General features: G+C 43.1%; 2 protein-coding genes across 2 annotated transcripts in view; one reads left to right on the top strand and one right to left on the bottom strand.

Annotated features, from left to right (window-relative positions):
- OSBPL10 (oxysterol binding protein like 10) overlaps window positions 1–77,786 on the top strand; it is a 706,762-nt gene extending 628,976 nt beyond the window's left edge. Inside the window, exons 9-12 of the mRNA XM_073630290.1 lie at window positions 89–275; window positions 3,935–4,117; window positions 31,966–32,119; window positions 75,406–77,786. Coding sequence (XP_073486391.1) covers window positions 89–275; window positions 3,935–4,117; window positions 31,966–32,119; window positions 75,406–75,450 — 569 coding nt within the window. The 3' untranslated portion in view covers window positions 75,451–77,786. The remainder of the gene's footprint in view (window positions 1–88; window positions 276–3,934; window positions 4,118–31,965; window positions 32,120–75,405) is intronic.
- Window positions 77,787–187,975: 110,189 nt separating this feature from the next.
- On the bottom strand, window positions 187,976–443,372 carry STT3B (STT3 oligosaccharyltransferase complex catalytic subunit B). The gene is made up of 16 exons (XM_073630289.1): window positions 442,752–443,372; window positions 355,271–355,379; window positions 335,617–335,904; window positions 294,809–294,874; window positions 289,356–289,455; window positions 262,557–262,655; window positions 257,783–257,929; window positions 254,962–255,010; window positions 244,088–244,242; window positions 240,886–241,094; window positions 218,589–218,776; window positions 214,342–214,513; window positions 205,601–205,774; window positions 202,714–202,827; window positions 199,056–199,268; window positions 187,976–190,556 (listed from the first exon to the last, which is right to left on the bottom strand). The coding sequence occupies exons 1-16, from the start codon at window positions 443,030–443,032 to the stop codon at window positions 190,476–190,478; spliced, it is 2,445 nt and encodes an 814-aa protein (XP_073486390.1). The 5' UTR covers window positions 443,033–443,372; the 3' UTR covers window positions 187,976–190,475.
- Window positions 443,373–576,716: the final 133,344 nt, after the last annotated feature.

The raw sequence follows: 576,716 nt of genomic DNA, 5'->3' as shown, positions 1-576,716 counted from the left end.
AAACTTCATTATTGCAGCAGTAGATTTTATTGAGGGATATTTTACATCTAACAGCCTGCTCCTTTGTGTGCACTTTTCTCTCACTCAGGGGTACTCAAGTTGATGGAATATGGAGAAGAATACATATTTACTCTTCCTAGTGCCTACGCTCGTTCTATACTCACAGTTCCCTGGGTGGAGCTGGGAGGTAAAGTCAATATAACTTGTGCCAAGACGGGCTACGCTGCCACCGTCACATTCCACACAAAGCCTTTCTACGGAGGAAAAGTTCACAGGTAATGGCCAGTCATACACAAATTTAACTAACAAGCGTGTGACATTTTACAGTCATTGTCAGCTCTGATCAGCGGATGCTATAACAGCTGATGCTTCTAAGGCATATTAATATTTATTTTAGATTGGAGGCCTTCTGTAATTGTTATGGAATTTAAAATTTGGGAATTGTTGAGAAAATAAATTCAGGTCACCAGGATTTCAGGTTTCAAATTCTTGCATGAATAGTGTTTTTTTTTTGGGGATCCACCAGGATTGCTGGTGGATAAACCAATAAATGTTTATGGAAAAGTAACTAGGAAATTATAGATGGTTTAAACTTTTTACCGCGGGTATCCATGATGACACTGGACTGCTCACACTGACAGTATTGTCTAATTTAGTAACTATTATTATAGTCTATTATATTATAATAATCTTTTAATACTTATTAGTACTGTATAGTCGTATTTTAGTGATCATTATACACTGCTAAAAAAAAATTAAAGTAGCACTTTTTAATCAGAGTATAGCATCAAGTCAATTAAACTCCTGGGATATTGATCTGGTCAGTTAAGTAGCAGAGGGGGTTAATCAGTTTCAGCTGCTTTGGTGTTAATGAAATTAACAACAGGTGCACTAGATGGGCAACAATGAGACAACCTCCAAAACAGGAATGGTTTTACAGGTGGAGGACACATAATTTTTTTCCCCCTACTCATTTTTTTTACTTTTTCACTAGTTTTGCATGTGGCTAGGGTCAGTGTCACTACTGGTAGCATGAGGCGATACCTGGACCCTATAGAAGTTGCACAGGCAGTCCAACTCCTCTATGATGGCACATCAATACGTGCCATTGCCAAAAGGTTTGCTGTGTCTCCGAGCACAGTCTCAAGAGCATGTAGGAGATTCCAGGAGACAGGAAGTTACTCTAGGAGAGCTGGACAGGGCCGTAGAGGGTTCTTAACCCATTAGCAGGACCGGTATCTGCTCCTTTGTGCAATGAGGAACAGGATGAGCACTGCCAGAGCCCTACAAAATTCCCTCCAGCAGGCCACTGGTGTGAATGTCTCTAACCAAACAATCAGAAACAGACTTCATGAGGGTGACCTGAGTGCCCAAAGTCCTCTAGTAAGCCCTGTGCTCACTACCCGCCACTGTGGAGCTCAATTGACATTTGCCATAGAACACCAAAATTGGTAGGTTACCACTGTCACCCTGTGCTTTTCACAGATGAGAACAGGTTCACCCTGAGCACATGTGACAGATGTGAAAGGGTCTGGAGAAGCATATTGCTACCTGTAACATGACCAGTTTGGTGGTTGGTTCAGTGATGGTCTGGGGAGGCATATCCATGGAGGGACGCACAGACCTTCTACAGGCTACACAATGGCATCCTGATTGCCATTAGGTATCGGGATGAAATCCTTAGACCCATTGTCAGACCCTATGCTGGTGCAGTGGGTCCTGCATTCCTCCTGGTGCACGACAATTCCCACCCTCATGTGGCAATAGTATACAGCAAGTTCCTGGAGAATGAAGGAATTGATATCATTGAATGGCCCCCACGCTCGCCTGACCTGAATTCAATAGAACACCTTTGGGACATTATGTTTCTGTCCATTCAATGCTGCCAGGTTGCACCTCAGTCTGTTCAGGAGCTTAGTGATGCCCTGGTCCAGGCCAGGGAGGAAATACCCCAGGACGCCATCCTTCATCTCATTAGGAGCATGTCCCGACATTGTCAGGCATGCATACAAGCATGTGGGGGCCAAACAAACTACTGAGTACCGTTTTGAGTTGCTGCAATGAAATTTTAGCAAAATGGACTAGCCTGCTGCATCATTTTTTCACTTTGATTTTTGGGGTGTCTTTGAATTCAGCCCTGTGCAGGTTGATAATTTGCATTTCCATAAACGATGTGACATCCTTTCATTCCTAACACATTACCCAGCCCATATCAGTATAGATATCCAACATGATATTTTTCTCCATTGAGATCTGATGTATTTTCAAAGTTTTCCTTTCATTTTTGTTGAGCAGTCTATGAGGCCAGGTTCACACGTATGCGAATTGGATGTTTCCCCGCATCCAATTTGCATGACAGGAGAGTGTGACCGGCTTTCAATGTAACAGGTTCACACATCTCTGGGGCTGCCATGGAGCGCACTGCAGAAGGGTCCTGTGCATCTTTGGCTCCGTTTCAGGTCCGAATTCAGGCAAAAATTTGTACCTAATTTGTACCTGAAATGGTGAATGAGGATGCACCGGACACCCTGCTGTGAGCCTCACCGCACATAGTATGAACCCAGCCTTAATGTTGCAGCATCAGTGTTGACAAGCACTGCAGCGTGTGTTCAGCATGATCTGAGCTTCTTTAAAACAATATACATACTTCCTATATGAAATACACTCCACTGTTTACATTTCGGACTCAATTAGACCTTTGCGTTCTGGTTCGTGGATGCACGCACCTTAACACACAGTGGGGTTGATTTACTAAAACTGGAGAGTGCAAAATCTGGTGCAGCTCTGCATAGAAACTAATTGGCTTCCACTTTTTTTTTTTTTCTCAAAGCTTAATTGTACAAGCTGAAGTTAGAAGTTGATTGGCTACCATGCACAACTGCACCAAATTTTGCACTCTCCAGTTTTAGTAAATAAAACCCATTATGTTGTACCTTAATGTGCATTGCATTACGATGAACCTGAACTCAAAAAGTGAAAATTTGCAGAGTTATTGGGAACATCGAAAATGTTAAATGTGTCTAAGCAGTATTGTGTAGAATGCACCTCATTTGTCTTGAATTCCTACTGAAAAATAGCAGTGCACTTCCTGGTATGTGAGGGTGTCTAGGCACTTTTCTGCCTACATCCTCAAAGATTTATATCTGCAGTTTGAAATGGTATGCTAGTGTGCATGGTAAGTTAGTAATCGGGAAGGATTAGCTCAGGGAGACCACAGGCAAAATTGGTGACTAGTCTTTTGCTGTCTGCCTGCCTTATTTGGCCACGTCTTCCTAAATTCAGTTCCTATTTGAGATAACCCATTCAAATGAATGGCCTTTCAACGCGCCAGAACAAGAAAAAAATTGTATGTGCAGCATTTTTGCTGATACATCATGCCACAACCGCCGGTATTGCATTACCATGCATTGTGATGCACAGAAACGTGTGCATTGGAGGTGCACTGCCTTAGTGGGTTGGGGTGCCATTGCAATTAAATGGTGTGTTGCAGTAATGCCTGTGTTACCACAATGAATAGGTGTAACTTATTGTAAAACTCCACCCAAATGCTTTGCATTTTCATGCAACATCCCTGCATAGTCCTTGCTGCTTCCCAAGACTCCAGCCCCAGCCATGCTCTAATTGGCCAAGTATTGCAAAGACGCATGTTTCATTTTCCAGGGGATGAGTGACTTGAACATTCACAAGCATGCTTTAGCATTTACAAGTTACTCAGTCACTGCTAATGTATAATAACATAGTGATAGGCTAAAAATATAACTCCTGGTATGCTTTGCCATATACAGTATTTTTATATTCAACTAGCATGTGTTTTAGGACTCCTAGCTCTTCACATTGATAGTCTAATTCATTTTAATGTTTGTGTCTTTTAGCTGTATATGAAAGCAGCATAATAGTACATTTCTTTTAACAAATGCATATGGCTTCTTAAAAGGGTCACAGCTGAAGTCAAGCACATGCCCACCAACACAATAGTATGTAAGGCCCAAGGAGAATGGAACGGAACACTGGAATTCACTTATAGCAGTGGAGAGACTAAAGTCATTGACACAACTAAGCTGTCAATTATCAGGAAAAAAATACGACCCTTAGAAAAACAAGGACCTTCTGAATCAAGGTGAGTGTGGGTGCTCCTGTGCATTGGATGACAGTAGCCTGATGTCAAGACCAATTCATGTACTTATTCTTGTTGTATGACAAAATACATTAAGAAAGAAAACTATTAAGGTGTTTATTCAAGTATTAAACTATTAAAACTACTAAACCAACAACAGTAAAATCAGTCTGTATATGCAGCAAAGCACGTTTGTTATACTCACTGTGGAACCTAAGGGGTTAATCCTCTGCACTGTGTAAAGGGGCTGTTTAATCCTGTCTTCTCTGATCCCCTGCTTCTTTTACTGTTCCCAATTCATCTACTGATAAGGCAGAGACTTTGGAGTCACTCTGCATATGCTCAGTTAGGTGTGTATTGCTAGAGAGTTTTTTTTTCTTGGGAGAGTGCATGTGATCAGCACATGGGCAGTGAACACTGTCCAGACAGGGGGTCAGGGGTCCTGCAGCCTCATAGGACAGTCAGAGTAGAATGAAAGCCCCTTCTACAAGCTTCACCTGGACACTGATAACAGTCACAAAACTGCTATATACTGCAGATGAGAAACAATATTTAACAGTTTATATTTAAAATAATTGCATTTCCATGTTCTGTGTACAGTGGGAGATCAGGTATTGTGAATGCAGGGTCTTGCACTTAGTAACATTTTAAGGAAAACAGAACTGCATTGAACCTGGAATTTTTATAGCCTAATAGTAGTCTTAGAATACTAAGCTAGATCATAAAGGTGTGTTGGTACAGTGGGCTATCTCCAACAGTCCGACATGCCACTGCCTAGTTACAACTACTGTATTCCAATCAGCAGTGCTCACACTCCTTACTGGATGGTAGAGCAGTAGTTGTGACTGTGCAGTGGGCATGTTGGACCATTGCTCTAACACATTGGGAGCAACAGTCAAAATCTTCTGCTGAATGGAAAAAAATTAATTTGGCGCCTGCACTGAAGCACAAAGAAATAAATATCATAGGATACACAGGATTAAGGCCCAATTCACACTTGCAAATGGAGGCTGACAACTCCCTCAACTAATCATGGCCACTCACATGTAATGGTTTATGGAGTGATCACCTGAAAATGATTGGTTCTGTGTGCATCTGTGCCCAGGACGGATCGTTGGCAATTATCCGCAGGAGCTGTGAGCTTTTGCCTTATGCCTGCGGTTAATCAACGAGAACCCCTGTTGGGTCTTTTGCATCTAATCACTAATGACCCAAATCACGAGTGTAAATGGGGCGTAAACAATAAATATTAAGAGAAATGTTTAACTCTACCTGATCCATATACAGTATCTATTATCAGTCAGTTTAAATTGGTTTGCTGAATGATGTATAAAAGTTAAAACCACACCAAAAAAATATCACCCATACATAAACACATATTAAAAACATGTGCCCGCCTCTCTCAAGCAATGGTCACCCCTACCCATAATATATCATCTTGTATTACACTCTATTAACACATTTATAATGGTAGAAAGTTAGGCGATCTCCAGATTTGAGCATTCCGATTCACTGAGCCAGTCAATAAGCAAACAACTGCAAAGTGTATATATCTGCTGAGGGTGCAATGCTCAGAAGGTGACCAAAGTCCCAGAGTTTATTAATGGTATTTACTGGAAAGCCCCATATGTTACGCTGATGAATGCCCTCAAGGTTTTCACAGGGCACTGGGGTCCAGAGGAGGTTGTTATACAGAACATGCATATTTCTTTCAACTATAGGGATCCAGTCCCATTACAGATAACCAGGCGAAGACTCAGATACTGTAAACACCTACCTCGCACATCAGGAAAGGGCTAAACCCACAACACTGTAGAGCATAGGGCTTATACTGAGAAAGCTCCAGAACATACGTGATCACAAATCCATTATTCTAATCCATGTAATTCACATGGTCACATTTAGAATGTTCCCTAATTCTCCATGTATCAAGGATTGGCTCAGGTTGAGAGTGAAAGGAACTACATATATGTATAAAGTATACTTATCAGTCCATATTGGATCACCAAGGAGGGCTGCTGGAAAAGACCATTCCTTGACTGGTTTCGCCGGATATAGACAGGCTGCTTCCAAGGCCCATCTACCTGATCCATATACAGTATCTATTATCAGTCAGTTTAAATTGTGTGGTTTGCTGAATAATCCCAAGCTGAAACAAATACTGTAGATTTTGTGAGTTACATAAGAAATAAAAACTGCAAATATAATTTTGCAGTATGCAATTTGGCAGTCCAAATATTGTAAATCCATAAATAACTCCCTGATCATGCATGCGTTGAAGCTATGGTCCAATTTAAACATGTAGGGAAGGCTTGTCCCACAATTTAGGGTGCTAAAGCTGCTTAATAGCTTATTTGAGTAATATAATTGCTTTTCCCAACCAGTAAGCCATTTGTACATAATTCTTTTTTAAAGGTCATTTGGATAACCAATTATTAAAACAAATGGTGGTTTCTTGTAACCTATGATTTTGCATTAAAAATATTGGATTTTATTTAAGTTAACATATTGCTAAGCAGGTAATAGAAAAATGGTACAACAGGAACTCCTTAACATTAGGCCTTACAGTGTCTGGAAACATTATCAGTCATATCTAGTCATATCTTTAAATGTGGTTTTAAATGTATGTATACCCTAGCAATAAATGTATTTTATTTGTTCCCTTTTGGTGTGATACAAATATAGTTGAAAGTACTTCTTAATATATAAGTCAAATGTGTACAATCAGCACCACCTGTGAATTAATAACCCTCACTCCTAATATAAAAATAGCTAGAAGTGATAATACAAAAACAATATGATAGAAATCCTTAAATCAAATCATAAATAGCAACAAATCAGTTGATGCTTTACACCTATTAGTGGAATCACCGCACTAAGAAACAATATTAATAGATTATATGGTGCAGCGCTACTGAACTCCAATGTGCTACAAACTTTTTATACAGGATTTATATAGCGCCAACAGTTTACGCAGCGCTTTACAATATAAAAGGGAGACAATACAGTTATAATACAATAAAATACAAGAGGATTAAGAAGGCCCTGCTCAGAAGAGCTTACAATCTAATAGGCAACAAATCATAATGTCTCACAATATAAGCACAAACAATTGTTTCAAAATATATGTGAATAAATCTGAAGGAAGAATAAATATAAAAAAAAAAAAAAGTCTCTTGTAAATATTCCACCGCCGCGCTCAACTCAAATCTTCTTATAAAGATGAGATAGTGCCACCACCACCAGGTGAATTGTACACTTACCTCACTCCTGCTAAATCCAGGTTTTAAGCTACAATTCCTGCCAATCCCTCTGGAATGGATGTATTTCTTCCCTCGTTGGTTCTAATAACCCCATCTAATACTCCCATAGATTTTTCTATATTTTTTTTACTCAGGAATAAGCAGCGCTTGTTTACGTGCATGTGTCTACATACAAGTTGTAAACAATGGACTGCATTTGAGATAAAAAAAAAAAAAAAGCACTGTACTGAGCTTTTTCAGGCTGCAGTGTAAGGCCTAATGCAGACATCCCATCTAACTAGGGAGTGGTAAGCTGCAATATATTTAGTTGTTTTTGCATAGTCTGCAGTTGATAAGTTACACTTTCTTACAAACCTTTACAGCTAAATGTTTCATGAGATGTTTTTGGCCCCCTTTTCTGAGATTGTATATATTGTAAATTAAATTTGTATGTAAACGTTAAGTTTCATGCCATCTCTTTCTTGAATTAAGGCCTAACTCCAGGTTTACCATGAATTTAAATAGTTCATTTGGACCAACCTTGTCCAAACAAACTATTTACTTTACTAACAAATGCGCCCACTGGATGCATTGTATAAACGGTATGTAGCATCAGCTACATACAGTACAGAGCGCTGTGTTCTGGCAGCGGGATGGGGACTTCATTCACAGGCAGCTTTGTATTTTCAATGAATACAAGGCTTCTTCTGACGGACTGACGTTAAGAGAGGCATGAAATTACGATCTCCATCTCCGATCAAAGGAAGCCTTGTGTTCATTCATTAAATACAAAGATTATTATGAATGGCAGAGTAGCGCTCAGCCTGACTCTATTTTGTCCCAGCAACAGGACAGGAGGTCCCAGCTAATGCTGCATACAGTTTATACAGAACTCTCAGCAGATGGAACTAGTTTGTTTGGACCAGCTTGGTCCAAACAAACTGTTTAAACTCATAGTAGCATTAGTTGGGACTTCCTGTCCTGTTGCTGGGACAAAATCAAACCAGGCTGAGCACTGCTCAGCCATTCATAAGAATCTTTGTATTAAATGAATGAACACAAGGCTTCCTTTGATTGGAGGTGGGGATCGCAACTTCATGCCTCTACACCTCAGTCAGTCAGAAGAAGCCTTGTATTCATTCATAAAATACAAAGCTTCCTGTAAATGGCTGAGCAGCACTCAGCCTGGCTTGACTTTGTTTTGGGAACAGGATAGGAAGTCCCCATTCCACTGCCAGAACTAGCGCTCTGTACTGTATGTAGCTGATGCTACATACATTTTATACAATGAATACAGTAGGTGCATCTGTAAAGTAAATACGGTAGTTTGGAATAAAACCCTGCACCTCACATATGTGGAATCCATCAATTGAACAGTGTTTGTCTGTGCATGTATGTGTATATCATATATCATTTCATCTGGGATAAAGCTGGGTGTTGAATAAGCAAAGTAACAGTTGCATTACTCCTGAATGAATTACTTCTTTGAATTTGGGTTTAGGTATAGTTATATAAAAATATAGTTACATTTCTCATTATGGCTGCAGAACAGCTAATACCTAAATACCAAAACCATCTCTTGCCTCCTAAAAGAACTAAACAGATTTAAAAAATAAACACATTTCAGCAATATGAGATAAAAACTGGTAGAATTTTGCCCTCGAAATCTCTCTGGTTCTCCAAAATGAATGAACTCAGGGACATGGAAGACCTTTTGGCTACACTCAACAACCAGGAAGAGTCCATTTGTGGCACTTTGAGGTCCTGGCAATATTTTATCTTTACGGATGCCTATTTACAGGAAGTTTTAAATCCTGGCTGATTTACCCTGGGACTTGTCTTGAGGCCCTTGGTGAGAGAATTTGCTTTTCTGGTCTTTAATGTCCTTTTTCCTTTTGGCTTATGCCCTGTCTTACTATGCTGTGTGTGTGTTTCTTTTCTCCAATTTTTGTCCTTTCCTATCTATTCACCCCCCCCCCCATTCTTCTGTTTTTCCCCTTTTATATACCCTTTCAGTCAGCTTGGAAACTTTTCCACGCAGTTCTTTGCTGTTATTGTGCCCTTGATTATGATGTTTGGACTTTATGTCTTTATTAGGATTTACTAGCCACCGGGGTTCTCTCCTAACCTGAAGTACTCTCTCACTATATTTCCCACAAGGTTGCATCACTAAGTTGGGGCTATCTACTATATGTAGGGAATCCTGGAGATTTTCTCCATCGTGCTTTCTCTGATATGTCTCTTACGCGCCCAACTTAGAATAGTTTTTTTGTGCATGCTTTGTTTTGTTTTAGCTACCTGTGTAGCTCTGATGTTGTGTATGATGTCAGCATACCGATGTAACTGTATTTTTGCAGTACTCTTGTTTTGGTATGTATATTGCAACATATGGTTAAATAAATAAAGGTGTGATTGGCGAACAGTTGTAATTGCTCCCTACCCGCGCATGTGGAAAATATATAAATTGTAAATTCAGCTGCTCGTTATAAAAACCAATGAAGTGAGAAAAGTGTGTGTGGTGAACCGCGCTATACTCTAATATACTGTAATAAAAACAAATTCTAAATTGCAAACAGTACAAATAAATAAAACTGAAGAACCACCGGTTTCACTCCAATGGAACATGTGCAAGCAATCAATCAAAACTGTGCATAAAATTATTGTTATCAAATTTATCATCAACTGTGTAAATAAATAAAATTAGTAAATGTCCAAATGATCAAGACAAAACAAAATGTTCAAGTCCAAAAAACAGGGGGTCACCCAATGTGTTCAGATTTTGGGGGTGACTATTCCAATGCTTTAGTGACTATATTAATCCTCCACCAACACTGTGCAAACAGCCTACTCACCAGTTGAAGATGATCCCTATTACAGAGATCGTAACAGCCTTTGGATTCATCTGGTGCGGATTCCTATAGTCACTAAAGCATTGGAATAGTCACCCCCAAAATCTGAACACATTGGATGACCCCCTGTTTTTTGGACTTGAACATTTTGTTTTGTCTGTCCCCTCAAAATAACTCCACACACAGCCATTAATGTCTAAACCGCTGGCAACAAAAGTGAGTACACCCCTAAGTGAAAATGTCCAAATTAGGCCCAATTAGCCATTTTCCCTCTCCGGTGTCATTTTTCCCTCTTTATTGTTAAAAGGTTTCAGGTGTGAATGGGGAGCAGGTGTGTTAAATTTGGTGTTATCACTCTCACTCTCTCATACTGGTCACTGGAAGTTCAACATGGCACCTTATGGCAAAGAACTCTCTGAGGATCTTAAAAAAAGAATTGTTGCTCTACATAAAGATGGCCTAGGCTATAAGAAGATTGCCAAGACCCTGAAACTGAGCTGCAGCACGGTGGCCAAGACCATACATCACTTTAACAGGACAGGTTCTCCTCAGAACAGGCTTTGCCATGGTCGACCAAAGAAATTGAGTGCAAATGCTCAGTGTCATATCCAGAGCTTGTCTTTGGGAAATAGATGTATGAGTGCTGCCAGCATTGCTGTAGAGGTTAAAGGGGTGGGGGGACAGCCTGTCAGTGCTCAGACCATATGCCGCACACTGCATCAAATTGGTCTGCATTGCTGTCAAACCAGAAGGAAGCCTCTTCTAAAGATGATGCACAAGAAAGCTGCAAACAATTTTCTGAAGACAAGCAGTCTAAGGACATGGATTACTGGAACCATGTCCTGTGTTCTGATGAGACCAAGATAAACTCTTTTGGTTCAGATGGTGTCAAGCGTGTGTGGCGGAAACCAGGTGAGGATTACAAAGACAAGTGTGTCTTGCCTACAGTCAAGCATGGTGGTGGGAGTGTCATGGCCTGGGGCTGCATGAGTGCTGCCGGCATTGGGGAGCTACAGTTCATTGAGGGAACAATGAATGCAATCATGTACTGTGACATACTGAAGCAGAGCATGATCCCCTCCCTTTGGAGACTGGTCCGCAGGGCAGTATTCCAGCATAACAACCCCAAACACCCCTCCAAGATGACCACTGCCTTGCTAAAGAAGCTGAGGGTAAAGGTGATGGACTGGCCAAGCATGTCTCCAGACCTAAAACCTATTGAGCATCTGTGGGGCATCCTCAAAGGGAAGGTGGAGGAGCACAAGGTCTCTAACATCCACCAGCTCTGTGATGTCATCATGGAGGAGTGGAAGAGGACTCCAGTGGCAACCTGTGAAGCTCTGGTGAACTCCATGCCCAAGAAGGTTAAGGCAGTGCTGGAAAATAATGGTGGCCACACACAATATTGACACTTCAGGCCCAATTTGGACATGTTCACTTAGGGGTGTGCTCATGTTTGTTGCCAGCGGTTTCGACATTAATGGCTGTGTTGAGTTATTTTGAGGGGACAGCAAATTTACACTGTTATACAAGCTGTACACTCAATACTTTACAATGTAGCAAAGTGTAATTTCTTCAGTGTTGTCACATGAAAGAATATAATAAAATATTTACAAAAATGTGAGGGGTGTACTCACTTTTGTGAGATACTGTATATCAACACATTGTATACAAGGGTGAAGCTGTGTTTGAAAAACAAACCGTATACCTTTTTTTAATAAAAACTCATAAAAACTAATAAAAGGACTTCAGGGAAGAAAAATCTTGAAATGGATAAGAAATAGATATAGTCTAAAAATCATCCAAATGATGCTTAAAACATATATATTTTAACAGAAAAATGGTTACTAACCTGCTTCTGTATGCTATGATGAATGGGGATATACCCAAACTGGTGTGTCTGTGACACTGAACTCTGTGGGTAAAGAGTAGGTCTGATGTAAGTGTTGGAGAAAAGAAGAAGAGGAGAAAAGGAGAAAATAAGGGCTGGGGGGATGAAAGAAAAGGTGTGGGGGGGAGGAAAGCGGAGAGAGATATAGTCTAATAATAATGCTCAATGCCTTGGCTCCTGCCTGGCAATGGAAGTATTGCTGGCTGACTTTCTGCTTTTACCTGCACACAGAATCAAATGGTGTTACCACAAGGCTGCTCTGCACAAAGAGGAAGTGGCTAAAGCTGCCGCACAATGGTGTAGTGGTTAGCACTTTCACCTAGCAGCAAAAGGGTCGCTGGTTCAAACCAAGACACCATCTGCCTGGAGTTTGCATGTTCTCCCTGTACCTGCGTGGGTTTCCTCTGGGTACTTCTGTTTCCTCCCACACTCTAAAGACATGCTGGTAGGTTAAATGGATCCTGCCTAAATTGGCCCTAATTTCAAGGGCGTTGGGATCCTAAGGGGTAAATGACCGCGCTATATGAAGATGCCACTCAACTCAACTCTCAAGCTGCTCTGTCCTAGTTCTCTGTTATTTCCCAGTGCATTCTGATATACAGAAGCCTCCACTCCCTCTCCCCCAGTGCCCAGTTACACTTTACAAATGTTTTACTAACACACCATAAATGCTATAGGTACTGTAAAGGGTGGTTACAAAGCATTACCATTGAAATTGATGGAGGTAGCTGACAACATAGCATAATACAACACTACACAAAGCTACTGCTCCTGTGTGAACAGCACTGTGTGGCACAATTATAAGGCCTATTTCACATGGGCTTTAGGTTGTATAAGAGCAGCTTGAACAGCAAGTTTTGACAAAGCATTTACAGAACTTTCAGAAAGCTTTGTTAAAGCTTTTAAAGTACCATTCAACTTCAGTTTGTAAATGTCGAACACAGATCCTAATGGAACATGATGAAAGGTCTGGTGTCACCCCAACATCACCTCCATCCCCAATGCAGTACATAGATGCATAGGAATCACCCTGGGACTTTGAATGAGGTGAGTATGGTTAGTCAATGAAAATACCATGAATATATAGAAGTACATATTTATTGCAACTTTGTTGTGCATGTTAAACACAACATGATGAGCAGGCCGACGAGGTATACATAGAAAACAATCCACATGCATTGGTAAACAGATTGTATAAAAACAGTATACAGGTATCAAAAGTATACAAGCACTAGTAGTAGCCGACGCGTTTCGCGAGACTGCGCTCGCTTCTTCAGGGGTAGATGCTTTAATGTATCTGCAATACAAGCAATAAACCAAATAAATGTATGTTACACAGAATTGGCAGGGAGGTGAGTGGTCAGAGGGGTCTGAGTGCAAGACCCCATAATCACCAATGGGCTGGACCAGGTCATCAATCACTGACTTCACAGGTGGCGGCTGCAACAGACATCCAGCTCGGGAGCTGAGGAGGCAGAGCAAAATGTATCCCCAGCAGGGGAACAACCGGAGGACTGACATGGCTGTGGTGCGTGTGAGTGTCCCAAGGAGTGTCACCTTGTCCATAATAGATGACAGCTAAAAATACTCAAAGAATATAAATGTGTGTCACAAGATCCTGCAAATGCAGATAAGGTTAATGCAGTAAATTAGTATGCATGTAAAGATGCATGAACCAGCATAAGGTAAACGCTGGTATGGACTGGGAGACTGAAGGGACAGTGAGAATATTCATGAAAAATGTGAGAGGATATTAATAAGTTATGTATAAGGTGCACTGGGGGTGAAAAAAAATTTAAGTATAAGGACAAATGAAGAACCATACTAGAGTGTGAACTAAACTGAAAAACATCAGTGGTTACCTGAGTGAAGGATAAGAACCAGAGGATGTTGTCTTCCCCTCATGGAAGTGCAGCTGTCGTGTGCATGGACAGAGCTGTGAATGAGAATCGCCGCCATGTCAGGCCTCCAACTTGTTCCCCCTGGAGGACCAGATGCTCTGCCCCCAACGTCATGTACGGGTAACGAGGCGTGCGAGCGCTGGAGATGCTTGCCGCCACTGGGGCTGTGCAGGCACAGTGACCCCACATGCCCGAGATGATCCACACAGCCCAATACGCGATGACGCCAGGTAGGCATCACCCAATGGGCGTGCAGGAGCAGAGCAGGAGAGCTGCTGATTTACAGGCAGAAGCTGTCTGCTCGGGGAGGTGAGAGAACCGAGCCAACGGCGGTGTTCGATGGCTCCGTTATCAGTACAGAGACGGCAGGGGACAGGTGCAGCATCGGTCCCAAGCTACATCCACCTAGATAAGTATAAAACGGCGAAAAACGCCAAACCCATACTTCTCCTTTAAAAGTTCTGAATGAATGCAACACAGGGTATTGATGCACATGAAAACAAGCCCTTACTCCTGTGACTCCTCCCCCTCTCCCCATTCCTCTATCTACTCCACATCTGATAAACTTTCTTACTTTTATTACCGTGTGTGTTTTGTTTCCTCCAGAGATTGTCTGTAGATTTATTCCTAACATTTTGCTCAACCTTTGTGTATCAGTACTATTTGGACCCTAGAAGAAGGTGGTAGACCTCCGAAAGCTTGTACTGAAAATGTACCAGTTTGTCCAAATAAAAAAAAGTATCAAAGATAGTACTCAAGTTTTCACAAAAAAATAATAAGTTTTCACAAAAAATCCCTATTTTTTGCTGATTGATCAAAACTCTTTAAAAACGTAAGTCTCTGGTTCCCTAGGCACAGACATTTGTGCCTTTTAAAAAGTACATCTACGTGCATCATAGTTTTGAATTTTAATATTTTTACTACATTGATGTTTGTAAACCAATAAAAGCATTTCCTGTATGAAACGGTTGCAAAAAGTGACTAGATCATTACCTCGGAGACTGCATTACAGTAAAGTCATTTGAAGGACTACTAAGGCTCGGCTGCATTTCCACAAATCCAAGCCTATTTTGAGTGGATTTTGACAAAGAATATAAAAAGTGATGTATTCCCTCAGAAAAAGATGAGCATTCCCAGTTACCGCAATAGCAGCAGGCAGTTAACAACAGCCATATTACCATAGCGAGATTTAAATGAAATGGAAGTTTACAGTGTAAATAAGTAGCAACATCAAAGTACTACTTTATAATCTAGCTTTCTGGGAGCAGTTTAAATCAGCAGTAGAAGCTCTTATAACAGAGGAGGTTAATGAATGTTTCAAAGTTATTAAATGTGAAGCATTGTGAAAAAGTAGCATGTATTTTACACACTCAGCAGCACGCAGCTTTTCAAAAGGAGTTTGAAAATGATTATCAACGTGTGAAAGATAAGCTGCTGCCTTAGAGAAATACCGGCAGCTACAGTCTTTCCTTTAATTATCCGTGTATATTCTCTTTTTATGATTATTTTATACCCTGTACAAAGCAGCAAAGCAGTTATGGATGCTACAGCACTCCCCGCACTTCTTTTCCATGTTTACCTACTTTTCACTATACTCAGTAATTGATTTTCAGACTTACATATTTTTCAAGTGACCCCTTACCTACAGGGTCCCTTCTAAATAGAAAACAGCCTGTAAAGGAAAAAAGGGAATTTACTTGCATTTCCAGCAAGCATGACTGTTGAAAAATCATCACTTTGCTGCTCCTCAGCCCCTGCATGTAATCCACACACAGGACCCCTATACTTGACCTAAATCTCTTCATAAGCAAAGCTCAGATCTGTGGCAACACTTGCAAGGGTCAGGTCCTGTACTTCTGAGATGATGCATTACACATGATTTGTGTTGATGCAGGAATCTGTTAGTTTTTATATTATTTCTTCATTCAGCCCGCTGGTTGAAAGAAAAAAACTGAACATGTATATCCTGCTCGAAGCTGGATGCCCATAATTTTGTTTAGATGTTTTTCCTTTAGATTTACCAAAACCATATAATATGAGGTCAAACCTAAACACTTTCAATTTGTATGCAATCAGACAGGCCCTTGCACTACATAGTTAAAGGTAAATATAAAGGAAATCAGACAATAAAAGTTGTATAGTGTGCAATCCAGCTTTAGCTTCTCTCACTCCAGAAGTAAGCCCATCCCTGCCATTCATCAGTCCATGAGATCATCTACTAGCCACACAGGACCTCTGACCTCTTTAAGGAAAGGTTTTGCTGCAGGCATAGCCTCAAGATAACTTGGGCCAGAAGTTAACATGTTTACAATCCCGGGACTCCCTAGGCCCAACATTTGCTTCTACTACAAGTGATACTCGAAAAATTAGAATATCATGCAAAAGTTTATTTATTTCACTAATGCAAATTAAAAGGTGAAACTAATATATGAGATAGACTCATTACATGCAAAGCAAGATAGTTCAAGCCGTGATTTGTCATAATTGTGATGATTATGGTTTACAGCTCATGAAAACCCCAAATCCACAATCTCAGAAAATTAGAATATTACATGCAATCAATAAAACAAGTATTGTACATAGAACAATATCGGACCTCTGAAAAGTATAAGCATACATATGTACTCAGTACTTGGTTTGGGCCCCTTTTGCAGCAATGACTGCCTCAATGCGGCATGGCATGGAAGCTATCAGCCTGTGGCACTGCTGAGGTGTTATGGAAGACCAGGATGCTTCAATAGCGGCCTTAAGCTCCTCTGCAATGTTCGGTCTCATGTCCTTCATCTTTCTCTTGGCAATGCCCCATAGATTCTCTATGGGGTTCAGGTCAGGCGAGTTTGCTGGCCAATCAAGCACAGTAATCCCATGTCATTGAACCAAGTTTTGGTGCATTTGGCAGTGTGGGGAGGGGCCAAGTCCTGCTAGAAAATGAAGTCAGCATCCCCATAGAGCTTGTTTGCGGAAGGAAGCATTTGGAAGCAAGTGCTCCAGAATCTCCTGGTAGACGGCTGCGTTGACCCTGGACTTAATGAAGCACAGTGGACCACCACCAGCAGATGACATGGCTCCCCAAATCAACACAGACTGTGGAAACTTCACACTGGACTTCAAGCATCTTGCAGTGTGTGTGTCATGAGAAGGTCTACCCGTTGGTGGCGCTATCGGTCTCTTGGATCGCAGTACCAGTGTCCATCAGCAGGTGTCTTCCAACACCTAGGACCTGCAGTAAGAGGTCTTTCCTGCTGATGGCACTGTTGCATCCTCGGGCCGTAGTACCGGCGTCAACCAGCGGGTGCACTCTGGCAGTGTGGAGCAAACAGCTCACACTGCGCTCAGCTGTGACATGAGGTCAATTACCACAGCCTTACAAATACCCGGCAAGCCCTCATAGGCTTGCCTTGGTATCTCTCTCTCTCCCTGCGTTCTGACCTTGCTGCCTGTTTGACCTTGAGCCTGCTATCTGCCTTGTCCTGATCTGATCCCATCCCTATCCTGAGGCCTTCCTAGTCCTGTCCCTTCTGTTCCTGGCTCCCTTGGATCCCTGCCCTGAACCCCATCCATCCATCCTCTCCTTGTCCTGTTCAGTTTCCCGTCCTTACCCTTCTGCTGACTTCCCTGTGTATGACCTTGGCTTGGCTTTGATTACGATTACGGTATCTCCATTTACCTATATATATTGTTGTTTGTAGTGGGTTGTTGTGTGGGTTTGCACTGTTTATATTCCTTTCACTTATCACTTGTTAATAAACACCATTATTTCACTTATATGTGTTTTGGGTTTCCTCTGTGTAGTCCACACAGTCGGGTCAATTAGATACTCTGACAGTATACCAAGGCCATCCCTGACCAGACGTGGCTGCACTGAGAAACCGTCCTGTTACGGTGGGCGCGCAAAATGAACTTTGATGAAATTGTCTATTATTCTCTGCTGGCGGCAGAGGATAATGAATATTGTTGTCAGACTCTTAAAGATTGGACCCGAGACCAACTGCTGGAAACGATACAAACCGCCCATTTACTTGTAGATCAAGGTCATGTGTTATTTGAGGATGTTCAGCCTTTGATCCAATTATGTACAAAGTCAGCCTTGTCATGCATTCCCGAAGGTAGTGACGATTTCTCCCCTCCTTTCAGTTGTGACCAGGTTGAATCCCTGGTATGGTTGTTAGAGGATGATCCGGCTTCCTTTGATGAACACTATTCCGCTTGTTCCCAGCAGGTGTTATCCGATTGCATTTATTCAGTACAATCTTTGGTTAGTCAGGCTGTATGTGAATCAGCGTTTGTTCAACCTTTGCTGCAGGCATGGTCAGACCTCCTGTCTTTAGCTAAGCCACACTATTCCAGCCCTGCCATTAATCATCTGCTTTCCAAAAGATCTATTTCCCCGTCACCTATGGCAACCTCAGCTACAACCCAGTTTAATCAGCTCCCTACCAAATACTACCACCCCGTCTCCAAGTGTTGCACCCATCCTGCCTTCAATTCACCTGTCTCTTCTCCTCCACCTGTAACAGTCCCACAAAACCCCTCTCTAGCTACAGTTCCTTGGTCTTCCTTCTGCCCAGCTACTTTCTTTGCTTACAGCCCTGCACCTACATACAAAACTGCACGGGCTAAACCAAAGAAGAAGCAAAAATTCTTCCCGACCCACACCATCCTGCCAGTAACCCAACCTGTTCCAGCTTTGCAGTCTGACGTTCCAGCCTTCCAGTCTGACGTTCCAGCCTTCCAGTCTGATGTTCCAGCCTTCCAGTCTGATGTTTCAGCCTTCCAGTCTGACGTTCCAACCTTCCAGTCTGATGTTCCAGCCTTCCAGTCTGATGTTCCAGCTTTGCAGTCTGATGTTCAAGCTTTGCAGTCTGAAGTTCAAGCTTTGCAGTCTGATGTTCCAGCCTTCCAGTCTGATGTTCCAGCCTTCCAGTCTGATGTTCCAGCTTTGCAGTCTGATGTTCCAGCTTTGCAGTCTGATGTTCCAGCTTTGCAGTCTGATGTTCCAGCTTTACAGTCTGATGTGCCTGCCTCCCAGTCTGTCGTCCCGATGCCTGCCTTCCAGCTCGATGTCCCTGCCTTCCAGCCTGATGTCTTGCAGCTTGTCTTCCAGCCTGATGTCTTGATGCCTACCTACCAGTCTGATGTGCCAGCTTCCCAGTCTGATGTGCCAGCTTCCCAGTCTGATGTGCCAGCTTCCCAGATTGATGTGCCAGCTTCCCAGATTGATGTGCCAGCTTCCCAGTTTGCTGTACCAGCTTCCCAGGCTGATGTCTTGCAGCTTGCCTTCCAGCCTGATGTCTTGATGCCTACCTACCAGTCTGATGTGTCAGCTTCCCAGTCTGATGTGCCAGCTTCCCAGTCTGATGTGCCAGCTTCCCAGATTGATGTGCCAGCTTCCCAGATTGATGTGCCAGCTTCCCAGATTGATGTGCCAGCTTCCCAGTTTGCTGTACCAGCTTCCCAGCCTGATGTCTTGCAGCTTGTCTTCCAGCCTGATGTCTTGATGCCTACCTACCAGTCTGATGTGCCAGCTTCCCAGTCTGATGTGCCAGCTTCCCAGTCTGATGTGCCAGCTTCCCAGTCTGATGTGCCAGCTTCCCAGATTGATGTGCCAGCCTCCCAGATTGATGTGCCAGCCTCCCAGATTGATGTGCCAGCTTCCCAGATTGATGTGCCAGCTTCCCAGATTGATGTGCCAGCTTCCCAGATTGATGTGCCAGCTTCCCAGTTTACTGTACCAGCTTCCCAGCCTGATGCTTTGCAGCTTGTCTTCCAGCCTGATGTTTTGATGCCTACCTACCAGTCTGATGTGCCAGCTTCCCAGTCTGATGTGCCAGCTTCCCAGTCTGATGTGCCAGCTTCCCAGTCTGATGTGCCAGCTTCCCAGATTGATGTGCTAGCTTCCCAGATTGATGTGCCAGCTTCCCAGATTGATGTGCCAGCTTCCCAGATTGATGTGCCAGCTTCCCAGATTGATGTGCCAGCTTCCCAGTTTGCTGTACCAGCTTCCCAGCCTGATGTCTTTCAGCTTGCTTTCCAGCCTGATGTCTCGAAGATTGCTTCCCAGTCTGATGTGCCAGCTTCTCAGTCTGATGTGCCAGCTTCCAAGTCGGATGTTCCAGCTTTCCAGTCTGATGTTCCAGCCCTCCAGCCTGATGTTCGGGTGTCTGCCCTCCAGCTCAAGTGGTTCCTGTCGTCTGCTGCCCAGCTCAAGTGGTTCCTGCCGTCTGCTGCCCAGCTCAAGTGGTTCCTGCCGTCTGCTGCCCAGCTCAAGTGGTTCCTGCCGTCTGCTGCCCAGCTCAAGTGGTTCCTGCCGTCTGCTGCCCAGCTCAAGTGGTTCCTGTCGTCTGCTGCCCAGCTCAAGTGGTTCCTGTCGTCTGCTGCCCAGCTCAAGTGGTTCCTGTCGTCTGCTGCCCAGCTCAAGTGGTTCCTGTCGTCTGCTGCCCAGCTCAAGTGGTTCCTGTCGTCTGCTGCCCAGCTCAAGTGGTTCCTGTCGTCTGCTGCCCAGCTCAAGTGGTTCCTGTCGTCTGCTGCCCAGCTCAAGTGGTTCCTGTCGTCTGCTGCCCAGCTCAAGTGGTTCCTGTCGTCTGCTGCCCAGCTCAAGTGGTTCCTGTCGTCTGCTGCCCAGCTCAAGTGGTTCCTGTCGTCTGCTGCCCAGCTCAAGTGGTTCCTGTCGTCTGCTGCCCAGCTCAAGTGGTTCCTGTCGTCTGCTGCCCAGCTCAAGTGGTTCCTGTCGTCTGCTGCCCAGCTCAAGTGGTTCCTGTCGTCTGCTGCCCAGCTCAAGTGGTTCCTGTCGTCTGCTGCCCAGCTCAAGTGGTTCCTGTCGTCTGCTGCCCACCTCAAGTGGTTCCTGTCGTCTGCTGCCCAGCTCAAGTGGTTCCTGTCGTTTGCTGCCCAGCTCAAGTGGTTCCTGTCGTTTGCTGCCCAGCTCAAGTGGTTCCTGTCGTTTGCTGTCCAGCTCAAGTGGTTCCTGTCATCTGCTGCCCAGCTCAAGTGGTTCCTGTCGTCTGCTGCCCAGCTCAAGTGGTTCCTGTCGTCTGCTGCCCAGCTCAAGTGGTTCCTGTCGTCTGCTGCCCAGCTCAAGTGGTTCCTGTCGTCTGCTGCCCAGCTCAAGTGGTTCCTGTCGTCTGCTGCCCAGCTCAAGTGGTTCCTGTCGTCTGCTGCCCAGCTCAAGTGTTTCCTGTCGTCTGCTGCCCAGCTCAAGTGTTTCCTGTCGTCTGCTGCCCAGCTCAAGTGTTTCCTGTCGTCTGCTGCCCAGCTCAAGTGTTTCCTGTCGTCTGCTGCCCAGCTCAAGTGGTTCCTGTCGTCTGCTGCCCAGCTCAAGTGGTTCCTGTCGTCTGCTGCCCAGCTCAAGTGGTTCCTGTCGTCTGCTGCCCAGCTTAATGACTCTGACATGCCAGCAGTACCCACTGTCCAGGTTGATGTACCCGATGCCCGGCCTGATGTGCCCTCATCTGTTCAGTTGGAGGCCATGAACTTTGAACAGACGCACCTTGTTGGAGCGTCCGGAGGCCGCTCCTTTAGGGGGGGGTACTGTCATGAGAAGGTCTACCCGTTGGTGGCGCTATCGGTCTCTTGGATCGCAGTACCAGTGTCCATCAGCAGGTGTCTTCCAACACCTAGGACCTGCAGTAAGAGGTCTTTCCTGCTGGTGGCACTGTTGCATCCTCGGGCCGTAGTACCGGCGTCAACCAGCGGGTGCACTCTGGCAGTGTGGAGCAAACAGCTCACACTGCGCTCAGCTGTGACATGAGGTCAATTACCACAGCCTTACAAATACCCGGCAAGCCCTCATAGGCTTGCCTTGGTATCTCTCTCTCTCCCTGCGTTCTGACCTTGCTGCCTGTTTGACCTTGAGCCTGCTATCTGCCTTGTCCTGATCTGATCCCATCCCTATCCTGAGGCCTTCCTAGTCCTGTCCCTTCTGTTCCTGGCTCCCTTGGATCCCTGCCCTGAACCCCATCCATCCATCCTCTCCTTGTCCTGTTCAGTTTCCCGTCCTTACCCTTCTGCTGACTTCCCTGTGTATGACCTTGGCTTGGCTTTGATTACGATTACGGTATCTCCATTTACCTATATATATTGTTGTTTGTAGTGGGTTGTTGTGTGGGTTTGCACTGTTTATATTCCTTTCACTTATCACTTGTTAATAAACACCATTATTTCACTTATATGTGTTTTGGGTTTCCTCTGTGTAGTCCACACAGTCGGGTCAATTAGATACTCTGACAGTGTGCCTCTCCATTCTTCCTCCATACCCTGGGTCCTTGGTTTCCAAATGAGATGCAAAAGAGGACTTTGGACCACTGAGCAACAGACCAGGTCTGTTTTTCTTTAGCCCAGGTAAGACGCTTCTGACATTGTTGTTCAGGAGTGGCTTGACAAGAGGAATACGACATTTGAAGCCCATGTCCAGGATCCATCTGTGTGTGGTGGCTCTTGATGCACTGACTCCAGCCTCAGTCCACTCCTTGCGAAAGTCCCCAACACTTTTGAATGGCCTTTTACTGAGAATCCTCTCCAGGCTGCGGTCATCCCTACTGCTTGTGCACCTTTTTCTTCCACACTTTTCCCTTCCATATACCTTTCTACTAATGTGCTTTTATACAGCACTTTGGGAGCATCCAACTTCTTTTGCAGTTACCTTTTGAGGCTTTCCCTCCTTATAGAGGGTGTCAATGATGGTTTTCTGGACAACTGTCAGGCCAGCAGTCTTTCCCATGATTGTGATTCCTACTGAACCAGACTGAGAGACCATTTAAAGGCTCAGAAACCCTTTGCAGGTGTTATGGCTTAATTAGCTGACTAGATTGGGACACTTTGAGCCTAGAATATTGCACCTTTTCACAATTTTCTAATTTTCTGAGATTGTGGATTTGGGCTGTAAGCCATAATAATCACAATTATGACAAATAACGGCTTGAATTATCTTGCTTTGCATGTAATGAGTATATCTCTTAAATTCATTTCAGCTTTTAAGTTGCATTAGTGAAATAAATTAACTTTTGAACAATATTCTAATTTTTCAAATATCACCTGTATGTTCTGTTGCATACCACTAGTCACATAAAGCAGCAATTTATTTTGCTTGTCTAATCAAGTGTTGATTTTTACAGTGGCAAGTTACTAACAATGCACTTGATCCTCTTCCTTTCTCTCTAAGATTGGGACCAGCCATGGTGGAATTATACCAGCATAAATATGAGCTGTTTGCAAAAATCTGAGGAACTAGAGTACCCATACAAATGCTGGGAGAGCTAAAAGCGATGCAGTGTCCTAAGTTTAAATATAACCTAGTATGCTAGCATTTTAATGGATGAGAGTTGGTTGCTTAGCCATGTTGATACCTAAATGAGAGTGAACAATCATACCTGCATGGATCAGCAGGTACCTGTATTTTAACACTGTATGGGCCTATAGTGATGGACTTTTGCTTACATCAGAATTGCTTTCGTCCCCATACAAGTCAATTGGATAGCAAATGCAGCGTGAAGCAAGCTGAAGGAGGTCAACTGTACCTGTTATTGAATTGTGAATAATATCAGCAGTGTCTCGTACTGAATCAAATGTAAGCTAAAGGCACCTAAAAGCAAGCTGCATTTGCCCACCAACACAAGCATTTAGGCTCCATGTACACTAGATGCACAAAAACTGAAAAAAAAAAAACCTTGGATAAAAACCGCTAATATTTAGCTTTTTTGCCAGTGTTTTTGCAGTGTTTACTAGCGTTTTGAAAAGTGTTTAGGAGCTATGGTGTTTTTGTTAAGAAATGGGCAGCCACCGGCTGCCTTAACAACCAGTAAGTAGTTGGTTGTTAAGGAGCTGGCCGGCAAGCAGGCTGCCACGTCCAGGGGCTTCCCAGCTAACAGCTGAATGTAAACGAAACAATTGCTGGCAATTAAAAGTTGAGAAAAAAACTGGGGGTTGCACAAATCAATACCAGGCCCTTCAGGTCTGGTATAGATTTTAAGAGGAACCCCATGGCAAAATGTAAGAAAAGATGGAGTGGGGGCCCCCCAATATCAATACCAGATCTGAGCATGCAGCCTGGCAGGCCAGGAACAGGAGGGGGGGAGCGAGCGAGTGACCCCCCCCTCCTCCTGACCCATGCCAGTCCACATGCCCTCAACATGCCCCTAATTTTGCGGCAGGAGGCAGCGGAGCTGTCATTTGGTGGGAGCCTTTGTCAGGAGAGGACAATGGTTTTCCTCTGAAACAGCCGGTCCATACCTGGCGAAACTGGTTAGGCATTGTTCTTTAGTTGCCCAGCCTCTCCCTGGTCTTCCAACATGGACTGGTAAGTATGATTCACATGCATATATCCACCTTTCTAATCTTGGATCTGAGCCAATCTTCGCTACATGAAGTATAAGTAATAGCCCTGTTGTGACCACGTGGACTATATGGGCTGGAGCTATGGATACATGATTATTCATGTTTTGTAACATTTCTGTGTCTGTGGATTCAGTCCGCACTGGCATGTGAGAGAGGTGTTTATAACTCGATGAAGCCTACATTTGGTTATCTATAATAGGTCTGGATCCCTACATCTGAAGGAAGCACATATATTTTGTAGAATATCCTCCTCTGGACCACAGTGCCCTATGAGAACTTTGAGGGCATGGCCAGTATACTACTAGAGGCTTTCCGGTAAGTACTACCAATAGACTCTGGGACTTTGGTCACTTTTGAGGACAATATTCTTAGTGGATACATGAACTCTGACTCACTGGTCACTCTTGAGGACAATACTTTCAGCGGATACATATACACTTTGGATTTAACATCGTATTCACTGGCTCAGTTTATGAAACTACTGTATAGTTGCTTTCCATCTGGAGGATCACTAAAGTTTTACCCCAAATTATCTTTATTATAATCAAGAATATCAACATAGGACATCTGGCTGTTTTACACTGCTCTTCATGTACGTTCCAGCGCACTTGTGCATCTAGGGTGAACTGTGGTTTAGTAGCGGCTGGTATTTAATCCCATAGGTAATGCTGACAGCAGACTGAGGAAGAGGGCGTGGTACTGCTGCCGAAACACATATCCCAGAATTTCTTGTAAATCTGACAGGTCTCCTGGCAGTGTCTTTAGGTTACTTAGTGTTGGCTCCAGCTATCCTGCTCCTGATCTTAGTGTGGGGTTCTCGGCGGCTGCGGCGGTCCCCACTGTGGTGATCTTCATCCCTTCTGATCTGGATTCTCTCCTGCACAAACTTTCTCCTAGCTCCTACTACTTGAGACATGCCTATAACTGTCAAGTGTTTCTTTCAGTACAGTATATGGCTGCTTAACACCCCTGTCTCCCTCTTTTTTGTTTCTTTGATATCACATTCTTTACCTATCTCATCAAAACTATACAGAATATGTAATCGATTTTGATTATTTTTCATATAGGGTTCAGACCCATGTCAAGGCCCTAATCACACACGAACAGCAGGTGAATTAACCCCTCCTTCAAAAAATGGGGTGTAAACGACCCAAGACGGAATATTCATCTTGCTTCCAGCTTGAGTAACTTTTCTTCAAGATCACCTTTTCTTTGGCTTAAGTAGACCTGTTGGATTATCCATCAAGATCAAGCAGTCAGGTTGTGGATTAAGGGAATTGTGGTCTTTCAACCTCATACAAAGTTTGTACTTAAACTCATGAGGTTTGTGTTAAAACACCATTTCTTTTTGCCAGAAAGGTCTATAAGCAACAGAAAGGGACTGTGATTGTTATGGCGTATGCTTCTACATATGCTAACTTCTTTTTGGGGTTATGGGAGCAGGCGCTTGTATTTATGGAAAGTCTGGAGGGTTTTGCTTCACATATCCTATTGTGGGTGCACTTTATTGTTGATATCTTCATTTTATGGCAGGGACCAAAGGAAAGCTTTGAGACATTCATGGGACATCTAAAAGCGAATGACATGTTTTTCAAAAGTGAGATACAGAGAGATAGTATTAACTTTTTGGATCTTAAAATTACATACAAGGGAGGTTGATGGCACCATTAGTACCATCATATATCAGAACCCCACCTCAACAAATACTGTAGCTTATTCCTTTGGGACAGTAATTACCCCATCTCTCTCAAAAGGGGCATACCAACCGGGCAGTTTATGAGGGCTAGGCTGGCCACTGTATATATACGTCATTAGTTTGAAGGTGGATATCTCAGTAACGGCAGCAGCTGCTGCCACAACCGAGGTATCCATCTTTAGGGTCGGTGGTTCTGTTTAAAATAATGGTGGTCTCTGCGGTGGATTTGCTGCAAGATCAACGTTATCGGTGGTGGGAGAGGTGCCACCCCCCTCCCGCCGCTCTCCCACGCCCTCCGCTGCTTTCCGGAGCCGTCGGTAGCGGTGGAGGCGATTGGGACCGTTCACGTCTGTGGTATGGAGACGAGTGAGGGAAAGATGGCCCCCACCCGTCTCCATACCATAGGAGGGCGGAAGAAACGTCATAACGTCAGCTCCACCCATACGTTTTAAAGGCATTTTTTTTGTTGTCATTTTTTCAAAAGACAATTTTTTTTTTTTTTTGCATTTAAGTCCAAATATGAGATCTGAGGACTTTTTGACCCCAGATCTCATATTTAAGAGGACCTGTCATGCTTTTTTCTATTACAAGGGATATTTACATTCCTTGTAATAGGAATAAAGGTGATCCAATTTTTATTTTTTTTTTAAACAGTAAAAAAATAAAAAATAAATAAAAAATTTTTTAAAGCGCCCCGTCCTGATGAGTTTGTGCGCAGAAGCGAACGCATACGTGAGCAGCGCCCACATATGAAAACGGTGCTCAAACAACACACGAGGTGAGGTATCGCCGTGACCGTTAGAGCGAGAGCAATAATTCTAGCTCTAGACCTCCTCTGTAACTCAAAACATGCAACCTGTAGAATTTTTTTAAACGTCGCCTATGGAGATTTTTAAGGGTAAAAGTTTGAAGCCATTCCACGAGCGGGCGCAATTTTGAAGCGTGACATGTTGAGTATCAATTTACTTGGCGTAAAATTATATTTCACAATATAAAAAAAAATTGGGCTAACTTTACTGCTGTCTTATTTTTTTATTCAAAAAAGTGATTTTTTTCCAAAAAAAGTGCGCTTATAAGAACGCTGCGCAAATACAGTCCAAAAAAAAGTATTGCATTGACCGCCATTTTATTCTCTAGGGTGTTAGAAAAAAAACAATATATAATGTTTGGGGGTTCTAAGTAATTTTCTAGCAAAAAAACCTCTTTTAAACATGTAAACACCTTAAATCCAAAACAAGGCTAGTCCTTAAGTTGTTAAAGAGATCCTGCCGGATAAACCAATAGGTAGCTTTCGATGTGGACATTGCAAGGCATGCTCATTCATACCATCGATTGGAGTTTGTCAATCCCAAGAATGGAGAAATTATTAAGATTAAATCATTCTTTAATTGCAATTCAGATAGGGTGATATACGTGGCCGAATGTCAAGCAACTGGACGGCCACAGGTTGAGCTTGCTTTTATCCGGCCCTTGGGGCACTTTTCGTCCCTCTGATGCAAGACACTATTCCTCCCACTGACACCAACAATGGGGCATAATTCTTGTTACTGATATCAATAATGGGGCACTATTCCTCCCACTGACACCAACAATGGGGCACTATTCCTCCCACTGACATCAACAATTTGACACTATTCCTCCCACTGATACAAACGATGAGGCACTATTCCTCCCACTGACCCCTACAATGGGGCACTATTCCTCCCACTGACCCCTACAATGGGGCACTATTCCTCCCACTGACCCCTACAATGGAGCACTATTCCTCCCACTAGGGGTGCAACGGATCAAAAATCTCACGGATCGGATCGATCCTCGGATCAGAGTCACGGATCGGATCATTTTCGGATCAGCAAAAAAAAAAACAAAAAAAACAAAAAAAAACCACACAAATCTTGTTACACCCACCGGAGTTTTAGATTTAAAAGCTATTTTCAACACAAAACCGAGCTTATATGCATAAATACAGTATTTGTGCATATAAGCTCAGTTTTGTGTTGAAAATGGCTTTTAAATCTAAAACTCCGGTGGGTGTAACAAGATGTCCGCTTGCCCCCTTCTCACTCTATCATTATTGTACTGTGCAGGAGTGTGGGGTGTAGCAAGATGGCGGCGACGAAACGTCACTTCCTGTCGAGACAGCGGCCGCTTCTGCGTGTACTAAGATGGCCTCCGCTCCGGAGCTAGGCCGAAGCCGCGGCCTTTCCTATGGCTGAGGCCGAAAAGTGCTCCGCGGATCGTGGGTGTGCCGATCCACAGAGGGTGATCCGTACGGATCACGGATCGGCAACGATCCGTTGCACCCCTACCTCCCACTGACCCCTACAATGGGGCATTGTTCCTCCCACTGACCCCTACAATGGGGCACTATTCCTTCCACTGACATCAACGATTTGACACTATTCCTCCCACTGATACCAACGACGAGGCACTATTCCTCCCACTGACCCTTACAATGGGGCACCATTCTTCCCACTGACCCCTACAACGGGGCACTATTCCTCCCACTGACACCTACAATGGGTCACTATTCCTCCCACTGACACCTACGATATGGCACTATTCCTCCCACTGACACCTACGATGGGGCATTATTCCTTCCACTGACACCAACAGTGGTGCACTATTCCTCACCCTAATGCCAAAGATGCACTGTTTACCTCCACTGATGCCAGAACAATTTTTACTCCCAGTGGCCACAGTCCGACCCCCTTAAATTCTGAAGGACAGTAAACTGGCCTTTGTTTAGAAAGATTGGAGACCCCTGGCTTAAATCAAAGAACATTTGCTCTTGATAAAAAGTTACTTATGCTGGAAGCAAGATGGTTAATCCGTCTTGGGTCGCTTACACCCCATAGTTTAAATGAGGAGTTCACTAACCTGCCGTTTTGTGTGCGATTAGGTCTTTGACATGGTTCTGAACCCTATACTAAAACTATACTAAAAATAATCAAAATTGATTACATTACATATACTATATTGTTTTGATGATAGTGTAGAGAATAGGTAGAGAATTTAATATTAAATTGTAGATATTGTTAATGTAACATGTATAGATGTAAATGGGGGCTTTGGTACCTTCTTATCTTGCTTTGGTATAGAAAGAGGAAAAAAAAGTGTCTCCATTTTGTGATTCAAGAAAATGCAGTAAAGATTTTCTGTCAATTCACATTTTTACTTAAAAGTGTCATCACCTTTTTATTCATTAGCTGGCGGTGCCCCTTAGTGCCATGGAAATCTCTACCATGCATCTGCGCACGTGATGATCTCATGACATGCTCAAGATGATGTCATGATGCTGCGTGCGTGATGACTTCATCACGCAAGAAGGGGGGGAGCAGCCATCTTTGTTTACAAATAGAGGAGATTCATGGCAAAGCCGCCATTTTACTTCTGACTATGGGGTGAGTGACACACACACAACTTTTATCCTGACTTGACGCACCCCTGACAAAGCTCTCCATTTTTAGAGTGAAACATGTTGGGTTCTTGGTTTTTCTTTTCCACTAGTATGTATTGGTGTTTGGCGTAGCACATGTTTTTTTTTGAGGAGAGAGCTGGGGACTTCATATTTCTCTCAGCAAGTGGGCTCTGATCTAGTCTATGAGGGAAGTAAGCACAAGTGCTATTTGTACAGAGGCTGGGACAGTTGATGTGCTGTGCTTCAGGCAGCTCAGTAGTCACTATACACAGAGTAGAGCAGAAGCCCTTTTAGTAATTAGGGGCATATGTATGTAGCCCCTCCTGTTTATGTCTCTAATGATGGTTGCAAGCCCATCGGGCAAACAGAGATATAAAGATACCTGGACCAATATATGAGCCGTTATGCTAGGAAACCTCTCTGGATGTGTTGAGAGTATTTAGGAGCCCCTGTCTCTCTCCTTATGAGTAATATATATATATATATATATATATATATATATATATATATATATATATATATATATAAAGTTTTTCATACAGAAAAATATTTTATTGAAACCTAATAAAAGTTAGGTTTTAAACCGTGGCTTTTTGGTGTGTAGGTATACGCACCCTTGTTTTGCCCCTGTATAGTTAACCTCCACATAAGGGTATGCTAGTATTATTTTATATATGGTAGACTTTTTGAGTTTACAATATATCTGTGGAGGAGCAGCATTGTCACCCTAGGACAAATCTACACAGCCCCCCCCCCCCCCCATTTACCAAAACATAGAGGAGAGTGTTTCTGTATTCCTCAGAGATAGGTGGAAACAGTGTTTTTAGCTCACAACACAATTTGGGGCAGCATCAACAGGTAACAAAATTTTTCAATGGTATGTTTAATTAACAGATCAAATAATAAGAGACGTTCATTCTTAGGGTTTACATAGCATTTCTATACTTTTGTGGTATACTTACTTTCTAAATGTTGTATACCCTAATTTCCTTCAACTGCAAAATGGCAAAGCAGAAAAATGTTATGGGTCTCTGGCTTTCAAAAAAACAAAAAATTCTTACCAGTCCTTTGGGTAGAGAGAAATCAACCCTTGCATACAAAACACACCCTTTTGCTGGCCTTAGGACTTGTTTACACTTGCTTCAAAACATGGCTTCGGACATGCTTGGTTAAAGTGGATTTAACCCCTAATAATCCATTTTTTGCTACAGGTGAGCCTATAATAAGGCTTACCTGTAGCTACCCCGGATATCTCCTAAATCTGAAGCAATGGCAGGTACGTGTCGTTTGCTTCAGTGAGTGTGCCCTTATCAGCGGCTCCCACGTGCATGCGCGGGAGTGATGTCATCGCGGCCCCGGCCAATCACAGTGACGGAGCTGCGATACCCAGAAGTAGCTCCGGGGAGAAATGTCGCCGGCCGGTGCTGTGTACAGGCACCGCAGTGGGGGCTTCGATCTCAGGTGAGTATTACATAATGAGCTAATATGCTATGCATACTAGCTTATTATGCCTTTGTCTTGCAGGTCTTTTTTTTTTTTTCATGTGGGTTTACAACCACTTTTAAGGTCACTGAACGCCAGTCAAAGCACCTGTCACTAATAAAATGGTTGGCTTACAGTCCTGTTTACACCTTGCGTTTGCTTTTCTTTGCTTCGGCTTCGCTTCAAAAATTATACCCCATGTCACTTTAGTAGTGCTTCAAAGCGCCTTCAAAGCCTCTATAGAAGTCTATGGCAAAGCTCGTTGGAAATACCTGCAGCTTTTGCAAGGGTTTAATTCAGCTTTAGCTTCACTTTGTTTTCTAGAAATTGCAGGCATGAGATATCCACACACACCCAGGGCATCTGCCAAGCTTCATTAAAGCTTCAAAAAAGCACCACAAAGTATCAAAAACACATCAAAAAAGCATGTTGAAGAGGTAGGCCCTTTAATGGGTGTTGAAGTCGAAGCAAGTGTAAATGAGCCCTTAGACAGTTCGAATCTTGGCCTGTTGAGCAGGAACCGGATGAAATTCGAACCATGTATGGACAGGCTGAATGTACCAAGTTGATCTATCAACTTGGGTAGAGCCATCCTGGCAGATTTTGAATGCGATTATTGCTAGCGGCTGTTAAAGCCACTAGCAATAATCACTGTCTTCTCATGACGGAGACCCATGGATGCAGAAAAGAACTTTGCTCTGTGTATGGTCTGCTCAGTGTGTGTTTGCACCGATATCACAAGGAACATGCAGTATTGTTAAAAACAATTTCAATTAGCAGACATCAGTAGCACTTAGTATTTCATGCAGCAATCATTTTTCCAAATGTCATAGTTGTCAGCTATTAGTAACCATTTAAAAAAAAAAAGTTATTTAAAAATGAGAGCCAAAACTTATTTGAAGGCTATTATTTAACAGCTTACTTCCTCTTTGTGTTTCATTATACAGTAGTGCTATATATCCATCATAGTTTTAATGCATGTGTTATGCCATTTTCTAAAGATGTTTACATATTTCATGAAGTTTTTTTGTTTTCCTCAGGCGCATTTGGGAAAATGTCACCAATGCCCTAAAGTCAAAAAACATTGAAGCAGCAACCGAGCACAAACACCAACTGGAGGAGAGGCAGAGGGCAGAAGCCAGGCAAAGAGTATCCTCTAGTGTGCCATGGAATCCAAAGTATTTTATCAGAGAGGCAAGTATCATACCAAACTAAACTTCCTCCATTTGTTCTTTGTCAAACATTTTGCTATGCTGATTTTGCACTACAATGTAACCATATTACAGTGAGTTCACTCACGCTGTAAGGTTTCCATCCAGTTTCTTAGATGAAAGAGGGTCAAGATAATCAAGCAATGATATATGCAGCAGTGGAGACTTTGTAAAGAATATAATAAGGGGGGACATGGTGGTGTTTTTCCATTATTATCTCAGAAAATGGCTGTGCTGCACTAATAACTCATTGGAAAATAAAGTGCTGCTGCATCGAACATCTTTTACACTTTGTGACCCAGCTCTGTTTATGTAAGCGGAAAACTACTGAAGAGTTTACTGCTCAGATAATAGACTGCTACGGATAGGAATAGCGGAGATGTATCAAAGGATTACAGGCTTGTATGTTCATGTTTACTAAATCAGCTTGGTTATGCAAACTATCTTGTATAATGTTACAAACATTATACAGCACCGATTGTGTAACAAGGCTGACTTGGGAGGGTAGAATACACAAGGTCGTGTTCCTTTGCAGCATCCCCATAGTTTATACTAGATTTAAGTAATAAACTTATGATCAATGTATTGCTGTCTCTTGTTTCAAAGCCCTATTGAATTTTCACACCATTTTATCTCTTTATGGTTCTATAACCTGAAAGTTTTTATTTGTGAAAATTTTTTGCTTGGAAATGCCTTAAAATACATCCTTCTCTCATTAAAAATGCTTCTTTGTTGCTCTCCTGCTTGGGTGTTCCATGCTGGCATAGCAGAAAAGGGGTAAATAGAGAGAGTAAATCTCTGTAATGGGGGATCAGACAAAAAAAAAAACCCAAACAAAAAATTTTTACCAAAATATATTTGTGCGCTTGCTGAAAAAAAAAAATAAGAATAATTGGAAATATTACAAATCAATCACCTTATCCACTCAGTGAATATCAATAAATAACTAAGTGAAAAACTAAATTGTAATTGAAAATTAAGGACTGCTGCATGGAAAACACCAATCCGAGTAGGATGTAAAACAAACAAAATAAAATAAATATATTCCCAAGTGCGCTGTCCTCATACACTTAATGCATTGTGAACCAACATATCTTGTAATAAACGAAATACAGTACAATGAACATATCAACTCATATTCTATTTAAAAAATATATCATCAACAAGATCACATACAGTATAAAAAATGCTTTTTGCAAAGCATTTTTGGCACATTATATATGGACTTTATATTTTACATTTTATGTTATATGTAAACTTGATGATATATTTTTTAACTATGATATGAGTTAATTATATGTTCATTGTACTTTATTTAGTTTACAAGATATGTTGATTCACATTGCATTAAGTGTATGAGGACAGCGCACTTGCGAATATTTATTTCAATATTTATTTTAGCAGTAAAACCCAGTCAGGGGCTGTACTACTACTCTATGAAAAAAAAAGTTTTGCATTTAGTGACTCTTTAAAACAACAATGTCCGTCAGGCTTCCTATTACTGTGGCTTCATTTGTGCTGAATGTTGCCCATTCATGTTTAGGTTATCTCTACAGTGCATGTATTTGGCTCTTAAATGATCATTCCCACTGTACACTTGCAATCTGACTCTTCATATAGAAAATTATTGATCATACTTCTTTTGCTCCCCACCTGCCCACCACAATATTACTACAACAAAAAATGAAAACCAATAAATTGGAACGGAAGCAGTGCTTTCATTATTACTAGGTAGGCTATGACCCCATCAGCAATAGGGATAACATGTTTTCCCGATCACAAAAGTTACAAGAGACTGAAACCAACCCATATACCAGAAGACTGTCAGAGACTGCAGACATTTTTGACACACTGTACAAGGTAAACATAAATTATATCTGTTGCTTGGAAATGGGGGCCTGATTCAGAAAATAACCAGGAGCCTTCTGAACACACAGTCTATCCTTGCTAATATTTAATGAACAGTAATCATTAAAGAGTAACTCCACTTTTGGTGAGAAAAAACAAACCCCTCTGGGTGATGTACATCGCAGGAATTTTAACAAATCTTGTATGATTTGATTGTAGCCGTATTCGTGCAATTGTGACAGAGAAAATTGAGTACTGTCCGTGATACTTTTTTTATTTGCACTAACATACAATTTTTCAGGACAAGCTTTCGGGGTATGTCCCCTTCTTCAAGGTCCAAGCAGTACTGATTCACAAATTTTTAAGCAGAATGTTAAAGAAAAAAAAAAAAAAAGAGAAAAACAAACACATGCAAATCAGTGGTAATAAAGATAGCAGCAGAGTTAGTGAGATAAGACAGAGGGAGAGCTATAGAGTGAGGGGGGATACTAGTCACAGAGGGGGTCGAAAAACTTTAGCATAATGAGCAAAAATTTAACAAACCTTGTAGTAGATTCCTACCTTTTGTTGAAAAAATGGCTCTTTTTTCACTAGACTGACTGCATACATGTTCTGAATGGGAGGGTCTGTTTCATTATCAATCAGCTGATGTACTTTCTGTCCTCCAATGTGGAAAGCTTCAGTGACTGTATTCCTTTAAAAGTGATTAATGCTTGGGGAATATCTCACCAAAATGTACATTAGGGGGGCCTAAAGTCTGACTTGTATCATAGTGTAGACTTTGGGGAAAATTGGATGACATGATTGGAGACGATCACATAAGAAGGAAATTATATTTTTAGAGGCGTGAGTTCACCAACTGTGTACAGAATGCCTCCAGGTTGCCATATTGCATTGAATTTTACAGAAAATTCTAAAATTGCAGATTATAAAGGAAAGGTAATTTGTAATAGCATTAAATTGCAGCATTGCTTGTGTAGCAATTGTATGTGCTATATGAATTTTTTTATTTGCTATATTTTTCCACAAATTTGAAATTATCCTTTAACCAATGGAGGTTGGTGGTCCTAATCTAACTTTCTCCTAAGATTTTATATGCAGAATTAGCCATGATGTACAGGGCTCAGCATAAATGAGTACACCCCAACAGACTTGTCAGAAAACCTTTACTTTCCTTTCGGAATCAACATTTTCTATGGAACACTATTCTACAAAATATTCCCACAAATGCGGACCATAGATTGCAAACAAGATTTGTTAATTTGCACACGCAAAAAAAGTATTTTTCCCAACAAATTCATTCAAGGCCATGTTGCAAAAATGAATACACCCCAATGAAAGTCTTAGGAGCAAAGCTAAATTTTATACAGCAAAATCCTAATTATCAAGAATTCAACTACAAGTGAGTCAAATTATTTATTAAACAGGTGTCCAGCAGACAGGTAATTATAAAAGGACGTTACTTAAAGAAAACCCCTTTCCATTTCATGCTGTCAGCAATGGCACCACATGGAAGAGAATTTTCACAAGGCTTGAGAAAGAAAATATTTTTTTTACCCAAGAAAGGGGAAGGCTACAGGAAGATCAGCAAAGCTTTACTTATCAGTCAGAATACTGGAGCAAAAGTGATACAAAAATTTAACAAGGATGGAACTGAAAACATCTCACAGCGATGTCCAGGCCATCCATGGAAGTTAACACCTTGACAATAGCATCTTCTGATGAGAAGAGTTGAAGAAAATCGCCATGCAAGTTTACTGCAGTTAGCTAAAGAAGTAGAAAGCCAAACTGGGGTGATTGTTTCCCGTAACACAATACGTACACTTGCAGAGGAATGGCATGCATGGGTGTCATCCACGAAAGAAGCCTCTCCTAAAGCCCATGCACAAAAAAAGCCCACCTAGAATATGCCAGGGTCCATGCTGAAAAAGAAGACGACTATTGGGACTCTGTACTCTGGAGTGATGCCTACATTGAAACATGCGGCTGCTTGAGTGCTGCTGGTGTCGGGGAGTTGCATCAGTATCATGAATTTACAGATGTACTGCTCTATATTGAAAGAGAAGCTGCTACCATGACTCTGCCCTTGGTCGTCGTCCACTTTTCCAACATGACAATGCTCTAAAACACACATCTGAGGCCACTGTTGCATTTCTGAGGAAAAACAGGGTGAAAGTTGTTCAGTGGCTAAGTATGTCTCCTAATCTGGACCCAATCAAACACCTATGAGGAATTCTGAAGAGACAAGTTGAGCATCACTCTCCATCTAGCATCCAGGCTCTATAAGAGGTCATTCTTGAAAAATGGAAAAAACAGAAAACTCACCTTTCTGTAATTTTCCTTTCCTGACGCATCTTCATGGCAGCACACACACTGAGTTGTGACTCCGCCCCCACAACCTGACAGGATTGGTCAACTATAAATTTGAAGTTAAAGGCACCCCACCTCATTCTCTGTAACTATCACCTAAAGAAGGGTGGGATGCTGCGTGCTGCCATGAAGATGCATCAGGAAAGGAAAATTATGGAAAGGTGAGTATACAATTTTCCGTTTTCCTGACGCATCATGGCAGCACACACTGGGAAATAACTCGCCAGTGGGGTGGGTACAAGGAAAAAAGTAACATTTATTAAATCAAATAGCAGTAGAATTGGCCCGAATAACGGATCTTCCAAACTCTACTGTAGATAATTGGGCTGAGTCCACCCTATAGTGAGACATGAAAGTGTGCCTGGAGGACCAGGTCGCTGCCCTGCAGATTGTTTCCGGGGAAACCCTGCAATACGCTGCCCATGAAGCTGCCACTGCCCTCGTTGAGTGAGCTCTAATGCCTCCAGGTATCGGTAAATTTTGAATGCCATAAGTTTTTTTGATTGACTTGACCAGCCATGATACGATGGTGCGAGATGATGCCATATGGCCTTTCCTACTCCCATGAGGAATCACCAAAAGACTGTTTGTTTTCCTAAAGGAAGCTGTAGCATAATGCTAATGGAAGATTTCACGTCCAAAGCATGAGGTTGACCTTGATCATCTGAAAAAACTGGAAGATTGCTTTCCTGGCTGTAATGAAAAGATGTTGCCACCTTTGGAATAAAGTGGTCTGAAGGTTTTAATACTACCCCATCTGGGTAAAATACCATGCAGGGTTCCGTGATCATTAGCGCTTGTATCTCTGATACTCTCTTCACTTAAGTGATGGCGATGAGAAAAGTTAATTTCAACGTTAAGTTCCACAGAGAGATAGAGTCAGCTAGATGAAAGGGAGAATTTGAAAGTGAGTTCAAGACTACCGATAAGTCCCATGCTGGAAATGTTGGTCTTCTAGGAGGCCAGATTTTAACACATGCCCTCATGAACTGTATCAGAAGAGGATGAGATGCCCATCTGAAGCCCATCTTTGCAGATAATGCAGACACCTGCACCTTCAGGGTACTTGAACTTAAACCTTTATTTAGACCTGTTTGAAGAAATTCTAGAATCTGAGGGGCCTCTGGAGATAATGGATCCCAGTTATTCTGTTGAGCCATGGATGAGAATCTTTCCCATATTTTGATGTAAGTGGCGTTAGTGGTACTCTTCCTGGCCTGAAGTAAAGTAGAAACGACTTCCTGGGAACAGCCCTGTTCTAGGAGCCTATTCCTCTCAACTTCCATGCCATTAGGTGTAATCTCTCCAGAGCGGGATGGAAGAACTGCCCCTGGGAAAAGCAGATCCTGAGTCACAGGAATGGGTAGTGGGTCTTCTACACTGAGCTGCAGCAATGTCGTGAACCACAGTCTCCTCAACCAGAATGGAATTACTGCTATCACTAATACTGATGACTTCCTGAGTCTGGAAAGGAACCTCGCGATTAGTGGAGTCGGTGGGAATATGTACCCCAGATGAAAGTTCCATGGGTGAAGAAGACAGTCCACTCCTTCTGCTGATGGAAAAGCTGTCCTCGACAGGAACCTCCGACACTTGGTGTTCACAGGTGTTGCGGCCGGGTCAATATCCGTAGTTCTCCAAGTTTGGGTCAAGAGACTGAAGACTTGGTCATTCAGAGACCACTCATTGTCCGATAGGTATTCCCTGCTCAAACAGTTGGCTAGTTGGTTCTGAGTTGCCGGAACATACACAGCTTGTAGATCTGTCAGGAACAGTTGAGCCCACTCAAAAATGGGGTGAACCTCTTCCAATAATGTCTTGCTTCTGGTGCCCCCCTGCCTCTAAATGTATGCAACCGCAACCTTGTTGTCCATTCAGATTAGGGCATTCTTCCCCTTCAAGGATGATCCGAAAGATAGTAGGGCCTGAAAGGCTGCTCTGAGCTTCAGAATATTCAATACCAAGCCTTGCGCCTCAAATTGCCATTGTCCCTGGGCTGCTTGGTTCCGGTAGTGAGCCCCCCAACCTTCCTGGCTGGCATCTGAAGTGATCACTTCTGGCTCTGGGGGAACTATGGGTCTGTGCCTCCTGAGGTCGAAGACATGTATCCACCACCAAATTGATTGTTTCACACCCTTGCAAATGGAAATTGCCTGAAGCACTGTCCTCATGTGCCACTCTGCTCATTGGATCATTGGCAGAGTGGATGACATGGAACCCAAGACACTCAAACAGGCTCTGGTCGGAAGGGATGCCGATGTTATCACCCTCCTGAACTTCCAAATTAATGGATCTAACTTCTCCCGAGGTAATTGGACCCTGTTCGATAGGGTATTCAACTCTGCTCCAAGGAAGACCATGTTCTGAGTTGGCTGAGTTCTGGAGTGTGGCAATTAGTATGTCGCGATGATAAATCAAGGTTTCTTGACTGTCTGCTAGGAGCACAATGTCGTCCAGATAGTGATGCAGCCTCAGACCTTTCTCCCTTAGAAATGCGATCACAGGGAGTAGGGTTTTGGTAAAGGTCCTGGGTGCGGAAGAGATGCCGAATGGTAGGCACTGAAATTGGAAGTGCTGATGATCGATTGAAAAACGTAGATATCTCTGGAAGGTAGGATGAATAGGCACGTGTAGGTAGGCATCCAATAAGTCTACGGAAAACATCCATTTACCTAAGTTTATTGTTAACAGTATTGACTGGAGGCTTTCCATCTTGAAGGCCTCGATCTGGATTTTTCTGTTTAAACTCTTTAGATCCATCACGGGACACAGATCTCCGGTTTTCTTTTTTTATCAGAAATAGGGGAGAGTAATAACCCAACCCTTGGGATGTTGGAACCTCCAGGATTGCTCCTTTTTGTAACTCCAGCACATATTTGAGCAGTACCTTCCTCTTTTCTGGGGATGACGGTAACCTGGTTGATTGAAAGTGATTTGCTGGTAAACTGCCTATGAACTTCCATCAGTGCCTATGTCTTATTATGGAAAGTGTCCATGCATCTACTATATGGTCGTCCAAACCTGTTCGAACTCCTTGAGACTGGCTTCCACTTTCACAGGAAGGACGGACGTACCCTCAAAAAGATTTCTGGTGTTCCCCTGCTGGGGTGGTCTTGGATTTTTAAAGCCTCAAAAAGGAAGACTGAGGATTCCTCCAGGTTCTTTTGAACTCTCTCCCCGGCCTATATGTCTTCACCTCTCTGTACCTTTCCGGAAGGTTACGCTTGTAGGAAGGACCTTTTTGTGGTTTCGGTCTCCTGTCAGACGGGATCAATCCCGATATTCCTCCAGTCACTTTAGAGATTGCTAAATCCAACTTAGAACCGAAAAGATTAACTCCGTCATAAGGAATCTTGTATCATTTGGTTTTAGACGCTACGCCCGCTACCCATGGTTTGAGCCATATGGCTCTCCTTGCCATGACTGATGTCAGCATGGCCCTTGCAGAAGATCTGATGACATCAACTGAGCTTCAGCCGCAAAGTCACCTGCCAGCTTCAGCTCTTGAAGGAAACTAATGATCTTCTCTTGATCGGCACCCTCACGTACAGATTATTCTATGTTGGCGGACCATCCAGAAATCGCCTTGCCGACTGCTGCTGCAGCAACTGCAGGCCTACAAGCACCCCCTGCTGTGCAGTACGCTTTTTTCAAGTCTAAGTCAATTTTATGATCTAGCACATCACGAAAGGTTACTGCGTCCTCTATTGGTAAGGTGACGTGTCTTGCGAGACGCATCAAAGAGGCATCAACAACAGGTGGATGAATCAGTGGTTTCACATTAGGCTCCTTCAGGGGATAAAGTTTTGCCAGCCTATTATTGAGGTTAGACTTTTTGTATGATCTTTCCCGCTCATCTTTAATGAGGTCCTCCAATTCTTCTATGAAAGGTGAAGGATGCCGACTCTTTTTTTAGATTGGGAAAATACTTCTGGATTTTATGGGGAGCTTCTTTAGCTTCCTCCCATCCTATGTGGCCTCCTTCACTGATCTTACGAAGGGCTTGACCAGGGTAGAATCAAAACCTGTAGACATCTCTGGATCTTCAGTCTCTGAAGATGACTCTGGATCCACAGAAGGAGTGGGAGCTACAGAAGACAGGCTTGGGAGTGCTCTGTCTGTCTCAGGGGCTGATATCTCCAGGATAGTTTCCCGAGCAGATTCCCTGATGAGATCAGTTACCTCTTTTGCGTCCGACTCTTTCTCCCTGGTAGCCTCGTTAAAGCATGTGCGGCAGGCTAATTTGTCTGGCAAAGCTGGAGCTCCGCACACCCAGCAAGCGTTTGCTGCAGGGCAGGTGTGATAGCCCCTGTGGTGGGATGGTGATGACCTCCAATGAGAGCGACTATGCCGTGAGTGGCGGTGATGAGATGACGACCTTGTGCGGCTCCTCCTAGACCTCCTATGGCTTGAGGCATGGCTTGAGCGACCTTGATGCCTGGAACTCTCTGATCTTGACCTGGATGGGCTGCCCAAAAAAACGCAGCATTACAGGTCATGCACTCTTTTTCCTCTTTAGTACTTACCATAGTAAGGGACACCTCTTACCTTACAAGCTGAGGGTGGTCTGCTTGGGCAGTGGTCTCCATGACAGTAAGCGGGTATAGTATCTACAACAGAAAGGCTGATAAGGAAGTGTAGATAGAAAAAGCGGTAATAGAGCAAGGTTTTGAAAGTCTGCAGGACCGCCAGGTGCGGGCTGGGGACTTACCTGAGACTGGGCTGGCAGCAGAGATCACAAAATCCAACGTAAAGTGTTCATCTGTGGCTGACAGCAAAACCGTCAGAAAATCCAGGATTTTTAAAACTGGCACCACCGTCGCACCAGAAATGACATCGCCGCGCAGAAGCGATCCGAATGGACCCACGCCATCTTGGAAGAGGGCAAAACGACCGGATTGGACGTCTCCTTCCTCCGACGCATGCGCAGATTGCCGGAACGAACACGGCCACCATGATGGAGAGGCACAGCCTCCCAAGGAACTATACAGTCCAGCATGGCAAAAAACAAGGAAAAACAGCAAAAAGACAGTACCTGAAATGCAGGAAGAGTAAGGTAGGAGACCACTGCAACAAATAAGCTTATTTAAAGCTTGTATATGCCAGATGAAATGCCCCTGAGACCACCAGATTTCTCTCCATGAAGGCTCCTTTACAGACTGAACAGGAGAGACTTCCAGCCAGGAGAGGCTTAACCTGGTGGGGCGATTGCGGTAAGAGGCGCGAAGTCCAACTTCAATCTTGTCAGGTGAGGAAAAAAAATTATAGTTAACCAATCCTGTCAGGTTGTGGGGGCGGAGTCACAACCCAGTGTGTGTGCTGCCATGATGTGTCAGGAAAGAGAGATTTTGCAATATGTTGCCATCTTCCATGCCTAGAAGACTTGGTGCTGCCCTTACAAGTCATGGAGGTCATACAAAATACTAGATGTAGTAGTTTTTGTTGTGGGGTGTATTCATGTTTGCATCAACTAATTTGAGTAAAACTGAAGATGTTGAAATCTAAGTTATATTATTAGCCTTACTTTCATGTAATGAGCTAAAGAAATGTTCTATTAAAACTCAGTTTTGTCAAAGTTTTGGAAATTTTTCTTGTGTTTATTGAGCTATTGATTAAAATCTTACTTTTCAAAAGGGGTGTACTCATTTATGCTAAGCACTGTGTGTGTTGGTTTGTTGTATATAGTACACATTACAAGTGTTACCATAAGACAGTTTGAGGTGCTAGGCACATCTAACTGCTCAGGCCCTTCTTTAAACAAAAACAAGAAAACCTGCCCATGTAATCACAGTAGTATAATATGTAAGTTTGCATGTCCTCTTTGTGCTTGCGTGGGTTTCCTCTGGGTGCTCTAAACTGGCCCTATATGTTTATGTATGAATGTGAGTTAGGGACCTCAGATTGCAAACTCTTTGAGAGCAGGGACTGATGTGAATGTACAATATACAGAATGTGTAAAGTGCTGTGTAAATTGATGACGCTATATAAGAACCTCTAATAAATAAAAAATAAATACCATTTTGAAAAAGCACCACATGCCAGATTGCCCATTTTGTTTAAATTACATGGTAAGAGTTGAAATAACAGAGGTTATGGAACTGATTCCAGTTTTCAGGGAGACATTTTAGGTCCCATGCATATACAGTGCTGTACAGAGATTCAATGAGTTGTATTACTCTACAGAGATTCATTGAAGATTGATACTCCTTATAGATTCACTGAGTTCTGGTACTCTACAGAGGTTTCCTAAATATTGATACTCTGCAGGTATTCACTGAAGTTTGATATTTTACAGAGATTTGTTAATATTTGACCTGGAGTTTGAACCAGTAATGATAGACAAAGCTTCTTTATATATGACGGGTTCCATCGTTCATGTTTGCAGTAATGGGCTCGAAATTATGCTTCTAGATTTGGAGTTACTGCATTACGTTATTTTTAATAGAATTTTTTTTTTAAATTATGCAATATTTGAAATAGACACTCATTTCTGGAACACTGTCCTGATATAAATTGAGAAGCCCTGTACTTGGATAGATTTTTCAGCAAAACAAGAGTGTTCCAAAGTTTTCTTTTAATCGAGACCTTTTTCACTATATTTCCTTTTTACATTTTTGTTCGGCAGAGAAATCTGTTTTTTAATAGACAGCTATGCTGTAGTTTAATCACAGACAGTAATTTACTCTTGGCCTTTGTGACCTCATTATTATTTTTATGATTTCTCTTGGGAAGGCAAAGCAAGATGGAATGCTGATTTTTTTTTCTTCTTAGTTTTCATTATTTCACTCACACTGGGAGAAACCTAATCATTGTGCCGTGAAGCTTTTTCGTTACTTTGGTTAAAGAACCAACACCTTTTTTTTTTTTTTTTTTTTTACATTGCAAACCTGTTCTAACATTAGTTTGATTGTATTGTGCAAAGAGGAGAATAAATATGAAACACAACTAAAACCATTCAAAAACGTGTTTGATTAAAGTAGATGTAAACCTCTGATATGAAATATGAACAAAGCATATCCCTCTATAGTGTGTACTTGTCTCAATCCGGAGCACTAATGCCGCGTACACACAAGCGGACTTTTTGACCGGAATGGTCTGACAGACCAAGTCTGGCAGACAATTTGACCGTGTGTGGGCTCCATCGGACCTACAGCGGACTTTTTTGGTTGAAAATCGGACGGACTTTAGATTTGGAACGTTTCAAATGTTTTTTTGGTTTTTTTTTGTTTTTTTGTTTTTTTTTAATTTTCTATATTTTTTAGTTTATAAAATACAAAATAAAAAACTTAGTGGTGATCAAATACCACCAAAAGAAAACTCTATTTGTGTGATTTTTTTTATTTCATTTGTGTATAATGCATGACAAAGCAATTGCCAGTTAAAGCAGCACAGTGCTGAATAGCAAAAAAAAATGCCCTGGTCATGAAGCAGCAAAACCTTCTGGAGGTCAAGTGATTAAGGTAAAAAAAACCTTCTGTGTCCAGAAACCCACTGTAGGACATGTGTATGATTAGCATGCACGTGCCCCCTGCTGACCCATGCTGTGATTGGACACAGCACGTATCAGCAGCTGATTTTAGCCAATGATGTGTCCAAACGCACAGAGTTCTGTGTGTACAAAAACACAGAACTCTGTATGCAGGGAACAGCGATCTGGCTGTTTCTTCCCCCTACAAAGCTGGGAGAAAAAAAGAGCCAGATAGAAAAGTTGAAGCAGCACACATTACACATTGTTAGGCACACCCCTTACTAGCCAGTGTCATCAGTAGAGTGTCTGTGTACAGTATTATCAATAATCACTGTATTAGTGTCACTAGCGATGTCAGTGACTCTCCCAGATAGTGTCTTTTAGCGCTCATATTGCCTATCACAGTCCAACTATAAGTCCCTGATCACCCCCCATTACCAGTATAGCATCATAGCTGCGTAAATTCCATTATATATACCATAGTTTGTGGACACTATAACTTTCGCACAAACCAATTAATATATACTTATTGGGATTTTTTTTACCTAAGATATGTAGCAGAATACATTTTGGATTACATTTATGAAGACATTTTTTATTTTTTTTTATTTTTATTTATTGGATATGTTTCATAGCAGAAATTAGAAAATATTGTTGTTTTTTTTCAAAATCTTTGGTCTTTTTTCATATATATAATAAACAATAAAAAACCCAGTGGTGATCAAATATCACCAAAAGAAAACTCTATTTGTGTGAAAAAATTAAAAGCACAGTGCTGAAAAGCAAATAATGCTCTGGTCATGAAGGGGGTGAAACCTTCCGGAGTTCAAGTGATTGGTGCAGCAGCATGTGTAATTGTTTTTTACACCCATGCAGCGTTCATGTCTGACAGAGGTGAACTTGCCTCTGACCTGTTTTAATAAAGTTTGATCTATAACTATTTATCCACCTTTACTGTGTGCACCATGTTGCTTTCTCTGAATTACACTATGAGACTTCTGAACACAAATTAACCTAAAACAGTGAGAAGTTCTGAGTCACAATAAAAAGAAGAATAGATAATTACAGCAGCACAGTATGGATGTAAATTAAAGGAAGATAAGTTTAGAAATATATTTGTATTTAATTAATTATGTGTGACCTATCACAGACCTATTAGTTAGACAGGTAGCAGGTTGTCACCTATACACAACAGCACAGTGAACCTATACAAAGAGTAAAAAAACGAGAACAAATTATACAGCCGTGACCAAAAGTTTTAAGAATTACAGAAATATTAATTTTCACAAAGTCTGCTGTCTCAGTTGTTAGGATGGCAATTTTCATATACTCCAAAATGTTATGAAGAGTGATCAGATGAATTGAAATTTATTGCAAAGTTCCTCTGTGCCATGAAAATGAACTTAATCCCCAAAAAAATATTTCCACTGCATTTCAGCCCTGCCACAAAAGGACCAGCTGACATCATGTCAGTGATCCTCTTGTTCACACAGGTGTCAGTGTTGACGAGGCAAGGCTGGAAATCACTCTACTGCCAATTGAGTTAGAATGACAGACTGGAAGCTTTATAAAAATGGTGGCGCTTGAAATAATTGTTCTTCCTCTGTTAACCATGATTACCTGAAAGGAAACGTGAAGTCATCATTGCTTTGCACAAAAAAGGATTCACACTGCTGAAATTGCACTACGCTACTAAGATTGCACCTAAGTCAACCATTTGTCTGATCATCAAGATCCTCAAGAACAGAGGTTCAATAATTGTGAAGAAGGTTTCAGGACACCCAAGAAAGTCCAGCAAGTGCCAGGACCATCTCCTACAGTTGATCCACCTGTGGGATTGGGGCACCACCAGTGCAGAGCTTACTCAGAAATGGCAGCAGGCAGGTGTGAGTGCATCTGCACGCACAGTGAGGCGAATAATTTTGGAGGATGGCCTGGTGTCAAGAAGGGTAGCAAAGAAGCCACTTCTCTCCAGGAAAAACATCAGGGACAGACTGATATTCTGCAAAAGGTACAGGGATTGGACTGCTGAGGACGGGGTAAAGTCATTTTCTCTAATGAATCCCATTTCCAATTGTTTGGGGCATCCAGGGAAAACCTTGTCCGGAGAAGAAAAGGTAAGCACTACCATCAGTCCTGTGTCATGCCAACAGTAAAGCATCCTGAAACCATTCATGTGTGGGGTTGCTTCTCAGCCAAGGGAGTGGGCTCACTCACAATTTTGCCAACAACAGATTCATGGATAAAGAACGGTACAAAAACATCCTCCGAGACCAACTTCTCCCAACCATCCAAAAACAGTTTAGTGACGAACAATGCCTTTTCCAGGATAATGAAGCACCTTGCCATAAGGCAAAAGTGATAACTAAGTGGCTTGGGGAACAAAACAACAAACTTTTTGGTCCATAGCCAGGAAACTCCTCAGACCTTTATCCCATTGAAAACCTGTGGTCAGTCCTCAACAGGTGGGTGCACAACCCCCCCCCCCCCACACACACACACAAATTCTAACAAACTCTCAGCATTGATTATGTAAGAATGGACTGCCATCAGTCAGGTTGATTGACCGCATGCCAGGGCGAATTGCAGAGGTCCTGGGGGAAAAAAAGGATCAACACTGTAAATATTGACTCTTTGCATAAATTTAATGTAATTTTCAATAAAAGCCTTTGACACTTATGAAATGCTTGTAATTATACTTCAGTATACCATAGTAACATCTGACAAAAAGATCTAAAAACACTAAAGCAGCAGACTTTGTGAAAATAAATATCTGTGTAATTCTCAAAACTTTTGGCCAGGCCTGCAGCTGTCTGCAAAATCATTTAGTGTTATCAATAACTGCAAATAGAAATAGGGTGTGCTTAATCTCCACAGTGAGAAAAGACAGAGGACATCAAGACCATCATAAAACTAAAAGTATATACTAACAATGCATGCTGTCAGGTATGTGCTATAATTGCATTTGAAATGTGTTTTTTTGTTATTTTTGTTTTGTCACAGGCTTGCTTTAAAGTGGTGCTTATGATCACATACAAACAATAAGTCAGTTTTATCCTATTTCAGATTAATGTAATGACAGTTGCAAAACATGGTCTGTATTCCCTGTCTACTTTGTATTTTGGAGTCGCCATGTTTGATTAATCTTGGGCTGTATAGAGAGCTTGCTTGTTTTATGGTACCCTCACTGCCTCCAAAAACTAAACTCCGGTTCTTTTTTTGATCATGGTGTGCTTTCCTGCTTAGTGTGGTCAGTTTTAATAGGAAAGCAAGGGGACTAGCAGAAACACCAGAGATCAGGATACTTTCTCATACAAGTACATGGTACAGCAGACACAGATCAGGAATATGAAGTGTTGGGGTCACACACGCTTTAAGTCAACTATCATGACTGTGGTGGTGGATGATGCTATAAAAGAATTGTATCACAAGCAAACGGGCTCACTGAAGTTGAGCAGTAGATCTGGAGAATACTCTCCTACATACACAAAATGAATTTGCAGTAACTACAAAACATGCATCCGCCCTGTTGGCTAAAATGGATGACATGAAGAATAGGTCTGGTCTGAAGGTGGAATAACTTCAGAATCATCACTTTGCATGAAAGTTATAAAGTTCTCTTGCTGATATTTTTCGTAAAAATAATTCATGTAAGATCCATATACAGTATTGCGGAAAGGTGCATAGACTGGGGATCCTAAACCCTGATAGAAAGACAAAATGACCAGTAATAGTCAAATATTTAAATGATGTCGATAAGACAAACATTTTGCAACACTCCCAAGCATCTAATAATTTGTCTCTTGATGGCAGCAAACTATTATTGCGGGCAGACTCTGCGGAAATTACCAACAAGCATAAAGCCTTCAGTAAAGCTTGTTCTACTATCTCCAAGCAGCAGATTTGCTTTACCCCTGCATTCCCTGCCACTATACACTTTTGGATCCAAAACAGAAAAAAATGTTCCTTTCAAGAGCTGACTAATGGCAAAGAATTCCTGGCAAAAATGTATCACTCTGAGGACCACCCAAACAGTCCCGCAACACACCCAATGAAGGAAAGTGAATACATGAGAAAACCACCCTCTAATTCATTGCAAATATGGAAATTCCACTCCTTTAACTGCTTTTACACTGCAACTTGCACTATGAATGTGCTAGAATATTTGGGCGCCACTTGATGTAATAAGTAAAAAGCCTTTCTTACCCCCCTCCATATACCTTCTTTTAATGCTACTATTTTTCACTTTTGGAATGATCTCAGTGCCTTAGCCTATCGGATGACTGATGACTATTCTACAGTTTTTCCTAGAGTGACAGTCTTTGGGTATGGTTACTCCTCTTACTGCTGATGGCACTGTTGGACATCTTCCGCTGTGAAAGGGAAGTAAGCATAATGTGTCTTTCATCTGCTGCATTAAGTTTACTTTGCCGACCACTGCGTCTATGGTCATCAACGTTTCTCGATCAATGGTGCCCTTTATGCTAAGAAATACAGGCAGATACTTATCCATCGTGCCATACTATCAGGGAGGCGTACGATTGGTCTCAGCTTTATTCTGCAGCAGGACACCGACCCCAAACATACAGCCTATGTTATTAAGAACTATCTTCAGTGTAAAGAAAAACAAAGAGTCCAGGAAGTGATAGTTTGGACCCCACAGAGCCCTGATATCAACATCATCAAGTCTGGGATTGCATGGACAGACAGAAGGATTTAAGGCAGCCTACAAGCATAGTAGATCTGTGGTTAGTACTCTCAAATGTTTGGAACAACCTATATGCCAAAGTTCCTGCTAAAACTGCATGCAAGTGTGCCTAGAAGAATTGAAGCTGTTTTGAAGGCAAAAGGTGGTCACACCAAATATTGATTTGATTTGGATTTATTTTCTGTTTGTTTACTTTCCATTCTGTTAAATGATAAAAAATAAACTATGAACACTTCTATTACTGAAAGAATTCTTCACAACCTGCCTAAATATTTACAGTACTGTATATAAATACATAGAAAATGGGGCAGACTTTTTCCTGCCATCACTCTTCTGTTTCCTTATTTCTTCCTTTCTTCCTTCTTTTCAGTCTTACAATTTTGTAGTCGCTAATTCTATTTCTTACAAGCTTACCATGCTCCCAGTTTTTGAGCTAATTCACTATCTGCTATGTAACTCAACCTATTGTGCAATGTATGTAAATAGCATTTGCTTCATCAGAAACCTCTGTATGAATGTTGAATGACTGCATCTCTATAGCCACTATTTGATCTATCTTTCTAGATTTCTGAGCTTCATAATGTCAACAAGGAATACACACATTTAAATGTTTAAAGTGGTTGTAAAGGCTCAAGGTTTTTTTTTTTATGCATGAAGGTAAAAAAAACCCTTCAGTATGCTGGTCCCCCCACAGCCCCCCCAATACTTACCAAAGCCTGATCCCAATCCAGGGATGTGCGCGCCTCACAGCCAGTGAGGAGGGGGCAGGGCCGAGCCACGCGCTGTCTTATAGAGCAAGCCTGCACCCAGCAGGGGGGAGGAGTCAGGAGTGCCAGTGGGGGACCCGAGAAGAGGAGGATCGGGGTTGCTCTGTGCAAAACCATTGCACAGAACAGGTAAGTATAACATGTTTGTTATTTTTAAAATTTTTAAAAAATCAAATTCTTTAGTGTCGCTTTAAAGTAAAATTTAAAAAAAATGTTTTAAAAATGTTTTTGCGTAAACTAACATACCTTATAGATAAACATGTTACAGTAACTGATCTATCTATGTTCACATTTTTACATGCATGCCCCCCAGGAACCTTTCTCTGTGGCACCTTGCAATGTCAACTGTGACAATACGTGTCACTGAACTCTACAATGTTTCAACATAAATCAAGGACAGGTAAAAGGAGAGCTGTCAGCACACTGCTAGGAATCAGCCCTAACGATATGAGTTTTCAATGAGGAGGGGGAAACAGTGTAGGGAATTAATTTTCAACTTAATTTTTTGAGCTCCAATAGCTCAAACTGATCATTTTAGGTGTATAAGGTTTTAGAGTCTTGGTGTAAACTTTATGTCTTCCCATCCCCTCATCACCACAAGAAATGCTAAACATCACAGCTTAGCAATCGGTAAAGGAAAAAAAAAGATCAGTAGTAGCACTATAATAATAATGCCACTGTTATTTTATATTTTGACATTATTTTTAGTGTTTCTGTACACAATTGCCACACATTTTTAACATACATTTCTTTAAACTGGAGCTTTTTGGCAGAACTACAAATATCAGCTGTTTTGTCAGTTTTTATCTTTTAGGAGACACCTTGTGTTTGGCATTCAGGGTTAACTTAACAGTGCTGGATACGCTGAAACAGAAGCTCTAAAAGCCAATAACTTTACTCCTAGATCAGTGGTTCTCAACCTGGGGGTCGGGATCCCCTCGGGGGTCGAATGACGATTTGCCAGGGGTCACAGAATCCTGGGCTGTTCCTGAAGCCCGCACCGCTCTCCCAGCTATTTTGCGGCTGCCCAGCAGGGCTGTCCCTGGAGCCTGCAGCCGCCCACTCAGCCTCTTCGCAGCCACCCATTCAGGTCACAGCATGGCTGGGGGCAAAGACTAGAGGTCAGCTGACTGGTGAGGAATGTAAAGTGGTAGAGGCTGGAGGAGACCCCATCTCCTGATTTCGGCATAGGTGTCACTGCTGCGAGACACCACAAAGTGGGAGACACAGTGAAGCCAGAGACACAGTGAGTAACACTACCTGTGACTATAGTAGTCATTAAAAGTCCCCACTACAGTTCTCAGATCAGCAGATGACCTAAGTTGCCTGATCAGAACTCCCCCCAGCACTGCCAATCATTCCCCCCCCCCCACACTAAGGAGTAAGAGAAGGAATAAAAATAGAGAATACATGGAAGGGAGAGGAAAAGAGGGGGAGGGACAAAGAAAAAGGGAGAGAAAGAATAAGTGAGAGAACAAGAAAGATAGCAAGAGAGACGAATGGGGGAATAAAAACAAGAAATTAGGATAGAGAGAAATAAAAGGGAAAGAAAGAAAAACAAAAGAGAAGGAGTGGTACATCCTAAACAATACCATAAGGGGTTTTAATACTGTACGAGTAGAAGGGACTCGGAGCGCTAAATGTCCGTGTGTTTGGGGTGCAAATTACTTGTTTGGAGGCTGACAACCCACGCTACGAAAATAATTTTACTGTTAGGGGTCCCCACAGCTTGGGAAATTTTATCAAGGGGTCACGGCACTAGAGCGGTTGAGAACCACTGTCCTAGATGGAGAAGCTGTTGTTTATAGCAACCTTTACAGCAACTACAGAAATTAAAGTGAATGGAGCTGTGACTAGTGATGATTCCAAAGACTTCTCCTGTATGCCCAATGTCCGCTTTTCTTTACTGGAGCCTTCCATTTTCTATGTTTATTTTGCCTCAACAGCCTCCCTACTAGAGTTTCCTCCCACCCCCAGATCCCATAGCAGCGATGTGCTCTGGTTATAGTAGTGCTACTGGTCCTGATAATGGATCTGAGTAAATTACCAGCTGCAGACCTTGCAATGTGTCTTAATGCCCAATTCTAGATTATTGTACATAATGAGCCGAACACCCCCCGGTTCAGTTCACACCAGAACATGTGAACAGGCAAATAAATTGTGCAAACACCGTTAAAGTTTATGGGACACGAACATGAAAAATCAAAAGTGCTCATTTTAAAGGCTTATATGCAAGTTATTACCTTAAAAAGTGTATGGGGATCCGGGTACTGTCCTAGGGGACATGTATCAATGCAAAAAACATTTTTTAAAATTACCGTTTTTTCAAGAGCAGTGATTTTAAGAATGCTTAAAGTGAAACAATAAAAATGAAATATTCCTTTAAATATCATGCCTGGGGGTCCCCTTAGTCTGGCTGTAAAGGAGTGCATCTGTCTGATGTGTTTTACACTCCCGCAGTAAAATGACATTTCTAAAGGAAAAAATGTCATTTAAACTTGCTCGCAGCTGTTGCTAGCTCTCAGTATTATAGAAAATCTATACCATACCCTTATCCGAACATTCAGCCTGGAGGACACCATAGGAGGGGCGAGTGAGCACCCCCCACCTCCTGAATCATACCAGGCCACATGCACTCAACATGCGGAGGGTACTTTGGGGTCCCCCAAAGTACCTTGTCCCCATGTTGATGGGAACAAGGGCCTCATTCCAACAACTCTTGCCCGGTGGTTGTGGGGGTCTGTGGGTGGGAGGCTTATCAGAATCTGGAAGCCCCCTTTAACAAGTGGGCCCCCAGATCCCGCCCCCCCATGTGAATGGGTAGGGGTACATTGTACCCCTACCCATTCACCAAAAAAAGTGTCAAAAAAGTAAAAAACACAAAAGACAGTTTTTGAAAATTCCTTTATTTAAAAAAAAAAGTGTCCTGCAATGTCCATCCTTCAATCACGGCGCAGATGGACCCGAAAAATAGAAAGAAAAAAGGCATCCCGCCGACTTCTGTCTTTTCGCAGTGACAGCTGTTATAAAGGCAAGGGCAGGGCCACACGCTGACATAACCGGATGACCCCGCCCCCTCTGGTGGCACATGACGTCAGAAAGGGTGGGGTCACTCGGTTATGTCATCGGGTGGCCCCGCTCTTGCCTATATAACAGCTGTCACCACGAAAAGACAGCAGCCGGCGGGACGCCTCCCATCAAGGCGGAGCTTTTTCTTCGGGTCCGTCGGCGCCGTGATTGAAAAGGATGGACATTGCGGGACACTTTTTCCCATTTCGTCATTTCAGGACAGCCACAATAGAGAGATAGTCTCCTCCCCTTCCTCTGGAAACACTGCGCCAGCCCATAAATTCTCTCCTCCCCTGCCGGACCTCAGTTATTAGTGTTTCCTCCGGTGGGGAGACACTGTGCAGAGGAACCAGGCCGGGTGCAGTCAGGGAGATTGTGGCCTTTTTTTCTAAAAACATCCCTAGGGAAGCAGGGGCTTCCAGGATGTAGAGTAGCGGTACATACCGCAGCTGAAGCCACCCCTTCCTTGCCGAGAGCGGCATCAGGTCGTGGGGGACCCCTATCGCGTCCACAGGGCCGCAGCATGGAGACAGTCCGCTCTCCCTGTACCTTGTACAGGCCGCAAAATTTGGAACCAGCGGGCCGGACGACGGGTGACGTAATTTCCGGCAGGGGGGCGGACGCTTTCCCTTTGACCCGCGACTTCCGGTTCCGGGTCGCGGGGCTGATAGGGGGCCGGGCTCAGGCTGGAGTGAGTCGCTACACGTGTAGACAGTGTGAGACTCTACACAGGCAACCACCTGCAGTCATGTCTGAGTCAGATGCTGCAACTCATACGGACGCTGTCTCCAGCCTTCCAAAGGTAAGAGTTCCCTGGGGAGGGGTCCTCTCTATCTAAGGATTGCTCTCCCTCGTGTATGGTTCCTTACTTAGAGGGGGGGCAGACCCCCTGGGTGGTCAGGGGGTGGGGGGGTGAACGCAGTTCCCTTAAGGTGGATCTGGTACACCCCCAGGGTTGTTTCCATTTAATCATGCTGAAGGTAATATGTGGTTTTTGTATGCAATTTCAGAAATCTACAGAAAAGACAAAGTCCACTCATGGGGTGAACGCAGTTCCCTTAAGGTGGATCTGGTACACCCCCAGGGTTGTTTCCATTTAATCATGCTGAAGGTAATATGTGGTTTTTGTATGTAATTTCAGAAATCTACAGAAAAGACAAAGTCCACTCATGTCTCTAAAAGGAAGTGTGCCTCTTGTAGAGATAGTTTAGGGGAAGCATGGACCAAGGTTTTGTGTAAAGAGTGCATAGACTCCCTGGTTAAGGAAAGGGAATCTGAACAGCAGTCTGGGTTGGCAGCTTCTGTGAAAGAGCTGTCATCCACCTTTTCATCTTTTAAAACGTTTTTTGAGACGTTCAAGCTTCCCTCTAAACCCATTCAGCAGGACACAACCCCGCCTCATGCTCAGGGCTCTGCACCTGCCAGATCTACTAATATAGTTATGGCAGAGGAGATGTCAGGCCCTTCCGGGGTGGAGCTGAGGCAACCGGACAGTGGCACGTCTGACTCCCATGAGGAATCAGAAGGGGAGGACCAGGATGGGGAGCCCAGGAAAATCTCCAGGTATAAATTGTCCCTGGATGAGGTGGAAGATCTCTTAGGGGCAATATATACAACCCTCGGTATACACGAGGATAAGAAACCCCTATCTCTCCATGACCTTATGTATAAGGGCTTGGAAGATCAAAAAAGAAAAGTTTTTCCAGTACATGAAGTTCTGGTGGAAACGATTAAAAAGGAGTGGCAGGATCCTGAGAGGAAACCCTTTTTTTCTAGCTCCCTTAAAAGAAGGTTCCCGTTTTCGGAGGATCCAGCATCCATTTGGAATAAAAATCCCAAATTGGACGCCGCCTTCTCTCAGGTCTCTAGACACACAGACCTGGCATTCGAGGATATGGGGGCATTGTTGGATGTCATGGACAAGAGGATAGACTCACTTCTAAAAAAGACGTGGGACTCAACTGTGGGTAACCTAAAGCCAGAAATGGCTGTTACGGTGGTAGCCCGCAATTTAGAGCACAGGCTTTTCCAGATTCAGGAGCATATTGAAGCTGGCACAGCCAAGGAAACTATCCTAGCCTCGTTCCCCACGATTCTGCGAGGAATCGCATACATTGCAGGCGCCTCGGCAGAGTCAGTCCGTATGTCGGCCAGATCAGCGGCGCTGGCGAATTCGGCCAGAAGAGCGATCTGGCTGAAAACTTGGCCGGGGGATACCGCCTCTAAGGTCAAATTGTGCGGGATACCCCTGACAGGTGATCTACTCTTTGGCCCTGGGTTAGAGACGGTCTTAGACCGTACAGCGGACAAAAAGAAGTCCTTTCCGCTTAAACGGAAAGCCCCAGCTCAGACAAGGAAGGGGTTTCGTCCGAAAAAAGGCAAGGAATCTCCCAAACAAGGGAAGAAAACTTGGGGCCAAAGAGGCAAGGGCAGAGGAGGGGCGATTTTTCGCCCTCCTAAGAAAGCCCGTAAAGATCAATGACTCTCTAGGGACGGTGGGAGGAAGACTGGGGGCCTTCCTTCCACAGTGGGAGACCCTCTCACCCAATCGATTCATCCTGGGGGTCATAAGAAGGGGGTATCGCTTGGAATTCTCAAGGCCACCCCCGCAAAGGTTCCTTGTTACACAGCTTTCCAGCTGCACAGCAAAGACTGAAGCCTTGGTGGACGCCCTGAAGGAACTGGAGATTCAGAACGTAGTTCACAGAGTACCAAAGGGGCAGGAAGGAGAGGGGTTCTATTCCCACGTATTTGTGGTGAAAAAACCCTCAGGGAAATTCAGATTGATTCTGAATTTTAAACCCTTAAACAGGTCAATTTGCTACAAAAGATTCCGCATGGAGTCAATTTTTACAGTCAGGGCCCTGTTGCCACACAACTGTTATATGGTGTCTCTGGACCTCAGAGACGCGTATTTACACGTCCCTATCGCAGAAACCTCCCAAAAGTTTCTCCGTTTAGCAATAGATCTGCAGGTCACAATACTGCATCTACAGTTTCAAGCACTGCCCTTCGGGCTATCCTCCTCGCCCCGCATATTCACAAAGGTACTGGCAGAGACATTGGCCTTCCTGCGACTCCAGGGGGTGTCAGTCATAGCCTATCTGGACGACCTGCTCCTATTTGCAGTATCCCCAGAACAGTTGATCAAGGACCTCGATCTAACAAAAAGGGTACTAACAGGTTTGGGGTGGCTGCTGAACTTAGAAAAGTCCAGGCTCATTCCCTCACAGCGCATTGTGTACCTGGGGTACCTGCTGGACACTACACTCTTGAGAGTTTTCCTTCCAAGGGAAAATATTCTAAAACTGGACAGAGCAGTTTTCTCCCTCCAGTGCAACCATCTGGTGTCCAAGAGGTCCATAATGTCAACGTTAGGCCTTCTAACTTCTACTCTTCCAGCAGTGCAGTGGGCAGGATTACATTTTCGTCCCCTGCAGTCATATGTACTAAGAGTATGGGACCACAGTCAGAGGGATCTAGACACCTTAGTACAGGTTCCCCATCAAATAAAGAGATCTCTTTGGTGGTGGAGGAGGGAAGTGAACTTGTCATAGGGACGTCTGTGGCTTATCCCAGTCCCGCAGATCGTAACCATGGACGCAAGTGGCAAAGGCTGGGGGGTACATCTAGGGTCCCTTCTAGCGCAGGGCACGTGGAAGGGCGACTAATTGCAAAGATCTTCCAATTGGAAAGAACTGAGGGCAGTGGGCCCAGCCCTCAGATTTTTCAAAAAGGAACTCCAGGGTCACCATATACAGGTACGGTCGGACAACTCATCCACCGTGGCCTATATAAACAAGCAGGGAGGCACCAGGAGCGGAAGTCTGCTGGCCCTAGTAAAGGACATTCTAAGCTGGGCCGAGTCCAACACTCTCTCACTCTCAGCGGTTTTTTTGAGAGGGGAGAGGAATATAATCGCAGATTTCCTCAGCCGGAGGAGTCTAAAGGAGGGAGATTGGGCCCTCAACCAGGAGGTCTTCAATCTCATATCCGAGAAATGGGGACCCCCGGAAGTGGATCTTTTCGCTTCAAAAGACAACGCGAAAACCCCCTGTTTTTTCTCCCTAAACGCAGGGGAAGGAGCACTGGGGGTGGACGCGTTATCTCAGAATTGGCATTTCAGGACATGCTATGCCTTCCCTCCTCCGGTGCTATTACCGGCGGTTCTGAGGAAGTTTCAACTAGAAAGCACCTCTCTTATTCTAGTAGCTCCACATTGGCCGAAAAGGGCATGGTTTTCAATCCTCAGTCAGTTAGCAGCGGAGCCACCCCTTTTCCTTCCACTGCGAAAGGATCTTCTGTCGCAGGGTCCAGTCCTCTGCCCACAGGTGCAGCAGTGGAAATTAGCGGCTGGCTACTGAGAAGGGTATATTAAAATCTAAAGGATTTTCAGAGAGCTTAATCTCCACCCTCCTCAACAGTAGGAAAAAGGAGACACGTAGGATTTACAAAAAGGTCTGGCTCCTTTTCAACAAATGGTGCATAGGAAACTCCTTCTCGGTGCAGAGTCCCGTAGCTGTATTGGAGTTTCTGCAGTGTGGAGCAGACAAGGGTTTATCTATAGGCACCCTTAAAAGTCAGGTTTCAGCACTCAGTGCTTATCTGGAGAAGTCTCTGGCTACCAATCCATGGGTGGTCAGATTCTTTAGGGCACTGTCAAGACTGAGACCTACCAGAGGTCCACCCTTTCCCGGGTGGGACCTATCTCTGGTTTTACAGAGCCTTACGGGAATTCCCTTTGAGCCATTGGACAAGTGCCTGTTAAGGGAGCTTACCCTAAAAACAGTATTTTTAGTAGCAGTGACAACTGCCAGGAAAGTCAGCGAAATTGAGGCGTTATCAATTAGACCTCCTTTTTGCGTTATTTTGCCAGACAGGATAGTCCTTAAGACTGATCCAGCTTTTTTGCCTAAGGTGGCGTCAGGCTTTCACAGAAGCCAGGAAATAGTCCTACCCTCGTTTTGTTCCAATCCTTCAGGTGAAAGGGAACTAAAATTTCATTTTTTAGATGTAAGGAGGTGTATCCTACAATACCTAGAGATGACTAAAACAATTAGAAAGTCTGATTCTCTATTTATTTTGTTTTCTGGGGCCAGAAAGGGTCTCAGAGCGTCCTGACGCACGATTGCCAGATGGCTTAGATTGGCTATTGGGCAGGCATATTCTTTAGCAGGGAAGGAGATCCCTAAAGGCATAAAGGCACACTCCACCAGAGCAGTGGCAACTTCCCCGGCAGAAAAGGCTGGAGCAACGCCAGAGCAAATATGCAAGGCAGCGACATGGTCCAGCTACTCCACTTTCGTTAGACATTACAGAGTGGACCTGGTGGCGGCAGGTGAGCAGGCTTTTGGGCGAAAAGTTCTGCAAGCTGTAGTCCCACCCTAATTGGTAAGTGCTCAATTATCCTCTCTATTGAGGCTGTCCTGAAATGACGAAATGGGAAAATTAAAGTTACGTACTGGTAACGTCTTTTCCTGTAGTCTTTCAGGACAGCCCTAGTTACCCACCCTAAGCTTGGGGTGGTCTTATTAAAGACCAGAACGCAATATGATAATGATATTGATTGGTATGTTATTAATGTGTTCTTGTGTCTCCCCAGCTGGCCGGAGGTGCTCTTGAAAAAACTGAGGTCCGGCAGGGGAGGAGAGAATTTATGGGCTGGCGCAGTGTTTCCAGAGGAAGGGGAGGAGACTATCTCTCTATTGTGGCTGTCCTGAAAGGCTACAGGAAAAGACGTTACCGGTACGTAACTTTAATTTTTTTTTTTTATTGTTTTAATAAAAGAATTGTCAAAAACTGTCTTGTGGTTTTTACTTTTTGAAACTTTTTTTTTTTTGGTGAATGGGTAGGGGTACAATGTACCTCTACCCATTCACATTAGGGGGGGCAGATCTAGGGGCTCCCTTGTCAAAGGGGGCTTCCAGATTCTGATAAGCCCCCCACCCGCAGACCCCCACAACCACCGGGCAAGGGTTGTGGGGATGAGGCTCATTCGTCCCCCCCAATCCTGACCTGCCAGGTTGCATGCTCGGATAAGGGTATGGTATGGATTTTGGGGGGGGCCCCACACCATTTTTTTTTTTTTTAATTTTGACACAAAGGTTCCCCCTTAACCACTTCAATACACTGTGTTATACTTATCTGCCTGCACTGACTGAATATCTAGTCTACACTAAATGCAGAGTGTATATATATATATATATATATATATATATATATATATATATATATATATATATATATATATTAGCCTGTATACAGTTGTGCTCATAAGTTTACATACCCTGGCCGAATTTGTGATTTCTTGGCCATTTTTCAGAGAATATGAATGATAACACAAAAACATTTCTTTCACTCATGTTTGCTGTTTGGCTGAAGCCATTTATTATCAATCAACTGAGTTTACTCTTTTTAAATCATAATAGCAACAGAAACTACCCAAATGACCCTGATCAAAAGTTTACATACCCTGGTAATTCTGGCCTGATAACATGCACACAAGTTGACACAAAGGGGTTTGAATGGCTATTAAAGGTAACCATCCTCGCCTGTGATCAGTTAAAAAGGTCAATGAGTTTCTGGACTCCTGGCAGACCCTTGCATTTTTCATCCAGTGCTGCTGCACTGAGGTTTCTGGATTCTGAGTCATGGGGAAAGCAAAATAATTGTCAAAGGATCTGCGAGAAAAGTTAGTTGAACTGTATAAAACAGGAAAGGGATATAAAAAGATATTCAAGGAATTGAGAATGCCAATCAGCAGTGTTCAAACTCTAATCAAGAAGTGGAAAATGAGGGGTTCTGTTGAAACCAAACCACGGTCAAGTGGACAAACTAAAATTTCAGCCACAACTGCCAGGAAAATTGTTCGGGATGCAAAGAAAAACCCACAAATAACTTCAGATGTGGCTGTTTCAAGATGCACATTAAGGAGGCACTTGAAGAAAGATAGGCTGCATTGTCGAGTCGCCAGAAGAAAGCCATTACTACACAAATGCCACAAAGTATCCCGCTTACAATACGCCAAACAGTTATACCATACGTTTTAAATCTATGACGTGTCTGTGGTAAATAAACCACATGTGAAGAAATAAATTAGTGGCGCTCCCTAAAAACTAAAATTTCACCCTTTACAGTGACTAAATTACTCTACTAGTGAACACCTATTTAAAGTGTACAACCAAAAAAATATATATATAAAATTAGTGAACACCAAGTGAATGTACAGAATATGACACAGTGTCAATACTGCTCAAAAATAACATATATACACAATCCTTGTATGGTGTAAAAACAAAAGATGTGAAATTAATATATATCATTAACCCATACAAAATAGTGAACAAAATATATATGTATGTGAATGTGATCCAGTGACACAAAATAACGTTCATTTAAAATCGTGCCAAAAAAGTCCTCTCAACCCCAAGGTGTAATCTTCTTTCAAAAAATCTTCCACCACACCTGAGTGTTCGGTGAGCTCACTCCCAGTGAAAATTCACTCACCAGCTCCAAATGCCTCCACTTGCGTGTGAGGCTCTATAGCATAAAGATTCAAATCATCAGGAATCGGCTAACAATTTCTCCATCCGGAAACACGTTCCATATGTGAATTGAAAAAAAGTGCTCCAAATAGTGTGTGTAAACTTCAGTTTATTAACACACACTTCAAATAACACTCCAACAGTTCAACTCACATTGTAGAATAAATAAATAAGCACAGCAAACTCCACAGCAGGTGGGTAAACCGCAGCACTCGCTCCTCTGTATGTCACTCGTACGCGATGTTCACCGTTGCTTGGCCACGCCCCAGCGTGGCCAAGCAACGGTGAACATCGCGTACGAGTGACATACAGAGGAGCGAGTGCTGCGGTTTACCCACCTGGGAAGCGATCGGGTCCAATAGTTAGGCAAGCGAGGAGAGGGTGAGAGGAATACTATACACGCCTGCTTATCTCGGGTCCGCCGTGACCACATACCCCCAGGAGGTTTATTTAAGTTGCTGTGTTGGATACTGCTTATACAGTTTGCTGTGCTTATTTATTTATTCTACAATGTGAGTTGAACTGTTGGAGTGTTATTTGAAGTGTGTGTTAATAAACTGGTTGACGTTATCACACTATTTGGAGCACTTTTTTTCAATTCACGTATGGAACGTGTTTCCGGATGGAGAAATTGTTAGCCGATTCCTGATGATTTGAGTCTTTATGCTATAGAGCCTCACACGCAAGTGGAGGCATTTGGAGCTGGTGAGTGAATTTTCACTGGGAGTGAGCTCACCGAACGCTCAGGTGTGGTGGAAGATTTCTTGAAAGAAGATTACTCCTTGGGGTTGAGAGGACTTTTTTGGCACGATTTTAAATTAACGTTATTTTGTGTCACTGGATCACGTTCACATACATATATATTTTGTTCACTATTTTGTATGGGTTAATGATATATAATAATTTCACATCTTTTGTGTTTTCACCATACAAGGATTGTGTATATATGTTATTTTTGAGCAGTATTGACACTGTGTCATATTCTGTACATTCACTTGGTGTTCACTAATTTTATATATATATTTTTTTGGTTGTACACTTTAAATAGGTGTTCACTAGTAGAGTAATTTAGTCACTGTAAAGGGTGAAATTTTCGTTTTTAGGGAGCGCCACTAATTTATTTCTTCACGTGTGGTTTATTTACCACAGACACGTCATAGATTTAAAACGTATGTATAATTGAGGTTTACAACGTGGCAGCTATAGTTAGACCTACACATCAACTTTTGATATTAACTATTAAGGTTGATTCTCCGAGGCGCAGTGGTGGGTAACTGAGTATAGAGTGGTAAATATACTTTGGAGACCGTCTAGTAGTAGATCAATACGCCAAACAGCACAGAGACGAGCCTCAAACCTTCTGGCACAAAGTCATTTGGAGTGATGAGACCAAAATTTAGCTTTTAGGCCACAACCATAAACGCTACATTTGGAGAGGAGTCAACAAGGCCTATGATGAAAGGTACAGCGGTGGATCGCTGATGTTTTGGGGATATGTGAGCTACAAAGGCACAGGAAATTTGGTCAAAATTGTTGGCAAGATGAATGCAGTATGTTATCAAAAAATACTGGAGGAACATTTGCATTCATCAGCCAGGAAGCTGCGCATGGGACGTACTTGGACATTCCAACATGACAATGATCCAAAACACAAGGCTAAGTCGACCTGTCATTGGCTACAGCAGAATAAATTGAAGGTTTTGGAGTAGCCATCTCAGTCTCCTGACCTCAATAGCATTGAGCCACTTTGGGGAGATCTCAAACATGCAGTTCATACAAGACAGCCCAAGAATTTACAGGAACTGGAGGCTTTTTGCCAAGAGGGAATGGGCAGCTTTACCATCTAAGAAGATAAAGAACCTCATCCTCAAATACCACAAAAGACTTCAAGCTGTCATTGATGTTAAAGGGGGCAATACACGGTATTAAGAACTGGGTTGTAAACTTTTGATCAGGATCATTTGGGTAGTTTCTGTTGACATTATGATTTAAAAAGAGTAAAAACAGTTGATTAATAATAAATGGCTTCAGCCAAACAGTAACCATGAGTGGAAGAAAAGTTTTTGTGTTATCATTCATATTCTCTGAAAAATGGCCAAGAAATCATAAATTCTGCCAGGGTATGTAAACTTATGAGTACAACTGTATATATATTAAATACACTGCCTGCACGCCACTAACTAACCTGCCTGCCTAATCTAGCTCAATCTATCTCCATCCACACACTATACATGGCCGCTATGTAAGCAGCCTTATATAGTTTGGGGCGTGGACTTAGTCCCCCTGCCTTTGGCCAATTATGGCCCTCGCAGCAGAGCGCGCTGTGATTAGCCAAAGCATGCATTTTTTTTATTTGACCTTAAGGAACATTATTCTGAAATGTCTGACAATTTTTAGACGCAGCTTTTCACATATTGGTGAACCTCTGGCCATCTTTACTTCTGATACACTCTGACTCTCGTAAGATGTTCTTTTTACAGTATACCCAGGGCCGGACTGGGAATGAAAACCAGCCCTGGAAAAAATGTCATACCAGCCCCATAGCATTATTATACCAGCCCAACAGCATAACGTCATTATTTTCTTGTTCATAAAATGGAAAACCATGCATTTTAAAGCACATTTAAAGAGTGCATTATATATAGATAAGACACATATAAAAGCACATAGGGCTTTATATATATATATATATATATATATATATATATATAAAAGCAAATTACAGTTAAAAGTGGTAAAAGTGGAACAATCATCAAGAACAGTCCACTTATTGCTATGGTGATATATATTGCCAGAATAAGGAATAATCAAAGAACTTTACTTCAAAGTATGGAAGACATAAACATGTTCAAAACTTTATTAACGTAACATAAATAAATTACTCACAAAGACACAAAAATAGTAGTAGTTAATTACTACACATAAAAAAACAGTGCAAAATGTTTTACTTAACAGTAATTAAATATTGTAACAGTTACAATAAACCGTTTGAGATAAAAAATAGTGCAAATATATTGCTGTTAATTCTGTAGCAGTACAAAATGCGCAAAAACTTTTAGAATTTCGACAAGTCGGAATACCTTGAAAACATATTGTTAACTTGCTTTCCAGTCCAAGTTTAGGAATTAAAAAAAGTTTCAGATGTACCAATGTAATGGCAAGCAACTCAACAGTTTTCAAAAAGTAATGTTCAAACGTTACTCAAAAAAGTGCTTTAAAAACAAGTAAATTACTTTAACAGTAGATAAAAAAAAAGTGCTCATTAACTTTTAGGAGGTTGCAATGTGCAAACTATCTTCTAAAGTTTTAGAGGATAAAATATGCAAAAACCTGTTTGTAAACATTGTAAACAAATAACTAATCTAGTCAAAATTTAGAAAAATAGAGATCAACCAGCATTGTAATCCTCAGACATGCTTGTAATGTTATGTAAGTTAAGCAACATCCCTTGTAGCAAGCTGCTTTTTGAAGCCAGAACATCAATGATGGTTTCATTGCTTAGTCCAATCAAGGCCTTTTTTTCCATGGACATGAGCATAAAGGCCTCCAAATGTGGTTGGGAGAGGGAATTTCGAAGTCTGTTCAAGATATATTTCAGTTTTGAAAATTACCTTTCACATGCTACTTGAGAAGAGGAAAGTGTCAGTGTCAATTTGTATTCATTAAAAAGTGAACTATACGTCAGACTGTATAAGTTGTAACACAGTAACACATTGTAGCAGCATGCTATACAGTTCTTACAAGTCTTGCACTTTCCATTTTGATCACCAACAGTTGAGTATGGTTCCTCAGTTTCAGTGATAAGATGAGAATGGATGGCGTCTTCATCTTGACCTTCATTGTTAGCATGAGTATATTCTTCATCAAGAGACATTTTCAATCTTTGCCACTTTGATGAAAAATCAAGTAGCTCACTTTGCAGTTTCTTTTTAGTTGCCATGGAGTCAAATTTAATTACAAGACTGCTCAGTCGTTCTAATGCATTGTTGGGAAGGTGTAGCAAAATGTCTTCAAAATTTCTGGGATCCAAACATGCCAAATCTGCAAATAGCTGATCATGTTTTGTAAATCGGCTCTGCAGACTATTAATAATCTTGTCTAAGGTCACTTTGTATACCTCCACCCTGAACTGATCACTTGCCAACAAGATTGGTTCGTCTACTGCAAGCTCACCAGCCATTATTTTCTTTCGTTGTATTCTTTTAGTTGGTGGAAAGTCTTCCTCAATCATAACTTGGCAATCAGTTGTCTCCAACTTGCCATTTGCCCAGACTGCAAACTTCTTTGCAGCATCTATAATCATTTGAGAATCATGAACATGTACTTATAGGTTGTCACTGGTTTCTGACACCATTCGGTATGCCTGCAGTATATCCATACCCTGTGTTTGCAGGTACAAGGATAGTGGAGTGGTATTCTTGAAAATAAACAAGTACAGCTGTGCTGTTATACATGTTTTGAATTTCTTGAGGGAGTCTAAGAAAGTTCCAGCCTTGTATCTTATGTCAGCATTAAAATGATCAGAACATGATATTGCTGCCATGGTCTGGATCAAATTTACATACAAGGCTCGACTTGGATCATTAAATGAACCAAACACCTTTGTAAGTGCTGCATCTGTGGACCACCATCTTGTTTCTCCAATCACAGAAAGTGATAGGAATCTTTCTTCCTGAGACTTATCCCGCCATACATTCATCCGGAGGAATGATTCACGGATAAACACAGCACATGAATTTAAAAGGCCGAACAATGATATTGCCTGAACAGATATCTTTGTGACATCCATCATCACCAGATTTAGTACATGTGCATAACACCAAACATGAATCTGGCCAGGCACTTTTTTACTCAGCCATGTGCTGAATCCGTTGTACTGCCCCTGCATATTAGAAGCTCCATCTGTTGAGTTCTCAACACAGTTTGTAACTTCAATTTCCATGGATTCCAATACATCGCAAACCAGTTCACACAAAGCCTTCCCTGTCGTGGATGTGCAATTTACCACAGCAACTAGACATTCATGGACCACATCCGTGACATATCGAATTATAATTGAACACTGGTCTGAGACATTTATATCCTGCGTTGTATCTAGCTGAATTGAGAACATGTCAGCATCTCTGATCTCTTGGGCAATACCTTTTTTTAAAAGTGTTGAAATTACACAGATGATATTGTTCACTGTCGTTTTAGAAATTAGTGTAACAAAGCCGCCACGTCCTTTGCTACTCGTTGCACCTTGATGCTTCTTTTTACTTTTTTTAATAATTGTATCAAGGTGATTTTTCAGAAAGGGATCAACTTGCTTAGGAGTAGCAAAATCTCAAGGAAGTTTCCATGGTCCAAATTTTTATCTTCTAAAGTATATGCTGCTTCAGCTGTTGCCCTATAGCTTAGACCTCTTTTTCCAATCAGCTTGATGGTGTCAATCACTCTCTCTAGGATGGCACGTTTTCTCTTCACTTCCTCTTTTCTGGCTGTTGTTTGTTTCTCAAAGAAATGACTAGATATGTCCATATTCTTTGATCTCATCAAGAAGGATTCAGAGCTATTATTGTGGAGGTTGCTTTTTTCGTGCTCTTCAATTCTCTGATACATATGTTTATCATCAAAGCAACCATCAATAAAAGCACTGATGTCTGTCTTTCTACTGAAAGCAAGACACACCATGCAGAAAAAAACACCATGTCCATGTGAATAGGTCAACCAGTGACGCTTCTTTCCATCCCTCCTCTCATTTAACTTTTTCAAATTAAAAGAATGGAAATCTGGTTGACATGGATGAAACCGGAAGAATGAATCCAAATTTTCTGATTTTGGTCTGATAAACCACATTTTATCATCAACTGTGTCAGGTATGCCCTCATTAATGCCCACTACTTCTGGAATCTCTTCTGCTGCTAATGATTCATCCACAATTTCTTCTTCCAATTCTTCATCAGTTTCTAGCTCAATAGGAGGTCCAATACTGCGGTGAATATCTTCAATTGCATCAGTATCCATATCCACTTGTACAGTGCTAGGTATTGCTTTGCTACAGCTAGCACCACTGCCTTTAGGTGGAGATGCAGGTGGTAAGTCATGCTTTGTTGCCACTATCTTAAACAAGCTACTGACTTTTTGATACTGGTTTGCAGCTTTTTCTAAGAGTTTTTTTTTTTCTTTTTCTGCTCCTCCTTTCTGTTTTCTTTTACCTTCACCCTTCTTATTCATTTCAATCACTAAAAAAAAAAAAAAAAAAAAATACATGTTTCCTAAATCTCTCCTAGATCAAAACACGCTGTCAGCAAACAGCAAAAACATCTAATAAGTCATTCCCTAACTGGACATATTTCCAAATCCGCCACTTTCTACATGACAGTAACTGTAATTCGATGGTTTCCTGGGCACTCTCCCCTTTTAAAACCCTGTGCTCCCAATCCTCACCCCAGCAGCATGTACTATCAAATATTCATAATATGCTTTACGCGTACTTCTCCCACATATCTGGGAAAGTATGCCAAGCCTGGGAAAGAGGATTGCAACTGGACCAAACAGAGGATCAGTGGGAGCGCATTTTCACTTTTGCCCACAAAGGCATCACTAAATGTCTCGATCCAGGAGAATAACTATAAGATCCTCACTAGATGTTATCACACACCTGTTATGCTTAATAAATACCACCCAGACACCCCCAACACTTGCTGGAGAAGCTCCAGGGAACCTGGATCACTACACATATTTGGTGGTCGTGTTCACTAATACAAGCTTTCAGGTCACAAGTTCACATAATAACGTCACTAATCTCCACCTACTCCCTGGAACACACTCTGGCCCAGTTTATTCTCCATCACTTCACTACACCTGTACAGTTTTACCGTAAGTCCCTGGTTATCAGGGTGGATAAAAATCAATGATTTAAAAAAAAAAAAGATCTGTTTGATTTTTATCAAATTTATTTTAATAAAATGCTTTTGGAGTAAAAATCTAAAAGATCGTTTTCTATTTAAAGTGGAGGTCCACCCTGAAAAAAAAAATGCACCAAAAACTATCTAAAAAAATGGAGGAAAAGAAAAAAAAATTTTTTTTACTTACTTGAAATGGCTGTTGCTAGTCAGTCTTCCTAATCTGCCTCTTCCTACACCGCGGTGATCTTCAGTCTTCTGCTCCCCGCGTTGTCTTCTGGGGAATGGGGCGAGGTGTGTTATGGGAACTGTGTGTGTCCCACAACACATCGCGTCCCATTCACAAAGCGCTGCGCCGCTCACGCATGCGCAGTAGGAAACTGGCAGTGAAGCCGCAAGGCTCCATTGCCTGTTTCCCTTACCTAGGATGGCGGTGCCAGGACCCGAGAGCCGAGGGACGGGTCGGCCTCGGGCGGCCGACATCGCGGGCACCCAGGACAGGTAAGTACTTATTTAAAGTCAGCAGCTACAGTGTTAGCAGCTGCTGACTTTTATTTTTTTTTTCAGGGGCGGAATCCCGCTTTAAGATGAAATAGGAAAAAAAAAAAAGAGGCTGTATATTCTGCAATATTTTCATTTTTGGTAAACTCATTCAATGAATCCAAACTCTGCAAGTTGAGATAACATGCACTGCATTGATGTCACAGTAACCATGAACAAAATTCAGGAATATTACTTATCCCATTGTTTTGCATATCTATAAAGACTACAAACTGTATGATTGAATTGGTTCTGATATCGCTGTTTTACTAACCTGACAGCTTATTATTCTAAATAGGAAACCTTCATTTTGTTTGCAACTATCAAAGATTCTAACTACCAGCAAAAATGGTTCCTTACATTTAAAGAGCACCTGTCATTTCAGATCCATCATGGTAGCGCCTGTTAGCGGGCATCCACTCGCCTGCTGCTGCCACGTCCCTCACCTTGTTGTGTCACTGCCGCATCACCAGCCGTCCCATTAAAGTGAATGGGACTATCGGTGAGTCAACAGCGGGTCAAAGGAGGAGCCGCTGCAGGACAGAGATGACAGTTGCTCTTTAACCACATCCCACCCGGCGCTTCCTCCTTCTGAGTGGACGTTCAGGAACGTCCCTCAGAAGGAGGGGGATCGTGCGCGTGCGTGCCCACGCAGCGGCGCAGTCCCGATGCGCTTGTGTCACCTGGACACGGCGCATCTCCGATCAGCAGGGGGGCTCTGTGATTGGCCCTCCTGATCACATGACGGCTGTGTCGAATCACAGCCGTCATATGATGTAAATAGAGAGCCGTTTTCTAGGCAATTGGCTCTCCTCACACGGAAGTTGTCGGAGAGGAGAGCGGATCTCTGCAGCCGGCCAGTGATCAGTGAGTATGAGCTGTTTTTTACAGCTTTTTACACATTGATCACCAGCCTACTGTCCCCACACATGTCCCAACACAATTTAAACACACAAAGTCCCCAAAACACTGTCCCCACACACATGTCCCCACACAGTAAAAACACCTGTCCCCCACATATGTAACAGTAAAATCATATGTCCCAATGATCATCTGCACACATGTCCGTGATCACCTGCGCACATCTGTGCATGATCATCTGCGTACATATGTCTGTGATCACACAAACCAACTATTATACACGTAACATGATTTTTTTACCAAAGACATGTAGCAGAATACATTTTGGCTTACATTTATGACAAAATTAGATTTTATTGGATTTCTTTTAAAATAGAAAGAAGAAAATATTGTTTTTTTTCCAAATTTCCGCTCTTTTTTTCCGCTTATATCGCAAAAAATAAAAAACTGAGTCGTGAATAAATACCACCAAAAGAAAGCTCTATTTGTGTGAACAGCGTTGCATGACCGCGCAATTGTCATTGAAAGTGTTACAGCGCTGAAAGCTGAAAATTGGCCTGGGAAGGAAGGGGGTGAAAGTGCCCAGTAATGCACACAAAAAATAAAAAAAATTGCCTGCACACCACTCTGTCCCTTAATGCCCACCTCCTTTTTATAGGGCACACACTGTATAGGAATGTATAATGTAAAACATGGTGGGATTTCCCCACCCAGGGGAAATACAACTGGGCAGTGGCGGTGGGTCCATTGCACCCGTCAATCTTCAATAGACAGATTCATGCATTGCATGAATCTATCTATTGTCGCAGCTGCCGCCCCTATTCAGGTGTCCAGCCCCTTGTCGGGCATCGAGCATCTGAATTACAGTGGCGGGGGTGTTTTTAGAAGTGCCTGATTAAAGCCGTTGGCTCTAATAGGCTTCCAAATAGGTAAACAGCGGGCACACTGCTGTGCGTTCGCTGCTTACACAGTGCTGTGTTAGGAAATCAAATAAATCGCTTCCCTAACACTGACCTGCCTCTCAGCCAATCAGGTGCACTGGGTCTGGTTACATGTCACCTGATTGGCTGAAGCGACAGGCGCTGTGATTGGATGCCTATCGGAGGGAGCGTGGAGCAACGCGCTGACCTGAGACAGGTAAGTGCCAGGCGGGGGGGACACTGGCAGGATTTCATGGGCAAACTGGTGGCAATTGATGGGGCAAACTGGTGGCAATTAATGGGGCAAACTGGCGGCAATTGATGGGGCAAACTGGCAGCAATTGATGGTTACAGTGGCTGCGTTTGATGGGCACAGTGGCTGCGTTTGATGGGCACAGTGGCTGCGTTTGATGGGCACAGTGGTAGCGCTTAATGAGCACAGTGGCGGCAATTTATGGGTACAGTGGCTGCGTTTGATGGGCACAGTGGCTGTGTTTAATGGGCACAGTGGTGGCAATTTATGGGTACAGTGGCTGGGCTTGATGGCACAGTGGCTGCGTTTGATGGTACAGTGGCAGCATTTAATGGGCACAGTGGCTGCAATTGATGGGTACAGTGGCTGCGTTTGATGGGGCACAGTGGCAGCAATTTATGGGTACAGTAGCTGCGTTTGATGGGCAGGGCACAGTGTTGGCAATTTATGGGCACAGTGGCAGCGTTTGATGGTATACAGCTTTTCAAAGATAATCTGGCACTTGAACAAAACATGGAAGAGAGAGGGGGGGGAGAGGGGGGGGGAGAGAGGGAGGGGGAGAGAGGGAGGGGGAGAGAGAGAGGGGGGGAGAGAGAGGGGGGGAGAGAGAGGGGGGGAGAGAGAGAGAGGGAGGGAGGGAGGGAGAGAGAGGGGGGAGAGAGAAAAAGGGGGAGAGAGGGGGGAGAGAGAGAGATTTTTAGTACCTTAATTCTTATGTTGCAGCTGCACGGCCAGCCATTCACTTCTATTCTCCTCGTGCAGATTAGTGGGCGGTGCTGGCGCCGCACGGGACGAGTCATGAAGGCAAAAATCAAGCAGCACAGCATTCTCCTGCTCCTCCCCTCAGGCACACAGACAGAGGCATATTACTCTCTAGTTGAGTGTGGGCAGCGCGCCGGCGCCGGAACGGAGGAGGAGACAGAGTGACACAGGCACACAGCCATTGCATAGTGCGGCGGCCGCCGGCGTCGCTGCTCTTTAGATTGCTGACACAGGCTGGCAGCCAGCCACGCTCTGAGGCAAAAGCAGCCCCAGCGGTACTTAGTGCAGCCAGCCTACTGGGATATTTCCCGGTATCCCGGTAGGCCAGTCCGGCCCTGAGTATACCCAATCATGTTACTGACCTGTTGCCAATTAACCTAATTAGTTGCAAACTGTTCTTCTAGGTCTTCCCTGTTAGTACCACTTTGCCAGCTTTTTGTTGCCCTGTCCCAACTTTTTTTAACGTGTTGCTGCCATCAATTTTAAAAATTACCTTTTTTTTTTCTTAAACTGGCACATGCCCTCAGTTTAAACATTTGACATATTTTCTGTCTTCTGTTGTAAATAAGATATGGGTTTATAAAATGTGAAAATCGTTGCATTTTGTTTTTATGTAGATTTTACACAGCATCCCAACTTTTTTGCAATTGGGGTTATATACCTGTCTTGTCCTTCTTAGCGTGCCTCAGTAAAGGCTCATCAATGTGATCAATGTGGCTCAATCAATCTGATAAGAGGAGACTATCATGGTTGCAAGTTTTAGCTTGTGAGATAAAAAAAATGCATAGGGGGATTTAGGATTTTTTACTGTACTGCTAACCTTGTTGATTATGAATGGTCAACTGCAATCAAGCATAACCCTTGGTATTTTACAACCAGGAGAGCAATTATTGCTGTCTCTCATGAAATGTACATTCATCCGGAATTGTTTTTCATGTTCAAAATTTAGTAAAAAGGGTAGCATTTATTAGTATTATAGTAGTAGTATTAATATTTGTTCTCACACTTACCATGCATGAGTGTATCTATGTAGATACCATTTTTAAGTTACTGCATTCCCTTAAGCCCAGTTTGCAAAAAGAAATCAATTGATGCTCTAGGTAAAATGTAAATGGTAATATCCACTCACTGTAAAGTCACTACAGAAAGAATCCTTTCATTCTTCAGTATGTAGTTGGCGAGTAATAAATTAAATATTACTAAGAACACCAATATGTGATTTATTCATGAATTTGCTATAGCCAGCCTTTCACTCTCTGACCATTATTGATTGAATCCCACAAAATTATATCTTAGGTTAAAGTGCACTGTAAAAAAAGAACATGTTGTGAAATCAGGCTCAGCAATATAATCTTACATTAAGAATGTTGAAGCGTATATTGTTAAAATGGAAAAAGTTGTCAAAAAGTGGCCTTTTTTTAAAAAAGAAAGAAAAAAAATGGAGAGGAAAAACAACACACAGAAACCAATCAGATATATGCTGTCATATTGTTAGCTAGCCAAATACATTGTGAATCATATTGTGTTTAAAGTGTTAAGCTTTATATACTCTAAAACACTTTATACACTGAGTGTTATGTTACATAGTTCTACCCACTGTGGTTTGGAAGCTGTGCTGTCCATAATATACATTACTCACCACATGCTGGTAACAACCCATGCTATCCATACATACAAAGAAGCCAAAACAAATAAGCTCAGAAATTAAGTTATGTGTAATAAAATGGAATGACACAGGGAAAAAGTATTGAACACATTAAGAAAGGGAGGTGCAAAAAGGCATAGAAAGCAAAGACGCCATTTGAAATCTATCAGTAATTAGAAAGCAATCCTGCCCCTTGTCAGTGCAAATTATCAGCTGGTTCAGTCTTAACTGATGTCTCATTACCAAGGTGTCACACAAGAAACATTTCATGATGGGTTAAAGCAAAGAGCTTTCTCAAGACCTTTGCAACCTTATTGTTGCAAAACATACTGATGGCATTGGTTACACAAGGATTTCTAAACTTCTGAATGATCTAGTGAGCACTGTTGGGGCCATGATCCGGAAGTGGAAAGAACATCATTTCACGATAAACTGGCCACAGCCAGAAACTCTTTGCAATATTTCTTACATAGTTACATAATAGGTGAGGTTGAAAAAAGACACAAGTCCATCAAGTCCAACCTATGTGTGTGATTATATGTCAGTATTACATTGTATATCCCTGTATGTTGCGGTCGTTCAGGTGCTTATCTAATAGTTTCTTCAAACTATCAATGCCCCCCGCTGAGACCACCGCCTGTGGAAGGGAATTCCACATCCTTGCCGCTCTTACAGTAAAGAACCCTCTACATAGTTTAAGGTTAAACCTCTTTTCTTCTAATTTTAATGAGTGGCCAAATGTCTTGTTAAACTCCCTTCTGTGAAAAAGTTTTATCCCTATTGTGGGGTCATCAGTATGGTATTTGTATATTGAAATCATATCCCCTCTCAAGCGTCTCTTCTCCAGAGAGAATAAGTTCAGTGCTTGCAACCTTTCCTCATAACTAATATACTCCAGACCCTTTATTAGCTTTGTTGCCCTTCTTTGTACTTGCTCTATTTCCAGTACATCCTTTCTGAGGACTGGTGCCCAAAACTGGACAGCATACTCTAGGTGCAGCTGGACCAGAGTCTTGTAGAGCGGGAGAATTATCGTTTTATCTCTGGAGTTGATCCCCTTTTTAATGCATGCCAATATTCTGTTTGCTTTGTTAGCAGCAGCTTGACATTGCATGCCATTGCTGAGCCTATCATCTACTAGGACACCCAGGTCCTTTTCCACCCTAGATTCCCCCAGAGGTTCTCCCCCCAGTGTATAGATTGCATTCATATGTTTGCCACCCAAATGCATTATTTTAAATTTTTCTACATTGAACCTCATTTGCCATGTAGTTTCTGACAGAGGAGTGAAAAAAATTATCAAACGAGACGTCCAAGAGCCAGGGACCACTTGTGGAGAGCTTCAGAAAAACTTGGAATTAGCAGGTACAATTGTTTCAAAGAAAACAATAAGTAATGCACTTAACTGCCATGACCTGTATGCACACTCACCACACATGTTTGCTGCACAACATTTAGACAAACCTGTGAAATACCCGGAGAATACAGTTTGGTCAGATGAGACCAAAATTTTACTATTTGGATGCCAGAATACACACCATGTTTGGAGGTCAAATGGCACTGCACATCACCCCAAAAACACCATACCAACAGTGAAGTTTGGAGGTGGGAACATCATGGTGTGGGGCTGTTTTTTAAGCATACAGTACTTGCAAACTTCATATCATTGAGGAAAGGATGAATGGAAAAATGTACCAAGACATTCTTGATAAAAATCATGTACCAGGATGATGAAGATGAAATGAGGGTGGACATTTCACCAAGACAATGATCCCAAACACAAAGCCAATGAAACTCTCAATTGGATTCAAAGAAATAAAATAAAGCTGCTAGAATGGTCCAGCCAATCACCTAAGAACTAAAGAACTAAAAATCAGAGTTCATAGAAGAGGCCCATGGAACATTCAAGATTTTAAGACTGTGGAAGAATGGGCCAAAAGCACACCTGAGCAATACATGCAACTAGTTTCTCCATACAGGAGAGGACACTGTCATTATCAATAAAGGATTTTGTACGAAGTATTAAATAAATTTCAGTTAGCATGTTCAATACTTTTTCCCTGTGTCATTCCATTTTATTACACATAACCTTATTTCTGAACTTATTTGTTTTGTTTTTTTTTTTTGTATGTATGGATCGCATGAGTTGTTACCAACATGTGGTGAAAATTTCATGTCAATGGAACCTTTAGAAATATATTTACCTAGAAAAATGGTGACATGTTCATTACTTATTTTATATATATACAGTGTATGTGTATATACTGTGTGTATATTATACAGTGTGTGTGTGTGTATAAAAATAAAAATTCTATAAGGTGAGGATGCTTTAAAAATAATACAGTGAATAATAATTTATAAATTAACAACCTAAAAAGAGTAAAAAGTAGAGAGAAAAGAAAATCAAATTAATATTTTTTTTGTCTACCCTTTGAATCCTAAGGCCCTTAAAATAGCATCAGTTCTCATAGTTATACTTACACAGGTTTTTAAAGGAGAAGACTGGCCAAAGCCTATTTGGCCCTACCTCTCTGCTCTGTTCTGCACGCCTATTACCCGTTTTCAGCTGACAGTGGGCTAAAGTTTCCTGTTGGTTGATTTTACTCAGCCGGTCCAGGCTGGTGAAAGATACGGACTTTACAGTTGAGCTCCACCCAAATGCCTGGACCAGCAGCTGGCTAAGCCTCTCAGCTGTGCCACTGGGAGATTGAACCAGTCTCTCCCTCCCCAGCCCTACGCTCCAGAGAGTGTTGGAGGGGCAGAGCAGCGAGCCGGTGACTGACAGAGGGAAGAACTGAGTGATCAGTGGTGTTTTATTGCTGATTCCTCAGTGCAAAGGCGGCGGGGGACAGATGCTGCATTGGATCAATGCTGCATCTACCTAGGTAAGTATAAGGTTTTTATTTTTATTTATTTTTTATACCCCATACTTAATGCTGCAATAAAGTTGTATAAACATCTAGGAGAACTTACCAAAGTTCTTCTATGGATAAAGGCTTGTTTTTTTTTCCCTTCATGTAATCCCAGACAGACTCAGTGATGTTGACATCAGGGCACTGTTAGGACTATAGTTTCTCTTCAAGGGCTCCTTCTTTTCATTAAAGATAGAGCTTTCTTAATTAGGCTGTATGTTTGGGGTCATTGGACTCGATTCAGAAAGCTTTACCCAAGGATAAGAATCTTTATTTTTAGTTATGTGACTGTAATTTTTAAAATAAATTTCCTGGAGTTTTTAGCTTTGTGAATTGAGCCTATTGTTCTGCATGATAGATGAGTATCTTCCTGTAACTTTCAGCACCGAGGAGACCATACATTCTGACCAAATCTATAACTTCATGTGCAGAAACGCAGCCCCAAATCTGCGAGCAACTTCCACCATGTTTCAATGTTGTCTGCAGACACTCGTCTGTGTAACACTCTTCAGTCCTTCGGTGAACAAACTGCCTTCGGTCACAGCCAAATATTTCCAATTATGAATTTCCCTTTGGATAGACGTACTTTCCCTAGGGCTCTAAATCTGTATGTCATTTTTCCAAAAGTGTTTAGTGATTTGATTTGTAAGTCAATGGTAAAAAAAAATGTGATCTGGCTATTAAACATGTGCCTTTTTTTTTTTTTGCTTTTTAGGGTGAAGCCTGGGTATATGCAAACCCACTATGGAAAGCACAGTGATTATGATGGTTCAAGTACTCCTAGCAACCTGCCATTTTAAGAGAAATCCTGCCAAGGAATAATATATTTCTGCAGCTGCAATGTTAACCACTGTATTCAAAAGCCATTATATATTCCACTTGATGTGTACATATATAAATATATATAGGTATGCACTCTGTGTATCAAAACTGATATAAATATATGTATATACACAAATTATAAATAAGATAAATACAATTTTTATAAACCCTTTGGAAATTTATTTGCCAAATATTTTCGACTCTTTAGGTGAAACAAAGTAACCATCTAATTACATTTCAGTCTAATATACCGTATCGTCACATTTCAACAACAAAAAGGGACAGAAACTTTGTTATTGCTGATTTTTTTGCAAAGATCATTTGTAGATATCTGTAGCATATTGTTATGACTCAGGGTTCAAAAGTATTTCTCTATCAACATATAATGCCGCCTACACACGCTCAGAATTTCAGACGGGAAATGTTCGATGTTAGCTTGTTGTCGGAAAGTCCGACCGTGTGTATGCTCCAACGAACATTTGCTGTAGGAATTTCCGCACAAAAATGCTTGAGAGCAGGTTCTTAAATTGCCCGACAACTTCACTTTGTTGTCAGAAATTCTGATCGTGGGTACACAAGTCCGACGCACAAAAGTTCACGCATGCTTTGAATCAAGCAGAAGGAGCCGCACTGGTTATTGAACTTCCTTTTTCTCGGTTCATCGTACGTGTTGCACTTCACAGCATTCTTGACGTTCGGAATTTCCAACAACATTTGTGTGACCGTGTGTGTGCAAGACAGGTTTGAGCTAACATCCTTCAGAAAAAAAATCCACAGTTTTGTTGTCGGAAAATCCGTCCGTGTGTACGCGGCATTAGACTAAAACAGGACTTAATATACTCTCATAATTTGCCTAAACTCCACCCATAACTTCATCATATTTAGACAAGGATCATTTGCTTTTGACAAGTCCTTCCTGTCTGAGTTAATCCCATGAAAAATTTCCAGAAAGTCACTCAATGTGCCCCTTGTAAAGGTTTGGCTGAGTACTTCCTTTTTCAGCTGCCTGAATACTCAAACAGTGACTGATGGCAACCCCTTGTCCTCCCTTGTCACTAGGACATTGTTAAAACACTCCCAGCTGTTACTTCTCTCTGTCACCCCCATCACAGGCGCAAACTTCTAAAACCTCACACATGTGCAGTTCATGACCTTCGCTATTGAATCATCGCTGAGCCTAGAGCTACTACATCAGGGAAGAGAGAGCGTGTGCAAAGGGGTTTGAATCAGAGCAAGAGGTCACTCCAGTGATGGTGAGGGCAAGTAGTAACAGTTGGGAGTGTCTTAGCAATGTCCCAGCAACAATGCAGGATGAGGGATGCCATCTCTGGGAGTTTTTTAGGCAGACTTTTGAAGGCACATAGATAGCCCACACCTATGACAAGGCCATTATTCAACTTTGATCAAAGTTGTACAGTTTGTTTTTTTATCTACAGGTGCCCCTTACCCACAAATATATTTTTTTAATAAAAGAGAACTATCCTTTTAAAGTGTCTATCCAGGCAAAATTGATAGTCTTTTTTGCAGTGTTCCCATACTATATACACAATGACAAAATGTACCATTTTTACAGCCCCAGTTATTGTAAGAAAAATATCTGGTGATCCTGCCATTCCACAGAATATCACTGTGTTTCATGTCCTGAAGTGACAACACTATTCAGCCTTCATTCAAATGGCTGAACCCCCCCCCCTTCCCAAAGATTGTCAGTTCCCAAAAGATGAGCCATTATGCTTGCATACAGTGCTGGCCATGTCGGGCACTTTAATCAGTGCACATGCACATACAGCCTATTCGTTCCTCTCTCCCTAACTTTGGCTTTTGGGAGCAGTGCGAGTGGTGTCAGTGATGCCATGCTCAGGGGAAAGCTCTGCCCACCAGTAAATGGCACATATCAAGGCTCAGCTCAACAAAGATTACCCTGAAAAAATAAAAAGCTTTTAAGAATCATAAAGCAATATAACCGTTTACATTAGGGCTGTTGATAATACAATGATTATCCAATTACTATCCAATTGGGTAGGTAACTAACAAGTGTAGGTAATGAATCTTGAAAATTAGTTACTTTATCATTTCAAAAACCTCAAGCCTTGCTTTCAGAACATGCACCTTTGACAGAATTCTGTGTACTCAGGTTTTCTTTAGTTTAAAATATTTTAGGATTTCATAATTCGTGTTAGCTTGAGGATTGGATCTCCTTGTCTCTGCATTGTTGGTATTTACTTTGATGTTTGTCCTTCCATGATTTGAAGTAAAATGAAAAAGTTCCTTCTTTTTGGAGTTTTGGCATCTTTTTCTTATTTTGCAGTTGTGTTGCATTTGTGGTGTTATAATGACAGATGCACAATAGGTTTTTCTCTTCAGTTCCCATAGAGATCAGTCCGGTGATAAATTGGTAAGTCCAACTCCAAGTCATTTTTTGTTTTATATAAAGTTGAAAAAGTTTAATACCTCTGTTAGGTTTTCTTTTTGCTATTAAAACCATTGGTAGACTTGAGGGCACAAACCAAACAAGTAATTTTTTAGAGTTTGAAGCTTTTCTCTTTAGAACGTAGAAGTGTATATCTTAAGGTGAGTGTACAGTTAGATTAGAAAGAGTGGCACTTTAAAAAGAACAATGTAATTTAAAAGCAGCAACAAATCTTTTAGCAAGGCCCAAACTTATTATCAATAAGTTCTTTTAATTAAAGGATATGTAAAGGTTCGTTTTAAAAAAAACAAAAAAAAACAAACATGTCATGCTTACCTCCTCTGTGCAGTTGGTTTTGCACAGAGTGGTCCTGATCCTCCTCTTCTGGGGTCTCTAAGGGGCGCTCATAGCTCCCCCTCTTCTCGAGTGCCCCGTTGGAGAGCCGCTCTCCCTCAGGGCACTCGTTCGGGTGCACTCCCTTGTCCTGCTGCTGCATCCATTGACAAAGACAGCAGGACTTGGCCCCACCCCCACGTCATTGGTTTTGATTGACAGAAGTGGGAGCCAATGGCTGCGCTGCTATCAATCTATCCAATCAGGACCAGAGACACTGACTGGAGCTAGTGTGCTCGTCCCCGTCGCTGGAAAGACCGGGTTCAGATAAGTAAAAGGGGGGTTCCGGAGGGGTTGCTGCCTCACAGGAGGTTTTTCACCTTCATGCATTAAGGTGGAAAAACCTCGAGAGTTTACAACCCCTTTAAAACAAGGAAAAACTTACATGTAACAGGGATCTGTCTCTTCATCATTTAAATTGTTGACACAATGCAAAATATACAGAAATATGGAATAGGTGGAGGCCTCCCTACATAAGGAGTCACGGGTCCAAATATTCTTTGATATCTGGGAATCTTTTATTCAAAGCTTGCCTACAGATACTCAACAATCGATAGTATAATGTTTTTATTTTATCCAATGGTTTCAAACCAGACTGTTAACCAATGACCCTCCAATTGATATTCGACCCTCTACTTAGAATTAAAATATATTTTTACGCTTTAACAGCTAAGGCCTCCCCTCTTTCCATCATCTGCTAGTTAGACCAACCGCCATCTGTCTTTTTGCTTCTTAATGTCTACCCTTCGACCCATTGATATCTGTATGCTGTCAATTTTATATTGTTGAACTGGCCAAATGTTGTGGCTATTTTCATTGTAACTGCATTCTCGTATATATATACAGTGGGGATGGAAAGTATTCGGACCCCCTTAAATTTTTCACTCTTTGTTATATTACAGCCATTTGCTAAAATCATTTGTTCATTTTTTTTCCTCATGAATGTACACACAGCACCCCATATTGACAGAAAAACACAGAATTGTTGACATTTTTGCAGATTTATTAAAAGAGAAAAACTGAAATATCACATGGTCCTAAGTGTTCAGACCCTTTGCTCAGTATTTAGTAGAAGCACCCTTCTGATCTAATACAGCCATGAGCCTTTTTGGGAAAGATGCAACAAGTTTTTCACACCTGGATTTGGGGATCCTCTGCCATTCCTCCTTGCAGATCCGCTTCAGTTCTGTCAGGTTGGATGGTAAACGTTGGTGGACAGTCATTTTTAGGTCTCTCCAAAGATGCTCAATTGGGTTTAAGTCAGGGCTCTGGCTGGGCCATTCAAGAACAGTCACGGAGTTGTTGTGAAGCCACTCCTTCGTTACTTTAGCTGTGTGCTTAGGGTCATTGTCTTGTTGGAAGGTAATCCTTCCAGCACTCTGGAGAAGGTTTTAATCCAGGATATCCCTGTACTTGGCCATATTCATCTTTCCCTCGATTGCAACCAGTCGTCCTATCCCTGCAACTGAAAAATACCTCCACAGCATGATGCTGCCACCACCATGCTTCACTGTTGGGACTGTATTGGACAGGTGATGAGCAGTGCCTGGTTTTCTACACACATACCGCTTAGAATTAAGGCCAAAAAGTTCTATCTTGGTCTCATCAGACCAAAGAATCTTATTTCTCACCATCTTGGAGTCCTTCAGGTGTTTTTTAGCAAACTCCATGCAGCTTTCATGTGTCTTGCACTGAGGAGAGGCTTCCGTCGGGCCAATCTATATATAACAAAGAGTGAAAAATGCAGGGGGGTCTGAATACTTTCCGTCCCCACTGTGTGTGTATATATATATATATATATATATATATATATATATATATATATATATACACAGTCTCTCACAAAAGTGAGTACACCCCTCACATTCTTGTAACTATTTTCTTATATCTTTTCATATGACAACGCTGAAGAAATGACACTTTGCTACAATGTAAAGTAGTGAGTGTACAGCTTGTATAACAGTGTCAATTTACTGTCCCCTCAAAATAACTTAACACACAGCCATTAATGTCTAAATCGCTGGCAACAAAAGTGAGTAAACCCCTAAGTGAAAATGTCCAAATTGGGCCCAAAGTGTCAATATTTTGTGTGACCACCATTATTTTCCAGCACTGCCTTAACCCTCTTCGGCATGGCGTTCACCAGAGCTTCACAGGTTGCCACTGGAGTCCTCTTCCACTCCTCCATGGCAACATCATGGAGCTGGTGGATGTTAGAGACCTTGCACTCCACCACCTTCCATTTGAGGATGCCCCACAGATGCTTAATAGGGTTTAGGTCTGGAGACATGCTTGGCCAGTCCATCACCTTTGCCCTCAGCTTCTTTAGCAAGGCAGTGGTCGTCTTGGGGCTGTTATGGTGGAATACTGCCCTGCGGCCCAGTCACTGAAGGATCATGCTCTGCCTCAGTATGTCACAGTACATGTTGGCATTCATGGTTCCCTCAATGAAATGTAGCTCCTGAGTGCCGGCAGCACTCATGCAACCCCAGACCATGACACTCCCACCACCATGCTTGACTGTAGGCAAGACACACTTGTCTTTGTACTCCTCACCTGGTTGCCACCACACACATTTGACACCATCTGAACTAAATAAGTTTATCTTGGTCTCATCAGAACACAGGACATGGTTCCAGTAATCCATATCCATTGTCTGCTTGTCTTCAGCAAACTGTTTGCGGGTTTTCTTGTGCCTCATCTTTAGATAAGGCTTCCTTCTGGGACGACAGCAATGCAGACCAATTTGATGCAATGTGCGGCATATGGTCTGAGCACTGACAGGCTGACCCCCCACCCCTTCAACCTCTGCAGCAATGCTGGCAGCACTCATAAGTCTATTTCCCAAAGACAACCTCTGGATATGATGCTGAGCACATGCACTCAACTTCTTTGGTCAACCATGGCGAGGCCTGTTCTGAGTGGAACCTGTATTGGTCACCGTGCTGCAGCTTAGTTTAAGGGTCTTGGCAATCTTCTTATAGCTTAGGCCATCTTTATGTAGAGCAACAATTATTTTTTTCAGATCCTCAGAGAGTTCTTTGCCATGAGGTGTCATGTTGAACTTCCAGTGACCAGTATGAGAGAGTGAGAGCGATAACACCAAATTTAACACACCTGCTCCCCATTGACACCTGAGACCTTGTAACACTAACGAGTCACCGGGGAGGGAAAATGGCTAATTGGGCCCAATTTGGACATTTTCACTTAGGGGTGTACTCACGTTTGTTGTCAGAGGTTTCGACATTAATGGCTGTGTGTTGAGATATTTTGAGGGGACAGCAATTTTACACTGTTATACAAGCTGTACACTCACTACTTTACATTGTAGCAAATTGACATTTCTTCAGTGTTGTCACATGAAAAGATATAATAAAATTTTTACAAAAATGTGAGGGGTGTACTCACTTTTGTGAGATACTGTGTGTGTGTGTGTGTATATATATATATATATATATATATATATATATATATATATATATATATATATATATATATATATAAATATGACAGAATGGTAAAATAGAGATGGTTGATATTTTTAAAGACGAATGTAAAAAAAAAAAAAAAAAATGTAATAGATATAAGTGCTCAGTCTGAAGCTGTGGAGCTGGAATAAGTGGGAGTTAAAACCAGAGTTAGAGTATACAAGTCTTGCTGTTTGCTGTCTGTTTGCTGTTTGCTGTCTGTTTGCTGTCTCTTTGCTGTCTGTTTGCTGTTTGCTGTCTGTTTGCTGTTTGCTGTCTGTTTGCTGTCTGTTTGCTGTTTGCTGTCTGTTTGCTGTTTGCTGTCTGTTTGCTGGGTTGCATTTTTGGGGCTTTTCCTTTTAGTTTTTAATTTGCCTTTTGCTGTCACTTTTTAAATAGCTTTTTTTTTTCCTGGTTTCATCAGTCTATCAATTAAGGGGTGTGGTTAATTGCTCACAGGTGCCTATTTAACTGGTTGTAGGACTCAGTCTGAGCGTGCTCAGTCTGAAGCTGTGGAGCTGGAATAAGTGGGAGTTAAAAACCAGAGTTAGAGTATACAAGCCTTGCTGTTTGTTTGCTGTTTGCTGTCTGTTTGCTGTTTGCTGTCTGTTTGCTGTTTGCTGTCTGTTTGCTGTTTGCTGTCTGTTTGCTGTCTGTTTGCTGTTTGCTGTCTGTTTGCTGTCTGTTTGCTGTCTGTTTGCTGTTTGCTGGGTTGCATTTTTGGGGCTTTTCCTTTTAGTTTTTAATTTGACTTTTGCTGTCACTTTTTAAATAGCTTTTTTTTTTCCTGGTTTCATCAGTCTATCAATTAAGGGGTGTGGTTAATTGCTCACAGGTGCCTATTTAACTGGTTGTAGGACTCAGTCTGAGCGTGCTCAGTCTGAAGCTGTGGAGCTTGGTGTAAGTGGAGCTGGAATAAGTGGGAGTTAAAAACCAGAGTTAGAGTATACAAGTCTTGCTGTTTGTTTGCTGTTTGCTGTCTGTTTGCTGTTTGCTGTCTGTTTGCTGTTTGCTGTCTGTTTGCTGTTTGCTTGCTGTTTGCTGTCTGTTTGCTGTCTGTTTGCTGTCTGTTTGCTGTTTGCTGTCTGTTTGCTGGGTTGCATTTTTGGGGCTTTTCCTTTTAGTTTTTAATTTGCCTTTTGCTGTCACTTTTTAAATAGCTTTTTTTTGTTTTTTTTGTTTCCTGGTTTCATCAGTCTATCAATTAAGGGGTGTGGTTAATTGCTCACAGGTGCCTATTTAACTGGTTGTAGGACTCAGTCTGAGCGTGCTCAGTCTGAAGCTGTGGAGCTTGGTGTAAGTGGGAGTTAAAAACTAGAGTTTAAAACAGGAGGTTATAACAGGGGTCATAGTACCTGTGTAGTGTGAGTATCTGAGTGTTGTCTGAGTAGTGTGTGTGGATCGTTAGTACTTGTGTATTGTGTACTTGTGTATTGCGAGTGCACGTAGGTCTGTGAGTACCTGTGTATTGTCGTGTACCTGTGTATTGTCTTGAGTATTAGTGCCAGGAAGCTAGCTGTTAGGTAATTTGGACAGGGTAAAATCCCCAAATCCTCACTAAATTTAATAGGTACGATGCCCGGCGGGTGTGGAGAGGCGACTCTTTGTACATCTTGCCGCATGTATGCGTTCCTTGATCATCCGATCGAGGGCGAATACTGCTGTGCAAAATGTAAGCACATTGTTTCCCTGGAAGCCCAAGTTCTGAATCTGGGGAAGCAACTGTCAGCACTGAGAAGTCCCTCCATACTAAAGGTGAGCCAGGAACGTACACGGCAGGTGCCGGCAGGGGCCAGCACAGAGGTGGGTGGAGACAAAGAGGTGCAGGCACTAGCAAAGAGTAGATGGGTGACAGTCAGGAGGGGTAGAGGGGGAAGTGCCAGAGAGGCCGATCCAGGACTGGAGCATCCCAATAAGTACGCTCCATTGAGTAGAAAATAGTAAAAACCTTCGCGCCAGTGGTGTCGATAGCAGATAATATATATGAATTACATATACTGGTGATACATCTAGTAAGAAAACATTCCCAACAATAAAGAAAATTTGTGGAAATATATAAACAATCAGTGTAAGCTGCTCCCCAATTTTTGAATAATCAAAAAAATAGATAATCAAAAAAAGGAATGTAAGGAAGATAGGGGGCGCTAGATACCATATTATTCAAGTGCTCTAAATAAATAAATCTCCTGCATTACCAAAAAAATGGAAATGTAAGAAAGCTAGGGGGCGCTAGATACCATACTATTCAAGTGCTTTAAATAAATAAATCTCCTGCATTACCAAAAAAATGAAAAAACATAATAATGACAAATCATAATTAGATTACACATTGAAGTGCCCACAATAGTGAAAAAAATATATAGTGATTGATTGTCCACATAAAAAAGTGATTTGAAGTGGTTGAAGTGATATCTTTCAATAATATCCCAATCTTGTTGCTGTAAACAAAAGGTTTTCCATCACCAAAGGAAAATAAGAAAAGGAAAACACCTCGAAGTAGTAGATATCTGCTTACCAGATACCAATGACTCCTTTAGTTAAAAAGAGAGTCACTAGCTCTTGTGCAGGGTTGTGCCTGCTCACATGGATGGCTGGACTGTGGTTGGTATTATAGGCATGGATCGTTCCCGTCAAGCTCATTCAAGATAGGATAAGGATACATAGGAAACAAAAACAGTCTCCATAGCGTAAAACCATTTATTAAAAAAGTAAACAAATTAAAAAGCCAAATGGCCGCTTACATTGGTGGGTGCCTACCCGGCACTGGGGCTGCTTGCATGTCAGGGTGACTTCGCAGTCAGAAAAAGCCTTTCATGTCTCCTCCACGCTGGCGTGCGTTCCAGCTTACACAGGGGGGCAGCCAAAGGATCCGGATGTTGTTGGGTGATAGGACATGTGACCACGTACCGCTCCGACATACGTTTCGTAATGAACGTCTTCAGGGAAGCGTACGTTGGTCACTGGAATGCTGGTTTTTATTAGGAACAGGAAGGGGGCGGGTAATTGGCAAATGGGCCACAGGAACTGTGCTCATAGCAATAAAGTTGGAAAGTTCAACTATGGTCTGGAGCATTAGCTCCATCTTGTGGATATTTACTATATTGTTCAAAAAAATCCTTAATTGAAAACGAATGTGACTTTTTATTAGGAACAGGAAGTGGACGGGTAGTTGGAAAATAGACCACAGGAACTGTGCTCATAGCAATAAAGTTGGAAAGTTCAACTATGGTCTGGAGCTTAGCTCCATCTTGTGGATATTTACTATATTGTTCACAAAAAACTCCTTAATTGAAAACGAATGTGACTTTTTATTAGGAACAGGAAGTGGGCGGGTAATTGGAAAATAGACCACAGGAACTGTGCTCATAGCAATAAAGTTGGAAAGTTCAACTATGGTCTGGAGCCTAGCTCCATCTTGTGGATATTTACTATATTGTTCACAAAAAACTCCTTACCTAAAACAAATGTGACTTAATATCAAACATCTCCTAAGTGGAGACGACATGTTGTTATAGTCCCCCTACTGGTTAAAAACAGGTAGGTGAATCCACCCATATAGGTGGTGGGGAAGTGAGAAAAAATATATAAGTGAATAAAATTAATGGTGGTGTTTTTGTAGAGAGAAAGGGGGGGGGACTCATGTAACCCTGAATTCAATAACAGCCCCAGTCTCGGTTTACATGCAAAAATGATTACAAAACTAAATAGCATTTATTAAACCTTAAAAGGCTGCAATATAACCTATCCCCGTCTGACTCGAATAATAAAGGGGACAAAGAAGAGGGGGGGGGGGAATATTCCATCTTGCACCCTGGACAGCTATCTCTGACCTCAACCATAATACAAGTGGTGCCTAACTCACTCACATGACCTGAGGTGGACAGATAATGATATTCCTAGACACTCCTGGACTCAATCATTTGTAAGAAAACAATTAAGGTCCAGATCTATATTCATCCCATGTGGTTGCATAGTCCGTAATTTATAAAGCCAGTACGTTTCATTCCTAGATATTGCCCTTTTCATATGGGTACCTCTCCAATCCCTAGAGATTTTGTCAATCCCATAGAATGTACACAGTGATGGGTCACTATCATGGTAAAGTTTGAAGTGTCTTGATACACTATGGTTAGGGTATCCCTTTTTAATATTTGTTAAATGTTCATTTATTCTTACTTTCAGTTGGCGTGTGGTTCTGCCCACGTATTGAAGGGAGCATGGGCATTCCAGAACATATGTTACGTGATCAGAATCGCATGTGATGAGAGGTTTGATATCAAATTGTTGTGTTACTATAGATTGGAACTGGGTCTTCTTTTTCTTGGTACCTGGTTTTCTGGTTATTTTACAAGCATTGCATCTAGTGCAATAGTGAAAACCAGAACCATCCAGAAAAGTGGGAGGTTTCCCGGGGGGATCTGGTACGTTTGGAGCCAAGCGATTCCTAAGGGTAGGGGCTCTTCGGTAGATAAACTTAGGTTTATTGGGCAGGGAAGATTGGAGATCTTTGTCTTTGAGTAGGATAGGCCAGAATTTTTTGAAGATACCTTCTACTGTTTTGTATTGGCGATGAAAGCCCGATATGAACGCACAGTCACCCTTATATTCTTTTTTTGGTTTAGGGACCAATAGGGACTGTCTGTCCATATTTGCCACCTGTGAGACCAATTTTGTCAAGATATGGGCGGGGTATCCCTTTTCTCTAAATCTAGTGGTGAGAATTGCTGCTTGTGTAAAATAATCCAAGATATTAGCACAATTTCGCCGTATACGCATGTATTGCCCTTTCGGTACAGCTCCTATCCATTGCGGATGGTGACAGCTGTGTGTAGGGACATATGCGTTACGGTCAGTTTCTTTAAAAAAAGTCTTTGTACTAATATGATCACCTTGTTTGAAGAGTGTTAGATCCAAATAATTCACCGTGGCCAAACTGTACTCCGCTGTGAACTTTAGATTGTACTTATTCATATTCATACTCTCCAAAAACTTGTTAAAACTTTCTTTGGTTCCCTCCCACAGAATCATCACGTCATCTATGTATCTTTTATACAGAAGAAGTGAGTGAGGTCTGTTTTTGAAAATGGTCTCTGATTCCCATTTATTTAACGTAATATTCGCCACGCTAGGTGCATAGCGGGCTCCCATGGCTACACCGCCAATTTGATTGTAGTATTCGTTTAATGCCCAGAAATAATTATTCCCCATGGCCATAGATAATCCTTTAATCAAAAATTTGATTTGTGATTTTTTTCAGGGTGGATTGGTTGGTGAGAGCCCACCTCACTGCTTCTAACACATCTGTTTGGCGAAGGTTTGTATACAAAGACTCGATGTCTATTGTTACTAGTAAGGTTTGATCCGTGATGATGGTGGATTGTAACAGTGTAATTAGTTCTCGACTATCTTTGAGATAGGATTGGCTCTGTGGGACTAGAGGCTGGAGGAAAGTGTCGAGGTATTCCCCCACCCTAGAGTACAGAGAGCCAATCCCACTCACTATTGGACGGCCTGGTGGGTTTACCTTATCTTTATGTATTTTTGGTACTATGTAGAGTACCGGAATTCTGGGTGTAGTTAGGTTCAAATAATCTGCTTCTTTCTGAGTTAATATTTGTTTACTGGTACCTTGGTTAATCCAATCTAATAGTTGTTGTTTCAGTTGTGGGGTAGGGTTACTTTTAAGCTTTTTATACGTTGAGGTGTCATTCAACTGTCTCCTTAGTTCTGTATTATAGTTTTCTTTGGTTAGTACTACCAAACCTCCCCCCTTGTCAGCAGGTCTCACCACTATCTGTTTGTTCTCTTCCAGTTTTTTTATTCCCTCCCATATTCTCTGGTTGTTTCTATGTTGTGATATTTCAATCTGTCGTACTTCATCTTGGACCATACTCTTGAATACTTCTATGTGGTGGTGGGAACCCTTTTGGGGATTGAACACCGAATTATTTTTCAAATTACTGTGTACAAAAGGGTCTGTTATTTCCTGAATCCTAGTGTTGCTGGTTTGCCCTGCAAAATGTTTCCTGATATTTAGTTTCCTTATATATTTCTCAATATCTACGAACAGATTGAACTTATCTATGTTCTTATTTGGCGCAAATTTTAGTCCCTGTGCCAAGACTTCCAATTCTGCATCCGAAAATTCTATGGTGGTTAGATTGAATAATCCTGCTTTTAGTTGTTTCTCTTCCTTTTTCTTTCTCCCTCTGCCTCTTCTTCCTCTCTTTCTACTCTTTCTATATAGTTTTGTTGTGAGTTGGAAGGGATTCTGTATGGTTCTTTCCAGTCCCTCCATTCCCCCCCTCCCTGGTGTGGATAGGGGTTGTGTACTGGTCTCCCTCTAAAATTACCTCTAAAATTTCCCCTTGGGGGCCTTGATGGGTACTGATTGCGGTTGTTGGCATAGTAACCATAGTCTGGGGGTCTATAGTCAGTAGGGGGGGGGGGGGTCTGTTATAGTTAGGTCCCCTGTATGGTGAATGGTAAGTGGTAGGGTATGGGTGAGAATTCCCCTTAGGGTAATTGATAGGACCACGTGCTGTCCTATTGTTTTTGTGGGGTGTATTGGGGTCCCCTTTACTTTGGGCTACCATAGACGCTACAGTGTTGTGTACTTCAACTTCCCTCTCCACTGTTGGTTCTTGGGACGGGTTCAGCTGTAAATTTTGTTGCCATTTGTATACCCTATTGTCTTCATAGTCCTTAGTATCTCTAAAATATTTTTTAAGCTTTTTATCTTTGATTTCCCCATCATATTTAGCTAGATGGGTGTTTAATTCCTTAGCCTTGTCTAAATACTCTTTAGAGGACATAAGTGGTTCCATAGTTGTCTTGAGTTCTTTGATCTTAGATTCCAAGACAGCTTTTTTGGCTTCGCGCCTTCTTACCATCATTTGCATTAGTTTTTGTTCACAGGCGTTGAAGAATTGGTACCACTCATCGAGTAGTCTCAAATCCTCCACTCCATCATTGGGGCTAACATCCCATCTTAAACTTCTGGGGGTTAAATTTTTACCTATATACATCTCCAGAGATGCAATATCCCACCACAGCCTAATTTGTTTTTCAGTGTCATATTTGAGTTGTTTGAATCCTTATCCAAATCTACATTATTGGTAGATGTTTGTTGGAGAATCTCTTCTACGTTAATTTATCTATTTTGCATAAAATTAAATACAGCCATGGCAGTTGAATGACACCTCAATGTATAAAAAGCTTAAAAGTAACCCTACCCCACAACTGAAACAACAACTATTAGATTGGATTAACCAAGGTACCAGTAAACAAATATTAACTCAGAAAGAAGCAGATTATTTGAACCTAACTACACCCAGAATTCCGGTACTCTACATAGTACCAAAAATACATAAAGATAAGGTAAACCCACCAGGCCGTCCAATAGTGAGTGGGATTGGCTCTCTGTACTCTAGGGTGGGGGAATACCTCGACACTTTCCTCCAGCCTCTAGTCCCACAGAGCCAATCCTATCTCAAAGATAGTCGAGAACTAATTACACTGTTACAATCCACCATCATCACGGATCAAACCTTAATAGTAACAATAGACATCGAGTCTTTGTATACAAACCTTCGCCAAACAGATGTGTTAGAAGCAGTGAGGTGGGCTCTCACCAACCAATCCACCCTGAAAAAATCACAAATCAAATTTTTGATTAAAGGATTATCTATGGCCATGGGGAATAATTATTTCTGGGCATTAAACGAATACTACAATCAAATTGGCGGTGTAGCCATGGGAGCCCGCAATGCGCCTAGCGTGGCGAATATTACGTTAAATAAATGGGAATCAGAGACCATTTTCAAAAACAGACCTCACTCACTTCTGTATAAAAGATACATAGATGACGTGATGATTCTGTGGGAGGGAACCAAAGAAAGTTTTAACAAGTTTTTGGAGAGTATGAATATGAATAAGTACAATCTAAAGTTCACAGCGGAGTACAGTTTGGCCACGGTGAATTATTTGGATCTAACACTCTTCAAACAAGGTGATCATATTAGTACAAAGACTTTTTTTAAAGAAACTGACCGTAACGCATATGTCCCTACACACAGCTGTCACCATCCGCAATGGATAGGAGCTGTACCGAAAGGGCAATACATGCGTATACGGCGAAATTGTGCTAATATCTTGGATTATTTTACACAAGCAGCAATTCTCACCACTAGATTTAGAGAAAAGGGATACCCCGCCCATATCTTGACAAAATTGGTCTCACAGGTGGCAAATATGGACAGACAGTCCCTATTGGTCCCTAAACCAAAAAAAGAATATAAGGGTGACTGTGCGTTCATATCGGGCTTTCATCGCCAATACAAAACAGTAGAAGGTATCTTCAAAAAATTCTGGCCTATCCTACTCAAAGATAAAGATCTCCAATCTTCCCTGCCCAATAAACCTAAGTTTATCTACCGAAGAGCCCCTACCCTTAGGAATCGCTTGGCTCCAAACGTACCAGATCCCCCCGGGAAACCTCCCACTTTTCTGGATGGTTCTGGTTTTCACTATTGCACTAGATGCAATGCTTGTAAAATAACCAGAAAACCAGGTACCAAGAAAAAGAAGACCCAGTTCCAATCTATAGTAACACAACAACAATTTGATATCAAACCTCTCATCACATGCGATTCTGATCACGTAACATATGTTCTGGAATGCCCATGCTCCCTTCAATACGTGGGCAGAACCACACGCCAACTGAAAGTAAGAATAAATGAACATTTAACAAATATTAAAAAGGGATACCCTAACCATAGTGTATCAAGACACTTCAAACTTTACCATGATAGTGACCTATCACTGTGTACATTCTATGGGATTGACAAAATCTCTAGGGATTGGAGAGGTACCCATATGAAAAGGGCAATATCTAGGAATGAAACGTACTGGCTTTATAAATTACGGACTATGCAACCACATGGGATGAATATAGATCTGGACCTTAATTGTTTTCTTACAAATGATTGAGTCCAGGAGTGTCTAGGAATATCATTATCTGTCCACCTCAGATCATGTGAGTGAGTTAGGCACCACTTGTATTATGGTTGAGGTCAGAGATAGCTGTCCAGGGTGCAAGATGGAATATTCCCCCCCCCTCTTCTTTGTCCCCTTTATTATTCGAGTCAGACGGGGATAGGTTATATTGCAGCCTTTTAAAGTTTAATAAATGCTATTTAGTTTTGTAATCATTTTTGCATGTAAACCGAGACTGGGGCTGTTATTGAATTCAGGGTTACATGAGTCCCCCCCCCCCTTTCTCTCTACAAAAACACCACCATTAATTTTATTCACTTATATATTTTTTCTCACTTCCCCACCACCTATATGGGTGGATTCACCTACCTGTTTTTAACCAGTAGGGGGACTATAACAACATGTCGTCTCCACTTAGGAGATGTTTGATATTAAGTCACATTTGTTTTAGGTAAGGAGTTTTTTGTGAACAATATAGTAAATATCCACAAGATGGAGCTAGGCTCCAGACCATAGTTGAACTTTCCAACTTTATTGCTATGAGCACAGTTCCTGTGGTCTATTTTCCAATTACCCGCCCACTTCCTGTTCCTAATAAAAAGTCACATTCGTTTTCAATTAAGGAGTTTTTTGTGAACAATATAGTAAATATCCACAAGATGGAGCTAAGCTCCAGACCATAGTTGAACTTTCCAACTTTATTGCTATGAGCACAGTTCCTGTGGTCTATTTTCCAACTACCCGTCCACTTCCTGTTCCTAATAAAAAGTCACATTCGTTTTCAATTAAGGATTTTTTTGAACAATATAGTAAATATCCACAAGATGGAGCTAATGCTCCAGACCATAGTTGAACTTTCCAACTTTATTGCTATGAGCACAGTTCCTGTGGCCCATTTGCCAATTACCCGCCCCCTTCCTGTTCCTAATAAAAACCACCATTCCAGTGACCAACGTACGCTTCCCTGAAGACGTTCACTACGAAACGTACGTCGGAGCGGTACGTGGTCACATGTCCTATCACCCAACAACATCCGGATCCTTTGGCTGCCCCCCTGTGTAAGCTGGAACGCACGCCAGCGTGGAGGAGACATGAAAGGCTTTTTCTGACTGCGAAGTCACCCTGACATGCAAGCAGCCCCAGTGCCGGGTAGGCACCCACCAATGTAAGCGGCCATTTGGCTTTTTAATTTGTTTACTTTTTTAATAAATGGTTTTACGCTATGGAGACTGTTTTTGTTTCCTATGTATCCTTATCCTATCTTGAATGAGCTTGACGGGAACGATCCATGCCTATAATACCAACCACAGTCCGGCCATCCATGTGAGCAGGCACAACCCTGCACAAGCGCTAGTGACTCTCTTTTTAACTAAAGGAGTCATTGGTATCTGGTAAGCAGATATCTACTACTTCGAGGTGTTTTCCTTTTCTTATTTTCCTTTGGTGATGGAAAACCTTTTGTTTACAGCAACAAGATTGGGATATTATTGAAAGATATCACTTCAACCACTTCAAATCACTTTTTTATGTGGACAATCAATCACTATATATTTTTTTCACTATTGTGGGCACTTCAATGTGTAATCTAATTATTATTTGTCATTATTATGTTTTTTCATTTTTTTGGTAATGCAGGAGATTTATTTATTTAAAGCACTTGAATAGTATGGTATCTAGCGCCCCCTAGCTTTCTTACATTTCCATTTTTTTGGTAATGCAGGAGATTTATTTATTTAGAGCACTTGAATAATATGGTATCTAGCGCCCCCTATCTTCCTTACGCTCCATTGAGTGACATTGGTGAAACCAGTCAGGGACCAGCACTACTGGAGATGAGGGACTCTCCTAGCTGCCAGGGGAAGAACTCCTCCAGTGAGAGTGGGGGGGCAGCAAAGGGAAAGGAAAGACAGATTCTGGTGGTAGGGGACTCAATTCTTAGAAGGACAGAGAGGGCAATCTGTAACCAAGACCTGAAGCGCCGAACAATATGTTGTCTACCGGGCGCTCGGGTTCGGCACATCACGGATCTTGTGGACAGATTACTGGGAGGGGCTGAGGAAGACCCGGCTGTCATGGTGCACGTTGGCACCAATGACAAAGTCAGAGGCAGATGGAGTGTCCTAAAGAACGATTTTAGGGACTTAGGAGCTAAATTGAGGAAAAGGACCTCCAAGGTAGTGTTCTCAGGAATACTACCGGTACATCGAGCCACACCAGAAAGGCAGAGGGAGATTAGGGAAGTAAACAAGTGGCTGAAGAGCTGGTGTAGTAAGGAGGGGTTTGGGTTCCTGGAGGACTGGGCCGACTTTTCAGTCGGTAACCGGTACTATAGAAGGGACGGACTGCACCTAAATGAGGAGGGTGCAGATCTGCTGGGAATGAAGATGGCCAAAAAGTTAGAGGGGTTTTTAAACTAGGCGATGGGGGGGAGGGTCCAGAGACAGTGATAGCCAGCGCGGAAGATATTCCAGAGGGTAGTATTGGGGGCATTAGTGGTAGGTTAACCAAAGCACAAAAACACAAGGTGAGTATAGTAGCAAGTCCTAGTTGCAATCTTGAAACACCCAATACGAGGACAATATGCGACCGGTCTAAACTATGTGGCATGTTCACCAATGCCAGGAGCATGGCGGACAAGCTGGGTGAACTAGAGATACTGTTGTGCAAGGAGGATTTGGATTTTGTGGGAATTTCAGAGACCTGGTTCAACAGCTCTCATGATTGGCTGGCAAACATTCAAGGGTATACCCTATACCGCAAGGATAGAGAGGGTAAAAAAGGGGGAGGGATATGCCTATATATCAAGAATAATGTACAAGTGAATGTGAGAGATTACATCAATGAGGGGGCTAGGGAGGAGGTGGAATCTTTATGGGTAGAGCTCCAAAGGGATGAAGCTAAGGGGAAAATAATACTGGGAGTATGCTATAGGCCCCCTAACCTGAGGGAGGAAGTGGAGACGGATCTTCTATCACAAATTGGATTAGCAGCAAGGATGGGAAGTGTTATCATAATGGGGGATTTTAATTATCCAGACATAGACTGGGCGGAGGGAACCGCGCATTCATTTAAGGCTCGCCAGTTCCTTAGTGTCTTGCAGGACAATTTTATGGGTCAGATGGTAGACGCACCAACTAGAAATAAAACATTACTAGATCTACTGATTACCAACAATACAGACCTGATAACAGATGTGGAAATACGGGGCAATTTAGGTAACAGTGATCACAGGTCAATTAGTTTCAGTATAAATCACACAAATAGGAAACATGAAGGGAACACAAAGACACTGAATTTCAAAAGAGCCAACTTCCCTAAACTACGAACCTTGCTAAAAGGCATAAATTGGGATAAAATATTAGGAACAAAGAATATGGAGGAGAGATGGGTTTGCTTTAAGAGCATATTAAATAAGGGCATTAGCCAATGTATCCCATTGGGTAATAAATTTAAAAGAGCGAACAAACATCCTGGATGGCTTAACTCCAATGTAAAAATGCATATAAAAGCAAAGGAGAAGGCCTTCAAAAAATACAAGGTTGAGGGATCATCCTCAGCATTCAGAATTTAAAAAGAATGCAATAAGAAATGTAAGGGTGCAATTAGGATGGCTAAGATAGAACATGAAAGACACATAGCGGAGGAGAGCAAAAAAAATCCCAAGAAATTCTTTAAGTATGTAAACAGTAAAAAAGGGAGGACAGACCATATTGGCCCCATAAAGAATGAGGAAGGACATCTGGTTACAAAGGATGGGGAGATGGCAAAGGTATTGAATTTATTCTTCTCCTCAGTCTTCACGAGTGAATCGGGGGGCTTCAGTAACCAAAACTGCAGTGTTTATCCTCATGACACAACACAGGAAGCACCTACATGGTTAACAGAGGACGGAATTAAAATTAGACTGGAGAAACTTAACATTAATTAATCACCGGGACCACATGGCTTGCATCCGAGGGTACTTAGGGAACTCAGTCAGGTGATTGCCAGACCATTGTTCCTAATTTTTACAGACAGTCTATTGACTGGAATGGTACCAGCTGATTGGAGAAAAGCCATTGTAGCACCAATATTTAAAAAGGGCCCAAAAAACATCCCTGGGAATTACAGACCAGTTAGCCTAACATCAATAGTATGTAAACTCTTGGAGGGGATGATAAGGGACTATATACAAGATTTTAGTAATAAGAATGATATCATTAGCAGTAATCAGCATGGATTCATGAAGAATCGTTCTTGCCAAACCAATCTATTAACCTTCTATGAGGAGGTGAGTTGCCATCTAGATAAAGGAAGGCCCGTAGACGTGGTGTATCTGGATTTTGCAAAAGCATTTGACACAGTTCCCCATAAACGTTTACTGTACAAAATAAGGTGCGTTGGCATGGACCATAGGGTGAGTACATGGATTGAAAACTGGCTACAAGGGCGTGTTCAGAGGGTGGTGATAAATGGGGAGTACTCAGAATGGTCAGGGGTGGGTAGTGGGGTTCCCCAGGGTTCTGTGCTGGGACCAATCCTATTTAATTTGTTCATAAACGACCTGGAGGATGGGATAAACAGTTCAATCTCTGTATTTGCCGACGATACTAAGCTAAGCAGGGCAATAACTTCTCCGCAGGATGTGGAAATCTTGCAAAAAGACCTGAACAAATTAATGGGGTGGGCGACTACATGGCAAATGAGGTTCAATGTAGAAAAATGTAAAATAATGCATTTGGGTGGCAAAAATATGAATGCAATCTATACACTGGGGGGAGAACCTCTGGGGGAATCTAGGATGGAAAAGGACCTGGGGGTCCTAGTAGATGATAGGCTCAGCAATGGCATGCAATGCCAAGCTGCTGCTAATAAAGCAAACAGAATATTGGCATGCATTAAAAGGGGGATCAAATGCAGAGATAAAACGATAATTCTCCCGCTCTACAAGACTCTGGTCCGGCCGCACCTGGAGTATGCTGTCCAGTTCTGGGCACCAGTCCTCAGGAGGGACGTACTGGAAATGGAGCGAGTACAAAGAAGGGCAACAAAGCTAATAACGGGTCTGGAGGATCTTGGTTATGAGGAAAGGTTGCGAGCACTGAACTTATTCTCTCTGGAGAAGAGACGCTTGAGAGGGGATATGATTTCAATTTACAAATACTGTACTGGTGACCCCACAATAGGGATAAAACTTTTTCGCAGAAGAGAGTTTAATAAGACTCGTGGCCACTCATTACAATTAGAAGAAAAGAGGTTTAACCTTAAACTACGTAGAGGGTTCTTTACTGTAAGAGCGGCAAGGATGTGGAATTCCCTTCCACAGGCGGTGGTCTCAGCGGGGAGCATTGATAGCTTCAAGAAACTATTAGATAATCACCTGAATGACCGCAATATACAGGAATATGTAATGTAATACTGACACATAATCACACACATAGGTTGGACTTGATGGACTTGTGTCTTTTTTCAACCTCACCTACTATGTAACTATGTAACTATATAGTCTGTTTCGATTTTTCCATCACTTTCTTTCCTAGTTAACATTTAAAGAAACAAAACAAAGACATTTCTCCTCCGCTCTTTAAGAAAAAACTACAATAACATGTTGGATGAAATTCCAATTGGTTGAAAGATTTAAAGGTAATACCATAGGAAACACTTTTAACATATGGTGGCATATTAAAAGTAGCTTAGGCAAAAAGGTTGCGCATTAATTTATTTTTAGAAAAACGTGCGAGCAAAAATAATCATTCAATAAGCCCATTTTCATAGGATGGGTTAAGAAAGAACCAACAGAGGTATCCCTTAATAGCATAGTGATTATACCTTTTAAGCATTAAATTCAGCGACTTGGCATTAAATAGAGTGGAACGGCATTACCATAATTTTAAATTCATTATGCAGTGATACCTTATAATTTAAATGAAATCTATAATGCAACTTCAAAAATGATGCATTTTGAAACTGTATAGTTATATTGTGGTGAATGTAAATAACCCTGACTTATCCTCCCCATAACATTCGGTATGATTGCACCTGCATAGCCAGGTTCATGGAAGACTTGACTCTACCTTTTGATAAACTGTAAAGGTGGACTGTAGTGTGGTTGAGATAGGCAGGAAAGAATAAGCCCATGTGGCGATAGGTTAACTCTGTATTCTGCAGGCGATATGTTAACAACCGACATCACTGAACCCGCACTAAAGAATGGCTAGACTAGAAAGTGCCTTGTGCTATATAACTCATCAAAGTCACTGCTGCTTTTTTTTAGTGTTGTAACACAGTAATAGGCTAGGCTTTGGTTTCTTTTTCAGTTTCTTGGTTTTGAGTAACATTTCTATGGCAGATGACAAGACCTAAAAGTGTTAAACTCAGCAGCTTTAAAAGGATTTTGTTACCTTCAAAACTAAACTCTAACAAGTTATTCACATAAAACGTTTATTTGCTCCACTTAGATCACAGCTGACAGAAACATAAAAATACCTCCTGTTTTTGATCAATGAAAAATGTAAATTTGTAGTTTATGGCTGAGCTTGTAAAATAGTATGAATACTCCGTTTAGGTTCTTAAAATTTTTCAGGCTGATCTGTAAAAGAATTTTTTTTCTCTCCTAAATAAGCTTTAATAAATTAGGAGACAAAGGTTCCTAGAGCCACTTGTGGCTGTGTGCACCTGCGACGTAGGCCTTAATACCTTTCAGCATCCAGGGGAGCCAGCAGAATGAAGAGTGTTGGGGAGCAGGCAGTCTGTAAATGACAACAGGGCACACTCCTTTGTTGGTACAATCTCAGTGTGTTCTAAGGGAAGGGTGGTTTCATGACAATATTTAATACAGCCATGTTTTTTTCACAATGCTTGTATTGAAGTTTAAGAGCAAACAGTAGACTTCAAATGTGTAAAAAATATTTTTTTGGGTCTATATATATATATATATATATATATATATATATATATATAAGATATCTGGTATGTATATATATATATATATATATATATACTGTATATATATATATATACACACATTTTAAGCAGTTTTATGTTTTTACATTGACGGTTTAGGACGGTCTTCTTATTTTTTTAAATGGGTATGTTCCCCCAAGGGTTTTTTAGCAGCAGAATAACAAATTCAAATAAATATTAAAAAAATCTTTATTAAGAAAGTTCAAAACACATATTCAACATTAAAATATGAGCTCTGGTCATGGGGCATTATAAATATACCAGAATACAGCAATGCAAACGTATAAATACACAGCACTACATTACAATGCTTGCTATGTCAGAGACGCTTTCAACCTATTCAGTCATGGTCTTCTTCTGGGGGATTGTTTGCTCTAAAAGATACATTCAACATTTCAAAAAGGCATTTTTCATCATGCACCTTCTTAAGACTTGTTTCTCAACACCTGAAAGAACACCAGATATTGAAGTATGGCAACATTCACTGATCAAGCAAATAGTAGGTAGTACCCTCAAAATGCACAGAGGAGTTACTGTATGTTCAATGTACAAAACTGAGCAGGTACTGTGGAGACTAAGTATAAGTGTTAAAGTAGACAGCAGATGTGGGGACTCTGTAAAAGCGCCTGTCACCTGGTCATTGGAAACTAAAAAAAGACCATTCATAGCAGGCAGACTTCATGCCATGCCATAACTTAATATGGTATAGACAGTGCCAAGCCATAAGATTCAGTCCAGATATAACATTTATTTGTTACAGCAAAAGGGTCTATAAAATACAGTGGGGATGGAAAGTATTCAGACCCCCTTAAATTTTTCACTCTTTGTTAAATTGCAGCCATTTGCTAAAATCATTTAAGTTAATTTTTTCCTCATTAATGTACACACAGCACCCCATATTGACAGAAAAACACAAAATTGTTGACATTTTTGCAGATTTATTAAAAAAGAAAAACTGAAATATCACATGGTTCTAAGTATTCAGACCCTTTGCTGTGACACTCATATATTTAACTCAGGTGCTGTCCATTTCTTCTGATCATCCATGAGATGGTTCTACACCTTCATTTGAGTACAGCTGTGTTTGATTATACTGATTGGACTTGTTTAGGAAAGCCACACACCTGTCTATATAAGACCTTACAGCTCACAGTGCATGTCAGAGCAAATGAGGTCAAAGAAACTGCCTGAATAGCTCAGAGACAGAATTGTGGCAAGGCACAGATCTGGCCAAGGTTACAAAAAAATTTCTGCTGCACTTAAGGCTCCTAAGAACACAGTGGCCTTCATAATCCTTAAAGGAAGACGTTTGGGACGACCAGAACCCTTCCTAGAGCTGGCTGTCCGGCCAAACTGAGCTATCGGGGGAGAAGAACCTTGGTGAGAGAGGTAAAGAAGAACCCAAAGATCACGGTGGCTGAGCTCCAGAGATGCAGTCGGGAGATGGGAGAAAGTTGTAGAAAGTCAACCATCACTGCAGTTTTCCACTAGTCGGGGCTTTATTGCAGAGTGGCCCAACGGAAGCCTCTCCTCAGTGCAAGACACATGAAAGCCCGCATGGAGTTTGCTAAAAAAAACACCTGAAGGACTCCAAGATGGTGAGAAATAAGATTCTTTGGTCTGATGAGACCAAGATAGAACTTTTTGGCCTTAATTCTAAGTGGTATGTGTGGGGAAAACCAGGCACTGCTCATAACCTGTCCAATACAGTCCCAACAGTGAAGCATGGTGGTGGCAGCATCATGCTGTGAGGGTGTTTTTTAGCTGCAGGGACAGGACGACTGGTTGCAATCAAGGGAAAGATGAATGCGGCCAAGTACAAGGATATCCTGGACGAAAACCTTCTCCAGAGTGCTCAGGACCTCAGACTGGGCCGAAGGTTTACCTTCCAACAAGACAATGACCCTAAGCACACAGCTAAAATAACAAAGGAGTGGCTTCACAACAACTCCGTGACTGTTCTTCAATGGCCCAGCCAGAGCCCTGACTTAAACCCAATTGAGCATCTCTGGAGAGACCTAAAAATGGCTGTCCACCAACGTTTACCATCCAACCTGACAGAACTGGAGAGGATCTGCAAGGAGGAATGGCAGAGGATCCTCAAATCCAGGTGTGAAAAACTTGTTGCATCTTTCCCAAAAAGACTCATGGCTGTATTAGATCAAAAGGGTGGTTCTACTAAATACTGAGCAAAGGGTCTGAATACTTAGGACCATGTGACATTTCAGTTTTTCTTTTTTAATAAATCTGCAAAAATGTCAACAATTCTGTGTTTTTCTGTCAATATGGGGTGCTATGTGTACATTAATGAGGAAAAAAATGAACTTAAATGATTTTAGCAAATGGCTGCGATATAACATAGAGTGAAAAATTTAAGGGGGTCTGAATACTTTTTGTCCCCACTGTATTTCTGAGGTTATGCACGATTTCCTCTTCATCAGCTCTTAGATTTATTGTGCAAGAGGAACCTGCATGGGTGGTTTATCCTATTTTGTAATTTGTAAGCTGTGGTTAGAAGCTTTCTTAGTTATCTTGTCTGGCAACTGAGCGTGCTTCTATCTACAGCTTACAAAGAATTAAAATGCAGGCTAACCACCTATCCAAATGTATTTTGCACACACAAGAAATGTAAGCCCTGATAAAGGGACATAACCCCAGAAACATTTTACTTTGTCAAATAAAAATGGCTAGGCCCCTTTCCAATCCAATTCTATTCCAATATGCCAGCATTCCAATTGACCACTGAGGCACCATCAAGATATTTAGGGAAAGCTGGGGTAAGTGCTTGTGTATGGCACCATACCTGGAAATTTGAGATGTTCAAAAAGGCTACTTCCCTTTCTGTTGAAAAGTACCACTGGAAGATACCTGCTATGTAGCCAGGAGGCAGAAAAGGGAGAGCTTGTGCTTTTAATGACCTGATGACCGGTTTGCTTTAAGCTTTTGCATCTTATTTTTTGCTCACTTACATTTCAACTTGGGGTTATAAATTTATTGTTGCTATTCATGTGCAATGTATGACATTGCAAAATGGATATGCATTTACACTGTGGCTTTTAATAGCCTTTTATGTGCAGCCACACTGTGGCTGTTGAAATATACTTTTTGATCAAAATCAAATATTGTGTAATCGTTTGCTATAAAATTTTTGTTTTGTTTGTTCAGCCATTCCTGTAATTTTGGGGTGGAATTTGTTATAATGGATATGGGACTTAGTGGGTAAGTTGAAAAAACTTCGGAACCAGATGTTATCAAACTTGGGCAATAGATTCCCACACTGACCAGGCATGCCTGCTGAGGGCTGAAGGTGCCTATAGCTATCCTAATCATCGCCTGATTCCAGAAAAATAGTATTCTGACTACCTAAAGAGTAGCAGTGGTGTAGGCTAATATATTGTATTTTAATATTAGTGATTTAAATTACAGTTAACACCTGTTATCCAGATAAATCCAAGGTCCAGAGTATCCATATAGCAGATTCTATACCTATAGAACCGTTGTGCTTTTATATTCAAGAATGGCATGTATATCATTTTATCTTCTTGATAAAATGATTTCACTTTTCAAATTGAAGAAAACACAAGAAATGACAGGTACAAATTTTAAGCTCACATTTTCACTGTATTGAGAAACTGTTTGTTAAATAAGTTTTGACAGCTAAGAAACTATTTAAAGCTTTTTCTTATGGAAGCTATCCTGAGTTTTGAAGACTTGCTGCTTTTAGTTCATTCTGTAAATGAATCATTTTTAACTTCAACATGCTCAATTTTTTGTTATAATAGTATGCAACCCCAGAACTTTCAAGACATTAAAAGCTAATGAAACTGCAAATAACCATAACAAAACAGTGTTGCGCTTCCTAAATAACTACCAATAAATCCTTAAAGAGAATAGATGATTAACTTGCAATAAAGCAAGATACAAAGTGCACAAACAAATATTTGTGTTCCCTGACTGGGAATAGTGAACAATACACAATAATGAAATATACGTATTCCCTATATGGGAATAGTGGACAATAGAGATAAAGTCCACACACTCAAAAAAAAAAAAAGAATAAAAATAAGAGTCCAAATGCACAAAAATAATCCTCAGAGACTTCGGCACAAAAACGCACAACACACCACTAGTGCATAAACGTTGAAAATGCAAGTGCTCTCCTCCACCTCAATATCCTAGCTGCTCACCTCACGTTCTGACCCCTGTTTTACCAGAAGGTCAGAAAAAGCAGGTTCCCTCTCAGGGATATAAACGAATCAGCTGGTCATGGAGCTCCTATTCCGTCCGCGCTGCCTCCAGCTGATTAGGTGGAAACCAGCCAGTACAGATTCCTTCAATGGGGTTCGGTGCACATAGGAACAGAAAAGGCAAAATCTAGTGCTCTCTGTATATCAAAACAGTTTATTTCGTCATAAAAGCATTAAAACATTACTCACAAACGCAGCACTTGAGCAGTGCAGGCTCAGGATGCATGGAAACCACAAGGTGCTCGCGGGATGACGTTGCCGCTGCGACTTCTTCCCCCTATACGCGCTGCGTCACATCGATTAACATACCACCGTGAATTCTTCAGTAAGGGTTGAAGACTGGACGTCTCACCGCTGTTTAAATAGACTAATACTCTCTAATCAAGTGTGTTGCATCAACACTTCCTGGTCTGGTCCACCTTGCTGAACCAGACCTCATGGCACACCCATCCGGGCTGACACAGGAAACAGGAAGTGGTGAAAACAGCACCAATACACATGGGGACATCTGACAAGCTGAAAAACAATTCTTCCCAAGTCAGGTTTTTTCATAGAAAAAACTATTGTGTTAGTGACCATTATTAAACCTACCGCTGGCAACACCATCCTGTAAGCATCTTGAACACATTTTAATAAAATAATAAAATTACATAAATGCGTCAAAAAAACAATAAATATATTATTATAAAATAAAGATACATATATATAAAAATATATAAAATCGTGAATAACTGAACTCATAAATTACTGATAAAACAGTTCAAATCGAAGTCCACGTTCAAACCCCTCGGCCAAAGTACCTTACTTTCATAAATCCAGAAGGATTCCCTTTTGCTAAGTTGTCTGATATAATGACTCCCCCTCCAGTGTCTATCCACCTGTTCTATACCCCAAAATTACAGCAAACTGGGATCCTTATTGTGTACTAATTTAAAATGTTTCAGGACACTATGGGTGGTTATACCTTTTTTAATATTGGTAATATGCTCTCCCACTCTAATGGATATGCATAGACCCTGAGTTATAGTCTGTTACCTTCAGATTATTGGAAGCTGGAAAAGCATTTAGACACACCCTCTTGGGCATACTTTTATAACCTATCCAATTCCATGAGACCTCAGTTTTTGCTAGTGTCCTATACTGTAGGTCAGTGGATGTTTTGGAACTACATTTCACATGATGCTCAACTACATTGCAGAGTGCATGAGCACCATGGGAAATGCAGTTCCAAAACATCAGGTGTGCCAAGGTTCGCCATCACTGCTGTAGGTGATGGACCTCTTCTCCTTTACAGAGAAGGTTCTCTGCTGAACTTAATCGTATTTACTTTGATTTCTTCAATCAGTTCTTCACTGCCTTTTACTATAACAATATATACAGTGTAATACCTTGGGAACCATACCCAGACCCCACGCTATGGAGATGGCCCGTAATGTTGCTTTGAGCACTGGATCCTGCTTTTCTTGGCATACATTATGGGACAATGTCCCTTCTCTCTGTTCTTATCATCAACTCCTTATTTATTTTTACAAACCTGAAAGTGCCTTTACAGATTTGCTTTGCCTGTGTTTAATCTCCCGAAGGAAGCAGTATAACCAAATTTTTCAGAATACTATAATTTGTCCTTTTACAGTTAGGACAAAAATCCTATTTTCTTTGGCCTTTTGCATTTTCTTCTATTATATTTATCCTTTAATTCTCTACCTTTTATTGCCTCCTGCCTTTAATTTTCTTCTGTTTTGTATCATTCTGGCCTTTTCCTGTATCTTTTATATTTTCTCTTCTATATATTTTAGTCTCCATTGATAATGGATGAGTGCTAGTTGCAACATGGCCACTGCAGATGTCAAGTGTAGCAATTATTCACAGAAAGTATGCCAATGTTTGATCTGTATGAGATACTGCAACATTTTCCAACTGATTTGTGTTGTGGTAAAACTGTCAGATGCACACCATTTAAAATTATAAATGCTATACCTTCATTTTCTATTGCTTCTTATTCTTGTATCAGTAATAACTGGACTGTTCAACAGAGTGTGACATCTTTGTTATGGACTTATTGGAGGTGATGAGAGACCTAAACCCATGGCAAAAATCTTGTAACTGAAGTATCTTTTTACAATTGTGTAACTGAAGTATCTTAGATTTATAAAAATCTGACTGGTGGAAAAACCCAATGGTGCTTTCCTAAATGTCTTAATGTAGGGTAGAGTTGGCCATTGAACTGTAAACTGTTGAAATATTCTAAACATTGATTGAAGTTGAGTAAGCAATTGACTGAAACCCACATTTGCAGGCATTGAATATTTGACTGCCTAAAAGGAGTCATGCTTGGATGTGACAATGTTATCTATTCCAACTGTATAAGACTTATAAGAGTTGTATAGGAATGTCAGAGATGCTTGTAAAACTCTAATTATTATAAACCTTTAATTATTGCCTCCTATAAGAGACATTTTACTAATGTTTTGTGTATTTAAAGTGTAGTATATATACTGTATGTAATCATATGTATTATTATAGCCAAAATCAATACAGTTTGACAAGGTCTTACAATATGTTACTTTCATGAGGAAAAAAATATGAAACAATTGATTCACCTTCAAGCAATATCTTACCGATCCAAGTGTCGTTATAACAGTTATAGAATCTATACAGCTGGCTTGCATCTTGGCTAAGCGTGGTAGTAACTCAGCCAGCTACCATCCCACACCTTCCCCAATGGGACCTATGCTATAAACTGATCATGAATATTAGAATTGCTTGCATTTTTCAAAGACCTCTTCTAAACACTAGCTACATGTAAAGTGACCACACAGCGTATTGTGGCCATATATAAAAACTCAAATGTAGATTTAGAAAAATAAATCTTTCTGCAAAAGATAAATAATTTGACACTGTCTATATTGCCTTCAGGACCATGTGAAGTAAGTAACAAATATCTCCTGAGTATGGTCATTCTTCCTCTTTAGCATGGCATATTTGAATAGTCTGAATCAGGAAAAGGTGATTCTTTATGAACAGACAGAAGCTTTCCTTCCTGCGCTTTTTATGTCCGCCAAGGAGATGCAACAAAAATGGAGGCAACACTGCATGGCTCTTACCAACTTCCCAATTGTCTTGAAGCAGCTTAAGAACACATTATTATGTGCACCTTGTTTAGGTGCTTTTCTTACAAGTATTCAGCTCTGTCTTACTTTCTTTTTTTAATGCAGTGTCTGCTAAAACTTACTGTTTTAAAAGTACCACCTATGCCTATGCTTTAAACTTGCTTTTACTCCCCTCTGTAGCACTGAAGTCATGCCAGGCATTTTCTCAGCTCACTCTACCCAAAACACCCAGCAGTCACTCAGTCACTCAGCCTTCCAATATCTAATTTAAAGAGAGAATAGTTGCTGTGGAAGTGGGTAACAAGGTGAGCTGAGCTTATCTGACAGCTTTTAGGATGAATTGCTTCACAGTGCCTTCAGCTACAAAGACTAATGAGGGCTTGTTTTTATAGCTTTATTACTGCTTTTTAAGAATATGCCAATGATGGAATGTCCATAGCCTGAATACTGATATACTTTACAGTGACTGAAAATTTGCAAATCTATAACTGATTTAGGGACTGTGTCAACAGGCTTTTGGGCTTGTGTTGATTTCCTAATGCAGTTCATTGACGGTACAATTGGTCTCCCTGTAAGCTGCTGTAATCTGTTTTTGTATTCCTATTGACTTGTTTAGGGAAGGAAGCTGTACTGATGCAAACAAAAATGTACTGACACAGGCTCATGTGAAGTTCATTTTTATTGCATTGGGTTTTATTATTGGGTATTATTAAATACCCTGTAAAATTATTTCAGTGTTCATAGTGCCATCATTTGCATCACTGTCTGTGATGGTAATGCCTGTACAATATGATCAGTCACATTTTTTTCTTTTTTTTTGGGGGGGGGAGTCTTTCCACATGTTAAATATTGAAATGATCATAAGTGCAGTGTCAGATTAAGCCTAGACTGGATACTGTCTGGATACCATTGTCAGGACAATCCACATATAGTCCACGTCAGGCTGGCCTGTTTTCCTTACACTGCCAGATGTTTTTACTGGTTTCCTTCCAGTAGCAGCATATGGAGAAAGTAATGGGAAACACACACGTCTAATCTGTTCTGGCATTACATATCTGCATTATTTATTGCTGAAGTATTTACATAACAGATACACATCGTGATTCTTATGAAGAAAGGGACAGTTCTCTCTGAGCATAAATAATGTACACTTCATCTGCTATAAAGCATGTGTCAGAGTGTGATTCCCTTTATTTTCTTAATACTTGTTCAAATCTTTTTAGAACTTGTATTAACCGGTTCAATACAGGGCATTTTCACCCCCTTCCTTCCCAGACCAATTTTTACTTTTCAGCGCTGACGCACTTTAAACGACAATTGCGCGGTCGTGCGACATTGTACCCAAACAAAATTGAGTCCTTTTTTCCCCACAAATAGAGCTTTCTTTTGGTGGTATTTGATCACCTCTGCAGTTTTTATTTTTTGCGCTATAAACAAGAGCGACAATTTTGAAAAAAACACAATATTTTTTACTTTTTGCTATAATAAATATCCCAATTTGAAAAAAAAAAATTTCCTCAGTTTCGGCCGATACGTATTCTTCTACATATTTTTGGTTAAAAAAAATCGCAATAAGCGTATATTGATTGGTTTGCGCAAAAGTTATAGCGTCTACAAAATACGGGATAGATTTATGGCATTTTTTTAAAAAAATTATTTATTTTTTTTTTTTACTAGTAATAGCAGCGATCGCGATTTTTTTTTTGTGACTGTGACATGGCGGACACATCGGACACTTTTGACACATTTATGGGACCATTCACATTTATGCAGCGATCCGTGCTATAAAATTGCATTGATTACTGTATAAATGTGACAGGCAGTGAAGGGGTTAACCACTAGGGGGACACAAGGGGTTAAATGTTTCCTAGGGAATGATTCTAACTGTAGGGGGCGGGGACGTACAAGAGGAGGAGACCGATCAGTGTTCCTCTGTACTGGGAACACAGATCGGTCTCCTCTCAACTGACAGGACGTGGATCTGTGTGTTTACAATCGCGGGCAATCGCGGGTGCCCGGCGGACATCGCGGCCGCCGGGCACACGCATCGGGTCCCGAGCAACGCGGCATGCCCCCTAGGCAGCCGGGAAGCCCAGGCCGTCATATGACGTCCACCCAGGATGGGAGATCCCATCTGTGGACGTCATATTAGAATACGCGCGTAGTGAAGTGGTTAAAGTAGAACTATGGGCAAAATGTCAAAAAATTGTAATGCAGCTTTCAGAGATACAGTGCCTTGAAAAAGTATTCACACCCTTCGAAATTGTCCACATTTTGTCATATTACAACCAAAAACGTAAATGTATTATTGGGATTTTATGTGATAGACCAACACAAAGTGGCACATAATTGTGAAGTGGAAGGAAAATGATAAATGGTTTCCAATTTTTTTTACAAATAGATATCTGAAAATTGTGGCGTGCATTTGTATTCAGCCTCCCTGAGTCAAAACTTTGTAGAACCACCTTTTGCTGCAATTACAGCTGCAAGTCTTTTTGGGTATGTTCCTACCTTTGCACATCTAGAGAGTGACATTTTTGCCCATTCTTCTTTGAAAAATAGCTCAAGCTCTGTCAGATTGGATGGAGAGCATCTGTGAACAGCAATTTCACCAGGGAGACCCACAATAGGGTCCAATGATGCCTTGCCCTTAGGGGTGTCAATCTAGCAGTCTGCCGTTCCACTCTCGGTATTTGGACTTATATTCCCTTATATGGCAATCCTCATAGGTATGTATCATAAGGGCAAGGAAAAAGCTGATATAGTGTTTAACTGTATAAAACACTAGCACTTATTAAAAATCAGCAATAAAGCTCACATTTACAGATGCACTATTCCTGGTACACACAGGTGGTATGCTTGTGTGGTTGGGTTGAAATTCCCCTGAATCACTCAAACATCCGCAGGTACTCGTTCCTGTGTCCCCAGCGGTACACTCTCTACTTCCTGATTGTGCAAGATGACGTCACAGACTGCAAACGGGACTTTTTATGGCTTTCTTTCAACAATGGCTTTCTTCTTGCCACTCTTCCATAAAGGCCAGATTTATGGAGTGCAGGACTAATAGTTATCCTGTGGACAGATTCTTCCATCTGAGTTGTGGATCTCTGCAGCTCCTCCAGAGTTACCATGGACCTCTTGGCTGCTTCTCTGATGATTAATTCTCTCCTTGCCCGGCCTGTCAGTTTAGGTGGACGGCCATGTCTTGGTAGGTTTTAAATATATTTCAAAAATATTTGAAATAATAAAGTATGCAGCCGTGTTAGATTCTGTGATTTTTTTAAAGACTTACATAAACACATTTGTTGTATTTAGAAGTAAACATCAATTTTATGGTAAGAACATCTCTCAAGCAAATGCCATTGAAACAATGTTTGAACATCACTAGTTTCGCTGTCTTCTAATATAATAGGGAAATAGATACTATTATAGTACGGTATATTTGGGCAATGTACACATTTTTAGCTATTGACATTGTTTTAGAGGAGCTTTTTCAAACATTGGACCCAAAATTGTGGCAATAAGGATGAACAATAATTTGACCTTTGCCATATATGACATACAGTATCTCACAAAAGTGAGTACACCCCTCACATTTTTGTAAATATTTGCTTATATCTTTTCATGTGAAAACACTGAAGAAATTACACTTTGCTACAATGTAAAGTAGTGAGTGTACAGCAGCTTGTATAACAAGTGAAAATGTCCAAATTGGGCCTAAAGTGTCAATATTTTGTGTGGTCACTGTTATTTTCCAGCACTGCCTTAACCCTCTTGGGCATGGGGGTTGATTTACTAAAACTGGTGCACTCAGAAACTGGTGCAGCTGTGCATGGTAACCAATCATCTTCTAACTTCAGCTTGTTCAACTAAGCTTTGGCAATAGAACCTGGAAGCTGATTGGTTTCTTTGCAGAAGTGAACCTGATTTTGCACTCTCCAGCTTTAGTAAATAAACCCCATTGAGTTCACTAGACCTTTACAGGTTGCCACTGGAGTCCTCTTCCACTCCTCCATGATGGCATCACAGAGCTGGTGAATGTTAGAGACCTTGCGCTCCTTTACCTTCCGTTTGAGGATGCCCCACAGATGCTCAATAGGGTTTAGGTCTGGAGACATTCTTGGCCAGTCCATCACCTTTACCCTCAGCTTCTTTAGCAAGGCAGTGGTCATCTTGGAGGTGTGTTTGGGGTCGTTATTATGTTGGAATACTGCCCTGCAGCCCAGTCTCTGAAGCGAGGGGATCATGCTCTGCTTCAGAATGTCACAGTACATGTTGGCATTCATGGATCCCCCAATGAACTGTAGTTCCCCAGTGTCGGCAGCACTCATGCAGCCCCATACCATGACACTCCTTCCACCATGCTTGACTATAGGCAATACAGACTTGTCTTTGTACTCTTCACCTGGTTGCTGCCACATACGCTTGACACCATCTGAACCAAATAAGTTTATCTTGGTCTCATCAGACCACAGAACATGGTTCCAGTAATCCATGTCCTTAGTCTGTTTGTCTTCAGCAAACTGTTTGCGGGCTTACTTGTGCATCATCTTTAGAAGAGGCTTCTTTCTGGGACGAAAGCCATGCATGCCAATTTGATGCACTGTGCGGCGTATGGTCTGAGCACTGACAGGCTAACCTCCCACCCTTTCAACCTCTGCAACAATGCTGGCAGCATTCATATGTCTATTTTCCAAAGACAACCTCTGGATATGGCACTGAGCATCTGCACTCAACTTCTTTCTTCTTTGGTCGACCATGGCAAGGCCTGTTCTGAGTGGAACCTGTCCTTTTAAACTGCTGTATGGTCTTGGCCACCGTGCTACAGCTCAGTGTCAGGGTCTTGGCAATCTTCTAGCCTAGGCCATCTTTATGTAGAGCAACAATCCTTTTTTTCAGATCCTCAGAGAGTTCTTTGCATGAGGTGCCATGTTGAACTTCCAGTGACCACTATGAGAGAGTGAGAGCGATAACACCAAATTTAACACACCTGCTCCCCATTCACACCTGAGACCTTGTAACACTAACGAGTCACATGACACCAGGGGGAAAATAGCTAATTGGGCCCAAATTGGACATTTTCACTTAGGGGTGTACTCACTTTTGTTGCCAGCGGTTTACATATTAATGGCTGCGTGTTGAGTTATTTTGAAGTGACAGCAAATTTACACTGTTATACAAGCTGTACACTCACTACATTACATTGTAGCAAAGTGTAATTTCTTCAGTGTTGTCACATGAAACAGTGACAAGTGGGGACGAAATGTATTCAGACCCCCTTAAATTTTTCACTCTTTGTTATATTGCAGCCATTTGCTAAAATCATTTAAGTTCATTTTTTTCCTCATTAATGTACACATAGTACCCCATATTGACAGAAAAACACAGAATTGTTGACATTTTTGCAGAATTATTAAAAAAGAAAAACCTGAAATATCACATGGTCCTAAGTATTCAGATCCTTTGCTCAGTATTTAGTAGAAGCACCCTTTTGATCTAATACAGCCATGAGTCTTTTTGGGAAAGATGCAACAAGTTTTTCACACCTGGATTTGGGGATCCTCTGCCATTCCTCCTTGCAGATCCTCTCCAGTTCTGTCAGGTTGGATGGTAAACATTGGTGGACAGCCATTTTTAGGCCTCTCCAGAGATGTTTAATTGGGTTTAAGTCAGGGCTCTGGCTGGGCCATTGAAGAACAGTCACGGAGTTGATGTGAAGCCACTCCTTCGTTATTTTAGCTGTGTGCTTAGGGTGATTGTCTTGTTGGAAGGTAAATCTTTGGCCCAGTCTGAGGTCCCGAGCACTCTAGAGAAGGTTTTCATCCAGAATATCCCTGTACTTGGCTGCATTCATCTTTCCCTCGATTGCAACCAGTCGTCTTGTCCCTGCAGCTGAAAAACACCCCCACAGCATGATGCTGCCACCACCATGCTTCACTGTTGGGACTGTATTGGACAGGTGATGAGCAGTGCCTGGTTTTCTCCACACATACCACATAGAATTAAGGCCAAAAAGTTCTATCTTGGTCTCATCAGACCAAAGCTTCTTATTTCTCGCCATCTTGGAGTCCTTCAGGTGTTTTTTAGCAAACTCCATGCAGGCTTTCATATGTCTTGCACTGAGGAGAGGCTTCCATCGGGCCACTCTGCCATAAAGCCCCGACTATTGGAGGGCTGCAGTGATGGTTGACTGTCTACAACTTTCTCCCATCTCCCGACTGCATCTCTGAAGCTCAGCCACAGTGAACGTTGGGTTCTTCTTTACCACTCTTACCAAGACTCTTCTCCCCCAATAGCTCAGTTTGGCCGGAAGGCCAGCTCTAGGAAGGGTTCTGGTCATCCCAAACGTCTTTCATTTAAGGATTATGGAGGCCATTGTGCTTTTAGGAACCTTAAGTGCAGCAGAAATGTTTTTGTAACCTTGGCCAGATCTGTGCCTTGCCACAATTCTGTCTCTGAACTCTTCAGGCAGTACCTTTGACCTCATGATTCTCATTTGCTCTGACATGCACTGTGAGCTGTAAGGTCTTATATAGACAGGTGTGTGGCTTTCCTAATCAAGTCCAATCAGTATAATCAAACACTGCTGGACTCAAATGAAGGTGTAGAACCATCTCAAGGATGATCAGAAGAAATGGACAGCACCTGAGTTAAATATATGAGTGTCACAGCAAAGGGTCTGAATACTTAGGACCATGTGATATTTCAGTTTTTCTTTTTTAATAAATCTGCAAAAATGTCAACAATTCTGTGTTTTTCTATCAATATGGGGTGCTGTGCGTACATTAATGAGGAAAAAAATGAACTTAAATGATTTTAGCAAATGGCTGCAATATAACAAAGAGTGAAAAATGCAAGGGGGTCTGAATACTTTCCGTCTCCACTGTATAATAAAATATTTACAAAAATTTAAGGGGGGGAAATCACTTTTGTGAGATACTGTATATGGCATTTTTGATATTACATTGCCATCGAGAGTTTGGAGTTAGAAAATACTTCTGTCATAGAAACTGATGTAAAAGGAAGAGGTAGAAAGAGATTGAACCATGTGGGAATAGTTACCCAAACTAAATAAAAGGCTGGCAGCCTGAAAATGGAACTCTACAAGACCAAAGAGAAGTTCTGCCAGAGGGAACACCACAAGACTAAGAAAGGGGTTTGCCAGATGGGACCAGCTATAACGCAAGCTAAGTGACCTGATACCGTTGGCATCTGTGTTGTAAGCATTTTTGTAGAACTCTGTAATGTCCTGTAGTGTTTTCCTACTATTGTAAGTGGTTTGTATATGCAATATTCTTGTTTAGTAAAAAAAAAAAAAAAACACACACAATAATATACTACAGGGTTTATCTCTTTCTTGGTTTACAGCAAAATAGCAAAAAAGATACCGGCAAAACGGCACAGAACCGAATTGTGGGTGTGGCCAAATTGTGTTAACTGTGGGAGAGGCTTAAAGGAGCATGGTTAAATAATACCTTGGCCTACTCCCCTATACACAGCACATTACCTACAAAATATGATTTACTGTGCTATAAGCGATATGTGCAAACCTCAGCACAATCATTTTTAAGTAAGAATTTTGCACAGGGTCCAGGAGTATGTAACACAGAGAGTTTAGGGGTGAGGAGGGCATAATGCAGAGAATGCAGAGCTCAGGAGTACATATTGCAGACAGCACAGAGGTCAAGAGTGCGTAATTTAGAGTGTGCAGTGCTAAGAAATGGCAAATACAGAGAGGTCAGGAACCACAGAATGCAAGGATCAGGAGTACATAACACACAGGCCACTGTACAGAGTACAACCAAAAATGTCCCTTTTTTGCCAGTATAACTCCCCCCGGCTCATATCTCTCACAGCACAAATCTCTACCCAGCTCTAAATCCACCCTCAGAGCCCCACAAGGACAGACCTCTCAGTAACCCCCCCCTTTACAGAGGAGACTTCTCAGTAAAGACCCCCATCCAACACAGACCTAATAAAGACCTGACATCCAACACAGACCTCTTAGTAAAGACCCCCTTTACCCCCACCCAGCACAGACCCCTCAGTACAGACTCCTCCTCCAGCACGGCCCTCTCAGTACAAACCCCCCTATCCAGCACAGACCACTCAGTAGACTCTTTCCCTCTCCCATTAGAGCACAGAGCCCTCAGTATACCCCCCAGCTCAGACCTCTTAGTACAGCTCTCCTCCTCTCCTTCCCTCCACCGACCAGTACCCCTCAGTACAGCTTACCGGATGCAGTGGCTAGAGATTGAGGAGAGCAGAGAAAGAGCCTCCCCTTGGCTGTGAACTGCCACTACCAGGGGAGAAGAAATAACAATGGACTGGCGGATTTCTTTCTTTTGGACTTGGCAGGGGCCTGAGTGCCTCTTCTGAGTCTGCACAGGTCCTTATTGGTTGGTTTATTTGCGCATGCACACACCATTTTGGGTTTCACGATTGGACCAGCTTACTTTCTCCTGTTCTGTTCAGCCACTCTGAAATTCTTTAGGACATGGTTGGGCTCCCTGCTGCCTTCAGTGACTTGTCTCGGCCAAGGTTATTCTTTCCTGCTCAGGTGGATCGGGGTGAGTACTCCTTGTGGATCTTCTTTAAATGCCAGCTTACCATGGCAGATCACAGGCATAAGGGGGGGTGACCTGGAAGGCTCTGATAACTTATGCTCAGGGAGCTTGAAGAGTTACCCCCAAAAATCCTGACACTGAAAGCCTGGAGTCACTGCCCTCTTCAGATGCCTCCTTTTAGTGGTGCCCCCCTTTTCCTGATTATCAGGACAGGAGTTTTCTGCTACAATCTCTAAATTTAGTCAAACGAAAGACAGCTGGCAACTCCATAAACCTTGATCTTCTTTATTGTTACATACCAGTGAGTAGACAAGCAGGGTTTCGATAAGCCTTGACAACGCGTTTCAGCGATAAGCTTTGTTCACAGCACCAATGTCCAAATTTATTGGGAAGCTCTCGGCTATGTTGAAGGCTTCAGGACACAAACAATCTCCCTCACATTCTCCTACAGAGACTCTGATCTTCCTCTTGCTCCATTCTGATGAGGATGAGGAAGGTACCTTGTCTGGTTCCAAGAACATGGTACATGAGGAGGTTCAGTCTTTCAACATATCTTCAAAACTAGTATAGAAAAAAGGGGGGCACCGTCATCCAAATTAGTTAGAAAATAGGATGGGAGACTGTTCCCCAAACTAGTCTCCGATAATGTAGAAATGGACTATCTCGGTACCAGGTAGACATAATACATACTTGAATAAAAAATATATAATTTTATATATACATAAAGATAAAAGAACATGACATATACAGTATTCGGAACAAAATATAAAAAATACAGGGGTGTCTATACATATATTGCTGATACTTAGTGTGCTCCAAAGATGGAGGCAGGGGTATGGTAAGTCCTCATGGGACATACGGTCCTCTACATGTTTCGCTGTGAACTACAGCTTCATCAGGAGGGTAATGTCTAGGACAGAGTGACAATTATACATGAGAAACAAAAGCATAGACAACATGTATACTTGACACAGATTACAATTGATACATGGGGAAAAGAGAGGGTTACACTGCTGCTTACCCAAGAGCCCACACACAAAGGCACAGCTAGGACACCATCAACGCTCCCCCACGGCGGATATGGGGGATGTACACAGGTGGATGGGTAAATCTTTCACATTAGCTGGGTAGATAAGATATATTCATATAAGAATAAAAAGGAAGCAAGGGAAGAACTTGGGGGTGGGGGCGGGGAAGGAAGGCAAGGTTATGGTGCAATGTTAGTACAAAGTCTACATATGAAACTAACCTGGTATGACAAGATAAGCTAATGTAGAGCCAAGGGGGGAAAAGAAAAGAAGGGTTGTTTCAGGAGTCACACAGGTCCTGTCCGGGATCCAAGAAGGGAATCCAAGGTAGAAGGAGGATTGGCTGAATATGACATGGGATCTCAGAGCCTAGCCACTAAGCCACCAGAAAGATCTATAAATGGATACAAAAGTAGGGAAGTAAAATTGCAATGCAGGGAAATGGACCGCAATTCTAGCATAATGTGATAGGTTGCCTGTGGGCTGTGTTGAGATCCTAACTTACCTGGAGTAATGGTGATCAAAAACATCCCCCCTTGGGAAAGCCATCCACAGTAACAATAAGCAGGCAGCAGCCTGCTTATATACCACAACCTGGCAAGCAGTCCATGCGCCGTTATCGTCAGCGTGTGACATCACCGGGTCTGATCCCCACCGCACTGCGTACGTGAGAACCATCGCGTTTGTGCAACCCTGCATCCGCAGGACCAAGGGGGCAGAGCGGCCCGAGTCACGGTCAATGCAAGTGGAGGGCGGTCTCCCACATGACTGTGGGACCACACCCACACCAGGGGATCACATACCTTCTGAAGGGGAACAGAAAACCAGTATCACCTAAAGCAGCATCAATGCGCGCATGGATCTAAAAGAGGCAGTATCACCATCCCTATAGAGAATACACAAACGTCAGTATAGATGTAAAATGAATATTGCAAATGTCAAGGGGCATTTATAACAAAGTTACATATATGAAGACTGAAAATATAAACAGAACCAAAACACAATACTATGAAAATCCCCTTAGTAAGATTGCAAGGAATGCTGATTCAACATAAGGCTAAGATGGGTCAAAAACTTCATAAATATGTCTACAGGCGGGCAGATGATACAATTATACTTTTTTGCCTCTTGACCTATAGAAAAGGTTTGTACAATAGCATTTCATTGAGGCCCGGTGGGTTGGTGGCATTAAGCCTTTCAATCCACCGGGTCTCATGTTGCAAGATGGTTCTATCCCAATTGCCCGCTCTGGGGTCCTGGGGAACCACCTCTAAGACCAAAAATGTAACCACCTGTGAGTCAAATCTGTGATGTAGTCCAATATGGCGACCAATGGTGGTAAGTTTCCCATTGGTAGAGTAATATAAATGATACCCAATACGTTGGCGAAACTCACGGATGGTTTTATCGACATAAAAGGCATTGCAAGTGCAAAGCATCAAGTATATAACCCCTGTGGGGCAATTGGCAGGGGTTCGAGATTACCTAATGGTGACATTTTTTCATTTGTATGTAGTGCCTTCAAGTACCTAAGGGCAACGTGGGCATTGTCCACACCAGGATGTGCCGGATGGGGATCGTATTGTAGGGTTATAATGACTACTGGTTAAATGATCTCTCAAGGAGGAGGCTCCACAGAAAACACCAGAAAATTCAGATGTTGTTCTGACATGTTTGCCAAGAATGTGGTGGTCTGCTAAAAGGTGCCAATGGTTGCAAAGGATGTTACAAAGTTGGTGATGATGGGCCAAGTATTTTGTGATGATCCTAACCGTGTCAGCCTGCTTTACTTTGGAAGGGTCATATAATAGTGAAGTTCATGCATGGGACAAAGCCCGGTTAAATGCCTTCCTAAGATTGGTCCACGAAGAGCCCCTCAATAAGAGGCATTCGCATAGCCACCCTGCCTGAGCTTGAAAGTCAGCCTCCTATGTACAGTTTCTGCAGAATCGCAGGTACTGCGCATAGGGAATACTGCGTACAAGGGGCTGAGGATGTGCACTGGAAGCATGCAGCAGTGTGTTGCCTGCTGTCAGTTTGCGGTACAGGTCCGTGCCAATAGTTCCATCCGGCTGTTTGATAATCATCAGATCCAAAAATTAGATCTGTTTATTATCAAAAGTAAAATGTAAAGTCAAGGTATTGATATTAAGTTGCCAGATCAATTCAATCAACAAATATTGAGGGCCTGTCCATACAAGGAACAGGTCATCGATTAACCTGTACCACAGGGGGATGAAATTGAGGAATTGAGTAAAATTGTCATTTGAGAAAATCTGTCTCTCCTAGCCATCAAGGTAAAGGTTGGAGTATGATGGTGCACACAAGGTCCCTATCGCAACGCCTTGGGTCTTAAAGGCAAAATAATTTCTCGTCAAAATAAAGTGTAGTAGTTTCAAAATAAAGTCGTTGAGGGGCCAGGTAGTTCCGTCCTGCTCCATCAGGAAGGATTCAGCCACCTGGACGCCCTGCTCATGGGGGCTACTCGAGTATAAGGCCTCGATATCTATAGCCACGAGGAGGGCGTCCAGAGGGATCTGAATCCCCTCGATGTGTTTAAGAACATCAGTGGTGTCTTGTATATAGGAGGGTAGTCTCCGGACATGAGGCATAAGGAAGGCATCAACAAATTTGCTTGCATTTTCCATTAAGGATCATATCCCAGAAACTATAGGTCTTCCGGGGGGTGATCCTATATTCTTATGAGTTTTAGGTAAAGCATAGAAGGTAGGGACACGTGGGAACTTAGTATTCAAAAAATCCAATGTGTCTCAGTTGATCAAACACTGCCAAAAGTCACCTGTGCATAGTTCCAATAATTCACCTATAAAGCCCTGAACGGCTATAGGAGAAATAAGTTTATACCACAAATGGTTATTAAATACATAGGCGTGCGCACAGGGTGTGCCTGGGCACAACCTAATCACCCCATGTGGTGCAGATTCCCTCTGTTTAGACCCTTATATTCCACCAAAGCCCCCTACTGGGGCTCCTAAAAAGTTGTAAAAAAAGCTAAAATTGTAAAAAATAATACAGAATAAAAACGACTGACATCGTCCACTGCCTTACTGACACCATCCAATGATCTACTAACACCGTCAGTATATACACATGCACACACACATATGTGTTTGAACTTTGGGGTGCACACCCTAATGTAATAGGCTGCGCACACCTATGATTAAGTACATCATAACACATAGATTGATACTGAGCATAAGACATCGATACAATGTTGCCACCTTTACGGCTTAAAGTAGTTGTAAACCCTTACAAACCACTTTTTACTACAGGTAAGCCTATAATAAGGCTTACCTGTAGCTACCATGGATATCTCCTAAACCTGCACAGTTTAGGAGATATCCCCTGTATCAACATGTGCCAACGTCATCGGCACATGTGCACTGAAGCAACGGCACGTGCCGTTGCTTCAGCTGACGTACCGTTACCGGCAGCTCCCGCGCGCATGCCCAGGAATGACGTCATCGCGGCTCAGGCCAATTACAGCACTGGAGCCCGCGATACCCAGAAAGAACTCCGAGAGACATGTCGCCGGGCAGAGCATGGTGCCGGGACCGCTGTGGGGGCTTCGATCTAAGGTGAGTATTTCATAATGAGCTAGTATGTTATGCATACTAGCTCATTATGCCTTTGTCTTGCAGGTTGTTGTTTTTTTTGTGGGTTTACAACCACTTTAATAATGTCAGTTCGTCGCTGTAGCTGCTTAAGTGCCTGTGTTTGATTTAATGTAAGATTAGAGGGAATATCTTGCCACCTCTGATGTTTCAGATCTTTAACCACTTCCCGCCTGGCCTATAGCAGAATGACGGCCGGTGTTCTATCCAGAAATGCCCACCGTCAAAAAAAAAATGCCTCCGATGGGTCTGCAAATGTGCAGTACGCAACGTCACTGCAGCTGATATGTTGATCAGCTGGCGTGACGTCAACATGGCGTATGTGCAGATCGTTGGAGGTAATATCTGATGATATGATAAGCGCAGGGAGAGAATTAAATTGTCAGATTCTGTCTCACTGTTGCGGGGCGGGTTTTAGCTGTATTGAACAGTGTGTTTTCTCTCTGTAAGATGAGGGACGGGTTTCCGCGCTCACGGACCTGAAGGCTTGCAGCCTCCCCTTCCACTTACCCCCGAAGGGGTGAGTTAATTAGTATAGAAAAGTTAATTAGGGGTAGATGGCGCTACCTTACCAGGGTACCTTGATTTATAATATAATGAACCTCAAAGGAAAAAGAAATCAGAAAAACTAAATACAACCCCTTAATCACTCATTAAGTAGTGGATCTAAGTGTCCAGCATTACCTGAATGGACTGTACTAACAGGTCAGTCTCATACCTTCATGCAGATGTACACCGTGTGGCTAATCATCATAGATTAATTAAGTGGCAACTTGTAAAAATTAATATGTGACAATCCAAGAAATAAATAAAATAAAGTAAAATAAGATAAAACACCACGGTCTAAAACCTATGTTGATCCCCAATTATGTCCAAATGTGCTTTTATGCATAAGGTGAATTATACATATATCATAAATAGTCCCAACATTAGGCATATAGTGCAGGGCTGCACATTAAATTATATAAAAATGGTGAAAAATTAGTGAAAAAATTGGTGAGAGAGAGATATAGATATATATTAAAATGTAAAAAATTAGTGTATCAAAGTCCAGTATCAAGAAGTAAAAACGTCTGTGGTAAGTGACTTTCGTGAAAACAGCTGATCAGATCCAGTGACTTGCGGTACTCCCCCTCAAAGATCCCCACTCACCAGCTCCCTGCACCCCTGCAGGGGTAGTAGGCATGTAGTAACAGGCAGCAGTATGATGTGTATGGGTCCTCAGGGTCCACCGCTCCAGCTGTGAAGTATCCTTCAGTATATCCTCATATAGAAGAAACAGGGCTCCATAGTGTGATACGTTTTAAATAGTTTATTTAGCTATCATAACAGCACAAAAATAAGGCAAATAAAAGTAACTAAAATTAAAATCCGGGCTATTTCTAAAAGAGCCAAATAGTCACACAGCGTGTAATCTGTTTCGTATGGAGAGAGCAGTGCGTCTAGAACCATCAGCTGCGCGGCGTGCGCCTCAGCTGCGTTCCACACTCTCCTACTTCCGCGTGTGACGTCAGTGCGTAGCTCCGCCTTACGCGTTTCGTCATCGACGTTATCAAAGGCGCAGCTGACGTACCTCGTCCTGTGCTATTTAAAGACAAGCAGTATTGATATATTCTTCCCACTCTCCTCCCCTGGGCGTGATCACAATCTCATGTCGCCTCCCAGGACAGATCATTACAGACCGAAGAGGATAATTCAATTGCCATATAAGGGAGCCTGAACTTATATCTCCGCTTGTCGTTAAAAAGGCAGACTTAACATAATGCGATCCTTAACAGCATAAATAATAGTGTTATACACAACATTAGTGCTCCATTAGCCTCTCAAACTGACTAAGCGATACCAATTCTCATTCCAAGCTGTTTATATGTAGGAATAGGAGGGGGAAATAGGATGAAACATACGGTGAGTGAGCCTAGTGGTAGCCCAATGTATTGCTACTCCAGCCTTAGTGTTATATATCATAATACCCCCTAGGCTTGCGGGATGTCCATGCGAATAAGATGTCAAAATCATAAAGTAGAGAGTGTTCTTAAACACCGGTTCTGGCCCCCTATGGGGTTCCATTCATCCATTTTTCCTGCATAGGCCGGATTGAGGAATTGATATCAGCATAGTAAGAAAGTACATGTACATATATGGAAATAGTAATATAAATGAATATAAATTAATAAAAAAATTAATAAAAAATTAATAAAAAATATATAAAGTATTAGAAAAAAATTGTAAAAATGAAGCAACTTTACACGTTGTGGGCATCGCACACCCTTATATTCATATACATAATGGGATAGTATATATACACATGTATAACGATGTTCTATACTATGGCAAATCAACCATCAATCTCCTCTCGGGGTCATACCACATAGGGGGCTCCGCATGTAAACCCCTGGCCGTAGATACCCATGTCAGAGGGATAACTTGAGGGCCCGTATACCCCTAGACTGTATGGTATAAGGAAATACCCCATAGATTCATTCAGCCCTCACATAGGAGGTCATATGATATTACCCTACATAAAGGGATGTGATGGGGCACATAAGGAGTACCAATACTAGGATTAATATTACTTGATCCCAGGCAAGGGACCTTACATAAGGTATGTAACCCCAAAAATGAATTTAAACATTAATATTTTCCCCCCAGGCATACTTATATATTAGGGGGTCCCTGCTCTATTGTCTTCCCTCTTTCTACCTATAAGAAAAGTGGAAGAGAAAGGGAAAAGACCAGACAGGGTCAAAAATTGTATCCCCCAGGTTACATGATGCTTAACCCACTGGTCGCCCAAGAATGTCCACCAGGTTCATTAGGTAATTAGACAGATCTACATCTAGGGATTAGCTATAAAACAGTTTAAATCTATGTCCAGATTTAAACCCTTCGGGGCCAGGGATTGTAAGCGGTAGATCCACTCAGTTTCATTTTGGGAGATCAGAGTGAGTTTGTTGTTTCCTCTCCAATGATCTTCCACATGATCTATACCACAGAACACAAGCCCTGTGGGGTCTCTCTAATGTACCTCATCGAAATGTCTCGACAGATGGTGTTTAGGGAACCCCTTCTTTATATTATTAATATGTTCCCTAATTCTGACTGCCAGGGGGCGGGTGGTTCTACCCACGTACTGGAGGTGACAGGGACATTCTATAATGTACGTAACGTAAGTACTCTGGCATGTGATTAATTTTCTAATTTTATATTGTTTGTGGTCGACTGTAGATTTGAATGTTTCTCTCTTCCTGGGTTGTGGTTTGCTGACTCTACATGCTAGGCACCTACGGCATTTATAGAACCCTTTTAGACCTGTACTGATTTTTACTTGCTTCGGGGGGTCTACAGCATTATGTACTAAAAAATTCCGGAGATTGGGTGCTCTCCTGTAGACAAATTTAGGTTTTCTAGGGAGAATTTTTGATAGAACTCTGTCTTCTTGTAAAATAGGCCAATACCTGTGGATAATCCGTTCAATGTCCTTGTATTGATTATTGTACCCTGTGATGAACAGAATCTCTCCTTGTTCGTTTTTTCTCTTCCTAGTATTTTTGAACAGGGTCTTTCTGTCTATCTTCATGATGTCTGACTTCAACTTTGCTAGGGTATTAGCTGCATATTCTTTTTCTTGGAACCTCTGGATCAGCACATCTGCTTGTTTGTCAAAATCCGCAGTTAGATCACAATTCCTGCGGAGCCGCATTAGTTGACCCTTTGGGACATTTCCCTTCCATCTCGGGTGGTGGCAGCTGGAACTGGGTATATACCCATTGCGGTCCGTTTCTTTAAAAAAGGTGCGGGTGCATAAAGATGTACCTAGCTTGAAGATTTCTAAATCAAGGTACTCAATCTTCTCAAGGTTCCACTTTCCTGTAAAGGTGATTCCATATTTATTAGCATTCAGTTGTCCAAGGAATTCCTAAAATGTATCCGATGTTCCGTCCCATAAGATGATCAAGTCATCAATGTAGCGCCTGTACAACTTGATTTGGGGGATTTTCTGGTTGTAGATGTACTCCTCCTCCCACATATCCAAAAAGAGGTTCGCTACACTGGGGGCGTAACGTGCCCCCATGGCTACGCCTTTGGTTTGTACATAGTAGTTGTTATTGTACCAAAAGTAGTTACATTCCATGGCCATCTTCAGCCCCTCCAGGATGTAGTTAATCTGCTGCTGCTTCATCCCTGTTTTTTCATGCAGCGCCTTCTCTACTCCGGCCAACCCATCTTTTTGTACAATACTGGTGTACAGCGAATTGACATCTATGGTTGCTAAGATCCAATTCCCCCCAGCTTGAATTTCTTGCAGTTCCTGAATGAGCTGTTGGCTGTCCCGTAAGTAGGATTTCCCTTTTTGGACTATTGGTTTAAGGTATTTGTCCAGGTATTCTCCTAACCTCGAGAATATGGAATTAATCCCACTTATTATGGGCCTGCCTGGTGGCTTATGCAATCTTTTATGTATTTTTGGTGTGTAATACATGACTGGAGTCTTAGTGGACTTTGAGAACAGGTATTCAGCCTATTTTAAATTTAGTATCCCTAGTTTCTTCCCCTTGTCAATAAAGGTCTTCAATTTCCTTTGATACTTTTTCTTGGGGTTACTCCTTAATCTCTGGTAGGTATTCTCTACCTTTAGTAAATTTTCCATTTCATCCTGGTAATCCTTCTTGTCCAGGATGACCAGTCCTCCCCCCTTATCCGCTGGTCTTATGATCACCTCATGTCGTTCCCCTAATTTTTTGATGGCGTCCCATATGTGTTTCCCTTTTCTGTCTTTCCTCCTTAGATTTCTTAGGTCTTCTTCAACCATCTTCTTGAATGCATTCATGCATTGGCTACCTGGTGTCTTCGGGTTATAGATGGAATTGTTTTTAAGATTAGTTTGTACATACTCAGGGACTTCCCGTATGCCATCTTCTTGGTTTAGAGCGAAGTGTTTTTTGAGGTTGAGTTTCCTCATAAATTTCTGAAGGTCAATGTAGGCTTCGAATTTATCTAGCGTTTTTTCAGGAGCGAACTTGAGTCCTAAGTCCAGTATCTTGAGTTCTTCGTCAGAGAAAGTGGAGGAACTCAGGTTAAATATTCCTTTTCCTAGTATACTCTCCTTCTTTTTCTTCCTACCTCCTCTCCTTCCTCTTGTCTGCCTCTTCTTTCCGGATAGCTTGGCATTGTGCCCCTGTTTCTTTCCTGGTTGTATTCCCTCCCGTTGTTGGGATGTGTCCATTCTCCGGGGTCCTGTCTCCTCACAGGGGTGGGGTTGCCTAATCTTCTCTGCCCACCTCTTGGGGGTCCTCCTCCATTCCCCCGTTGTGCTCTCCATCCTGGGGTCCTGTAGGGGACACGAGTTTTCCACCTTCCTGGGGGCTTGTCCTGGTAATCTTCTCTGCGAAAATCCCACTGTTCTTCATATTCTCTCCCATATGAGGGGTGAGAATGCTGTATATTTCTTATAGGGGAGAATCTGTTGTATGCGGGGACATTATACCTTCTGGATGTTCTCTGATCTGAGGGCTCCCAGTAGCTCACCCTCCTCTGGTTGGGTGTGTAACCATACTGCTGGGGTGTTCTTGGTCTCCCTCTGGTATTCATCATAGGATATACTGGCGTCCTTGGTGGCGGGGTATTTTCCCTTAATCCCAGTATTCTAGCTTCAATGGCATCTTCTGAGTGATCATCCATTATGGTGTCCTCCATATCATTACAGGCATCTTCCAAATTGGATTGCCATTTATAAACTCTGTTGTTTTTATAATCCAGGACATCCCTTTTAAATTTCTTCTGTTTTTTTGCCTGCACTTCACCATCATACTTCTTAATGTGTTCTTGCAATTCCTTTTCTTTATCTTTATAATCCCTCTGACTAGCAAACGGTACTAATAGGCCTTTTATTTCTGCGATATTGGTTTCTATCATCCTTAGCTTGAATTGTCTTCTTTTGACAATGTTTTGGAGCAACTCTCCTTCACATTTGTTAAAAAGTGAAAACCAATCCGCCATAAGGCCGGCATCATTGATATTGTCATTGGGATGCACGTCCCATCTAAGCCTCCTTGGGGTCATTTTTGCCGTAATATATGTTTCTAGTGTGGCGACATCCCACCATACTCTTAATTGCTTCTCCAGGGTATGTTTAAGTTGTCTCATCAGGCTATGCATATCCTGTGTGTTAGTAACCTGTTCTTGACAAAAAATACCTCCTAGATCTATACTTCTGTTGTGCATGTACCCAAATATGTCCATAGCTGCAGAAAGAATCACACACCAATAGGTGGTGGGTGGATTGAATAAGATGAGGGACGGGTTTCCGCGCTCACGGACCTGAAGGTTTGCAGCTTCCCCTTCCACTTACCCCCGAAGGGGTGAGTTAATTAGTATAGAAAAGTTAATTAGGGGTAGATGGCGCTACCTTACCAGGGTACCTTGATTTATAATATAATGAACCTCAAAGGAAAAAGAAATCAGAAAAACTAAATACAACCCCTTAATCACTCATTAAGTAGTGGACCTAAGTGTCCAGCATTACCTGAATGGACTGTACTAACAGGTCAGTCTCATACCTTCATGCAGGTGTACACCGTGTGGCTAATCATCATAGATTAATTAAGTGGCAACTTGTAAAAATTAATATGTGACAATCCAAGAAATAAATAAAATAAAGTAAAATAAGATAAAACACCACGGTCTAAAACCTATGTTGATCCCCAATTATGTCCAAATGTGCTTTTATGCATAAGGTGAATTATACATATATCATAAATAGTCCCAACATTAGGCATATAGTGCAGGGCTGCACATTAAATTATATAAAAATGGTGAAAAATTAGTGAAAAAATTGGTGAGAGAGATATAGATATATATTAAAATGTAAAAAATTAGTGTATCAAAGTCCAGTATCAAGAAGTAAAAACGTCTGTGGTAAGTGACTTTCGTGAAAACAGCTGATCAGATCCAGTGACTTGCGGTACTCCCCCTCAAAGATCCCCACTCACCAGCTCCCTGCACCCCTGCAGGGGTAGTAGGCATGTAGTAACAGGCAGCAGTATGATGTGTATGGGTCCTCAGGGTCCAACGCTCCAGCTGTGAAGTATCCTTCAGTATATCCTCATATAGAAGAAACAGGGCTCCATAGTGTGATACGTTTTAAATAGTTTATTTAGCTATCATAACAGCACAAAAATAAGGCAAATAAAAGTAACTAAAATTAAAATTAAAATCCGGGCTATTTCTAAAAGAGCCAAATAGTCACACAGTGTGTAATCTGTTTCGTATGGAGAGAGCAGTGCGTCTAGAACCATCAGCTGCGCGGCGTGCGCCTCAGCTGCGTTCCACACTCTCCTACTTCTGCGTGTGACGTCAGTGCGTAGCTCCGCCTTACGCGTTTCGTCATCGACGTTATCAAAGGCGCAGCTGACGTACCTCGTCCTGTGCTATTTAAAGACAAGCAGTATTGATATATTCCTCCCACTCTCCTCCCCTGGGCGTGATCACAATCTCATGTCGCCTCCCAGGACAGATCATTACAGACCGAAGAGGATAATCCAATTGCCATATAAGGGAGCCTGAACTTATATCTCCGCTTGTCGTTAAAAAGGCAGGCTTAACATAATGCGATCCTTAACAGCATAAATAATAGTGTTATACATAACATTAGTGCTCCATTAGCCTCTCAAACTGACTAAGTGATACCAATTCTCATTCCAAGCTGTTTATATGTAGGAATAGGAGGGGGAAATAGGATGAAACATACGGTGAGTGAGCCTAGTGGTAGCCCAATGTATTGCTACTCCAGCCTTAGTGTTATATATCATAATACCCCCTAGGCTTGTGGGATGTCCATGCGAATAAGATGTCAAAATCATAAAGTAGAGAGTGTTCTTAAACACCGGTTCTGGCCCTCTATGGGGTTCCATTCATCCATTTTTCCTGCATAGGCCGGATTGAGGAATTGATATCAGCATAGTAAGAAAGTACATGTACATATATGGAAATAGTAATATAAATTAATAAAAAATTAATAAAAAATATATAAAGTATATTTATATACTTTTATATACACCGTATGTTTCATCCTATTTCCCCCTCCTATTCCTACATATAAACAGCTTGGAATGAGAATTGGTATCGCTTAGTCAGTTTGAGAGGCTAATGGAGCACTAATGTTATGTATAACACTATTATTTATGCTGTTAAGGATCGCATTATGTTAAGTCTGCCTTTTTAACGACAAGCGGAGATATAAGTTCAGGCTCCCTTATATGGCAATTGGATTATCCTCTTCGGTCTGTAATGATCTGTCCTGGGAGGCGACATGAGATTGTGATCACGCCCAGGTGGCAGGAATGGGGGGAGGAATATATCAATACTGCTTGTCTTTAAATAGCACAGGACGAGGTACGTCAGCTGCGCCTTTGATAACGTCGATGACGAAACGCGTAAGGCGGAGCTACGCACTGACGTCACACGCGGAAGTAGGAGAGTGTGGAACGCAGCTGAGGCGCACGCCGCGCAGCTGATGGTTCTAGACGCACTGCTCTCTCCATATGAAACAGATTACACGCTGTGTGACTTTTTGGCTCTTTTAGAAATAGCCCGGATTTTAATTTTAATTTTAGTTACTTTTATTTGCCTTATTTTTGTGCTGTTATGATAGCTAAATAAACTATTTAAAACGTATCACACTATGGAGCCCTGTTTCTTCTATATGAGGATATACTGAAGGATACTTCACAGCTGGAGCGGTGGACCCTGAGGACCCATACACATCATACTGCTGCCTGTTACTACATGCCTACTACCCCTGCAGGGGTGCAGGGAGCTGGTGAGTGGGGATCTTTGAGGGGGAGTACCGCAAGTCACTGGATCTGATCAGCTGTTTTCACGAAAGTCACTTACCACAGACGTTTTTACTTCTTGATACTGGACTTTGATACACTAATTTTTTACATTTTAATATATATCTATATCTCTCTCACCAATTTTTTCACGAATTTTTTCACTAATTTTTCACCATTTTTATATAATTTAATGTGCAGCCCTGCACTATATGCCTAATGTTGGGACTATTTATGATATATGTATAATTCACCTTATGCATTAAAGCACATTTGGACATAATTGGGGATCAACATAGGTTTTAGACCGTGGTGTTTTATCTTATTTTACTTTATTTTATTTATTTCTTGGATTGTCACATATTAATTTTTACAAGTTGCCACTTAATTAATCTATGATGATTAGCCACACGGTGTACACCTGCATGAAGGTATGAGACTGACCTGTTAGTACAGTCCATTCAGGTAATGCTGGACACTTAGATCCACTACTTAATGAGTGATTAAGGGGTTGTATTTAGTTTTTCTGATTTCTTTTTCCTTTGTTTTCTCTCTGTTGCACGGTGGCTTGAGTGTGTTAAATGGCCGCGCTTCAACACACCCACAACCCGCCCCACAATAGCGAGGCAGAATCTGACAAATACTTTCTCCCTCGGCGCTTAGCAGATCGTCGAATACTGCCTCCGGTGATCTGTGCATGCGCTGTGTTGACATCACGCCAGCTGATCAACATATCAGCTGGAGTGATGATGTGTACTGCGCATGTGCAGACCCATCGGAGGCATTTTTCGATGGAGGGCATTTATCAATAGAACACCGGGAAGTGATTCAGTTATCCTGACTGGGAAGCCAGCGAGCGCCCACAGCGATCGGTGGTGTGTCAGTCTTACACACTGCATCTCCGATCTAGGTAAAGAGCCTTTGACGGAGGCTCTTTACCACATGATCAGCTGTGTCCAATCACAGCTGATAACAGTGTAAACAGGAAAAGCCGTGCATCGGCTTTTCTTCTACTCACGCTGACAGACACGAGTAGAGCGGAGCCAATTGGCTGCTCTCCTGACAGGGGGTCTGCACTGATTGATCATCAGTGTAGCCCCCCGTCATGAGAATGGCCACCCAGGACCACCAGGGATGCCCACCCATGGCCAGCAAGGATGGCTACCAGGGATACCCACCCATGACCACCAGGGATGCCCACTAGAGCCCATCAGGGATGGCAATCATTGCCCATTAGGGATGGCACTCTGTGCCCATCAGTGATGCCTGCGCTGCCTAATAGTACCATCTATCAGTGTCACCTATGAGTGCCCATCAGTTGCGCCTTTGATTGCCCATCATTGCTGCTTATCAGTGCCCATCAGTGCTGCATATAAGTGCTACCTCATCAGTGCCAATCAGTACTGCCTCATCAGTGCCCGTCAGTGCAGCCTCATCAGCAGTGGCGGCCGGTGCTCCATTTTTTTGGGGGGCGCAAACAAAAGCTACCTGTCGAAGGTTGGTGGTGTTTTCCTGATCCTATCACTACCGCAGGCAGCTAAATAATCTACAAGTTAGTTTTTTGCGAGCCCTACACAGTGTTCACCTAAAGCTACCTGTCGAAGGTTGGTGGTGTTTTCCTGATCCTATCACTACCGCAGGCAGCTAAATAAGCTACAAGTTAGTTTTTTGCGAGCTCTGCACAGTGTTCACCTAAAGCTACCTGTCGAAGGTGGGTGGTGTTTTCCTGATCCTATCACTACCGCAAGCAGCTAAATAAGCTACAAGTTAGTTTTTTGCGAGCTCTGCACAGTATTCAGCTAAAGATACCTGTAGAAGGTTGGTGGTGTTCTCATACTACAGGCAGGCAGTTGATTTTGCTAGCTGCAGTATCAGTATATATATATGTATATATATATGTATATATATATATATATATATATATATATATATATATATATATATATCCCAGCTTAGTGCAGCTACAGGCCATTAGTATGTCTGGAAGGCCAACAAGGAGAGGCAGACAGTCACAAGCCAATTTTTCAGCCCCTGTTTAACAGGGGCATGTAATTACAATTTTGATGCAATACTTTGCAGCAGGGCTTGTTCCTGCTTTCCAACTAGAGTATCTGTGAGGGGTTGCAGTGTTGTGGCACCAGCACTAGTGCCTAAGGCCTAATTTTTCAGCCCCTGTTTAACAGGGGCGTGTAATTACAATTTTTGATGCAATACTTTGCAGCAGGGCTCGTTTCTGCGTTCCAACTAGAGTATCTGTGAGGGTTTGCAGTGTTGTGGCACCAGCACCAGTGCCTAAGGCCCAATTTTTCAGCCCCTGTTCAACAGGGGCATGTAATTACAATTCTTGATCTAATATTTCACAGCAGGGCCCGTTTCTGCGCCCACCAAGAGCGAGTGAGGACTTACAGTGTTGTGGCACTAGCACCACCACCACCAAAGGCCCAATTTTTCTGCCCCTGTTCAACAGGGGCATGTAATTACAATTCTTGATCTAATATTTCACAGCAGGGCCCTGTGAGGGCTTACAGTGTTGTGGCCACAACACCTAAGGCCCAAATTTCTGCTGAGTATATAGAGCAGGCCCCTACTTTCAAACATCCAACTTACAAACGACTCCTACTTGCAGACGGAAGGGGACAACAGGAAGTGAGATGAAATCTACCCCTAGGAAGGGAAATTCTCTCCTGTAAGAGTTAATATGGGAAAAACGTTTCTCCTTTCCACTGATGCTTTATCACCAATCCTTGTTTCACAAAAAACCCCAAATTTTCAAAAAACATTTGTCATTGGGACAAAAAGTGAGGTGAAATCTTCTGAAGAGGAGCACGGACAGCAAAACAAATGTCACAGGGGTGATAACCCTTCTCTATGTTTTCCAAAAAGCTTAAAATAGATTTTTTGGCTGGAGCTAAACACGTTAAAAATGTACCAGTTCAAAATTACAAACAGATTCTACTTAAAGTGGAGTTCCACCCACTTTTACAACTCTTCGGCATCCTTCACTAAACTGTGCACTGTAAACGAATTGGATATTTTATTTTTTTTTCTCATCACTTACTGTATATCTGCTGTATTCATTTTTCACTTCCTCCTCCCTGGCCGCGGCCCATCGCATCATTTCCTGTTTGCAATGCCTTCTGGGAAGAGGCAGCAACTTCCTCTGACACTGCCGTTGCTATGGAAACCTGACCTGAAACCTATTACGCTGCTTGTGCTGCACTGAGCATGTGCGAGATCTGCAAGGATGAGAGCCAGGAAGAAATACAGTCTGGCTTCAGATGCCCAGACTTAAGATGGCCACGGCCTGCTGTAAGTTTATAAAATAACAAACTACTGCTATAAAATAACAAAACAGACCTTAGTTTACAGACTAACTTTACTAGAATACATTAAGCTTGTGTATTATAGGGGTATTTTTATTTAAAAAGTGTAATTTCGGCTGGAACACCACTTTAACAACAAACCTACAGTCCCTGTCTTGTTTGCACCGCCTGTATACTGCTGTTCAGAGTATATAGGGCCTGGTGGCCCCACGCCTTTCCTTTTTTTATTTTAGGTGCCGGGTTCCCCTTAATATCCATACAAGACCCAAAGGGCCTGGTAATGGACTGGGGGGTACCCATGCTGTTTGTCTCACTGATTTCATCCATATTGCCAGGACCCGACATTACATTAAAGCCGCAAGCAGTTTTAAATTACTTTTTTCCTTTAAAAATGACATTTTGTGTAGGGACTGTTCTAAGCATGGGAAACACGCGCCACTTTACAGGCATACTAAACACACCCCCAGGTATGATATTTAAAGGAATATTTCACTTTTTTTTTTACTTTAAGCATCATTAAAATCACTGTTCCCGAAAAAACGTCCGTTTTTAAAAGTTTTTTTTGCATTGATACATGTCCCCTGGGGCAGGACCCGGGTCCCCAAACCCTTTTTAGGACAATACCATGCAAATTAGCCTTTAAAATTAGCACTTTTGATTTCGAACGTTTGAGTCCCATAGATGTCAATGGGGTTCTAACGTTCGTGCGAATTTTCGGTCCGTTCGCAGGTTCTGGTGCGAACCGAACCGGGGGTGTTCGGCTCATCCCTAATAGAGAGATAGAGATAGAGAGATATAGATAGAGAGGTATAGATAGAGAGGTATAGATAGATATAGGTAGAGAGATATAGATAGAATGTGTGTGAATCCAGAGAGAAGATTAGACAGATAGAAGTGTTGGGGTTCCCCTCCATCCAGCAGAACTTTTCCTCCCCTCCCCACCAGCACTCACCTGTAAGACAGACCAGGACAGCCCAGCACAGTGAGCCCGGCTCCATCCTTCTCCCTGTACATTGAGATGGCTCCATTCACCAGTGCTCTAACTCTGAGGACATACTCCGGCTCTCTCACTCTCCCTATGGCTCTGAGGCAGCATTCTCTAATCTCGGTGTGACTATGTAGTCACACAGCAATAGAGGAGTCCGCTCCCCATGCTTCTTCTGCTCAGGCGCACTGGGAGATAAAAGCGGAAGTGACATCATAACTTGAATGTCACTCAAAGTCCCGGCCATCTAATGCATATAATATGCGGAAGCTACTCGGCGCGATGGATCGCGCCACAAGGCGGGTTAAAAGCCCGCAAATGAAGCGCCGCGTCTGCAATCTCATGATTGCATAGACGTGGAGCTTCCCATAGCGCACTGCGCCCGGCACCCGAACGCAGTGCACTTATGGACCTTTTTTTCAAATTTTTTTCATTTTTTAAAGGGCCAGTTTTAAAATTTTTTTTCTTTCATTTTTTTTTGTGACTGTGCAGAGGGGGGGGCGGCGCCCAGGTGCCCCCTATGGACGGGCCGCCACTTCTCATCAGTGCCCATCAGTGAAGCAGAACACTTACTTATTTACATTTGTGGGTTGGGACTGCGGTTGACTGTCAGGGGAAGGGTTCAAAGACCCAGCCCCCTGAGAGTCCGTCCTGAGGGGAGACAAGTCATCCTCTGTAGCTCCTTCTTCATATAGTAGCATTAAATCTCGGAGAGTGCAAAACTCTTCCATTGCAAAATGCTTGGTTCAGTTCATGTTCTAAATTTATTTTATGTCGATCTTTGTCAAAAATGAACTTGAGTGTAGGTTCTGTGCAAATAGCTAAAGGTCATTTATGGTTTTGGTCACATTGAGTGAATCTAATGGGCAGAAACATAAACCCAATTGTAAGAACGAAATCTCATCAGGAGACAATTCAGTGGGAGTGAGGTTAATGATGTTTAACTTTGTGGGGTTATCAGAGTGCTCGGGGGCAGGGGTTTGAGGACAAATGTGTCCAGGTTGCTTTGTTGTTGCTTTTTTTTGGATCTAGTGTTGATGGTTCTAAAAAACCATCGTCATTGATTTTAGGTGTCTTAGGGACTAACAAAGATGATCCCCGAATTTTCGGAATAACATTGTGTAGAGTGGGTGAAGAAGAAGAATTACCACCACCGGAAGCCTGATTCCCATCGGGGATAGACTCCCCCTGTGCATTTGTCTGTTTGTGTGACTTATTTGATTTTTTTAACCTTTTTAGAATCCTCCGGTGAAGTACCACCACCATACCATGATCTCTTATGTAAAGAATTAGGGACTTGTGAGCCACTGAGTCGTTAACCTGTATGTTGGGAGAGAGAAAAAGTAATAGATGAATCCGATTCTGTAGGGTCTCTAGTTTGGTTTGGAAATGAACCTGCTCGAGAGGGTCTATGCCTACCGGAGTTCTTGCCAGTCCATCTGTAGGCATAGCCCTTAGAGAATGCCATCTTATCTTTGCCAAATTTTTCCTTGTTTCTTAATAATAATTTCCTAGTTAAGTATCTCCAGGCGGTCCTTGAGTTCCTTCCATTTGGCTGAGAAGGTAGGAGCGTCTGTGAGATGCTTGTATTGTGAGTTCAATCGATCTATTTCACTATTAAGTCATGACATATCACCAGTGTATTGGGTGATGAGTGATTACATCAACCCAACATTACATGTAGTCCAGGGATGGATCCTTAATCGTGGGGAATACTTAAACCCAAATCCTATAGGGCAGGTTTCCGCCTTGATGTATTGTTTGAAATACTCGATGTGCCAATGTAAGTGTGATTTGCGTTTAAGCAGATTAAACGTCCTATCAAGGAATATTTTCAATTCTTCATCAGATTTTTGACCTGTCAGACATGTAGGCTGGATATTGCTCATAAACCCTGCCCAAGCTGTTCTGAGAACATCAATTGCTAAGGGGTTATTAAGACAAAATACTAAAAAAGTAAATAGCGATATAGTCAAAGAATAAAGTGAGGCGCTGACAAAGAGAGAACATAGTTACATAGTTACATAGTAGGTGAAGTTGAAAAAAGACACAAGTCCATCAAGTCCAACCTATGTGTGATTATGTGTTAGTATTACATTGTATATCCTTGTATGTTACGGTCATTCAGGTGCTCATCTAATAGTTTTTTGAAGCTATCGATGCTCCCCGCTGAGACCACTGCCTGTGGAAGGTAATTCCACATCCTTGCCGCTCTTACAGTAAAGAACCCTCTATGTAGTTTAAGGTTAAACCTCTTTTCTTCTAATTTTAATGAGTGGCCACGAGTCTTGCTAAACTCTCTTCTGCAAAAAAGTTTTATTCCTATTGTGGGGTCACCAGTACGGTATTTGTATATTGAAATCATATCCCCTCTCAAGCGTCTCTTCTCCAGAGAGAATAAGTTCAGTGCTCGCAACCTTTCCTCATAACTAAGATCCTCCAGATATTTATTAGTTTTGTTGCCCTTCTTTGTACTCACTCCATTTCCAGTACATCCTTCCTGAGGACTGGTGCCCAGAACTGGACAGCATACTCATACAGTATCTGAGGGGACAAGGGGCCACTATAAAACCCCAATTAGGGGTCATAGGTGTGTCCACACAGATACCGTTGAAGTGAGGTGTATTTTCCACCCAATTACTAGTAAGGAAAAAAGAGGGGAGAGCCTCTTAAAGTAGTAAGGGTGCAAATACGAAAGGGGGGGTACCATCATCCAAACTCTAGCTGTTTCTTCGAAGACCATATGTCGGGATCCTGGATCTACAGTATACTGATATATCCTTCTGACCTTCAAAATGGAGCTCCTGCCTGTGGCCACACTGCACTATTGTGCTACCAAATATCCAGAATGAGCCTCCTTTCAGTGCATATATGGAAGACTCTTTGGTCCAAATGTTGGCCTGCAGAGATTTGGTACAATAAGCACCTCTTGCAGATTCCCCCTTGTGGGGGGACACCTTTTTGGTGAATCCTTCAACACCTTAATTAAAGTGGTTGTAAACCTCATTTATTGAATCTAAGTAAAGCACATATATACAGTATCTCACAAAAGTGAGTACACCCCTCACATTTTTGTAAACCTTTTTATTAGATCTTTTCATGTGACAAATTTGATCAGATCTTTTCATGTGACAAATGTAAGTTTGCTGTCCCCTCAAAATAACTCAAAACACAGCCATTAATGTCTAAACTGCTAGCAACAAACATGAGTACGCCCCTAAGTGAAAATGTATAAATTGGGCCCAAAGTGTCAATATTTTGTGTGGCCACCATTATTTTCCAGCACTGCCTTAACCCTCTTGGGTATGGAGTTCACCAGAGCTTCACAGGTTCCACTTCTCCATGATGACATCACGGAGCTGGTGAATGCTAGAGACCTTGTGCTCCTCCACCTTCCGTTTGAAGATGCCGCACAGATGCTCAATAGGGTTTAGGTCTGGAGACATGCTTGGCCAGTTCATCACCTTTACCCTCAGCTTCTTTAGCAAGGCAGTGGTTGACTTGGAGATGTGTTTGGGGTCATTATCATGTTGGAATACTGCCCTGCGGCTCAGTCACTGAAGGGAGGGGATCATGCTCTGCTTCAGTATGTCACATTACATGTTGGCATTCATGGTTCCCTCAATTAACTGTACCTCAGGGGCTCTGTTGCTGCATGAGTGCCTACAGCACTCATGCAGCTCCAGACCATGACACTCCCACCACCATGCATGTTTGCTTGAAGGCCAGACACACTTACATAGTTATGTAGCACTAACTCTCGGTGGAGCTGCTGGTTTAAGTGGGGTTGTTACCTTCACTCTCGACACCCCTGTTTCACTGGCACCGGGTCTAGGGTTCCGTTGAGTTTACCTCTGGACGATAAAAGCACCAACACTTGAGTACGTTTTCAATGCTTTATTGAACCAAGTAACGAAGGAAGTAGCAGGAAAGAGCGATGGCGACCCTAGGGGGTGCCAGAGGGGGCCCTGACCCCCCCCAACATTATGCTGTGCCCCACCATGTGCCCCCCCAAAAAAAAAAATTTTTTTTTTTTTTTTACAAAAAATCAATGTCTAAGAGGGAGAGAGTCCCCAGTCAGCTCCTGCGGGTGATTCCTCCCCCCTCCCCTGCTCGCTGACACTGCATAATACGAGCGTTCACACAACCACGGCCGCCTGATCTACTCCTTCACCTGCATCCTCATTGGCAGGGAGAAGAGCGAGTTGCAGGAAGGACTCCACCAGGACTTTCAGTTACTGAAAAAACAGACTGATTTCTCCCGTCCTTAGGACAGGAGGACCAGCCTGTAAATTCCAAGAGATGCCAGACCAGAGCTGTCAATAGCAGGGGCAGGACAGCAAGAGGAGGCTGGAGAACCCCACAGTGGCAGAACACCAGGGCCCGGAGGCAAGACAACCTTTGCAACCCTGATAGTTCTCCCACTGCTTTGGATCCTTATATTTTCTTGATATGCTGGTGACATATATCTCTTGTTTTCTGCCACCCTGGGGGACCCCAATACAGTAGGAAGGGAGCTCACTGCAGAACATGTGAAAGGGCCCGTTGTGGGGTCGTAGTAAACGGCCCCAGGATATATATATATATATATATGCATTTTATAGTTGCCCCCCTACTTTTGTCCCTGTCCCCCCATGTGCCCCCCCTAAATTTGAAAGCTGGAGACACCACTGGGAAAGAGGCAGGAGGGAAGCTACAGGGAAGCTCAAATACCTTTCTTTAGGATTCTTGAGAACGTCCTTTAAAGATGAATATTGTAATCGGATGCACAATCTTTGCTCTCCTGGATAGGCCTCTCTCACTTGCTTAGCAGCCAGTACGTAGACAAAAGTCTCTGCCACAGACTTGCTTGAAATAAACCCATACGATCCTCTGCCACAGGATGTATTAAATTTTGCGGTGAATGTCAGACACAGTACTTGGACCTCTAAGCCAACCCGGCAGTACTATGCTGTAGAACTACTTTAGGATACGTCCTCCAACCGAGTCACCAGGCCCCTCTCCAGACCAGCACTCTGCATGATCCTTCCGTGACGGGTCCTCCCCTGGGATCTTCTCGGTTGTCCAGCTTCTTCACTCTGGATAGACAGCTCAGGACCATTCCTCGGCTGCTGTGGTAGGCCCCAGACATGCTTCTGGGCCAACCCACGCGCCGCAGCGGTGCGGGCCTCCGGAGATGTGTTTGGGGTCGTTATCATGTTGGAATACTGCCCTGCGGCTCAGTCACTGAAGGGAGGGGATCATGCTTTGCTTCAGTATGTCACATTACATGTTGGCATTCATGGTTCCCTCAATTAACTGTACCTCAGGGGCTCTGTTGCTGCATGAGTGCCTACAGCACTCATGCAGCCCCAGACCATGACACTCCCACCACCATGCATGTTTACTTGAAGGCCAGACACACTTACATAGTTATGTAGCACTAACTCTCGGTGGAGCTGCTGGTTTAAGTGGGCTTGTTACCTTCACTCTCAACACCCCTGTTTCACTGGCACCGGGTCTAGGGTTCCGTTGAGTTTACCTCTGGACGATAAAAGCGCCAACACTTGAGTACGTTTTCAATGCTTTATTGAACCAAGTAAGGAAGGAAGTAGCAGGAAAGAGGCAGGAGGGAAGCTACAGGGAAGCTCAAATACCTTTCTTTAGGATTCTTGAGAACGTCCTTTAAAGTTGAATATTGTAATCGGATGCAATCCCCTTGTGGGACACAATCTTTGCTCGCCTGGATAGGCCTCTCTCACTTGCTTAGCAGCCAGTACATAGACAAAAGTCTCTGCCACAGACTTGCTTGAAATAAACCCGTTCGATCCTCTGCCACAGGATGTATTAAATTTTGCGGTGAATGTCAGACACAGTACTTGGACCTCTAAGCCAACCCGGCAGTACTATGCTGTAGAACTACTTTAGGATACGTCCTCCAACCGAGTCACCAGGCCCCTCTCCAGACCAGCACTCTGCATGATCCTTCCGTGACGGGTCCTCCCCTGGGATCTTCTCGGTTGTCCAGCTTCTTCACTCTGCATAGACAGCTCAGGACCATTCCTCGGCTGCTGTGGTAGGCCCCAGACATGCTTCTGGGCCAACCCACGCGCCTCGGCGGCGCGGGCCTCCGGAACGGAGGACAACGAGGTAGCACTCTAACGCATACCCGTCGGCCAGGAGGGCCAGCAGGTGGCTGTAAAACGAACCCCAAAACATGGCATCTGTTCCATAAATACCCTCTCCGAGAATGCAACTCGGAGGACCACCTCCACCGAGTTGTCTCCAGGACAGAGGAGCACTCATACGCTTCGACACGTTGCCCTTCCAACACCAGCCAATGGTAACAGCGACACCCACCGGCTCAGTGTGGAACCACACGCAACGTCAGCCAAGCTGGAACAGAGGCAAATCTAACTTCCCTAACGAGGAAGACACAAGTCCATCAAGTTCAACGAAAAAAAAATTAAAAATACAATCCCATGTACCGTACACAAACCTACACCCACAGTTGATCCAGAGGAGGGCAAAAAACCCTAGCAAAGCATGCTCCAATTTTCTACAGCAGGGGAAAGAATTCCTTTCTGATCCCCCGAAAGGCAATCTGATTTTCCCTGGATCAACTTTACCTATAAATGTTAGTACCCAGTTATATTTTGTACATTCAGGAAAGAATCCAGGCTTTTTTTAAAGCAATCGACTGAGCTTGCCAGAACCACCTCTGGAGGGAATCTGTTCCACATTTGCACAGCTCTTACTGTGAAGAAACCTTTCCGTATTTGGGGATGAAATCTTTTTTCCTCTAGATGTAAAGAGTGCCCCCTAGTCTTCTGTGATGACCTTAAAGTGAATAACTCAACACCAAGTTCACGATATGGACCACTTATGTATTTGTACATGTTGATCATATCCCCGTTAATCTCATCTTCTCAAGAGGGAATAGATTCAGTTGCTCCAATCTTTCCTCATAGCTCAGCTCCTCCATGCCTCTTATCAGTTTGGTTACCCTTCTCTGTACTTTCTCCAGTTCCCCGATATCCTTTTTGAGAACTGGTGCCTACAACTGAACTGCATATTCCAGATGAGGTTTTACTAATGATTTGTACAGGGGCAAAAATTATATCTCTCTCTCTCTGGAGTCCATACCTCTCTTAATATAAGAAAGGACTATGCTCGCTTTGGAAACCGCAGCTTGGCATTGCATGCTATTATTGAGCTTATGATCTACCAAAACTCATAGATCCTTCTCCCCTTTTAATTCCCCCAGTTTTACTCCCTCTAGTATGTATGATGCATGCATATTCTTAGCCCCCAAGTGCATAACTTACATTTATCAACATTAAACTTCATTTGCTACTTAGTTGCCCAATTAGACAGTGCATTGATTGTACTTGTCTTTGTACTCCTCACCTGGTTGCTGCCACACATGCTTGACACCATTTGAACAAAATAAAGTTTATCTTGGTCTCATCAGACTACAGGACATGGATCCAGCAATCCATGTGCTTAGTCTGCTTGTCTTCAGCAAACTGTTTGGGGGCTTTCTTGTGCATCATCTTTAGAAGAGGCTTCCTTTTGGGACGACAGCCATGCAGACCAATTTAATGCTGTGTGCGGCGTATGGTCTGAGCACTGACAGGCTAATTCCCCACCCCTTCAACCTCTCAGCAATACTGGCAGCACTCATACATCTATTTCCCAAAGACAACCTCTGGATATTATGCTGAAAACCTGCACTTACCTTCTTTGGTCGACTATGGCGAGGCCTGTTTTGAGTGGAACCTGTCTTGTTAAACCACTGTATGATCTTGGCCACCGTGATGCAGTTCAGTTTCAGGGCCTTGGCAATCTTCTTATAGCCTAGGCCAGCTTTATGTAGAGCAATGATTCTTTTTTTTTTCAGATCTTCAGAGGGTTCTTTGCCATGAGGTGCAATATTGAACTTCCAGTGACCAGTATGAGAGTGAGAGTGATAACACCAAATTTACCACATCTGCTCCCCATTCACACCTGAGACACACTAAAGAGTCACATGACACCAGGAAGGGAGAATGGCTAATTGGTCCCAATTAGGACATTCTCACTTAGGGGTGTACTCACTTTTGTTGCCAGCGGTTTAGACATGGCTGTGTGTTGAGTTATTTTGAGGGGACAGCAAATTTACACTGTTATACAAGCTGTACACTCACTACTTTACATTGTAGCAAAGTGTAATTTTTTCAGGGTTGTCACATGAAAAGATATAATAAAATATTTACAAAAATGTGAGGGGTGTACTTACTTTTGTGAGATACTGTATATAGTGTTTACTTATCTCTCTCAAAAGCTCTAAGTGTCATTTTTTTCTCTGGTGCTTCCTTCCTCTGTTATCAACATTAATCACTTCCGAGAAGTTTTCCCAACAATGAGATCAATTTGTGTCGGGAGGGAGGTGGGGGGAGCTCAGGAGACAGCTTGTCTATTCAGAACACAGTTCTTCTAACGTGTGGAGGGGTGTGTACCTTTCCTTCAATCTGCTCCTACACACTGTTACTGCAGCTTCTTTGCCCTCTCCTCTGTGCTCCTGACAGATGAAGAAACATTTTAACACTTTTCTGCCCTTTTAAAGGGGTGTAGGGAAGAGAATACTGCCCCCCCCCAGTTGGTTGGGTCACGGGGGTCACCCCCCCGGCCAGTGAGTCAGTTGGGGCTCCGCACTTACCCCAGGCAGCATGGCGGCAGGCAGCATGGCGGGTAGCGGTGGCTTCTCTCTGGACTGCGTGCTGCTTACTTACTGCTCGGTTTCTCTGCCAGCGTCTTCTCCCTCCTCTCCTCCGTGCGCTGTGTGTCTCCTGCCGGCCAATCTCAGTGATCTATTTGGACGTTCTTCTTCTGTGGAAAGTTGGCTTGGGGTCTGTTAGCCAATGTCCAACAAACTGTGCAGACTCCCACGTTCAGACTCTACACTCCAGGAGCCAACTGACCAGTGGTGGATGGTGTTTTTTTTCTGGGGGGGGGCGAGGGGAAACAATCCATCCGCCACCACTACCCCCCTGTCAGTTGGGTCACCCCCCTGGTCAGTGAGTCAGTTGGGGCCCCACACTTACCCATCTAGCGGGCAGCATGGTGGGCAGCGGCGGCTTCTCTCTGGGCTGTGGGCTGCTTACTTGCTGCTCGGTTCCCTGCGTGCATCTTCTCCCTCCTCTCCTCCATGCGTTGTGCGTCTCCTGCCGGCCAATCCAATCAGATCTCTTTTTAGCCAATCGGGTGTCGGGTCTCATGACCCACTTCCTGATTGGCCAGGAGGAGACTCAGTGTTAGAATAGCGAATATTCATTCGCTATTGTAACACAACTGGGTGGGCTCGGAGAGCAGTGCTCTGCGCCCTGAGACCACCCTCTTTTGAAGCCTATGAGAGCCTCTGGCTCTAATCACATGCTTCAAAATCCCCCCCATTGGAATCCATGGTCCTGCGTCCCTGGATATAGATCAGGGGGCCGGACGTATGGATAGGGGGGCGGCGCCCATGTGCCCCTAGTGGATGGGCCGCCACTGCAACTAACCTTCCATTTTTGCACTGGGTCTTGGACCTCCCGGTGTCCTCCTTCACAGAATTTCTTTGAGCTTAATTCAGTGGTCCCATACACCTGACCAGCAGGACCCAACTTGTCCTGGGATAGTGGTAGGTCAACAGTTTGGTGCTGGAATTGAGAAAATTCTTCCTCCCAATGTTCTGGAAGGTACTTACGATGGATGGCAGGCTATCGGGCTAGGGAGGTGTTCTAGGTACCCTCTCAATAACGTGGTCATTGGAGGAAGCTCATCTCCCGATACTGGAGCTCAAGGTGATTCAGTTATCCCTTCATTGCTGGACCTCTCATCTGCAAGGTCATCCGATCAGGATTCAGTCGGACAATGCCAGGGCAATGGCTTACATCAACTATCATGGTGGAAATAGAAGTCTTGTGGCTCTGAGAGTAGAATTGCAAATCTGATTGTGACTTGAGCTAAACTTCACATTCCAGCTCTGACCGGCATGCAGATGTGATGCGTGGAAAATTGGCAGATTTCCTCAGTCATCACCGTTTGGACTCTGGACAAAGGTTTCTTTACCATGCAATATTTTAAGACCTCTGTCACGGGTGACAATGGTTACAGGTGACAACCTGGTCTCCAGGTTCAACAACAACTGGAGCAGGTTTGTTTCCCGATCCAGGGATCCCCTGTTCTTTGCAGTGGATGCTCTGGTGACTCCATAAGACTGGTTCAACCTGATCTACACCTTTCTCCCTCTCAAGCTTCTTCCTTGCCTGCTCCACAGGGTTGAGATGGAGGGCATTCTGGTGATTCTCGCTGTACCAAACTGGTCCAGGAGGACATGGTATTCATACCTTGTCAAGCTCCTGATAAATGGGTCTTCCCAGGTCAGATCTTGTAACTCAAGGTCTGTTCACCACCCTGCTTCCCAGTTGCTGGATTTGATAGCTCGGCTGTTGAAGCTCTGGTCCTGAAGGATAGGGGCCTATCAGATTTGGTCCTCCTATACTTCTGAAGGTAAAAAAAAAGCAACTTCTCACAAAGCCTACCATCACACTTGGAAGGCATATTTCCTGTGACATTTTACAAGGGCTGCCAAACAGTGACAGAGGAAGCCGAGGACATAATTCTTCTCTCCCTGCTATCGTCACCTCAGAGATGCAGAAGCAGGGAGGGAGATAGTTAACACAGACAGCCAGGTGCTTCTTTTGTGTGTTTTTAAACTGGCCATTTCCGCTGCAGCTACATAAACCACTGCACAGTGGAGATAAGCTGCGATTGTGACTATCGTGGCCTATCTCAGTTTAATAAAGTCTACAAATTGCTGTGTGTTAGCCCATAACAGGGCTTAAGAGCCGAGTGTATTTCTGGCAGATGAACAGGTATTTATCTGTACTTTCAAGGTATTTAATGGGCTAAAACATGGGGACTGTACATGTATTGCAAAGATGTACTGCATTTGTTTTTTTCCCTTAACATATGCTTTAAATTATAGAATGGCTTGTCTAGTTGGTATATGTGTTGTATTCATTTTTAACAAAGCAGACTTTTCCCATTAGTGGATACATTGTGATTTTTTCAAAGGGCACATGTGATACAAGTTTAGGTGTCTCTATCAAGGAATATTTTCTCAAACTGCAATTCCTTTACACCAGCTGAACTATTCAGATACTGTAGATCTTCAAAGAATATAAATAGCTACAGTCATCTAAAGCATTGATTTAGAGACTAACAATAGAATTAGAGGCTCAGAGAGAAGAAAAATACCTTAGAGAGAAAAACGCGATCCGTCCCAAGGCCAAAATCAATATTTCTAATCAAACGTTGTGGTATATTATCTTTGGTTACTTAATTTGGATCAGCTGCTTTTCTACTACCTTGAGATAACGGACCAAAATACAGCTGTGGATCTGTGAGAGTGCCCAAAAGAAGGCATTAAAAATAAATAGGAGTTTGATGTGAACTTCAAAATTGTGCTGTTGGTACTGATACTTTATTAGTACAGTCACTGAACTGATCTCTGTTGCACTGCTGTGAATACAAATGTTGGTTATGAGTGGATATGGATGTAGCGTCTACCCCCACAGGGCTTATAGATGACTGGGTTTCACACTCCTACACAGCCAGGCAAATAGCATTTTTCAGCTTTCAACTGTAAACAAAGAACAGTCTTTGAGCTTGGTTTTTATGTTTTATTAGGAGTAATAACTTGAATGGGGAATTGTGGGATGCCCAACTTGATAGCAACAAAAAACAGGGATAACTTCCTCCTTGTGTACAACTCCAGATTTATTTCTTCACTTCCAGACACTGACAGTCTCTTAACAAAAAGATGCAAAAGCCCTTTATGGACTACTCTCAGTCCCTTTAGAAAGTAGCACAAAGTGTTATAGGCTGCATCCTGGAGTACTTCCAAATCCCTTGTAGACACTGGTCCCAGCTCTACCCACTTGGCTGCTTCTTCACCAGTCTACCCGACTGACACGTCACCAGTCTACCTGACTGACTCCAGAGATCTCCCAGGGCAAGTTAGGGAAGATTTAAGCACACCGCTATCTTCCAGAGAGACCTGCTATGTTTGGCAGTCTCTTCCCTTCTAAGTCCCTATCCATGCTGCAGTACTCACACGGTCCTACTTGCTCCCACTGCCTCCCTCTAAACGGCTTCTGTTGTCAGGATCCTCCCAGGCCAGCCAGAGCCCCAGCCAGAAGCAGATCACCCCCCCTTCCCCAGACAAGGTGGTTCACCCCAAGGGCCACGGACATTCCCCTCAGCACTCCATGTCCATCTTCCACTGACACCCCTTGCCAGCATCACTCACCATACTTAAGGGCTAGCCCAACCACCCTGCCAGGCCCACTCCTGGGGATTGGTCAAGCTGAGTATGCAGAACAAGCCTCCGCCCCCCCAGTCTCCAGAACATTCTCTGACATTCCAGAACCAGGGGAAGGCACCAGAGACTGATCTGCATGAGTCATCCAGCCCTGACCTAAGACTCACAGTTAAAGCATGAGCCAACATATATTTTCCTGCACTGCACTAGTAGCACATTAAAGGGTGCTACATGGAGAAAACTTAAAGGTGTTAGCTTTCATTTCCCACCTTGAACTATAACAATTACTGGTGTTTGATTTATACCTTAGGTATGCTTCTGCTTTACATTCCTTCAAGTATATTGGCACAGCTTCAAGCAGCAGCTTAGCAGAATATTACCCGTGATAGATTGTGACCAGTAGTTGTCTATGAAGTGCAAGGTAGTACACACTGCACAATACAGTGTGTGCATATGTTGCCCTATAGCGTTTGCTGTCATAGTTATCAACTGCTGCTTTGATTAAAGTGGGCCAGGATTATGTTGACTACTATTCTAAACTTTACTAATGGTCATAAACAGTCAAGCTAACTTTCCACTTAGAAAAGAGGCTCTTTTTTTTCCCTGCTACATCCACAGAAGGTCATCAGGATGCAGTTTATTCTTAAGGTTGACCCATCAGTGAATTTACAAGTCACACTGTACCTTTTATCATGAAAACACAGTCCGTGAGCGAAAGTGACTGTGCCTAGCCACATGCTCTCAAGGGCCGCCTGAGAATAGCATATTGGAACAATTAAGTCATCATTCTGCTGCATTGAGAAAAAATTTCTTGTTTCTGCCCTCCAGTAGTCATTTTTGTTTAGGGGTATGTTCATAAAAAATTGCAAAGCTGCAATCTGTGAGTACATTTATTATGTTCTCAGGCTATGATCTCTGCAGGTTGAATGTTATTCTCTAAACAAAAAAACCACCAGAATGGGGAAATACATTATTGATGGTGCTGAGGGGCATACTTATTGTATGGAACTCTGCACCATCTAGTGGCATTATTGTGGTATTTTCACCATTCACAATTCTTTTTTTTCAGTTTTTAACATTCAGTCTGCAGAGAATATAGCTTGAGAACATTCATTTTTGCCTGCAATGTTTTTTTTTACACTGGCCAGAGAGGCATCAGACAATGATCTGTGTGAATGTGATGGACGTTTACACTGGAAGGTCACAACATGAAAGGCAGTGAGTAGAGACACTGATCAGTGAAAGGGATGAATTTTACCCTGGCAGATAACAAAGCAAAATGCAGCAAAAAGTGCTGAACATGTCAGGGTAATGGACTTGTACACTGCCTAGTCACAGACTGAGAAGAAGCTGGGTAAGATGTGTACACTCAGCCAAGCACATTAAAGCTACTGCACAGGCTTTAATATCTATTTGATTTAATAATCTCTGGATCAGAATCTCAGTTCAGGGAGTGGGTGTTCACCCTGGATGATGCCTGAACAAGAAAGGATTAAAACATCGCAGGAGGAGGACAATGATCTCTTTGAAATGTGTGAATGTGACTGATAAATATAAACAAATGGTGAATACAAAGTAAAGTGGTATTAAATTTTAAAAAAAATGTAGTTTAACAATTAGATATTGTGGCTGCATTTGTTTTATTTTTTAGGCTTTTTTCCTTGATCTTCACCTGGTGATTCAGCCGGTATGTCTGTTATTTTTCAAGTTCCTTTAACAAACCAAGCTGTCCAGTCAAAGTAGCAGTTAAGAGGGTCAAGACAAACCATTTAATGCTGACAGGGCTGCTTAAAATGTTTAGCTTTTATGTAAAACTGTTATCTCAAATGGAACAAGAAAAATGCTTTTACCATTTAAAACGTGTAAGTGGTAAAAAGCTGGAGTTTGGCTTACATTTGTTAGACTAGCAAATTTAGATGGATTTGACAAACACCACCACCCTCTCCCCATAATGACAATGCTGCGGTCCAGAAGTGTCACCTTTGCTTTTCATGTGGAGTGGAGAGGAGACACCTTAAAGACACCTTAATGCAGTGGTTCTCCTGTCCTCAGGACCCACTAACAGGCCAGGTTTGCAAGATAACTGAAATACATCACAGGTGATATCATTTGCTGCTCAGTGATTGCAGTATTCTAGTCTGCATGTCCCCAAGGTAATACTTAAAATCTGGCCTGTTAGTGGGTCCTGAGTCTAAAGTCTAATTTTTTTTAGTTAAAAATAACAAACATGTCTATACTTACTCTGTGCAGTGGTTTTGCACAGAGCATCCCGGATCCTCCTCTTCTCAGGTCCATCTTCACTGCTCCTGGCCCCTCCCTCCTGTTGAGTGCCCCCACAGCAAGCGGCCTGCTATAGGGGCACCCGAGCTGAGCCACAGCTCCCTGTGTCCATTCAGACACAGAGCCACGGCCCGGCCACCTTTCTCTCCTCATTGGCTGATTGACTTTGATCTCAGTCAATAAGGAGCGGAGTCTGGGGCTACCGAGACCCTCCTGCAACATCGTTGGATCTAGATGGACTTCAGGTAAGTGTTAGGAGGCTGCTACACATAGAAGTCTTTTTATCTTAACACATGGAATGCATTAAGATAAAAAAAAAACCTTCTGCCTTTACAACCACTTTAAGACAGGAAGTGTGTTACTGACCAGACCAGACCACCAGGTGGCTCCTTTCTCTATTAGCATCCTCTGGAGCCACCCTTGCATGCATGGACTAGACTTGTGTTTCCCTACACTGGGTGCAGTGCAATAGAAACACACAGCCTCATAGCCTATGATGGCAAGGCACTCCCCTGATCCTCTCTTCCTTCTCCAAGCCAACAGACTGGCAAAAGACTGCACTTTCCACTGTTAAGTTTTTTTTCTGAGGAAGGAAGCAGCACTTAGAGAGCAGGAGTCAGCAGCATTGAAAGTCGTAAACTGCAAGTGCTGGGGTAAGAATTTTAACAAATAGTTTAAATGATGTTTAACCAGGGTTGTTCTTAAATTTACCTGCCAGGTATAGCTGCCTTGGCTAATTGCTAGGGATACATTGATTTCACCCTAAGTCTGGAATTGCTGCACTTCTCTCTTCTTTCACTAGGTGGCCAGGTACCTGGCGAAATTAGATAAGACCAGGGCAATGCAAGGTCAGATTAGGAGTATATGGGGTGTCACAGCCAATGGGCAGGGGTTTTCTTGGGTCCCTTGGCCTGCTGGAAGAACCTATATATTTGGATGGAGTCAGGTGATCGGGGTTCTGTGTCACCTGGACGGCTGTCTGGGTGGACGTGTGTTGTACTGTCCTGGGCTGCTAGGCTAGAGTCTGAGGCCTATCTTGGTGACATCTGGCTCCAGGGCTGTCTGAGGACCTATCCAAAAGCATGTGAGCAGCGTAGGGTTGGTATTGCGGCCTGCAGTCCAACCAGAAGTAACGGTTCTGCTGGCCGGAGAACCTGTTGTGGTCGGAGGTAGAGGGGAAGCTGTCGCCACTAAGGGGCCAACCACCTTATTACCAGGGACCACAGTGAGTAGCTGAAGCAAGTACCGGAGCAGTATTCTCACCAACCAGGGACGGTGAAGAATTGGTAAACTTCAGCAAGTTTCAAGCCAGCGGAGGTGACATTTGCAGAGCAGCCTTGTGTGCCAAGCCAGGGACCAAGCAGGCCAGTGGGGTGACACTTGAAGAGTATCTGTGAGTGCCAACCTAGGGACCTAGCAGGGAAGCGGGGGTGACGCTTGAGTAAAGTACTCAGTGAGAAGGTTGGAAGAGCTTGGGGGTTCCAGTGGCGGTAGATCAGCAAGTCTAGTGAGAGAGATTGGGAGCACAGTGGAGTGAAGATCTACAAGAAGTTATTGTAGAGGAAGTACAGAAGTTCGTTACAACTTGTATTAGAAACTGTTGCCATAGGCGACAGCGATCCTACATATGCAGATGTTGTGTCCTGCTGGGTGCATTTCCCTGCATAGCTGTCTACCTATAAAAGTCTCGGAGTCTGCTAATTAACATTGCAACCATCCAAGGGTGTCCTGGCCCTAAACCCTCTCTCCCACAGTTCTGTTCAAGAGACAATAAATCTCTTTGCATTCAAAAAGTGTCTGGCGCCCATGAATCTACCTTGCATTACACCCACCATGCCTTGTAACCCACTCTACACAGAAGGATGTCAGCTGTCCCTAACTCTGGAGGTAACTATTAGGCCTAAAGAGGCCCAGGACCTTGCTACAGAAACAAAACCAATGAGGGCTTAACAACTTCAGCCACAGCGATGTAACTGTATGTCGCGTGGTTGAAGGGGTTATATCTGGATGATGCCTGGGCTACAGTCATCATCCTGGTACTTTTTTTTTTCAGGTGGCGATGGGCTTTAATGTAAAAGGGATCTTAGCAGCCAATTATCCTCTGGATCATTTTTACAGGTGGCTGAAGGGGGTTCCCCACCAACACCACCTAGGCTCTCCCCGGGACTGAAGATGGCAGTTCTGCCGGCAAACCATGAAGATGACCAGGCACTTGAAGTACCCAGATTATCTCTATGGTCTAAGAAACTGGAAGGGATGTGTATTTTATCACTTACGGTTTCGGTCTAATGTAAACAGGCTCTTACCAACCTGTAAAAGCATCGGATCAAACTGTTCTTGGTTTGATATGATGCTTTTAAGGGCAGAGGAGAGATCTGGGGTCTAATAAACCCCAGATCTCTCAGTAAAGAGTGCCTGTCACTGCCCATACTTTCACATGTTGTTCATCCCTTGTGAGAGCAATAAAGTTTATTAAAAAAAATTAAAGAGACAGTGTGAAAATAATATATAGATTTTTTTGTGTCCCCATCCCCCTGCGCTTGTGCGCAAAGGCAAACTCACGCGTCGGTCCTGCACACATACACAAACAGCGATCGCACCACACACATGAGGTATCACCATGAACTTTGTAGCAACTTCCTGTTTAAATCTAAAGTGGTAACCTGTAAAGGCTTTTAAAGCATCCCCTATGGATAATATAATGTACTGTAGTTTGTTGCTGTTTCATGGGTGTGCGCAATTTTAAAGCATGACATGTTTGGTATCCATTTACTCGGTGTAACGTCATCTTGTATATTTAAAAAAATGGGAATCATATTGTGTTTGTGTGAACCAAAATTCAATAAAGTGTATAAAAAAAATTAAAAAAAAGCTGCACAAATACTGCATGACACAAAAAATTTTCTAGGAAAAAAATGTTAATTTTTACATATACACTCACCGGCCACTTTATTTGGTACACCTGTTCAATTGCTTGATAAAACAAATTTCTAATCAGCCAATCACAAGGCAGCAACTCAATGCCTTTAGATGTGGCAAAGACGACTTGCTGAAGTTTAAACCGAGCATCAGAATGGGGAAGAAAAAAGGGATTTAAGTGACTTTGAATTTGGCATGGTTGTTGGTGCCAGACGGCTGGTCTGAGTATTTCAAAAACTGCTGATCTACTGGGATTTTCACACACAACCATCTCTAGGATTTACAGAGAATGGTCTGAAAAAGAGAAAATATCCAGTGAGTGGAAGTTGTGTTGACGAAAATGCCTTGTTTATGTCAGAGGAGAATGGGCAAACTGAATTGAGATGATAGAAAGGCATCAGTAACTCACATAACCACTCGTTACAACCAAGGTATGCAGAATACAATCTCTAAATGCACACATTGAACCTTGAAGCAGAAGACCACACAGGATGCCACTCCTGTCAGCTAAGAACAGGAAACACACTGTCGGACACAAAGTCCGACCGTGTGTATGCTGCATGAGGCTATAATTCGCATAGGCTCACCAAAATTGGACAATAGAAGATTGTAAAAAAGCTGCCTGGTCTGATAAGTCTCGATTGCAGCTGCAACATGCAGATGGTAGGGTCAAAATTTGGCATAAACTACATAAAATCATGAATCCATCCTGCCTTGTATCAGCGCTTCAGGCTAGTGGTGTAATAGTGTGGGGGATATTTTCTTGGCACACTTTGGGCCTATTAGTATCAACTGAGCATCATTTAAACGCCACGGCCTACCTGAGTATTGTTGCTGACCATGTCCATCCCTTTATGACTACACAGTGTCCCCATCTTCTGATGGCAACCTCCAGCAGGATAATGCACCATGTCACAAGGCTAAAATCATCTCAAAGTAGATTCTTGAACATGACAATGAGTTCACTGTACTGCAATAGCCTCCATAGTCACCAGATCTCAATCCAATAGAGCACCTTTGGGATGTGCTGGAATGGGAAATTTGCATCATGGACGTGCACCAGACAAATCTGCAGCAACTGCGTAATGCTATCATGTCAATATGGACCAAAATCTCTGAGAAAACACCTTGTTGAATTCATGCCATGAAGAATTAAGGCAGTTCTGAAGGCAAATGGGGGTCCAACCTGGTACTAGCAAGGTGTACCTAATAAAGTGGCCTGTGAGTGTATGTGAGAAGTGTCAGAATTGGCCGGGGGTTGAAGTAGTAAAAGCAAAATTAAACTCTGCTATTTATTTCCTAAAAAAATGGACCCCAAGGAGTTGATAGCTGTAAAGTGCTAGTATGCACTGTATATAAGCACATTATTGCAGACTTACGTGTCAAACAATTCCCTACAGCGGTGCGCTGTCATCGTACCTGTTGGTTATGTTCCATCCTCTTCTGGTTTTCCTTCCGGGTTACATCTGTTAATGCTGACAGGTACAAAGAAGCATTTATGACAGAATAGACCAATAGGGTCAGTTTTGTCATAAAAGCCCAACAGTCCGTCTTTTTCTTTTTTTTTAATAACAAACATGTTATACTTACCTGCTCTGTGCAGTGGTTTTGTACAGAGCAGCCCGGGTCCTCCTCTTCTTAGGTCCCTCTACGTTGCTCCTGGCCCCTTCCTCCTGTTGAGTGCCCATACAACAAGCAGCTTGCTATGATGGCACCCGAGCCGAGTTGTAGCTCTGTGTGTGCATTCAGACATGGAGCTGCGGTTTGGCCCTGCCCCCTCTCTCTTCTGATTGGCTGACGGCTAACTGATGGCCAAGGGACTCGTAATATCGCTGGATAGAGATGGGGCTCAGGTAAGTATGAGGGGGGCTGCTGCACACACAAGGCTTTTTATCTTAGATAAAAAAACCTTCCGCCTTTACAACCCCTTTAAAGGATTGGTAAGCCGCCCAGGCGTATGTAAACCCCATTCCAGACAAGACTGTGTCTATTCACTGGAATACTGGGTGGACACATACATCAGAGACCCTGTTAATCCATCTATTGAGATTTGTCCTTATGCCTTTCTGTTGATATTGCTTCAAGTATATAATTGAAACCACTGTCTTAATATTTTGGTGCTCTGGAACTTGGCTAACTAGCCCACCATATCTGGAAAGTCTAGATTTCCCTGTCCTGGCTCACGGTGTGGCGTATTCCTTTGGAGTGAGGCCCTGTGCCCCTTGTGGGGAGCCCGAGTTGGGACCTACTGCTCCCTTTTCTCTTGGACTTCTGGTGTCTTATGGCGGCAATTTTCCTTGTTTTTAAATGATGCGGCTATGTAGGATATGACTGTATATCCATATGATATCATTGTGTAACTTTAACCACTTACCCTGAAGAAAAGGAATTACACAATCGCTCGAAACGCATTGGGAATTACTCTGACCTTGGTTGTACCATTGACAGAGAATTGTGGTTATTCATTTTTTCAATTATCATGTATTTACTGTAACCGTATCAAATGTTAATTCTGCACCAAAACTTTTTAATATTTCCAACTAATAAATGTTGAACTTTTTATACTATCAATCCTACCTTCTTGGAGTTCATGCCCTATAAAGTCCCATTAGAGGGTTTATTTGTCAAATTGGCTAACAGGGGATGTGGGCATCCTCTCCTAGTCCCTTTTACAGCAAGCATTATCAATATTCTTTAAAGGATTGGAAAACTGCAATATATTACATTTTAGTTTTTTTGATGTAATACCATATATATAAATAAGTAAAAAAAAAAAGCAAAAATCACTTTTATTGGCATTCCTGTGAACTGTTTAACCACACGCCGACCAGCGCACAATGATTTACGAACAATGGCACAGCTGGGCAAATGGGCGAACAGGTACGTTCCCTTTAAGATTTTGGCATTTTTATAGCACTGATCGCTGTATAAATGACAATGGTCCCAAAAGAGTGTCAAAAGTGTCCGATGTGTCCGCTGCAATGTCGCAGTCACGATAAAAATCGCAGATCGCCGCCATTACTAATAAAAAAAATGAATAATAAAAATGCCATGAAACTATCCCCTATTTTGTAGACGCTATAACTTTTGCACAAACCAATCAATATACACTTATTGCAATTTTTTTTTACCAAAAATATGTAGAATACATATCGGCCTAAACTGAGGAAAAATGTGTTTTTTTATATATTTTTGGGGGATATTTATTATAGCAAAAAGTAAAAAATATTGTTTTTTTTTCAAAATTGTTGCTCTCTTCTCTTTTTGTTTATAGAGCAAAAAATAAAAACCGCAGAGGTGATCAAATACCACCAAAAGAAAGCTCTATTTGTGGGGAAAAAAGGACGTCAATTTTGTTTGGGTGCAACGTCGCAGGACCGCGCAATTGTCAGTTAACACGACGCAGTGCCGAATCGCAAAAAGTGATCTGGTCTGGAAGGGGGTAAATTCTCCTGTGGCTGAAGTGGTTAACCCACATTTAGCATACAGTCCTAACTTGGCTGACTCTACATCATTCCACCACTAATCTTTTATCCAACCTCAAAAAAGAAAATAATTTTATTGATAATGATCTGACTGCTCATGTTAATCTATCAATGTGACCAGTGTACCTGTGCTCAGTCTGAGTACCACTGGATAAGCATATCTCATACTTTATCAATAGACTTGTAAAACATACCAGGTTTTTGCGTTCTGTGTTGTACCTGTGCACTTATATAAGAACAATACTATAATTGTGCTATGTGCAGGTTATAGAGCAACAGGCAGGACTCATACTGTATATTAAATAATACAATAGTGATTTATGGTAGCAAACTGCCAATTACAGACCTATCGCTTTCATAATGCTATAACACACCATAAACAAATAGTGCATCTATAAAAGCAGCAATGACACAAAATGCTCCGACAAGGACACTTTGTCACAATAACACCACCCACAGGCAGTGCTTCCTTATAGAGTTTAGTATGACAGGTTCTCTAATAAACGGCAAACTGCTTTATCTACTGATATAATCATATATTTGTAACACACGTGTGATCCTGCCAGATATTATACCAAAGCTTCCTGGTGCTATAATTATATATACATGCTTATTGAGTGTGAATAGATTATTTCAAAATTGAATAGTAGATGTAAGAGATCATTCACACAGCAGAAAGCATCCTAAATATCCTAAAATCATATTTTTCTGATGAAAATAACTTTTTTAGAGGAACATTTATTTTCTAAGCCAATAATTGACTTGAAATCACAGGCTATTTTATGACAAGGGGTTGGGTGGGGGTCTAGTAGCAGAACAATGAGGTCAATCTGTCTTCTTCCCTGTTGATCAGTTTGCTGAAGTCTGGTACTTCTCTTGCTCATGTTGACATTTCAGTGCTTCTTATGATTTTGAAAGCAAGAACAATGAAATAGTAGAAGACGACCCCCAAATCCATACATGCTCTTAAATATCTTCAAATTTATTGATACTCCATAAAAGACAAATATGGTACAGAACAGCAGATGTTAAAGCAGTTCAGTCATAACGGCCTTGTTCACAACAAATATGTACAAAAAAGAGCACAATGTATATAGTGTGAAAATGCTTCACCTGCTTCTATTAACGAGTTTTAAATTAACCCATTTCTATGCATTTTATTGATTATCTTCATTGTTTGTTTTTTTTGGCTTGCTACTTTGAAGTGTCTCACCCCTTTGAATTGTTTTCATTGTTTCATTCTGACAACTATTAATGAGTTAATTGAACTGTTTTTTGTACATATTCGTTTGTTTGTTGAACAAGGCCGTCATTGCTGAAACGCATTAACATCTGCTGTACCATATTTGTCTTTTATGGAGTATCAATTAATTTTAAGATTTTTAAAGCAGAGTTCCGACAGACAAGAAAGAAAAATTAAAAGTCAGCAGCTACAAATACTTCAGCTGCTGACTTTTAAAATAAAGACACTTACCTGTCCAGGGCACCCACGATGTCCGCACCCGAAGCCGACCTGTCCCTTGGCTCTGGGTGCAGGCGCCGGCATCTTCAGTAAGGGAATGAGGAAGCTAAGCCGTGCGGCTTCACAGCCTGGTTCCCTACTGCACGTGCGCAAGTCACGCTGCACATCCTGACTGGTCCCTGCTGTCTTCTGGGACCTGTGTGTCTCCCAGAAGACAGCGGGGGGGGGGGGACGGAGGAGGGGCCGCAGCGGATTCTGCAGTGATCTTTTGCTGGAAGAGGGAGCAAATACCTGTATTAGACAGGTATCTGCTTCCCCCTGAAAGGTGCCAAATGTGACACCGGAAGGGGGGGGGGGAACAGGATAAGCAGAAGTTCCACTTTTGGGTGCAACTCCGCTTTAAGAGCATGTATGGCGTTGAGGGTCATCTACTAATCGTGTTTACAGCTGTGCGACTGCTTATCCTGCACCCGAAAGCTCAGAAGGACTTTTGGATATCTTGGGGTAGAAGCACCTTTTCTTTCTTTTAAAGGGCAATGAAATACAGACAAATATATTAAAGTATATCCAATTCAATTGGAAAGTCAATCAAGGCCTTCAAATATATCTAAATTATTTTAAAATGCAGTAATAAAACGTTTTAAGATTGATAGTACTGAAACGGAACTCTGTATTGATGGCATGTGGTATAGATGTCAGTGTGAGAACCATGCATGGTCTGTCCTTGAAGGAAGGGGCCTATGTGTAGTATACACCACAGATTGGCTGTACCACGGAAACTGAACTTGTACAGAAGAAAAACAGGTCAAGGGAAAAGGGCAGATATAGACTGGGGGCTTAATGCTATACGCCAAGCGAAGAGCTAATTACACAGATAAAATATATATACTGTATGGGAGTCATTTTATCTGCCAAAGAATTTGCACCTCTTTCTATTCATACAACTAAGTCTTGTCCCTACCATCAGTCAAGGGACAGTGAAGGAGAGGCAGCAGACTGAAGAGCTCATCTCTGTCATTCTGCTCCTATTGGCATATTCTTTGTTAGCACATAAACACTTTAGCAGAGCTGGTTCGCGTCTTGTGCTGCTACTCCTCCCATTCTGAGCTCAGCTGTACAGGGGACTGCAAGAGCAAGTACTGGTTGATTTTTAAAAATTCACTTAATGATTTGTCTTAATCGTTCATTAAGGAACACAGGGACTGAGTTATGCTGCTACCTACAGGAGATTGGACACTGGCAAACAAAGCTGTAAGACAGGCAGGTATAAGCCCTCCCACTCTCATGCTCCAGTTTTTTGCTAGTGTTCTAGGAGAATGGATGTCTCCTCCGGAAGAAACAAATTTAATTCTTTACTTTTTCTGCATTTTTGTTTTTTCAAGACTCCCTTTCCTAAATCAAGATTCTACAGTTGCTACCATGCAGGAAGAGCTCATTTTGCAACTTTACGGATTAACTGATCCTTAGCATAGCTATGGATGCTATACCCAGACCCTGCTGTGAGGAAGTCATGGGAGGCCACCTGTTAAGTGACCTGAGAGCACTGAACTCTACTGTAGCTTTTTGTGTACCAAGTGAGTTAGTAGTAAAGCTGTGATACACCCATTTGGTGGAATGCTGTACCTGAAGATTCGTTTAGAACTATGCCCACCAGAAGGGTGAAGACTGATTGGTATGTGCATACTGCCTTGCCTGGGATCTTGTCGACCGCCACTTAGTGAGTAACAGGGCTTGTCCAAGCTAAAAAAATAAAACGGCCACCACCCGTAAATGTTGCAGTGGGCATGCAACATTACAGTTGGTTGCCCTTTTGGTCTATCCACCGCACCTGAGGTCTTCAGCAAGGTGCTATCCCTTGTACTTGCTCTGCTTCACTCTCTCATCATTCCCACAGGGGGATACCTAGATGACCTTCTGTCGGCACAGTTTCTGTCAGTCAGTCGAACACACTGTTCAGACTATGCTGAGGTTCAAATAAATCAAGGACAGCAAAGGAGTATCTAGGCCTCCTCCTGGATATTGCTCTGTTTAGGCTTTTTCTTCTGCAGGAAAATTTGTTCAATCTGCACTCCCGGGTTCAGACATTACATTTCAGGAGCCCCATCCTCTGCTTTGGCATTAGGGTTTTGGATTCTAAGCTTTTCTGCATTCCCAATTTCACTATGGACCATTGCAACCTAACATTCTGGCTGCGTTGGACAAGAAGGCATATTCTCTGAACATTTGCATGCCTGGCGCCCAAGAACAGGTTGGTCATGGCCTGGTGACTTAGGAATCCTTAAAGTTGGGAAAATCTTTTCTCCCACTAGTTTGGAAGGTTCTCATAATAAATGCCAGCCATATGGGCTGTGGATGAGTCCTTTACACCCTCTCAGTGCAAGGGGCATGGTAGCTAGAGGAAGCTCAGCTCCTGATTAACATTCCGGAACAACTTATTCCTTCATTGCTGGACTTCTCGAATGCTGGCTTGGCCAGAATTTCACATTCCAGGTGTGGAAAATTAGCAGATCTACTTCCTCAGTCAACAAAGTATGGACCCAGAAGAATGGTCTCTTCACCTGGAGGTATTTCAAAACCTCTGTTGCAGGCATATTCTCTGAACATTTGCATGCCTGGCGCCCAAGAACAGGTTGGTCATGGCCTGGTGACTTAGGAATCCTTAAAGTTGGGAAAATCTTTTCTCCCACTAGTTTGGAAGGTTCTCATAATAAATGCCAGCCATATGGGCTGTGGATGAGTCCTTTACACCCTCTCAGTGCAAGGGGCATGGTAGCTAGAGGAAGCTCAGCTCCTGATTAACATTCCGGAACAACTTATTCCTTCATTGCTGGACTTCTCGAATGCTGGCTTGGCCAGAATTTCACATTCCAGGTGTGGAAAATTAGCAGATCTACTTCCTCAGTCAACAAAGTATGGACCCAGAAGAATGGTCTCTTCACCTGGAGGTATTTCAAAACCTCTGTTGCAGATGGGGGATGCCAGACATTGACCTCCTGGCTTCTAGGTTTAACACCAAACTGAGAAATTTCCTCTGTAGGTCAAGGGATCCTCTAGCTATTGAAGTAGATGTCCTGTTATTTTCATCGGATCAGTTCAACCTGCTCTGTTTTCCTCCTCTGAAATGCCTTCCTTATTTGCTCTGCAGGATCGAGGTGGAGGGCATTCCAATAATACTCATCGCACCAAAGTGGCCCAGGCAGATATGTTGAACTCAAACCTCACCAGACACATAGTGGACTGTTTATGGGCTCCCCCAGACTGCCCAGGTCTTCTATTCCAAAAACTGGTTACAACCCTATTTGGGCGCTGGCTTTAGCTGGTTGTCCTAAACTACAGGGGAGTACCTGATTCTGTTATCCCTACTCTTCTCAAAACTAAAAAATCAACTTCTTGCAAAGTCTTCAGAACAAATATAGAAAAATCTCAGCCACCACACACCATACAAGCCCAGCATGTAAGGTTTGTTGTGTGGATTACATGGAGTCAGGGCGGACTCCTGGCCTGACTTGCCCTCTCAGTGGAACAAACTGAATGGGGGACTTGGATGCCGGAGCAGAGACCCTAAAGTCGGTGTGAGGCAAGGAGCTTCCATCCCAGGAAGTATTCCGTAGGATGAATTTTGTGTTTAGTCCTGTCTGAATCGAAGACACCTCCCCCCACCCAATATTTGGACTTGTGGTATATATTGCATATGTATTTGGGCACCCAAATAAAAAATTAGACATTTATTTGGATTCTTCTAAAACATAATAACATGGTGAGAGGTGGGCTTTTCAGTGAGGCTGTGGGAGCTCATCCTTATTCTGCTAGCCCTTCGGAAACCAGTATATCCCTTATCAGGGATATTGCTCTGTCTACTCTAACTCACAAGGCTGCCTTCCTTGTTACCAACACCCCTGCAAGGTAAGTTTATGAGTAGGCGACCTAAGGCTGGCAGTAGATGATCCATTTTCTTTTCAATCGGCCAGAGGGCTACTCCAAAAACAAAACAAGTTCCATCATCTACACAAGCGAGGTGGATGGAGGAATCAGTGCTTTTGTATTTTTAAAGCAGAAACTTCTCCAATATCAAAGTGCACTGAACAGAGCTGCAGCCGCTGATCTAATGAAATTTTTCCAACCGCTCTGTTCGACGGAAGCCAATTGTTAGATCGACTTCTGTCGAGTGGGAATGGCCACTGATGGATCCAAATTTGGCTGGTCCCCACTGAACTGTCTGATTTTCGATCCATCTATGGCCAGCTTTGACCTGTAAAGAAATCTTTCTTGCGCTACATAAAGACAAGGTAGTCACTTGAGGCCTCTTTTCTTTCCAAGGTGGTTTCTGTCTTTCAACCTAATAAGGACATCTCTCTGTTCTGCTCAAAAAGATTTCCCCCAAATGTCTGGATGTGGTATATGCTGTTTGAGTCCATCTCTTAGCTACAGCTTCTTTTTAGATGGCTATCTTTTCATCATTCTAGAAGATCTCTGTAAGGGACAGCCTGCTTCTTCTTCCACCCTCTCTAGGTTGATTTATTCACTCAGCATTCAAGCCTACAGTACACAAGGACAGGATTCCACCTATCAAAGCAATACTGCACTAGATCAGTTGAATGCCTGATGCTGAAAAAGCCCATAAAACACTGTCTCTTTTTGCAAGACTGCCATCTGGTCTTCTGTGCTCATCTTTCTTAGATTTTACCAGGTGGATATTCAGACCTCATCTGATCAGCTTCATTCATAGGGTTTTTCATGTGGCTCTGTAACCTATTGTTTACTGGTAGTGTTTCATTTGTTATGTTGCTCACTCTTCAATTGAACCCTCCTTGAATGTCACAGTGTCTGAGAATTACTGCTATTCTGTGTCCCTTAATTAACTATTAAGGAAGTATAATTTTTGACCAACCATAAAATCTATTTCTTGGAGTTCATTAAAATGGAACTTTAGTCAGAAGATTAAGTCCTGTTAGATCACTTCATGCTGGCCACTTTTGCAGGTATAGCTATGTAAAACATTAAAAATAAGTGCCTATACTGTTTAACCAGTTGCCGCCCGGCCACCGCCAAATGACGACGGGGAGGTGCAGCTCTTGTTCTGGGCGGCAAAAACGGTGCTACAAAACGGCCACTCTCAGGTGCCTGCGGGGGCGCGCAGTGCAGCGATCGCAGTCGCACCGTGTTGCTAGGACACGGTGCGACATCGATCTGTGTAAAGAGCCGCGGCTCTTTAACCATGTGATCGGCTGTGTCCAATCACAGCCGGTCACATGTAAACACGGAGATGCCGGTAATCGGCTCGCCTCACACTGACAGAGTGTGAGGAGAGGAGAGCCGATCAGCGGCATCTCCTCACAGGGGGACATCTAGGGAAGTAATCAGAGCACTGATCATCAGTGCCCTGATTACAATATATAAAGTGTAAAAATACCATGCCCACCAATCCCAGCATACAGTGCCCACCAATGCCAGTGATCAGAGCCCACCAGTGGCAGCAATCAGTGCCCACACTGCCCACAAGTGCCACAAATGAGTGCCCATTAGCCATGCCAGTCAGTGCTGGCAATTAGTGCCGCCTATCAGTGCTGTCCATCAATGCCCATCACTGCTGTCCATCAATGCCCATCAGTGTCGCCCATCAGTGCCCATCTGTACTGCTTATCCATGCCGCCTATCCGTGCCCACCAGTGCTGCCTCTCAGTGCCCGCCACTGCCGCCTATCAGTGCCCACCAGTTCCGCCTATTAGTGCCCATCAGTGCCACCTAACAGTGCCCATCAGTACTCATCAATGCCACATTTTAGTGCCACCTATCAGTGCCCATAAGTGTGGCATATTAGTGCCTCCTCATCAGTACCCATAAGTGCCACCTCATCAGTGCCTATAAGTGCCACCTCATCAATACCCACCAGTTCAGCCTATCAGTGCCCATCAGCGCACATCAGTGAAGGCGAAAAATTAGTTAGTTACAAAATTTACTGACAAAAAAAAAGTTAAAAAAAAAATTTTTTTTTCAAAATTTTTGGTCTTTTTATTTATTTTTTTGTAAAAAATAAAAAACCCAGCAGTGATTACATACCAGCAAAAGAAAGCTCTATTTGTGTGAAGAAAATGATAAAAAATTTGTTTGGGTACAGTATAGTATGACCGCACAATTGTCATTCAAAGTGCGACTGCGCTGAAAGCTGGGCAGGAAGGGGGTGTTCGTGCCTGGTAGGCAAGTGGTTAAAATCCAGTAATACACGGTCTCACCCAGGTTTGCACATGCTCTGTTTTTAGGCACTGTGCCTAATTTGTAGAGGCCAATTTGCTCACAGCCTAAAGATTTACTGCTGTTCAGGGGCTCTAGGCTTCAGCAAACTGGCAGCCTCCAGGTTCACGCATGCGAACCGTTCGTTTGATCAGTTCAGTCACATTTTTTCAAAGAAAAAACTGATGAATTTTACATCAGTTTTCTAGAGTCCTTAACCACCACAGTTTTCTAGAGTCCTAGAGCCTTTTTTTCATGCAAAAACTGACCATTTGTCGGTTTACACCTGTCTTTCGTCTGATCCTTTTTTTTTTTTTTTTTTTACAGAAGAAAAATAGGACTTTGATCCATTCCAAAAACCAGATGTTGACAGAAGCAGATGTAAATGGATGATCATCTTTTCCATAGAGATGCATTTCATGTCCATTTTTCATCCATCAACGGGTGGATGAAAAACGGTCTGCATGTGTGAAAGGGGCCTTACAATGCTGGAAGTAATATACAGCACACACTCATTTTGGTAGCATAATTATTAATGTGGAATGTATGTTCCTTGCTAAAGAACATTATTTTTTATCAAGCTGTTATGGGTAAAGTTCCACTGTAAGGGACAAAGATTCCATCCTTTTTTCTCATGGTTCACTTCTAATATTGTTATTCTACAAAATTAGAGCATGATAGGAATATTAGTGGTTATACATGCATCTTACAGCTTTGTTTGACTGTGTCATAGCTCCTTTAAGAAACATCATAACCAAGTGTCTCCAAATTACTTCTCTAACAGGTTTCTCTTAATGAATGAAACATTAAAGCCTGGTATACACTATCTGTTTTTTCGCTGGGTTGAACGAAAAAAAACCCAAAACTGTCAGCTCTGGTCGGAGCCGCTGTACAAACGATCTGACAGCAATCTCCCCCCCGCTTTTATTTTTTTAACCAGCCGATGTCTCCTGACATTTGGCCCATGTGTATGTGGCTTAAGAATGCTCTCCATGGTGGCAGCTTATCACTCCTGAATCTGCATTAAAATAGAAATAAAGGCCCAGAGTGTGATGCAGATGTTATCTGTTGTGTTACACTGAGCAGACTGGGATGCCCACCAAGAAAGGTGTAGCCTTCAGCATGTATATGGACAAGTGGCTGTGCCTGTGTGGTTGAAGTAAAGGTTTTGTTTTTCCCCTCAAGCCTCACAGTGTATGGTTTGTGGACCATCACATAAAAGCATAGGGAATTATATTAATCAGTTAAGTAAATAAACTTAAAACAGAACTGAGCCGAAAAAAAAAGGCCATGAAAAGATACAAGGAAAAACCGCATAGTGGCTTCGCGGTTAGCACTTCCATCTAGCAGCACTGAGGCTGGTTCAAATCTCCCTGTGACTATGTGTGTTTCCTCCCACACTCCAAAGACATGCTGGTAGGTTAATTGGCTCCTGTCTAAATTGTCCCTAGTATGTGTATGTATGAATGTGAGTTGGGGACCTTAGACTGTAAGCTCGTTGAGGGCAGGGACTGATGTGAATGCATAATAAATGTGTAAAGCGCTGCATAAATTGACAGTGCTAAATAAGTACCTATAATAAATAAAAGTAAAAAAATAACAGTATTTCTCACCTCGTCTTTCAGGACAGCACCTGGAGAGAGTGTAGCTCCACCCACTTTCCCAGGAAACACTGCAGTCAGTTTTCTTTATAGACCGGACATTTCCACCATGGCCTCAGTTGTAGTGTTTCCTCCGACCATGGTGGAAGCCCTGCAGGGAACCAAGGGTTTGCTACGCTCTCTCCAGGTGGAGACAGTATGAGGCATACCTGTGTACTTTGTTTTTTGTTCAGACAGGCCAGCCCAGCATCTCCCCTTACGTGTGGGGGATACTCCGGTGTCTGCTCCCCTTCATACCCGGCAAGGGTTCAGGTTGCAGGGTGGTCCCGCTCTCATCAGACTGGCGCTGTGGGCAGCAAAGGAAGAGGACGTGCTTTACAGAGGTGAGCAGCGTCTCCTCTGTCTTTTCTTCAGCCTCCATGCTTTTCCGGGTCCCGGGTGGCGAGTGCGTCATTCTGGCCGGGGGTGGGACTTCCGGCGGCGCGTTTCCGGTTCCGGCTGCTGGAACGCAGGGGGAGTAGGCGGCCTCAGCTGGTGTCAATTTCCGGTCCTCGCAGCGGCGAAAGGACTGGGAAAATTCAAATAAAGCAGACAGACGCCTCTACAACCTCGGGAGGCATGGAAGAGGAACAGACAGCGGTGGCAGGAGCAGGAGCCACTAACACCAGTCAGACTCAGGTAAGCAGGGGCAGAGGTCCCTGTACTTTATTTAAGGGTCTTGTTTTCTCCCTCCTTGGCTCCCCTGGGGGGATGCAAGGGAGCCTGCGGCACTCTCCTTTTTTAATTCAGTACTAAGGAAAGTGTGTTTTTATCTACTTATGGTGACTCAGTGGGGGAGAGTTGCTGAGAAAGCTGTGGTAACAAAGGAGCTAAAGAGTTAGCTTTTCTCTTTGGCAGCTGGTTATTGTCTTTGATGTGGTAAAGCCGTTAAATCATTGTCATGTTTATATATATATGATTTGATAGAGGGCTTGTGTTGGTGTATTTCAGGCTAAAGCCAAAGAAAAAAATCAAACATTCCTCCCCTCCTCCTAAGAGGAAATGCCCGTCTTGCAAGAATACGCTTAGGGAATTGTGGGCCAAAGCATTATGCAAGACCTGTATAGCAGATCTAGTCAGGGAGGAAACTTCCCCAGCTACACCTGCTACCCAACCAGGAGAACTATTAAACTCCTTCAGGAAAGAACTAGCGGACATGTTTAAGTCGTTCCGTTCTTTTTTGGAAAAACACCCGGCAACACAGACAAACAGTAGTGGCAATTCACCATCCTGTTCTCGTCCATGTATTTCTGCTCCTAGAGGGGACAGTGATTCAGAGGATGAAGAGAGAAGTGTCTCCCCAGGTTCTGAGGAGGAAGAGGATAAAGAAAAAGAAGTTTCTTCTTCTCGCTATAGGTTGTCTTTAGACAAAGTGGATGATCTCTTAAAGACTATACATACAACTCTAAACATCAAAGAGGACAAGGCTCAGCTGTCCTTGCACGATAAAATGTTCCAGGGCATGGGGGAAGTGAAGCATCGGTATTCCCAGTGCATAAGTTTATATCCAAAACGGTGCAAAGAGAATGGAAAGACCCAGAGAGGGCCCCTTTTTTCTCTAAATCTCTCAAACGAAGATTCACTTTCGAGGACGGTAGTGATCAGGTCTGGAATAAAAAGCCAAAGCTTGATGCGGCCTTTTCACAGGTGTCAAGGAACACCGACTTGGCCTTCGAGGACATGGGCGTCATGAAGGACCCCATGGACAAGAAAGCAGACTCCCTATTAAAAAAGGCTTGGGATTCTACTCTAGCCAATTTAAAACCAGCTATGGCATCAACTGTGGTGGCTAGGAATCTGGAACATTGGCTTGAGCAATTATAGATGCACATTGAAGCAGGAACTTCTCGCAAGGACCTGTTAGACACTCTGCCTGTACTACAAATAGCCGTAGGGTACATGGCAGATGCCTCTGCCGAATCTATTAAAATGTCGGCAAGATCCACGGCCCTGGTGAACTCAGCTCGCAGAGCTTTATGGGTTAAGACATGGGCAGGGGATACGGCCTCAAAGGCAAAATTACGTGGGTTGCCTTTTGAGGGAAACTTAGTTTTTGGTACTGATCTTGAAGCCGTACTTGATAGACAGCTGATAAGAAAAAGGCCTTCCCAATAAAAAAGAAGGTGATTCCACAGGCCAAAAAAGAATTTTCGTTCTTTTCGACAAACCGAAGAGAAGAAGGAGACCTCGTCCTCAAAATAATAGCAGAGGGCTACAGACTGGAGTTCTCTCAATCCCCTCCAAATCGCTTTTATGTAATCCAGGCTCCCCGGGATCTAGAAAATCTCTAGGAATGTCAGCTCTACTTCAGGAACTCATCCAACAGAGGGTGATTATAACTGTTCCCCCCGAAGAGGAAGGGAAAGGGTGCTATTCGCACATATTTCTGGTAAGGAAGCCATCAGAGAAATTCCGTTTAATTTTAAACCTGAAAATACTGAACAAATCAATCAGATACAAAAAGTTCAGGATGGACACAATCTTCTCAGTAAAAAATCTTCTGACGCCAGGCTGTTTTTTGGCATCAATAGATCTGAGGCATGCGTACCTGCACGTGCCTATAGCTCCAACGTCGGAGAAGTACCTAAGATTAGCGGTCAAGATGGGAGAGTCAATCTCACATCTACAATTCAGAGCCCTCCCTTTCGGGCTATCGTCCTCACCAAGGATATTTACAAAAATTATAGCAGAGGCCCTAGCACCCCTCAGATTAAAAGGGATATCAATAGTTCCTTACCTGGACGACCTCTTGCTATGTGCCAGCACAAGGGATCTATTGGAGAAAGATCTAGAAGAGACGAGAACACACTTGGAGATTCTCAGGTTGGATTATCAACAAAGAAAAATCAAATATGATCCCGTCCCAGACAATAAACTTTATGGGTTATACTATCAGTTCCACTCAGGAAAGAATTTTTCTCCCAGAGGACAAGATAGAAAAGGTCCAGAAGGCAGTAAAGGGGACCTGCCAATTTCAATCAGGGCAGCCATGTCTATTCTAGGCCTCCTAACTTCCTCAATACCAGCAATGCAATGGGCACATTTCCATACAAGAGATCTCCAGCAGACAATTCTCAGGAATTGGTCCTATGGAGAACTGCTGGAGAAATTAATCAGGATCCCCATTCAAGTTCAGAGAAAACTATGGTGGTGGGGGAGTCTGTCAAATTTAGACAGGGGTCTACTTTGGATTTTTCCCATAGAGCAAAGACTGACAACAGACGCAAGCTTCTGGGGTCGGGGTGCCCATCTGGATGGACAGATGGCCCAAGAAGCATGGACAACCAGAGAGGCCAGGAGATCCTCCAATTGGAGGGAGTTGAGGGCTATTCTGGGATTATGGGCTTTCAGGGACCAAGTTCTGGGTCACCACATCCAAGTGTTGTCGGACAATGCCAAAGCAGTGGCCTATATAACAAGACAGGGAGGCACAAGGAGCAGAGTGTTGCTTTCCTCAGCCCTCCAGATTATGTCCTGGGCGGAATCCAATCTAGCATCCCTGACCTCGGTACACCTAAAAGGAGATCTGAATCAGATCGCAGATTTCCTAAGCAGGGAAAGGGTACTGGAGTCAGAGTGGAGTATGACTACGGAAGTATTCCAGAAAATAACAGAAAGATGGGGAGTTCCCCAAATAGACCTCTTTGCATGCCACTCCAATACAAAGGTAGAAACTTACTTCTCCCTGAACAGATGAGATCAAACGGAAAGGACTAGACGCGCTAGCGCAACCATGGACCTTTCACTTGTACTACGCCTTTCCCCCCTTCCAAATGATTCCATTAGTACTAAAAAAGCTACAGAGGGAGTCTACAGCCATGATCTTAGTAGCCCCATTCTAGCCCAAAAGGGCATGGTTTTCAACCATACAGAAGATGGCGGTGGAACCTCACTGGTTTCTTCCTTTACAGAGAGACCTGTTAACCCAGGGGCCTCTTTAGCATCCCAATATAGAGCACCTCAGACTAGCTGCTTGGTTGCTGAGGAGCTGATCCTAAAAAGTAAGGGCTTGTCTAATAGACTAGTTTCAACACTACTAGACAGCCGAAAGAAGGTCACCAGAGCGATTTACTTTAAGACACGGAAATGTTTTAATCCCTGGTGTGCAAGTAAACTGTTTTCACCAAAAGAAGTTGTTTCCGTGTTAGAATTCCTACATGAAGGAATGGAAAAACGGTTGGCGACTAGCACACAAAGGGTGCAAATGGCCGCTCTTTCGGTGTTCCTGGAGAGACAATTATCTCAGGATCCGCTTATTATTAGATTTTTTTAAGGCACTGACCAGAGCTAGGCCAGTACCTTTTAAGTTTTTCCCAAAATGGGACTTAGATCTGGTATTACAGGGTCTGATTAAAAGACCCTTCGAACCTCTAGAGGAAGCGACAATCAAATTTTGGTCCCTTAAATTAGCACTTTTACTAGCAGTCACTTCAGCCAGGAGGGTGAGTGAATTGCAGGCCCTGTCCATTATTGAACCTTTCTGTTCTATATTTCCAGACCGGGTAGTGCTGAGAACTGACCCGGGATTTTTACCTAAGGTTTCAACGGCATTCCACAGGTCACAGGAGATAGTTCTCCTGACCTTCTGCCCTTCACCATCTGGCACGAGGGAAAGAGACTTTCATAGCCTGGATGTAAGGAGATGTATACTACATTCTCTGAAGATCACAGGTGATTTCAGAAAATCAAATTCACTGTTTATACTATTCTCTGGCCCACGTAAAGGATACGGTGCTTCCAAAAACACCATAGGTAGGTGGCTAAGAATGGAAGCCTATAAAGCTTCAGGGATAGACCCTCCCGCAGGAGTAGGGGCCCATTCAACCAGGGCAGTAGCAGCATCCTGGGTGGAACAGGCAGGGGCTTCTCCAGGAAGGATCTACAAGGCGGCTACATGGACAAGCTTCTCCACTTTTGCCTGCCATTACAGGTTGGATTTGCTCTCTGCATCAGAGCAGTCATTTGGCAGAAAAGTCCTACAGGCGGTGGTCCCACCCTAGAGTAAGTACTCTCTTATCTCCAGGTGCTGTCCTGAAAGACGAGGTGAGAAAACCTTAGTTAGACTTACCGGTAACGGTATGTCTACGAGTCTTTCAGGACAGCACCAATGACCCGCCCTAAAGTATTATAAAGATTATAAAATGTGGTGTTATTGCTATGTTCTGCTTATCTAATTTCAGCATGGCTGGAGGTACTCTTAAACAACTGAGGCCATGGTGGAAGTGTCCGGTCTATAAAGAAAACTGACTGCAGTGTTTCCTGGGAAAGTGGGTGGAGCTACGCTCTCTCCAGGTGCTATCCTGAAAGACTCGTAGAAATACCATTACCGGTAAGTCTAACTAAGGTTTTCAATCCAGAACTGTGCCTTCAGTACTTTCTGTTCAATAAGCTGTCCTCAGTCGTCCAGGCTGAATGACAGCCAGCATCATTAAAGCCATTTCTTCTAAGCCCAGGCAGTAATGGACCTGCCCCCAGCCTATGACTGGACACGGAAAGGAATAGAAGTACAGCACTGAGCTTATTCCTCTGCTTCCCCCTCTCCTATTCTGACTGCAGAGGCTGATACCAATAAATATTCAAATACTTGACCTTTTTATTATATATATATATCTATCCATATGAATTTAGTCCAATTTTAAAAGCATTCCACAGCGAATACCCCCAAAACATGCACTGCTTGTGGACCAGTTTGGATATCTATAGTGACAAATGTTGAGAATTTATGTAGGAATGTTGGATATTGGAAAATGTGTCACCAGTAAACTTACTTTACTAAAGAGGCATATGCACATATTGGCCGTTTTCATAATTCTGCAAACTTTCATCCACATCTACTTTCTGCTTGAGCGATGAAATAATGACCAGACTGAGAATAAAATTACTGCAGTAATATAGGGTTATTAATGTTCCAAAATAATTGCCCTTGATGTCAAAGGCAAGTAACTGATAAGGAGCAAAAAAAATGCAGATTAAATATTGTCATTTGAATTTATAAAGTGTTAAAGATACTCTTTAGAATTCTGTTGGACCTCTGTAATTGTCAGTGCTTGCGTTAAATTCATGTATCTTTTGGGAACTGGTATATGATTTTGTCTCAGAACAGGGGCAGCACTAAGGCTTAATGTTACTGAACTCCCTACCTGTCACACAGACAAGCCAATTGGTTGAGTAGTTCGGTTGTGGCGTCTGGGACTAGTTCCCTGTCTGGACCGCATCCCTTGTTATTGACAGCAGATTTCATAGCCATTAGACAGCCAAATAGTGGCTATGAAATCATCCTGCTGTCAACCACAAGGGAGGTAGACCTGATTGGGGACTCAAGGACTAGTTCCACCTGCCTTGTTGCAGACAGTAGTGGGCAGATTCCATAGCTGCTTACTGTGTCGCGGCTATGGAATTTGCACACTACTGTTTGTGGTCATGCACAAGGAAGTCGTACCCAAAAGGGAACTAGTTTCTCAGAATTACGATTAGGCTCTGCATGGTGTTAGTTCTTGTACATGCTACTTTCAAGTTGTGTTGCTATGGCTGTGACAAATTCAAAAAGGATTATCTGAATCTGTCTACAAGGATCTGGAAAGCGTTCCAGATCAGTAGGAGTTAAAAAAAACCCACTAGTTTATTGCAGACTCACTTACATGTAAAACTCCTGGGTGCTGATCACATGGCTGGTGTGTGAAAAGCAGCTACAGAAATCTGGATGGACTGATGGATAGCTGTGGTTCACAGGCAGGGACCCGTTGCAAGGAGTAAAATCAGCAACGCCTCGAGTCCTCACTTGTGTCACTAATAGGAGACCAACGACAAACAGAGGGTACTGGCCGCAATGCGTTCCTGAGGCCCCGCCTCCTTCTTTAGGCAAGCCTGCCCCATGTAAAAAGGATGGCTTTTAAGTTGTCAGCATGGCTCACTATAAACCACTCAAAAACAGAGGTTGGCAGAGCCAGCCACACAATGGTCATTCGTACTGTCAGAAAAATGAAAACAGCCCGAACTGAGAGTGTGTTTATAAGCAATATGAAGAAAAGGGGGGCGGGGGAATTAAGATTAAAAGAAATAACTGAGGAGTGGAAGCAGGAGTATACTGCCACACAGATAACTGCTCCAGTCCACCCAATCAGCATATATAAAATGCTGCAGATATATGCAAAGGAAATATATGTGAATAAAAATGGCAAAAATGGATATATAAACAGGCACATATGCAATAAAAATTACTATAAATTACATTACATCACTTCGAATAAAGGTAGATCAACATCATATCACCATACCATGGTAATCTATAGGAACAAACAAGGAATATATACGCAGTGAGGGAAAAAAGTATTTGATTCACTGATGATTTTGTACATTTGCCCACTGACAAAGAAATGATCAGTCTATAATTTTAATGTTAGGTTTATTTTAATAGTGACAGAACAAAAAAGTTATAAATTGATTTGCATTTTAATGGGTGAAATAAATATTTGACCCTGTTGCAAAACATGACTTGGTAGCAAAACCCTTGTTGGCAATCACAGAGGTCAGACGTTTCTTGTAGTTGGCCACCAGGTTTGCACACATCTCAGGAGGGATTTTGTCCCACTCTTTGTAGATACTCTCCAAGTCATTAAGGTTTCGAGACTGATGTTTGGTACCTCGAACCTTCAGCTCCCTCCACATATTTTCAATGGGATTAAGGTCTGGAGACTGGCTAGGCCACTCCAGGACCTTAATGTGCTTCTTCTTGAGCCTCCTTTGTTGCCTTGGCTCTGTGTTTTTATCATGCTGGAATACACGTCCGCAACCCACTTTCAATGTCCTGGCCGAGGGAAGGAGGTACCCAAGATGTGACGGTAGATGGCCTTGTCCATCGTCCCTTTGATGCAGTGAGGTTGTCCTGTTCCCTTAGCAGAAAAAGACCCCCAAAACATGTTTCCACCTCCATGTTTGACAGTGGGGCTGGTGTTCTTAGAGTCATAGGCAGCATTCTCCCTCCTCCAAAAACACGTTTGAGTTGATGCCAAAGAGCTCGATTTTGGTCTCATCTGAGCACAACACTTTCACCCAGTTCTCCTCTGAATCATTCAGATTTTCATTAGCAAACTTAGCAGATGGACCTGTAAATGTGCTTTCTTGAGTAGGGGACCTTGTGGGCACTGCAGGATTTCAGTCCTTTATGGCATATTGTGTTACCTATGTGTGTTACCTGTTATTTTCTTGGTGACTATGGACCCAGCTGCCTTGAGATCATTGACAAGATTCTCCCATGTAGTTCTGGGCTGATTCCTCACCGTTCTCGTTATCCAAGAGGTGAGATCCTGCATGGAGCCTCAAACCAAGAGAGAATGAGTTATTTTGTTTCTTCCATTTGCGAATAATCGCACCAACTGTTGTCATCCTCTCACCAAGCTGCTTGGCGATGGTCTTGTAGCCCATTTCAGCCTTGCGTAGATCTACAATCTTGTCCATGACATCCTTGGACAGCTCGTTGGTCTTGGCCATGGTGGAGAAATTGGAGTCTGATTGATTGCTTCTGTGGACAGATGTCTTTTATACAGGTAACAAGCTGAGATTAGGGGCACTCCCTTTAGAAGAGTGCTCCTAATCTCACCTCGTTACCTGTATAGAAGACACCTGGGAGGCAAAAATCTTGCTGATTGGGGATCAAATACTTATTTCACTCATTAAAATGCAAATCAATTTATAACTTTTTTGAAATGCATTTTTCTGGATATTTTTGTTGTTATTCTGACTCTAACTCTTAAAATTATACCACCATTAAAATTATAGACTGATTATTTCTTTGTCAGTGGGCAAATGTACAAAATTGGCAGGGGATCAAATACTTTTTTCCTGTCTCTATATATATATATATATATATATATATATATATATATATATATATATATATACACACAGTAGCTAACAAAAGTGAGTACACCGCTCACGTATTTGTAAATATTTTATTATATCTTTTCATGTGACAACACTAAAGAATAGACACTTTGCTACAATGTAAAGTAGTGAGTGTACAGCTTGTATAAATAACAGTGTAAATTTGCTGTCCCCTCAAAATAACTCAACACACAGCCATTAATGTCTAAACCGCTGTCAACAAAAGAGAGTACACCTCTAAGTGAAAATGTCCAAATTGGGCCCAAAGTGATAATATTTTGTGTGGCCACCATTATTTTCCAGAACTGCCTTAACTCTCTTGGGCATGGAGTTCACCAGTTTCACAGGTTGCCACTGGAGTCCTCTTCCACTCCTCCATGACAACATCATGGAGCTGGTGGATGTGAGAGACCTTGCTCTCCTCCAACTTCCATTTGAGGATGCCCCACAGATGCTCAATAGAGTTTAGGTCTGGAAACATGCTTGGCCAGTTCATCACCTTTATCCTTAGCTTCTTTAGCAAGGCATGGCATCAGCTTCCTGATGATGTGGAAACTTGAAATGCACTGAGGCTGCGTGTTCACCCGCACTGACATCACTTTCGGTACGCTTGGTTCCAATCTCTCTTGTGCTGGAACGCACGCCGAGAGCTCCAGGAACGGCGTGTATCCCTGTTGTTTGGCTGTAGATGCTAGTACTAAGCTATTAGCACCCACAAATATAAGTGCATCACTTGGCATTTTGGCTTCAAAATTCTCTAGGCTGTATTGTGCTATGTGATAAATTTTGTTTTCTCAAACTCCTGTCTTTTTATGAGCTCAAGGATACATCAGCTGACAGTGTTAAATTACAAAGAATGCTCCCCCTGGTATCCCTACCCTCCTAAGAATTGATTTTTATACAAGCTTTTTATTTCTAGTTATCTGGTGAGTTTTATTCTCCTGCACAAGTGATGGTGGAGCACAGATAACTAAGAATACTTATAATCACACCAATCTTTCTACATAGAATTTTCTTTCCTTCTGGTGTATGCACTTTTTTCTTTAAAGAAATTTTATTTTTATATTTTCACTCATTTATGATGTGATTATAAATTGTGAGGTACAAAGTATGTATATATATTCACTTGAATTAGCGCCGACCTTTTATATTTTCTAATTTCCTCGTTAGCAAGGCAGTGGTCATCCTGGAGGTGTGTTTGGGGTCGTTATGTTGGTATACTGCCCTGCGGCCCAGTCTCTGAAGGGAGGGGATCATGCTCTGCTTCAGTATGTCACAGTACATGTTGGCATTCATGGTTCCCTCAATGAACTGTAGCTCCCCAGTGGCGGCAGCACCCATGCAGCCCCAGACCATGACACTCCCACCACCATGTTTGACTGTAGGCAAGACACACTTGTCTTTGTACTCACACACGCTTGACACCAGCTGAACCAAATAAGTTTATCTTGGTCTCATCAGACTACAGGACATGGTTCCAGTATTCCATGTTCTTAGTCTGCTTGTCTTCAGCAAACTGTTTACAGGATGTATCATCTTTAATTCAATCTTATTTGATTGCGAAAGAAAATGTGTACAGTACACAAATATATCATTCAGTAACACATATAAAGAGATAAGCATCCTTTTAATATCTGTGCCAAAACATCTCAAATAGTATGGAGTTTGTTAGCTTCAATTATTCTAGTTTGATATACAAGCCTGTGTAGCTATATCGTCAATCATGACTTCTTAAGGGTCATTGAGCACCACTATCCACTCAATGAGCGGTGCCCACTTATTACAAATATGCTAGGGCTTTTGTTGATGTACTAATCAAGATTTCTCTTAGGGTGAAACGCTATGTGTAGCTCCCAATTTCTGCTCACAATTTCTGTCTGGTGAGACTAAAAATTATGTTTTGGGTGGTGGTTTAACATATAAAGTGAAGAGGGGGATGAAGATGAGGACAGAGGGGGCAAGGCAGTATGGTAGGTAGATAGTAAGAGAGAGACATTCCACTTAGGCTAGACAGTTGTGTTGGTGGATTCCTCTGCAGCCCAAGGAATAAATTCTGAGGAATATGGAAACATAGACCATGAGGTCCAGGTCTTGGAGAATTGCTCCTCTTTACCCATTTCCTGCGACAACATGCTGTGTATCATCTTTAGAAGAGGCTTCCTTCTGAGACGACATCCATGCAGACCAATTTGATGCAGCATGCGGCATATGGTCTGAGCACTGACAGGCTGACCCCCACCCCATCAACCTTGGCAGCAATGCTGGCAGCACTCATACCAGTATGAGAGAGTGAGAGCAATAACACTAAATTTAACACACCTTCTCCCCATTTACACCTGAGACCTTGTAACACTAACAAGTCACATGACACCGAGGAGGGGAAATGGCTAATTTGGCCCAATTTCAACATTTCCACTTCGGGGTGTATTCACTTTTGTTGCCAGAGGTTTAGACATTAATGGCTGTGTGTTGAGTTATTTTGAGGGGACACCACATTTACACTGTTATACAAGCTGTACACACACTACTTTACATTGTAGCAAAGTGTCATTTCTTCAGTATTGTCACATGAAAAGATATAATAAAATATTTACAAAAATGTGAGGTGTACCCACTTGTGAGATACTGTATATACAAACACGTCTATTTCAATAAAGATTGGATATAAAAATGAGTATAGAAATGGTAAGAAGCCCTGCGACTTAAGAAAACAAACGCCTGAAAATATCGAAAATGAGATAATTATATGTAAGGGATGAGCGAGACAAACCCTAATTATTTCATAAAATGGTATTGATTGCTAGTTCTTCATTTAACCCTCCAGTGCCAAAGTGTTCAATGTGAAAAGCCAGTAGGTTTCACTACGGCAGAGCCTCTGGAATCTTACAGCTTGGAATCACAAAGAGGGATGGTTTCTATCACCCAGACTCTTAAACCTTAAATTTATTAAGGTGGATAAGAAAATGCTTAGGAACACTTTAGCATGAAGTTGACAGGCAGTAAAAAGCAAAAGATGAGTGAGTACCCTAGCAGCATGTCTTTTCTAAGTGTGGGAGGAAACCGGAGAGCCCGGAGGAAACCCACGCAGGCACAGGGAGAACATGCAAACTCCAGGAAGGAAGTGTCGTGGTTGGGGTTTGAACCAGCAACCTGGTTGACTTTTTCCTGCGAGGTGAGAGTGCTAGCCACTACACCACTGTGCTGCCCAGGGTGAGCGAGCCTGGCCCTATAGATGCTAAAAAGGTCAACAGCCTTGTTGCCATGGCAACAAGTTTGTGTAGATGTTTACAAACCTAAGCTGCAATATAGACAGCGGGAGGCTTTTTATTTTTTATAAAAGCTCAGGTATGTAAGCAAAATGGTTGCTATGGCAAGGTTGTTTTACCTTTTTTAGCTGACATGTCATGTAGGGTCCTATGTTCTCTAGAACAAGTATACCTACATGTTGCCAATAGCAAGCAATCAGAGGTTGCTATTGACAGTGTTTGTTTGCTATGAGGGTAGCGGGGGCATCTTGTAAAGTCCCCTGGATTGTTTATTGTGGGAGAATAGAGACTGTGACATCTTCTGAATATACTAGTTGCCTGGCTTTTATCCTGATCCATTGGTTTGTGTTCATTCTCCATCGTTGATTAGGATCAAGTAGGAACAGAAGTTCTGAATAAACATGCGGTGATGCAGGAAGCATGGAAGCCAGAGCCAGCCAGGAGTCTAGCATTTTCAGAGGACGGGCAACAATATACACCTTTATATTTCTCTCAGGATGAGTTCCCTTTTAACCATTTGGGGGAATCCTAGTAGTTCCCTAAAGCATTCATCCCTGGAAAGAGACTCTGCAATTCACATTGGCCACCGTGTGTACAGTATATGCTCCTTATCCCCTTATTTATTGCTGTCTGGGTAGCTATGAGACATATTCTGCTCACTTCCTATCCTTCTGACCCCAGAGGAAGTGAGAGGTAAATCTCCACAATGGGGACCCAGACAGTGATAAAGACTTGTGAGCGGGATCTAAACCACTCTACTATTGTGACCAATCATGTTATGGGATTACATGATGGAAACGGAAATGCATTTGATTGCATTTATGATGTATTACAATTGTAGCCTTTCTATTGAAATCCACTTACCCAAATGTGTTATATTGATTGAATGGGTTACCATCTATAGATTGATCTCCTTTAATAGGAATAACCAATCAAAAAAGAAATTGATAATTTATCAAAGCTTGTATGTCCACCATTAGGGTTTAAAGTGTATTTTCCGTGCATGGGTGGTTTATGAAAGTGTATAGGCAGTGCTGGATTAGAAAAAAAAATAATTGACAATAGTCCTATTTTAACCACTTGCTTACTGGGCACTTAAACCCCCCTCCTGCTCAGACCAATTTTTAGCTTTCAGCGCTGTCACACTTTGAATGACAATTGCGCAGCCATGCTACACTGTACTCAAATGAAATTTTTATCTTTTTCACACAAATGGAGCTTTCTTTTGGTGGTATTTAATCACCACTTGGGTTTTTATTCTATTGCTAAACAAACAAAAATGTATAGGGCCCTATGTTCTTTAGAACAAGTATACCTACATGTTGCCAATAGCAAGCAATCAGAGGTTGCTATTGGCGGTGTTTGTTTGCTATGAGGGTAGCGGGGGCATCTTGTAAAGTCCCCTGGATTGTTTATTATGGGAAACCTGTAGTGGGAGAATACAGAGACTGTGACTGCTGACATCTCCTTCTGAATATACTAGCAGGGCTTCTTATCATCTCTATCCTCATGTTTATATCCAAACTTTATTTATATATACATTGCTCAACATAAAGTACACCCCTTTTGAAATTTGAATCAATATTTCAATGTACACAAGAACAATTTCCAAAATTTTGACAAAACTGAGTTTTATAGAACATTTGTTTAGCTCCATTACATGAAAGTAAGGTTAATAATATAAAACTTAGATGACAAAATCTTCAGTTTTGCTCAAATTAGTTGATGCAAAAATGAATAAACCCCACAACAAAAACTACTACATTTAGTATTTTGTATGACCTCCATGATTTGTAAGGACAGCACCAAGTTTCTAGGCATGGCATGAAGAAGTTGGTGACATTGCAATATCTATCTTTTTCCATTTTTCAAGAACAACCTCTTTTAAAACCTGGATGCTGGATGGAGAGCGATGCTCAACTGGTCTCTTCAGAATTCCCCATACTGTAGGCGTTTGATTGGGTTCAGATCAGGAGACATACTTGGCCACTGAATCACTTTCACCTTGTTCTTCTTCAGAAATGCAACAGTGGCCTTACATGTGTGTTTTGGGTCATGTTGGAGAAGTGCACCACGACCAAGGGCACAGAGTAGGGTTGCACCAATACCGATACTAGTATCGGTGCCTATACTGAGCATTTGCACAGGTATTTGTACTTGTGCAAATGCTCCCAATGCCTAATCCGATACTTGGGAGTGAAGAGGTGCTCCTGGAAGTCAGTGGGCGGAGAGAGTGGAGCAGAGCGCGAGTCCTCAACAGGCTGGCATCAGCAGAAGGTAAGCTGGCCTGGGGGACAGCCGCGTGCACCGTCAGAATCAGCGACCTGGGCCGTCGCATTCGGTAATGAAAGTGAAGTTCCGTGTTTCAGTCAGAGGTTGAACACTGCGCCGCCTATCTTGGTACACTTTGCACTCGGCCGCAGTAAGCCTGCAGCGGACATCTTGTTACACCCAGCCCATATAGTTCACTAACTATAAGGGCAGGGTGTACCAAGATGGGTGTCGCAGCATTTGTACTAGGCTACTAGTATTGCAAAATCCTGTCTCACTCTCATCTCATTATTATGTCAGCAACTGCCCTATCAGCGCCACCCATCGCTATCAGTGCTGCATATCAGTGCCCATCACTCAGTGCTGATCAGTGCCACCTATCAGTGCCCATCAGTCAATGCCACCTATCAGTGCTCAGTGCTGCATAATCAGTGCCACCTATCAGTGCACTGCCCATCAGTCAGTGCCACGTATCAGTGCCACCGATCCTTGCCCCATATCAGTTCAGTGTCCATCAGTGCTGCATATTAGTGCCTCCCATCAGTCAGTGCCACCTATTAGTGCTGCGGTGCATATCAGTGCCACACATCAGTTCAGTGCCCATAAGTGCTGCATATTAGTGCCTCCTCATCAGTGCCATCTAATCCTATCAGTGCTGCATATTAGGGCCTCCTCATCAGTCCTACCCCATCAGTGCCACCTAATCCAATCAGTGCTGCAAATTAGGGCCTCATCAGTGCTACCTAATCCGATCAGTGCAGCCTCATTAGTGCACATCAGCAAAGGAGAAAAAGTATTTACAACAAAGAAACAAAGAAAAACTATTTTTTTTTAAGCATAAAATAAAACCCAGCGTTGATTAAATAAATACCACCAAAAGAAGCTCTATTTGTGTGAAAGAAAATTTAAAAAATATATTAATTTGGGTACAGTAAAGCATGACTGTGCAGTGCACAATTGTCATTCAAAGTGTGATAGCACTGAAAGCTGAAAATTGGACTGGGCAGGAATGGGGTAAAAGTGCAATATGCCCTGTATTAAATTAGTAAAATAAACAGTGGACACTGCGCTTGTAATTTTTTATTTTGGGTTTTTTTCCTTCAAGGTCGAGCAAATTATCAGAGCCTTTCAGTGCACACTGCACAGAGACACCAGCAGAATGTCAGCTGTGGGGAAGTATTTTAAAATTAACGAGGACAACCCACGGATTGCAGACTGTAAACTTTGTTCTGTAAAATTATCAAGAGGAGGTACAAAAATCAATTCTTACAATACCAGTAATCTGATAAAGCATTTCAAATTAAAACATAAAAGTGAGCATGGAGAATTTACTGCTATTGCTAGCAGTAGAACTCAGCAGCCAACTCTTTAGCAGACTTTAGCCAGAAGAGAAAAGCTGTCAAGAGACAACCCCAGAGCTGTAAAAATAACAGAGGCATGCACCCAATTTATTATTCTGGATGATCAACCTCTTTCAATTGTTGACAACATGTGTTTTCATCAATTTCTTAATGTGTTGGAGCCGAAGTATGACATTCCTAGTCGCTGCTACATAACAGACGTCATCTTACTGCATTTCCATGACACAGTTAACCACTTAAGGACCAGCCTCGTTTTGAGATTTTGGTGTTTACATGCTTAAAACAATGGAAAAACAACATGTATAGGCCTGTGTGTGATGTGAAAATTGAAACGAATACAAATCGGATCAAATATTAAACAATAAACCCAAATGCTCTAAATAATGCAATATAGACATAAATGATGATCCATGTGGGTAAGTGACTAAAAGTCTGAGAAGGTCAAAAAAACAATATGACAATATTCAAAAAACATTCAAAACGGTGAACCGTTCAAAGCTTCTTATTGGTATCCAAACAGTCACGGAAACAAGTGGCTACAGTGAGGGGAATCACCACCGATAAACAAAAGGCTTACCGAAATGTTTGAACCCAAATGAACATACGTTCAATGAGTCAAACAAGCTGTATTGTGCAAACAACGGATAAGGGTAGACACTTGGGCTTTCCAAATAATTGGACCGGGAACAATGTCGTCTCCATAGACATCCACTGCTGCCATTTGTTTTTAAAAAGCGCTCGTTTTATCTATTGTAAGTGTTCCATCTTCATTAAACCTTTTTGTAATTTTAAACGGAATTATGGTATGTGGCCCTTTTTGTTCTCCCTCTCTATAATTGCCCTCGCCACATCCATGGAAGTTTGACCGACGCCTTCCATGAAACCTCCCAGCAAGGATTGCCTCTTAGCTGGTGGATAGCTGGTTGTTCCCGGTCCAATGATTTGGAAAGCCCATTTTGTTTTTCCATTGTTTTTCTATATCATATTGTTGTGTTAGCTGCTTGCACTAAGGGCAGCGCAGAATTATTTTTTACATACATGTTTAAAACTGTTTTTTTTGCTAGAAAATTACTTAGAACCCCCAAACATTATATATATTTTTTTCTAACACCCTAGAGAATAAAATGGCGGTTATTGCGATACTTTTTTTCACACCGTATTTGCGCAGCAGTCTTACAAGCGCACTTTTTCGGAAAAAAAATCACTTTTTTGAATAAAAAAAATAAGACAACTGTAAAATTAGCCCAATTTTTTTTATATTGTGAAAGATAATGTTACGCTGAGTAAATTGATACCCAAAATGTCACGCTTCAAAATTGTGCCCGCTCGTGGAATGGCGACAAACTTTTACCCTTAAAAATCTCCATAGGTGACGCTTAAAAAAATTCTACAGGTTGCATGTTTTAAGTTACAGAGGAGGTCTAGGGCTAGAATTATTGCTCTCACTCTACCGATCGTGGCAATACCTCACATGTGTGGTTTGAACACTGTTTTCATATGCAGGCACTACTCGCGTATGTGGTCGCTTCTGCACGCGAGCTCATCGGGACGGGGCACGTTTAAAATTTTTTTTTTAATTATTATTTGTTTTACCTTTTATTTTTACACTTTTATTCCTATTACAAGGAATGTAAACATCCCTTGTAATAGAAAAAAGCACGACAGGACCTCTTAAATATGAGATCTGGGGTCAAAAAGACCTCAGATCTCATCTTTAGACTAAAATGCAATTAAAAAAAATTGTAATTTAAAAAAATTATTTAAATAAAAAATGGCCCTTTAAGAGCTGTGGGCGGAAGTGACGTTTTGACGTCGCTTCCTCCCAGCAATTGTATGGAGACGGGTGGGGGCCATCTTCCCCTCACTCGTCTCCATACCTGACAGGAGACAGGACGCGATTGCCTCCGCCGACGGCTCCGGTAAGCGGTGGAGGGCACGGATCGGGGGGTGCCCTCTCCCACCACCACTAAAAGTGATCTTGCAGTGATTCTGCCGCAGAGACCACTTTTATCTTGTAGCGGACCGCCCGCTGAAGACGAGGATACTGGGGTTATGGCAGCTAGCTGCTGCCATAACAACGATATTCTCCTTCAAACAGCTGCCATAAAACCTGCGGCGGGCGGTCCATAAGTGGTTAAAAAGCATACTACCATCATGTTGCAGGAGGACATAAAGGCCATTAGCTTCACCACTGACTTCTGGAGCAGTAGTGTGAGTCCACTGTCTCTCATCAGCTTAATGGCACAGTGGATAGATGGCAAATTCTCTCTGCATCAGGTCCAGGCTACGAAATTTGAAAGCTCCCACACTGGTCAGGCAATAGCGAACATACTTGAGGAAATGCTTCAGACTTTGAAGATTCCCAAAAGTTCTGTTCATGTTGTGGTCTGGGACAATGCCATAAAGTTATGGAAGATGCTGGACTTCCCAGTATTTCATGTGTGGCACATACACTGCAGCTGGCTGGCTCAGAGGGACTGTTATCACAGCGCACCATTGCAGATGCTGTGGGAGTTGGGGCACAGAATAATTGGCCACTTCAAACATTCTAACCTGGCATACTCTTGGCTGCAGGACATCCAAATGTAGCTTGGTCAACCAAGCTACATCTAAGTTGGACCTAAGAAGAGCCCAACAAGACGTGCAGACTCGTTGGAACAGCACATTTTACATGCCGGATTCTCCCTTGGAGTGTATTTGTCTGAACATGAGCTCCCTGCCACCATTACTGCAATCAGTGGAATCTGATGGAGAAGATGATCAATATCCTGGCTCCCTCTGAAGAGATGACTCGCCAAGTGAGTTATTCAGTTGCGTTTACCTCTGATGTAATTCCTGCAGTCACAGTGCTACAGAAAGTTTTATTAAAAGTGGATGAGGGCCATGGTATCAAAACAATGAAAAGCACTTTGCTTGCTGCTTTGCAGAAGCGCTTCTCTGGTACTGAGTGAAACCCACTTTACTCGATACAAGGTAATGTTATTTTTCATATTTAATTATAGCAGAAAAAAATAAGCTTTACATTTGCTCATAAATAATGAAATAAAAAAATGAAATGTTGTTTAACATTTTAAAATGTAAGAAACTAGAGTAATTATTATTTTTTTTTAGTTAGCTATTAGTTTTTGGTGTAATGCTCTATTTTTTTCTTAATTCACAAAAAGAATATGCTGCATTCATTCATTGTGACTTATTTTTTTCTTAATTCTAGCTATAAAGATCGATTTTTCGGTAATGCACTTCCAGAGAGGTGAAAGAAATGTACATACCGGAACTGCAAAACATTTCTGAAGAGGCAATTGTATCTGAGGAGCAGCATGAAGAACCAGCTTCCAAAAAGGCGTCACCGTGACCAGCCAGGTACCAGTCTGGATAGTGTCTTTTCAGAAATTGTTGGTGAATCTTTATCTACGTCTGAGAACAGTGCTCCAAAAGCTGCTACTATACAGCTGGAAGCTTACCTGGTAGAGATCACTGTACCTCGTTCAGAGAAATCCCTGAAGTACTTGGCAGTTAATAAACTGAGATTTTAATCTCTGGCTAAAATGGCCCAAAAATATCTTTCTGCTCCATGCAGTAGTGTGGAAAGTGAAAGACTGTTCAGGTTAGCATCTAACGTCCTTACTGATAGCAGAAACAGGCTTATGGCTGAACATGGAGATGCTTCTGTTCCTTAAAAAGAACTTGCCATTAACTTTTGAGAAATAATAATTCTAATTGCTAGATTGCCTGTTAATCTAACCCATACTGTTGTCCCCCATGATTAAACTATGCACGGTAATATTTTTTTACTGTTTTGCAATTTTGGTTGGATGTGTAATTTTACATTTATTGTGGTTGTTATTATTAATATTTTATTGTTGTAAAATATTTTTTTTTATTTATAAACATGTATCGGTACTTATACTTGGTCTTAAAAAAGTGGCAACAGTGCAACCCTAGCACGGAGTGATAGTAGCATCTTTTTTTTCAATACAGAGCAGTACATCTGTGAATTCAGGATACCATCAATGAAATGCAGCTCCCCAACACCAGCAGCACTTGTGAAGCCCTACAGAAGGACACTACCACCACTATGTTTCACTGTAGGCACCATGCATTTTTCTTTGTACTTTGCAACACCATACAGTTTTGAAGCCATACAGTTCTGAAAACATTCATCTTGGTCTCATCACTTCAGAGTACTGAGTCCCAGTGGTCTTTTTCAGCATGGGCCCTGGCAAATTCTAGGCAGGCTTTTTTGTGCATTGGCTTTAGGAGAGGCTTCCTTCATGGATGACACCCATGCATGCCATTCCTCTGCAGCGTGCACCGTATTGTGTCAGGGGAAACAATCACCCCAGTTTGGCTTTCTTCTTTAACTAACTGCAGTAAACTTGCATGGCCATTTTCTTCATCCCTTCTCATCAGAAGACGCTCCTGTCGAGGCGTTAACATCCGTGGACAGCCTGGACATCTCTGTGAGATGGTTGCAGTTCCATCCTTGTTAAATATTTGTATCTTTTTTGCTTCAGTATTCTAAGTAAAGCTTTGGTGATCTTCTTGTAGCCTTCACCTTTCTTGTGTAAAGAAATTATTTTCTTTCTCAGGCCTTGTGACATTTCTCTGCCATGTGGTGCCATTGCTGACACCATGAAATGGAAAGGGGTTTTCTTTAAGTAACGCCCTTTTATAAACAACTGTCTGCTGGGCACCTGTTTAATGAATAATTCGACTCACCTATAGTTCAATTCTTGTTAATTAGGATTTTGTTTCCTAAAATTTAGCTCTGCTCCTGAGACTTTCATTGGGGTGTACTCATTTTTGCAACATGGTCTTAAATTAATTTGTTAGAAAAAATACTTTTTTGTGTGTGCAAATAACAAATCTTGGTTGTAACCAATGCCCGCATTTATGGGAACATTTTGTAGTATTGTGTCCCATAGAAAATGTTGATCCTGAAAGGAAAGTAAAGGTTTTTTGACAAATCTGTTGGGGTGTACTCATTTATGCTGAGTATTTAATATAGCATCAAGCCAATTAAACTCCTGGGATATTGATCTTGTCAGTTAAGTTGCAGAGGGGGTTAATCGGTTTCAGCTGCTTTGGTGTTAATGAAATTCCCAACAGGTGCCCTAGATGGGCAACAATGAGACAACCTCCACAACAGGAATGTTTTTTACAGGTGGAGGCCACTGACATTTTTTTTTCCCCCCTACTCATCTTGTCTGACTGTTTTTCACTAGTTTTAAATTTGGCTAGGGTCAGTGTCATTACTGGTAGCACAAGGCAATACCTGGACACTATAGAGGTTGCACAAACAGTCCAACTCCTCCAGAATGGCACATCAAGACATGCCACTGGCAGAAGGTTTACCGTGTCTCCCAGCAGTCTCAAGAGCATGGAGGAGATTCCAGGAGACACGCAGTTACTTTAGAAGAGCTAGACAGGTCCTTAACCCATCAGCAGGAGTGGTATCGGCTTCTTTGTGCAAGGAGGAACAGGATGAGCATTGCCAGAGCCCTACAAAATGACCTACAGCAGGCCACTGGTGTGAATGTCTCTGACCAAACAATCAGAAACAGACTTCATGAGGATGGCCTGAAGGCCCAACGTCCTCTATACAGCATCTGCACCATTTTATATATGCTGATTGGGTGGACTGGAGCAGGTATCTGTGTGGCAGTATACTCCTGCTTCCACTCCTTATTTCTTTTAAACTTAATTTTCCCCTTTTTCTTCATCTTGCTCTCATACATGCTCTTATTTTGGGCTGTTTTCAGAAGTTGGCTATCGTGTGGCTGGCTCTGCCCACCTGTTTTTGATCAGTTTATAGTGCGCCATGCTAACAACTTATAAGCTATACTTTTTCCATGGGGCAGGCTTTTCCGATGGAGACGGTGCCTGCGAAATGCATTTCAGCCCCCCCCTTGCTTGTTCTTAGTCTCCTGTCAGTAGCACGAGTGAAGGCTCAAGATGCTGCCAATTCTATTCACAATGGGTCCCTACCTGTGCTGCAGATATCCACCAGTCCATCCAGATTGCTGTAGCTTCTTAGCCCACCACACCAGTCATGTGAACAGCACCCAGGAGTTTTACATGTAAGTGAGTCTGCAATAAACCAGTGTAGGTTTGTTTTTTTTTTACCTCATACTGATCTGCCACCCTTTCAATTACTTTGAATGCATATCAAGGAATTCCCAGACTCCTTATGAAGAGATGCCAGTGACCATATGTGTCTTTCCCATCCACCCTTCAACTGATTATTCTGCCATTTTATGGACCTCTTTATGGCTTGTTCTTTACAAGTCTGTGTCTGGATGTCGTAGGTGTTAGAACTGTTAACCATTAGTGTCAATATTCCCATTCCACACTTTCCTGAATAAAGTTTAAGAGTAGCAAGTGATGAAGCAACAACCAGGTGTAACTGGAGACATCACAGATCATATACATATATTCTCCAGCACAGGACAGATCATTGAACAGCAGCCCAAATCTTTATTGAAGAACAATCGCATCACAGAAGATATAGTGCAACGTTTCAGAGCCCTGCAGAAGCCCTTCGTCAAGAATGTGATCACATGCCTGACAAAGGGGTCAGACACAGCTTTGAAATACTGCATCGTCTTCTGTTATGTGATAGTTCTTCAATAAAGATTTTGGACGCTATTTAGCAATCCATCGAGTGCTGGCGAATATATGCATAAAAACTGTTGTAAAGCTTCCATGAATTAGGTGCAGTACTTTCTAATGGGCCAATAGAAAAGTGTTGCATACGCTTTGTTGAATTTCCCCATGTAGGTCTCTGGCAAAGGCAATAATAGCAGGGTGACCTTTGGTCTAAACAGAGGAGTATTAGTGATGTGAGAGAGCAAATGTTGCCTTTTATGTAGCATCTTCTGCAATGCAGCTTTTTCTCTACATCCTCCTCCATGTCCATTTGCCTGCTTTCTGTATATACAGTAAGTGATTATGTGCTTTCCTATAATATATTTAACTTTTGCTAAAGAAAACTCATACTTTCAGAGATGCAGAATATACCATTACTGACATTTCTGAAACTGTTGAATACCGGTTAGCACAGTTTACCACCAAAAAGCTAGTGGACTAGCAGAGTCTGCCAGTAGAAAGCATGTTTGTAGTGCTGGGCTTTCAGATTAGATAGCCTAGCATGCTTTTTAGGTTTGAGCTTTCTAAAAGATTTATTTGTAAAAAAAAAAAAAAAAAAATAGTATAAAGAAATATCAAATAGGTTATAATCTTATAAAACTTTCATTAAAAAAAACTACACCAAAAACACACAATTGTATCTTTTTAAGAATGTTTTTCTTTCATTTTTTTCTTTTTACAAAGCTCCCAACTTCAATGCAGTATAAAACTCTTGAGAATGACATCCTCATGATCTTTCTTCAGGCTAGAAGAGCAAGTTGTGCAGAGTCCTTGGGGACTGACTCTGTTCAGGAGAGTGCTGGCAGCAGCTGATAGAACAGGAAATCTGTTCAGAAACTTAAAGCGGTATTAAGCCCAAAACCATAAATGTAACATTGTAGCTTAATCAAATGTGGTGGCTGCATTCTTTTTTTTTTTTTTTTTCTTAGGCTTTCTTCCCTTTGTTTTCATCTGGTGATTTGGCCAATAACACACCTCCTGTATTAGACTGGGTTCACACTGCTCCGACATGGAAGTGAGACGACTTCAATTAACGGGATCCGACAAGAACAGTCCCTTCAGGGAGAGACGAAGCAGAGGGAGAAGACACATTGAAGCTAATTTAATAAAGAACTTTGTCTAAAACCTGTGTACTGGTTTTATTTATTTTTGACACTTTTTGGGGTGAATGAATAGGGGTACAATATATCCCTACTCATTCACATAGGGTGGGGGTAAGGATCTGGAGGCTCCCTTGTTAACACCCTCTGCCCACAAACCCCCCCACAACCCTGCCCAGGGTTGTCAGGAAGAGGCCCTTGTCCCCATCAACATGGGGACAAGGTGCTCTGGGGTGGGGTTTTTGGCGTAGGGGTTCCCTTAACTGCTTGCCGACCAGCCGCCATTATACTGCAGCAGGTTGGCATGGCTGCATAAAATCACCGCAGGTGTACATTGGCCGCTTTAAGAGCTCTAGGCAGGGGAAGCAGAGAGATCTGCTGTTTCTAGTGATCAGGAATAACGATCTCTCTACTCCCTGTCAGTACACCCCCCCCAGTTAGAAACACCTCCCTAGGGAACACTTAACCCCTTGATCACCCCCTAGGGAACACTTAACCTCTTCCCTGCCAGTGACATTTATACAGTAATCAGTGGCTATTGTTAGCTCTGATCGTTAAATAAATGTCAATGGTCCCAAAAAAGTGTCCGATCTGTCCGCCATAATGTCGCAGTCCCGCTAAAAATCGCTGATCACCGCCGTTACTAGTATAAAAAAAAATAATAAAAATGCCATAAATATAACCCCTATTTTGTAGATGCTATAACTTTTGCGCAAACCAATCAATATACGCTTATTGTGATTTTTTTTTTACCAAAAATATGTAGAAGAATTCACACTGGCTTAAACTGATGAAGATTTTTTTTTTTTCTTACATTCTTTGGGGATATTCTAGCAAAAAGTAAAAAATATTGTTTTTTTTTTTAATTTTTCACTTTTTGTTTATAGTGCAAAAAATAAAAGCAGAGGTAATCAAATACCATCAAAAGCTCTATTTGTGGGAAAAAGGACATAAATTTTGTTTGTGTACAACGTTACATAACCACGCAATTGTCATTTGCACTACTGTATTGCAAAACATGGCCTGGTCATTAAGGGGGTAAATCCTCCCAGTCCTTAAGTGGTTAAAATCCAACCCCACGCCTTTTTTTTTTTTGGCGTAGGGTTTCCCTTCAAGATCCATGCCTGACCTGAAGGGCCTCATATGGAATGGGGGGGCTGCACGCTTTTTTTTTTAAATGTTATTTTGGCATGGGGTTCCCCTTCCAGATCCTCATAGCACAAGTCATACGCCAAAGTCGGACCAGTTAAGATGATGATCTGACTTTGATTCGGCTTCAATAATAATGAATGAGCTGAAGTCGAACCAAAGTAGTGCAGGAACCTTTCTCAAAGTCGGACTGACTTGTGGAAGACCAGTTAAGACGGCTCTCAGAGAACCATTAATATATACGCATCAAGCGACATGTGCTCCCAAAGTCGGAGCGTATGTCACACCAGTGTGAACCGGACCTTACAGTGCCTACACTCTGGATGAAGGAGAAACAAAGACAACCTTTGGACAGCAGCGTTAGTCTTGGGGGAGGGTAGCGTTAGAAGGACTAGCAGATTTGGATACACAAACGAATTTCAAACCCCAGCTTCCAGCTAACTCTATTAGTTACAGCAACAGTTTGGTTTATTTAGGGATAAAGGGTTTACATAAATAAAAGCTGACCACTGTAAGCACACCTGTCACTGTTAAATGGTTTGTCTCGACAGACTTACAGGACAGATGCGGCAGCTGCATTCGCTTTTTTTAGGCTTTTATTTTAATTTTCCACCTGGTGGTCAAAGAATTAGTAAGCTGCAATACAACGTTTGCTTTTGGGTTTAATACTGCTTTAAGTGGTCACTCTTTTTAACCCTCTGGCATAATCTCTTCCTTTTACAGTTACTTTACCGTTGCCTTATTTCTGACTAATTATATTATGTGATGTTTAAAGCAGAGTTCCACCTAAAAATGTTTGGATTCCTCCCCCTCTGGTGTCACATTTGGCACCTTTCAGGGGGGAGGGGGTAGCAGAGACCTGTCTAATACAGATATTTGCTCCCACTTCTGGCAAAAGATCGCCGCAGTATCCGCAGCGATCTACGCCATGTCTGGCCCCTCCTCTATCCCCTCCCCACTGTCTTCTGGGAGACACAAAGGTCCCAGAAGACAGCAGGGACCACTCAATGCGCAGCACGACTCACGCATGCGCAGTAGGGAACCAGGCTGTGAAGCCGCAAGGCTTAACTTCCTGATTCCCTTACTAGTAATGCCGGCGCCTCCACCCGGAGCCGAGGTGACGGATCGGCTTTGAGTGAGGACATTGCGGGCACCCTGGACAGGCAAGTGTCCTTTTAAAAGTCAGCAGCTGCAGTATTTGAAGCCTTTTTTTTTTTTTTTTTTTTTTTTTTAGCGGAACTTCGCTTTAACTAATTTGAGGCTATAAAAACATGTAACTTATGTCAGACTCTTATTCAATAAATGATGCAAGGAAAGTGCAAAGTGCAGTAATCTGCAGCTTCCAATCAGGCTTTGTTTTACTAAAGCATGATTATAAAATGGACACCAGTTATTTTTGTAGGTCTACTGCATTTGGCTTCTTCCACCATTTCATTGAATAACCCCAAATCATCTGTTATTCTTTTTTTGTAAGTAAAATGCAAATAAAAAAAGGAAACAAAACAAGAAAGTGTAATGATAAACACAGGATTATTTCTTTTTTATTTGAAAGTAAATTATTCCAGTTTGACTATCTTCACATGCCATTTCTTCAATAAACATCTTTAAAAATAAGTGTGTACTTGTTTTAACCTATACCAGAAAAAAAAAAACTACCCTGGAACGCTATTTAGTCTAATCACCCATCCACTTGCCCCCTATTCTTTCCCTTTGGTGAGGCCTGGTTGGGGACCAGGCCCCCAACCCTTTTATTTCACCCATCAATTGCTGTCAAACCTGACAGACACACAATTTTAAATGTTGGCCCTTCAAATAATTTGATTGGAAACAAAACATGACACTTAACATAAAACCTTAATTAAATTTTATTGTTTTCTATTTTCAAAGTTTTCAATCCAATATACAGATTGCCAGCATGTTGTAATGGCATTAGAGCTGCATACAAATGCTTCACAGCAATGCAGCTTTTATGGTATGTAAAAATATCACAAGCTTGAAAAACAAAATATATATTAAAAAAAATAGAAAAGAAATGATTGTATTTTTTTTCTGAGAAATTGCTGTGTCTAACCTCTTTACGTTTCCATCTCACTATAAAACATACATCCTAAACACAGGATAGTCCAGTATTTGTGGTAGTACAACTCTGCTTGAAATATATTCAAAATTAACATAAAACATTAACTCAGAAATAAAAAAAACAAAAAAACAAAAACAAAACAAAAAAAAAAAAACCCAACATCAAGCTATGAAAAGTTCAAGTCTGCATAATGTCTAAAGCCACAGAAGGATCACCCAAAATGTTCAACCCAATGTACATTTTAGTGCATTACATTGACAAAGTTGTCAATTTAAGTTTTGGGAAACAAAAAAAAAAAAATATGAATAAAACTGCACTAGAGAAAAAAAAAGTGTAAAGAAAAATAACCCCAAAAAATTAAGATGCATTCAAAAATTCCATTCTAGCTCATATACCCTCAATATAATCTCAGACTTTAGAAAAAGTGGACGTCTGTATACTTGTCAACTTTTTAAATGTGTAAACATTCAAACATTATAAGCGGTTTGCTCTAACAGGATTTTGTATATGAACATTCAACATAATCAGCATTCTCTCTATTCCTCCCTCCCTTCTCCCCGTGTATACATCTGGATGTATAAAATAGTATAATGTAACAATATCAGAGCATAGGTGAGACATGAAGTTATGCCTGGTTAATGCTTTGTAGAATTTAGATGGACTTGCCATCAACACAGGAGGAGTTTACTTGAATTATGGCCACAGACTTGGCATAGGATGTTAAAATTTTAAGTAGATGGCATCCCTTTCTAAATTATATTACCGAATCTCTGAAGTAAGTTGCTAGAAAAAAAAAATAGGCCATTGGTATTGATCGCATGTAGAACTTTTCTAATTAAATTACATAAATATCTCTGTGGCCAGAAGTATCTATTGTCACAGGGGAGAGACAAGTGGCTTAGGACAGAATATAGTTGAAGCCCAGCCATGAAAAGCAGCAGCTACATTGTAGTCTAAAGCAAAAAAAAAAAAAAAAAAATATATATATATATTGGTCATACCAATTCATTAGGAACATTGGTGAGGCACTTAATAACTTTTGCCTCAAGGATATTACTAACTTCTAGAGAGATGACAGGCTGCACAAAATGGATACCACTGGCATGTGAAATCATTTAACAGGTTATGCCCTTTCAGAAATATCATGAAGCAGAGTGCCCTAGCTGTACATCTTCGCCTAGACACAGTTTTGATTCACTGTGATTTACTTGTCCACATAAAATAGAGCAGCAGTTATAGCATACACCCACATCCCTGACTAGATTTATATAAAAAAAAAAAAAAAAAAAAAAAAAAAAAAAAGACATTCCTTGTGCGTCGTTCATTGTTTTCAAGAGGAGGAAAAAAACAGCTTTAGGGAACAAAATATGACTTTATTCAAGAACTCATGCTTTTTATGTTATGATACAAGTCACAGGCAAAAAAGTGGGCCACTCACAGATGCCACAAATTACATCTATGCAGACTCCTCCGAGTGTTGTAAAGAAAAATGCAGCTCAAGGTTTCACGTTTCATTTTATTTTTAATAAAAAAAAAAAAAAATTGACAAGTATGCATGTGCCAATAACCAAAGGGCTCTTTGGTGCGATCAGTCCAAATTGTGAAAGGATTTGAAAATCATTTACCAAAAAGAACAAAAAAAAAAAAAAAAAAAAAAAAAAAGGGGGAAAAGAAAAAAAAAAAAAAAAAAAAAAAAACTGCTGTTATTCGTGGACAACAGCACTGTCTGTCTGGCTTCACATTACAAATCTAAAACAGCTGTTCTTAATAAGCCAATAAATATATATTTTGTAATCAGACATTGCCTGAAAATTTTGTACAATATCCTGGACCAAAGATGGTTCTGTACTCTCATGTCACTGATAAACATGAGTTCATCTAAAGGCAAAGACTGGTTATCTCAAGGACGTTGTCCTATGAGATGGGTTGGTTTAAACCGTCTTCTTGCTGGATTTCTTGCCTTTCTTCAAAGTCAGCTTGTTCTTAATGTAGCCACGCTTCCTCTTTGAGGTCTAAAAAGAGACAAGAAGGAAAATTAAAAACGTAAGTAAATATGTTATTCGCAATTTTGTTTTTGCTGTATTCCATCGGTGGGATTTCCTTCACTTTCAGTCACAGGCACAACAAGATTCCTAAATGGGAAGAAATTCAGGCCTAGACAGCTGCTGCTGGAAAAGGAGTCCCCATTGGAAGATTTCCTCTATCGATTTGGTCACTGGCCATGCCAGTGACAACAATATATTACACCACACATTAAGAGAGGGAATCTTTCCAGCAGATACAAAAGACTGCACTGAAAACCTGACTGTAAAAAAAGAAATTCTAGCATTAGATGTGTTTTTTTTATGAAAAAGTATCCCTGATTCTAACCCCTCTAAATTCCATACCGTACCATATGGTAAGTAGTAATCAGCTTCTTCATAAAATACTGGCTTGGAGAACCAATGTGCACAAGGTTTAAAATCAGGTTCCTGCTTACTATTCAATCGTGGATAAAAACTACTTCCATAAAAAGAGCTGAGGCAACTCAAAACTAACAAGTTCTGTCTGAAGTGTAGAAAACCAGAGTTAGTCTTACTGGTAACTATTTCCAGTAGGCTTCCAGGACAACCTCAGATACTGAGATATGCAGTTCCTCCCTAGGACAGGAAACACATTGCCAGATATGATTTAAAAGGTGGTCCTCCAGGCATGTCTTAGTCTACATGAGAACTGCAGGACTGCTCTGTAAAATATAAACAAAAACATCATAAACAAAAACCTGGGGTGGGCACTCAGCTGTCCTGGAAGACTACTGGAAATAGAGTAACCACTCTGCATAACTCCAGTTTTCCCCAGCCATCTTCCAGAACAACCTTGGAGATAACCAAGAACTTATCAGCTAAGGTGGGACCTTGATCTTGACTTGTTAACAACTCCACCCAGTAGTTATGAATAAATGTAGAAAGAAAAAGACCAAATGGCTGCCTTACAAATTTTCTCCAGGGTGGTACCAGCTCTTTCTGCCTATGGGGATGCTAAAGCTCTAGTGGATTGTGCAGTTAACAGGCAGAATTATTATTCATACTCTTGTAAGATTCCGAAACAACTTGTTTGAACCAACGCTGTCTACCCGCAAAAGGGTATGAACAAAGCTTGCAATTACACGTGTGCCCGGTTGCATCAAGGTAAGACAGTAAAAATCTTCTGACATTCCAAGATGGATTCAAACAGAAGGTAGGCAGAATATCTTGAGTCCTATGGAAAGTTGAAGAAGACTTTGGGAGAAATATTCGATCTATTTAAAAAAAAAAAAAAAAAAAAAGCATTCTTCCTGAACTGTCAAAAAAAAAAAAAGTTCTTTAACCCCTACAGATCCACGCTATAGCCTAAAGACTTTGCCGTGGGGGGGGGGATATAGACGTCTTCCAGTGCTCGAGCGGCCTGCGTGCCCCCTGCAGGGCGCGCTATGTGATCAGCGAGTCTGAGACTCGTCTGATTGCAGATTGGAGTAAGGGGTCAATCCTGACCCCTTACCACGGGATCAGCTGTCAGCCAATGACAGCTGATCATGTGATGTAAACAGAGCCAGAAATCGGCCATTGTTTCTCATGTTGATACCGTGAGGGAAAAAAAAAAAAAAAAAAAAAGCTGATCACCGGCAGCTGTCAGAGGGATAATCGGTCGTGATCAAGGAGAGCAGCCTCCGCCTCATCTGTGCCCACCTGTGCTGCCTACCAGTGCCACCTATCAATGTCAATCAGTGCCTCATCATCAGTGCTGTCTTATCTGAGCCCATCAGTGCAGCCTCATTAGCGCATATCAATGAAGGAGAAAAATTACCCATTTGCAAAATTTTATAAAAAACTATGAAACTATGATATTTTTATCAAAATTTTCTGTCTTTTTTTTGTTTAGCAAACAATAAAAACCCCAGTAGTGATTAAATACCACAAAAAGAAAGCTCTCATTTTGTAAAAAAAATGATAAAAATGTAATTTGGGAACAGTGTAGCATGACCATGCAATTGTCATTCAAAGTGTGACAGTGCTGAAAGCTGAAAGTTGGCCTGGGCAGAGGGGGTTTAGGTGCCCAGTAAGCAAGTGGTTAATAGACCAGGTTTGAAGCTTACCAATTCAGCGGCCAAAAATGATGGCAAACAAGAATACAGTTTTAAGCATGGGATGCTTGATGGTGGCCTCCGTAACTGGCTCAAAAGAGACCGGCTTACTCCCTACAAACCTAAGGACAAATCCCACTTAGGCCATGCCATGATCCAGGCTGACCTCTTACGAGACAAGGCCTAAATATAACACATAAGAGAATCTTCCAGCTAGGATTTATGCCAAAATACGCTTAGTGCTGCAACCTCGATCTTTAAAGGTACTTGATGGCCAATCCAAAAATTCCAAAATGGAGAGCATGTTAAATGCAAAATTGTCATTTTTTTTCCATCCATGATTTAAACTTCTTCTATACCTTTCCATAAATGTTTATTCTAATAACTTTCTGAGACTCCCTGCCATCAAGACCTCTTCTTCCTGATCGCCTCTCCAAGCCTACAGTAGAAAATTCTGCAACAGTCTGTGGTGAAACTTAACCTAGGGAACTGCTGGAAAACTTGCTACAGAAGCTGGCTAACTGCATTAAGGAGGCCAAAACAGAGTTGATCTTTACATTCTTTTATGTAAAGAAGAATGTGTTGCTTTTTGGAGACAGAGCTGTATTCGACCTGTCCTGGTTTATCAGCCAACAAAGTTTCATTTAGTGAATTGTTGATAACCATCTTTAAGGCTAGGCATAAACCCCTTTGCAAATCACAATTTATGGGGATATGAAGGCATGTATTCCAAAAGGTCTGGGGTTGCCAAAAAGCACTTGTGCTGGAGAATAGCTCTGACTGTGATAGATTCCCTCCGCATTTTTTTGTATCCGATGGTCCTTTTTAACAGCCTAAAGGCGAAATTTGCCCAACAGCTTTTTTTACTAAGACATTTGAGAGTAAAAACCTGTCTCTCATCTTTTGGTACTGGAATTAGGATGTTCTGATCCACTATGTGGCCTATAAGAAGAGGAGGATGAGCTTTTACTTTTTCTGAATCCTTCAGAAGCTTTGTCACCAGGTAAAGTGGCGGCTGGCAGTTTAACTCCAACCTGTAGCCCTGCTCAATTGGGCTTAGAGTAAATCCGTTAGAGGTGATTGGTTTCCACTGGGAGAGGAATCCTAATCGGAAGTTGCTGGTCATTGAAAGTTGGAGGACTTGTCAGGATGGTTGAAGAGAATATAGGATTTCCCTTAACTATTTTGACCTGTTCAGTGTTTTTTCTGGACAAAGGATATACTGGATGAAATGGATTGCATACTATTTGATAAGTATTGAACTTTCCTTCATGAGGATTCTTTATACTGCATGTTTTTTTTAAAAGTGACTTATACCCCAGCTACTGAAGTTTAAACCCTTTTGCTTTGGCTGTATGGTAAATATATCCATTTTAATAGAAACTTTATGGACTTCTATGGCCTTTCAGTGCTGAATAATCCTGGATATACATCTTGCTGATGAGTGGATATCATATACTTAGAAAGGTTAATTACTTGCATTCTGATAACACATGTGGGAGCAGCTACCCTGTAAGGGAGAAGAATCTGTGCCTTTATGAAAGGAAATCTGGATCAGATATGTTAATACAAGTTAATTTACCTCTTCTAGACCAGGAGATATTTGTCTGCACACCAAGCACTAATGAATTCATCATGTGAGGGAGTTGACTGGGGTTGAGCAGTGTGAACAATCCTTGAGCAGCAGAGAACTGTGTCCCCATTCCCCCGTCTTACCTCCTCTAGACTACGGTTTTCTGAATACTGTACATCATTTTTCTGCCAACTATATTAAAAGAAGGTACATTCTGTTCCCAAATTTGAATTATATCCATGTATCTATGGAATTTTTAGCACCATGATATGACAAAGTGTTCGTAATTTTCATCTTTGAAGCAGAACCAGTTCGATACAGCTACAGTGGGCTTTGACCACAAACTTTATTTATTTGTCTTTTGGAAAGTTTTTCTTTTTCATTATTCTTTTTTTCATCAAGAGGTTTTCTCTGGTGCCACCTCAAGAAATTGCTATTATATGTCTTTTAAAGACTTTATGTATTCATCTATACCGTTAGATTATAGGTTAGATGAGTGGAGTTGGGGCAGCAGGTAGTTTTAAACCATATGTTCATATGTTTGAGGAATCATTTTTAATAAAGATTTTGATTCTATTTCAACAACTGGGAGCTGATATATATAAAATTAGAGGTGTAAAAGTGGTATGTTTCATGCAATAGTCATAATTGACAATTTAGTGAGTATGGTGACCGGTACAGCCCACATTCACATCTTTTGCATTTTCTGGATTCTGCACATCAGATAATAGAGACCTACATGTATGAAAAGTGGGTGCCATTTCTTCCTTCATTAACAAAAACTTGTTACAGGTAGAAGCCGTTTCACCTTTTAGCAGACCTTTAATACAGCTGCGGCACAATGGCTTGGACAACGCAAACCACAACTCAACAGCATATCTAGCACACTTGCCTTTGAGTGCACAATTGTTGCTTTTATCAGCCACTTTAGCCTGCAGCAAGAAAACAACCAAAAAAAAAAAAATAAAGAGTCAAGGCGAAACTCCTAAATCCATTAAAAAAAAAAAAAAGTGCCAATTGGGCAAAAAAGGCCACCACACCAAGGGGAACCCCCCAGATTACGGTCAAAAACCAAAAAGTAGAGAAAAACAGGAATAAGGTCAAGCTGATGTCCATTACCCCTGGAGCTTGCTCGCCTGAGGCCTTCATAGCTGTCCGAGTTGTCCTCTGGTGTTCCCGCAGCCATTAAAGTGGTTGTAAAGGCTGAAGGTTTTCAACCTAAAACCTAAGCCCGATCTTAATCCAGCTATATGCACGAGATACGGGGCTCTCCCGAGTCCCTCCTTCCTGATTGGCTGAGATGCAGCAGCAGGGGCTATTGGCTCCTGCTGCTTTCAATCACAACCAGTGAGGAGGGAGTGAGGCTGAGCCATACTCTGTCTCTTATGGACGCAGAGTCGAATCAAGAGCAAGCATGCATGCATGAGTGCCTCCGCAGCAAGCGATTTACTATGGGGGCACTCAGCGTGCGCGGGGGGCCCAGAGCACCGGCAGGGGGCCTGAGAAGAGGAGGACCGGGGCTACTCTGTGCAAAACCACTGCACAGAGCAGGCAAGTATACAATGTTTGTATTTTTTAACACTTTTTTTTCCCCTTTACAAATCACTTTAACCAGCAGTATAAAGGGGCACCGGGTCCAGCTTCTCCCCTTCGCCTGTGCCGCCTCAGGCAGGCACTCAACGTTGACATAGTTTCTTCTGAAAGTGACATCAAGTTACCCGGTTCATGCTCCCAATGGAATGCCCACAGCCATCCTCGGGTATGCGGGCTCCGTTCTACTCATGGCCCTACAAACCACCTTGCGCCCATCTGACAAAAAGCATGCGAGGAAACCAGAGCTTTTCAGCTGCAACCCCACTGTGGAATGAATCCGGAGGACATGATGCCATCCCAGTACTTACCGCCACTAGGTACTGAAAGGGAAGGGGTAAAATGCACCTCCCACACATGATCCAGGAAAAAGAGAAGTGAATCTAACAGAAAAATCAAGTATTTTTCTTGACTAGAGCCTGAGATCTGATCCTCTCTCCCCAAAATAAATTTAAAAAAGGTCCTCAATGCAATGCATCTCCTCCAGATGGAGAAAACACAAAAACTGAGGACTGCCTTTTAACTCATATCTGGCAATGAGTTTCCTGTCTTCGGGAAGTGTTCAATATCTCAGAGGCTGCCCTAGAAGAGGACTGGGGGGAAAAAAAAAATCTAAAATTATAAGCACCTTCTTAGAGCTCATCTCCAAATCTCTTAAATAAAGTTTTAAACAATTGTTTTAGCTCTTTGCTCAAAGTCTTTGAGAAATTCATATGACTTCTACTTAGGTTAGGCAATGGAAGATGCTGAAATCTTATATGAAGCATTTCAAGAGGTCACTGGAAAAATAAAAACTTTGTGGCCCTCCAGCTGTTACGGAACAAGTCCCATGAGTCATGGCAAGGCTGACAGTTACAAGCATGACTCCCAATGGCACAGGCATGATGGGACTCGTAGGTCAGCAAAAGCTGGAGGGCCACAGGTTAAGCACCAATGCCATAGACAGCTAAAAATTCAACCAGTCCCTGCTGAACTGGCCGAATTTCGATCTATAACCAGCCAAACTGAGGTACTGTGTGACAAGACAACTTGAGTAAGAAAGTTTGTTAAATTTACTGAAGTGTACAGTGAATCATGCAAATTTGTGTAACTGCAGTTGGCTTAAAGGAATAAAACCGCAAAAACAAGGATTTATTCCTAGGCATTGCGATAAAATGTAGCAGTAGGAATGAGTTCTATAGAACCACTTACCTGCATTGAAGCAGGGCTGGTGTGGATGAGTCCTTAAGCAGATACCTTACACATAACCTTAAAATGAACCTGTGATTTGGCTGTGTGAGGAAAAGAAACAAGTGCGTTTTACTCCAATCGGGCTTTGATGTGTTTGGAGGAGGAGAGGCTTCCGTGTACACACAGCCAAAAAGCCCAGATTGGTAGAGGGCTGCAGCGATGGTTGTCCTTCTGGAACTTTGTCCCATCTCCACACAGGATCTCTGGAGCTCAGAGTGACCATTGGGTTTTTGGTTACCCCTCTTATAAAGACCCTTGACCAACCCCCCACCCCCCGATTGCTCAGTGTGGTCGGGCGACCAGCTCCCAGTTGTGCCAAGCTTCTTCCATTTGAGAATTATGGAGGTCACTTTTGGGAACCATCAGTGCAGCAAAGTTTTTGTAGCCTTCCCCAGATTTGTGCCTTGCAATAGTCCTGTCTGAGCTCTGCAGGCAGTTCCTTTCACTTCATGGCTTTTACTCTGATAGAGTATGCATTGTCAGCTGTTAAGCGTTTTTTTTTTTTTTTTTAATAGAGAAGCGTGTGCCTTTCCAGGTCATGCCCAATCAATTTAATTTACCACAGGTGGACTCCAATCAAGATGTAGACACATCTCAGCAACGATCAAGAGAAATGGGAGGCACCTGAGCTAAAATTCAAGCGCTGCTGCAAAGGGTCTGACTACTTATGCCAATGTGATACTTCAGTTTTTCCTTTCTAATAAATTCAGACATTTCCAAAATTCGGTTTTAACTTTGTCATTATTATCGGGTAATGAGTGTAGATTAAAGAAAAAAACAACAACATATCAAATGAAAAATATAAGTGCAGCACTATCCATCATGTGAAATATCCAGTGATATCAAAATTATATTCAAATAAATAAATCTATATAATAATGTGTACAATTAAAGTTCATATGCTGAAACTTTTCTGCGTTGAATTATTGTGACGTCTCAATTCATATCATCCACCACTGTGCAAATCGTGTCTTCAGCAGATTATGTGCACACCTTCACCAGCCGTTATACCTGTTCACCTCATACATGAGTCAGACTCAAAACAATTCCTCTTTCTTTCTTTCAGCTATGGTTTCATCTCTTCCACATCCGACCAGCTACTCTGTATCCACTTTCCAATCAGTAGCCTCCCAGGGGGATCCCAAGAAAGATCTCTCATATATACTGCCCCACTGCTTTTCTCCTTCCTCCACACCAGCGTGATTATTCAGTATATGAATGTGGAGCCATATCCTATCGGGAATACTGAATAATCACGCTGGTGTGGAGGAAGGAGAAAAGCAGTGGGGCAGTATATATGAGAGATCTTTCTTGGGATCCCCCTGGGAGGCTACTGATTGGAAAGTGGATACAGAGTAGCTGGTCGGATGTGGAAGAGATGAAACCATAGCTGAAAGAAAGAAAGAGGAATTGTTTTGAGTCTGACTCATGTATGAGGTGAACAGGTATAACGGCTGGTGAAGGTGTGCACATAATCTGCTGAAGACACGATTTGCACAGTGGTGGATGATATGAATTGAGAAGTCACAATAATTCAGTGCAGAAAAGTTTCAGCATATGAACTTTAATTGTACACATTATATAGATTGATTTATTTATTTGAACATAATTTTATATCACTGGATATTTCACATGATAGGTTTGCCTTAATTATAAACGCTGTTTTACCCATTTACATTAAATGTTTGATTTTAAATTTAGTCTTGAATACAGAATAGTAATATAAGGATTTGTGTCTGCTCCCTGTAATAATTCTTTCATTTTGTTTGGTAAAATGACTGCACCTGCATATTCAGAAAATACCAATTATCAAAGACATTTTGCCAGTGTATGAGGATCAATGGGTGTTTTCACTTTTCACATTCAACAGAGCTATGATGTCACACGCTGGCCTTTTTAATATTTTTTTTACCCAAAGCATTAGTATTTATTTTTAACTTCATTAAATCACACCAATGTAATCACAATAAACTGCAGTATTCATAAAGTTTCCCTTCATTCAGTCTACATATAACCCACCTTCTTAGATAAATACTTCTGTTTGGGTACGATGTTTGTCATTCTTGGTTTGTGGTCCAGTGCCTCTCTGTTGTCTAATGGTTTAACTTTGTATATTCTGACAAGCCAGTGTTCTGATGTAAAAGCCTCTTCCAGATGTTTGAACTTGATATCTTTATTTCCAATCTCAGCATTACGAGTACGATCAAATCCTGGTGGGGTTCGAAAATCTAACTGGAAAAAAAAAAAAAAAGTGTCCAAATATTGCTCACATTGGACTAATGCAATAATTCAGGAATGATGCTGGATGTTAAATAAATGATACATATTGAATCTTGCCAACACTTGTATCATTATTGAACACTGAATATATATATAGCAAGTGTTATTCAATACAGGTATATCCTCTATAGATAGGCAACCAACAGTCTAGGTCAAAATTTTAAGGAAATCTTAAAGGAAAACTAATGGATTTGGAACATTATGAAAGTTTAACCCGCACTGCGTGTGTTATTGGCTTGTTTTGTCCAGGGGCGACAGAGAAGCTTATACTCACCTGATCCTCAGCTACAGCAGCAAAATGATGCTCCCCCATGATCCAGCGGTGGACTGTTCCTGACGTCCTCATGGCCAGAGTAGGGCCATGGGCTTCATGGCATCAGGAACAGTCCACTGCACAAAACTGCAGGGGGGATGGAAAGAGTAGGCAAGTACATCTCTCTTCTCCAACCCCCTAGACCAGTGGTTCTCAACTCCAGTCCTCGGGACCCACCAACAGGCCAGATTTTAAGTATTACCTTGGGGAGTTGCAGACTAGAATACTGCAATCAATGAGCATCAAGTGATATCACCTGTGATGTATTTCAGCTATCTTGCAAACCTGGCCTGTTGGTGGGTCCTGAGGACTGGAGTTGAGAACCACTGCCCTAGACAAAAATGAGCAGCTAACCCTTGCAGCGCAGGCACAGCCCCACTGCATGGAAAAACTACTTTTTGAGTTGTGCATTAAAGGTAACCATCTGTATAAGGCTACAGATATCTCCTTCAGTACAAGAATTAACTGGATTGGCTTATAGGCTAATGGAAAAAAAAAAAAAAAAGATACTTATGTAACCGTCCCAGAAAAAAAATGCCATCAATGATTTATATAACAAATTAATTTTGAGATTGCTTCTCTTCAGTCCATGTGTAAAATGATAGTCACCCAATTGCTACTACAGATCAACTACAAATAGTTTATCAACATGTGTTTATAGACGCATTTATTTTCACTGCATTCCTTAACTGCGCTCTAATTCTTGGTATTTTATATCTGCACTACCAAGGAAATGTTTCTGCAATGCATTCGGAAAACAATTTACTGCACATTTTTAGAGTTATACAGTGTTGTTAGCTTATACTGTATTTAATACGGACTCATGTCTGTGCAGTGGATTTTAATTACTTTAATTATACCATCTGATTGTCAGCAATACAGATGTAAGTGTCTTCCTTAGATTAACCATATGGTAAGCTAGTCCCAAACCGTGCTACACTTGGACAGAACCATAGATTTGGAAACGTAGCTTTTTTCCCCACTTTCATCTTCTTGACGCTTCCAATATAAATAGGTGGCAGGTCAGGGGTTAAAGCTTCATAAGTGTACTAAATTTACAGAAAGGTAGACCACATCTATTCAAGATAACACAAAGCATTTACCAGGTTCTGATGCTTCAATAAGGTACCAACAGAAAAACTTCAGATACTGACAGTTTACAGGTCAGATCAGTAACCTGATTATCACAAAGTTTGAACTATTCACTGCTGTAAAGAAGGGCAGAGGTTAAAACAGCAGATCAACATGAACTCTGTTTATCCCCAAATCATTTTTCACATAGGGCAGAGAGCTATAAACATATCAGAGGCTTCTTCTGACTTCCTACACATGAACATGAGCACAATATGTGATTTAAGGTGTTTTACAAACTTCACTATTTTCTTTTTATTTATTGCAATTAGGTCATAACACCACGTAAATGCAAAAAAAAAAAAGGCCTCAATGTATTGCATAATGTTTTACAGGCTTCCTTGGAATTCTAGTTACAAGATTTAAAGTATGTCTAGCCAAAAGTGTTCCTCTTGGATTACAATGGAGACTAGAGTGGGAAAGGGTTAAAAAGTATGGGAATGTGTGCTCCCTGAGCACAGAGCTGGTGAATGCGAGTCACTGGCTCTCTGCTGTGCCGCCCCCACGCTCACTGTAATGCTGGGCTGTGGCGGGAGCGGAAATGGCCGGCTCAGGCTCTCAGCGGCTCGCTGAGAGGCTGAGCCGAGTGCTGGTCCAGGCATGTGGGCGGATTCTGACAATACGATCGCAATCTTTCCTGAGCCTGTACTGGCTCTTTGACGTCACATCCACAAGAGAAGTACAGCCAAACAAGCTTCAGTTGTACTTTTCCTTTAACTCTTTCACTGCCAGGGCCGTACAGACCTAAAAAGTGGCCAAGTCCGTACAGCGTACAAACCTCAAATCTCCCGCTCCTACAAGCTTATGGTCACTTCAATGACCATAAGCTTATATCAGAATTGTTCAGCAGACTCCTCAACAATTCTATAAATCTAATCGGTGGCTTGCAACCCGCTGATCAGTTATTAACCCCTAATGTGGTAGCTAACTTTCACCAATAACTACTCCCCACCCCCCTCGCCTCTTATCCCCTCCAGCACTAATTATCCCCCCCACTCCGACCCCCCCAGCCACCATCCCTCCTCTGCCACATCCGCTGGCTTCAGGCGCTGCATGGGGCTTTGGGGGGATCCAGATGCGTCCCCCCAATACCTCTGATCACCCCCAATACTGGCCCTGCACCCCCAATCCATGGCCGCTCTGATCGGCATCCCTCCCGCCGCCTGCAACTTGGAGAGCGCGGCGGGGGAGGGGAGAGGTGTGGGTGGGGGTGAAGCTTAGTATACATGTGTATACCACCACCATGACACACACACCCCCCATACAATGAATATAGGCAGCGATCACTGCTATGTCCACTGACAGCTGATCATTGTAACCGCGAGTGTTACAATGTATCAGACTGTCATTTTATGAATGAATGCAAATCTCTATACAGATTCCACTCATTCATCATCCATGTAAAGTGCTACAGGGAAAGTGACAATTTTTCAGTCCCTCTCTCTGTCTCAAAAAAAAAAAAAAAAAAAAAAAAAAAAAAAAAAAAAAGATATGGGGGCTGGTTTAGACCTTTGATATGTCACCAAAGATATGTCTGACCACCTGAGGGTAAAACTGGAGCACAGGGCCTGGCAGCGAAAGGGTTAAAACTGTCCACTAGAGAGTCTCTCACTTCCCATCTCGTTTTACCAGACAGGAAAAGAAGGAAAATCTCCAGGCAAAAAAGGTTTTTATTCTTTAGCTGGAGCACTCGATCAGGTTTTTATTGCTGTAAACACCATTCCTTGCTCCATACCCTTTATGCCAACAAAACTGAATGCATTTCAAGACAACCTTTTGTTTAGTTTAAATTATAGTTTAAATGTGTATATAGGTATATGCATAAGTGAGGTAGGTAGCGAGCCAGCACTTCTCACATTCTTCAGTCATTCTTCCATTCAGTTGGAGCCACTGAGGTTACCAACACAGGATTCTGCTCTGTACAGAATTTGCAGTGTTAAATTTCATACTTACTTGCATTTCACCAAATCGATAATACGACATTTTATACATGAGGCAATTTAGCAGAGTTGGAGATCCAGCCTTGTCAACTCGAAATTCTCCTTGGGGTGTGAAATAATCACTTTCCTAAAAGTTGAAAAATAAATCCAAATCAAAGCTGATGGCTTTAATACAAATACTTTTATAAACTTTAACTCTGATCTTTGCAAAATGATGCAAGCACTCCACTGTCGCACATAAAAATTTAAGACGGTGTTAGTGTTTCCATGCTGATCCATTCTGCTGGTGAGAGACAAGTACTTGCATAGTAGCTGGCTTTAGACTCTGCAGGAGGGCTGATGTGATCTCACACAGAGTTTATCCAGATGCAGAGAGGGGCATTTGTTTAATTTCTATGTAAGTGGTTTTCTTTTATTTAATAAGTTGCATCTTGATGGATACATTATTGGGTATAGAACACTATTTTATAACATGTCTGGTCGACATACAGAGGAGTGAACTACTGTCCAATAGAGAGAAGTCTGCAGGAATGAACAGCCACTGATCTCCAGCTTTTCATGCCGATCTTTGACTAGAGAGGCATGTTTATGTGATGAGCGTCTGTCTGGAGGGTGGTGAAGGCACTGAGCCCTGTTCTAGATTCATCTGAAGATTTATTCACACAGAGAATCACGGTGGATTGTCTGGACTCCATACAACTTTTTTCTGACATCTGATGAACTGCTGCACTGTTTGATGAACTGGTTATTTTTGTTTTATATGTGGTTTTGACGCACTCATTTGTTACACTTCATTTATATTTAATGCATCGATTACTTACATGTTGTTAGTTTTATTTATTCTTTTACACATAGGGGTTTATTTACTAAAGGCAAATCCACTTTGCACTACAAGTGCACTTGGAAGTGCAGTCGCTGTAGATCTGAGGGGGACATGCAAGGAAAAAAAAAAACAAAAAAAAAAAAAAAAACAGTATTTTTGCTTGTACATGATTGGATGATAAAATCAGCAGAGCTTCCACTCAGATCTACAGCGACTGAACTTGCAGTGCACTTGTAGTGCAAAGTGGATTTGCCTTTAGTAAACCAACCCCATAGTGTTGCATAGTGAATTAAGTCTTTTTTCGGATTTACGTTTTTTTGGTATGGTGTTAAACCTATATTTTACACCCAATTTTGATGTACACAAGGGTTAAAGTGTAAAATCACCAAATTGTCTGTAAAATATAAAAGATGAGACCGCATTTAGTAAAGATACCAGATATGTCATTATTTAATTTTGTATGTGCCTGCAATAAGTGCAATACCCAAAACTGTTCACAGGTGACCCTAACTTTACAGCTTTGTCAAGTTCAATTCAACTGTAATACTGTACTCAAAATTATTCCTCTCAATCTGGTGTGTGCTGTGATTTAAACGTATAGCACAATTGCTTATGTGCCCGACCTACATGCACATTTTGCATGTGCAGGGGGAGGGCTTTTTTATATATTTTTTTTTATGTTTTCACTGACCAGCCCCCCCATGTGATAGCAATTTTTTTATGACAGGTCCCAAAACCCCTAATGCCTCCTTTGTCTTCATAGAGCAGGTACAGATTGTACTTGATCTGTTGCTATCCCAGCCATAGTGGTTGGTGTTTTTTTTTTCTGATATGGGACTCTTGCTGGTAAGGTATACTTGTCTACTTGGACTTTAAGTGTTGGCTTTCAGGGCATTTTTATGTTTAATACAGCCACCATTAGGCTGGGTTCACAATTATGCGAATTGGATGCGGATTTCCCTGCATCCAATTTGCATGACAGGAGACCGACTGGCTCTCAATTGAGCTGGTTCACACAGCTCCAGGGTGGCCGCGGTCCACACTGGAAAAGGTCCTGTGCGTCTTTAGCTCAGTTTCAGGCCCAAATTCAGGCAAAAGTTTGGACCTGATTCACCCCTGAAATGGAGGACAGGGATGCACTGGACCCCTGCTGCGAGCCGCAGCTCGTGTGAACCTGGCCTTAAGCTGTGCACCCATTCTCATTTACAGCTTAAGTCCGCGTGGCAAGGATGTATTTTTTAGGATCATACAGCTCCGAAACAGAAGTGCCCAGAGTGGAGCACTTACGGTTTGTACCTCACAGGATTACTGAGAAATAGAGGATTCTTGTCTCTGCTCTCTTTCCTGAAGATGGCAATGGATGTGGGACACGTTTTTTTCATGTAGAAGTGTTTACAGCCATCCAAATCACTTTTACTGGAGAGTCCGAAGTGTACTTTTCAAAAGATAGATTTACATTCTGATACTGCAGCCCCATAATAAAATTAAGTTAACATGCATGTAAATATGGGCGGCACAGTGGTGTAGTGGGTAGCACTCTCGCCTAGCAGTAAGAAGGATCGTTGGTTTGAATCCCAACCACAACACTACCTGGAGTTTGCATGTTCTCCCTGTGCCTGCGTGGGTTTCCTCCGGGTACTCCGGTTTCCTCCCACACTCCAAAGACATGCTGGTAGGTTAATTGGATCCTGTCTAAAATTGTCCCCAGTATATTAATGTGAGTTAGGGACCTTAGATTGTAAGCTCCTTGAGGGTAGGGACTGATGTTAATGTACAATGTATATGTAAAGCGCTGCGTAAATTGACGGCGCTATATAAGTACCTGAAATAAATAAAAATAAAATAAATAAACCATTTCCATACATATTTTATCATGGTTTTGTACGTACAGACCCAAGGCCTTTTATTTATTTATTTTTTTTAGGTTTGAACATTGTGTTGCAAAAGAAAGCTTTTGAGCTAGAAGGCACTAAAAAAAAATAAAATAAAATGTAACCTCTGTCCTAGAGGACTTAATATACAAGAGCAGGCAGAAGTCTTTTCTTTCAAAGGGCATGTACACAGAAAATGTTCTTACCCTGATATCTTTTGGATGTTCTCCTTCTGCTATCCTAACCATCCAGAGAAACTTATTGATGTCATCGCCAGAGTAGCCAATTACACCTCCAAAAATAATCAATACATAATCTACATCCAAGCTTCTCATGATTTCATAGGCGGCGGATTCATTTGAAGACATTGCTTTTCCGACCTGAAAGAAAACGCAGATATAGTATTAATCAATGTTTGAAAAGAAACATCTAGGGATACAAAACAGCCAGCCAGTTCACCGACAGCAAAAAAGAAAGCAATTAAACTATTTATCCCCTCTGAACATGACTCATTTCTGCTACTATAGCAGATAGGAAGCAGCCAGGAATTATGTAATGCTATTATAGCTATATACAAGGATAAAGTCAGTAACTATCTTCTGTATACAAAAAGTGGCAAAAGCAAAATGTATATACAATAATATCACATCAGAGATGATATAACAATGTGATGCAAAAGAGAGCGATAAAGGAGAAAGGAAGAGGGAGACGTGAAAAATTTACCTAAAACCAGCAGTAAGAAAAGTCTGGCTTAAAATCTTTGAGAACATAATTGCCCCAATCCTTTATGGCGGTGAATTTGGGGTCCTGTTGCATACCCAGACCAATCCAAAAGGCACTCACTCCAGCCCCACAAACATTTTATCTGGAATTCTGCAAGCACCTCCTCCAACATTATTGGAGCACCTCCAACAGTGCTTGCCGGTCTGAGCTGGGCAGATTTCCCTTACTGCTCGCAGTACAGAAGATGGCGCCATCATATTGGGACCACCTACAAAACAGCAGTCCCAACTCATACACCATAAAGCCCTATTAAACAAGGACAACTCCAAACCACGCAGTCTGTAACAACTCATCAGCAGCTTGTCCACCCCAGACTCCCAACAATTCGGCCTAACAATCTCAAATAAAAGACATAATGACCAATTAAAAAAAAATGATGTTGAAAAATGGAGAAATTAAATAAACCCTAAGAAACTAATGGTTTAGCAGGTACTGCAGAGAGACTACAAACTAGCCTCATACCTGGAGGTGCTACAAGAGCCCAAAGACAGAGCTGGAGCCTGTACAGAATAAGCGCCCACAGCCTGTAATACAAATTACAACAGCACAGACAGAACTACAAGCCCAGGGAAAGTAGACAGTGCCAACAATGCAACCAGGGCGTCCTGGAGGATAAGAGCCACTTCCTGCTACAGTGCCTCAAGTACTCATTAGTAAGAGAGACTCTGCTCTCATCTCATACTTACAATCTATAGAGGAGAACACTTTAAATTCTACGGAGAAGAGTAGCCAATTTTGAACTACTGCACAGTATGTGACAGCATATCACAGACTGAGGGAGACATAAAAACTGTGGACTTACATGCACTCATCCTCTTTTTTTTTTTTTATAAATTTCTTTTTATTGTTTTTGTTTTATAACACAGACATCAAAACAAAAGAATACCTAACTCATTGTTCTGAGTTAGAGTAGGCCAACATGGCCAATATATATTCTGTCTGACTAACAGAGTCCTGACTACCTATAGTATTACAAAGAAAAATCCCCCCCCCCCCACCTCCCTCCCTTAACCAACCCCCATTGCTCAGTTCTCTCACCCTCTGTTCTCCATGAAACAATCATATCACAGTTGCCATGCCCTCCACAGTCCATGACCAGAGTTTAGAGCAAGGCCCTGGGCCTACTCAAAGGGTTTCATAACATCATACCCCCATATATTAATTTTATCCAATTGTTAGCTCAGAGTTGTACCAAGACTGCCAAACTATCAAATTTCTTTCCACAACCTCTGGATAGATACGTCGCCTTGTAATAGGGCATCATAGCATTAATCAGTCTCTTCCAGAAACACAGATCAGGTGCCCCCGATCTATACCACTGTAACAGAATAGCCTTCCTTCCATAGAACAAGAGTATGGTAAGGAGAGTTCTATGAGCTTGTGAAGGGACCACCTCCTCAACCAATCCCAGGAGACACACCTTTACCATCATTGGGATCGGAGTCATCAACACCTCCGAGATACAGGAGGTGACCTCAGACCAATACTGTTTGATCTGAGGGCAGCTCCAAAATATATGTTCAGCCGCCGCTGGAGCGAAGGAGCATCTCCAACATTCCGCATGCACCATTGGGTAAAGAGAAGCCAACCTAGCAGGTGTATAATATATCCTGTGCAAGAATTTAAAATGGATTAGTTTATCTCTAGCTGCTATTAAATGTTGAAACGGGTGCGTCCACATATCGTCCCAATCCTTGCCTTGAATATCTGGTACCTCAGCTTCCCAATGCTCTCTACATTTATTTACTGCCTTCGGTGTTATCTTAAACAACTCCTTATAGGACGCTGAATGCGTCTTGGGAAGATCTTCTGCGGATAATAGGTTTTCCAGGTCTGAGGGAAAAGATTCTACTGCCAAATTTTTAAATTGCATGTGAAACGCATGTCGTAGTTAAATATACCTGAAATAGTAGGTGTTAGGTAAGTCATGTCTGGCTTTAAGCTGGTCAAACGTCAGCAATTCCCCCTCCATAGTAATGTCCTTAATAGTTTTGATACCCCTAGTTGCCCAAGCCATCAGATCATGAAATGAATAGAAATGTGACAGTCTAGGGTTCATCCACAGGGGGGTGGATGGGGAGAGACCTTGGTAACTAGGACAAGCCATACTGACCGCTTCCCCATGCCTTAATCGTGGCCTTCATTGAAACTGTAAGTGGAAGATCCATTTTGTTCCTCTATGAATGGCCATCCGCAGAGACTCATAGGAGCCTAGATGAGCAGCTTCCAGGACTGTTGCGGAGTCCCCAGCATCCGAGGTTAGCCATCTATGTACCACCACCATCTGTCCAGCTAAGTAATATTTTCTCCAATCCGGGAGGGCCAGACCACCCCCACCCCATGGTTCTTGTAGTACTTTCAGACCTATTCTTGGCCGTTTTGGAGCCCAAAGGAACTAGTGAGAGACTATCCAAATTTTTGAAAAAGGACCTGGGAACCCAAATGGGAGCATTACGCAAAAAATAAAGTATAACCGGTAGAATTTTCATTTTCAGCAGGTTGATCCGGCCTATAAGAGACAAAGGGAGCCTCTGCCAGGCTAGAGCTTTCTGTTTAACAGAAGAGGTGTCAGATTAAGTGACATATAATCGGTCACATCCGCTGTAATTTTGACCCCTAAGTATGTAAACTGAGATACCCACTTCAACGGCAAATCCGGGTCTGCCACGTCTCTCGCACCTTTGTCAATAGTTAGAATAGATAATTTAACCCAGAAAACCGAGAAAATTCGTTCATAATGCATAGTGCAGCTACTAATGATTCCCCTGGGTCTCTCAGGAACAGCAACATATCGTCCGCATAAAGTGCCAGACTTTCATCTATGTTGCTCACCCTGATCACCTTAACACCCCCCGCCGCCCTCAATGCTATTGCTATATGTTCCATCATGAGGGCAAACAAAAAAGGCGACAGGGGACATCCTTGCCTAGTGCCCCTACCAATTTGGAAAAATGGGGATGTATGTACTCCCAAGCGGACTGCTGTTCTGGGATTGCTATACAGCATCGATACCCAACCTCTAAACATCGGACCAAAACCCATTTTCTCAACTACAGTCAACATATAGTGCCAGTCGATAGAGTCGAAAGCTTTTTCGATATCGATGGACACTAAAACTCTGGTGGGTGTGTCAAAGTAATGGATCTGCAAGTGAGTAAATAGCCTCCTGAGATTGGTGTTTGTCGATTTGCCGGGCATAAACCCCGTCTGGACAATATCCACCAATGTACAAATGATTCCCGACAGTCTCTTTGCTAAAACCTTTGTTAGGATTTTCAAATCCATGTTTAATAGAGCGATCGCTCTATATGATGAACAGTCTAGAGGGTCCTTACCAGGCTTGGGAAGTAGGATCATATACGCATCTAACAGACACAGGTAATTTCTGACTTTGCTTACAGTGTGCTAATAGTGCTGTGAGTCTGGGTGCTAACGGATCAGCATAAGTCTTGTAAAAGTTTGCTGGAAACCCGTCTGGGCCCAACGCTTTATTAGGAGGAAATGTAAAAATCGCTGACATCACCTCTTTATTAGAGATGTCCGCCTCTAAGACCTCCCTGTCCGTGTCAGATAGTCTAGGAAGAGGGAGTCCCCCCCAACAAGTCCTCCAAGGCTGAGTGGTCATATTGTTGAATGGGAGTATATAGGGTCAAAAAATAGTCCCGAAACTCAGACATTATGTCACTTGGATCTCTGGCCAATTTCCCGTCCCTACCTTTGACAACTGGGATGTTTGCTAGTTGGTGAGAGTCTGCCACCAGCGTGGCCAGTAGCTTCCCATTTTTATCTCCCTCCATAAACAGTGATTCTGACTTATGCTTTGACTCAGTATGTGCCAGATTATTGAAATGCAGGTTGAGCAACCTCTGAGCCTCCAACAATGCCACATAGGAGGAATCCGAGGGACATTTGGCATTGTTCTCCGTGCATTCCCTTTCCTGCAACTGTTTAACCTCAGCATTTTGTTCTTACCCTTTCCTTTTTTATGGCAGAAATACTATCACCTCTAATTACCACCTTAAATGCATTCCACACCATTGAAGGGTCCGCAGATCCCTCATTTGATTTCCAGTAATTTGTAATCGAGTCCCCAAGCAGAGTAGTGATCCGATCATTCTGCAGCCAACCCGGCGAAAGTCTCTACCCCACTGTCGTCCCCCCCCCCCCCGAGGGAAGAGCCAGCGAGACAGAAAGTGGGTTGTGATCAAACAACCCCCCGCAAGGTACTCAACTTCTTTCAAATATGACAACATTACCAGACTACCAAATGCAAGGTCTATCCTTGCCGAAGAGCGGTGTATCTGTGAAATATGTGAGAAACACTGAGCAGTGGGGTTTTTCGACCTCCAAATTTCTGTGAGTCCTGCCATGGTTACCCTAAGATCCACCGAACCAGACCTACCCAAATTCGAGGATTCCAACGCCCCCAAGGTGGCGATGAAGTCCCCCATGATTAACTTCGGAAGAGGAGCATGAGGCGCCAGTTTGATCAACATATCATATAAACATTGTACATTAAAAGGAGGCGGCAGATATACATTTACTAATAGCACTTTACTGGAGCAAATATCTAATATTAAGGCCACATATCTTCCCCCCGAATCTGATATCACTTGGTGGACTGTGCATGGAACAGATTTACTTATAAGTATGGACACGCCCCTTGCATAAGTGGAGTAGGTGGCGTGAAAAGCCCGCTGAATCCATGGCCTTCGCAAGGCAAGTATCTTACTTCCATCCAAGTGTGTCTCCTGTAAGAGAATAACATGTGGCCTAACCTGTCTGAGATATTGGAACACCGATGCCCTCTTAAACTTACTATTCAGGCCACGGATGTTCCATGAAACCAGTTTAATAGGATTAGCCATAGTCGTTCGTCAAGACATCTGCCCCGTACGGGCCTATACATGCCCTCCAGCAACCCATATATATGAACTGTGAAGCTAGGAGCCCCCATATTACTAACCGAGAGCAGAGAACTGAGCAAATAGCAACCCCAGTATAAATACTTAAATACCAAAACCCCCCTGCCATTATACCAGAAAAAACAAAAACAAAGCCTGGTATGTAGCTTTCAGTCCCAAACTGAATCAACTTCCCAACTAAAAAAAAAAAAAATGAAAAAAACACAGGGAAGAGTAAATTACATTTAGAAAGTCAACCTTCTGTGCGAGTGTCCAGCAGAAATTGTATTACCTTCCTGCGTCTTACGTATAACTCCGCATCTTGTAACATTAAAAGGAGCATGAAGCTAATGAGCAACAACACATAAAAAATAAAAAATAAAAGATAAAACATAGACCTTAAAGACCCAAAAGAGTTGAAACACTTGAATGCACACTTATGAGCATCTAAAGTTTGTAAACCACACTGATGCAAGGCCCTCTAGTGGTATTCCTGTGGATACACTTCTCATGATCAATGTCTCCATGTTGAAGGCACAGACACCAGTGTTCTTCACCACTCGGATTGACTCAAAAGTTAGACATCACCAACTCAAATATGAGTAACAAAAAAAAATAAAATAAATAAAAAATGAAAAAACAGCATCCCAGGAAAAATAAAACTTGTAAGAAGAGGTTCTTAAATCAGGAGCTGTTCTTCACTTCCCAAGCAAGTGTATACATGTAACTTGAATACTTAGTCACACTGCCGCAATCCTCACAGGTTCCTATCCATCCAATCACAGGCTTCACTCGGCGTATCAATGAATTTGACCGCACCGTTATGTTGAATCCTCAGTTTGCTGGGATAAAGCATACTGTACTGTATATTTTTCTCTCTCAACCGTTTCCTCACATCATTAAAAGAGCGCCTTTTCCTCTGGGTCTCTGCTGAAAAGTCGGGAAACAGCATCACCTTAGCATTCTCAAACTTTAATTCAGGAGGTTTTCTTGAAGCAGCCAGAATTCTGTTGCGATCTCTATAGTTCAGAAACCATAACAGAAATGGTCTAGGGTAATCCCCTGGCGGGCGCCTGCCTGTGGGCACCCGATGTGCACGTTCCACCACATATGTTGGGGGGAGCTCTCCAAGATCAAGCAATTGCTTAAAAAACTGTTCTGCAAATGAAGTAGTTTGAGAACCCTCAGCCCCCTCTGGCAGGCCGACCACCCGTACATTATTCCTCCTCTGCCGGTCTTCCGCGTCGTCTGCTCTGCTTTGCAGCGACTTCACCATGGCATACAATTCTGTTAAGTGATTTCCCTGAGAGTGAGACAAATCCTCCACTTCAGAAATTCTATCCTCAGCCACAGTAAGTCTGCCCCTTATCTTGTCCAGGCCATGTCTAATCAAAGTGCACTCTATAGTAAGATGGTCTATGCTCACCATGACTGCCGCCTTGCTTGCTGCTATAGCTTCCAGGATAGGTCTGGTTATTGCATCTTGTGGTGTCACTGGAACCGGAGCATCTGCCGGGGACTCATCTAAATCCCCTATATTAGCCCCAGGGGCCAGAGACGCCATCCTCTGTGTTTGAAAACTCTCCTGATGAGTACAGCAAGGAGGATGTAAGATGGCGGCATCAGGGTTCGTGGCAGAGCCTCGTGCAGCGCAGGACCTGCGTTGACTCTTCCCAGCCCTTGCAGCACCTTTTGTCATGACCGGACTGCGATCCTCATAGTCCGGTACTGATGTACCGAATATCAGGGAAATTTACTCCAGGTACACGGATGAAATAGCAGGAGAGATGCGGAGCTCACCGGGAACACGTCCTGCTTCCTTCACATCTGGCCACGCCCCCTATGCATTCATCCTCTTATATTAAGCGCCGAAAGAATAATGGTAGAGAGCGAACACACGAGAGAGAGAGCGAGCAAGAGGTGGGAGAGAGCGAGCAACAGGCGAGCGAGAGCGCGAGAGACCACTTAAAGTCCAAATCTTTTTCTGACACTTGTTTAAGGTAAAAATCAATATTTTTTGCTAGAAAATTACTTCCAAACATTATATATATTTTAGCAGAGACCCCAGGGAATAAAATGTCAATGGCTGCAATATTTTATGTCTTTCAAACGCAATTTTTGGGGAAAAAACACACTTTAATGATTAAAAAAAGAAACAGTAAAGTTAGCGCAATTTTTTTGTTTTAATGTGAAAAATGATGTTACGCCACGAGAGAATCGTGATCCATCTTCTAAGCAAAAAAATTGTGATTCTCATTTTAGCCAGAATCGTGCAGCTCTACAAGATGGGGGAGTTCAAGTAGCAGGGGATATCAGAGCTGGGTATGAGGAAGAGCAAGTGAAGGCTGTCCAGCTGGTAGGGTTGGCCCCCAAATCAAGCGAAGTAAGCTGACAGATTATTTTGCATACATCAGCCCAAAATGGGCGGAGTAAAGTTCGGTCCCAAAAATGTGCATTAGTGATCCCACATCCTGCTGGCAACACCAGCATGAGTTAGGAACTTGCAGGATTTGTTTATGGGCAGGTATGTGATACCATCTTATAAAAATAATGAAAAAGCTCTCTGTATCTGAGGTTTGGTAAATGTGATGCATACTTTGGATTCCTATTTGAAAATATAATTGGGGGGGACATAGTCATCAGGCAGGGAAATGAGCAACTTATAGAACACCCAGAGCAGATATCGAAGGGGGAAGTGGCCTCTTGTATTGTTTGGGAGGTGGTAAAGACCTAAAGAAATACCAGATTTGAAATGCAGTTAGGGGATCCAGTGGAGGCAATAGCAGGGCTTGGATCTTTGTGTGGTCAAATCAGTCTAGTTTGAAATAAAGTGCTCAATTTTGACCCTGCATGCCTCCTTAAGACGCCAAAGTTGTTTACTGTCTGATCTGGAAGGGAAATCCAGGTATCCCATCACTGGGGAAAGAGGCGAAGTCGCAAGAGAGATCCTCAAGGTCAGAAAGGTCCTATGCAAGACCAAGAGTAAAAAGTATTTTTTTTTTTTATATTGTATGCAGTAGCCTATAAGGGTGATTTTACATGAAAAGTGTGAAAAAGTTAAAATCCCCAAGTGCCTTGAGTAGCAGATCCAATTTTTTTTTGTAGAAAAAGCCTTGATTATGGTCAGACACTCTCCTAATATCCCTTTCCGTATATTAACACACATATTGGGGCATGGTATTTTTTTCCCATTTGTTGGGTATTACTTATATAGGTAGTAAACATTCTATTTATCTTGGTTCACACTATTCAGTTCTTACCAGTGCTATATGACTGTTATTCCATGTATTGTTATCTACCAACGTCGTCCGATTTGCCATTCCTGCTATTTGGTAGCCATAATCCCACCATGACATGACTCGGGCATGCTCATCTGTGTTCTGTCTTAGCCAGTAGTAAGCTTCTCTGAAGTCATCCAAGATGTTTCTGGTTCTGAAATAAGACCGATGATGTCAAAGCACTGTAATGGAATAATGTATCCTTCCTAAAATATCAGCACACCCACCAAACGAACAAGTGTTTACATTGTGCAGCTGCAGTCAAAAGAATCTGAGCGATTAAAGCACAGGTCCGAGATGCTTATACAAAATAAATATTGCTAAGAAAACATCAAAAGGTAATTGCAATAATTTTTTCTGCAGAAGGTTAGGAATTGCAAGTGGTCATTGCATGTAAATAGGAAGAATGGCGATATTCCCTATAGCAGCCAGATTTTATAACGTGTCAAATACTGTGAAAGTGTTGCAGGTCGCCAAGTCTTCATTTGGGCACAGTAAGCCCATCTATAGAGAGGAAATGTAGCCTTATTTTTTCTGGCACGGGGTGCATTTTGTGAACATATGATTTTCCCCACAGAGAAAGTAACAACGTTTACGAAATAACTCATACGACACTATGTACAGCAGAGCAATCAGCCACTAGTCTGATGAGCACTGTCTTGTATCTATGGGAAGCTTAGCCATATACAAGTAAGAAGCTTAAAGCAGAATACTTGGGAGGACAAAACTCTCAGTAAGAGCTCTTATTTATAAAATATAGAACCCTATATTGTAACATTATATAAGCAGTATACGTTTAGGTGATTGCAAATGTAAAAAAAAATATATATATATATTTTAAACCAAAAACATGTTATACTTGCCTGCTCTGTGCAAAACCATTGCACAGAGCAGCCCCAATCCTCATCTTCTGAGGTCTCCCACTGACGCTCCTGGCTCCTCCAGCACACTGAGTGGCCACCATAGCAAGCCGCTTGTCCAAAGGCACACAGGGCAGGGCTTGGCTTTGTCCCTAGATCCCTCCTCACTGGCTGTGAATGACAGCAGCATTAGCCAATGGCTCCTGCTGCTGTCTCTGAACCTAGCAGGAGAGGACAGGGGAGCTGCACTCAGGTTTTTGTTTTTTTTTTTACCTCAAAGTGGTTGTAAGCCCTCTCCTATACCCAGTGAAGGGAACAGCCTCAGAAGATACACAATGATGAAACAAATCTCCCTACATAAGTTTTACATGTATATCTGCAGTCTATCCCTTTTTACATTCTTTAGAAAGTGCACATGGTGTTACAAATCTCTCTTCCTCATTCAGCAGTGGGTGTGGAGTCTGGCCATAACACGGTGTGTGAGATGATTGGAGGAAAGGGACACACCTCCCTTCACAAATGCAGAGGAATAGACAAGCTCTCTGCTTATCCATCTCTAAGTTCCCTTCCAGACAAAAATTTCCAGCTGCTTTTATCTCCTGTGTCTGAACTTGTAAGAAGTTATCATGCGGATAACAGAGGAATGGAGCAGCAGAAAGACAGCACTCAGAGCTTTGGAGAGAGAGAAGTAAACACTACAGATATATGCGCCCAGGTCAAATTTCGTAAATGGGGTTTAAAACCACTTTAATGTAAAGAATGCATTAAGATAAAAATCATTCAGCCTATAGAATCACTTTAAAAGAAACAGTTCAGGATATGTGAATATACAATACACATAAATGATTCCTTTCTATTAGATGACGGGGGCTGCATAAGGCAAATGCCACTAAGAAAAAAAAAAAAATATATGCAAATGTTCAGTGTTCAGATGTTTTGGCATTTGAATAATACAGGCCATGTCACATGATATAAAATTAGGTGGCAATATAACCAGTATAAAATAATTCTATAGTTCTTTTACGTTTGGCCATACATATGTATGTTATCAGGTAATTAGTTCTATCAGTGTGTAGCAATGAGTTTTTACATACTTTAGCATTTTACACAATCATGGCAACTACCAATCTTAAAGTGATTGTAAAGGAAAAAAACAAAAAAAAAACAAAAACATCTCCTGGCTCCTCCTCTGTCCAGTGCCCTCACGGGAATGTCCGCTCCTGAGTCCCGCTGCTCCATCCACTGACACAGACCGTGGACCCCCCCCCCCCCCCCCCCCGGTCACTGGCTTTGATTGACCCGCACTCGCTGCCAATGGCTCTCGGTGCCCCATAGCAAAGCTAGTGAGACATGGAAGTGAGGGGAGAGAAGAGCTGCAGACGTGCACAGGTAAATGTTTAAAGGTAAAAAACGTGTAAGCTTTAGAACCACTTTAAAGAAAGCTCACACTTGGTTTATTTTCTCCATTTCTCTTGTCAGCTCTTGTTTAATAACTTTTTAAAATTTGTTCAGACTGACCAAAAACAATGCAAACTCTAAGTGGCTGAATGCTTTATCTCAGTGGTCACAACTCAGCAAGGGTGCCGACTGTACAGCCTGTTATATAGAAAGCAACATGGAAAACAAAATTTACAAAACTGATGAAAACATGGAACAAGTAAAAGTTGTGCTTAAGCTTTGCATGGTTTTCCTACACCACACGGAAATGCGCTGACTTCCACCAACATGCGCAAAGTGCTATTAATTCTTAATAGTACCCCCCAAGCAACTAGCAAACATGGGTACCATGTGGTTTGGTGCGGCATAGGGGTGCAACGGATCAAAAATCTCACGGATCGGATCGATCCTCGGATCAGAGTCACGGATCGGATCGATCCTCGGATCAGCATAAAAAAAAACAAAAAAAAAAAAAAACAAAAAAAAAAACAACACACAAATCTTGTTACACCCACCGGAGTTTTAGATTTAAAAGCCATTTTCAACACAAAACCGAGCTTATATGCATAAATACAGTATTTGTGCATATAAGCTCAGTTTTGTGTTGAAAATGGCTTTTAAATTTAAAACTCCGGTGGGTGTAACAAGATGTCCGCTTGCCCCCTTCTCACTCTATCATTATTGTAGTGTGCAGGAGTGTGGGGTGTAGCAAGATGGCGGCGACGAAATGTCACTTCCTGTCGAGACAGCGGCCACTTCTGGGTGTACCAAGATGGCCGCCGCTCCGGAGCTAGGCCGAAGCCGGGGCCTTTCCTATGGCTGAGGCCCGAAAAGTGCTCCGCGGATCGCGGGTGTGCCGATCCGCGGAGGGTGATCCGTACGGATCACGGATCGGCAACGATCCGTTGCACCCCTAGTGCGGCATGATTTTTAAATCATGCCTGCAGTACTTTTTGGGTGTTTGCTTGGACGCACTTTTATGGCGTGAACCAACCCTAATCTCTATTTCTCTATCAGAAAAGGAAAATCTCAGGGGTCAGTTTACACCCCTGATATTTAACAAAAGCCCCACTACTATTGGAAATTAAAAAAAAAAAAATTTAAAACCAGAAAGTAACACCTTATTCAACAGGCTGGTCAGCGTCAAGAAGCAGCAGGTTTCTGCTGAAAACAGGGACTGATAAGTGGTCCCTGATGCACAATGTCTGCATTAATGGTTGCTCATTTCGCCCTGTATGCATGTAACCACTCAGACGTGTGGCTACATACATATAGCTGCAGCGCCTGTCAATGATTTGTACAGGTTGTTGCCTGCAGCAGTACGCAAATATCTACGACTACCACATGCAGAAATATGCTCCTCCTTGGCACAGCAAGACCCATTACAGCCAAGTGAATAAGACCCAAAAACACCCCTACTACCCCCACACACAAATAACACCTATACAAATGTAAATGTGGCAATGCATCACAAGGCTTTTTTTTTTTTTACATTCAATGAACTACATGCACAGTAGCACACTGGGATGTGTTGCCATGCAGAGTAATACGCTGTTCTGCAATATAATGTATGGCAGCATCATTTTATCGCAATACACACGGCATTGTGGATTGGGCGTTACCAAAATGCAATGCATAGGTGTGAAGCAAACCTTCAGATTTTTTGCAAAAGTCGCTTATAGTTTTGCGCATGTTTTGATTTTCAGTTTCGCAAAAAAGGCACAAATGAAAGTGTACAAATATTTTTTTATTGGTTTTCTAAGGGGATGGGTTTGTGTGCGCAAATAATGATTTTAGTATATTAAATTATCAAAAATATAATTTTGATAAACCTTTGCACAACTATCCTATAACATCAACAGTTTTGAAAGACTTCATGCATGCGTTGTTTTCTACCACAACCACATAAGCACAATGAGCGCTATTTCTTACCCGTCATGATTGTATGATGCAAGTACGACACTGGGGCTGGAGTAGGCATTGCTAGTTACCCATGTACAGTGTACAGCAAACATCATCAAGAGCATCAGCATGAGCATGGTGACTATACTCTTAATATTGGGCCCCAGACCTTCCTCAGTCTTCTCCTGCTCGGACACGGGCTTCTTCACTTTACCAGCCTGGAAGGACACAGAAAGAATTAGCTGCAGGGTTGCCAAAGAACTGTGCCAGCAGAAACGGTGCCAACAAGGAAGCAGCATCTGAAAGTCTACTAATTATAAATAATACATGTCAATGTCTTTTTAGGTCAAAGCTTGGGTTTTATTTGATCGATGAGAATACCACCCAGCTCTAATTCAGCCTGAAAATTTTGAGAAGCAGCACAAATTACATATTTCAAAAGGCCTAAAGAACAGTCTGCTTCTCTAATAATGCAGTTTGTGGTTACAGAAGAAAAAAAAAAAAAAAAAAAAAAAATCAATTTTTTCCACAGTAAAATATCTTTCTACAAACTGGAATCGCTGTGTGCTTCGTTATAAGACCAACACTGAGCCAGCTGTTAAAAGGGAATGTCCCCTGCCAAAATACTTTTTTCCTTTTTAAATGATATACACATTTGTATAAAGTGAGCCAACGTGATTTATTTTAAGTGTAATCCTTTAGATATAAGAAAAACTTTGATCCAAGCCATGATAGCAGAGCTCACCTCTTCTACACTTGTAAGTTACAATAAGGCTACTGTCACACTGGGGCGGGTGTCGGCGGTAAAGCGGCACTATTCGCCCGCTAGTGAGGCGCTTTTAACCCCCGCTAGCAGCCGAAAAAGGGTTAAAATCGCCCACAAAGCGCAGCGGTGCTTTCCCGGCACTTTCCCGGCACTGTCCCATTGATTTCAATGGGCAGGGGCGCTTTAGGAGAGGTGTGTACACCGCTGCAAAGATGCTGCTTGCAGGACTTTTTTTACCGTCCTACAAGTGCACCGCTCCAGTGTGAAAGCACTTGGGCTTTCACATTGGAGAGCCTCTTTACAGGTGCTATGCAGGCACCATTTTTAGCGCTGTAGCACCTCAGTGTGAAAGTAGCCTAAAGGTTTAGGCAGTGCTGGGGGTCTAAAGAGACTGCCATTACGCAGCCTAATCTAAGCTATTAATGTGTCACATAAATATTACATTTCCGCTATATGTTGTCATGTGTAGTCTCCCCAACCTTATAGTTGACAATACAGCTAAAGATAATTAAAACCACAGTATGAATGTCAAATAAATATCAGAAATTGAGGCTGCATTTAAAAGCAGTAAGCATTTCACATCAGTCTTTATTTGTTGGGCATTTACACCAAATTAAAGTGGACATGTTGGTATATATAAAATACATCACTGAGTATTTAAAAGTCAATTTTTTTTTTTTTTTAGTACAACTAGTACCAGCATCTGCACACCAGAAATCAGACTAAGATTAAAAGAGAAGCTCGGGATTAGAAAAAAAACAAACATTCATACTCACCTAGGTCTCCCCTTCCCCACCCCTAAGACCCAGAACTGAGTGATCAAAGACTGCTCAGTTATTGGTCTTCAGTGAGCAGAGAGCCGGTGACCGTCACCAGCTCCCTGTTCTGCCCCTCCAGTGCTTACTGGAGTGTCGGGCTGTGGAGGGGGGCAGGAACTGCTGGTGCAAGCATCTGGGTGGATTCAGACACTGCGTGATGTCAGCCGACAGTGGACTTTAGCTCGCTGTTTGGCTGAAAATGGGTCACAGGAATACAGAACTAAAGTAGTGTCAAAAGAGCACAGTGGCTAAGTGGTTAGCACTTCTAACTGGCAGCACCATTGTCATCCGTTCGAATCCCAACCACGGCACCACCTGCATGAAGTTTGCATGCTCTCCCTGTGCCTGTGTGGGTTTCCTCTGGGTACTCTGGCTTTCTCCCACACGCCAAATTCATGCTGGTAGGTTAATTGGCTCCTGTCTAAATTGGCCCCAGCATGTGTATGTTTGAATAATTAGGGATCTTCGACTGTAAGCTCTTCGAGGGCAGGGATATGAATGTATCATAAATGTAAAGCGATGTGTAAATTGACGGCGCAATATAAGTACCTGTTCTAAATAAAAATAAAAAAGAAGAGCTTTGGCCTTACTTCTCCTTTAAGAGAACCTGCATGGCACGACCACTAAGTGTAACCTGGAGTATGAAGAGAGAACAACTAGTTCCGATTCTCCGCAGATCATGTTGCTATTATCTCTGAACACCAAGGGCAATACAAATGACTTCACAGGGCATAATCGGTTGGAAAAGAAGAAATAATTAGAACAGCTCTAACGAGCTGGGTCATCCGATTCCTCCTGTATTGCATTGTATTGTAACTGTACTGTTTGCCCTAACATAAAGTGCTGAGCAAACTGTTGGCGCTATATAAAGCCTGTATATTAGTAACCATTAATAGTCCACAAAACCTACAAATAACTATTCAGGCATAGAAGCAACTCAATTTATAGACAAGGGCCAGTTAAACCACTCTTGGTGTATGTTAACTCCCACATACGAATTACAGCATCTCTTCAGTATTATTTATAACAGATCTCCTGATAAACAGACTGTTCAGAAACAAATCTCACAGTAGAGACAAGCAACTGTTCATTACAGCACACTAAATGGAGGATTTGACAGTTCACACATGGGAGGCTACCTGACAGGCTTTGCTCCACTGCAGAGTGCTGTCATCCTACAAGGTCTCAGGCACTAGGAATTGGAAAGGATATATTTAGGCAATTAAGGAGAAGACCTTTGGTGCAATAATGTTGATTCACAGTCCAGTAATCTGCTTTAAGGTGGGAAAGGAGCCCAAAACCGAACAGCAGGATCACACATCTACCACTGTTTGTACAGCTGGGCAGGTGGGAGAGAATCTGAATATTGGTTATACAAAATTAGAAAGATTTTTGTAACAGCTCATATGTATGCTCTTCACTTGTTTTAATTTAAATGAGCAACTCCAGACAACAAGTAAAATTGATCACAGAATTATAAAAATCAATCAGATATGGTTATGCAGGAAACACTGGCAAAGTGCCTAAAGTCAAATGGTCCACCCAATGTATTTTTAAAGGAGATTTGTCACAAGAGAAATAAGTGATCCAATGCTTTCTGAAATAAAATCAGAATAAAGGAACTACTTACAAAATAATACAAGATTTTAAACAGATAGTGCCACATCCCCATAATAATATATAAAAAAAAAAAGCGAACTAGACTGGTATTTTTGAGATAAAAAAAAAAAAAACAGTTTTCCATATTTCCATATATCTAAACAGTATGAATATTCAAACATCATTGTGATAAAGCAATATATTGGGTCATAAATAACCGATTCCTTGTGGCCCGAGGCATTTCATGGACATTATCCACTTCTTCAGGAGCCGTCAATATGCTTATTGAACAAAATAATCTAAACAAAAACAAATTTTGTTAAAAATTCATCATCCCAGTTTACTTTTATTAGAGTGACACCTCTGAACATATGCTCAATCAGTCATTTATGACACCATGTATTGCTTTATCACAATAAGGGTTTAAATATTTGTACTATATTTGGATAGTCTTATGAAATGTTGTGGAACAATAAGGAAAACATTAAACAAACTGTTTTTAGATAAATGTTGTGCATCAAAAGTCCCATTCTAGTGTACCTCTTTGTTTGATATATTTACTTACATACTTATTCTGGGTCATTAACCACTTGCTGCCCAAGGTACCTAAATGCCATTTCTAATTTTACCATGAAATATAGGTTATCCCTTAAAAGGAAAATTGTAATGGTTTAGGGTCTATTTAATTTTGTATAATCGAACACGTTTCTCAACTGATATATTATATGTGTTTAACTATTTATTTAAAAGTCCTGTATTACAAATGAAGAGAACTCGGCTTGTACCCTCTTTTAGCAGCAACTTTCAGATCTCACTTCTGACAAATGGCTTCAAAAGTCATCCTCACTCAGCAAAGCCAAAATAAGGTAATACATCTAAATATTTTATAGGTAGGCCTGCAAACCTATCCCCTGCCCCCAAATCTGATATCCCATTTTAGAAATGGGCTCAAAGCATTCCCTAAAAGTCTGCACAGAGCTTAAAATTATTGTAAAGTCTTGTTTTTGTGTTCTATAAAATAACAAACATGTTATACTTACCTACTCTGTGCAGTGGATTTGCACAGAGCAGCCCGGATCCTTCTCTTCTCGAGTGCCTCTTCCTATTGAATGCCCCCATAGCAAACAGCTTGCTATGGGGGCACCCGAGCAGCAGCTCCGTGTGTCCATTCAGACAAGGAGCTGAGGTTTGGCCACACCCCCTCTTAGTCCTCCCACTGACACCAACGATGGGGCACTATTCTTGCCACTGACACCAACGATGGAGCACTAGTCCTTCCATCAACACCAACAATGGGGCACTAATCCTCCCACTTACATCAACGATGGGGCACTATTCCTTTTACTGACACCAATGATGGGACACTATTTCTTCCACTGACACCAATAAGGGGACATTATTCATTCCGCTAAAGTTGTGGTATTGTTTACTTCCACTGACCACAGTCCGGCCCCTTTAACCACTTAGTAACCGGCCCATAGCCGAATGACTGCTACAGGGCGGTTTGTTAACTCTGGGAGGGCTTACAGTGATGTCCTCCCAGAGAATCGTACCCACGCGCCCCCCGGGGCATGCACACAGGAACATCCATGCTCGCCGGGTTCACGGGACCCGGCGCAACACGGATCGCGGTAAAGGGCCAATGACAGCGGCCCTTTACCACGTGATCGCTCCGTCCAATAACGGAGCGATCACAAATGTCAACAAAGACAGTCAAGCAGGGTCATCACAAGTCCATCACTCTCCTCACACCGATGCAGCGTGAGAGGAGAGGAGAGGAATCGTGTGCCAAACTGAGTTTTATTTTATTTAGCAATGCCACAACAGTGCCACCTCTGTGCCACCAGAGCCACTACAGTGCACACCAGAGCCACCAGAGCTCATCTGCGCCCCTGCAGTGTCACATCAGTGCCACATGTACCCACCAGTGCCACCAGAGCCACACAAGTGGCGCCTGTGTGCCCACCAGTGCCACTACAGTACACACCTGCGCCCATTAGTGTCGCCTGTGCCCATCAGTGCTCATCTGCGCCACTGCAGTGTCACATCAGTGCCGCCTGTGCCCACCAGTGCCGCCTGTGTGCTAATCAGTGCCACCAGAGCCACACTAGTGCCCACCAGGGCCGCTTCACCAGCCACCAGTACAGCAAAAAAATATTTTACTAGCAAGGAGGCCTACCAGCTTCTAAGCATGACCGATGAGAGTAGCGGGGAGCTCTCAGAGTCTCACTCCGATTCGGCCTATGAACCCGCTACAAGCAGCGGGTCCGATACAGAATCGGAAGAGGAATGTGCGCCCCTGAAAAGGTGTTCTGGCGTGGAGCAGCAGCCTACTACAAACATTGCAGAGCCGTCCACCTTGAGAGCAGAGCCACTACAACAAAGGCCAGGCACCAGTAGGGACAGGGGTCATGCCAGCCTTCCCTATGCCCTTCAAAACCCCCTGTGGCTTTCCCCTAATTCCGGAGCAGCAAATATCCCCCTTTCACCACGGGGTACATCTACACCTTCCTGGTGTACGAAGGGAAGGACTCCCAACTGCATCCCCCTGAATGCCCAGAGTACATCGGAGCCAGCGGAAGAGTGGTCTGGGAGCTTGTCTATCCACTCCTTGGAAAGGGATACCATCTTTATGTGGATAACTTTTATACTAGCTTGCCCCTCTTCCGCAATCTTCACCGGAGAGACACCCCAGCATGTGGTACAGTAAGAGCCAAGAGAAAGGGCTTCCCACAAAAACTCATCAAAGAAAGGCTACGATGAGGGGAGACGGCATCTTTGCGGAACCAGGAGCTATTGGCGGTCAAGTGGAGGGACAGATGAAACGTCCACATGGTCACGACAATCCATAATGACACCTACGTGGAAGTCTCCAGAAGAAACGGCCCAATCCAGAAACCAGCTTGTGTTTATGACTATAAATTTGTTTATGGGGGGAGTGGACTTCAACGATCAGATGATTGAACCCTACCTTCCCAAAAGAAAATCCCGCCACCGGTATAAAAAAAGTGTCCATTTTTTCAGTTTGGCCATGTATAACACTTATGTTATATACCAAAAATCTACAGAGAACCCCCGTATCCTATCTGCACTACCAAGAAGAAGTTATTTCTGCCCTTTTGTACCCTGAAAGCCCACCAGAAACGATTCACTCGGATTCCGTGAGCAGACTTCACGAACGCTACTTTCCTGACAAAATGCACCCCCCCCCCCCATGAAACAGCCCACAGACATCAGAAGAAATGCCGGGTGTGCTCCAGAGGAGGAATTAGAAGAGACACCACGTATTATTGTCCCGATTGTCCTTCCCAACCAGGCCTCTCTATAGGTGAACGTTTCCATCGTTACCATACTTCTCTACATTATTAGGGAAGTATGGTAAACGTAATTCTAATTTCCTGTCATTTTCTACCACATCCCTTATGCCACTGCACTGAACTGTACATACCTCTGCCTTCTCCGGAACCGTCTCTGGCCTGTTATACGACCAAGCTTCTGCCCAACGCCAAACATACTTCTGCCTTCTCCGGAACTGACCCTGGCCTGTTATACGACCACACTTCTGCCTAACGCTAAACTGTACCTACCTCTGCCTGCTCTGGAACAGACCCTGGACTTTTTGACCACGTTTTTTGCTTGCCTCTTAGATTGATCTTTTACCCTGCTATGCTAGTGGGAACACAGGGGTCTCACATATGTGAAGGGCTCCAGAATTGTTTTTCTGGATGAAGAAAACTAATTTTTTAGTTTTCTCATTACCGGATTAGGGTCTGGAGACTCGGAGGCTTCAAAGAGATTTGGGTGGGAGAAGCCTTTACCCCTGTCCCCATTCTTTTCTGGCCTGCTACTTGGACCATGTTCCTGCTTACTACCAGGACCAATATTTTGGCACTGCTGGCAACGTCTATGAAGGGGCTACTTCAATGTTGGGCCTCTGTATGTGGCCAGGCTGTGTAAAAGTCTCACACATGTGTTATCGCCATACTCAGGAGGAGCAACAGAATATATTCTGGGGTTTCATTTGTGGAATATACATGCCGTGTGAGAGAAATAACCTGTTATAATGACAATTTGGTATGAAAAAATTTAAAATAAAAAAAAAATCTTCATTTTGCAAAGAATTGTGGGAAAAAATGACACCTTCAAAAAACGAACTATACCTCTTACTAACCACCTTGGAATGTCTACTTTCCAAAAAGGGGTCATTTGGGGGGTATTTGTACTTTACTGGCTTGTTAGGGTCTCAAGAAATGAGATAGGCTGTCAGTACATCAGGTGTGATCAAATTGATACATTTTCAGTGATTGGCACCATAGCTTGTAGACCCTATAACTTTCATACAGACTAAATAATATCCACTAATTTGGGTTATTGTTACCAATGATATGTAGCAGTATACATTTTTGGCCAAATTTATGAAGGAAAATTACTTATTTGCAAAAATCTTTAATAGCAATGAAGAAAAATGCATTTTTTTTAATTTTTTTTTTTACAAAATTTTCTGTCTTTTTCATTTATAGCACAAAAAATAAAAAACCCAGGAGGTGATTAAATACCACCAAAAGAAATCTCTATTTGTGTGAAAAAAAGGACGAAAATTTCATATGGGTACAGTGTTGCATGACTGAGTAATTGTCATTCAAATTGTGAGAGCACTGAAAGCTGAAAATTGGTCTGGTTAAGTGGGTTTAGGTGCCCAGTGGTCAAGTGGTTAAAGTCTGAAGGACAGTAAACTGGCCCCTTGTTTAGAAAGTTTGGAGACTCCTGATCTAGACCATCTGAGAAAGGACATAAGGCACGCAATGAACACACTTCACATGTAGCAGATGGCTTTTTTTTTAGCAAGACTGTCCTTTCACTTTAGGTCCACTGCCCTTATATGACCATCACTTAAATGCATGCACGTGCTTGGCATTCCTTTTGTATACCAACACGCTAATGTCAATGTCTGCCTGTGAAGATGAAGCAGCCAGGGGACCCAGCATGCACGCTGTCAGCCCGGCAACAAACATGTTAAATCGAGCTCATCAGATGTGGTGTTGTCCTTTCCAAACAAAGCATGAGCAGCCAGTTGTTCCCAGGTGGTGTCTTGGCAGACTATTGCTCATAATGTAACACTTACACAGCAGCAGGCAATCTAGCATCCACCCTGCTGAGTGGCAACCAGCATGGAAAATAATCTGACATTGAAAACGATAATTGTATAATCAAACTGTTATCCCCCGCATTCACTGCCTAGCCAAGTGCTTTCATTTTGTTCAGCAATTAAAAGTAGGGGGAAAAAAAAAAAAGTAGTCTGAATTGTGATTGTCTGCACTTCATTACCCAAGTTCTTGTAGAGGTGGTTACACAATTCAGAGATTAAACACTGCTCGCTACTTCACCTCTATTACAGCTAGCTGCACTTATGTGGAAAAAACAATGAATCACTGGCAAATAGAAACCTGCAGCAAAGGGGCATTCTTCTGAGATTTTAAATAGTGAGGAAATAGCTGCTTTTCTTTATGACTAGATATTTAATGGCTCTGGCTCATATAAAACTATTAGCATCATTTTCTCAGCAAGGAAGAATCATACTATAGTCGTACTTGTAATGTCGTCTATATTTAGCTTTGTTGCGGCATCTTTAAAAGCACAGGCGCGGTGTAAAAAATAAATGTTATGGGCAGATTTAAACTTATCATATATTGAACATTTATATGCAGAATTTTCCTACAATGAAACCACTTGAGAAAACGTATGATAAATGCAGGGAGGTTATCAGCTCAATTTACATTCAAACCTTGACTTTTACCATTTAGATGAGACCTTGGGTCCTTTCACACGGGCAGTCCGCCCAGCGGACTCAGTTTTGCTCAGCAGATCGATCAATCCACTGAGCAGGCTGATGACAGGTCCGTCTCCGCTAACTGTGCGGAAACAGACCTGTCAGAGCCCCACTCTCCTCTATGGGGAGATAGGATGAAAACGGTCCGCACTAGACGGATGGAAAATGGGGTCACCTGATCGGCCATGTGAGTGAAAGGGGCCTAACTCACATACATTCCTCCTATAAATTTCTACTGACCCACTTCTATGATTGGAAACAGGTGTATAGGCACTTCCACCTTGAACCCCAGTTCACACTGCCGCAACTTGAGAGTTCAAAGTCACATGACAAGTCACGCCCCACTAACGGCAATGGAACCGTTCTAATCTGTGCGACAAGTCGTTCCGATTTAGAAAAAGGTTCTTGCTCTACTTTTTGGCTTATAACAGTCCCCCCCCAGTGCTCAGAGTCTGAGGCTGCTGACACCTCTAACACACATGGATCACGGGAAGGATGATTGGCACTCGGGATAGCATCCAAAAATAACTATCCTTTTTTTTAAATCGCATGTACAATCACTGTAAAACAGCCAATGCACCTCAGCCATCAGGCCTTAACCACTTAAGCCCCAGAACGTTTTACGGCCTTAATGACCAGGCCATTTTTTGTGACACAGCACTACTTTATTTTAAAGAGGAAGTAAAGCCTGAATTACTTACCTGAGATCGAAGCCCCGGCATCGGCCCTCGTTCGCCTCCTCTGATGCCACCATCTATCCCAGAGTGACTTCCGGGTATTGCGGCTCCGGCGCTGTGACTGGCCGGAGCCGCGATGACGTCACTCCCACGCATGGGCGCTGGTGCCACCACTAACGGCATGATCGCCGTTAGAAACAGCACGCTCAGTGCACCTGCACCCGAAAAAGAAAAAAAAAAAATTCTAATTTCTTCATCAATTTAGGACAATATGTATTCTGCTTCACTTGGATACATTTTTAGATGCCATCCTGAGTGTCGACCAATTTTTTTTTTTTTACTAGTAATGGCAGCGATCTGCGATTTTTATCGGGACTGACATTATGGCAGACACGGTGGACAATTTTGACACATTTTTGGGACCATTTGCATTTTTACAGCAATGAGTGCTATAAAAATGCATTGATTACTGTAAAAATGTCACTGGCAGGGAAGGGGTTAACACTAGGGGGCAATCAAGGGATTGTGTTCCCTAGTGTGTTTTCTAACTGAAGGGGGGGAGGGGAATATGTAGGGGAATAGACAGATCGCTGTTCATACTTTGTATGAACAGACGATCTGTCACTTCTCCCCTCAGAGAGCCGAGAACTGTGTTTACACACACAGATCCCAGGGTTCTCTGTGTGGCCCGGGCGATCGCGGGAGCCTGGCAGTGATCGCGACCGCCGGGCACTCGCATCGGCTCTGTGGGTGAGCAGGGGGCACGCATGCACCTAGAGGCCACAGGGCGAAGCAACGTTACATGACGTTGTTTCACCCAGCTGTGCCATTCTGCGGCAGTACAACTGTAGCAGCTGGTCGGCAAGTGCTTAAAGAGGAAAAAAAAAAAAAAAAAAAATTAAAAGAACACCTACTAATCCTGACAGAATCTTGTGTCCAGATGACTTCCTGTGCTCTGTGCCTCTGCTGATTGTTAGCATCTTCTATTGTTCCCAGCTCTTTGTGAAATGCAAAACACTCGCCCTGATGTTTTTGAGAACAGGAGAGGGGGAAGGAGTTCTGTTGTCCCATTCTAGAATGACAACACTCATGTGCCTCCATAAAATGAGATACAGTAAGGCGGATCCACTGCCTTGGAGTCCGCCAGCTTAGTGGGAGATCTCTCCGTTGATCTCTGCTGAGCCGGCGGATGACAGGTCCCTCTCTGCTCACTGAGCGGGGAGGGGTTTGTTGAGCGCTGCTAGTTACTATGGAGAGATTGGCCGAAAATGGACAGCATGTCCGTTTTCATCAGCAGATCTCACCCGATCCGATAGGGATGGATGCCAACATAGGGGCATCCGTCTGATTTTAGCAGATCGGACTGGGTCGCTCCATAGACTAGCATGGAGCGCCCGTTCAGGTCCGCCGTCAAAACTGACAGGTGGACCTGAACGGTCCGACAGTGTGAAATGGGCCTAAGTGAGCGCTGTCACCCTGATATATTATATACACACACACACACTCCCTAATCTGTATTAAAAAACCCTAGCATCTCCCCCCCCCAGATATTTTGTATCAAAGAACATTAAAACACTGCACATGTATATATATAAAAATTTAAACATATATAATTTTTTATTTTATTCCCCCCCCCCCCCCCCCCCCACATTATCCTGCCTCAGTACTCTTCTCAATAGCCCCCAGCCGTGATGCACGCCAAGAACCGTCTCAAAAGGCGTTCCCCAAATATCAAATGCCTTTATAGATAAATGTCATTTTAAAGGACTGGACGTTCCAAAGCAAACTGCTTTTGCACGCAGACCACCCTAGGTGACACCTACATGCAATGCTGAGCCTCCACGATTGAAAGAACTGAAAATCAATGAATAACTGGGTGGGCCAGGGATAGTAAGGGTGGGGAGGAAAGTCCTTGAAGATGCTGGATATCCTCCACCCAGGAACAGAGGCAAGTTCTGACTTGCTGCAGCTTCTATTGCACAATGTGAGAAATTCAGTGTTCGGTGGAACCAGAGTGCCCCACCTCCCATTTCCTTAGGTGTTATACTATGTCACAGTGAATGAGCCTGCCTAAAAAAAAAATATATATAAATTATTAGAAAATTGAAAATACTTAAATGACTCAAAATTGATTTTTAAGACCTCTTTCACAACAAGCCACCCGCGCGTCAGCGGTAAAGTGGCGCTATTTTTAGTGCCGTTTTAGCGGCACTATTCGGTTGCTAGCAGGGCGGTTTTAACCCCCCACTATGGGCCAAAAAGGGGTTAAATCCGCTTGCAAAATGCAGGTGATATGGCAGCGCTGCCCCATTGTTTTCAATGGACATGAGTGGTGTATTCACCGCTGCAAATAAGCTGCTGGCAGGACTTTTTGTGACGCCCTGCCAGCGCAGCGGCCCAGTGTGAAAGCACTCGAGCTTTCACACTGGGTTTGCAGCTGAGGCTTTTTTCAGGCGCTATTTTTAGTGCTGTAGCGCCTGAAAAACGCCTCCAGTGTGAAAGGGGTCTAAAGCTGAAATCCATGAAAAGCAAATAAGGCCAGCCTCGAACTGAGCGGTTTTCCTGATCAACACAGTCACTGTTGATGGGGGAATCTCTCTGCGGAGCCATTGTGGTCCTGCCGGGAAAACACAGTGGTTATTACTTGCGGCTATAACAGCTGCTAGCAATAATCGCATTTAAAATCCGACAGGCTGGTGGTACCCAAGTTGATCAATCAACTTGGATACATTCAGGCTGCCCATACATGATTCGAATCTCGGTCAGTTCCTGCTGAACTGGCCGAGATTCAAACAGTCTATGGCCGGCTTAAGTGGCATGTGTATTCTTACGTGAATATTGGTGTGCTTTACGTATTTCTTCCAGATCTGTGCACTAATCCAGTGTAGAAACTTTGCCTCTGTGCAGAAGTTTCCGGTAATAAAGACCTGTCACTGCTGCTCCCTTTGGGCAGAGTAACTAGTCTCGTTCCCCCCCCCTTCTGTAGTTAATAGGGTCACTAGGGTCACTGATTTTTTTACATATTATATATATTTATATGGGTTTGTAAAGGCATTTGGTGAACACAAAAGTAGATAGAAACTTATGTGGAGGGACATCATTTTTTTGCTGCAGCCTTCTGCCAGGACAGGCAAAGTTTTTTTTTTTATCTCCTCTTTTCTCCTAATTTCTCCTTCTGTCACAGATGAAGTGACTAAACATTTTTCTAGCATGCTTCTTTATCACAGAGCTACAAAACTGCCCAAGGTTATATGGTGGTTAGGTAGCCATTCTAGATACAAACTGTAATGTCGCATACACACGATCGGAAATTCGCCCAGCAAAAGACCGATGAGAGCTTTTGGTCGGAAAATGCGACCGTGTGTATGCTCCATCGGTCTTTTGCTGGCAGAATTCCAGCCAGCAAAAGATTGGGAGCAGGTTCTCAATTTTTCAGTCGGAAAAAGTGCCTAGCCGAAAATGCGATCGTCTGCACAAATTCCGACGTGCAAAATTACTACGCATCCTCGACAACAATTCGACGCATGCTCGGAAGCATTGAACTTCATTTTCTTGGCTCATCGTAGTGTTGTACGTCACCGCCTTCATCATGGTCGAAAGTTCAGAAGACTTTTGTGTGACCGTGTGTATGCAAGGCAAACTTGAGCGGAATGCCATCGGAAAAACCATCCAAGTTTTTTCCAACGGAAAATCCGCTCGTGTGTACGGGGCATTAGGATGCATTCAGATCTTTGCATTGCAGCAATGCATGGTAATGCACAAAATAGTGCAGTGTCTTGCCATTTCTTTTACCTGAACACACCTTGGCAGTGTAGCATATAATACACTTGTAATTTAGCACACAGCAATGCACAGCTGTTAACGATCTTACAAAGTTTATAAAGTTGGGGAAAAAAAACAAAACAAAACAACACGACATAGGTCCATCCAGGTCAACATATGCATGTGATTTTTATTCTCTAACAATTCCCATAACATTTGGGTATACAGTATACTATATAAAACAATTACTGTATATCCATTAAAACGGAAAATTGTATACTCACCTTTCCGTAATTTTCCTTTCCTGACGCATCTTCATGGCAGCACACACTGGGTTGTGACACCGCCCCCACAACCTGACAGGATTGGTCTAGCTATAAAAGTTGAAGAGAGATGACCCCCACCATTCTCTGTATATATCATCTTAAGACAGGGTGGGAATCTGTGTGCTGCCATGAAGATGCGTCAGGAAAGGAAAATTACGGAAAGGTGAGTATACAATTTTCCCTTTTCCTGACGCCTTCATGGCAGCACACACTGGGAAATAACTCGCCAGTCGGGAGGGTGCAATTAAAGTTTTATTATTCTAAAGAGCTGTGGAATTGGCTGTAATAATGGATCTGCCAAAGTCCGCTGTAGTTAGATGCGCAGAGTCAATCTTATAGTGAGAAGTAAATGTATGTCTTGACGACCAGGTAGCTGCCTTACAGATTGTCTCCGGTGAAACTCTGCAGTATGCTGCCCATGAAGTTGCCACTGCCCTGGTTGAGTGTGCCCTGATGTCTTCTGGGATGGGAAGCTGCTGAGATGAATATACCTTCTTAATGGTGTTGACCAGCCAGGATGCGATTGTTCGGGAAGTTGCTGGATAACCCTTCCTAGGACCGTGAGGGATTATGAGAAGAGTATCTGATTTTCTGAAAGAGGCTGTAGCTTCCAAATAGCTGGTAATGATAGTTTTAACATCCAATGCATGAGGTTCACCCTGGTCATTAGTAAAGGATGGAAGGTTGATATCTTGATTATAATGAAAAGAAGATGATACCTTGGGAGTGAAACGTTCCGAGGGTCTTAGTACCACTCTATCGGGATAGAAGACTAGGTAAGGTTCTGTTAATAATAGTGCTTTAAGTTCTGAAACTCTTTTCGCAGATGTAATGGCGATAAGGAAGGTTACCTTCAAAGTCAGGTTCCAAAGTGAGATTGACTCAATTGGCCAAAAAGGAGGTTTAGATAATGCATCGAGTACTGTGGAGAGATTCCATGCTGGAAAAGTGGGTTTCTTTGGAGGTCTGATTTTTAAGCAAGCCCTCATGAACTGAATCACTAGCGGATGTAGTGCCCATCTAATGCCTGTTTTAGCTGAAAGAGCCGAAATCTGGACTTTAAGAGTACTTGAGCTTAAGCCTTTGGTAATACCCAACTGAAGGAATTCCAGAACTTGTGGTGTCTCTGGTGATACTGGGTTCCATTTTCTTTGTTGGGCCAGAGAACAAAACCTATTCCATACTTGCGAGTATGTCTTGTTGGTGGTGCTTCTTCTTGCTTGTAGAAGAGTAGAAATGACCTCCTGCGAGCATCCCTGCTCTAACAGCCGAGTCCTTTCAATTTCCATGCTGTCAAGTGTAACTTTTCTGGAGCTGGGTGTAGAAATTGACCCTGGGACAGGAGATCCGATGTTACTGGGAGAGGAAGCGGTTGTTGTAAGCTGAGTTGTAGTAGCGTTGTGAACCACGGCCTCCTCGGCCAAAAGGGAATTATGGCTATTACTGTTGCTGATGATTTCCGAAGCCTGGATAGGAAACTCACAATTAAGGGTACTGGAGGAAAAATGTAACCCAGCTTGAAATTCCACAGATGGGTCAAACAATCCATCCCCTCGACCGATGGGAAGGCTGCTCTTGACAGGAATCTCCGACATTTGGTGTTCGCAGGTGTGGCTGCTAGGTCGATTTCTGGTGTTCCCCAGGTTCTCGAAAGAAGGGAAAAGGCCTGTTGGCTCAATGACCACTCGTTGTTCGAGAGCAGTTCCCTGCTCAAATAGTCGGCCAGCATGTTCTGAGCTGCTGGGACATATACCGCTTTCAGGTCTATTAGGTGCACTTGAGCCCACTCCATGATAGGTCGTACCTTCTGCATCAAAGTGCGACTCCTCGTACCCCCTTGCCTCTGGATATACGCTACCGCGACTTTGTTGTCCATTCGAATTACGACATTCTTCCCCACCAGGTATGGAGTGAAGACCAGAAGTGCCTGAAAAGCCGCTCTGAGCTCTAATATATTGGATACTATCCCATGGGCCTGAAACTTCCACTGCCCTTGGGCAGCTAGATTCTGGTAATGAGCTCCCCATCCTAGCTGGCTGGCATCTGAGGTGACCACCTCTGGCTGTGGAGAAACTAGAGGTTTGTATCTCTTGAGATTTCTGGGTCGTGTCCACCACCACATTGATTGTTTCACATACCTGTGTATGTAGATTCTCTGAAGCATTGATACTCCATCCCACTGCCTCAGAAAGGAATTCTGGAAGATTCTTGTGTGCCATTGAGACCACTGGATCATGGGCAGAGTTGCAGACATGGAACCCAGGATACTCATACATACTCTGGCTGGCAAATGTGTAACCGAGATTAGCCTCTGAATTTCCTGAATCAGAGGCATGATTTTCTCCTGAGGAAGCTGTACTCTGTTCAGGATGGTGTCTAGTTCCGCACCTAAAAAAATCATCTTCTGAGTGGGCTGAAGCTTGCTCTTCTGCCAGTTCACCAGCCAACCAAACTTTTGCAGAGTTGATAATAGGATCTCTCGGTGTTGTATCAAGACCTGGCGACTTTCTGCTAGAAGAAGTATATCGTCCAGATAATGATGTACTCTTAGACCTTTTTCTCTGAGGTATGTGATGAGAGGCAGGAGAACTTTGGTGAAGGTCCTGGGAGCTGATGAGATGCCGAAGGGTAGGCATTGGAACTGGAAGTGGTGTTTGATTGAAAAGCGGAGAAATCTTTGAAAAGCAGGATGTATTGGGATGTGGCATCTGATAAGTCTATGGACAGCATCCAATCTCCTAGATTCACTGCTAGTAGTATGGACTGTAGGCTTTCCATCTTGAAGGTTTCTAACTTGATATTTTTGTTTAGTCTCTTTAGGTCCAGTACTGGCCGTAAATCCCCCGTTTTCTTTTTTACCAAAAACAGAGGGGAGTAAAAACCTCTGCCTTTTTGACCTAGTGGAACTTCCAAAATTGCCTCCTTTTGTTTTAGTTCCATTGTGTATCTCAGAAGGATTCTTTTCTTGTCTGGGGAAGCCGGGAGTTTGGTTGGCAGAAAGTGGTTCCTGGGGATCTCGTTCAGGAATCTCCACCTGTGACCGTACTTGATTGTAGAAATGGTCCAATGGTCCTTGATGTTTTCTGACCATATTTGTATGAATTTCTTTAATCTGGCGCCCACCCTTGGAGGATGGGCGGGCGTACCTTCAAAAGGACTTCTGTTGCTCGGTAGAAGGGGTGGCCTTGGTTTTTCGCATCCTCAGGAAGGAAGACTGTGTGTTCTTCCAGTTTCTCTTAAACTCTCTGCCTGGTCTGTAGGTTTTGGCTTCTCTGTACCTTTCGGGAAGGTTACCTTTATAAGCAGGGCCTCTTGGTCTCTTGGGTCTTCTGTCAGAGGGAATGAGCCCCGATTTTCCTCCAGTCACCTTAGAAATTGCTGTATCTAATTTGGAGCCGAAGAGATTGGAACCATCATAGGGAATTCTACACCAATTTGTTTTCGATGCTGCGTCGGCTACCCATGGTTTTAGCCACAGAGCTCGTCTTGCCATCACCGAGGCCAACATTGCCCGGGCTGAGCATCTAATAATGTCCACGGAGGCTTCTGCGATAAAATCGCCTGCTAATTTAAGTTCCTGTAGGGACGAAATTACCTTCTCCAAGTCTATCTCTCCCTGAAGAGATTTTTCAATGTTGACAGTCCAGCCTGTAATGGCTCTACCAACCGCTGCTGTGGTGACTGCTGGTCTGCAAGCGCCTCCTGCTGTGGAGTAGGCTTTTTTGAGTTCGCGAAAGGAGACAGCATCTTCAATGGGTAGGGTGACATGCCTTGCCAGACGCATCAAAGAGGCATCCACAACCGGGGCATTAATTAAGGAGGTAACGTTAGGTTCTCTTAAAGGATACATCTTTGCAAGTCTATTGTTTAAGTTAGGCCTCTTGTCGGATCTTTCCCATTCATCTTTAATCAGATCATTCAGCTCCTCAATGAAGGGGAAGGTTTCTGGATCCCTCTTCAGGTTCGGAAAATATTTCCGCGTTTTCTGAGGTATTTCCTCGGATTCTTCCCAACCTATGGCCTCTTTGACAGATTTTGCAAAGGGTTCGACCAAGGTGAAGTCAAAACCTGTTGGTACTTCTGGATCTTCGTTCTCTGAAGGAGATTCTTCTGCCCCTGCCTCGATCGCTGAGCGAGGAGGAGCCATGGAAGTACCTGGGTCTGACCTGGTCGGCAGGGATGCAGTTGACTCCATAATAGATTCTCTGACTGATTCCCGAATCAGGTCAGTTACTTCTCTGACGTCTGATTCTCTATCCTTCGTAGCTTCATTGAAGCACGAGCGACATACTAATTTATCTGGCAAAGCAGTAGCGCCACATACCCAGCAGCAATTGGCTGCGGGACGAGTGTGCTGGGTTTGCTTGCGATGTGGTGAAGGTGACCTTCTATGATGAGACTGGCTACGTCGAGAATGACTGTGGCGTGAGTGACCATGACGGGAATGGCTACGACGTGAGTGCCTGTGACGAGATGAGGAGCGTGATCTGCTTCTGCGGGATCTTCTGCTTGAGGCATGGCTTGATCTCTCCTTGCGTCTTGATTCCGACCTGGAAGGACTGATAGAAGGGGTCTTGTCAGCAGATGTGCTCTCTTTTTTTCTCTCTCTTCAATAATTACCATACGGACAGCCTCTTACCTTACTGGACGTGGGTGGTCTGCTTGGGCAGTGGTCTCCATGAGCAGAGAGGTAGAAGGTAGGCAGGCAGGAATAAAAGAGGTCTGGAATGGGTCAAAGAGGAAGATATATATATATATATATATATATACATACATACATACATACACACACATCATTGTCACCACTTCCATCTAGGTATAGAGACACATACACACATACATACAAACATATCCTTTTTTTTTTTTTTTTTTTTTTTTAAAGTTTTTTCTCTCTCTTTTTTTTTTTTTTTTTTTAAAAACCCTTGTAACGATGGATCAGGAAGGATAATAAGGACTTACCAGCTTCCAGAGAGAAATTCTGTTCTGTTCTGTTCCGGGATGCAAAGAAGAGCAGGCAAAAACGAGCAGAATACCAAACTTCTGTTTTTTAACAGGTAGAGCCCTTTTTTAAAAAGACCGCCGCCGTCGCGCCAAAAATGACGCTCCGCGCACGCGCAGAAGTGTCGCGACGGCTCCGGCGCCATGTTGGGAGCTGGCAAAAATGTAGGCTGTCCCCATCTGACTTCCCCACGCATGCGCAATGCGGGACGAGACGCGCCGGCGGCCATCAGAACGCTGTGGGACTACAGAGTCCAGAAGAAGAATACAAGAAATTCCAGAAACAAAAAGATAGGTAAAAATAACTTACAGGAGAAAGGGGAATTAGAAGTGGAGACCACTGCAATACTGAAGCTTCTTTAAAGCTTACTCTGTGCCAGATGATCCATGTTGCTGCCCCTGAGACCACCAGAGTGGGGGCTCCCTCCATAGAAGCTCCTTTAGAGACTGTACAGGAGGGACTTCCAAACAGGAGAGGCTTGAACCTGCTGGGGTGATGCGGTAAGATGCTCTGCGATGTCCAACCATCTTGTCAGGTGAGGATAAAAAAAGAGAATGGTGGGGGTCATCTCTCTTCAACTTTTATAGCTAGACCAATCCTGTCAGGTTGTGGGGGCGGAGTCACAACCCATAGTGTGCTGCCATGAAGGCGCCAGGAAAATGTGTTGTGGTGCGCTGGGGCTCTATTGAATAGGCTGTGCTAGTGACATGCACGTGCGTTAATGCAACACTATCGGCAAGAATGGGCCTGAAAGTTATATTTAAAGCAGAAAACACTTTTTTAGCTTTCATTTTTAAAACCTCTGTCCCACATTTGTTTTGTTTGTCTAAGCTGGGGGATATTAAAAATGTTTTCTCCTGGTGACCATTGTCATCAGGACAGACGGTTATAGAAAATCTAAACAGTTACAGTTTTTATCGGAACAAGAGTAGGGGTAAAATCTTTCAATCTGTACACCTGTTTCAGCGACAGATGTTTAACCCCTTCCCGACCAGCCGCTGCAGTTGTACTGTGGCAGGTTGGCTCCCCTGGGCAAACCAATGTAACTGTACGTCGGTTCGCCTTTTGCCCACTAGCCGATGTACTTGCCCAGCGGTCCTGATGACCCCCCCCGGCACGCACGATCGCTCCACACAGACAGAACGGAGATCTGTCAATGTAAACAAAGATCTCCGTGCTCTCAAGGGTGACGAGAGCAATCAGTCTCCTCACCCAGTCAGTCTCCTCCCACCCCAGTTAGAACCACTCCCTAGGGAGCACAGTTAACCCTGTGATCACCCCATAGTGTTAACCCCTTTCCTGCCAGTGACATTTACACAGTAATCGGTGCATTTTTATAGCACCGATTGCTGTATAAATGCCAATGGTCCCAAAAATGTGTCAAAAGTGTCCGATCTGTCTGCCATAATGTCGCAGTCCCGATAATAAAAAAAAAAAAAAAAAAAAAAAAAAAAAAAAAACCACACAACGCAGATCACCGCTATTACTAGAAAAAAAAAAAAAATCATAATAATAATAATAATAATAATAATAAAAATGCCATAAATCTTTCCCCTATTTTGTAGATGCTATGTTTTTTTGTGAAAACCAATCAATATACGCTTATTGTGATATTACCAAAAATATGTAGAAGAATACTTATCGGCCTAAACTAAGGAAAAACATGCTTTAAAAAAGAAAAAAAAAAAAAAAAATTGGGGATATTTATTATAGCAAAAAAAGGACAAAATATTGTGCTTTTTTTTTTTCAAAATTGTCGCTCTTTTGTTTATAGTGCAAAAAATAAAAACCGCATAGATGATAAAATACCACCAAAAGAAAGCTCTATTTGTGGGAAAAAACTTCAATTATGTTTAGGTACAACGTCGCACGTCCGCGCAATTGGCAGTTAAGCGACGCAGTGCAGTATTGCAAAAAAGTGGCCTGGTCATTGAGCAGCCAAATCTTCCGGGGCTGAAGTGGTTATGGTGGAATTTCTCTTAAAGCGGATTTCCATGTTTACTGCAACTTAAAATCATGTGGAGCAAGCTGGTTTAAATGTATTTTTTACTGCAGTAACAGATGCAGCGTCCTTTAGCGCTGTATGAACTTTTTGTATGTTGCATGCCCAGGACCAATTCATTTTTAATATAATACATTTTTGGCCTTGTTGTATATATATTTTTTCTTTATCAGCAAGCTTTTTACCTCCCTTTAGAAACATGAAATTTCTCAACAGGCCACTTTTGTCTTATGTAAATCTAGACAGATATCCACGTAAACCAGTGGTGCTCAACCCATGGCCGCGGAGCTGACTGATGTGGCCTGCGACCGCAAACCTAATATGATTAATAAAAAAATGTAAAAATAGACAAGGGAAGCAAATTCTCGGGGTCGGCAAACCATTCATCGTGATCTGTGCTTGCTGACCCCCCATCCCAGAGCATCAGAGTGCAGTGAACCAGTGCTGGCAGTGGAGGGAGGCGGAGGGAGCAAGAGCCACATAAGCCAACGCTTCCTTTGCAGACACGACTCCCAGGCGGAGATACCAAGTGCACTCTGCCTCTTATCCCTTCTAGTAGTCTGGAGAGAGATCCCAGCAGCAGCCGCTGCAAGAGGAAAAGAGGTCTTCAGGTCAGTGTATAAGACGCATACACTGGGCATAAAGCTCATAGCAATGGGCATATTAGCATCTATAAAAGGGTTAACTATTGGGCTGCTTTCACACTGATGTACTGCAGTTCACCCACACCCTGGGTGGAGCACAGTGCACCAGCAGCTTTCCTGCGGATTTAGCTGCACTGAGCCATAGACTCCTATTATATACGGCAGGTTTAGTGCACTTTCTGAAAGCGCACCACACCCACAAGATATATTAGAAGTCTATGGCAAAGCATAGCTAACTCGCAGGAAAGCCACAGGTGCACTGTGCTGAGGGTAAACAGGGTATAGGAGGCTCAGGACAGTAAGGGTTCGTTTACATTTGCAGTTTGGGGAAGCAGTAAAATCCCACAGTTAAGATGCGTTTTTACCACACCCCCACAACCACTGGTGTAGCGTCATGGGGTCACAATGGCGACCCTGCTTCATGCTCCAGGGAGCCCATGCGATCTACCTGGTATATTCGGTTTTAAAATTGGACAGGAGGAATGGCATATACAGGAATTGATCCTCTCAATTCTCCTTCTCCAATCACTGAAATAGACAGAGTGCTTGTAAAAAGTAAACAGTCACTGATCACACTAGTGTCATCCACTTTTTGTGATTAAACAGTGGGTAACCATCCAACCTGAAATGGTCCCATGTAAAATAAGGAACCCTGATTGTGGTTTAAAAACGTCATTATTCAAAATAAAGAATTCAAAATTCTGAACCATTTCATTTCATTGTGGCCCGCCACCGGTTACCAAATCACTTAAGTGGCCCACGCACTCTTCAAAAGGTTGAGCACCCCAGATCTAAACAAAAGTTACATTAAAAAAATGCTTTCCAATAATTAATGTGTTCCCAGGTTTCTATGCTGTCAAAGAAAATTCTTCATAACAAAAAGGAAAATAAAATGTGGTAATTTTACCTTGTCATATAGATTGCCAGAACTCTTTCCATCTTCATCACTGCTGTCCTCTATTGGTGGGTTCTCCCTTTTCATATCATCACCAAGATAATGCTCAAAGACATTGGAGAAAGCAATAGCAGACAGCATGCAGACTACAGGAGTCAATGTCAACATCAAACGAACCATCACTCCAGCAAAATAAACAGCACTAATTGCATAAAGGGCAACTGTGAAGAGAAATTTGAGATCACTTAGTCATTCTGTCAATTAGGAAAATCTGACACACTATATGTGATTTACTTACAGTTTATAACACCTAATAATTTATAAGGTACATAACCATTGCAGAACTAATACAACATAAATCTCAGCTATACACAATACTACAGCGTAGAGAGGATGCTCTGCTAACTAAAGCCAATAACCGCTGATTGTCAGAGGAGCAGTTCAAATAATTTGCTCTGGCATGTCAGGCAAAGCAAACGTTAACTTGAACAAGCCAGGTACTTAAATTGATGCCAAAGAAAAGCCATAAAATTGTACTGTTCCTTGTTGAATATGAGTGCCCTGCTTTGTAATGGCTCAAAATAAAAAGCAATATATGTTGCAAGCTTCCAGAAAACAAATGTTGGATTGCTCACAGGAAGGCATTTGCAAAGCTTACATATCCAATCAACATTGGTATGTTTGCAGAAAGGGACTTTCAAAGCTCATATCAAATCAAAAGTGTAAAAATGCACAATATGGTGCGTACTAAACGTCATTTATTTGTATTTTTTTTTTTTAAAGAATCCACATGAAGCACTCACGAAGGGAACTGTAACTTCAAAAACTCTTTGTTATTGGGATTCATTAGGGCAGACATGTCAAGCTGGTGTTTTTTGACCATCCTTCCAATACATGTTTAAGAATTTAACCAGAATAAGGTTCTAGCTGCATTCCAGTTAAAAAAGACTACACACCCCTAACATCACTGTACAGCTCAATATGTCAGGAAATCGTTTAATGTCCCCTTCTCTGGGATAAATTATTGTTGAAGTTACTTTAAAAAGAAGTATGGCCAAAGCTTTTTTGGCCATACTTCAAGGGTACACAGGAGTGCAGTACATTCTGCACTCCTGTGACCCGTTTTCAGCCGACAGTGGGCTAAAGTCTGCTGTCATTACTCAGTGGGTCCAGGTACTGGATCGATCCTGATTTTATAGTCGGGATACATCCAGATGCCTGGACTGGCAGCTTGCCAAGCCTCTCAGCAAGCCGCTGTGAGACTGAGGCAGCCACTCCCACCCCTTCCCTAGTCCTGCATTCCAGAGAGCGTTGGAGGGGCAGAACAGAGAGCTGGTAACTGACAGTCACGGCTCTCGCCTCCGCTCAGAGCAAAGCAGTCAGTGGTGTTTGATGGATCAGAGCTCACTGCAGAGATGACGGGGAACAGATGCAGCATCAGATCAACGCTGCATCCACCTAGGTTAATAATAGAGAGAGAGATAGATTTTAATCCCGAATTTCTCATTTAAAGCCATCTGTATATGCAGATGAAAAAGATGCAAGTGAGCTGTTTAACCTTTAAAAAAGTCTTGAGATTTCTACATCCCAGCCACACAGCACAACCAGGAGGCTAACACCACATTAATACTGTAGAAAGGATGCAGTGGTTTTCTTTCCACCCCAGGCAAGTCACCTATAAGAAAGTTCCTTGCAAGCACATTTGCATGCAGCACACTTGACTAGCATCCAATGCTACTGTGAGGAAAGATTGAAATCTGTTAGGCTCCATGCACACTGGCTTAAAAATCGCTGCTACTACAGGAGTTTTGTGTTATGCCTGTAATCATCCTAATGTGCATGGACACATAAGATAAAGCTGCTTCTACAGGCAGATTTTAAGCTCAACTTTTAGCGGCAGGGATAAAAAAACCCTACTGGTTTGTGTTTGATTGGAGCTTTGTGGCAGAAAAAAAAAAAAAAAAGCAAAAAACTCTCCTAAAAACTTGTCTAAACCCTGTACATAAAAATTCTCTATGAGCGTTTTTTTTCTGCCAAGGGAACTTTTTTTAAACCCAGTGTGCATGGAGCCTCGTCATTAATTGCCATGTTCCCTCTGAAATTACTGGGTCAAAAATAAGGGGAAATGTCAGTGTTAACAAAAATGGCAATAAAAATCTGAACAAAGGTCTGACCTTTTGCTCTTAATCATTGTTTTGCTGCCTGCAGCTAAACTGCAGATCTTTTGCTCCCTTCGGGTCTCAGAGATCCCACAAGAAGTGAGAGTAAAGAATAGTAACATGGATAAAGAATAAACTTTCAGGAGATGCAAACTTTTCTCCCTCCTATTCATAACCGAGTTCCATTTTACATATTATTTATATATACACAGATTGCATTATATTTCCAACATTGCAAAGATATACAGTACGTAAAGGGGTTGGGGGCTTCACTACTTCCTGCTGGGTGTTTGTGTTGCACTACTTCTCTCTCAGTATAATTATCAGTCTAGTGGCCAATAGATTTTCTGTCTCAGCATTAATGTGGAACTTTACCCATAGCAACTTGATAAAAAAAAATAATTTTCTTTAGCAAGGAACATACATTACTTATTATGCAATCAAAATTAATACCATGGATGGAGGAACCTGTTCCAGGCTGCTGGTGGAAAAAAAAAAGCAAAAAAAACAAAAAAAAAAACAAACTACCTATAATATGGCTAGCATAACAGAGTAGGATTGCCTACAGAAGACCACTAGGAGAACCTGTTAATCCATATGAATTACTATCTTAAAAATAAGCTAACAAACATGTAAAATAAAAAATAATTGCTGTTAAAAAAGGTACAACATGTATTAAAATTACCTAAAGTTTACCTTTTAAGCAGAAGAGAATTGAGCTAAATAGCCTACAGGAACTCTACCAGCCATTCTGGCAATGCCAGTGCCGGCCAGCTTCTCCCTCATCTTAAGAGTCATAATCTACCTAATGAAATGTATTCTAGAACATATGGTGTCTCACACAGACTACCAAGTAATAGCGTACAACTGGAGGTTTTCCCGACTGAACGATGGCCCATTATCTGAGCACAAGTAGCAAAGCATGACCAGAATAAAGCAGGATCTCATTTTGCGTCTCATAACACAATTACACCACAAATACCAAAGAAAAAATATAACACAAAATGGCAACATTCAAAGCATGCAGATGAAATTTAATTGCTGACGGTTCTTACCAAATACTCGCTCATCGTTGATATTTTTTATGCAGAACCACAGCCCTGCTGGAAAAGTACAGACTAATATGTGAAGGTCAAAGAAAAAAGAAACCCATGTTGTCGGCTGGTGTTCTGATACTGAAGCAATAATAGGGATGTGAATTTTTGCGTACCTGGTAGAAAAAGGAGGAAACACAAAAACAGTCACTAAAAAAAGGGATCGTATTTACTGAAAAATGTAAAAGAATTGTGTTGGGTAGTCAGGTGATCCCCATAGGCATCTATGGGACCTGAGCACTTAATTTGAAAAGAAGAACAAAGTGCAAATGTGTTGAGCAATGACTGTACAGACAGAGGAGAGCAATGTAATCAGCATAGCCTGCCAAGTACACCATGAAGTCTAATTTACACATTATCCTTACTTCATTAATAGCTACACACAGAAACTTTGTAGAGGTCGCTAATGCAGAGTTTAATCTACACACACAGCACACAAATATATGAGATTTTCGGACGTATGTAAAGTAGGGTATGGGGTCCTAGTAGTGTGTGTGTGTGTGTGTGTGTGTGTGTGTGTGTGTGTGTGTGTGTGTGTGTGTGTATATATATATATATATATATATATATATATATATATATATATATATATATATATATATATATATATATATATATATATATATATATATATATATATATAAAAATAATAGTCCAAAAAGAGTTAAACTGCCATCCTCAATTACTCCAATGTTGCTACTTGAGGCAGAAGTTTTCTTTATCTTAAAAAGTCTTCTGTGTACAGCAGCCCCCCTCATACTTACCTGAGCCTCAGCTCTATCCAGCAATGTTGTAGGAGTGTCTCGGCTGCCTGGGACTCCCCTCCTCATTAGCGGAGACAGCAGTGCGGCACCATTTGCTCCTGGGCCACAGCTCCATGTCAGAATGGACACACAGAGCTGCAGCTCGGCATGGGTGCCCCCACAGCAAGCTGTTTGCTATAGGGGCACTCATCAGGAGGGAGGGACCAGGAGAGCTGAAGAGGAACCCTGAGATAAGGAGGATCTGTGCTGCTCTGTGCAAATCCACTGCACAGAGCAGGTAAGTATAACATGTTTGTTACTTTTATAGAAAAACAAAACAAAAAAAATATAGGATTTAGGCCCCTTTCACACGGGTGGACCGTATGTTCATTTTTCATCCATCCGTTTTTGGATGAAAAAAATGACATACATGTATCCCTATGGGATAGCGGATGAACATCCGCTGACAGTCTCCTCTATGCTCCGAAAACCCTATTTTTCCATCCGTCTGCGGATCGGATGAAAACGGACAGACGGTCTGTTTTCATCCGATCCCCCCATTGAGAAAAGCGGAGATCTGACCGGTCCGTTTCTGCACAGTGTGCAGAGACAGACTAGTCATCCGCCGGCTCAGCGGTGATCAACGGAGCGATTCCTGCTGAGCAAGCGGATGTCCAAAAACGGATCCTCCCGGGATCCGCATGTGTGAAAAAAAGGCCTTCGTATCACTTTAAGCTGCACAGAAAATATAAATCATAACATCTTACAGACTGCTATTATCCAATACGATAAACTGGACCTGAGATTTAAAAAAGTAAACTAAGCAAAAAATAATAAATACCTTAATCAACCAAAGTTTTCCCCTATTACAAAGAAAAAAACTCCAAGAACGAAAGTGTGATGGTGTACAAGTAGATTGCAAATAAATCTAGCTCAAAAAAATGGCAATTTAACTGTCAATTTATTGCTTGGATTACTTTGCGAGATAGCCGCCTTTCAGAGCCAATGGATGAAGTCAGTGAACCTGATGTTAAAATGATGACCTTTTAGTTAGAGACTAAAGCGTTAAACCGATGGCAATTTCACAGGGATCTTGGGTATAAAGACAGCTTTTATTGCTATTCTATGCCAAAACATTTCAGAAAACACCTGCCAAGTGCTTAGATACCAATTGCTTCTAACAAGGGATGTGCCTTGCAATTTTACAGGTCAGTTTTCTGCCCAGATGCCTGATCCTCCCCGGCTGTTGAGTTGGCTGGATTTTCCTTTCCAGAGAGCTCAGAAATGCCAGCCAGCTGCGGTCATGGAAAAACAATTATATGTAATGCATGTGGACCAGTGAGAAAGGACTAGTGCATTACTGGCATCTCCTCTAAACAAAACAGAAATTTGCTTATTGTTGCTGTTTAAGTTGATTCAAGTCTTCTAACAGTATGCAATCCCTAGGTCTCCATGAGTCTGGATTCTTCATGTATATAGGAGGTTTTCAGTAAACGGATCACAGCTCTTGGTGGCAAGCCCTTTTTCATGACGTGTGAAAATCAATGTTTCCCTATGGATGCTGTCTTAACTGGTCCAACACAAGTCGGTCCGACTTTGAAAATGCTCCCTGTACTACTTTGGTCCGACTTCAGCCCAGTGAAGTCGGATCACAGTCTTGCATGATCCGACTTTGGTATGCGACTTGTGCTCAGATGATCTTGAGGGGGAACTCCGCGCCAAATTTTAAATAAAAAAACGGCATGGGTTCCCCCTCCAAGAGCATATCAGGCCCTTGGGTCTGTTATGGATTTTTAAGGGGAACCTCCTACACTGAAAAAACGGCATGGGGGTCCCCCCAAATCCTTATCCGAGCACGCAGTCCGGCCAGTCAGGAAAAGGGGTGGGGACGAGCGAGCCCACCCCCTCCTGAACTGTACCAGGCCGAATGCCCTCAACATGGGGGGGGGTGGGTGCTTTGGGGTGCCCTGCGGCCTCCCCCAACCCAAAGTACCTTGTCCCCAAGGGCCTCTTCCTGACAACCCTGGCCGTTGGTTGTCGGGCTCTGTGGGCGGGGGGGGGCTTAATCGGAATCCATGAGCCCCCTTTAATAAGGGGGGCCCCCGGATCCCGGCCCCCCATCCTATGTGAATCGTACCCCTACCCATTCACCTAGGAAAAAAGTGTCAATAAAAAAAACACACTAGACAGGTTTTTAAAGTAATTTATTAGGCAAGTCTGGGGGTCTTCTTCCGACTTCGGGGATCTCTTCCTTCTTCTCCGCTATCTCCTGCTCTTTTGCCCGCTCTTTTGCCAGCGGTGGCCCGGTCTTCTCCGCCGTCTTCCTCCCTCTTCTCTTTCGATGTTGACACCACGCTCTATTGCGCTGTAATGCCGTGTGCGCAACGACTTGTATAGGGATGGGACCTCATGAGGGGCGGAGTCACCGGGTGACATCACCCGGTGACCACGCCCCATCCCTATATAAGTCGTTGCGCACCGTGCACACGGCATTGCAGCGGGAGAGTGCGCGTTGTGTCAACATTGGAAGAAGACGTCAGAGAAGACCGGGCCACCGCTAGCAAAAGAGTGGGCAAAAGAGCAGAAGATAGTGGAGGAGGAGCCCGGGAGAAGAACCGGAGAGCGCGGAGAAGAGGGAAGAGACCCCCGAAGTCGGAAGACCCCCGGAGCTGCCTAATAAATTACTTTAAAAACCTGTCTAGTGTGTTTTTTTATTGACACTTTTTTTTCCTAGGTGAATGGGTAGGAGTACGATGTACCCCATACTCATTCACATAGGGTGGGGGGCCTGGATCTGGGGCCCCCCTTATTAAAGGGGGCTCCCGGATTCCGATAAGCCCCCCTCCCGCAGACCCTGACAACCAACGACCAGGGTAGTCGGGAAGAGGCCCTTGTCCTCATCAACATGGGAACAAGGTGCTTTGGGGTGGTGGGGCCGCAGGGCACCCCCCTGCCCCAAAGCACCCACCCCCCCCATGTCGAGGGCATGCGGCCTGGTACAGTTCATGAAGTGGGGGCGCTCGCTCGTCCCCACCCCTTTTCTTCACTGGCCGGGCTGCGTGCTCGGATAAGGGTCTGGTATGGATTTGGGGGGGGACGCCCACGCCGTTTTTTCAGAGTAGGAGGTGCCCCTTAAAATCCATACCAGACCGAAGGGCCTGGTATGATCTTGGAGGGGGAACCCATGCTGTTTTTTTATTTAAAATTTGTCGTGGAGTTCCCCCTCAAGATCCATACCAAGTACAGTGCCTGGTATTGGCGGGGATCCAAGTCGGATCCCCGTTCATTGAAAGTCGGATGTATGTCGCTTTATGTCGCAGGGCAAAGTCGGATCCAAAGTAGGACGGCTGTCGTGTCGCACCAGTGTGAACCCGGCCTCAGGGAGAGTGGAGATATTGATCACTTGCACCTGCACAGCACTCTGACAAAACTTCAATATCACCTGCAGGATGTTCTGGTACAACGATCAAGGTGTATGCAATCTGAAGCCACTGAAAAGAAACCTGACACGCAGCTGCTTTTGCATCACTTTATAACATGTATATTAAAAATAAAAGTTGGTAGATAGATATTAAGGCAGAACTAAACTCTCTTAATCAACTATTATACCTATGCTACTAACATTAGTAAATAGGAAGTTATATTACAGGGAGGGAAAAAAGTATTTGATACCCTGCTGATTTTGTACGTTTGCCCACTGTCAAAGAAATGATCAGTCTATAATTTTAAAGGGTAGGTTTATTTTAACAGTAAAAGACAGAACAAAAAAAAATAACCAGAAAAACGCATTTCAAAAAAGTTAAAAATTAATTTGCATTTTAATGAGTGAAATAAGTATCTGACCCCTTCGCAAAACATGACTTGGTGGCAAAACCCTGGTTAGCAATCAGAGGTCAGACATTTCTTGTAGTTGGCCACCAGGCTTGCACACATCTTAGGAGGGATTTTGTCCCATTCCTCTTTGCAGAGCCTCCCCAAGTCATTAAGGTTTGAGGCTGATGTTTTGCAACTCGAACCTTCAGCTCCCTCCACATACTTTCTATGGGAATAAGGTCTGGAGACTGGCTAGGCCACTCTAGGACCTTAACGTGCTTCTTCTTGAGCCACTCCTTTGTTGCCTTGGCCATGTGTTGTGGGTCATTGTCATGCTGGAATACCCATTCATGACCCATTTTCAAATCTCCTGGCTGAGGGAAGGAAGTTCTCTCCCAAGATTTGACAGCACATATCCCTGTCCATTGTCCTTTTGATGTGGTGAAATTGTTCTGTCCCCTTAGCATAAACCCCCACCCCCAAGCATAATGTTTCCACCTCCATGTTTGACGGTGGGGATGGTGTTCTTGGGGTCATAGGCAGCATGCCTACTCCTCCAAATACAGCAAGTTGAGTTGATGCCAAAGAACTTGATTTTGGTCTCATCTGACAACTTTCACCCAGTTCTCCTCTGAATCATTCAGATGATTATCAGCAATCTTCAGACGGGCATGCATTTGTACACACTTTCTTGAGCAGGGAAACCTTGCGGGCGCTGCAGGATTTCAGACCTTCAAGGCGTAGTGTGTTACCAATTGTTTTCTTGGTGACTATGGTCCTAGCTGCCTTGAGATCATTGACAAGATTCTCCCGTGTAGTTATGGGCCAATTCCTCACCGTTCCCATGAACATTGAAATGCCGCGAGGAGAGACCTTGCGTGGAGCCCCTGACCAAGGGAGATTGACAGTTCTTTTGTGTTTCTTCCTTTTGCGAACAATTGCACCAACTGTTGTCACTTTCTCACCAAGCTGCTGGGTGATGGTCTTGTAGCCCATTCCAGCCTTGTGTAGGTCTACTATCTTGTCCCTGACATCCTTGGACGGCTCTGTGGTCTTGGCCATGGTGGAGAGATTGGAATCTAATTGATTGCGGATCACTCATTAAAATGCAAATCAATTTATAAAACTTTTTTGAAATGCGTTTTTCTGGATTTTTTGCTATTCTGTCTCTGTTACCACTTCAGCCCCGGAAGAATTTACCCCCTTCCTGACCAGAGCAATTTTTGCGATTCGGCACTGTGCTGCTTTAACTGACAATTGCGCGGTCGTGCGTCGTGGCTCCCAAACAAAATTGACGTCCTTTTTTTCCTACAAATAGCTTTCTTTTGGCGGTATTTGATCACCTCTGCGGTTTTTATTTTTTGCGCTATGAACAAAAAAAAAGAGCGACAATTTTGAAAAAACACAATATTTTGTAGTTTTTTTGCTATAATAAATATCCCACAAAAATATTAAAAACATTTTTTTCCTCAGTTTAGGCCAATACGTATTCTTCTACATATTTTTGGTAAAAAAAAAAATCGCAATAAGCGTCTATTGATTGGTTTGCGCAAAAGTTATAGCGTCTACAAAATAGGGGATAGTTTTATGGCATTTTTATTGATAATTTATTTTTTTTAAACTAGTAATGGCGTGGATTTTTATCGTGACTGCGACATTATGGCAGACACATCGGACAATTTTGACACATTTTTGGGACCATTGGCATTAATTCAGCGATCAATGCTAAAAAATTGCATTGATTACTGTAAAAATGTCACCGTCAGCCACTAGGTGGCGCTGCAGGGTTAAGTGTGTCCTAGGGAGTGATTGTAACTGTGGGGGGGAGGGGCTGTGTGTGACACGTCACTGATCAGCGCTCCCGATCGCGCTTGTTTACATTAGCATTTTCCCATTCTTCCTCACCGTGAGACGATCGCGGGTATCCCTGCGAACCCGATGATCACGGTCACGGAGCTCCCGGCGGGCGCGCCTGCGAGCCGCCTCTTAAAGGGCAATGTACAGGTACGTTAATCTGCCCGTACATGCCCTTCTGCCGCAGTATATTTGCTTGAGGCGGTCGGGAAGCGATTAAAATAAACCTACCATTAAAATTATAGACTGATCATTTGTCAGTGGGCAAATGTACAAAAACCAGTAGGGGATCAAATACTTTTTTCCCTCACTGTATATTTACTTGTTTTAACTTTTCCTTTACATTTCTTCAGTTGCTTACTGGTTTCTAACCTAGGCTAAATGATGTCATACATCCCAGGAGTCTTCATGGGCAATTTTTTTTCTTTCTTCTGGAGGAGGGACTTTCTCAGCTAAGCACTGCACCCTGCCTATAAGCCTGAGCTAAGGGCAGATGGATTCCAGGAAGTAAATGTTACATGAATCATCTGTCATTGCTGGAGAAGGCCATGGCTAGAAATGATAGGGGGGTGTTTTTCAATGCAATTTCTCAACAAAATGCACGTGGACACGGATGGATGAGTTTGCTTTAAATATTTAAAATGAATTGAGCAGCATTTTCAGTTTGTAGTTCTCAGATACAGTTTAGTCCCGTTTTAAGACTGTTTTGTTTGAATATGGCAATGCCTAAGATATTCAATGCACCACAAAGAGGGGTTAATGTACACAAGTGTTTGAATCACTTGCTAATCGGCACACTTAGTTTAACCACCTCACAACATGGCACTTTCACCCCTTTCCTGCCCAGTCCATTTTTCAGCTCTGTTGCACTTTGAATAACAATTGCGCTGTCATGCAACACTGTCCCAAATACATTTTTTATCATTTTCTTCACACAAATAGAGCTTTCCTTTGGTGGTATTTAATCACTGCTGTTATTTTTTAAATAAAAAGTTTTAGCTTGTCAGTAAATTTTGTAAATAACTTTTCTCCTTCTCTGATGTGCGCCGATTGCGCTGCGCCGATGTGCGCCGATTGCGCTGCGCCGATGTGCGCCGATTGCGCTGCGCCGATGTGCGCTGCGCTGCGCCGATGTGCGCTGCGCTGCGCCGATGTGCGCTGCGCTGCGCCGATGTGCGCCGATTGCGCCGCACCGATGTGCGCCGATTGCGCCGCACCGATGTGCGCCGATTGCGCTGCACGCCGATTGCGCTGCACGCCGATTGCGCTGCACGCCGATTGCGCTGCACGCCGATTACGCTGCACGCCGATTACGCTGCACCGATGTGCGCCGATTACGCTGCACCGATGTGCTTTGATTTACTGTAATCAGGGCCCTGATTGCCTGTCCGGGTGTCTCCTGCAAGGAGATGCCGCTGATCGGCTCTCCTTGAGACACACGCACACACTGTCAGTGTGAGGCGATGAGAGTAGATTACCGGCACTTCTGCATTTACATCTGACCGGATTGGACACAGCTGATCACATAGTTAAAGAGCCGTGTCATCGTCTCTTTACAAAGATCAAGGTTGTGCAATGTCCTAGGAACACGGCGTGGCCGCGATCGCCAGGTGCCCCTGCAGGTGCGCGAGAGTGCCCATTCTGGGGCGACGTCATATGACGTCCACCCAGAATGAGAGCTGCACCACTCCTGTCATTTGACGGTGAGCGGCAGCAAGTAGTTAAAGCCCAACTAAGTTTTAGAGAACTTTAACCACTTCCTGCTGTCTGTACACATATATGCAGCCTCACTAAAGTGGGTCTTTTGCGAGGCTGTATATATGTGTACATGATTCGTGCTGTCTCCCAGCACCCCAGCACAGAGGCCGGGGTCTCACCTACTAACAATCGGGAACCAGGAGGCTCCATTTCCGATCATCTGATTGCTGTAATAGCCTCTGATAGGATAACATAGAACAGTCATACAGCCTGCCCCTGTGTTTTTTTTTTTCTCCTCTGAATGGAGAGAAAGATATATTGCATCTCTTTCTCCCTGCTAGAAGAGAAAAACAAACTAAAAAGTGTGTAAAAAAAAAAAAAAATAGCTAGATTTTTTTTGATTAGTAGTATTGGTGTCAATTCGTGCGGGGTAGGGTAGGGTAGAAAAAGCAAAATGTGCACCATTGTTTCTGGCCCCTACTATGGGTACAAACAACAAAGAATATACACATTTGTGGTATCACTGCAATTGTCAGGAGCAGAAGTTATTTTGGATTGTTTGGTGGTAGGTTATGGCAATAGCAAGAAATTTACAGTTAAAATGTAAACATTTTTTACTACTGACCTTTTTAAAAAAAAAAAAAAAAAAAAATTTAGGCCAGCTTTCCTTTGAAAAGTACACCCACCTCTATACTGTGTACTTGTCTCTCCCCAAAGCTCTGCGTGTCATTCTCTGCTGCCTGCTTCCTCTTATGAGCATGACTCAGTTCTGGCACCAAGCGTGAAAATGGAGACGGGGAAGGGAGCTGAAGGACAGCCTGGGTCTGTTATCCACAGCTGTGGTGTACTGTGAGAAGGGGGGCACTTATGGGCACTGATGAGGAGGCACTAATATGCAGCACTGGTGGGCATGAATAGGCGGCACTGATGGGCAGAGATAGGCGGAACAGGACACTGAGTGAGGACTTCAGCTCACAGCCCCCTGCTCCTAAAACTAAAGAGAAATCCTTTCTTCTGTGTGTTTTCAGAACAACTCTACAGAAGAAATGGCTGCAGATACACAGCTACAACTTATGTAGGAGCATTACTGTCTTGCTGGGGGAGGGCTTTCTCCTGACTCGCTAGGACATTTTTTGGTCAAGTGGGCATCCTTGGGAAACTTAAATTTTCCATTATTTCACTTCTTCAGAATCATACTTGTGGGCATTTTTGGGTGGGACGTGGTTAGAGATAATTTCATCCACAGACATAATAAACTTTTAAGTCTCTCAAAGTATAAACTAGGGTATGTTTCTCTCTATTTTTTGTTACTATATACATATAAGCAATGCTGCCCTTTCAGTTGTTCTTCGAATGTCAGCTCATGTATCACAGACCCCACTCAGCTGGAAAAAAAAAAAAAGGGATTCGGCGACCAGGTTCACCCAATCCTGGCAGCACCACTTTTATAGGACTGCAAGTGGGTGCTTACAAGATTGGTCACCCTCTTCGCTGAGTGGAGGCAGTGTTGACAGGTCTTCATAACTGGAAATTCATTTGTAGAAGCACTGAAACGATCAACTTCCTAACAGGACTGCTGGACACTGCTGTTATGGAGGAAGAAAGCAGATATGCATCCCAGAAAGGAGATCTGCATTCATACTGCATATTACCACTATATTGATTTGGCTGCTGTTCAACTTTAAGGTTCAGAATTTAATGCTGGGTTTCCAGAGAGTTAAAGTGATTGTAAAGGCTCTTTTTTTTTTTTTTTAATAACAAACATGTTATACTTGCCTCCTCTGGGCAGTTGGTTTTGCACAGAGCAGCCTGGATCCTCCTCTTCTCTGGTCCCTCTTCGCTGTTCCTAGCCCCTCCCTCCTTTGAGTGCCCCTAAGCCAGCAGCTTGCTAAAGGGGGCACCGAAGCCAAGTCAGAGCTCTGTGTATCCATTCAGACACGGAGCACCGACCTGGCCCCGCTCCCTCTCCCCGATAGGCTGATTGACTTTAAATGATAGCCGCGGGAGCCAATGGCATCGCTGCACTGTCTCAGCCAATCAGGAGGAGTGTGCTAGAAAGCTGAGGGGATTGTGGACATCGCTGGAGAGAGAAGGGGCTCAGGTAATTAGGGGGGTGCTGCTACACACAGAAGGTTTTTTTTATCTTAATGCATAGAATGCATTAACATAAAAATAACTTTTTGACTTTACAACTCCTTTAAGAAGCAGCAAACACAAAGGCTGAAAGGTTTTTTTTTTGGCCCCTTTGATTGCCACCCCATATCATGTTTGGTCGATTAAAGTAGAGTTCCAGTCTTTTGTGTTGACCGGCTGTCTGACCGGAGGTGGGATCGGGTACCTGTCAAAACAAGGTACCCCCTCCCTTCAAAAAAAAATTCCAAACGTGGCTACTTTTAAAGAAGTAGAAAAAGCAGCTTCAAATAGGAACCCTGAATCACCATAACATATAACCCTGGAAGAGCGAAAACCATCATCCTGGAAATGCCAGACATGTTAGAATATGCATTCTGCGATTACTAACTCAAACATACAATTAACACTGGACTTAATTTATTAATTTATACGTTCAGGAAACAAATATTTGAGCAAACTAACTAATTCTAATCAAATATCGATGGCTTTGTGGCAATACCAGGCTTTTCATTACTATCCAAATAAAGAATTTGTGCATAAATTCTGGAAGAAAACATTTTTACAAGCTATACTAAACAAAAACAAAAAACTTACCCTGTGTCCCAAAGGGAATAAAACCTTCCACTCCAAGGAGCAATGTACCCTGTAATGCAATACAAGAGTATTTGTATTAGGCATAAAGTGTACTGTACAAAGGCTATTTCTGAATGTCATCACTGCTGTATAAATAGCTATTCATTATAGTTCCAAGTACAGCAAAAAAAAAAAAAAAAAATGAAATACTTACAAGAAATAAAGCAAATCCTCTTTACCCTAAGTTATAACATGACAAGCATCCGATTTTAAGACTTGCATTTATTTCTAGATCGAATGTTTCAGAGAAGTGTACAACTGCACCACACTGATGAGACTGCCAAGCCACCCAATGTTTGTTGGTAGCCCTGTTTCACAAATGATTCATCTACCCATACCAATCCCTAAACTTCCAACTATAGGTGTCCAACTCCCATCAAGAAGCTTTTAAAATGGTAAGGAAGACAGCAATTGTACACCTTACAGCAACTTATCAGATCTAAATATTTTTGAAAGTCAGGGGCAACTCCTGATGCAGGATGAATAAGGCGGCCATATAGAAACGGGCTGGTTCAACAAAATTCAATTGAAAAATTGAAGGAGCTGGGTAGAAAATTGATGGTGGCACGGTGAGAGAATCCAATCAGATGCTGTCACTGCTGTGGTATTTGGCTAGCCAAAGCTGCTGCAGCTGCCAGAAAACTACAGCTGGCAAGGGAGATTCCTCCATTTATGCTGTTTAGCACATATATGGGGCTGAATTAGAAATCTAGCCGTGTATGCTTTGCCTGATCTGTAGATCTATACTTAGTTGACATCTAAACCATTTGTTCAAGCCTCTGCAGGTGCTTGTTGAATGAAATTAAAATATATTATTACATTAGTGTATGAAATGGACTGTATCAATAGTGGTTCAAAGTCTAATTTTTCCACATGGAAATAAAGCAATTAAAAACACTTGAAATGTAAGTTCAAACAGTTATTACATTTACCAACTAAGAAAAAAAAATCCACATAAAGCTGCCTTCATATGCACTCACAACAAAGTGGAAGGAATTCCAGCAGTCTCTCATGTAGGACTCTAAGCCCTCATTCACATAATGGCTTCATCTGAACTCGCACGATTTCAAAGCCGTATTTCAGTCTGACTTCAAAGACATCTGTGCGGGTTCATGCACAGATGTCTATCAAAATTGCCCTCGAAGTTGCCAAAAGTAGTGCAGGAACTACATTTGGAAATCAGTGTGGCACCGTAAAGTCGGCTGTGCACCGATTGGGACGCTCCTAGTGCACTTGCTCCAGAGCTTAGTAAATGAGGTATTGCAAAGAATACTTAATCACATGGAAGGAAAATAAAAAATAGCATCTTTGCGTGTACATAGTTGGATGATGGAAATCAGCAGAGCTTTCCCTCAGATCTAGAACAAATCTAGAACAAATGCACTTGCGGTGCACAGTATATTTGTCTTTAGTAAATTAACCTAATTTTCCATAAGCTGCCAAGGCAAAACTTTCATGAAAGACCCATAGGTACATAGTGGGGAATCTTAATTTGCTAGAGCCTAACACATACACAAGTACATTAGGAGAGACCATACATGGATAAAAATACAATGAATCAAACTTAACCAAAACAGGATCACAAACACTGTAATTTAACCAAAGTATGCAAGTTCAAAGAGAATCCAAAGTATATGTCCTTGCTCGGTTATACTGTATACCAGAGCTTTTCAACCTTTTTTGAGGGTCAAGAAGCACAAATCCCCCACCCCGTGATTTATCAAACAAGAATCCCTTTTTCCATTTCTGTTGTCCAGTTCTGATGCTCACCTACACATTTTTTTTTTGGCTGGAAACTGGTCACCATGGGCTCCCTGACTAATCTAGGACTTTTCAGCTCCATGCACAGAAAACTGCGATATACTGTATGCTCCGACACCTTTCAATCAGAACCAGCATGAACTTTCAGAAATGTGAGGTACAGTAGTTCTTCTATTGGAAGAAACTACATGGGCCAGCCCTCACTCCCCATGTGCAATATTAAGACTTGTCATCGATTCACTTTTTTTTTTTTTTTTTTAAAGTAGACCTTAAAGACCGCACACCAGGAACATCGCATCCTAACCCTAAGAGCTGCATCTCTGCAGAGATGCTCTGATCCAGTTGTCTAGCCATTACAATTTGACTCTTATTAAAGTTGCTGCATTCCATACGCTTGCTCATATTTTCTGCTTTCAACACATCAACATGTTCATCTGCTACCCAATATTTCCACGCATATATACATAATGAATACCTAAAAGCAAGTTTCAAGTGTACGCTTCTAATAATTAAAGTGCTACTAAACCCACAACAGTAAAACAGTCTGTTAATGCAGCATAGCATGCTTGTTATACTCACTGTGGAACTTAAGGTGGTAAATCTTTGCATTGTGTAAAAAGGCTGTTTTATCCTGTATGCATAGATCCTCCCCGCACTGTCTATCTGGGGAAGGCCAGCTAAAACAAGCAGGGTAGCCAACCTGCACATGATCAGTTGTGTCTTTTATGCTGGAGAGAACACTTACTTGTTCTCAGAGATAGCCAGGTCACATGATATTGACATCACACATGTGGGCGTGTATACAGGCTGCAGTGGAAATCTCCTCCTTCCTGAACGCTCAGCGCTGGAAAAACTGTGCAGTTTATGATGTAACCATGGTATACAGATCATCCAACAAGGTATATAGTGGCAGTGGTTTAATGTAAAAAGATTTATAAGCTGCGCAATGAACTATTTGGGTTTCATATTACTGGGTTTAGTAACACCTTAAAGTAAGTTCAGAAAATGCTTTGTGTATTACCTGTATAGGTCAAGTAGATCACAGTTAAGAACACAATTCCAGCAGCTAGAGACACTCCCAGGAAGAAGAGCGTCTGGAACTCTTGCTTTGTCAGCTTGTCTCTTAGGTACTGGAGGAAAGCATATGCCTGCAGCAGAGCAAATACTCCTAAATGACGGGGAAAAAAAAAAAAAAAGAATCATTATGGACTAGCCAAAGCATTTCCAAATCCACAGTGTGCCAATCCTTAACATTTAGTAGTGTTTTACTATGGGCTAGCATGAATAATAATTTCAGTAAGACTTTGGAAACACATGGAACTGTGCCAGAACTAAGCCAGGCATGGACGGTTTGAATCTCGGCCGATTCAGCAGGAACCACCTGAGATTCGAACCATGTATGGGCAGGCTGAATGTACCCAAGTTGATCGATAAACTTGGGTACAGCCAGCCTATCGGATTTTACATGTGATTATTGCTAGGGGCTATAACACTGTTCTCCAGGGGTGGGGGGACGGATTCCCCATCGGGAGAACACACTAGCTCCCTGGGAGGGATTCCCCTGTTAACACTGTCTGTGTTGATGGGGGAATCTAGCGATTTTCTTTCCAGGAAAGAAAACCACTATGTCTATGGCCGGCCTTAAGCTGGATACACACTACACAATTTTCTTTACATTTTTTCCTTTAGATTTACCAAAACCATATAATATGAGGTCATACCTAAACAATTTCAATTTGTATGCAGTTAGGCAGGCCCTTGTACTACATAGTTGAAGGTAAATCTAAAGGAAATCGAACACAAGTTGTATAGTGAGTATCCAGCTTTACACAGCTATATTTGATGAGCTATGTGCTATGGCACTGAATGGGCAGAGTAAGCATCCTCCCAAAAATTCAACACAGCCACCAAGATGACATCTGGGGTCCATATAGCTCTTCAAAAATGGCTGTGAAAGCAAAGTAGTAACTGTTACAATGTCAAAATCAAAAGTGCAGTCAGTGCAACCTGCCAGCAAATGTGAAAAAAAATACCCACCAACCCTCCAGTGGTGGTGATAACTATTCAGATGTTGCTGCTAAAAAACACTATATAGGTGATTTCACAACACCCTCCACATCTTCAAATAAACCATAAAAAAGTGCAGTGCAACTATAACAAACTTTCATGAAAGTAAATACACTTGTGTTAATATGACAATACAAATTATGCAGTGATGATATCAGTCCAAAACCCAAAAATTTATATATATAAAATAGTCCCAATTATTCATGATTCACAGTGTAATAAGTGATTCCAAACTTTTCAATCTTCGTCTTGTGTCATGTGACCCTCCATCTCTAAGTGAAAAACCTATCTGTAAAACCCACAGCTTCGCACATAACCTCATGGCTGCCATTTTTTAGGTTATGTGGCGAGCCATAGATATTACAGATATCTGGGAGCCGGTTTGTTTTGAGATTTTGTACGTTTTTACAATCCCATTTAGCGCTAATAAAAATATGAGATAGAGAGCACCATGGTTCTCACTTTTGTGTTTTTCATTATGCACTCATTCTGCTGACTGAATATGGTGTGAGGGGAGAAAATATGTTGCAATCAGGACCAAGAGGAGGCGTGTCGGGTCGATACCCATGCTGGTGGAGCTGGTCACAAGTGATTTCTGACCCTGGGTGAAATCTTATGAGGTGGTGAGCAGGTTTTTCACCTAGAGATGGAGGTTCACATGACACAAGGTGAAGAGTGAAGTTATGAATCACTTAGCACACTGTGGTGTAGATCCTGAATAATTGGGACTAGTTTATATATTTAAATTTGTGTGTTTTGGACTGATATAATTTGTATTGAGTCATATTAACACAATTTTATTTACTTTTATGCAAGTTTGACATGGTTGTGCTGCACTTTATAGTTTAATTGTTACACTGTGACTCACCATGTTCTCAAGGCTACCCCAGAGGTACAAACTTGCCTGAGACATACCACCATTTTTGTGTAGTTACGTGCATTTTTATGCAATGGTTAAAGTGTTAGCATTTTAAAGTATAATTTAACCTTTACGGTCTCTCCCCTAACCCTCCAGGGGTTATTCAAGAGAAAAAAAAAAAAAACCCAGAGCAGTTTGGTATTCCCTGGATCAACAATATCAATGGTGATTACGTACAGCTCCCGAGGAAGTCTATTCCACATTTTCACAGCTCTTACTGTGAAAAAGCTATTATGTATGCAGAGGTTAAATGAGAAGTAGGGTCAAAACTCTTTTGGCCGTGACTGCAGCCATGGGCTCCCTGCTCAATGAAAAGTGAGAACTGAGCGATCAGCAGGGGGGCGATGCTGCATCAAACCCATCAAACCTAGGAGAGCATGAGTGTTTTTTTTTTTTTTTTTTTTAAATCCCAACCTTAAGGTTAATAACTTTGCAACAAATTTAATATGTAGACCATTTATGTAGGTGATCATACCTCCGTTAATGCCTCTTCTCATGAAAATAAATTCATATCTAATCTTGATTAGAAGCCAAGGTCTTGCATGGCTCTCATCAGTTTGGTTGTCCTTCTCTACCCACTCTCCAGTTTCCCAATATCTTTTTTGTAAACTGGTGCCCAAAACTGAACTGCATAATGATTATAATCTACAGGAGCAAAATGATCTCGCTCTCTGGAGACTACCTCTTAATACAAGAAAGTATTTTGTTTGCATTAGAAACTGCAGCTTGGAATTGCATGCTATTAAATCTATGATTTACCAGAACACCCAGATCCTTCTCTACCATTGACTTACTCAGTAGAACTCTGCCTAGAATATATGGTTCCTGCATGTTTTTTAGCCCCGCTTTCCCAAGTGGAGAGCGTTACAATTATCAACATTAAACCCCATTTACCACACAGTTGCTAAATTAAACAGTGCATTGAGGTCTGTTTGTAAGATGGAGCTCTCCTCATTGCTGTGGGTTGGGAGCTTCAGCTCCCAGCTTCCTGCTTTTCAGAGTTGAGCTGTAAATTCTGCACTTTGAATTTATGTAGGAGGATTTGTTTTTATCTCTGTGTATCACCTGAAGCCACTCCCCTCACTGGGTATATGCAAGGGTTTACAACCACTTTAATCAATACCCTTTAATCAAAGATTGGCCATACATTATACAATTTTCCTTTAGGCCCGGTTCACACTGATGCGACCTACGCTCCAACTACGGGAGCACATGTCGCATGACATATATAAAATCATTGGTTCCCATGACAGCCATCTTAACTGGTCCAACACAAGTCAGTCCAACTTTGAAAAAGGTTCCAGTACTACTTTGGGCCGACTTCAGCCCATTCAATATCATTGAAGTTGGATCATCATCTTAACTGATCAGACTTTGACATGAGACGTGTGCTCCAAGGATCTTGAAGGGGGCACCCAGAGTATGGCGTATATTGTGCCCCTACTCATTGACCCAAAAGTGTCAAAAATAAGTACACAGGTTTTTCACAACGGCCTTTATTAAAGTAGCTCCAACGTGTCTTCTTTCTCCGGTGATGTCTGCTCCCTCCTCTTTCTTCTCCCGGCTCCCGCTGTTTGCCATTTCTTATATAGCCGGGGCATAATGGGGCGTTGATGTCACAAGGTGGTGGGGTCTCTGGGTGATGTCACCAGATGGCCACGCCCCATGACTATACAAGAAATGGCAGACAGTGGGAGCTAGCATCAGGAGAAGACATCACTGGAGGGAGAAGAAGAAGCGGCAGAGGGAGAAGAAGAGGGAGAAGAAGAAGAAGAGGGAGAAGAAGAAGAAGAGGGAGAAGAAGAAGAAGAGGGAGAAGAAGAAGCGGCAGAGGGAGAAGAAGAAGCGGCAGAGGGAGAAGAAGAAGCGGCAGAGGGAGAAGAAGAAGCGGCAGAGGGAGAAGAAGAAGCGGCAGAGGGAGAAGAAGAAGCGGCAGAGGGAGAAGAAGAAGCGGCAGAGGGAGAAGAAGCGGAGTGAGAAGGCCTCATTGGAGAAAGAAGACACATTGGAGCTTCTTTAATAAAAGGACTTGGTCAAAAACATGTGTACTGTATTTATTTTCGACACTTTAGGTTAATGAGTAGGGGGGCATGGGAGCAGCTGGTATGATCGGGGGGGGGGGGGGGGGGGGACACGACGACACTCGCTAGTCTCCACCCCCCCCCTTTCCTGACCTGCATGCTTGGACAAGGGTCTGGTATGGATTTGGGGGGAACCCCACACTTTTTTTTTTTTTGGCGTGGCGTTTCCATCTCAAGATCCATACCAGACTCAAAGGGCCTGGTATTGTAGGATCAAAGTCGGATCCCGTTCATTGAAGTCGCATGGAAGTTGGACACAAAGTCATAGGGCAAAGTCGGATCGGAAGTAGTCAGACTTACATTGTCAGAGTAGTGTGAACCCGGCCTTAGATTTGTCAAAACTATATAAAATATGAGGTCAAACCTAAACATTTTCAATTTGTATGCAATCAGGCTGGCTCTTGCACTACATAACTCTAGATAAATCTAAAGGAAATTAAATAAGAAAAATGTATAATGTATAGCCAGTCTTACACACACACACACACACACACACACACACACACACAAAAAAGTATTTATATATATTTTGCATCATTACTGTGATGTTCAAACTTTTAAAAGAGTTATTTATCCTAAAATGAATAATGGATGCCTTTGACATCTACTAAAATTATCAAGGTCCAGCACCCAACGTGTAGAAGGAACTTTTAAGCGTTATTACAAAGAATCAAAAAAAAAAAAAAAAAAAAAAAAGAAAGAAGAAAGGATAGAAATATAAATCTCACCTGCTGCTGCCATGTGCTCACTGGTCCGAATGGGCTGGAATCCAACAAAAGGAATTTGCATGGATAAAATTAAACCCACAATGAAGAAAGTGCTGTATGCTACAATGAAAAAAAAAATGCAAATTAGATATATAACAGAAAATTACGTGGCACTCACAGCTTCTATATTCAAGAGAAATTGCCACAATAAACTGCGTCATACATTTCCCCGTATCATCCACGGGAGCAGATCTCAGTGCTAACTTGTCACAGTTCAATAAATCATATTTCACAGAAAGATTTTAAGGGCACTCACAGAATAGGATTCTCTTTATTGAAGCAAAGTAGCAAGGGCTACAAATATTTAAAGCTCCATGTCTGGGAAATCTGCAAGGGTTAACTGCAAATTTAGGACTAGGAGAGTGTAAAAATACTTTTAGATACACAATCCTTTGCTTCCCAAGCAGACAGCGCTCCCCCACGTGGAATGTTCCACAGCGTACTTGCATTTAATGCAGAGCTATAGACCTTGCGTCAGTCTTGATGACATCAGTGCCTTAGACCACCCGAGCTTGGAGGAGAAGAGGCTCGAGAGTGGTTTAGCAGCAGAGGATAGGGCAAGTAAATCTACTTTGCAGGGTCCTTTAGAGCAGTGTTTCTCAACCATTTACGGTGAAGTACCCCTGTCTCGAGAAAGTGATTTCTATTGTGTGGGTGTCATGGTTTTTGTGTGTGTAATGTCAGTATGTGTTTGTGATGATATCTGTGTGTGATGGTTTTTGTTCGTGTGTAAAATAATCAAATGCAGCCTCAACAGTGCCCATCAATGCTTATCAGTGCAGCCTGATTAGTGCCCATCAGTGCAGCCCATCGGTGTTCATAGAACCACTTTAACTGTTTGGGGGGGTTCATTAATCTACAGTGCTATTTGTAATATGCAGCATGGAGGGGGTTAATGTATTGCCATTGGTCACTGATGCATTAGTGACCAGTGGCAATTAACCCCTTTGTGCTGCGGCAGTACATTAACCCCCTCCATGCTACACCACCCCCCCTTTAAAAAAAAATAAAATAAAAGTTAAGCACTGCAGCCTGCCACCATGTCACTTGCCACCGCAGCCTGCCGCCATGTCACTTGCCACCCACAGCCTGCCACCATGTCATTTGCTACTTCAGCAGGTCCAACTGGCTGTTGATTGGTCACGCACAGCAGTGGGCAGATCCATAGCTGCCATTTAGTTTGAATCCTTTGAATGCTACTCCAGCAAACGGGAAAAAAAAAATCTTTAAAGTATTGATTTTCTGTGTGCCCTGCAGTGCTCAATGGCTTTTCCCGTTGATCCCTATGTCCTATTGTGTCGCCTATTGATGTGGAAGTTAGCAGGAAAAACCAATGAGTGCTGCGAGGGACAAAGGAGACTGGCAATCCTGGAAGTCTATTGATTGACAGCTGGCTCCCACTCTTAGTCATCGGTTGAGAGTCAAAGTCAGCTGCGCCTGCCCCCTCTCCAGCCCCGTGCTCCAGTGAGTGCTGTAGGGGCTGAGCAAAGCAGCAGGAACTGACTGTCACCGCTCTCTGCTCAAGGCTGACTGAGAACTGAGCGATCAGTGGTTATGCGATTGCTCAGTTCTTGGCTTAGAGTCGGCAGGGGACAGCTGCAGCATGACACAGATGCTGCAGGATAGATGGGAGTATGTAGGTTTTTTTTTTTTTTTTTTTTTTTACATATCCCAGTTCTCCTACAATGTTTCTCTCATGACAGTTCAAAAATTTGACATTAGAACAAAACATTTAGGCTGGATTTAGTGTTGCGAAGGCATGCAACGTGCACAGTAAGACATTTGGGGGGTGGGGCTCTATATAATTTCAGGTTCCCTTTCACAGTAAACTGCAGCGCATCGGATGTGAACTAGCCCCCCCCCCCCCCCCCCCAAAAATGTGATCCTTGCAGTGAGGCTCTCTCCATTTATGTCTAGGGTACCAGGAAACGCACCTTTACTTAATCCCTCGTTCCTGCAGTCTCCCTCCATGCCACAGTCTCTTCCCTAAGTGCCGGTTCACACTGGGACGACTGGTCAGGCGACCTAGCCGCCTGACAAGTAGCGTCCCGTTCTGTACAATGGAACCATTCTAAAATCGGAGCGACGCAAGTCGCTCAGACTTAGAAAAAGGTTCCTGTACAACTTCGGGGTCGACTTGCATTGACTTCTATACAGAAGTCGTTTTGCAAGTCACCGCTCCTGTCGTGTCCAGGTCACCTGCGGCAGTCGCGCTGCAAGTTGTGCTGCCTCAGTGTGAACCGACACTAAGGCATGCTGATGTCCAATAGACCTACACAGTATAGGAGGATGGGGGGGGGGGGGGGGCGATATTGTTTTTTCAGGGCGGATACAGATTTTTCAGCCGCTTCTCAGGCCGATAGCAGGTGCTGATATTCTGCACATCACTGTCACCTGCCACCCAGAAGCGGCGTGTCACCACTACATCTGGCAGCCTCTCCCCAGCAGTGTCTGAGCAGGTAAACTTCCTCATTCAGGCAGGCGCACGGTGGGAGATGACGTAGCTACCTCTTTGCTTGCCTGCATCTCTGTCGGCCTTCGTGGCCCTGCTGTAGGTGCGGAACAGTGGCGATGCGAGGCGGGCAGTGAGAGATATCTCTCTGCTGCCTGCCGCACCACTGACAGAATGGCAGAGACTGCAGCAAGCGCTGCGTGGGGATAGGGGGGAGGAGGTCTGACCAATATTGGTAACATCGGTAAGTTTCTGACAGATACCGATTATTTGAAAAATGTGACTATCGGCCCCCAATAATTGGATGCTCCGATAATCGGTCGACCCCTATGGAGGATGTGGAAAGACTGCTCACAAGCTGGAGCATCAGGGAGACGTGTTGAGCATGGGCTGCTGAGGGAATGAGGGGTGAGGCAAGTGTCCTTTTTCCAGGTACCCTAGGCATAAATTAACATTTAACCTATGCAGTGTGTGGGGAGCCCCATTGCAAGAATAGGATTTTGTTTTCCTCTGAATTCAGCTTTAAGCATTCCCTAGAGAAGCTTCCTATTAGGACTTGTTCATTATATAATGCACAGCCTCCTTATACCTTAACATAATCCTAGATAACCTCTGATAATTAACACCCGATGTCATGCTAGCAATACACTTTACAATTACTAGAAAATACATCTTAGATAGACAACTTGCATTATAGGTTAAGAACAGGTTACAAAACACAAAGCTAAAAGAAAACATTGCACAGAATCATGACCAATTCAGGTCTTCATTAATTTTCAGCCACTTTGAAAGAAAGAAAAAAAAATGTCAAGGCAAGAAAAACATGGCACATATTTTATCTCGCTTTTGTACCTAATGTCATTGAGAGAAATAATTTCTGGTCTGCATAAAAGCTTTTTCATTTACATTGCAGATGTAACTCACTGGCACTAGAGGTTTTACTTAGAACAAACCAACTTATGTCATGTCAACCTATTAAGGAAGGCAGAATTGTAAAATAATTTCCTGTAAAGTAGTTTTATATAATAACTGTTAGACCGCCATCCTGTGGAAACAGTGTAGTATACAACATTCATTGGGGAAATGGCTTTTAGAGAGGTAAACATACACATTAACCAGAATCACAAAACATAAAATCTGTATCAAAGACTGAAAACGACAAAAGAGAAAATCCTTCTCCAAACACAGAAACCAGACCTTAGTATGTGTAACAAATGCATATGTTTTCACACACAAATTTTATAGCAGGGTGAGGAACCACACATGCTGTCACAATGAACATCTCTGCCCAAAAATGCCACCTTCCTGCCTGTCATACTCATACCAGGCTTCAGTTCTTTCTAAGCCAGTGATACAGAGGGCACATGTAGAACAGGATCTGACTTCCAGATCCGCACACTTGTCCTAGGTCAGTACTAAATATTGAAGCCAAAAACAGCCCAAAAACTAGACTCCGAGTGAACCTGAAGGCTCAAATCACACAGGATGAACAGGCTTTGCATCTGGGTCCACGCACCCATCCCTGTGTGCATGCCAAACTGGACAGGCGAGTCCATATGGCTGATTGGCTCCTATTCACTTAAAATGGGTGAAAAAGACTAAACAAAATGGCTCTTGCACTGCGCTGAGCACCCTTGTGAACGAGCCCTTAAGCTGGCCATAGACAGTTTGAATTGTAGCAGGAAGAATATACCCAAGTTGATCGATTAACTTGGGTACAACCAGGCTGTTGGATTGTATATGTGATTATTGCTAGCGACTGTTATAGCCGCTAGCAATAAACAGTGTGTTCACCCGGCGGTGACGGCTTTCCCTACTGGGAGAACACAGACTCCGCAGGAGGGATTCCCCTGTCAACACTGTGTGGTTTATGGGGAAACCAAGCAATTTTCTTTGCTGAAAGCTGTGGTTGCAGGAAAGAAATTTGACCTGTCTATGGCCGGCTTACATGAAGTTAACAGAATTAAAAAACTTTTGTAAGGTGTAAAGGAATCCTTACACGTCTAGAAAAGAGCTAGACCCCAGTTGTTTTTTGAAGCAGTTGTGTTGAATAGCTGAATGGACTTTCCACCGTTCCAGTAAACTTTGGATCAGCCTGGAATATGAGCTATACCAAGCTTTGCTACATCTACTACCATGGATTCCAAAACAGAGGAGCTCTCTCACCCACATCATCCCCACTAATTTACTCGACCCTTGCCATCTGGGACTCTGTCATGAGGAAACTTCAAACCGACTACAATTCACCTATTGTACCCATCCTGGGCCATTCATACTTTTCCCCAGGGCATATTGACGCTGGCTTTTTATCATGGGATAACGCTCCACATCTACTCCATCGAGAGGTGCTCAAACCACTTTCTGTGCGCAAAAAATCCTAGTCAAATCACCAAGCTTTATTAATGGCGCCACATGCAACTGTCTCAATTTGTATGTTACTTACCAAAAACCCTTTAGATCATTTAAGGACCTCAACTGCATCAAACACATCTTTGCCTCTAATAAACCACTTTTGAAGGGTATCTCCCAATTTTATACTGCTCTCCAAGCTACAGAACATAATATTACCTTCCCTATTTAGCAGCATGTGAGTGCGACTGTACACTCTCAAAGGACCAAAAAGACAAAAAGCTTAGTTAGCTCACATCTCCTCAATCTCCTCTAGGGCGACTGAGAGGAACTTTAAACTGTTGACAAGATGACAGTCTCCTTCACCTTTACACCAAATGTCATCAGAGTACTCACCCACTTGTTGAAGAGGCTGTGACCTGAATGCCACTCATGCTCACATTTGGTGGACTTGTCTCATTATACGACCTTATTGGTCAGATGTTAGAGCTCTAATTACCCACATAACCTGATGACCCCTGGTTTGTGCTTTTCCACTGCTCCCAAGAATCCATACTTTAAAAACAAAAATAAAAAAATAGAAATACTCCATTGTACCCCACATGCTAAACGCGGCTATGTATCCGATTCTGCTATCCTGGAAAAAACAACAAATATCTACCTTGAAATTATGGCTGCAAACGCTTGACTATACATACATCATGGAAAATCTCACATCAGAGCTCCGTAACACTCCACCAACCTTCACTAAAAGGTGGGCATGCTGGCTGACGTTCAGGTCCTCCCCACAATATACAGAGATATCTTCTGCTTACAGCTTATCTAGCTCGGATGCTAAGACTATATTTTGGCCAAAACCATCTTCTTTTACCTATAGTTGTACATTCATTTTAAATATGGTGATTAGCTACATACAGTGACAAGCAGGGTCACCGCTAATCGGTTTATCTCGGCAGCCCCCCTCTTCTCTTCCCCTTTGGTATCTATGTTTTTCTTTCCTTCCTCTCCATTCCTCTTCCACCTCACTACCTTCTACTCTGATACAGAGTAAACTTATCTGAGGTGTATTATACCATTCTTCTCTGTTAACACTACTGGTAAACATTAATTTCTTGTTGTTTCAACTGCATATGTAATGTTTTACATTATATTTCATATAAACATATAATAATAATAAAAAAAAAAAAAAAAAAAAAAAAAGAGGAGTCCTTACATTGTCTGGTTGAAAAAAAAGACAAGTCCATCTAGCTCAAAAAAAAAAAAAAAAAAATCCTATTAGGATAAAAACACGAGGGTTGCCTACCTCCGTTTTTAAAGGCAAAGTTCACCCTTTACAAAAAAATAAATGCATTTTTTTTTGCAGGTAAAAAAAAATGTGTATTTTTTTTTTTTTATACTCTGCAGCCTGTAAGGTACTGCATCTACTGATCGTGGGTGCAATGCCTGGAGACTCTCAGTACACAGTCTGCTTGTACCTCTGATATGGGCAGACAGTTACTGAATGTCAGGAGGAATCAATGGATTACGAAAACGCTCACCAGGACCCTCGTAGTTCATTGAGACCTACAAGCCGTCGGCTGCAAAGGTCGATGGTACTTGTAGTTCATTCATTCACAGAACTTTGTGAATGAATGATGCTGCCAAGTGGTTGCCCCCCTGCACGACTGCACTATTTGTGGAGAAGATTCCCCATCTGCTATCACAGGAAGGGGGGAATCAAACAGGAGCTAGAACATGTTACATGTTCTAGCCTAAATATGGGAAAAACATGTAACATGTTCCAAAGTTGAATTTATCTTTAGAAGGTGCATACCTCCTGTACACATGTGTCTGTTTCTTTATTCTTTGCTTACTGAGCCACTGACTTTGACGCTCTGGGGGAGATTTACTAAAACTGGTGCACACAGAATTTGGTGCAGCTGCAGCTACCACAGTAGCCAATCAGCTTCCAAGCACCAGTTTTAATAACATCCCCCAGACATTCGTTTTGTCAGTTTTTCATTCCAGACAGAACCACGATGCATGTCTATGAACGGTCAGATGTGAACAGATACGCATATATTTATATCTGCTTACATCAAAGTCTGTTTATGTCCGCTGAAGAATGGAAACAGTTTGTGGACATAAGAAAAACTGATGACTACTTATGTAAAAAGTGAACTAAAGCAGAAGTATAAACAGATGAGGATTTTTTTTTTGAGTTTGCAACAGATGGATGCCTCTATCTGGTGTTACCCAACACCTATGTCTGGATACTTGTTCTGGGTCAGAGGATTGCACTGACATGTCTAGAGCTCCAGAGCTTACACCTTTTATAAAAATAAGGCTTTAAACATAAGCAAACATATATTACTACGCAGACTGGCTCTTCTAAATACAGGTTCCCAGAGATTCAGATACTTGCAGAGCACCCTGAGAGCCCAGGAACCCAAGCAGCTCTATAATGCACATACTGACTCAGAAGTTATACAAGTAATATCAATTGGAACATTTTTTGATAAAAAAAAATATATATATATTTTATAGTCAACATGTGAATTAAAGTGGACTGTTATGTTATGGACTATCTGTGACATTTATTGTATGGTCAATTCTTCCTAGTGAGCACACCTAAATAGGCGAGTATTCTTGTAATAAATCCATTTGTTGCAAAGAAAATAATATGCTGCAATCTCACATAAAAACTTCATAACAGAAATGCAGCTTGCTATATACATTGCTGTCTTAAAAGCATAAAAACAAAAAGTCTAAGAACAGTTGTGCAACATAGGAATCAAAAAACGTACAATAAGGTGTTAAAAGGTTTATACTTACCCAGTCTCTACCAGCAGCTGCTATTGAATATGGCTATTTAAGATCACTATGGTAACATTTCTCAAAGTACAGACACAGAGAATGTTCCTTCTTTTTTAATATGAGTTATAATAGTGAAACATTCTAGCCCCATTCAATACACTCAAAGTGGAAATTCTATCCTATCTAAATAAGGGAACCAAATATAATATGCATTTGGTTTATCTGATAACATACATATAAAAAGGATTGTCAGGTATAAGCTGGAGGCCACTCATCATGCTTTAACACCAAAAAGACTCATCTGTAATCAGTCAAGAAGGTACCTGACTCCTGAAGAAGCCCAAGTCCTAGTTGTCAATGGAGATCACGAACACACAGTAACTGGAGTTAAGTAACTTGTAATTCTACAGTGTATTTCCACTGTTACAGACCATTAGTTGCTGCTTATTTGCTAGGCATTCTACTTGTTATAGATATCCGTCAGTCTTGTACTGTATTCCTAATAATGTAATAGTTTTGTATGTACATCATTTTTTAATAGTAAAAGCACATTTCCACACTGCATAGGTCTGTTTCCTTGCTTATTATGCAAAGTAACCTTGCTAGATAGACGCAAGCAAAATAAATGGGGGCTCGTCCAGGATATATTGTGCTAAAGTTCAACTGAAACAGACCTGTTTTTCTGTTGTGTTGTGTAGCTTGTGCTAGGTAAAAATGCTGCCTAAGCTGTTTAGGAAAAGCAAGGCTGCAAAGGGTTCTGGTGACCAGAAGAAAGTGTGTAGCTTACCTATCTGGGCCAGAGAGAATGAGTGGGAGCCTCTTGCTAAAGAATTTGTAAAGTATGCTTCGCCCTTGAATAAGACTTGGGGTGATAAAGTCTCAGATAATTTTGTAGATTTTAGCCTTAAGGGGTTGGATTCAAGTAAAGCAGAGAAGAGGACACCATCCACAGTGGGTTGGTACTTCCTTCATGCTATCTATACTGAATCACAGAGAAGGGAGAAGGCAGAAGTTAAGGTATTAAAAGACCAGCTAGCAGTTGCTTCAGAGTGTGTTCAGGCTGATGATTTGTAAGAGCGGTGTGCAGCCCTCATGACCAAATTAATTAATGCCTTAAAGAAAAGGAAGGGCCGTAAACCTGTTAGTAAAGCCAGGGTACGTGCCATTGTCACATCCCAAAACTGGGATTGTGAGGATGTGCTCTCCTCAAATGATAGTGAGGATGAGGAGATAGTTTGATATCTCAGATGATCTGCTAGTAGGAAAGAAAAATTGTGCCAGACCTCTCATTACTAAGCACAGGAAAAGGCAACATGAGAGAGGATATGGCAGATGGGGAGGTGCATTATCGCAACCCCAGAGATGTGGAATTTGAAGTATGGGAGTTTACACAAACTGAACTTCACAAGCTGGCAAAACAATACAAACAAAAGGTCCGGGGAGCCCCTATTGAGTTGGCTCCTAACGCTTGTGGGATGAAGGGGCGGAGAGTGTTTTGTCAGGTAAGGAAGCAGTGCCTATGGGAGTGTTAACCCATGAGCCACAACTGCATCAGGCAATGTGAAAAGCCCGAGAGTTTAGTGTGAATTTTTCACCGTTAGACCTTGTGAGAGATGGAATAGTCAGAGTATACACTAGTCCTGTATGGTGAAAAATCTGCACTGCCGATAACTTTAAAAAAAAAAAAAAAAAAAAATATATAATATTAATATATATATATATATATATATATATATATATATATATATATATATATATATATATATATAAATAAATAGTAATAAAGAGATTTAAGAAAAATAACATCAAGTGCGACAGGGTGCCAGGTGCTGCAACTCAAATAGCCTGACTATTCAGCTCATAAGATTGTAGATAAAGTAAAATTGTGCAACCAAATCCAATAATATATATATGAAAAAAATATTGAAAAAAATTATTATTTTAAATACAATTTAACTGGTGTATATATTCAAGTCCGTACTGTGCTCCAGCCAGCCGGTGCATGGTGATGTCAAGAACTGGTGCTCCACCACTGGTGTTTTTTATCACATTTTCCGAAGAGAATTACCAAGCCTTATTTGAGTGTTCAACATCACTGTTTATTCATTGGAGCACAGTATGGACTTGAATATATACACCAGTTAAATTGTATTTAAAATAATTTTTTTCAATAAATTTTTTCCATCTATATTATTGTATTTGGTTGCGCAATTTAACTTTATCTACAATAAATGCTAGTCCTACTGACCTGGAAAATACCTACTCCTGGAGATCAATAGGAGAGGGCATTTCCAGGTTACGCGAGATGGCTTGTATAACCAGATTAAATACATTTCCAGAATGGATGGGTCCAGATAGGAAACCCCTGCGCTCTAAGTTGATGAAGTCTGCGTCATTTCATCTCAGGGCTCCTTTACTGTCCTTGCTGGGAGGCCCAGGAATAAACAGCAAGATTCATGAAGCCACAACCCTTTTAAGCCAGTTGGGGGAGCTAGAGGAGACTAAAACAAAACCTGTCAGGGCAGTAGATAAGGTCAAAGCCAGGCAGGAAGAAAACAAGCAGAAAAGAACAGAGAAGAAAGGATAGTTATTTATAGGAAAGCAATGTGGGTGGACCTATTAAAAGGCAGGAGTACCTAAAGATGAGCTAGATGGGATTTCTACTGCAGAAATACTGAAGAGGTGGAAACATTTAGTGGGGAAAACGGTCACTGTTAGGAACACTACTCCTAGTGAAGAGAATAGCAGCCTAGATTTATAGAAAACAGAACAGACCCCTCCTGTTAGCCCCAAACCAATTCCCAAAACTGCATATCCTGGGGAGGAGTTAGAGAGACTCAAAAGGGGATTAGGAGGTTCCTTGTCCTTTATGAAGTGAAGGCAGGTCTCCTGTAATAGCAGTAAGGGCAGTGACAGCAGGAAACTGACGCCCATATACACCTGTCACTGTACGGTGAGGAATGTGGTCTTCTCCTACACATCTGATGGCTTTAGTCTATACTAGAGCTGAAGTTACACTTTTGCAAGGAAATCCTTCCCATCACAAAGGAGAATTGATATAGAAGATTTGGAAGGGCAAACCACACCGTACTTCAAGGTCAGTCTATTCAGACTGAACAGGGTACATTCACATTCGGGCATCCTGATAAAGCGTATTTGGTTAGGGCGGTGAAGGCTGTGGTTCGAGGTCATGCGAAATGGAACCCTGTCTACATTCCTCCACCAGAGAAGCCAGTCTGTCTCAAGTAGTAGACTTCCGGGAGGCCACAAAGAAATTGGGGAGACTATTCAAGAACTGTTGAGAATAGGGATCCTTAGACTTGCTGAAAATCCTTTATCGTCTCTGGTCTTCCCAGTAAAGAAACCTGATGGGATATATAGAAAGACTGGATTACAGAGCACTAAACAAAGTGGTACCTCCATTGAAGGAGGTGCCACTGTACCGGATATGATCTCAATTGTTGAGAAAATTGCAAAAAAAAGAGGCAGGAGAATATTATGCTGTGATAGACCTGGCTAATGCTTTCTTTTCAACTGTGATAGACCCAGAGTGTCAAGACCAGTTTGCTATGGTGTGGGACGGTGGTCAGTACACTTTCACTGTCCTTCCGCAAGGCTATCTTCAGTCTCCAACGATTTGTCATGGACTGATTGCCCGAGATTTAAGTACCCTGAATTTGAAAGTTGCTGTGTTTCACTACATTGATTACATGATCTCTGAGACAAAAGAAGATGTAACTGAAGCACTGCACCTGCTGATACAGCACTTAGAGAACAGAGGGTGTGCTATCAGAGACAAAGTCCAAGGACTTGCCACAGAGATGAACTTTCTAGGAATGATGTGGACTGGGCCATAGAGGAAAATTCCAGAGACAGTTGTGCAAACTATCCAGGGCTGTCGCCCCCTACTACCAAAAAAGGAGGCACAGAAGTTAATTGGAGATGTGAGATTCTGGAGATCCTTTATCCGATATCTTGGACTGATTCTGAGGCTTACATACAATTTTACCAGGAAAAAGACAGAGTTCTCATGGGATTCAGAACAGCAGACCGCATTCCTTGCTGCTGAAGAATCCATTTTGCAGCATCAGGGATTGGGACCGTGAGACAAGGAGTGCCATTTCAGCTGGATGTAGTGGAGCAGGATGTTACCATATCTTGGAGTCTGTGGCAGCCAAATGAAAAGGACGGACTGGGAGCAATACCCATTGGATTTTGGTCCAAACAACTGACTGGGACACAGAAGAGATACCCCTAGAGAAGTACCTGTTTGTGGTCTATACAGCACTTCAACATGTAGAGACCATTACAGGAAAGGACAGTCACCATACATACTGCATTGTCAAAAGCAGGATGGGTGAGAGATAATGGACTGTCCACTAGGGCAGCTGTAGCCCAGAACACTAATGAAATGGAAGAGGTACCTTCAAGAAAGAGGGGACATTGCAGCTGGGGATGTCAGAGACATTTCAAAACAGTTGTAACTTTTACCAGCACCCAGCCAGAAGAAGAAAGTCCTGTGCTGCAATCATCCCCCATTCAAGAGGCGCCACACTTTGAGTCTCTGTTGGAAGACAAAGAGTCAGCATGGTTCACCGATGGTTCCGCCATAGTTGCTTCGTCTGGGCGCCAATGGACAGCAGCATCCTACAACCCAAGTACAGACACAGTCCTGCAGGAGACTGGAACTGGAGGATCCAGTCAGTATACAGAGTTGAAAGCTGTAGTGATGACTCTTCAGGAGGATCCTTCTTCACATGACACCATCCACACTGACAGCTGGGCAGCTTTTAAAGGACTGACAACTTGGATGCCCATGTGGAAGTCCCATGAATGGATGATTCATGAAAAGGTGGTGTGGGGAGGCAAGGAAGTCTGGAACTACATCTGGAAGGAAGCTTACTTCCGCACCATAAAAGTGGGGCATGTTGACGCACATGTGTCTTTGGTCCCAGACTTTGAGTGGCAGATGAAATTGCCAAAGTAAAAGCAGTTGTGCTAATTGATCCTGTCTTGATGAACTTGGCCAACTGGGCCCACATGCAATCTGGATATTTGGGGCAGAAAGCGACATATGAATGGGCACAGCAGAGAGTATTGCCTATATCCATGGACATGATAAAGACTAATAGGAAAAGTGTGTGGAGAAGTGCAACAATGGCCATTGCAAAAGTACTCCACCGGGTCAATTAAGAGGGGTGAGAGGCCTGCAGAGAACTGGCAGATTGACTTCATCGGGAAACAGTGGACACCTATTCGGGTCTTTTGCTTGTTCAACCTTGCAAACCTGCAGATCAAGCCGCAACGCATAAACTGCGCCAGAAACTTGTCGTTGTTTATGGTTGTCCGAAACAAGTCCAAAGTGATAACGGCTCACACTTCACCAGATCAACAGTACAGAAGTGGGCCAAAGATTGACTGTACTGGTTGTGCCACATCCCATACCATCCACAGGCAGCTGGTTTGATTGAAAGATACAAAGGGCTATTGAAGGACCATATACACAAGCTTACACGCACACATACACTAAGGGGGTGGGATCGGGTCCTCACACAGGCAGTCATGTTAAATTCTAGGCCAATAGCCAAAAGCACACCATATGAGAGGATGGTAGGGGCTGGGGCACAGATCATCTGGAGTGCAGAGTTCAGTATTTACATAAGGTTCCTGAAAGAACAGGGCTTAACAGGTACCATGTTACGGCTTCCCATGACATAAAAACCAAGAGTGATGTATCTGAAGCTGAAGCCTATCTAGGAATGAGAGGGAATTTGGCAGGAAGGTTTGAAGTTATATATGCATTGGCAGAGGAGCTTCAGGTTAGTGGCTGGGACTCTAATTGGTTAGTGGATACCTCTCAGCAAGAGTGGAAAGTGAGGCTGTATAACATCAATGTAAACGTGGAAAATACGGCGCTGTCAACTTAAACATAAGAAAGCAGCCAGCACAACAAGAGACCATTGCAAATAGAGATAACAAATAAATGTGCAGCACTAAATGAAAGCGATCACTATAAATGAGGCTGATATACTAAGGTGAAAAATTAAACATTGTTTAACACTCATAATGACACATGTGCAAACACATAAGTGAATAAACTGAATAAAGTCCACAATGTGATGAAAAATAAAATAAAAGACCACAGATGACAACTACGATACAATGGTAATCCAGGTGAGTGAATAACCTCCTTAGGACATCAATGGAAGGACATGTATAGAGAGTGGATACTGGAAAAAAGCCAACACAAGGAAGGCTTACCAGAGCTAAGGGACTCAACAAGGCATATGCCCAATGAAACGCATCGTCAAGGCTTATGGTGAAGACACACCGGTAAACAGGAACATCCACGTCTGCAATAACTGGCACAAGCCCTGTACACACGATCCAAAAATCGGACAGACTGTCCGATTTTTTTTTTTCCCGCTTACTAGTCGCAAGCAGAAATAGAATAGGTTACTAAAGTAACTAAAATTCTCGTACAACAGAAAAAAAAAAAAAAAAAGTCGAAAGTGATGTCATGTGTTGTAGTGTATTTGTATTGTATTTTCGGACGACAACTGTACTAACTAAACGTAAATCGTACGAGGAAAATTTTTGTGCTTGTCCAATCGAATAATTGGATAAACTGTCGTGATTGGCTCTCGAAAGCTCTGTACTAACAATCCGATCATCCTACGATCACGTCGAAAGCGGTATTTTTCGTCCGATTTTCGTTTCGTGTGTACTGGCCATAATGATGGGGCATTATTCCTCCCACTGACACTAACAATGGGACCCTGTTTCTTCCACTGACACCAACAGCGGGGCATGATTATTTCCACTTACACTAATGAATGGGCATTATTTCTTCCTCTTATATCAACGATAGGGCACGATTCCTCTTACTGACACCAACAATAGGGTACCATTTCTTTTACTGATAACCAAGGATGGGGCACCATTGACACCAACACTGGGGGCCCCATTTCTCCCACTGACACCAACAGTGTGGGAAAATTGTTGCTACTGACACTAATGATCAGGCATTACTCCTTCCTAAAATATCAATGATGGGGCACTACTCCTAGTACCAATGGTAGAGCACTAATCCTCCTGACCACCAACGCTTGAGACCATGTGTATTCTCAATAATGCTGGGCCTGGGACATTTTCTACCTCCACCGGCCACAATCGAGCTCCAAGTCTGAAAGACAGTAAACTGGCCCCTTGTTTGAAACGTTTGGAGACCCCTGGTATAGAGCTTGAGGGTATGAATTTAACATGGCATGCCTAATGTTTCTTATGCTAAAAAAGATTCTACACCACACTCCATATACCATGAGGTGAAGGTAAATTTTTTTTTTATCAGGGTTCCGCAAAGCTTGAAAAATATTTTAAGAATTCCTACAGAGTAAAAAGGTTGAGAAAGGCTATACTAAAAGGAAGTATAGTCCATGACACAACAAATGCCCTCATGTCTCATTTATAAACATGTCATTATCTGTGCAAGATTTGTAGGAAAAATATTCTGAATGCTGTACAAGTACCATTTACTTTAACGGAGCAGATTGTCGAGATCTACGAGTGTAGGGTTTACAGGTCAAATGGTTCAGGAGCTAGCAGGTTCAGCTATAGTTGGACTTATCTAACCCTTCTGAACATAAACTACTCCACTAAGCACTAGGTCTGCCCAAAATGGACAAAATCTAAATTTTAGAAGAAATAAAACTTGGTCTTAAAACACGTGTTCCCCTAATTGCTGCTGCCAGGTGAAGTTAGACTTTTTCTTCCTATTGCATGCCATTCTTTCATTATGTCACAGCTGAGCAGATCTGAAGAACAGAAAGTTCCGCTCCCCTGATGCAGTACAATTTTACTTTAGTCTACGTTATGCAAATTATGCTGTCAGCCAATATGTTGAAAGAAAGTAGAGGGTAAGTAAAACACATAGTAACTGAGTGTATAGGTTCCTACACCACATTTCAGCTGCCTTACAAATGAAAAGAATGGAAGTAGGATGGTACTTCGGAATATCAACTAGATTTTACATCTAAATTTAAAGTGCTCATGTCCAGACCAGAAATCTTAAAAGTGTATCTAAACCCAAGAACTTGATATTGATAGTATTACAGTTTATCGGTTCTTAGATGTGGTGGCTGCATGCGCCGACTTTGGCGCAAGCGTATATGGTAAATATCTCCTTACCGTGCAGGGAAACTTCTCCCCATACTGCTGTCACAAGAAATGCGGGAACCGGGCAGACACTGCAGCATTTGGAACAAGTTCCACCCTAAAAACGGGTGGAACATGTAACATGTTCCCAAAAGGTGAACTTATCCTTTAACTCACTTGCTGCCCTATTGTGACAACTGTACTCATCAGCATTGCCACCTCTTGCAAGTGAGTGTAGAGTATAACTATAGGCATTTTTTTCAATTTTGGACAGAGTAAGAGCGGGTCATAACTCCTGTCATTTTTTTCCATCTGTGTCCCATTGGGGAGGTTTCCCTTCACTTCCTATCCCATAACCAAACAGGAAGTGAGAGGAAATCCCTCCAAACCAAAAAGGAATCCCTTGGGGAGTCCCAGGTCACCAAAACAAGTGTCACCATTGGAAGATTCACCTATATTACTTTTCTGAGGACAACCAAATCTTGGAATTTTTTTTACTTTCATGTTCAATGACCATGGTAAATAGGACAGATAGAGAGGGGAAATCTCCCTAATAGGGGTGTAAAAAGAAATAAAAACCTAACAGGTGTTCTAATCCAACTCCACTATTCAAAAACGAAAAAAAAAAAGTTTGGCCTTTAATTATACTTAAAGGCGGCATTACATTGATCAAAATACTGCCGGTTCAGCAGAAACCAGAAAACATTTCAAACCATGTATGGGTTGGCTGGTTGTACAGAAGTTGATCTACAAATCAACTTCTGCACAACCAACCTGTTCAAGCAACTTCTGCACAACTACTGATCATTGCCACCGGCACCACTGATCATTGGGTTCTGACAGCGGGGAAGGCTCCCAACCATCAGAGCACAATGGCTTAGTGGGAGTGCTGTGCATTTCTACTCTCTTTTGAGTGTTCTTTGTGGGTGTCATTATAATGCTTTGATCTCAGCTGAACTGGAACACACACACAGAAAAGGAGTTCTGAGACTCAATTACAACATGAATGTTACAGGTCCGAGATTCAAAACCAGTCAAGTCAACCACAGCCAGGCATTTATCATTTTCAGAAGGAAGCAAAACAATGGCCACCCCCCAGACTTCTTTTGTGCCACTTTAAAGTATTACCATATACTCAATGTGCAGTAAAATATCTAAGACTGGTCTTTACTGACCTATGTAGCTGCTTGTACTGTAAAGTCACTTAAACTCAAAGATCACAACAGGGACATCAAAGTCATGTTTTAGTCAGTTTCTCAGTTTACAAGCACTTGGAGCTGGTTTACATTAGGTGTCTTGCAGGCTGTGAAGATTCTGCTGCCATAAAATAAAGGGTAAGAGGCGCTGTGATTTTAGTGCCTCAGTTGTGAATTAGAATCATATTTCTCCACAATGCCTATAGCTACAGTGTTCAGCCAGGGCTCATTTTAGGCCCCTTTCACATGAGCGATCTGATCAGGTCCACCTGTCAATTTTTCAGGCTGACCTGATTGGTTGGTCCATGTATTCCTATGGACCAGCAGGTGTAAACGGACTTGTGTTTCTTTAGCCCACCTACTTCCACAATCCTATCCGGTCAGCTAAACAAAAAACACAGAAGGGGATACGGTCCAGTCTGTCTAGAACTGGATCGGAGGGTAGTTGGGTGTAAATGGACAGCCGATCCATTTACACTCGCCCGCCCACAGAACGAAGCAGGCTGTGTCCGTCCTGCATAAACAAAGCAGACCTGGACCTGTCATTCGCCTGCTCTGAGGGGGATCACCCTGTGTGAAAGGGGCCTTAAAGTGTTTTTATTGCCTATCCAGAATAAGTGACCATTTTAATGTACATAAACTGGATGCAGGTGCACCAAGTCTGCCTTTATGCTTTATTCACTCCTTTTGTAGCTGCTCCAAGCCATAAAGTGGTTGTAAACATCAGACATAGAATCTGAGCAAAGCATATACATCTGTAGTGTTTACTCTAAGGTTACTTTCACACTGAGGTGGTTTTCAGGCACTTTAGCACCAGAAATAGCCCCTGAAAAACGCCCTCCCATTCATTGTAGTGTGTCTTTACACTGGGGTGGGGCACTTGCGGGACATTAGGAAAAGTCCTGTAAGCAGCATCTTTGGGGCAGTTTGGGAGCGCTGTAAATGGCGCTTCCAAAACTCCCTGCCCATTGCAATGAATGGGCAGAGCTTCCAAAGTGCAGCAAAACGAGACTTGCCATTTTTTGGGGGGGTAAATAGCACCCCCCACTAGCAGTCGAAAACCCTAAAATGCTGCAAAACTGCTGGGCACTGCCAGTGTGAAAGGGGTCTAAGTGTCGTTTCTCTCTGGTACTTTGTTCCCCGGTTATCAGCATGAATAACTTTTGAGAAGTTTTCTCGACACATGAGATAAATTTGTGTGCGTGGGGAGGGGGGATTGAGCTTAGAACGGAGCTCGTCTATTCAGAAAACAGTAGTTCTACTGTGTGGAGGGGTGTGTGTTCCTTTCCAGCAATCAGCTCTCACACACTAACTGCAGCCTCACCGCTCCTTCTCTGTGCACCTGATGGATGGAGAAAGATTTTTTTTTAACATGACGTGCCCTTTTGAAGGGGTGTAGGGAATAAAAGACTGCAGTAAAACAAGTAAAAGTAAAAGCTATGTAGGAGAATATTTTTCATCTGTATATCATCTGTGGCTGTTTAAAGAGGTTGTAAACCTCTCTGTGAAAGTTGTACCTTTAGGTAAGCCTTATTATAGGCTTACCTATTAGGTACTGTAAATATCTCCTAAACGTGCACTGTTTAGGAGACATTTACTGTGCTTTGGGCCGATCATGTCCTCATCACATGTGCTGTGATGAAACCCCCCCTCGTGCCGTTTCTTCACAAGCGAGTGCCGTGACTGGCGACTCCCGTGTGCATGTGCGGAAGTGACGTCACACAGCTCCGGCCAGTCACAGAGCTGGAGTCCGCAGGCCCGGAAGGAAGAGGAGCAAACATGGATGTGGCCTGTAGCGGGAACAGCACAGGCTTTGCTTGCAGGTAAATGTCACAAAATGTGCTAGTATGTGATGCATACTAGCACACTATGCTTTTACTTTGCAAGGGCGAAGTAAAACCCATCAGGGTTTACTACCTCTTTAAGATGATCATGGTAACTGCAAACTCTACTGGTCATGTTATTAGCATTGGATGGTGCATTAATACTTCTTTACCTCGATCACATATCAGTACAGAAAAAAAAACCCATTCAAATAGTGCCCCATGCCTTCTTTAGGAAAGAACTGTGATTTGTAGTGTATTTATAAGCTGAACTTTTAGGAAAGAGGACTCACTATTGAGAACAGCTCCTTCTAAAATGTGTAAGCTACAAGAATGGTTTAGACCCCTTTCACACTAGAGCAGTTTTCAGGCGCTTTAGCGCTGGAAAAAGGCCTCTGCTAAGCGCCTGAAAAATGCCTCCCATTCATTCAAGTGTGACTTTTCACACTCGGGTGGTACACTTACGGGACGTTCCGAAAAGTCCCGTAAGCAGCATCTTTGGGGTGGTTTGGGAGCACTGTATTTAGCGCTCCCAAAAACGCCCTGCCCATTGGAATGAATGAAAAGAGATTCGGAAGCGCTGCAACATGAGAGTTTGGGGTTAAAAGCACCCCGCTAGCGGCCAAAAAGCACCACTTGAACAATGCGGTCCCAGTGCGAAAGGGGTCTTAATCACTGACTGTTCACTGTATAAAAACATCTTCCCAGACTCCCAGTGGTATCCTACTGTTCAGTGAAAGATGATCGGTGACTGCAGTTTTTAAAAGTAAAATATATACTTTTCTCCATGGCCCTGAATTATGTCAGAGCAAACTAAAAATATTTGTTACACTTAAGAAAAGGAATACATTTTGGGACAGCACAAACATTTCCTGAGAGTTTATTTGGGAAAATATTGATTGGTTTGTAACTCTAAGAAAGAAACATGAGCTATATGCAAGTAGTAATGGCAACCACAGTTTAAACAGAACTATAGGCTTTTTTTTTTCATTTTGGATAGAGTAAGGGAGGTTATAACTCCTGTCAAATTTTATGTAGCATTTTTGCCCCTTTCCGGAGATTTCACTTCACTTCCTGTCCCACAGCCAAACAGGAAGGGAGAGGAAACCCTGAAAATTAGGGAATTTCTTGGGGACCCCCAGGTCACCAGAACTAGTGTCCCAATTGGAAAATTTCCCCTCTTACTTTTCTGGGGTCACCCAAAATTTGCGATTTTTTTTACGTTCACTTTTATTATTAATGGTAAACAAGACAAATAAAGAGCATCTCCTTAATGGGGGCACAGAAGAAATAAAACTGACAAGTGTTCTAATCCCACTCCATCCAAATAAAAAAAGTTTTGCCTTTAGTTATACTTAGTGCTGCACCCTTCCATGCCTGACTTGTAGAGCTGCTGTCCCCTTTCCAGCTACGAATGTGGACACATTTCTTGGTACCCCTAGAGCTCCTTGAAACAATGCTTCATTCCTCCTGAACTGATGACATTACGGAACTCACAACAGTAAAATCAGTCTGTATATGCAGCATAGCATGCTTGCTATACTCACTGTGGAACTTAAGGGGTTAATCCTCTGCATTGTGTAAAAAGGCTGTTTTATCCTGTATGCATAGATCCTCCCTTCCTGCACTGTCTATCTGGGGAAAGCCAGCTAACACAGGCAGAGTAGCCGACCTGCACATGCTCATTTGTGTCTTTTATGCTGCAGAGAATATTTCCTTGTTGAGCTGAACTAGCCAGGTCACATGATATTGACATCACACATGTGGGCGTGTATATAGACTGTAGTGGAAATCTCCTCCTACCTGAACTCTCAGCACTGGAGAAACTGTGCAGTTTATTACTGACTGTGGTATACAGATCAGCCAAAAAGGTATATAGTGTTACTGGGTTCAGTAACACGTTAAAATCAACTGTTTTAAGTATACCTGCTTGCCTTGGGTACATCGCAAAGCAAAGAGTGCGCAAAATGTTAAATCATTGCTTATTCTACAAAGATGTTCTGAAACGGCCTGGACTGATTTGTGCTACCCCTAGAGAAAATGCTAAAATTAGATTACGGATATTTCAAACGGTTTTCTGTCGTTTGTATCAAGTCTCACTCTTGTAATCAACCAGCCTATTTAATTCTAGAAAGTCTGGTGTTGTGCGTAATTGTGTGCACCACACTGAACATGGAACAGAGAATGCAAAGGAGACAGTTGTCCAAGAAGATCAGAAAGAAAAGTTTAGACCAGCCTGCCAAAGGTAAAGGCTACAAGAACATCCCCCAAACAGCTTGATGTTCTTGTGACTTTGGTTGCACTTGCAATTAAGATGTTTAAGGTCTGTAGGAGTATAGCCAACTGCTTGAAACATGGCTGCAAGAGAAAAATAGATGCTGGATTGAACAGAAAGATAATGGTAGAGAGAGCCAAGGGGATACAAACTGAACTCCAAGGTCAAGGTATATCAATGTGTGATCGCACATCTGCTGCTTTTTGAGTTAGTGGGCTCTAACTGTTGAAACATGAAATAAAACTGGAGCTTGTGGCAAGTCACCTCAGCTCTATGTGTGAAACATGGAGGAAGCACTGTCCTGTTTTAGGGCTGCATTGTTGCATCTAGCACAGGGTGGCTTAAATCTGCGCAGAGCATAATGACATTTCAAAATCAAGGAATTTTGGCACAAAATGTACTGTCCAGTGCCTGAAAGCTCTGTCTCACTCTCAGATCATAGGTACTTCAATAGGATGAAAAAAACAAAAGTAATATAACAGGTTAAATTAGAACAATAATTATCTAAAGTGAAGACTGCTGTGATTAACCATGTGATATAAACAAGGCAAAAATACATAAAAAAAAATAACAATTGCACAAACCAATGAGTGATAAGGCACACTAATAATGATTAAAGTGCAAAAAAAAACGATGTATACGACAAATCCACCAATTGAAGAAAAAAGGCCAAATGGCTACTTACAAAGTTAAAAATCGTATGCGCACATATAAAATCCCTTTGCCGGCAAACGAACACCCGTCCTTCCGGGATCACATGGGGCGCGATGGCCTCAGCACGTTCCACCGCCCGACATGTTTCGTCACACGTGACGTCTTCCTGGGGATTTTATACATGCGCATACAATGTTTAACTTTGTAAGTAGCCATTTGGCCTTTTCTTCAACACTATTTGAATGGTATCACACTATTGGAGTTTTTGTTTCCTCCTTATGAGACTCCTTTGGATGATCTGGGGATATCGCAGTGAGTGGAGGCTATAGAGAAAGATTACCTGGTGTTTGGATTATCTTCAGGGGCTTTGCCCTGTTACCCCGCAGAGGGTAATCTGCTTGTACGGTTGACCATCCTAGCGATAGGCGTTCCCTTCTATCTGGTAAGAGTCCCTGATTGCCACATATGGTGTGTCACAGAAGATTCATTATCTGTCACTTGAAGGAACACAATTTATTCATTCTGGACCATTTTGATACTATACGGACTTTTTTTCTACCAATTTGCTATTTTTGATACACATTGCACTTTTCATGTTTAGTGTGTGTAGCACTTATTTTACTTATTACACTCATGGTTAGTGTGGTTATAAGTTTGACAGACTTATTCATGTAATTAGTGGATTTGTCATATACATTTTTTTTGCACTTTAATCATTAGTGTGCCTTATCACATTGGTTTGCGCGATTGTTACTTCAATAGGATAATGACCCAAGACATACACCTAAAAGTGCCCAAGAATGGCTAAACGCAAAACACTGGACTACATTGAAGTGGCCCTCTATGAGCCCTGATCTGAATCCTATCAAACACCTGAACCGGCCATGGCCGGCCTAAGAGACCAACATGAACTGGTAGCCTTTTACCCACCAATACAAGCCCCAGCCTTGCCTCCATGCATGTTGTTGTGTCCCAGTTGAACAACAAGAGACGTATTACAACGTTATAGAGAGATGATTATATGTTAAAAATATCTCCTAGTTCAGAACAGCAACTTGTCCATTTACATCAGCCCTTTGTGCTAGAGAGGAGCTACCATGTATATTCTACCCATCAACACAGGAAGCACCTTGTGAAGATCACAATCTAGCAAGTCATGTCACTTACAGAATTTTTCTAAATGCATTTCTGAATCACTTACATTTTCAAAAACCACAGCTAAAAAAAAAAAAAAAAAAAAAAAAGTATAGCAAACCTGCATGGGCAGCCAAGTATGCAAGCAGAAAACCACAAGCATGATGATGTATTTCTATGGTAATTTTTACTTTTACAAGCACAGAATTTTTTCAGAGAGAAGGCTGTGGTAAACTGTTGAAAAAATATAAGACAATCATATCTGTAAAGGGGTTTAATCTCATAGGTCAGCTATGTCAATGTGACCTACTGTTTAAAAAAAAAAAAAAAAAAAATTGGAACAAGAGATGAACTGAATTCTAAACTTGCCATATAAGGGTCCCTTATTTCCCCTAACACAATACCAATATCTCTCCAATCTATAGCTGACAAGAACCAACCATTTCTAAAGAACCTAATACCACAACATGATGAAATGTGAAAGTTCCACATTTAGAAAACAATGAAATGCTAGGTCGTTGAAGTTCCAGTAAACGCAAAGATGAACACCCGATACCATCCTTGAACTGCACATTGCTTGTACAATTACTGCCTCTGTTTTAATTACTGTACCTGAATATCTACATTCGAAAGGAACTAAAACTCTACTGATTTTACATTCCTCACTTTACCCCTTTTCCACTATGCTAACATCCTAAAATTCCCCCATAAGATTTAAAAGTCAACTTTAGCCACAACCTATATTTCAATTCTAGGTAGACTGCAATGGAGGCACCAGCCCGGAGCAATTTCACACTCTTGGCATACGACAAGAGATGTAAGGATACAGAATGTCATTCATTAGCGATGCACCGGAATATCAGCCGATAAAGGTGTTATCTGCATAAGAGAAAATAGTGCAGATAATAGCACCAAAACGCCTGCGATTTTACTGTGCATATGGTGTGATTTTCCTGGGTCACGCCACTCAAAAACCACATAACATAATACAGGTCATTAAGGATGTGTTTTTGCTACATTTCCAATGCATTTCAACAGGGAGGTACGTTTTTGGTTTGTTTTGTTTAACTGACCAAAAATGCAGCAAGCATTTTACCACCACAATGGAAGCGTACCAGACAGGTGTGAAGCCATACATAGAATCTGTATGGATACATTTTTCTTGAGCTTTTCTTGCGCTGAAGGTGCCAATAATAGCCGATAATAAATTTGTATTAATTTAAATTCATATTAGTTAAAAAGTTGAATGAGACACATACACATATATATATATATATATATATATATATATATATATATATATATATATATATATATATATATATATATATAAAGCTTTCATTTTTGGTTTTCGGCCAAGTGCATCCTGCATTTAGTGCACCTCTAACATTCATACTAGCATTCATAATGCTAGTAAGCATATGAAAAAAACGGAAGACCCCCTAACGGGGCTTTAATGCTGCCAATATTGTAATATAATACAATTCAAAGTAGGGTAGATAATCAAGGTGTTTTATGGATACAAAAGTTAACTAAACAATCTGACATTTAAAAAGTCAGGACATGAACTGGAGTACAAAATTGGTAAAAAGCACTACCCATGACAGGGAACAGTGTACAGTACAATCAACCATGGGCAACAAAGATATAGTAGCATAAAATCTAGGTTGTAGAATCCTAGTAAGCATTCTACAAAAACATTCAAGGAAGAAAAAAAAAATTTAAATAATTGTAACCTGGTTTAAAAAATGTGCTACAAAGCATTCAAACCACGCGTGCCCTTTTTGGAAGGGAATTTGGAATAACAAGCTTGCAGCAAGTGCAAGATGTACCTTAGAGTAGTTCTAAAGGCTGGAGGTTTTTTTTAACCTTCATGCATCCCATGTAAAAAACCTTCAGAGTGCAGCGCCTCCCTTATACTTACCCGAGCCCAATCTTGATCCAGGGATGTGCACGAGAGCAGCTGCTCTCCCGACTCTCTCCCTCCTCATTGACTCAGATACAGCAGAGTGGGAGCCATTGCCTCCCACTGCTGTCAATCACAGCCAGCGAGGAGAGACCCAGGCTCAGCCACGCTCTCTTTTGGACACATACAGTGGGGCTTTTGAGCGAGCACGCATGAGTAACCCCATAGCAAGTGACATGCTATGGGGACACAATATAAATAAAAAAACTTAACCTTTAGTATTACTTTAAAATAAATTTACATCAGAACCATTTTACATGAACAGGAGATGGTCCTGAATCAACAAAATTGAGGTTGACAAGTGGGCTGGTCTCAAGGTGTAGAGGACAGGTATTCCAGCAGCTAAACCTCCACACCAAGACAATAGTGGCACACATGAAGAGGATAGGGGTACACTGCTATATAACACAATTTATGGTTTACTGATAACCATCGCATGGGGCGAGCACTGACTGACAAGGTATAGTCATGGGTGGGCTGGTATATGGAAAGTAAATAAATAAGTGCAGCGCTAAAATTACAAAATAAAAAGTCCAATAAAGTTCATATGTTCATGGATTGAAACACATGTAAATAAAGAGGCACGCAGACGTCACTGGTGATAAAGGGTGCTTCATGCAAAAGTTTAAGGTGATCCCTGGTCCGTGCTCACACCATTTGTTTAGCCAAACTGCTCACCTTGCTTAATAGACCCCTGAACTAACAGGAAGGTCATGAGAGCTTTCACCACCTCCGGTGGTAATGGTAAACTTGTAGATGGAAGATGGGCACCTCTCGGACTCCGCAGATAAGCCTTGTGACTCTCCCGCAGCAACATATAATATAAAGAAAAAATCTAGTGCTCTCTGTATGACTAGTAAAAGGTAACATTTATTAAAAGTCGGGTACTCACATAAATAGCACTTAGTCCAAGTGCTAGGATATCAAGCATAAAAAAAACATAAAAAAAACTGGTAACAGCAAAGCTGGTAAGGTGGTCGTAGTGACATTAAGATAAACTCCCGCACGCGTATCGTCCTTAGGACTTCCTCAGCGATAATCATCGCTGAGGAAGTCCTAAGGACGATACGCGTGCGGGAGTTTATCTTAATGTCACTACGACCACCTTACCAGCTTTGCTGTTACCAGTTTTTTTTTATGTTTTTTTATGCTTGATATCCTAGCACTTGGACTAAGTGCTATTTATGTGAGTACCCGACTTTTAATAAATGTTACCTTTTACTAGTCATACAGAGAGCACTAGATTTTTTCTTTATATTATATGTTGCTGCGGGAGAGTCACAAGGCTTATCTGCGGAGTCCGAGAGGTGCCCATCTTCCATCTACAAGTTTACCATTACCACCGGAGGTGGTGAAAGCTCTCATGACCTTCCTGTTAGTTCAGGGGTCTATTAAGCAAGGTGAGCAGTTTGGCTAAACAAATGGTGTGAGCACGGACCAGGGATCACCTTAAACTTTTGCATGAAGCACCCTTTATCACCAGTGACGTCTGCGTGCCTCTTTATTTACATGTGTTTCAATCCATGAACATATGAACTTTATTGGACTTTTTATTTTGTAATTTTAGCGCTGCACTTATTTATTTACTTAGTTCAAAAGGGTTTATATATTTGCCTTTAGTGTTCAGCTGCTGTGATTAGGCATTGAGTTTTGCGCTGACTGTTTGTTTCTGATTGGTATATGGAAAGACCTGACATGTAGTCACAGCTACTGACATGGTGCAGAGTGTGGAAACTTAATGAGTGGGTAATGGATTTCATTGAATCGTTCATTGGAGCACTGCAGAACAGTAAAGTAATCAATTTTTTTTTTATCTGGCTGACTGCAACAAAACATGTACCAGCAATGGCATTTTGTAAAGGTAACTGACAGACAGAACATTTCTGCTATTCAACTTAGAGTGGGAATTTTTTGCAAGGGAAATAACTACGTGGAACATCTTTGCACTTGTAGCTACTTACCTATGTAGACTCTCTTGCTGTAACGCTGCATCAAAAGCAACACAAACACATGGAGTGGAATAAGATTGATAATAAACACATAGCCACCCCAGGCAGACACCTAGAAGACAGGAAGAAAAGAATAAGACAATAAAATTGCAGTTACATTATAACTTGATCCCTTTACCTGGCCTCTGAATGAAAACAGTAAAGTGGAAAGCTGATGGTTTAAAACATCCTAAGGGCCGGTTCACACCAGATGCAGTTCCATGCGCTTTTTTCTGCACAGAAAGCATGCACTGTGTTTTCAATGTATTCCAATGGCTCTAGTTTACACCATACAGTCAGTTTCGGGTCAGTTTCTGCACCGGAAACTGACTGCATGGTGTGAACTAGAGCCATTGGAATACATTGAAAACACTGTGCACGTATTCTGTGCAGAAACAAAAAGCGCACGGAACTGAACTGAACTGCATCTGGGGTGAACTAGCACCAAGGGCTTGTGTCGACGGACTTCTGTTTTCTTTGAGCAGGTTATGCATTCCTATACAAGTCTATGGAAGTGCAGAACTCGCTTTAGACCTGGTTCACACTGGTGCGATATCACATGTTAAATCGGCGGCAATGACACCGTCCTAATCAGTGCAACGCTACATTTGCTGCACCGCACCGATTTCAAAAAGTAGTTTCTGTACTACTTTCTGCGATTTCGGGCTGCGATTTACATTGACATCTGTGCAGAAACCTGCACAGATGTCTCTGAAATTGCGGCCGAAATCAGGGCAGACATGCGGGAGTAAAATCACACTGAGCTGTAGGAATGAAGCCGTGCGAGTTCAGCTGAGTACATTCCCGCAGCTCAGTGTGAACCTGGGCTGAAGTAGGTCAACTGAAGGTGAAATACACCTAGCCATGATATCTGAATGTATAAACCAGTGTTCTCCAAACTACGGCCCTTTGCTTGCCTTCATGTGGTCCTTGGGGCACTATTTTATCTACTGACACCAAAAATGGGGAAAAATTCCTTTTGCTGATACCAACAGTGGGGCACTATTCCTCTCATTGACACCGATAGGGCACATATTTCCTTCTATTGACACCAATGATGGGGCACATATTTCCTACCATTGACACCGATGAGGCACATATTTCCTACCACTGACACCAATGATGAGGCACATATTTCCTTCCATTGACACCAGCGATGAGGCACATATTTCCTTCCATTGACACCGACAATGGGGCACATATTTCCTTCCATTGACACCGACAATGGGGCACATATTTCCTTCCATTGACACCGACAATGGGGCACATATTTCCTTCCATTGACACCGACAATGGGGCACATATTTCCTTCCATTGATCCCAACGATGGGCCACTATTCCTCCCACTGACACCAGCGAAAGGGCACAATTCTTCCCACTGACACCAAAAATTGGGCAGAATTCCTTCCATTGATACCAACAATGGGCCACTATTCCTCCACTGACACCAAAGATAGGGAACTGTTTTCTTCCACTGGACGCCAGGACATTTTCTACTCCCGCTGGCACTTGTCCGCCCCCCTTAAAGTCTGAAGGACAGCAAAGTGGCCCTTTGTTTAGAAAGTTTGGAGACCCCTGGTAAAAACTATCACAAAAAAAGCACAAGAAGCCATCGGTGGTAATGTGGAAGCTTGTCTAGCATACAATGCCACAGTGCCACATCCCAAGTACAGAATAATAATGAGATGCTTTTTGGAAACATACTTCTAAGGCTCTAACCAAAAATTTTGTAAAAAAAAAAAAAAGTTACATTTTATTAATGCATAATCCTAAAATCTGTTAAAAAATTTGCTATAAACATCATTAGCAATGCACCCCTTTAGCGTAGAAGGGACCTCTCCCTTGGAACAGGTATGTCTAACATTGGTAAATAACCAATGCAACACGATAGTCAGAAATGGGGGCAGGACTACCATGTTAAAGGATAAGTATCGCACCATCAGTGCTGTTCAGTCTGAACTCCTGTGACTCGTTTTTAGCCGACAGCGGGCTAGCCAGCTGTCCACTGACATCACTCAGCTGGTCCAGGCACTGGATCGATCACGGCTTTACAGTAAAGATTCACCCAGATGCCTGGACCGGCAGCTGGCTCAGCCTCTCAGCGAGCTACCTTGAGACTGAGTAAGCTGCTCCCTCCACAGCCCAGCGCTCTAGTGAGTGCTGGAGGGGCAGAGCAGAGTGCCAGTTTGATGCTTTGCAGTGCATTCATGTGTCTTGCTGTAAGGCAGCTTATTTCCATCAAAATCAGGGTGGATAAAAATCGCTGGGGAAAAAAAAAAAAAAATCAAATAAAATCAGGATTTTTTTTATTATTTAAACCTGATTTTTTTTTTTTTTTTTATCAAACTTTAATAAAATGCTTTTGGAGTAAAAAAAAATATATCTAAAGATAATTTATCTCAAATAGAAAACTAATAAATTTAGTTTTTTTTTTAAATTCAGCATTAAATGGAGCTTAGTTATGTAACATGAGGCTGTATATTGTGCAATATTTACGTTTTTGGTAAACTCATGCAATGAATCCAAGCTCTGCAAGCTGAGATAACATGAACTGGCAAAGTTATTGTTTTAACTAAATAAAAGAAAGAATTTGAGTAGTTCAACTACAGCACCTTGAAAAAGTATTCATACCCCCTTGAAATTTTCCACATTTTGTCACAACCAAAAACGTAAATGTATTTTATTGGGATTTTATGTGATAGACCAACACAAAGTGGCACATAATTGTGAAGTGGAAGGAAAATGATAAATGGTTTTCAAATTTTTTTACAAATACGTGAAAAGTGTGGTGAGCATATGTACTCAGCCCCCTTTACTCTGATAACCCCAACTAAAATCTATTGGACACAATTGCCTTTAGAAGTCACCTAATTAGTAAATAGAGTCCACCTGTGTGTAATTTAATCTCAGTATAAATACAGCTGTTCTGTGAAGCCCTCAGAAGCTTGTTAGAGAACCTTTGTGAACAAACAGCATCACGAAGGCCAAGGAACACACCAGAAAGGTCAAGGATAAAGTTGTGGAACCCTAAAGTAGGGTTAGGTCATAAAAAAAATATCCCAAGCTTTGAACTTCTCACGGAGCACTGTTCAATCCATCATCTGAAAATGGAAAGAGTATGACACAACTGCAAACCTACCAAGACATGGCCGTCCACCTAAACGGACAGGCCGGGCAAAGAGAGCATTAATCAGAAAAGCAGCCAAGAGGCCCATGGTAACACTGGAGGAGCTGCAGAGATCCACAGCCCAGGTAGGAGAATCTGTCCACTAACAACTATTAGTCGCAAACATGTGGAAGAAGGTGCTCTGGTCAGATGAGACCAAAATTGAATTTTGGCCTAAAATCAAAACGCTGTGTGTGGCGGAAAACTAACACTGCACATCACCCTGAACACAAGAATCATGAAACATGGTGGTGGCAGCATCATGTTGTGAGGATGCTTTTCTTCAGCAGGGACAGGGAAGCTGGTCAGAGTTGCTGGGAAGATAGATGGAGCCAAATACAGGGCAATCTTAGAAGAAAACCTGTTAGAGTCTGAAAAAGACTCAAGACTGGGGCGGAGGCTCACCTTCCAGTAGGACGACGACACTAAACATACAGCCAGAGCTACAATGGAATGGCTTAGATCAGGGGTGTCCAAACTTTTTTCAAAGGGGACCAGATTGGATAAAGTGAACATGCGGGAGGGCCGACCATTTTGCCTGACATTCTTTGAACTATTAAAATTTGGTGTAAGCGTGTTCGTCCCAGCACTAATGCACTGCCCAACAAGAATTATCTTGCCTTTGTGAAGCGATGAGCTTGGGCGTGTTATTTGGATATACCATATTTATCGGCGTATAACACGCACCTTCACTTTAAGAGGGAAGTTTCAGAAAAAATCTTAAAGCGGTGGTCCTCCCACCGCTACAAAAAATAAAAGTCAGCAGCTGCACATACTGTAGCTGCTGACATTTATTAATCGGACACTTATCTGTCCTGAGTCCAGCAATGTTGGCACCGCAGCTGATGTTTCCATAAGCTGTCGGGTGCTGCTGCCTCCATTGCGAGTAAGGGAATCCGGCAGTGTAGCCTTACGGCTACATAAAAGCCCAATAAAATACATTTACATTTTTGGATTAACATGACAAAAAGTGGAGAATTTCGAGAGTTAGGAATACTTTTTCAAGGCACTGCATGTGTGATTAACCTAAAATCAGTTCTGATATCGCTGTTTTACTAACCTGACAGCTTATTATTCTAAATAGGAAACCTTCATTTTGTTTTACAAATATTAACCTCTATACATCGGCTGTTTGAAAAGGAATATAGCTGGTATGGCAGCAGCTAGCTGTCACACTGCTATGCAAATATATTGTGACAGGAAGTATTGCAACAACTGCCATTTTATTCTCTAAGGTATTAGAAGAAAAAAATATATGAATGTTTGGGGATCCTAGTAAATTTCTAGCCAAAAAAAAAAAAAAATGATTTTAACTTGTAAACACCAAATCTCAAACCGAGGCACTGTCCTTAAGTGGTTAAAGATTCTAACAACCAGCAAGAATTAGTCCTTACATTTAAAGAACACCTGTCATTTCAGATCCATCATGGCAGCACCTGTTAGCGGGCATCCACTCACCTGCAGCCGCCACATCGCTCACCTTGTTGTGTCACTCCTGCGTCACCAGCCGTCCCATTAAAGTTAATGGGACTGTCAGCGAGTCAACAGCTCAGCCTCTAACGAGCCACCTTGAGACTGAGCAAGCAGGTAAAAGATGATAGTTGCTCTTTAAAAATCATGATTTAAAATCGAATGGATGTGAATAAAGCCTTTTTACTAGTGATTTAAAATTAACGTGATTTGAATCAAATCCACCCTGACCAAAATCCAGGTTCTTATGGTAGTGCTTTTTTTTTTTTTTTAACCTCTCACAATACAGAGGTGGATCAGGTCTGTGTTTGGTGGTGCACTAAAAAGCACATGTTGGGTCATGCTGGCAAGGTGCTTTATGACATTTAAAATGCACAGCACTACAGTACAGCACACAGTCTGTTTCCTATGTTATGGTAAAGAAATGTGAATATAACCTCAGATATGAAAGCTACTGGAGATGCCCCAAAGGGTTTGGATCATGCCTGCATGTCAGACTGTCCTCTACTGTCCATGACCTCAGTTCAGTACCGCTGGGCATCTCAGCCTAATGCAACCCAAAACTGCTTTTTATGCTGCCTTTAAAAACCTGAACTCGAATAACTCCATAAGTATGCTATGAAAGCTAATGGTGATAGACAGCCCTGACCAGTATTCTAGACATGCTCCATCACAAAGCTCAAAACATTGTACATACTACCACTTTAAAGATGTCAGATTACAAAAGATAGATGCTGGACATCGGGGCATTGTTGAATGACAACAGAAAGTGTATCTGGCATGAACTTACCATGTAAAAATAAGACAAACAGCAGCATATCGTCCAAAAGACGGAGCCCGTTTTTACGGATTTCACCTAAAATGACAGGAGAATGTATAAGAACATGAAGCACCGACAGTAAAGGCAACCATACAGGCAGTTATTTTTCACTTTAATTCAACAAAAGGGGAACCACTGAATGTTCCAAAAGCATACATGAAAAAATATGAAAGAATGTATAAATGTTTTACATGTATATTGAGGGAATATATAATGTTTTACACTAAACTACAGTATATTCAGGACTATTGCTCTCAGTTTGGTCAGATAAAGATTTCCTATTTACCACATGCAGTCAGCAGGTGGCACAGTCAAAGCAGAACTTTACAGCTTTACTACCACATTCATCAATGTTCACAACAAACTACACCAAGCTTAGTCAGAGGAGCTAACCCTATTCTGCACATATATATCATACATAGTTGCATGCTGTCTTGGTACGAAGCATTCTGTATTAAATATTAACTTAAAAAAAAAAAAAAAAATTTATACAAGCAATGAAAAAGTGGTCCTCAAGGCAAGTGTTTAAATCCAAACAACAAAAATAAAATTGACTAAAGAGCATTATAACTTTCATATAGCTGTTTAAGAAATTTTGGTCCTAATGTGTTTTTATGCAATTTAGATAAATCCACAGATGCATGCAACGCCCTCGAAGAAGCAGGAGACTGAGAAACATGTTGGTTCTCTGCATACTCAAGCATCTTGTGAAAAAGTATATCCCAGTACCAACCACCAACAGCGATTTCATGAATTTTGTGATTTTATATGTAACAGATAATGTATTTTTGTATCGATTTTTGACCTAATTAAATGACTTTTTAACTCTATCCAATGTTTTGGTGCCTACCTTAATATACAGATATGCTGGTCTCCCTCAAAAATCCCATTCCCATTGAGATAGCTTAGGCTTTCTCTTTCAATAGTTTGGTTTTGTAACTTTCATATAGCTGTATTAAAATAAAACAATTTTTTTCACATTTTATTAAAGCCTTTGCTGTGTGTAGTTTGGAATTAATAATGTATATGGGGCTCAGGCCTTTTGAGGCCTTACTATATAATGATACTGCCGATTTAAAAAAAAAAAAAAAAAAGTAAGAGTCTGAAGTAATGATTGGTAGCCAGAAACAAAATGTGATCTAGCCTATGCTGGAAGTAGCGGTTTTTATTTTTATAATTCATAGCAAATACTTTGTCTTTTTTATTCAAAATAATGTGGTTCGTCAACACCCTTTGAATTTACATATGGCATTATAAATTAGGAGAGATACATTTAATAACTCCTCCTTATAAAACTACTATTGCTAATCCAATTAGGAAAGTGTGGGATGCCTGGCTTCAAAATTTCCTGACCACAAAAAATCATGCAGCAAGTTAAGTCAGCACTTCTGAGCTGCATGCTTGTTTTGGGTCAATGACTTAAAAATATTAAAATACCACTGATCAGCAGACACCCAAGCAACAAACATTTTCAGACATTGGCAATGGCAGCATACATATCGTCTCAGTACAAATTTAATTTAACATTTCTAACACAGAGTAAAGCACTCACAACACTAGAAAAAAACAGTAAAAAATTTATGGCTGGGTTTTTAGCATGATTGCACAATAACTACATATCTTAAAAGTTTAAGCAACCTACAAAACATGCAAGTCCTGAGTTTTTCCTGTTTCTTTCCTCATTCCAAACCTTTGCATTTTACATAGAAGCTGCCCATCACATTGGAATGACCAATTAAATATAACCAAAAATTCTTTCATCCTAAAACACTTTCTGATAACATTAAGAGAAGACTGCAGAGTGCAGAGGACAATGCTGGATTTCTGGCAGGACCAACAAGAATGAACCATTTTAGCACAATGCCTTCAAAAAGGTATGATTGACCAAAATGAGCGAAAATAGAAATTGTGACGGTTTACATATACTTTAACTTTTTTACAGAAACCAAAAAAAATAAATATTATTATCAATTTGCATTCAATTTGAGATCTAAATATATACTATGTGTGTGGCTGAAATCGCATCGCACAGAGATTGCATGCGATTTGCACTGCAGTGCGAATCACATCTGATGTTGGATATCGCACCAGTGGGAACCGGCCCTCAGTCTCAAAGCACTCCAGTCTAAGGCTTGGTTCACATTACTGTGTGTGTTAGGGGTATGTGCACCAAAATCACATGCGTTCCTGACACAAACAGGCATATTAATTTGTATCCTCCACCCATCATTGGCAAACAGTGTGTTTTCGGTGTGGTGAAATGGTTGGGGACTTCCCTGCTTCTTTGTGGGTAGAGCAGCTTGACACAGCACACAGATAGGCTTGTTCAGATCTTAGGTAGAGGAATGGTCGGCAAAACCCCCAGGTGAATGGGGCCTCTCTGCAACGCACGTTGATGCTGCGTTTAGGGGGTTAAAACATACATTAAGAGGTGACACATTACCTGATCGGCTGCTACTAACGATTATTTTCATAATTGATTAATCGGTTAATGACCTTAAAAAAAAATGTGGTGCATAATTTAGTTAATATGTAAAGTTTAAAAAAAAAAGGTAATTTATTCTTAAATCTCTATGAAGTGGTAAATATAAATAACCAACTATATGGTTAGGGAGCAAAATCTCTAATCGACTCTGAGAATAACAGACAGAAGGGATATACCCTGTATATACTATTGGAGGGGATATACCCTGTATATACCTATTAGAGGGGATATACCCTGTATATACCTATTAGAGGGGATATACCCTGTATATACCTATTAGAGGGGATATACCCTGTATATACCTATTAGAGGGGATATACCCTGTATATACCTATTAGAGGGGATATACCCTGTATATACCTATTAGAGGGGATATACCCTGTATATACCTATTAGAGGGGATATACCCTGTATATACCTATTAGAGGGGATATACCCTGTATATACCTATTAGAGGGGATATACCCTGTATATACCTATTAGAGGGGATATACCCTGTATATACCTATTAGAGGGGATATACCCTGTATATACCTATTAGAGGGGATATACCCTGTATATACCTATTAGAGGGGATATACCCTGTATATACCTATTAGAGGGGATATACCCTGTATATACCTATTAGAGGGGATATACCCTGTATATACCTATTAGAGGGGATATACCCTGTATATACCTATTAGAGGGGATATACCCTGTATATACCTATTAGAGGGGATATACCCTGTATATACCTATTAGAGGGGATATACCCTGTATATACCTATTAGAGGGGATATACCCTGTATATACCTATTAGAGGGGATATACCCTGTATATACCTATTAGAGGGGATATACCCTGTATATACCTATTAGAGGGGATATACCCTGTATATACCTATTAGAGGGGATATACCCTGTATATACCTATTAGAGGGGATATACCCTGTATATACTATTAGAGGGGATATACCCTGTACCTACTATTAGAGGGGATATATACTGTACCTACTATTAGAGGGGATATATACTGTACCTACTATTAGAGGGGATATACACTGTACCTACTATTAGAGGGGATATACCCTGTACCTACTATTAGAGGGGATATACCCTGTACCTACTATTAGAGGGGATATACCCTGTACCTACTATTAGAGGGGATATACTGTAGCTACTATTAGAGGGGATATACTGTACCTACTATTAGAGGGGATATACTGTACCTACTATTAGAGGGGATATACTGTACCTACTATTAGAGGGGATATACTGTACCTACTATTAGAGGGGATATACTGTACCTACTATTAGAGGGTAAATCTGCTAAATATCATTAGACTCAGAGATTACTTTTTTTTATTTAATGAAAAAAAAAAGTTTTGCCGATTTTCAGACAGAACTGTAATATATATGCTGGCCATACAAAAACAATGTCTTCCTTAAAAAAAAAAAAAAAAAAAAAAAGTAATTTTAAGAACATTCATTCGATTTTCTAATTGTTAGTGGAGTCAAATCGACGTTTATTTTCAACCACAGTGATGGGAAAATTTAGAAATAATAATCGTCTGAAAATTGATCCATGTGGCCAGCATAAGGCACAGTACACACCTATGCAGTTTGCTTTTGATCTGTTTTTGCAGTGCGTTTAGATTTTTGCGCATGTGATTTTGCTGCGATTTGCGTTTTTGCAATTTTTTTGGCCAATTTGATGTTGGGCAGATTAAAAGACGCAAATTGCTGCAAAAACGCATTACATGCCTTTCTGCAGCTTCTCCACTGAAGTAGACTGAACCAAAAAAGCACCGTTTTGCATAAAAAAAAAAAAAAAGTCCCTGACCCTTTCAAAATACACAGCAGCTGAAAAAAGAATAGATGTGAACGTGTCCCATAGGAAACCATGTAAATGAACTGTAGTGTGTTTCTGCAAAAAGCACCAAAAAACAAAGATGTGAACCAGGCCTAAAAAAACTAAAATTAGCCCTTTATAGTACAAAGAAAAGCAGATAATCGCTACTATAAGGGGTTCATTTTTTTACTGTGAAACTAATATTTACAGTAGCACTTTGCTCTTTTTGTACTATAAAGGACTACTTTTAGTTGTTTTTTTTTTTTTTAACCCCATTGTTAGTGGCCGATTAATCGATAATTACATAAATTGATTATTATTTTAATGATCGATTTGTTGTTTCGGCCCTAATATACACACACAAACATAAAAACACACACCCTTTTTTAAAAAAGAAACCTGCACTCCCACTGCTGGGCACTGCACTGTAGGATGGAGACGGAGCGCGCTCAGGACTCGGGAAGATATCTCCCCCTTACACGGCTTTCAATTTCCTGACTGCAGTTGGACAGAAGAGTGGGAGCTTGGTCTCAATGCCTCTATCAGGATGCCGCGGCACCCCTGGCAAACTCCGGTGGCACCCTTGTTGAGAAAGGCTGGATCATAAGCACCGTTTAAATTGTTCAAGACTTAGGGATTAGGGCTTGAGCTAGAGCTGCACGATTCTGGCTAAAATGAGAATCACGATTTTTTTGCTTAGAAGATAGATCACGATTCTCTCATGATTCTTGCGACGTAAAATCATCTTTTTACATTAAAACAAAAAAAAAAAATATTGGGCTAACTTTACGGTTTCTTTTTTTTTTTTATTCAATGAAGTGTATTTTTTCCCAAAAAATTGCGTTTTAAAGGGTGCTGGGCAAATACAGTGTGACATAAAATATTGCAGCAATTGACATTTTATTCCCTAGGGTCTCTGCTAAAATATATATAATGTTTGGGGGTTCCAAGTAATTTTCTAGCAAAAAATATTGATTTTACCTTGAGAAACAAGTGTCAGAAAAAGATTTAGGGCTCTTTCACACGGGGCGGATCAGTGATGATCCGCCCGTGAACACCCGCTTGCTCAGCGGGGATCGCTCCGCCGATCCCCGCTGAGCAGGAAGATGACAGGTCCATCGCTGCACACTGTGCAGTGACGGACCTGTCAGAGCGCCGCTCTCCCCTATGGGGGATCGGATGATGACGGACCGTAGTGTCACGTGACAGTGTTTTTTTTGGGGTTTACAATTTTTTTTTTTTTAGGGGAGGGAGGGGGTGGATGGGGTCTGTTTGTTTTTTTATTTTAAATTTTTATTATTTTTTACAATAATTTTTTTTTATTATTTATCACAATACTTTTTTTTTTTTTTTTAATCAGACCTGTTGGGGGGCTTTGGTGAGATATCAGGGGTCTTAATAGACCCCTGAAATCTCCCCCTTGAGACAGAGAAAGAGATTCCCCAGCTCCTTTCTCTGCAGCCTCAGCTGCACTGAAAATGAATGGAGAGAAGAGAGCGGCTCCTCTACATTAATAAACTGAGACATCGTAATCACAGGAGGTTACAATGTTTCAGTTATGTGAATGGACAGTCAGTGATTACTGACTCTGTTCATACAGAAAAGGAAGGAGAAAAAGGAGTGGGACATCAGCAGAACGGAGGGGGACACGGAGGAAAACTGGAGGGGGACAGAAGCAGAACGGCGGGGGACATGGAGGAAAACTGGGAGTGGGACAGAAGCAGAACAGCGGAGGACATGGAGGAAGAAAGGAGGGGGACAGCAGAACGGAGGGGGTAAGCAGCAGAACGGCGGGGGACACGGAGGAAGAAAGGAGGGGGACAGCAGAACAGAGGGGAACTGGAGGAGGATGCGGGGACAGTCAGCGGTGATCGTGTGTGGGGGAGTTACAAGCACCGATCACCGCTGTATAGATTTCACTAAAGCAGCTGAAAGCCGGGGTGGGGGGGTGGGAGAGAAGCTTGTAACTCCCCCACTCACTGATCACCGCTGACTGTCCAGGTATCGGGTGAAGCATCTGGAGCATTTGCCCGAGTACAAGTACTCGGGCAAATGCTTGGTATCGGTACTAGTATAGGTATCGGGACAACCCTATTGTACATGTTTTTGTTACAAAACTTTATTGAAACGTCACAAATGCGACTTCATTCAGCTCTATTCACCTCAGTGGTGTTGCAATGTGGTGGTTGGCATCTAAACATAGTACTGCATGCTCACACCACCACAAAGCAAGGATGTAAACAGACTTCACAGCAAACAAGGCATTGGTACTGCACTGGGCAAGGATGTGTAAAATGATCTTCAGTTGAGTTATTCTGAATTTACAGTATATCACCCTCCTTCCTGAACTTTTTTTTATCCATTTTAAAACGGCAACATGTGAAGATGCATAAATGTAACCTATCAATTACTCCAAGATTCTGAAGAATCTGCTAAAACAGCCTTCCTGAATTATTTGTTGTCTGCACAGTGTTTATAGTCAGCAGTCAGGAGGAACCACAGCCCACGTCCCCCTACATACCACGGACAGCCAGGAAATTCTAAAGCATGGGCTTCTTTTCTGATGCAATGAAAAGCCCAGTGAGGTGGAGAGATGGGAATGCAAACTGAAAAGCTAAACCGCTGAAACAGGGAAAACACATGGCTGTATGAACTGTGCCATGACTGAATCATAAAAGACTGAACAGAATTGCAAATGGGTCGGCAGCTTACATATGAATTCCAACAAAATATTTAGCTGTTGGTTTGGAATTCAATTTTAAGGGGCTATTCACACCAATGGGTGTCCATAACGTGTGCTTGTTGGTGTGCAGTGTGTATGTGTGCTGGATTGTACAAAGCATTGCAGTGCTTGCTCTATCAGCTCTCTTTTTTTACATTACAGTCTATTAACCTTCATGTGTGGGAGCAATGCACTGTGTAAAAATTCAATAGGTCATACCAACACTGTTAAACTAACAGCAAGTAAGGCAAATTTGTTGGTCTAAACCTTGGGCAGTGCTGCCAAATACAACCCATTGGGGTTGGTATGAACCACCTCTAAATGATAATAATCTAAAGTACCATGTATATGCATGCAGCAGTGGCCTCATTTCTATGGCCAAGTTCACACCCCCTCTGGATGTCTGGGGTCAGCAACAGTATGGACCAGCCAAAGGAATAAAATACAGTAAGAACAGGTCCCGGTCAGGACTTTTTACATACAAAAGTGGTGTGTCAGGCAGGGCCAGACAGTCAAGATATTAGGACTAAGCGGGGAAAAGCCACAGGCTTTTCTTTCTTTTTTTTTAAACCAAAATAGATTTCTCTCTTGCTTCTCTGGCCTCCTGGGCTAAATGGTGCCCAGCATCATTCAACCTACTTTGCGTGTGAACAAGGCATCAAGGACTCGCACCCTAAAGGTGCAATACGACGCTGCTATACAAATAGCGCACACATCACATTTGTGCCCAACTTTGGAGTTGAGCTTGCACACTTGAGCCGTTTTCAAGGCGTTTAACTTTTTTCTTTAATGCCCCTCTAAATGCCCCTTCATGTTAGACTATGTGTCCATGCACACATAGGCGTTTAGCGACAGAAGAGAACTTTGGCATAAAAAAAAAAAAAAGAGTCAAAATTGTGCCTAACTACACCTGCAAGCGCAAGATGTGTTTAGTGCCTAAGCAATTTCTCGTTTCAATGGCCCCCTCCAATGAAATAAATGCCCACGTGCCTAAATATATTTGCAAAAACGTAGGCTTTTTTTTCAAAGCTGCCTTTTGCCTGCTAGGCGAAAAGCATATACACAGTGTGCATATAGCCCAATTCTTAAATACATACTATTACCGTCATCGATATTTCCTAGGAGGTGCACCGAAATGAAAATTCTGTACTGAAACTGAATATTCAGGATGCACTTGGCCGAAAATCCAAAATGGACAGATATAAAGAGATCTATATTATATTTAAGTTTATTGAACAGTTCTTGAAGCGCTTTTCTGTTAAAAAGAAAAGAAACGCATCCCTTGTAAATGCGATGTACGTCTTCACACTGGTCTGTTGCACTTCCGTTGAGGTGTAACGCACCTCCCTATTTTTCTATCGGCAAAACCCAGAAAACCAATGGTTTTCGGCAGCTAGTTCCCCCCAGAACACTTCCCATAGTTCCCTGCATGTCATAAAAGGGGTGAGCCTGAGTGGTACTCCCCATGCCTTCTGCGCATATGTGTAAGGTGTCTGTCACAATCTAATATTTGACTATGGAATACAAGACTTAAATGTATTGTGTTACCCAATATTAGGGATGGGGGAAAAATCGATTTGAATCTTGAATCGACTTAAGAGGTCAAATCGATTCAAATTTTCAGCAAATCGAATTTTTTTTTTTTTTCACAAGGACCGGCGCTGACAATGCGCCGGACCTGAGGAGCTGCGGGCAGGAGTTTTTAGGTGAGGCCGCGGCTTTGGCCTAGTCCACAAGGCCGGACGCCGCAGACTAGGCCGAAGCCGCTGCCTCGCCTAAAAACTCCTGCCTGCAGCTCCTCAGGACCGGTGCAGTGTCCATATAAAAAAAAAAAAAAAAAAGAAAAGAGAAAATCGCCCAGTTCTACCCAATATACATAATTATTTATGTGTTATTCTATTCTGTATGTTCAGTTATCACTGCTAATTTTCTTACCCGTCCTGAAGAAGCCGAAAATGGAAATGTGTTGACTCATGGCCACACAATATACTGTTATGAGACAAACTAAAGTGTTAATACTTAATACTAGTGTGGTCTTTGAGTTGGCACCTGGACTTCTAATTGTGTGGCTATTTGGGCTCATTTTTAGCTATTTGGCCATGTAAATTTTATTCTTTAGTAATAAAAGTACTATATAATTTTTATATGAATATCTGCTTGCTTTCCTTCAATGCCAGTAAAGTTCGTTAGTTCTAATTATATTTTTGTGTAAAGTTCTGGATGTGGCAGATGATCGGTGTATTTCTGAGCCTGAGTGGTTCCGCAGTGTAAACTAAACAAACTATTGCACTGAACAATGCGGTCATTCTTGCAGCAGGTTAGCGGGGTCAAGGAGAGTAGGGGTGTGTGTTCAGGCAGACTTGCTGGAATTAGAAGTACATGGAGGATCTTAGAACTAATGTTCATACATGTTCCAATATAACATCTATTTGTAGAGAGCAGTTAGGAACCTGTAGCTCTACAACTTCTTCCAATACTGATATTGCCCACCTGGCTATACAGCAAGGCTGGATTCAAACTGTAGCAACTATTGATGCGTGTTAACGTATGTCAAGCCTAGTACACACAGGCTGAATGTCGGGTAGCATCGGCCGGTTCAACATAAAATGCCCGACATTCGACCCAGTGTGTACTGCAGTTGGACCGTTCAGCCAGCTTCTGTCGAAGGGGTATCACCGAAAAAGGTCTACCCATCGGCTCCCGATCAGCACCTTCACCAGTGACCGTAGTGTATTCTCGCGGGGCGTGTGCGCGAGGGTGGGCCGTGTGGTGTTAAGTTAGTACAGAGGCTCCTCCTGAGCGGTCAGTTTTTTTTCGTTCAGCCCTGCTGGGTTAAACGAAGATTAAAACTACTAGTGTGTACTAGGCTTTAAGGAAGGTCTTTAATTATCATGGAGCAGGTGTGTTGCAGAAATACACAAAATGTGATTGGGCATGAGAATGTGAGAACAGCAATAATGGCTAAACAAAGTGAAAAATATATTTTTTAATAGAAAACCAGTTCACAAAAGATGCATTTCAGCTACATATTTAGCTGTCTTACAATAAGTCAGAATGGCACAGTGTAAATTACCGCTGAACCGTGATGGCTTATTTAAAATTTAATGCCAGAGAGCAAAAACTGATCTGTAATATATAATTTCCATACATACCTCTGAAAATAAATGTCAGCTCTAATCCTCCTGTCCCCTCACATTTCACTTGCAATGCGCTGACATTGCACAACTTATTACCCTCAATCACAAGTGCCTATTCTGGGACAACTGGAAAACCTTTGCTGACCTATAAAGTGTGTTTAGTCTTCAGAATGTTATTTGTGTGGTGGTTTAGTAGTTTGGAACCTGGCCTTGGAGTGTTGGGGGTCTGGGTTCCATTTTCACCAAGGATCCCAGTTTTTACGTTATCTCCATGTTCTTGAGGATTACCCAAAACTGCAGGTTTAAACCACTTTTGAGAAGGGGCTCGGTGTATGTTTGTATGTATATAATATGGACATATGGATATAGTTCGTAGTATTGACATTCGCTAGTTTATGTAAATCAGGCGCCATAAAATACAGCACAATACAAGTTAAACCTGAACTCCAATCACATTAGAATGTATTTCCCAATAGCCACAAAGTATATCAATTCACACTGTGTGCACCAAATGACTTATCTCTTATTATCTCTTATGACTAATAACTCTTATTATCCTGTAAAGGCGCAATGACATCCTCACTGCTATGTACTACCTGTGCAGAGAGCAGAGCTGTGGGAGTGACTCAACAGAATCCATCCACTATAGGTTGCCAGCAGAAAACTACAGGAGGGGCGGAGATAAGACCAGTCATCCTGCGCAAAGGGAGAGCGCAGCAGTCACCAGTGTTTATTACAGGAAGCTCTTGCATAGAGGCAATGTTTTTTGGCGGATTGCTAGATGAGTGTGGAAGAAATACACAAAGCACATCAAGATTTAAAAGGTAAAGTTCTTAGGGTGGAACTACCATGGTGCACCGTGGTAGTTCATTGATTCTTCCTGTTTATTGGGTCGTCTTAGATTGTATCTACCTGCTCGAACATGATGTATGGGAACACAGATACACTGACAGATATGAAGGAGACCTGCATGGCACCAGCAATCTCATGATCTCTGGTGCAATGCTTTACAGGCTCCCAAAAAATAATAAAATGCACATTTTTTTTTTACCTGCAAAAAAAATGTGCATTATATGTTTCTAAAAAGTGAACCTATCCTTTAAGAATACATAGAAGTCTTGCATTTAGGCAATATTTGCTCATCCCAGAGTTCAGCTTTAAATATATGTTAGATTGATGAAAATTTTCTAGAGTATGATCTAGTAAAAAAAAAAAAAAAAAAAAAAAAAATTATATATATATATATATATATATATATATATATATATATATATATATATATATATATATATATATATATATATATATATATTTTTTTTTTTTTTTTTTTGAAACCACACTTTTAGATATTGAAGATATTGGAACCTCCCTTAAGGCTAGGCTTACACTGATGGGATAACCAGCGTGATTCCAGTGCAGGTTCCTGCATCGCATGTCACTCACAGGGCAGTTCACACTTCTCTCTGCGAACCACCGCAGGTGTCAAAGTTAATAACACCCACAGATCTGTTCACAGATCGCAGAGCGAACTGTCAAATGGTACAGGAATCGGATCGCATTAAGTGTGAACACCCATGCAATCAGATTCCAGTGCAGGACAAAGAAAAAAAAAAAAAAAAGGAGTCCTGCAGCATTTTTGTACAAATATGATGCGAGTTCAGCCATACATCTGTATGGTTGAATTTGCATCCCATAGACATTGCATGTGATCTGCACAGCAATGTGGTGCAAATCACATGCGATGTCTGTTAGCACAAGTGCAAACCCAGGCTGAATGTGCTGCATAGGGATAATACATAAAGTTTGACCAGCTGAGAAAACATTGTTATTGATGTAAGAGAAACCTCAGCAATCGCATAAGGTTTAGCAATGCCAAAATATGCCATTTTGCATCAACAATGTTTGAGAGCAATAAAAAAAAAAAAAAAAAAAAAAGATTCCGTTTGCAGCGAAGACCAATACTGATGTGTGAATCCTTTAGGCTCAGTTCACATCTTAGCATACAGAATCGCCACGATTCTGCTTGTGATTCAAAATAACTTCCAAAAAGGCACCCCCAACGCGGCGTGATTTTGCCGCGATTCGTCGGGCGACAATCACAGTAAAATCTCATAACAGAATCGCGGGACACCTGTTGCCCAAAAGAAGTTCATAATCACGCCGCGATCCAGCTGCCATTGGAAGTGACGGGGATCGCATGGGAGCCCCGTGATTTGCCGCTATTTCGAATCGCAGGCAGAAGCAATGCGATTTGGAACACCAAGATGTGAGCGAAGCCTAAAGGCTAAGTCCACCTTTCTGACCAGGTTTCATGTTAAATGCATATTTAGTGTGTAACATGGTCACAGTCTGTAGAACTCCCCACCCCACATCCCGAAACGGCCCCTCTCTACCAAATTCAGGGCTTCTTCTCCTTGACGTGCCTTGTGTATTTTTGCGCGGCTGAGTGTAGTTAGGTACGCACAGCCATATAATTCAATCACATATCTGTGAATGAAAAGACTATGCCCATCTGTCAATGCAGTGCAGGGACTCGTAGATCCCAACAAAGTACAAATGCGGTAATATCACTTGTACTCCATTAATACTTCGAGTCCCGCAAACGAAGGTCCATACTCCAGTATGGACCTGTACTGGTGGACTAGTCTGCAGGAACCTGAGCATAACACCTGTTATCCGCTAGTCATGGTTGCAATGCTTTACAGGCTCCAATACTAACAAATACATTTACTTTTTTTAAGCCAACGTGGGTGCAAAAAGTAAAATTAACCATTAAAACCGCTGCTTTTAAAAACAAGCCACGCAGGTTATTTAAAAAAAGTCCCAACAGCACTTTGCAAACCCATGTCACCCATGACACTAGCAACAAATGCACCAATTCTAAACACCAATAACAGGGATTTGTATTCCACAGGGATAACACCCTGGAAATAAGGAGCTTGAATGTCAGTGAAAGTTGTGCAATTTGCAACAAAAAACAACTGCAAGAAGGGTGAAAGATAATTGTGGAAGATTCAATTAAACACTCACTATAATCAATAGATAGATATGGAGAGCGATAGATCGAGATATCTAGCTAGAGCAGTGGTTCTAAAATGATTTTCGTAACGTGGGTTGTCAGCACCCAAGGCAAGACAAGTAATTTGTCCCCCTAACCCACGCACATTTAGCGCTCCCCGAGTCCCTTCCACTTGTACAGTATTAAAACCCCTTCTGGTACATTTTAGGATGTACCACTCTTTCTTTTCATTCTCCCTTCTTCCCTATGTCTCTCTATCCTAATTTCTTGTTTTTTTTCCCCATCCCTCTCTCTGGCCGTCTTTCTTGTTCTTTCTCTTATTCTTTCTCTCCCTTTTTGTTTGTTCCTTCCCCTCTTTTTCTCTCCCCTCCATGTATCCTCTATTTTTATTCCTCCTCTTAGTGGGGCGGGGGGGGGGGGGTGGGGGGTGGAATGAGTGGCAGTGCTGACGGGGAGTTGGGATCAGTGGCAGTGCTGGGGGGAGTTCTGATCAGCCAACTTGGGTGCGCTTGATCAAGGTCATCTGCTGATCTGAGAACTGTGGGGACATTTAATGGCAACTATAATCACAGGTAATGTTAATTACTCACTGTGTCTCCGACTTTGTGGTGTCTCGTAGCAGTGACACCTATGGCAAAATCAGGAGATAGGGTCTCCTCCAGCCCTTCCCATTCGTCACCAGTCAGCTGAACTCTAGTCTCTGTCCCCTAGCCATGCCTTCAACTGAATGTGCGGCTGTGAAGAGGCTGAGTGGGCGGCCACAGGCCCCAGGGACAGGCCAGCTGGGCGGCCACAAAAAGGATGGGAGAGCGGTGCAGGCTTCAGGAACAGCCCAGGATTTGGTGGCCCCTGGCAAATCGTCATTTGACCCCCAGGTTGAGAGCCACTGATCTAGAGAGAGAGTGATTTCTCCATCTATCCATCTCTCTATCTATATCTCAAAACACCATTTTCTTGGCAACAGATTTTCAAAGCTAACCATACTTTGTTAAACTAAAGCTTATAATAGAAAGGAACAGCTATGAAAAAAAATAAATAAATAAAATTCCAGCCACAAGTCAAGATTCAGCAAGTACTAAAACAGACTAGGAGACAACGAATTAAGCCAGCCATAGACAGTTCGAATCTCAGCTGGTTCAGCAGGGATGAACCATCTATAGGCTGGCGACTGTACCAAAGTTGATCCATCAATCGACAACCAGCATGTTGGGTTTTTTTATGCGATCGTCAGTGGCTATAGCCTCTAGCAATAATCACGGTATTCTCCCGTGGCTGTGAGAAAGAAAATTGCACCATCTATGGTCGGCTTTAGACAACCCTAGATGGCAAACTTCCACAGTCATCTTCTATTAGGATTGTGTTCTGTACAGATGCATCAATGAACATGTCAAGACTACATTTTACATATATGCTAAAAGGTGTAAATACTACAGACATTCTGGAGAAAAAAAAAACAACACTCAACTTCCCTATCTTTGCTACTTGAGTGACTTCCTGATGGCTGACATTTCCATCATATTCTCTACACAAGCTATACTGTTGCTGATTCCCTGTAGTGATAGGCTGTCATTGCTAGCATGAAGGAAGAGGACGTATGGAAAGAAAAGTGTAGTGTAAAGTCCTAACATCAACCCAGGTTCTTAAAGTGACTTCACTTTTCATTTTTTATTTACCAGCTTTCAGGATCACTTTAGGGGTTTTAGTAACACAAGTACAATATTGTAAGAAGCTTAGCGTGATTACAAAGTCTCGTTTTTTTTTTTAGTTACAAAGAACAAATGTTATACTTACCTGCCCTGTGTAATGGTTTTGCACAGAGCAGCCCAGAATCTCCTCTTCTCAGGTCTGCGCTGCTGTCCCCTCCCTCCTGTTCAAAGCCCCCCAAGCTTGCTATGGAGGCACCTGAGCCGAGCCACAGCTCCATGTATTCATTCAGACAGACGCAGCCCAGCCCCTTCTCTCCGCATTTGCTGACTTTGATTGACAGCAGCGGGAGCCAAAAGGCGTTGTGCTGCTGTCTCAGCCAATGAGGAGGGGAGTCCCTGGGCAGCCAAGACACATCGCTGGATCTAGCGGGACCTCAGGTAGGTATTAGAGGGGCTGGGGCTCTGTACACAGAAGATTTTTTATCTTAATATATAGAATGAATTAAGATCAAAAACCTTCTGCTTTTACAACCACTTTAATTTATTTTCACAATTGCTAAACATACTGTTAGTGGATTTACCATTTGTATACATCGTTCAAATACACATGACAGTATTTCAACAATTATATAAAAGTTGGCATCAAACCCTTCTCTCCAGTGCCCTGCTGTCAATCATATCCTTGCAGGATTATTATCACACATACAATAATTTGAAACATGTTATTACATGACTGAAGAGTTGAGGTATAACTCCCGTGCACAGCAGGGCTGTTATGGCCACACACTCCAAGGTGGTTAGCGTAATACTAGGTTATTACAAACAGCCTTTTTGCCTCCATAAAAACGATAATGGCACTTTCATGGAAAAACTAAAATATATATAGCAAGCAAGCAAAAAAAAAAAAAAAAGTTAATATAGCATATACAGTTGCTACACAATCTATATTGTAATTTAAGGTCATTAAAAATGATCTTTCCATTTCAAACTGCAGCAGCTGAAATTTTCTACAAGGTCAATGCAATAGGCTCCTGGGGGCATTCAGTACACAGTTGGTCAGGTTTTAGGCATCCTCTGTAACAAAAATTAAATTTAGAAAATTTTCATTTGGAAGTTGATCACTTCTATAGGGATGGGGACACTGCAACTTGTCATCAGAGCACTGCAAATGCACCAGTTTATTTAAATTAGTCACCAACTTTCAGAATCAGTATCCAAAAAACTTAGAGGAACATACAGCTACATTTTCTTCAGAGCAGGAAAGTAGAAATGTAAAAAATAAATAAATAAAAAATTCTTGCAATGTACATTGATCACCCAGAGGAGATGTTTTTTTCCGCAAAAAAAAAAAAAAAAAAAAAAAAAAAAAAACCACATGGAGCTACTCTTTACCCAACCAGTCTGATCACGAAATGATGAAGCTAAGCAAATAGTGATGGGGCATCAAGTGCTCATCTCTGAGCAAAAAACATTTTTTCGTATGTATGTAAAGAATTAAATGCCTATACAAGTGGTGTCCTTGAAATCAACATTCTCTGCTTTTTTCTTCAGCGATCTTCTACAGAAGTGTACCTTCAAAGTGCTCCAGCCCCAAATATCCTTTTTAGGAGTCCAGAAAACAGTTTTATGCTCAGCCAGGTGACAGGTCCTCAAACTGGGCCTCTGTAGTCCTAGAATAGTTTATGCAGACGTAACCACAAAGACGCAATCCAATTAGTGGGTAGGTTTATTAAAATTAGGCATCTTCTATCAAAAATGTCCACACCCACTTCCATCCAGTTCTTGGCTGCCACACACCATGCCCACCCTCTGCCACCTGTGCTGCTCTCACTGCCAGCAAAGCATTTGTCAGGTCTGCAGCAGAACTGTTGTAGCATCATCAAAATACAAAGTCTTAGGCTACTTTCACACTGAGGCGCTTTACAGGCGTTTCAGCGCTAAAAATAGCACCTCTCCTGTCAGTCCAGTGTGAAAGCCCTCGGGCTTTCACACTGGAGCAGTCCCCCTGTGGGATGTTAAAAAAAAAAAGTCCTGCAAGCAGCATCTTTGAGATGCTTTAGGAGCGGTGTATACACCGCTCCTAAAGTGTCCCTGCCCATTGAAATCAATGATCAGCTGGGCCAAATCGCCTGCACAGTACTTTGGCGCTACACGGGCGCTATTAACCCCCTTCATCGGCCGCTAGCAGGGGTTAAAAGCGCCCCGCTAGTGGATGAAAAGCGTGGCTAAATGTAGCGCTTTACCACCAACACCCCTCCGCCTCAGTGTTAAGGTGCCCTTACTGCTCTACCAAATACATTCTAATGACCCTACCCATGGCCTGCCAAATCACATACTAGTTAGTACTCTAGCACCATTCCCTGTATACACTACAGAAAGAACCTGAGGAGCCTCTTACAGGCAACTGAAGTACTTTGACAAACTACCGATGACGTTTATATGCAAATTTTTTATTACCGGACAAAGGATTTGCATTTTTCCACCCAGTCCTGAGAATTGCACAGCACAGCTTAGTGGATGATACTACAATTCAAGTTAGACGGTGGTGTCCAAAACCCCAGCCTGTGGGCTGGACAGAGAAAAAGTGGCAGCAGACTAATGAAGTTATCCCTCTACTCTCTTCTAGTATCAGCAAGTTCCTTGTCAACACATTTTGCATGAAGCACACTTGTTAGGCTTTCAGCCCTTTCCCTAAATCTTCTGGTCCAAGTGCTGCTGTACATAGGGGATTACAAGAGGCCAATACCAAGTCACATTCAGCCAATTAAAGTGGCTGTAAAGCTTTAAGGTATCTTACCTTCTGTGCCGGATTTTTATGGGAGTACTCACCAAAAAGGAGGAGCCAGGAGCGCCAACAGGGGACCCCAGAAGGAGGGGATCAGGGCTATACGTTTGTTATTTTAAAGGGGGAAACTTTAGGCTGGGTTCATACTGTTTGCGGAGCAACTCGCAGCACCCGTTCTCCATTTGAGGGACGAATACGGTCCGAATTTTTGCTTGAATTTGGACCTGAAATGGAGCCAGAGACGCACGGGACCCTTCTGCAGTGCACTCCACAGCCGCCCCGGAGATGTGTGAACCGGCTCCATTGAGATCCAAGTCACATAAGTGTGAACCCAGTCTTAATGTTACTTTTAACTAACTGAATTTATGTCTTTTATATCTATTTCTGGTTTAAAAGACTTTAGTTTCCACATGAAAAAAAAGGGAGTAAATATTTCAGAACAAAGAAATATAATAAATAAAAGCAGACGACAGACTAATTTAAACAAAAATGGAAAGGCAATTGTTGCTGTTTGTGCACCAAAAAAAGAAAAAAAAAAAAAAAAGTTCTGTTCCATAAGCAAATTTTTTATTTACACTTACAGTTGCGTTCTGAAGAAGTTTTCAGCGCACAACATTCCAGGAAACAGTAGCGTGATGCTGTGATAAAAGTCTCTGTTGCATGTGTGACAGTTGATGAGCGATTAATGAGACTACACAGTTTGCAGTAATACGTTAGTAAAGCTTCGTTCCCACTGAATGTGTTTTACAGCTAATTAGTTTGTCTGAGGTTAGATGGCTGTCTAAAGGCAAGAACTTTGGCGCTTGGAAGATTTCAATGTCTCATCCTCTGCTTCTGACAGGCTTCAGCTATCTTGTATATCTGTTCACAAGCTGGATGCTGGGTGTTGTATGTTGTTTCTAAAGGGGCCAGTTTTTCAAGCAGAGGTTAATGCTTGTAGTAAAGCTCATTGTCAGATTATCTCCTTAGCTTATAAAAATCTTACTATACAGCACTGCATGCAGATATGAAAAATCACATAGCAGTCATTAGCTAAACATTTATGTCCTTTTACTTAAAATTTGTTTTTTCCCCCCTTCCTGGTTTCTTAAAGCAGTATAAGCCCTGGTTCACACTGGAGCATTTTGACATGCGATTGGACATGTCAAATTGGTGGCAATTGCAGTCAATGGTACCGCGGCCTAATTGGTGCGGCGCTGCATTGCTTTGTAAATGTAGTTTCTGTACTACTTTTTGCAATTTCAGGCTGCGAATTACATTGACATCTGTGCAGAAACCTGCACAGAAGTCTCTGAAATTGCAGCCCTAATTGGGACTGACATTCAGGAGTGAAATCGTTCGAAATCCCGCAGCTCAGCGAAAGTAAAAAAAAAGTAATACAAATTGCAGCTTACCTACCAATCATTAGATAATGAGTTCAGACGCCAAAGTTTCCGACACCAAACGCCGCTAAATGTGGTACCGGCGTTTAGCCGCGTTTCGTTTATAGGAGTTTTTCTTTTTTGGCCATTTTGGAAAAAAAAATAAATAAAAAAATTTTTTTTTAAACCCTTCTAAAAACACAAACGCGGCAAAACGTCGCTAAAAGCAACAAAACTGACGTTTTAAACATGGGTTTTTATCTATCAAATTAAATCGTTCAGGAGAGGTTGTAAAAACGTCCCGTGTACATTAAGCCTAAGAGTAAAAAAAAAAAAAAAATAGTTTGGGCTTTAGCTACGCCAAAATGAGCTTATGGACAATTGCAGTCGACCTCGTCCAGTAAGGCCTATAATTTAACCCTTTGAATGGAATTTTCCTGCTTCAAGCTGCTTTTGCATTCTCACTGACTTGTATTGAGAAAAGCAGTTCAGATATGAACAAAGGTGCACGGAAACAAATCTTTAGATCTGCAGTCCAATATGTTGGGCAACATTAAAGGTCTGTCTGCAATAAGTAATGGCCGTAGTTTAAGCCTCATACACATGGTATGATTGTTAAACAGGGTCTTGTCTGTTGACAGACTGTTGTCCTAAAATCTTACTGTTGTTCCTTTTGACAATTGTTGTCCGACTTTCGGCCAACAAATGTTGGATGACAGGCTACTAAATATTTGGCGGACAACGATTTGACGTCAGATTTTTATATGGTCAGTACAAAAGTCCGTCACACAAAAGTCGAAAGTACAAACACACATGCTCGGAATCAATGCTCACCAAACACGAAATTAGCAGAAGGGGCCCAAAGGGTGGCGCTCAAGAGCTGAAATTCCTCATAGTACGTCACTATGTTCATGTTTGTGGCATGACAATTGTGCACCGTTAGTATGCAAGACGAGTTCCTGGCATACGCCCTATTGACAAAAATCAGATGCTCGGTTGGCCAACAATCATACTGTCTGTACGAAGTTTTAGGCTGCAGAGAGCACAAAAATCCTTGTTCACACAGGCAACAATGCCTGTATATGTGAATGGGCTGTTTTTCTGGCATCTCTGGCCTCCAGCCCAACAAAATCTTTTTCACTTGTCTTCACTTCTCATCATAATTTGGCCACCTTACATTTTTCACTTCCACTATCATTCACAGTGTAACATATAGATTTCCAACACTCATTCACTTTTTCATTACACACACTACCACTTTTCCTTTTTTTTTTTTTTTTTTTTTGGAATTCACTGCGTTCACTATTTAGACTGACCATTGCTATTTGTGCAACAATATTGCTAATTTATATATACACCTCATATTTTGTTCCCAGATACGCTTGCTCCCATCACCACACACTCCTGATTTTGAACATATTCTGCTCCATCTTGCCCTTCTTCACCCTGCCCGTTGTTGCATCTATATTTATGCCGCCTCAGCTCCAGTGGAGAGGCTATGTTTCTGGCCCACCCTACGCCCATTGCCGCGCACCGCACTTGCTGTCAGAGTTGGTGAGTGTGTTTGATCCAATTATTTGGATATATCAAATAATTATAGACATATTTACTTTCTATTTTTACATATGGACATCTTGGTTCATTATATTTTTTTCACATGCATTTTCTAGGAACTTTGGTTACATCAGCTCCTGATGAGTGGGGAATACCCACGAAACGCGTCGAGCTTTGTTTTTGATGTCCCAGCTATATTCTATATGGAATTCTACTCTTTTATACCATTGTTGTTTTTTCCAACCTCTTGAATCAGTATATACAAATATACCATGCAATTGCACCGATCGGTACCAGGCATGTGTCTGCCACGAATACTATGCTATTTCAATATCGAACCATGTACTGTATACGTGCATATATATTTTCCATTATGTTATGTGTATATTTCTTATATTTACATGATATGAATACATTTGTTATTGTATATAAAATGAAAAAAATTTTTTATTGTTTGTTATTTATTACAACCAATTAACATTTCATAATGTAATTTAACATGGCACTTTTTATCTCCACTACCTAAGCGCTTCATATAAAGTCCCAAATCCCCTTTTGTATATACCAAATATCGGGATGGAGGCACTTAATTGCGCCTCATTTAAAGTCCCAAACTCCCTTTTTCTTTTGCCCAACAAAATCTATTCTGATGCAGCACCTGCATGGACACAGCCGCTCGTCCTGTAAGGGACATGAGAATGCAAGTGAACAGTGCCAGTAAATAAGTCAACACATTACCTAGTTAAGAAGTTTAGTCAATCAGCAGCTACAGGGGATTTAGCTGGCGAGGTAGCTAGCTGCACAAGATTAATTCTAGGATGAAAATTAGAACCAATCAGATCCATTGTGTCATGAATAGTCTTAATCCCCTTTCACGACCGTGTGCCGTCTCTGTATTTGAGCAGTTTTCTAAAGCGATTCTGGGCATCCCTGAAACCCCTGTGCTAGATTAGGCAGTCATCACCAACACAGCTTTTTTGGCCAATAATTGCTCTCCCTTCTTCCACCCTATGTGCCATCCTTATGGCTTCCAAATGCAATGGGCAGGACTTTTACCTTTAAAGGTTTGCAATATATCAAGCCTCGACAAATCCTAGGTGGCAGGTCTCCATGGTGACTAGAAATTGCAACCTGGTGCCTGGGCTTTTGTCAATTCCGGGCAGGTTTTTTGTTTTTTACATTTAGCCCTGCTGTGGGAAAGCAACAGGGCTCACTTGTCAGGTGGAAGCATTTGGGCGGCTCCGCTGCCACCCAACTGCTTTCACACACATGGGCAGAACGTGTCCACCGGCTATGTATTCTGGGCTCTGCTTGCCCATCTGCGGACCCCACAGGGTCTACTCACCTTGTTCCTGACCTGGAAGCGAGGTGTAGAACGTCACTACCGGGCCCCTGTTGACACTTTCCCCGGCCAACAAAGAACGCCCAGGCGATCAGCCTGTGGCACTGCTGAGGTGTTATGGACCCATCTGCATTGTTGGGTCAAGTGTCTCAACTGCCTCTTGACAATACCCCACAGTTTTTCTATAGGTTTTAGGTCAGGAGAGTTTGCTGGCCAATCATGCACAGTGATACCATGATCAATAAACTAGTTATTGGTACTTTTGGCAGTGTGGGCAGGTGCCAAGTCCTGCTGGAAAATGAAATCGGCATCTCCGTAAAGCTGGTCAGCAGAGAGAAGCAAGAAGTAATATAGAATTTCCTGGTAGAGGGCTGCGCTGACTTTGACTCCCCAAATCATCATGGACTGTGGAAAATTTTACATTTCATTTGGAAATCAAGGTCCCAGAGTCTGGCGGGAGAGTGGAGAGGCACAGAATCCAAGTTGCATGAGGTCCAGTGTGAAGTTTCCACAGTCAGCGAAGATTTGGGGACCAATGTCATCTGCTGGTGTTGGTCCACTGGGTTTTATCAAGTCCAAAGTCAGTGCAGCCCTCTACCAGGAAATTCTAGAGCACTTCATGCTTCCCTCTGCTGACCAGCTTTATGGAGGTGCCGATTTAATTTTCCAGCAGGGCACCTGCCCACACTGCCAAAAGTACCAATACCTAGTTTAATGATCATGGTATCACTGTGCTTGATTGGCCAGCAAATTCGCCTGACCTAAAGAGAATCTGTGGGGTATTGTCAGGAGGAAGATAAGACACCAGACCCAACGTTGCAGATGAGCCGAAGGCCGCTATCAAAGCAATGTGGGCTTCCATTCCACCTCAGCAGTGCCACAGGCTGATCGCCTCCATGCCACGTCGCATGAGTAATTCATGCAAAAGTATTGAGTGCATACTATACTGTACATGGACATGTTTGTCACTAAGCCCACATTACTGTATTGAAATCTTTTTTATTGGTCTTATGTAGGGTTGTCCCGATACCGATACTAGTATCGGTATCGGCACCGATACCAAGCATTTGCCCAAGTACTTGTACTCGGGCAAATGCTCCCGATGCTTCCGCCGATACCTTGACTGTCAGCGGTGATGGACGTGTGGGGGAGTTACAAGCTTCTCCCCCCGCGGCTTTCAGCTGCTTAGTGTTATACAGCGGTGATCGGTGCTTGTAATTCCCCCACACGCGATCACCGCTGACTGTCACCTCCTCCTCCTTAGTCCTCCTCCGTTCCTCTGTCCCCCTCCGCTGTCCTGCTCCATTGCTGTGTCCCCCTCCGCTGTCCTGCTCCATTGCTGTGTCCCCCTCCGTTCCTCTGTCCCCCCCCCGCTGTCCTCCTTCTTTGCTCTGTCCCCCTCCGCTGTCCTCCTCCGTTCCTCTGTCCCCCCCGCTGTCCTCCTTCTTTGCTCTGTCCCCCTCCGCTGTCCCCATGCGTTCCTCTGTCCCCCTCCGCTGTGCCCATCCGTTCCGGCTTTCCGTTGTCCCCCTCTCTCTTCGTCTGTCCCCTCCGTTCTGCTGTCTCTCTCCGCTGTGTGTATGGAGAGAGTCAGCTGACTCTTTCCATTCACATAACTGAAACATTGTAACCTCCTGTGATTACAATGTGTCAGTTTATGAATGGAGAGAAGCCGTTGTCTTCTCTCCATTCATTCTCAGTGCAGCTGAGGCTGCAGAGAAAGGAACTGGGGAATCTCTATCCTCAGTCTATTTCTCTGTCTCAAGGGGGAGATATCAGAGGTCTGTTAAGACCCCTGATATCTCACCAAAGCCCCCCAACAGGGCTGATTAAAAAAAAAAAAAAAACACACACAATAAAGAATAAAAAAAAAAATGTAAAAAATAATAAATGTAAATGAAAAAAACCAAAACAAAAACACACACACAGACACCGTTCACTATACCCCCACCCCCACCCCAACCCCCCCCCCCTCAAAAAAAAAAAAAAAACCTGTCACGTGACATTAAAAAAAAGTATCGGTAATCGGTATCGGTGAGTACTTGAAAAAAAGTATCGGTACTTGTACTCGGTCCTAAAAAAGTGGTATCGGGACAACCCTAGTCTTATGTAATATTCCAATATTCTGAGATACTGAATTTTGGGTTTTCACTAGTTGTAAGCCATAATCATCAAAATTAAAAAGAAAAATGCTTGAAATCTATCAATCGCTCTGTGTGCAACGCATCTATATAAAATAGGAGTTTCACTTTTTGAATTTAATTATTGAAATAAATTAACTTGTTGATATTCTAATTGTATGAGATGCACCTTTAAGTCCTGTGAATACAAAGGTTTTATTTTTTACATTAAAAATACAAAACAAAACCATTAGGGAATGTTCAGACGGGTGCTTGGCAGCCTGTTTGAACCCATGCCAAGTGCGCAGTCTGATAGAGTGCAGAGCCAAACAGGCGGGTAAATTGGCGGACTTGCTGATGGATGTTTATACAGACATCAGCTGCATCTGCCAGAAATGTTACCAATGCAGGCGGAATGAAACCCAAAAATGCAGGCGTTGGATACAAGCAATATCCATCTAAACAAGCCCTTATTGTCATAAAGCAGACATGCCGCCACATTACAATATACAAGTAATACCAAAGAGACTTATCCATTTTTGAAACCTATAGGCCCCTTTCACACAGGCGGCTGTTCTGCTGCTGTAAAAAGCATGTTTTGTTATTTTAAAATTCAAAGAATCCTGGTACAGCGATCACTTGCAGTTGTACATTGCGATTAGCTGTGTTTACATGCGGCTGCGTTTAGGTGCGGTGGAACAATCTTGCCATTTCTGATGTGCTTCCTGTTTTTCTTTCCTTGTTGCCGTTGCCTCCTGCAGGTGAAATAGTACACTGCGATTACCTGCAGTTATGTGCAGATGGCTGCAATAAATCGGTCCCGGGCGCAGTCAAATTTATTTTTTCTAATCGCACCAAACCCCATGTAACAAACCCAATGCTAAATGCAGTGTGTGAATGGGGCAATTGTCTGAGTTTAGCTGCGGTAGATAACTTGATCCATCCTCAGCTAAAAGTTGAATTCTATTCGCCCGTGTGAAAGGGACCATAGACTAATGAGATTTCTACTAAGTTACCTTTTTGCCTACAAAGAAAGTGGTTAAGAATTATTTTATTTAGACTTGGGGTAAAACTGATGCCCGATGTCTTATGTATGCTGCTGATGGAGATCAAGATCAGATTTCCTATTTGCTTGGTTCTTGGTATCAAGAACCAAGTTCTAACATGGGACTGCTCAGTCATGAGCAATAATGGGCTAATTTACATCTCTGCTGGAAGGGAATTTGCGGATTTTTATCTGCTGCCCGCTGAAACCACAATCAAGATCCTGAGAGTAACTGCAAGTTGAAAAATAACCATTTCACAGCCATTAATAATAAGTAGATCCAGGGATGTACAAGAGGGGACCGCGCCATGACAGATTATTTTGTTCACATCACTGAAAGATGTTGAAATGTTAACTGACATATTTTCATGTTTTGCTAAAAAGCATTTCAACTTTCAGATAACCATATTTTATATTTTATGTTCTACAGTTCATCGACTAAACACCTTCCAGCAATTAAAACACCACTTCTTGCAGTTGCACCATGCAAAGCTTTTGTACGTTTGCAGTCAGAAGATTCAAATTTACAAAATCAATTTTTTCATAAATGTGTATGGCTGTTCCCAGACTGAAGAGAGAGGGAGAGAGAGAGCGCATTTGTTTAGTATTGCTTTAATACTGTTGTAAACTTACCTCTTAAAAATGTGGCGTTCCCTTTTTTCAGCATCAAGACTTAAAAGAGAAGTATGGGGTTGGGGTTTCTCTCCCCCAGCGCCCCCCCAACATACTTACCTAGATGGATTCAGCATCTGTCCCGAAGCCTCTATACTGAGAACCGAGCGATTGAACATCGCAGATGGCTCGGTTCTCACAAATCCCCAAGCAGAGAGCTGCTGACTGTCAATCAGCAGCTCTCCATTCTGCTCCTCCATGCTCATTGGAGTGCTAAGCTGTGGAGGGGGCGGGAAGCGTCAGTCTCAGGCTCTCAGCGGCTCGCTGAGAGCCTGAGATGGGCGCCAGTCCAGGCACCTGGCTGATACAGACTTTGTCGTGATGACGTGGTGCCTGGACTGATTCCTGTGACATCAGCAGAGACTTCAGTCACAGGAGTGCAAAATGAATTGCACTTCTGTGACCCATAGGAGAAGCCCAGCCAAACGACCTCAGGCTGGACTTCTCCTTTAAGTGAATTTCCTTGCTGGCTAAAATAGCAGTTTATGAAAAATGGTGGGGCCTACATAAAGATTGGTACAATGCCTGTTGGTTGTTATACAGCAACCTGAATTACCACTATACTGTATGTGTTAATTATGAAGCTACACATGGAAGGATGCGATACGGCAGTGAAAAAATTGTGAAACCGTAAGAGTAACGGAATGCAGAGAGGCACCAAAAATAAAGACTTGATAAATTGTCAAGTTACAAGCAGAACAGAACATACTGATCAACTCATCTTCAATATGGTGAAAACGAACTGTCCAAATCAATTTGGCATAACCTTTGGGAATATTTGTCATAAGCAGAGCTTCATTTATTGTTGTAGTCGTAAAAATGATTTCAGGGAGCAAATTGACCAACTTTTCTGACAATAAAAGTCTCCATATATTGAAAGCGTGTCTTGTGATCCAAGGCCACCCACTAGATACGAATGCCCTCACATTCTTGCCATGAAAGGTGTCCTTTAACGTAAATCTGACAGTAGAATTGTTAGTATAACTAATCTATATAAAAGCCAGCACCACAGGCATGACAGACCAAAATACCAGAGCATCACCGCCCAGATGCCCTTCATGGAGAGGTTTAAGAAAAGCCAGGTGTTTTCTCACCATTACGTACTCCTGAACCCTGTGTGTTAGGCCAGTCATACACGGTGCAAATTTCTTTCCTGCAACTACAGGCAGTGCTGACAGGGGAATCAGCAAATGTTTTGCTCCTGGCAGGGGGGAGCCGTCCTCACCAGGAGAAGACAGTGTTTAATCGCTAGCGGCTATAGCAGTCGCTTGCAAATCTGGCAGGCTGGTTGTACCCATGTTGATCGATCAACTTGGTACATTTAGCCTGCCCATTAACAGTTCAAATCTCAGCTGATTCCTGCTGAACCGGGTGAGATTCAAACCGTGTATGGCCGGTCTTTGCCCTGACCGCTGGTGCTCTATTATCTTCCCCTGTGACTGCAATTTGATCACACCAACTGATCGACACCATGATTAGTCCCAACCCCGTTCTGCCCCACCGTATCCACAGCTGACTATTTACCTTAGTCCCGGAGTTGGGGCCCCCTTTGTTGTTGTTTACTGCCTGACAGACCAAAGTCTCTTCAGCGGTGTAGTTTTGCTTAGGGGTAGGGTGGCTTGGCAAAGTTTTTATATAATACACAGAGATGAAACCAATCCTCCTACATAAGCTGTAACCGTTTATCTGCACTTTTCTCTAAGGCAGTTTTAAGCCGGAAATTTTTACAGCTCGTTTGAGCCGTCAGAAAAACGGGGGAGAGCTGAAATAACATTATGCACAGCTCAGTGAGGAGAGCTACAGGAGCTGATTGGAGGGAAGGGACACACTCCCCTCCACACAGCACACAGGAACAGAACTGAGGAGGTCAATCAGCTGGAGATCCCTCCCCTGTCACCATTTCACTCTTGGTGTCAGGAAAACTTGTCAGAAGTGACTCAGATAGCAGAGAAACAGAGCAGCAGATAGAAATTACACTTTGTGCTCTGGATTGAGACAAGTACACACTATATAGGGAAATGCTTTGTTCATATTTCAAGTATGGGGTTTACAACCATTTTAAAACATACTCACACTGTCATGTGGGCATCTCTAACTAGTGTCTCCATTGCACTTTGCAATAACCAGGGGCATATATTACTGTTTTTCTAAAAAGTCAGAATCTGCATACAAAATTCAATGAGCAGGGCAAACATTTTTTATGTACGCTGCAATTACACCTATATTATATGGCTTTCAGTAACCTTGAAAATACATCTGTCACAAAAAAAAAAAAAAAAAAAAAAAAAAGTATACAATAAAAAGGTAGTCATTTTCCTGTGGTCATTCCATTTTCTACTGTATAACAGAGTGCATATCTTCAGCCATAATGGGTATCAGAATGAGACTCATATAGGCTTGTTATGTAACAAGAATGAGACCTATGCTGCTGGAGAGCCAGAACTGTAAACACCCAGACTGAAGAGTCGTGATCTACTATGCCACTAATCAAAAGCTTTATGTAATCGTGATACCATGACAGTACATACAAAAGCAGCTGGCTCTATATTTTTATTAAAAAAAAAAAAAAAAATGCAAGTGTTAAAACTGAGACTAAAGGAAAAAGAAACATTTCCAGGAGAAACAGAGATCTATGTACAATGTGCAAAACCAAGTACACTATATTTAGATTATTCGGTTCAACAGATATAATCTACTAAAGATGATAAAAAAATGCATCGCAAAAGCCTTACTGAGACAGAAATTTCCTGCACAACTGACAGCCAAAATATAAAATCAGCTTTGTGTGCAGTTAAGGCTGAACTCCAGGCACAAAAACTTTTATTCCTCAACAGCCAAAAAAGATATAAAATTAACTTAATTTGCACTAAATGCATTTGCAAACCCAGATATGGATGATCCTATAAAAAAGTGACATATCCTGTGGGACCCAGTAGGTACTCCCTCTACAGGCTACCTGTTGAAACTACAGGGGGCAGATACCAGACCAGTCACCCTGCACAGATTGAGAGTAGCAGTGATCTGCCTTTATTATAGAAAACTCCTGTATACAGGCAAAGCGCAGGAGTTGATTTATGCTGTATTAATGGCTATATCTGTGGGAAATCCACACAGGATATTAGACCTATAAATTAGTGAATGGGACTTTCCCCAAACGTTCACTAGTGGTGAATCAATCACTGCCACTTAAAAACACAAGCACCTCAAAGATCACTAGCAGAAAATGTTTGGCAAGTGTCATATATATATATGAAAAAAATAATGTAAAGTAATAGCTCATCTTTACCAAAAAACTGCCTAGGCAGATAAGGGAGATTTGTTGATAAAATTAAACTGACCAAAATTGACCAATTTTACCAAACTGAATCATGCCCTTGCTATAGGTGTAAACCATAGGCCTTCAAACTGCGGCCCTTTACTTGACTTTATCCTGCCCTTGGGGCACTATATCATCCACTGACACCAACAATGGGGCTTCATTTCTGTCGCTGACACCAACAATGGAGCACAGTTTCTCCCACCGACAATGATGGGGTACAATTTCTCCCACTGAGACCAATTATGGGGCACAAGTCCTCCCACAGGCACCAATGATTGGGCACAATTACGTTCATTGTCAAACAATGAGCCACTATTTCCCTCACAGACCAACAATGGGCACTAACGTCTCCCACTGACACCAGCAATGGGGCACTACTCCTCGCACTGACAACAAAAGGGCACAATTCCTCTAAATGACACCATTGATAGGGTACTATTCCACCAACAGCCACCAAGGGGGCACTATTCCTTCCACTGACACCAACATTGGGGTACTAGTCCTCCCACTGACACCAAAACATAGGGCATGGTTTACTCTCACTGGACACCAGGTCATTTTCTACTCCAACTGGCTCCAAGTCCAGCCCCCCCCCCCCCTAAAGTGTGAAGGACAGTAAACCGACCCTTTGTGTAGAAAGTTTGGAGACCCCTGATTTAGACCATTTACACACCTCATGAAGCCTGACTGCAACACTCCCAGAAAGTTGCTAAGAGGCCCAGCTATTACTGTTCACCTTCACAGAAGTGGTTTCTTCGATTCAAACCTCCTCACATGCACTCTGCCCCCCATATGCAGTAGCTCTGAGCTCAGTGTTTGAGAGCTTGCTCCTGTGATGGTAAACAGTAACACTAGGCCTCTCTTAGAAACATCTTAGGCCTATTCTAGCCAGGTGGTACATCAATGGCCTACACCTATAGCAAGGACATTATTCAACTTCAATCAGAGCTGCCCAGTTTGTTTTTATGTACAGGCACCCCCTTATCTTCATAGGCAGTTTTTTGGTAAGGGTATACTAACCCGTTAAGGCTTTTTATATGTGCTTGATCAATGTGCCTTTTATTTTTTTAAATATAAATAATTTTTGGAAATGCCTTTCTTCTCCAACATTTGGTGTCTTTTTGATACCAGTGTTGTGTCCATTCGGGCTGTGGCATCTGAAAAGGCTTAAAAAAATAAAAAAAATAAAAAAGTTCTAAATTAAGCCGATTACTTGGGCAGGGGGGCATTACTGAGCAGGTCTGATGGGGAGTGGGGTGGAGGTGTTGGATTGTAGTCCTCAGGAATGTGCATCCTAGGACAACAATGATGCTTTGAAACACAAGTGCTGTCACCCCAGGATAGGAAGTCCCATACTGACAGGATTACCAGGTCAAACATGTAAAAAAGAAAGAATGCATTTAAAAAAATCTCAGCACGTGCAGGAGTAACTTACCAGCAAGCGATTTTCCGTTTACATATACTTTAAACTTGAATAAAAATATTACCTGTACCTGTGATGTAGAGAAACTAGCTGTGACAACGCAAACAGTGAAGCCAGCCACTGCAGCCCATTCTTCTGAAAATACCTGTAAACTCGGCTGTCACACTGAACTAATGGTAATCAGGGCAAAAAAAAAACAAACTTGTTTTTAACCCTTGCAAGGTTTGTTTTTGCCATCTGTGTCCCATTAAGGAGATTTTCCTTCACATCCTGTTCCATATCCAATAAGTAAGAGGAAATCCCTCTAATGTGAGGGATTGCCTGGCTGTCACCAGTGTCACTTTTTCACTTACTGTTGGTCATAATGGTAAACAGGACAATCACCCTGTGTGGAGGACCTAGGTGTGCATTTGCCTTTGCGCATGAATACAAGGGTCCTTTTTTACACTCTCCCCCCCCCCCCCATTCAACTTTGTCATAACAAGGAGTGAACATCCCTGGTGATAGCTTGGGCAGCGATAGGTACTCTTTATGGAAACGGTATTCGTCTATTATAGCCCTGATCTCTTCTCTGCCCTCCAAGGCAGGCAAACAGTGGTCTGTTTGGTTGGCTGCTTCCCTTGCTGTACTGGCCAAGAAACACGGCACTGAAACGGAAAGTGACAAAATCCTGGCCAATTAATAAAAAGCTTTCACTGCTTTATTCATGTATTGGCTTGAACGTTCCTCGTACTGTATGTACTACATTTGAGCAGTGATCATAACACCTCTGCCCATCCAGGAACAAGCAGGTAGCCGCTGCTATCCTTGGAAAGAAGAAAGAAATGGCTGCACATCCAGAACTTCCGACTGCCTTTTATTTTGCTTCACAAAGATAACACCAAACACACCAAGCCTCTGCTATCCTGCAACCTGGTCATCAGGCAGAAGAGCCACATACGTTTTGAGTGTAAATAGGAAAAAAGAGGGTCAGCTCCAATGCAGAAATGTTATAGCAAGCTTAAGAACCTGAACAAACCCAGGGTTATTGGCCTGTTTATGGCCATCTTCAGTTCTCCAGAAGGAATCTAAAGACTGTGAATATACACTCACTAGCAACTTTATTAGGTACTAGTGATAGTACTGGGTTGGACCCCCTTTTGCCTTCAGAACTGCCCTTAATCCTTTGTGGCATAGATTCAACAAGGTGTTAGAAACATTCCTCAGAGATTTTGGTCCATATTGACATGGTAGCATCACACAGCTACAGCAGATTTGTTGGCTGCACATCCATGATGTGACTCTCCCTTTCCACAACATCCCAAAGGTGCTCCTTTGGACTGAGATCTGGTGACTGTGGAGGTCATTGGTGTTCAGTGATCTCATTGTTATGTTCAAGAAACCAGTGGTGAGATGATTTGATCTTTGTGAGATGGTGCATTATCCTGCTGGAAGTAGCCATCAGAAGATGGGTACACTGTAGTCATAAAGGGATGGACATGGTCAGCAACAATACTCAGGTAGGCTGTTGTTTTTAAAACGATGCCGAATTGGTACTAAGGGGCCCAAAGTGTGGCAAAAAAAATCCCCCACACCAGCCTGAACCGTTGATACAAGGCTGGATGGTTCCATGCTTTCATGTTGTTTATGCCAAATTCTGACCCTACCATCTCAATGTCGCAGCTGAAATGGAGACTCAGACCAGGCAATGTTATTCCAATCTTCTATTGCCCAATTTTGATGAGCATGTGAATTGCAGCCCGTTTCCTGTTCTTAGCTGACAGGAGTGGCACCCGATGTGGACTTCTGCTGCTGTAACCCATCTGCTTCAAGGTATGCTGTTTTGTGCATTGAGAGATGGGATTTCTGCATACCTTGGTTGTAACGAGTGGTTATTTGTATTGCTGTTGCCTTTCTGGAACCAGTCTGCCCAGTCTCCTCTGACTTCAAGGCATTTTCGTACACAACTGCGGCTCACTGGATATTTTTTCTTTTTTGGACCATTCTCTGTAAACCCTAGATCAGGGTCCCAGTAGATCAGCCGTTTTTGAAATACTCGGAGCAGCCCATCTGGCATCAACAACCATGCCACGTTCAAAGTCACTTAAAGGCAGAAGGTTCTTTTATCTTAAAGCGGAGTTCCACCCAAAAATGGAACATCCGCTTTAAGGGAAGGTGACCCCCCCTTGACATGCCACTTTTTTTTGGGGGGGGGCGGGCGGAAACCCTAGAGGGTTTCAGCTCCAACTTCCTCCCGGGGCACCGCAAGGAAGATCACCTATCACCCACCCCCCACGGTAATCATTCGGAATGCGTCACAGGTCCCAGACGCTTGCCGGCCAGTCACAGCGTGCTGCGCTGTTCGCACATGTTTAGTGCGTGTCTGACAAAAGCCACAGCCGGGCGCCCACAGTGATAATGCTGGCGCCGCAGAGATGAGGAGGAGATGAGCGGGGCTTCGGTCCCCCGCACCGCTGGACCCTGGGACAGGTAAGTGTCTGACTATTACAAGTCAGCAGCTGTATTTGTATTTTTTTTTTTTTTTTAAGCGGAACTCCGCTTTAATGCATTCTATGCATGAAGATAAAAAGCCTTCTGTGTGCAGCAGCCAGCCTAACACTTACCTGAGATCCCTCACTGTCCAGCAATGTCCATGAGTGTCAGCCATCCAGATTCTCCTTCCCGATTGGCTGTGACACAGCAGCGGCACCACTGGCTCCTGCTGCTGTTAAAGTCAGCTAGCCAATCAGGGCTCCGTTACTGAATGGGTATAGGGAGCTGTGACTCAGCTCAGATGTCCCCATAGCAAGCTGCTTGCTGGGGGGGGGGGGGGGCTGTGAACAGGAGGGAGGGTCCAGGATCACAGGAGAGGGACCCGAGAAGAGGAGGATCCGGGCTGCTCTGTGCAAATCCTCTTTAACAGGGCAGGTAAATAGAACAGATTTGTTATTTTTATAGGGGGGAAAAAATTGAGCCTTTACAATCACTTTAAATCCCCTTTCTTCCCCATTCTGATATTTAGTTTGAACTTCAGCAAGTCATCTTAGCCACGTCTAGGAGGTCTAAAAGCATCAAGTCTCTGCCATGTGATTGGGCAATTAGCAATTTGTGTGTTACCAAGCAACTGTTCACTAATAGAGTGGCTGGTGAGTGTATACCGTATTTTCCATGAGATTACTATACACGGTGCAACTTTTTCTGCATAACTAAAGGAAATTTCCTCTGAGTTATTTCTGCATAAAATGCAATATATTCTGCTGTGCTAGTTCTTGCATTACATGTTCCTTATACACACACACACACACACACGTAATCAGTTTTGTTCCTGCAACAAGATTTACCAGAAACTTACATTTCAATGATTGCATTATTGTCTAATCCCTGTGACTGGCACAAAGTCTCTGCAGGCTTCAATTGAAATTGTGGGCCTAAGATGTATTTTCTGACCTCCAAGCAGCAAACTGGTAATATTACAAGACAGGCTTGCTTTTAATCGTATTGACTGCAGGCAGTCTCATCCAGGTGCCACTCAGAATGCTATCTGTATAAGCCTGCCTGCACCGCAAATGAAAACCCTTAACGCAGCCGAGAATAGCAGACACGAATGTAAATGCATTACAAACTGTGTGGTCTGATGGATATATCAAAGCAGTCAGATGTATAAAGGCATGGCCTCAGAAAAAAGGTCTTCCAAAAGCCAGAGGCAAAAAGATATGACTATTAATGCAGAGAAAGTATGTTTTTATAAAAGGAGTCTGTCATGAAGCAAAAATACCTTTGTGGGAAGGCTTTAATGGAAGCAGCCATTCCACTAGTGTTGCTACTAACTTTGGTACAAGTAATCTAATTATATTCATTATGTAACAGCCCTAAACTAGTATTTAATCTTGTCACACATTCAGGCTGGGTTCAAACATATGCAAATTGGATGCGGGTTTCTCCACATCCAATTCACATGACAGGAGAGGTGAGCGTCTCTCAATGGAGCCAGTTCACACATCTCCGGGGCCGCTGCGGAATGCATTGCACAGGTCCTGTGCGTCTCTGGCTCTGTTTCAGATCTGAATTCGGGCAAAAATTCTGGCCCGATTCATCCCTGAAACGGGAAGCAGAGACACACCGGACCCCTGCCCAAGCTTCAAATTTTTAATAAAAAATGAACATGTTGCAAGGATTTTTTCATTTTTAAACATAAATAATCCCTCAAAATGATTGCCCAGAATTCCATGAAGACATGTTGCTGTGACAGGAGCCTGTACTTATAAGAAGTCTTCATTAAAGATATTCTGGCACAAACGTCAAGAGTTAAAATTCTACTGAAGCTAAACAAACTCAAAATCAAGCATGTATGTTCTAATAGACAGAGCAGGAACCTACAATAAAAAGTTTGCAAAAAATATTTGCAATGTAACTGCCTGGGGAAGGATTGACTTTGTTCTCACCAAACGCGGATTTAAACATTGAAGAACTAATTTACACCACTGGACTGCAGATGCACATTAAATGCGTTAGTGCACTGCGGTGCAATTCATTTTAAAAGGTAGCCTAATATACAATGCACCTGCATTGCAGCTCACAAGAACAGGTAACACAATACTGTGTGTTTTGGTTGCAACACAAAAAAATGTAGCAGGTGCGATTTTGTTTTGTAGCGAAACGTTAGGGCTGCCAACTTGATGCATGTAGACTTGTGAATAACATATATGCATTAATACACCTGGCTGGTGTGAATGGACCTTAAAGTGGTAGTAAACTCTGCTACCTACAGGTAAGCTTATAATAAAAGGTTACCTGTAGCTAAAATTAATCTAGCGAGCAGCAGCCAGTGATGTCACCAGCGCATGAGCTCTGAAAGAAGGGCAGAGCCGTGCCATTCCTTCAGAGCTGTCTGCCGTGGCTACGTCATTGCGGCTTCACCAGTCAGAAGGCCGGAGTCCGTGAACCTGGAAGGAAGACTAAGTGAAGATGGAAGCCTCTGCAGCAGTGACAGTGTGCCAATATATCTACACACACATATATTATATATATATATATATATATATATATATATATATATATACATACATACATACATACATACATACATACATACATACATACATACATACATACATACATACATACATACATACATACATACATACATACATACATATACATATATACATACACACATATACATACACACACACAATATTTATTTATATATACACACACACACACACACACACACACACACACACACACACTGTACTACCACTTAAAGGCTAACAAAAAAAAAAAAGCTCCAACATTTGCGCCCCCCCCCCCCCCGCCAAACCAAGTTCCTAAATATCACTACAGTTAAATGCAGCCCAAGTACAGAATTTCTGGTGGTTCTGCTAAGCAACAAATGTACCATCCTGGCCGACATACATACATATTAAGGCTCGATTCACACAGGGGCAACACGACTTCAGCGAGACTTTGTACCGCGGCTTCAGCGCGACTTCAGCAAATTACAAGGCGACTTGAAGTCGCCTCCATGTCAGACGACTTCGGCTGTGGCCAATCACAGGGCAATCAGCTCTCTGGGAGGGAGGGGGGGAGGGAGGGGTTTTCCCTGCAAAGTCGCTTGACTTTACAGAGAGATCCGACTTGGAGGCGACTTCCATTGATTTCTATGGTACAGGTCGCCTACCAAGTCGGATCAAAGTAGTACAGGGAGTATGCTCTGAAGTCGGAGCGACTTCAGTAGTGTCTATTAAGACGCTAGCGGTCACTCCCATTGAATATCTTTCTGGGCGACTTGAGGGCGTACAAGTCGGATCCCAAGTCGCCCCAGTGTGAACCGACCCTAATGGATGATCATAATTCCCTAAATATCTGAATTGTTGCATGTGCTTTTAAAAAAAAAAAAATAATAATAATAATAATAATTCTTTGTTTATGGCTTTGCATATTACAGACATTATGCAGAACATACAGCACACAAGGCCACAATAAGAATTGCAACAAGCCATTAAGTACAAATTGTTGGGGGAGAAAAAAAAAAAAGCTAACAAAAGCTGAGCAAAGCAAGTAATAAAAGAAAACCACAGCACTCGACTTTAGCCGCATATCCTGAAATAATGCTCCGTTAAGCCAAGCTAGCTCGCCCAAAGTCAAGTGCATATCATGACCCAAGGCCGGCTGAGATTTGAACCATGTATAGACAGGCTGAATGTACTGAAAAAGGTGTCTCCACTGAAGCTCATTGTCAAGCCTTGTTTCCACAACAACCCAAAATTTTCAAAATCCAATTTATACAGGGACAGGAAGGGAGGAGAAATCTTCTGAACAGGGGTACAGGCAGCAGATCAAACATTACAGGGGTGTTCCACTTAAATAAATGTACCTGTTCCAACTTGCATACAAATTTAACTTGACAAACCTACAGAAATCTTGTTTGTAACCCAAGGACTGCCTGTATCAGTGAAAATAAAATCAAAACAAAGAATAAAACGTCTCTGATTCAGTTGAACAGACTCCAAAAGTGTGGTATAGAGCTTGGTCATACTCAAGAAAGGGTTAGCCAGTTTGAAATCACAGATGAGGTAGGCGAACGGATAATTAGGGGGGTGGGGGGAAGAAAGGAATCAAGGAATAGAGAGAAGGGGAGAAAGGATGGGAAGAAAACCAGAGGGTCACTCTCCACAATTCGGACACTACTCAAGATCTGCAATCTGAGGTGTGTCAAATAAATAGGTGGCATGTCCAGTGGCCGACTCAGATTGGGATAGGGGCAAGTGCCTTTTACAGGAAATGTTGACATTTTTTGTAATACATTTTATTTATGAAAATGCAATTTACTGCTATACTGCGAATAGAATAGCTTCAATGGAAGGACATGAAAAAGTTGCAGAGACAGGCCCACATGGAATTTTAGTTGGAAGTCTCATTCGCATGGGGCATACATAAATGTACAACTGTGGAGGGCCATGTTTACCTGCACAAGGGTTCTGTGTATCCCTGTGCAGGCAGTCCCATTGCGGTCATTTGGGACACAGTGGTTGCACAGACATAGCCGCTGCTCCCAATGTGACATCCATGTGGGTGCATGGCCCTGAGTGCGTCCTGGATTCATTTGGTGCAGTGCACTCACATGGATGTCACTTTGGGAGCAGCAACTATGGTGCAGCCTCTGCGTCTCAATTTACAGCAATGGGACTGTATGTCCCATGTGGACCAGGCCATAGGAAGACAGAAGTTGAAAAGCATGCGATGTGCACTCTCATTAGAAAGCTCAATGAAGCTTTGCAAACAGTTTCAAAGATTTTAGAAAAGCGAATTTAAAAAATAAATTATACAAAATGACCAGTATACAGTCTTGTAGACAAGAGGAGGCCCCTGTAATTCCACATTAAATTATCTTAACCAACATAATAATGTAGCTTTTTGAAAGGTTGCTTCCCTAAGATCTCTTAGATGAAAAAAAGTTCTGAAACGCAAGACATCTTCCTGAAATGAAACCCCACTCAAAATGTTTGCTTCCTTTTTTTTTGGAACATTTCTCTGTTTCATCCCCAATCTTTAAAACGTATGTATTTTCAAGGCGTCTCTCTATTTTTGTCATATGCTTTTTCCTCTAGCGGTGAATCGATCCTGAAGCCTGCAGAGAGCAGTGCCATTTAAGTGCCAATGTCTGCAGTATTTTCCCATGAGTTCAGGGTGTGGAAGGGCCATTGTCACCGCTGGCCGACAAAAAGTTGGTTGAATGATGCTTAGCGGTGGTGGATCTCAGAGCTAGTGAGCCTACAGTGCAGTGCTGGAGAAGAGGAGTATTGCAACCGGAGCTGGTTTTCTATTTAAGGGATGCTAGGGACTAGTGTCCCCCCCACCCCAGGCTTTAAAACTGATAGTATCCTTGTGGTACCATTGCCTGAGATAGGCAATTATAAGAAGCTCTTAAAATACTTCCACCAATGCCTATGCCCCAGCTGGACAAACTTCGCCCTCCCTTCCTGTTCTGGTAGCATCAGTCCCCAAAATATTTTGGCTGGAGTTCCACTTGGTAGGATCACATTTTATTCAGTCTTAGAAAAATGTGCTACTGTTGCAGTTGAGATTGAGAACCTGGCTGGGCTGTCTGGCGCCAGAAATACTTACACATAACAAATCCTCTGGCAGGTAAAATAGTTCCTGCATACTTGCCGGGCGACATTGGTCAGTTCAATAAAAACAGGCCGTCATTCGGCCGGTGTGTAGGAGAGTTGGTCTGACAGAAGCCAACCGCTCAGCCAGCTTCTGTCAGACAAGCATGCTGTAAAACCAGCAGCCGACCGGCTCCCGACCAGCGCGTTCTGGCAGGGGGCTATCCCCGTCAGAACACAATAGCACAGCAGGGGAGGTCGCTGTACTAACATCGGATTGTCAGTACAGCTGCTCCGACCTGAGCTGTGAGATTGTTTTTTTGTTCAACCTAGTGTGTTCTAGGCTTTACTACACTTGTTTTAGATTATATGGCTGCTAGTCTGGAGTTCAGCTTTTACCATTCCACTAGTACAGGTTTTTCCCCTCCCCTCTGCAAATGTAGAAAATAAGCAAACACATTTCCTGCGGAAAAACGCTTGACTACATTGCAAATAATTCTGTTCAGTTGGTGGATTTTTATTTAAAAAAAAAAAAGAAGGACCTGTATTTGGTTTTAGCACTGCTTCAAAAATAAAATGACATTTATGTCCACAAAGAAAAAAGGATGTTTATATGCAAATCACTCCTTTGCACTAGAAGTATTAGCTGCTCTATAAAATGATTAATACAAACACGAAATACAGCTTCCTTTTCAAAAGATTTAATCTGTGCCATTAATGCAGCATTCAGGTCCTGCTCATTTCCTCTCATGATAGATCAGATATGGCATATTCATACTATGCTCGGTGTTTGTGTGCCGATTGCTTATACAGCAGTAAGCACAGACACACAAAGGGAGGCCAACAGAATCCTACAAAACTGGACATTTTAACTCGTGCAACTTCATTCATTTCAAAATCTTGCCATTTATTGTAAATAAATGTGTGACTGGAATGGGATACCCATGATCACCCACCAATCGGTTTGATGTAAACTTTATCTAAGAGATTTATGGAACCAGTAGAAAGAAGATATGGTTTGACATTTTGTGTGGAGGATCTTGTGGGGTCTACACAAAGCCCTGATCCTCAACCCTATTAAAGTAGAGCTATACGCAACACTCCCCCCCCCCCCCAATTTTGGATAGAGCAAGGAAGGGTTATAACCCGTCAGATTGTGTTTCGCAATTTGTGGCCCATTGTAGAGATTTCATATTACTTCCTGTCCTGTAGCCAAACAGGACGTGAGAGGAAATCCCTGCAAATTAAGGGCAGCTCATCTTCCAGCAACTTTATTGATCCAAATGGTCACAGCACAAATCCAACCTGCATACTACTACTCTACGATTAAGGCCAGTCTTGTCAGAGTACAAGAATCCAGGCGGAGTTTGCGATGTGAGTAGATTAATAAAGTTGCTTGAAGATGTTGGTATATGGCTGACAGTGGTGGCTTTTTATTTTTTTCTTTAATTCTAAAGCAAAACACATCAGTCAGTCTTGATTTCACATATACTTTAGACTAACATGGCCTAGTGCACAAAAAGGAATTCATGCATAAATGACAGCTTCCTGGCTGCATTAAAGTGAAACTATGCTTCCTGCAAACTAACTAACAGAACATAAAACATACTTAACATCATTAATGCATTTAACTATATATTCATTTCAAAACATTAATGTGCAGTAACTAATAGTCATAGTAAAGCTATCAAGTTCCAAGCATGAAGTGATTTAACAAACATTTATAGAAATACTTTAGTTACAACCAATAATGGCAGCATCTTCATTAATGATCTGGTAGACTAGCATGGCATGCTGTGCCTACCAAATAGAGATGTCTTTTCTGGAAATGAAACTTTTCTAACAGTAATTCGCATTTAGAAGAGCCTGTCTGTAAACTATATAAAAAGCAAAAATATCACAAATCTGAGGGTGAAAGCTTGAACACTGCTCAAGGCAGCTCAGGAGAGATGGCAGAATTTTGAAATCGATTTTGGCTGACAGTAACATGTTAAAAAAAAAAAAAAAAAGGGGGGGGGTGGCTTTGCACAGAAATTCCTATGAAGACCAGCAGTATTTCTATTCATTCCTTAAAATTGTGACGGGGCAATGTTAAAAGGCCAGTGGTGTGTGAGGAAAATGCAGATGAACGTGCAGACAATTTATGCAGTTCATAAAGGTAGTTATTGTTTCTCTGCCAGAGCGTGGAGAAAGGCTACAGGGAAGAGGAAAATCCAATTACTTACCCACAAATAATATGTAAACTGCAGTGCAAAAATAGCAATGCCTTCATTGTCAAAAGATCCAGCTACTGATCGGGATATGTAGCCTGGCACTATAGCAATGAAACAGGCGGCTAGCAGCCCTGCTCCCTGGTTCCACAGTTCTCGGGTGAGCAGGAAGGTGGAAATTGATGTAAGGCCGCTGAAAACTGGTGCGAGAAACACACATACATCTCGGATGTGGACTGTGATGTTTAGCATATTTAAAATCCAATGAATAAGGCCAGCTGTCACCATCAATCCTGGGTACACCTGTAGGGGAAATGATCAAAGATTAGTAAGGAAACAGCTTTATTATCCAATTTTAATGCATTGCAAAAAAATACAAAATAAAATATTATGCTTTTAAAAAAAAAAAAAAAAAAAAAAAAAAAAAAAAAAAACACCTATAAAGAACAGAGAATGAGAAAAAAAAAATATTCTAAACCATCATCATCCATCCCATAAATAGAAGCCACTGTGCAGCTCCTACAGGGAGCAAGATAGCAATTGCAAATGAGTGAACCTATGGAGTATGTTCAATATTACATAATGAGACTGTACACAAGTAGAGATATTTATAGTTGGGATGGGGGCGGCTCACAAGGAAATCTGCTCCAAAAACGTTACTAGAGATTCTAAAAGAGCATTCAAGATCTCTAAATATAACCTGACAGTTTGGTCTCGGTTTCTGAATGTGGCAGGGTTGCTACATTCAGGTAAGGAGCTCTTCTAAGGCCTCATCAAAATCAAAATCCGATTCATAAAACTTATTTTCATTGATCTTTAAAGGGGTAGTAAACCACAAAAAATAAATTGAGCCCCTGCAGGATCATTTTTTAAAAATTTATTACAGGTACTTATATAGCGCCGTCAATTTCCACATACAGTGGATATAAAGGGTCTACACACCCCTGTTAAACTGTCAGGTTTCTGTGATGGGAGGGGAACTAAAAATAAAAAAAACTTAAATAATGTGGTTGCACAAGTGTGCACACCCCTCTTATAACTGGGGATGCAACTGTGTTCAGAATGAACTCATGTTAAATAGGAGTCAGTACACACCTGCCATCATTTAACCACTTAAGGACTGAGCCGCTTTCTGAGATTTGTTGTTTACAAGTTAAAAACAAACAGGTTTTTTTGCTAGAAAATTACTTAGAACCCCAAACATTATACATTTTTTTTTTCTAACACCCTAGAGAATAAAATGGCGGCCGCTGCAATACTTTCTTTCACACCGTATTTGCGCAGCGGTCTTACAAGCGCACTTTTTTTGGAAAAAATACACTTTTTTGAATTAAAAAATAAGACAACAGTAGATTTAGCCCAATTTTTTTCTATATTGATACCCAACATGTCATGCTTCAAAATTGCGCCCGCTTTTGGAATGGCAACTTTTACCCTTAAAAATCTCCATAGGCAACATTTAAAAAATTCTACAGGTTGCATATTTTAAATGACAGAGGAGGTCTAGAATTATTGCTCTCACTCTACCGATCACGGCGATACCTCACATGTGTGGTTAGAACACCGTTTTCATATGCGGGCGCTACTCACGTATGTGTTTGATTCTGCACGTGAGCTCGTCGGGACGGGGCGCGTTTAAAACTTTTTTTTTCTTATGTATTTTACCTTTTATTTTTACACTGTTTAAAAAAAAATGGTGTCACTTTTATTCCTATTACAAGGAATGTTAACATCCCTTGTAATATAAAAAAAGCATGGCAGGACCCCTTAAATATGAGATCGGGGGTCAAAAAGACCTCCGATCTCATATTTAGACTAAAATGCAATAATAAAAAAAAAAAAACAAAAAAAAAAACAAAAAAAACAAAATGGCCCTTTAAGAGCTATGGGCGGAAGTGACGTTTTGGCGGAAGTGACGTTTTGACGTCGCTTCCGCCCTGCCATGATATGGAGATGGGTGGGCCATCTTCTCCTCACTCGTCTCCATGTCAGGCCACAGGAAGGACCCGATCGAGACTGGAGAGCGGCAGGAGGGGGCTCTCCCGCCGCCGATAAATGTGATCTCGCTGCGAATCCGCTGCAGAGACTACTTTTATCTTAAACCGGACAGCTCACTGAAGAAGAGGATACCGGGGTTATGGCAGTTAGCTGCTGCCATAACAATGATATCCTCCTTCAAAGTACCGACTTATAGCGTCGTGAGCTGATCCGGAAGTGGTTAAAGCGCCTCTGATTAACCCAAAATAAAGTTAAGCTGTTTTAGTAGGTCTTTCCTGACATTTACTTAGACGCATCCTACAGCAAAAGCCATGGTCAACAGAGCTTCCAAAGCATCAGAGGGATCTCATTGTTAAAAGGCATCAGTCAGGAGAAGGGTACAAAAGAATTTCCAAGGCATTAGATCTACCATAGAACACAGTCATCAAGTGGAGAAAATATGGCACAACAGTGACATTACCAAGAACTGGACATCCCTCCAAAATTGATGAAAAGATGAGAAGAAAACTGGTCAGGGAGGCAGCCAAGAGGCCTACAGCAACATTAAAGAAACTGCAGGAATATCTGGCAAGTACTGGCTGTGTGGTACATGTGACAAGCTCCTGTATATCATGTCTGGGCTATGGGGTAGAGTAGCAAGATGGAAGCCTTTTCCTACGAAGAAAAACATCCAAGCCAGGCTAAATTTTGCAAACACATTTGAAGTGTCCCAAAAGCATGTGGGAAAATGTGTCATGGTCTGATGAAACCAAGGGTGAACTTTTTGGCCATAATTCCAAAAGATATGTTTGGCGCCAAAACACTGCACATCAACAAAAGAACACCATACCCACAGTGAAGCATGGTGGTGGCAGCATCATGCTTTGGGGCAGTTTTTCTTCAGCTGGAACAGGGGCCTTAGTCAAAGTAGAGGGAATTATGAACAGTTCCAAATACTAGTCAATATTGGCACAAAACCTTCAGGCTCCTTCCAGAAAGCTGAACATTAAGAGGAACTTTATCTACAGAATGACAGCGACCAAAAGTATACATCCAAATCACCAGCAGATTAAAGTTTTGGAATGGCCCTGCCTGAACCCAGACCTGAATCCAATTGAAAATCTGTGGGGTGATCTGAAAAGGGCTGTGTACAGGAGATGCCCTCGCAGAATGACAGATCTGGAGTGTTTTTACAAAGAAGAGTGGGCAAATATTGCCAAGTCGGCATGTGCCATGCTGATACTCATAACCCAAAAAGACTGAGTGCTGTAATAAAACCAAAAAGATGCTTCAACAAAGTATTAGTTTAAGGGTTTGCACACTTATGCAACCATATAAATTTTAGTTTTTTTTTTTATTTTCCTCCACATCCACAATTCGTTCTTCAACCGAGTTGTACAGTTTATAGGTCACATTAAAAGCTGGAAAAAAGTTCTAAAATTATTTATCTTGGTCTCATTTTTTTACATCTCAGAAACCTGACATTTTAACAGGGGTGTGTAGACTTTTTATATCTACTGTATAATGTAAATCAACAGTTCCTGTCCTTAAGGAGCTTACAATCTAAGGCCCCTAAACTGACATTCATACATATATTAGGGCCAATTTAGACAAGAGCCAATTAACCTACCAGAATGTCTTTGGAGTTTTAGAGTAAATCAGAGTACCGGGAGGACATGCAAACTCCAGAAAAGTAATGCCATGGTTGGGATTCGAACCAACGACTCTAGTGCTGCTAGGCAGAAGTGCTAACCACTTAGCCACTGTGCTGATGTCAAAATGTGCTACTATGGAGGTGCATACTAGCACATTTTAACAGACTTGCCTTAAAACAAAGCCCTCCAGCTGCGTGCCATCACGGCTTCGGCCATTTAAATGGCTGAGCAGAGGCGACATCATTCCTGTGCATGCACATGGGAGTCAAGGCCATGGCGCATGCATCGGTGACATCACTAGCTGCTACTAAAGTAAATATCTCCTAAAAGGTGCATGTTTAGGAGATATGTAATGTACCTACAGGTAGAGCTGGGAGATTTTTTTTTTTTTTTTTTTTAGAAAATCTGCGATTTTTTTAAAAAAAAAACTCGATTCACGATTCAAATTAAGTTTTATTTTTTTTGGCACCGCAACGCGCGTGGTGTCAGCGCCGGTCCAGGGGAGCTGCAGGCAGGAGTTTTTAGGCGAGGCCGTGGCTTCGGCCTAGTCCACGGCATCCGGACTCGCAGACTAGGCCGAAGCCGCGGCCTCGCCTAAAAACTCCTGCCTGCAGATCCTCAGGACCAGCGCAGTGAAAAAAAAAAAAAAAAAAAATTAAATTTTGAATCAATTTGACCTCTCAACTCGATTCAAGATTTAAATCGATTTTTTCCCCAGCCCTACCTACAGGTAAGCCTTTTATAGGTACAAATAAAAAAATGGACTTTACTCCTGCTTTAAGTGGTCAAATGTTCTATCGCCATTTGCTCTCCAAGTAGTTTTAGTATTTCATATAGGATGAAGGTCCCCCCCCCCCCCTCGAGCGGCACCTACTGAAGCCGTACATTTCTTATGGATTCCCCACCTCAGAGAAGCTGTCTACAGCATCTTCCTAAAATTTAGTGATGCGCCGAAAATTATCGGCCAAAAATGGGGCATTCAGCCTTGTGCAGAATGAAAAATAAAAAGTGCCAATAATGGCTGCCGAAAACACCTGCGATTTTACCTTGCTTATGGTGTTATTCATAGGTTTGCGACTCAAAAAAAGAAAAATGCAAAAAAAAATGCAAAACACAACACGGGTGCATTAATGGTGCGTTCTTGCTGCTTTTTCAATGCATTTCAATTGGGGAGGTGCGTTTTTTGCTGTGGTTAACTGACCAAAATATGCACCAAAAATGTAGCAAGCAGGATTTTTAACACCGCTAAATGGCCTACAAATTCAAATTAATTTAAATTCATGATATTAATTAAAAAGTAGAATGTAATACATTTATAAAAGTATATATTTTTTAAAAACCATCAATTTTGGTTTCGGCCAAGTGCATTCTGAATTTTCAGTACCGAAATTTTCATTTCAATGCACCACTACTAAAATGATGCTTTTAGGTTTACTTTCATAAATATGTGTCAATTCAAAGCACGTAAACTGTAAGAGCCTGTCTACAATACAAATGCATTTTCAAACTGCTAAAAAAGAAAAGGTCAAGCCATGTGCAAAAGTCCTGTGCTAGGAATTTTCCATAAAAAGTTACACGCTTTTTCTTACGCGCATCCACTTTTTACAGTACATCCTAGTACTCTGTCCACTCGGAGAACAGTGTCCAGCAGTTACAATGTTCTCTACAAACTGGGCCTGGCCGTAGGCCATAAATGTAGTCACAGTCTGCTGGTTGAAGTAAACCTGTCAAGACAGAAATATGTGGGCTGTCATTTGTTGATCTTCTGAAACACTGAAGGGCTGTTCTGTGGACTCCATGGATTCAATAGTTTGACTCAAAAGTAAAAAATGCAGATTATGAAAGTCCTCATCTACATATTATAACTTAAAATACTGAATCCAGAAAGTCAATATAATGTGCATCGCATACTAGCACATTATGTGACACCTGCCAAACGAAGCCTAAATGCATCTTTGCCCGTCTTCTTTCCGGGGGCTCTGTGACTGGCCGGAGCCGTGTGACGTCACTCCTGTGCACGCATGTGGGAGCCGCCGGTCACGGTGCATTTGCCGCCGTTCCTTCAAAGCGCACGTGCCAATAATATAATCGGCACAGTAAACAGTAAATACCGTATTTATCGGCGTATAACACGCACTTTTTCCCCCTTAAAATGAGGGGTAAATCCCAGGTGCGTGTTATACGCTGATCCCCCACTGATTGTGAGCGGAGCGAGCACCGGCCGCCGATATACATACATAGCCAAGTGTACTCGGCTAGCGCTCAGAGTCACGCCCAGTCCCGCCCTATGATGGACATAACACAGGTCCAATGGCGGAACTGGGCATGGCTGTGAGCGGAGCTAGCCGAGTACACTCGGCTATGTATGTATATGGGCTCTGCTCGGCTCTGCTCACAGTCACGCCCAGTCCCACCATTGGACCTGTGTTATGTCCATCATAGGGCGGGACTACGAGAGGAGCAGAGAAGAGCCGAAGACCGGCTCTTTGTATCTCCGCGCCATTTTCAAACTGCAGTGATACTGACAAGTCACTGCAGTTTAACTGCAGCCTGGGCAAGGCTGCAAATGACACTGCAAAGGCTGCAAATGACACTGGACAAGCATGCAGATCGACACTGATAAGGCTGCATTGATGGGCATTTAAAGGTAAGTTTTTTTTCCTTAAAAAGTTTTTTTCCTCAAAATTCCCTCCTAAACTTGGGGTGCGTGTTATACGCCGATAAATACCGTATCTCCTGAACGGCGCACGTTTAGAAGATATTTACAGTACCTAGGCTTACCTTTAGGTACAACTTCCCCATGGAGGTTTACAACCTCTTTAATACAATGCAATGAATGTAGATTTTATTTAAAACCCACTCTTTAAGCAATTAAATATCTGTATGAAAAGGGGAAAAAATACAAATGAGTGTGTAGAATTTAAAATACATCATAGACACCAATTAAGTAATTTCTGGAGGTTTCAAATTGTACTACATCTATAATTAACAACCTCAGAAATCCAAGTGACTTTTAATCATCTAATGTCCTTTTTAATTTCTGCAAATAATCCAGGGTTACAAGTTAAGCATTCTTTATTCACAAAGAAAATGCTGTTTGTTTTAAACCAACCCATTAACAAAAATGGTTTGATTAGGGAATTAAAAATTGTTCAAATCCACTGAAACCTTAATCGTATTACTAAAAATAAAATCATGCAAGAGATTTTGACTTTGTTTTAACATTAAAGAATGGAGGTCTTTTCCGATTTATGTAAAAGAAAAAAATGTGTTAAACTCTTTAATACATGCATCTTTTCCCATGTTTTTCTAATTACAAATGCTGAAAGTGCAGACAAATACCTTCCTGTAACTGCTTTTGCTGCACCAAAATCCCAAGCTACGTCGTGAACATGGGCGACTTCTAACTCTCACTTGTTAGCAAGCTAAGGAGAGAGAAAAATCTATATTGGGCTACTTTCACACTGGGGCGGGCGTTAGCGGTAAAACACCGCTAATTTTAGCGGCGCTTTACCGCTGTTCTAGCGGCACTTTTTGGGCGCTAGCAGGGTGCTTTGAACCCCCGCTAGCGGCCGAATAAAGGGTTGAAAGCACCCGCAAAGCGCCGCCGCAGCACTTTGCAGGCGCTTCGGTAGCAGTGGCCATTGATTTCAATAGCAGGGGCGGTGGAGGAGTGGTGTGTACACCGCTCCCACACTGCCCGAAACATGCTGTTTGTAGGACTTTTTCCTAACGTCCTGCAAACACACAGCCACAGTGTGAAAGCACTCGGGCTCTCACAATGGGGCTGCAGGGGAGGTATTTTTCAGGCGCTTTACAGGTGATATTTTTAGCCCCTTGGCACCTGAAAAACGCCTCAATGTGAAAGTAGCCCAATTGAAAACAACAGACTGCTATACTCTTGGCAGCACCAGACACTAGGAAATCCTTTGCCAGGGTTTTATGTCACATGTGAGCTTTTCAACCCCCCCCCCCTTATCAACACAGTGGGTGGGGGGTTTTAGAGGGCTGTGTTAAGGTAGCAGGTAAGCCATCCCAGCCAGGAGAAGACAGTGATGATTGCTAGCGGCTATAACGACTTGGGTACTTTCAGCCTGCCCGTACACTGTTCAAATCTCAGCCGATTCCTGCTTAACCAGCTGAGATTCGAACTGTCTATAGCCAGCTTAAGAACACTTTTTTCTGGGACAGATCACATTTTTCTAATGGGCATTTCGCCTGCTGGTTAACAATAGGTTCTCTAATGTTATGCAATGAAGATCCCTACCCTACTGAGCAATGTAGCAATCAATTCTCAAATATTGGGGACCTATAACCCAAATTTCACCTGCACAGTCACTGTATAGGAAAAATTACAGAAGCTGAATGATTTGGGTTGCAAAGGTTACCCAGTGAATAACTACATGGGACTTAGATCAAGTAGAAGGCCACATTATTTAAAACCAAAAAACAATGCCTATCAACATAAAATGTCCAGATTGAGAGGTCGTAGCATCAGCTATTCTGAATATCTTAGACTGGCCACACACAGTTTGAATCCAAGCTGGTTCAGCAGGATTCGAACCATTAATGGGCAGGCTGAATGTACCAAATTGATCCATCAACTTGGGTACAACCAGCCTGCCCTATTCACTTCCGATTATCGCAAGCGGCTGCTATTAGCTACTAGTGATAATCACCATCTTCTCACGCCCCCGGCAGGTGGAATTTTCCTGTCAGCGCTGTCTGGGTTGATAGGGGAATCGTGCAAACTCCACTCCTGCAATCTGTGGCTGCAGGAAAGAAATTTGCACCGTCTAAGGCCAGCCTTAGCCACTCTGAAGTAGAGACATTTTAAAAGTGGTACGAGGCAAAACAGCAAGATATTTAAGTACATTTACTAAACAATTTGAATATTCACTTCAAATTATTATGCAATCATGGGCAGAGAAATTAAGGATTTCTTTCACATCACTGGATAATTGAAGTGAATCTTCACACATTCTCAAATCCTTTAGTAAATCATTGCTTGTCTTAGGATATGGAAGATTAAACAAAGTGGTACATTGTGAAGGTGGGCAGAGGCTTAAGTTATCTCTAGAGTCTGATAGACAATTTGCAGGAAAAAAAAAAGCTGGTTTAAAAGATGAAATTGAACGTGAGTAATTGCTCAGGGAGAAGAAGCTTTGGACTATCAAGTCATTTGTATACAGACCTCAGAGTGGAAAAACTAGTTCATTAACTTCACTACACCCACACACATTTACACCTTTCCTGGGCAATTTTTGTTAATTATTCTTTAGTGACAACTAAAAGCTACAAGGGTCCAAAAGCATTGCAGCAATATTTTTCAAGCTTTATTAACATAAGCAACAGAGAAATCTAGTTTTTTTTTTATACATCACATGGTATACCTGTTAAAGGGTAGGGATCACCATCTGTTAGCCAGGGTGTTTAGCACCCAAGCCCCATCACTGTGACCAAAATGGTTTGTAAACATCTGGTTACAACACTGTTGAAGTGCAGATTCATGCAGCCATTACCACTCGCACCCTGTGTTCATGTCCTCGTACAAGCACCTGGATTAGGTAAAGGACATGAACTGATCCCTACAACCTGTTTATTCACCAAGCTACCCCACAGGGTATACAACAGGTATGTGATTGCACCTATAGGGGTCTTTTTACTTCCCATGTCAGATAAAGAGCATTAGTAAGAACAGAAATAGTTTTTAAAAGGGAAAAGAAAAGCTATTTGTTAAATAACTTGTTCCTTTTTTTGCCCAATAACAGATATAAATGTATACGAAGACAAGATTTTGTCCACCTCTTGTATTCATTTTAAATTTATAGGAATCTGTTTAGAGCTAGGCAAGACACAGGCGACATCTGATAAATATTTCAGGCCATGGAAGAAAAAATCCCCTTTAATTTCTAATATTGTATTTTGGGACTAGACTGGTGCTGGTTTCTTTTGGTTATATTATGGGAGGAACCACTAGAAAAAACATTCACGCTTAAAAAGTTGAAGGAAAGAGGAAAAAGCATAAAAACCTGGATAAATACAAATACAGTCACAGAAATTATGCACACACCATTGCAAAGTCTTAAAGTGGAGTTCCACCCAAAAATGGAACTTCCTCTTTAAGTGCTGGTGACCCAGACATGCCACATTTGGCATTTTTTTTTTTTTTTTTTTTTTGGGGGGGGGGGGTTTACAGGCACCCAGCTCCCACTTCCTCCCATGGCTCCGTGTGAAGGAAGTTTACATCTCCCCCCCTGCAATCTTCTGGGACACGTCACAGGTCCCAGAAGATTGCCCGGCTATTCACAGCTCATGCATGTGCAGTGCGTGCCTGGCTGTGAAGCCACAGCCGGGCGCCCAGTTAGAATGCCGGCGCCGCCGAGAGGAGCGAGGCTTCGTGCACCCGCAATCGCTGAACAGGTGAGAGTGTCTGATTAATAAAAGTCAGCAGCTACACTTTTTGTAGCTGCTGACTTTTAAATGAGTGGAACTCTGCTTTAAGACCCAAAAAGACAGTTAACTTTGGAGAAACCCTATCCAAGTGGTCACCAGAATTCAACATCCACCTGATTGCACAAAAAAAAAAAAATTAAAATAAATATGTATTCAGGAAATTATTTTGGAAAATATACATTTGGCTGAATAATGCTTGCTGTCAGTTTTATTTGTTTAAAACTCAGTGAGCGCCTAACTTCCTGTTTAAAGCTGAACTCCAACTTTTTCATTAGCACTGAATAGAATGATTAATCCCAGCATAGATCAGACCTCTGTACCATGTTGCTCCGTTGTCTGCAGATCCCCCTGATATTCTGGGTTTAGTGCTTGCTTTGTGTCATGTGACATTCTGTATATCCTGCTGATACTCTGTTTCTTCCACAGCGACTTCCTGCAGCAGCTAACACTACCCTCTGTAGTCTTTCAGACTCTGCAAATGATGTAACCTACAGCTCTGACGGTGGATGGGATGAGTACATCCCAATTAGCATTCAATCCCACATAGTCACACCTACAGGAAGAGTCCAAACCTCCCAAGTCCCGCCTCACAGATCACAGCATTATTCAAAATCAAAAAGGAAACCTTCATACACAGCCTCTTCTGAAAGCTTGCTGTACTGCTGCTGGGCAGGATTGAATGGATCACTATTGGAATTCAATCTTGCTCAGTTAAATATGCCGACCAGTGTTAGCAGGAAGAGTCCCACACCTCAGATCCATGCTCTCTATGAAGTGATTAATTTACATATATTGTTCCCATTTCTCTTCTTCCCAAGACCAGACTTCCTTTCTCTTGCGTCCTTTGGAATCTTTATCGCGAACTTATTTAATCTTCTCACCATTACCGAAACCTGGCTTCATGAATCCGACACTGCGTCTTCTACTGCCCTATCCCATGGTGGTCTTCTCTGTACTCACTTCCCCCAGACCCAGTGGACGCAAGGGAGGGGATGTTGGAATCCTTTTAGCCCCACATAGCACCTTTCGGGTACTTCACCCACCTCACTCTCCTCGAAAGGCACACTGCATTCGTCTTTTCTCCCTAGTTTCTCCAAGGATAGCTGTGATCTACCGACCCCCTGGACTGGCATCAACCTTTCTTGAGGACTACTCTGCCTGCCTACCCTACTTCCTCTCTTCTGAAATCCCCACAATCATTCTCTGGGACTAAAATGTCCCTACTAATACTGACACTGCTGCTACTTCCAAACTTCAGTCTAACCTCCTCCTTTGACCTGAAGCAATGGATACATGCTTCAACTCACTCTGAAGGCAATACCCTTGACCTTGTTTTCTTCCACCTATGCACTCCGTGCAAGCTCTCCAACTATCCCTTCCCTCTCTCTGATCACTACCTTATTAGTATCATGCTCTCACCCTCCTCCTCTCCCTCCAACCGTCAATGGCTACCCGTAAAAACCTACTCCATCTCAACCCTTCTCTACTCTGCTACGGAACACCTCTGACAAAAATCGCACCTCTGTCCTGCACTGACCTAGCCACATCTGTCTACAACGTTTCACTTTTAGCCTCCCTGGACACACTGGCCCCTCTCACTACACACAGAATCAGAAAGATTTCAACCAGTATAATTCTGCCCTCCAAAAGTACAATTCCTGCCTCCTCGCTGCAAAGCAGACCTATTTTATCATTCTTAAACAACTTATCTCGTCCCTGTCCACTCTTCTCTACCTTCAACTCTCTTTGTCCTCCATTGCCTCCACCCAGTAACTCGCTCACTGCCCAGGAGATCGCCAATCACTTCAAACAGAAGATTGAAACAATTTGTGAGTAGATCCCTGCTGTTCAGATACCTTCCACGCTTTACACTTCATGCCCACAGGTACAATTATTACTTCCCTCATTCAACCCCACCACTATAGATGAGATCGCTAAACTACTTGCCAATGTCCAACTTACCACCTGCCCTCTGGAGCCTGTTCCCTCGCAAATGCTACATTCACCCTCCGACTATTCTACACTCTCTAACCCACATCTTCAATCTCTCCCTCTCTTCTGGCATCTTCCCCCAACTCTCTAAAACACGCACTAGTCAGCCCCATACTTAAAAAGCCTTCACTGGATCCAACCAATCCTAACAACCTACCCCCATTTCCTTGCTCCTCTTTTTATCCAAACTCCTTGAACATCTGGTCTACAACCGACCAAGCAACCACCTTGCTGAGAATAGCTTTCTTGATCCCCTTCAGTCTGGATTTCCTACTGAACACTCTACAGAAATGGCTCTCCTAAAACTAACAAAAAAAGACCTAACGGCCAAAACCAATGGACACTATTTTGTACTCCTACTCTTGGACCTTTCTGCTGCCTTTGATACGGTTGCCCACCCCCTCCTCCAAAAACTCCACACCATTAGTCTCAGTGACTTTACCCTTTGCTGGTTCCCCTTCCTACGTATCCAACTGCACCTTTAGCGTTAGTTACAACTCTACTTCCTCCTCTTTTCTCCGTTGGGGTCCCCCAAGGTTCTGTAGTTGGGCATCTCCTATTTTCAATCTACACCTCCTCCCTGGGCGAGCTGATAGCCTCCCATGGCCTCAATTACCAACTCTACGCTGACAACACCCAAATCTATTTCTCTACCCCTCAGTTCACTCCCTCAATCTCCTCACGTATCACCAATTACTAACAGATATATCAGTCTGGATATCACACCACTTCCTAAAACTCAATCTATCCAAAACCGAACTTATAATTTTTCCTCCACCACGTTCACATTCCCGATCTGTCACAAAATCGACGGTGCAACTATCAGCACATCCCCACATGCCAAGGTCCTAGGTGTAATCATGGACTCTGAACTCTCCTTTAAGCCCCACATCCTATCACTGTCCGAATCTTGCCACCTCAACATCTCCAAAATACGGCCCTTTCTAACAAATGACACAACAAAGCTCTTAACTCCCTGCTCATCTCTCGCCTTAATTACTGCAACTCCCTACTCATTGGCTTACCTCTACATAGGTTATCCATCATGAATGCTGCTGCCAGACTCCTCCACCTTACCAAATCGCTGTGTCTGCTACTCTTCTCTGTCAATCCCTCCACTGGCTCCCGCTAAACCAATGAATTAAACTCAAAATACTAACAATTTACAAAGCCATCCACAATTTAGCCCCCAGCTACATTACTAGGCTAGTCTCAAAATACCAACCCTAATCGTTCTTTGTTCCTCTCAAAATCTCCTGCTCTCTAGTGCCATCATCATCTCCTCCTTTGCTCGCCTCCAGGACTTTTCCAGAGCCTCTCCAAAACCTATGGAACTCCTTATCCCAACCTGTCTGAATATCTCCTACTATATTAGCTTTTAGATGTTTCCCGAAAACCCTCCTCTTCAGAGAAGCCTATCCTACCCACACCTAACAACAGCATTTTCATTTTCTCCATCAGTTCATCCCCCAAAATTATTACCTTTTGTTTCACTTCACTCTCCCATCTAGATTGTAAGCTCTAATGAGCAGGGCCCTCTGATTCCTCCTGTATTGAATTGCATTGTATTTTAACTGCACTGTCTGCCCTCATGTAGTAAAGCACTGCACAAGCTGTTGGTGATATATACATCCTGTATAATAGTAATAATAATAATAATTATTCTTTGGCATGCAGCAAGACAGGAATGACACAGGAGGAGGTATGACATTTATACCTTTCACCACTCACATGAAGGCTCAGAAACACCCACAGTAACACTAGGACCGACCCAAATCAACTCCCAGAACTGTTACAAGCGACTCCCATAGCCTGCCGCCCTGAAGCTACAGAGGTTCAAAAGATCATGGGACATGTAGTATCAGGACTAGAGGTCGACCGATATATCATATCGGCTGAATTGGCATCCCCCGATTGTGCTGATAAAAAAAGCCGATTATAACTTCAGCAGGACTTGCAAATGACTTCTGTAATAGAAGTCAATGCAAGTTTCCTGGAGTTATCTGTGGAGAGGATTCTCTTCTCCCTGGGCAGCCTGCCAAGTCTGATAAGAAGATACATTGTATCTTTTCAAGTTCTTTTATCAATAGACTGAACTCTGTGTGTAGAAGTTCTCAGTTTAACCATTTAAAGACTCAATCTTTTCTGATACTTGTTGCTTACAAGTAGAAATCCTGTATTTTCTGCTAGAAAATCACTTAGAACCCCCAAACATTATATATATTTTTTTTAGCAGAGACACTAGGGAATAAAATAGCAGTTGTTGCAATATTTTATGTCACACGGTATTTGCGCAGCGGTCTTTCAAACGCAATTTTTTAAAAAAAAATTAATGAAATAAAAAAAAAAAAAAAAAAAGCAGTAAAGTAAGCCCATTTTTTTTCGTCCAAAAGTTTTGATTACCTGTTTTTGTGTATTTAATATCTAAGTTAGTTATTTTTTTTTAAATCTAAATTATACATACAAGTGAACTGATTGGAGGTTTGTTTTGTTTAAGAAATGTTTAAATGTAAAAAATTTTCTGTATCACTTATTACTTAAGGTTGCTTTCACACTGGAGCGGGCATGCGTTGACGGTAAAACGATGTTAGTTTTAGCGGCGCTTTACCGTCATTTTAGCGGCGCTATTTGGCTGCTAGCGGGGCGCTTATAACCCAGCTAGCAGCCGAGGAAGGGGTTAAATGCGCCCATGAAGCGCTGCTGGCGAAACGCTTCGCAGGCGCTTTGGCAGCGGTGCGCATTCATTTCGATGTGCAGGAGTGGTGGTATACACCGCTCCAAAGATGCTGCTTGCAGGACTTTTTTTTAACATCCTGCCATCGCATCGCCTCAGTGTGAAAGCACTCGGCTTTCACACTGAGACTGCAGGGGAGCCGTTTTACAGGCACTTTACAGGCGCTATTTTTAGCCCAAAAGCGCCTGAAAAACGCCCCAGTGTGAAAGGGGTCTAACTGTTAGATTTTATGAGATGAAGGGAAAAAAAAAGAAAAAAAAAAAAAAAAAAAAAAATCGGCCTAATATATCGGCCCAAAAAAATCGGCATCATATATCGGCCATCGCGATTTCTAAATATCGGCATCGGCCAGAGAAAAACCCATATCGGTCGACCTCTAATCAGGACTGGCAAAGAAAGGAAATGGGAAGTCCGAGAACTCTGTAATTCAGCCAGGAGGAGGATTGACATCAGACACAGAATCCTGCTATATACAGCTAAAGGAGGCAAGTTACACACAAACTGACAGTGGAGTTGCGATTCATTGACATGCACAATGCACCTGTTTTGGGAAGGAAAGGCTGGAGTTCTTAAGGCTGGGTTCACACTACATGCAGCGCGGGGCGTCCTCGTTCACCGTTACAGGTCCAAATTTTTGCCCGAATTCGGACCTGAAATGGAGCCAAAGATGCACAGGATTCTTCTGCTGTGCGCGCCGCGGCAACCGGAGGGGTGTGAACCAGCTCCATTGAGAGCCGGTCAGTCTCCTGCCCTGCGAATTGGATTCGCATCAGTGTGAACCCAGCCTTAAGTGAACTGTGTATTTGTTACACTGAAATCCCAAGCAGTTTTATTAGCCCTTTCAAGCTCCTCTATACTGAACTACAGTAGCACATATTATACCATTCATACTATATTAAATTTGGCATTTCATCCTGTGCATTAATTAGGCTAGGTGATTTATGTTTAAATTACTAAGATATGTCAAAGTACTGCACAATAAAAAGAAATCACGCAATAAGCATACGAGGATTAATACAAGCTTAAAGGCCAATTTCACCTTTAAGAACATGTCACAAGTAACAACCCCCCCCCCAGGGACAGCAAGCAAGCACCTTCTCCGATCGACCGTTGACACAGTTTAAACAGAACGTGGCCGAGCAGTGCTCCGCCCGCCGAGCCACATCATTCGTTCACAGTGCTCTGTGAATGGGAAACTACAAGTACCATCATTTTTTGAGGCTTGTAGTTCTCAATGCACTACCATGGCGCTGTTGAGTTCTTTGGTAGTCTATTCTCTCTCCTTGTCAGTGTGTATCTGCCTGCTCGTATGAGGTACAAGCAGACAGATACACGGACAAGTCTGCAGGAGTCCTGCAAGACACCCATGATCTGCTGATTGGGGGTACAATGCTTTACAGACTCCAAGAAAAAAAATGCACATTTTATTACCTGCAAACACATGCATTTATTTTATTATTTTTTTTAAAAAAGATGAGCTTCACCTTTAACAAAAAAGTAAACAAAAAAGGTGGAAGGCAGTGAAAAATACACCGGTTCATCTTCATTTTGCTTTCCTTAGATACTTCCATGGATGGAATGGAATGCCCATGAGCACTAGTGTAACAGCTTCACTGTTTCAGATTTTTTTTTTTCCTAATGGATATTTTCTGTACAGCTGCTTGGAAGGTCCATTTAATTATATGCATGAATGCCGATTTAGCTCTCTTTGGTTTTAAATACCGTAGTTTGCTGGACCAAGATAAACCAAAATTAAACATTTGCTCCAATAACAAGTGTGTCCACTTGGAGGGCTGTATAAACGGTGTACAGCATCAGATACATACAGCACAAAGCGCTGTGTTCTGGCAGAGGCATTGGAACTTTGTCCTGCTCCCGAAACAAAATCAAGTTGAGCTGAGTGCTGCTCAACCATTCACAATAGAGCTGACGGATTCTGGGAAAAGTGAGAATCATTTTTTTTGCTTGGAATAAAGATCACGATTCTCACAGCGTAACATTTTTTACATTAAACAAAAAAATTGGGCTAACTAGCTACTGTTTAGGTTTTTTTTAATCCAGTAAAATTTCTTTTTTCCCCAAAAAAATTGCATTTGAAAGATCGCTGTGTAAATACAGTGTGACATAAAATATTGCAACTACCACCATTTTATCCTCTAGGGTCTCTGCTAAAAAAAAAAAATATATATATTTGGGGGTTCTAAGAATTTTCTAGCAAAAATAATGATTTTTTAACTTGAAACCAACAAGTGTCAGAAAAAGGTTCAGTTTTTAAGTGGTTAAACTTCCCTCATTTACAGACGGAAGTTCATTCCTTTGATCTAAAGAACCAAACGTTACAAAGTTTATCCCTTTCATGACTAAGCCTATTTTTGAAATTTGGTGTTTACAAGTTAAAATCTGTATTTTTTGCTAGAAAATGACTTAGAACCCTCAAACATTATATATATTTTTTTAGCAGAGAATCTAGAGAATAAAATGGTGATTGTTGCAATATTTTTTATCACACGGTATTTGTGCAACGGTGCTTTAAACGCAAATTTTTGGAAAAGTGACACTTTCATGAATTTTAAAAAATCCAAACAGTAAAGTTACCCCAATTTTTTTGTATAAACGTGAAAGATGATGTTACGCCGAGTAAATAGATACCAAACATGTCACCCTTTATAATTGCACGCACTCGGGGAATGGCGACGAACTACGGTACCTATGAATTTCCATAGGCGACGCTTTAAAAAATGTTTACGGTTACCAGGTTTGAGCTACAGAGGAGGTCTAGGGCTAGAATTATTGCTCTCGCTCTGACGATCGCGGCGATACCTCACATGTGTGGTTTGAACACCGTTTACATATGCGGGCGCGACTTCCGTATGCGTTTTCTTCGCTGCGCGAGCTCGCGGGGACAGGGGCACTTTAAAAAAATTTTTTTTTTTTTTTTTACTTTTATTGCTGTCACAAGCAATGTAAACATCCCTTGTGACAGTAATAGGTGGTGACAGGTACTCTTTATGGAGGGATGGGGGGGTCTAAAAGACCCCCCATCCCTCCTTTACACTTCAAAGTATTCAGATCGCCGAAAATGGCGATTCTGAATACTGTGTACTTTTTTAAATTCGGCGCCATTGGCAGCCGAGTAAAGGGGAAGTGACGTCATGACGTCGCTTCCGCGTTTACAACGAGAAGGCTGGAACAAAGCCGCTCGCAGCTTCGTTCCAGCCCGCCCCCAGCCGCCGAAGGAAGCCGAATGGACACCGGGCCTCCCGATTGCACGGGAGGCCCGGTAACAGCGGCGGGAGGGGGATGTCTCCTCCCGCTCCTCCGGTATAACAGCCGAGCGGCTTTTAGCCGCATCGGTTGTTATATACGGGTAGCCGATCGCCCGCTGTAAACAACGGTACCGGGATGATGCCTGCAGCTGCGGGCATCATCCCGGTATAACCCCGGAAAGCCGAGTACGCATATCTGCGTACGGTCGGCGGGAAGGGGTTAAAGTTCGCTCAGCAGCTGAGGAATGTTGTGAAGCTTGGCAGACTGCCTGTTTTTTTTTTTTTGACAGCTCTGTGGCTTGAGCATAGAAGTGGGAAAATGCTTTGTTCAGATTGAGAGGGGGAAAGAATCGCAATCTCGATTCTTAACGATTAATCATGCAGCTCTAAATCAAATAAAGCCTTTTTATTGAAGAATACAAGAGTTCCTCTAATTGACGGAGGTGAAAATTGTGATGTCATCCACCCATCTCTCCACCTCAGCCAATTAAAAAACAAAAAAAAAAAAAAAAACAAAAAAAAAAAAAGCAGCCCTGTATTCAGTCCAGCCTTCCCCTGGGCATGAACACCTATTTAAAGGGATGCTGGGTAGGAAGGGGTTAAACATTTTAACAGTTGGATGCAAATGCGCAATACAAAATACCCAAGTACTTTCTCCAGCTAGCCAGCACAAATGCTTGCTTTGCAATATACAGTATGTCCCGTAGTTGGGAATAATTTAGAGCTCAGAACTACACTTTACAGTGTGCTAGAAGAAAATTTGTATTGCTTTTTATGTTGCCTGCATAACTCATACTAGATGTGCCACTGGTGCCAACAACCTGGTACTTCAAGAGTGAGGCACACTAGATACTCCGAAATGTAATTTGCGTTTACACTTCATTGTATTCTGGTGACTCTTCCCACTTCCTCCTGCATACAGTGCCATTAGTACTAAGACAAGACTGAGCACTAACGTGGTAGGCAGGCCAAACTCAATGCAAATGAAGACCAGGCCTTTTCTGGCAAGTCAATAAGTGGTTAAAGCGGAGTTTCACCCAAAAAGTGGAACTTCTGCTCAATTGTCTCCTCTTACCTTCCGGTGCCACAATTGGCACCTTTCGGGGGGGTGGTGTGCAGGATACCAGTCTTCCACTTCCGGGAGTCTGGGCCGCGGCCCGTGACATTATCGCAGGGCTCCCTCCTCGTCTCCCTGTCGCCGGGCCAATAGGAGACAGGAGCGGGGCCTCGCGCATGCACTAGTGTTAAGCCGTAAGGCTACACTGCCGGGTTCCCTTACCCGCAATGGCGGCAGCAGCACCCGACAGCCGATGGAAACATCAGCTGCAGTGCAGACATTGCGGGCTCCCAGGACAGGCAAGTGTCCGATTATTAAAAGTCAGCAGCTGCATTATGTGTAGCTGCTGGCTTAATTTTTTTGGGGGGGGCGGAACACCGCTTTAAAGAAACAGGAGACACTTTATGGTATCTGTTGTACGCTGACACTGTTTACTAAGATGCAGAGTCTGTATCATGGAGAAAGGTTTCCAAGAGTTTGCGTTTTTTTTTTTTTTTTTTATTGAACACAATTATACAATTGAGGTACTTACCGTCCCACCTACTATTCTTCCCAATGGATACCATGCTCGCTCGTCAAACCAATTTAAAAATTCATAAAACCCGTGAGATGCTAGATGATGTGTTGATCTGTAGTTGAACCTGCAGAAAGCAAAGAGAAGGTAAACCTTTAAGAATAAATAATAATTTTATCAGTAACAAGTATGAAGATAAATCTATGCTATTGAATACAAAGCCATAATACAAAATTCTGTTTGTGGTATTTTATTAAGTGGTTCTTTCTGCGCTGTACAACATTCTATGCAGATAATTTCAGGTTTGGCTCAGCATGTGGCCATCCCATAACTGTGATCTTATCGGCAATCAGAATAAATATGTAACTGCTATGGACGTTTCCAACTATGCTACATTTATACATAAAATACATTGCTCATTTCTCCTGCCAGTTCTTCCACACACCTGATCAGAAAACCTACTCCTGGGGAATCTGAAAGATGTGCACAGTGAATTCTTGAACGCAGTACTAAAGATAGCCAACCTAAGATGCAATGAGAAAAAGTCTCAGAAAAAGAACAGTGTATTGTTTGTTTACCAAATAAGGAGCTGCTGAAACCACCAAATATAATTATATATTTTAGCAATGTTCATTGTAATGGCGTAAAACACAGTATGTCGCCTAAATCCCAATTTATTCATTTTTTGTTTACATATGCCTATTAGAGGGATGTGGATCCTAAAAGCTAGAATTCTTTTCTACCACAAAATGTTAGAATTTTGGAAATGCACTGGGTTTACGGTATAGCAAATTTACATCAAATTCTCACTAGTGCAGTGTACATCTTAATGGCGAACTGGTCATCTATTTTAGACTTTTAAAAGCACACACCTTAAGACGCAGTTCAACTGACCCAATGCTCATTGGAAGTGCATAGAATCAGCCAGCGCTGCACCACTCTAAGCCCCTTGATGCATTTGGCCCTGCCCACCAGGGCTTGGTCATAGACGAAACACGTCAGTGGGTGAGGCCAGTGGAGCAGTACTGGCTGAGGCCATACACTTCAACGAGCATTGGGTTGGTTGAGTGGCGTCCTATTTCCTTTATTCAGACATCCCTGGATTACAGTAACTAGACGCCTGCTCCCTTATTCTAAGGACAAGCGGAGAAGTATCTATACCTCCAGTTTTGAGTGGTACTACATGTTTCTCCAGGTCACACAATATGAAAAAAAAAAAAAAAAAAAAAAAAAAAAAAAAAAACACAACTTTCACACCCTCAGGGCTAAATTCCATCCACCCATCACAAGGGTTCTTGGCCACAGCCCGGCTGAGCCCAATCAGTTTCTCCGCTCAGGCAGCCCAGCTGCACTGCACAGCCTGTCACTGATGTGAATAATTGTGCGCTGCTGTACTGGTTTATTTAGCTGTACCATCGTAAACACAAGAACAGCGTACAGGCATATGAAAAAAATAGCCCGTTTTATTTCCCCATACTCATGTAGGATGCCATTGCTTCCATGCATTGTACTGATGGAAGCCAAGAAGCCTCACACAGCTGTATGCAGAACTTCGGCACAAAGGACTTTTGAATAGGCTGCATCTGTACTATACACCAGGTCAGGATGTGCAGATATACTGCATGGCTCTGCCCACTGTCCTGATGTGAGGAATAATCCCCTTATTACTGGGTTATCTGATGGAATGAGATTTTATGTTCCAAGATGATGCACTGGGTTAGGTGCTTTTTGATCATTTAAACCCTTTTCCCCGTAAATTTCACAGTTCTAGGTTTCTGGCTAATAAAAAGGTAATAGAAGGAACATTTTGGCACCGGTTTTAAGGCGGCCATTAGAGCTGCACAATTAATCATTAAAAGATCACGATCTCGATTCACCCCCTCTGACGATCTGTATTGCAGTTTTTCCCGATTCTTTCATGTAACAAGTATAGAGAGTTCTTTGCTCACTCGGGCAGTCTGCCAAGTTTTTAACAACATTGTAACTCTTCTGACTTAGATCAAAGGGATAAAACTTCTATGAATATGCAGGAAGTCTAAACCTTTTCTCTGACAATTGTTTTACAGTTAAAATCAGATTTTTGTGCTAGAAAATTACTTGCAACCCCCAAACATTATATATATTTTTTTAGCAGAAGCCCTAGGGAATAATATGGCGATTGTTGCAATATTTTATGTCACACTGTATTTGCACAGTGTTTTTTCAAAAGCATTTTTTTGGGAAAAATTTGCTTCAATGAATTAAAAAAAAAAAACAAAAAAAACAATGAAGCAGTAAAGTGAGCCCAATTATTTTGTTTAATGTGAAAGATGATGTTATGCCGTGAGAATCGTGATCTATCTTCTAAGCAAAAAAATCGTGATTTTCATTTTAGCCAGAATCGTACAGCTGTAGTAGCCATTTGATTGTACAAACACCTTAAAATTTACCACAGCTATATAATGTGAAGACCTATCCATCCCATCCAAAGAATTTGTATTCAATCAGGAAAGCCCTCATAATAAATACTCATTAGTTTCTAAATAAATTCTGCAAAACACATAGTAAAGATTGTATGGGGATATTACAGGCATACATTGGATTCCAGTAGCATCAGTGGATTCTTGCAGCTGAGATGACAGGTGTATACAGTGAATGCCGCTCAGCCTGTAGGGAGTAATGGCAGTCTCTGTTCGCATGGATCCACACGTATCCAGCATTTACCTGTGTTAAGGGACAGATGTCCGAGCCTGGACGCAACTGTCAGCATGCAAGGTTACTCATCCATCCCCATCTACAAGTAACTGCCGTGTGTGCAGATACATGAACGGTGACAGCTCCTCGCAGACTGTTATTACTCTGTATACACTAAGCTGCCGTTACTGTTCTCATACAGCAGTCATCCCAGCTGCAAGAATCTACCGATTCTTACTGCTGAAATGTGGTGTATGCCAGTAATTGCCCATGGGAAGGAGGCCCAAAATAGTCAATTAGGCTAAATTCTTAGGCTGAAGTCACTTTCAGTACATGTATTTTATGTGCTTTTACTTGACAGTGGCAGATGTATAACAACGCATCACTAGGCCCTATAATGTTCACAGATAATCCAAATCAACTCTTCACAATGATATGAACCAGCAATTTTTTTTTTTTTTTTGACTAAAATGTGTTGACAAGCGTTAAAATGCATTAGGTGTGAATGGGCCCCAATGCACCACTTTTTTTCTGTTAGCATTTCAGCCATAATAGCCTGTCGGTAATGAGAAGGAAAAAAAAAAAAAAAAAATAAACAACACACCACACGAGGTATAGTTGTAATAGTAAAGAATCTCAAGAACAAACGATGCATCTACCCAAGTCTAATAGAGGATAGCAGGCAAAACGTTATTTCACCAGGTTCTCTGCTTATCGGATGCGAACCAGGATAGGATGTCACTTCTGGCAGATACATTCAGACAGGTTTTGCAAATATCATGAACTATGCAATAGGCCATCTGTATTTCTGCATACATTGGCTGCTTTAGCTTTATGGCTTCTTCTGTGCAGCATTTTTATGCCATGCGTTGCCTCACAAAAATATATATTGCAACAGAAACTAATGTTTTACCATCACTGAATGCTTATACAATTCTTAGTAACTGCCCAATCATACACAAACAAATTCACATTTATGTGTCAGGTTTATAAACGCAGGATTCCAGCCAAAACGATTTGACATAGAACAGAGAAGGGTTAAAATCTATCTGGCTTTTTTATTTACAATATGGAAATTTCTCTTCACTGTCAATCTGACGACAGTCCCTGAAGGACAGAAGATCAATCCATTGGGAACAATGTTAGGACCTGTTGTCTGTGCTTACACATCCCCGTCACTCCCCAGTGTCTTGGCTGCCCGGGACCTCCCTCATTGGCTGAGACAGCAGCGTCATGCCATTGGCTCCCGCTGCGGTCAAAGTCAGTCAGCCAATGAGGAGACAGGGGGCGTGGCCAGGCCACAGCTCCATGTCAGAATGGATACACGGAGGTGCCCCCATAGCAAGCCACTTTCTGTGGGGCCCTTCAATAGGAGGAAGGGGCCAGGAGCGCAGAAGAGGCACCCAAGAAGAGTAGGATCTGGGCTGCTCTGTGCAAAGCATCTCCCATTTGATGGTGCCTTGTAGAGACAGTGTTATGACACCAACACAGGGGGCCGCCCTCGCCACCGAGCCCCAACACAGGGGGCCGCCCTCGCCACCGAGCCCCAACACAGGGGGCCGCCCTCGCCACCGAGCCCCAACACAGGGGGCCGCCCTCGCCACCGAGCCCCAACACAGGGGGCCGCCCTCGCCACCGAGCCCCAACACAGGGGGCCGCCCTCGCCACCGAGCCCCAACACAGGGGGCCGCCCTCGCCACCGAGCCCCAACACAGGGGGCCGCCCTCGCCACCGAGCAACACCACAAGGGGCCGCCCTCCCCACCGAGCAACACCACAAGGGGCCGCCCTCCCCACCGAGCAACACCACAAGGGGCCGTCCTCGCCACCGAGCCCCAACACAAGGGGCCGCCCTCGCCACCGAGCCCCAACACAAGGGGCCGCCCTCGCCACAACACAAGGGGCCGCCCTCGCCACAACACAAGGGGCCGCCCTCGCCACAACACAAGGGGCCGCCCTCGCCACAACACAAGGGGCCGCCCTCCCCACCGAGCAACACCATAAGGGGCCGCCCTCCCCACCGAGCAACACCACAAGGGGCCGTCCTCGCCACCGAGCCCCAACACAAGGGGCCGCCCTCCCCACCGAGCAACACCACAAGGGGCCGCCCTCCCCACCGAGCAACACCACAAGGGGCCGCCCTCCCCACCGAGCAACACCACAAGGGGCCGCCCTCCCCACCGAGCACCAACACAAGGGACAACCCTCTCCACTGAGTACCAACATAAGTGGCCACCCTCCCCACTGACACTCAATTTGTTTTAAGCAGGTGTCTCCCACAACCTGATTTTTTTTTTCTGTACTAAAAAGGTTGAGGAAGACTGCTTTATGTATTCTGTGATTTGGTGCTAATTTCAAAGTAAATAACATTAAAATAAAAAATAGTGGCACACCTTTATTCATTTAGTAATATTACACAGTTCATACAGCAAAAATGTGCAACAACCACAGAAAGCAGATTTTAAATCTTGCTAGTATAAAATACGAAGAGCTAAAATGTGCCATTATAAAGCACTCTACATCAATGCAGGCAGCACGTTCATTTAAAACCGTCTCAAATATCCTAGCATAACATTAGTGAAGACATGTTTAAATTCAGTGACCCTTTAATATACAGGAGGCAGGTTCTACTGATGGCTAGAGAAGAAGCAGGTAGCCCTTTTATGATGAACATTAATAAAACAGCCGTTCCCATCAGGCCTTTAGAAGTTAGCAATTCCCACATGCACAGATCCTACAAGTTCATATATGAAAACAGGGACCCACTTATCACTATTGTATATCCCTGGTTATTAAGCTTAGAGTATTGAACACCGTTCACGTTGTTACATTACACTCTCAGATCCCATCTTATGTGGGGAAATCCAAGCACCAAGACCCGAAGTGATCATTATATCACAAACCAGTTAACCCTTTACTTACACACAGTAGCAGTGACCATACTTTTTAAAACTGAACACCAGGTTAACTGCATAATTACATTGGTCTGAAAACCAACGTATTACTGAACAGGGACATATAGCGAGGGAAATTTACAAAGACTTAAGCAGACAGAACCTGTATTCAGTTGTGTATGGCAACCATTCAGCTTCTAGCCTTCATTTTCAAAGCTTAATTGAATAAGCTGGCGCCGGAAACGGATTGGCTAAACACCGCCCCAGCCCTAAAAAAATATGTTTGCGACTACGCAGCAAAATATACGCCGACCATCCAAAATATCATGGCCACCCCGCCTAATATTGATTAGTTCCCCCTTTTGAAGCCAAAACAGCCCCGACCTGTTGAGGCATGGACTCCACTACATCTCTGAAGGTATGCTATAGTATCTGGCACAATATCAAAAAATAGCGGTTCCTTTAAGCCGCTTCCTGTAGTGAACCCTGGTGCCCTCTCTTCTCCAGGTAAGCGGCAAATACACACCTGGCTATCCACAGGATGTAAAAAAAAGTAAATAAAAAAAATGAAGTGCTTTTAGTGCCACGAATGTAGGGACATTTGCTGTCTCACACCAATGCTGGGGCAACTCTTTATACATCAGTCGACTGCAGCCTCATATTTTAATGCAGGACCGTATGCTATACAAACTCATGTTAGGGTGTGGAATGAACCCCCTGGGGGGAGGGAGCAGTGTGCCATCTTCACCCTGGGTGCCAGATGACCTTGATCTGTCACTGCAACCACTTAGGCCTGATTCACACCTATGCATTTTTAGTGCTTTTTGCATTTCGCAGATTTGCACTACAAAATGTGTTCCATAGGAAACCATGTTAAATGGACTGTAGTGCAAATCTGCAAAATGCAAAAAGCACTAAAAATGCATAGATGTGAATCAGGCCTTACAACTGGGCCCATTAAGAGTCTTTTGCAGATTCTGCTAGAGTGCATGTTATAACACACTGCATTCCATCTAACTTTACTGCTTTGCGTCAAATTGTGTTCTTTCACCTAACTTGGCTGCCACCACAGACTTGAGATTAGACCGTCCCTGTTACCAACTTGCACATTTTGGGGAAAAGGAGTGTTGCACTTAAGTTGGAGACAAGTTTTATCCCAACTGGTGTTGTTGCCCTAAGCAATCAATCAGCTTCTCAATTCCCCCCCCCCCCCCCCAACACAGTATAGAAAATTATTATTTAAAGGCGATTAACTTTGCCTAAACTGAAGCACAGCCCACCACTGTGTTAAGTACAATTTTGGGGTCTATCAGACCTCCTTATCTTCATCACAGATTTCCACTGAGAGATAATCAAAGGTAATACGACCCTTTCAAATGGGGTCTAAATTCTAGAAGAAGCTTTACTCCACACAACTTGCTTAAATAAGCCATTTCAGATTTATACAACACCACAGACTGATATGACTGACTAAGTTCCATATGCTGGCTGGGTTACATGCAGGGAAGATAATAAACTGGTTTCATAAAAAGTAATTGCTGCAGATATTTCAGGAAACTGCAAGTTGAATGTTCATTGTCATCTGGTAAATGGTAGTATGGGAGCATGTTCACCAAAAAACTAGATTAACAACGCCAAGTGGCATCAGCCACTTCAGGGAAGAGAAAAACAAACTAAAAGCGTGGGCCAGATTTAAAATAACTATTATAGGTGCCCCATGGTAAGGCTACAGACACCCAGGACATCATCTCATCCTTCCACATGGAGTCTTAGGTGGGTTGGTATCCATCTACAAAGTAAAACCAGCTCAATCCAAACACTTCATAGATCTATAAAAATCTGTGTTATGGCCAATCTATCCAACAGTATACATGTGCAGGCTGCATTAGTGTTAGCTGATAACCGCATATTTAAAGTGTGCATGTGTAGATGCTGGAGCAAGACATGTACACAGGAAAAGTAAACAAGGAAACCATATGCACATATAGCTGGGAAGTGCAAAAAAAAATAAATAAAGAACCAAGTTCAAGACCTCTACCCACACGTGTCTATAGTGACTTCTGGGAAAGAGGGACCAGCATGTCCATGCCAAGTTCTGCCAAATTCATCTGGGAAAGAGGAACCAGCCTGTCCATGCCAAGTTCAGCTTGACATTGCTACCCCTCTAGTCAAAGGGCAACATCATGGATCCCATGGAAGAGGAGTTGCTGCCAAGATAGAGAGATTTGACCTCCCTGCTGTTTGTCCCCCATATCGATCCTGTAGCTGGTAAATATTTATATTTATAGCTGGTGAATATCCAGCGACAGGATATTTAGTGTAACATCATCTTAACTCAAGCATGCCCAGGTGTGGTTTCAAATGGGGTACATTTATTACTATCTTGAGGCAACATGAAAACAGTCTTCACATAGAATAAATTCTACTTTCTAGCAGCTCTTCTTCCTTAAAAGCCTTATTTCTCCCCACTATCTTCTGACTCACATCTACATACAAATTTACATGATCACATCATAAAACAATATGCAAAATTGCCTCCATTAAAAACTTTGGTGCAGCCAATCCATGGCCATATCTAGATAATACACGTCACTTTTCAGCCATTAAATGTAACACCTTGTCAATAGACAACTTGTAAAACTCCCCAGGCTTCTCCTAAGAGAGTTCTAATCCTCATATAAACACATTTAAAAGCTCTTCTAACATTACTACTCTTCTCTATATAAAACTGCCTAAATGGTCTATTTTGGTTCTTTAAATTAACAAGACTTCAACATGAAATAAAAAAAAAAAAAAAAAGAGGGAAACATGCAAACAACTTAACTTACCCCGAAGTAACCAGAAGCCTCTGGGAGTTTTATGGACTTTAGTGAAAGTCTTCTGGCGATAAGACTATTCATCAGTCCTTCCAGTCACAGGTAATTAATTTTTTTCTGCTCTATTTGTGAAGCAATTAGGTTGTAATCACTAGTCAGACAGATAATCGAAAGTAAACGATCTGCAAACCGCCCCCACCTTTTCAAAAACTGCTAAATAAGGTTCTGCCCACCTTCCTATTCCAGATATTTAAAGAGGAAGTAAACTTCCTTTGCTGACTTCTACCCATTAGGCAAGCCTAGAATAAGGCTTATCTATAGGCAGTGTAAATATCTCCTAAACATGCACCGTTTAGGAGATCTTTACATTACATGCAGCCAGTGACATCACTGGCACGTGTGCTCTGAAGAAGCGGCCACCTGTGTTGTGAGCGGTAGTGACGTCATCACGGCTCAGGCCAGTTGCAGCGCCGGAGTCTGCGAACCTGGAAGCAGGATGGGTGAAGATGGGAGTGCTTGCAGCACCGACTTCTCGGCACAGGAGGGCCTTGTTTTAAGGCAAGTTTAACATAACGTGCTAGAATACAATGGATACTAGCACATTATGACTTAACCTTGCAGGGTAAAAAAGAAAAGTCCAGCGGTATACAACCACTTTAAGGCTCGGTTCACACTTGTGCAATGCCAATCATTGCATGTGATTCCCAACATATTGCAAATTGAGCCACAATTTGTATGGCTGAAGTCGCACAGCATTCGCACCAAAATGGTGCAGGACAATTTTTTTTTTTGTGCCGCACTGGAATCGGATAGCATGGGTGTTCACACCTATGTGATCCGATTTCTGCACCATTGCACAGTAGGCATTGCGATCTGCAAACCGATCTAGCGGTGTCATTAACTTTGTATTGACACCCGCAGCGGTTCGCAGAGGGCAGTGTGAACCGTCGGCGATTCAGGTGCGATGCAAGAACCTGCACTGGAATCGTGCTGGATCGTACAAGTGTGAACTGAGCCTAAAGGCCTAACAAACCCACGGCACAATTTCTTTTAAGACGAAAATCCAGGGTAAATAAATAGTTTTTATACAACAGGCATGTGTATTCTTACTTGAACCTTTCTGCTCTTTGTACATTTCCCCCAGGTCCAGCTAGTAATCCAGCATAGCTCCTGTACTTTGCCTCTGTGCAGGAATTTCTTATAATAAAGACCAGTCACTGCTGTGCTCTCTTCATGTGCAGGATGAATGGTCTTGTATCCGCCCCTTCCTGAAGACTTCTGCAGGCAGCCAGTAATGGGTGGACCTACAAGTCCCAACCACAGCTCTATGCCTAAACTATGTGCAGCCCAGTAATAATGTCACTGCTATTTTCCAATATTATACTTTGCAATGTGTGTAACATTTAAGGTCTGCAAATGCATTTGGTGCATATAAAGAAGATTATATCCTTTGTGGCTACTGAGGAACTTCTAAAAGCCCTTCTCTGGAATAAAGCTGTACCCGCTCTCACTGACCTCTTTCAGATCATTGCAGGATCAAAACAGGGAAATGGTAGGGGTCCAATGGCCTTGGGGTGCCATTGCTGCACTGGAAATGGCTGCGAGTATTTCTGACTGCACCAGGTAAGGGGGAATATCAGCACAGGTTAGCGGAGGATGGGAGGGAGGGGTGGTAAAAAGTTAGTGCTATCCCAAAGTGGGATTTCAATTTTTTGTGCAATTTTTGATTTAGTGCAAGTTTCAAGATGTATTTAGCATTTCCCAAATAGTACTACCAAAGTAAAGATTATGTGAACCCAGCATTGTGTATTTCTGGTACGTGCCTGCTGTAACATGTACATGTATGAAAAAGTATCCAGTTCTTTTTGTATTGCTACCTTTGTGTGAAATCCCTGGTGTTCCTGCCAGTCCTCCTGCTCTTCTATTAAAAGTTAACCACATTAGGCATGAGAGCACAGCGTGGTCAGTTTACTGGCTGTCCTGGGAACTCCATCCGCTCTCCTCTAATGATCAGACTTGTCATGCCAACAACCCTCCCACCCTCCCCTGCACAGCCATTCACTGGGAAGACCAGGGTGCAGCTGTGTCTCCTCCCCCAGTTTTCTGAGCTCCTTATGCAGCTGAGAACGGAGAGTATATGAATCTCTCTATAAATAATTCATATTTATAATGTTTAATACAGAAATGTAAGGAACTGTAACCCGCCAATGGTTATGGTAGCGGAGCGCCGGTACACACGTGCAAAGCAACATGTTTATGTTGCTGAGTCTACCTGTGCCACCCACAGTAAAAAGTACCGTGGGCAGTCTTGAAGGAGAAGTACAGCCAAGGCACATTTGGCTGTATTTTTCCTGTGGATCACAGGAGTTCAGTTTGTTCTGTACTTCTGTGACCCTTTTTCAGCAGACAGCAGTCGACTGATGTCAAAGAGCCAGTCCAGGCTTGGGAAAGATGGCGACCATATGGTCAGGATCCGCCCACATGCCTAGACCAGCACCCGTGAGCGAGCCGCTGAGAGCCTGAGCCGGCCGCACTCTCCCCCTCTACAGCCCAGCACTCCAGTGAGCGCAGGGGGAGTCACCAGCTCTCCGCTCAGGGAGCTCTGAGAACTAAGCGATCAGAGGTTTTTGATCACTCAGTTCTCAGTGTTAGAGGCGCCGGGGGACAGATGCAGAATTGGACCTACGCTGCATCCACCTAGGTATAATGCTACAAAAAAGTAAATCCCCATACTTTTCTTTTAAGATGGTTAAACTGAATGGTTTCTTTTACAAGGTGAGGGTGTACATATACTTTAAACAAAACAGAAACTTTTTTTTTTTTTTTTTTTTACACAGTTAATAGACAGCCCAATCCTCCTCAGTATTCTGTACTGGGGTAGGATCAACCTATTTATGGTAATCTGGAAAGGCAGATAAACACTGAATGCCTGGATGGGTTAAAAAAATCATTAGACAATTTCTGTTAAACCGGCATTACAAGAGCAGCTTACAGAGAATTTGTGCTGTACACTGCATGTTGGGATTATATATATTAAAAAAAAAAAAAAAAAGGTCAGTGTGAGCACCAGACCGTTGGTTTGAACTGCCTCTCTAACAATAGAGCATTTATGTCAAAGTCACAAGATAACCTGGACTTTGTTCCTTCATAGGGAGATCAAGTAGTGTTACTAGAACATCATGATCCTGAAATTTATCTAGATCTATCCCTTTAGCCCTGGTTCACACTGAATGCAGCTTTATAATCCTGTGACTTCACTTGAAATCGCACAATTTCACAGCTGCATGTCAGTGTGGCCTGGCTGACATGTGCGACTTCATGCACAGATCTATACAAGTTGCGTCTGAAAATTGCCAAAAGTAGTGCAGGTCAGATTAGGCGACCCGTCCCATTTTGTAACGGAAGTGACGTACCGGCACGACCATCTTGGTACACCCCACACTCGTCCACAGTGCCACCTCATCAGTGCCAACCCCTAAATGCAGCATTGTTGCAATGCATGCTAGTTGGCGAGGTGTCCAAAATGAAAGGCAATACATCTCACCAACATACGTTACTGGGGAAAAAATAAATTAAAAAAAAAAAAAAAACAGCCACCACATCTCATGATTGGCAAGCTGCAATACACATTTTTGGTTTTGGGTTGAATATTGCTTTAACAAGGTTAGAATTTATACTTGGTAGTGTGTCAAAAGAGTAGCAGAAAATTGGAACAGAAAAAAGGTCACCTTGGTTCTTTCAAAGTGTCTACATTAGGAAGGCATTATATTAAAAGATAACTGACATTGTAGAAAAAAACCTGTCACTTACATTTCACTACTTATTTAGGTTATAAATAATGACTAAGATTCTGAGGCCATTTCTAGGGTCTAAATGTGCATGAGCAAAATTTAACGTTCGGGACTAAACGTTGTTCCTTCAAATTGATACAGATAACTCTGTCAAGTAAGCCAATGGGGATGTGAAGAAAAAATGCTGGCGAGCGTTCATCGCCGGGTGATGTTTCAGCCAATTTTTGAAGATCAGTCATGACTTTTCATTTCAGTGAGTGCACCGCTCGGCAGGGAACAGGCAGACACAGCGACTGACATGCCAAAATCAAATCTCTTAACGCATGACAGATATTCTACCAAGACAAGGTATTCCATGAGATAAAGTACCTACCGCAATTAAATTCTTTATAAAGATTTAACAGACCAGGCATACAGGAACACATACATACGTACTATAGGAACAACTCCCCCCCACCTGACTATCCAACACCCTGACAAGAGGTGCAAGCATCAGGGAGTAGAAGGCTGCATTCACACCTGAGCGTTTCAAAGTCACGCGTTTTTACCGCAATTTTGTTTAGGTCACCAATGTAGAAAGGCAGAAAAACACCTGTAATCTGCCCCAAAGAAGCAGATGTTCTTTTTTGAGCTTAGGGTGTTTTTCAGGCGTTTTGCTTCAGGTCACAAAACACTCAGACGTAAACAGGTGCCATTGAAATGAATGGGAGTTTGCTTGTTGGGTGTTTTTCCCCAGGCGTTTTATGAGCTTAAAACGCTCAGGTGTGAATGCAGCCTCAAAGTGTTACTAAACCCACAACAGTAAAATCTGTCTGTGTATGCAGAATAGCATTCTTGTTATACTCACTGTGGAACTTAAAAAGGAGTTGCAAAGGCAGAAGGTATTTTTTATCTTCATGCATTCTATGCGTGAAGATAAAAAAAACCCAATTACTTACCTGAGTCCCATCTCTCTCCAGCAATGTCCACAAATGTCCAAGCCATCCGGGACACTCCTTTCCGATTGGCTGAGACACAGCAGCGGCCTCATTGGCGTTCGCGGCTGTCAAAGTTAGTCAGCCAATCAGTGGAGAGGGGGGGTGTGACCTGGCTTCAGTACCCCCATAGGAAGCTGATGACTGTGGAGGCACTCGATAGGAGGGAGGGTCCAGAAGCAGCAAAGAGGGACCCGAGAAGAGGAGGATCCGGGCTGCTCTTGTGCAAAACCACTACACAGGGCGGGTAAGTATAACATATTTATTTTTTATTTTTATTTGTTAAAGACTTTACAGTCACTTGATGGGGTTAATGCTCTGCATTGTGTAAAAAGGCTATGGACAGATCCTCCCCTTCCTGCAGGGTCACTCTGGGCAAGACCAGATAAGACACAGTCAGAATAGTAAGGCTGCACATGCCCAGTTTGGTCTCTATTGCCGGAGAGAACATTTCCTTGTCGAGCTGAGCTTTTCACGTCGCATGATATTGACACCACACATTTGGGAGTGTATACAGATCCTAAATGACAGCCCAGTCCCTCCCTCCTCCATGCCCAGTAACTAAAAAAAAAAAAAAAAAAAAGAGAACACAGTAGGTGGGATGTCACATCTTGATTGATGGATAATCCGCCTCCCATAACAGCATGAGGACACAGGCTATAGTGGAAATCTCCTCCTACCTGAACACTCAGCGCTCAGGCAGACCCTGCAGTTTATCACGTGACCGTTGGATACAGATCAGCCAAAAAGGTATATAGTAGCAGTATTTTAATGTAAAAAGATTTATAAACTGTGGGCAATGTGAAAGGGGGGGGGGTTGGGCGGATAAACAGATTACTGGGTTTAGTAACGCTTTAAGGCTCATTCACATGAGCGCTCAACTGTGTAGTGTTAGAAGCATTTCTTTTAAATATACTGGCTCCGAGCTGGGTGCAGGCAGCCTATATAATTAAATTATTACACAATGTCTATACGAACTCCCCCCACACAGCCAAGTTTGACAGGTAAGCAGGGATAGATGCAAGGTCTCAGATGTGCAAGCTCTGTGTTAGTGGCCATGCATCCAATCCTGCATAATTGTCTAGCTGTGTGGGTGAATGCATGCAGTCGATGCGTTTTCACTTATATAGGCTGCCTGCCTCAGCACTACTACAAAAAAAAAAAAAAAAAAAAACAGGGTTCTTAATGCCGTACAAGGCTGAGGGCCTGTGTGAATGGGCCCTTTAAAGCTCATCTTCCCCATCAGTACTGCCCCTTTAAATGAATTTCCGTTTCTCAGTCATTGATGCTCAAGATCACATGTGGGCACTACCTATGGCGGTCTGCATGCAAATACAACCTACCTAGCAGTGTTAATTTTTACATCAAATTTTGATTTAGTCAGTCCTTGGTTTTAGTTGTATTTTAGTTGACTAAAATCTCCAGTACCGCTTTTAAGGTGACAGCAGAGATACTGTTCTTGGCTTTATATACATGCATTATTGTTTTATGTACATGACCTTTATGATGTCATTTGTTGATATTCATTCATGATGCTGTCCTGGAAATTTTGTACCTACACCGTTCTATTTCCTGTTTTATTTTATTAATACAATCTTTTCTGATTAAATAAAAATCTCCAGTACATTTTAATCAACTAAAATTTTAGCAAACTAAATTCTAATGGGTTTAGTTAAATTGCAATGCCTTACAGTGTTACTAAACCCAGGGCCCTGCATTTATTAACACCAGCCGTATAGAGCAGTCCAGTGACTTCTATCAATGTCTGATTAAAGCTTGTAGGAGGAGTTTTCATTCTACTCTGACTGTCCTATAAGGCTGCAGGACCCCTAAGCCTCTGTCTGGACAGTGCTGATTGGCCCTGTGCTGATCACATGCACCCAGCCAAGAAAAAAAAAAACCCAATACACACCAAACTGAGCATGTGCAGAGTGACTCCAAAGGCTCTTTTCTACCAAGATATGGATTGGGGCAGTGGAAGAAGGGGAGGATCAGAGAAGACAGGATCAAAACAGCCTTTTTACACAATGCAGAGAATTAACCCCTTAGGTTCCACAGTGAGAACAACAAGCATGCTTTATTGCATATACAGATTGATTTTACTGTTGTGGGTTTAGTAACACTTTAAGCATCTCTCTAGAATTTCCAAACCCATTTTTTACTCCTGGAGTAATATGGTATTAATGTCAACGCGCACTACAGACACAGATTAAGCTGTTGCGATAGAAAACCCTCAAATTTTGAGCTCAAATTTCCATTTAGTTATAGTCAGTCTAGACTAAAAATACCATTTTAGTTTTAATTGTATTTTAGTCATCCAAATTGTTTTAGTTGTATTTTAGTAAACGAAAATATTTTCATAGAAATAAATACTGCTACCTAGAAATACCTACTCCTCCAGAATGACTTCCACCCACCAAGGCATTTTGACACTCTTAGCTCTCCCTCAAATCAGCCCATTGCTTTTATCAGGACCTGAGGGCTCTTAAGAGTAGTGAGGAAGGGGGTTTGTGCTCCTCAATGTGAAATGTGGGCAGATCATGGCTGGTGGGAAGGAACAAAGAAGGAAGGAAAGACCCAGGGATGCCACTAGGTTTAAGATAAGGATTAGAATGAAAAAAGGAAAACATTAAAACATGTTTTTTTTTTTTATAAAGGTCCTGATATTGAAGGGGTTAAAAACAAGCCCACAGTTACAGCTGCTTTAGGTCACGGTTATGTACTGTAGGAGCTGCCATGTAACCCCTCGTTAGTCCCTTTGTGATAATATTTAGGTGACTACAAGTACACCTAAAATAGTTCTGCAGTCCTTACTGCCAAGCCAAATACTTCTAGGTACCTGCACTTTGTAACTGATAGCTAACTTTTTCCTCTGACAGATTTGCCAGTCCTGGGGCCATCAACCTCATCCTAGCTTTACTACCTAGTAAATCAATGACTAAAAAAAAAAAAAAAAATCTTGCCAAATCTTTATCCCAACATGCATACTTCTTTCATACCAAGATTAGGATGACCTCACCAGAGCTTGTAAAAACAAGACAGAAAGGTGCAGATTTCCTATTTCTCCAGTATCTTCAGGCTCCATTCACACATTGGACACCAAAGTCACATAACAAGTCGTTCCCCATTTTTTCCAATGATAACCATTCATATAGGTGCAACTTAAAGTTGCAGTGATTTCAAAGTAGTTCATGCACTACTTTGGTCTGACTTTCATGCATGTTAACCCTCAAAAGTTACATGAAAGTCTTACCTGAATGTTATACAATGCAACAGTTGTCCATCATCACTGGTCAAAGCCAAATGGTATCCAAGTTGCATTCGTCCAAAGTTGTGTCAAAGTTGGGCAAGTGTGCGTAGCACTATGGTGGTGGTCACAGTCATTTCCACTCACGTTCTTAAGGCCAATACATACAGGCCGAACATCACCCGGTTCAACAGAAACCAGCAAACGTTCATTCCGGTCAGACTGGCTTTTCTAAAACAGACATGCTGGAAAACCAGCATCTCATCAGCGCTTGTAGACCCCTGTCAGAACACAATAGCTGAGCAGGGGGGAAAATCACTGCACTAACATTGCTTAGTTAGTACAGCGACCTCAGGTTTTTTTCATTCAGCCCCCCCCACTGGAAAAAATAAAACCTCCCTGTGTGTACCTACCATTACTTGCACTCGCCTGAGTTGCAGACCAGTTGGCCTAGTCTTTACAGAGTAGTAGAAGAAAAAACGCATGTGTGTTCTGCTGTCGGCAGACGAGTGACAAATCAAATCTAGCTTGAAAATTGGCAAAAGTGCAAGTGAAACTTTAGCTCTGTTAAAAAAAGGCTTATGGTGAACATTCCATGGAGAAATTAAGTGATCTTGAATGGCATAGGTGGTTTAAAGATGTCCATGATGATGCAAGAAGTGGGCAGCCAATAACGCAAATGAAAAATCCAAGTGTGGACAGAGCGAAAACCCTTGTGCACTCGTGCTGGTGTGATTTTTTTTTTTGATCACTCCGAGTTCACAGAACATGCTACAACAGTCAACAGTTTAACGACTGTTGAAAAGGTTATGGGAATCTGGAGGAAAAGACCAGAACTCTGATCCGACAAGTGGATACTCCACCACAACAATGTTCCTACACAAACTAGGAGGTCCGTTCTGGGAATTAAATGGTCACACTTCGAATTCCCATGCATTCATGTCAGTTGACACTGGTGGTCCTAAACCTGTGAAAGCTCCAAGATTAAAGCGATATTAGACCCCCCAAAAAAAAAAAAAAAAAGTAATATTGCAGCTCACCAGTCATTAATTGTGATGGCTGTATTAGTTTTGCTTTTTTAGGCTCCCCCCCCCCCCCCCCGTTTACCTGGTGTTGTGGACAGTAACACAAAACTCCTGTATTACAGTGCCCCCACTCTGGATGAAGGAGCACAGCAGACAGTAGCATGGTCAGTCTGGGGGAGTGAGTGTTAGATGTAGTAGCGGATTTAGATGCACTAACAAACTGAAGCCAAACTGCACCTTACGCTTTTATTATAAGTTAGAGCAAAACGCTTGTCATCATCATTGTAAGCACCCCTGTCAGTGTTATCTGGTTTGTCTCAACCTGTAAAATGATGCATCATGAAGAGAGCTTGTCCTTTTAAGAAAGACCTCCCATTGGACTGTGTGCAGTCACTCGTTCCTTAAAAGTGATAGTAAAAGTCTTGTCCCCCCCCCCCCCTATAAAAATAAACGTTATCCTTACCTGCCTTGTTGCTGTGAGTTTACACAGAGCAGCCCTGATCCTCCTCTTCTCGGGTCCCTCTTCTGGGATCCTGGCCCCTCCCTCCTGTTAAGTGCCCCCCACAGCAAGCAGCTTGGTATGGGGGCACCTGAGCTGACACGAAGCCCTGACCCAGCCCCCTCTCTTCCCCCATTGGCTAGCTGATGTTAATTGACTGCAGCGGCACATCCTTCCTATAGGTCAGAAGGAGGTGGCTGCAAAGAAGCATCTTTTTTCCCCTCTTCACCCCATGTATTTAGAACGCCTTAATGGCTCATTTATAGTGACTTCCAGTATTCAGAGAACACAAATTACAAAACAAAATCCTTTTGGCACTTAATTGTTTGAAGTAGTACTTGGTATAAATTGGAAAGTCTCTTTAGCTACTACTACAGAACATGGATTGTCTGCAACAATCATTGCATAAAATCACAGAAAACGCTTCTGGTGTGTCAGATGACCTATTCTGTTCTCTGGTTTGGAGAACGGAAGAATGACAGTGAAATGTAAATCGCTATCGCTTTCATGTGTGGTTTTTATTCAACGCTGAACTCCAGTCAACCCTGAAAATTGTACAGGCAGTGCTCCCTTTTCAAGGGTTAAATTGCAAATTTTATCTAGTAACAAAAAAAGGTATAGACGGCAATAGTTAACCTAGAGTCCTCACTCCCTGGCAGTCTGCTCTCAGAAGCCCTCAAGTACAATGCAGGATGACTGGTCCTGCATTATATGTAACGACATTAGAGAGGTTGTGATCAAAGGGGAGCGTCTTCTTTGCAACCTTCGTTCAGCAGGGACGAAGCCTACAGCAGTGTGAATTCTGACGTTGAATTTCAATTTAGTTTTGGTCATAGTCTTTACTAAAATGCGATTTTAGTTTTTTTGTCGTATTTTAGTCAACTAAAATCTCCAGTACATTTTAGTCGACTAAATTCGAATGCGTTTAGTTAAATTGTAATGCATTATTAAAAAGGGATTGTAAAGTCTTGTTTTTTCTCTATAACAACAACAAACATCTTATACTTACCTGCTTTGTGCAGCGATTTTGCAGAGCAGCCCAGATCCTCCTCTTCTCGGGTCCCTCTTCTGCGCTCCTGGCCCCTCCCTCCTGTTGAGTGCCCCCATAGCAAGCAGCTTGCTATAGGGGCACCCGAGTAAAGTTACCTGTGTCCCTGCCCCCTCTCTGATTGGCTAACCGACTGATTGACAGTAGCGGGAGCCAATCAGGAGGGAGAGTCTCAGGTGACAGATACTTGTTGACAGGGATGGGGCTCAGGTAAGTATTAGGGAGGCTGAGGGGGCTGCTGCACACAGAAGGCTTTTTATCTTAATACATTGGAGGTAAAAGAACCTTCTGACTTTATAACTCTCAAAGCATTTCTCTAGAATTGCCAAACTCATTGTAAACTCCTAGTTTAAAAATAACATAACATTAATTTATAGTATTAAAGTGTTACTAAACCCAGGACCCTTCATTCACTATATCTGGTCTCTCACAGTACACAGAACATGGAAATGCAATTATTATAGGAAAAATAAACTGCTAAATACCTTCTCATCAGCAGAATATAACAGTCTTGTGACTATCAGTTTCTGATTAAGGGCTCTTTCACACAGGGCGGATCAGTGATGATCCGCCCCGTGAACACCCCCTTGCTCAGCGGGGATCGCTCCGCCGATCCCCGCTGAGCAGGAAAATGACAGGTCCGTCGCTGTTCACTGTGCAGCGACGGACCTGTCAGAGCGCCGCTCTCCCCTATGGGGATGATGACGGACCGTAGAGTCCGTCGTCACCCGATCCGATAACGGATGGAAAAGTAGGGTTTTCCTCCGTTACACTTTTCGGATCGGAGCGGGTCGGATGTCAGCGGACATGTCAACGCTGACATCAGACGCTCCATAGGGATACATGTATGTCCGTTTTTCATCCGAAAACGGAAGGATGAAAAAAACGGACATACTGATCCTCCATGTGAAAGAGCCCTAAAGCTTGTAGAAGGACTTTTCATACTGCACTGAGCTGTCCTAACAGGATGCAAGACCCTCTGTCTGCACAGGGCCGATGGGAAAGAGCATGTGACCAGCAGAGGGCCAAAGAAAAAAAAAACAAAACAAAAAACACACCTCTAACACACACCAAACTGAGCATGTGCAACCTGACTCCAGTAACTGTCTTATCCGGACCTCTTTTGGAGTCAGTGGAAGAAGGGGAGGATCTGTGCATACAGGATCAAACACACCACTTCGGTTCCACAGTTTGTATAACAAGCATGCTTTACTGCATAAACAGACCGATTTTACCATCATGGGCTTTAAACACTTTAAAGGTTTGAACATGCACTAAAGACACAGATTTAGCTGTTAAAAAACTCAGTTTTAATTTTGACGCCAAATTTCGATCTAGTTTTAGTCTTGACCAAAATGCCATTTTAGATTTAGACGTATTTTAGTCATTTGAATAGTTTGTCTTATTTTAGTCTACTAAAATAGTGTTAATTTAGTTGAAGAAATTAACACTGGCCTATAGGAAGAGTGAGAAAGAAGTACAGCAGGTAATGGATGTATATTTCTTATTATTAGACAAAACTAGTAGTGCAGAGGGTTTACAGCCTTGTCAGTTCGTAGAACAGACAAACTCTGCTTCAATATGTGAAATATTTCATCTTGCATGAACAAAGACTTGTTCTAATAGCAGATTTCAGAACCTGTGAAGATCCTGATTTTACCTAGGATATGCATCCACTGGAGAGGCAATGACAGCTTTCCAGAGAGTTATTTCCACTATTTGTCAAGGACAACAAGGGCCTTGACCGAAGTTCAGACTTGCGTTGGCTTTGTTCTCTCTTTAGGTTAAGCCGTCACATGACTGTGCTCGAGTTAAGCAAGCCATAGATGCAATTTTCTTTCCTGCAACCAAGGGTTAACGGGGGAATCCCTACTGTGGCGCTATTGCGTTCTGCCAGCGGGGAGCTTTCCCTGACGGCAGAACACAATGATCACTGCCAGTGCCAACAGGCTGGTTGTACTAAAGTGAATCAACGTCAGTACAACGAGCCTGCCTAGAGATAGACGATCGAAGCTCAGCCATCTCTCTGCTGATATAATTGAACACGTAATTTTTCTAGGTAAATATATTTCTAAAGGTGCCATTGACATGACATTTTTCACCAGTCAGTAACAACCCATGCAATCCATACAAAACACATAAGCTTAGAAATTAAAATATGTAATAAGGAATGACAAAAGGGAAAAAAGTATTGAACACCCTGACTGAAATGTAATACTTGGTACAAAATCCTTTGTTGGTAATGACAGTTTCAAGACGCCTCTACTGTAGGGAGAAACTAGACGCATGCATTGCTCAGGTGTTTCCCGCCCATTCTTCCAAAAAGTCTTCAAATCTTGAATTTTCCGTGGCTATCTTCTATGAACTCTGATCTTTAGTTCTTTCCATAGATTTTCTATTGGATTCAAGTCAGGTGATTGGCTGGGCCATTCTAGCAGCTTTATTTTCTCTTTGAAACCAATTGAGCGTTTCCTTGGCTTTGTGTTGCGGATCATTATCTAGCTGAAATGTTCATCCTCGTTTCATCTTCATGGTAGATGGCAGCAGATTTTTTTTATCAAGAATGTCTTGGTACATTTTTCCATTCATACTTCCTTCAATTATATGAAGTTTGCCAGTAACGTATGCTCGAAAAACTGCCCCACATCATAATGTTGCCACCTCCGACTTCACTGTTGGTATGGTGTTTTTGGGGTGATGTGCAGCGCCATTTGACCTCCAAACATGGTATGTATAATGGTATCCAAAGAGTTCAGTTTGGGTCTCATCTGACCAGACTATATTCTCCCAGTAATTCACAGGCTTGTCTAAATGTTGTGCAGCCAACTTTAAACAAGTTTGAACATGTTTTTTCTTCAGCAATGGAGTCTGGCATGGTGAGCGTGCATAAAGGCCATGGCAATTGAGTGCATTACTTGTTGTTTTCTTTGAAACAATTATACCAGCTAATTCCAGGTCTTTCTGAAGCTCTTAACAAGTGGTCATGGCTGGTTTATGGTGAAATTATGTTCTTTCCACTTCCAGATTATATCCCCAACAGTGCTCACTGGAACATTGTTTAGTAACCAATGCCATCCGTATGTTTTGCAAAACAAAGGTTGCGAAGGTCTTGAGTGTTCTTTGCCTTTACCCATCAGAGGTTTCTTGTGTGACACCTTAAAGAGGAACTGCAATCTGCTCACATAATTTGTAATAAAAACATCTTTGCCATTCTGAAGCTTCCCTCCAACCATTTTGCATATTTTATATATACTGCGATTCTGTTTTTGCCAAATATGCTGCAGAAATCTCCCTCCACTGAGTTTGGCTGTATCCATTTTAACTGTGGGCAGCTGAAGCTGATACCTGTTCACTTTCTGGATTTACACAGACACACCTCTGCAGCGCTCATTGGCCCTCGTGTCATAAGCCTAGGCCTTTTTACCAGACAAGAAACAGGAAGTGGGCTGTATAAGGCAGGTATAAGGTATTACTGGCAGGAAAAAAAAAAAAAGTTTTACTATCCAAAGTTAAAAAACAAGGGCAGAGGATTTAATAGATTAAAAAAATGACTGAAGTTTTGCTTTAATAATGAGACACCTTTTTATAGGCCATCAGTTCAGAGACTGCACCAGCTGATAATTTACACTGGTGGGATTGCTTTCTAATTACTGATAGATTTCAGCTAGTGTCTTGGCTTTCCATGCCTTTTTGCACCTCCCTTTCTTTGAGCGTTCAATACTTTTACCCTGTGTCATTCCATCTTAATATCACAGATTGCAATTTCTGAACTTATGTGGTTTTGGCTTCTTTGTATGTATGGATTGCAAGAGGTGTGGTGAAAATTTCATGCTGTTAATAGCAATATTATATTGTGTGTGTAATTACACACAAAATTTATATATATATATATATATATATATATATATATATATATATATATATATATATATATATATATATATATATATATATATATATATATATATATATACACACACATACATACTCTACCCCCTGGGTAAAATGAGCATGGAAAGCCATTTAATCCAGATTAAATGTAAGGTTTACATACATTTAAAGTACCGTAGCAATAAATGTTTCATTACAAACTGCCAACTGTACTTTTGAGCCAATACTTAAAAATAGGAACACGAACAGACTATCCATACACCGGCAACATGCATAATTAAATTAAATCCATCAAACTGCTTTTTTCTTTGACAAAACTAAGTATTCCCTCTTCTGCTTTAGCAAAAAACATGATCAGCAGATAGATGTTCTAGCTTAAAAATCCAATGATGAAACCTGCTGATGAAAACTGATGTATATGGCTAAGTACTATTAATTACCGGCATGCTTTCTTTAAAAGGATTCTGTGATCCGAGTTACTTCTCCAAGGACCAGTGGTTTGGTCTCATTAGACATGAGCTACTAATCCAATATGCTGAGCATTTTTAATATTACTGCTAGAACATGGGACGGCTGCCTCTGCATATGTCACAGAAAAGAAAATTCATCTGTGCAGCAATAAATCTGTCACTAGCTCACTTTGCTAGTTATGAATTTTAACTCCACTTTCAGATTTTGACCGCATTCATCAATCAAAATTAGTTAAAGCAGGCTTAACTAGAATTTCATAGGCAGTATAAAACTTAAAAGACCATCAGGAAAATAGGCCAAGTATTAGTACTGCTCAATAAGCTCAAGGGAAAATAAAACTACCATTGAAACCTAATACTATAATTTTAGGGAACATTTCAAAAAGTATCTGCTGCATCCACAAAAATTGTTACAATAAAGCTAAAAAGGCAAAACTTTTAGGCTTTGGATACCAGGGGGATGGATTAGAACACCTGTTAGGGAGATTCAGCCTCTGTTCCTCCTATTTACCATTATCGTGGAAAGTGAAGGCAAAAAGACAAAACCAAATTTTGGGTTGTCCCCAGAAAAGTAAGAGGGGAAATCTTTCAATGGGGACACCAGTTCTGGCAACTTGGGTGTGCCCAAGAGATTCCCTTAATTTGCAGAGATGTATTCCAATGTCCTGTTTTGGCTATGGGACAGGAAGTGAAGGGAAATCTCCCCAATGGGAAACAGATGGCAAAAAATAAACCTTACAGGGGTTATATCCCTCCCTTACTCTATCCAAAATGAAAAAAAAAAAAAAAAAAAAAAAAAAATTGCCTACAGTTCTACTTTAACCCCTTCCCGACTGGCACACGCCGATGTACGTCGGCAGAATGGCACGGCTGGGCAAATGGACTTACAGGTAGGTCCATTTGAATTTCCCGCCACGCCATGGCGCGCGCACGCCGGCCGGGAGCTCATTGAGTCCGGTCGCGGGTCCCGCGGACTCGATCGCTGCGTGCATACCTGCGATCGCCTCACGGAGAGGACGAACGGGGAGATGCTGATGTAAACAGCATCTCTCCGTTCTGCCTAGTGACAAGTGTCACTGATCACAGCTCCCTGTAATCGGGAGCAGTGATCAGTGTAGTGACACTGCTAGCTCACCCCCCCTACAGTTAGTAATCACTCCCCTAGGACATACTTAACCCCTCCCTGCCCCCTAGTGGTTAACCCCTTCACTGCCAGTGTCATTTACACAGGAATCAGTGCATTTTTATAGCACTGATTGCTGTATAAATGACAAACGGTCCCAAAAATGTCCGCCATAATGTCGCAGTCACAATAAAAATCACTGATCGCCGCCATTACTAGTAAAAAAAAAAAAAATTATTAATAAAAATGCCATAAAACTATCTCCTATTTTGTAAACGCTATAACTTTTGCGCAAACCAATTAAACGCTTATTGCGATTTTTTTTTTACCAAAAATATGTAGAAGAATACGATCGGCCTAAACTGAGCAAAAAAAAAGTTTTTTTTATATATTTTTGGGGGATATTTATTATAGCAAAATGTAAAAAAAAAATGCGTTTTTTCCAAAATTGTCGCTCTTATTTTGTTTATAGCGCAAAAAATAAAATTGCAGAGGCGATCAAATACCACCAAAAGAAAGCTCTATTTGTGGGAAAAAAAAGGACGTCAATTTTGTTTGGGAGACATGTCGCACGACCGGGCAATTGTCAGTTAAAGCGACGTAGTGCCGAATCGCAAAAAATGCTCTGGTCAGGAAGGGGGTAAAATCTTCCGGGGCTGAAGCGGTTAATGTTTTAGTCAGCTGAAATAAAATTTACCTTGCAGGCAAGGGTTTTTGCCAAGATTTCCCAGTTGATTTTACCCTTACAAATCATTCAGGGCGAAATATCCCAAAAGCTTGATGGGATGTGTGATGGTGCATTTATGATGAAGTACAGCAAAGTTTAGTTTGATAGCCAAAAAGCAAAATTTTGTTCTCACCGGACCATAGAACCTTCTAGCCTTCAAATAGTAGACCATGAGAATTTTAGTTAGCAGTGGCTTTCATTGCACTCTACCAGAACGCTTTAACTGATGACGCACTCTCTTGGTATACTGGTGAAGCTGTTGTATACAAAGTCCTTCCAAGCTCAACCAAACAGGCTTGTAACACCTAGAACATGGTCAGGGATCTTTTGGGTGGTTCTTCCTTTCACGAGTCTCCTACATGCACACTAATTTGTTTTTCTTGGTGGCCAGCCTGTTCTTTACAGATGTGCTACACTTCAATTTCTTAATAATGGATTAACTACTCCAAGGGATAAATCGGTGACTTCAAAGTTCTCTTGTATCCTTCCCGATTTCTGCTTCCTAACCACAATTTCACGAAGTCGCAAATTGTTCTTTTGTTTTCTTGGGGTAGGTTACACACCAGGAAACAGACTCCCCAAAAGTTGGACCTTCCGGATAAATTTGGATTTTTGTTGCAAACACTTGAAATCCCTTTGACAATACAGTTGATCTCCATAATTCTGTCATTTCAGAACAGAATTGGTAGCACCTATGAAGATTTGTGTGTCATTAAAAGGTAGTGTATACAAATGCATTCGGTATTTTTTTTTCAAAAGCTGGACTTTGGGCACAAACATTTTAAAAAGTACTCAATTGGCACAAAGGAAATAAATCCATATTGTGTACACCAAATGGCACTGCAAAGCAAGTAATTTCTTCGTAAATAGTAGCAGCTACTTCATCACTGGGCCGCATATAGCTGTGGTTGGTCCACCCATTACAGAAAATTATGAAAAGGGTGGGTACAAGCCCAATCACCCTATATAAAGGAAGGGGAGGAACAGTGGCTGGTCTTTATTACAGGAAACCCTTTGTTAATGGCACCTCAAGCAAATGTGCCAATACGAGTAGTGAAAGCCCATGCCACACTGCTCCAAAAAAAAAAAGAAGAAGTGTCAGAGCTTTCTGGGGGCTTCTGTCAGGCGTAGGGCATCCCAAACAAGTGATTGGAAACAGGACACTCAGATCCCAAAGAGGCAAAAGGGCAGTTCCATGGAATTATGGCACATATCTGCAACAAATGCACAAAGAAAAATTCAAGTAAGAAAACCTATGGTTCTTCTATTTAGACAATATTTGCTTAAGCCCCGTACTCTTGATCAGAATATTGTACAAAAAAAATACATAAAAATACGGCTTTCAAAGCCATCGTACAATAATCTGATCGTTTGGAAAATTTCAGATGAAAGCTTTGTACTAAGGGACAAAGATGGAAATTGGACAAAGATGGAAATTTCTCTCGTACGATACCAGAGATTGTAAGATTTTCATTTAATACAGTTTTTGTACAATACAAATACGTTACATCACTTCCAAATTTGTATTCTGTCGTACGAGAATTTTCTCTTTTAAACTAAAAATTACCTAAATTAAATTACTTTTGTAACCCATTTGTTTTCAATATGGAGACTAGCATGAAAAAAATAAAAAACCAACACGTCATTTGTCCGATAATCTCATGTGCACTAGGCTTTAGGCTGAAGTTCAGCTTTAACTGCTTGCCAACCGGCTCACGCCGATATACAATCGGCAGAAGGGTACGTACAGGCATACTAACATACCTGTACATAGCCCTTTAAGAAGCAGTTTGCGGGCGCGCTCCGCGAGTGTGATCGTAGGTCCTGCGGACTCGATGTCCGCGGGGATACCCGCGATCGTCTCACAGAGAGAAAGAACGGGGAAATGCTGATGTAAACAAGCATTTCCCCATTCTTTCTAGTGACAGGACACTGATCACAGCTCCCTGTAATCGGGAGCAATGTTCAGTGTTGTGTCACACGTAGCCCCTCCCCCCCAGTTAGAATGACTCCCTAGGACACACTCAACCCCTTCACTGCCAGTCACATTTACACAGTAATCAATGCATTTCTAATCGCACTAATCACTGTATAAATGTGAACAGTCCCAAAATAGCACCAAAGTGTCCGATCTGTCCGCCATAATGTCGCAGTCACAATATAAAAATTGCTGATCACCACCATTACTAGTAAAAAAAAAAAAAAATAATAATAAATAAATTTAATAAAAATGCCATAAAACTATCCACTATTTTGTAGACGCTATAACTTTTGTGCAAACCAATCAATAAATGCTTATTGCGATTTTTTTTTAACCAAAAATATGAGTAGAAGAATACGTATCGGCCTAAACTGAGGAAAAAAAAAAATGTATATATTTATTTTTGGGGGATATTTATAGCAAAAAGTAAATAATGCGTTTTTTTCAAAATTGTCGCTATTTTTTTGTTTATAGTGCAAAAAATAAAAATCGCAGAGGTAATCAAATACCACCAAAAGAAAGCTCTATTTGTGAGGAAAAAAAAGGACATCAATTTTGTTTGGGAGCCACGTTGCACGACCGCGCAATTGTCAGTTAAAGCGACACAGTGCCAAATAGCAAAAAGTGCTCTGGTCTTTTGCCAGCCGAATGGTCCGGGGCTGAAGTGGTTATACCAATTTGCAGAAATCCATTTTAACTTTGACATTAGAGATATTTCTGTTCATTAGTTGGGGGGGGGGGGGGGGGGGTCTATTGTAACTTAGAGTTCTATAACATTAAAACATGAGAGCTTCCAAGGGGCTCAATTCCTTTAAACAGACATCCTCTCTACAGATGGATGACTGGCAGCTGGGGCTTGCATGAGGAGTGGCACGAATGGTCGTTACCACTAGAGGTCGACCGATATATCGGCCGGCCGATATATCGGCCGATATTTGGCTTTTTTTACTTAATCGGCATCGGCCGATTGTGCTGATAAAAAAAGCCGATTATACCTTCAGCGGGACTTGCAAATGACTTCTGTAATAGAAGTCAATGCAAGTTTCCTGAAGTTATCTTCTCTCCTACTCTGGGCAGCCTGCCAAGTCTGATAAGAAGATACATTTGTATCTCTTTCAGGTTCTTTTATCAATAGACTGAACTCCGTGGAGAAGTTCTCAGTTTAACCATTTAAAGACTAAATCTTTTCTGACACTTGTTGCTTACAAGTAAAAATCCTGTATTTTCTGCTATAAAATCACTTAGAACCCCCAAACATTATATATATTTTTTCTAGCAGAGACCCTAGGGAATAAAATAGCGGTTGTTGCAATATTTTATGTCACACGGTATTTGCGCAGCGGTCTTTCAAACGCAATTTTTTTTTGAAAAAATACACTAATGAAATAAAAAAAAAAAAAAAAAAAAAAGCAGTAAAGTTAGCCCATTTTTTTTTCGTCCAAAAGTTTTGATTACCTGTTTTTGTGTATTTAATATTTAAGATAGTTATTTTTTTTTTAATCTAAATTATACATACAAGTGAACTGATTGGAGGTTTGTTTTGTTTAATAAATGTTTAAATATAAAAAATTTTCTGTATCACTTATTACTTAAGGCTGCTTTCACACTGGAGCGGGCATGCGTTGATGGTAAAACGCTGTTAGTTTTAGCGGCGCTTTACCGTCATTTTAGCGGCGCTATTCGGCTGCTAGCGGGGCGCTTATAACCCAGCTAGCGGCCGAAGAAGGGGTTAAATGCGCCCCTGAAGCGCTGCTGCCGAAACGCTTTGCAGGCGCTTCGGCAGCGGTGCGCATTCATTTCAATGGGCAGGAGTGGTGGAGGAGCGGTATACACCGCTCCAAAGATGCCGCTTGCAGGACTTTTTTTTAACATCCTGCCAGCGCATCGCCTCAGTGTGACAGCACTCAAGCTTTCACATAGACTGCAGGGGAGCCGTTTTACAGGCGCTATTTTTAGCCCAAAAGCGCCTGAAAAATGCCCCAGAGTGAAAGGGGTCTAACTGTTAGATTTTATGCGATGAAGGGAAAAAAAAAAAGAAATCGGCCTAATATATCGGCCCAAAAAAAATCGGCATCATATATCGGCCATCGGCCACCGCGATTTCTAAATATCGGCTTTGGCATCGGCCAGAGAAAAACCCATATCGGTCGACCTCTAGTTACCACTATGATGGACACATAAGTGGTTGAAATAAAGACTTGGGAATTATGTCTGTGAATGGCATGCCATCAGTTGACACTTGCAGTTATTGGAGAGTGGTTTAGATTGGCTCAAGAAAGTCCTTAACCATACAAGGGGCTGGAGAAAATGTATTCTGCCAGAAATGCACTACATGGTCTATTGCCCATTACTTTAAGCATTAGCTGATGCTCTAGTATGACAACCTTAGGGAAAGTAATATGTACCCCCAAGTACTCCAAAAGCCTTCTAGTTGCTTGTTATGAAGAAATATAGTCCATATTTAGGAAGGATTTTTTCATACAAATGTTAATTATTTTGACAAATAGTTTGGAACAAGCTGCTCTGCAAGATATTTATTATGATCCAGTGTAAAATAAATAAATAAATAGTACAAATTGCTGTGGTCCTTGCTGATAATACAATTTCACCCTTGGCAATATGAAACAGTTGCAATCTTATCAGACGCTTGGAGCTAGCTACAGGCCATTCAGTACAAGCACTGGAGATCAGGATCTGTAGCATTCAGCAATATCCTCAGGCCATTTTCTTACCAGGAAATAAGGATTCAGGCAGATGAAGGGCAGTTAATAGCAACAGTCACATTAATAATAGTTGCATAACAGTCTCAGAAGTTAAAGACAACCGGTTAGCCATTTTAAAATTGACAAGCAAAAGTGCTCTGAGTAAACGGTATCACAAGATGTACCTTTATTGGCCAGAAAACCACCTTTGTGCTTCTCTAAAGCCAGTTGTACTTGGCTACTGAGACAAAGTGGAGTTCCACCCACTTTTACAACTCTTCAGCATCCCTCACTAAACTGTGCACTGTAAACGAATTGGATATTTTTTTATTCTCAGCACTTACTGTATATCTGCTGTATTCATTTTTCACTTCCTCCTCCCTGGCCATGGCCCATCACATCATTTCCTGTTTGCAATGCCTTCTGGGAAGGGGCGGCAACTTCCTCTGACACTGCCGTTGCTATGGAAACCCAACCTGAAACCTATTACACTGCTTGTGCTGCACTGAGCATGTGCGAGATCTGCAAGGATGAGATCCAGGAAGAAATACAGTCTGGCTTCAGATGCCCACACTTAAGATGGCCACGGCCTGCTGTAAGTTTATAAAATAACAAACTACTGCTATAAACTAACAAAACAGACCTTAGTTTACAGACTAACTTTACTAGAATACATCAAGCTTGTGTATTATAGGGGTATTTTTATTTAAAAAGTATCATTTCGGCCGTAACACCACTTTAAGCCTGGTACACACAATAAGATTAATCGGATGAATTTTTTTTTTTTTTTTATGCTAGTCTCCATATCAAAAATGAATAAGTTACTAAGGTTCGAAAATTCTCATACGACCGAATAAAAATTCAGAAGTGATGTCATGGCATTGTATTTTCAGACAAAAAAAAAAAAGTACTGATTAAATGAAAACCGTATGATCTGGTATCGTACGAGAAACATTTTCGCGTTTGTCCTTTTGGATTATTTCGGACAAAAGCGGTGTACTAGCGATCAGATTATCATACGATCGCTTAGAAAGCGGTATTTTTTGATCGTGTGGACAGGCCTTTAACCAACGCTATACCCAAACAAAATTGACGTCCTTTATTTCCCAACAAATAGAGCTTTCTTTTGGTGGTATTTGATCACCTTTTATTTTAGGAAGGAAGGAAGGAAGGAAGGAAGGAAGGAAGGAAGGAAGGAAGGAAGGAAGGAAGGAAGGAAGGATTTTTTTCTACTTTCTGCTATAGTACATATATCCCCCCCAAAAAAAAAAAAAAAAAAAAAAAAGTATTCATCAATTTAGGCAGATATATATTCTTCTACATATTTTTGGTAAAAAAAAAAAAAAAAAAGAAAAAAAAAGAAAATTGCAATAGGCGTATATTGATTGGTCTGCGCAAAAGTTATTGCGTCTACAAAACTATGGGATGGATTTAGGGACTTTTTAAAATTGTTTTTACTGGTAATGGCGGCGATCTGCGATTTTTAGCGGGACTGCGACATTGCGGTGGACAAATCTGACCCCAAATGACACTTTGGGGACCAGTGACAGTACATTGATCAGTGCTATAAAAATGCACTGATGTATAACACTGGCAGGTAAAAGGTTAACACTAGGGGGCGATCAAGGGGTTAAGTGTGTCCCCTGGGTGTGTTCTAACTGTAGGGGGGGGATGGGCTGCTAGGGACATGACAGAGATCACTGTTCCTGATCACTGGGAACAGAAGATCTGATGTCACCTGACAGAACGGGGATCCTCCTTGTTTACACTGGCAGATCCCCGTTCTGCCTCTGTACACTGCGATCGCAGGCCGCCACCGGACAGGGAGTCTGCCAGACCCGCTGGTACACTCCCATAGTGGGCGTGTGCCCACTACCTTCCATGCATGGACCACCGTACAGCTACGGCGATTCGCGCAGGAGAGCCGACCTGCCGCCGTATAAAAACAGCGACAGCTGGTGGGCAAGCGGTTACGCCTGGTACACACAATGAGACTATCGGCCGAACGATAGTCCTTTTTTTGCATGATAGTCTCATATCGAAAATAAAGAGGTTAACAAAATTATGGAAAATCTTGTACGACACAGCTTCGGAAGTTATGTAATGTAGAATATTATCATAACGCATTCTATCGTTTCCGAGCATGCGTGGTCTTGCTCTTCCAACTTTTGAAAACTATCCTGATTAAACATAAATCACTGTGGTATCATACAAGGAAAATCTTTGCGTTTGTCCCTTCGGCTCATTTCAGATGAACGGTCGTGATCGGCTATCGAAAGCTGTGTACGAATGATCAGATTATCGCAGAACTGCTTCGAAAGCATAATTTTTTGTCTTTTCTGATCGTGTGTACCAGACATTACTTTCCAATTTCAGGACTAAGCTCCGCAAAGCATCATCTCTACTAATAGGAGTGCCTTACTGGCTAACCCGAATACATGCAAATTTTGCCACCATGTCTGATATGTTGCCAGGTTTTAATGAAAATACCATATGCCTAAAAAGAGTGAAGCAAATATGAAGCAAGATCTATGAATTTTTAAAAATTTTTTTAATACTAAACACCCCGTAAAAAAAGGATTTTTCCAACCGAATAAAAGCCTCAAGGTTATAAAAAATAAAATGTATATACTGTATGAAGTTTTCTTTGGCGGGGTGGCTACTGGTTGTTGGATCCCCCGTGCTTATAAAAAAAGTCAGCCAAAAGTGAAACAATTAGAAAGGAAAAATAAAATATCAGAAGGTCGAGGCAGAAAACATTGGACAGATTAAAGTGCTGCAGTTGGTCTATCTTTTGATAATTCTCACATCAAACTACTCAGTTCTGAAATGTAAATGTCACACTGGTGTGCAATCATTTTTCTGAAGGAAATTACCATTTAAAGTATATTTAAAAAGGCAAAATTTGTTCTTTGCCACGACAACTACCACTGGGACTGAAAATTAAGGAAAATGAAAAAAATGGAACATTTTGAGTTAACACCATAATGGTGACATCTGATCCACAGACAATGACTAAGGGGAAGTTATCTCACTTTGGAGTAACATGCTTTCACAAGAAATCAGGAATAAATAAAATAAAATAAAATAAAATAAAATGGGATCCCTACTCTAAAATGGAAAAAAAGGTTTTGGCTTTAAATGAGACATCCACCTTTCTGACCCATTTAGGGTATAGCATGCTCCCTTACAGAATCCAGGAATTTTTCTCCCGGCTGACTATTTAAAGTGGTTCTAAAAGCAGAAAGTTTTCTCTTAACGTTTTCTCTGTATTAAGGTGAAAAACCACCTGCATGTCGCTCCCCACCCTAGCCCCACTTATACTTACCTGAGCCCGTACTCTTGGCTCTCTCCCTCCTCAATGGCTTACAGACAGCAGCAGGAGCTATTAGGCTCTGGCTTCTATCAATCACAACCATTGAGGAAACAGGGAGGGGAGCACATAGCGACTTGCTATGGGGGCACTCAGTGGAGGGTAGGGGACAGGAGCACCAGTTCGTAATATTAAAAAAATGAATAAAAAAATAAAAAATGTAATTTGCCAGTGAAAAAACTACAAGTTCCATCATCCCTTGCAGTAGAGGAACTTATATTTTTCAATGGAGCACTTCAGCGGTGACATCACTGCACTTGTAGTCTGATACTGTCTCCAGCCCCATAACTGAAGATCAGTACCTCAATACGAACCTGTGGCTGGAAGAATAGTCTGCTGGAGCCAAAGCATGGCACCCGCGATGCACTGACTGAAGCTGTAATGCTTTCCAGGCTCCAAGGCATAAAAATAATGAATGCAAATTTTTATTTAGCAATAAAACTAACCGGTTCCTGACCGGCTCAGGCGGATATACAGGGCAGAACCTCCCCCCTGCGCGAAACACCGTACAGGTATGGGGTTCCTTTAAGAGCCATCAGAGGGGCGCGAGCGCCCGCAGCACAGCGAGGGCAGATGTGCGTGGCCGGCGGGTTGCGATCGCGTGCACAAGCACAGGGATTTGTGTGTGTAAAACACGCAAATCCCTGTGCTGTCAGGGGAGAGGAGACATGTTGTTAGTTCCTACTATGTAGGAACAGCGATATGTCTCCTCTCCTACTCAGTCCTATTCCCATATAGTTAGAACACACATTTAACCCTTTGATCGCCTCTAGTGTTAACCCCTTCCCTACCAGTGTCATTTACACAGCAATCAGTGTATTTTCAGAGCACCGATCGCTGTATAAAATGTCAATGGTCCCAAAAAAAGGTGTCAAAAATGTCTGATCCGTCCATCGCAATACCGCTAAAAATCACAGATCGCCGCCATTACTAGTAAAAAAAATAAAACTAAAATTGACATAAATGACAATATGACGATATAAAAAGCAATGAGAAAAAGTATAATCCACTATGATGTGAATACGAGAAGGCGACAGTTAATGAACACCAAACTGATTTAGCCCTCCAAATACTGTTTACTGATGTGGAAAAAAAAAAAAAAAAATTGCCATAAATCTTTCCCATAGTTTGTGGACGCTATAACTTTTGCACAAACCAATCAAACGCTTATTGCGATTTTTTTTTACCAAAAATATGTAGAAGAATATATATTGGCCTAAACTGATGAAGAAATTTGTTTAAAAACATTTTTTGGGGATATTTATCATAGCAAAAAGTAAAAAAATGTTTTGTTTTTTTCAAAATTGTCGCTTTTTTGTGTATAATCGCAAAAAATAAAAACCGCAGATGTGAACAAATAGCACCAAAAGAAAGCTCTATTTGTGGGGGGGGAGAAAAAAAAAGAGGCAAATTTCATTTGGGTACAGCATTGCATGACCGCGCAATTACCAGTTAAAGCGACAGGGCCAAATTGTAAAAAGTGCTCTGGTCAGGAAGGGGGTAAAAGGTGCATTACTTTTTTTTTTTTTTTTGCAAAAAGGTGGACTATAGCTCTTAATAAGACCACAACTATTGAAAGTCTACATACCTGTCATGAATTGCTACACATATACCTTGTACACTCACACAGGTCCCTACCCTCAAGGAGCTTACAATCTAAGGTCCCTAACTCACATTCATACATATTAGGGACAATTTAGACAGGATCCAATTAACCTACCAGCACGTCTTTGGAGTGTGGGAGGAAACCGGAGTACCCGGAGGAAACCCACGCAGGCACAGGGAGAACATGCAAACTCCAGGCAGGTAGTGTCGTGGTTGGGATTCCAACCAGCTACCTTTTTTACTGCTAGGTGAAAGTGCTACCCACTACACCACTGTGCTGCCCCATGAATGAGTAGTTTAGTAATTAAAGTGGTGTTCCGGCCAAAATTATACTTTTTAAATAAAAATACCCCTATAATACACAAGCTTAATGTATTCCAGTAAAGTTAGTCTGTAAACTAAGGTCTGTTTTGTTAGTTTATAGCAGTAGTTTGTTATTTTATAAACTTACAGCAGGCCGTGGCCATCTTAAGTGTGGGCATCTGAAGCCAGACTGTATTTCTTCCTGGATCTCATTCTTGCAGATCTCACACATGCTCAGTGCAGCATAAGCTGGGTAATAGGTTTCAGATCAGGTTTCCATAGCAACGGCAGTGTCAGAGGAAGTTTCTGGCCCTTCCCAGAAGGCATTGCAAACAGGAAATGATGCGATGGGCCGCGGCCAGAGAGGAGGAAGTGAAAAATGAATACAGAAGGTATACAGTAGGTGCTGAGAAAAAAAAATAAAAAAAAATATCCAATTCGTTTACAGTGCACAGTTTAGTGAGGGATGCTAAAGAGTTGTAAAAGTGGGTGGAACTCCACTTTAATATGCCATAAACCAACTGCATATGGCTTAGTAATTTCAAGCATTCCTTAAAGCGGACTTTGTCATTTTTTTTCATCTTTCCATCTATTAAATCTTCTGCCCTTGTTTTAACTTTGGATAGTAAAACATTTTTTTCTGCCAGTAAATACCTTATACAGCCAACTTTGTCTGATAAAAAAAAACATAGGCTTATGAATGATATTATGCACAGCTCTCTCACTCAGTTTTCCAGGAAGGGGAGGGGAGGGGGTTAGTCATAACATAAGAGGGCAAATGAGAGATGCAGAGCTAGAGGTGTGCCTCTGTAAATCCAGGAAGTGAACAGGCAGCAGCTTCAGCTGCCCACAGTTAAAATGGATGCTGCCAGACTCTGTGGAGGGAGATTTCTGCAGCATATTTGGCAAGTACAGAATCCCAGTATATATAAAATAATATGCAAAGTGGTTGGAGGGAAGCTTCAGAATGGCAACAATGTTTTTATTACAAATTATGTGAGCAGACTGCAGTTCCTCTTTAATAACCAGATGCAAAAAAAAAAAAGTGCATCACTTTGCCTAGCCACAGCAAAATAAGAGAACCTTTTAGGGCTGGTTCACATGTGTTGATTATGAAGATGGAAACAGCACTCCTTGAAGAACTCCGGGAAGAAAAAAAAAAAAAAAAAAATGTTCCCCATGTAGTGGGGTTGTGCCCGCACTGCATGGGTTAACTGCTCTGCTTTGTCTAGGGGAATTCAGCGTGGAGATTTACTTACCTAATCCACTGATCCTCAGAGCCCAAGACTTGTCCCCGCCTCGCTTCACGCTAGCGATCCTGTAAATTGACCGTTCCTGGCGTCATCACACCCATAGACCTGCTCTGGATGTGAGGAACAGTCCACTGCTATACAAGGGGGAGTGCGGTTTTGGTTTCCCAGAGGATCGGTAGGTGTAGCCTTTTGGTGCGCCCCTAGGCAAAAGTAGCAGTTAACCCAAACAGTGTGGGCACAGCCTCACTGGGAGAAACTTTTTTCATGGAGTTCTACTTTAACCTGCCGCAGGTTTATGACATTTTTGACGTGTTGTTTTTGAAGTGTTAAAAAAAGGCATCGAAAAATCTTGTTAAACTCCCATGAAAGAGTTTTTCTAGGGAGAAGTGTCTAAAGAGGAAGTGATGTAAAGAAATGATCCGCTTTGAGGCAAGATTTATTCCTATATTTTGATCTGTGACTTAGCCTGGTCCAGCTCAAGTATGATCATGGAAAAAATGGCCCAGCGGAAAAGTAGAGGGTGTTGCAGCAGTATTGGGTGGATCCCATTGTAGAGAATTTCCAAGGAGCATTTCCATTCTCTATCATGAATTGCAGGTGTACCCACAAAAAGTTCTTTGATTACACCCACATTTGGATGCCCATCAAGAGATTGTTAGGCCAGGTCCGGCTGCAGCATGGTTGTATGTAGCAGTTTTCTTATATCTTACCTGCATTTTTAGCCGCAGTCTCAGACTTCTATAAGGTTATGTTTTCTGAAAGAGCATCAAAAGTCCTACATGCCCCATCCTTGGGGCGCTTTTAGAAAACAAGGCAAAAAAATTGCGATCTAATAATTTATGGGGCCGTGGCTAGAAATTCATGAAAACTGTACATAAAAAAAAAAAAAAAAAAAAGCTGTGCTGAGGTCAAACTACAGTACACTAGTGAGAACCCAGCCTTAGAACCTTAGACCCTGATTGATATCCACAATGGACAGGCACCCTGTGTCACCAGAACATCTTTTTCATTTTGCAGCAAGTGGTGTCCAAGTATTCTCTTTATTGCCATTTCTTTAGAAAATTACCCCATCAAGTCTCCTTGCCTTGTGATTGGCAGTGAGCAGATTCTTCAGCTGAAATTTATCTTAATATCACATATTGAACCTGCCAACCTTGTCTATACTGTAAATACTGATGCATTAATATCAGCCTACATGATACTTTCTGGCACTGTCAATTCCAAGTATCAACAGTTGCTGGCACAGACTCTTATTGGCATCAACACTTCGCTGATGCATGATTTCTTGCCACATGCAAGCATTCTCAATGCCTCTGCTCATGTCTGGTACTGGCATTATTGCTGGCTGCACACAGACGCAAATGGAGTTACCAAAAGGCTGTTCTGTACAAACAAGAAGTGGCTGGAGCTGCTCTGTATTGCTCTGAATTGACACACATGTAAACAGGCCTTTACCGCCTGAATTCTGACCCATTTATCCTCACCTTCCTTGCATCACCCTGCTCTTCCCTTTGTTTGGGAATCTGTATCTCCTGTTGGAGCTTAGACAGAACTTCACCCATTTCTGGCCAGGCGCCCACTTCCTTTCTGCTTATCTAGGCAAGAAGAGCAAAAGTTTAGACCCCCTTCCCCACCCGCAAACCTCCTGGGACCCGTCATCTCCTAGGAGACTGGGAAATCTTTCAAAAAGCAGTGTGCATCTCACGCACATGCAAATGGGAGATGGCTGTGGAGCCGGCTTCCCATATCTAAGATGGCGGCACTGGGGACCCAAAGAACAAACAACTGGCCAGGGTGAGGAGAGTGTTGGATCCCTGGACAGGTGTCTTTATCAAAAGTCAGGTATAGTATTTGTAGCTGCAGAATTATTTTTTTTCAGAAACAAGTGCGGCTCCTCTTTAGCTTTGGTTGATGAATTTGTCATTGAGTGTCAGGGATTAGGCTACTAATACATGTTCCTCATATCTGGAAAATGGGAAGCAACCTCATGGCAGGTTAAAGCAGGAAAGGCAAATATAAAAGTTTGGGTAGAGAGGAGATTTGGTCATTTTACTCTGAATGGGGGTAGTGGCATATAATCTTTAAAGCCTACCTCTAGCCAAAACGTTTTTTGAACAGTCAGGAATGGTGAGAACCTCTGAGTTCACTACCCTCTGTAGTCCCATCAGAAAGGTTTCCCTTCATGTCTGTGTGTTGTAAAAGTATAGAAATATAGACTTCCCAATAGTGATATATATCTCTAAGAGCCCTTTTTCGTAAAAAATTAGAAACGCTTATTGTTTTTTTTATTTTTCCTGTATTACTGGCTGGGTTCAGTTATAGATCCATGCTTCCTGTCTGACAGTAAGGGGAAAAATAAATAGATAGATCTAATTTACTATCTCTATCTGAGAGCTCTTTCATCTCTGCAGTAGTACAATAGTTAGCCAGGTTAAGAAAAAAGACAAACAGCTCACGTTTAACCCTTTAATATATTCGGACAGCGTTAATTCAGAGAACCAGAGATCCAAATAATAGATCAGTTCAGACCTTTTTAATATTTGGTCTATGAATCACTGTTGATATACAGAATACTGCTGCCATTCCAAGGCCAACTTTCCAGGCACAGTTCAAAATTGACATCAATTTTAAACTTCTTACATACGATTTTCATGACTATACTCAATGTCCACAAATTTTTTTATTCATTTTTTTTTTATATAAAGGAAGCTTGTGAATCAGCAGCTAAATGCCGAGATTGTGCCACAGTGGGAGGGGTGGTCTGAGCCCACACAGCCACAGCCTACCTGTGAGTGGCAACTATGCTCTGAATCGCATTAAAGTGGTTCTAAAAGGCAGAAGTTTTTTTTTTTTTTACCTTAATGCATTAAAGTAAATAACTTCCTGGATGATGTAGGCACGCCCCCCCCCCCCTCCCCTCATTACTTGGGCCTCATCTGGATACAGTGATGTGCATCAGAGTTTTGACTAAATATATATCTGCCAGTGCAGCCCTAGTCTTGGGCTGCATCATTATTACAGTTAAAAAGAGTGGACATTCAGAATGTCCATTCCTGAGAAATGACTAAAAAAAAAAAAAAAAAAAAAAAAAAAAAAAAGGAAGAAGGAGGAAGAAGAAAGAAGAAGATCTACAGGCAAACTTAACTTACTTTCGAGAGAGAAATGTGTGAGCGTTTTTGTCTGTGTGTGCGCTTGGTGTGTGTGTGTGTATCGTTTTGTTTGTTAGGGTGCATCATTTCTTGGCTAGTTGGCAACATTTGTCAGTACATGCAGTACCACTTTTTATATGGGGATGAAGGTCTCCAGCATCTGCTATATATAGTTATACACACACCTTACTTCTTTGGTTACTTCTGCTATTGGGGCTCTGCATAGCCGATTATAGTGTCATCACATGCTGTGTTCTGATGGCCTCTGTTTCGTAAGTTCTACTAAAAGTTGCCAAATAAACAGCTTCATGGAAGGAAAAATTAAAAAAAAAAAAAAAAAAAAAAAAAAAAGAAGGAGAAGGACACGCCTTCCTTTCTCTTACTGCCGATTTGCAATTTTGTCCAGTCATTCTTGTGAAACACAGCACTCTATCAGGACCTTCACTCTGCTACAGGTTTTCTACTACTGCTTCCTTGGTCTCCTCCCTGCTCGTTTTACAAAAAGATGACTATGCCAATTCTGTTCTGCGCAGGTGATACAGGAATTACAAATCGTCTGCTAGGTGAACAGACACATGTATTTCTAATATGTTTTTTGCAGTTTGCCTTAGTTTCAATTTTAAAAGCACAAAAACCACAATGCAGAAGAGTGGAAAATCACGGACGACAAACCGCAGCTAATAAAAATGGGTTTAAGGTTTTAAGAGAGAAGTATGGGTATTTTTTTCCCCTACTCATGCTTACCTAGGTGGGTGTAGCATCTGTCCCCCGTAGCCTCTACACTGATAACTGAGCGATCGAACATCACCAATGGCTCGGTTCTCACAGCTCCCCAAACAGAGAGCTGCAGACTGTCAGTCAAAGCTCTCTGCTCTTCTCCCTCCTCGCTCATTGGAGCGCTGACCTGTGGAGGGGGCGACCATCTCAGTGGCTCGCTAAGTGGCTGGGCCGGGTGTCAGTCCAGGTACCTGGCAGATCCAGAATCTGTGGTCGGGATGATGTGGTGCCTGGACTGACATCAGCAGAGAGGGGATTTTAGTCCCCCCTCTCCTGAAAATGTGTCACAGGAGTGCAAAACAGGATCCACAGGGGAAGTTCAGCCAAACAAGCTTTGGCTGGACTTCTCTGTTAAAGCACTATTAAACCCAAAGGCAAACATTTAAAGTGGTAGAAAGTCTAGAACAAAAAAAAAAACAAAAAAAAACAAACACACACCACCCTGTAAGACAATGGCATAATGTGCCTTCACCCAGTTTTCCTCCTGGGTTAGAGTGCTCCGGCCATCTGATTGGCCAAGCCAAAATGACATGTGTGAGTCAAGGCTGTGGCACGGGGCTCTGATGAGACGGGCACAGGTATGCAGTCCCTTCAGAGCACATGCACCTGTGATGTCACCGACTACATGTAGTGTGAATATCTCCTAAACAGTGCAAGTTTAGGAGATATTTACTGTATCTACAGGTAAGCCTTATTATAGGCTTACCTGTAGGTACAAGTTAAAAAAAAAAAAAAAAAAAAAAAAAAAAAAGGACTTTACTACCACTTTAATATATTATAGCTTACCAATTTTTAGATGTAATGTTTTAGTTTCCTTTTTTAGGCTCTCTTGTATTGTCATCTGGTGATCCAGCAGCAAGTCTGTTTTTCAAAAGCTCAAGCTCACCAGCAGAATGCATCAGTTTACAATTTATAGCAAACAACTTAAAGGCAGGGGTGATAAAAACGATCAGCTTTCATTTATTCATGCAAATCAGAAAGGGAACATTTTTTGGCTTCAGTTTGTTAATGTAATTAAACCTGCTAATACATTTAACACTACCCTCCCACCCATCTATAGCAGGACAGAAGCCCAGACTGTGTGCTATATATGTCCACATCCTAGCAAATAAAGTACAACTATGAACAGAATATGTAGTCATGGACTGTGTGTGGACATAGACGAGAAACTGAGCGCCATAAAAACAACTTCAGGTACCATTAGAAATCTATTACACATCATTAAACATTACTCTCCACACAGGGGTTCACAACAAGCAGATTCCGAATACAGTTCACATGCGAACAACGCGTTTTGGAAATCCTTTTAGGAGCACATGTGACAGAATCAGTGCACCGATTCCAGAACCAATGTGATGATTGTAGACCCAATGTGATAATTTCAGACCCAATGTGAGCAAGTCAACATAAAGATAGCATGGTAGTCAAAGTAGTCAAGGCATATATATCCCAAAGAGGAGGCTCTTGACAAGTAATGACAGTTAGTTCTTCTGCACATAAGTGTGATAGCCTGGTACAGGTGTAAAAGAAGATACCACATTGCTGGGGAATGCTTTGAGCCTTGCTGCCCTCTAGGACTGGGGATGTCCTGAAACCACTGCAAAAAAAACAAAAAAAAGAGGGCGCACCAGTCTAGTGTTTTTAAAGTTCAACAAGAATACTCAAACATGCAAATTAAAATCGTTCGAGGTACTCATCTACAGCTCAGTAGTCCTAAACTTGGCACACTCCAAAGTGCAGGAGGACCTCACCGGCATCCTTTCTGGCCAATGCGTTTCAAAGCAAACCACTTCTTGATCAAAACCAATGGTGCAGTCTGTGCCTCATGTTCTCTTTCCTCCAGAATTGCGTCCCACTAATACAGGTGCGTCAGTGGCCAGATCACCAGGTGAAAACAGAAAGCTGATGCAGCCACCACAACTAATGATTGGGAAGCTGCAACATAATACATTTTTGGTTTTGGGTTTAATAGGGCTTTGATCCTAGGGTTTCCATCTCGGACATTCACTATGTCCTGTGAGTAGGCACTGCTGTATCATACTTTTCACAGAGCCAGGCTTCTGAATTACAGAGATGCTGATAGGAGGAGTTTCGGGATGTGGAGTCAAAGGACTCGCTGCTTATAAGCAGCAAGGTACCATGGGACATGTAGTCCTTAGAAACTGAAATTAAACAGCGAAAGACAAGCTCAAAGAATGCACGGAATCCAGGAAGTTGTGTAAAGAGATGGCAAGCAGACAGGCAGCACTCACAACATGGAAGTTTGTTCAAGTAAGCTTAGTATGAATTGTCAAGCATAACTACTGCAGGTATTGTTGTTACAATGGTGATTTTAAAAAAAGTAAAAAGTGTATGTTGTGCCTATAGATCTTCTTTATTAACTTCTGGCATGCTTTTTTGTGGTAGAACTGGTGATCACTGCATTGTAAGCATGCATTTGGTGGCAGACTTCAACAATGTGAACGCCCCCATTATACCTGGTGTGTAAGGCTGATAAATTGATAGAGACATAAGACTAAGGCTCGGTTCACACTGCCGTGACTTGGGATCCGACTTGAGACCAAGTTGCGTGACATGTGAAATCCCATGTTAGTCAATGAAAGCCGTCTTAATTAGAACTACTGAAGTCACTCTGACTTTATAAAAGGTTGCTGTACTGCTACAAGGCAACTTCTGACTTGTGCCCAAAGACTTTAATGGAAGTCGCCTCCAAGTCAAGTCCTCTTCTCAATTGATGGGATTTTGATCTGACATTACAGGGAGATTACCCAGGCATTCCCTGAAGTTACTTCAAAGTCCCGGCAAAGTTGCCCAACTTTCAGGTCGCAGAAGTGTGAATGGAGCCTTAAAATGATACTAAACACACACTGTTTAATTTACATTGACCCTTCTATTTCTGTATGTGGATGATGGCACAAATTTTTTTATTATTAAAACCCCCCACCCTTTTACGAATCAATATACAGCTGTCACGTAACCCAGCTCTTTCCCAGCCTGTCTGCAGGGAAACATAATCAGAAAGAGCTTCTTGTCCTCTGCTGCTGGTCACAAGAAAATAAAGAATAAAAAACACACCTTTGAGCTAGAGTAAAAATTATTACAAAACAGTTTGTCATACAAAAATGTACACAAGATTAAAATGTTCATTTATTTTTTTTTTTGCAATAACATGGTGTGGGTGGATTTGCGCCAGTCACAGGCTGTGTCATGCCCACCAGCCTGTGTCTTAGTATAAGAGGGAGGTGAAGCCACCATTAATCTACATGTAATATCCCACCCCCATTGTGTTTAGCTGGTTAGTGGGCATAAAGGAGAAGGGAGGGGTGAGCCGTCATTGTGTATACACCCACATATGTTACTCTATAGTCACATAGGCTGCTCAGACGCAATAAGGAGGAAATGCTCAGCATAGAAACTCACTGAAAACTAAGCATGTGCAGAGTTGCTACCACAGCTGCAAAATCCCTAGCTGAATTGGGGACATGAACAGAAGGTGGAGCTAGAGAGCAGCAGGATCAAGCAGGTACCGTATTTAATCGGCGTATAACACGCACCCCAAGTTTAGGAGGGAATTTTAAAGGAAAAAAACTTTTAGGAGTAAAGTTTAAGGAAGAAAAACTTACATTAAAATGCCAATCAATGCAGCGTTATCTGTGTCCATCTGCAGCCTTTACAGTGTCAGTGCAGCCTTGCTCCAGTGTCTATTGCAGCCTTGTCAGTGTAGCTTTGCCCCAGTGCAGAATTGTCAGTGCAGCCTTGCCCCAAGTGTCCATTGCAGCCTTGTCAGTGCAGCTTTGCCCCAGTGCAGAATTGTCAGTGCAGCCTTGCCCCAGTGTCCATTGCAGCCTTGTCAGTGCAGCTTTGCCCCAGTGCAGCTTTGTGGGATCGCCGCGATCCCTGCCGACATACACAGCCGTGTGTAAATTCAAATATGGCGCCGAGAATGCAGGGACTCGGTGGAGCCGAGATACACATACCCGAGAGTCCTCGGCTTTTCTCGGCGGCACTTACAGTCCCGCCATATGGGCAGGACTGTAAGCGGCGCCGAGAAAAGCAAGAGGACTCTCGGGTATGTGTATCACGGCTCCGCCGAGTCCCTGCAGTCTCGGAGCCATATTTGAATTTACACACGGCTGTGTATGTCGGCCGCGATCGCTCCGATCACACACAATTGGGGGGGGGGGGGGGGGGGGAAATCGGCCTATAACACGCACCCACGATTTTCCCCTGATTTTCAGGGGAAAAAAAAGTGCGTGTTATATGCCGATAAATACGGTATATGCAGAATACATAAAACAAATCAAATAGTGACTGAATGAGTATGAACAGCATGTAATACAGCATTTGATAGTTTTTTTTTTTTATAATGTGGTTTTAGTGCCAGTGTAAGATGATGGGTGCAAAGGAAAAAAAAACATAAAAGCATGATTATAGATCTGCCCATTGCAGCTTTTGCGCCGATATACATTGAACTGCCCCTTAAACTTCCCCATCCCCCAACTAATCCTCAAACATGTGAAAAAGCAGTCATAAAACATTATATTGCCTCTTATATGAGTTTGCTTGGCCTTAGCTGAAGCACAGATATTGGTGTCTTGAGATCACCAAGAACAATCGAATGCACATCCCCTGAGCATATTGCTAATACTTTTCAGGAGAGAAGAAATAATGGGAAAGATTTAAACTCCATTCCCAGTAGTGATGGATGTTGTCAAAACGCACAGCTTTATAAATGGCATTGTTCAGTTTTATTGAAGCTTTTGTGATCACGTAGTTAAGTCATCAAGTGGGATGTGTAAAAACACGGTAAACATTCTGACTATATCCCAAATGATCATGTGTTTGGATAAAACAGTGGAAAGCAGTATGAAATATGTTGGCAAAATTGACATCCTGCAAAGCACAAAAATAAGTGCCCATCGTGAAAAGTGCTGCATAGGAAACAATGTCAGACAGGAGCAGCTGGATTCCAATTTAAACCAGCCTTGCATGGAGAGGAGTGTCTACATTCACACTTATGGGATACAAAAAAGCTGTGAAAATGTTTTTATTTGCACAGCGGAGATTCTGGATCTTTGCTGGTGAGCAGCAGAATACCAATACATTTTCATTAAAATCCTACCGTGAAAAACCTGACGGGATGACACATGAAACTCCTCACCCAGGAGCATTTTCATTCTCATTATGTACAATGCAGAAGAACATCTCCACTTCCACTTTCTTAGGGCTACAATCACCCTAGGTGCATATCACATCATCGGTGGATGTCAAAGCTAAGCTCAGTCAGATAAAGAAAAAAAACAAAACATTTAGACTGCTTCAGTATTCATTGAAGAAACATTTTAAAGCAAATCCAGCTTTGTTTCGGGTGAACTGATAAAACAAAACAAAACAAAAAAAAAAAAAAAAAAAATATTAGAACTTTGGTCAGGTTTCTATTGCTGTCAGGGTTCTTTTTTCTTCATACCCAGTCCCTATGACACCTTGGCACCTGGAAACAAAATAAAGGGTAGCTTCTTTAAGTGTTACTAAACCAAGGACTCAGCATTCACTATATCTGGTCTCCCACAGAAAATGGAAATGCAGTTATTTTAGTAAATATAAACTGCTAAATACCTGTTCTCATCAGAAGTATACAGTAAAACCTTGGTTTGAGAGCGTTTTGCAAGACAAGCAACATTTAAAAAAAATGTTTGACTTGATATACAAGTAGCCTCACATAACAACTGAGTATAAAAGAGAAGAGAGAGTAGAGGTCGACTGTAATAGGTTTTTCTCTGGCCGATGCCAATATTTAGAAATCGCGGTGGCCGATGGCCGATACGTGATGCCGATATATTAGGCCGATTTTTTTTAATTTTTTTTTTCCCTTCATCTCATAAAATCTAACAGTTAGACCCCTTTCACACCGGGGCATTTTTCAGGCGCTTTTGGGCTAAAAATAGTGCCTGTAAAACGGCTCCCCTGCAGTCTCAGTGTGATATCCCGAGTGCTTTCACACTGAGGCGATGCGCTGGCAGGATGTTAAACAAATAAGTCCTGCAAGCAGCATCTTTGGAGCGGTGTATACCGCTGCTCCACCACTCCTGCCCATTGAAATGAATACGCACCGCTGCCAAAGCGCCTGCAAAAGCGTTTCGGCAGCGGCGCATTTAACCCCTTCCTCGGCTGCTAGCTAGGTTATAAGCGCCCCGCTAGCAGCCGAATAGCGCCGCTAAAATGACGGTAAAGCGCCGCTAAAACTAGCAGCGTTTTACTGTCAACGCATGCCTGCTCCAGTGTGAAAGCAACCTTAAGCGATACAGAAATTTTTTTTACATTTATTAAACAAAACAAACCTCCAATCAGTTCACTTGTATGTAGAATTTAGATTTAAAAAAAAAAAAAAAAAAAAAAAAAAAAACACACAACACACTATCTTAAATATTAAATACACAGAAACAGGTAATCAAAAGTTTTGGATGAAAAAAAAAAAAAATTGGCCAACTTTACTGCTTTTTTTTTTTTAATTTATTAGTTTATTTTAAAAAAAAAAATAAATAAATTGCGTTTGAAAGACCGCTGTGCAAATACGTGTGACATAAAATATTGCAACAACTGCTATTTTATTCCCTAGGGTCTCTGCTAAAAAAAAATTTATATATATACACACATATACACATACATACACACACACACACACACACACACACACACACACACACACGGTTTTTACTTGTAAGCAAATGTCAGAAAAGATTTAGCCTTTAAATGGTTAAGCACAAGGAGTTCAGTTCATAAGTGTAAACATTGTATCTCTTCAGGTTCTTTTTATCAGATCTGGCAGGCTGCCCAGAGAGGAGAGTCCCTTCACAGAAGATTTCAGGCAACTTGTATTGACTCCTATTACAGAAGTAATTTGCAAGTCGTGCTGAAGTTATAAATCAGCACAATGCCGATTAAGTAAAAAACACCAAATATCGGCCAATATATCGGCCGGCCGATACAGAAGAGAGGCGCCTCTAAGTGTAGCAATATGGTTACATTTAATGAAGGTACATTTTGCAACTCACATGGTTAAATGATTAAAACAGGCACATCTAAGTATGCAGGCATCCGGGGTAAAGCTGTCTACATAAAACCATCCTCCGCACCGCCAGCGACGTCATCCCTTCCACGCCTTGCTTTCAGGATGGTCTTCCCGGGCATGATTGCAGACTGACAGTGGTGAGAGCCGGCGCTGCAGAGGATGGTCTATGTGGACCAGGGCTGAAACGATTAATCGATAATGAAAATCGTTGACAACGATTTTCATTATCTATTAGTTGGTCCGCACCTTCCTCCCTGTCCGTCCGTTAAAATCCTCCCGTGTACAAGGCGCCACCGTATGTGACCAGGCACGTCTGCACCGCACGTCTGTGCCTCCCCTCAGTACAGTATTTTTTATGGACAAGTGCCCTATGAATGATCCTCCTAAGTGCCCCATCATTGGTGTTACGGGGGGTGGGTGGAATAGTGCCCCATCATTGGTTTTCCTGGTGGGGGAGGGGGAATAGTGCCCCATTGGTGTTCCTGGGAGGGGGGAGAAATAGTGCCCCATCATTGGCGTTTTACTCTGTAGTTTGAGTGTAACATTTCATTATTACTTTTAAATAAATGGAAAAATGGCATATTACGTTTTTTTTAATGAATTTATCCGATTAACTGAAAAAATAATCGTCCGATTAATCGATTATGAAAACAATCGTTAGTTGCAGCCCTAATGTGGACATCTTTACCCCGATGCCTGCATACTTAGATATGCCTGTTTTAATCAGCAACCATGTGAGTTGCTAAATGTTGTACCTTCATTAAATGTAACCATATTGCTACCCTTGGAGGTGCCTCTCTTCTCTTTTATACTCTGTAGCTCCTGCTGGATTTTGCTTCTAATCCCCTTGTGGAGGCTGCCATTTGTGAATGGACATTTTATGGTTACACAAATCACATTATTATTATTATTATACAGGATTTATATAGCGCCAACAGTTTACGCAGCGTTTTACAATATAAAAGGGAGACAATACAGTTATAATACAATAAAATATAAGAGGATTAGGAAGGCCCTGCTCAGAAGAGCTTACAATCTAATAGGGTGGGTCAGGTGGTATAAAAGGTTGTAACTGTGGGGAATGAGCCGTTGGAAGTGGTAGGAGATTAGTTGGAGACGTGATAGGCTTTCCTGAAGAGATGAGTTTTCAGGGATTGCCTGAAGGTAGCAAGAGTAGGGGATAGCCGGACAGGTTGAGGTAGCGAGTTCCAGAGGATGGGAGAGGCTCTGGAGAAATCCTGGAGACGAGCATGGGAGGAGGAGATGAGAGAGCTTCAGAGCAGGAGGTCTTGAGAAGAGCGGAGAGGACGATTTGGGTGATATTTGGAGACCAGATTGGCGATGTAGCTCGGGGCAGAATTGTGAATGGCTTTGTATGTTGTGGTTAGTATTTTGAATTTAACTCGCTGGGTGATTAGGAGCCAGTGTAGGGATTGGAGGAGAGGGTTGGCAGACACTGAGCGGTTGGTAAGGTGGATAAGTCTGGCAGCAGCATTCCTGATAGAGTGGAGAGGGGATAGCATATGGAGAAGCAGGCCAATGAGAAGGGAGTTGCAATAGTCAAGGCGAGAGATAACAAGGGAGTGAATGAGGAGCTTGGTGGTTTCATTTGTTAAAAAGGGGCGAATTTTAGAGATGTTACGGAGGTGAATTCTACAAAACTTTTGACAATTGGATTTGAGGCTGAAATGACAGGTCAAAATCTAGGATTACACCTAGTACCCTGGCGTGAAGGGAGGGACTAATGGTTGCATTGTTGATTTTGATGGAAAAGTCATGGAGTGGGGGGGGGGGATATTAATAGTTCAGTTTTAGAGAGATTTAGTTTAACCCCTTCCCGCCGACTGTACGCAGATATGCGTACTCGGCTTTCCGGGGTTATACCGGGATGATGCCCGCAGCTGCAGGCATCATCCTGGTACTGTTTATTCCAGCGGGCGATCGGCTACCCGAGTATAACAACCGATGCGGCTAAAAGCCGCTCGGTTGTTATACCGGAGGAGTGGGAGGGGACATCCCCCCCCTCCCGCCGCTGTTACCGGGCCTCCCGTGCGATCGGGAGGCCTGGTGTCCAATCGGGTATCTTCGGCGGCTGGGGGCGGGCTGGAACAAAGCTGTGGGCGGCTTCTTTCCAGCCTTCTCGTTGTAAACGCGGAAGCGACGTCATGACGTCACTTCCCGTTTACTCGGCTGCCAATGGCGCCGAATTTAAAAAAGTACACAGTATTCAGAATCGCCGTTTTCGGCGATCTGAATACTTTGAAGTGTAAAAGGAGGGATGAGGGGGGGGTCTTTTAGACCCCCCATCCCTCCATAAAGAGTACCTGTCACCACCTATTACTGTCACAAGGGATGTTTACATTCCTTGTGACAGCAATAAAAGTAAAAAAAAAAAAGCTCGCGCAGCGAAGAGAACGCATACGGAAGTCGCGCACGCATATGTAAACGGTGTTCAAATCACACATGTGAGGTATTGCCGCGATCGTCAGAGCGAGAGCAATAATTCTAGCCCTAGACCTCCTCTGTAACTCAAACCTGGTAACTGTAAAAAAATTTTAAAGCGTCGCCTATGGAAATTCATAGGTACCGTAGTTTGTCGCCATTCCACGAGTGCGTGCAATTATAAAGGGTGACATGTTTGGTATCTATTTACTCGGCGTAACATCATCTTTCACATTATACAAAAAATTAGGGGTAACTTTACTGTTTGGATTTTTTAAAATTCATGAAAGTGTCCCTTTTCCAAAAATTTGCGTTTAAAACACCGCTGCACAAATACCGTGTGATAAAAAATATTGCAACAATCGCCATTTTATTCTCTAGATTCTCTGCTAAAAAATATATATAATGTTTGGGTACTCTAATTAATTTTCTAGCAAAAAATACGGATTTTAACTTGTAAACACCAAATTTCAAAAACAGGCTTAGTCATGAAAGGGTTAGTAATGCGAGAGGAGACTGAAGGAGTGAGGTGAGGAATAGACAGATAGATTTGGGTGTCATCAGTGTATAAGTGGTATTGGAAGCCGTGAGCGGTTATCAAGTGACCAAGGGAGGAGGTGTAGATAGAGAAGGGGTCCAAGAACAGAGCCTTGGGGGACCCCCACAGAAAGGGGCAATGGAGAGGAGGAGACAGAGTTGTAGGTGACACTGAAGGAGCGCTGTAAAAAATAGGCAGAGAACCAGGATAGAGTAGAATCTCGGAGGCCAAGGGAATGTAGTGTATTGAGGAGCAGCGGGAGGTCAACAGTGTCAAAGGCCGCAGAGAGGTCAAGTAGTAGGAGTATGGAGTACTGGCTGTTGGTTTTAGCCGTTAGTAAATTGTTAGTGAGTTTTAGTAAGGCAGTTTCCGTGGAATGCTGTGAGCGAAAGCCAGACTGTAAGGGGTCAAGGAGGTTATTTTCACTGAGGTAGGAGCCAAGACGGTTGTAGATTAAGTGTTCCAGAAGTTTAGAGGTGACTGGGAGCAATGAGATGGGTCTTAAGTTGTTCAGGTTGGTAGGGTCCAGTGAGGGCTTTTTAAGTATGGGAGTGATCTGTGCATGTTTTAGAGGGGAGGGGAAGGTGCCACTAGAGAGGGAGAGATAGAAGATGTGAGTGAGGGAGCATAGGATAGAAGAAGAGGGTGACCGTAGTAGTAGTGAGGGAACAGGATCCAAGGGACAAATGGTTAGGTGGGCATCTGAGAAAAGTTTTGTAACCTCTTCAGTAGTAGCAAATTCAAAAAAAAGGAGAGTGTTACATAGCTATAATCTTTTTATATGGACTATAAACTGAAAAACCTATGAATAAATGGTTATGGAGGGAATCATCTGAGTTTACATTATTTCTTATGGGGAAATTCACCTTGATATACAAGTGCTTTGGATTACAAGCATGCTTCCGGAACAAATTATGCTTGCAATCCAAGGTTTTACTATATAGCAGTCTTGTGACCCAGCCAATCACCTGACTTGTAACCAATAGAAAAATCTATGTAAAGATGAGTTCATAGAAGAGGCCCACAGAACCTTCAAAATTTGAAGACTGTTATGTGGAAGGTGCCCATTCTTCCAAAATCACACCTGAGCAACACATGCAACTAGTTTCTCCATACAGGAGGCAACTTGAAGCTGTCATTACCAACAAAGGATTTTGTACAAAGTATTAAATGAATTTCAGTTAGCGTGTTCAATACTTTTTCCCTGTCATTGCAATTTATTACACATAAAACTTAATTTCTGAACTTATTTGTATTGGTTTCTTTGTATGTGTAGATTGCATGGATTGTTACCGACATGTCAATAGCACCTTTAGTACTAGATTTAAAATGGTGACATGTTCAATACTTTTTACCCACTGTATACAGCCAGATTAGGAGTGGAAACCATTTCAACTTTTATTGGTCTTTGCACCTGTTGAAGATTTTCCTGCTTGGTAAACCATTATCTAACTAAAAAGGAGCCAGAAATAGCCGTAAAACAAAACTGGCATAGAACCGCTGCCATAAGGGGGAACCCAGAAATAATTGGATTTAAATCGGGGTGAGCTGGTGGACAAATTGGCACTTTATGCCAACGAAGCACTCCTCTTCCTAGGCGACACATCCACATACCTGTTGAAACTCATGGGATTGATCCATACATTTGGGTCCTTTTCCGGATTCAAAATTAATTGGGATAAATCCACAATACTGCCCTTAGATCCACTGGCGGGGTCCCTACCTCAGATAGCTGAACAGGTCAAAAGTAGTGGATAAGTTTAAATACCTAGTACACCCTAACTTAGACCAAAATACCAGGCTTAACATAGACCCTTTGCTTAAACAATTTCAGGAAAAAACAACTAGTTGGATTAACTTGCCACTCTCAGTAGTCAGCCGCTGCAACCTAATAAAAATGATCTGGAACCCACAGATACTGTATGCACTCCACAATGCCCCTATTTGGATCCCCGTCTATGTGTTTAAGGAGGTGCAACACTATCTTTCACACATTGATATGGAGGAGACAGGTTCCAAGAATTAAATTGGAAACCTTACATGAAGCAAAGGCCTCGGGTGGACTGGCAGTACCAAACCCATTTTACGGCGGCTCAGCTGCAACATTTAACGGGCTGGCTATATCCTGAGTCCTCTGATCCTATTCGGAACATAGTCCGTACGCAGATGTCTGGTGATGGACTTGTGGAATGCATAGAGGCAGGTGAGCTGGGGCACCGACCTCATATCCCACATTTCTACTTATAGATAAAATACCGAACAAAACCAAACACCTGCAATATTTAGGCTACACTAATTGGTCCCGCATTTGGAATAACTGAAACTACCCAGAAATAAACAAATTACTAGACTACTCCAACTGGTCAAGGTGTGGAGTAAAGTATATTCCGCAATTATATGATGGAGGAGTGCTCCGAAACTTCCAGTAATCTGCAGAGGCTAAAGTTTTTGTTATATTAACCTTTTGAGTAAAACTAAGATAAAACTGCACACATTGCCCCCCCTCGGTTAGGGGATGGCAGTGTCCCTGTACTGCTCGGGGGGACCTGGAAGGCCCTGGAGTAGAAAGGGGAATAAAGACATAAGGAGGACACACACGACATGTAACGAGACCAAAGAATCACAAACGCAGTTGCCTTGTTATGTATTCATATCTTTATTTCTGACGGTGCTGTTACAAATATTACTGTATAAACAGAGTATGTAAGAACGGCTGGTCAAAAATTTTTACCTGTGTCCTCGCATGCATAGAACTTTTTTTTTTTTTTTTTTTTTCCCTATCTCACTATACAAAATAAGGTTGTTCTTTTGTGTGTTTACAATAAAAATTATCAGATTTAAAAAAAAAAAAAAAAAAAAAAAAAAAAAAAAAAAACTGGCAGGGTTCTAACTCTACTTTACTTTACCCCAAAAATTATTTATTGTATCATCTCCAGCAGAGAACTCTCCAGTCTGCAATCACGGTCATTGGGACAAAAAATAAACTCTCCCCAAGGGAGGTAGCCATAAAAAACATGACCGAAGTTCTAAACCTTGGCCACTCTGCTAAAAAATGTGCTGCCATTGTCCCGGTTTAGGAAAAGGAAATTTCCCTTCACTTCCTGTTCTGACTGTCCAGAAAACCAATCTCCCATTGGAGTTTTCATAATAATCTGAATTCTCCACTCCTAAAAAGGCACAGTGCTCAGAAAGTCTTCTGATCTTTAGTTTTTTTTCTTCCATCAGAGCAGTGTCAAGCAACGTATCTCCTGGTGGAGCTCGGCACAGATAGACTCTCAAAAATCTTGTCATATACTGTAACAAAAAAGGTACTGTCAAGAGGACATGAAAGGTTTTGCTAATTGACAGTTTTTCGCTACCCCAGCAGCCTGGAGAATTATCAGTCCCGAGCTCAGGCAGGAGACAGGCCAGCATCCATCGGGGCCTTAAGCCCCGACAATGAGATGACATTTCTGTTTTGACAGGGAGATACATTACAACTAAATCCCAGCACTCACCTATTCCGGGGAAGTAAGGCTGCACCATTACAGTTTAAAAAGGTACAGATTCATATTCTTCCAAATCCACACTGCTGATTGGTTCTCTTTAAAAAACGCACATTTGGACTATTGATTTACGAATACTGAAAACGTTTCTGATGGCTACGATATGCAGGCACCATATCTGCAGCACCAGTGTTCCAACCATGTCCATGCTTGCTGCCAAGCCCCACCACCACACATTCATATTAGGCCATCACTAACGTGGATGATGAAAGAGGGGACAGGCCAGCTACTGCACAATGAGGAGGTTCCGAGGATGTGCTTTCAGGTGAAGCAGTCTACTGAACCCTGCAAATACCAGTAGGTTTATACCCAATTTGGGATTACAGCCGCTAGCAATAAGAGCATGTAAAATCTGATAGGCTGGTTCAGCCTACCCATACTGTACATAGAATATCTTGGCAGGTTCCTGCTGAACCAGCCAAGACTCAAACAGTCTTTGCCTGGCTTTAATGTTATGTCCTCACTGTTAACAGTTAGTGTTGTCCCCAGTACCCCTGTGGACTTCAGAACATTTACACCCCCCCCCCGTTATGGAGATGGAGAATAAAAAGCGTTTCTCTCCAGGGGTGAAAACATTGCACCTTCATAGATAACAGTACAGCTGTTACTGGGAGGGTCAATGGATTTAAACAATGGGGGAAAAAAAAAAAAAGTCTGGAAAAAGGAAAAACTAAAGCAAATCAGTACTTTTAAGGAAAGCTGCAGTGGGATGTTTGTTCTTGGGTTTAGATACACTATGTATAAAGAAAAAAGTTAACAGTGGACATTTTTTAATTAAACGAACTCTGCAGATAAAATCACTTCAGTTGGCTTCTACATTTTTTTTTTTTTTTTTTTAATGACTAAGATGGCCTGTTTTGCACAAAGTTCCTTCTTTACAATCCACACACCAGGACATTTGATCTATGTTTAAAGCAATATTAAGGTAGAAGTCCACCCCGACACTAAAATCTCTGCATCTACAGACATCCACAATCTAACACTAACCTATCTAGCCCTGTAAAGAAGAAATAAGTATACATACTATTTTTGAAGCCGATCCGACCCCACGCTGAGCTGCCATCTGCAGCTTCGCCGTGGAGGTGGGTATAGAGGACACAGACAATAAAAGCGCCATAGTAAGTCTATGGGTGACATCACTGCCCGCAGAGCTCTGCAGAGCTTCTGCCGCTGGAGACTGCAACGGCTTTAAAAAAAAAAAAAAAAAAAAAAAAAAAGGTATGTATACCGATTTCTTCTTTACAGGGCTAGATAGGTTAGTGTCAGATCATGGAAGCAGAGGAAGGGATTTTAGTGTTAGGGTGGACTTGCACTTTAAACCCAAAAGTAAAATTATATTGTAGCTTAGAAGGGTTGGCTGCATTAGTTTTCATCAGGCTTTCTTCTATTTTTATCTGGTGACCCAACCAGTAAGTCTTTTGCAGATGTTGCAGTTACACAGTTGGGACAAAAACCATTTACCACTGCTAGGGGTTCTTACAATGAGCAGCTTTTATTTCTATAAGCCCCCTTTCACACCAGTGTTGACAGTTCCAAATTGCAAGTCACACCGCATTGCCAGCAATGGAACCATTCATACTATCCCAACTCATGTTGCAGCGATTATGAAAAAAAAAAAAAGGTTCCTGCACTACTTTTTAGATTTCATTGCGACTTCCATAGACTTTTAAATGCTGCAACTGCTTATATCGTGTGAACTGGAGTTTGGCTTCGATTTGTTAGTGTATCAAAATCTGCTTGTGCATCCAACACTCCCTCCTCCCCCCAGACTGATAATGCTACTATCCAAATCTGCCCCCTGTGCTCCTTCATCCAGAGTGGGGGCACTCTAATACAGGTGGTGTGTTACTGGCCAGATCAAGTTAAAGCAGAAGAGGAAAAAAACCTTAAAAAAATAAAAATAAAAATGTTTGCAGCCGCCATATCTATTAATTGGTAAATTGCAATATATAAAATTTTTGGTTTTGGGTTTAATACTGCTTTAAGAGCATGTATGTAACCATATCTTACAAATCAGGGCAACGGGTTCCAGCCTCAATTCCGGGTCCTTTCCAGTGCAGATACAGGACTGCCAGGGAAGAAGCCAGCAGAAGGGGAGCTTCCAGTAAACAGCACCTAGATAGAAAACTGCACAGCTGAATTACTTAGGCTGCATTCACACCTGAGCGTTTTGAGCTCATAAAACGCTTGAAAAAACGTCCATCAAGCAAAATCCCATTAATTTCAATGGCACCTCTTCAAATCGGAGCGTTTTGTCACCTGAAGCAAAACGCCTGGAAAAAACAACCTAAGCTCAAAAAAAATGAACATGAGCTTCTTTGGGGCAGATTACAGGTGTTTTTCTGCCTTTTACATCGGTGACCAAAACCGCGGTAAAAGAAAACGCACAACTTTTAAACCCTCAGGTGTGAATGCAGCCTTAGAGGGCCGACAATCCTCAGCTTTAAGGCTGCATTCGCACCTGAGCATTTCAAAGTCGTGCATTTTTACCGCAATTTTGTTCAGGTCACCAATGTAAAAAAGGCAGAAAAACGCCTGTAATCTGCCCCAAAGAAGCTCTTGTTCTTTTTTGAGCTTAGAGCAGTTTGCTTCAGGTGGCAAAACGCTCAGATGTGAACAGGTGCCATTGAAATGAATGGGATTTTGCTTGTTGAGCGTTTTTAGCTCGTAAAATGCCTGAAAAACGCCCAGGTGTGAATGCAGCCTTAAGGCTGGGTTTACTCTATACTACACGACAGTAGTACGACTTTCATCCTACTGCTCTGCGACATCAGTCCTACATTGGTCCTACATCCATCCGACTTTCATAAAACAGAATGCTACTTTGATCCGACTTTTCAGATAGTACACTTGTCCTTTGACCAATCAAAACACACAATGGGAGGGGCTACAGCAGAGGGCAGGAAATAACATAATGTCGGATACCAAAGTCGGATGGTTAGGACAAGGATCCGACTTTGATCCTACTTCAATGATAGTCAATGGGCTGAAGTAGGATCAAATTCGAACCAAAGTAGTACAGGGAGCATTTCTAAAGTCGGAACAACTTGTGTCGGACCAGTTAGGACGGCTCCCATAGGGAAACATTGAATTTCACACGTCATGCGACATGAGCTCCCAATGTCGGAGCGTTTGTCGGACCAGTGTGAACCCAGCCTCAGGCTGGGTTCACACTATACTACACGACAGTAGTACGACTTTCATCCTACTTTGCTCTGCGACATCAGTCCTACATTGGTCCTACATCGATCCTACATTGGTCCTACATCCATCCGACTTTCATGAACAGGATACTACTACATGATCAGATAGTTTTAATTGGTCAAAGGACAAGTATACTAACACACAATGGGAGGGGCTACAGCGGGGGGCAGGAAATAACGCAATGTCGGATGTCTTGGTGTAAATCTTGAGGGGGAACTCCGCGTCAAATTTTAAATAAAAAACTGGAATGGGTCCCCCCCCCCCCCCAAGAGCATACCAGGCCCTTAGGTCTGGTATGGACCTTGAGGGGAACCCCCTATCCATACCAGACCCTTATCCGAGCACGCAGCCCGGCCGGTCAGGAATGGGGGTGGGGACGAGCGAGCAAGCGTCCCCCCCCTCCTGAACCGTACCAGGCCGCATGCCCTCAACATGGGGGGTTGGTGCCTTGGGGGAGGGGGCACGCTGCGGGCCCCCCCCAAAGCACCTTGTCCCCATGTTGATGAGGACAAGGGCCTCTTCCCGACAACCCTGGCCGTTGGTTGTCGGGGTCTGCGGGCGGGGAGCTTATCGGAATCCGGGAGCCCTCTTTAATAAGGGGGCCCCCAGATCCCGGCCCCCCCCCACCCTTTGTGAATGAGTATGGGGTACATCGTACCCCTACCCATTCACCTAGGGAAAAAAGTGTCAATAAAAAAAAAAATAAAAAAAAAACACAGTACACAGGTTTTTAAAGTAATTTATTAGACAGCTCCGGGGTCTTCTTCCGACTTCGGGGTCTCTCCGGCGTCTACTCCCGGTGTCCTGATCTTCTGCCGGCTCCTCCTCTATCTTCTACAGCTCTATTGCTAGCGGTGGCCCGGACTTCTGCCTTCTTCCAATGTTGACACGACGCTCTCTCCGGCTGGAATGCTCTCTGTGCGCTCTGCTATGGCTTATATAGGCGGTGACCCCGCCCCCTTATGCCGTCACAGTCCCTGGGCATGCTGGGACTGTGACGGCATAAGGGGGCGTGGTCATCGGGTGATGACCACGCCCCCTAAAACGTCACAGTCCCAGCATGCCCAGGGACTGTGACGGCATAAGGGGGCGGGGTCACCGCCTATATAAGCCATAGCAGAGCGCACAGAGAGCATTCCAGCCGGAGAGAGCGTCGTGTCAACATTGGAAGAAGGAAGAAGGCAGAAGTCCGGGCCACCGCTAGCAATAGAGCTGTAGAAGATAGAGGAGGAGCCGGCTAATAAATTACTTTAAAAATCTGTGTAGTGTTTTTTTTTTTTAATTGACACATTTTCCCTAGGCGAATGGGTAGGGGTACGATGTACCCCATACTCATTCACAAAGGGTGGGGGGCCGGTATCTGGGGGCCCCCTTATTAAAGGGGGCTCCCGGATTCCGATAAGCCCCCCGCCCGCAGACCCCGACAACCAACGGCCAGGGTTGTCGAGAAGAGGCCCTTGTCCTCATCAACATGGGGACAAGGTGCTTTGGGGTGGGGGACCCGCAGCGTGCCCCCCTCCCCCAAGGCACCAACACCCCCATGTTGAGGGCATGCGGCCTGGTACGGTTCAGGGGGGGGGGGGGGCGCTCGCTCGTCCCCACCCCCAGTCCTGACCGGCCGGGCTGAGTGCTCGGATAAGGGTCTGGAATGGATTGGGGGGACCCCCACGCCGTTTTTTCGGCGTAGGGGGTTCCCCTCAAGGTCCATACCAGACCTAAGGGCCTGGTATGCTCTTGGGGGGGGGGGGGGGGAAACCCATGCCGTTTTTTTATTTAAAATTTGGCGCGGAGTTCCCCCTCAAGAACATCTGAGCACAAGTCGCGTGCCGAAGTCGGATCATGCGAGACGGCGATCCGACTTTGATCCGACTTCAATGATAGTCAATAGGCTGAAGTAGGACCAAAGTAGTACAGGGAGCATTTCTAAAGTCGGAACGACTTGTGTCGGACCAGTTAGGACGGCTCCCATAGGGAAACATTGGATTTCACATGTCATGCGACATGAGCTCCCAATTTCGGAGCGTTTGTCAGACCAGTGTGAACCCAGCCTCAAAGACAACTTGTCAAAATGTGTGCAGGCACTGTTGGCCTTTTAATTCTAGAGTAAAATGAAAATGATATACATAATGATAAGATATTAAAAGACCAATTTGACATTAAAATTTCACCTATAGCACCGCCAATGAAAACTAGTATTGCATTTCCTGTGTTTTAATACAATAGTTGTATAATGAACTGCACAAGAACCTGCATTTGCTATGTACAAGTTTTAACGGACAGGAATAAAGAGCTGAAGCACAAAAAAAATTATGGGTCAAGACGTCCTGCAAGGTACAGCACATTTCTGCCAAGTAAAACACAAAAGTGGACCTTTGCCCAGAAACGACATTCAGAATAATTTCCAACCCCTGGTACAAAATTGCATTTTCTGCCTCAGGAAGAAAGTATTTTCTTTGGCGTACTTACTCCCAACCTTCCTCATTTCTCACCTAGGCAGGCACAACTCGCTGCAGTCAGTTGGGGGCTGGCTGCAGGTGATCAGGAAGCAACAGCCAGCTTCTAAATACAAAATAGAAGTTAAGATGGTTAGAAGCCCTGCAAGAAATCAGGTGTGAAAGATCACACGAACATTTATGGGCTGGTAAACTTGTGTACAGTACTTGTAGCTGCTAACCCATAGTCAGGCAAAGTTCTTCAAGGTCGACAGGCTTTGGTCTTGTGTTGTCATCAGTTTACAGACAGTTTGAGACGCTTCTGAGAGCACTGAGGCTGGGTTCACACTTATGCGAATTGGTTGTGGGTTTCTCCGCATCCAATTCTCATGACAGATGAGTGTGACCGGCTCTCAATGGAGCGGGTTCACACATCTCTGGAGCAGCCAAAGAACGCACAGCAGAAGGGTCTTGTGCATCATTGGCTGCATTCAGGTCGAATCCAGGCAATAATTCAGACCTGAAACAGCACCAGACCCCCTGCTGTGCTCCACGGCCACAGTGTGACCCCAGCCTTAAATTTAATTGACAGGAACATTTGACTTGCAGTAGACCCCCTTCAAGCAGTTTTCGCATTCCTATATGGGAATAAAAAGCTCGCTTGACACCAAACACAGGCCTGTACAAAGAGTGGCCCTTCTAAACTCTTCCAGCACCACTTTAAAAAAAAAAGTTTTAGAGCTTTGTTTTTTCCTGCAGATACAGGTTGCTCACATTAAACGCAGATAATAAATATTCACAAAGATTAACACACAATTTGCACTGCATGTAATCAGAAGACTGGAAGCTTCTTTCACCTGACATAGATCATTAAAATAGAGACTACATTCCTAATTAAAGGAAATCCATAATGTCAAACTTCCCATATAAGGCAATAATGGCCTTCGAGTAATCATTAAAATTCTAATAACCATTAAACGACTAGCTTAAATCACAGAAAAGACTGTTGGAGCTGTTCACTCAATGCACCACCCTGTTTATCATCTCCACTGCCCCGCGGCCATGTCCTAAGTAAGGCTCCATTTCCCAGCAGCAGGTGGGAGTGACAAACCAATACAGAATGTAACTTCGGAGACCATCGCTCATCAGTAGTTGCATCTTTGCTGTACAGCTCTTAAAGAAAAAATAGATATTTGAAATATAGAGCCACTAAACTGAAAATACAAGATGTGAATGACCTAAAACAACCTTTACCAACAAGCAGATGACCGTTTCCATCTACGTTCAGAAAACAAGGTAGCCAAAATCTGTTTAAAATAAATGGCTCAATTCAAAAACCTCAAAAACGTTTCTGCGTGCAATGTTTCCATTTTCACAAAAAAAAAAAAACAAAAAAAAACAAAAAAAACAAAAAAAACAAAACAACCACACACACACATATATATAAATATACACACACAAAAAAGTGTGTAAGTGCAAGTCACCTTCTGTGGTCTCCGGTTGTATTGCATCGGTGGGCTCCTAGGAGTTCATCCACCTTGAATCAATATAAAAAAAAAAACAAAAAAAAAAAAATACGATCTCCAATGCAATGTCCTTTAATTCCAAAGTGCAATTACATATGCATGTATTGTAGGCAACAGTGGCTGCCACTGTTGCCTACAATACATGCATATGTAATTGCACTTTTGAGTTAAAGGACATTGCATTGGAAATCATATCCTTCGTTTCTTGATAGATGGAAAACCATTCCCCATGGATGCATACGTTAAAGCCCACTTGCCCAGCAGCCACATATATGGCAGAAACAGGTAAGCTTTACTTTGATTTCTTCATTTGATTTTATTTAAATGTAGCCAACATGATTGGATTTTGGGGGGGGGGGACGTTCACTAGATTTGAAAGTGTCACTTGCCCAACTCCAGCTTCCTATTCCCCCTTTTATAGCAAAAAAGTTCACATTAGCCAGGTAAATAGCTAAAAAGGAGCCTACAGCTCAAACTGCTGGTTAAGGAAAAAAAAAAAAAAAAAAAAAAAAGGGAAATAAATTTATATACATATTTAGTCAGCCACCAATTGTGCAAGTTCTCCCACTTAAAAAGATGAGAGGCCTGTAATTATCATAGGTATACCTCAACTATAAGGAGACAAAATGTGGAAACAAATCCAGACAATCACATTAAAAAATCAGACAAAGAATTTATTTGCTAATTATGGTGGAAAATAAGTATTTGGTCACCTACAAACAAGCAAAATTTTAGGCTCTCACAGACCTGTATCTTCTTCTTTAGGAGGCTCCTCTGTCCGCCACTCATTACCTGTATTAATGGCACCTGTTTGAACTTGTTATCAGTATAAAAGACACCTGTCCACAACCTCAAACAGTCACACTTCAAACTCCACTATGGTGAAGACCAAAGAGCTGTCGAAGGACACCAGAAACAAAATTGTAGACCTGCACCAGGCTGGGAAGACTGAATCTGCAATAGGCAAGCAGCTTGGTGTAAAGAAATCAACTGTGGGAGCAATAATTAGAAAATGGAAGACATACAAGACCACTGATAATCTCCCTCGATCTGGGGCTCCACGCAAGCACTCACCCCGTGGGGTCAAAATGATCACAAGAATGGTGAGCAAAAATCCCAGAACCACACGGGGGAACCTAGCGAATGACCTGCAGAGAGCTGGGACCAACGTAACAAAGGCTACCATGAGTAACACACTATGCCGCCAGGGACTCAGATCCTGCAATGCCAGACGTGTCCCCCTGCTTAAGCCAGTACATGTCCGGGCCCATCTGAGGTTTGCTAGAGAGCATTTGGATGATCCAGAAGAGGATTGGGAGAATGTCATATGGTCAAATGAAAACAAAGTAGAACCGTTTGGTAAAAACACAACTCTACTGTGAAGCATGGGGGTGGCAACATCATGCTTTGGGGCGGTTTCTCTGCAAAGGGTACAGGACGACTGACCCGTGTACATGAAAGAATGAATGGGGCCATGTATCGTGAGATTTTGAGTGCAAACATCTTCCCATCAGCAAGGGCATTGAAGATGAAATGGCTAGGTCTTTCAGCATGACAATGACCCCAAACACACTGCCCGGGCAACAAAAGGAGTGGCTTCATAAGAAGCATTTCAAGGTCCTGGAGTGGCCTAGCCAGTCTCCAGATCTCAACACCATAGAAAACCTTTAGAGGGAGTTGAAAGTCCGTGTTGCCCAGCAGTAGCCCCAAAACATCACTGCTCTAGAGGAGATCTGCATGGAGGAATGGGCAAAAATACCAGCAACAGTGTGTGACAACCTTGTGAAGACTTACAGAAAACATTTTACCTCTGTCATTGCCAACAAAGGATATATAACAAAGGATATATTGACAAAATACTTATTTTCAACCATAATTTGCAAATAAATTCTTTCAAAAATCAGACAGACAATGTGATTGTCTGGATTTGTTTCCACATTTTGTCTCTCATAGTTGAGGTATACCTATGATGACAATTACAGGCCTCTCTCATCTTTTTAAGTGGGAGAACTTGCACAATTGGTGGCTGACTAAGGTGTGTGTGTGTGTGTGTGTGTGTGTGTGTGTGTGTGTGTGTGTGTGTGTGTGTGTGTGTGTGTGTGTGTGTGTGTATTTTTTTTTAGTTTAGTCCTCAACGTAATACAATACATACAAACATCTCATTTAAGTAAAGCAGGACTTCTCTAGATTTTTTTTTTTTTTTTTAAAAACAACAATATATTCAAGAATAAGTACAGCTGAATAAAGCTGCCACAATTAAAGAACTCTACCTGCAACATATAACTGAATCAGCCGTCATAGCTTTAGGCTGGGTTCACACTGATACTACATGACAGCGATATAACTATCATCCTACTTTGCTCTGCAACATCAATCCTACATCCATCAGACTTCAATGAACAGGGATCCGACTTTGATCCCCAACAATACCAGGCACTGTCTGGTATGAATCTTTAGGGGAAACTCCACGCCATTTTTTTTTTTTTTTTTTAAACCAGCATGGGTTCCCCCTCCAAGAGCATACCAGGTCCTTCGGTCTGGTATAGGTTTTAAAAAGGGGAACCCCCACACCGAAAAATCCATACCAGACCCTTATCCGAGCACACAGCCCGGCAGGTCAGGAAAGGGGGTGGGGACAAGCGAGCGCCCCCCCCCATCCTGAATCATACCAGGGCGCATGCCCTCAACATGGGGGGTGGGTGCTTTGGGGCAGGGCAGCTCTGGAAGGACAGCGGGAGAAGACAGAAGAGACGCCGGAGCTGCCTTAATAAATTACTTTAACACTCTGTGTGCTGCGTTTTATTTTTGACACTTATTTGGGGTTAATGGGTAGGGGTACCCCATACTCATTCACATAGGGTGGGGGGGGCCTGGGATCTGGGGGCCCCCCTTGTTAAAGGAGGCTTCAAGATTCCGATAGGCCCCCCACCTGCAGACCCTGACAACCAACGACCAGGGTTGTCAGTCTCAAAGACATGGGGACAAGGTGCTTTGGGGTGGGGGGGCACACACTATAGTTCACCCATATGAATGAGGCCTTACACCGAGCATCAAATGTTTCAGCGCTCTTGGCAAGGCTTGTGCACAAAGGCTTCATTTGGATGTGCACCAGTACTAAATGCAAAACAAAGCAGCTAAAAAGAAGGAGGGAGGAAAAACAACAACTGGACTAATTTCCCAACAATCATAGTTCTACAATTGTAAGTCATGCTGGCCTTTGTCATCTCTTAAAACGCCGTTATATCCACAGATAGATGAAAACAAAAATGCCCAATCCCAACACATTCTGGTTTTGATTTGGGGAAGAAAAAAAAATCACCGGAGACTGAATAAATCGTCTTGTATAAGATGGATTTTCAGGTGCCGTGTGGTTCTAATGCTGTACACTGACCACATACTGGCCATGTCAGTATGATTTAGACAGTGCATCCTATTACTTTCAACACACAGCTGATCTTTTGTCACAGTCAGAGCTTTCATCCTCCAACAGCACACCAGGTTAGAATCTAGTTGGTGGCTGTGCGGAAGATAGTAATAATTCTTCGCACCAACACTTTGGGGGGGGGAGATGAACAAAAAAAATTCACAGGTTTTTGCTTGCTATTTACGAGTTTCTCTTTTTCGGAAAGAGCTGTGGAAGTTTAACAGCCACATCTGAACATTCTTTACAAAAGCAGTTGTGAACAGTATATTTTGTACAAAAGCAAAGTGACGATATTACTTCTTAAGACCCATAATGTATATACTTAGGGCCACAAATTCCAACCATCTGCCCAGGCCCAATTTGATGCATTTAGGATGAGAATTTATTGTACATACTCCAAAACAGTCGTCTTTGAACATAATAACTGGATTGTAGTCACATGCCAGTTACCTGCATGCAATCATAGTGGTAAGACGAGAAAGATAACCCCCTCCTGTAGAGAGAGACCATGTAGAAGGTTTCAAATTAGACAGCACTTGAAGGCTAAAAAAGTAGAACTATAAGCAAAACTTTTAGTTCTGGATAGAGTAATGGAGGGTCATAACCCCTATGCCCTGTACACACGGTCGGATTTTCCGATGGAAAATGTGTGATAGGACCTTGTTGTCGGAAATTCTGACCGTGTGTAGGCTTCACCACACATTTTTCATCGGATTTTCCGACACACAATGTTTGAGAGCAGGATATAAAATTTTCCGACAACAAAATCCGTTGTCGGAAATTCCGATCGTGTGTACACAAATCCGACGGACAAAGTGCCATGCATGCTCAGAATAAATAAAGTGATGAAAGCTATTGGCCACTGCCCCGTTTATAGTCCCGACGTACGTGTTTTACGTCACCGCGTTTAGAACAATCGGATTTTCCAACAACTTTGTGTGACCGTGTATATGCAAGACAAGTTTGAGCCAACATCTGTCGGAAAAAATCCTAGGATTTCGTTGTGTCGGAATGTCCGAACAAAGTCCGACCGTGTGTACGGGGCACTACACATTTTTTTTTTTTTCCCTGCCATCTATGTCCCATTTGGGAGATTTCCCTTCACTTCCTAGAACATGCCCTCCCTTTTAATTTACTGGGGACAAATTTGGGCTTTATTTTCACTTTCAATGCAATGGTAGGCAGGACAAAAAGAGGGTGAATCTCCCCAACGGGGACAGACAGAAATAAAAATTGACAGGTGTTCTAATCCCTCTTCACTCTATCCAAACGTAAAAAAAAAAAAAAAAAAAAAAAAAAAAAAAAAAAAAAAAAAAAAAAAAAACACACACACCATACCCTGTACGACGGAAAATGTGTGATAGGACCTTGTTGTCGGAAATTCCGATCGTGCGTACACAAATCCGACGCACAAAGTTCCACGCATGCTCAGAATAAATTAACAGATGAAAGCTATTGGCTACTGCCCCGTTTATAGTCCCAACGTACGTGTTTTACGTCACCGCGTTAAGAACGATCGGATTTTCCGTCAACTTTGTGTGACCGTGTGTATGCAAGACAAGTTTGAGCCAACATCCATGGATTTTTTCCGACGGATTTGGTTGTCGGAATGTCCGACCGTGTGTACGGGGCATTAGACCCCATACACACTATTGGATTTTCTGCAGGATTTTTGTCTTCAGATTTACCAAAACCATATAACATAAAGGTCAAACCTTAAGAGTTTCAATTTGTATGCAATCAGGCAGGCCCTTGCACTACATGGTTTTGGTAAATCTGAAGACAAATATCTGCAGAAAATCTAATAGTGTGTATGGGGCTTTAAAGTGTTACTAAACCCACATCAGTAAAATCACTCGGTATATGCAGAAAAGTATGCTGGTTATAATCACTGTGGAGCCTAAGGGGTTAATTCCCCGAATTGTGTAAAAAGGCTGTTGGATCCTAGCTTCTCTGATCCTCCTCTCCTTCCACTGTCCCCTGATAACACAGTCTATGGAGTCAGGCTGCACATGCTCAGTTTGGTGTGTATTGCTAGAGGGTTTTTTTTTTGCATGTGATCAGCACTGTCCAGAAAAAGGGTCAGGAGTCTTGCAGTCTCATAAGACAATCGGAAAACTCTTCCTGCAAGCTTTAACCAGTGCTTGGCTGGACACCGATAGAGCAGTCTTGTGACTTCTAACTGCAGAGGAGAAAAGGTATTTAGCAGTTTATATTTACTAAAATAATTGCATTTCCATGTACTGTGTACTGTGGGAGACCAGATATAGTACATGCAGGTCCTGGGTTTATTAATACTAACATCTATGGGCAGAGGAAGAGGGAACGAAAGATTTACCTCCAGTGCACACTGAGCTGTAATGGGATTGCTAGTGCCCCTAGGAACTGTTCCCCATAAGGACCAAAAATGCCTAATATCAGATGCCAAAAACACACACACACACACACACACACACACACACACACACACACACACCTTAATGTAGACCAACGCTCCAAAAATAGAGAATTGTATCCATTTTGCCTAAGCAGTATCCTGAAACAATAAATTGTACATTTTGCTTTGAATTCTTCCTGAAATAGAGCACTGCCAACATGAGAGCGTGCCTAGGCACTCCTGTTCTGTAGCTCAAAAGCTGTATATACAGTATGCAGCAAGAGCCTCTTGTCTCTAATTGCTAGTCATACAGGATCTGGAGTGAGATTTTGTAATGTCTCTGCTTTACTGCTCACTATTTCAATGACAGCTTGCTGTGGAGAAAACTGTGCACAAAAGGGATGAAGATGATGGGGAACGGACATGCATATTACTTTTGTTAGGCTTCATGTACACTTGAACGGTCAAAACTTTCCTATCCTGAATGCAATTCTTCCCTCATCCAGGAGAGGGAGGTTGAAACGCCTCTAACCTCAGCAGCTCCTAAATGATCCTAAAAGCCTACGTGTACATGGACACATAGGCCTGTATGGAGTTGAGTTTAGGAGCTTTGGCAATGAAAAGCCAAAAGCTCCTAAACTCAAGATTAGGAGCTGCTAATATACAAGAAGCCTAACAGATGTGATCAAGGTAGTTTGCCAAAACAGGTCAGCCTTTTTGTATACGCTTATGTAACAAATACATTTTCTATATGGATTTGGAGTTGCCAGCTCACTTACTGGATTTGTTTTGCTTCAGGCGACAGAACGCGAAGATGTGACCAGGGGCCACTGAAATGAATGGGATTTGGCTTGTTGAGCGTTTTAGAGCTACAATCAGAAAAATCGCTCGGGTGAGAACAGGGCCTTACATTTTAGAACACAAAAAAAAAAAAAAAAACCATACCAATTGTATTTCAGAGCACCCTGACAAATGGCTGGAAGATGTATATGGTACAATTTGCATTTTTTGCTATGATGTGATCTAGTGGGGAAAGTTATAGATGGGGCCAGATTGTGAAATGATAAGGTGTGCACCTATGTTTCATCCCTCCATCAGGAGTGGTGTGATCCTTTGATCCCCTTCCCCTCCCACCTTGTCAGGGGCAGGTGGGATGAGAGTTTTATAAAAGGAGGGGTAAGTCGGAAAGCAGCCAGTCTTTGCTTTGAGGAAGAGGGCCACTCCCCCAAAACACGTCAGCTGGTTCTGTCATCCGGTTGGATCTATGAGGTTGGGGGGCAGACTTTTGCTTTCAGAATTTATTATACCCTTATATCCAGCCTGGTTTGCAAGTACCTCTTGTATTTGTCACCTTATGATAAAGTACTGTGGATAATGCACTAGGCATTTGCGCCTTTTTTTTTGTTGCTTGCACAGTTCAAGATTCCCCAATCTGAGGAGGGCTTCATCACCATCATTATGAAATTGGCGTATACTGTTGCCATTTCCTTATATATAACCAGCTTCTCTCTATGAATTCTTAGCGCTGTAGTGTCAAGTTTGTGGTTCTGGTTACATTTTACTTGCCAAAATGAACAAAAAAAAAAAAAAAAAGAAAAAAGGAAGGAGAACATACAAATATCACATTACTGATGTTATGGCAAATACTGGACCCAAAGCACCCTTGTTGTGCAGCAATATTACCGGTGGAGGCACAGTGCCTTCTTTGCTCAGCTATAAACATTTAAAAGCCCATATGGCCTAATCATAAGACAGGCAAGCAAAAATGTTACTATGGGGAAAGACTATGCTGGAAAGACAATTAGCTGCATAATCATACCAACATACAGCACGTCGCTTATAATACAATTCAATTCTAGAATGTATAGCAAAAGAAATACAACGCTGTTCATAAAACTCTAGCCTCCTGTCACATTTAAACAGATTTCCTAAAAAGAATAACCATTTATGCTCATTAATAGTTATACAGTAAAGTCACTCTGCAGCAATAACATTTACTACAATTTAGAAGATTTTCCAAGTCATCCATTGGAAGGCAAATCCTTTAAAAATATTCCCAGTATAAAAGAGCATACCAAGTGGTGATACAGAGTTGGGAAGAGGACTTTTAACTTCATCACGAAGGATGGTCATAGTCAGATGTCTCACGAGAATGATGGGTGGTAAGGCATCCGCCTGTCCTCGGACTACTTGTCACAATGCCAGGACTTGCTGTGTGCTCTTCTGTGAGGAGATTAGTCAAATATAGAACACTTGCAGCAACAGTCACATTCGCTCCAGAAAGAAAAAGCAGATACTTTCATCGTTTGTCACTTGTATCCGAGGCACAAGCTGTACATAGGGCTTTGACTTATGAACAAGCAGAGATTAAGGTGGAACTATAGCCTTGCTGACAGATAGACTCTTTGCAAAAGAATAAAAGCTCCTCTTCTGCCAGCCAGAAGAGTTTCCTCTAAATGTACACTGAGTAGCGCGTGCACGGATGTTGGGATGAACACCTCCCTGTGCAGGTATTCTATTATCCCAGGTCAGCCAATAAAGATGGGTGAAGACACCAAAGCCAAAAAGACGAATGATGAAGATGTCAGTGATAGTAAAGGACATGAAAGTTTGTCCTCTGACAGGTTATATATTACAGTCCACAACATGCAGAAACTCAGTGATTAACCAGAATGCAAACCTTTCAAAGTGAGAGAGTTATCACCAGAACAAGTGTTCCAACTGGAAGATTTTTCCTCCATTTCTGCTCTATGAACAACTCAAATTTTGGATTTTCCCTCACTTCAGCAATACCGGTGTCCAGACTATGCACATTAAAGTAGAAGGCAAGTTAAAAGCGAACTAAAATGAAATCTACTAGCCTCAGCCGATAATGGATGCCCCAGAGTAAGCTTCTAGGTGACATAATGGCACAGGATCTGCAGCCATTGATGGCAATCTCTCTTCTACACTGAAGCCGACGCTGCAGAGATCATGTGTCCAGACATGAGTGACTTCAGAATAGGCAAGTATAGTCATCTTTCCTTTTACAGCAGTGCAGACTAGAATACTGCAATCACTGAGCAGCAAATGATATCACCTGTGATGTATTTCAGCTATCTTGCAAACCTGGCCTGTTGGGGGGCCCTGAGGACTGGAGTTGAGAACCACTGTTTTACAGGGTAGATAAAAAAGGGGTGGGAGTAAATTTAGCTTTAGTTTTGACTTGCCTTAAGAATAAGGCGTAAAAGCACCTTAAAAAGCAATAACTGCTTCACCTCTGCAGCTATAGGCATTGTGGTGAAACGTTGCCTTCTAAAGTAACTTTAATCCTTTATTTCTGCAGTCCAAGAAAGGTCTCGTGTATAAGCAGCTCCATTCGCAGGAGGATTACATTTGCATGAAATGCAACCTTCTAAATGTACTGTGGAGAAACAAAGCCTCAGGTGCAGTAAACTATCAGGCTTAGCTTGCACTTGGTTAAAAAAATAAATAAATAAATGAGCTACTTCAAAGGCAGCTGGACAGGGGTGTACACATGCCACAGCACTTTGCGTTGTTGCACAGCAAAAAGTATCCCCTGTAGCATATGATGGGCAGTACTACCACCATATTCAAGTGAATAGGGGCTAAAATTTTCCATTTAATATGCCAGTTTCACGGTCAAAAAAAATAAATAAAAAAATACACACACCGTGACAGTGTCTATCTTGAACACCTGTGCCACTCTGAAAAGGGAACCTCTTTGCCCTTCAAAAAAGCAATAGGTGTAAATGAACCCTTACAAACCAACTGAAATCCAACTTTAGAGTCTCTTGAGGATGAATTACTTCTCAGTACATTCAGCTTGAAAGGTCAGTGAGGAGTTGTTTTAAAGCTTTTACTGCTTCTTAAAAACAACTTTGGCTGAGGGGAAAACAAAAAAAAAAAAAAAAAAAAAAAAAACACAAACAACTCAATTCAAATGCAATAAACTTTATCACAAGTTTGGGTACACCGTTTAGTGCTTTGAGCCAGCCAAACTACTTAGGCCCCTTTCACACAGGCACCTCCACTAAGCAGAATTTGCTTGCTCAGAGGGGCATCTCTCTGCTGAGCGGGCAAAGGACAGGTCCGTGTCCGCTTCAACTATGCAGAGTGGATAAGGACTCAGTCCCACTCTCCCCTTTGACCTGCCAGACACATGGAAAAGTAGGACCACCATCCATCTGATTTTGGTGGATAGGTTTAAATGGTAGCGGGTGTCAAGGAACAAATATCCTTTGAGGACAACGCAGGGTCCGATCAGGTCCACCTGAAAAAGTGACAGGCGGACCTGATCGGACAGCCTGTGCCATTGACCAGCTTCAATGAGCTTCTATGAGATATGCAATGCCCTCAGTGATACAGATGAACCACATTTGCTACATGTAGCACATGTCACAGTATCTTATTCACCTCAACAAACCAGTAAAAATTATCAAGAAAAAAAACAATGCAACATTTAGAACACACACAGGGACCCTTTGGGTCATATAACTACCAGCTGCTTATAGTCCCTGCTGGCTGCCAAAAAACACACGTCACAAGTCCCTTGAAGTCTTTCAGGTAAATCTAGACTTTGATATCAAAAGCAGCCCTTAGATAACATCCCATTCTCACCTTTTTTACTCCTATGGTAGTCTGAGCACGACAAATCACAGCAGATGCCAGACATGTTTATATACAAAAATGAACTCTGAAGCACAAAATAAAAATATAATTATATCAAAATCGTTACCAGCTGCTAATTCTGCCATTAAGAGTTTCTCACGATTCTAACCTTCCTTTTCTTTACCACTACTTAACCTCCTTCCTGCATTTATCAGAGGCTTTCATTTGCTTTTTTTTTTTTTTTTTTTAAAGAGGATCCAAAGTCCATTTACAATATTTCCCCCTGACCCACCCCTTGATGCTCAGTGTTCAAAAACAGCAAAAAGTATAAACATACCAACCCTGTAAGTGCCCTTGCCCATTCACACTGGAACGTCAGTCACTACTAGGGCACATAGAAAAACTATTGTTTTCTGTGCCCCGTTCACCTTGCAACTCAGCACAGAGGTGAAAATGCAGTCACTTTGTGCACTTCAAATAAAAAGAAAAAAAAAGGAAAAAAAAAAAAAAAAAAATGCGCATAACGCCTCCCCCTACTGACAGCACGCTGCAGTGGAAACTGCCAGCTGTCCATACACTGAAGCACTCCAGCGTGTGGGCAATGAACAGGCATTAGGTTAGGTTCATACCTATGCAACTGGTGCAGGTTTGCATTTGTGCAGGTACAGCAACCGTGCCATTTGCTGTACCAGAAAATGGGCTGAGGTTTCAGAAAAAGGGAGTGTGTGTGTGTGTGTGGGGGGAGGGGGGACATGCGCCACTGGGAATTATAGCAGCCCCATGTGTCTGCTGCATAGCAGCACAGTTTACCTGCTGGTGTGTAAATGACATGCATTTCCGGACCCACATATATGTGAATCTCACAGTACACCTCCCACCCAAAAAAATGTGTGGTGGTCTATCGAACATAAAATCTTCCCACACCTCCGTTTCTTGGCTGTAGGGGTGGGGGGTGGCGCTCCTGAGGCGCTTGGGAGGACATCACTTGAATTCAAGTGTATTACGTGTTTAGAGGGTAATACCCTCTTCTTCAGGGCCATAGCCTGTGAAACTCGTAAACCAGCTAGATCTAAGTGATATCCTCCCAAGCCTTAAGAGCACATGAGGTGGACAATAAGCAGGTACATGGTTACTTTTAGAAGTATATGTCAACTTATACTAATGCTGCAGCACCAGCCAGGAGGGATTAGTCTGCCAGGCAGTGAAGGCAAGGCGAGGGTTGTCAGTTAACTTTTGGGCTGCTTTAAAATAGTATTAAAACGTTCCTCTTTCCACTCAAGTATTCGGCATACACCATGTTACAATGCACAGGAAGGTGCCGACCACTGGAAAGGCGAGTGTTCAGGGTCTTCTATTGCAGGAAGGAGTTGAGACTTTTGGCACAGCTGTCGAGTGCTGCCCCGCCCCCTGCCAGCCCCTCCTCCCTTCCTGGGTGCTTGCTTGTGACATCACCCAGGATGGACAAGGGAGAATTGGAGGTGTCCTGATCCCATGTAAGGTGCTCTGTTCCCATGTGCCATTATCTCATGTATAGTGCCGCCCCCACCCCCATGTGGTCTGCCCTCCCTAACCCCCAGGTGCTTTGCCCTGTTGCCCCCCTGTACACTGCTTATCTCATGTTTGACCCAGAATTGAGCATCAATGCAGAAAAAGGCAAGCACAGACACGTTTTAAATATTGATTTTAGTATTTAATACCTTTTTTCAAAAAATAATTGTTGTATTAACAGCTTGCTGATCATCATACCAATATTCCGTGAGCTGGAGACCTGAACATTTCAGGGGTTCCTGAGAGCTCAAACTTTATGCCAAGGGTTCCTCCAAGGTAAAAAAAGTTGAGAAACACTGCTATATGGTGTTCTGCTCATCTCCTCCACACAGTCCAAAGACATACTTATAGGCTAGTTTTTCACTTAATCTCCCTGTCGGTTTTCCCGAGTGTGGCTCGGGGTTAAAATTCAGGACCATTAGCAGTAACCCCGAGCCACACTCGGGATTACATCGCAGGATCCTGGTGCCTCCTTACTTACCTTGTCCCCGGGATCCTGCGATGTCCCCCGCAGTGTCCGAGGGCTCCGTCCTCCTCCGAAGCCTCTCCTTGCCAGGCTCCGTTCCCTGCGAGCGTCGCGACGCACGGGGGCAGAGCCTGGTGGCAAATTAAAAAAAAGTAAAAATCATAACATACAGTACTGTAATCTTACAGTACTGTATGAAATGATTTCACATCCCCTTTGTCCCCAGTGCTTTGGCCCATGCCCTGCATGCAGTTTTACATGATATACACTGTTCTTTCTGCCTGGAAACTGGAGATTGTCCATAGCAACCAAAAAGTGTCCCTTTACGTCAAAAGTGGCTTTAGACCAGCTAGAAAACAGCAATAGTAAATTAGAACACTTGCAGAATTGAGCGATAGTGAATCGTGGGGAAATTTATTTTATTACTATTTATTTTTATTTTTTTTTTATTTATTTTTTTTTATTTATTATATTATAATTTATGTTTTTGTGTTTCAAACTTTATCATACCCGGGATATCTACTAGACTCTGGTTTGGACAGATTTAAGTGTGTTATTGTTAAGATTTACAGACCTACAATATAAAACGACAAATTTCCATGCAAAATAATTGTACCGCTTTCAGCACCTAAAATCCGAAATAATCATACCGCCAGGGAGGTTAACAAGCGGGTCACAGCTTGAGTGCTTCTGTTTGGGGTATAAATGAATATAACCATGTTTGGGGCTAGTGACTGAATGGTTTAAAGCCAACCTCCAGGCATACTGCAAAACACATAGTTTAAATTCATATACCTTATGTACACCGTATTACCCGCCAAGGCCCTGCATGTTTAGCCCTGTGCAAGTTTCCATTTGCTCAGTAAGGGATCTCTTGCAGCAGTTTGGGTTGGCAGCATGAGGAAGGCAAATTAAAAAAAAACCCTCTGGGCAATTACATGTTGATCTGTTCCCTTCTTGACATTAGTCAGTGGAAAAAAAAAACTGTCATGGATATTTAAAAAAGCAGCATTATCTGGGATTCCCATAGTTAAATATTTTCCATGTTTCATTTTTTTCCCCCTTTTACACTCCACTATAACAAACGTCCTGCAAAGCCCTCTATCAAAAAAGGTGGGTTTTTGATCTAATGTGCAAGTCTTAGAACCAGGTTAATAAAAGTACATGAGAATGAATCCTTAGCAGAAGAAAAGCATTAGGAACACAAATAACCTGAAGTGAACATGTTTACCCAATGAAATGAACTGCACTGTTCAAATTATATTAGTAAAATTAAATATTTTCATTTTCAGAATAACATTCAAGCCACCACTGCAGCCAGGAATATATTACAGGACCAATAAATGGGAAGCACAGCTTTACTTTTAGAATTGAGCCACTGAAAATGTACCAATTCCTATTTAAAGCGGAGTTCCACCCAAAAATGGAACTTCCACTTTAAGGGAGGTGACCCCCTGACATGCCACATTTGGGGTCCCAGCTCCCACTTCCTCCTGGGGCACCGGGAGGGAGATCCCCTCTCCTACCCCCCCCTCTCGGCAATCATCTGGGACACATCACAGGTCCCAGATGATTGCCGGCCAGTCACAGAGCGCGGCTTGGCTCGCACAAGCGCAGTGGATGCCCGGCTGTACAGCCACAGCTGTGCGCCCAATTACAATGCCAGCGCCTCAGAGAGGAGGGGCTTCGCTGGATCCCTGGACAGGTAAGTGTCCGATTATTTAAAAAAAAAAAAAAAAAAAAAAAAAAAAAAAAAAAAAAAAGTCAGCGGCAGTATGTGTCGCTGACTTTTTTTTTTTTTTTTTAAAGCAGAACTCTGCTTTAAATGCATGAAAAACAGAAAAGATCTTAAAACCAACCCTCAACCAAAAAGGTCCTAAAGGGCCAGTCCACCCAAAAAAGGATCTTAGTTAAAAGGTGGAACAAATCACCTCACTTGAGTCCTATATCTTTTAGGGGCTCTTATGGCCACCGCAGGGTTTTGTGTGTTCCTGCCAACCATTGGAAGTTTTTAAAGTTCCAATATATAAAATCAAAATCCAACAAAGAGCAGGATCTGGATCTCACCAATAGAGTCCCCACAAAATGTAAGGAACTGTTAGGTCCTGTTCAAATGGGGCGATGACATACGTGCCCTGTGCAGGGCTGTCTTTCCCCGGCATGGAGATTCACAGGTGTTAAATGCATCCCCATGCAGTTGTCCCATTGTTCTCTACTGGGACACATGGCTGCACAGTCACCGTATGCCAAAATGACATGCTGACGCGGGTCCCTGAACTCTGTCTGCGTTCAGCTACCTGCACCCGCATGTCATATAGGGACACAGCAGTTTTGTCATATATACAGTGGGGATATATTTAACTCAGGAGCGGTCCATTTCTTCTGATCATCCTTGAGATGGTTCTACACCTTCATTTGATTATACTGATTGGACTTGATTAGGAAAGCCACACACCTGTCTATATAAGACCTTACAGCTCACAGTGCATGTCAGAGCAAATGAGAATCAGGAGGTCAAAGGAACTGCCTGAAGGGCTCAGACAGAATTGTGGCAAGGCACAGATCTGGCCAAGGTTACAAAAAAATTTCTGCTGCACTTAAGGTTCCTAAGGGCACAGTGGCCTCCATAATCCTTAAATGGAAGACGTTTGGGGCGACCAGAACCCTTTCTAGAGCTGGCCATCCGGTCAAACTGAGCTATCGGGGGAGAAGAGCCTTTGTGAGAGAGGTAGGGAAGAACCCAAAGATCACTGTGGCTGAGCTACAGAGATGCAGTTGGGAGATGGGAGAGAGTTGTAGAAAGTCAACCATCACTGCAGCCCTCCACCAGTAGGGGCTTTAAGGCAGAGTGGCCCGACGGAAACCTCTCCTCAGTGCAAGACACATGAAAGCCTGCAGGGAGTTTGCTAAAAAAACACCTGAAGGACTCCAAGATGGTGAGAAATAAGATGCTCTGGTCTGATGAGACCAAGATAGAACTTTTTGGCCTTAATTCTAAGCGCTATGTGTGGAGAAAACCAGGCACTGCTCATTAACCTGTCCAATACAGTCCCAACAGTGAAGCATGGTGGTGGCAGCATCATGCTGCGAAGGTGTTTTTCAGCTGCAGGGACAGGACGACTGGTTGCAATCGAGGGAAAGATGATTGCGGCCAAGTACAGGGATATCCTGGACGAAAACCTTCTCCAGAGTGCTCAGGACCTCAGACTGTGCCGAGGATTTACCTTCCAACAAGACAATGACCCTAAGCACACAGCTAAAATAAGGAAGGAGTGGCTTAACAACAACTCCGTGACTGTTCTTGAATGGCCCAGCCAGAGCCCTGACTTAAACCCAATTGAGCATCTCTGGAGAGACCTAAAAATGGCTGTCCACCAACGTTTACTATCCAACCTGACAGAACTGGAGAGGATCTGCAAGGAGGAATGGCAGAGGATCCCCAAATCCAGGTGTGAAAAACTTGTTGCATCTTTCCCAAAAAGACTCATGGCTGTATTGGATCAAAAGGGTGCTTCTACTAAATACTGACCAAAGGGTCTGAATACTTAGGACCATGTGATAGTTCAGATTTTCTTTTTTAATAAATCTTCAAAAATGTCAACAACTCTGTTTTTCTGTCAATATGGGGTGCTGTGTGTACATTAATGAGGAAAAAAAAATGAACTTAAATGATTTTAGCAAATGGCTGCAATATAACAAAGTGAAAAATTTAGGGGGGTCTGAATACTTTCCGTTGTGGGAATAATTTTATATATATATATATATATATATATATATATATATATATATATATATATATATATATATATATATATATATATATATATATATATATATACATATACATATACATATACATATACATATACATATACATATACATATACATATACATACACACACACACACACATATATATATACACACATATACACACACACAAAAAGTGACAAGCAGTTCTTCCATGCAGTCTTCGTCACCCACATTTTTTCACAAAGATCTGTGAATGAATGAACTACAAAGTCTTGTCTGCCTCACATTTGTAGCCCCTCGACACATCCTCCAGCTTTCCAACTGAAAGTCCGTGGAGGCAGGGTCCTGAGGAGTCTGAAATTGCAATCACGATCCACGGATTGTGACTACAATGGTTTGCAGGCTCCCATGGAGGAAACAAATAAATAAAGCAACCCATGGATGATTCTTAAGTGTGGTATTGGACAGATCACCAAGTGAGGTTGAAAAGGGAGAAAACAGATGCAGCCACCTCATTATAGAATCAGTAAAAGGTGCAAAATATAAAAATTTGTTTTTGGGTTTAATACCGCTTTAAGAAATTAGGACTATTGCTCTGTTTAAGGAAATACCAATTTATGTATTTCACAATTTTTTCTGCGTTTACATCAATGAAGTTACACTAAAAGATTTTAGGTTTACTTCTGCTTTTATATGGTGAAATGAAACAGCCAGAAGCAACTTTTCTTTATGTCCAGCGTTATTTTCTAACATCAAAGAAGGTGTTCGAAGATGGTTTTGATGGAAAGCATGCTGCCCCAAAGTAAAAACAGACCTTTCCATGTAGGCGGTTTGCTGACTTGCAGTATCAGAACAATAGGAATAATCAAAGAGTATTTTGTCAATACTTTTTAATAGTAAGCATTCAAATACTAAAATGAGATGTTCTCCACCGCTGGGCCACGACCTGCTGCTGCCCTTCTGTTGGGCGGTAGCGTCCTATCCGCTCCGACAGCTACTGCGGTCACATCACTCACATGGGACTTCAAGCAGAATGACACAACAAAATAGCACTCCAGAAGTTGGTACTGCCAGGAAGAGGTCAGTGGTAATTTACCCCACCCCCCTCATCGCAAGTTCCTCCAGCAGTGAAAGGGGAGACGAGTCCCATAGAATCACTGCAAGCGTTCACAACAAATCTGAATGGTATTCCCAGAAGTGTGCAATGACATTATAAAAAAGTAGAAAGTAAATAGTTGCTGGACTACACCAAAAGAAATTCATTATACTTCGATATGTGTTAATACATAATAAAATATTGATATTTAGACAACGTGCTGAAAACCAAAAACTACAAAGAGTGAAATGATAAAATATTGTAAATCCTCTTCAATTTTTACAAATTTAAAGTGTATGTATAGCTCAAAATACCTGAAAAAGCCAATATATCATCACAATGAGGACTTTATATCAAAAAAAGATTACCATATTATGCATAAAAAAGTCCCAAAATGTGCAATAGCCAAGTACTGCTCTGAGGAGCCCCAAAACCTAGCTATACGTATACATCAAATGGCCAGACCATCCAGAGAAGGCAATCATCTGTCTTGCAGTCTTTCTCCAGGCACTGCACACTTAGGCCCCTTTACACACCTGCTTAGCGGGGAATCTGTCTGCTGATCCCCGCTAAGCAGGTGGATGGCTAGTCTATGTCCGCTTCGCTTATGCAGAGTGGACACAGATGCAGCTCACTCTCCTCTGATCGGTTGGATCTAAATAGACCACCTGTTCATTTACACCAGACTGCCATCCAATCAGCCAGACAGATGGGGAACAGATCTTCTGCTTAGCGGCCAGAATTGGATGTCAGCAGGTGTCAACGAACACATGTCCGTTGACACCTGCAGCTCCATAGAGGAGACTGGAGGGTCTGATCAGGTCCACCTTAAAAACTGACAGGCAGACCCAGTTGGACCCTTCGTTTTGAAGAAGCTCCTGTGTTTTTTTTTTTAATTTTGCGCTTTTGTAACGTGAAATGTGTAAATATATATGAGTAAAAATATTCACCAACAAAGCAAAAAAAAAAAAAAAGAAGTTTTGTTTATCATTTATAAAATAGACGTGGAAAAAAAAAAAAAAAGCAGGAAAATAATTAAATGGAGGAGAATAGGGAGTAAATTAAGGCCGATTAGAGTAAATTAAGGGTTTATAAGGGGTTATACAGAGAAACATTTGCTCATCTCTGATCTGCAGATGAAGAAACAAAGAATAAAAAACAAACAAAAAAAAAACACAATGTTTCTTTTTATTTTAGTGTTTCAGCGGCTAAGCAATGTTGTTAATAAACATTGCTGGCTGCTTTTTTTTTTTTTTTTTTTCTGACAGCTCCAATTACCAGACTTCTTTAACACTTCAGCTGTCAACAGGGGAGACCCACTGACAGCTCAAAGAACCGAGCCACGGTTTCAGGTATTGCTGCATTTGCACGAGTACCGATACTTGTATCGGTGCAACCCTAAATAAAATAAAGCTAAACTCAGCAATTTTTTAATTTTATCTATTTGGAATAAAGGTTTTATAAAAAAATAAAATCCTGACCATTGTAAGCACCCAGTTTGACTCAACCCTCAAACTGACACTTTTGCTGGGTCTGTTAAAAGTTGAGAAATAACAGACTTACTGGTCGGATCACCAGGCAGCCTCCACATCCAAGACTGGTAATCTGCTAAATTAGTTTTAAGATTTAAAAATAAATGCCATAACTATTTTTAGGAAGTGTGCAGGAATCTCTCGTCTGGATCAGAACTTTGCTTCACATACAAACAGTTCCAATAAACTCCTGAAACGGTTATGCATCTTTGAGAACGTTATTAATAGTTGAATGACGTTCACAGATGTTCCTAAAAAAAGTTTTAGAAGCTTATGCTAACTGAAATCGAAAAGATAAAAGTTTTAAACGGTGGAGACTTTTGAAATAGTAAGGGAGATTCATCCAACTTGCCACACAGCAGGCAGTGTAAAACAGGCATATCAACTTTAGATGGCCAATAAATTAGAGAGATCATCACCCGATTCACACAGGGGCAGCCCAACTTGCTGCGTGACTCTGTAAGGCGACCTGCACGCGACTTCAGCAGCGGCTTGCAAAATGACTCCTGAAGTTGTCCCAAAGTAGTACAGGAACCTTTTTCTAAGTCGGAGCAACTTGAGTCGTTCCTTTTAGAACGGTTCCATAGTGCAGAACGGAAAGCGACTTGTCAGGTGGCCAAGTCACCTGACAAGTCTCCCATGTGTGAACCGGGGCCAACGGTCAGCAGAGAGCACTTGCATGTCTCTTCAGCAATAGCCAGCCTTGCTTGCAATCGGTTGTAAAAATGCATTCACTTCTGCTTTAAAAAAACAGAATACGCTTTTTTTGTGCTGTGTAGAGCCAGTCATGACAGTTGTGGCTTGGAAATGAGAGACAAGCTTGTGGTGTAGAAGCAAAATCTCATCTATTCCTATGAAGAATCCAGCAGGGGACACACACTAAGGGTACACACACTTGCTATAGCAATCATCGCTCATGCTCTTTCTCACTGCACGGTCACAATACATAGGACATAGAGTGTAGCATATAGTAGCGATTAATTTGTGCGATTGGTCACTGACATGCAATGAGTGAAGTGTAGATTTTACCAGTATGACTGCAAGAATTGCCTCAGAGTCCAGCCTAAGGTTTGCAGCATTTCCAGATTGCCAGCTCTATATAAATACTCTATGAGAGTAATTAAAGGATAAGTTCACCTGTGGGAACATGTTACCCCTCATTTTTAGGATGCAACATGTTCCCAATGCGATTTCCCCCCACAGTGCGATTTCCCTTTCCCCAACAGTAGTATGGGGAGATGTTTCCCGTACTAGCTGTCACTTTTTGAAATCAGAGTGCCCACACGGCCACGTCATTTCATTCACACAGCTCTGTGTGTGAACAACTACAAGCTCTGGCATCCTTTGCGGCTGTTGGCTTAAAGTTCTCAATGAACGGTGTTGTGGAGCGCCATGGTAGTTCATCGATTCTTCCTGTCAGATACTCTGACAGAGCTGGAGGAGACCTGTATGGCCCCAGCGATCTGCTGATCACTGGTTCAATGCTTTACAGCAGGGGTCTCAAACTGGCGGCCCTCCAGTTGTTCCGAAACTACAGGTCCCCTCATGCCTCTGCCTCTACGAGTCATGCTTGTAACTGTCGGCCTTGCAATGCCTCATGGGACTTGTAGTTCCGAAACAGCTGGGAGGGCTGCCAGTTTGAGACCCCTGCTTTACAGGCTCCAAGAAAAATAAATGCACATTTTTTTACCTCAAAAAAAAAAAAAAAAAAAAAAAAAAAGAAGTGCATTTATTATTTTTTTTCGAATAAGTTAACTTATCTTTTAAAGTGGAACTAAACTGCATCTGAGTACCACAGTCCAAAATGCTATTTAATTCATTTGTACTATTCAAAGCAAACTCCCCCATCCATTCAGGACGCCATGCTTTATTTTGCCACAAAATCACTTTGAAAAACACCCCCAGCATTTTTGGCTGTGGCCATCTTGAGTAAGGGCAGAGGATTCATGTAGCATTTACTTCCTGGAAACAGGAAGTAAATATTTTATGCATATTTTAGGGATGGAGGTGCGTCACTGGTGACACCAGACCTTTCCTGTCTGTTTACTTCCTGGAATCCATCTTGCCCTTAGTCCAGGCATGCAGACAGGTGTGCTTAAAAAAAAAAAAATCCTCCTCCCCTCCTGAAGACTCCGGGGATGTATGACATAATTTGCCTAGGCCTGGAAACCAGGAAGCAACTGATGAAATGTAAGAAAAAAGTTCAAGTAAATATTATATACTTTCCTATCTATTTAGGAATGCTAGCAGCATAAGGATTAAAAATAGTCAGTGTTGACAGAGTGATGCTCCACTTTAAAGAGTGCAGGACTCAGCAGGAGATAAAAGAAACCTGTCATGAGATTAAAAAAAATAAATAAATAATAAAAGGGGAGTAGACTGCCAACCTGAAAAGATCAGATGTCTGTCTTGCCTTTTACTTCCAATACTTTCTAAATAACTGATCTGGAACAAGATTACCAAGCATTGAATTGTGGGGGTCAAGAGTCAGCATCTTCCAGAGGTCAATGATGGCTGCGGAATGGCCACACAATTTTCAAAGAAATTCAACAGACCATAGAGTAGCCTATAGTTATAGTAGTTCGAAAAATAAATAAAAAAAAATTATATATATATATATATATATATATACACACACACACACACACACACACACACACACACACACATACATATACACACACTTTGTTTGTTGCTCAATGTCAAAGCAGCAAGCAGAGAAGAATCAAACTGACTCTACAAAGTCACCATTCCTAAATGAGGCTGAAAGCAAACAACACCCAATTTAGCAGAGCACTGTGTACATATTGTATACATGCCAGGATAAAATAAAATATCAATGTACTCGCTGATCTCCATAAAACGTACACTATGCAAACTCACATTTCACAATTGCAGAACCAGACAAAGAACCACCTTTATAAAAGAATTGTACTCTTGAAGCAGGATGCAGTTCTAGTATTGAGTATATAAATTCTATTTTTTTTTTTTATTATATTGTTTGCCTACTTTTCCTCCACAATTTCATGCAGATCAAGATACCTGGCAAAAGACAACATTACCAGGAGTCAAGACTAATAAAGCTGGGTTCACACACCAATACATGTCAAGGTATATTGAAGGGTCTTTTGAAATCCAAACCAGTTCAAGAAAATGGGAAACCAACTTGAAGAAACTATTCCTCCCAACCCGACACCAACCGGGGGGGGGGGGGGGGGGGATGGGTGGGAACTATTCCTCCCAACCCGACACCAACCGGGGGGGGGGGGGGAAACGACGACTATTCCTCCCAACCCGACACCAACCGGGGGGGGGGGGGACTATTCCTCCCAACCCGACACCAACCGGGGGGGGGACGACTATTCCTCCCAACCCGACACCAACCGGGGTGGGGGGGGGTGGAACGACGACTATTCCTCCCAACCCGACACCAACCGGGGGGGGGGGGGGGACACGACGACTATTCCTCCCAACCCGACACCAACCGGGGGGGGGGTGGGACTATTCCTCCCAACCCGACACCAACCGGGGGGGGGGGGGGGGGGGGGGGGGGGGAGAAACTATTCCTCCCAACCCGACACCAACCGGGGGGAGAAACTATTCCTCCCAACCCGACACCAACCGGGGGGGGAAACTACTCATCCCAACCCGACACCAACCGGGGGGAGAAACTACTCATCCCACTGATACCAATGGGGCATGGTTTACCCCCACCAATGCCAAGACACTTTCTACATCGTCTGGCAACACTCTGCCCCCACAAAGTCTAAAGTACAGTAAACAGGCCCTATGTTTAGAAAGTTTAGTACGGGAACGAAAAGAGACTTACATACCTACTACTCCCCCCCCCCCCCCTTCAGCTAGACCGGTTCCCGCATCTTCTCCCACACACGCCAGTGGTCTAGGGTCCTGGCAATAGCCTTACACTGGGCATAACGACGGCGAGGGCCATACACTGCCAAAGAATGGGGGGGGGGGGGGGGGGGATCATTTTAATTTTTCTCTGAGTCAAGCTGTAAGAAACTAAAAAGCGCAGCAAGCAAATCATTCAAAAAGGCTTTCAGGTGAATAAAAAAAAAAAAAAAAAAAAAATTGTATGGTTGGAAGAAATTACTAGAAAAACAAGAGAAAACTGCCAGAAAAGGAAGGTTAGGAAGAAAAAAATAAATAAAAAACACCCCACACAGCCATCAACTAGAGAAGTAGAATGTTCACTCTAATGCCCTGTACACGCGGTCGGATTTTCCGACAGAAAATGTGTGATAGGACCTTGTTGTCGGAAAATCCGACCGTGTGTAGGCTCCATCACACATTTTCCATCGGAAATTTCCCACACACAAAGTTTGAGAGCAGGCTATAAAATTTTCCAACAACAAAATCCGTTGTCGGAAATTCCGATCGTGTGTACACAAATCTGACGCACAAAGTGCCACGCATGCTCAGAATAAATTAAGAGACGAAAGCTATTGGCTACTGCCCCGTTTATAGTCCCGACGTACGTGTTTTACGTCACCATGTTCAGAATGATCGGATATTCCGACAACTTTGTGCGACCGTGTGTATGCAAGACAAGTTTGAGCCAACATCCGTCGGAAAAAATCCATGGATTTTGTTGTCGGAATGTCCGATCAATGTCCGACCGTGTGTACGGGGCATAATTGTGACCGATACAACCTGCAGAACTTGTTTTGGATCTGGGCATTCACTTGCGTTAACAATAAAAAGCAAGCATTTGGCTGTAGCGACTTCCTTAAATGCTGAAGACATGTGTCAAGGCCATGCATTCTCTAAATCAATGTCAAGCAGACAAGCACTGAATCCAATAATTATTGAGAGTATAACAATCCAGCTATACAGATGTCACATCCCTAAATTACATTGGAGGGTATCCAGTGACAGACAGGCCTATTGAGTGTGCACAATGAAGCCAGGTTAGCCTTTGTGGATAGACACCACATTGAGATTATGCGTTCTTACAATCTACTTCCTGCTTCTCTCGTTTAGTTCCGCAGCAGCAATGCTTTCTCCCCGCACACAATACGTCTGTGCAGCTGCATTATATGCAATTGCCTGTTCCGCTAAAATAATATGCCTGCAGAAAAGGTTATTTCCTTTGAATCGCATGTAATCAAAGGCAGGATTGTTACCCAAGCCACAACAGTTTCATAATCACTAGAGTTTGAACAGCCGCGTAAGTGAAGAGGCGGCTCTGGGCTTTTCTAGCAGTGCCTTTGCTCCTGGCAGACAGCTAAGTGACGGTGTACAGGAGAGAAGGGCATATGGCAGGGTGGTGGGTGGAAGTGACAACAACCTGCACCCACAATCAGCTCTGCACAAAGCAGGCTTTCCTTATTGGAGGGTAAGGTACAAAATGTCTTGTCCATTCTCACAATAGGATATTTAAATGCCAATAGGATGCATGGGAAGTACTGCAGAGAGAAATCAGGATCTCTTTAAAAAGCAATATAAACAGCACACATTCCATTCAGGCAAATGTGATCCATTACCCAATATTAAATTAAAAATGTGCTCACTGATCAGACATAAAAGTGATAGCCAATCACAAGACATGCCAAGGACTATCACACTGCAACCAGAAGTGTCATTCCCCAAAGTATACAGTGATCAGCTGTCAAATTCAGAAAGGATGATTTCTGATTGGCTGAATGATTGCACTCTGCAAATGTCAGGCTACATGTGCAGCAAGAAACATGTCAGGACTTCCTCCTGAATCGGAGAGCGTCTACACGTACATTCAGTTTCAGCCACACGTTTCATTTCCAGCAGAAAGTAGGCTGAGGCATTCTCACACATTACTGGCACTTTTACTATTCCCGCTGGCAGGGAAAACGTCTTATTGCAGAACTGCCAGCAAAGAGGAACCCAAGTGACATGTATCTTATGTCTGTACAGAGGCTGCTCATTGTAAGGAATGAGGAATGGTTGGTTGGGGGGGGGGGGACAAAAGTCATTCAATACCAAACACACAGAAAATGACAATTCAGCTGGCGGCAAGTACACATGATGTACATAGAGAGCAAATAGAATGTAGGACAAGACTTCTCACAGAGGACTGGAGGAGAAGAAACATTCCCTTCTAGATAATCTCATATCCAATGGATGGTCTTCATACAGGAGTGATAAGTCCAATGACATAGGATCCGCTGATCACAATAATAAATGGCCTGAAAGCACAGATAGCAGTATACAATGGAATCCCAATATACAGGACACAACTAGAACCAAAGTCCTATGTCACTACAGGACACATCCACACACATCCCACCTACACTGGGCACCAATGTAAAGGGGGTCACTTCTACTGACCTCGGATATAAGGGGGCATCTGATCACTAAGGTAAGAGGGGGTAGGGGCCATCCGCTGACCCATCAATGTAAGGGGGGGGGCAATATAAAGGGGGCAACTAGGCACAGAACATCAATGTAAAGGGGTTACACCTACTGACCTCAGATATATGGGGGAAACTGATCACTAAAGTAAGAGGGGGGGGGGGGGTTATCCACTAATCCATCAATGTAAAAAGGGGGGGGGGTGAACACAACCAGCCACTTACCTACCAATGTAAAGGGGGCAGCTGGCCACTGAGCACCAATGTAAAGGGGTAATGACCTCAGATATAAGGGGGAAACTGATCTCTAAAGTAAGGGGGGAGCTGTCCACTGAGCCATCAATGCAAAGGAGGGGGGGGGGGGCGCAACTGGCCACTTACCAATGTAAAGGTGCTAATTCTCCTATTGACCTCCATAGTAAAGGGGCAATTGATCAATGTAAGGGGGGGGGGGGGGGGTTGCACAGTCCACTGACCAATGTAAAGGGAGAAACTGGCCACTGAGCACCAATGTAAAGAGATTACTACTTCTACTGATGTAAAGGGGCAACTGGCCACCAATGTAATGGGGGGGGGGGGGGTTGCCCACTGACCTATTAAGGGGCTCTGACCCACCAATGTAAAGGGGGTTACTACTTCTAATGACCTCCAATATAAAAAAAAAAAAAAAAAAAAAAAAAGGAACAACTGACTATACCATTTCAAGGAAAGGGGGGGGGGGGCAACTGGCTACACCAGTGTAAAGGGGGGGACTGGTCACTGACCAATGTAAAGGGGTTACTTCTTCTACTGACCACCAGTGTAAGAGGGGAGGGCTGTCCTCTAACCCACCAATGTAAGGGGGTTCTACTGACCAATGTGTATAAAAGGGGGCACTGACCAATGTAAAGGGGTTACTTCTTCCACTGACTTCTGTTGTAAAGGGGCAAACAGAGTAAAGGGGGGGGGGATGGACTGACACCAACGTAGGGGGGTCTTACTCCCACAAATAGAAGGGGGTCACGCCTGCACTAGCCACCAACCTAAAGGGGTCACCTCCTACTTGACCACCAACGGAAGTTGGCACCTCACCTAGTGTCCACAAGGGGAGTCACTTCTCCACCAATGTAAGGAGTCACTCCTCTCCCCCTATCTTCTCATTGGTCCATTTGAAGCCTAGCAGTGACAATGCTATAGCCCAGGTAAGTGTAGGATGTATGGAGGAGGCGGTGTCCCCCTTCCCCGGAAGTGCCCCCTGGTTGTCACCCTGTCATTGTGTACACTCACCAGGGGTCGAACTCATGAATGATGCTCTCGAAGCGGATGACTGCGAAGAGCCTGGAGCTGAAGCCGGCCAGCCAGGCCAGGAAGAGGATGGTGAAGGAGAGCAGAGACTGCCAGCCGGCGGGCTGCGACAAGCCCCCCGATAGCGCCCCCACGGGGGAGTGGACAACCACGCTGCTGTTGGCCGAGGATGCCGATCGCCCGGAGCCCAGGGCGGGGGAGGAGGCCCCGGAGTTGACGGTTGCCGCTTTGTGCTTATGATCCAGGGTTGCGTGCTCCGCCATGTTGGATTCCCCCCCGCTGGCCGCTCCTCCTCCCGGGTGGGGGTGTGTGTTGGAGGAGGGGGGGACGTTCGGTGACGGTTGGCGGAGCAGGGGATGAGGAGGGAGGTTTAAAATGCGCGGGCACGCGGCTCGTCCGTTAGATGGCCCGAGCAGTCCCCGCGTTGTCCCGATCGCCTGCAGCTGCACACTCCCGCGGCCCGGCCGGTTTCGCTGTCCTCATCACACTCTCAGGGCTGGTCCAGGGAAGGCCGGGATCACTGGAGCCGGCTAGTGCTCCTCGCCTCTCCGCTCAAATGACATTTCCTACTCAGCGCTGACTGGGGGAGGGGCTTCACCGGGACAACACGCCCACTCCCTGAGCGAACCCTAAACTCTCAGCCAGTAGAGGAGCGACAGGTACGTGGGAGGCGGGGCGCGGGCGAGACGACGACCAGTCGCGGACAATAGACCCGTGAGTCACGCCTCCTCACTGGTCGTGACGTAACTCGGAGGCGGGGCGTCCATAAACACTTCCCCGTAGGCCTACGGCACGTGCTTGTTAGATGAACGGGAAAGTGCGGGATGACGGACGGGTATGCACAGCCAATGGGAGCGCGACGCTGATAGGGTGGGCGTGACCTTTAGTAAACTGCGGGGAAAATAAGCCGGGGTGGGGGGAGAAGGCGGGGCTACCACCTTTGTGTCATCCAGTTACGTTTGTCCGATCTTTCCTTGTTGCTGGCCGGGGAGGGGTCTGAGTGACGTCAGCGGAGTGGGGCTCAGGTGACTTCTGTGTCTGGCCACCTGCTGTGCATCCCCCGCCCATGTACTGCATGCAGATCGGAGATCACTAGTGTCACCCCGGGAAGTGGACTTCACACTCAGCACATTACACAATCCTGTCTACCTGTCACTTATCTTCCTGCACACTGCTGTGTGGTGCCCATTGTGCACAGATCATAGAAAGTCCCAAGGGCGATACCTTTGTTTTTATTGATGTGTGAGAATGTTCACTTCTCTGCCACACACATCTAAGTGCAGCCCATTGCTTCCAATGTGTGGCTTGATCAGTACAAATAAATACAGTTGCCGGCCAGTATTTTTGCATGTAAATACCCACTAATGATATACAGCCCATCCCCCAGCGTCATTTCTCCCAGGAATGGCTGATGGGACCCGATCTATAATGACATGTAACCATACCTCCCAACTTTATGTGATGGCAATGAGGGACACCTATCTGCAAAAGTATACAGGCATAGGACACACCCCTTGTCACGCCCCCTTAAAGGAGAATTCTACAAAAAAACAAGATTGGTTAAACCCACAAATGCTTTTTTTTACTTCTACTATTCCTTTATATTGGCTTTTGGAATTCACAAATGCAGCAATTTAGAAATTGGATGAAAGGTTTAACACTGGGAAACACTTTTTTACAGATAAAAAGTGCATTTTATATACAAGTATATAGATCAGACCAAAATCAGGGAAAAATGAGGGACATTGCTCCAAATCAGGGACAGTCCCTCGAAATCCGGGACAGTTGGGAGGTATGCGTGCCGCTCAGCTCCACCAGGTCATCTGATGTAACCACTGCTTGGTGTGCGGACAAGGACACATCCCAGCTCCAGACGTCTAATATAAAAAGAAAAAGTCCTGGAAGTCGCACATCTCTGCAAAACCTCATAACAGATATGTCCAAGTCCCCATGACTACGCTCCGATGGGGGCGTGGCCTGGTTGGATCCCCCCGGCTTGGACTGTTATACACCTTACATGGTTTTCTGGGAACTTTCCATTAGGAATGTCTGATGTCCATACATCAGTACAGTGTGCAAGAGTTCTAAAACACGCCTATAACGTTTCCGACGCGTTTCACAGATGTGAAAGTGGTGTCAAGCAATACTCAGCAAACTTCCTGTGAGGGTTTTTTTTTTTAACTCTTCACAATTTTAAAAGGAGATTTCATCACTTTTGATGCTTTGCAACTGTGCATTATACCTCGTACACATGATCGGACTTTCTGCAGACAAAATCTCAGACTTTTGTCCGAAAGGCGTGCGCCTGGATTTTGTCTTGCATACAAACAGCAAGGAATTGTCAGCCAACAAACACAAACATAGTGACCTACTACGTGGTTTTTCAGCTCTTTAGCACCACCCTTTGGGCTCCTTCTGCTAGATTTGTGTTAGTAGAAGTTTGGTGAGTGTTACATAGTTACATAGTAGGTGAGGTCGAAAAAAGACACAAGTCCATCAAGTCCAACCTATGTGTGTGATTGTATGTCAGTATTACACTGTATATCCCTGTATGTTGTGGTTGTTCAGGTGCTTATCTAATAGTTTCTTGAAACTATCGATACCCCCACATGTTGATTCACGCTTTTCATTTCGCGCTTTTCATTTCGCGCTTTTCAGTTTGCACCTTTCATTTCGTTATTTTCAGTTAGTTTATGAATGGCCGTTATTCAACCAGCCATGTTGCGGAATCGGAGGAGATAACGTGTTATTTATTATTGGCCTTGGAGTTATTGCTTTGACCCAAGATCAGTCCAGGAACAGGAGGAGGATGAGGAGTTCTTGGACCAAAAATTGGTTGCTTTATTAATCGTGACCAATTATGTCATATGCCTTTGCTGCGGATGATTTTCGGAATTATCTCCGGATGACGGACCCCTGCTTTCACCAACTCTTGGCATTGTTGACCACCTATATTAAGAAGCAGGGCACATTTTGTTATTTTATTTTTTGGTTGAATAATAATGATTTTATTTGTTATATTTTCTATATTTTTGCATCCATAGAATGCACTTTTTGGTTACATTCTATTGGCAGACAGCATGTCTAATTTTATTTCTTTTCTTTTTTTAATGCACAATAAAAAATAGTGGAGAATAATACTTGGGTTTTACTTCAAATGACAGTTTGGGAGTAGGCAGTTATATTTAAAAAAATGCAATGTAAAACTAACACCAACATAGTTGTATCTTTGATCTTAAAAACATACAGGATAATGGCGCAGCATAATAATTATTCTTGATATCACTAGAAAAAAAAGCCTTTGAAAATTCATTTGCAATAACTCCATCAGTATCACCAGCAAAGCAGCTTCATTATTATCTCATTAAAGAAGAGAATTTTGTGCTGTATTTCGAGTTTTCATCATTTGCCACGTCACGAATGTTAATTCTCCATTACGAACGCTAGTTTACAAGACCGACCACTTCTGGCTCGTCCTTGCTTCCGAGCATGCGTGTTTGTACTTCGGACTTTTGTCCGATGGACTTGTGTACATACGATCGGAAAATCCGACAACAGACATTTGTCTGCTGAAAATTTTAAAACCTGATATCCAACATTTGTCCGCGGAAAATACAACAATTGTCCGATGGACCAAAAGATAAAACTTTCCACCAACAGTCTGTCATCACACATTTCCCGTCGGAAAATCCGATGGGGGCTTTAGGCCCCTTTCACATATACGGACCGTTTGTCCGTTTTTCATCCATCCGTTGATGGATGAAAAATGGACATCAATGCATGACAAGGGTAGCTAAGAGCTTACCCCTGCAGTAACCCTTACCCTTTTTACCTTATCATAAATTTACTATAATTTAGAATAAACACTCGACACCTAAGGTGGGTTAAATGGCCAACATGGCCTTTTATTAATAAAACAACATTTTGTTACAATACACACTGTAAGAACCCACCTAACTACACTATTTCACTAAACAGTCTATATATATATATCTCTATCTTTTAAGATCCAAGGCGGGTACCAATGTAACCATTACCCTCTTAATTTGTGTCAGAGGCACATCCAACTGAGTTGCCACCCCAGCCCCTATATATGAAGACTCAGGGCCTAAACCCAGCTAACCTCAGCCACCCCAGGGTCCTTAAGCTGCACGGTCACTAGCCAGTGAACCGTTCCCACTCGAGGATACCATACCTGATGGTTCCCCACCGTTTACCCAGAATGCACCACATTCTACCACCGCCAAGGATCCTAACATGCCCCCACGCAGTGTTAAACAACCCGAAACCGACCACCCATTCAAGACTACCCCCAGATTAAGGGCGGGAGGGAGGGATGCTCTCAACAGGTTCCACTAGAACTGTTACAGCCCCACCCCATTCACATTAATTTATTAACTATTAGCTCCCCCCTTTGCACCAAATTCTGTCCAATAATGGCCACTTAATTACAGCCATATGCCACACCTTTCTAACCACACCTTTAACCCTGACCTTGCTGGTTTGCCTTATCACCCTGTCATGTCCCCCCTGCGCTGACTGCGTTCCTTCTCAGCTACGGGCTTCTCTTGACAAGGGTAGCTAAGAGCTTACCCCTGCAGTAACCCTTACCCTTTTTACCTTATCATAAATTTACTATAATTTAGAATAAACACTCGACACCTAAGGTGGGTTAAATGGCCAAAATGGCCTTTTATTAATAAAACAACATTTTGTTACAATACACACTGTAAGAACCCACCTAACTACACTATTTCACTAAACAGTCTATATATATATATCTCTATCTTTTAAGATCCAAGGTGGTACCAATGTAACCATTACCCTCTTAATTTGTGTCAGAGGCACATCCAACTGAGTTGCCACCCCAGCCGCTATATATGAAGACTCAGGGCCTAAACCCAGCTAACCTCAGCCACCCCAGGGTCCTTAAGCTGCACGGTCACTAGCCAGTGAACCGTTCCCACTCGAGGATACCATACCTGATGGTTCCCCACCGTTTACCCAGAATGCACCACATTCTACCACCGCCAAGGATCCTAACATGCCACAGCGCACAGGTATGACTCCTTATACCTGAGCGCTCCGCCACACACGAAGAGCCCTCTAGGCCCAAAAACCACATATCCGTCCCTATCGCGTTAAGGTGAACGCCATCACCCCTGAGGTAACGCCAGGTCTCGGACTCCAAATCCTGATGTCTAATCACCAGGCCCCCATTCCTGACAAAAAACCGCCCCACCTCCTTATTGACTTTAACACGGGCCTTATTGATTCGATCCACAGATCTGGCTTCTCTCCAAACAGTGCGAGCCACGATCTCGGACCAAACAAAAACAGTGCCCGGGAAGTCACAGCGAAGCCTGAGGAAATCGAACCGAACGTCTCTGATCAGTTCTCTGGAACGCCTGACGCCCAGATCATTTTCCCCAGCATGAATAACCAAAATATTTGGGGCCCTGTCCCAGCGTGCAAATCTATGCACCTCGGGAACCACTCTGTTCCACATCATGCCCCTTACCCCTATCCAGCGAACACTACCCTCTTCCCAGGAGAGACCTAACTGCCTAGCATCGGGTCTAACTTCAGCCCTCCTGGCCCCCCAGTAAACAAATGAATGCCCGAGGATCCACACTAGGCATCTGCGACCTGAAAACAAATAGAGAAAAAAACATTGCCCCACCAACCTGGACATATAACAACTAGAACAAGCAGACCAACATAGAAAAGAGTTAGCGTGAGTGTCACCACAAACATGACGACAAAGACCCCCCTCCCTATGCTCACATTAAGTGGGGTCTAACATATAACCTGAAACGATTCGACTCCCACCTGCCGATACGCTTTATCATCTCTGCTCCTAATCCCCATCTTGACGCCTCCGTGGCGGCTCCGATTCGGAAAGAGTGTGAGCCGAATTGCCTAGGATCCAGGCCCGCCGCTTTCAGACATTTGCGAAAAACCGCAATGAACTGAAAACGCGACAAATACGAGCCATTCTCATGTATCAAGAAAGGTCCCGCACTGGCAGGCCTGACCGCAATAAATTGTGATACCGCCGAAACTGGGCACAGCCCGGCTACCTCACCCCGGAATAACTCCAGGATTACACCTTTTCCAGCCTGATCCGTTTTAGACTTACGAATCACTAAGCTTACTGACACTTCTGTGACAGACACCTCGTCTCTAAATAGGCCCCCCGCGACGTGCTTGGCAGGGCTAACCAATTCCCCTATGCGTAAAGCCCCAAAAAAAGGCCAACTGAAAAGCCACCCGAAACAAGAGCTGCTCGTACCCGTCCCCACACACCCCCGGAATGTGAGCCATAATCAACCACAAAGTGGTGAAGGAAACCGGGCGCCGCAGATCTCTGGACTTACTCCCCTTACGATATCCCTTCATAGCCTGCCTTATTATAAAAGATTTCGTGACATCCTTACCTCCCTGTAGTTTAAACCAAAAGGCCAAACCCGCTAATTTACGGTCCACTGACGATACCGATGCCCCATTCAGAAAGTTTTGAACAATGAAATACAGGACCAATGCTGACACGTCGTCTCGGGGCTCAAGCCCCCCTACCTTCTCCAGCAACGCATTCCATTCCCTCCACGCACCAGCGTATGCACCCCATGTCGCCTCACTCAGGGATTTACGGATCAATCCTGCGGCGACTCCAATGCGATCGTCCATAACCCCCGGAGGACAGGGGGTACCATGCTGTTCCGCGTCCGGCGCCAGTCTCCGAAACTCTTTCCACTGTGAACGAGACAAAGCATCCGCAATCCTGTTAGAAACCCCCGGGATGTGCACCGCATAGACAAAAGCATTCAGGTGAAGGCATAACAACACCAAATGCCGTAACAAGCGCACCACCGGAAGGGAGGAGGCCGACAGGGTGTTAATGGCAGTGACAACTCCCAAGTTGTCACAGTGGAAACGCACCTTCTTGTTCTGAAACGCCCTACCCCAAATTTCCACCGCCAGTACAATTGGAAATAATTCCAAAAGCGCTAAGTTACGCAACCACCCAGCCTCCCTCCAAGCATCAGGCCAACCACCGGCGCTCCACCTACCCTGGAAGAACGCTCCGTATCCTCCGGACCCGGCCGCATCCGTAAACAACGCCATGTCCGCATTGCTAACGGGGCCCGACATCCATATTGACCTTCCATTGTAGGTTCCCAGAAAATCATCCCAGACCCTGAGATCAGCTTGGTGATCCCGGGTCAAGCGAACGAAATGTCTGGGGTTGCTGACCCCCGCCATGGCTAACGAAAGCTGACGGCAGAATATCCTGCCCATTGGAATGATTCTGCAGGCAAAATTTAATTTTCCCAAAAGGGACTGCAGCTCCCTGACCCGAACCTTACGTCTGCCCCCCATGGCCCTGACTTCCTGCCGCAAAGCCACAAGCTTTACTTCCGGCAAACGGCATTCCATGGCTACGGAATCGATCGTGATCCCAAAGAAAACCAATTCCGTCGTGGGACCGACCGTTTTCTCCGGTGCTAAGGGAATGCCAAAACGATCCGCCACATGCTGTAACGTGCCCAGCAGTACCGCGCATGCGTTAGAACCTGCAGGGCCTATACACAAAAAATCATCCAAGTAATGGATGACGGAATTGAGCCCGGACACATCCCGCACTACCCATTCCACAAAGGAACTGAATGTTTCAAACAGCGCGCACGAGATGGAGCACCCCATTGGTAGAAAACGATCGACAAAATACGACCCTTGCCACCTGCATCCTAGGAGGTGCATGCTATCCGGATGGACCGAAAGTAGACGAAAAGCCGACTCCACGTCAACTTTTGCCAACAAAGTCCCCCGTCCATACCTGCGTACCCATACTACTGCGGCATCGAACGATGTGTAGGTGACCGCACAGGCCTGCGGATCAATCCCATCGTTTACTGATGCCCCTTTCGGATGCGAAAGGTGGTGTATTAAACGGAACTTCCCAGGTTCCTTTTTGGGCACTACACCCAGGGGAGACACAATTAAGCCCTCAATGGGCGGGGAAGAAAATGGACCGCCCATCCTGCCCAAAGAAACTTCCTTCTGCAGTTTCTCCGTTACTACCCCCGGGAAAAGGCGAGCTGACTGCAGGTTATCGGAAATCGGCGGAACCGTATTCAAAGAGCACGGGATTCTGAAACCCACCGAGAATCCCTCCCACAGGAGTCTAGCCGACTCCTGGTCCGGATACCTATTTAGGAAAGGAAACATCTTTTCCGCCCTCACTGGTGTCTTCCCTTTTTCCAGATCCGTCCCCCGCCCTGTTTTTACCTGCCTTGAAACACCTACTGAAGGAATGACTGCCCCCGCATCCTGAGCATTCATGCTTGAAGCGACAGGACCCTCCAAATCGGCACGAGCTGTCATTGAACTGCCAGCAAACCCCCTTTTTCTTAACGGCCGACGAGCCTGAGGTGGAAGCACCGCCGGCCCCTCCTGGAAAAAACTGACTCCCGCTCCTAGCCGGGGTCATCAGCTTCATCCAAAGCCCTATATCCTTGTGATCCCATCGAATAGCTGGCCTGACCGCCTTCCGCTGACGAAACTGTTCGTCGTAGCGTAACCATGCCATGCCGCCATAGACCCTATATGCCTCCCCAATTGCGTCCAAATAGCAAAACAAGGCCGAGCAGCTCGCCGGCTCTTTTTCGCCAACTACGCTAGCTAAGATTGCAAACGCCTGCAACCAATTACTGAACGTGCGAGGAATAAGGCGATACCGCCGTTTTTCCTCGTCCTCTTTCTTACTCTCGTCAGGTTTCACGCGGTCTAAGTTAAATTTTTCAAGGGGGAGCAGGGAAAATATTTCCACGTACTCCCCTTTCCAAATACGTTCCCTCACTTCCTGTTTCAGGTGTGCACCCAAAGGACCTTCAAAGCACACGTACACCTCGCACTTCGCCGCATCCGCCAATCTTACCTTATCCACCTCCTTGTCACTTTTGTCCGGCGGCTTTTCCCCCGAGGTCTCTCCACTGGGTCCTTGCGGCACATCCGATGCTACTACTACAGCCGGAGGAGCGGAGGAGATTTCCGTTGGCAGCACTTGTTTTCCTGGACTATCCCCCACCACGGCCGCCCCCCCAGGCGCCCCCCCACTGCCCAGCCTTTGCAGCAACTCCCTCAACCCCAACAATACCTCCCTCGTGAGTCCCTCTGACCAAACACTGCCAGAATCCCCCCCGACCTGACCCTGGGCCCCCACACCTGACCACACAGAGGGAGAAAAGAAAGGAAGCATATCAGTAGTGCACTCACCAGGCTGCATGGGGCAGGGGACCCCTCCAGCCGCCGGACCGACTTCCCCCACGGCGTCACCGACATCCTCTTCCACTTCTCCCTCTTCCACGCTGCTGACATCCTCCCTCTGTCTCACCGCTGGCATCTCGGGAACCGTAAGCCGCCTGTGAGCCGGCCGTCCTCTCTCCCCTTCATCCGCCGCCGTTCGTCTCGGCACTGACAGGCTCGCCGGCCTGCGCCGCTCTGAGCGTCCGACCGCTCTGACGTCATCCTCCTGCGCCCCGGCCTTACCCGGGCTCGCAGGCGCCACCTGTGGTCCGGAGGTGCGCGTAGTCGCAACTCTTCCTCGGGCAGACGTGCCCCTCTCGCAGCGCCGTTCCTCTCTTCGGCTGTCAGAGCCACCGGCCGCATCCCGATCCTGGCCGAGGCCCGCTCCTGCTTCTCTTCCCCGACGGGCTGGAACATCGGAACGATCGGAACATCGCCATCCACGCCAGCCGCTCGTTCCTGAAACCGGTCGGAGGAGGATGGGTGAGTCGCCATCTGTCTTGCAGGTCCCATCCCCCGCAGGCTCCGCCTAGGAAGGGGATTCCTCCCAGGCTCTCCCCTGGCCAACACAGGCAAGCGTTTGGGTGAACCGCTCAGGAGGCTTAGACCTCCTAGCACGCTGTGAAGCAGGTCCTGCTTGTGAAGGACCCTGCTGGACTCCTTGTAAGGACACAGACACTTGTCTCTGTATCCACTCCGCTCCATGTACCCAGCAGCAGCCCTGAGCTGGGCTAGAAGTTGCTCAAGTTCGCTCATCACTTTAAGAAGCACCCCACTGCAAAAGATGATGCTCTCAACAGGTTCCACTAGAACTGTTACAGCCCCACCCCATTCACATTAATTTATTAACTATTAGCTCCCCCCTTTGCACCAAATTCTGTCCAATAATGACCACTTAATTACAGCCATATGCCACACCTTTCTGACCACACCTTTAACCCTGACCTTGCTGGTTTGCCTTATCACCCTGTCATGTCCCCCCTGCGCTGACTGCGTTCCTTCTCAGCTACGGGCTTCTCTTTCTTATAGAAAAACGGATGATCATCAATTTTCATCCGCTTCAACATCCATTTTTTTTGATGGGAATGAAAGCTCTATTTTTCATCCGTCAAAAAAACAGATAGGACGAAAAACGAATGTTAACTGACAAATGGTCAGTTATTCATTCGTTTTGTGCATTGGTAGTGGATGTAAAAAAACTGATGAACTGAACTTATGAAAAACGGATGAACTGAACTGATGAAATGAACAGTCTGTATGTGTGAAAGGCCCTTAAAGCGGAAGTAAACCCATCGATTTAACAGTTTCAAAAAACAGTTCCATTCCCGACACATCTTGGGAATGTAACTGTCACAATGGTTGTGTCCTCAACCAAACCGTCAAACCATCCAAGGGCTGATGTCATAATTGAGCGCATGTTCAGTATCATGACAGTTGAAGCTTAAACAGAGGCCAAGATGGCAGCTTCCCTGGCTGAAAATGATGGGAGGGGGGGGCTTATTGGAATCTAGAAGCCCCCTTTAACAAGGGGTCCCCAGATCCCGCCCCCCCACCCTATGTGAATGAGTATGGGGTACATTCTCCTAAAAAAAAGTGTCAAAAATAAAAAAACAGGTTTTTGACAAAGTAATTTATTAAATCAGCTCAGGAGTCTCTTCCGATTTCTTCTCCCCTCTCCAGCTCTTCTCCCTATGCCAGTTCTTCTCCTCTCTGCACTGTATGGGGTGGTGATTTCACAAGGGGCAAGGCCTCCGTATGATGTCACCCGGTGTCCCCGCCCCATGCCTATATAAGTAATGGCACACCGATGACCTAGCTTGAGAGCGTCGAGAGAAGATCAGAGGGAGAAGACAACACAGAGAGGAGACCCGACAGAGGCAGAAGACGTCAGCGGAGAGAGGAGACCCGGCAAAAGAAGAATACAGCGCATAGAGGAGAACTGGCAGAGGGAGAAGACACCTCCGAAGGAGGGAAAAGAGCCAGAGAGGGGAGAAGAAATCAGAAGAGACACCGGAGCTAATTTACCAAATTACTTTGTCAAAAATCTGTGTGCTGTTTTTATTTTTGACACTTTTTTTAGGTGAATGTACCCCATACTCATTCACATAGGGTGGGGGGCCGGGATCTGGGGACCCCTTGTTAAAGGGGCTTCTAAATTTCAATAAGGCGCCCGCGCCCCCTACAACCACCAGCCAGGGTTGTCGGGAAGAGGCCCTTGTCCTCATCAACATGGGGACAAGGGGCTTTAGGGCGGGGGGGGCGCAGGGCCACCCTTGCCCCAATGCACCCACACCCCCATGTTGAGGGCATATGGCCTGGTATGGTAAGTAAGGGGGGTGGACTCTTGCTCGTCCTCACCCCCTTTCCTGACCTGCCGGGTTGCGTGCTCAGAAAAGGGTCTGGTATGGATTTTGGGGGGGGCCCCATCCCGATTTTTTGGGGCCTGGTATGGTCTTGGAGAGGGAACCACATGCTGTTTTTCTTTTTTATTTGTCGTGGAGTTTACCCCTAAAGATTCATACCAGACACAAAGTGCCTGGTATTGTCGGGATCAAAGTCGGGTCTCCGTTCATTGAAGTCGGATGGATGTCGAACTTCAAGTCGCAGGGCAAATTTGGATCCATAGTCGTACCAGTGTGAACCCTGCCTAAAGGAGAGGAGAAGTACAGAGAGGAGAGGAGAAGTACAGCCAAAGCTCATTTGGCTTACTTCGTCGTTCTGCACTCCTGTAACCCATTTTCAGCAGACAGCTGACTTCACGAAGCCGGTCCAGGCCCAGGAAGGATCGCAATCATATGGTCAGGATCCGCCCACATGCCTGAACTGGCACCCAGCTCAGCCTTTCAGGGAGCCAGTGACTGACATTCACCAGCTCTCTGCTCACGGAGCTCTGAGAACCATTGCTGGTGTTTGATTGCTTGGTTCTCAGCCTTATAGGCGCCGAAGACAGATGCAGCATCGGATCAATGCTGCATCCAGCTAGGTAAGTACGATTCTAAAATAAAAAGAAAACCCATACTTCTCTTTTAACCGGGTCCTGCCCGGCCTATGGTAGAATGGCGCTGGCACTGGCCTCTGGTCAATCTGGGTGGTTGTCCTCCCAGACTGCGCCCTGTGCAGTGGGGTGGGGGGCTCATTGCCAGTATCATGTGACCGCCGTTACGAATCACAGCAGGTGATTCCTTTCATGCCATTCAATGTGTACAACTGTGTTGCAAGCTGTGATTGGTCAATTTGATCATATGGTACAGAGAGGGCGAATCACAGCCCATCAGTACCATGTGATTAGCTTTGACCATTCACAGCTAACCACAACAAAACAGACTGAATTAATCAGTTTAATTCAGTAAAATGTTTGCTTATAGCAATGTAATGCACTGCTATAAGCAAACATAATATGTACAAAAAAAAATCCTGATCACTTCCCCAGAGAAGTAAAATGTTACTATGGTAACATTATATTGCTCTGGTCACAGCGTGTTAAAAAAAAAAAAAATGTAATAAAAAATGTAGATTTTTTTTTTTAATATAACTTTTTTTTTCATACTGTCACCAGTCAGTGTCCCTGATTACCCCCACGCCAGTTATATGATGACGCTGTACTGCACTGGTGAAAATTTGTAAAAAGACCTGTCTGCAGCCTTTGATACTGTTGACCATCCCCTCCTCCTAAAAAAACTCCACTCTCTTGGCCTTCAAGACTCTGCTCTCCTGGTTCTCCTCCTACCTATCACAGTGCGCCTTCAGTGTTACCTATAACTCTATATCCAACTTTCCACTTCCTCTTTTTGTAGGGGTCCCCCAGGGTTCTGTCCTTGAACCCCTGCTCTTCTTGATCTACACCTCCTCCCTTGGTCCCTCCCATGGCTTCCATTACCATCTCTATGCTGACGACACACAAATCTATTTCTCTACTCCTCACCTTACTCCGTCAGTCTCCTCTCGCATTACTAACTTACTAACTGACATATCAGCATGGATGTCACACCACTTCCTCAAACTCAATCATTCTAAAACTGAGCTCATAATATTCCCCCCTGCCTGTACCCACTCCCCTGACTTTTCAATCAAGATCAATAACACAACCATCAGTCCCTTCCCTCATGCCAGGGTGCTAGGTGTAATCCTGGACTCTGACCTGTCCTTTCATTCCCTAATCCAATCACTGTCCAAATCTTGCAGACTTCCCCTCTGTAACATCTCGAAAATATGACCCTTTTTAATAGTTCAAACCACTAAGCAACTTATTCACTCACTTGTTATCTCTCGCCTTGACCATTGTAACTCCGTTCTTATTGGCCTACCTCTCCACAGGCTATCCCCTCTTCAGTCTTCCATGAATGCTGCTGCCAGACTCCTCCACCATACCAACCGTTCAGTGTCCACCACCCCTCTCTGCCAATCCCTCCAATGGCTTCCCATTGCCCAAGGAAAAAATTAAAAACACTAACTATAACATACAAGCCATTTACAACGCTGCCCTGAGCTACATCATCAATCTTGTCTCCACATATCACCCAAACTGTCCTCTCCGCTCCTCCCAAGACCTCTTGCTCTCTAGCTCTCTTGTCTCCTCCTCCATTGCTCATCTCCAGGACTTTTCCAGAGCCTTTCCCATCCACCGGACCTCCCTACCCCAATCTGCCTGGCTATCTCCTACTCTGTTCACTTTTAGGCAATCCTTAAGAACTTGTCTCTTAAGGGAAGTTTATTCTGCCTTCAGCTAATAACCAAATCTTTTATTTCTCCCATCAGTACATCCCTCACAGTTATTACCTTTCGTTCCACCACCCCTTTCCTATTAGATTGTAAGCTCGCAGGAGCAGGGCCCTCCTAACCCTCTTGTATTGAATTGTATTGTTGCTGTATTGTCTCCCTTCAAGTTGTAACTGTTGATGCTATATAAGTTTTGTATTATAATAATAATAAAAAAAAGAATCAAACCCACTGATTTATTGGTTTTTCCAAAACAGTTATATGCAAGGCATGCCGTGAGTGATAATTGTCTCATGTGCTTTTCCTCTGAAACAACCTGTCAACCCATCAAATGGTTGATGTCATAATTCATCACATGTACAGCACCATGGCAATGGCAGATCAGAGACAAAGATGGCAGTTTGCATGGCTGTAAAGGAGAGGACGGTTTCATTCTACATTAACCACTTCAATACAAGGCACTTATACACCCTTCCTGCCCAGACCAATTTTCAGCTTTCAGTGCTCTTGCACTTTGAATGCCAATTACTCAGACATACAACACTGTACCCAAACAAAATTTTTACCATTTTTTTCACACAAATAGCGCTTTCTTTTGGTGGTAATTAATCACCACTGGGTTTTTTATTTTTTGCGACGTAAGTGGAAAAAGAGCGAAAATTTTGAAAAAAAAACACTTTTTTTTAGTTTCTGTGATAAAATTTTGCAAATACGTAATTATTGTTCATAAATGTGGGCCAAAATGTATACTGCTACATATCTTTGGCAAAAATAACCCAAATTAGTGTATATTATTTGGTCTGTGTGAAAGTTATAGAGTCTACAAGCTATGGTGCAAATCATTGAAAATTGATCACACCTGATGCACTCATTTCTTGAGGCCCTGAAATGTCAGGATAGTACAAATACCCCCCAAATGACCCATTTTTGAAAATTAGACAGTCCAAGGTATATAGTAAGAGGCATGGAGAGTTTTTTGAAGTTGTAATTTTTTTTCCCACAATTCTTGGGAAAATTAAGAAATTATTATTATGACAATTTTGTGTAAAAAAAAAAAAAAATAATAACAAGTTTTTCTCACACACAGCATATGCATACTTCCAATTACACCCCAAAATACATTCTGCTTCTCCTCCTGAGTATGGCGATACCACATGTGTGTGACTTTTTCACAGCCTGGCCACATACAGAGGTCCAACATGCAGGGGCATTCTAGGAGCAACCTATCACACTTTTTAAGGCCCTGGAGCACCAGAACAATGGAATTACACACAAATTGACCCCATTTTGGAAAGCAAACACCCCAACCTATAGTGAGTCTTTTGAATGGTTCATTCTTCGAAAAACGTGGAAAGAAAATGAAAGCTTCTTTTTTTTTCAAAGTGGTAATTTTTTAAGATATTTCTAACACATTGCATGTACATAGCAAAAATTACACCTCAAAATACATTCTGCTACTCCTCCCGAGTACGGCGATACCACATGTGTGAGACTTTTACACAGTCTGGTCACATAGAGAGGCCCAACATACAGGGAGCACCGTCAGGTGTTCTAGGAGCATAAATTACACATAAAATTTCCTATTACACTTTTGAAGGCCCTGGAGCACCAGGACAATGGAGACACCTACAAAATGACCCCATTTTGAAAAGAAAACACCCCAACGTATATTCTATGAGGCATGGGCTGGTAACAGGTACTGATGTAAGCTGATGTGCTGGTGACAGGTACTCGGGTACTCTAATGGGCTGGTGGCAGGTACTCGGGTACTCTGATGGGCTGGTGACAGGTACTCGGGTACTCTAATGGGGTGGTGACAGGTACTCCGGTACTCTGATGGGCTGGTGACGGGTACTCTGATGGACTGGTGACGGGTACTCTGATGGGCTGGTGACGGGTACTCGGGTACTCTGATGGCCTGGTGACAGGTACTCGGGTACTCTGATGGGCTGGTGACAGGTACTCCGATGGGCTGGTGACAGGTACTCGGGTACGCTGATGTGCTGGTGACAGGTACTCGGGTACTCTGATGGGCTGGTGACAGGTACTCGGGTACTCTGATGGGCTGGTGACAGGTACTCGGGTACTCTGATGAGCTGGTACTCGGGTACTCTGATGGGCTGGTGACAGATACTCTGGTACTCTGATGGGCTGGTGACGGGTACTCTGATGGGCTGGTGACAGGTACTCGGATACTCTGATGGGCTGGTGACAGGTACTCCGATGGCCTGGTGACAGGTACTCGGGTACTTTGATGGGCTGGTGACAGGTACTCTGATGGGATGGTGACAGGTACTCGAGTACTCTGATGAGCAGGTGACAGGTACTCTGAGGGGCTGGTGATGGGTACTCGGGTACTCTGATGGGCTGGTGACAGGTACTCAGGTACTCTGATGAGCTGGTGACAGGTACTCAGGTATACTGATGGGCTGGTGACAGGTACTCGGTGTCAGAAACCATGAACTAGCCCGAGACAGAAGTACAGTTAAATCACACTTGTTTATTAATAAAAATAAAAAGGTAAATAGAGTAAGCGTAGTCAAAGCATAGCCAGAGTCCAGTAACCGGATCGGGTAGTCAGCCAAGCCAGAGTTCATTAACCAGATGGGGTAATCAGCCAGGCCAGAAGTCAGGGATCCAAGTGGAGGAACAGCAAACAGGATAAGGAGCCAGAAGGGATGTCAGCAAGCTAGTCTTTAAACAGGAACGCAGGAGATGGTTTCTTGTGATGTGACCAAGGCAAAGGCAGGAAAGAAGTGAGCTGGACGTCTTTAAGTAGGCGGGACTGACAAGCAGATCCACAACAGCAGTTAACTGTGGAGAGAGAAGAGAGCTGGCAATTAGCCAACAGCTGAGCGGCCAGCTCAGAGAAGGAAGGGCATAAATTACACATAAAATTTCCTAACAACCTATTACACCTTTGAAGGCCCTGGAGCACCAGGACAATGGAGACACCTACAAAATGACCCCATTTTGAAAAGAAAACACCCCAACGTATATTCTATGAGGCATGGGCTGGTAACAGGTACTCATGTAAGCTGATGTGCTGGTGACAGGTACTCGGGTACTCTGATGGGCTGGTGACAGGTACTCGGGTACTCTAATGGGGTGGTGACAGGTACTCGGGTACTCTGATGGGCTGGTGACGGGTACTCTGATGGACTGGTGACGGGTACTCTGATGGGCTGGTGACGGGTACTCGGGTACTCTGATGGCCTGGTGACAGGTACTCGGGTACTCTGATGGGCTGGTGACAGGTACTCCGATGGGCTGGTGACAGGTACTCGGGTACGCTGATGTGCTGGTGACAGGTACTCGGGTACTCTGATGGGCTGGTGACAGGTACTCGGGTACTCTGATGGGCTGGTGACAGATACTCGGGTACTCTGATGAGCTGGTACTCGGGTACTCTGATGGGCTGGTCACAGATACTCTGGTACTCTGATGGGCTGGTGACGGGTACTCTGATGGGCTGGTGACAGGTACTCGGATACTCTGATGGGCTGGTGACAGGTACTCCGATGGGCTGGTGACAGGTACTCGGGTACTTTGATGGGCTGGTGACAGGTACTCTGATGGGATGGTGACAGGTACTCGAGTACTCTGATGAGCAGGTGACAGGTACTCTGAGGGGCTGGTGATGGGTACTCGGGTACTCTGATGGGCTGGTGACAGGTACTCAGGTATACTGATGGGCTGGTGACAGGTACTCGGTGTCAGAAACCATGAACTAGCCCGAGACTAGCCCGAGACAGAAGTACAGTTAAATCACACTTGTTTATTAATAAAAATAAAAAGGTAAATAGAGTAAGCGTAGTCAAAGCATAGCCAGAGTCCAGTAACTGGATCGGGTAGTCAGCCAAACCAGAGTTCAGTAACCAGATCGGGTAATCAGCCAGGCCAGAAGTCAGGGATCCAAGTGGAGGAACAGCAAACAGGATAAGGAGCCAGAAGGGATGTCAGCAAGCTAGTCTTTAAACAGGAATGCAGGAGATGGTTTCTTGTGATGTGACCAAGTCGAAGGCAGGAAAGAAGTGAGCTGGACGTCTTTAAGTAGGCGGGACTGACAAGCAGATCCACAACAGCAGTTAACTGTGGAGAGAGAAGAGAGCTGGCAATTAGCCAACAGCTGAGCGGCCAGCTCAGAGAAGGAAAGGCTGAGCCAGCCCTGGCAGTAGCCCCTCCTCAACGCCCCCTCCCCCTCGGAGGACCACCGGGCTTGAGGGGAAAACATCTATGGAAATCACGGAGGCGGGCAGGGGCATGTACGTCCGAGGATGAGACCCAGGAGCGTTCCTCCGGACCGTACCCCTTCCAATGCACCAGGTACTGTATGCGCCCACGGAACCTACGTGAGTCAACAATGGATTGTACCTCATACTCCTCATGGTTTTCAACCTGTATAGGGTGAGGACGTGGCACCGAGGTGGTAAAGTGGTTGCAGACCAACGGTTTTAATAAGGAGACATGAAACACATTAGAGATGTGCATACTAGGAGGAAGGTCCAACGCGTAAGCCACTGGGTTAATCCTGCGAAGGATATGGAAAGGCCCAATAAACCGAGGTGTGAACTTCAGTGAGGGAACACGAAGTCAGAGGTTGCGAGATGACAGCCAGACCCTGTCCCCAATCGGGTAGGAAGGCGCAGGCAGGCGTCTGCGGTCAGCATGGAGTCTGTACCTATCATTAGCATGACGCAAAGCCTCCTGGACTTGTGCCCAAGTGGAACGAAGACCACGGAGATGCTCCTCTAGCGCAGGAATACTCTGCGGAACAAACGAGTTAGGCAACATGGAAGGTTGGAAACCATAATTCGCCATAAACTGAGACAATCGGGAAGCAGAATTCAAGGCACTGTTGTGAACAAACTCTGCCCATGATAATAGGTCTGACCAGTTGTTGTGATGGTCAGAAATATAGCAACGTAGGAATTGCTCCAAGGATTGATTGGCTCATTCTGCGGCCCCATTAGACTGCGGGTGATACGCAGAGGAGAAAGCAAGCTGAATTCCCAGCTGTGCACAAAAGGCTCACCAGAACCGGGACACAAACTGACTACTCCTGTCCGAGACAATCACCTTGGGTAGCCCATGTAAGCAAAAGATCTCCCGAGAAAAAATGGAAGCCAGTTCCTTGAAGTGGGCAACTTTTTAAGTGGAATACAATGACACATCTTTGAGAACTGGTCAACCACCATAAGGATAACCGTGTTGACTTGAGAGTTGGGCAACTCCACAATGAAATCCATAGACAGGTGGGTCCAGGACCTCTCTCCATTGGGTATGGGTTGTAGGAGGCCCACTGGAAGGTGTCGTGGCGTCTTACTCTGAGCACATACGGAACAGGTAGCTACGAAGGCAGTTACATCAGCACATAGACTAGGCCACCAGAATTGTTGGGAAATGGCCCAAATTAGTTGATTCTTCCCAGGGTGGCCAGCTGCCTTTGGGAGAATGGTAAGTCTAGAGCACGACAGTATGGAGACACTCTGGGACAAAGCAGCAGTCACAAGGTTTCTCAGGAGGAGCATCGACCTGAGCAGCAAGAATTTTGTCACCCAAAGGAGAAGTAAGACTGGTGCGAAACGTAGCCAGAATACGATCAGGAGGAATCATAGGAACTGGAACTGACTCCAACTTGGAAGTGGAGGAAAATTGTCATGACAAGGCGTCAGCCCTTACATTGTTAGTACCGGGTAAGAATGAGACAATGTATTTGAAACTTGACAAGAAAAGAGCCCATCGCGCCCTTCTGGGAGAGAGGCGTTTAGCCTCAGACAAGAATGTGAGATTCTTATGGTCAGTAAGAATGAGAACCGGCACAGTTTTACCTTCGAGGAGATGTCTCCATTCTTTCAGGGCTAAAATGATCGCCAACAGCTCTCTGTCACCAATCTCGTAATTGCACTCCGCAGGTGACAATTTCTTGGAACAGTATCCACAAGGATGCATAGCACTCTCAGAGGTAGGACGTTGAGACAGAAGGGCGCCAATACCAGTCTCAGAAGCATCAACCTCAAGGATAAAAGGTAACATAGGATCAGAATGTGCCAACACAGGAGCAGAAACAAAGGCAGCCTTGAGACTTTCAAATGCCTGAATGCACTCCGGAGACCAACTCTGTGGGTTACCGTTCTTTCTGGTCATATCGGTCAGGGGCTTGACCAGAGACGAGAAGTTACGAATAAACTTCCGATAATAGTTGGCAAAACCCAGGAAACGCTGCAGAGGACGTAACCCCACGAGTCGAGACCACTGTAGGACTGCCGAAAGTTTCTCTGGGTCCATCGAAAAACCAGCAGTGGAAATGACATAGCCCAGGAATTTAACCTGTTCCCGATGGAACTCACACTTCTCCAGTTTACAATAGAGATTGTTCTCTCTTAATTTCTGATGCACACGACAGACATCTGTGTGGTGGCTCTCCAGACTTGGAAAATATGAGGATATCATCGAGATAAACCACCACCCATAACTGCAACAAATCTCGGAGGACATCGTTAATAAATTCCTGGAAAACTGCCGGGGCGTTACAAAGGCCAAAAAGCATTACGAGGTACTCATAATGGCCTGTTCTTGTATTAAACGCAGTTTTCCACTCATCGCCCTCCTTAATCCTCACGAGATTGTAAGCCCCTCTCAGATCAAGCTTAGTGAAAACTGTTGCTCCCTCGAGGCAGTCAAATAACTCTGTAATCAACGGGATCGGGTAGGCATTCTTAATCATGAAATGACTGAGACCTCTATAATCGATGCAAGGTCTCAGTTCACCGCTCTTCTTCTCCACAAAGAAGAAACCAGCACCAGCAGGAGACGAGGATTTGTGGATGAAACCTTGAGAAAGTGCGTCTGCAACATACTCCTTCTCTGAGCGGCCAGCTCAGAGAAGGAAGGGCTGAGCCAGCCCTGACACTCGGGTACTCTGATGGGCTGGTGACAGGTACTTGGGTACTCTGATGGGCTGGTGACAGGTACTCGGGTACTCTGATGGCGACAGGTACTTGGGTGCTCTGATGGCGACAGGTACTTGGGTACTCTGATGGTGACAGGTACTCTGATGGGCTGTGACAGGTACTTTGGGGCTGGTGACAGGTACTCTGATGATGACAGGTACTCGGGCTGTGACAGGTACTCCCTTCAAAAGTGTGATAGGTAGTCAGGAAACTAAGTGTGTCATTTGTGCTCCTAGAACGCCTGATGGTGTTCCCTGCATGTTGGGCCTCTCTATGTGGCCAGGCTGTCACAGCCTGGCTAGGCCGCTTCATGACCTCAATGTGCTTCTTCTTAAGTCACTCCTTTGTTGCTTTGGTGGCAACAGATATTCTGTCTCTGTCATTTAAAATACACCTATGATAAAAATGATAGACCCTTTCTTTCGTTGTAAGTGGGCAAACTTACAAAATCTGCAGGGGATCAAATAATTATTTTCCCCATTGTATATAGACATCAGTCTTGACTATTGATAATCCATCAGGGTTTTAGCACTCCTCAGTGATATGTATACATTTCTCTGAAACACTCCAACAAAGTACTTCAACGTGTCCCACCGCCAATCCAATGCACTCATCAAAATATAGGAAATTGATAGACTCCCATAGGTTGGCGTGTAAATTGACATCATCCCTCTAAACATTGAAGAGTAACAAACCTTAAAAATGGGATTTTAAAGGCAATTATGAAAAAAAGAAAAAATGTATAATAAAGAAAATTATATATATAAAAAAAGTAGAATTTATTGATACAAAATACGAGTCATAAAAACAAAATTCTTATGGAAGCAAGCCACAAGAAAAACATATATGTACATGCATTGAAAGTATTACATAATTATAGACAAAGGTGGTAAACTCCTACTACATAGGCATAAACCATCCAAGCAGGTAGCCTAGAAGGTAAGTAGTGAAGAAGTCCAACGCGTTTCGAAAGAATGCATACAATTATAATCTTCATCAGGGACTGTTACCACCTCTGAAATATAAAGTATAATATGAATATATTGAAGTACAGAAATTGTATTTTACCATTAAAACATTAATTGTGGCATATAATGAACACCTCTCAATACAAGAAAACATATCAACAATCAACTTACATATCAATTAAAATTGATCTAGAGAAAGAAAACCCTCAACACCCAGAACTCGTCCTTAAGGTTTGTATACGCCTTGCATCATACAAAAGGGCCGTGGGGTGTAACACCCAACAGGGGCGTCAAAATACAAAGGAGATCCAAAAATTATTATCCCAATTGTTAATGAGGAGGGAACCTGGAATCAGAATTTTAATTTCAATTAGAAAGTGCACATAAACCAATTATGTACGTGTCTAATGGAAAGATCCGGACCCCAAAGGCGAGGACACCCCTGGGGCAACCACAGCTCACCCCACAAGGGGGAAGCTGCAACCCCACCCACAGAAGGTGTGCCCCCCCACCCACAGAGCTGGCACCAATACATAGAATAAGACACATATAACCAAAAAAATTCCATAGAAACACTTACACACTTACAAATTGTAGTTGTAGGCAATTCTTGAATCCAAAAGGGGGACACCTAGATTATAGTGGCCCCTGCAATGATCATCCCAATCAACAAACAGAAAGACCTATGATAAAAAATTGTTGATTTCAGTTAAGAGGTGCACATAAAGAAATTGCCAGTATGTCTCAGGGAAACAGATGAGGTCCCCCCAATAAGGACGTCACCCCAGAAAATGCTGTCAAACCACCGGGGGGGGGGGGGTGCTGCATAACTGGGGGCGCCAAACATAATAGGAACCAACAATCTGCACCCAAGAAGAGACATAATCTAAAAAAGCCAAATTCAGTGATGCTAAACTTACCAATTGTAAATTGTGTGGTAAAGTAACCAGGTCCCATGGAAGACAGTGAAGATATATTGGCATCTGCCCCCACCATAGGTCAGAGCAGGCTATCTTCAGTTGGTGAAACAAAAGGATTTCCTTATGAGTGAACCTTACCACAACAAATGTGGAGAAGGAATGGCGTCCTTCAGGCGTCCTTCAGGCCCCTGGCATCTTCCTTATGACCCCCATGAAAATCCATGATTGGTGGACACGAGGCGCCTGAAGATGACACCATAGGCTGGAAAGGCCACAGCATCACCTCCTCGTGTTGCCGTCCAGCAGTTTGGCGCCAAAATGAGAGGGGCGTCATCACGTGTATGGCGGCATCACATGATCCGGGCATGACGTGATGACACAGCCCAATCAGATAACGATGAAGATGAGCGCAGCTACATCATCCGAGAGCACCGATGCAGCTGCGTCATACACAGAGGATGATGCAGCTGCGCCAGGCATGGGTTGGTACCAACCCGGAAGTGACACAGCTCGGTGTCAAACTCCGCAGACAAGGCAGCAGGCGGAGCTACACCAAGGACGCATACAGCGAAGAAGGAAATCTCGTCAAGGCTGTATCGCACCATAAATGAAAGCACCAAAAAAGACGTCCCAGATCCAGAGTTCCAACACCCCCCCCATGCACAAAATATGCATACAGGGCAACCCCACCCATGGATCGCTGGAATGGACATCACCATGGAAGGCCAATATACATTGTGGAGAACACCTAGAGGAAAAAAATATATATATTTCTCTCCCAGTGCTCCCAACAATGTACAAGGGGACATTAAGTGCGGAAACCCGGACACCAAAAAAGGAGTAGGCCCCCAATGTAAATCTAGGCAATGCATATCCTGGACTAGAGGCAAAAATTCCCTAAAGGAAGACAAAAAACCCCCAACACAGAAAAAAACTCTACATATCCATGGGATGGCGCTGTAGGCATCATCACTCATGGATTGTAGTGGGAAAAATTGGCCCTAAAACAAAATTGCTTGAGGGCCTGGGTGTGTCGGGTGCATGATGCTGGCAACAAATGAGGACTAATTTAGGGATGGAGGGAGAACTTAATCCATTACAAAATAAGTGAAAATGTAAATAAACATAAATATACATATAAAGCATTGTAATGTATATGGAGGGAACACAAAGGCCACTCCTAAAACATAACAATGCTAAAATCAAAAAGTCAAAAAACCCCAAAGAGATAGGACCATCCTAACATCCCCAAACAACAGCGAAATGGAATGCGATAACATCATATGAGAAAACATCAAAGACAACTATCTACAATCAGATTACATGACCATGAAAAAATCGTCAAAGAAAATAGAGATTTATTGAAATCAAAATTCAGATAAAGCTTAATACTGAAGCCTTAATCTGTTTTGCCTGAGCTGAAACCTTCTAGAAAGGGCCTGAAACTCTCCGCCTCATTGAGGCCCGTTGGGGTAGTGGCATCCAAATATCTAATCCAGCGCATTTCTCGCTGTAATAGAACTTTGTTCCAATCCCCCTCTAGTTGGAATGTGTACCCGGTCTAATACTGTGAAGTTGGCAGTTGGCATTCTGTAGCCATGTCTCCTGGCAACATGTCTGCCAAGAGGCAGATAGAGGTTGCCAATTCGCATGCTATATACATATAAATGTTTACTGACACATTGTCCCAATTCCTGTCGAGTCTTCCCAATGTAAAAAGCTCCGCACTGACATTGCATGAGATAAATAACTCCCTGAGTCTTACAGTTTGCGAAATGTTTCATACGGAAACGTTCCCTATTGGGTAATGAGACAAAGGTTCTCCTAGCGATTACCTCACTTAAAAAGCAAGATCCACAGGGGTAAGTACCCCAGAATTTACAGGGATCTTGTCTCTTATTGCCTCTATACTCACTCTGGGCAAACATACTTCCGATGGACCCTGCTCTTCTGAAGGTGATCTGTGGATTAGATGTAATCAGGCCCTTAAGGATAGGGTCTCCAGTGAGAATAGACTAATGTTTGGTGAGGATTTTCCTCACCCTTTCGTGTTCGTTTGAGTATCGCAATATAATCCTTATTGTATCATCATTTTTGTTCTTCTTGGTTTTAAAGATCAAATCGTGTCTATCCTTATCTTTAACACGGTTAAAGGCTTTTTTAAGGGAAGATTTAGTATATCCCCTAGATAGTAATCTCTTACTTAATTCATCTGCCTCTTGTTGAAAAGCTTCCATGGTGGTACTATTACGTTTTAGATGTAGGAATTGGCTAATAGTTATGGACTTTTTCAGACGGCACTTTCCTTCCTATAGAGCCTACTGGTAAGTCGGCCATCCTGATCCTTCATAATACAAATATTCAAAAAGTTAATTATGATGATCATACGACATTGTAAAGAATAGATTGAATTCATTACAATTCATTGCCTTCAAACATTGTTTCAAAATCTCTTCAGGGCCATCCCAAACATAAAAAAATTTCATCAATGTATCTTTGCCATATGATAACATATTTTTTATATATGGCAAACTGATTATTAGACAAAAAGTCTTTTCCCACTCCCCCAGGTACAGGTTTGTGTATGAGTGGGCACAGCATGTCCCCATAGCAGCACCCTGTACCTGGAGGTAGTGGGAACCTTTAAACAAAAAGACATTGTGTCTCAAAATAAAGTCTAGCATCTGGAGTATAGATTTGTTAAATTTCCACTCAGTTGTAGCCTTTTGTTGAAGGATACAACTCACTGCAGCCACCCCTAAATCATGGGGGATACCGTTGTACAATGACTCGACGTCTATTGTAACCAAGATTGCCAAGTCAGGAATTTCCATATTTTCCAATATTTGCAATAAATGCATTGTGTCTTTTGTGTAAGATGTCAATTCCAAGACGTGCGGTCCTAAATGTTGGTTAATGACTTGACTAATCCTCTCGGAGATGCTCCCATTACCAGAAATAATGGGTCTCCCTGGGGGATTAAGAATGTCCTTATGCACTTTGGGGAGTGCATACATAGTAGGAATCTGAGGGTGTCTGGTACGTATAAATTCCAACATTTCACTGGAGATGGCCCCTATCATATATGCTTCATCAACCAGGAGATAAAACTCCTGGTTGAACTTATCAACTAACGAGGCTGAGATTTTGCAATAGCATTTACGGTTGTTAAGAATCTTAAGATACATGTCTTCATACATGGAGTTGTCCATTAATACAATGTTCCCACCTTTATCTGACCCCTTAATCGTTATTTCGACATTGTCTTTTAGAGATTTCAGTGCTGCTTGTTGTTCAAGGCTAAGGTTTTCTACTCTCCTATCATTGTTGATTGCTTCTTTTTCCTTTGTGGTTTGTTTAACAAACAAAGCGAAAGCAGGGTTCAAACTCAACGGAAGAAATATGTGTGATTGTTTCTTAAATTTGGTTTGTTGCTGTCTAATCTGCTGATTTTCGTCTTCACTGTCTTCGCTATCCAAGTCATCTTCCCAGACGTCATTGGACGGCTCACTTTCCTGTAGGAGCACATTCAGGTCCCAAAGGGCCTTAAAATCTGCTTCCGTAAGATTGGAAGCAATAACCTCATCCTGTGTCGTTTGCTTATTGTACATGCTTTTAAAGAGCAGTTTACGGGCAAAAAGATAAATATCCTTGACCGTTTCAAAGTTGTCTAAGCTTTTATTAGGACAAAAAGATAATCCCAAAGAAAGCACTTGACTTTCAGCCAGTGTGAGTGAGTGTGATGACAAATTAATAATATTTAATTTGCCATCTAAGTGATCTAAGTTAAGGTGGACTCCTGTACCTTCTGGTAGAGTGCTTGGGTCAGAGAAATTTTGTCTAAAAAATCATCTATTTGACTTTGTGTTTTTGGGATTGCTCCCAAATCTTGGGTGATCTTAGTTGTTTTACCTTTACCTGTATCAACCCCTTTAGTGCTTGCATTGGTGCCCCCGGTTATGCAGCCCCCCTTGGTGGATTGACGGCATTTTCTGGGGTGATGTGCTCATTGGGGGACCTCATCTGTTTCCCTGAGACATACTGGCAATTTCTTTATGTGCACCTCTTAACTGAAATCAACAATTTTTTGTCATAGGTCTTCCTGTTTGTTAATTGGGTTGATCATTGCAGGGGCCACTATAATCTAGGTGTCCCCCTTTTGGATTCAGGAATTGCCTACAACTACAATTTGTAAGTGTGGCTTTTTCTATGGAATTTTTTGGTTATATGTGTCTTATTCTATGGATTGGTGCCGGCTCTGTGGGTGGGGGGGCACACCTGGGGTTGCAGCTTCCCCCGTGTGGGGTGAGCTGCGGTTGCCCCAGGGGTGTCCTCATCTTTGGGGTCCGGATCTTTCCGTTAGACACATACATAATTGGTTTATGTGCACTTTCTAATTGAAATTAAATTTCTGATTCCAGGTTCCCTCCTCATTAACAATTGGGATAATAATTTTTGGATCTCCTTTGTTTTTGACGCCCCTGTTGGGTGTTACACCCCACGGCCCTTTTGTATGATGCAAGGCATATACAAACCTTCAGGACGAGTTCTGGGTGTTTAGGGTTTTCTTTCTCCAGATCAATTTGAATTGATATGTAAGTTGATTGTTTATATGTTTTCTTGTATTGAGAGGTGTTCGCTATACACCACAATTAATGTTTTAATGGTAAAATACAATTTCTGTACTTCAATATATTCATATTATACTTTATATTTCAGAGGTGGTAACAGTCCCTGATGAAGATTATAATTGAATGCATTCTTTCGAAATGCATTGGACTTCTTCACTACTTACCTTCTAGACTACCCACTTGGATGGTTTATGCCTATGTAGTAGGAGTCTACCACCTTTGTCTATAATTATGAAATACTTTCCATGCATGTACATATAAGTTTTTCTTGTGGCTTGCTTCCATAAGAATTTTGTTTTTATGACTCGTATTTTGTATCAATAAATTCTTTTTTTTTATATATATAATTTTCTTTATTATACAATCTTTCTTTTTTTCATAATTACCTTTAAAATCCCATTTTTGAGGTTTGTTACTCTTCATCAAAATATATTGCTGCACAGGTTTTAGGTAGCCTATAACGACACAAATTTTGGTATAGTTTATATTTTATTGTACATTTCATGGTTTTCTTTTTTTGTATTTGTGTGTTATATTTGAAAAACCTAATAAAACTTACTTGTGAAAAGTAGAGCTAAAGGCAAACGTTTCACTTTGGATAGGAAGGCTTATAACCCCTCTCGGGTTTTTTTCTTAATCTGCCATCTGTATTCCATTGGAAAGATTTCTCTTCGCTTCCGGTCCGATAACCAAAACAGGAAGTGAGGTGAAATCTCTCCAAAGTGGGGGAATCCCTGGTTGTCCCCAGAATTAGTATCCCCATTGGAAGATTTCCCCTCTATGGTTCTAGGGATATCCAAAAATGTGGAATTTTCTTTTACTTTCATTTCGGCAATAACAGTAAATGTGACAAATAGAGCGGGTGAATCTCCCTAATGGGGCCACAGACAGCAATTAAAACCTGCTATTTGTTCTAATCCCTCTCCACTCTGAGATGGGAATGAGGGACCACTATTAGCAAAAGTATTTCGGCATAGAACACACCCCTCAAAGGAGAATTGTACAATAAAAATTACTTGTTAAACCCACAAGTGCTTTTTTACAACTACAATTTCTTTATATTGGCGTTTGGAATTTACAAATGCAGCAATTTAGACAGTGGATGAAAGGTTTAGCACTGTAAAACATGTTTTTTTATGGATGAGTAATGCATTTTATATACAACTTCAGAGCAAAATCAGGGACAAATGAGAAAAAAAGAGAGACAGATGGACTTTGTTCCAAATGAGGGTCAGTCCCTCAAAATCAGGGACCGTTGAGAGCTTTGTCATTGCAAGGTTTTTAACAAACTTTTTCTCATTCAAAATAATCAGCTGATATACTTTCAGTGTTCTGCAATGTTGGCATCACAATCAGGGGCGTAGATAAGGGGGGAGTCAGGGGTGTTCAAACCCCCCGCAGAGCATCCTGGCAAAATGCCCGGACAGTGTCCCTGCTGTTTAGCCTCAGCATCAGCACAGTAGAAGCAATCAGACAATCAGAGTTTCGGAGTGCAGCTGCCAGCCCCCATTCTATTGTGCCCCATCCCCTCAGTTTAATAAGGGGTCCCCCTGAAAAGCATGAAATTACTGCGAGGTCTCACATGCCGGCAATTGACAGTGCACAGTTGAGGGTACTCCTAGACTCCTCCTTGAGGTATATGACACTGCTGAAGGGAGACTGGGGATGCAGAAGTTTACCTACCTCTGTGCTGTGCTGAATCTGAGGTCTGGTAAATGGGGAGGCATCAATTTTCTGTTTTAGGAAGGAGGGAGTAAGTATTCTAGTCTGGGGGAGTTTCTTTTGTTGGGGGGTTCAGGAAAGGAGGGTGGGTTTGCTCTGGAGAAGGGGGGGGAGTTTCTTGTAGAGAAGTTTACAGGGAGTGGTTAATGGGATTTGCTTCTGGGAGGGAGTTTGATTGGATGAAGTGAGATTTTCTTCATAATTAGAAATCTTTGCTGGGGGAGAGGGTATTGACTGAGGTAGATATTTTTGCTTTGGTGGGTCGGTTTAGAAACAGGGGGGTTTAATTTTTGGGGGGATATTTGAGGGGGGAAGATATTTTACAGTGGTAATCTTTGTTTTTAAAAGAGATTTTTCTTTTTAAATTATACTTACCTAGGTGGATGGAGCATCGATCCAATGTTGCATCTGTCCCCAGCTGCTTCTAAGCCCAACAACAGAGCGATCAAAGACTGCCTTCAGTGAGCAAAGAGTGGTGACTGTCAGTCCCTAGCTCTGCCCCCCCCCCCCCGCCCACTGGAATGCCAGGCTGTAGAGGGGGCAGGAGCGGCTGGCTCAGGGTCTCTGTGGCTCACTGAGAGGCTGAGCGAGCTGCTGGCCCAGACATCTGGGTAAATCCTGACTTTAAAGTTAGGATCTTTCCACAGCCTGGACCTGCTGAGGAATGTTAGCTGACAGCAGGCAATAGCTGGCTTTCAGCTAAAAATTGGTCATAAAAGTGCAGAACGAACTGCGCTTCTCCCCAGGAGAAGTACAGCCAAGCAGTATGCCGTTCCTTCAGAGCGCATGCACCAGTGACATCACCGGCTGCTTTCCATGTGAGTATCTCCTAAACACCACAAGTTTAGGAGATATTTACTATACCTACAGATAAGCGTTATTATAGGCTTACTTGTAGGTACAAGTTCAAAAGCTGTGTTGGCTACAGTTTAAGGCTGAATAAAAGCCAACCATATTGACCAGGTGCAAAGGGCAACATCCTGTGGTAGGCAGTGCACAATATTTTTTATTTTTTCCTCTCTTAAAACATTTCATAAAATTTCTTAGGACACATTTTTTTAAGGTTTAAATAAATCACTGAATTTACTGCCCACCACAATATGTTGCCCCTTGCACCTGCTCAACTTGCACAGTAATGCCCTGTACACACGATCGGACATTGATCGGACATTCCGACAACAAAATTCATGGATTTTTTCCGACGGATGTTGTCTCAAACTTGTCTTGCATACACATGGTTGCACAAAGTTGTCGGAATTTCCGATCTCCAAGAACGCGGTGACGTACACCACGTACGACGAGACTAGAAAAGGGCAGTTCTGTACCAAGCGCGGCACCCTTTGGGCTTCTTTTGCTAATCTCATGTTAGTAAAAGTTTGGTAAGAGACGATTCACGCTTTTTCAGACTTGTGGTTTTCAGATCGTTTTCTGCTGTTCAGTTTGTGCTTGTGGGTTTGTATCTGCTCAGTGCGTGCAGTCAGTTCATATTGGATTATTCAGTGCGTTCTTGTCCACTCGTTGCTGTTTTTCAGGTCGCTCTTCACAGGCCTTGCTGTTCTTCAGTGCGTTCTGTTACTTCGTTCTGAGCAGCTGACCGTTTTCTAGCCATGTTGCGTATATGTACTCCTCGTAGAGTTCGTGCTGTGTGGGGGCTTGGTGTTGGGGTCCTTACCTTGACACAAGTCCAGTCCATGAACAGGGCGAGGAGGAGTTCATGGACCAAGAATTGGTGGTTCCAGCGTGACCAGTTCTGTCACATGCCTTTGCTCCGTGAGATCCGTGAGAATAATCCTGATGATTTCAGGAACTTTCTCAGGATGATGGACCCCGTATTTCACTGTTTGTTGGCTTTGCTTACCCCTTATATTAGCAGGCAGGATACCTGCATGAGGCAAGCCATCACTCCGGAGCAGGGGCTAGTCGCCACCCTGCGGTACTTGGCGACGGGGAGAAGCCTGCAGGACCTCAAGTTCTCAACAGGCATCTCCCCCAGGCTCTGGGGATCATTATCCCAGATACCTGTTCTGCCATCATCCAGGTCCTGCAGAAGGAGTATATTAAGGTAAGATTTTTATCCTTTAATATCACTTTTTATTGTATTTAATGTTTGATAATATATTGTATTTCTTTCCTCATTCCCTAATTACCATGATTGGAATATGCTGTGAATATCCCCTTTGTCCTCATGCATGCTGGATTTTTATGTAATTATTTTTTTTGTCCTTCATACATATTTGCCTTCACTTACCTCCCCAGCATGGTCTCCTGGCCCTATATTCACCTCATGTAGTCACTTAACAGTGTATTTTGTCAGCTCCATAGTAGTGCTTTACCCTAAATAGCCCCTAAAATGTGTAAAAATGTGATTTGTGCTTTAAATTCAGGCAGAGTGCCAGAGGCTTTTTTTGGGGGGTCCCCAAATCATTTGGAACCCTCCCTCCCCCCAACTGCTAAGTCAGCTGATACCAGTTCTCTATCTATCCTCGATCATCTATCTGCTGACTTTGCCAAACCCATACACACTATACCCATCTCTTTTGTGGTCAGATGTATGGATGAATTCCCCAAAGCATGTAGTGCAAGGGCCTGTCTGTATACTTTCAAATGGTACAGTTTAAAGTTTTTGTATACTATTATTATCTTGATAGGTAATAGCAGAATGTCCAAATGTGCTAAAATGTGCACAATGTGTATTTATATCTTTGTATTATGACACTCCTTACCTGTCCAGTGGGCTGTCAATAGTGTAAGTAAGGAGGGTCTGGCCAAAGTAATACACATTATTTAGGCATTCATCTCTCAATGAAGTGAAGTTACCTGTCCAAAAGATCCCCCCCCCCTAAAATGTTAGAAATGGCCCATGGGGGGGGGGATCTGATAGGTGGACCTTATACCTTGGTCTTTCAAAACTCCCTAAAATAAATGTTATACTGATGTTGGCCAAGAATGTTTGTGTCTAATCTGCTTTCCCTGATTAGGTGCAAAATGATTTTTTTTTTCTTGTTTGACTCCACAGTTTCCTTCCAACCCACAGAAATGGCAGACTGTGGCCTCCCACGTTGCCCAGCAGTGGGACTTTCCTAACTGCGGAGGGGCAATTAATGGGAAGCATGTCCACATCGTCCCACCACCCAACTCGGGGTCATACTATTACAACTACAAGGGGTTCAATAGTATTGTGATGTTGGCGGTGGTGTCGGCTACTTATGAGTTCCTGTATGTGGACATGGGGAAGAATGGCCGGATGTCCGATGGTGGAGTCATCGCCCAGACGGAGTTCTACAGGTGTCTCCAGAATGGCAGCTTGGACTTGCCACCTCCAGAAGACAATGCGGAAGGACTCCCATTCGTCTTCGTTGCAGATGAAGCGTTTGCGCTGGGGGACCATCTTATGCGGCCATTCCCTATGAGGACCCTCACCCCGGACCAGAGGGTTTTTAATTACCGGCTGGCCAGAGCCAGAAGAGTAGTGGAGAACACATTTGGAATCATGGCCAGCCGGTTCCGCCTATTTCTTACACCCATACACATGGCGGAGTATAAACTGAATCATATCATCCTGGCGTGCTCTGTTCTACACAACTTTTTAAGGCATAATTCTGCCAACTATGCTGCCTCAGTTGGGCCTGAGGCCGGAATTCATAATGAACCAACCCTGACGGCGCTTGAAAGTGGCCATCCTGGCTTGCCCCCCCAGAGTGTCCGTGAGGTCCGTCTTAGATACCTTGATTACTTTGCGGGTAGGGGGGCCATCAATATTCCAGATAATGTCTGAAACATTTTGAAAATAAAAAAAATCATTTTAACTACTAAAATCTTTGGTGACATTTACTGCTTGTGTTTCTTTTAACTGACCCTGACAGAAATGTGGTGAGTCCTGAAAATGGCGTGATTGTGTAACATTACAAAGCACTGTTGGGTGTTATTTAGGCAACAAGTGCACTTGAAACTGCACTGAAACTGCACTTGTAGTGCAAACTGGATTGTCCCTTAGGAAATAACCCCCATTGTCACAGAAAACACCAATTTGAGCACAACAAAAGTTTCAGAGCGTTGAAACAATAATCCACACATTCTTGATTATCAATCTTTTTAATACCAGCACAATCACATGTGCATTTATAAAAGGTTTTTAAAAGAAACCAACATGTTTGTTGTATAACAATTTTTTGGGTCACATTACTAAAAGTAGAAATGTCCATTTAAGATAAAACAGGCATGTTTAAAACCAACAAGAAAGACACAAATCTTGAACTTACAAAGTTCAACTTTTAAAGAAATTGAAGGCAATATCAGACATGAGTATTTATAAACTGTGTTTGATATTGCGTTCAGATGGGATGAAGTCACCCCTGGAAAAGCCAAATTTTGAAGATGCACACAAATTGCCGAATATCAACATGTGCTACCTGCCATCACGGGGGATCAAGGGACATGTTTTGGGGGTGAAACCCCTTCCTCCCATCTACTTTATTATTGAGGAAGGGGTTGCACCCCCAAAACGCATACATTGATCTCTCGTGATGGCAGATAGTACATGTTGACACACTGTGTGCATCTTCAAAATGTGGCTTTTCTCGAATATGTCAAAAAATGTTAGAAATGTTTAGATCCCAAAAAGCACAAAAAAGGGAAGGGATTTGGAGGGATTTTAAACTCTCCCTAAAACATCAATGATGTTCTTCATTTTTTTTTGAACATCATTGATGTTTTTCTGGATGTTTTCCAAGTCCCTATTACACCCCACGATCTCCCCGATCAGGATCTGTGCACTTTCAGAGGTGAAATGACCTGGATCCACAACATCACGATCACCTAAAAAGAAAGAAACAAAAACACACCATGTAATATAAATATGCCGGCATCCATCTCTTACCTGAGCCCGTGGTCGCAGACACTCACCTGTTGTGTGTTTCAATTTCTACCACATCTCCTTCCTCCTCCTCCTCCTGTTGTCTTTGGTGGGTCTCCACTTCTTCCTGAGGTGGGGGGTCTGTTGTCTCCTCGGATGAGGGGTGTCCTCCGAGTCTTTTATCCCCTATGTAAAAAAAAATAGGTATACTTAGCACACAGATATTTGATGGCAGAAATCGGAATATGAAACATTGCTTGGAAGTGAGATACAATTGTCTGTTTGGTCAGAGTTCCAAGATGAAGAAATATTTTTTTCCTTTGTCAAGCTTGAATACTTACCTGTTTTGTGCAAGCTTCACAGATGGAGTCACCCCTATAGTATCCACTGGAGCACCTGTGTGGGGCCCCCTAATAAAAAGGGTGTTCTTGTGTCCCACACTAGTCCTCCAGCGTCCAGATGTGAAAACTGCTGCTGAGTGTCCAATCCTTACACAGAATCTAGTTTGCATTTCATTCTAGTTACCAACCCATCTACACAACCAAATTATTTTAAGAAAAGTAGGCCATAAAAAATGTATTCAAATGCATATGGCCAAAACAATGGTGTTTTCTAGGCCAAACAAACAATGTTTCATACGAACAAATAATGTGTCCATGAACATGAAAGTTGCCATTTTAAACTGTACAACAGTTAAGAAAAGCACATGGAGCAGCACGAACGTAATAAAAATAAAGAATAGGAACACAGCACAACTACTTACTTTTTTGCAGCACTCTCCTGATCCTTTTGTACTGCTCGTGCTCCCTTAATTTGAGGTCCGACCACCGCTTCCTGAGCTGATCTTTCGATCGTCGTACCCTGAAATTATTCTGCAGACTTTTGACCACTTTTGCCATTATCTTGGCCTTTCTGACATTGGGGTTGGGGTAAGGTCCATACTTCCCGTCATAGTCGGTCCTTTTCAGTATGTCGACCATCTCCAACATCTCCCCAAAGGACATATTTGAGGCCTTAAATCATCTCCTTCTGGATCGGGACGTTTCAGGCCCTGGGCTTTCCTCCTCCTCCTCGTTACTGTAATTAGCACGCACCTGCTGTGTCTCCGCCATGTGCTCTTCCCCCACAGCGCCTGAACGAGAAGGGACGGGGAATAGACTAGAAAGAACGTCAGGGACGGGTGGAGTTTCACGCATGCGCAGTGTATATAAAGCGTAACACGTGTGCGTAGTACGTACGATCTGTGAGCGGAGGAAGGAGTATCGGAGGCTGGGATCGTGATAACGAAGGTAAGATCTGAACTTGGGCCTATACTGCTTCTAGATTGAGGCCTATATTGTAACAATATTAGGAGAGTTTTGCATGACATTAGGGTTTGTCTTGTGTTGTGTCTTGCAGATAAAATGGACGGCTTCAATGACCACAACTTCCTCCCCCTGTTCATAGATAAATACAGGGAGCTGCCCTGTCTGTGGCAGGTGAAACACCCGCAATACAACAATAAACAAAAGAGGCAGGCAGCGCTGGAGAAACTGCTGGAGTTGGTGAAGCCGGTGGTCCCCACAGCAACCATCTCCTATTTAAAAGCCAAAATTGGTGGCCTGAGGAGCACTTATCTAAGGGAGCGCAAGAAGCTCACGGATTCCCAGAGATCAGGAGCTGCAGCAGATGACGTTTATGTCCCCAGGCTGTGGTACTATGAGAGACTGCAATTTCTGTCAGACCAGACTGGAGTCAGGGAATCCCTCTCAACCCTTCCTTCCACTCTTCCTTCCACCCCAGCTGAGGCTTCCGATGTCCAACCTGGGACTTCCAGTCAGGAAGAAGTGGAGGAGCCCAGCTGGAGCCAGGTATAGCATTCTTCTACAGATTTCTGGTCAATAAATAAATGAGGTTTACTAGATGTTATTATTGATCACTAATTGCTGATTTAATAAAGTGTTTTACATATCAATAGACAGTAGTGGGCAAAAATAATCGGGACAAGAAAGAAAAATGCTGGGCTCAGAATGATAGTCTGTTATATTTGTTAACATTCAATTTGCAACAATCATCAGGTGAAAATTGTGTGTGATTGATGAATAAAAAACTCAAACTATGTCCCTTTTTCATACACAGGAAGACCTCAGCCAGGAGGAGGCTGAGGAATGTGGCACACAGGAGGAGGCTGTGGAATGTGGCAGCCAGGAGGAGGCGGGGGTTAGTGGCAGCCAGAAGGAGGAGGGACTAAGTGGCAGCCAGGAGAAGGCCGGGCCCAGTAGGAGCCTGACAGAATCGCAGGTTCCTCCCATCCGCCTTCCAACCAAAAGACCCAGGAAGGGGAGTCACATGCAGGAATCAGCACTCAGGCTGATTCAGGAGGCTTCTGCGTCCCTCAGAGCCACCCCCACTCCTGAAGAGGCCTTTGCCTGCATGGCTGCCACAAAACTGCAGGGCATGCAGGAGGGTCAACGCCAGCTGTGTGAGGACCTTCTTTACAAAACACTAACTAAGGGGGTGAGGGGCGAAATCACACACAAAACCCACCTGTGTGAGTTGGACCATCCTCCTCCTCCTCCTCCTGCCACAACTCCACCACCACAGACACAGCGTGGAAGGAAGCGTGGAAGGAAGACCAGACAGTGATGACCCTGGGTTCAGTCTGGTCTGGCAAAAGATACAGGCTCTTGTATGACCACAGCCTGGGGACACAGATGTCATCTGCTGCTTTCAGGATCTCTGGGACTTCTGGACCAGACTGCACTCCCTTAGATAAGGACTCCTCAGGCCACCAATTTTGCAGTAAAATAATTGATGTCTGCCCTGGGGGTCAAAGGCTTTGCCAATATCTGCTGTTTCTCCAGCGTTGCCTCCCTCTTTGTTTGGTTATGAGCCCTTAATAAAGGATTTTTTGTTTCAATTAGACTCGTCTATGTGTGTTTCCCTTCAAAAAGGACAGTTTGTTTGTGAGGAGGCAGGTACATTTGTAAACTACAATGTGAAATTAACAAGAGACACCAACACCAAGCAATCTCCTTGAGATTAAATAATACAAGATAATAATGGTGTTGTGGTAACTTGACACACAAAACACACACAAAAATATTCAGGATGTAAAATCAAAAAATAAAAATTATTAACAACAAGATCAGGCTTGAAAACAATACAAACCAAAAAAAAAAATAAAAAAATAAAATCAGGTTTCAAAAAAATACAAACCAAAAAAATAATAATATATACATTTTTTGTCAGATGTGACAAATCAAAATATATTGATGAAATCACGAGAAATAATAAAGAAAGAAGTTTGTGAGAAGTCTGTGTGAATATGAGCAGCAAAACTATTTCATTCTTCTAGCATTATAAAGAAGAAGAGAGTGCGCTGTATTAAACTATTTTAAACATTGCAGCCTGACGAAAGTGCTCTATCCATTCCGAACGCTAATTTTACCAGACCAAGCTGTTCCGTCTCGGAATTTCTTCTGAGCATGTGTGGCACTTTGTGCGTCGGAATTGTCCACACACGGTCGGAATTGATGCGATCGGATTTTGTTGGAAAATTTTATAGCCTGCTCTCAAACTTTGTGTGTCAGAAAATCCGATGGAAAATGTCCGATGGAGCCCACACATGGTCGGAATTTCCAACAACAAGCTCTGATCGCACATTTTCCGTCGGAAAGTCCGACCGTGTGTACAGGGCATAAGATTAGCTAAAATCCAGTCTTGGCTCTCATTCATATATCTTACATGACCATGGTGCAGCAAGTATACTGCAAATACCTGCACCCGGGATGAGATGTTCTAATATCTGCTCAGCCTGTACACCTGAGTGATTGGCTGAAAGGAGCCAAGGCTGACTGCTGCTGTAAACATGTATCCACCTGTATCTGCACATCCAGTGGTTACCTGCAGGTAGGGTTACATTTTTGCCCTTGGATAAAATCTCTCTGCATCCAGGGTCAAAAATGTATCCCACTGTGACCCACGGTTTGTTAGTGTGTCGCTCAGGCTCAATTGATGTGGGGAGTAATGTAGATGATACCGAATGTGCTGCAGGAGTGCAGGCGAGGGATGGAGCTCATCCCAGCTCCTGTAGTTACTGAAGGGAAGAGAGAAAAAAAATCCCTGGTGCCGCACATCCACAGAGTCCTATTGTAATGTAGCAGTGATGGGAGAGACCTCAGCCTGGGTTCCCGCCAGGCCACACCCCAATGCGTTTTGCTTTGTCCCCTGGGGCTTAAACATGGGTACCACTGGATGTGCAGATACATGTTAACAGCATTGGCTCTTTTCAGCTTATCACTCAGGTGAACAAGCTGAGCAGCTGACAAAAATTGGAACATCTGGGATCCTGGCTGTAGGTATTCATGGTATATTTGCCATTCCATGGCCATTTAGAACATATGAATGAGATCTAATGCCTAGATCACATTTAGTTCAACTCAGCGGGCTGAAGGAAAAAAAAAAACTAGGGAGCTTAGGAGGAGCTCACTGTACTAATGAGTACATTACCGCACCACAACTGCGTGCATTACTTTCTATTCAGTAGAATGGGGATAATTTTTGCTGCGCTGCATTGCAAAGCCTCATGGCCCCACTCTCCTGTCACGATTTAACCGTACCTCCCCCAACATAAAAGTGTAAATGATGCCTTTATGTTTAAAAGACCTGAACCCCACCCAGGAAAAAAAAATTATCTACGGCCCTGATCACAATAGAAGTAAATAACCCTTATATCATTTACACACAAGCAGAATTTCAGTCGGAAAAATCTTGGATGGTTTTTCCGACGGAATTCCGCTCAAGCTTGGCTTGCATACACACGGTCACACAAAAGTTTGCTGAACTTTCGACCGTCAAGAACGCGGTGACGTACAACACTACGACGAGCTGAGAAAATGAAGTTCAATGCTTCTGAGCATGCTTTGAATTATTTCCGAGCATGCGTAGGAATTTTGCACGTCGGAATTGGTACAGATGATCGGAATTTCAGATCGGAACTTTTCCCGACTGAAAAATTGAGAACATGCTCTCAATCTTTTGCTGGCTGGAATTCCGCCAGCAAAAGTCTAATGGAGCATACACACGGTCGCATTTTTAAACCAAAAGCTCTCATCGGACTTTTGCTGGTGGAATTTCCACTTGTGTGTACGGGGCATAAGGGAGTATTTCAAAAATGAAAGTCTTTTTGCAGAGGATGCCTAAAAGCTGACTTACATCTTAGTGCAGACTTCTGGAAAAATCAGTGAGCCAATCACACCAGCTGGAAACTACATTTCGTACGTGTTCTGTACATGAATGGTGTACAGAACACTCCCAGTTTGCCAAATTGCATTAACTATTACAGAAAATGGCAAAATTGCTGAAGATTAAGAAGGAAAAATACGTTTTCATAAAATTAATCACTCTCTGGCCCTCCACAGTACATTTACTGCAGCAGGTCGGCTCATACAGACACAATCACGTACCTGTACATCGCGGCTTTCTCTTGGGTCCACCTGCGCATGCGTGAGCAGACCCGGAGGACTTTGCTGTCATTCGCTGCAGCACAAACTGATCAGCAGGTCCTAGCCAATGATTTATTAAAACCGGCACATTGCTTTTTAAAAAGAGCACACAGTACAAACACTAAATATTGTTAGGCACCCTATTAATACCTTGATCGCTCTAGATGTTAACCCCTTCCCAGCCAATGTCAACAGTACAGTGACAGTGTATATCATTAACACTGTTCACTTTGTTAGGCCTCGTGTACACTGCTGCTGGTAAACGGATGTTCAGAGGCAGTTGGATGCTTTTTTCAGCTGCCCCTGAACTCATCCAATGTTATCTTATGTACACAGGTTAGTTTAATGTCATTTTTAGCCACTTGCCGACTGCCTCACGCAGATATACTGTGGCAGAATGGCACGGGCAGGCAAAGTAATGTATGGGTATGTTACTTGCCCCCCGCGGGCGGGGGGTCCGAACGGACACCCCCCCCCTCGGTGCCCGAGGCGGTCGGCATCTGTCCCCGAGCGATCAGAGGTGAGGGGGAGGCCATCCATTCGTGGCCACCCCCTCGCGATCGCTCCCAGCCAATGACAATCTTCCTCTGCTGCTGTAATGTAAACAGCGGCAGAGGAAGTGATGTCATCTCTCCTCGAGCCGGTCTTTTCGTTCCGGTGCCGAGGAGAGAAGACATCAAGTAAGTTTGAACCAAACACTACACTAACAGTAGAACACTCTAGGCACACATTTCACCCCCCATCACCCCCCGATCACCCCCGATCACCCCCCTGTACCCCCTGTCACAGTGACACCAATAGCAATTTTTTTTTTCTGATTATTGCATTGGTGTCAGTTTGTGACAGTTATAAGTGGTAGGGCAGTTAGTGGTAGCCCTCTTTAGGTCTAGGATACCCCCCTAACCTCCCCTAATAAAGGTTAACTCCTTGATCACCCCCCGTCGCCAGTGTCACTAAGCGATCGTTTTTCTGATTGCTGTATTAGTGTCACAGGTGAGGCTAGTTAGGGAGGTAAGTATATAGGTTCGCCGTCAGCTTTTTATAGTGTCAGGAACCCCCATATACTACCTAATAAAGGTTTTAACCCCCTGATTGCCCCCTAGCTAACCCTTTCACCAGTGATCACCGTATAAGTGTTACGGGTGACGCTGGTTAGTTAGATTATTTTTTATAGTTTCAGGGCACCCGCTGTTTAGTACCTAATAAAGGTTTAACCCCCTGATCGCCCGGCGGAGATATAAGTTAAGTTTTAGGGTCAGATAAGGTCTGCGTCGCCCCAGGCAGCGTCAGGTTAGCGCCAGTACCGTTAACACCCACGCACGCAGCATACACCTCCCTTAGTGGTATAGTATCTGAACAGATCAATATCTGATCTGATCAGATCTATACTAGCGTCCCCAGCAGTTTAGGGTTCCCAAAAATGCAGTGTTAGTGGGATCAGCCCAGATACCTGCTAGCACCTGCGTTTTGCCCCTCAGCCCAGGCCAGCCCAGCCCACCCAAGTGCAGTATCGATCGATCACTGTCACTTACAAAACACTAAACACACATAACTGCATCGTTTGCAGAGTCAGGCCTGATCCCTGCGATCGCTAACAGTTTTTGTTGGTAGCGTTTTGATACAGTCGCTAACAGTCAGGAGCTTTTTTGCCTGTGAGTCTCACTAGTGTACCACTAAATTTAGAGCCCAAAATGGCAAATCGAAGGTACACTAGTGAAGAGGCCTACACGTTTCTGAGCATGACAGATAGTGAAGAGGAAGTCACTCATCTCAGATTCAGGCTCAAAATACGATCCTGTAGAGGACAGCGGCTCCATGACAGATAGCTCTGACGACGGAGTTGTGGTCCCTGCCAAGGTCAGGGGTACCAGAGCCCGATCTTCTTCTGCTGTTGTTGAGGTGCAAGAATCGCAGGTCCCTCGTGTGGAGCAGAGCAGTACTAGCGTCGCTATTCCTTCTGGTGAACTGGTAAGCACCAGCGGCCTAGTACACCCTGGTCGTACATCCAGCACTGCAGTAACACTTGGTGACGTGGCGAATCCCATAAGTGCAGTTCAAGCTGGTGAGGTGGCAAGCACAAGTAGTGTCCCGCTGCCACCAAGAAGACGAACACAGGCCCGTCGTGCCCATAGTGCCCTTCCTGCTGCATTCGCCAATTCTAATTGGGAACCCACCACTTCTGCAGCACCCATACTTCCCCCATTCACTGGCCAACCCGGCATTCAGGTGGAAACAGTTGATTTTAAGTCACTTGATTTTTATTCGCTGTTTTTCACAGAAGATCTCTATAGATCTATTGTAGACCAAAGCAATTTGTACGCTGGTCAACACATCGCCGCTATTCCCCAGTCCTCCCTTGCCAGAGATTGGAAACCAATTACGGTTTCCGAATTTAAGATCTTTCTGGGCCTTTCCCTCAACATGGGCAAAACTAAAAAGAGTGAATTGTGGTCATATTGGTCCACTGACCCAATTCACCATATGCCCTTGTTCTCTGCCTCCATGACCAGGGCACGATACGAGCAGTTCATGCACTTCAACAACAATGAACTCTGTCGTCCTCGTGGAGACCCTGGATACGATCGGCTCTACAAAATTCGGCCCCTCGTAAACCACTTCAACCAACGTTTTGCAGACTTTACTCCCCATCAAGTTGTCTGCATTGATGAGTCCCTGATTAAGTTTTCTGGCTGCTTGTCATTCAAACAGTACCTTCCCAGCAAGCGTGCCAGATACAAGGTCAAGATGTATAAGCTCTGTGACAGGGCCACAGGCTATACATGTAGTTTTATGGTTTACGAGGGCAAAGATAGTCACGTAGAGCCGACAAACTGCCCTGACTACATAGGAAGCGCTGGCAAGATTGTGTGGGACTTGGTGTCACCCTTATTCGGAAAGGGGTACCACTTGTACGTGGACAATTATTACACGAGCGTGCCACTTTTTAGTCAACTTTTTTGATCAACAGATTAGAGCATGTGGCACCGTGCGACCTAATCGCCGGGGCTTTCCCCAGTGGCTTGTAGATTCCCGTCTTAGGCTGGGGGAGAGAGCCTGCTTCAAGTGTAATAACTTGCTCGCTAAGTGGAGGGATAATAAGAATGTTTTCGTTCTTACCTCCCTTCATGCAGACACAACGGTTCAAATTCCTACGGCGACTGGTGTTGTGGAGAAACCCCTCTGTGTCCACGAATATAACCTTAACATTGGAGGGGTGGACCTCAACGACCAGTTGTTGGCACCGTACCTAGTAGCCCATAAGGCCAGACGCTGGTACAAAAAAGTGTCTGTTTATTTATTTTAATTGGCTTTGCTGAACGCTCATGTGCTATACAGAGCTTCAGGACGGACTGGATCCTTCCTTAAATTCCAGGAAGAGATCGTCAGAGCCCTTCTGTTTCCAGACGGTGCTCCACCTCACCTTTCCCAACCAAATGCAGCAGGCCGGCTGCATGAGAGGCATTTTCCGTATGTCCTCCCGAGTACCCCTACCCAACGAGCCCCCCAAAGAAGATGTCGTGTCTGCAGCAAGCGCGGATATAGGTGTGACACCCGGTATTATTGTCTCTTCTGTCCTGACAATCCTGGTCTTTGCATTGGCGAATGTTTTGAACGCTACCATTCACTAGTTGAGTATTAGCGTAGGGTACTGCACAGACTAGGCACACTAACACAGGGTCTCCCAAGATGCCATCGCATTTTGAGAGACCCGAACCTGGTACCAGTTACAAAAGTTATAGTTACAAAAAAAAGTGTAAAAGAAAAAAAAAAAGTAAAAAAAATAAAAACACAAAAAAAATATAAAATGAAAAAAACAAAAATAGTTGTCGTTTTATTGTTCTCTCTCTCTCTATTCTCTCTCTATTGTTCTGCTCTTTTTTACTGTATTCTATTCTGCAATGTTTTATTGTTATTATGTTTTACCATGTTTGCTTTTCAGATATGCATTTTTTTTATACTTTACTGTTTACTGTGTTTTATCGTTAACCATTTTTTTGTTTTCAGGTACACCATTCAGCTGCAGAGCGGATTTATTTGTCTTGACAGCAACAGCGTTTGCTCCCACGATACATAAAGCCATGACTCCAGCGCTGTCGAAGGTGATTTCACCACCACAGTTGCATACTTCAGCATATATGCCGAAGCATGGGGGCAGCAGTGGGTGGAGGAGCGATTTGCTCCTACCTTTTGAGGGAGGATGCCCCCATGCTTGGGCATATATATATTTTAGGCACAGGTTGAGTTAAATGTTTTATTTTTTACTATTTTTTTTTGTATTTGCTTTGCAAGTATGGTAAGTCTTACTGTTATACTGTAATGTTACTTTGTTTTATTGTTAACCATCATTTGCTTAGCAGGTTCGCCATTCAGTTGCAGCGCGGATTTATTTATCTTGACAGCAACAGCGTTTGCTCCCACTATACATAAAGCCGTGACTCCAGCGCTGTCGGAGGTGTTTTCACCACCACAGTTACATACTTCAGCATATATGCCGAAGCGTGGGGGCAGCAGTGGGTGGAGGAGCGATTTGCTCCTACCTTTTGCGGGAGGATGCTCCTATGCTTCGGCATATATATATTTTAGGCACAGGTTGCGTTAAATGTTTTATTTTTTACTATGTTTTTTTTGTATTTGCTTTGCAGGTATGGTAAGTCATATGCCCCTTACACACGATCGGACTTTGTTCGGACATTTCGACAACAAAATCCTAGGATTTTTTCCGACGGATGTTGGCTCAAACTTGTCTTGCATACACACGGTCACACAAAGTTGTCGGAAAATCTGACCGTGTGTACGGGGCATTACTGTTATACTGTAATGTTACTTTGTTTTATTGTTAACCATCATTTGCTTAGCAGGTAGGCCATTCAGTTGCAGTGCGGATTTATTTATCTTGACAGCAACAGCGTTTGCTCCCACGATTTATAAAGCCGTGACTCCAGCGCTGTCGGAGGTGATTTCACCACCACAGTTACATACTTCAGCATATATGCCGAAGCATGGGGGCAGCAGAAGGCGGAGAAGCGATTTGCTCCTAACTTTTGCGGGATTATGCCCCCATGCTTCGGCATATATATGCGGTGCATGTATGCCCATCATTAGAAGTGGGTGGATGAAGGGAGGTATTCTAATGGTGGGCATACCCACCAATCAATCTCTTTTTTTCGTTCAGCCCACAGGCTGCATGAAAAAAAAGTTTACAATATACGCCCAACAAGGACCAGCAACATACTGGTATGTTGCTGGACTTTAAGTGGTTATACCAGAATGATGCCTGCAGGTTTAGGTATCATCTTGGTATCATTCTTTTCAGCCAGCAGTCGGGTTTCATGTAAAAGCATTCCTAGCGGCTAATTAGCCTCTAGACTGCTTTTACAAGCAGTGGGAGGGAATGCCCCCCCACGTCTTCCATGTTTTTCTCTGGCTCTCCTGTTCCAACAGGGAACCTGAGAATGCAGCCGGTGATTCAGCCAGCTGACCATAGAGCTGATCAGAGACCAGAGTGGCTCCAAGCATCTCTATGGCCTAAGAAACCGGAAGCTACGAGCATATCATGACTTAGATTTCGCCGGATGTAAACAGCGCCATTGGGAAATTGGGAAAGCATTTTATTATACCAATCTTGGTGTGGTCAGATGCTTTGAGGGCAGAGGAGAGATCTAGGGTCTAATAGACCCCAATTTTTTCAAAAAAGAGTACCTGTCACTACCTATTGCTATCATAGGGGATATTTACATTCCCTGAGATAACAATAAAAATGATTTAAAAAAAATGAAAGGAACAGTTTAAAAATAAGATAAAAAAGCAAAAAAATAATAAAAAAAAAAAAAAAAAAAGCACCCCTGTCCCCCCCTGCTCTCGCGCAAAGGCGAACGCAAGCGTTGGTCTGGCGTCAAATGTAAACAGCAATTGCACCATGCATGTGAGGTATCACCGCAAAGGTCAGATCAAGGGCAGTAATTTTAGCAGTAGACCTCCTCTGTAAATCTAAAGTGGTAAGTGGTGTGAAAAAAAAAATTGAAACACCCACCATTTTAATATGTAGGGCATTTGCTTTAAAAAAATATATAATGTTTGGGGTTCAAAGTAATTTTCTTGCAAAAAATATTAATTTTTTCATGTAAACAAAAAGTGTCAGAAAGGGCTTTGTCTTCAAGTGGTTAGAAGAGTGGATGATGTGTGACATAAGCTTCTAAATGTTGTGCATAAAATGCTAGGACAGTTCAACCCCCTCCCCCCCCAAATGACCCCATTTTGGAAAGTAGACACCCCAAGCTATTTGCTGAGAGGCATGTCGAGTCCATGGAATATTTTATAGTGTGACACAAGTTGCGGGAAAAAGACAAATTTTTAAATTTTTTTTGCACAAAGTTGTCACTAAATGATATATTGCTCAAACATGCCATGGGAATATGTGAAATTACACCCCAAAATACATTCTGTTGCTTCTCCTGAGTACGGGGATACCACATGTGTGAGACTTTTTGGGAGCCTAGCCCCGTACAGGAACCCGAAAACCAAGCACTGCCTTCAGGCTTTCTAAGGGTGTAAATTTTTGATTTCACTCTTCACTGCCTATCACAGTTTTGGAGGCCATGGAATGCCCAGGTGGCACAAAAATCCCCCAAATGACCCTATTTTGGAAAGTAGACACCCCAAGCTATTTGCTGAGAGGCATGGTGAGTATTTTGCAGACCTCACTTTTTGTCACAAAGTTTTGAAAATTGAAAAAAGAAAAAAAAAATGTTTTCTTGTCTTTCTTCATTTTCAAAAACAAATGAGAACTGCAAAATACTCACCATGCCTCTCAGCAAATAGCTTGGGGTGTCTACTTTCCAAAATGGGGTCATTTGGGGGGGTTTGTGCTATCTTGGCATTTTATGGCCTTCGAAACTGTGATAGGTAGTGAGGAGTGAATCAAAAATTTATGCCCTTAGAAATCCTGAAGGCGGTGATTGGTTTTCGGGGCCCCGTACGCAGCTAGGCTCCCAAAAAGTCCCACACATGTGGTATCCTCATACTCAGGAGAAGCAGCAGAATGTATTTTGGGGTGTAATTCCACATATGCCCATGGCATGTTTGAGCAATATATCATTTAGTGACAACTTTGTGCCAAAAAAAAAAAAAAAAAAGTGTCACTTTCCTGCAACTTGTGTCAAAATATAAAATATTCCATGGACTCAACATGCCTCTCAGCAAATAGCTTGCGGTGTCTACTTTCCAAAATGAGGTCATGGGGGGGGGAGGGGGGTTGTGCCATCTTGGCATTTTATGGCCATCAAAACTGTGATAGGTAGTGAGGAGTGGAATCAAAAATGTACACCCTTAGAAATCCTGAAGGCGGTGCTTGGTTTCGGGGCCCCGTACGCGGCTAGGCTCCCAAAAAGTCCCACACATGTGGTATCCCCATACTCAGGAGTGTATTTTGGAGTGCAATTCCACATATGCCCATGGCCTGTGTGAGCAATATATCATTTAGTGACAACTTTTTGTATTTTTTTTTTGTCATTATTCAATCACTTGGGACAAAAAAAAATTATATTCAAAGGGCTCAACATGCCTCTCAGCAATTTCCTTGGGGTGTCTACTTTCCAAAATGGGGTTATTTGGGGGGGGTTGTACTGCCCTGCCATTTTAGCACCCCAAGAAATGACATAGGCAGTCATAAACTAAAAGCTGTGTAAATTCCAGAAAATGTACCCTAGTTTGTAGACGCTATACCTTTTGCGCAAACCAATAAAAATACAGTCCCCTATCCAGAAGTGTCCGCCCTGTACTGCGCAGGACAAACGAGACGCCGAAAGTCTCCGAAGTTCAACAGCTGATCGTCAGCTGTACACGGCGCCTGCGCATTTATTCTTACCCTATGTCCAGGATCATTCCCTACTATCCAAGCGGACATAGAGTTAGAATAAATAGTTGCCGAGCGCAGCGAGGCCGTGCCCGAAGCGTGGCGAGCGAAGCGAGCCCGCGAGGGGCCCTCTTACACAGCCATCGCTAACAGGTGCCCGAGCGCCGAGCGCTGATGGTCAGCTGATCAACTTCGGACATTTTCGGCATCTCCTGCTGCTCCGTACTGCGCAGGCGCTGCGCCTGCGCAGTACGGGGCGGACGCTATCTGATAGGAGGACACTATATGTCAGAACACCGGCAAAAGAGGATTTGTGTGCTTCTTGCAGCACCAGTGATGGGGGGTTGCCTACCCCTGATCTAGGTATTTTTACTTTATTTTTTTTTTATTTTTTATTATTAATATTATTTTATTATCACTGTGGTAGCCAGCCAGAGGCTACCACAGTGATCAGGTGACCCGGAACTGGGGGTTCTGGGTCCTGATCGTTAGTACAGAAGCCGGGGCTCTCGGTGAGACCCTGGCCTCTGTGCTGGGACCGCTCTGTGTGGCGAACTCCCAGTACAAAGTCAGATATGCATATATGCTGGCGCATGGCAAAAAGACCAAGCTAGTGAGGGTGCATAATATGCCAGCTTCAAGGGGTTAAAGTAACACAAAAGCCCGGAGTTAGGCTTTGTGCTTTGTCCATGCATGCTGCAGGTTTCCCAGTCTTTATGCTGTTTGAGGTCAGTGTCTCAAACTACTAAAACCAAAAGCAGCCAGCCAATACAATTTTCAGAAGCAGCTCATCAAAGGCTGACCCATATTTCTCTCATGATGAGTTTTATGAATGTTTAAGTGTAAGTTCAATTTAAATAGAAAAAAATCTTCAATTTCTGAGAGTTTTCACTTGAAACGTTCTCTAATCACAGTGATTTCATGGCTGATTCCCCGAATTGCATCTGTTCATGACTGACAATTCTCACTGTAACTCTCTGCCTATTTTTAGTTGGCCATTTATCAGTTTTTGCAATGCCGCAAGGAAAGGTGATACACACTGTTATGTAATTTGTTTTTAACACACACATTTGAACCTCTTGAGCTGCCAGATTCTGATATTCCACGGACAGTATTTTTAGACACTAGGAGGCACTCGATTCGAACATTATGGTCCTGATACAGGTCCAAGTCATTGTATTCAGCTGCATGACCTGATTAATGCATTGAAAACAAAACTTTTCCACATTCATCTAATTGCTACTTTATTACTAAAACCTAAGAGGATTTGTAACAAGTTTTAATTAAAAAAATATTACAGAAATGAAGGTGCTAAACTGGAAATGCCCATTGAGATTAGGTAAGTCTGATATAAGTGATTTTAACGTGATCTGGCAAACAGGCAATGTGTATGCTGCAGATCTACAAACAAAGAAATCCTCTTCTCTGTAGTGCCTCTGTATTCCAGCAGTTCATACACATGGGTGCAGCTGTATCTCAATTGCTCACACTACCAGGGCTGGTGCAAGGATTTTTGACACCCTAGGCGAAACCTCATTTTGCCCCCCCCCGGCCAATCAAATGCAACCTCACCAGCGCCGATCAAATGCAACCTCACCAGCACTGATCAAATGCAGCCTCACCAGCAACGATCATATGCAGCCTCACCAGCACTGATCAAATGCAACCTCACCAGCACTGATCAAATGCAACCTCACCAACGCCGTCCAAATTCAACGTCACCAGCACCGATCAAATGCAACCTCACCAGCAACGAGCAAATGCAGCCTCACCAGTACTGATCAAATGCAGCCTCACCAGCAACGAACAAATGCAGCCTCACCAGCACCAATAAAATGCAACCTCACCAGCACTGATCAAATGCAACCTCACCAGTACTGATCAAATGCAACCTCACCAGCACCGATCAAATGCAACCTCAGCAGCACCGATCAAATGCAACCTTACCAGCACCGAACAAATGCAACCTCACCAGCACTGATCAAATGCAGCCTCACCAGCAACGATCAAATGCAGCCTCACCAGCACTGATCAAATGCAACCTCACCAGCACCGATCAAATGCAGCCTCACCAGCAACGATCAAATGCAGCCTCCCCAGCACCGATCAAATGCAACCTCACCAGCAACGATCAAATGCAACCTCACCAGCAACGATCAAATGCAACCTCGCCAGCAACGATCAAATGCAGCCTCACCAGTACTGATCAAATGCAGCCTCACCAGCAACGATCAAATGCAGCCTCACCAGTACTGATCAAATTCAACCTCACCAGCACTGATCAAATGTAACCTCACCAGCACTGATCAAATGCAACCTCACCAATGTCGATCAAATTCAACATCACTAGCACCAATCAAATGCAACCTCACCAGCACCGATCAAATGCAGCCTCACCAGCAACGATCAAATGCAGCCTCCCCAGCACCGATCAAATGCAACCGCACCAGCACTGATCAAATGCAACCTCACCAGCAACGATCAAATGCAACCCCACCAGCAACGATCAAATGCAACCTCGCCAGCAACGATCAAATGCAGCCTCACCAGTACTGATCAAATGCAGCCTCACCAGCAACGATCAAATGCAGCCTCACCAGTACTGATCAAATTCAACCTCACCAGCACTGATCAAATGCAACCTCACCAGCACTGATCAAATGTAACCTCACCAGCACTGATCAAATGCAACCTCACCAGCACTGATCAAATGCAACCTCACCAGCAACGATCAAATGCAACCTCGCCAGCAACGATCAAATGCAGCCTCACCAGTACTGAACAAATGCAGCCTCACCAGCAACGATCAAATGCAGCCTCACCAGTTCTGATCAAATTCAACCTCACCAGCACTGATCAAATGCAACCTCACCAGTACTGATCAAATCCAACCTCACCAGCACCGATCAAATGCAACCTCAGCAACACCGATCAAATGCAACCTCAGCAGCACCGATCAAATGCAGCCTCACCAGTACTGATCAAAGGCAGCCTCACCAGCAACGATCAAATGCAGCCTCACCAGTACTGATCAAATTCAGCCTCACCAGCAATGATCAAATGCAGCCTCACCAGCGCCGATCAAATGTAGCCTCACCAGCGCCGATCAAATGCAATTTCACCAGCACCGATCAAATGCAACCTCAGCAGCACCAATCAAATGCAACCTCACCAGCACTGATCAAATGCAACCTCACCAACGCCGATCAAATTCAACGTCACCAGCACCAATCAAATGCAACCTCACCAGCACCGATCAAATGCAACCTCACCAGCACTAATCAAATGCAACCTCACCAACGCTGATCAAATTCAACATCACCAGCATTGATCAAATGCAACCTCACCAGCACCGATCAAATGCAACCTCACCAGCACCGATCAAATGCAACCTCACCAGCACCGATCAAATGCAACCTCACCAGCACCGATCAAATGCAACCTCACCAGCACCAATCAAATGCAACCTCACCAGCACCGATCAAATGCAGCCTCACCAGCAACGATCAAATGCAGCCTCACCAGCAACGATCAAATGCAGCCTCACCAGCAACGATCAAATGCAGCCTCACCAGCAACGATCAAATGCAGCATCACCAGCACCGATCAAATTCAGCCTCACCAGCAACGATCAAATGCAGCCTCACCAACGCCGATCAAATTCAACATCACCAGCACCGATCAAATGCAACCTCACCATCACTGATCAAATGCAACCTAGCCAACGCCGATCAAATGCAGCCTCACCAGTACTGATCAAATGCAACCTCACCAATGCCGATCAAATGCAGCCTCACCAGCGCCAATCAAATACAACCTCACCAGCACTGATCAAATGCAACCTCACCAATGCCGATCAAATTTAACCTCACCAGTGCTGATCAAATGCAACCTCACCAACGGCGATCAAATGCAGCCTCATCAGTACTGATCAAATGCAGCCTCACCAACGCCGATCAAATTCAACCTCACCAGCACTGATCAAATGCAACCTCACCAATGCCGATCAAATTTAACCTCACCAACGCAGATCAAATGCAGCCTCATCAGTACTGATCAAATGCAGCCTCACCAGCGCCGATCAAATGCAGCCTCACCAGCGCCGATCAAATGCAACCTCACCAGCGCCGATCAAATGCAACCTCACCAGCACTGATTAAATGCAGCCTCACCAGTACTGATCAAATGCAACCTCACCAACGCCGATCAAATGCAGCCTCACCAGTGCCGATCAAATGCAACCTCACCAGCACTAATCAAATGCAACCTCACCAACTCCGATCAAATTCAACCTCACCAGCACTGATCAAATGCAACCTCACCAACGCTGATCAAATGCAGCCTCACCAGCGCCGATCAAAAGCAACCTCACCAGCACTGATCAAATGCAACCTCACCAGCACTGATCAAATGCAACCTCACCAACGCCGTTCAAATTCAACGTCACCAGCACCGATCAAATGCAACCTCACCAGCAACGAGCAAATGCAGCCTCACCAGTACTGATCAAATGCAGCCTCACCAGCAACGAACAAATGCAGCCTCACCAACACCGATAAAATGCAATCTCACCAGCACTGATCAAATGCATCTTCACCAGTACTGATCAAATGCAACCTCACCAGCACCGATCAAATGCAACCTCAGCAGCACCGATCAAATGCAACCTCACCAGCACCGAACAAATGCAACCTCACCAGCACTGATCAAATGCAGCCTCACCAGCAACGATCAAATGCAGCCTCATCAGCACTGATCAAATGCAACCTCACCAGCACTGATCAAATGCAACCTCACCAGCACTGATCAAATGCAACCTCACCAATGTCGATCAAATTCAACATCACCAGCACCAAATGCAACCTCACCAGCACCGATCAAATGCAGCCTCACCAGCAACGATCAAATGCAGCCTCCCCAGCACCGATCAAATGCAACCGCACCAGCACTGATCAAATGCAACCTCACCAGCACCGATCAAATGCAACCTCATCAGCACTGATCAAATGCAACTTCACCAGCAACGATCAAATGCAACCTCACTAGCAACGATCAAATGCAGCCTCACCAGTACTGATCAAATGCAGCCTCACCAGCAACGATCAAATGCAGTCTCACCAGTACTGATCAAATTCAACCTCACCAGCACTGATCAAATGCAACCTCACCAGTACTGATCAAATCCAACCTCACCAGCACCGATCAAATGCGACCTCAGCAACACCGATCAAATGCAACCTCAGCAGCACCGATCAAATGCAGCCTCACCAGTACTGATCAAAGGCAGCCTCACCAGCAACGATCAAATGCAGCCTCACCAGTACTGATCAAATGCAGCCTCACCAGCAACGATCAAATGCAGTCTCACCAGTACTGATCAAATTCAACCTCACCAGCACTGATCAAATGCAACCTCACCAGTACTGATCAAATCCAACCTCACCAGCACCGATCAAATGCAACCTCAGCAACACCGATCAAATCCAACCTCAGCAGCACCGATCAAATGCAGCCTCACCAGTACTGATCAAAGGCAGCCTCACCAGCAACGATCAAATGCAGCCTCACCAGTACTGATCAAATGCAGCCTCACCAGCAATGATCAAATGCAGCCTCACCAGCGCCGATCAAATGTAGCCTCACCAGCGCCGATCAAATGCAACTTCACCAGCACCGATCAAATGCAACCTCAGCAGCACCAATCAAATGCAACCTCACCAGCACTGATCAAATGCAACCTCACCAACGCCGATCAAATTCAACTTCACCAGCACCAATCAAATGCAACCTCACCAGCACCGATCAAATGCAACCTCACCAGCACTAATCAAATGCAACCTCACCAACGCCGATCAAATTCAACATCACCAGCATTGATCAAATGCAACCTCACCAGAACCGATCAAATGCAACCTCACCAGCACCGATCAAATGCAACCTCACCAGCACCGATCAAATGCAACCTCACCAGCACCAATCAAATGCAACCTCACCAGCACCAATCAAATGCAGCCTCACCAGCAACGATCAAATGCAGCCTCACCAGCAACGATCAAATGCAGCCTCACCAGCAACGATCAAATGCAGCATCACCAGCACCGATCAAATTCAGCCTCACCAGCAACGATCAAATGCAGCCTCACCAACGCCGATCAAATTCAACATCACCAGCACCGATCAAATGCAACCTCACCAGCACTGATCAAATGCAACCTCGCCAACGCCGATCAAATGCAGCCTCACCAGTACTGATCAAATGCAACCTCACCAATGCCGATCAAATGCAGCCTCACCAGCGCCAATCAAATACAACCTCACCAGCACTGATCAAATGCAACCTCACCAATGCCGATCAAATTTAACCTCACCAGTGCTGATCAAATGCAACCTCACCAACGGCGATGAAATGCAGCCTCATCAGTACTGATCAAATGCAGCCTCACCAACGCCGATCAAATTCAACCTCACCAGCACTGATCAAATGCAACCTCACCAATGCCGATCAAATTTAACCTCACCAACGCAGATCAAATGCAGCCTCATCAGTACTGATCAAATGCAGCCTCACCAGCGCCGATCAAATGCAGCCTCACCAGCGCCGATCAAATGCAACCTCACCAGCGCCGATCAAATGCAACCTCACCAGCGCCGATCAAATGCAACCTCACCAGCACTGATCAAATGCAGCCTCACCAGTACTGATCAAATGCAACCTCACCAACGCCGATCAAATGCAGCCTCACCAGTGCCGATCAAATGCAACCTCACCAGCACTAATCAAATGCAACCTCACCAACTCCGATCAAATTCAACCTCACCAGCACTGATCAAATGCAACCTCACCAAAGCTGATCAAATGCAGCCTCACCAGCGCCGATCAAAAGCAACCTCACCAGCACTGATCAAATGCAACCTCACCAGCACTGATCAAATGCAACCTCACCAACGCCGTTCAAATTCAACGTCACCAGCACCGATCAAATGCAACCTCACCAGCAACGAGCAAATGCAGCCTCACCAGTACTGATCAAATGCAGCCTCACCAGCAACGAACAAATGCAGCCTCACCAACACCGATAAAATGCAATCTCACCAGCACTGATCAAATGCAACTTCACCAGTACTGATCAAATGCAACCTCACCAGCACCGATCAAATGCAACCTCAGCAGCACCGATCAAATGCAACCTCACCAGCACCGAACAAATGCAACCTCACCAGCACTGATCAAATGCAGCCTCACCAGCAACGATCAAATGCAGCCTCACCAGCACTGATCAAATGCAACCTCACCAGCACTGATCAAATGCAACTTCACCAGCACTGATCAAATGCAACCTCACCAATGTCGATCAAATTCAACATCACCAGCACCAAATGCAACCTCACCAGCACCGATCAAATGCAGCCTCACCAGCAACGATCAAATGCAGCCTCCCCAGCACCGATCAAATGCAACCGCACCAGCACTGATCAAATGCAACCTCACCAGCACCGATCAAATGCAACCTCATCAGCACTGATCAAATGCAACTTCACCAGCAACGATCAAATGCAACCTCACTAGCAACGATCAAAGGCAGCCTCACCAGTACTGATCAAATGCAGCCTCACCAGCAACGATCAAATGCAGTCTCACCAGTACTGATCAAATTCAACCTCACCAGCACTGATCAAATGCAACCTCACCAGTACTGATCAAATCCAACCTCACCAGCACCGATCAAATGCGACCTCAGCAACACCGATCAAATGCAACCTCAGTAACCCTGATCAAATGCAACCTCAGCAGCACCGATCAAATGCAACTTCACCAGCAATGATCAAATGCAGCCTCACCAGTACTGATCAAAGGCAGCCTCACCAGCAACGATCAAATGCAGCCTCACCAGTACTGATCAAATGCAGCCTCACCAGCAACGATCAAATGCAGCCTCACCAGCGCCAATCAAATGCAGCCTCACCAGCGCCGATCAAATGCAACTTCATCAGCACCGATCAAATGCAACCTCAGCAGCACCGATCAAATGCAACCTCACCAGCACTGATCAAATGCAACCTCACCAACGCCGATCAAATTCAACGTCACCAGCACCAATCAAATGCAACCTCACCAGCACCGATCAAATGCAACCTCACCAGCACCAATCAAATGCAACCTCACCAACGCCGATCAAATTCAACATCACCAGCATTGATCAAATGCAACCTCACCAGAACCGATCAAATTCAACCTCACCAGCACCGATCAAATGCAACCTCACCAGCACCGATCAAATGCAGCCTCACCAGCAACGATCAAATGCAGCCTCCCCAGCACCGATCAAATGCAACCGCACCAGCACTGATCAAATGCAACCTCACCAGCACCGATCAAATGCAACCTCATCAGCACTGATCAAATGCAACTTCACCAGCAACGATAAAATGCAACCTCACCAGCAACGATCAAATGCAGCCTCACCAGTACTGATCAACTGCAGCCTCACCAGCAACGATCAAATGCAGCCTCACCAGTACTGATCAAATTCAAGTTCACCAGCACTGATCAAATGCAACCTCACCAGTACTGATCAAATCCAGCCTCACCAGCACCGATCAAATGCAACCTCAGCAACACCGATCAAATGCAACCTCAGCAGCACCGATCAAATGCAACTTCACCAGCAACGATCAAATGCAGCCTCATCAGTACTGATCAAAGGCAGCCTCACCAGCAACGATCACATGCAGTCTCACCAGTACTGATCAAATGCAGCCTCACCAGCAACGATCAAATGCAGCCTCACCAGCGCCAATCAAATGCAGCCTTACCAGCGCCGATCAAATGCAACTTCACCAGCACCGATCAAATGCAACCTCAGCAGCACTGATCAAATGCAACCTCACCAGCACTGATCAAATGCAACCTCACCAACGCCGATCAAATTCAAGGTCACCAGCACCAATCAAATGCAACCTCACCAGCACCGATCAAATGCAGCCTCACCAGCAACGATCAAATGCAGCCTCACCAGCGCCAATCAAATGCAGCCTCACCAGCGCCGATCAAATGCAACTTCACCAGCACCGATCAAATGCAACCTCAGCAGCACTGATCAAATGCAACCTCACCAGCACTGATCAAATGCAACCTCACCAACGCCGATCAAATTCAACGTCACCAGCACCAATCAAATTCAACATCACCAGCATTGATCAAATGCAACCTCACCAGCAACGATCAACTGCAGCCTCACCAGCAACGATCAAATGCAGCATCACCAGCACCGATCAAATTCAGCCTCACCAGCAACGATCAAATGCAGCCTCACCAACGCCGATCAAATTCAACATCACCAGCACCGATCAAATGCAACCTCACCAGCACTGATCAAATGCAACCTCGCCAACACCGATCAAATGCAGCCTCACCAGTACTGATCAAATGCAACCTCACCAATGCCGATCAAATGCAGCCTCACCAGCGCCGATCAAATACAACCTCATCAGCACTGATCAAATGCAACCTCACCAATGCCGATCAAATTTAACCTCACCAGTGCTGATCAAATGCAACCTCACCAACGGCGATCAAATGCAGCCTCATCAGTACTGATCAAATGCAGCCTCACCAACGCCGATCAAATTCAACCTCACCAGCACGGATCAAATGCAACCTCACCAATGCCGATCAAATTTAACCTCACCAACGCAGATCAAATGCAGCCTCATCAGTACTGATCAAATGCAGCCTCACCAGCGCCGATCAAATGCAGCCTCACCAGCGCCGATCAAATGCAACCTCACCAGCGCCGATCAAATGCAACCTCACCAGCACTGATCAAATGCAGCCTCACCAGTACTGATCAAATGCAACCTCACCAACGCCGATCAAATGCAGCCTCACCAGTGCCGATCAAATGCAACCTCGCCAGCACTAATCAAATGCAACCTCACCAACTCCGATCAAATTCAACCTCACCAGCACTGATCAAATGCAACCTCACCAACGCTGATCAAATGCAGCCTCACCAGCGCCGATCAAAAGCAACCTCACCAGCACTGATCAAATGCAACCTCACCAGCACTGATCAAATGCAACCTCACCAACGCCGTTCAAATTCAACGTCACCAGCACCGATCAAATGCAACCTCACCAGCACCGATCAAATGCAACCTCACCAGCAACGAACAAATGCAGCCTCACCAACACCGATAAAATGCAATCTCACCAGCACTGATCAAATGCAACTTCACCAGTACTGATCAAATGCAACCTCACCAGCACCGATCAAATGCAACCTCAGCAGCACCGATCAAATGCAACCTCACCAGCACCGAACAAATGCAACCTCACCAGCACTGATCAAATGCAGCCTCACCAGCAACGATCAAATGCAGCCTCACCAGCACTGATCAAATGCAACCTCACCAGCACTGATCAAATGCAACCTCACCAGCACTGATCAAATGCAACCTCACCAATGTCGATCAAATTCAACATCACCAGCACCAAATGCAACCTCACCAGCACCGATCAAATGCAGCCTCACCAGCAACGATCAAATGCAGCCTCCCCAGCACCGATCAAATGCAACCGCACCAGCACTGATCAAATGCAACCTCACCAGCACCGATCAAATGCAACCTCATCAGCACTGACCAAATGCAACTTCACCAGCAACGATCAAATGCAACCTCACTAGCAACGATCAAATGCAGCCTCACCAGTACTGATCAACTGCAGCCTCACCAGCAACGATCAAATGCAGTCTCACCAGTACTGATCAAATTCAACCTCACCAGCACTGATCAAATGCAACCTCACCAGTACTGATCAAATCCAACCTCACCAGCACCGATCAAATGCGACCTCAGCAACACCGATCAAATGCAACCTCAGTAACCCCGATCAAATGCAACCTCAGCAGCACCGATCAAATGCAACTTCACCAGCAATGATCAAATGCAGCCTCACCAGTACTGATCAAAGGCAGCCTCACCAGCAACGATCAAATGCAGCCTCACCAGTACTGATCAAATGCAGCCTCACCAGCAACGATCAAATGCAGCCTCACCAGCGCCAATCAAATTCAGCCTCACCAGCGCCGATCAAATGCAACTTCACCAGCACCGATCAAATGCAACCTCAGCAGCACCGATCAAATGCAACCTCACCAGCACTGATCAAATGCAACCTCACCAACGCCGATCAAATTCAACGTCACCAGCACCAATCAAATGCAACCTCACCAGCACCGATCAAATGCAACCTCACCAGCACCAATCAAATGCAACCTCACCAACGCCGATCAAATTCAACATCACCAGCATTGATCAAATGCAACCTCACCAGAACCGATCAAATTCAACCTCACCAGCACCGATCAAATGCAACCTCACCAGCACCGATCAAATGCAGCCTCACCAGCAACGATCAAATGCAGCCTCCCCAGCACCGATCAAATGCAACCGCACCAGCACTGATCAAATGCAACCTCACCAGCACCGATCAAATGCAACCTCATCAGCACTGATCAAATGCAACTTCACCAGCAACGATAAAATGCAACCTCACCAGCAACGATCAAATGCAGCCTCACCAGTACTGATCAAATGCAGCCTCACCAGCAACGATCAAATGCAGCCTCACCAGTACTGATCAAATTCAAGTTCACCAGCACTGATCAAATGCAACCTCACCAGTACTGATCAAATCCAGCCTCACCAGCACCGATCAAATGCAACCTCAGCAACACCGATCAAATGCAACCTCAGCAGCACCGATCAAATGCAACTTCACCAGCAACGATCAAATGCAGCCTCATCAGTACTGATCAAAGGCAGCCTCACCAGCAACGATCAAATGCAGTCTCACCAGTACTGATCAAATGCAGCCTCACCAGCAACGATCAAATGCAGCCTCACCAGCGCCAATCAAATGCAGCCTCACCAGCGCCAATCAAATGCAACTTCACCAGCACCGATCAAATGCAACCTCAGCAGCACTGATCAAATGCAACCTCACCAGCACTGATCAAATGCAACCTCACCAACGCCGATCAAATTCAACGTCACCAGCACCAATCAAATGCAACCTCACCAGCACCGATCAAATGCAGCCTCACCAGCAACGATCAAATGCAGCCTCACCAGTGCCAATCAAATGCAGCCTCACCAGCGCCGATCAAATGCAACTTCACCAGCACCGATCAAATGCAACCTCAGCAGCACTGATCAAATGCAACCTCACCAGCACTGATCAAATGCAACCTCACCAACGCCGATCAAATTCAACGTCACCAGCACCAATCAAATTCAACATCACCAGCATTGATCAAATGCAACCTCACCAGCAACGATCAACTGCAGCCTCACCAGCAACGATCAAATGCAGCATCACCAGCACCGATCAAATTCAGCCTCACCAGCAACGATCAAATGCAGCCTCACCAACGCCGATCAAATTCAACATCACCAGCACCGATCAAATGCAACCTCACCAGCACTGATCAAATGCAACCTCGCCAACACCGATCAAATGCAGCCTCACCAGTACTGATCAAATGCAACCTCACCAATGCCGATCAAATGCAGCCTCACCAGCGCCGATCAAATACAACCTCATCAGCACTGATCAAATGCAACCTCACCAATGCCGATCAAATTTAACCTCACCAGTGCTGATCAAATGCAACCTCACCAACGGCGATCAAATGCAGCCTCATCAGTACTGATCAAATGCAGCCTCACCAACGCCGATCAAATTCAACCTCACCAGCACGGATCAAATGCAACCTCACCAATGCCGATCAAATTTAACCTCACCAACGCAGATCAAATGCAGCCTCATCAGTACTGATCAAATGCAGCCTCACCAGCGCCGATCAAATGCAGCCTCACCAGCGCCGATCAAATGCAACCTCACCAGCGCCGATCAAATGCAACCTCACCAGCACTGATCAAATGCAGCCTCACCAGTACTGATCAAATGCAACCTCACCAACGCCGATCAAATGCAGCCTCACCAGTGCCGATCAAATGCAACCTCACCAGCACTAATCAAATGCAACCTCACCAACTCCGATCAAATTCAACCTCACCAGCACTGATCAAATGCAACCTCACCAACGCTGATCAAATGCAGCCTCACCAGCGCCGATCAAAAGCAACCTCACCAGCACTGATCAAATGCAACCTCACCAGCACTGATCAAATGCAACCTCACCAACGCCGTTCAAATTCAACGTCACCAGCACCGATCAAATGCAACCTCACCAGCACCGATCAAATGCAACCTCACCAGCAACGAACAAATGCAGCCTCACCAACACCGATAAAATGCAATCTCACCAGCACTGATCAAATGCAACTTCACCAGTACTGATCAAATGCAACCTCACCAGCACCGATCAAATGCAACCTCAGCAGCACCGATCAAATGCAACCTCACCAGCACCGAACAAATGCAACCTCACCAGCACTGATCAAATGCAGCCTCACCAGCAACGATCAAATGCAGCCTCACCAGCACTGATCAAATGCAACCTCACCAGCACTGATCAAATGCAACCTCACCAGCACTGATCAAATGCAACCTCACCAATGTCGATCAAATTCAACATCACCAGCACCAAATGCAACCTCACCAGCACCGATCAAATGCAGCCTCACCAGCAACGATCAAATGCAGCCTCCCCAGCACCGATCAAATGCAACCGCACCAGCACTGATCAAATGCAACCTCACCAGCACCGATCAAATGCAACCTCATCAGCACTGACCAAATGCAACTTCACCAGCAACGATCAAATGCAACCTCACTAGCAACGATCAAATGCAGCCTCACCAGTACTGATCAACTGCAGCCTCACCAGCAACGATCAAATGCAGTCTCACCAGTACTGATCAAATTCAACCTCACCAGCACTGATCAAATGCAACCTCACCAGTACTGATCAAATCCAACCTCACCAGCACCGATCAAATGCGACCTCAGCAACACCGATCAAATGCAACCTCAGTAACCCCGATCAAATGCAACCTCAGCAGCACCGATCAAATGCAACTTCACCAGCAATGATCAAATGCAGCCTCACCAGTACTGATCAAAGGCAGCCTCACCAGCAACGATCAAATGCAGCCTCACCAGTACTGATCAAATGCAGCCTCACCAGCAACGATCAAATGCAGCCTCACCAGCGCCAATCAAATTCAGCCTCACCAGCGCCGATCAAATGCAACTTCACCAGCACCGATCAAATGCAACCTCAGCAGCACCGATCAAATGCAACCTCACCAGCACTGATCAAATGCAACCTCACCAACGCCGATCAAATTCAACGTCACCAGCACCAATCAAATGCAACCTCACCAGCACCGATCAAATGCAACCTCACCAGCACCAATCAAATGCAACCTCACCAACGCCGATCAAATTCAACATCACCAGCATTGATCAAATGCAACCTCACCAGAACCGATCAAATTCAACCTCACCAGCACCGATCAAATGCAACCTCACCAGCACCGATCAAATGCAGCCTCACCAGCAACGATCAAATGCAGCCTCCCCAGCACCGATCAAATGCAACCGCACCAGCACTGATCAAATGCAACCTCACCAGCACCGATCAAATGCAACCTCATCAGCACTGATCAAATGCAACTTCACCAGCAACGATAAAATGCAACCTCACCAGCAACGATCAAATGCAGCCTCACCAGTACTGATCAAATGCAGCCTCACCAGCAACGATCAAATGCAGCCTCACCAGTACTGATCAAATTCAAGTTCACCAGCACTGATCAAATGCAACCTCACCAGTACTGATCAAATCCAGCCTCACCAGCACCGATCAAATGCAACCTCAGCAACACCGATCAAATGCAACCTCAGCAGCACCGATCAAATGCAACTTCACCAGCAACGATCAAATGCAGCCTCATCAGTACTGATCAAAGGCAGCCTCACCAGCAACGATCAAATGCAGTCTCACCAGTACTGATCAAATGCAGCCTCACCAGCAACGATCAAATGCAGCCTCACCAGCGCCAATCAAATGCAGCCTCACCAGCGCCAATCAAATGCAACTTCACCAGCACCGATCAAATGCAACCTCAGCAGCACTGATCAAATGCAACCTCACCAGCACTGATCAAATGCAACCTCACCAACGCCGATCAAATTCAACGTCACCAGCACCAATCAAATGCAACCTCACCAGCACCGATCAAATGCAGCCTCACCAGCAACGATCAAATGCAGCCTCACCAGTGCCAATCAAATGCAGCCTCACCAGCGCCGATCAAATGCAACTTCACCAGCACCGATCAAATGCAACCTCAGCAGCACTGATCAAATGCAACCTCACCAGCACTGATCAAATGCAACCTCACCAACGCCGATCAAATTCAACGTCACCAGCACCAATCAAATTCAACATCACCAGCATTGATCAAATGCAACCTCACCAGCAACGATCAACTGCAGCCTCACCAGCAACGATCAAATGCAGCCTCACCAGCACCGATCAAATTTAGCCTCACCAGCAACGATCAAATGCAGCCTCACCAATGCCGATCAAATTCAACATCACCAGCACCGATCAAATGCAACCTCACCAGCACTGATCAAATGCAACCTCGCCAACGCCGATCACATGCAGCCTCACCAGTACTGATCAAATGCAACCTCACCAATGCCGATCAAATGCAGCCTCACCAGCGCCGATCAAATACAACCTCACCAGCACTGATCAAATGCAACCTCACCAATGCCGATCAAATTTAACCTCACCAGTGCTGATCAAATGCAACCTCACCAACGGCGATCAAATGCAGCCTCATCAGTACTGATCAAATGCAGCCTCACCAACGCCGATCAAATTCAACCTCACCAGCACTGATCAAATGCAACCTCACCAATGCCGATCAAATTCAACCTCACCAACGCAGATCAAATGCAGCCTCATCAGTACAGATCAAATGCAGCCTCACCAGCGCCGATCAAATGCAGCCTCACCAGCGCCGATCAAATGCAACCTCACCAGCGCCGATCAAATGCAACCTCACCAGCACTGATCAAATGCAGCCTCACCAGTCCTGATCAAATGCAATCTCACCAACGCCGATCAAATGCAACCTCACCAGTGCTGATCAAATGCAACCTCACCAACGGCGATCAAATGCAGCCTCATTAGTACTGATCAAATGCAGCCTCACCAACGCCGATCAAATGCAACCTCACCAACTCCGATCAAATTCAACCTCACCAGCACTGATCAAATGCAACCTCACCAACTCCAATCAAATGAGCCTCATCAGTACTGATCAAATGCAGCCTCACCAATGTCGATCAAATTCAACCTCACCAGCACTGATCAAATGCAACCTCACCAACGCCGATCAAATTCAACCTCACCAACGCCGATCAAATGCAGCCTCATCAGTACTGATCAAATTTAGCCTCACCAACGCCGATCAAATGCAGCCTCAGCAGCGCCGATCAAATGCAACCTCACCAGCACTGATCAAATGCAACCTCACCAACGCCGATCAAATGCAGCCTCATCAGTACTGATCAAATGCAGCCTCACCAATGCCGATCAAATTCAACCTCACCAGCACTGATCAAATGCAACCTCACCAACGCCGATCAAATTCAACCTCACCAACGCCGATCAAATGCAGCCTCACCAGCACTGATCAAATGCAACCTCACCAACGCCGATCAAATTCAACCTCATCAGCACTGATCAAATGCAACCTCACCAAAGCCGATCAAATGCAGCCTCATCAGTACTGATCAAATGCAGCCTCACCAACGCCGATCAAATTCAACCTCACCAGCACCGATCAAATGCAACCTCACCAGTACTGATCAAATGCAGCCTTACCAGTACTGATCAAATTCAGCCTCACCAGTACTGATCAAATGCAGCCTCACCAGTACTGATCAAATGCAGCCTACCAGGGGGGGGGGACCCCTCGGTACACACAAATCAGTGATTGGCAGATAATTATACACTATATCTGTATATACTTTATACAAACATTATTATGCAATTTTAGTAACAGTGAAAACTTTTAGCAGGTTCTGACTGGGGCTCACCTTTGCAGCTGCATATTAGTCTCTCTGCATCTGACGACGTGAACAAACAATTTTAAACGCTTCCAGCCTTAAATCCAGGCAGGCGCCACTGTCACCAAGCCCGGAGCGCCGCCAGTGTCTCCACCTACGCCTGCCATTGTTCAGGTGGACAGGCAAGGCCAGGAGGGAGAGCGTCCGGGGGAGGTTTGGGGGGGGGCTGGGCCGTGCGTGCGGCAGTGGGAAGAGAGGCAGTGCTGGCTGTAGCAGGACATCAGAGACTGCTGGTGACAGACAACATGAGAGTGACCGTGCATGGTGGGAAACACAGACAGACAGGTCACTGGCAGTCTGGCACTGATGATCAGAGGCGCGCAGCGCAGCCGGGGAAGTCTCCTTATCTTCCTCCATTTGATTCAGTCGGGGCACTGTCACAGGCAGCACGCCCGCCGCTAAATTTTTCCAACGGAACCAATTCCTATTGGGAAAACCGATCGTCTGTATGCTGTTCCGACATACCAAAAACGACACATGCTCTGAAACAAGTATGAGACAGAAGCTATTGGCTACTGGCTATTGAACTTCCGTTTTCTAGTCCCGTTGTACGTGTTGTACGTCACCGCGTTCTGGACGGTCGGAATTTGGTGTGACCGTGTTTATGCAAGACAGCTTGAGCGGAATTCCGGCGGAACTCCGTCGAAAAAACCTTCAGAGTTTATTCCGACGGAAAACCGGTCGTGTGTACAGGACATTAAAGTGGTTGTAAACCCTGTTACACCACTTTTACCTGCAGGTAAGCCTATAATAAGGCTTACTTGTAGGTACTGTAAATATCTCCTAAACCTGCACGGTTTAGGAGATATTTACCATAAACGCTTGTGCCGACGTCATCGGCGCATGCACACTGAAGAAACGGCTCGATTGTGACATTTCTAAAGAGCCTGTGCTGTGCCGGTGGCTCTTATGTGCATGCACGGAAGTGACGTCATTGCGTCTCCAATCACAGTGCCGGAGTCCTCAAACCCGGAAATAACTGCGGGAGACATGTCGCCGGTCACAGCGGTGTTCAGGGACTGCTGCACCAGCTTCGATCTAAGGTAAGTACTTCATAATGAGCTAGTGCGATGCCTTTGTCTTACAGGTTTATTTGGTTTTTTTTGGTTATATGGGTTTACAACCACTTTAAAGTGTTACTAAACCCAGGAGCCTGCATTCACTATATCTGGTCTCACACAGTACACAATAAATATAAACTGCTAAATATCTTTTCCCATCAGCAGCCTTGTGACTTCTATCAGTTCCTAGTAAACCTTGTAGAAGGAGTATTCACACTGCACTGATCCTCTGTCTGGACATGTCTGGACAGTGCTGATTGGCCCTGTGCTGATCACATGCACCCTCCCAAGAAAAAAATAAACTGTCTAGCAATACACATTTAACTGAGCATGTGCAGTCAGTCCACTGGCTTTGTAAATATCAGGTTATTTTTTTGAGACAGTGGAAGGAGAGGAGAATCAGAGAAAACAGGATTAAACAGACTTTATACACAATGTAAAGGATTAACCCCTTAGGTTCCACAATGAGTATAACAAGCATGCTTTACTGCATATACAGACCGATTTTACTGTTGTGGGTTTAGTAACACTTTAAAGTTAAAAAAATGTTAGTCATATTATCCTTTATTTAAAAATCATTCATTCTATGTGTGTGCACTCACTGCACTGTGCGGGGCAATGGACTAATGGGTTTCTATTATGTTCGTAATTTTTTTACAAGCAGGCGATTAGAGCCTGAGGCTCTAATTGGCTTGTTTTAGGATGTCCTCGGGGTGCAGAACCCTCCCACTTGATATTAGCAAATCAATATTCGCCATCGCGTCACTTCCAGTTACCGGCTTCTTGTCCCGGCCAATTAGGACAGGAGGCTGGAGATTTGGAACCTGGAAAGAAGACCAGGTTAACATGGAAGCTGCCGGGTATCAGGGGAGCCGTGACTGCTGGAAGGCTCCGTTTGTAGGTCCTCTGATGAGTGTGGACCTGGAGGGGTTTGTTTGCGCCCCCCCCCCCCTCATAATTTTTTAGCACCAGCCACCACTGGTAAACATACAGAGAGATATGATTACCATAGCATACAGAGAAGCTTCTAGTTATATACAATTATCAGTTTGCTCTGTGGCCAACGAAATTTATTGTGATTTGTTAGAAAAGTGCTTACGCACTGGAGTAATAATAGCTTACACTGGACTTCCTGGGATGCTCCTGAAGAAATTGATTGATAAAACACGTTGGTGGGTCTGGACGCATCATCATGTTACAGAGACATACGTGGCTGGGAACAGCTAGAAGTCCGGTGTGTGACTGTTTTAGAATATTAGGTGATTATCCATAGTGTTGTTTTTACACTCAATCGATATGTGTGGTTTTATGTTGATTTAAATAATTTTAAAAACAATTGAATTTCACTATTGGAGGCTCTGTGTTCTTTCCTCCTGCTTTTCAAACTGTATAGAACATCCTGTACTGTGGTTACAAGTGGACCTATATAGGACCTACTCTGTGTGTAAGCCCTTGGCCCTTGGATGAGGCTGAAATGTGATCTTTTGGCTTCAATCTCTGCATTGTAGCAAATTGTGAAGATAACCTGGTATGTCACCTTCACCAACTCTGTGCTCTGCATTGTAGTGCTTTCCCACAACCCGGGGGGGGGAGCGTAAGTGTTGCAAAATTAAAGTGAGAGGCCCTTAAAAATTAAGCTTAAGGGATCAGGAGTATGCAATGCACAGAATGCAGGTGTCAGGTGTATGTAATGTACAGAATGGTTTAATGCTCTGCAGGCTCCAAAGCAAATATTTATTAAATGCACATTTTTTTTAAATTAATGTGGGTGCATTTATTACATTTTTACAAAAGCCTTTCAATTAAAGTGTTACTAAATCCACAACAGTAAAATCGGTCTGTATATGCAGTAAAGCATGTTTGTTATACTCACTGTGGAACCTAATGGGTTAATCCCCCACATTGTGTAAAAATGCTGTTTGATCCTGTCTTCTCTCATCCTCCCCTTTTTCCACTGTCCCCAATCAATCTCCTGATAGAACAGAGACTTGGGGGGACTATGCACATGCTCAGTTTGGTGTGTGTTGCTAGAGAGTTTTTTTTCTTTGGGAGGGTGCATGTGATCGGCACAGGACCAATCAGCACTGTCCAGACAGAGGGTCAGGGGTCCTGCAGCCTCATAGGTCAATCAGGGGAGAATGAAAACTCCTCCTACAAGCTTTAACCAGTTTTCGACTGGACACTGATAAAAGTCACAAGACTGCTATATACTGCTGATGAGAAAGGGTATTTAACAGCTTATAGTTACTAAAATAATTGCATTTCCATGTTATGTGTACTATGGGAGACCAGATGTAGTTAATTCAGGGTCCTGGGGTTAGTAACACTTTAAAGCCCAGTATACAGAGTGAAGTGGTCAGGAGTATGCTATGTACAGTCTACCATAGAGAGGTCAGGATTACTGAAAGCAGAACTGTAGTCACATAGTGAAAGGAATCCTGGTTCTGGACGACCACCCTTCGCAGACCACCATGACCCCCGGTACCATGAGAGACCCCATGAAACACGTGAAACAAGATGTGAATTCAAAGGATATGTGTCTTTAATGACAATAAATGCAGCTTATATGGAGTATAGATCAAAGGGGGGGGGGGGGGTGGTTAGTTGAATGCATAGTGTCTAGGGTTAATCAAGTTTGTTACTTTGATGTATATCTATAAACAGATAAGACACCTGGTCATTAATCACATATCTTAGCTGATTGCCTAAGGCTAAACAGGATATACATTCAAATAACAGGCTTGACCACACAGATGAGATAAGGGGGTATATTGCCGTACAAGCATTCCCACACACTCATACTCATACAAAAACCTACAGAAAAGAGACTTCACATAAGATGGCAGGGGCACACAAAATGGAGTCATGATGGTTCATTCATATTATTACAGTGCCCTCTTAAGTCAAGGACATGACTTATCTCATTTCATTGTAACATACTCATCTTGGTTTTTGTAATATAAGCTGAGATAAGCTCTATTAGCAGCAGCTGGATCAGGGGTTTGAGTAGCCCGGGAAATTAAGCACATAAAATGTTTGAAACAAGCATACACGAACAAGATAAAAAGCAAAATCATTATAATAACCATAGCACGCAAGCAAGCAGGATGAGGACGTGACGCTGGACGTCCGTGAAGGGGGAGGGGCCGATGGCGGCGCCGATGTGAGGACCTGAGGCGAGCTGCTCCGGGCGGGAGAGAGACGCGAGCGGGGTGAGAGACCGCAGCGTCCCCAGTGCAAGCACTGTACTGGGATACATTATCTCCCGTGACGGGGCCCCCTTTCGTGCCTTGCAGCCACGGACGGCAACACACTACAGGCTCCGTCCCGCTCGGCCGGCATTACTGTTCAGGCTAGAGCGAGACGTCACTAGATCAGAGCTGACAAGCAGCTGACAAGCAGCGGGAATCAGAGTGGAGAGAACGCGGTGGAGTGAGGACGCTGGAGCAGTGAGCAGCCAGAGAGGGATAAACCGACTATCCTGGACATTTGACGGTCTCTCCAGGTTCCACCTCTCCCCCAGCTACCCCCCCTTTTTTCTGTCCAGGATCAAGACCTCGGATCTACTCTGTTGCAGAAACATTAAGTCAACAGAATTGTTGCAGCGCTGCAGATGAGAGACAGTAACCAGAAGAAAAGGTAGGAAAATTTCCCTCCTTTTATGTGAAGAGCTATAAGGAATAAATGTGGAGGGCCGGCTCATAATATCCATTACCAGCTTGAGAGTATAGGGAACTTTTGATACATCTCCCGGGACTGTTAGTGAAATTATATATCATCTTGTTTTTTCATATTTGAGTGCGGGCCATCATTGTCTGCTTGAAACCTGGTATACACTTTACCCAGTAGGACCTCTGACCTTTTTCCTGGCCACGGAGGAGACATATGGTGGGGGACCTATAAAGAAAATCAGTGAGATCCCAGTTACTGGGTAGTTTACTTTAAATCCAGGAAAATCCCAGCACTTATGAGAGGACCCCATCTAAGGTGGGCAATAAGGACAGTAAGAGGTGAGGAGGGCTAGGAGGGTTCCCCCTTGGACTTTATTTGTATCGGAATACATATCTTACATACACGTTGTGTGACCGCATCATCAGGAGGGTGCGAGTAATATTACGAGGTAACAGGCCTGGCACTTTAAAAGCTGGCAGTTTGCGGAAGTATGAGAGGGCGGTCTCAAAGAACAACAGAACCTAAAAATCCAAGAGAGAGCCTTAACACTAGTTCCATACAAAAATATCTCACAGAATCAAGCCCAAAGAGCCCAGGACTGGATATGAAACAGTCAGGAACAAAAGAGAAGAAAAAAGAACAGCAGAAACAGAAGGGGGGACAGGGGGACAGGTCCAAGGAGGAATTAAAGCTGGAAGGTGCAGTTGCGAGCTGTACCCCGGAAGAGCAAAGAAACATGGAACTCGGCTTGAATAGAACAGAAATGCTGGAAATGTTTGCTAAACTTGAAGGAGTGATAAAAACAGAAATCATGAATGTTCCTACAGACATGAGCCAGTTACTGCATAGAGTGGAAGAAGTAGAAGAGGTATCAGTGAAACAAGCAAAAGTGATTTCGGACCTCCAAGAGCAAATTAGCAAGATGCAGATTGAAAATCGCATGATGGCATACAAAATAGAAGAGCAGGAAAACCAGAGCAGGCGACAAAATCTGCGTATTAGATCCATCCCGGAACAACTGAATGAAGATCTAGGGGATAAACTGAGAAAAATATTCAATCCCATTCTGGGTAGAAGGGAGGAGGAGGTACTTAGGATTGACCGGGCCCATAGGGTGAGGAAACCCCCTAATCTAAATCAAGATACCCCCAGGGATGTTATCGTGAAGTTTCACTCGTACGAGGATAAAGAAAAAATATGGAGGAATCTTAGGGGCGCACCCCCAATTTGTTATGAAAATAAAAATTTACAGATTTTTTCGGACATCTCGGCTGGAACCTTAGCGCGGAGAAGGCAGATGAGACCTCTGCTAGATCAACTTCGAAGGGCCAACCTGAAGTACAGCTGGGGGTTTCCAACATCCCTGATAGTCGTCAAAGAAGGGAGAACACATAGGATGAGATTCCCAAAAGAGATGCAGGATTTTTGCGCAAGATTGGGGATCATGATGCCGGAAGTCCTGAGATAGGATTTTCAATGAACACTAATCCAGGCTGTTTTTGAGTGCAGGGTCAACTCTTCTCATCTGGGTGGGGGGGGGGGGGGCTCGGGGATGAGGGAGGGGTTTTTTTTTTTCTTTTCCTTCTCCGCACTCCTCTCCCCCAGCCAGGTGATTTGAGGAGTTCAACAAGGATGTTGTGACTTTGGTCTATGGGCACTTAAACATGTTAATGAAGTGTTTGCTGTGTGTGGGTGGGGGGCGGGGGGAGGGGGAGTCCCGGTCGGGGTGCTGGCCTCTTGTCCTCCTTGTCTCCCTCCGTGCTGGGGGGAGGGGGGAAGGGAGAGGAAGAGAAATTAAATTTTTTTTTTCTTCTCTTCTCTTCTCTCCTCGTGCCCTGCGGAGGGGGCATCGGGAGCCGGCATCTGAGCACCACCCCTTGAATTGTTGCGCGCTGTATGGGATTGAGAACATCCTCTACAAGCGGGCTTAGGGCTGGGATGCAGCCAGGGGGGTGTGGGGGTAAGGTGCGGGTGGGGGAGTTTGGGGGAGGGGGGGTGGGGAAGGGCGTTCCTGTGAGGGGGATCTTAGGAGTGCAGAGAGAAGGGGATAAGGCTTAGAACCAAAGAAACGCCTGATCTTAAGTTTCTTTCTTATAATGTAAAAGGCCTTAACTCACCTACAAAAAGACACAAAATTCTGAAGGAATTACAACATTATGGTGCTGACATAGTCTTCCTTCAGGAGACTCACCTGGTGCTAGAGTCCAGGATCAGGCTTTTTTCCCCGGGTCTGCCGCAATGGTATTATAGCGACTCCCCTATCAGGAGAGCGAAGGGGGTGGCAATTGGTCTTTCAAAGACCTCCAACTTTTCCCTGTTAGACAGATTGTCAGACCCGGATGGCCGGTACATTTTTCTGAAGGGTAGCATCGGGAATAAAATACTTACTCTGGCGAATATATATTGTCCAAACAAAAACCCAATAGCATTTTTTGGGCAGGTGCTGACAAAGCTGACGAGGTTCAGGGAGGGCGAGGTGGTGTTGGCGGGGGATCTGAACTTCTGCCTTGATCCGGGTCTCGATAGTACATCCTGGGCACAGGGGACAAGTAAGGCCTCCACCGGCGCAATCGGGCGGCGGCTTTTTAACTGCCGCCTGGTAGACGCATGGCGGTTGCAACATGCCAAAGTCAGAGATTATACCTTCTTCTCCCCTGTGCACGGGACGTATTCGATATTGGACCATATTTTTGTGGACCATAGTCTTTTGGATCAGGTGGAGGAAACTAAAATAGAGATTATTTCACTTTCAGACCACGCACCGGTCACTATGAAGTTGAGGCTCCCTGAAAGGGCCGAGAGGACTTATGCGTGGAAGTTGGATGAATCCCTGCTTAAAGACCCAAAAGTATCGGAAAGGTTACAGGAAGAGGTTCACTTTTACTTCAAAGCAAATGACACAGGAGAGGTTTCCTACTCCACTCTATGGGAGGCGCATAAGGCGTACACTAGAGGGGTTCTTATTTCCATGGGAGCGGGAATTAAAAAAAAGAGAAAGGAAGAAAGGGAGAGGATGTTGGCAGAAATTTTTTTATTGGAGCAGACACACAAGGAGAGGGGGGACAGAGTCAGGAAGTCTTCCACCATCTAGTTGTTAAAAGGGAGGAGCTGAGGGATGCCATGGAACAGGACTCTAAGAGAACCCTCAATAGGATAACAAAGGAAAATTATCTGTGGGCAAACAAGTCAAGTAAACATTTGGCCAGAATAATAAGAAAGAAAAAAGACAGGAATTTTATAGGAAAAATACAGAATAAAAAAGGAGAGCTAATTGGGTCCAGTAAAGGTATAGCAGAGGAGTTTAAAAAGTTCTACGAGGCGCTCTACTCCATTGGTCAAAACAGAACAGGCAATTCAACATATCTGGAGAGGGCCGAGGAATTTCTGAGGGGGGCAGGAGTGGTGGAGCTCACAGAGGAAGATAGATCGGTTCTAGATAGACCGATAGGAGGGGAAGAAATTCTGGCAGCCCTGAAATCTTCCCCAAAGGGCAAGAGCCCAGGCCCTGACGGCTTCACCACACTATATCTGGACAAATTGAAGCACATCCTAGTACCTAGACTTTGCCAATTCTGGAACGAGTTGGGCGCTAACTGTGAAATGGGGAGAGAGGCGTTATCAGCTTCAATCACCCTTATACTAAAAGAGGGAAAAAACGATAAGCTTTGTTCCAGTTATAGGCCCATCTCGCTGCTGAATGCAGACGTTAAACTCTATGCAAAGGTTCTGGCAAGTAGATTGAAGGAGAAAATGACATCCCTGGTACATGCAGACCAGGCAGGTTTTATACCCGGGAGACAGAGCAGAGATAACGGGGTACGAGCAGCGCTCCTCCTGGATTTAGGTAAACGTAAGGGACCCCCAGTTCTATTCCTGTCAGTGGACGCGGAAAAAGCGTTTGACAGGGTAGACTGGGGGTTCATGATGAAAACGCTGGAAGTAATGGGGGTGGGGCCGAGGTATATTTCTTGGGTCAAGTCCCTTTATAGTCACCCTACGGCTACAGTAAGGGTCAACGGGGTTCTCTCGGAACCTTTTGAAATGGAAAATGGTACCAGGCAGGGGTGCCCCCTGTCCCCTCTCTTGTTTGTTCTGTCCCTTGAGCCTCTTCTAGCTACCATCCGCAATAACCCAGATTGTAACGGGGTAAGAGCGGGAGTGGAGGAACACAAACTCGCGGTGTTCGCCGACGATATAATGTTTTTTATTACCAATCCTAGAATCACCCTCCCGAACTTACTCCGAATTATCAGAGGATATGGGGAATTATCGAATTTTAAAATTAACTTGAAGAAGTCGGAGATCCTGAACATTAGCGTGGGAAAACAAGAGGCAGCCCACCTTTCTCAGGTATTCCCATTCCCATGGAAAGAGGAAATCAAATACCTAGGTATAAAACTCTCCAATTCTATTAAAGAAATGTATCTAAAAAATTATATACCGTTGCTGGACGAGATTAGGCAGGAAACTAGAAGGTTGGCGTCGAGACCGCTTTCTTGGCTTGGGCGCGTGAGTGCGGTTAAGATGATACTGACCCCAAAAATATTGTTTAAATTTCAGATGCTGCCTATCCCTCTCCCTTTGTATTATTTTAGAGCCTTAAGGAGTTTGGTGGCAAAATTTGTCTGGGGTGGCAAAAAACCACGCATCTCCTACGCAGTTTTGAGTAGGGGGAAAAAAAAAGGGGGTTTGGCCCTACCTGATTTTAATAAATACTATTTAGCAGTCACATTATCACGAGTTATCGAATGGTCAAAAAAGGTTTCCGAAAAGAGATGGGTCAACTTAGAACACTATATGAGCAACACTGATTTACGAAGGAGTATATGGAACCCCCCAAAATATAGAGCATTGGGCACAAACACAGCAGTATTGACACAAAACACTTTTAAATGTTGGGATTCGGTACACACTCAGAACAAGTGGACACATAACTCACCTTTGATCTATATGAAAGACAATTTTTTTTTCGAGCCAGGGAAGAGGGAGGTGGGAGGGAATTGGTTAAAAGATGAGGGAATTCAACTTAAAAACTTCCTTAACAATGGGAGATTACGCACATATTCGGATTTAAAGGCGGATCCGGGGGGTAAGGACTCTCGATGCGTGGAGGTATCTCCAGCTCTCGCATTTCATCGAAAAATTACCGAAGCCACTCAGAGGTGAAGAGGAGTATAGACCATTCGAGCAGCTCTGTGTGAGGGAGCAGTCGACTGGGGCTATCTCACAAATTTATAGGATTCTGGGTAGGAGGTCGGAGCTGGAGGTGCCCCCGTACGTCACAAAGTGGGAACGGGAGTTAGGATCACAATGCAGTGAAGTCACTTTGGAGAAGATTTTGAAATTGGTACACTTGGCAGCACTGGATTCCAGGAGAATCAAAAGTCACTACAAATGCCTGGCAAGATGGTATGCCACCCCAGACAGATTAGGCAAAATAGACAACACTAAATCCAATTTATGTTGGAGGGGGTGTATTTGCGTGGGTACTATGGCCCACATGTGGTGGGAGTGTCCCGGTATAAAAATGTTCTGGGGAAAAATCATAAGTTTGATCAAGGAAATAACAGGGGAAGATATCCCGGTAGATCCATGGGTGTGTCTATTTCACGGCACGTCAAAGACGCTGAAGAGTTACCGTTCCTCTATGGTACCTATATTGCTAGATGCAGCTAAGAAGCAGATAGCAATAAAATGGCTAGATCCAGCTAGCCCAAATATTCGGGACTGGCTCCTCTGCATCAATGAGGTGTACAATGTCGAAAGTGTGGATAGCAGGGGAATGGCACCAGAGGAGGGGGTGGTACGGGAAGGTAAATGGGAAGGCTGGCAAATGTATAAAAAGACTTGGAGCTATGCGGAAGAATTCATAAACACCATATAAGGGGTGGGTGAATTGGATAAGATTAGGTGTACCTGGAGGTACTATCGGCCTCCTTTAGATCCTTCTGCAGGAACGGGGGAGGGGTGGGTATGGGGTTTGGGGGGGGGGGGGGGGGTAGGATGATGGTTAGTAATATGATGTATTTTGTTAATGAACTTGTTTTCTTTTTGTACATTGAGGGGATTGGTTTTGTATGGAAAAATATTAAATAAAGTATTTAAAAAAAAAAAAAATAACCATAGCAATGTCTTTTATCAATGAGAATATCCCACTAAAGCCTAACCCTCCTATGTTGTTAAAAGGGCTCCATGTCTTAACTAGATCCCTTACTTTTACCTGTAATTTGTCTACCTCTTTCCTGTGCTGTGCAATGATCTCATAATAATCAAGTACCTCTACACTGGTGTTATGTATCCAAGTGCAACATTCATAGTCCTCAGTTATTTTGCACGGCCCAGTGAGTGCAGCACTTATACTTTCTATTGCTAGATCATGGAGTTCTAACTGTTTTCTGATAGCCCTTTTCTCTAGGTTTAGTTTTGAAATGTCATCAGAATTCTTGTCTAATATTTGGTCTAATATTTTAGAGTGGTTGTTCAGCCTTTTCATCATATCAATTCCCCATCCTGTCTCTGAGGGGAACCATGCCCAGGCCAAGTCTTTCTCTAAGAATAAATCTCTCTTGTGGCGGTGCTTGAGAGGGTACCTTGGCTGTATGCTAGCCTTCAGCAGGTGTCCTCCCTTATTGTCCCCCAATATACCCATTATTGGAATCAGTGATGCAAGGTAACACCATCCCTGAGGGTCCATGGGAATCCATGGAGGCAGGGGCGGATCCAGAGTCTGGTCTAGGGAGGGGCACTGCCAGAAAATACAATTTTTTTGCGGGCAATTTATCGTGGAAATGGCTGGTGTTGACGCTTCAATCATCACGGCACCATGGTTGTTATGGTGTCAGGATGATTGTAGCACATTATTTCTATTATTACATTGTTATAGAAAATGAAATAGTTCAACTCACCATAATACAGAATCAGTGGGAGCCCTGAGTGTGTCACTTGCCACGTCGCCTGCCACATGTTGCAAATTGTCACTTGCCACAAGTTGCGGATTGTCCACTTGCCACGTCACCTGCCACAAGTTGCAGATTGTCCACTTGCCACGTCACCTGCCACAAGTTGCGGATTGTCCACTTGCCACGTCACCTGCTACACGTTGCGGATTATCACTTGCCACTTCACCTGCCACAAGTTGCGGATTGTCCACTTGCCACATCACTTGCCACAAGTTGCGGATTGTCCACCTGCAACGTCACCTGCCACACGTTGCAGATTATCACTTGCCACGTCACCTGCCACAGGTTGCTGATTATCACTTGCCACATCACCTGCCACAAGTTGCGGATTGTCATTTGCCACGTCACCTGCCACAAGTTGCAGATTGTTATTTGCCATGTCACCTGCCCCCTGTTGCGGATTGTCCGCTTGCCACATCACCTGCCACAAGTTGCAGATTGTTATTTGCCACGTCACCTGCCCCACGTTGCGGATTGTCCACTTGCCACTTCACCTGCCACAAGTTGCGGATTGTCCATTTGCCATGTCACCTGCCACCGACCAAGAAGGGGGGTGGGGTACTGTTTTCCACACCCCAAAAAAATTTCCACTGGTTGCCACTGGCAGCAGGACTGACATATTGGCTGGAGAGAGCACAATAATCTGGCGGATTGGAAAAGTAGAAACATGGCTTAAAAGGCTTAAATTGGGAAGTTCATGGGAGGAGCAGAGTTCAAGTATCATGAGAAGCAAGACATAAGGCAAGGTTATCTAAGCCAGTGTTTCTCAACTCCAGTCCTCAAGGCGCCCCAACAGGTCATGTTTTCAGGCTTTCCATTATTTTGCACAGGTGATTTGATCAGTTTCACTGCCTTAGTAATTACAACAGCCATTTCATCTGAAGGAAATCCTGAAAACATGACCTGTTGGGGTGCCTTGAGGACTGGAGTTGAGAAACACTGATCTAAGCAATCAGGCAGAGAGATAATATGTGGCTCAGTTAGAAGAGTCACTGTCAGCCACAGCAGAGGTCCCAGGTTCAGGTCCTGACAGTAGCACTGGAGAAGAGGTGAATATTACCCAAGCTGAATTTTTTTTTTTTCTTAAAGCAACTTGGGTTCTGATTTCTTTAAAAAAAGTTGGAGGTTGCGCTTTAAACAAAAGCCATCTAATGAATACAATAGCAATGCAATACATGAATCAGTAATGATAGCAACTTAGGAGATGTATGTGTTTGTGGTTCCTAAAGCACTCTGCATTTGTTGTCTACGGGTTTAATCAGAGTCTTGTTGGGGCTTGGCAAAGTAGTCAGCAATAGAGAAAGTCAAACAGAAAGGAAAATTTGAAATCCAGTAGCAAACCAGGTCAGAGCAGAGCTCAGGATATGAGCTTTCAAAGGAAGGTCTGGTTTGCAGTGCCCACACAGCTTTCTGGTGATGTGGGTGCTGCTCAGTGGCTGCCTCAAGTTACCATCACAGGTTCCTCATAGGGAAGATTGGAAGTCTCAGTCTGCCTATTACTCCAGCCTCCTCCAGCATGAGCATCTCCTGTCCAGGCTGTCACACTGTCACGTCGGTCGGCTCTGCTAACGCCTGGCGTCTAGCAACGAGTGCAGGGAAGAGGCTCCACCCACCTCCTCCTGGTATCCTTTCTTCAGTGTGAGTGACTGCCGCCGCCCGTACCACACACATAGACATGAATCTCTCTCTTGGCGCCGCTGATTGGCAAATGTGAGAGAGAGACTCGTGCAGGAGACAATGACATTTCAAAGTCAGACAGTGCTATTATTTCGGGGGGGCAATTGCCCTGTTGCCTGGATCCGCCCCTGCATGGAGGGCATGTTTTCCCACAACAGATGTACAGTATGTACTGTTTCCCAAGGCTACCAGCTGAGTACCGAGGATTTGTTGTGTATCAATAGAGAGACCTGCAAGAGTTAGGAATGAAAGCAACTTTCCCATCTCAGCGTCAGCATTACTATTGCTGATAAGGGTGTATAGGGTGTCATTTAAATTACAGTCTGTGGTGGTAAAAGGTGTGGAGAAGTCTGGGGTCATGGAGAAGTTAATTTTAGTATGGCTACATACCTCTCCACCCTGCAATGAATTTCCCAACCTAAAACACCAATCAGGGAAGTGACTTCTGCCCATAGCTGGAATGGTGATGGTATTATTTTTCAATGTTACTGTCAGGTCCCACACTTACCAGACAGATGAGTCCGCTTGGGCAGAGGGTAGGCTCCCTTACGTATCCGATTCGGGGCCCCTGGTAGAGTAGACAGGAGGCCCACGAGTGCGGAATGGTATGAGGGCCTGAAGCTAGGGTCCTGGAGCAAGATGGTCTGGCAAGCAACCGGTAGAGCTTCAGGGCTGGATGGAGCAGATGCTGAGCAGGAGCTAATCAGGCTGGTCACACACAGGCAGAGGTCGGCAACGGGCTGGCAGCAACGGTACAAGGGAGAAGGCAGAAACAAGGTCAGACAAGCCGGGGTCGGGTTCAGGCAGCAATCAAGGGAGGTCCAAAGGCAAGCCGGGTCACAACGGGTAAACACTACGGAGATACAGGAACACAAGATGATCACGGAACAAGACACGGAGCTGTTTGATCAGGCAGCACCGAACAGGGACAGAGGCAGACTTAAATAAGCTGATTGGCGCCAAAACGCCGCGCACGTGCGTACGCCGATTCAAAGCGCCGCGCACCCCCGCACACGCCCGAGCGCGTTCCGATGCCAGCGTGCACGCCAACGCCACCGGGCACGCCTGCGGTAACGCCCATAGGCGAACGCGCGCTAGCGCGGACGCGCGTACGCACATCCGCCCGGACGCCACCCTGCACGCCACGGCCGGTCAGACCAGACACGGCGCGCACCGGCGCCCAACCAGGTAACCTCTCTGACAGTGCCCCCTCCTCAAGGGCAGACTCCGGATGCCCAGCTGGGCCATCTTTGCGGCATGAGAAGTTTTAAAGGACTGAAGAAGTTCTCTGGCATGCAGGTTACTTTCTGGCTCCCATGAATTGTCTTCGGGTCCATAGCCCCTCCATTTTACCAGATATTGAATCTGATTGCGTCTTCTTCTGCAATCTAAAATTGCCTCCACCTCGAACTCCTCCTCGCCGTTAACCAAGATAGGTTTGGGTGACCCAATACTACGGCCAGAAAAAGAGTTGGGGGTAACCGGCTTCAAGAGGGACACGTGGAAGACTGGGTGTATCCTCAGGGAGTTAGGAAGGTCAAGTTCGTATGCCACATTGTTGATTTTCCTTTTGATCAAGAACGGACCCAGGTATTTGGGGCCCAGTTTTCTGGACGGGCAGGCCAACTTGAGGTTAGCGGTAGACAACCAGACAGAATTGCCGGGTTCCAGGACAAGTTCTCCCCATCTTTTCCTGTCAAAGATTTTCTTGTAGTCTTCCTGAGCCTTGGTCATGGTTTCCTGCAGCAATTTGTTGTTGTTTGAAAAAAAAATCCAAAGTTTCGGATACCGCAGGAACAGGGCACTCAGGAAATGGTCCAGGCAAGAAGGATGGGTGGAAACCATAATTGGCATAAAACGGAGACTGATTAGTAGCTGAGTGTAGTGAGTTATTGTAGGCGAACTCTGCGATGGGAAGCAGGGAAGCCTAGTCATCCTGGGAGAATGCAGAAAAACAGCGGATGTATTGCTCCAGGGTTTGATTCGTCCTCTCGGTTTGTCCATTTGACTGAGGGTGGTAGGCCGAGGAAAAGGACAATTCGATTTCAAGGGCGCCACAAAGGGCCTTCCAGAATCTGGAGGTAAATTGGATGCCCCTGTCTGAGACTATATTGGTCGGAACCCCATGCAGTCTGACGATCTCCTTAATAAAGATGGAAGCGGTCTCCATGGCCGAAGGGGTGCCCTTCATTGGGAGAAAATGGGCCATTTTCGACAGTCTGTCCACCACAACAAAAATGGACGAAAAGCCTTCTGATGGGGGGAGTTCAACGATAAAGTCCATTGAAATCATGGCCCATGGTCTCTCTGGGACTGGTAATGGTCTCAACAGACCCCATGCTCTTGTCCGGCTAGTCTTGTTTCTGGCACACGTGTTACAAGACTCCACATATTCCTTGCAGTCCTTAGTAAGGTGAGGCCACCAAAAGGTGCGTTGGACAAGGTCAGTTGTCTTCCGTGTGCCAAAGTGACCAGCAAGTTTGTGATCATGGCACAGGTTTAACACCCGTACTCTTAGCTCCTCAGGGACCACAATTTTATTCTTGAACCAGAACAGCCCATCTTTGGCACAAGCTTCAGCAGGTGGAGACATTCCCATAGAGGCTCGTCTGATTTGGGAGATTAGATCTTCCTGTAGGATTAGGAAATTTCCAGAGGGCAAGATGGTGTCTGGAGACAGGGTCTTCTCAGAATCGGGAAACATTCGGGAAAGGGCGTCGGATTTGACATTCTTGGATCCGGGTCTATAGGTGATATGGAAAATAAATCGGGGAAAAAAAAAGTGCCCATCTGGCCTGCTGTGGTTTCAATCTCTTGGCCGTTCTTAGATATTCTAAGTTTTTGTGGTCTGTGTAGACCAAAATGGGGTGCGCTGCACCTTCCAGGAGATAACGCCATTCCTCCAGGGCTGCTTTAATGGCTAGAAGTTCCCGATCTCCCACGTCGTAATTTTTCTCAGAAGAGGAGAGTTTACGTGAGAAGAATCCCACAGGGTACAGGAGTGCTTTGGCGCCTTGTCTCTGTGAGAGCACAGCTCCAACTGCAACTTCGGAAGCATCCACTTCCAGAACGAAGGGCAAGGCAGGGTTGGGATGCTTGAGAATAGTGGCTGACGTGAACAGCGCTTTGAGTTTTTCAAAGGCCTCTTGTGCCTTAGGGGTCCAGCAGAACTGGCTTCCTTGTTTAATAAGTTCTGTAATGGGAGTTATGATCGAAGAGAATCCCTCAATAAATTTCCTATAGAAATTGGCAAAGCCAATAAAACGCTGTACTCCCTTCTTGTCTATAGGTGCAGGCCAGTCCAGGATAGCGGATACTTTTTGTGGATCCATTTTAATGCCGTCAGGGGAAATGATCAGGCCTAGGAACTGGATAGATTGGAGCTCAAACTCGCATTTTTCAAGTTTGGCGTAAAGCCCATGTTGTCTAAGCCGGGTGAGTACGTTTCGTACGTGTTGGCGGTGTTCCATCAGAGAAGCAGAGAAAACCAGGATATCGTCCAGGTAAACAATGACGTATAAGTCCAGGAGGTCATGAAAGATATCGTTGACAAAATGCTGGAACGTAGCCGGTGCGTTGCACAGACCAAAGGGCATGACGAGGTACTCGTAATGTCCGAATCGAGTACGAAAGGCCGTCTTCCATTCGTCCCCCTCTCTTATGCGTATCAAATTATAGGCTCCACGGAGGTCTAGCTTAGTGAAGATGGTAGCAGATCCTAATCTCTGAAATAATTCGGGAACCAAAGGTAGTGGATATCTGTTCTTTATAGTGATCTTATTAAGCTCCCGGTAATCAATACAGGGACGTAAAGAGTGATCCTTTTTTTCCACGAAAAAGATGCCTGCCCCAGCTGGTGATGTGGAAGGACGGATGAACCCTTTCTTCAGGTTTTCATCTATATAGGTTTTCAAGGTGCCCAGCTCCTGCTCAGTTAGAGGGAAAATCCTCCCGAAAGGGACTTCAGTACCCGGTAAAAGTTCTATTGGGCAATCATAGGGTCTATGTACTGGAAGGGTTTCTGCCCCCTTTTTACTGAACACATCCAGGAAATCCCGGTAAGGTTCGGGAAGATCTTGGTTGGACTTAGTTTCTGAGTCCATGCACAGGCATTGGGAGGAAGTTAAAGGAGTCCCTCGTAAGCAATGTTGTTTGCAATATTCAGAAGAGAACTGGATCTTGCCCGTAGACCAGTTGATACTAGGATTGTGGGCCTGTAGCCAGGGTATTCCTAGGATAATTGGGAAGAGGGGAGAGGAGATGACATCTAGGCGTAGGGGAACCGTTTCTTGGGTAACAGGTCCGGAGCGGAGGGTGGAGCCGTCCGCTAAGAAAACTGCCAGTCCCTGGGCTTTAGTTTGAGTAGGGATGTGATGGTTTTCGACGAAGGTCCGGTCAATGAATCCACTACATGCTCCCGAATCAATGATGACCGGTACTGGGATGCTCCTTCCAGGTAACTGTAATACAATGGAAAATGTTAGGTGGTTACCGACACTGGGTAAGACAGGTGCACACAACGAGGAGGACGGCAGGCACTTACGTCTTTTATTGGGGCATGCTTTTGCAAAGTGTCCAGGCTCCCCACAGTACAGGCACAGATTGAGTGTGCGTCTGCGTGTCTTTTCCTCTGGGGTCAGAGAGGGACGGAGTAGTCCCAACTGCATGGGCTCAGGGGCTTCCTGGGCTGGAGTAGACGAGACTAGCGGAGCTTGGTTCGGGGCACTAGGGACCCTGGGCAACATCCAGGTGAGGCGTGGGTGGCCAGCAGATCTCTCAGAGCGTCTCTCTCTGAGGCGGCGGTCAATCTGGATTGACAAGTTGATTAATAACTAATTCATCCTTTAGGGGATCCGACAGCCCCAGCCGATATTGGTGACGCAAGGCTGCGTCATTCCACTCCGTATCAGAGCTCCAACGCCTAAATTCCACAGCGTAATCTTCGGCCGCTCTGCGGCCTTGTTGAAGGGAATGCAAGGCAGTTTCTGCCATGGCTGTTAGCTGAGGGTCCTCATACAGCTGAGACATGGCTAAGAAAAAGTCACTCAGAGAATCTAGAGATTGGGCCTTTTGCTCCAGCAGATGGTGGGCCCAGGTCTGAGGCTCGCCGGTTAACAAGGATATGACGAACCCCACTTTGGTAGCCTCCAAGGAGAACGTACGGGGTTGTAATGCAAAGTATAGTTCACATGCGTTACGGAACGCCCGGAACTTGCTACGATCTCCGGAAAACTTTTCGGGTGTAGGCACCCGGGGCTCTGGTGGAAGCAGAACTACAGAAGGTGCTGAGGCAGGATTAGCAGATACTGTTCCCGGAGGAGGAGCCGAGAGGGCCTGGACCTGTCCTTCCAGTCTGGTATAGCCCTCCTGTAGGCTTTTGACAGCTTGGGTAAGACCCGCTAGATGTCTGCAGAGTTCATCCATGGGGGAGGCCCCCTGCCCGGACTCAGGCATGGCTGCCTGATACTGTCAGGTCCCACACTTACCAGACAGATGAGTCCGCTTGGGCAGAGGGTAGGCTCCCTTACGTATCCGATTCGGGGCCCCTGGTAGAGTAGACAGGAGGCCCACGAGTGCGGAATGGTATGAGGGCCTGAAGCTAGGGTCCTGGAGCAAGATGGTCTGGCAAGCAACCGGTAGAGCTTCAGGGCTGGATGGAGCAGATGCTGAGCAGGAGCTAATCAGGCTGGTCACACACAGGCAGAGGTCGGCAACGGGCTGGCAGCAACGGTACAAGGGAGAAGGCAGAAACAAGGTCAGACAAGCCGGGGTCGGGTTCAGGCAGCAATCAAGGGAGGTCCAAAGGCAAGCTGGGTCACAACGGGTAAACACTACGGAGATACAGGAACACAAGATGATCACGGAACAAGACACGGAGCTGTTTGATCAGGCAGCACAGAACAGGGACAGAGGCAGACTTAAATAAGCTGATTGGCCCCAAAACGCCGTGCACGTGCGTACGCCGATTCGCCAAAGCGCCGCGCGCCCCCGCACACGCCCGAGTATAAGAGCACGTGCTGTGCTAGGATGTAGTTTGCTACAAATCCAACATTTTTCATATACTGATTTCTGAGCATAGTTATATTTAAATTTAAGTAACAACATTTTTCTGTGAAACTATCAGTTTTAGTTCCCTCATAATCCGAACACACATCCTTTCTATGTCTAATAAGTGTATTATTAGTGGTGTTATTGGGTATGCCACATATGCCTCTAAGGGCCCCCAAGTCTTCAGGATGATAAATACAGTTATGATCCATGTTGGTAAGAATACCATCAAAGTCATCAAGAACAAGAGGCCCAAGGCCTTCCCTGAAGTCGGTGGTGTAATAAGTGAGGTCAGATTTTTCAGAGTCTTGACCACCTGCTTTACTCACTGTTCGAGGATTTGTATCACCTGCTTCACCTCTCTGTGCTTTATCTTGCTTCTTATGTGTTTGATTCACCTTCTTCACACGGCTGGCATGGATCCAAGCCTGTTGTATCTCTACCAGAATGGCTGTTCGGGTAACCGCCATCACTGTAGTCGGGGGTCCAAATGGGTACTCTTGCTTCTTGGTACGCTTCAGTTGCTTGACCACTATGATGTCTCCCACCTCGAAAAGGTGAGTAGGTTCCTGTGAAGAAAAAGGAGATGTGCGAGAGACACATTTTTCAACTCTATCCAAAGTTTCAATCAATATCTTAACATACTCCTCCTGTATGAGATCTAGATCCCCTTTTTCTAACATTAATGGCTGTCTGACCCATGGGGGGGGGGCTTCCCATCAAGACCTCGAAAGGGGAGTAACCTGTAGTCTTAGAGGGAGTCATTCTTACCTCTGCAAGGACTGCAGGAAGTACCTTTTTGAATCCGTTGAAAGTTCCCCCTGTGGCTTTCCTGATTTTATCTTTAACTGCTTGCCGACCACCGGCTGTCAATTGACGGCCAGGCGGCGCAGCTCTTGTTGCGGGAGGGCATCATATGACGGCCTCCCATTTAAACAGGGAATGCACGTGATCCCTGTTCCTTCGGTGGCGGCGTGTCACGGAGACACCGCTCGCTACTGAGGGGGGTGAACAGCCATTGAACATGGCTGTTTACCACGTGATCGGCCGTGATGAAGTCACGGCCGATCACATATAGGTCCACCCCATTGTGCACGGCGCATGCGCGGGATCGCGAGCGCGCTGCGCGTGCACGTCTGTGGTGGAGTGTTCCCGGGAACACTACTCGTCACTGACACCGGTAAACAGCCATTGGCTGGCTGTTTACCCACGTGATTGGCTGTGATCCTTTCACAGCCCATCATAAATGTAAACACAGAGCGGTAACTAGCTGTTACCAGCTCTTCTCTCCTCACACACCGTTTCCAGTGTGAGGAGAGAAGAGCCAGAAGCAGTGAGTTACCGATCTGTGTTCTGTAGTGTCTGCACCAACACCACACCTGTCCCATCGCCCCCCCAATCGTCATCTGTCACCCAACAGTCACCACAGTCACCCAATAAAGTGCACCTGTCACATAAGGGACTGCCATCAGTGACCGTCAGCGGTGCACCTGTCACCCATTAGTGACCGTCAGCGGTGCACCTGTCACCCATCACAAATCAGTGACCGTCAGCGCTGCACCTGTCACCCATCACCCATCACCCATCACCCATCAGTGACCGCCAGCCATCACCCGTCACCCATCAGTGACCGCCAGCCATCACCCGTCACCCATCACCCATCAGTGACCACCAGCCATTACCCATCACCCATCACCTGTCACCCATCAGTGACCGTCAGCCATCACCCATCACCTGTCACCCTTTAGTGACCGCCAGCCATCACCCGTCACCCGTCAACCATCACCCGTCACTGTCCGTGGCCTGTCACCCATCAGTGACCATCGCCTGTCACACCGTCATCACCTATCAGTGAACACCAGCTGCCACCCATCGCACAGCCCATCAGTGACTGTCACCTGCCACCTGTCACACCGCGTCATGTCCAAAAGAGGCGTTCCAGATCCTGTCCATGACCGATGAGAGCAACGGGGAGTTCTTATCAGATTCCAATTCTGATTCTGAATCCAATTCGGCATTTGAACCGAATAGTGAATCGGCAAATGATTCGGAGGAAGAATGGGTCCCTCCCAAAAGGGCACTCTGGAAACCAGGATTATATTCCCAGGCCCAGTACCAGCGCTGCCACCACCAATAGGCCCCAGAAACAAATTCCCAGGCCCAGTACCAGTGCTGCTGCCAGCGTTAGGCCCCGGGAACAAATGCCCAGTACCAGCGCTGCCGCCGGCGATAGGCCCCAGGAACAAATGCCCAGACCCAGTAACAGTCCTGCCACATCACGCCTGAGTACCAGCACAGGAAATTCCAATCCAACTACTGGAGTGTCACACCCCCCAAGAGCCAGGGCCTCTACATACATGCCAGATGGTCTTGCCAACCCAACATGGCTGCCTTCCAACACGGCATCACCAATTATTCCCCCTTTCACAGTACTGCCAGGTGTGCAGACCAACACCCAAAATTTCTCAGAGATTGATTTCTTTCATATGTTTTTGCCCGACACTATGCTGCAATTTATTGTGGACCAGACAAATTTATATGCCCAGCAATATATTGCCAACAACCCCCAATCTTCATATGCCTGTCCTTTTGAGTGGAGAGATCTGAATTTGGAGGAGTTCAAAGTGTTTATGGGCCTCACCCTAAACATGGGGATTACAAAAAAATAAAGGGCATGCCTATTGGTCCACCAACCCTATCCACAACATGCCCATTTATTCTGCCGTAATGTCCAGGTCCCGATACAAGATGATAATGCGCTTTCTTCACTTCAGCGACAACACCCAGTGCCCTCCCCACAATCATCCAAATTACGACAAGTTATACAAGATTCGCCCACTGATAAATTTCTTTTCCCAACAATTTGCAGAACTCTATGTTCCCGATCAGAATATATGTGTCGATGAGTCCCTGGTACCCTTTTCAGGCCGGCTAGGAATAAAGCAATATATTCCTAGCAAAAGGGCCAGATACGGAGTAAAGTTATACAAGCTATGTGAGAGAGCCACGGGATATCTGTATGCGTTCCGTATATATGAAGGAAGAGATTCCCAGCTCCAGCCCCCTGAATGCCCGGCCTACATGGGCACAACTGGAAAGATTGTATGGGACCTGGCATACCCACTTCTGAACAAAGGATATCACATATACGTTGACAACTTTTACATGGGCCTGCCCCTTTTCAAACACTTATACATTGCAAAAACCCTGGCCTGTGGAACCTCCAGAAAAAAATAGGAAGGGCTTCCCACAATCTCTAGCGAACAAAAAGCTGCGAAGGGTGGAAAGAGCATCACTGAGATGCAACGAAGTGCTGGCCTTGAGGTGGAAGGATACGAGAGACGTGCACATGATGTCCACCATCCATGACGACACTACAATTGAGGTACAAAGAAGACGAGGTCCCATTGAAAAGCCAACATGTGTCCAATATTGTAATCTCTACATGGGGTGGTGGATTTTAATGATCAAATGATTCAGCCCTATTTGTCAATAAGGAGGTCCTCTGGTATAAGAAGGTAGCATTTATCTCATCCATTTGGCTATTTACAATTCTTACGTAGTCTACACCAAATCCATTGAAAGCCCCGCCCCCTTCCTAAAATTCATAGAAGAAGTTGTCAGGTCCCTCATCTATCACCAAAGACCCCCCCCCCCAGAAGACCTTCGCTCTGAGGCTGTTTGCCGACTTCATAAGCGCCACTTCCCCTTCAGCATTCCACCATCTGAAGCAGGCTGAAGACGGCAAAAAAAATGTCGCGTGTGCACCAAAAGAGGATTTAGAAAAGATACCAGCTACCATTGTCCCCAATTTCCCTCCCAACCTGGCCTTTGCATTGGTGAATGCTTCCAACTTTATCATACATCCCTAAAATATTAGCCCATGTTTTTAACCATTTCCCCATTTTCATCATCTGTGCTGACCATTTTCCATTCGTTCCCAAATAACCATGCCACTGTCTTCCATGTGAACTGACCCTGGCCTGTTTTTTGACTATGCCTCTGCCTACCGTTTGGACTGCTTCCACGCGAACTGACCCTGGCCTGTTTTGTGACTATGCCTCTGCCTACCGTTTGGACTGCTTCCATGTGAACTGACCCTGGCCTGTTTTATCAACTACGCTACTGCCTACCGTTTGGACTGCTTGCACGTGAACTGACCCTGGCCTGTTTTATGGACTATGCTTTTGCCTAACGCTTGGACTGATCTGTTGCCCTGCTACTGTAGTACACAGGGGTCTCACATATGTGAGGGGCTCCAGAATTGTTTTTCCGGATGGGGAAAACAATTTTTTTTGTTTTCTCCGGGTTTCGGAATTTCCGGATTAGGGTCTGGAGTCCGGAGGCTTCATAGAGATTTGGGTGGGTCGAAGCCTCTACCCCTGTGCCCCTGTGCACAGGTCTTACCTGATTGTGGTCCTCAGCCTGCTGCTGACTTACTGCCACCATGCCTCTGCCTGTCACATGAATGGACCACACCGCTACCTGGACTATGCAAATAATTAGCTGTAGCAAGAGGCAGTATGTTTATGATGGGCTGGAGAGCGGTACAATAATGAGTGTCTGCAGGTAACAGTGTACCAGGACCAATATTATGGCTGTGCTGGCTGTCTCTGCCTGGACAATTTCTATGGACTGTGCTGTGCTGACTATAGACAATATTCCTGCCTGCTGCCTGGATAATTTCTATTGCTGTTGCTAATCACATCCCTGCCTGCTGCCTGGACCAGTGCTCTCCTCTGTGGATACTACTAAAAGCACAGGTAATGCTTTTTTTTTACCCTTTCCACAATAGAATTTATTTTGGATTGTAATTCTTGGTATGTGCATGCTATGTGTTAGAAATATGAAGGGTTTTCAAAAATGATAGGTTGCCAGGAAATTATATATGTCATTTATGCTCCTAGAACGCCTGATGGTGCTACTTGGATGTTGGGCCTCTGTATGTGGCCAGGCTGTGTAAAATTCTCACACATGTGGTATCACCATACTCAGGAGGAGTAGCAGAATGTATTTTGGGGTGTCATCTTTGCTATGTACATGCTATGTGTTGGAAATATCTGATAAAAGAACAACTTTGTGTAAAAAAAATGCGTTTTAATTTTTTTTCCACATTTTCTAAAAACTTCTGGAAAAAAATGAACCGTTCAAAATACTCATTATGCCTCATAGATTATACGTTGGGGTGTTTGCTTTCCAAAATGGGGTCATTTTGGGGGCAATTCCATTGTCCTGGTGCTCCAGGGCCTTCAAAAATGCAATAGGTGGTTGAGAAATGAGATGTGTCATTTATGCTCGTAGATCGCCTGATGGTGCTACTTCAATGTTGGGCCTTTGTATGTGGCCACGCTGTGTAAAAGTCTCACACATGTGGTATCGCTATACTCAGGAGGAGTAGCAGAATGTATTTTGGGGTGTCATCTTTGCTACGTACTTGCTATGTATTGGAAATATCTGATAAATGGACAACTTTGTGTAAAAAAATATGCGTTTTCATTTTTTTCCACATTTTCCAAAAACTTCTGGAAAAAAATGAACCGTTCAAAAGACTCATTATGCTACATAGATTATACGTTGGGGTGTTTGCTTTGCAAAATGGGGCAATTTTGGGGGCAATTCCATTGTCCTGGTGCTCCAGGGCCTTCAAAAGTGTAATAGGTGGTTGAGAAATGAGATGTGTCATTTATGCTCGTAGAACGCATGAAGATGCTACTTCAATGTTGGGCCTTTGTATGTGGTCAGGCTGTGTAAAAGTCTCACACATGTGGTATCGCCATACTCGGGAAGAGTAACAGAATGTATTTTGGGGTGTAATTTGTTGTATGCATATGCTCTGAGAGAGAAATAACCTGTTAATATGACAATTTTGTAAAAAAAAATCTTCATTTTGCAAATAATTGTGGGAAAAAATTACAACTTAAAAAAATTCACCATGCTACTTACTTAATACCTTGGAATGTCTACTTTCTAAAAAGGGGTCATTTAGGGGATATTTGTACTTTCCTGACTTGTTAGTGTCCCAAGAAATGAGATAGACCATCAGTATATCAGGTGTGATCAGATGTGATCAATTTTCAGTGATTGGCACCATAGTTTGAAGACTCTATAACTTTCACAAAGACCAAATAATTTACACTAATTTGGGTTATTTTTACCAAAGATATGTAGCAGTATAAATTTTGGCCAAAGTTTATGAAGAAAAATTACTAATTTGCAAAATTTTATGACAGAAACAAAGAAAAGGGCATTTTTTCACAAAATTTACGGTCTTTTTTATTTATAGCACAAAAAATAAAAAACCCACTAGTGATTAAATACCACCAAAAGAAAGCTCTATTTGTGTTCAAAAAATGGCGCAAATTTCATATGGGTACAGTGTTGCATGACTGAGTAATTGTCATTCAAAGTGTGAGAGCGCTGAAAGCTGAAAATTGGTTTGGGCAGGAAGAGGGTGTAAGTGCACTGTATTGAAGTGGTTAAGTGTCCTATTCATTCTTTCTACTATCCCTGAACTCTGGGGGTGGTATGGGATGTGAAACTTCCAGTCAATATTCAGTGTTTTCACAAAATCTTGACACACTTTGGCTGTGAAAGCAGGACCATTGTCTGACTTCATTTAAAGTGGGCAGCCCCATCTTGGGATTATTTCCTGTGTAAGGATTCTGACTACTGTTTGTGTATCCTCCTTTGTGGTGACGAAGACTTCTGTCCATCGTGAGAACATATTTACTATTACAAGTAAATATTCTTGTCTCTTGCCTAGTTTGGGCATGTGCATTTCCCTTAGCGATGTCACCCTGTTGTCCTGTGTGTGCTTTGCAATGGAGGATGGCTATTGATTTTGGAAGTTGTATTGCTTCTAACAGACTTGTAACCAAAGTGGAATGTGAGATAGATTTACCATCGGCCGCTATGTAATCTATTCTTTGCCAAATGACTCCAAAATCGTGTGCTACCCGGAATGCATATTTGGAATCAGTGTATATTTTCATGTATCGTCCCTCAAAGAGCTGACATGCTCTTGTGGGTGCTATCAGTTCTGCCGCTTGAGCTGACTGAGAGGGAACTGGGTGTGCTTCTAGTATCACATCGGGTAGTTGAACTACAGCATACCCCGTGTGATATGTATTATCATTTGGCCTTGAACAAGAGCCATCTGCACAAATTTTGTGCATCAGGGATTGCAGTTGAAGACATGTCAGACCTGCGAGATGTATCTTGGTATATGAGGTCCATGCACTCATGTTGAGGCACTACTTCATCTTACTCACCCTGCAAGCCTAGTAAGGCATTCAGGATAGGAGCGGGGCCAGAGGTGGGCGATGTATATTTTATCTCAAGTTTTGGGTTGGACAACAAGATCACCTCATAGCCACTCAACACTTGAGCCGACATGTGTTGAGTGTGGATGTTCTTTAACAGGATGGACACATTGTGGGTAGTATGCAGTGTGGTTGCTTGACACAGGGTGAATGAAGTAGCGATCTCCATAACCATTGTACAGGAGGCTAAAGCTTAGAGACACGCCGGCATACCCTGTAGCGGCATGGGCACAACCCTTGAAAAAAATGCAATAGGGCGAAGTTTACCCCCATGCTCCTGCGCTAGAACTCCTGCCATGGTTTTACAGTTGTCCCTGGCACATAAGTGAAACATCTTGCCATATTCAGGTAATCCAAGACCAGGAGCTGTGACCATTGCAGTTTTAAGATACACAAAAGCATTACACATTTCATCATTCCATTTTACACAATCTGGCATGTCGATATTTGTAGCTTGTCTCAGGAGGTTATCATAGTAGGAACAATCAGGTATCCATTGGTGGCAGTAACCAATCATACCAAGAAAAGACAGCATATCTTTTTTAGTAAGTGGGCAGGGCAGACCCACGAGAGCTGCAGCTCTCTTGTGGCTGATTTTCCTCTCTCCTTTAGAAAGCACAAAACGAAGGTATTCAACAGTTCCCTGACACCATTGTAGCTTTTTCTTAGAAACCTTGTGACCATTATCTGATAACCAACCTAACAGATCTAAACCATCCTCTTTGCATGCAACCTTGCTTGGACTACACAACAATAAATCATTAACATATTGGAGTAGGACGGAACCATGGTGGGGAGTCCAGGACTGCAGGGTTGCCTGGAGGGCCACTGAGTTGACTACGGGGAGTCCACATAACCCTGGGGAATTCTACACCATGTCATCTGGCGGTTTCTAAAACAAAATGCAAGTATTGGCTGTGTCTTCTCGTCCACAGGGACGGAAAAAAATGCATTCTTTAAATCAATCACAGAGAAATATTCAGCATCAGATGGAATGGAGGTGAGGAGTGATGGCACATCAGGCACTATGGGTGCGATAGGTCCAACTAAGTTGTTTATAGCCCTTAGGTCCTGCACAAACATATAACTGCCATCCGGCTTTTTAACTGGATTTATAGGTGTGTTGAAGGGTGAAACTGTCTCTTTTAAAATTCCCTGTTTAAGAAAGTGCTCCACCATTGGAGTAATTCTCTCCTTAACTCTAATTGATAATCCTCTTTTAACTTTGCCTTTCTTATTGCTTCTATCAGACTTCTCACTTACCAGACCGGTGAGTCCGCTTGGGCAGAGGGTAGGCTCCCTTACGCGTCCGACTCGCGGCCCCTGGTAGAGTATACAGGGAGTGCAGGAGTATGGAGTGGTATGGGAGCCTGGTGATAGAGTCCAGATGCTGGTGGATGAGCAGTCCTTAACAGCAAGGTGCAGGCTGGAATACAGGCCAACAGAGACTGAACAGGAAGGTCTGAAGACAGGCTGGGTTCGGCAACAGGCGGGCAACGAGGTACAACAGAGCAGGCAGAAGAATAGTCAGACAGGCCAGAGGTCAGGTGCAGGCAGAGTTCAGAGGAATCCAAGAGACAAGCCGGGTTAGTCAGGAGATCTGGTTACAGGCACAGGAAACAGGTACAAGGGAACGGCAGAGCTGCTGATCAGACAGCACTGATCAGAGAGTGAAGCCAGTTTAAATAGATGGATTGGCGCCAAATGGCACGTGCGCACCAGCACGCACAGGCACACGCACCCGCACACGCCCACGCGCGCGCACCTGCACACAGGTGTGCACGCCAGGCCCCGCCGGATGATGCAAACTAGTGCTCAAAGGAGCGCGCGCGCCCGTACCCGAACACCAGCACGCATCCCAAGGCCAGCCGAGTCACCCACGCCAGTGCCCGGAGGAGCACGCACAACAGGACCAGCAGGAACGCGCTTGCCAGCGCGCACCGGCGCACCCCGACGCACACCACCGAGAGCAGCACCATGACCACTAAGGTAGGCTCTCTGACAGCTTCCTCATAATCTTTTTCTGAAATTAGGTATTTATCTGGTTTCCCGTCTGTATCAGTACTAGACTCAGGTGTGGGATTTCTGCATGGCTTTTGCTGCTTGGCATGGTGTCCAGCCAGAAGGTCTATATCTTCTTTTGTGAGACTGTGATAGATTTTGTTTGTGTATGGTGGAGGGTTGAATGGGAGGGGAGGGGCAGTTGGATCAGGTCTCTTTTTATCTGCCTCATCCTTATGTTTCTTATCAGTATCCTCTCTATTTAGGTCTGTAGAGGGCTTCTTTTGTTTCTTACTATTTCTCTGAAACCAATAAGAGGCATACTTTAACCAGTTCTCCCCCCCTTTTCTCATGTACTCCATGTCCCACTGAGGGTCACCAGAATACCATGGGAAGGCTTTCTTGTCTCCCAGACATAAGCCCTTCAGCATAACCATGTGAAATTCATCATTATCTCCTTCTCGTGGGAATGGGTCACTACTGTGCATACTTTCTGTCCACCCAGCTAAGTTAGATACCCAAGGGTTAATAAACTCATAATCATTTCCACATACTCTAGCTACATAATCTTTACAATTTTCTCCAGGGTTTGGAGGAGGTGGGAGATCCTTACCCTGCGACTGACCCATTATTACAGTGAAAGAAAGACTGCCTTACCTTGCAGTTTCAGTTCACACAACAAATTATCTTATACTTCTATGCAATAGATTAGAAAAGCAAGACACAGACATTGGCCCCGGTGGTAATTGCCTTATTAACACCAACACTTTTTCCTCCTTCCCAAAAAGGAGTGTAGTACTACTTATTGGAACTTTACAAAGTCCTTCCTGAGGACAGGTCTAGATAAGACCGCATTCGTTTACAAAGTCCTTACTGAGGACAGGTCTACCTAAGACCATTTTACAAAGTCCTTCCTGAGGACAGGTCTACCCAAGACCGCTTTAACACTTATAAGGCATGGTCCGTCTTCTTTCTAATAAATTTAAAGGACTAAAGCTTTATCAGAGCAGAGGCAATAAAACAATTCATCAAAATAAGACAAAATTTACTTACTACGGATGATTGCTTTATCATGGACGAGCCCCCATTTGAAAGGAATTCTGGTTCTGGACGACCACCTTGGTTAACTTCGGCAGACCACCGCGACCCCATGAAACATGTGAACACGTGAAACAAGATGTGAATTCAAAGGATATCTGTCTTTATTGAGAATAAATGCAGCGATCCAACTAATAACGGCTGCAAAACAAACAGTGGCTAAGGCATGGAAATCTCCTACATTGGTACTAGCAGAAACAATTCACAGAATGAATAATACAATGTCCCATGCTAAGATGGTAGCCATCGATCAAAATCAAATTCCAAAATTTGAAAAACTTTGGCATCCTTGAATAAAACAACAGTTCCTGTCAAACTTCAATGACTCTGTCCTGTTGCCATGGTAACAGATTAAATGACTTACAGAGACACCCATTCTAAGGCTTCAAAGAGAACTAAAAAGAATAATAAACTGACGAGCGGGACAACCTTGTGGACCATACCTCTACCTTTCAACCCTTTTTCTTCTTTCTCTTTCCTTTTCTCCACCTTACGATTAAAGCTCATTATCAGAATTTATTTGACCTATATACACTCTACTTGTAAACAATATGTATAGTAGGTATAAATCATTTAAATACCTACAAAAGTAACTAAGGAAATGATATATATCTTTAATTTAGGTTTACGTGAACCCAATGTTTAATATTTGAAATTTCATGATATTTACCTATATAAAACCCTACTGTAAAACAATGAGCTTACTTTATAGATCCTTGTAAACTTACTTTATGTATCTTTATAACATTGTATACTCAATAAACTTCTTTTGACAAGGAGAATAAATGCAGCTTATATGGAGTATAGATCAAAGGAGGGGGGGAGGGGGTTGGTTAGTTGAATACATAGTGTCTAGGGTTAATCAAGTTTGTTACTTTGATGTGTAATGCTGGTAGATTTACAATCTACCACAGATTAGGTAAATTTAGTAAATTGGGTGTTAGGAAGGTTAAAAGTTCGCCACTGTTCCAGCTTGGCTGACGTTGTGTGTGCTTCCGTGCTGACCGGTGGGTGTCGCTGTTACCACTAGTCAGTGTTGGAAAGGCAACGTGTCGAAGTGTATGGATGCTCCTCTGTCTCAGAGACAAGCTCGGTGGAGGTGGTCCTCCGAGTTGCATTCTGGGAAGGGGGTATTTATGGGACAGACGCCATGTTTTAGGGTCGTTTTACAGCCACCTGCTGGCCCTCCTGGCCGACAGGTATGCGATAAGAAGCTACCTCGTGGTCCTCTGATCGGGAGGCCCACGATGCTGCGGCGCAGGGGTGGGTCCAGAGGCTTGTCTGGAGCCTACCACCGCAGCCGAGGAATGGTCCTGAGCTGTCGGTCCTGTGTGATGAAGCTGGACAGCCGAGGAGATCCCAGGGGAGGACCCGTCTTGGAGAGATCACGCAGCGTGCTGGTCTATAGAGGGGCCTGGTGACTCGGTTGCAGGACGTATCCAAATGAAGTAATTATACAGCATAGTGTCGCCGGTTCGGCTTAAAGGTTCAGGCACTGTGACTGACTGTTCACTGCAGAAGATCTGATACATCCTGTGGCAGAGGATCATGCAGATTTACCCCCCCGAGTAAGTCTGTGGCAGAGACTTTAGATTTGTGCTGCGTACTGGCTGCTAGACCGGTGAGAGAGGCCTATCCAGGCGAGCAAAGAGTGTGTCCCACAAGGGGTGCGCATTCCATCCAATTATCTGAAATCTACCGGGACATTTGTTGCTAAGATATTAGAAGAAGATATTTGAGTTTCTCCTGAAAGTTTCCTTTTCCACCTCTTTCCTGCTACTTCCTAAAGTTTGACTGTTTAATAAAGCATTAAAAACGTACTCCAGTGTTGGTGCGTGTGTCGTCCAGCAGTAAGCTCAACGGACCCGGTGCCGGTGAAACAGAGGGAAGCAAAGTGAAGGTAACAGACCCGCTTAAACCAGCAGCTCCACCGTGAGTTATTGCTACATGTGGGGGCTCGTCCGGGATTTGTTGACCGACAATTATTGCAACCCAGTGGAGCATTTTACCGGGAGTTTACAGAGAGAGCTGGACTTAAAAAAAAAAAAATCTTTTCGGGAAGAGGAAAGGTTAAACTACAGGACTTTGTTTTTGGTGCGTAGACGCTGGGTGCCAGAAGAGGCCCGTGAGCTGACTGAAAGAACAAGTGGGAGGAGTTACCCTACTTGCTACCGCGTGGGATGCGTGTAGTGTGCTTGGCGCCAGAGGAGAAGAGAAGCCTTGTGATCATGCTGAAAAGATCAGAGTGTGGCCATGTCTTTTCCGGTGTTGCAATCGATTGTGGGACCCAGAGTGTTCCCAGCAAGCACCGTGATGAACACTGTGCAATCTGGAACTCTGCTCATGGATACTGGAGTTCGAATGAAGCCGCAGGGGAAATTTGTCCTGTATACCTCGGGAGATGTTGAGGGACTGGGCATGACCTGCCATCGTTTGGAGGATTGGCCGTGCATCTTCGTCCATTCGGCCGATGTCCACAATGTGGAGAGTATTTGTTTGCAGTGGAGCCACCTACTATGCCACCCCATGCTTATCGGATGGACTGGGTGACAGGTATCGCTACAGTGGAAGCTGCTACCGCTATAGAAAAGAGCGACGGGCCGCCACTTCGCCTGTTGCTGCCGATAATGTTTCGGAGAGAGACACTGCTGCCGCCGTCTCATCAGGAGACATTACTTTGATTCCTGAGTCCACTACACCTGTTCCTGTAGTACCTACTCAGAGGAAGGTGAGCTATGTGAAAGCTTCTCGCGGCTGTGCTCGAGGCCTACCCCAGAGGTTACCTGAGCCGGAGCTACCAGAGCCTACTTCTGGAACGAGTAAGCCATTGTTGGGGACTGTAAATAAGTATTTGCCAGCAGAAGAACTGAGAGACTCGGAAATAGAATCCATGTCAGATCTTTCCGGGGATGATGATGTTGCCTCCACAATGACCCTTCCTGAATGGACTGCCATGAGTTCTGGGAAGATGTCGCTGTTAGGTACCTGGTAGTTGAGCCCGACTGGTAGAAGAAGACCTCTCTTACAGCGCTGGTTCAGAAGCCACTGGAGTGGGAACAGTGGTCTCTTGAGCACAGTGGGTAGGAGTGCCTGGTGCAGGTTCTTGCGGGGGCCGCACAGGAGCTGAGAAGAAGTCCCTCTGGGATGGCTGGGCTGCAGGTGCTGGCAGGCTGAAGCGGATCAGTAGGCAGGCCGGTAGGTGGTATAGCAGCAGCAGAACCTGGAGCTGGATAAACAAGCTGTGAAGCAGCGTCACAGGACACAGGCAAAAGCAGAGTCAGACAGTCCGTTTGGCAGGAGATCAGGCAGGTATTGGCAGAAGGATAATCGCAGAGTAGTCAGGCAGGCAGGCAGGTGTTCGACAACGGGTAACAGAGATTAAGCAGAGTCAGGCAAGCCGGGTTGAATTGGAGATAGCAGAATGGTCAATAGCAGATACAACAACAGGCAGGATACAGGAACACAGGTGCAGAGCTGCAGACGAACAGCACCTCATGGGTGCAACTGACACTCTTTTAAAGAGCCCTTGGCGCCAAACAGTGCTAGCGTGCCGGCGCCCCCCGGTGGGGAATTCAACCGCAACGCCCTGGACAAGCCCCGCGTGCGCATGCGCACACGCATGTTCGCCTGACGGGCACCGGCACATCCCTGACTGTCGCCCTGTGTGGAGACGCACAGCACTATTGCTGGGACTTTGTCAAAAGTTATTGAATCACTACAGACACCTGCTGGGTCTATGGTGAAAATGTCATTAGACTCCTGTGTACCGCTTGGTATAGGAAAAGACAGATCTTTGCCAAAACTTGCTCGCTTGCAAAGGATGGTAAACAAGCGTGTGGCCGCAGATTATGGATTAGAAATTCCTTATGTGCTCCAGGATGTCATGCGGGAGATTGAAGCTAATCGGGAACTTTGGTACAATGAAGCTGTTTGGGACACTTATCTGTGCCTAAGCCCTTTAGAAAGACTGGATGTTCTGTCCGGATGGATGAACGTTATAACGGATGCTTTGGTCATTGGAACTATGGTTGGCATATCTATGCTGATAAAGTGGTGATCTGCAGACCGGGAAAGGACAATGCTGTGTATTTTATCACCACTGTAGATAAAGAAGGAAAATATGTGACTCTACCAGATCCTCGGTTCTACTGGTAATTGTGGACACTAATACCTTGAAGTTAGTTAGTTAGATAGTGACAGGGCAAAAGAGATCTGCGTGGTCAAGATTTGCGGATCCTGTTCTGTGTTAAATCCAAGGACTTCTGTTTGATAGCCGGATTTCTTTGATAAGAAAAGTTCTTATGCAGGGATGGACTCCTAAAGATATATATATATATATTGGTATGGATCATAGGAAGAGAGTCTCATTTTAAATGAGGCTTTGCTCCTGATGCTGTGTAGTGTACATACGTGTGTTTAAATATGTTTCTTTTTCAGGGATCATCGGATCATATGCAGAGCTGGGAGGCTTTTCAGCTAGTTAGTTAGTGAAAAAAAAATGTATATTGTGGTTTTGTTCGTGGCTGTGAACATAATGTTTTATAGATATAGGTGTTATAATGTCTTTAAACTGTCCTTTTCTTCTTTCTCCTTGCCTATCTAAAGTTATGAGAAACTCAAATGCTACTCTCAGGCTTGAGAGTTACTGTTACTGCGTTAAGGACAGACGTTGGGGACAACGTCTATTGTAGTGGGGGGAGTATGTAGCGCTGGTAGATTTACAATCTACCGCAGATTAGGTAAATTTAGTAAATTGGGTGTTAGGAAGGTTAAAAGTTCGCCTCTGTTCCAGCTTGGCTGACGTTGTGTGTGCTTCCGTGCTGACCGGTGGGTGTCGCTGTTACCACTAGTCAGTGTTGGAAAGGCAACGTGTTGAAGTGTATGGATGCTCCTCTGTCTCGGAGACAAGCTTTGTGGAGGTGGTCCTCTGAGTTGCATTCTGGGAAGGGGGTATTTATGGGACAGACGCCATGTTTTAGGGTCGTTTTACGGCCACCTGCTGGCCCTCCTGGCCGACAGGTATGCGTTAAGGAGCTACCTCGTGGTCCTCCGATCGGGAGGCCCACGATGCTGCGGCGCAGGGGTGGGTCCAGAGGCTTGTCTGGAGCCTACCACCGCGGCCGAGGAATGGTCCTGAGCTATCGGTCCTGTGTGACGAAGCTGGACAGCCGAGGAGATCCCAGGGGAGGACCCGTCTTGGAGAGATCACGCAGCGTGCTGGTCTATAGAGGGGCCTGGTGACTCGGTTGCAGGATGTATCCAAAAGAAGTAATTATACAGCACAGTGTCACCGGTTCGGCTTAAAGGTTCAGGCACTGTGACTGACTGTTCACTGCAGAAGACCTGATACATCCTGTGGCAGAGGATCGTGCAGATTTACCCCCCCGAGTAAGTCTGCGGCAGAGACTTTAGATTTGTGCTGCGTACTGGCTGCTAGACTGGTGAGAGAGGCCTATCCAGACGAGCAAAGAGTGTGTCCCCCAAGGGGAGTGCATTCCATCCAATTATCTGGAATCTTCCGGGACATTTGTTGCTAAGATATTAGAAGAAGATATTTGAGTTTCTCCTGAAAGTTTCCTTTTCCACCTCTTTCCTGCTACTTCCTAAAGTTTGACTGTTTAATAAAGCATTGAAAACGTACTCCAGTGTTGGTGCGTGTGTCGTCCAGCAGTAAGCTCAACGGAACCCCTAGACCCGGTGTCGGTGAAACAGAGGGAAGCAAAGTGAAGGTAACAGACCCGCTTAAACCAGCAGCTCCACCGTGAGTTATTGCTACAGATGTATATCTATAAACAGTTATATAAGACACCTGGTTTATTAGTCACATATCTTAGCTGATTGCCTAAGGCTAAACAGGATATACATTCAAAGAACAGGCTTGACCACAAAGATGAGATAAAGGGGTATGTTGCTGTACAAACATTCCCACACACTCATGCTCAAACAAAAATCTACAGAAAAAAGACTTCACATAAGATAGCAGGGGCACACAAAAGGGAGTCATGATGGTTCATTCATATTATTACACGTAGTACTTGCCTTAATGTGTAAGTATGGCGTGCACATTATGGCAGACTCACCTGCCTGTGTGTCCTTCTCCAGTGAAGACAGGCCTGAGCTGTGTCATGCTGTCACTTGTCACTTCATGTTTCAATTACTCAATTTTTTCTGCTACTTCTTCCAGACTCTACATCACTGCTCTTGCATGCCACATGAGCCACAGGCAGTGTACACTAACTGAAAACTTGCTATGAAAGAGGGAAAGGATTTTATTTAGTAGATCACTTCTGCTAAATTCCCTTTTACTAGCAATGATTAAAAAATCCCTGCCAAGCAAACCCCCCCTCCCAAAGCAAAGCCCACCTTCCCTCAGGCAACCCACGTAAAGCAAAAATCTGCTCTAGCAAATTTTTTTTTACCCTCTGACCCCTAAGTACCCCCCAGCAAAACTCCCTCCTTCCTCAAGCAAATATCCCCTCCCCATCTTCACAACCCAAATTTTGAATAATGAACCTTCAGAAATCAATGTTGAAACTAATTCAGCTTGAGTATTTGGGTGTCATACTGCATATGGTTCAAGCCAGATTTTTTTCTTACCAAACAAAAACTTTTAACTCTCCGCTCCAAGGTTCAGAGTCTACAGTCCAGGAGCTATAAAGCTCTTCTGAGAGTTCTGGGCTTAATGGTAGCCTCCTTTGAGGTAGTTCCATTTTTTCAGTTCCACTCCAGGCCTCTGCACCACAACATACTCATCGGACAAATTGGTTCAGTCTCTAGACAAACAGATTCACCTGACATCAACGACTAGATTGTCTTTAGCCTGGTGGCTCAGAAATCCTGCTCTGGAGTTGAGGTAGTTTTTTCTACCATTGTCTTGGAAAATTCTAGCAAGGATGCAATACTGAAGGGATAAAGAGAAGGCCTAGACACCTAGTGACCTATGAGTTCTCAGCTGATAGCTGAACCAGACCATAAGGAGTTCACAATAACCATGTGTGGCTAACTCCTGCAGTTTGCTTACATACTTAGACAAACACAATTCCACATGCCAGAAACAGAAGTAAAGGCAGAACAAAACAAAGCTAAGGGTGAAGACCCAAACTAATTTCCCAAGCTGCCTTGATGTATTACAATGTCAAATGTAATGAGGAAGCCGGAAACAGGCAATGGGCAAAACCATGCCTAATAAAAATACTTAGAGGCTACAGATAAACGCTGACAAGAAATCCACTGATAGCTCAAAGTGATGGGAGAAGGAATTGCGTTGAGTAAATACAGTATCTGCATCTGAGTAAGTGGTGCGTCCTAGGAATAACTTCACACAAAAAACCACAGAGGTGGAATCTTGTGTAAGGTTGTTCTGTCATGGAATACTAATTATATAATAAAGGTAACATGATATCACAACTAGATTGTTATAGAAGCCAAATAAAGAAATTCTCAATGTTTACAACAGCTACTTTAGGTGACAGTTGGAATGAAAGCAGATCTTTACTCAAAAAAAAAAAAACAAAACAATAATCAAAGATCAAAAATATCCTCAGAGTCCCAATCTATAATCACACATAACAAGCTGGGGGAGTCACTGGTACTGTACTAGAATATCACTTAATATAAATAAAAACCTCGCCATGCTGAAGCAGACAGGGATCTTTGCACAAAGCATTGAATGCAAAATGACTGGAGGTAGCTGACTGTCTAGGAAGTAAATAAAGTAGAAAGTGCCTAATCTGAAAATCCTGCCAGATAGGCGGAGGAGGATCCACCATCTATTGAATGACAGAGACTGATTTCCAGCACCCATTATCCCTGAAGTCCATGAGTCAGAATATTTTGTCGTGTAGAAATGGGTGAAATTTAGTCAGGGCTTATGATGGTAACAGAGTTAGCTAGGGGATTAATAGCCATCTTTAGAATGGTCTTGAGTGTGGAACCTATTAGTAGGTAATCTCTGACTGGGCCCAATCTAGAAAAGGGAAACCAAGGAAGCAAAGGGGGAATTATAACTGCGCATATGTGAAAATGTGTAAACAATAAAGGAATTAGAAAAGTTGCAGATTCCTGTATGTAACACAAAAACAAATAAATTGACTTAAAAAATGGAATTGCGCTAATGAGAAAACTGATGTCCATACAAGTGACAATCAGTCCTCCTTTGAAGTGAATACCAATTAAAATGTGTAGAACATATGGATTATATGAATCATCAATAAATATAAAATTATAAATAACAAATAAATAAACCATCAAAAGTGCATTCTTCATGTGCAACAGTGAAGAGAATACATATGTAAGTCCATGTGAAAACAACAAGATGAATCACCCAGGTGTTTGTTAAATTACAATTGAGGTCCTGCTGGATAAGGACAAGGTGCTTAGTCCACCACCACATATAGAGAGACTGGCTGCTTACCAGAAACTCATGACCCCCCACTACAGAGGGTCAGAGTAAGCTGTTAGAACTGATTGCTCCGGACCACCACCGAAAGACCAAGCATTGGCACTGGGATGGAACATCAGGGACTTTGGTATAGGATGGGTTGGTTCACAATAGCGGAACGTCAAACTCTCAGCAGAGTGGTTATAACATAAACGGAAAAAGCTCCAATAGTGTAAAATCGTATGGCTTTATTAAATCAAAAAAATATACACTCACATGTGAAATTCAAAGTTGAGCGCCTAAAATGAGGTCTGGAGCGCCAGCCGGATGCTCACAGACAGCCCGTCCTGCTGGTAACACAACAGCGGTGGGAGGTGACACGAACACGTCGCTCTGCCCTACGCGGCGTTTTGTAATAAAATTATGTCTTCCAGGGGCAAGGGTGGCGCGTCGCGTCACCTACCTATATAGTACAGGAAACAACCAAACCAAGCCTCACTCTGAGTTCCGCTTCATCGGCGGACTTCTGTAATGGGCCTGGATCGCAAACAATGAGTGATCTGAATGCGCATGTGTGCCTGTAATCATTAAGGATTCAATATAACCCATGAAGTTTGCAGACTTCCAATCTCAGAAGAAGGGGTATGGAATCCAAAATTAATAAGGCGTAAGGCACATAAAAAATGTTATTCATAATCCTAATAAAAGCGTCCTACATGTATCGATATCAAATTATGATATCAATAACCAATTGATGAAAATCGATAGCCAAAAATGAGATAAAATCAATGCCGAAAAATTAAAAATATATAAAAATAATGGGTCATTGGAAGAGTGTACATCCAAGTTCATAAGCCCACTCTCAAAGCGGGGTCAGAGAAGCGATGTACTAGGTCCGGACATAAACAGACCACGGCAGAATCAAAGGTATTAAAATCACAGTGCCCAACGTGGTCTGTGACACAGGCCGGAAACAGTCAAATATAGGTCAGAGGGGACACGTTCAAAGGACGGAAGTCCCCTAGTGGCCATCTTAGTGATCGCAAGCAAGAAATAAACCCGGAACACACCGGATCGTATTGATTGAGTGCAATAGTGACTAAATATTCATAACCAGATCAAATATAAATAAAAATAAAAGCAAAAAACGCAACAAAAAAACAAAAAGTCTTGTAAAGTGCTTAGTAGTATGCCTCTATATAATGCGGTTCTAATTAGGTCCCAAATTCATATGGAAAAATATTAAAATCCTAACATAGGTATCCATACCATACCTTGAAAGGTTTTTGAATGAAAAAATATAAAATATGTGAAATTAAAAAATTAAAAACAACAACTAAAAGGCCCAAAATCAATTGGTTTTAAACAAAGAGGGGCCAAGGACAGCGAGATGATGGTGGGAATCCCAAAATGCCCCCACCCATCCCTTGTGTCAAACTGCCCCAATGGTCCGGATGGATGGGAACTCAGAGTGGTGGCTTTCACAATAAAATTCCTTAATTGGCATGCTCATATTCCCAATGCAATTGTAATACTCGTAATCAAAGTAAAATAAATTGACAAATCCTATACAAAGCACAACAAGGCCTTAGGTTGGTCTGACCATTCATTATCTATATAGATAATTAAAGGTAGGAGGCAACCTAAACATCCACATTAGGCATTGTTAATGAAGGCATTCACGTCTGTGTCAACGTTCATGCCAAATGGCACATAACTTTTTAGTCTGTAGATCCAGGACATCTCTTGCTTAGAGATCTCCCTGACCAACGAACTGCCTCGCCAATGTGGTCTGTACTTGTCAATGCCTACATATAATGTGTTGGAGGGGTCCCTTTTGTGTACCTGGTCATAGTGTCTAGAGACAGGGTATTTGTCATAACCTCTCCTTATATTGCCTATATGTTCGTTCAGGCGGACACGCAAAGCCCTTTTGGTCCTCCCCACATACTGAAGCCCATAAGGGCATTGTAGGAGGTAGACCACCCCTTCAGAACTACAGGTAATGAAGGGTTTGATCTCATATGATCGCAGGGTGCTAGTGGATGTAAATGTGGTGATCCGTCTTGATCTATTGACATTGAGAGAGCAAACCTGGTATTTTCCACATTTATAATAACCCGTGAGATTTTGGAGAAAAGACCTATTTTCCCGTGGGGGTCTTGGACCGAGGGGGCTATTATACTCCCAAGGGAAGCCACTCCCTTGAAAACCACTCTGGGTCTGGTTGGCAAGATGGTGCTAAGGATTTGGTCACTGCCCAACACATGCCAGTGCTTCTGTATCAATAGTTTAACTGTACAGTGCTGCGCCGAATAAGTAGTGATAAAGGCATGGCATCGGAAGCACTGGCCCTGTGTATAAGGGCATCAGACAAGAGTAAGGATCTATCTCTATCTCGTGCCATCTTCACCGCCCGAGAAAGGGAGGCTTGATCATACACCCTTTCCAAAAACCTGTCCATCAAAATGGATGCTTGTTGGTCAAAGGTGTTTACATCTGAACAATTGCGTCTGAGGCGCAAAAATTGGCCTTGAGGGATAGCCCTAAGCCAAGGTTCGTGATGGCAACTATCCACAGAAATATATGAATTCCTGTCGGTCACCTTAAAGTAGGTAGACGTCACGAACCGGTCACCCACAATCTGAATCTTCAAGTCCAGAAAGTGGATGGTATCACGGCTAGCTTCAAAATTAAATCTGATGCCTCTGTCACTGTCATTTAGAGCTGCCATGAAGTTGTGCAGCTCCAATTCGCAGCCATCCCATAGGAGGAGGACGTCGTCGATATATCTAGCCCACAGGAGCACCTCTGGTCTCCTGGGTGTATCAACGACGTCCTCCTCCCACTTGGTCATAAAAAGATTGGCCAAGCTTGGAGCGTATTTTGCCCCCATGGCCATGCCCTGGTCCTGCCGGTAGAACTGGTGCTCAAACCAAAAATAGTTGTGACTGGCAGCATATTGTAACAATTCCAAAATAAAATTAATCTGTATGGAAGGTAAGCCAGAATCACGAGTGAGGAATAATTCTACCGCCTACAGACCTAACTGATGGGGGATGATGGTGTAAAGGGAAGATACATCCGCAGTTACCATCCAAAGGCCATTCCTGGGGGTAATATTAGAGAGTAGATTGATCCCCTGCTTGGTGTCCTTGATGTATGATTGTATTCTGCAAACCAGTGGTTGCAAGAAGTGATCAATGTATTTGCCCACCCGGGACGTAATTGAATCAATCCCACTCACAATGAGACGTCCGGGGGGCAAACCAAATCCTTATGGACCTTCGGGAGGTAGTAGATGACCGGGGTCCGGGGGACAATGGGGACCAGAAATCGTCTCTCCTTGTCATTCAAAATACCTCTCCGAAGACCCACATCAACAATCGACTCCAGCTCCTTTTTGTATTTAACCAAGGGATCTCTGCTCAGAATGGTGTAGGTATCGGTATCATCGACTATGCAATGCATTTCCTTCTGATAGTTGCAACGGTCCAAGACCACTATCCCCCCACCCTTGTCAGCTGGCCTAATGACTAGGGATTTGTTATTACAAAGGGATTCTAGTCCGACTTGTAAATCTCTATGTAATTTCACCTTCCTGACCTTGATCTGTTCAAGGTCTCGTAAAACAATATCCCTAAACACCCGAATGGCTGGAGCCAAGGAGCCAGGGGGGTTAAAGAGGGAGGCATTTGAAAGGTTAGAATGTTGATATTCTCCTCCAACTGCACTATCAGCCCTGTTTATAGGGTTGGATAACATGTACCGTTTGATATTCAGTTTACGAGTAAACTTATGCACATCCATGTATGTTTGAAACTTGCTCAGGCTCCTAGGCGGAGCAAATTTCAAACCTTTATCCAACAGTCTCTTCTCAGAGGCAGCCAGAGTCTGCTTGGATAGATTGAAAATTCCAGTGCATAAGTCTTTCTTTTTTTTGAGTGCCTGGGCCCGCCTCCCCCCTCTGGTTCCTCTTTTCGTTCTCCAAGACGTTTGGTGACCTGTAGGTCCCTGGGAAAACCCAAATTTTGGTTATTCCTACCACCTAGGGTAGATGGTAGGGGGGGCCATAGGGTTGTGATAGCCAGGATGGGTGTAGTCTCTTTGGGGGTTAATAGGGTAATGGGCACCTTGGTTCCTCTCAGGGTAACCTTGACCATATCTCTCTGCACTTGCTCTCCGATGTCGAGGGGTGTCCAGGTCCGACAGAGGATAGAAACGATTCTGTAATGGAACTGGATTTCCTGAACCATCCGAGAGTTGACCACTGTAGTGCTGGTCGGGCCCCACATTATAATTCTGAGGGTTCGGCCTCCATGATGGATTCCCCCAAGTGATGGGGGGGGTTTCACAGGGATGTGAATAGTAATCGGGATGTGGGGATTTATATTGGTCCTGTCTAGTAAACTTATGTCTGGATGTGCATAAGTTTACTCGTAAACTGAATATCAAACGGTACATGTTATCCAATCCTATAAACAGGGCTGATAGTGCAGTTGGAGGAGAATATCAACATTCTAACCTTTCAAATGCCTCCTTCTTTAACCCCCCTGGCTCCTTGGCTCCAGCCATTCGGGTGTTTAGGGATATTGTTTTACGAGACCTTGAACAGATCAAGGTCAGGAAGGTGAAATTACATAGAGATTTACAAGTCGGACTAGAATCCCTTTGTAATAACAAATCCCTAGTCATTAGGCCAGCTGACAAGGGTGGGGGGATAGTGGTCTTGGACCGTTGCGACTATCAGAAGGAAATGCATCGCATAGTCGATGATACCGATATCTACACCGTTCTGAGCAGAGATCCCTTGGTTAAATACAAAAAGGAGCTTGAGTCGATTGTTGATGTGGGTCTTGGGAGAGGTATTTTGAATGACAAGGAGAGACGATTTCTGGTCCCCATTGCCCCCCGGACCCCAGTCATCTACTACCTCCCGAAGATCCATAAGGATTTGGTTTGCCCCCCGGGACGTCCCATTGTGAGTGGGATTGATTCAATTACGTCCCAGGTGGGCAAATACATTGATCACTTCCTGCAACCACTGGTTTGCAGAATACCATCATACATCAAGGACACCAAGCAGGTGATCAATCTACTCTCTAATATTACCCCCAGGGATGGCCTTTGGATGGTAAATGCGGATGTATCTTCCCTTTACACCATCATCCCCCATCAGTTAGGTCTGCAGGCGGTAGAATTATTCCTCACTCGTGACTCTGGCTTACCTTCCATACAGATTAATTTTATTTTGGAATTGTTACAATATGCTGCCAGTCACAACTATTTTTGGTTTGAGCACCAGTTCTACCGGCAGGACCAGGGCATGGCCATGGGGGCAAAATGCGCTCCAAGCGTGGCCAATCTTTTTATGGCCAAGTGGGAGGAGGACGTCGTTGATACACCCAGGAGACCAGAGGTGCTCCTGTGGGTTAGATCTATCGGCGACGTCCTCCTCCTATGGGATGGCTGCGAATTGGAGCTGCACAACTTCATGGCAGCTCTAAATAACAACGACAGAGGCATCAAATTCAATTTTGAAGCTAGCCGTGATACCATCCACTTTCTGGACTTGAAGATTCAGATTGTGGGTGACCGGTTCGTGACGTCTACCTACTTTAAGGTGACCGACAGGAATTCATATATTTCTGTGGATAGTTGCCATCACGAACCTTGGCTTAGGGCTATCCCCCAAGGCCAATTTTTGCACCTCAGATGCAATTGTTCAGATGTAAACACCTTTGACCAACAAGCATCCATTTTGATGGACAGGTATTTGGAAAAGGGGTATGATCAAGTCTCCCTTTCTCGAGCTGTGAAGAGGGCACGAGATAGAGATAGATCCTTACTCTTGTCTGATGCCCTTATACACAGGGCCAGTGATTTCGATGCCGTGCAGTTTATCACTACTTATTCGGCGCAGCACCGTACGATAAAACTATTGATACAGAAGCACTGGCATGTGTTGGGCAGTGACCAAATCCTTAGCACCATCTTGCCAACCAGACCCAGAGTGGTTTTCAAGGGAGTGGCTTCCCTTGGGAGTATAATAGCCCCCTTGGTCCAAGACCCCCCATGGGAAAATAGGTCTTTTCTCCAAAATCTCACGGGTTATTATAAATGTGGAAAATGCCAGGTTTGCTCTCTCAATGTCAATAGATCAAGACAGATCACCACATTTACATCCACTAGCACCCTGCGATCATATGAGATCAAACCCTTCATTACCTGTAGTTCTGAAGGGGTGGTCTACCTCCTACAATGCCCTAAGGAGAGGTTATGACAAACACCCTGTCTCTAGACACTACGACCAGGTACACAAAAGGGACCCCTCCAACACATTATATGTAGGCAGTGACAAGAACAAACCGCATTGGCGAGGCAGTTCGTTGGTCAGGGAGATCTCTAAGCAAGAGATGTCCTGGATCTACAGACTAAAAAGTTATGTGCCATTTGGCATGAACGTTGACACAGACGTGAATGCCTTCATTAACAATGCCTAATGTGGATGTTTAGGTTGCCTCCTACCTTTGATTATCTATATAGATAATGAATGGTCAGACCAACCTAAGGCCTTGTTGTACTTTGTATAGGATTTGTTAATTTATTTTACTTTGATTACGAGTATTACAATTGCATTGGGAATATGAGCATGCCAATTAAAGTGGAGTTCCACCCACTTTTACAACTCTTCAGCATCCCTCACTAAACTGTGCACTGTAAACGAACTGGATATTTTTTTATTTTTTTTCTCAGCACCTACTGTATATCTGCTGTATTCATTTTTCACTTCCTCCTCCCTGGCCGTGGCCCATCGTGTCATTTCCTGTGTGCAATGCCTTCTGGGAAAGGGCGGCAACTTCCTCTGACACTGCCGTTGCTATGGAAACCTGACCTGAAACCTATTACACTGCTTGTGCTGCACTGAGCATGTGCGAGATCTGCAAGGATGGGATCCAGGAAGAAATACAGTCTGGCTTCAGATGCCCCCACTTAAGATGGCCACGGCCTGCTGTAAGTTTATAAAATAACAAACTACTGCTATAAACCAACAAAACAGACCTTAGTTTACAGACTAACTTTACTAGAATACATTAAGCTTGTGTATTATAGGGGTATTTTTATTTAAAAAGTATAATTTCAGCCGGAACACCACTTTAAGGAATTTTATTGTGAAAGTCACCACTCTGAGTTCCCATTCATCTGGACCATTGGGGCAGTTTGACACAAAGGATGGGTGGGGGCATTTTGGGATTCCCACCATCATCTCGCTGTGCTTGGCCCCTCTTTGTTTACAACCAATTGATTTTGGGCCTCTTAGTTGTTGTTTTTAATTTTTTAATTTCACATATTTTATAATTTTTCATTCAAAAACATTTCAAGGTATGGTATGGATACCTATGTTAGGATTTTAATATTTTTTCATATGAATTTGGGACCTAATTAGGCCCGCATTATATAGAGGCATACTACTAAGCACTTTACAAGACTTTTTGTTTTTTTGTTGCGTTTTTTGCTTTTATTTTTATTTATATTTGATCTGGTTATGAATATTTAGTCACTATTGCACTCAATCAATACAATCCAGTGTGTTCCGGGTTTATTTCTTGCTTGCAATCACTAAGATGGCCACTAGGGGACTTCCGTCCTTTGAACGTGTCCCCTCTGACCTATATTTGACTGTTTCCGGCCTGTGTCACGGACCACGTTGGGCACTGTGGTTTTAATACCTTCGATTCTGCCGTGGTCTGTTTATGTCTGGACCTAGTACATCCCCTCTCTGGGCTTATGAACTTGGATGTACACTCTTCCAATGACTCATTATTTTTATATATTTTTCTCATTTTTGGCTATCGATTTTCATCAATTGGTTATTGATATCATAATTTGATATCGATACATGTAGGGCGCTTTTATTAGGATTATGAATAACATTTTTTATGTGCCTTACGCCTTATTAATTTTGGATTCCATACCCCTTCTTTTGAGACTGGAAGTCTGCAAACTTCATGGGTTATATTGAATCCTTAATGATTACAGGCGCACATGCGCATTCAGATCACTCATCGTTTGCGATCCAGGCCCATTACGGAAGTCCGCCGATGCAGCGGAACTCAGAGTGAGGCTTGGTTTGGTTGTTTCCTGTACTATATAGGGAGGTGACATGACGCAACGCCCGTGCCCCTGGAAGACGTAATTTAATTACGAAACGCCACGTAGGGCGGAGCGATGTGTTTGCGTCACCTCCCACCGTTGTTGTGTTACCAGCAGGATGGGCTGTCTGTGAGCATCCGGCCGGCGCTCCAGACCTCATTCTAGGCGCTCAACTTTGAATTTCACATGTGAGTGTATAATTTTTTTTATTTAATAAAGCCATACGATTTTACACTATTGGAGTTTTTTCCGTTTATGTTATAACCACTCTGCTGAGAGTTTGACGTCCCGCTATTGTGAACCAACCCATCCTATACCAAAGTCCCTGATGTTCCATCCCAATGCCAACGCTTGGTCTTTTGGTGGTGGTCCAGAGCAATCAGTTCTAACAGTTTACTCTGACTCTCTGTAGTGGGGGGGTCATGAGTTTCTGGTAAGCGGCCAGTCTCTCTATATGTGGTGGTGGACCAAGCACCTTGTCCTTATCCAGCAGGACCTCAGTTGTAATTTAACAAACACCTGGGTGATTCATCTTGTTGTTTTCACATGTACTTACATATGTATTCTCTTCACTGTTGCACATGAAGAATGCACTTTTGATGGTTTATTTATTTGTTATTTATAATTTTATATTTATTGGTGATTCATATAATCCATATGTTCTACACATTTTATTTGGTATTCACTTCAAAGGAGGACTGATTGTCACTTGTATGGACATCAGTTTTCTCATTAGCGCAATTCCATTTTTTTAAGTCAACCAAAGAAGCACCTGTAAAGATAAAGGGGACATAACTTATTCAAGTGCTACCTAACCTTTAGTCTTGGCATGCTTACACCAGTCAAGGAACATAGCTAGATAAATGGCTTAATGGTACCGTACTGGGTCCAGAAAACCCATACTTCCTTTGTATTTCTCCAGATGAAGCCACATGTGAGGTGGTGAAACTAGTAGAAGTGGAGCCTGGCGGTGGAACCTTATTACAAAAGAGTGAGATCTTTGATGTAACATATGCTTTTAACCTTTTAAATAAATGTGAGTTGTATACTAGCTGGGGTGGAGAAGATCATTTATAATCCCAATGATATTGTACTATTGGAGGCACTTTTTTCTCTTTTCATGTACTGTTGATACCATCGATGGCCACTGTGGATTATATTTGGATCTGAGTTGGAATTAACACAGTGGGTGGAATCTCTATTAGTCCTGTATCATTCCTTGGGTTTATGAAGGTTTAAATTAGAAACCAGCAAGGAGAAGTGGGGAGTTGTCTTTGGAAGGATTATTGAACACAGTGCAAGGTGTGTTTGACCCCCTCAGGGTCTGGCAAGGAGGTGAGCGACTACTGCGGTGGTGGCAGGAGCACTTTACACTAATGCCCCGTACACACGGTCGGATTTTCCGATGGAAAATGTCCGATCGGAGCGTGTTGTTGGAAATTCCGACCATGTGTGGGCTCCATCGGACATTTTCCATCGGATTTTCCGACACACAAAGTTGGAGAGCAGGAGATAAAATTTTCCGACAACAAAATCCGATCGCGTCAATTCCGACCGTGTGTGGCCTGTTCCGACGCACAAAGTGCCACGCATGCTCAGAAGAAATTCCAAGACGGAACAGCTCGTTCTGGTAAACTTAGCGTTCGCAATGGATACAGCAGTTTCATCACGCTGCAATGTTAAAAATGGTTTAATACAGCACACTCTCTTCTTCTTTATAATGTGACAAGAATGAAGTAGTTTTGCTGCTCATATTCACACACACTTCTCCCAAAGTTTTATTTTTGTTTTTTTATTGGTATTCCCTGAATATATTGTTATTAGTTGTCACATCTGACATAATTTTTTATTTTTTATTTAATTTTTTGGGGGATTTTAAGCCTTTTTTTTTATTATTTAATGTTTGTATTTTTTCAAAGGCTGATCTTAGTTCAGTGTTATTTTTATTTTTACTCCAGAATATTTTTGTGTGTTTTGTGTGTCAAGTTACCCCAACACCATTGATATCTTTTATTATTTAATCTCCAGGAGATTGTTTGTTGTTGGTGTCCCTTGTTCATTTCACATTGTATATTTGAAATGTACCTGAATCCTCACAAACACATAGGAGAGTATAATTCAAAACAAAAATCCTTTATTAAGGGATCAGAACCAAACAAAGAGGAAGGCAACACTGGATCAACAGGAGAAATTAGCGAAGCCTGGGACCCCCACAGCAGACATCAATTCTTGAACATCAAAATTGGTGGCCTGAGGAGTCCATATGTAAGGGAGGGCAGTCTGGTCCGGGATTCTCAGAGATCTTGAAAGCAGCAGATGACATGAGGCTGCATTTTTTGGCCGACCAGACTGGATCCGGGGTCCTCACTTTCTGGTCTTCCTTCCACGCTTCATTCCGGGCTGTGGCTGTGCTGTTGGAGATGTGGCAGGAGGAGGAGTAGGACCTGGAGGAGGACGGGGAGGACCTGGAGGAGAGGGAGACAAGGAGGAGGACCTGCAGGAGGAGGAGGAGGACCGTCGCAAAGGTGTGTCTGAGCTGTAATTTGGCCCCTCATACCTTTGTTAAGAGCCTCCAATATGAGGGACTCACACATGACTTGTTGGCCCTCCTCCATCCTCTGCATTTTATATGAAATGATGGCAGCAATGTCCTCCTCCACGGTGTGTGGTGCTCCCAGGACCTCTGTAGCCCTCCAAAAGAGTCCTCTGGCAGCCTCCTCTAGGGCACTCCTCCTCCTGCCACTTTCTCTTTTCAGAGGGGGTGGATGGACCTGCAGATCAGCCAGCCGGCTCGGCCTGGCCACCTCCTGGCTGAGACTTCCCTGTGTATGAAAAAGGGACATGGTTTTAGTTTTTGCTTCATCAATCACAATCATAAATTAGTACTCCCAACTCACATCTAGGTAACATCATTGATTGGACAAGCAGAAATATTTCGAGGAATGCTATACCTGGCTCAATCTGTGCTCCTCCACATGCGGCCTGGAAGGCCCAGGTTGGGCGTCAGAAGCCTCAGCCGGGGGGGAAGGAAGCGTGGAAGGAAGACTGGAGAGGGATGGCCTGGGTTCAGTCTGGCCTGCCAGAAAATGCAGCCTGTCATAGTACAACATCCTGGGGACATAGATGTCATCTGCTGCTCCGGATTTCTGTGAATCCTGGACCTTCTTGCGCTCCCTTAGATATGTGCTCCTCAGGCCACCAATTAATATCTTTAAATAGGGGATGTCTGCCGTGGGGATCACCTGCTTCACAATTTCACACAATTGCACTAGTGCTGCCTTCCTCTTTGCTTGGTTCTTGAAATAGGGGTGTTTAATCTCCCACAGACATGGCAGCTCCCTTAACATATCTAGGAATACTGACATGAAGTCATTGTCTTTCGGTAGCATATCCATGTTCACTGCAAGACACAACACTAGACAAAGCCTAATGTCAGACAAAACTCTCCTAATCTTCTTACAATATAGGCCTCAATGTAGAAGCAGTATAGGCACAAGTTTGTCTCTTACCTTCGTTCTTACGATCGGCGCGTCCAATGCTCCTTCCTCCGCTCACAGATCGTACGTAATACGCACGCGTGTTACGCTTTATACACACTGCGCATGCGTGTAACTCCGCCCGCCCCTGACGTTCTTCCTAGTCTATTCCCCGCCCCTTTTCGTTCGGCGCAGTGGGGGAAGAGCACATGGCGGAGTCACAGCAGGTGCGTGATAATTGCAGGAATGAGGAGGAGGAAAGCCCGGATCCGGACACGTCCCGATCCAGAAGGAGACGTTTTAAGGCCACAAATATGTCCTTTGGGGAGATGTTGGAGATGGTCGACATCATGAAGAAGTCCGACTATGACGGAAAGTATGGGCCTTACCCCAACCCCAATATCAGAAAGGCCAAGATCATGGCGAAAGTGATCAAAAGTCTGCACAAGAATTTCGAAAGATCAGTTTAGGAAGCGGTGGTCGGACCTGAAATTAAGAGAGCCAGAGCAGTACCGAAAGATCCGGAGAGTGCTGCAAAAAAGTAAGTAGTTGTGCTGTGTTCCTATTCTTTCTGTCTTTATTCCGTTCGTGCTGCTCCATATGCTTTTCTTAATTGTAACGTTTAAAAGGGCAACTTTAATGTTCATGGGCCCATTATTCGTTCGTATCAAACATTTTTCTTTCGGCCTCTAAAACACCATTGTTTAGGCCATATGCATTTTCCCACATTTTTTTTGGGCCTACTTGGATGCCAAATATTTGTTTGTGTAGATGGGTTTGTTACTAGAATGAAATGCAAACTAGATTCTGTGTAAGGAGAGGACACTGAGCAGCTGTTTTCACATCTGGACACTGGAGCACTAGTGTGGGACACAAGAACACAATTTTTATTAGGGGGGCCACACAGGTGCTCCAGTGTATACTATAGGGGTGTCTCCATCTGTGAAGCTTGTACAAAACAGGTAAAGTATTGCAGGTTGACAAAGGGCAATAAAAAAAAGACATCTTGGAACTCGGCTAAAATTGACAATTGTACCCCACTTCCAAGCAATGTTTCCTTTTTCTAGTTCTGCCATCAAATATCTGTGTGCTAATTATACCATTTTTGTTTTACATAGAGGAGAAAAGACTCGGAGGACACCCCTCATCCGAGGAGACCAGAGACCCCCCACCTATGGAAGAAGGGGAAATAACACCAACCCAAGCTGAGCAGGAGGAAGAAGAAGATGTGGTGGAGATTGGCACCACAACAGGTGAGTGTCTGCGACCACAGGCTCAGGTAAGAGATGGATGCCGGCAGATTTTTGATACCTATTTTTGTTTTGTTTCTCTCTTTTTAGGTGATCGTGATCCAGATCCTTTCACATCAGAAAGTGCCCAGATCCTGATCGGGGAGATCATGGGGTGTAATGTAGAACTGCAAAACATACAGCAAAAAATCAGTGATGTGATTAAAAAAAATAATAACATCATTGAAGTTTTGGGGCGAATTTAAAACCCCACAAAATCACTTTTTGGATTGTGGTCCAATCTTTTAAATCTTTTTGCAATGTTTTGAAAAGCCAAATTTGGAGGATGCACACAGTGTGCCAACATGTGCTATCTGCCATCACGGGAGATCAATGGACGCGTTTTGGGGGTGCAACCCCTTCCTCAATTATAAAGTAGCGGTGAGGAAGGGCTTGCTCCCCCAAAACACGTCCCTTGATCCCCCCTGATGGCAGCTAGCACATGTTGGCATTCGTAAATTGGTGTGCATCTTCCAAATTTGGCTTTTCCAGGGGTGATTTCCCCCCATCTAAAGGCTATATCAAACCCAGTTCCTAAATACTGATGTCTGATATAGCCTTCAGGTTTTACCTAATGTGAACTTTGTAAGTTCAAGTTTTTTGTCTTTCTTGTTGGTTTTACACAGGCCTGTTTTATCTTAAATGGACATTTCTATTTTTGATAATGCTACTCCAAAAATTCTTATACAACAAACATGTTGGTTTGTTTTAAAAACCTTTGATAAATGCACATGTGATTGTGCAGGTATAAAAAAGTTGGTTACTTAAACCCCTTCCCGCCGACCGTACGCACATATGCGTACTCGGCTTTCCGGGGTTATACCGGGATGATGCCCGCAGCTGCAGGCATCATCCCTGTACCGTTGTTTTCAACGGGCGATCGGCTACCCGAGTATAACAACCGATGCGGCTAAAAGCCGCTCGGTTGTTATACCGGAGGAGCGGGAGGGGACATCCCCCCTCCCGCCGCCTCCCGCCGCTGTTACCGGGCCTCCCGTGCGATCGGGAGGCCCGGTGTCCAATCGGGAATCTTCGGCGGCTGGGGGCGGGCTGGAACGAAGCTGTGAGCGGCTTCGTTCCAGCCCTCTTGTTGTAAACGCGGAAGCGACGTCATGACGTCACTTCCCGTTTACTCGTCTGCCAATGGCGCAGAATTTAAAAAAGTACACAGTATTCAGAATCGCCGTTTTCGGCGCTTGGAATACTTTGAAGTGTAAAGGAGGGATGGGGGGTCTTTTAGACCCCCCATCCCTCCATAAAGAGTACCTGTCACCACCTATTATGCCCCGTACACACGGTCGGACTTTGTTCGGACATTCCGACAACAAAATCCTAGGATTTTTTCCGACGGATGTTGGCTCAAACTTGTCTTGCATACACACGGTCACACAAAGTTGTCGGAAAATCCGATCGTTCTGAACGCGGTGACGTAAAACACGTACGTCGGGACTATAAACGGGGCAGTGGCCAACAGCTTTCATCTCTTTATTTATTCTGAGCATGCCTGGCACTTTGTCTGTCGGATTTGTGTACACACGAACGGATTTTGCTGTCGGAAAATTTTATCTCCTGCTCTCCAACTTTGTGTGTCGGAAAATCCGATGGAAAATGTCCGATGGAGCCCACACACGGTCGGAATTTCCGACAACACGCTCCGATCGGACATTTTCCATCGGAAAATCCGACCGTGTGTATGGAGCATTACTGTCACAAGGGATGTTTACATTGCTTGTGACAGCAATAAAAGTAAAAAAAAAAAAAAAATTTTTTAAACACAATTTATAAAAGTACAAAAATAAATAAAATAAATCAAAAAAAAAAAAAAATTTTTTAAAGTGACCCTGTCCCCGCGAGCTCGCGCAGCGAAGAAAACGCATATGGAAATCGCGCCCGCATATGTAAACGGTGTTCAAACCACACATGTGAGGTATCGCCGCGATCGTCAGAGCGAGAGCAATAATTCTAGCCCTAGACCTCCTCTGTAGCTCAAACCTGGTAACCGTAAAAAAATTTTAAAGCGTCGCCTATGGAAATTCATAGGTACCGTAGTTCGTCGCCATTCCACGAGTGCGTGCAATTATAAAGGGTGACATGTTTGGTATCTATTTACTCGGCGTAACATCATCTTTCACATTATACAAAAAAATTGGGGTAACTTTACTGTTTGGATTTTTTAAAATTCATGAAAGTGTCACTTTTCCAAAAATTTGCGTTTAAAACACCGCTGCACAAATACCGTGTGATAAAAAATATTGCAACAATCGCCATTTTATTCTCTAGATTCTCTTCTAAAAATATATATAAAATGTTTGGGGGTTCTAAGTAATTTTCTAGCAAAAAATACGGATTTTAACTTGTAAACACCAAATTTCAAAAATAGGCTTAGTCATGAAAGGGTTAAGAATGTGTGGATTATTGTCTCAACACTACAACACTTTTGGGGTGATGTAATTGCTGTTTTCAGCAAAAATTGGGGTTATTTCCTAAGGGCAAAACCACTTTGCACTACAAGTGCAGGTTCAGTGCAGTTGCAAGTGCACTTGTAGTGAAATGTGTTTTTGCATTTAGTAAATAACAGCCAACAGTGCTTTGTATAATAAGGTTACACAATCACGACATTTTCTGGACTCAATACATTTCTGTCAGGGTCAGCAAAAACAAACACAAGCAATAAATGTCCACAAAGAATTTCTTTTTTTTTTATTATAAAAAGGCTTCACAGATTGTCTGGCATATTGATAGCCCCCCTACCCGCAAAGAACTCCAGGTAGCGTAACCGGACATCACGGGCACTCAGGGAGGGCAAGCCAGGACGGCCACTTTCAAGCGCCGTCAGTGTGGTTTGATGTATCATTCCGGCCTCAGGCCCAACTGAGCCAGCATAGTTGGCCGAATGTTTCCTTAAAAAGTTATGGAGAACACAGCACGCAAGTATAATATGGTTCAGTTTATACTCCGCCATATGGATGGGTGTCATAAATAGGCGGAACCGGCTGGCCAGGATTCCAAATGTGTTCTCCACCACTCTTCGGGCTCTGGCCAGCCGGTAATTAAAAACCCTCTGTTCCGGGGTGAGGGTCCTCATTGGGAATGGCCGCATCAGGTGGTCCCCTAGCGCAAACGCTTCATCAGCAACGAACACAAATGGGAGTCCTTCCACATTGTCCTCTGGAGCTGGCAAGTCCAAGCTGCCATTCTGGAGACGCCTGTAGAACTCCGTCTGGGCGATGACTCCACCATCGGATTTCCGGCCATTCTTCCCCACGTCCACATACAAGAAGTCGTAATTAGCCGACACCACCACCAACATCACTATACTATTGAACCCCTTGTAATTATAATAGTACGACCCGAGTTGGGTGGTGGGACGATGTGGACGTGTTTCCCATCAATTGCCCCTCCGCAGTTAGGAAAGTCCCACCGCTGGGCAAAGTGGGAGGCCACAGTCTGCCATTCCTGTGGCGTGGAAGGAAACTGTTGAGGAAAAAACAATAAACATTACTATTTTTACTCAGAAACATGGCAAGCAGATTAGACACAAACATTATGGGGCAACCTCCAGATAGCATTTATTAAGGGGAATTTAACAACGCCAAAGTATAAGGTACACCTATCATATTCCCCCTCCCCCCCCCTCTCATGGGCCATTTCTAACATTATAGGGGGTGTGTGGAAATCTTGGACAGGTAACCCTCTTCACTTGATTGAGAGATGAATGCTTAAATACAGGGTATTACTTGGAACAGCCCCTCCTTAGTTACACTATTGGCAGCCCACTGGACAGGTAAGAAGTGTCATAATACAAAGATATAAATACACACTGTACACATTTGAGGACATTTGGACATTCTGCTATTACCTATCAAGATAATAATAGGATCCCAAAACTTTAAACAGTACCATTTGAAAGTATACAGGTAGGCCCTTGCACTACATGCTTTGGGGAATTCATCCATAAATCTGAGCACTAAAGAGATGGGTATAGTGTGTATGGGTTTGGCAAAGTCAGCAGATAGATGATAGAGGAAAGAGAATTGGGATCAGCTGACTTAGCAGTTGGGGGAGGGAGGGTTACTAAAAATTATTTGGGGACACCACAAAAAAAAAGCCTCTGGCACTCTGCCAGAATTTAAAGCAAAAATAACAATTCCAAACATTTTAGGGGGTGTTTGGGGTAAAGCACTACTATGGAGCAGAAAAAATACATTGTTAAGTGACTACATGAGGTGAATATAGGGCCAGGAGACACCATGCTGGGGAGGTTAGTGAAGGGCAAATATGTATGAAGGACCTAAAATAATAACTACATAAAAATCCAGCATGCATGAGGACAAAGAGGACATTCACAGCATATTACAATCATGGTAATTAGGGTATGAGGAAAGAAATACAATATATTAGCAAACATTCAATACAATAAAATGTGATATTAAAGGATAAAAATCTTACCTTCATATACTCCTTCTGCAGGACCTGGATGATGGCAGAACAGGTCTCTGGGATTATGATCCCCAGAGCCTGGGTGGAGATGCATGTCGAGAACTTCAAGTCCTGCAGACTTCTCCCTGTCGCCAAATACCGCAGGGTAGCGACCAACCTCTGCTCCGGAGTGATGGCTTGCCTCATGCAGGTATCCTGCCTGCTGATATAGGGGGTCAGCGAAGCCAACAAACGGTGAAACACGGGGTCCGTCATCCGGAGAAAGTTCCTGAAATCATCAGGATTATTCTCACGGATCTCACAGAGCAAAGGCATATGAGAGAACTGGTCACGCTGAAGCAACCAATTCTTGGTCCATGAACTCCTCCCCACCCTGTTCATGGACTGGACTTGTGTCAAGGTCAGGACCCCAACACCAAGCCCCCGCACAGCACGAACTCTACGAGGAGTACGCATACGCAACATGGCTAGAAAACGGTCGGCTGCTCAGAACGAAGTAACAGAACGCACTGAAGAACAGCAAGGCCTGTGAAGAGCGACCTGAAAAACAGTAACGAACGAACAAGAATACAATGACTAATTAAAGTCACGCGGAACTTGCTGCACGCACTGAAGAGCAGATACAAACCCACAAGCACAAACTGAACGGCAGAAAACGATCTGAAAGCGCGAATCGTCTCTCACCAAACTTTTACTAACATGAGATTAGCAAAAGGAGCCCAAAGGGTGCCGCGGTTGGTTCTGAATCAGCCTTTTCTAGTCTCATCGTACGTGGTGTACGTGACCGCGTGGTTGGCGATCGGAAATTCCGACAACTTTGTGCGACCGTGTGTAGACAAAACAAGTTTGAGCCAACATCCGTCGGAAAAAATCCTAGGATTTTGTTGTCGGAATGTCCGAACAAAGTCCGACCGTGTGTATGCCCTATTAGAGGTTGTGTGGAGTAAAAAAATACTTTGCAAGAAATACTTTGCCAACAGAGGAGATTTTCACTTTACTGGACTTTGTTTTTTGCATATTAAGTTGTGCAGATTATTATTACCATTATTATCGGATATTTATTTTCAATTTATCACATTTTTGTTTATTTATCACAGGATCACTATTGTTATTATTTGCATTTGTTAATTATTGATGCAGCGCTGTCACATTTACATTTTAACATACTTCCTTTGTGCTTTGATAAGCTGAGAGTGTCTGCCTTATTTCTAGGGGGACAATCTGCCCCCCCCCCCCCTAAAAAAAAATATAAAAATTTAAACCTTTCAGATAGTGTTTAATAAAAAAACTAGAGAAACAGTGCAAACTAAATATTTACAGAAGAATATATTACAAAAAAATAAGCAAAAGAACAATAGGCAACAGTAAAATACTTTAAATACTCCCGCAAGCAGTGGTATCAGCAGGGAGCTGATCATAACATACAGGGATATACCATTTACTATTGACATAAACACATGCACACACCACAGGTTGAACTGGATGGACTGGTGTCTTTTTTTCAACCGTACCGACCATATACTGTGTAATTATGTAACTTCATTACCCACCACTTTAATGTCCCTTTTTATAAATACTTTATTTATTGAATGAGAATGCAAATAACAGAATTGAGGCTGCAATATTTGGCCAATAAGGATGGCTGAAGTTTACATTTATAAAAGTGATTATGGAAGGGCCACAACAATTAGCTAGTAAGAACCATTAAGTTACAGTGACATAACTACAGAGAGAGAAAGTCAATGGAAAACATGTGTTCTGTTGAATAATCAAGTGAATAGTTACATTTTTAGATAGCCCTGCAAATAAACTGATGACCAGTTGGGGGATGATGGCCAAGTAATCACCCAGTTTCCTAGCAGATGGAGGAAGCCTCAAGTAGATAAGTTAATATGCTAGGTCAGCACAAAAGGTGGAACATCAATAGGGGGATGGAGGTCAAGTATTTTAGTCAGGTACCATTGAGGGTGACGAAAACTCTGTCCTATCAGCTGTTGCATATCCACAGACAATGTTTGCATAAACCATTCCTATACAGTGCTTTGAAAAAGTATTCATACCCCTTGACATTTTCAACATTTTGTCATGTTACAACCAAAACCGTAAATGTATTTTATTGAGATTTTATGTGATAGACCAACACAAAGTGGCACATAATTGTGAAGTATAAGGAAATGATAAATGGTTTTTCAATTTTTTTTACAAATAAATACCTGAAAAGCCACTTGGTATGGGGGCTCTAGTGCATGCTTGCTTCCGAACTGGCTCTGTGTGTCCATTGACACACAGAGCATGGCTCGTCCCCGCCCCTGTTCTCGCCTCACTGATTCTGATTGACAGCAGCAGGAGCCAATGTCTCCTACTGCTGCCTCCTTATCCAATGAGGGGAGAGAGAGCTGCTGCTCTTGTGCATATTGCTGGATTGAGATCGGGCTCAGGTAAGTATTTGGACAGGGAGGGAGGCTGAAGTGGGAGCTGCATGCAGAAGGTTTTTTATTTTAATGCATAGAATGCATTAAGGTAAAAACCTTCCACCTTTACAGCAAGTTTAACAAAGTAATATTACTATATTGACACAGTTCCAAATGATCCAGAATGGCTCAAAAGTGATAAGGTTCATAAATATTTAGAAAGAATAAAGGTGGATAAAACACCTCGACCAAATGGCATCCACCCAGGGATCCTAAAATAATTGATCTCTGTCATTTCAAACCCATTGTATCTAATTTTTAGGGACTCATTATTGACGGGAATAGTACCACTGGATTGGCGCAGGGCCATGTTGTGCCTATATTTAAAAAGGGAACAAAGTCTTTACCATAGACTACCATAGACTATAGACCTGTTAGTTTAACTTCTATAGTTGGGAAGATACTGGACAGTTTAATAAAAGACCACATAGATGAGTTCTTGCTGGAAAAAATATTTTAAGCAACAGACAGCATGGATTCATGAAAGACAGAAGTTGTCAAACAAATCTGATTTCTTTTTATGAGGAGGTAAGTAAAACCTTGAATAGAGGGGTGGCTGTGAACGTGGTATACTTGGATTTTGCAAAAGCGTTCGATACAGTTCCCCGCACATGACTCATGTGTAAGGTAAAGTCTATAGGCTTGGAAATATCAGTTTGTAAATGGATAGAAAACTGGATAAAAGACCGAATTCAGAGAGTAGTGGTTAATGATTCTTAGTCTGAATGGTCTGAGGTTATCAGTGGTGTACCCCAAGGTTCAGTGTTGAGACCCTTACTTTTTAATACCTTTATAAATGATATAGGGTCTGGGATTAAAAGTATAATTTCAGTCATTGCAGATGACACCAAACTATGCAGTGGAATAACAGCCTTACAGGATGTCTCCAATTTACAAGCAGACCTCAATGCGCTGTCTAATTGGGCAACTGTGTGGCAGATGAGGTTTAATATTGATATAGGTAAAGTTATGCACTTGGGGGCTAAGCATATGTATGCATCATACATACTAGGGGGAGTACAACTGGGGGGATCTGTAGTGGAGAAGGATCTGGGGGTTTTGGTAGATCATAAGCTCAATAACAACATGCAAAGCCAAGATGCGGTTTCCAAAGCGAGCAAAATCCTTTCTTGTATTAAGAGAGGTATGGACTCCAGAGAGAGAGATATAATTTTGTCCCTGTACAAATCATTAGTAAGACCTCATCTGAAATATGCAGTTCAGTTTTGGGCATCAGTTCTCAAAAAAGGATATCGGGAACTGGAGAAAGTGCAGAGAAGGGCAACCAAACTGATAAGAGGCATGGAGGAGCTCAGCTAGGAGGAAAGATTAGAGGAACCAAATGTATTCTCTCTTGAAAAGAGGAGATTGAGGGGGGATATGCTCAACATGTACAAATTAAAAAGGGGTCCATATAGTGAACTTGGTGTTGAGTTATTCACTTTACGGTCAACACAGAGGACAAGGGGGCACTCTTTACACCTAGAGGAAAAGAGATTACAAATACGGAAAGATTTCTTCACAGTAAGAGCTGTGAAAATGTGGAATAGACTACCTCCAGAGGTGGTTCTGGCCAGCTCAGTAGATTGCTTTAAGAAAGGCCTGGATTCTTTCCTAAATGTACATAATATAACTGGGTACTAACAATTATAGGTAAAGTTGATCCAGGGAAAATACGATTGCCTGTCGGGGATCAGGAAGGAATTTTTTCCCCTGCTTTTGCAAATTGGATCATGCTTTGCTGGGGTTTTCCGCCTTCCTCTGGATCAACTGTGAGAATAAGCTGGAGTATATGGTATTGTATGATGTTATTTTTATTTTTATTTTTATGGTTGAACTAGATGGACTTGTGTCTTTTTTTCAACCTGACTAACTGTGTAACTATGTAATACATACTGTATAGGGGCATATTTATGAGGAAGTGAATGTGACATTCACCAAACACTCACAACTGGGCAATCATGCACTTTAATTTAAAACACATGCACCAGCAAAGTTACCATCAGTTAAAGTGATTGTAAAGGTTTAAATTGTATTTTTTTTTTAAATAATAAACATGTCATACTTACCTGCTAAGTGCAATGGTTTTGCACAGAGCAGCCCCCATCCTCCCCTTCTTGGGGCACTCCTGGCTCCTTGACATAATTATTATTTTATTTAAAAAAAGGAAGCTTTAATATCACTTTAAGGTTTACATACTCTTTAACCACTCACTGTTTATTACGTTTTAAATAACTTTAAAAACCTTGTTATGATGAATTAACTGCATGAAGCAAAAGTGACCCCTGGGGTGAAAACCTGTTTTCCTGGTCGTCCTCCCGTCAGCACATTATGGGCTAACTGTTCCTCATTAACCCTCAGGACCACCTTCTTCCAGCATTATAAATCCCTGTCCTCCCCTCCACCTCGTGTTCTTTTTTCATTGGTCGCCAGGTCACTAGACTGAATTCCAACTACACTCCCTTACCAACCCCCCCCCCAGGTTGAGACTCTCCTGGGGTTGGAAGGTCCAGAAAGGATAGAGGTAAATCCTCTTATGACATTGGACACCCTGACACGCACAGGCTGTGGCGAGCTGAAGAGGAATTTAAAAGTTACCTGCAAAGAGCTCCCAGGTTCTAGGACCACTCCATCTCCCTCTCCGGAGCTGAGGTCGCCACCCAATGACATAATGGGGGTGGGGCTTAGCGGGAGCGGCCATGCATTGCTGGGGGTAACCAGCACACCATAAAACTGGACACCATGGCGGCGGTAGGCGCCGAGCGCTGTGGGCTTCAGAGGCAGTAAATCCAGTAGGTGGTATTGCGGTCCTCCTTCCCTGGTCAGTTTATGTGCTGTTTACACTCTCCTTCTGCTCTTCCCTCCCAGCCAGGTTTGGTGGAATTGCTTACTGCTGCTGCTCCTGGCCCATTCTGTCATCCTGCATTTCTCAGCTTGTTTGCTGCAGGCAAGATGGCCGACGATTTAAAGGGGGTAGCACACAAAAAATAAAAATCTTTTTCTTTTAAAGAAAAGTATAAGATAAGGGGAGGGAGTGGAAGAGGATAATTACCAGATGTGTCTATTACTAAACTTATTATTTTTTTTGTTCCATCTGTAGCCATGAGCTTGCCACAACTGTCACGAAGCTCTGCGAAAGGTAGGAGGGGTCTACGGGGGACTAAAACTGTAAAAGAGTGCCGCACACGTAAATAAAATGTTGCTTAATCTTTTTTAGGAGCAGAGGCCCTAAAAAAAGACATTCCCGGAATGAAAAGTCCCACCACCGTTTTAAGTCCCTGCAACCAGGATCCCATTCCAAATGGAGGGATCGATCTCCCAGTGGTCCAAGCAGCAGTAGAACCAAAGCAGACCAGGAGACTTGAAGATGGCCTATGCTGGGCTTGCATGGCACCAGCTGTTGTCGGGTTTCTATGTGCCGAATGCATTAAAGATGTGGCCATGGATAAGGAAGCAGAAGCTCAGAAGGTTAAGGACTATATCCATGAGGTAGTGGCTGAAAGCATACAGCTAACCTCTAGCGCAGCCTGTTCTAGAGACAAACCTAAACCAGGCACCTCCACAGATCAAGCCTGAAAATCGCCAAGGATCTGTGAGATCTTATCAGGCTCCTTGTCTGAAGCAGAGGACATGCCCGAGCATGTCCTCTGCCATACGTTACGGCCATAAAGGAGGCCATAGAATGGGATCAGGACTCTAAACCTCCAGAGAAGGTGAAGAGATTTTTTCCAAATTTAAGGAAGCAAGGGCCCTCCTTTCTATTTTTTGGAGGAAATCTGGGAATTTATGGAGGATGAATGGGAGAAGCCAGAGAGAAAAGCGAGAATCCAAAATCGCTTTACTAAACTCTATCCCTTTAATCCATCGGATGCCTCTTTCTGGGAGTCAGCGCCAGGGATAGATGCAGCCCTACAGCGCCTTGCAAGTCATGTCTCCCTCCCGCTGGAAGATTCCACCACATTTAGGGATCCAATGGATAGAAAGACAGACGCTGATCCTAAAAAGAAATACGCTGTTGCAGGAGCAGCCTGTTGCCCATCCATACCCCAAACATCGATCTCAAGAGCCCTAAAGGTCTGGGTTACGAATGTGGAGACGGCACTGCGGGCTGGAGAGGAGACAGCTAAAGTCATTGACGCTCTGGAGGAACTCAACCTGACAGACAGCAGCTTTTTTGGCCGAGTCTTCCATAGATCTAGTAAGATTACTGGCTAAGTTAATGGCACATGCAGTGAACACAAAAAGGCATTGGACTGCAGATGCAGCATCTAAACAGGCGTTATGCAACATTCCATATAACGGTAAGATGCTGTTTGGAAAGACCCTGGAGGAGGCAATCAAGCGGGTCACAGGTGGAAAATTGGGCCTCCTACCTCAGACCTCTAGGAAAAGACAGCAACCCTGGCCATGAGGCCAGATCATATAGGCCATATGATGTGTACCCCTCCATGGTCAATGGAGGGGTACACAGTGCTCCTTCCTGCACCGGGTGAAATCTACCACAGTGCAGGCGGCAAAAAAGACTGAGAAGTCTTTTTAACGGTAAATTCCTCCAAACCCTCCAGGTTGGAGCCAGGTTGGCAAGATACTGGAGGGAGTGGACAACGAATGTGAAAGACCTCTGGATCCAAAGACAGTAAAGCATGGATACAAGATAAGATTTCAAAAGAAACCTCTGAATATCTTTGTCCGAACACGTTACCCACAGGATCAGAAGAAATGCAAGAGTTTGCAGGAATATGTTGCCGAATTATCTCGGAAACAAGCAATTACGTCAGTGCCACAGGAGTGCCAGGGGAAGGGAGTATATTCTCTGATATTCCTAGTACCTAAAGCATCCGGAGAGCTCAGACCTGTGTTGGACCTGAGGTCCCTAAATCTTTTCATCATTCGCAAAAGATTCAGGATGGAGTCAATATATACAATAGCATCAGTGGTTCAACGACGAGATTGGTTAATCCCATTCGATTTGGCAGATGCCTATTTACACATCCCAATCTACAAATATCATCAAAAGTACCTCAGATTCACAATAGAGGAAAGACATTATCAGTTAAAATGTCTGCCCTTCGGCATCAATACAGCTCCCAGGGTTTTCTCCAAGAACCTGTTGGCGACCATAGCATTTAGGCGATTGCAGGGAATAACAATTTTTTATTACTTAGACGACATTCTTGTCCTGGCACATTCAAGCAAACAGCTGGCGCTACAGCTCAACAAGGTGATAGCGATCCTGTCCAACTTCGGATGGCTAATAAACAGTCAAAAGAGCAACCTCATTCCTGCCCAATGGATGGAGTATTTAGGCATGGTGTTTGACACCCAGTCTGGTCAGATTCTTCTGACATATTGCAAGGTGGCTGAACTGAAAGCCTATGTCTACAGGGTAATGGAGGCTCCGACGCTGTCGGCAAGAGACTGGATGACAATGTTGGGGAAGTTCACTGCAGCTATCCTGGCGATACCTTGGGCAAGGTTCCATATGAGAGCCTTCCAGATGTCCTTCCTGGGACAATTGGACCAGAAGATCTGGATACCAGGATGGATCCGACAGAGTGTAAGCTGGAGGACCTTGCCAGAAACCCTGTTACGGGGCATGCCTCTCAGCCCGGGAGACTGGATTGTAATTACCTCAGATGCCAGCCTCCAGGGCTGGGGGGCTCACTGCCTCCGCAGGTGGAGCATGACGGAAACCAGACACTCCAATCCACAGGAGCTACAGGCAGCATACATGGCCCTGATAGCATTCAAGGAGATGATTCAGGGAGCTCGAGTCAAACTTTGATTGAACAACCAGACAGCGGTATCATATATCACCCGACAAGGAAGAACCAAGAGTCTGGCATTAGTCCAATTAGCAACCAAAATTCTCCACTGGGCCGAGACTCATGTGTAGGATTAACAGCAGTGTACATTCCAGGCGGCCAAAACCAGATAGCAGACCGTCTGAACCGGAGGTTTCCCAGCTGTGGAGAATGGGCAATCAGCAGTCACTATATTCAACCAATTTTGGCCAGATGGGGGACACCCAATGTAGACCTGATGGCCACACCAGGGAATGAGCAGGTACCAAAGTTTGCAACGAGGTTCAGGTACAACGAGGCGATAGCCCAGGACGCCTTCTCGATCTTAAGGCAGTTTCCCCTAGTGTACCTGTTTCTTCCAATACCATTAATCATGAGGACCCTGCTGAAGATCATGAAGGAGGAGGTGCATGCCATCCTAATTGTACCTTTCTGGCCCAGGAGGCCATGATTTCCTCTGCTCTTGCAGATGGTGTCAGCCCCACCAGTAAACCTACCTCTCAGGAGGGACCTGTTACAGCAGGAAAAGTGGATGCACCCCAACCCAGGGAGACTGTGGCTGACGGCCTGGCTGTTGAATCAGCCGACTGCATGCACAGGGCCTCTCACAGGAGGTAATTGCTACATTACTGGGGGCAAGGAAGACTACAACAAACGCCACATATTCCAGAATTTGGAGAAAATTTGTGGACTTCGCTTTACAGCATAGTTTTTCCCCGTTAACTCTGGGTATCACAAATATTTTGGAATTTCTACAAACAGCACTAACTATAGGCTTGGCATACAACTCAATTAAAGTTCAAGTGTCAGCCCTGTCTTGCTTCACCGGACATAGATGGGCTAATGAGCCTTTGATAAAGCAATTCCTCAGAGCCGTAATAAGAGTGCGGCCACCAAGGAGGAACCTCTTCCCAACTTGGGACTTGGGCACAGTCCTAAAGGCACTGTTGCAGCCCCCATATAGTCGGGCTGAGTCATGTACACTGGGATTTCTAACAATCAAACTGGTTTTCTTGACGACGGCCAGAAGAGTGTCGGAATTGGCAGCCTTATCCTGTGAAGAACTATTCTGCATTTGTCCAGACAGAGTGATCCTGAGACCCACTTCAGCCTTGGCCTCTAAGGGGGTCTCAAGGTTTCATGTAAACTGGGAGGCAGTGTTACCTTGCTTTACGCAGCCTCCAGAACAGGCGAACCAGTTGGATTTGAGACCTCTGGATATGGTCGGCTTAATATCAACATATCTTCAAAGGGCACAACAGATACGCAAATCGAATAATCTGTTCATCTTCTCTTCGGGAACCAAGAAAGGGGAGGCAGCACCATCAAGGGTCTTGTCCACTTGGATCACAAGAACTATCTCCTTGGCATACAAGCAACAGGGCTTATTCTACAAGAGGGATGGCAGCTTCGTGGACATCCGTGGCAAAGATCCCAAGGGAAGACATATGCAGGACTGCTAGCTGGAGTTCCTGTGAGACTTTTGCTCGGCACTACAAACTGAATGTGGTCGCCGCTAGTTCTTCGATGCTTGGAGAGGCGGTAGTGTCGACTCCTTTGACCAATTAATTAATTAAAGCGTGGTGAAGCATGGAATTGGGTGAGTCTTTGTAGTTTCTTTCCCACCCTATATTGGCTTAGGTATATCCCATAGTGTGCTGATGGGAGGACGACCAGGAAAACGGAAAATTGTTATTTATACTCACCGTAATTTTCCTTTTTGGTCCATCCTCATGTCAGAACAACTTTGCTTCCCTCCCTAAGTGGCCTGTCGCCATTACAAAAGAACATGGGGGGGGACAGGGACTTATAACGCTGGAAGAAGGTGGTCCTGATGGTTGATGAGGAATAGTTAACCCATAGTGTGCTGACGTGAGGGTGGACCAGGAAAGGAAAATTACGATGAGTATTAATAACAATTTTCCATTTTTTTTGCACTCACAAGACAGAATTGTCAGTTAAAACACTCATGTCATGTTCATTCAACACTAATAATGTATGTACAGGCCCTGCTGAGATCATTTAATGCAGTAACTGTATATTACCTGGAGAGAACATATCTTCCCTCTACAGCTCATTAAGCCGTACAGCAAAAGCAAATTTTATCATTCAGCCAGACAACCTCAAAACAATAAAAGCGCATTACATCACATCACAATTGCATATTTTATATCACACTGCAACAGCAAATATAAAAGTTAATCTAAATCTAGGAACAAAATTAAATATTGCAGCTTAGAGCTAAGAGTTCTTAGATGTGGTTGCTGTATTCGTTTTTTTTTTTTAGGCTTTTATCTTCCTTTTTTAAATGTTCACTTGGTGATATGGCTAGTAACACAACTCCTATTTTGTGGTGGCTACTCCCAGCACCTGTGACGCGACTGCATATTTTATATCTTGCTGGTACAGCACCTTATAAATTATTACCCAGCAAGAATTAAAGTCCATGTGTGCCCAGACTATAGACAATAAATATTGCTTATTAACATATTGTTAATAAGCAGTAAAAGGGCTTTAAAACAAGCCATCATTGACCTCTGTAATTGCTTGAACTGTGAAGTACTATATTCTCAAATATCTTTCAAATGTTAACAAACGGTCAATTCACGAATGGTTATCGCATGCAATATTTGTGTCACGTGGCCATTTTCTATGATATATTACATGTGATAATTAAAGATCCAATTCATTACATTAAAATATCAAATTTGCGGTAAACGTGTGGTAAATATTGTGATATATTGTGATATAACATTAAAGTCAATTCACTAAAAAGAAAGAAATCAATTGTTACGCTGTATTTATCTCATGGTATGAGAAGTCAATATTTTAGAACTGTACACAATAAAAATGAAGAGATCTCTTTGCTTGTCAGTGAATTAAAGAAGAAGTACAGCCAAAGCTCATTTGGCTGCACTTCTCCTGTGGATCACAGAAGTGCAGTTGTCAGTTTCAGCTGACAGCGGGCTGAAGGACAGGGGGGGACAGAGCAGAGAGTGGTGGCTGACAGTCTCTTTTAAAAGAAAGCAATGTGTCAGTGTGGAAATGTTATTATGCCCTTAACTCAGGTACGTAAATAATTTGTAATATTGCACTAGAGGGAGATCGTTCTGTGAATAAAAGCACACTAATGCCGCGTACACACGGTCGGACTTTTCGTCTACAAAAGTCCAACGGACGCTGACGGACTAAAGCTGGCTGGTAATCCGATCGTGTGTGGGCTTCTCCGGACTTTCAACGGACTTTTTTAGCCTCAAATCCGACGGACTTTAGATTTGAAGCATGCTTCAAATCTTTACGTCGTAACTACGACGGACCCCGAAGTCCGCTCGTCTGTATGCTTGTCCGACGGACAAAAAAACGACGCATGCTCATAAGCAAAAACTAAACGGAAGCACTCGGTCTAGTAAAACTAGTGTTCGTATTGTAGGTAGCACATTCATCACGCTGCAAAATCTGTGATCGTTGAATGCAGCGCATTTTATTTCTTCTTTACGAAGGCTCTATAAAGAACGAAGGTGTTTTGCTGTTCATAATCAGAGTTCTCCCAAACTGATTTCTGGATTCTTTTTCTCTTTGATCTCATGAATGATATAGTATGCATTTTAAAAACAATGTTTCCATACTAATAATACTTTTTCCCCTTTTTTTTTTTAGGTTTGTAAAGTTACCACAAAGAACCCATTATTCTGTTTTTTTTTTTATAGTGATTATTTTTTAGTTTTTAGATAAAGTTAACCCAAAGCACCGTTTTTGGTTACGTAAATTTTTTGATTTTCAAGACTTACCACTTGAACATTATTAACATTAGTAATGTATTTTTGGTGTGTTTTTTTTCAAACTCAATGAGATTGTTGTCCCTTGTTAATTTAACATTGTGTGTAAAATCAATGATTTCAAAGAAAAAACATAAAGTCTTTTGCTAAACTCAAAAAATGATCCATTTATTCATGGTCAAAATAAAATAAAGAGGAAGTCAACGCTGGAAAAAGTCGGTGTACCAGAAAATTGGGATCTTGCGGAGTCCATATAAGAGGGAGCACAATCTGGTCCAAGAATCCCAGAGATCAACAGCACCAGCAGATGATCTAGATGTCCCCAGACTGTGGTCCTACAACAGCCTGCGTCTTCTGTCAGACCAGACTGAACCCAGGTCATCATTTTCTTCTCTTCCCTGCAGCCTTTCCTCCACGCTGCCCTGCAGCCTTCCCTGTAGCCTTCTTTTGAGGCTGTGGCTCTGGTGTTTCAGTTGTGGCAGGAGGAGGAGGAGGAGGAGGAGGAGGAGGAGGAGGAGGAGGGGGGGCTGCCTCATGTAGTTGGGTGTTTTGTGTTAGCGTGCCCTGCAGCCCCTTATGGATTGTTTCCCCAAATAGGCGCTCACAAATGAGGCGCTGCTCCCTATTCATCTGAAGAAGCCTGCTGGCTAAGTAGCAGCCATAGGATTCTTCCGCTTCGGGGGGGCTCCTTAAAAAACGGGTGGCCTCTTGCATGAGGCGCAGGGATGCGTCCTGTGTGACCATCCCCTTCCTGGCCCTTTTTTTGGGAAGGTGGAGGGGAGGCACTTGGGATTCGGTCAGGCTCCTACTGGGCCCAGCCACCTCACTTGGCCCAGCCACCTCACTTGGCCCAGCCACCTCACTGGGAGCAGCCACCTCACTGGGAGCAGCCACCTCCTGCCTGACACTGGGCCCAGCCTCCTCCAGGATGATGGTGAATCCGGCCTCCTCCAGGCTGTCCATGGGCCTGGTCTCCTCCTGCCTGCCACTTTCCCCACATTCCTCCTGGATGGACTCATCCTGTGTATAAAAAAAGGACAATAGTTTGAGTATATTTTTTTGGGTTCATCAATGACACACAGTTTGCTTCTCATGAATAGCAAATTCAATGTGAATACTTCTCTTTAATAAAAGAGTCTAATCAGACACCCTAATTATTTCAAGCAGGTGCCAAACATATTTAGCCACTACTGTCAATTGATATGTATACACAATTTTGAGTGCCAAATTATTTTAGACAATTATAACATCCAGTTAACATCATTAATATTAGTACAGTAAATATTTGTTAAAATAATTTACCTGACTCCAGATGGTCATATCTGGTTCATCCAGGATGGAAGACCCAGCTTGCTCCTCATCAGCCTCTGCTGGGGTGGAGGGAAGGGTGGAGGGAAGGGTTGAAAGTGATGGCCTGGCTTCATTCTGGTCATCCAGAAAACGTAGTTGATTATAGTACCACAGCCTGGGTACATAAACATCATCTGCTGATGCTCCTGATCTCCTTGATTCCTGGATCTTCTTATGCTCCCTCTTATACATGTTCCTCAAGCCCCCAATTTTCTTGAGCAATGTCTCCATTGTTGCTTCCGGGATGGTTGCCTGGACAAAGGCCAGAAGTCTCTCCAGCGTTGACTTCCTCACATGCTTAGCATAATACTGAGGGTGTTTCACCTCCCACAAATTCCTCATCTCTCGATATTTGGAAATAAAAGATGTAAGGAACTCTGGATCCTTAAATAGGGGATTCATTATATCTGGAAAAGATGAAGTCACAAGACAAAA

This window comes from Aquarana catesbeiana, linkage group LG05, assembly GCF_042186555.1.
Source record: "Aquarana catesbeiana isolate 2022-GZ linkage group LG05, ASM4218655v1, whole genome shotgun sequence".
Taxonomy (NCBI): Eukaryota; Metazoa; Chordata; class Amphibia; order Anura; family Ranidae; genus Aquarana; species Aquarana catesbeiana.
The sequence above is the reverse complement of the archived record's forward strand: the minus strand, read 5'-3'. Positions and strand labels throughout refer to the sequence as shown.

Excerpts from the sequence above, each read along its gene's own strand:
- STT3B (XM_073630289.1), bottom strand. The coding sequence starts at position 443,032 with ATGGCGGAGCACGCAACCCTGGATCATAAGCACAAAGCGGCAACCGTC. Across the intron at positions 255,011-257,782 it reads GATCTACTTGACCTATACAG|GGTACATTGCTCCTTGGAGT; the intron begins GTAATACACAAA and ends ATTGCATTACAG. Across the intron at positions 202,828-205,600 it reads AACATCCAAAAGATATCAGG|GAAAGTGATTATTTCACACC; the intron begins GTAAGAACATTT and ends TTCAACTTTTAG.